Below are 575332 nucleotides of genomic sequence, written 5' to 3' on the forward strand. Positions count from 1 at the left end.
ACAAATATTTGCTAGCCTGAAACCTGTGGGATGCTCAGGAACAGCACAGCCATCTGTTAGGCTTTCACCCTGGCCTTGGAACCAGCCAGACTCCATATGACACTGGGGACATCAGAAAGCGGCTTAAAATCTGAGCTCAACCCTGTACCCTTAGTGTCATCCCAGGACAGGAGGTCCCCGGGGTGAGGAGGGCTAGGGCTCTGGAGGGGTCTCCGATTTTTCGCTGTTTCAGGGATGAAATCTTCCTCTTTCTCTGGGTAACCTCCTTTGGGCAAGGTGCCAATGCTCATTAGCTTTCTTTTCAGCTGCCTGGCCTTTTGCAGGTTTTTCCATATGGGTGCCTGGTTCAAAGTGCTTGTGAAAGGATCAGCTTCAGCCATGCAGGGTAATTTCTGAAAAACCCAGGGAAGTGTCTCTTGCTTATGACCAGGCTGAGTTTTGGTGGTAAGACCCCTATCACATCCCTCTGGCTGCTTGGCTGGCACTAATCACGTCTCATTCCCTCATCCACATCTGCTTTGAAGGTGGGCTTTCGTTGCCCTGGTTGAAGCTGGATAAGTGCCAAGGCCAGCCATGGGGACTAGCCATTGTGAGGCTGTCTCTGCAGTGAAACCTGTTGTCACAGAGAAACACTTGGCATCAAACATTTAGGAAAATAGCTGCAGGAAAGGTCCTGTATCTCCAAGAAGGGATGCAGAAGGAAAAACAGATTTTTACACAGCAAAACTCCTGTGGCCAGGAAGTGGAGCTGGTTTGGGATAAAGCAGCATCTCCAGAGATGCCTGGCTTAGATGTGGTCCTCACAGTCCTGCTGCCATGTGAGCAGCAGGCTGAGATTGTGGGGAGCCCAGGGCAGATGCCCTTAGCCTGCCTGAGAGCCTCATCTCCCACTTCTGGGTGCATCAGTGCCTCAAGAAGTCCCACAGGGACAGGTATGACATAAATTGCCTAGGACCCCTCACCCTGGCAGGCATTTGGCTTAACCCATGCAAAGCCTGAAGCATCCCTCAAGGACCTAGCTGGAGCTCATGGTAGGTCTCTGGCTTATTCTCACATGAAAATAACAATGAAGAGTAATTCCCCTCCTAAGTGAAAGGCTTCAAGCTGCTGAGCCTCTTTATCTCGCTGCTGTTGCAGGGCTCCCTCTCCAAGCAGAGCTCCAACTGCGCCTTGGTCTACGTAAGAGAATGCCCAGCTCAGACCCAGGTCCTTTCCTGGCTTATTCCCTCACCTGGCATGAGCCCAGCTCACTGACTTCATTCAGAGCAGCCTGAGATGAGAGCACCCTGTTTTTTCCCCTTTTTCCATATTTCCACTGTTCCCCAGCCAGCTTACACGGCTGCGGCTGCAGCACATGACAACCTTTTTTTCCCCTTGTCTGTGCTTTTCTTATCGCTCTCTGCTCAGTTTGCTTCTTCCTCAGGAGAAGGCACCTCAAAAACTCCCTGGACATCCTCACAGGCATTGACCCTGATGCAACAGGGTCTGACGGCCTCGGTGCTGCCCGGGGGACACCTGATGACCGATCCCCAGAGCTCTGGGACAAGCCTGCCAACGCTCCCTGCGTTTCAGCCTGGGCCACTGGCTCAGCAGATGGAGCTCCTTCCCAAGGATGCGGGCAGAGCGGCTCAGCTTGCAGCGGGATGCTGTGGCCACTGCTTGCAGCTTGGAGCAGCACATGGATAGTGTGTGCATGCTCAGAAGTCAGAGAGAACCTTGAAATGAAGAAAAAGTTGATTTTACAGGGTTTTTGTCTGCCGGCTTGGGAAGGAGGATCTTGTTCATGTAAGAATCATGCAGAATCACAGAATCGTTAAGGTTGGAAAAGACCTCTAAGATCATCAAGTCCAACCATCAACCCAACACCACTAAGCCCACTAAATCATGTCCTGAAGTGCCACGTCTACATGTTTTTTGAACACTTCCAGTGATGGTGACTCCACCACCTCCCTGGGCAGCCTGTTCCAATGCTTGACCGCTCCCTCAGTAGAGAAATTTTTCCTAATTCCTAGTCTAAAGAGGACAGGAGTGGGACTTTGCCTGCTCCTATAGCAATTAGGACTGAAAGACCTGTGCAGTAAACCCTGCTTTATTCCCAGTACTGAGGGAGTGGGATCCTCTGGATAAGGAAAAGCCCCAGGTAACATTTCTGCACTAGGCCTGAGCTGGATTTGCATGGCTCCAGCGGGCTTGTAGCACTGTCAGGCTTGCACGGGATTTCCAGCTTCACAGCATCACTTTGTACAGGCACAAGCCACCAGAGACTGTGCAGCCACCTTCACACCGAGATGCACTAAAACCCCTCCAGAGCTCGGGAGCCATGGGGAGCAGTGCAGAGACCCCCAAATCAGCATGGCTGCCAGAAATAAGCCTGTTCAGAGCAGTCTGGTGGGTGTGAGCTCGTGCAGGTCTCTCCATGCCGCTGGTGCATCCCTGCAGGATACAGCCAGAGACTCCTGGCGGGTCAGACTCTGCTGCTGATATGGGGTTGATATGAACCAAACTGCTGTGTCAGGCCAAGCACCTGGGCAAGATCCCCACAGGCCAAGGGCCGAGGCAGTGAGTCCAGCCATCACTCTTGCCCTCGCTGGAGATACCAGGAATGGCTCAAAGCCCAGAGCTGGGGTGAGGGGTGCACGCAGTGCTATGGCTGATATCCTCCCTGCTTTGGGGCACAAGCAAGCTTTTTTTGCAGGAGGAGTAGGATCCTCTGCATCACTCTGTGGGAGGTATTCTGGCTGCACCGCTCCTCAGCCACCTCCTCGGGTTGCTCCAGGTGCTCCCTAAGTGCTGGGTGCTGCTGGCAAGGACGTTGGTGCCTGTACCTGCACCACAGAGACTGCAAAGTGTCCTTGGCAATGTCACCTCACCCTCTGCATCCTCTTCACGTGCCACTTCCCCCTTGCGTTCAGCCTTCTTGGCTTTGTAGCTAATGTGTGGCAGCTCATGCGATAACCTTGGTTCTCCCTTTCTCCCCCTCCTTGGCTGCAGTGATAGCAGATACCTCTTTTCTCACACGTCATAATACATACAGAGAAAAAATGGTGAGCAAACCTCCCCCGGGTTCCTTTCATCTATAAATCCCCCATACAATGCCTCCGTGTGCCAGGCTGCTATGGGGAATGAGAGCTGATGGGAACTGCTTTCTGCTTTGGGTGTGTTTTCTGTTAAAAAAGGTCCCATGTGAAACAGTCTAAAAGGGCTCGGTAAATGATTAATCGGTTCTTGCGGAGTCTGGCAAGGCAATAGTTTATGACCATGACTTATAGCTACCTATGGCGCTTCCTGCTAGAACGTGTTGTATGCTCTCCCTACGAGCCCCTGATAGCGACTCCTAACTATTTGATAACCTGTTACAAAAGGAATCTTAATATAGAAAATTATCCCTTTATTTAAAGACAGGACTGCTTCCTGCTAGGTTGTTTGACAAGTGATGCTCTCCCTGAACCAGCAGGCAGCTAAACACACTGGAAAACCAAAAGTCTGAGGATTCAGAGGTTGCAGTGATGGGACGTGAAGCAAGGCCTGACAAACTTCTGCCACATGTGCCAAGAAATCAGGAGAGCTGCTGGGGATAGATTTTCTCTGGAGAAAGGAGGCTCTGAGGGTAGGCACACAAAGGCGTTTTAGGCACGTAGCTGCCCTTCGAGCTGGCTGACTTGCGTTTCATCACTTGAAACCCTTGCTTAGCTCGTGTTTAACTCTAAGAGAGTCTAAAGTCCCAGCTCATTTTCTTGTCATGGTGCTGGGTATGTAAATGTTTAATCTGTGCATGCTAAGGGCTGCTTAGGTCTTTGGGGTGAGGAATCCTGTCTCCTTTCAGAGGAAGGCCTGGGGGACCAACAGGGGTCAGACCCATAGGAGATTAGCATCTGATAAAGCAGCCCGAATATAACACAACAGTGCCTGCACCCTGGGGCATCTGGCTTTTGGGACACTACGGGAGTATTTGGCCCATCCATGCGTGGAAGCGGCTGTACTTTATGTGAGTTAATTAAGTACTCACCAGAGCAGAGAGGCTTTGTGAGGTTAAAAATTCATGCAGAAGGGATGCTGTGACGCCATAACCTCATGGACCGAGCAAGGAAAAGGCTGGATCTGGGCTCTGGGTCATCTATGTGGACCCCTTGGCAGGACTTCTCATCACCCTGGGCATCGCTCAGGCAGCTGGCTAGGCCAGTGGGTGTTTAATGCTTTCATGAGATATAAGCCTTGAAGGGCAGGAGTTAGCAGCTTCAGAGACTCCCTTATCCTGGTGGGATCTATCCTGGGAATCCCAGTTTCACCCTGCTCTGCATCCAGACATGCCAGTGCCTGTTCCCACTGACCACCCACATCTCATCTCCATGAGGGGCAGGGCTGGGGTACCAACACAGCATCCTGCCACATCACAGGAGGGGGGAAAACCCAAAAGGCCCTGGGGACAGGACAGCTTGGCCCAGGAGCCCTGACTCCCTTGTACACCTTTCTGCCACTGATCTTCTGTCCCTGGGGAAATCAAGGGATTTAAAGCAATTGCCTGGGAGAGAAATCACTGCATAGAAAGCTGGGAAACTTCCCACACACCGTTTATTCTTGTAGGGATTTTGGAGTCTTGGTGTTCCTGTTTTGTTTTTCAGTATATTTAATATTAATAATAATATTAAAAAAAAAAAAAAGCAGAAGTCCTGGAAAACCTATTTCCTTCTCCCTTTCCCTTCCTTGTTTTTTCACCTTGGAAAATGGTGGGGCTCATCTCAAAGGAGAGTCCTGTCTCCAGGCTGGCTGGGAGGGTGAAAGGAGGAATGAAGAAGAGGAGGAAAGCTCTGAGGGCAGCAACTAAGGACTGACCCAGCACATAAAAACATCTTCAAAGCGAGAAGGTTGTTTTGCAAAAACAGCGGGGTTTCACTGGGAAGCACCCGAGCTGGAGCCGCAGAGCCGTGTCAGGAGCCAGGCCAGCCATGTGGAGGCTGCCAAGTCTGAGCACTTTGGGGCTGGCAGAGTGCCCTGAGCACGCCTGTAACCCAACCTGCTCCCCAAAACTATCCCTTTCCCAAATCACCATTTCTCTGGGGCAGCAGCGACCGTCCTTCTCTCACTCTTGACCCTGGCCAGGGCTTGCCCAGGAACACTTTTATCCACTCCAGCTCTTTTTCTTGGCAAAGCCTCACTCACCCGAGAACGCACTACAAAAACTAACCAAGTGGCTCATTCGGGTGGTTGGGAGGCTGTTGCAATCAATCCCAAACATGGTGACCTGTGGTATTTTTAATGGCTCCCTGTGAGGCTTGTCATCTCTGTATACTTAGATACTGACGTCATGGCGGCGCGGGTAAATACGCCCGGCATGTATCGCTGGGCACGGCTCAGATGATCAAGCTGGCTCTTTTTCCTCCTCTCTATAGGGGCTGCTCCTGCAAATTTTCATCCTGTCAGATCACACAGGCCCCAGGATGCGGCCAGGGAAGCCAGGGGCCTGGTTGCACACAGTGCGTTGCCTCGAGCCATCCGCCTCAGCTTCCCCCGCCTGACGTTTCTGTGGGCAGTGGATGCTCCTTCAGATGCTGCAAGCCGCACTGCACGGGCTGCTTGGAGATGCTTGATGCATCCGGGACAGGCAGCGGGGTAGGCAGCTGAAGGGCTCTGCCCAGCCACCCCAGAGCAGCACAGTGCTGGCCACGTGTGTGTGTCCCCACGTCCCCACATCCCCATGCAGCTCGGGGAAGGGCCGAAGTGCAGGGAGATAAAGCATCATGCGCAGGCTGCATCCCCCGAGGGTGGTGGGGAACGGCGGGCAGAGGCTTTCTTCAACGCAGCATTTCTCTGCCTGCATTTGATGCAGAGAAGTTGCAGAACTTCAGGGAAATCCAGCAGGGCATACAACTGATGTAAAAACAGATCAGGTACCAGCCCCTTTCCTGGCCCCATTCTCCTCCAGGCTCTGGCTTGACTTTCATCCCTTTGCCCTTGCTCTGCAGGACGCAGCGAGGCTACAGCCAAGAGAGGGTCACAGGAATCCTGGCACAGCCTTGCTCCGAAAAAGCTCAACCCAGCTGCCAGGGAACAGGCTGCTGCCGCACAGAGCAAAGGAAGCCAGAGCCCCAGGGACAGGGAGGCTGCTGGGGTGCAAACTGAAGGAGAGGAGTTACGGCCTTTAGCAAGTCTTCATTGGGATTTCTGTGTTTATAACTCTCTGTTTCATGAAATAGCACTGAAGGTGTGAGTGGCCAGGCTTTGGAAAGGAGCCTGTGAACATCTTCATGCAACATCTTGGATTTTGTGTCCACTAGTTGGAGAAAAAAAAAATCAACAGCAAAGTTTCTAACCAGGAGTTGATGCTGCAAAGGAGTCATGGAGAGTTTGATTACCCACCGTGTGGGAAAAAATGGAAACTCTCAAAAGGGGGATGCCAAGGAAACCTATTTGCCTGAAAACGTCATGATGGTGAAGCAGAAACCCTCCAAGGAGCTGAGGCCCATGCTAGGGGCCATCTTGCTGGGCCTCATCCTGTTCATTGCTGCAGTGGTCGCCTGGTGCTACTACACCGTGTCCCTGCGGAAGGTGGAGCAGCTCAAGACGGAGCTGATGGACCTGCGGGCAGACGGCTTCATCATCAGGAACCAGCACGGGGAGGTGGTCTTCCACCTGGCCTTCCGCTCGGGCAGCCTCGACCTGGAGTCGTGCTCCAAGGAGGGCGAGATTTTGAGCTGCACGCGGTCGGGCGGGGGGCCGCTCAACTTCTTCATCCAGACGGTGAAGCCCAAGGACACGGTGATGTGCTACCGCGTGCGCTGGGAGGAGCTGGCAGCGGGCCCAGCGGTGGAGCACACCATGTTCTGGGAGGACGCCCACTGGTATGGGGGCTCGGAGATGAGCACCCAGCACTGGCCCATCCGCCTGGCTGGCTACCAGGAACCCATGCCCTACGTGACGAGCGACGTCTACTCCTTCCGCGACAGCTTCGGCGGCATCCTCGAGCGCTACTGGCTCTCCTCCAAGGCGGCAGCCATCAAGATCAACGACTCTGTGCCCTTCCACCTGGGCTTCAACGCCACCGAGCACGCCCTCTTCTTCCAGGCCCGCTACAAGGACTCGCCCTACAAGCCCCCACCGGGGCAGCAGCCCTTCCCCGAGCTCAGCTACCGGGTCTGCGTGGGCTCCGACATCACCTCCATCCACAAGTACATGGTGCGCAGGTACTTCAACAAGCCCTCCAAGACCCCCGCTGAGAATGCGTTCCAATATCCCATTTGGTCCACCTGGGCCCTCTACAAAAAAGATATCAACCAGGATAAAGTTCTTCATTTTGCAAGAAACATTAAGAAGTACCGTTTTAACTGCAGCCACATTGAAATCGATGACATGTACACGCAAGCCTATGGGGACTTTGACTTTGACCCCATCAAGTTCCCCAACGTAACAGAGATGTTTGCAAAACTGAGAGAAGATGGGTTTAAGGTCACCCTGTGGATTCATCCCTTTATACACATAGATTCCTCCAATTTTGGGGTGGGAATCGAGCGTCAGCTTTTCATCAAGGAGCCATCGGGGCGGTTGCCGGCCATGGTGGAGTGGTGGAACGGCATTGGGGCCATCCTGGACTTCACCAACCCAGCAGCCCGGGACTGGTTCCAGAGCCACCTGCGTCAGCTTCGACACAAATATGGCATCTCGTCCTTCAAGTTTGACGCAGGTGAGACTAGCTACCTGCCCAAGCAATTCAGCACCTTCCGCCCACTCTCAGACCCCAGCATCTGGTCACGGCGCTACACAGAGATGGCCATCCCCTTCTACGAGCTGGCCGAGGTGCGGGTGGGCTACCAGTCGCAGAACATCTCCTGCTTCTTCCGTATCATTGACCGTGACTCCGTCTGGGGCTATGAGCTCGGCCTCAAGTCCCTCATCCCCACAGTGCTCACCATCAGCATGCTGGGGTACCCATTTGTACTGCCAGATATGATTGGAGGAAATTTCCTCCCTAACAAGACAGATGGGGCAGTGGAGATCCCTGACCGGGAGCTGTACGTGCGGTGGCTGGAGCTGTCAGCCTTCATGCCCTCCATGCAGTTCTCCATCCCACCGTGGCTCTACGACAAGGAGGTGGTGGAGATTGCACAGAAGTTCACAGAGCTCCACGAGTCGCTGGTGGCCCCGCTGCTGCTGGAGCTGGCTGGGGAGGTCACTGACACAGGCGACCCCATCATCCGACCCATCTGGTGGATCTCGCCCCGCGATGAGGCTGCTCACAGGATCGACTCCCAGTTCCTCATTGGAGACACCCTCATGGTGGCACCCGTCCTGGAGATGGGCAAGCAGGAGCGTGATGTCTACCTGCCGGCAGGCAAGTGGCGCAGCTACAAGGGGGAGTTGTTTGAGAAGACGCCGGTGCTGCTCACGAACTATCCTGTTGACCTGGACGAAGTTGCCTATTTCCTCTGGGTTTCCTAACAGGCTTCTCCGTCAGTTGTGCAATGATCTCAGGGATTAATGAACCAATTACTTTAATGACCTGGGAATCTTAATAGGTTTTGAAGCAGAAATACTTCAGTTTGATATTTGAAGAATACACAGTGACCTCTGTTTTTTGTGGCAAGTGCTGTAGAATAACTTACTTATTAAAATATACTGGATGGCTGCCTTTTTTATTGCAGTATGACAAATACAATGTCTGCTCATAATCTTTTCCCAGTAAGAAATGCCATGCACGCCTCTGGTTTATAAACGAAATTACATGCACTCCTTTGTTACCCAGCTTTACAGTTGATCCCTTGAGATATTTATAATTTCATTTATTTAGTGAAGGAGGCAGTTGCAGCAGAGTACTTTTTTTAGAAAAAGAAGTCTGTGATTATCCACTCGCATGGCTGAGTGGAGACCTGATGGGCAAACTCAAGAGCAAGAAGGAAATGCAGAGGCAGTGGAAGCAGGGAGAGGTACCCTGGGAAAAGTACAGGGACGCTGCCCAGTTGTGTAGGGATGGGGTCAGGAGGGCCAAGGCGTGGCTGGAGCTGAACTTGGCAAGGGATGCAAAGAATAATAATAAGGGCTTCTACAGGTACGTCAGCCAGAAAAGGAAGGTCAAAGAAAGTGTATCGCCTGGATGAGCAAGACTGGCAAAATGGCAACAATGGATGAGGAGAAGGCTGAGGTACTCAACGACTTCTTTGCCTCAGTCTTCACTGGCTGAACTGTCTCTTTCCACACCTCTCGAGGGGATGGCCTCCAAGTCAGGGACTGGAGGGGCAAAGTCCCTCCCACTGTAAGAGAAGATCAGGTTTGAGACCACCTGAGGAACCTGAACATGTACAAGTCTATGGGACCTGATGAGATGCATCCCAGAGTCCTAAGGGAATTGGCTGATGTAGTTGCCAAGCCACTCTTCATGATATCTGAAAAGTCCTGGCAGTCAGGGGAAGTCCCTGGAGACTGGAAAAAGGGTAACATTGCACCCATTTTTACAAAAGGTAACAAGGAGGACCCTGGGAACTACCAACCCATCAGCCTTACCTCTGTGCCTGAGAAGATCATGGAGCAGATCCTCCTAGAAGCTATGCTAAGGAACATGTAGGACAGGGAGGTGATTCGAGACTGCCAGCATGGCTTCACCAAGGATGAGTCCTGCCTGACCAATCTACTGGCCCTCTCTGATGGAGTACCACATCAGTGGACAAGGGAAGAGCTACGGATGTCATCTCTCTGGACTTCTGTAAGGCCTTTGACATGGTCCCCCACAACATGCTTCTCTCTAAATTGGAGAGAGATGGATTTGATGGGTGGACTGTTGGGTGGATGAGGAATTGGTTGGATGGTCACATCCAGAGGGTAGTGGTCAATGGCTCAATGTCCTGACAGACATCAGTGATGAGCGGTGTCGCTCAGGCATCCATATTGGGACCAGTACTCTTTAATATCTTCATCAATGACATAGCAGCATTGAGTGCACCCTCAGCAAGTTTGCAGATGACATCAAGCTTAGTGGTGCAGTTGACATGCCTGAGGGATGGGATGGCATCCAGAGGGAGCTGGACAAGCTCCAGGAATGGGCCTGTGTGAACCTCAGGGGGTTCAACAAGGCCAAGTGTAGGGTCCTGCCCCTGGGTCAGGGCAACCCCCGGTATCAATCCAGGCTGGGGGATGAAGGGATTAAGAGCAGCCCTGCTGAGAAGGACTTGGGGTACTGGTGGATGAAAAGCTGGACATGAGCCAGCAATGGGTGCTCACAGCCCAGAAGGCCAAGTGTGTCCTGGGCTGCATCCAAAGCAGCGTGGCCAGGAGGTCAACGGAGGGAACTCTGCCCCTCTACTCCACTCTGGTGAGACCCCACCTGGAGTCCTGCATCCAGTCTGGAGCCCTCAGCACAGTACAGACATGGGCCTGTTGGAGTGGGTCCAAAGGAGGCCACAACAATGATCAGAGGGATGGAACCCCTCTGCTGTGAGGACAGGCTGAGAGAGTTGTAGTTGTTCAGCCTGGAGAAGAGAAAGCTTCAGGGAGACCTTATTGCAGCCTTTCAGTAGTTGAAGGGGGCTTCTAAGAAAGATGGGGACTGAGTTTTTAGTAGGACCTTTTGCGATAGGACAAGGGGTAATGGTTTTAAACTAAAGGAGGTAAGATTCAGACTAGATATAAGGAAGAAATGTTTCACAATGAGGGTGGTGAAATGCTGGCACAGGTTACCCAGTGAGGTGGTAGCTGCCCCATCCCTGGAAACCTTCAAGGTCAGGTTGGATGAGGCTCTGAGAAACCTGATCTGGTTGAAGGTGTCCCTGCTCATTGCAGGGGGGTTGGACTCAACCACCTTTAAAGGTCACTTCCAACCCAAACTGTTCTGTGATTCTATGATTATCCTGAAGAGGAGGGCATGCAATTTTCAGTCTGCTCATCAGATAGATGCTGATACAGGAGTAAGGGGAGTTTGCATTTCCCATGGCCTGAGCTATCTGAGCAAGGAGAAAGAAGCTATAGCACTTGCTAATGCTGTTGCAACTGTTTTTCCCCTTTTATTGGAAGAAATTAAGAACCATGTCTGTGGTGTGGATTTAGCCAAGCCTGTAAGCATGTGATGTAATCTCATGGCAATGAAGATTAAAACCTAGCACCAAGTCATGCATGGGTTAGGACCTAATAAGATCCATGTCCGGTTTGGGACCACATTTAGAGCCAAAGGGTGCAATCCATCAAGTCCCAGTAGAGGACTTGGCCATCATTTTCCTGAGAGGGTTCAGACAATGAACAAGCCAGCCCAAGTGCCCTCCTGCTTCAGTTTCCCCATGGAGAATGTTTTTCTGTGCCACCAGCTGTGTTGATGGAGATCCCTGTCCATGAACCAGCATTCTTCTGCCCATGGAGGTGGCTGCCATGGAGGTGAAGGTGTCTCAGCAGCACCTGCGGGCTTGGGGTGGGCAGGCTGGCTGTGAAATGCTCTCCACTTTTAGTCCAACCTTCCCTGTTTTTAGGCAAAGAGAAGTTTAAAGGTGACATAACTGAGCAGTTTAGGAGAATCTTGTGGACTCCGGGCTGCAATGCGCCTTCCCAAAGCAAGAGACTCATTCTTTTGCTGACCCAAGCATGCTGCTAGTAGGCTGCTGGGAGGTAAAGTTGTGTGTGGTCCCAAGGCAGGAGAAAGCTCCTTTCTTTAGGGGTTTGCCCCAGAGCTGGTCCATATAAAAAGTAAACAGGGGCTGGAGAGCATCACACTCACTCCAGAGCTGGCTTTGTGCTCAGATGAAGCAGCCTCAAAGCCGATTCAGACTCTCCTTGCCCATCAGTGTGTCCGTTGTGCCACAAGGACCCTGCATGGTCACAGTGGCACAAAAGCAGTGCCAAGTGGGATGAGCCAGAACGTCTTCTAGATGCCACTGAAAGCAGCTTGAGCTGCAGCAACGCTACCACTGGTGTGGTGATGGGGAGGGAAAATCCCACTTTAATCCAGGGGTGTGAGAGAGAAACCAATGCTCAGTCTGGCAGTGGTGTTTTCAGGGTTAACAGGCCATCTCTGCGTCCTTACCATGGGCTTTCTCCTACTCCAGGATACTGGTTTCCACTGATGTATGTCCCCCAAGGATGAGAAAGCATTTGTGAATGCTTTCTCTCTCCGTTGCTGCTTTGAAGCTCTAAAGGGTCCCCGTCAGCCAGGCTTGAGGCAACTGGAGGGTCCCAGGGGGGCCCAGCAAAATTCCTCTGGCTGTTGTCACAGCAGGAAAAAAACTTTCTGAAAAGCTGATGCCCACGGTGCTGAGGGGAGGTGGGAGAGCTGGGCTCCAGCCCCCTCATACCACATCTCTGCCCCGTGCTCCACGTGCAGATGCATGGCTCTGCTGCCTGCCTGCATTGCAGGCTGGGGAAAAAAAAAAAAGAGCATTACCGAGACTTTCGGCAAACTCTGGGGATGATACGAGCTGCCTGGTCCCATTTGGCTGCAAAAATCTTTCCCCCAGATCCCCATCCCTTTCTGTTCTTTCCCCCAGTGCCTTTCCTTGCTCCACGGGGAGCCACAGGGGACTGGTGCCGGAGGCATCCGGCGAGCAGGTGGCACTGCGGCCACCTCTCCTTGCCCTCCTGCCACGCCGGGGCCATGCGATGCCAGAGGGACCTCTTGTTTGCCTTGCTAAGCTTCAGTCTGGCTGGTTTTCTGTGCTCCCAGTGCCAAGCAAGAGCTGTTTGCTGGAGGTGCTGGCGATGTGGGACTCTCTCCCAGCCCATCACTCACCCCAGGCTGCCTGTTGTTTGGGTTTTGCGGGGGAGGGTGTTTATTGCTGTTAATCTTTCATCATCGCCAAGTTAAAACCAGACCCACTGGCAAAAAAAAAAATAATAAAAAAAAAAATCTGCTTTTCTCTACTTAGCCTCTGGGATTTTGCATCAGCGCAGACTATCTTTATAGCTCTCCTGGTGTGAGGGACCTACAGGCTGGCAGCTCCCATGCGGCTCGGGGTGAGCAGTGATTAAGGAGGTTGTTTTTTTTCCTGAGGCTGCCAGCCTGGCCACGTGCCCAAAGGGACTCTACTGCTGTTAGCTTCTCCTTTCACCACAGTCTTCCCCAAAACTTGGTGTTTTTTTCTTACTTTGAAAGCTGTGATTTTGGGCAGGGATGGACACACTCCTGGCCAGGATCGCATGGGTCTGCAGCCCTGCAGCTATGACCCACAGGCACCTCCCCTCCAGTTTGCAATGAATTGGGCTTTTGCCATAGCCCCACTGGGGTCTGGACTTTGCCGTTAACACTCCTCCCTGTGCCGTACACAGCTGTGGAGGTGGTTTCAAGCACTGCCACTTAGCTGGGACCCAGCACAGAACAGACCCTGTGCTTGGCCTCACGCACCCTTCCCTGCACACAGTGCCAGTTTTTGGGAGGATGCAAACCAAAACCAAGCCCACCGATTCCCGGGAGGACTCCTGCATTCCTGAGGATTTGCTGCAAGGCTGGAAGTGCTGCAAGCTGACAACCTGCCCCCAGGACTCCAGCCAGCACCAGCTTCACCCCTGCATGGGAGCGTCAGCCCAGTGTATGGCTGCTGCTCACGCCTAAGGGAGAAGGCAAAGGAAAAGCATCGGGAAAATGTCTTTTACTGCAAAAGGAGCAAATTGAAGTCACTCTCATTCCTCAAGCAAAGCCACATGTGCTGGCCAGTGCTAGTGATGCCTGGGTGGCAGAAGGCAGGCTGTGGTTTGTACAGTTGCAATGGAAAGGGCAGGAAAAACACTGTGTGGGGCAAAGGGGGTGGCTGTGGGGCAAGGCATGCTCCTAAACAAGTTTCACATGCTCCATTTCTGGCACTCCCATGGGCACGAACATCTACTCCATTCCCATCCCGGCCGTCAGTGCCATCTGGAAAGGGGGACATTGGTGGCAGTGGGGACAGTCAGGGCCTAGATGGACCTTTTTGAGTGTCCGAGGGAAGCCAAGAGCAGGCTCCTCTTCTTCAGCACCTGCAAACAGTCCTGAAGCACGTGTCCTCTGAGAGCAGCGTGGACCAGCAAACCCCCCAGAGTCAGTGCCGATGGGCCCTTTTCGGGTGGATGTCAGCAGAAATAGGGATGTGACAGTCTGGTCCCCACCCACGTGGACAGATGCAACATCAGGGTTCACCTGGATATGGTCTTCTCCAGGCCAGCCCTAAGGCACAGCTATTCCCTTTGCTGTCAGGACCCAAGAGAGGGTGATCCATGATCCCCTGGGTCATCTCCATATGCCCATCTCCTGCCACCACTGCAAACGGAACAGCGGAGTGGCTGCCATCTCCTACCTTTAAAACATGTATCAAAGCTGCAGGCTGCAAGCTTTAAATAAACCAACAATTTCAACTCTCAGTGAAGACTCAGGGAAATCTAGGTGAAAAAAGGCCCAAATCTGCCTGAACCACTAGCCCCATGTACTTGGTACAGACGGACATAGTTAAACTTCATTTTGTTTTCCAAAATTTTATATCAATCAAGGTGATTCATGTTACAGTTGTGTCTTTATAACAATTAAGAATTAGAAAAGTGGTTAAAAACAAACCCACCAGCATTACAGTCCGACGTAGGACGGCATGTGCAAACACAAGAATCCAGAAAACCCGGTACATGACAGTGCAAACTTCAAAATTCAATCACATGGGCATCACGCTGACCTGCTGCTCAGCCACGGTCTGCTGTGGGCTGGGGTGGAAAAGGCTGAATCCAGCTCCCAAGCCTGTTCTGTGCCTTTTCCTTGGCTAAGTCAAACTAAAATCTGCTTTGGCCAGTGACATATGGTGTAAATCAGAGAAATCTCCCTGGTAGCAGGCCCCAAGGCGTCTGTGCGCAGAGTGCTTGTGGTCTCCAAGGTCCTCGAGTCCTGCAGTGCTACAGCACAGTGTTAGAAGCCATATTTTTGGTAAAAAGTTGGATGGAAAGAGCACATAAAATCTAGGGCCTGCAAGATAGCTTGAGGCAGCACTGCTGAGCCTGTCCCCAACATGAGGTGAAGATCTGGGCCATGGACACACAGAGAGCCACCCATATGGACCTGCTCTTCAGCATCATCCCTTATGTCCTCCCAACAGCTTTACCGTTCTCCTAAGTAGAGCACTGAATAGGCACGGCCACTTATGCCCTAACTAACTACAGCATTTAGAAAAATAAGGGCACTCTATAATCTTACCCATTTATTCATATAGTTAAACAAAAAGAAAATTAAAAATTTCATAATAAAATTATTTCTTGTCAGTGGAGGGAAAGGAAGACAGTGTGTCTAATGGAGAATTTCCTCCATGGCCTTCCTGACAGCGCTTGAAACCACTGCAAGGAGAGTGAAGGCACTCATCTGGCTGCTCCCATCATTTTAGTAATAAAGGGATACTAACAGGAATGCTGTGTTTCTCTTCACGTAGCCTCAACTCTTACTAGTGAGGGATGCAGTGAGTGGCACAGCAGAGACAAGGGAGGAGAAGACACACAACATCTCCTGGTCATGCCGGGATCCTTCCCAGGAAGTTCTGTGCCAAGGATCCCACCTCTTCACTGGCAGCTGAGCTGTGCAGCAGCATCTCCTCCACCCAATGGTTCCCATGACAAGGGAGGACAAGTATTTCACCAGCAAAAGTAGAAAGGGAAGAGATGGAGCCCTTCAAAGCATAGAGAGCTGTTATGCATTTCTGGGGCTGGAGAAGCCCTCTCTCTGCAACCTGTCCTCCTTGCAAGGCTGTGGTCAGGCTCATCTCCAGGAGCTCCTCACCTTTACCTCCACCCTCCAGTCCAAGGGCCAAATCCTGACAGTGCCCTGATGACTGACGCTGGGGCTCCAGGATTAAATCCTTGCCAGAGGGTGTCTGTAACTTGTAACATAACCACTGTTTGCACTGCTGGCAGGGAACAAACCTGAGTCCTTCATAGTTAAAAGCCACAAGAAACAGGCTCCTGGACCCCATCACAACCCCCAGGTTTAGTGCACAACTCCTTTTCTGCCTCCTGCAAAGCCCAGTGGCAAGAGATGGACTTTGAGAAAGATCCTCACTGGTACCCAACCCTACCTAAAACACAGCACCATCTTCCCACCTGGAAAACTCGTGCCAGACCCATGCTCACCCTATGAGAAACCCCACAGATGCTGAGCCCTCCTTGGCTGGCCATAGCCTGAGCAGGGTGCCCCAAGCCTTCCCTGCCAACATTCAATTCTGCAGAGGTCCACTAAAATTTAGGGCCTGAAACAGACTCCCAACCAGGGCACAACCAGGAATGTCCTGCCATGGGGAGGAAGGCTGCCAGACATCAATCCTGTTTGCTCTCTCTCAGAGCAGAGATTGCTCAGCGCTCTCTGTAAATGCATCTTCCCATGCACAACCAAATGGGAAAGCTGGGAAAGAGGCAGCTCTGCAGTTCCATCCTGGCTGCTGGGGACTTGGTGTGCAGGACATCACCCTGTGTCCCCTCCAGAAGCCTCTGACAGCAACCCCACCACCAGCACCACCAACGCTGCCTAAGGAGGGCCCCTAATTCTCCTGGAGAGAGAGAGGAAGGCTGCTTCAGAAAAAACATCAACAAAATCATCACCTCTTAACTGTGACCCGAGACGGAGATGGGTATTAGCTTAATTTCATGGTAGATGAGAACATTTCCATGGGCGCAGTGAAAACACCCGCTGGCATAGACACACCAAGCCGGCTAGCAGCAAACGTCACCATCAGTCCAAGACACGTGCTGCTTTCGGGAACCGGCTGTTCCCAGGGAAGCACCACACATACTTCTTGAGAATGGCGTTGCTCCAGGCAGTCTTGCTGCCAGCAATAAACCTGAAAGCTCATCTGTCCTTAAAAACTAAACAGGATGATATCAGCAGGATAACCATGTAACGAAGTGGGGCCATAAATACTTTAAAAAGACTAATGGGGCGTGCTGGTATGGACGGCACTGCTCTAGGAAAGGCAATGTTGACACCCAAGGCAAAACACACAGGCAAGTGCCTTGCAGTGGGTCTTAAATGGGCAAGGAGGTGGGATGCAGCTGCCCCAGCAAGTGATACGCAGCCCATGCAGTTAAAATACCTGGACATCACTCAAGTAACCTGGCCCACCTGGTACTGGGGAAAGCAGGAGCATGGGGCAACTGTTAGTCCAGAGCCACACTAGACCAAAGGGGGAAAAAAAAGTATGTGTATATACATGTATCTCTGGTTTGTTTTCTGCTCTTAAAAAGTCATTTAAAATAAATTTGCCATATTAAAAAACTTAAGGCAGGCTGTGCTGTAGCAACCCTCCCATGTCACACATCCCCACACCCAGTGCTGGGTGCTCCCACAAGACCAGAAATGCTCCCACTGGCACTAGCCAACCTCCACCTCTTGAAATCCTTGGGAACGGAAAAGGTATTGGGTTTACTATGTGTCTGCAGACAGATTGACAACTCCTTCCTGACCTATACAGAGAAAATTCTGCCTACCATAACCCAACCAGAGTTTCCCACCTGCTCCAGATCAAAAAAAAAAAAAAGATCACTACGCCTGCAAATAAAAAAAAAATTACCCCAAGAACAGTGAAGTCTACTTAATTCCCGTCCTCAACCCCAGTCCCAAAGAAAATGTGCAATTAGAATTACTATTTGTTACAAAGTCCTAGGTAAGGCATGATTAACCCAAGGGTAATGGAGAAGCCTGTTAGGAAACCCAGAGGAAATAGGCAACTTCGTCCAGGTCAACAGGATAGTCCGTGAGCAGCACCGGCGTCTTCTCAAACAACTCCCCCTTGTAGCTGCGCCACTTGCCTGCCGGCAGGTAGACATCACGCTCCTGCTTGCCCATCTCCAGGACGGGTGCCACCATGAGGGTGTCTCCAATGAGGAACTGGGAGTCGATCCTGTGAGCAGCCTCATCGCGGGGCGAGATCCACCAGATGGGTCGGATGATGGGGTCGCCCGTGTCAGTGACCTCCCCAGCCAGCTCCAGCAGCAGCGGGGCCACCAGCGACTCGTGGAGCTCTGTGAACTTCTGTGCAATCTCCACCACCTCCTTGTCGTAGAGCCACGGTGGGATGGAGAACTGCATGGAGGGCATGAAGGCTGACAGCTCCAGCCACCGCACGTACAGCTCCCGGTCAGGGATCTCCACTGCCCCATCTGTCTTGTTAGGGAAAAAATTCCCCCCAATCATGTCAGCGGATATGAAGGGGTACCCCAGCATGCTGATGGTGAGCACTGTGGGGATGAGGGACTTGAGGCCGAGCTCATAGCCCCAGACGGAGTCACGGTCAATGATACGGAAGAAGCAGGAGATGTTCTGCGACTGGTAGCCCACCCGCACCTCAGCCAGCTCGTAGAAGGGGATGGCCATCTCTGTGTAGCGCCGTGACCAGATGCTGGGGTCTGAGAGTGGGCGGAAGGTGCTGAATTGCTTGGGCAGGTAGCTGGTCTCGCCTGCATCAAACTTGAAGGACGAGATGCCATATTTGTGTCGAAGCTGCCGCAGGTGGCTCTGGAACCAGTCCCGGGCTGCTGGGTTGGTGAAGTCCAGGATGGCCCCAATGCCGTTCCACCACTCCACCATGGCCGGCAACCGCCCCGATGGCTCCTTGATGAAAAGCTGACGCTCGATTCCCACCCCAAAATTGGAGGAATTGTAGTTTATGAAAGGGTGAGTCCACAGGGTGACCTTAAACCCATCTTCTCTCAGTTTTGCAAACATCTCTGTTACGTTGGGGAACTTGATGGGGTCAAAGTCAAAGTCCCCATAGGCTTGCGTGTACATGTCATCGATTTCAATGTGGCTGCAGTTAAAACGGTACTTCTTGATCTTTTCGGCAAATCGCAAGAGTTTATCCTGGTCAATATTGTTCTTGTAGAGGGCCCAGGTGGACCAAATGGGATATCGGAACGCATTCTCAGCGGGGATCTTGGAGGGCTTGTTGAAGTACCTGCGCACCATGTACTTGTGGATGGAGGTGACGTCGGAGCCCACGCAGACCCGGTAGCTGAGCTCGGGGAAGGGCTGCTGCCCTGGTGGGGGCTTGTAGGGCGAGTCCTTGTAGCGGGCCTGGAAGAAGAGGGCGCGCTCGGTGGCGTTGAAGCCCAGGTGGAAGGGCACAGAGTCGTTGATCTTGATGGCTGCCGCCTTGGAGGAGAGCCAGTAGCGCTCGAGGATGCCGCCGAAGCTGTCGCGGAAGGAGTAGACGTCGCTTGTCACGTAGGGCATGGGTTCCTGGTAGCCAGCCAGGCGGATGGGCCAGTGCTGGGTGCTCATCTCCGAGCCCCCATACCAGTGGGCGTCCTCCCAGAACATGGTGTGCTCCACCGCTGGGCCTGCTGCCAGCTCCTCCCAGCGCACGCGGTAGCACATCACCGTGTCCTTGGGCTTCACCGTCTGGATGAAGAAGTTGAGTGGCCCCCCGCCCGACCGCGTGCAGCTCAAAATCTCGCCCTCCTTGGAGCACGACTCCAGGTCGAGGCTGCCCGAGCGGAAGGCCAGGCGGAAGACAACCTCCCCGTGCTGGTTCCTGATGACGAAGCCGTCTGCCCGCAGGTCCATCAGCTCCGTCTTGAGCCGCTCCGCCTTCCGCAGGGACACGGTGTAGTAGCACCAGGCGACCACTGCAGCAATGAACAGGATGAGGCCCAGCAAGATGGCCCCTAGCATGGGCCTCAGCTCCTTGGAGGGTTTCTGCTTCACTGGTGTGAAGTTCTCTGGCAGGAAGGTGTACATGGCGCTCTGTGTTCCCTAAAGCTTCTTGCAGCGAAGTGGGAATGAAGATTTCTTTGCAGCCTGGGGGCTTGCAGGAGAAGAAAACGAACTGTTAGGAGAGTTCCCACCTCCACCGAGTCGCAGAGCAGCCGTCTCTGAAAAAGAAGAGGATATGAGGATATAAATAGTCTCAGAAGGACCTCTGAATCAAGGGACAGCCTGTCGTCCATTTGCTGTTTCAATTTCAGCAGCTCCCCCCGGCCCCTGCTGCCGTGCTGCGACGTGCCAGGCGCTGCACGCCGAGTACCAGACACCATCTCCGATTACCCGGGGCAGACAACACGTGCGGAGAACAGCCTGAGCCGCATGCAGAGAACAACCCCGAGGCAACAAGGACCTAATCATTGCCATAATTTTTTTTTTTTTTTTTTTTTTTGTGGGAAATACTTTCAGCGAGGCAAGGGCAGAGACTGGGAGGGGGTAGGAGGAGGCTGAGCAGGAGCTAGTTCCACCCACTGACAGTATGTTTAAGGGACAGGGCTAAAAGCCATAAAAGACACCACATAATGAATTCCAAGCAGCCGCTCCTAATTTTAATCAAACCACCTCCCTGGCAGATTTAACGCGTCTCATCCGCGGCACCGTCCCCTCCCCAACCCCAGTGTGCCATGGCTGCTCACAGCTCCTCACCCTTGCAGTGAGGGTGGGTAAATCCTTGCTTCTCCACGGCTCCAGGATGGCCAAAGAGGGCTGGGGTACCCGTGGCCCTTGGCTAGTTTTGGGGGGCACGCACGGGGTGCGTTGCACAGCAAAGCACGGCGGCGGGAGGTACCGCGCCAGCAGCCCTGAGCGGGAGGACAGCGGCTCGCTCCTGCCCTGCACGCAGACCCCTGCGACGGCTCTGGGTGGAAGAAAAGCTAATTTTGTTTGGAGCAAGCAGTGCAGGACCTCCGAAGAGCTCTTCCTCCATCCGGCGTGGCTCCGGGCTGCATTTCGGCTCCAGCCTGCTCCCCACTGCACGGCCCCGGGGAAGCAGGCTGCGCCAAGAGCCTAATGGCTTTTCCTTGGCCGCGGGCTGGCTGCACTCGGCCAAGCACAGCGCCGGGGATCCAGAGGGGAAAAGTGAATTAAGGACACAGGAGAGTGAGACACAAAGCTGGCCGCAGGAGGAGCAGGGGAAGGAGAGGAGCTGCAGAGCCACAGACCAGCTGGCTGGCACCTGCCTCGCACCAGCAAACACGGGCACGCCACCTCCTCCCCAGGCTCTGGGGCTGTAAGCCTGCTGGCTCCAGGCAAACTGGAGGGGAAAAAAACCCTCTTTTTGAGCACAAGCAAAGCTGGTTGCAGCGACTCCCTGTACAGGGGTTGGTTTATTTTTTAAAAAAAAGAAACATACCTCAAATGAAATACTGAACCCTCTCCCTGCCACAGGTGTGACAAGCTGGAGCACATTTTCCTCCGTACCTCAAGCAGATCTTTCTCTCCAGAAAAGGACAAGTAAAGCAGAAAGGGATCCTAAGCATCACCTAAACCCCGCTGCTCCACTATAGGGATGCCCAGGTGTAAACCCAGACTGGCATCTGTGCACAGCCCCAACAAAACATACAGCATTCTATATTAACCTTGAAGCATGTATTGGGCCAGACCTTGCAGCCGGGGAACTTTTTCATTGCCGGCCGGGTCATTTTAACCTTCCCCTGGGAGCTGGTAACTTTCTACGCTGCCAGTTGCTTTAAATGGGATTATGGCAGCATTAGGAAGCGATTAGCCTGAACAGGCGATAGGTTTAGCTAAACGACTTGTCTGGTGGCCAAGTCCCACAGAGCCCTCACCCGCCGGCGGAGAGCTCCGGCACGGGACGGCGGCAGCTCCAACCACCCCGTTGGTGTCAGCCAGAGCCAGATCCTGCCCCCCAGGTGGGGAATGGAGCCCTCACCCACCAGCACATGTGATGCGACTCCAGCTGAGCCCAGAAAAAACTGGGCAAATAAAGACAGGGAGGAGATGGTGGTGGAAAGATGCTGCGTTTGCGATAAACCTTCGCCCCTTCCTTGGCTTTAGGGTGAACCAGAAGCAGTGCAGGATTATATCGGGGATGGGCGGGAGGAAGGTTTGCAGGAAGGTCTCGGACAAAACCAGCACAGCTGAGCGGAGCCACAAGCGGCAGGATGCTTCTAGAAATACAGATGGACATGCTGAGCCCAAAGGAGCTCCCTCCCTCCCAGCACTGGGCATTTTTGGGATGCCGGAGAGGGAGATGCCAATACCTGTCACTGCCAGAAGAATGCCTGTGTCTCGTGTGTGCCTTTTCTGGGGACTGCAAAGTTCAAGGAGGGGGAAATAAAATGCAGCCTCCACTGCGCAAGCCCTGCAAATTATTTGGGAAAACAATTTTTTTAAGTTTTCGTGTTTTTTGAAAAAAAAGAGGAAATAAAGGATGCTTCCTTCCTTCCTCAGCTCTCATTTAGGGTTTTAAGCCCAAGAAATGGCTGATACTGCCGCTGTGGAGACAGACACCTCCTCACTCCATGTAAAATTGACAGCAAGCACCCAGGGCTTTAGGGAGTTTCTAGATTTTCACCTCCCTTTCATGAGGCCAGTTTATTATTTATGAACTACTTCGAAGCTGCTCTATCTTTAGGCTGTTTCTCTCTTTTACCCCCATGGGCTGGAGCTCATGACATACACTAAGGAATCGTCACTGCTGCTGCCAGTAGAGAAATAATGTGATTTTTAAGAAAGGTTTTTTGCAGCCTTTGTGGCCTTTGGACACCAGTCTGCTCTGGAGGGATGTGCAAGCCAGGTGTCCAAGCAGGTGGATTTAATCCTGCTCTGGTCACTTTGGGTCGGCCAGGATCAGACCCCCGTGGCTGCCCTGGGATGATGGACATCGTTGGGTACCACTCCAACGAAGATGCTGAGAAGAGCGCAGGCCAGCACACCAATGGGCCAGAAAGGTCTCCGAAAACAGGATCTCGCCCTGTGCCCATCCAGCTCCTCTATTTTTTTGCCTTGTTAACAAAATGTATGTTCTCCAGTAAGTGATTTGGCTCCATCCCAGATGAGAGGTAAGTCTCCCAAGCTCCCCAGAGACGCCTGCCACCTCGCACTTGTGAGCTGCAGCCCGCAGAGGTGCCTGCTCATGCAAAGCCTGTTTCAACATTTGTTTTGAATGCAAAGTTGTTATTTTGCTCCAAGATGACATTGCAGTGACCTTTAACGCCTAAAAAAAAAAAAAGAAAAAAGAAACGGGAAGGGAGGGTGTCAAAGCCAAAGAGCATGGTTGCAGCTTGCTGTGCTCGAGCTTCCCAGCTGACCCAAAACAAAGCTTTTTCTTCCTGTTCTGTAGAAGCAGCAACTTGTCTTGCCTCAACTCGAGATGAAAGCAAAGCATCTGAGCAGGACACACTTTAAGGAGTAAAAATAAAAATCCATTTTTTGACCGCTTCTATTTTTACCAACACTGCCGCTAACCACGGGCTGCGAGACCCACAGCACCACTAACCCCAGCAACTTTGCAATTAGGACATTCGTTTAAAGAGGGTCAATAACATTTAATTGGTCCCTATCGCTTGGGTGGGGTCAGGTGTAGATCACGCTGGGGGCTGAGCTTGTGCTGGGGACACGCACCGATTTCCCACACCAGGATGCTGGGAAACCCTCCCCTCCAGTGCAAGGTGCTGCCGCCTCCTCCCCAAATATTTTGGCAGGAGTCGAGCTAAGGAAACACAGCAGATCTCACCAGGGGGCATCTCCAATCCCATAAAAGAGCAGGGAATTAGGATGGCAAATTAAGGGGGAGATTACTTCTCTGCAAAACAGCTGCAGGGGTGAAAAAAGCCTCCACGTGCCCACTCTGCAATCCCCTGTGGGGGACAAGCCCTGCCACAGGGACTTTGCAAACCTGAGATGAGGGATGAACAAACGCTTCCCAGGGGTTTAATCTCCCTTGGAGGGGTCTGCAGCAGCACTGGAGTTCTCTGTAGGGCTTTTTTGGAGTCATAAAGGGTGAAATAACTGTTCCAGCTGCTTGGCGCTGATGGGAGTGGGAGGGACAGGCTAGGACCTGCGCCGGCACGGGACGCAGTTGCTGCTCCCCACACACCCCAGCCCCTCCCCGCATCAGAGGCATTGATTCCTTCCCCATCCCTGCAGAGCCACCTGCAAGAATCCCCCCAAATACCGCACCGGATCACCCCCGGGCCCTGTGTTTATGCCCACCATGCACAAGCAACCCCGGGGGGAATGCGAGTGGCACAAACTCCCGGTCCCTGAGCCAGGGCAGCAACTCTGCCTTAGCAGGACAGGGACAGTGTGCGGGACACAGTGCCTCCTTCCCAGGGGACCCCCGCCTCCACCGTCCCCGCTGCGGTCACAGCAGGGACGGACACGCTGCCTGGCCTAAGGGGCTCGGGGAAAGGCTGTGGTGGCGGCGAGTCTCTGCACTTCCTGCAAAGCGACAGACGCTTGCTGCTGGGGCTGCTGCCTCTATGGCGGGACACGGCAGCAAATTCCCCATAGCACCCGGCTGCCAGATACGGACAGCCCTGGCCAGGGGGTAGCTAATCCTGCCGGGGGCATAGTGCTGGTACTCACCCATCCATCGCCTCCCAGGATCCCTGCCTGCCGCCTGGCTGCGCCACAGATGGCTTTTTAAGCACATAAAAAATAAACACTGCTTTGTCTCCACGTCCCCAGCAGCTTCGTCCTCTCCATCGCGTCGGGGTGTTTCGGGGCTACGAGCTGGCTGCGCCTCAAGCAGCATGTGTCTGCGGGCAGGAGGAGGGGATCCAGCACGTCACCGGCGTGTTTTCTCAGGCAGCGTGATGGATGCATGAGCAGCCAACCCTCCAGCCGGGGTGTGCCGAGGCAGCAGCGTCCAGCCAAGAGGCAGCTGCCGCAGGCATCGTGGCGGCGTGAAGGGCGCGTGCTTCACCAAGCCTCAGCTCCCGGAGTCGCGGGATTCAGGCTGGCATCTTGCCTCCTTGACAGGTGACCAGGAAGGGCCAGTGAAGACTTGTCCTCCCCTGCATCCATAGGCTCTCCAGATTCAGAAAGCGTAATAAAAACCAACCCAGGGCTGTTTTTTTTCCTCCCCAAGTCTTGTGATTTTAAGCAGAGTCATGATTCAGCAAAGTAATGAGGCTGCCTTGAGCAAAAGGAAACAAGCAGCCCTGCTGCTGCTGCCTGGTTCATAAGCCAGGATTAAACAGCACTGGGGACCCAGAGGGTAAACCCCAAATCCGGGGGAGCCACATGAATGCAGAACTCATCTGCAAAGTGCAGACACACTGCCAGGACCTTGCTCCATCTGCAAGAGCAGACAGATTTGAAGCTGCAGCATTAGTTCTGCCCAGCCTTAAATACTTTCACCTATATTGTAGGAATCGTCACTTTACAGCCCAGTTATGTCCCTTAAAGCTGCCAGTGTCAAGTGATGCTCCAAACCCATTTAGACATCTCACCCGGTGTCTGACCATGAATACCAAAACCCACTGGAAGTCGATTCTGGCAGCAGATGACTTAATATTTAACACCACTGACAATTCCCCTCTTTACAACATTGTCTGTCTTTGTTCTTCACCCTGTGCTAATTAGCAGGATGAAGTTTTAATAAGCTGGATTTTCACTTTAACCCTGCACACCCCTTGCAGTGCTGCTGGCTCATGATTAAACCATGACCGAGGGCTCACACTTTCCCCTGCCTGGAGGCATATCACAGCACCTGAATTTGTCTGAGCTGCAAAGATATATAGAGACTTTAAATCAAAGTGAGCTCTCCTGGCCCATTTGTATCAAAGTCCATTGGACATGTGGGAGAGAAAGCTCTGGTGCTCTCCCTTTGAGGACATCTCTGTGTCCACCTTGGAGATGTCCTGCAGCCCTGGGGGAGCAGGAGGCAGCCTGGCCCCAAAGCCATGGTCCATGGGGTAGCCTAGAGCCCAGCACCCACCTCCTCAGCACCTGCAGGGCCAGCAGCTCTGGGAGAGGCATCCACTAAAACCACTCAGCTTGTGCCTGGAGGCGAATGAAAGCAAAACACCAAACACGAGGAGTTCCACACACCAGCACGCTTGGACGATATAAATCTCTGCCCCAAAAATAAACGAGAGGAATAACAGCAATAACTCCCTTGCTCCCAGCGAAGGAGCCAGCACCAGACAGCGACATGGCCCAGCAGGGCTGGTCCAGTGGGCAGGTGTAGGAAACCCCAGCACAAGGCATCAGTCTGCTATTACCTTATTTCATTTGCCACATGTGCGTGTAAGATACACAGCCATATAGATTTCAGTGTCTTTGCTGCTGTCTTTTGGTCCCCCGGCCCAATTCCTGCTGCTACAAGATGTGCTTCACCTACCCCCTATCACTCCAACAGCTTCTCTCCCCAGTGCTCCCATGGGTGTTAATCTCACTCCTGCTCATCTCCATCCTCCCAAGAGAAACCGCCCCACAGCGCTACCCGGTGCCCCATTTTGCCTCCGCCCCTCCCCAGATCCTTTTTAAAAATAGCTGATTCAGCACTTTGGGAGCACTCAGCATTTCGGCTGCTGGGGCAGCCTGAAACCCGAGCCCACCCCAAGTGCTACAATGCGATACGGGGAAGAAATGGAAACCTAAGCACAACCTTCCGGCGCAGCCCCTGCGATTTTCCACACATTGAGTCACTGTGAAACTCCAGGTGCGGCGGATGGCTCCTAGAGCCGGGGTGGCGACTCAGGACCCTGAACTTCCGTCTGTATCCAACAGCCAGTGATGCTGGACAACTTTGGGCCAAATGCAATCATCAATCCCTTAAAGTGCTGCCTGGCAGCTCTTCGATGTGCAGATCCAGCTATGCAGACACAACTCCCCACCCCTCATTCCCCACTGGGCTGCAGGTGTCTGCTGTGCTCAGCACCTGCCCTTTGGGCATTGCAAGCATCCCAAGAGGGAGAGGGAGAAGAAGAAGAAGGATTTGTGCTTTTAAAACAGCTTTGGCTGCCTGTCAGCACCGGGGCTGTCCCAGAAACCAGTCCAAACCCAAGCCAGTACATTGCCCAATGCGCTGCGTAAACCCATCTGCTTAAGTTTTCACTGCCAAACATCTGTCTAGCAGCAGAAGTGGAAGCTGCACCTTGCAAGAGGAGCCGGGGATGTCCCTCGGGGCTCAGTTAATCTTCTCCGGGCCTTCTTCTACCCGTCACAAGAACAACTTGCACTGCCCCTACACAGCAGAGTGTGAAAGGTTTGCACCCCACGGTCTGGGCACGGGTTTGCACAGACACCCGGCTCCCCGCCGGCCTACCCGAGCCTGCCCGGCTACAGCCTGGGGTCTGCGGGACGGGGCACCCCCTTGCCTCCCTCCGGCCCCGCACCCGGTCACCCTCCCCCCCCGCCCCATGCCGGGGATGCACACCCCAAACCTGCCCCGGGGGTTGCTGCTTTCTTCCCTGGAGGGCAGTCCCGGCACCTGGCAAACTTACCGGCGGCGCCGGGCCATGGCGGGGGGCACCGGGGCTGCCCGCACCGGGGCCGCCCGCATTGGCAGCGGGGCTCAGCGCGGCCGCGGCCCGCAGCGGTTCCGGGGTTGGGTGCTCCCCGCCGCCCCGCCCCGGCCCCGGCCCGGCCCTCCCGGCCCCCCCGGCCCCGGCCCGGCCCCCCCCGGCCCGCCCCGCCGCGGCGCTCCCCGCCGGGAGATGTAGTTCGGTCCCCGCCGCGCCCCGGCGGCGCCAGCACCGGGGGGGTGGTACCGCTGGGGATGCCCGCGGGCACTTGGGGGGACCCCTGGGGTTTTGCCGGGACGACTTGGGGTTCGGCACTGGTGGGGCTGTGCCGGGATGCTTTTGGGCCAGGATGGGGTTTTCATGGGGTTTTCCCTGCCCTAAGCAGGGTTCGGGTGCTGCTTGGTGTGGGCACGGTGTGACAGCGGTGCTGCTCCACAGGCACGTGCAGACCCCGATGGCTCTGTGCTGGAGCATCCCTCCCGTGGGGACTGCAGCCCCGTGGATTCATGATCTGCAGCACACATGGAAGGCCCCGGGCAGTATTCCCCACTGACACTGGGCTCCCAGACCACAGCCAGAGAAGGGGATTTCATGCCTTCATTAATTATGTGCAGCAATCAAATCTCCCTCCTTATTTAGCCCGTGTCCATGCTCTGTATCCCAGATGGATGGCAGCTCTTCCTGGAAAACTTGGCAAAAGCAAGCACGTCCTAAGCAGCCCAGCATGAAGCTGACAAACACGGGTATCAAAGACTGCTTCTATTTCTGGCTGTGTTACTACGCTCAGAGAGCTTTTCCTTGCGTGCTTTCTTGGTCTCCAGCTTGTGGATGTGGCAGAGTACCAGCCCCTGAGAGCTGTTAAGGGGCCCACCAAGCCAGCAGTCACTAAAGTTTATTGCCCCTCCCTGGGGACTTCCCCAGCCTGCAGGAAAGGGTCTGAGGGGAATGGTTGCCCAAGCCAGGTTTAATGAAATCCCGTCTTTGCTCTTCACCAGCACCATGGGGCAGAGTAAGCCTCTGAGGTAAACTCGGGGTGGATGGTGTAGCTGCCTCGCTGAACTCCTCCTGTCATCTTGAAGTGGCTTGTGTCCCATCTAGGAGAGCAGATAAAGTTATCAACCATGGGAGGAGAAAACTCTGGTGAGGAAGAAGAGCAGAAAACCTGCTTCTGGCTGCCAGCATTGCTTAGGGGTGAGCAGTAGACATGCAGCTGCCTCCACCCACTTTAGTGTGTATCTTTGGGTGCTGAGGCCAAAGTGAAGTCTGGGCAGAAGAGCTGAAGCTCCCTGGCACTGCCATGTCAGTGATCTGATTCCAGTGGGTCTCCCACCCTGCACACACCCACTCTCCCTTGCACAGTCGTTTTCCTAAAACCTTCATTCCCAGATTCATGCCAGTCCAGGAAAATCTATCTGTTTCTCAGTGGAGAAGACTTTGAGAAACACCTCGCCAAGGCTCGGGCATAGGGACATCTATGGGGAACCCAGTGTTCCCTGTTCTCGTTGCTGTTTGATTTTAGTTTCTGGGCTCAGGAATTTAAAGCCAATCACACATTTTCTGCAAAGCCTCATGCTTAGTTTTGGCCCCTGGGGGGTCGATGCAGTAGCAGAGTGATGACTAAGCTGGTTGAACAGTCACTGCTGTCCCCTTGCTGCTTCCCCCTCGCTGCTTCCCCAGGGCTGAATAAAGCTGCCTTAGCAATGGAGACATCCTAAAGGTAAACATGTGGGGATTAAAAGGTGCTGCTGGACCCGCAGTGGGTGAAGGACATGGCTGATTACTGCATAATGAACAGTGTGACTAGGTTCTTGGATAAGAAGAGCAAACAATGACAACAGAAAATACAAGAGCAACACAAGAAACACTGATGTGGCCCCAAAATGTGGGAGAAGCTCAGCTACACGCAGCTGGGCTCAGGGATGCCAGGAAGATTTCAGGTGCTGTACAGTCCCAAGGACTGCTGGATGAGACCAGACATAGAAACACCTGTCCTGGGAGTAAATTTGACAACTGCTTCTCTATGGATAGCAACAACATTTTCCACAGCCCAGCACTACAACGGTGTCCTGCCCTCCCTGGTCATGTCCACTTTGCAAGATGGAGGTGCAAGAGCTGCATCGCTGCCTGCATGGGCACCGTGATGGGACCCACTACCGCTCAGGGCCTGCAATCTGCACCATCATGCCCAGAATAACCCTCTGAGCAATTTTGCATAAAACTCTAATGAACGGAGAGCTAGTGGCTGGCTGGTGTTAGGAAAAAATAATAGGCTTTTCCCCCAGGGCAACTGTGTTGGAGTGCTCCCATCACTGAACCTGTCTGCACCTAGAGCTCCTGTACAGGGAGGATGGCTGGCGGAGATGTGTAGATGTACAGAACATCACTCTGGGGCTGTAATTGCAACACAGGATACTCCTGCAAGAGACGAAGGAGGTAGGGTGAGCAGTGGCCCGGAGGACAAGGGAGATCATGTCCATCCCATCCCATCCTATCCCATCCCATCCCATCCCATCCCATCCCATCCCATCCCATCCCATCCCATCCCATCCCATCCCATCCCATCCCATCCCATCCCATCCCATCCCATCCCATCCCATCCCATCCCAACCAAAGCCATCCCAACCTTACAGCCCTCTCTCCTAGTGCGTGGAGATGTCCTCTGATGGCAGAGGCCCCATCAATGTAGTAGTCCATCCCTCGCAGGCAGTAGTGGCGCCCAGAGCAGGGGCTGTAGTAGCCCTGGAAGAGTCCCCTCCCTGTCATGGTGTACACGGGCAGCCTGTGCAGCATGTTGACAACCACCTCCCTCTCTGCAAGCAGAGGGATGGCGAGAGTAAGGGCGAGGAGGAGCAGCCAGCCCGTCACCTGGATGGACACTGGCATGGCACAGGCACTGCTACAGCTGGAGTACAGGGACAGGGTGAGGGTAGTTACCAGACTGATTGGGGCAGATGGGTTTTGGGTGGTACGGCACTGGTATGCTGTGCAGGAAGGTCTGCATCGTTGTCTCCTGCAAGGAATGAGGGCAGACCTTGCAGGATTGCCACCCTTTTGCTGCAGACCCTGAGGTGCTGGTGGCACCTGAGGAGGCTCCAGTTTGGGGGATCCAGGGGGACTGGACTCTACCTTGGGCAGGATGGGAAGGTAAGAAGAGTGCTTATTCCAGGCTGTGCTGTTGTAGGGACCTGTTCTCCAGGTGATGTATTTGTCCTCGTTGACAAAAGCTGGGTTGTACTTCTCTGCAACGCAAAAGTGACAGGCAGGGGTGTCCTGTGGTGCTGGGGATGTGGGGGGACAACCGGAGAGTCCCGACTGTTCATCCTCTCCCCGAAACACAATGTCATGGGGGCATATCAGAGGTGCTGCTCCTGGAGTCCTTGTTAAGGATCTGTGATCGAGGTGACACCCACCACTTTCAGCTCTTTGGTCACTCATGAAGCCTTGGTCTCTGGGGTTATGGGGTGCCAAGACGGTGTCCTCCAGGCAGCACCTACCACCAGGGAGTATTTAGGGGCCCCTGGGGGAGAGAACCCTGGGGAGCTGAGGACATCTCTGGGACAGGGATGGTCTCAGTGCAGCGATAGGGGTGGACAGCCATGGCAAAGCCACAAGCACAGATGCTGAGGGAGGGTCTCTTCACCACTGTGGCAGGGACACAGGGTGCAACAGGGGAGATGAACAGAGCCACTGCCGGCCCCCCAACCCATTGGGGACGTGCCCCGTGTGACACAGGGTGACAGCTGGGACCTTGGTCGTACCTTCAGACCTGGCCAGCCAACACTTCTCAGGCCAGTAGGCAGTGGGGACAATGGTGTTCCTGTAGTACGCCTGCATTGCCGCCTTCATCAGCTGCTCGGGCTGAGCTTGGCTTTCCAGGTTTTGCTCCGGGGGCATCGTTAATCCCTACAGACAGCAGGGAGAGGGGAGAGAAACCCAGGCCACGCGGCAGCGTCTGCCTTCGTGGCCGTCAGGGCACACGGTGAGCCAATTGCCAGGCAGGGTCTAACGCCAGAGCCACAGGTGGAGACCCAAGCACCAAGCCTCCCTTTGCAGTGAGCAGCAGCACCGTGGTCTCCCCACAAGCTTCCCGCCTACCTGAAATGGGGGGACGGAGGATGGCTGGGCATCACTGGCTCCTCTCCCCCTGCACCCAGGGTGTCCATGGGCATCTGGGCGCTTTACAGAGTGGGAGATGGGGTGGGTGCACTGGGACTGCCAGGTATGGAGTCAGCAGAGGTTGGGAAGGGAGTTACAGGACCAAACCAGTGTCCTACAGCTGGCAAAGCCCAGGCGTGCTGGGGTCTTGTGGAGCAGTTGGGTGCCCTGGTTGCATGAGCCATTTCTGTTGTGCACAGTGGTGACATCCGTCTCCATGCCTTCTGCCGGCTCCCTCATTAGCACATGCTAATGAGGCTGCAAGAGATGAGCCAGTTCGCAGCGTGCTTTGCAGCGGAGCCTGCATGGTTGTTAGCCCGTGTGGGGAAAGCTGCATGTCTCACAGGCCCCTCCCGCAGTGAGGCCACGGCTCAGGGATCCCTCCTCCTCCAGGCCCAGGCCTGGGAGGGGTTTTTCGGGGCTCAGCTCTCCCCCCCGCCCTTCACACGGTCTCCCTTGCATGGAACGGCCCCCAGTCAGAACTGAGATGAGCCTGGGGCATGTGTTGGATCAGCCCTCAGAGCCACCCGATTTGACCCCCCCATTGTCACTGTGTCACACAGCAGCCCTGGGCTGAGCCCTGCCACTGCCTCAGTTTCCCCTTCCTCAGCAGACTGTGCCCCCTGAGCACTCTGAAACCTACTGATGGACGGGGCTGACTTGTGAGAGCTTGTGCTGGTGACCGCCAGTCCTGAGAGCCCAAAGCCACTGTGGAGTGCAGTTCCACGGGACAAGAAGCCAGTGAGCAGAGGCCGTGGGGTGTCAGACACTTTCCTAACCAGGTAGCATGAGCCCCCAGCCCTACACACATGCAGTGAGGCACTCCGTGAGTGGCCGTGCCACCCCCCTGCCCGGCACCCAGAATCCGCAGATGGGTAGGGGTAGAAGCCCTGAGGTTTCCTCCTCCCACAGCATTTACCTGTGTCACAAACTTGTTTTCTTTCCAGACCTGCTGGGGACCCTGGTCTTGGATGGTCTTTTTGACAGAGCATGGCGGGCGGTAGGAGTCAGTGTAAGTGCTGATGGGGGCCTTGTGTTTTTTGGAGAAGAGGAACATGGTACAGCAGCCTGCAGGGATGGGAGTGCTTGGAGTCCCAGAGGGTCCCAGGGATGCCCCACTGGATGAGCAGCACTGCGTGGGCCTGGGGACTTGCAGCCCATGCAGGAAAGGAAACGGGACTGATGGCACTGCTTTGCCAGCCCAGGGTGCTGCTTATGTCATCAGTGATGTCATAGTGTGGGGGTAGGGGGATTTGGTGCTTTTCTGTAGATCCCATAGCAACGCTCTCGTTCTAGCCCAGGGCACAGCAATTGCTGCCTGCGTCCATCGACCGGCTGCACCCTCCTGGCTTTGTCCTGGCTCCAGGCTCCCTCCCCTCCTGCAGGCAATTAACAATGGTAGGAAACAGTTTCAGCTGGTTCTAGTCAAGAAAATTTGATTTTGGGAAGTGCAGGAGCAGTGATTGCAGCTTTTCCAGTTTTCCAGCCCTTCTCTCCCATATTTTCTTTGGAAATCCTGCAGTAGCCCAGCTGTGTGCACACAGCACTACACCAGTGCAGCCAGTGCCCAGGGCACAGCACTGGGCACCGCGGTCCCAGCCTGCTGGTGTAGCCAGTGGAAATATTGCCTGCTCTGTCTTCCCTTTTGAATTAAAAAGCTGGATTTAGGTGATCCTGTGTGGCTTGTTTGCTCTGCTGTCCTGAGTGATGGGCTCTGCAGTCGGAGTGAGCGATCCTCACCCATCTCAGTGCAGAGCAGCAGACGGGTTATGCCAGGGAGGGATTTGCATGACCTGGGTTTTCTTTTCCCTGAGCTGGGGAGTCAAGCAGAAATCCCTGCCCCTGCAGAAACCCCGCTCTGGCCCGGCTTGTCATGCAGTGCCAACCCAGAGCCCTGCTCTGCTCCTGGCTCCGGCCCCTCTGCTGCCATGTTTTTGGAGACAACTGGTGAAGACCTCATGTCCATTTTGACAGGGTGGATGCCAACGCACCCCCCAAAGGGCTGCAGAGCTCTGTTCTGCTACAGATGACTGTGGGGCTGGGAAGCCTGGGGCACCCAAATGCCTCCAGGCAAATGTGATTCATGCGCCGTTAGAGAGGAAATGAACAGCTGCCATTGATTTTCACACCCTGCTGGTCTCTGTTGAGCCAGGCTTAGGCTCCCCATCAGCCCTGTACCCTCCTGGGAGCCACTGGGAGGCTGGGAGGGAGGGTGGACACTGGGGTGCCTACCCCCACCCCCGCTCCGTGGCCTTGGAGCACCCCAGGGCACAGATCTGGAGAGCACAGCTCTGCACAGAGGTGGAGTCTGGCCTCTCAGTGGGGGGGACACTAATCCCGCACCAGACTGGCTGCCAGCATGAGCAATTGGCTCTCTCACAGCTGTCCCATCCCCAGCGGTCCTGGGGGTTTCAGCTGCTAGCATCGGACTTCTTTAAAATCAGTGCTCAGCTCTTGTGCCAACAGCTTCGAGGGGCAGAAATGGCTGCAATGTTGGAGAAAAAGTTGTTTCAACCCATCAGTGTCGTACAGATGCAGCACTTCTTCCTGCTTCTGTTGCAGCCCAGAGGCAGGGGCTGGGTCCAGTCTGCGCAGCCTGCCACTGCCTTGGGGAGAAGAGTTTCCGAAATGCTGGCTGGGGGATTTGCATGATTTGCATGCTGGCTGGCCCCGGCAGGTTTACCTTTACTATACGGCACAGCTCCACACCAGCCACTTGTACTGCGCCTAAGCAGGCTGGCATTGGCCATGGCATGAAGGCTTGCACCCCCTAATTTCAGTATCCGTGATTGCTGGGGGCTCAGAGAAGATGGTGCAGTTCATACCCTCTTACCCCAGCTCACTCCAATGAGAAAGGCTGGCAGCTGGTTTTCATATGTATGCTTTTTAATATCATTAATTCTGTTACACTACACACAACCAGTAACAATGATAAATACTGCATTGGAAATGTTAAAAAAAATATTATACATGTTTAATGTTTTTGAAAAAAACAAAACAAAACAAAACAAAACAAAACAAAACACCCACATTTTTAAATAAATTAATGCATAAAACTGATGGTAGAAAAAAGAAAACCCAAAACAAACCACAACAAAACTGATCTGTTTAAGGCAATACTCTATGCAGACGGGAACAGAAGTACAACAGTGTGCTACATGTTCTGAATGGGAAAAAAAGAAAGAAAAGAAAACCCATACAAGATGCAGATTGATGCTTCAGGAGTGGAAAAAACTCCCCAAACCAGGTAATAAAACCAATGGCCAAGTTAAGTGCAGCATTAATACACTCTGCATGTCAAATGATTAGCAGGTTCCTAACATGGACTAAGGTCAAGCTACAACAAATTTATCTTCCTAATTAAAAGGTTATTCAGGTCAAACCCTACATTTAACTCTACTTTGCATTTGGCTGTTTCAGCTATGTTTCACTATATGCATGGACAGCCAGAAACTCATCTCCTGCTCTTGAGATTAACACAAAGGTCGGGAGGTCTCTCCTCCTGAAAGCTATTTCCATTAAATACATCCAAAAAGGATCTTGCTTTTGGTGATCCTGAAATGCCTCTCACCACCCCCTCCCTTGGGGCGCCAGGCACCACATAGGGAAAGGAAACATGGGAAGCATTTGCCTGGGTTGAGTTTTTTTCCAAGCTGAGGACACGAAATGGAAGTGCAGATTTGATCCGGATTTGGAGGAGTGCTGTTTTCCCGTCTGCCAGAAATGTCTATCTGGAGCCTGCTGAAAACACTTTGCCAGCATGGGAGAAACCCAGCCTGTACCCAGGCTCTGGATACAACCACATTTGCTATTAAGGTTAGTGTGAAGCTCCATACCTGCCTGGACAGCCAATGAACCTCAATTATTAATGCAGCCCAGAACTTGGCCACTGGAAGGTGGACAATAATCATAATGCCAAAAAAATCCCCCCTCTCCCTCAAGAAAGAAAAGAAAAGGGACAGTAGCCACTTTCTAACAGTCTCCCCCTGGTGGATCCCCAACAGCCGCCACCTACGCAAGATCAGCAGTGCCAGATCTCACCAGCATCGACCCAGTACATTCCCAGTAAGGTGCATGTCTGCAAGGTGCTTCCAGGGGGCAAAGAAGCTTCTTGGGACACAGTCAGCCTCCTGTACTGCCCTGCTGGGGTCTGTGCGGAGGAAGCTATGGTACACGAGGAAAGAAACCCAAGCGGAGCTACTAGACTTGTGATGGCCAAGTCTGGGCTGCCTTGGGCTGGGGTGGGAGAGGGGGGTGCAGAACTGGGCTGAGAGTCACTTTGGTGCAACTGCCTCTGATGCTCATCACTAGTGCATGGGGCGGTGGGCAGGAAAGGCGGTGGCTGCTTTGGGAAAAGAGGAGTGAAAGGAGGACATATGCAATATAACAAGGCTTGCAATTCTAGGACTAACCACTGGACACGGATACGGCAGACTACCTGTGACAACTAGCTATCCTTCTACCATTGCTGCTCCCTCCCCCACTTCCTGGTCTGATTCTTCATTCTGGGAAGCCATGGCTGTTTGGCATGATGGCTAGTGCTGACTCTCCCACCCTGCTCCCCACACAGCGCACGGGGTGTCTCAGCTACAGGATGTACAACGAGGTCTGGAAGTCGCATGTTGGGTACAGACCACACGCAAGCAGCACCTGCTTTCAGACCCTTCAGAAAGCTATTTAATGGTGGCTCATTTCCTTTATTAAATTGAAGGTTCAACAACCTCTGTGGAAGGAATAAAAATGGTTAAAAATGTGCAAAAAGGAGTGGAAAAAACCCAACCCTTTCTGAATTTTCTTCCCTGCAAAGACTTCATCCTCTGCAAGAGTTCTTCTCCCTTCAGAACTACAGTGCATGAGGAGCACGTGGATTGGCAGGCTTGGGACCTGGCACTTGGGTCCCAGACCTTCGCAGCACTGAGACCAGGAGGGTGAAGGCAGCTGACTCGGCCTGGTGGATCACACCAAGGTTTCACACTAGCCTGGTGAACCCTCAGCCCCACAGCCTTCAGGCAGGTGAAGAGAAATCCCAGATGGCTCTCTGGGTCACCCACCATCATGTTGGTTGGATCTCCCACTGGTCTGACATTTGCCTAGGGTTTGTCTCAGGACAGGCAGCTACAAGTTGAACACAGCTGCTACCGCAGCTTTACTGAGCAAAGAAATCTGTGAACTGGGGGTGGAGGCGAAGGTGATAAAAACCAGAAGGGCTGCTGTGAAGAGAGCCTTGTCTAAGTTTTCCAGCTCACTCCATGTGTCTCTATTACATCTCCCAACAAAATTTGCATCTCCCAAATCATGCAGGCTCGAGGAAGGTGGGTAACAAATCGAATCGCAGCTTTTTTGGAGTGCAGAAGCAAGAGGGCAGCCTGGGTGGAGAGCAGTGCTTCCTGGTGAGCTCACCTGGGGCAGCTGGATGGGCAACTAGGGGAGAAATGCTGCTCTGGGAAGGTAAACATCTCGGCAGGTAACGGGACTTATCTCAGCATGGCCTTTTGGTGGCCTTTTAATTTCCTGGTGCCTACTGCGCTGGTTTCCAGTGACATGTCTGAGACCATTACATTTTAATGAGGCTTTTGTTGTACCTTCCACTCCCTGATGCAATCCCACCCCCTGTATCACCATTTGTTACTATGGAAATGGCTCCACAGGCCACGCACAAACAGCAAGGCAGGCTCCGTCCACGAACAAATCCATCTTTTGCTGGAGCAGCTTTTTAGAGAATGAGAAAGGCTCAAAGCCACCACCAGTGGCAAATGAAACTGGGAAGCAGTGGGATGAGCTGCTCTCCACAGGCACCAGGGAAAGCTGCAACCTGTCCTGCCAGTGTCTGTGCTGCTCCGTGACATGGCTCGCTGCATGGTTGCATGGGCCATGGTGCTCTGCTCCATGTCGTATCAATTAGTCCCCAACTTTGCCTCCCCAGCAAGCTGTCAAAGCAGTGCTCAGCCGGGCAGCATTTAGCTGCTGTGATCCTGGTATTGCCATCAATGTCAAGGGGGGCAAAGGAGGGGATGTAGCTATAAGTTTTTAGAAGCAATGCAGCAGCTCAACTGCATAATACAGTAAGTTAAAATATGGATGCCAACCCCCGTGAGAAACCTGCATTAATCTTCTGCAGGTAATCTGGGGTCAGAACCTCTATGCTAAATTACTGGCCCTTCCGCGTCAGGGCTTGTGTGGCTCTGTAACAGAGGTGGGTTTCTCTGATGAGATGTGTTTCAAGGTTTGGAGCAATTCCTCTCACAGGAAAGCCTTGAAAGGAAGTTATAAGGATGTAATATTCTCCCAGAGGTGAAATGCACCTTAAAACAAAGACCTTCCCACGCCTTGCCCTTAGGCTCAACCCAGCCCAGCTTGCCCTCAGGCACTGCCCATCTATGCAGATGTTTCTTTTGAATCTGTCTGAGCCAAGCAGCAGCCAGGTAACAAAGCCTACTTCATTCTAGGTAACAGTGGCCATACCCCATGTGAGCTTGAAGGGAGAATGGAAAAGTAAAGGAAGAGCCCAGGCAAAACTGCCAGTTGATACCCTCAGATGATAACATGGATGCTAAAAGTAAGAGCATGAAACTGCTGTGGGAATATCCTGAATGATCCCTTCAGTGCTCTCTTCCCTCCCATCAGCACAAACTTGCATCAGCAACTTGGTATCCCAGTTGCACTTCTAAGTTCCTTCATTCTCCTATCAGGGGATGGTGCTGTTGGACCACCAAATCTTCTTACGTGTTCCCTGTGGCAGCATGCAAATTGAGAAAGCAGATGTGTGAGAGCCAGCTGCCAAATAATTGGGAAACACATCCTTACCAAACATCTTCCCCCAAAGCTGTTTCATCCCTCTAGTAACCTCCACCCTGCAGCCTTCTGGCATATGCAAGCAACGTCAGAAGCTGGTAAACAGAGGGAAAGCGGAGTAGTACTTTGAAAATAGACATACAATTTCTATAGTATGCTTTTTGCATCTTGCTTGCAGAGCTATCCTATCGATGGTGCCTGTCACACACTTGGCAACGTCCATGCAGGGTGTTGGTAGCATCCTGGGAAAGCAGATTTCTCCCCTGTGCTGGGGAAAGGAACGGACGTCATGAGGGGATGTGACTTGCCTAAGGTTAGAGCAAATGTGTACCATGTGCCAACAGCAGCAAGGGACCCGAGATCTCATTTCTGTGGTCTAAGAAACCAGCAGACTGTCCACAGTAGTATCTGGCTGCGGTGCCAGCTCAAGGACATGGTGTTTCTGGTGCATGCATCTGAAAGCAAGCTTTGCTCCCTGCTGGTATCAGCACTGCACTGAGATAGATTAACTCGGACAACTGGCATCTGCCCTAGGCCAAGAGAGCACTTGGCAACCTTTCTAGTTATTGCTTGTTTTCCTTTTCCTGTTGTTCCACCTGGTGCCCAGCTGGGTCCTTCCTTTCTTCAAAAGCATCTTCATGTTTCTGTTGAGTCACATACAGGGCACTGTGCTTTCAAGCCTCCTGCATGCTGTTGCACAGCTTGCAGGCAAGCCTGAGGACACACTCTGCATGGAGAGAAAAGGATTCTGCTCAGGATCGCAGACCAGTATGTCAGTCAGCACACAGCTGAGCAGAGCGGGTGCCTCCTTTTGGAAAAAGCTGGAGAGACAAACCAGAAGCAGCTGAGTCTACCCTGTCCATGGGGGAGCATCCTGAAGTCCTTTTCAAAGTCTGAGCAGCAGGCTTGGTTGTCTGCTTTTGCAGCTGCAAGTCATCTACAGGCAAGACAGCCAGAACAGTATAGCAGAGCCAATGGCCAAGCGTATGTGTTGGGGGTAGACATGCAGCAATGTCAGGTATGATCCAGTAGCTCTTCCAAGGGTGGGCTTCAAGATATGTCTGATAAGACATCAAATGAGCCTTTGGGATGGCTGCCCGGACATCAGCCTCCTTTCAGCCAAAGTTTATTTACAAGGACAGGAAAAAGCAGACTAGACGGTGCTATTTAAAGACCTTCCTCAACACTAGGAGGATGTTCCTCCTCACACCAACATCTGGAAATAGGTAATTTGCAGAGTGGAGAGACAGAGTTCAGTGCTGAGACCCTGGAGTTCAAAACCAGCTCACATTGAAGGGCAAAATTAACATCTGATAAAAGGAAACGACTTGCTTAAACTCAGGTAACTTTGTGACTGAAATGACATAAAATCCTAACAAAAAGCCAGTCTTGCTTTAGGAGGTATCAAATGCAAATTCCTTTGTGAAGGCACCAGCATCAATATCCTTAAATCCTATTTGCATGGTAATTTAGATGGACAGTGATGCACCTTTTCATACTCCATGGTGCTCTCCCCTTGGTGTTCTGTATAACTTTGGACTGAAAATGGGGCCTGAGAAGACCATCTGGTTTGGTGCAAAGACTGGAACAAGGACCAATTTGCTTTCTTGCATGCAATCTGCATTTAGGAGGGTACCCGGCAGCTCTGCAGATTTTAGGACTTTATAATGCTGCGACAGAGAGTCAGGGTCCATGCTCTTTGCTTTTGCCTTCTCCAAGCCATGATGGCAGAGACTAGCCTAAAGACAGAAGTGCCAGAATGGCCATGTACCTATACACCTTCCTGGGAAGTCACTACAGAGTAACCTCCAACGAGGGCACAAGAAACCCTCTGGATGAAGCAAAGGTCTGAACATGAGACCAGACAGGGGAAGCCAGCCCAATCTGCAGTTAGTACATACTGATGGGCTGTCCGCCATATTCCATGATTACCAAACAAACATGCCACACAGTCATAACCTGCTTCAGCGGCTGCGATTCAGAAGGGCTAGTGTTCAATTTTCTATGATAGCCACATATGCATTGCCTTAATCCATTCAGCCTTCCTGATAATGACCCTATACAGGTAACTACTTTTCCCCACCCTTTCTACTTTATTCCCCTAATAAAATATATGAACACAAAGCATAGAGAGGAGAAGCCAAAAAATTGCCATTTTATGGTCCTGTACTGTCATGCCAAAACAGCTATTTGTGCAACCAACTCCTTCTGTGGGCAGGGAAAAACACTTGTCTTGTGCTTCTGTCTCTATTTGGAGGAAGCTCCGAGTGTAACATTTAGATTCATCTCCCTCCCTCCCTAAAGGGATGTGCTAGAAGCAGATGCACGTCACACAATGCAAAAGGCTGAGGGCAGGTGCAGGGTCGAGGAATGCATCAGGGCACATGGCAGCCAAAAACCAGCAACAGGGGCAGTAAAAGGACTTGGTCATTCTGCCACGGGGCAGTGGTTATCAGGGGAGGATTGTCCTTCAGAGGGGAAGCATTAACCCTGGGAGATAGTGTCAGCAAGCCTCATTCTGTCTTAGATTGAATATGATGGCAGCATGACAGAGACCCGCGGGACCTGCAGTCCTCCATGGCTGACCCATGTAAAAAGATGCCTTGTTGCTCTAGCTTGCACACTGAAATGCTCCAAGCTCCTGACTGAGCGCTGTGGGAAAGGCTGAGCATGTGCAGCCTGGCTGGAAGGCACACAGACTGACCCAGGAGGACAAATGCGATAAAGATGTTGCATGGTATCAATGCCGAACTGCAAAGTCCCTCTTTAAAAGACAAAAGATGTAAAGAGATTTTGCCATGTCCTCTAGGATGTGGTTTGACCATGGTGTTTCTGTTAGGCTTTGATTACATTCCCCATTTAAAAAAAAAAGACTCCTTAAGGAATGGTTTTTTCCCTTTTATCTTTTCTCTCTACACAGCACTGTTAGAGTTCTTCCCCCACCTCCAGACAACTTGCTAACCTCAATCTGAGCTAGCACTGGAGAGGAAAGCAGCCCCATGAAGGAAGAAGCAAAGACCTGGAGACCTGATGCTTTGTTCTCCTTTAGAAACATTTTGGAAATATTCCCCCTCAGCATTACCATGTGTTGAGAAAGGGAGAGGAATTCACTTGAGGAACACTATTCCTAGAGGAGCTTGCAAGTTAACCAACACTTGGGTAGAAGGATGCAGGGATGATCAGTAAACAGCACCTTCTCAGTAGTCCTCTTTCTATGGCCTGGAGCCAGGGTTGCACCATGGCTGTTTTAGGGAGCGGGGGCAAACATAGCTTTAGCAGTTGCCCATGCCAGCTAGTGAATAACAAAGCCCAGGAATCTTGTGTGCTTGCTCTTTTGTTCATGTGGATGGTATCGTGCTTTGCACTGCACAGAGTGAAACCCCAGGATGCTAAATAAATCTCCTACTACTCATGAAGAGGACTTTTTAAAGACTCAGCTCACTTCATGCAGATTTCAGATGGGGGATCTGTCTGTCACGGTGGAATTCAGGCTCTGCCTTGTGACTCAGAAATTCTGGTGGAAAGCTCAGAATTCCCCTCACTTTTTCCTTCTTTAGGCTATAAAGCAAGTGAGATGACCCAAAGTAGGTGGTCCTTCCTCCTGGCAGGGCAGGAAAACACACAGTCATGCCTGTGGCAAAAGATTTCAACACTGACAAAAATGCCAGCCCATCCCTCTCTTGAGCCCCACATATGCTGAAGCCAGCAGTGTAAGACCAGTCAGGGAGAGGACATGTTTCCTAATTCCAGAAATGATTTTGCATTAAAAACAATCTGCTGATGAACTGGCAATTCAGGCCAGCAACCTAATGTAATGCCAGGTTTCCTGACTATTCCAGCACCAAACAAACACAATTGCTCCTGACAGCTCTAACACAGACCAAGTCTGGTTCACAAGTGGGAAGAGATGGGATAAACAGTAGTTTTCTCTCATGGGTTTTTCCAGTTGAAGCTGTTCATAATCCTGCTGTTGCCGAAAACTCCCCTAAAGCCTGACACCACCACGCGGATGCCTTCAGCATTAACAAATCTTTCCCGCAGGTACCAAGAGACGCAGTGTGAAGAGAGTATCAACAGCTGAGCACTGTAAAAATGTGCTGTCTTCAACTGGCTTTTCCAGCACTGACTTTCAGACTGTACAGCTCTAGTCCTGTCTTGTGCAGACTCATTTTTTCTTAGTTGGACAAAATTTAAGATTTTTGGAAGCAGATATGTCTCATGGGAGTTAAGTATAGGCTGAAGTCAATATATGTGACTGGACTGAATCTGGGAGTATGGTATTCCTGGGCAAGCACTAAATCACTGAAGAACATGGATGTATTGCAGATGGATATATTGCAGATCAAATTTGGTGTGTTTGGTGATAATTTAATGTGGAGCTAGGGGTAGATTGCATTGGGTATGTGACACGACAGCTCTAGCTAGTACTGACTCACAGTGAGATGCCACCTATTTGTCCTCTTTGCAAGGGAATAAATTGTGTCATGCTAGTCCTGGCTAGCCTTGCCATAAGAAAGGATGTCCTGCTCCGTTCCCATTCCTGTGCCCAGCTACAGTATCATTTTGGTTATACAAATGAAACAGGTTTAGTGAATGAATTAAGAAGTGACCTCCTCTCACTGTAAAATCCCCTGACACCTCAGACTCACCCCTGATCTCACAGATGGATTGGTTTCAGTGGGCAGGAGTAACTGCAGCCCCATCTTGACCCTTCCTATTCTGGAATAGACACTTTACAAAACATCCCCAGTGCCTACACAAACCAAAGAGGTATCTCTGAACCTCTCTGCATTTGCTTTCCAGACCAGTCAGTTCTGCCAGGCACTGCCTGGCACTTTGAGCAACTTCTCTTTTGTTTAACCATAGTTTAAAATAACTTATCAACCAATCATAAAATGAATTTTTTGGTTTCTCCTGGCTCCACGAACACAAAGAGGTGCACGTCCTACCATAGGAGGAAGCAATGGCTGTTAAGTTTTACAGTTATAGTGGAAAGCACTGATCACAGCCTGCCGGCCTCACTACTGGATGTGACAGGCGGTGGAAGAGGTGGCTTGGCAACACATGCAGGTAGGGTTGACCGATTTAGGGGGGATTAGGTCGAGGTCCTCGTCATCTGGGATCTCATCTAACCGGTAGCCATCCTTTAGCAGCTGGATGTTCAAGTCTTGGTTGATCTGCTACAGACAAAGAGACAAACAGTCAAATGCTTGAGACTTTTTACTTCCGATGGTTGGAAGATGAAGGAGGTTCCTTACTCTGGAATATATTTCCCCATCATTAGCAGCTGCCCCACCAAAGAAAGAGTCTGAGTTTTTGACCACAGGTAAGGGCTGCCTTCTGTTCTAGCTTCTTACATAAGAGGAGTATCTAGAGTGAGATATTCCAGAGCAGCAAGTCGATACACTATTTTATTCTGGAATAATCTTTCCATGAAGACAAGCCCTCATTTAAAGTAATATAATAATAATGTTAATAAACCAGCTGGCAGCTGAGCAGTCCCTCCTCTCTGTCTGGGGCACACTATAGCAGTTGAAAGGTGGTAAAGCCTCTTGGCTCTTTGTAATCTCAGATTCAAATGCTGTCTAACCAGATCTGGGTGAACAACACTTCATCAGGGCCCAGAGATGGCCCAGATCATTTGATCTGGTCCCTGCTCTTGGCCGTTTCTCTGTGTTTCAGATATATTTTGCCCAAGGAATGGAAACAAGGGGGAAGAGTTCCCCGCAGCTTGTGTGTAGAATGGCTGCTCAGCACCCTGGATGTAAAATCAGACCCCGCAGAAGCAGCAGCCAGAGGCTGAGCAACCAATTCAAGAGAGAGCTTGGGAATACATTCAGAAACAATGCACAGGGATTAACAAGCCTGAGCTTCCTGCCTTTTCTCTTTGAAAGGGCAAGAGTTCATATCTGCAGGTCCTCCCTGGAATTTCTGCCTGCTCCAAGTAAACACACACTGGGTGACTCTGAACTGGAAAATCACAGCACACCCTCAGATCCTTTATTTGTGTCCTTGGCAAGCATATGGTTGCTGAGCTGGTATGACAGACAAGTTGATGCTTTTGCACCACATAGGCCAAGACTGCAGGACTAAGCAGAACCGGGAAAAGTTTGAGTGAAGCCAAAGGTAGCTGTGAAAACAGGCGATGGGCAGATCTCTGTGCCACAGCAGTGCAGGGATGGAGCCAACTGTATCAGCAGGAAAGACAGAAACATGACACAGTTTCTGCCATGGCCCCTTCCAGACTCACAGAGCCTGCACCACTGGTAAATCCATTGTGTAGCCAGTACAGACTGCCATTCTGGCAGTACAAGGCCACTCCAAGCTGCTTCTGGCTGCTCTACTATTAGCATTCTTGGCAAGGATGGCAGGAGAGACTGTAACTCACCTCAGCTGATGAGTATCCCGAGGACGAGTATCTGGACATGTCGAAGTCATCATCACTGCAGGGAAGGACAAGATATACCAAAGAAGGAAACAATTAGAGAGACCCATATTTCCTGTTTAGTCCTATCTTTCTCGTGCCATGAAGCTGTCCTTGAGGCACAGAGAAGCTAAAATCAAGAGAGCCTGGACAGCAGCTGTCGTCTGTGACCCTCAGATCTTTCCATCACCATGCTCTTTACTCATGTCTCTTCCTACTTGTTTACACACACAGACCAGTTATGGCATGTGCCAAAGGGCACAGCAAGGAAGAGTGCGAGTGGCCTGCAAAAGCAGTTTCAGTGGGAGCTAGCTTCAGTGCTGCACTTTGGCATGAAAACTCACTTGCACCGTAACATATATTATCTTATTAACACTTTGCATACCTGTCTGTATCGAGGGCTACCAGTGGCTTTTCATCTGGACTCTGGTCTAATGACGAATAGCCCTTATTAGGAACGACGAGCCTGAAATAATTAAATGTTGTCCATTAACCACACAGTAAAGCTCAGTACCACACATAGCCTAGGGCACAGATATATGATAGTCAGGTTTTCCCTGTGTCACTTCCTTGCAAGCCCTCCCTTATTGGTGAAGATGTTTAAATGGGTGCAATTCAGAGGAAGTGAGCTGTGTCTCTGGTAGCTTAGAGCAGTTTCACAGGGATGAATGCTGGACATGCCTTGGGAACATGCTTCTCCCTGGGAAAAAAACCTGTTAGGACACTCCGTGCTTCATTCTGGTGAACTTCTTTGCCTAGCACTGCTTGTCGTATCAGATTGCTCGTTTCTCTGTTGTTTTTTTTTTTTTTTCCCCCAGCAATAAATACATGACACTAGTAATGAGTAAACAGGAGAAGGAGGCTTGGAGAAGGCAGAGGCTCAGTGTTCCTACTATTCTACTATGGGAAATTAGGGGTGTGGTCTTTCTGCCAGAGTCATTACCCAGCCCTCCCCAACACAACACTTCTGAGGTCTCAGTCCGAAATTTAGTAGTACGAGAAATATGAGCTGGTGGGTGCAGCATAAGAGCCTAGTCACACTAGCACTTTTTAAATCCCATTATTTTATAATGACTTTTACTTAATCAGAAGTGTTACAAAGGCTGACAACGACTTTGCCCCTTTAATTGCCTGAGAGAGTTTGTGAAATGGAATATAGACTTCAGAGCTTCAGGATAAGAAAAATGTATTAATACAATGATATCTAGTTCACAACAGAGTGCTTTTATCCACAAAACTGCACAAAGACTTTGGCTCATATTTAAAATAAGAACAACCAAACTAAGCAAATGGAGTAGGATTCTACATTCAGCATGTGGGAACTGTAAGAGTGACGAAAATCTTCTTGTTCAGTGGGTTAACTCAGGTTTTCTCCCAAATTAAGAACTAGTTCTTTAACAACACAGAATCATGGAACCATTAAGGTTGGAAAAGACTTTAAGATCATCAAGTCCAACCATCAACTCAACACCACCATGCCCACTAAACCATGTCCTGAAGTGCCACATCTACACGTTTTTTCAATACTTCCAGAGATGGTGACTCCGCCACCTCCCTGGGCAGCCTGTTCCAATGCTTGGCCACTCTTTCACTACAGAAACTTGTCCTAATATCCAGCCTAGACCTGCTCTGGTGCAACTTGAGGCCATTTCCTCTCGTCCTATCGCTTAGTTACTTGGGAGAAGAGACGACACCCTCCTCACTACAACCTCCTTTCAGCTAGTACTAGAGGGCAAGAAGGTCACCTTTCAGCCTCCTCTTCTCCACACTGAACAACCCCAGTTCCCTCAGCCGCTCCTCGTAAGCCTTGTTCTCCAGAGCCCTCACCAGCTTCGTTGCCCTTCTCTGCACTCGCTCCAGCAACTCAATGTCCTTCCTGTAGCGAGGGGCCCAAAACTGCACACAGGGTTCGAGGCGCGGCCTCACCAGGGCCCCAGTACAGGGGCACGATCGCTTCCCTATTCCTGCTGGACACACGATTTCCGACACCGGCCAGGACGCTGCTGGCCTTCTTGGCCACCTGGGCACACTGCTGGCTCATCTGCAGCCGGCTGTCAACCAGCACCGCCAGGCCCTTTTCTGCTGGGCAGCGTCCCAGCAGCTCTTCCCCGAGCCTCCAGCGCTGCATGGCGTTGTCGGGACCCAAGTGCAGGACCCGGCGCTTGGCCTTGTTAAACCTCACAGAGCTGGCCTCGGCCCAGCGATCCAGCCTATCCAGATCCCTCTGCAGAGCCCTCCTGCCCTCAAGCAGATCCGCACGCCCGCCCAACTTGGTGTCATTGCAAACTTACTGAGGGGGCACGCAATCCCCTCATCCACATCATCGATAAAGACATTGAACAAGACCGGCCCCAAAACAGAGCCCTGGGGAACACCGCTTGTGACCGGCCGCCAGCTGCGTTTAACTCTGTTCACCGCAGCTCTCTGGGCTCGGCCGTCCAGGCGGTTTTTTACCCAGCAAAGAGTACACCTCTCTAAACCATGAGCCGCCAGCTTCTCCAGGAGAATGCTGCGGCCGACGGTGTCCAAGGCTTTACTGAAGTCCAGGGAGACGACAGCCACAGCCTCTCCCCCATCCCCTAGGCGGCTCACCTGGTCATAGAAGGACAGCAGCTTGCTCAAGCAGGACGTGCCTTTCATGAACCCGTGCTGGCTGGGCTTGATCCCCTGCTTGTCCTGCGCAGGCCTTGTGAGCGCCCTCAACGTGAACCGCTCCACAATCTTCCCCGGTGCCAAGGTCAGGCTGACAGGCCTGTAGTTCCCCGCATCCGCTTTCCCGCCCCTCCTGTAGACGGGTGTCACACTGGCAAGCCTCCGGTCATCTTGGACCTCCCCTCTTAACCAGCACTGCTGATAAACGATGGAGAGTGGCCTGGCAAGCTCCTCCGCCAGCTCCCTCACTACTCTTGGGTGCACCCCATCCAGTCCCAAAGCCCTCCGAGAGTCCAAGCAGCCTAGCAGGTCGGTAACTGCTTCCCCCTGGGTTATGGGAAGTTTATTCTGCTCTCCATCCCTGTTTTCTAGTTCAGGGGGCTGAATACCCTGCGGATACCTGGCCTGACTATTAAAGACTGAGGCAAAGAAGGCATTAAGTATCTCAGCCTTTTCCTCATCCTCGGTGACAGTGTTCCCCGCTCCCATCCAATAAAGGATGGAGATTCTCCTTGCCTCTCTTTTTGTTGTTAATATATTTGTAAAAACACTTTTTGTTGTCTCTTATGACCGTGGCCAGATTGAGTTCTGGCTGGGCTTTTGCCTTTCTAATTTTGTCTCTGCATGACCTAATGAGATCCTTGTACTCTTCTTGAGTTGCACACAATGCACAATGACGCTTCACTAAGAGTTTGGGAAATATAAATCTAAAGATGATAATCCATCTCATCTATGCTCCAGCTGTTCTCTACCCACCTGAAATATTTTTCTGCTTCTGCTCAGAAAATTTCAGGAAGCCATTATAATTTTAGCAAGGCCTGCCAGGCACTGAAGATGGGCAGGCTCAGGCATTGTGAAATATATCAAATGTTATCACAAAGCAGATATGGAGGTTCACGACTATTTGCATTTTCTTACTGTGTTCATTGGAATGCAAGATAAAAGGAATTGATTTTAAAACTGATGCAGAATTTCCAACCTGCTATACCAGGGGATGGGAGAAAATGGGATCCACTTGTGAAATTCAGTACCTCTTGTCATAGCACTGGGACGATCTGTCTTGCTTCTGAAGCATGTAGGAAGGCAGTGAAGAAACAAAGATGTCTGGAACTGAAGCTGTGATCTGGCAGCAGCAGCTTGCCCATACAGGTATCGGAAGTACTGACTTCCATTCTCACTCTCCAGTTTTCAAGTCACTGCTCATTGATGGTTGTTACTATATCATGAGTGAACAAAGCCCTATCAGGGGATCTAGGAGAAGAACCCTTTTTGGTGCTAGTTACATGATTAAAAAAAAATCACTATGTCTTTTTCTTGAGAGATGTCTTTTTTCTTAATAATACAAAACTTCAGCTTTTCTGCAACAGACAAAAACTGTGATAATGTCTCTGCCCCTGATCCAGGTCTTTCCCTTGCATCCTGACTGTCCTTATTTTTGCTTCCCACCATCCTTGGAACAAAGTCGGGTAGCAGTTGTAGCTGCTTTTATCCGCAGCTGTCCCAGTATAAGCTTCTTGTCTTGGGGTTTTTGCTCACTTAACATGAAATATGTTATGACATAAATCTCAGTTCAGGTTATCCTCAGAGTGGACTGCAATATCTGGCTGTGCCCAAGTCTGGTGGTGTGGACTCTGCTTGTGCTTGTAGCAAGTGTGCCAGCACCACCTCAACCCTGTTCACGTATTATTTGCTCTTAGGGAGACTGAGCATTTATGGAACCAGATCCTTTCACCTCTAAGGCTGGCTGGGCCCCTGCCACAGGAGAAGACCAAATGGTGAAGGCAACCTGGTACTAGAGGCTGGATGTCAGAAATTCATACAGATAATACAGAAAAACAGAAGCCTTGGGGAAGGAGGATGAGGCGGCATAGAGACTAGCAGAGGCAATGTGGTTTGCCTGAACAAAGGAAAACATACTTGATGAGAACCGCAGAACTGTTAAAAAGGAGGAAATGGCTTTAGCTTATTCTCCTCCTGCAGACATCACAGAAAGCCAACAGTTCAGACTTAAGCCATAACCTGGACGTTTTGCAGTGTATCCCACAGGAGTATCTCCCATTATACTGCAGCTGTTACACTGTGAAAAGAAGCTGCTTGAACAAGCTGTGGCATTTCCGCCTTCCTGGGGTTGCTCTGTTTGTGGGCAGACTGAACCATTCTGAGGTATTACTAGGGTTGTGCTTGTGGTGTACCTTGGTTTCCAGAAAGCCAATGGAGCTGGGGGATGAAGGGACTTGGGCCGGTGAGACCCTCTACCAGACACCTCCCAGTCATATGGGAACAATGCAGGTTAGCTATATTGGCTACTAAAACAATGGCTGCAAACCTCTGTTTTGCAGATCCCAAGGGACGCTTCTAAAAGCTGTGTGAAAAGTAACTAAGAAAAGCAAGTCTACTGCCAGCAGGCTATGCTTGGCTGTGGAGGAGTCCACAAGTCCTCTGAACAGTGCTCAGATGTCCACAAATGGAATAAAGCTGACCTGGCTGTTTGAAAGCTTTTGTCAATAGGTGCCACTGCTCTGCTCTTCCCCACTCAGATCACTCTTCTTTCCACCAGTGGCTCAGAAACAACCACTTCTCCAAGCAGAAGTCACCAATTTTACAGGTAGGCACCTGTACTTAGCCCACCTTCTCTCCCTTACATCTTCCTTTGCTAATTTCAGTGTTTCTAAATCTTAAGCAGCAAATCTGCCGCCATTCCTCTCAGGAAGCTAGCTGCAGCCTATTGCCAAAAGAAACCAAGTCTTTCCAGCTTGTGTTTGGAAGACAAGGAGGAACAATGAGTGTGGAAAACCCAACTGAGAGCATTTGCTGAATTTCTTGCTGTCTTGAAGAGGCTGGCTCCTTTATATGGTCTCAGCAACACAAACACAGAGCAGGGAGCAATGCAGTGTATTCCACCAACATTGCAGGGGCTTACAAATAAAACTTGACAAAGTCCTGACATGATTTATGACTACTATTTGGGGTGTTGGGAATTAATGTGAACAAGGAAACTCATCTGTCAGATGTGTTGCATACAAAGAGGCTCTGACCTGCAGCTCCTGTTCTACTTAATACATGGTAATCTATGCAATTTTCCCATTCATCAGTAAACACCCAGCGTTCATGCAGATTCTTCTGTCATTTTAAGTGAGGTCCTCCACTAAAAACTGCCACCTTTCTAGTAGCATGCAAAGCGTGCAATCCTGTGGGCTCAGGGGGGTTCCTGCTTCCTGAATGCAGGTAAGTAATACATTGGTGTACTGAAGGTTGCATGAAGAAAAATAGAAATACTCTAAAAGAAAATATTCAGCTAGGAAATCTTTGTTTACAGCAGTTTGTAGCACTGTCTGATATTGTCATACATAGATGTGCCAAAGCAGCTCCAGCAAAGTATGACCATGCTGTTCAAAGTGCGGAGGTGTATAGCAATGCACAAAGAGATGAATTATTTACAAGTCTTCATTAAGTCAATCAGTATGGGGAAGGGGTCATCATCAAAAAGGAGCAGGGAACTACTGCGATAAAAGCAGCCAAGGAAGAACTAAGCTCTAAACCAGTTTGTGTTACATGAAGCAGCATTGTACCTCTCCCGGTGGCAGGATTATGTGTTACATGAGGTTACCCAGAATATGCAAGACAGCTGTACCAAACCGCTGATTTCGAGCAGGCTGGGCTGCCTCTCCCTCCTGCAGGCTGCACTGTCACTGGTCCTGAGCTCCACCATCTCACCATCACCCTGTCCTGCATCTCCCCAGGGGGTGGGATGCAATATAGCACAGAGCAATTGGGCCTAGCCAGCTCCGGGAAGGGCCATCACTGCTCTCACAGCGTGTTTGGCAGTAGGCGAATGGCAATGAACATCATCCTTGCCCACCCTCAGGCCATTAGGGATTGCAGCTTAGAGCACAGTTGAGTGCTTTTCCAGTCCTTTACCTTGTTCGTGCCATCACGTTGTTCTTCTTGGGCTGCTGATTAACTGGGCTTCCCATGTTGCCATTCTTCAGAGAGCCCTTCCGAGCCAGCTCCCTCTGCTTCTCTGCATATTGGATACAAAAGGGAAAAGCAGAATTAGGGCAACAGCCTGGCTGGCCACCATACAGCTGCAGAAACAGATTTGATAGCAGCAAAAGGCATAGCAGAATTAATAGCAAAGGACATGAGGTCTCCATCTCCCAAGGAGGGACACTGCAAAGGCTGGATGAGCCGTGTCCCATTGCCTCCAAGGTTACCAGGAGCTAAAACAATGTACCTTGACTCACAGCCGCTTGTTGACAACGCCACACTAAGATGGTCACAGAGCTCCTGGATGAGACCCAGCTGAGGCAGAGAAAGGGCAGAGACCTTGTCTCTCTCTGCACCCAGGTGCTGCATGGACCCTAAGACTGTGCTTTGTGCGGCGCAAGGGAATTTATCCTTCTATCTTTTCTCCTCCTATTGAGGCTGCTGCTGAGGGGCTCAGTGGGGATAGAAAAGTGTCTGCATCAAAGCAGCACCATCATTTAGTGTTAGTCCAGCCTAGCTTGACACCAGGCCTGAGCTATTACTGTTTCCCTAGATGGCAACTCGCCAGACTAACACACCCTACTGCAGAAAGTGTTGCTGCCTTCCCTGCTCCTTCTCCCGGCAACCTGTGATGTCCCCCATGTGTCTTTCTCTTATATCTCACATTGATTCTTGGGAGCTTGCTTTCTTCATTTAAAAAAAAAAGTGAAACATTTTGCAGCTGTATTTTTAAACAGCATATCGTTTGCTTAAATTTTCAGAGCGTGTTGTATTCGCTGCTGAAATATACCTTAAAAGGTGGACAGTACCTCAAGCTTTCTTTATGTATTCAGTGCAAGAGGGGATTTAAATTAGCTTCTCCTTTAGGAGAGACTATTTCTCTTAATCACTTCTCACCACAGGATCACAACTAGAATTCAGGTCCTAAATAAGCTTCCTGCAGGTATGCAATGTCTGTGCGCCCTGCCTCCAGCAAGGATAGGAGCCCATGGATGATAGGTTTTCATATAAACTGCTATTTCTGATTCAAAGTCTGTCCTTGTTTCTTGTGGGAAATTAGTTGGGTTGAGTTAGCAACTAGCTGCAGAAGTTGAGTGGCTAACTAACTGACCCACTCTCATCCTGCAATGCCAGGCAAGGCTTGTAGGGAAAAGCTGAGCGTGGGGCCAGTAAGGCAGGAAATGGAGTGGCTAAAAACATTCTCCAGAGTGTGAGAAAATGTTGGGAACTATTTTTGTGGCATGCCTGAATAATAGGGGTTTACCAGACTGCTTGCTGGGGAACCTGAATAGTGAATTCGTTTTGCTTCTGCTTCCCCTGTGGTCTGCGAAATGTGCTGATACATTTTTCTCTTGCAGATTTTATTCCCCTTGGAGAGAAAAGCACCTTTTCACACTTGTCGCGGAAAAGCAGCGTGCCTATCAGGGTGTGCAAGCACAACATGGGACAACTCTGTCCCTTTCACAGAGGTAAGAGCAGGGGGACATGTGTCCAAGGCTGCCTTTTTTGAGGGACAAATAATCAGCAGAGATGCCTAGAGATCGTGGTGATGAACGTGGCTGAGGAACCTGCAGAGAAGAGTATGTACGCCTACAAACACTGCTTAGCCCTGCTCCTGTTGACAGCAGAGGTCAATAAATGCTCATTGAACTTGGCAGGGAAAGGATTAGATTAATAACTCTCTCTGGCATGAGCAACAAAGAGACTGATACAGGATCGAAGTCAAAACCTTAAATCAGACTAACTTCTCAGGACTGGAAGGTGCAAATGCATTGGTTATCTCTGTCTCTAGAATTAAAGGCAGGCCACATGAATTTTCCTATTCAGACACAGAAGGATAAAGCAGGGTTTTATGGAGGCAAATGTTTACAACCCTAAAGAGAACCCAACTTCCACCCATCTACACCAGAAGCTCCAGCACTGACTACAAATACACAGCACTGAGACAAGCTGCCAATACTTTAAGAGGCTGTATAATTCACAAAAGGCACCTGACTTAGAAACAAGGTTTAATTTTATGTCAAGGCGGTTAAGGCCTGCCTCAGCCTCTTAAATGGACCTGTGCTCTTTGCCTTCTATCAATGGCTCCATACAAGCACTAACGCTCTTCTCCAACTCCGATTACTCATTTGGCTATGAATCTGGACTTTTGCTAAGTGTCTTTTTCTTCTGGTAGGTCTCTTCATGACTATTTCTATGTTGTTATTGAGTCCTATTGCAGCGTGTGGGTCTGAATGGTACGAGATTTCCTGTTTAACCCCTTCTTTCATTTATTTAGTGGCTTGGAGTGAACAATCCCAAGTAGTAAGTGTGGTAGGAACATCCATGCCTGTGTTCCCAGCCAAATTTCTTAAGCATGAATCAACAGTTCATCTCCCTCTTGGATGCTATGAATCCTGAGTCCCTGGTGGCCAAAATGTGATGACTTCCAGGGGAATGGGAGGCCTACTCAGCCCTGGTGTGTTAGGATAACCTCCTGGAAGCTGGCGGAGATGTGCATGGGTCACGTCAGGCTTTGAGGCAAAAAAAAACTGGTATTTGAGCCTTACAAGTGTTATGAACTGCTATTACTTCCACTATCACACGAGGGAGCTTTTGGGTGCCAATCTCTTGTGGTAATTCTGGGCCATAAATTCCAGCCTCACACACCAACCATCAGGTCCATCAGAATGGGGGAAGGAGGTTTTCAGTGCTCATTTTTTGTGCAGTGCTCCCTTCTGGTATAACAGGTGGAGTTTGTGAATTCTATTTTTAGGTAGTGAGCTCTTTCACCTGGCTTCCAGCTCATCTGGTTTTCACTCCCAGATGTTTGTTTGAAGGCCAGGTTCTCAAACTAAATACCTGAGTTTTTTTTTAGAAATTTGACTGACTTCTGAATATATTATTTTCAGGGTCCAACATTTTCACAAACTCTAATTTCACAAATTAAAGTAGTTCCCATGGAATCTGCGATCAGACACATAAGCAGCACAGTAAAGACAAGGTGAGAGAAGGGACCACAACCTAGCCTTGATAAGTAAATAGCATTTTTCTTTAAAGGTTGGCCCAATATTGGCTGATGTCTGACCCACAAGAGCATGAATCCTAAGATCACAACCCTTCTCTGTCCCAGCTGTGCTAACCTTTGTGTGAAACCTCACAACTATGCACCTGGGGAATTCTCAGGGAATGAAAAGCTAAGATGCTCTTTCCTTCAGAGTCATCCCAGATTCTCTGATGTGGTAGTCAAGTATTCCCCATTGGACTTAGATGAGACCTGTGTTCCCCAAACGTCTCCCACAACCTCAAGGTCGCTGCTTAGCTTGAGACATTGAGGGCGTGGTCCCACCAGAGGGCATGGGCATAGCTCGTCCTCAGCACTTGGTGGTTTCTGGTGCTGGCTATGGTTTCCATGTCCGTGACTGCCTGTGCTGCCTGCAGCATTCCAGTATGTGCAATGAACTTCCAGGAAGAGCAATGCAGCTTGCTGGAAAACTGATGCTGACCTTACAAAACTGCCTAGTTCTGGGCAACTCTTGGGCACTGGAAGAACGAGGAAGTGTTAACAGGTACTCCTGCCAAATAGAGAGAAAATGGGACATACAAGAACAAACAAAAACCAGAAGACTCTGATTTCCAGCCACTGGTTATTTTGTGTCTGGTGAGTTTGCTGTTGGATTATCAATGAAAAGCTAATGCAGCAGAGATACAAACTGAAGGACAGAGATTTGGATGTGGAGAAGCCAGAATGAAACAAGGCTGCTCCCCAGCTACTTCAGAGAAATCACTAATTACTGTTTGGTAAAAGAGCAGTATAACAGCAGAGCTCCAACAATGCTCTTTACGTGGCATTTGCAAGTATTTGAAATAAGTTGTTTAGCTTTCATTTCACTTGGCTGTTCTACTTTTTACCACTGTACCTAGTGAAAGACTCACACTTGCGGTTTGTCATCCCCCCTCCCATGACACGGTTGTGGGTGACTGAGCACCCTGCAAGTACAGGTGTGATGGCCTGCAGAGCCAACAGGCAATCGTTTGCAATACCAGCAGGGCCGGTACAGCTGGAGTAAGAGACAGCTTTAACCAAATCCCAGTTCCTGCTGGCTTTTCATTGATTTTCCACACAGACACTTCTTTGAAGAAGCAGGATAGAGCAGAGGAGGTTGGGAAGGCATGAAGCAGCCTGCATGTGCCTTTGACGTTAAGAAGTATGCTCAATTAGGAGTCTGAAGACCCTTCCTGATCATTAGCAGGGTTCCTGTGTTGGGTAACGTATTGGGTTTTCATGGCAAGGTTTTAGTGGTGGTGAGGCTACAGGGGTGGCTTCTGTGAGAAGCTGATAGAAGCTTCCCCTGTGTTCTACTAGAGCCAGTGCCAGCCAACTCCAAGAGGGACCCGCTGCTGGCCAAGGCCGAGCCCATCAGCGATGGTGGCAGTGCCTCTGGGGGAACAGAGTTAAAAAGGGGGAAAAACATGCACAATTGCGGCCAGAGAGAGGAGTGAGAACATGTGAGAGGAGCAGCCCTGCAGGCCCCAGCCCAGAGCAGGAGGGGCAGGAGGGGCTCCAGGCGCCGGGGCAGAGGGTCCCCGGCAGCCCCGGGGGAAGCCCGTGGGGAGGCCGGCTGTGCCCTCGCGGCCATGGAGCTCCACGGGGGAGCAGATCTCCACCCGCACCCAGGGAGGCCCCACGCCGGAGCAGGGGGATGCCCGGAGGCCGTGACCCCGTGGGCAGCCCGCGCTGGGGCCGGCTCCTGGCAGGGCCTGTGGCCCCGTGGGGAGAGAGAGGAGCCCCGGCTGGAGCAGGTTTGCTGGCAGGACCTGGGACCCCACGGGGCCCAGGCTGGAGCATTCTGTTCCTGAAGGACGGCACCCGTGGGGGGACCCGGGCTGGAGCAGCCTGTTCCTGAAGGATGGCACCCGTGGGGGGACCCAGGCTGGAGCAGCCTGTTCCTGAAGGATAGCACCCGTGGGGGGACCCAGGCTGGAGCAGCTCGTGAAGAACTGCAGCCTGTGGGAAGGACTCACGCTGGAGAAGTTCATGGAGGACGGTCTCCCGTGGGAGGGACCCCACGCTGGAGCAGGGGCAGAATGTGAGGATTCCTCTCCCTGAGGAGGAAGGAGCGGCAGAGACAACATGTGATGGACTGACAACAACCCCCATTCCCCTGCGCTGCTCAGGGCGGGGCGGGGAGAGAAATCGGGAGTGAAGTTGAGCCTGGGAAGAAGGGAGGGGTGGGGGGAAGGTGTTTTAAGATTTGGTTTTATTTCTTATTATCCTACTCTGATTTGATTGGCAATAAATTAAGCTAATTTCCCCAAGCTGAGTCTGTTTTGCCTGTGACAGTAATTGGTGAATGATCTCTCCCTGTCCTTACCTTGACCCACAAGCTTCTTACTATACTTTCCCCTGTCCAGCTGAAGTGGGAAGTGATAGAGTAGCTTTGGTGGGCACCTGGCACCTAGCCAGGGTCAGCCCACTGCAGGTAGTCTACCTGGCTCCATGCTTGAGTGCAGCAAAGCAGCATTAGCTTCTGTTTCAGTGGAGAGCTTGGAGAACACAGACAGCTGTGCTGTCAGCCTGTCCCACTGGGGAATTTGTCTGCACTAGTTCCACTTAAGCTAATCCTGGACATTGTGTCAGAAGAGGAACGCATTGAGTGGCATGTGTATATGTATGTATATGTTCGTGTGTGTGTATGTTAGCAGGGGGGCCAGGATCCTTTTCACACCACTATACTGCTCTGAACAGCATGTGGGACAGCCTTTTGACTGGACCTGCCAATCACATCACATCTCACCCCTCCTTTCTTGTCTACCTTGACACTTCATCTTTAAGACACTTTGTCCTCTTATGATGTTAAAATCATTTAAAGAAAGAAAACTAATCTGCTCAACAAACAAGCTGCCACCTTTGTGCTAGCCTCACACTAGCCTATTCTGCTTGTCTGACCCCATCTGAGCCATTCAGCATCTGCTCCAAGGGCTGCTTCACCAAGAGAGTGGTCAAGCATTGGAACAGGCTGCCCAGGGAGGTAGCGGAGTCACCATCACTGGAAGTGTTCAGAAAACGTGTGGATGTGGTGCTTTGGGACATAGTTTAGGGGGCATGGTGGTGTTGGGTTGATGGTTGGACATGATGATCTTGAAGGTCCTTTCCAACCTTAATGATTCTCTGACTCTATGATTCTGTGAAGGTAAGCTCTACTGGAGACAAGACAACAGCCAAAGAAGCCCATGGAGCTTTCAGTAAGGCAGGAGTAACACCTAAGTATAAAGAAGCAAAGGAAATGCACGCTGCATTTCAGGACCATACATCCAGGACCATAAATGGCCCAGCCTTGTGTCCTGTCTGGCAACGGTCTCATATTATAGCTGCATGCAAAGGTCCTCAGTAAGATGTGCTCCAGCATGCTAAGCACTCAGCAAACCACCCCTGCCCTGGTATGCTTTCACCTGCCTGATTTAGGATGTGTCAGAGGATGGGCAAATAACTACATGCTCACAAATGAAGCACAGTCCCACAGGGAACCTCTGTTAGAGAAAGTCACATCTAAGTCAAGAGGGGCTGAACCCTCTCCTTGCCACTGGGAAGAGCTACAGCCCTAATAAATCATTTCAAGCACTGTTGTATTACTTAGTGCAATTTAGAATGGTCACCTGTTCAGCTGGTTGGATGTGTCCAGCTACTTTATGATGTGGGAAAATATTAATGGAGCATGTGAAGCAGAATGGACTTAACATGAATGTGTCCACGTTAAAAATCAGACTTGAATAAATCCTTACAATTACTCCACTGGTTTCAGTGTTTAAATGAAATCATAGCCAATGTTAATAATGTTTCCTGCTTTTTAAAAATGAAATGCTGAACAGCTTCTTTGGTACTTGTTGCTATGTGGGGGGCATTGGTTTTGCCTACACTCTGCCCCAAACCAGAAATGAGAAAAGTAGCCATATGCTTCAGTCTCCTGCAGAACTGCTCCTTTTGCAGTATCAGGCAAAGCAGACAACCCAGGAATTTGGTGAACATCACCCTGTACTATGCTGAATTGCTATTTAGAGGGTCAGATCCCCCCCAAATCAGTGGTTCCCATTTGTCCCAAGGTAGTGAGTGACGCTGGCTATGGTCAGACAGTGGTGGGTGGAGTGGTTTAGGATGCCATCGCCTCTCACTGCCACCTTGCTCAACTACGTGCATCCCCCTCAAGTGAGGCAGCCTGATTGGCACAAATACCACTCAGTGGCAGACAAGGCTGATTTTGCTTCCTTTGCACTGTGGGTCAGAAGCACGTGGATGCTGACTGCTCCTACCTCTTTGCTGAGAGCCACCGGCTGGACCTTGCTAACTCAATTGCTTGTGAACCTGCCTGACCAGGAGGAGACAGAGCTTCCTGGTATGGGGACAGTGCTGTGTGGGTCCACGCGATTTACTGCAGTGGGAAGACAAAAAGAAATTAATCCGCTGTGATGGAGTTGTATTTTTCTATCTTCAAGGTCTATGAGATGAGATTTTGGGATGTATTTGCCTCTCTGTCCCCCACAGTCAGCCAAACCGTTTCAGAGGCTGACGACTGCAGCGATTCCCTGATGGTTCCCCTACCTTCCCAGGCAAGCTGAGAATTTAAATTACACAGTAAATAAAATTAATCTGTCTCTTCAGATCCCGCTGAATGATGAACAGAGTTGTGAGCAAATGGAGGGAGAAACAATGAAGTGCTGACTACAGCTTCCACTTCGAGTCCAAGTCCTGGTTTCAGCTCACTTGCATCATTTAGCTCGGGGACATTAGGATGCACCTAGTTAACACTGAAACCTCCACTAACTTTCCCCTCTGACAGAGAGTATTTGTCAGGGAAGACTGTGTCACTTCTTGGAGAGATTTGAGGGTAAGTACATCAATAGGGGCTTTGCCTGCAGGCTGTATAGAAAAGGACGAATAAGAAAGCTGTGTGCCAGGGCCACGCTGATCCTGGTGAGGGCTGTGCTCCCTGGGGAGATTTGGAGAGTGTAAGTGTGACCGTGTGGGTGGCATTAGCGCAGCTGATGGTTGCGCCTCCCTGCATCGCAAAGAAAGGCAAAAGAAAAGCAAATTTTACTAAACAGGGGTAGCAGAAACAAAAAGGATCTGTCTGCGGCCAGCCCTCTGCTCTGAATACAGGGAATACAGTTTCAAGCTGGTAAGTTCTGGGCGTCAGCGTTGATTATTCAGGACAGGCCATCCGAATCAGGATTGTTTCACCCAGCTTCAGAAAAGACTGTTCAGATAAGCAAGGGTCAAACAGCTGTCATCCAACTACCAACTGGGGCAAGACACAGTATGTTATTTTTGCTGACCCAGCCAAACTTGGGGAAATTAGTGAACTACGTCTAATTGAGAACTGGCTAGCAAGAGCAGGCGTGTAAATCTGTCTTGCAAGTTCCCTCTTGGACCAGGTTTTAAACATCCAGGTAGCTGCATTTCCCTCTGTTTTGTCGATCTGGCTGTTGCTCTGTCCCTTTGGCATGGCTGAGAGCTGGCACAAACACCAATGGGCTCTGAGTGGTTTTAAGCTCCTTTCAGATCCCAAGAAGGCCTGACCAGACAAAGAACTCGTGAACACCCTAGGGAGTACAAAGACAATGTCTGCATCTCTTATTCAAAGATGTAGCTCTTAATTTCTCTCATGGGAGCTACTACAACAAGCAGTCAGAGCACTGTGTGCGCCGCACCGCAGGGCTCATTCTGGGGTAACGCTCACCTGGAGTGCTGCCTGCACAAGTTAGAGAGAGGTTTCTGATGGCTTGGCTGATGTTATTTTTTGTGTTTCCCTTCAGAAAACACACACCAAGCTGAAGCACCATGCTATTCCTTAGCGCAGAGGAAGACAGGTACATGAGTGCTCCTGTCCCGACCAAAGCTATCATCTACCTACAGAACAAGCATCTCCAAAAGTGGCTTTACGTTCCAGCAGCATGTCCCTGTCCCCTCGCCACACTATCCCAGCCCCCAAGCTCATTTATGTGACCCTCATATGATTATAGGAAGGAACAACTTCTCTGTTTATAACCACTATTGGGCTTTGACACATAGGAGAGCAGGGCATTCAGTGCAGTTAGCTATAGGAGAAAAAATTACTATTTTGAACACAGAGCATTTTACCTCTTCATGGCACGACATAATTGTGAATCATCGTTGCAAAACAGCAAGTTGTATGTTACTGCTGGGAGAAACTATTTAGTTGTTTTACCTTAAAGTCACGTAAAGCATCTGTGGCAGCAGGGGAGCAGAGAACCGGGATTCCTGGCTCCCAGTCCTCTGCCTGAGTTGTCTCTGCAGCCATTTTATATAGACAGGTTGCGACTAGGTAGCAGCAGGCAGCAATTCATCTCTCTTCATCTTTGAGCATCTTTCTGTACCGATTTCAAAGCCATGTACTGTCACAGCTCCCAGCTCACCATGGCATTTTTTTGTGATTCAGCCTGTGCTTTTTCACTTAATTTTTAAGGATTGAGACTTTTATTCCTAATGGCTGCAAAATACTGCATATAAAGATTTAATTTATCACTGTCAAAACTGGAATATATGAACCGCATCAGTCCTATTTAATTTTTGGTTTTGGTTTTTTTTTGCATTTACCTTCAGAAAGGGATTTATTTGGTATTTTCATGTACTTTTCAAAGAATATTTTTCCTGCCAGCCAGAAGAACAAAGTTAGATATCTGGAGAAGTGTTTGCATCCTGACAAGCCCAGCTAAAAAGTTTCGTTTTATGAACTGAACTCTACAAAACATAATCCATAAAACTGAGCTACTCTCTCCCTTAACATATTTTAAAGGGACAGAGAGAATTAAGTTATTCCACCTGTGAAGAACTTTGGCAAATGCCCCCTCATAATTTCTACTCAACTGAACACAAGTTGAAGTCAAAGCCATTTGCTTGACCCTGCTGTATGGTTAGCAGATGAAAAAAAAAAAAAAAAAAAGAATCTATTAAGGGCAATTTAACTCTCTTAATTTAAATAGTTCTCTTCACTTAAAGCATTGCTTATGCTAAAGGCATAATCTACCAGATAAACAGAGTTAATACTAGTACCCACATCACATTTGCTATGGGTCCTGATGTCCTGTGAGGAAGCATTAAGGTTACTGAGGCATGTAGTAAGTGTGATGTGTATTTAAGACAGTAACAAACTTGCTTAGCTGAATACTCACAGCCTTCAGTTACACAGGAGATCATAATATAGTGCATTTGTATAAAAACCACCTGAACAGAGTCTGACATGAGTAGGCTTGAACTGCGTACATACTTAGTCAAATGTCCATGCTTGCATGAGTCTAAAATACACACTAAATGAGTGGTTTATGGCAGAGAGCAGGCATTTTATAGCCTATATAAACTACAGATATAATTTATTTTTAGTATGTTGTAATTAGGAAAGCTTTCACTGGTGGGCAGATACCACTGCTTGGAATGACTTGTTGAGTTCCTGTCTAGTATCCAAAACAAAAAGGACAGAAGTGCTAATGCCACAGGCAGCACGTGAACTTGGAAGGGATTCACAGCTCGCTGACTCCAGCATCCTGCTTGGAAAGGACCCTTGGACTTTTCTCGTTCCCAGACTGGACTGCAGCTGACAGTCCCAGCCATGTTTCTGGCTTTGATTTACCAGCAAAATGTCATATATTCAATCCATTCTTTTTTAACATCTGCCGCATTGGGTTTCTACAGCCCTATGCATTTGAAACAAAATTCTGTATTTTCTAATAAACTGAAAGCAGATGGAGAAAGGCAACCAGGCTGGTTAACATGCTGAATGGATGGATATTCGTCACCCCAGCATGCTTGAGAAATTCCTGCTCTGCCAGTATGATACCTACTGCTTTCTTCCCTGGAAAGGGCAAGAAAGTGTTATGAGCTTAGCATGTCACTCTCTGAATACTCTGCTCCCTAGAAGAGGACTTTCAGGCATTGTTTAACTAGATGAATTGCCTGTTTGCTATGAATCTCTATGGGAGAACAGGATATGTACAGCCCAGGGTGCCTCTTCCTGCTATTCAATTTATCAGCCCCAGTCCCTGGTACTTGGATCAGCAGCGGCTCAGCCAGTGAGCCGTCCTGCACAGCAAACCTGCTCCCTTAACTGACCTATCTCTCCCTTAGCGAGACGGACATTGTCTGGAAATTTGCCAAACAACCTTAAAGCTCAATTAGTTATTTAATAAGTTTATGATTAACCAATCTGGTGATTAAGCTTTCATTAATTAGGTTGGCAGGAATTATATTTCAGAGGGATAGTGGCCCCTCATTTAATACATTTCCTCTTGGAGCGGTGTCGGGGACCTGTGTGAGCCCTTGTGTGCAGCATGCCCCAACACTTCTCTCTCCTGCTGCAGAAGTACTTTGCGAAAGCTATCTGGGTGGCACCTCGGGCTGTTGCCAGATCACTGGGGCATGGTGGCCCCTGGGGACAGCTTGGCGTTGCAGCCTCGTTGTTATACCTGGTGAGCTCAAAGACTCCTGCTCCTCTCTTGTGAAGTCTTGCGAGACGGTGTGGAGACAGGCAGGCAGGGTTTATCTAGGGCAGCTGCAGACCTCGCAAGTACAGTTTCAAAGAGCCTAGCCTGTCATTTTGATATCCATGCTGCACTCATCTGGATTTGGGTGGGTGGCCTGCTCCAGGGAGGAGCAGGAACTCCTTTCCTCTTTCTCTTTGCAACGAGTTTAGTGAAAGCTCATGGCTTCATATCTGGCTTTGTCCTTTGCTGCATGCTCCGAAGGATAGGGCTCACTGGGTGCTGCGATCTGTTCCTTGTCGGGTGCCTCGGCAGAAGGAGAAGGATACTGCTGCCTTCCTCCTCCAGCTTGGACCCTGCTTTGGTAGAGAAATCAGAATTGCGTTCATGGATTAGTCCCAAACTATCACAAATGATTAAATTTCTTCCCGTCCTCAAGGGATCCCCTGTCTCCTTTCTTAGGTAGGGCTGCAATTTGTCGGTGTTAGCCAGTAGAGGGGATGGTAGGATGCCATTGACAGCTATTTTATGTTCCTTAATGTCCTCCTCCTTCCAGGTGCAGGGCTGAGGGTTTGGCTGCTGCCTTTTCCTCCCAGCTCACAAAGGGACTGGTGGCAAAACACAGCCATGCCTCAAATGGCAAACAGGACTGGCCAGAGAACACTTATGTCCCTGTGAAACCCCTGAGAAAGGGGCTTGAAAGACAAGATGGAAGACAAGGTTGCTGGCTGCAGCTGCTTTGAGTGCTGCAGGAGGGGAAGCAAGGCTAGGAGGTGAGAGACATCATCCCAAACTGCAGAGCCCTGCAGCCGGAGATCAGATGTGTGTGCTGCTGAGCTGAAGCCTCTGTCAAAGGAGCAGCAGTTCTGGCAACAAGGAGAGCTGAAAGGCACTCGGGGAAAGCCTGACGTACGCCAAAGACAGCAGTAACGCACAGGTAAAGGGTAAAGATGATGACAGCTCTTAATATAGCACTCCGATGACAACGAAACACGGTTTAGTAGTTTAATGCTGATGTATCCTTGCATCTTTGTCACCCTTTGCCAGGGCAGCACGCGGAGCAGCGACGCTCAGAAGCGGTTTATGAACACAAGCTGTCAGGGGCTGGTGTGGCCATTCAGGGCTGTGGTTATGGCACTGCCGTCACAGCGCCGCTCGCTGCCGGACCACAGGCAGCCCCGAAGGAGAGAGGATGGGTGCTACAGCACTGCTGGCCGGAGCAAGGTTTCACATTGCTTTTGGGGGGACTGTAAAGGGAGTCTAGGTGAAGGGGAGGCAGGTATAACCTGGACTCTGTTGGAGCCCACATCTCACTCCACATGTTACTAATCTTGCAAAGACTCGCGCTCTTACGTCTTGCCGAAGCTAAAGGTCTGATGAGATCACATGGACTGGCAAATGAGACCACCTCCCCCAGGCAGCACGCAGGAGAGGTTTCACACCGTAGCACTACAATGAGATTGCTGGCAATACTGCAGCTGCTGAGTCCCCGCTATCAGACCCACCCTCCTAAAAGACCCGGTGAGGCAGAAATTCTGGCAGACCAACATTTTTACCTCCCTCCTTGATGACCAGCTGTATGCACTGAAGCGAAGAAAAATCCCAGCTTGGATTTGCTTATCAAAAGACCATTAGCTATGGATTTTCTACAGTACTTCTAAGAGAAAGGGGAGGAGACAAGCAAAAGCAATACAAGAATTATCATAGTTTCTGTGCTCCTTGCATGCCTGGGTCAGGTTTGTGTTGGGCCACAGTGCACACGTGTTCAGTTTCACTTGGCATGCACATATTTGTGAGCTAAAATCACCAACTGCATAAAACATAAGGCTTACTGTTGTACAGCTATCTGTTTGGGTGCCTGACTGGAGCTGGAGGTGAGATGAGAAGAACCAAGAGCTGTAAGAGTAGAAGAAAAGAGGAAAGAGCCTGAGGGTCTCAGCAAGCAAGGCTTTATTGCAGTAGTGCTAAGGGACTAGTGAGTATGTATAGAAGACATGTAGTTCCTTGCCTGAGGAAATTAAGACAGAAAACAGACTGTGTGTAAAGAGTGCAAGCAGCTAAAGTGGTAGGTGTTTCAGTGATGTATAGTTCCTCTTGGTTCCAACTTCAGTTTGAATTATCTTTCAATAATTAAGATTTACAACAGGCTTTAACTTGTTAACACAGATACTTAAGCACAGCGAAAACGGATTGAATTTAATAATGAAAAAGTGGAGTGAGAAGGGTCAGCTTTTTTCCCCTAATAAAAACTTTGCCAGAGTCTGTGCTAATTCCAATCCCTTTTTAAGGGCTTTATAAGAAATGACCTGCCCTCCCTTGAGCCAGGTGGTGCTGCTGGGTGGACAGGGAGAGGTGAAGGGGAGGGAAAACGAAGCAGGGAGATGCTGGCTGGGCACCTCACATCTGCCAATGGTGCAGGCAGCAGCATGTGCAAGGAACAAAACCCTACAGTCTCCAATTGAGAGCAAAACACGTGAAGAGTAGGGTTTTGTTAAGGTTTGGTGAGATTTCAGAGCGCCTCTGCAGATATACAAGCTTGCTTTGTTTGTCTTTTTGCATTTTTCTAAAGAAACTAATTTTCCTATTCATAATCTGTTTTGAATCAAGAACACAGATTTCTGTTGCCAACCAACTGTATGCAGGGCTAGTAGTATCAACCATCACCTTTTTTGCCTCATTATTTGTCAGCATACAAGCATCAGCAACTTTTAGGTCATACTGTATCTCAAATTACCCTAGGGACAAAAAATAAGGGGTGATGGGATTATCTGTCCTGAGATATCCTGAGTTGTATCTCCATGCAGGAGATGTGGAGTGGGAGACAAGAAGTTCAAGCAAGGGCAAGGAGGATGAAGGAGCCATGGTGTGCATACACACATACATTCGGTGACTCTCTCAAGCCCAGAATCTCTTTCTCATGCAAAATATGCTGGAAAGACCCTGGCGTGTCCCAAGACCCAAACAGAAATAGCTTTAACACTCAGATTTCCTGACAGTCTCTCCACCTCACTGATGCTGGCACACTCAGTGCTCTAGAAGGACCAGGAAAAGCTGTGAGCAGAGTGAAAGGGTCGCAGAAAATACACTCTGCTTTCAACCAGCCTTTGTGGCTGCTAACAGCTACACTTGCGAGGTGAACGGAAGGGCAATGCCAAGCTTTGGGGAATAAAACCCCTTTAACTTCTCTCCAGGTCAGCACCAGTAGAGATGTGCAGGAAGCCCAGGGACTGACAGCCTTGTCCTTTCCAGGGATGGCACTTAAGCCATAATTTTGGGGCACCGGGATCTGCTGAGCTGTCTTCAACAGAATGTGTCCTTGGGCAGCGCGTGCACTGGAGGAACAAGAGGAAGAATCAGCAAAGCCATCTGATTGAGGGGATGTGCCCTGACTTGGAGCTCACAGGGATAAAAAATGAGAGACAGGAAAACAACTCAAGCTGGCATTTTTCTACCCTCTGCATCTGTTCTCTGGGCACCTGAAGTCACATTGGCTCAGCCTAGTGACAGAAACAAGGTTTCTTCCTACCAGGTCTCCAGGGTCCAGTAAAATACAAGGGAAGGCAAGCCACATGTCCTCTCCTGACCACGCTGTGATAAAGCTGTCAGAGCAGCTCTGACAGCATCACCTCTGCAGCAGTGTCTGGTGGGAAAGGCACAGAGAGCCACTGCTCTTCTACATCCCTCTGGAGAGGACGTTATTGGAAACCAGAGGCAGAAAGTCTTTTCTTCTGTACCTTGCATCAATCTGATGTTTAAAAGCAGTGAATTGGAATAAATGGGAGCCCCAACAAAGTGCCTTTGCTGTTTCTGTGCTGGTGAGGGCACTTTGCAACAGCAAATTCCAGTAACATCGAGAGGTAAATTTGGGGACTAAACCTACCACACTTCGTTCACTGGAAAGGTCTCGGTGGTTGGGACAATCACTGTATGGTTTTCTTACTTTATTTGCAGTGTTAAATGCACTCTGCTTACTTTGGCTGACCCTGTGAAAAATCACACTTAGGATTCACCACTGGCTCCATAATCTGATCATCTGCAACACGCTTCATGAAGGTCAACCAACACCTACCAAAGACAGTGCAAGGTGCTGCAGACCTGGCAAGGCATCGCCCTGAGAGAGTCTGTGTGTATCAGGTGCATCTGACAGTCTCCAAATGAAGCCAAAAGTCTCCAAGTGAAGGAACAAAGTAAAAGTCAGTGTCTGGGCAGATGGTGCCCATGCAGCACTCTGCTCTGGAAATCTGTGAGGACCAAGGCCACCACTTGAAGTCACCTGGGTGACTTCAACACTGCTGGACTGGCACAGGGATCCACATGCAGCAAACCCCAGAGTCTTTGAAGGACTGGCCCAAAGAACCAGTTTTACAGTGGCGTCCATTTACAAATCAGGACATGCCACTACTTACCCTTTCCTTCCACCAAACATAACCCCATTTCCTCCACAGAGCACAGCTCAGAGTACTCAGCCTTTCAACAGCCCTGTTTGTTAACCACTGCTAAGGGCCCTCTTGAGCATTAGCTACATGATGAGTACTCAGGAAGCCAAACTAAATAATTTGTTGAGGTGAAGGACTGGAAGAAATGTGCTCATGAATCTTCATTTTTAGAACCGCAAATATTCTCTGCTTAATTTTTCACAATTCTGTGATTCTGCCTCTGCTCTCACAGAGCTGTCTGTGAGGTCTGACAAGTTACTTTTTTGTTGTATCCTGCCTTTGAAAAGTTTTAGTATTGTTCTGTAACCTTGTTAGATGTAACAATCAGCTTTTGTTCCAAACTCCAAGACCATGAAAGAGAATTTATTTCTTCTGGGATACAGGCAACGTATCAGTTTGCTCCAGACCAGCATTCATTCATGTGTAACGTCCACACCTTTTAACAGTCTTGAACATCTGCCCATTGCCTCCACTCCTGCCCTAAAATACTCATAAGAAGATCAAAACAGTGTTTTTCAAGTTATTAAAATAGTAGACCTCATTCTCCAGGATGGATTTTAACTTCCTCTGCTTAAAATCCATTCCCCTGTCCTACAGAAAAAATGCAAGGGATGCAAATGGGAAAAAACATGGGATAAGAGGATTAATTAACTTTTTTTTCTTCTGTTCTTTCTTATAATTATTGGGGGCATGCAGCAGGTAGGAATCTGTGTGTGACAGCCAGTCTCTGGGTCATGATCTTTTCCTGCAAAGTCCCCTTAAAAAACCAACCTAGATCAGAAAAAAATTCCTCTGCCAATCTGAGATTTAAGTGCTTTTTCCAATGGCTGGCTGAGACATCACCAAAGCCAAGAAGAGCTCAAATTTGTCTCCAAAATGGGGGTGTTGTACAGTTGCCTTAGCAGCAGCTTGATTGTCACCTGTGCTGCACCTCACATGAACATATGCACAACCACCTTGAATTTGGTTCTGCTTTGTAATACTCCATTGCTACACTCTGTGAATGTCCTTGTTTTGCTAGGGCATAGTGCGTACAAGAAATCAGCTGCTCGTTGGTATTAAAAGATCACTCAGCATTGAGAACCACAGATAAAATGCAAGTCAGGAAACACATTTGTAAAAGAACAAGTTTTCCCGCCTGTGCACTGGAGTCAGTAAGAGAAACAAGCAAAGGAGAAAATTAGTTTTAATATGTTCTTAAATTCAATCGAGGAGGTTTGGTGAACTAAAGAGAAAGAACAGAGAGGAATAATTAAAATCTAGAAAGAACATTTGTAACAGAGTGAATATCAAGTAGCAATTGGATTTCTCTTGTTTACCACTGGACACACCAGTGCTTATGGAAGAGAACTGCTTTGTGTCAGTGCACGCAAATTACCTAAGTCTATCTCTGCAAATCCTACCGTGTTTGTGTTGGGAACCCACGAGAATAACCAGATAGGACTTTACGCAGGCTTTCGCAGTAGCAAGTATAAAGTATATGACATCTAAAAAAATAATTGGAGTCCTAACCAGGAACAGGATGACAGGATACTTCAAGTCGGAAGGGACCTCAGGACTTTTCTAGCGCAATGTCCTGCTCAAGGCAGGATCAGCTATGGGATCAGACTGGCCTGCTCAGAGCTTTATTCAGTCGGGTTTTCAAAACCTTCAAGGATGGACATGACACTACCTCCCTGGGAAAAGTTTTCCAGTGCGTGACTGTCCTCATGGTGAAAACGGATTTCTTCAAGGTGATTAAGGTGAGAAAAGAAATAGGTTGGGAACGAAGTACCCAGTAGATGCTACAGGCAATTTACTGCCAATTCAGGTGTCATTCCTCACTAGCACAGAGGAAGTTTCACATGAAGCTCTTCCACACTTATTACAACTCTCCAGATTATCCTGGTCATCTCCCATGTGATGGTCATTACCAGGTAAATGCAGACAGCTGGCACCGTCTTTTCCCCCTTGACTCCTGCCCTTTTACGTTTCTCTCTCTGCCCTTCCCTGAAGCAGAGGAGTCTTCCATGTTCTGGCTGAAAGTCTGTAGCTAAAAAAGGCACAGCTGTTTTGTGACTTGAGCCTCCCAAACTTTTTACAGCCAAAACCACCTTATAAATTACATATGAATTTGTGAACACTCTGGAACAATCAATTATATATTCTTTTAGTGAAGTTAAGAAAAAATAGTTGCTAGGGTTTACTAGGGAGTTTAAGCCTAAGATAGTTGTTTTATCTTTAAAAATTGTAAGCAAAACCTGAAAATCTTAATTTTAAAAGCAGCCTCCATTCTGGACTCAAACTACCCATGCCTGACAGCATCACTTTAAATATTAAATATGCAAGCCTTGTTCAAGACATATTTTTAGCACAGTGTCATTTAATATGTCAAACACAGTTTCTCAGATGAACTTTTACAAAGTGCAATCGTCTCACTTCTACTATTCATCTCTTCTCTCAATTTCCTAGTCCTACAACTAGGATTTAAAATAAATCATATCAAATCTTTTTTGAAAATCTGCTCTTATTTTCTGGATGGGTAGTGATGGGGGATGAAGAGGGGCTGTTTTCTGGCATGGAGTGGCTGCTGTTCCCTGGGACCTCCTGCTGCCGGCAGCCTGCAGCTCTGAAACACCTGATGTGATTAAACTTTCTTCTCAGCCAGCTCACAGTTTACTCATGTCAGAAAGCCCTTTTAAGCTCATGAGCTTCAGACAACGACGCTATTCTGAACAACTGCATCATTCCTCCAAAAGACATCAACACCTGCTGACTTGATTGTACCAATTTCATAGCAGTGAGCAAAAATGAGGGTATGTAGGTTGTTTGGAAAAAGTGGGGATCGTCTTGTATATAGAGCAGAAAGTAAAAAAGTATCAAAGTTATAGCAAACATGACATGATGGTTTCAGCTTTACAGTAGAATTGCCTTAAAACCCCATAGAGGATTTATTTTATTGTGCTATGAACAGTGGTACTTTACAAGACAGTGTTGAAATAGTTCCCCATTCATAAAGGCTTAGGCTGAGTCAATTCAAGTTCTTCTCAAGGTAAGCAGAAAGAGGGGGAAAAAAAGCACAGAGTTAAGAAAAGAAAAAGAAAGAAAAAGATTTGGGCGGAGTTCCCAGGTGAAAGGGACATGAAGAGGAAGGCAGGAGGCAGCGACAGGCAATGGTTCAGCCATACAGCCTTAAAAAGTGAGGATGGATGATTTCACTGATATGGAAAGTGGGAAGAAGAGGAGCAAAACCCGAGTGGACAGAACAAGGGGTCGATGACTAGTACTGCACTGAGGCTGGAGGCAGAGATGAACAGATCACAACAGTTACACAGGTGAAAATGGAGATGATTCTTTGAGCAAATACATGAAGACTTGGATCTATCTATCCGCCAAGAACATACTTGTTACCTCTCCTCTCCCCTTGTAACTGGACCTGAAGAAAGGATGCAAATGTTGTCTATGGGGCATGCTTTTTCTATAGGTTAATTTAGAAAGAGGGTTTGGGGAATGCTCAAATGTTGTAAAATCTGATGAACAATTCCCCGTTTACCTTTTGGAAGAAGTTTCAAAAAGGGGACTATAGCTATTTTGCACAGTACCAGACTGCAACGTCTCATTTCCATGAACGATCCAATAAATGCATACCCTCAGCACAAGCTATTCAGCCATGATTCAGGCAGTAATTAAGGCTTTTTGAATCATAGCTGTGTTTAATGACTGGAGAAATGGGATCAGACTGTCCAATTACTGCTGTGACTTTTTAACTTCTTAAATAAAATCTTATCTTTGTAAATATGTGGCATCTATAAAAATAGCTTTATTTTCCTTCAGTGAGACCTGCTTTATAGAGAATGACTGCCAAGGGGAACAAGAAAAGACCTGCACTGGAAGCTTGAGGTTTGAAAGAGAAGGAGGAGAGGTGCCAGAAGGCTTTCTGCAGACAGTAGAGCAGAAAGGCTGTGACTGGTATGGGCTGTGGTCTTTCCTGGAGAGGCCACTGCCTTGTTACTGCCGGGGTGAAGCAACTGTCAGGGAACAGGCAAAGCTCCCTCCTAGTCCCAGCCAAGATTCACAAGATCCGGAAGCCTCTTTGCACAACTAGTCCCACCATCTCCACTGCAGCTTAATTCCTGTTCCTAACAGTTCTGCATAAAGCAGTGGTGTTGGTTGGTATAAGAGGCTGGTAGTATCTCTGACCACAAGCTGACATGCTGAGAACAGCTGAAGCTGCGGTAGAGTTGCTTCTACAGATTGGCTAACCTAGGCCACAATCTCTTTTGTGTGTGCCCCGCGTAGGCCCATATTGCTCCATAACCTCCTTCAATCAGCCCTCCCTCCATGAAGAAACACGGAAAACTCCATGGTTTCTTCTGTCCTGCCTCATGCTTTTGGGAATGACTCCTCCCCACACCTCTAAACCAAAACTGATGGACATGATGAAGTCTTACTGTCGCTAACTGGGCAAAAATTCTGCTTAGTTTGTTGCTGTTGCTTACATCCTACTTCTTGTCTGCCATTTCATGTGTACTTTTCCCTAACTGCCACCTTAAGAGCTTGGCCATGCAGGTGATGCTTTAGCTGCATCACTTGCTGGGCCTGGCACGCTGGGGCTCTGCTGTGCAAAGCTGGGTGTAAACGCCGTGTGCTGTACTTGCAGCCAAGACTGTCCCACGTTCAGAGGAGAAGGGCTCCTTGGATGTTTCTCTGTTCATGCTCAGCCTAGGTCTGCATCCAAGACCACCATGGTACCCTCACCTAACAAGGATCCTGCTACTGACAGGACACATGATACTGATGACATCCTCATCCATATTGCTCTCCTGCTGTGGCACACCAAGGTTTGTGTGTTTTTCTGAGCTCTGAGTCTCCAAAGGATCCTTTAAGATCTCAGAGAAGCAACATGAAGTTTTCAGGGTGAAGTAGCATTCTTTATGCATAATTAGAACAGTTAAAAATCAAGAACTGGACACATGATACTGATGACATCCTCATCCATATTGCTCTCCTGCTGTGGCACACCAAGGTTTGTGTGTTTTTCTGAGCTCTGAGTCTCCAAAGGATCCTTTAAGATCTCAGAGAAGCAACATGAAGTTTTCAGGGTGAAGTGAGCATTCTCTATGCATAATTAGAACAGTTAAAAATCAAGAACTGCAGTGAACTTCCTATACCAGCACAAATCCACTCCCTTTGAGAAGTGTATGTTATTTCTACTTAATAGAGCCTGATGTGCTGATGGAGCATTTTAGCCCCAAAAATCAGTAAGCAGACAGTAACCTCTCCCAGTTAAGAGCTGAGTGTGCAGCACAGAGAAGACAAAGGGAAGCCCACATCACTGAATAGTCAGAACAAATTCAATTAACCGTCACGTATAGTTTAAGGCTCATCATTAATAAATCAAACACACTAAAAAAATGGAGCATCCAATACTGTCCGCAGATGCTGTGGTCTGTTCTGGAGCCAGTTTGCACTAATTACACTGGGATCTACTTGCTTCCCTTGAGTGCTACGCAGAAACTCATCTACCTATGGAGACATCAGAAGGATTTACAGAAATAATAACACCAGAGTATCACAGAATCACAGAATCACTAGGTTGGAAAGGACCTTCAAGATCATCAAGTCCAACCATTAATCCAGCACCACCATGTCCCCTAAACCATGTCTTGAAGTGCCACATCCACACGTTTTTTGAACACTTCCAGAGATGGCGGCTCCACCACCGCCCTGAGCAGCCTGTTCCAATGCCTGACCACCCTCTCAGTGAAGAAATTTTTCCTAATATCCAATCTAAACCTCCCCTGGCGCAACTTGAGGCCATTTCCTCTCGTCCTATCGCTAGTTACTTGGGAGAAGAGACCAACACCCTCGTCGCCACAACCCCCTTTCAGGTAGTTGTAGAGAGCGATACGGTCTCCCCTCAGCTTCCTCTTCTCCAGACTAAACAACCCCAGTTCCCTCAGCAGCTCCTCATAAGACTTGTGCTCCAGCCCCCTCACCAGCTTCGTTGCCCTTCTCTGGACACGCTCCAGCACCACAGCATCCTTCTTGTAGTGAGGGGCCCAAAACTGAACGCAGTATTCAAGGTGCGGCCTCACCAGTGCCGAGTGCAGGGGCACAATCACTTCCCTACTCCTGCTGGCCACACTATTCCTGATACAGGCCAGGATGCTGTTGGCCTTCTTGGCCACCTTGGCACACTGCCGGCTCACATTCAGCCGGCTGTCAACCAGCACCCCCAGGTCCCTTTCCGCCGGGCAGCTCTCCAGCCACTCTTCCCCAAGCCTGTAGCGTTGCATGGGGTTGTTGTGGCCAAAGTGCAGGACCCTGCACTTGGCCTTATTAAACCTCATACAGTTGACCTTTGCTCATCGATCCAGCCTGTCCAGATCCCTCTGCAGAGCCCTCCTACCCTCCAGCAGATCAACACTTCCACCCAACTTGGTGCCATCTGCAAACTTACTGAGGGAGCACTCAATTCCCTCATCCAGATCATCTATAAAGACATTGAACAAGACCGGCCCCAGAACCGAGCCCTGGGGAACACCGCTTGAGACCAGCTGCCAGCCGGATTTAACACCATTCACCACAACTCTCTGGGCTCGGCCATCAGCCAGTTCCTCACCCAGCGAAGAGTAACCTGTCTAACCAGTGAAGAGTTCTTCAGGACATGGTTTAGGGGACATGGTTTAGGGGACATGGTGGTTCTGGATTAATGGTTGGACTTGATGATCTTAAAGGTCCTTTCCAACCTAGTGATTCTGTGATTCTGTGATTCTGTGAGTAAACCTGTCTAATTCAGAATTGGGGAAATATTCCCCTGTGGTGGCCCAGAGGATCAGGTGGAACCTACATTTAAGGACACAGGGCTCTGAAAAGCCAGAAAGCAGTACTATTGCCCTTTCCTGTGTTGATTTTGTCAAAGATGCCAACACCTGAGAAAGCAACCTTGTCAACTTAGTTAGTCTTTTTAATGTCAGGAACAAGGTGTAAATCACCTTTGGGGATGTTACTCTCTTTTCATACAATGACAGAATCATTAAGGTTAGAAAAGACCTCTAAGATCATCAAGTCCAACTGTCAACCCAACACCATCATGCCCACTAAACCATGTCATGAAGTGCCCACTCTCATTATAAAGTAAAATAATTTGTGTAGGAGCAGATATTCAGGATTAGCTCTCTTTCCTAGACTATCATCAGACCTGTAGGTACTGTAAAAATTTGGAGTGGCTAAAGCATGGCCAGATAATGCCCAACAAAATAACAGAGTCATTGTCTATGTCTATGACATAGAATCATTGAATGGTTTGGGTTGGAAGGGACCTTTAAAGGTCATCTAGTCCAACCCCCCCACAGTAAGCAGGGACATCTCCAACTAGATCAGGTTGCTCAGAGCCCCGTCCAGCCTGATGTTGAAGGTTTCCAGGGATGGGGCATCTACCACCCCTCTGGGCAACCTGTGCCAGGGTTTCAACACCCTCATTGTCAAAAATTTATTCCTTATAGCTAGTCTGAATCTACCCTCTTTCAGTTCAAAACCATTACGCTTTGTCCTATCGCTACAGGCCCTGCTAAAACATCTGTCCCCATCTTTCTTATAGACCCCTTTAAGTACTGGCAGGCTGCAATAAGGTCTCTCCAGAGCCTTCTCTTCTCCAGGCTGAACAACCCCAACTCTCTCAGCCTGTCTTCACAGCAGAGGTGTTCCATCCCTCTGATCATTGCCGTGGCCTCCTCTGGACCTAGTCCAACAGGTCCATGTCCTTCCTGTGCTGAGGGCTCCAGACCTGGATGCAGGACTCCAGGTGGAGTCTCACCAGAGCAGAGTAGACCTGCTGGCCACGCTGCTTTGGATGCAGCCCAGAACACGCTTGGCTGTCCGGGCTGCGAGCGCACATTGCCGGCTCATGTCCAGCTTTTCATCCCTCAGTACCCCAAGTCCTTCTCAGCAGGGCTGCTCTCCATCCCTTCATCCCCCAGCCTGGATTGATACTGGGGGTTGCCCCAATCCAGCTGCAAGACCCTGCGCTTGCCCTTGTTGAACCTCATGAGATTCACACAGGCCCATTCCTCGAGCTTGTCCAGGTCCCTCTGGATGGCACCCCGTCCCTCAGATGTGTCAACTGCACCACTCATGTTGGTGTCATCTGCAAACTTGCTGAGAGTGCTCTCGATCCCACTGTCTATGTCATTGCTGAAGACATTGAAGAGTACTGGTCCAGCTGACTGATTCAGTTACTTCACAGCCTCCTCCTTCATGACTTTTTTATCTGAAGGTATGTTAGCCAAGAGTGGTGTGTGCAACATAAGATGTGAGCGGGTGTGTGTCTTCAGCTTGTGAGGTGCATGGGTATCCAGTAACTTGTCACAGGAGAGCTACATGTATGATGGTGGAGGTCTGGGAAAGCCCGGGAAGCCCTGGCAGAGTGGCGTAACAAATCAAGCAAATTGCAGTGACAAAAAGACTAGGCTCATTTGGTGAGCAACATGCCACATCATGCTCATATTCATGTGCTCATGCTTTGCTCCTGGGATTTGCTGACTGGTACCTCCCTTCCCTCTCTCTCACCCACTTACACACTCCCTCCTGCCCAGAGATCTCTGCTTAACTCCAGTCAATTGCTCTGTTCCAGTTTCTCTTAATGGCTTTACTGTTTACCCAAGCCTGTGTCAGCTACAGTGTCTCATGCACCTCTTCCTGCCTGCCCCTCTATTTCCCCTCTAACTAATCTGCAGTAATATGCCTGTCACAACTGTTTTTCTGCCCTCGCCTTTGGTGCTCTGTCTCCAGACAGCCCTACTGCCCTTCACGTAATGCAGCTGTTCACTCTATCATCCCCTCCAAAAAGAGCCTGGAGATATCCTGCAGGAAGAATGCTACTATAAATTTGCGTACACAATTTCTCTTATAAATGGGAAGAGTAATAACACATGAAATAATGTTTAAATAAATTCCTCCCAAGCCCCAGGAGACATCTGAGTGGTAGGCTGCACTTCTGTGTCCATGAAGAAAATCAATAGCAGTGCTATATTGCCACTGCACTCTGGCTTCTGTATTACTCATCCCCGCCGTACAAAGAACAGACTGTGTTCAAGGAAATGGGTGCTCCCAGGGGAGGAAAATGGCTTTGTGCACTTAAGGTAATGATGTCACTTGAGGTCGCCATGCAAACAGTTATGTATATGGAAATCTGCAGTTTTGTCAATAGAGCTGGAACCCAGAAAGCTAGCTTAAGAGTTACAGCTTTTTTATAAAACGTTACCTGAATTTACCTACAGAGCTTCTTCCCAGAAACAACAGCTGCTGGACCTAATTAGCATTAATCGCCTTGTTACAGAAGAGCAATTGGGAATAGTACAGTACTTGAGGTACTGACAAAAGGATACACTAATGGCATTGATTTGTCCAGTCTACTACAACCACCCCTTATTATTCTACTTTCTGTACTAAAAGCGTAGAAGTCACAAGCTGTGAAGCAGACTGGGAAGAGATGATGCAGAAGAGGAGCTGCAGGTGTGGGCAGGTACTGAACCATTCAGCCTAGGCAAGATGCTTGCTGCCTGCTCTGTTTGCGACTGCATCTCGCAGTGCCAGTTTTTCATTTTGACCTGCAGAAAGAGCAGCCCTGGAAGGGGATCTCTGAGCTAGGCATCCTTTTGAACAGCTCTGGGATAGGATGCTCTGCTGTGCACTTTGTGGCTCTTTGATGGAGATGCTTTAAAACAAGCTTTGAATCCACACCTAGCCCTAGGAGAGGGGGCTAAATAACTACACCAATTGAGAGATCAGTCTCAGGAGCCACATGGGGAGACAAAGGCAGTCTGTCCTTTACTGGGATTAGAGACCATTTGTAAAGTTTCAACCAGAAATGCACCAATTTTGTTATGTTGAACCCTGAGGGCTTTGTAGTTCTCAGCTCACTGACAGATATTCACAGTACTACTCCTCCCTGATCGTACAGCAATTCAGTATCTGCCATGAATGCACAGCATCAGGCTGGAAGGCAGGAGATAACATCACAGATGTGCACCGTGGTTTAACCCCAGCCAGCAGCTAAGCACCACGCAGCCACTCGCTCACTCCCCCACAGTGGGACGGGAGAGAATTGGAAGGGTAAAAGTTACAAAACTCGTCAGTTGAGATAAAGACAGTTTAATAGGCAAAGCAAAAGCCACGCATTCAAGCAAAGCAAAACAAGGAATTCATTCACCACGCTCCCCATGGGCAGGCAGGGGTTCAGCTGTCTCCAGGGAAGCAGGGCTGCATCACGCGTTGTGGTTTCTTGGGAAGACAGACACCATAAATCCAAATATCCCCCCACCCCTTCTGTCTTCTTCCCCCAGCTTTATATGCTGAGCATGATGTCATATGGTATGGATTACCCGTTTGGCCAGCCTGGGTCAGCTGTCCCGGCTGTGTCCCCTCCCACCTTCCCCTGCTCGCTGGCAGCCCAGCACGAGAAGCCAGACAGTCCTTGACGGCTTAGCAACAACTGAAAACGACAGTACCTTATCAACATTATTTTCATGCCAAATCCAAATGACAGCACTACACCAGCTATCAGGAAGAAAATTAACTCTATCCCAGCTGAAACTAGGACAACGTGTCATCAGCCTCTGACCTCAAAGGGGTTATCCCCTCTGTTCACTTCAGTGTCCACCAAGATGGGTCCCAGTCATAAATTAAATCCTCAGTTTTGTCCAAGTCAAGCACACCAGGGAACAACATGCTATGTTTCCTTGCGACATAGTTTCTATTGCTGTTTTACCCCTACCAGAGTTGCCTGCTCTAAGTACACATCATTCCAATTACTTGCTTGAGGTTTTTGAGAATCTTGTTTGTTAACAAGCAAGAATTAATCCAATAGCACAAGTAAAATAATTCAGTGCTTGGAAGTGGATGCACCTAATTGGTGTCTCCATGCAGAATCCCCATTCCTAGCTACAGACCGTGGAAGACACAGTCTGAACTCCTCTTCTGTTACCAGGTAAAATCTTAGGATTTTATATAACCTAAGATGGAAAGGTGGGACTGATACCGGAAGAAGTAGAAGCAGGCAAGAAGCCTTGGTGGTCTCATCTGAGATCTCTCCTTGGAGGATGAGCACTATGGCTATTTGTCAGAGAATGACGTTTTATTCCAAGACTTCCTTCATCCCTCCCTGAGCCATCTGCTCAGCTCAGGCCCCACTATGGCTGTTCACTTGCTCTCATCTCCTTCTTGTCATACAGGAAGCCAAAAGGCCAGGCTGGCGTGACTCAAGAGGCCTTTTTCTCACCCTACCAATAGGTCCAGGCTCTCAGCAAGCAGAACTTCCTTCCCCAGCAGAAGCTGGGCTGTGGCTGACCTGCTCTAAGAGTGATCTGCACCGTGTCTCCTAAAGAAAAAAAGCAACACCCTACAATGCAGCTGGCAGGAGAAAAGTGTCAGTATCCTATTAATTAATGAAATAGCTCTTCTCTGTTAGTGTTATAACACCTTCCTATCTCTTGAAGCAAGGAAAGTTTCTGGTTAGGCTGGTGGATTACATACTACAGCAGCTTACATCAAAGGCACCTTTATGACACTTGCTTCTCCTTACAGGGCTGACTAGTATCAGCCACTGTGCTTTTTGGTATTAAAACAAATAGCAGCAGAAGATCTGTGCTGGGATGGGAACAAAACAGTAGCTAGGAAAGCAGGAATATTATCTGCTACATTTACAGTTCAGGTCATTTTTTTACAAGACGCTTTGCAAAGAAAAGCTAAAACAAAAAACGTAAACACTTTGAAGCCTGCATGAATATGAACTAGGCTTCCTCTTCGTCATATGGCAGGAGACCTCATCTGCATGTAGCTCACTCAGTCCTAAGGTGGGACTCAGTTTGCCTAGCTTAGACACTCATTTTTTCTATAGTTTTAGCACTGAACTTCCAATTTTCCAAAACCAGTACCTCATCCACCATCTAGTCCAAGGAGAGGAGGTGCTTACCTCCAAGCAAGGCAAGAGGTACCTTGGAGGGATGAATGCTGCTCTGAGCATCTGTCTGTCTGCCTCTTTCCCATATGTTCATCTGCAGACAGGGATGTGGGAGATTTACTGCCAAGCTCCTGGTGTGGTGGATGTGCTGATGAAGATGCCACTGCCACAATCCTTCATCAGCACTGTAGCTTGTTCTGCAGCACTCCAGCCAATTGCCATGTTTCCCATTCTGTTTTAACACAAACTGTAGAGTCATTGACTGCGACGTAAGACAGACAGACTGTCTGGATGGGGATTTCAGCACAGAGAAGGGAAATTAAAAATGCAAAACAGAAAAACAGATGGCATAAGCTTCATTAAAATAGTATCTTGTCTCCTGGTGATCCCATGAGGTTCTGTTGCCTTCCAGATAAAGAGGAAGATACAGTGGATACAGAGCCCTTGAGATTAACACTTGGGGATTATTCTGTTCCTCCCTCTCTCCTTATCACAGCTCTCATCTGTTCTCAAAAGGTTTGTGGTATATGCTCCATCTGGATATGCCTCCTAATAAGGATGTGCTGGAGACATCTTCTAAGCACTAATGTACACCCAGACCCCACCAGTGCTGTTGGGAGCCTCCTTATCAAGTTATTTGAAACAAAGAAAGAAACATGGCTGAACCTTGCAGTTCCTGACAGAAAGACAAAGTGGGAGTGCCAGAAAAGTAAGAAATACATAATTAATACTGATATAATATCAATAAGGGTTTAAGATGATGAACTGCATGAACTGGGAGATGTTATTTCCCCTTGGTGTGAGGTTCTCCTCTTTTTTGTTGTGGCCCCAGCAGCAAGCTAAATATTTTACTGTTCCACTTACAAATCAGGTATAACCTTTAAGAAGTCACTAGAAATGCAAGCTACCTGTGAAGTTTTTCTTGTGTCTAACTGACCTCCCCAAGAAAACATGTGGCCAAATGTATTTATTCAGAGAGGGAGAAACAACCAAACAAAAGACCATTCAAACAGCAGGGTAAATCTGTGTTCAGTGCGTGCAGCACAGCAGATTCTTTCTGTCACACTTCAATCACTGCAGCCTCTGGAAGCAAAAGTTGTATTCATGCTGGGTTGGTATTTAATTGAGCTCACTTGAGCCATGCTTCCAGCAAGCACATATGACAGATTTATATATGAATCTTCACATAGTGTAAAATGACATTTATCAACCTTCTATCAGAGCATCTGAATTTGAACAATTGATTCTGATTTAACAGTGATAAATGCCACTATCCAGAAGAAAAACCTACAATAGGATTAAAACCCTATTCGCTTGGGTTTATGTACTCTCTACACATCATTTATGTACTACCTTAACTTTGTCTATCCTTAAAGAGATTAAAAAAACAATCCAAATCCTGACAAGTTTAATGCAGAAGAGACAAAAAATCTAGTTGGAGGAACAAGGGCCTGACCTGGGAGATGCAAGCTATAAAACTGCTTGAAAATTGTAAAGGCTGGGCAGATTTTATAAACAGCAGTAGGAGTTGATGTGCATTAAAGGCATATTACAATGGCTACAGACAATACTGTTAATCTCCTTTTGCCCCAGGTAACCTAGAGCTCATCTGGGTATGGCTAAAAGTAGAAAGTCAATCCAAATGCCACTAGACATGTGTTCACCTAATTAAAGAGGCATACTGTTTCTACAGGCAGACAGAGATGTGTTTGAGCAGATCTCTCTGGAGGCAAGGCAAGAAGATGCTCATCAGCCTTGCTGGACAATTCCTCTTAAGCAGGTAGGCTTCACCCACTATTACCTCCATAAGCATATTGTGGTCAGCACTGAGTATTCCCTGGGCAGAATCAGTAGCTAGAAAGGAGGTCCTGGCAATGGTATACCGCTATCTACGGCAAAAACTGTTTAGACTCTTCCAATACTTCCCTTTGCCTCTTTACTGATAGATAGAAGCATTCAGCAGTGGCTAAATGAAATAAAATTTTCCCTATGTGGAAAAGCAGAAGTTCTGACAGAAAGACTAATCATTCTCTTGTATCTGATCCTTGGAAAAAAGCTGGTAAGCTCTGAAGAAGTGTGACTATGTCACGCTTTCATGTATTAGTCCATTTCAATAATTAGTTACCTTGCAATCAACTAATGTAACAGGCTTTTTCTTCTTCAGTCACCTCCAGTTGGTAAATTCCAGTTTACAGCAGATTCAGTTTCTCCTGTTATTTTTTTCTCATTTCTATTATTCCAGATTTCATGTTTTTTCTCTATGATATTTCTGAGGCTTTGTTGTGTTGGTGTCTCCCAAATACGCTACGACTAAATTTTCTTTGCCAACTCCTGCTTTTTGTGTCAGTCTTTAATGAACATATAAATGAAATGACTGTTGCAGAACTCTGTTAGCAATGTCCTCTCTTCTGTTACTTCCTCCTTCAACACTACTTGATGTGTTTTGAGTTGCTGGGTTTCTCAATCTGCTGCCTTTGCTTAAGCACTTAGTTCACAGAATCATTAAGGTTGGAAAAGACCTTTGAGATCATCAAGTCCAACCATCAACCCAACACCACCATGCCCACTGAACCATGTCCTGAAGTGCCACATCCACACATTTATAAAACAGAGGTTTATAAAACTGAGGTTTGTTACAGATCTACCTCAAATTACATTTTCATTTAATTTGCATGAATTGAACTTGCTATCCCTGAATCCAAATCTATTTCCTATGATCAGGTCTCCTATAATGTCCTCATTGACTTACCAAAGCCAAATCTAAAATAGCACCATTTCCTGTCACGTTAGCGAATCTCTGCAGGATATTTTTATTGCCTAGAAACGTAAGAATATCTCAGAATTACCAATAATAGTAGCAATTGCTCTCCAAACTGATTCCTGATGTTAAATTATCCAAAACAACTATTGTAGTAGTAATTATCTTTCTAATAACATTTCAGAACTCTCTTGGCAGTGAAAAAGGATCCTGATGGCATATGGCATGCTGGCAGTGACAATCTTTTACCAAACTGAGTTGTGCTGTCATTAATACATACTGCTGCTCCCTGCTTTTTCCTGAAAACCAGCCACTGTTTTTAGAGTATTCATGGCTGCAACTGCAGGACAGATCTACTGTCCCAATGCACTTGCTCATATCCTGGATCAGTAGCTCAATGTCCCGCACTTTCCTGCATAATCTTGTTGCATTTGCGTATCCATCTTTCTGTCTTCTCCTTCCTAGTCACTCTTTCAGTGAGATCTTGCCTATTCAACTACTTGATTTTCCTTTGCTGGCTGTATGCCTACTCTGTGACATTCCCTTCTGCATTGCTATGACCAGATTTGGCTGATTATTCAATTTACCATGCACTCAGACAGAGCCTTGAGACTTCCCAAGTGCTCCCCAGCCTTTTCCTGGTGTTTCTTTAAGGCTCCTCTTATAAACGAGGCCAAAACTAGTGCTTGCAGTAGTACTGCAGGTCCTTGGGTAAAACGTATCTATTGAGAACATCTCTTCATAATCACACACTGATGCCCAAACTCTCAAATCTTCTTCAAACCTTAGCTGTCTGCTGAACTTCCCTATCACTCATTTGGTAGGGGTCAGAGTGATTCCACTGAACTTGTGGGCACCCATTTCTTTCAGAGCCTTCTCCAACACGCCACAGTCACCCTCAATCAGCTCCAGCAGCATCCTCTCAATGTCATTTGTTCTGATGTGAAGGACAACCAGAGGATGCTTCCTGCTCCTATTGGGAAATTTTCCAGGTTAAGGTTTCCATTTTTTATCCATGCTCTGAGCAAAAAGCACACTGTTCCTTTGACTTGTCCTTCATCAGGTTTTTGAAGCTGTGTCGCAAAACAAGGGCTCAGGTTTTGGAGGCAGGACAGCCATGTGTGGATTGCTGTCCTCTTGTAACCATTATCCCTGTGAGGAAGCAGTTGTACTGTGCTAACTGAATGATTCTGCTTCCAGAACTTAAAACATATTGCTCAGAAATAGCACAAGTTATTTGTATGTGAATCTTTACAGACCTACGAGCCCTCCATCTCACAATAGCACAGCTCTATCTTTTCCTGGTAGTGGCTCAAGTCTCTGATCCTCTCCCTTTTGTTTGTAGTTATCCTGTTTTCTCTTCTTTCTACAGTCCCTCTGTATTATCTTCATTCTTTATCTGGCCAAGTCTTTATTGTAGCTTGATAAAAGTCTGTTGGTTTAAAAAGCTGTATCTTCCTTTCAAGGCATAGCTTCCTTCCTCTACCACAGCCCAAGATACATGGTCCTTCTATGTTTGTAGGTCAGTTCCCTCAGCAGCAGAATCACAATGAGAAAGCTGCTCTGTGAGTTGTTTGAGCTGAGCTGGCACACTCAGCACATGCATGGAGATCTGCATACGACCGCACAGATTTCAGACCTTGGATTCAGCCTTTTCACTCTCCATAAGCAACGACTCACCTAATTTCACTTGAAGTGGGGACGGCTTATAGTTCATGGCTACAGTCTCTCCCTCTCTTGTATCACAATCTCTGTCCGAAATAGATGCAGCTGTTGGATCCTGTTAAGAAAGAAAAGGAAACAAAACGGAATGGTTTAGCTAAGAGTTATGCAGTCTCTTCCCTAACTTGTGGTTAGGTGAGACCATCCCCACCTGCAGTCAGAGGGAGCAGAGAACATGATGGTGTTTTGAATGGCTGAAACCCAGGGGCAAAACACAGAATTTTGGAAGCACATTTAGTATGCTAAAAGTACCTCTGGAAACACCAGATTTCATCATCAGACTTGTATGATGGATGATACTGGGAATATAATGTGGAGGGTGGGCCATCAGTTCAAATTCAGCCTGGGCTGGCAGTAGTCCCAAATAATTTTCATGTGATGAGTCTTTGGGGTGCTGTATGAAATGCATTTACAGTTTCAGCCAAGTTCCAAGTGGATCAGTCAGGCTCATGATTAAAACTAAAAAGCTCATGACCACCTGTGTCAAAGTCCAGCTCAGAAGGAATGATGATTGAATGAGTATGAGAATTCAATCTCTGGTTCCTCTTGGGAGAGGGATGAAGAAGTGTGTACTTCCCATGCTGGACCTATTTTGTGGCTAACTGGAAAGAATTAATTTCAGTATCTGTCAGCACAGCAGCTTTCACTGTCACTGAAATCTCCCCCCAAAAACCAAAGCTCCCCAAACACACAGTCTGGTCTATCACATCTACTTGCAGACTATCTAATCGAGGTAGCGTACTCTATGGTACAGCACATCAAAGGATTCAGAGAGAAACAAACTACCAATTCAGGCAGATCTACCACTGCTAAAAATAATTAAAGTCCTTTCACAGCAAACTTTAAACCTTCTGGAACTATCTCAACTTAGCACCACAGTGTATATTAAAATTGGTTTTTAAACATGTTCACTCTTTCCTGCCTAGAAGCTAAAAACTAAATAGAACATGCATATATAGATACCTATATGTGTATGTAAATTTGGATTTATAATAGGTAGAGCTGCACAGGGAAACCAATATACAATATTAGGTCCAATATCTTAAGAAACCATCACTTTGTAAGAAATGTGACAAAGCGTAAGAAACTAAATACTAGAAAATATCAACTGGTATTAATATCAAATTCCAAACTGATACTGTCCATCTCTCAGTTTCTGAAGTCTGGTTTTTGTACATAATTTCTTATAAAAATGCAAATCATCATTTGGCAGCCACACCTGTATGCACGGCAGCCACCGAGTTTCAAAGCAAGATACCATCGCTCTTTGCTCTCAGTAAAAAAATGACTTGGTGAGCCTTCGTCCCTTCCTGCTCAGTGCTTGTCTTCTCTCTGCAGTGCACATTAGCTCTTTTTAATACACTGTGCTTATGAGATAAAATGTGATTCTTGAATTAGGCTGTATCTTCATAGAAACTGCTCAATTAACATATATAGGGTCATAATGTTTTATCAAAATTCTGCTCCTTTGCACTATCCAGTAGACTTAGACAATACTTAAAATGGATGGTGCTTACAAGACTTTGCATTCAATGACATTAAATAGTTAAGGCTTAATATGCAATTTCTTCTGCTTTCCTCTAATGCAGTCACTGCTGCACTTTTCCTCTAACAGCAGTTTAATGACTGGTTAGAAAGGTTAGAGCAGGTTGCAAACAAACAAGCCAGTCTCCTGGAGAACATAGTTAGGCATAAATTACCTTAGCATTTTAGGTAAGAATCCTCCTTTAATAACCATACTAAATGACAAAATACAGCAGCTGAATGGCAAAATACAGCAGTTGAAGTGAAGTGAAGCTATAAGTGCTACACAGAAGAAAACTCCAACTTTATTAACGAAAATAATAAGCTGTAGTTAGCTACTGTCACTCAGGGAAGAGATCCCAGATGACAGGTTCCATCAGATGACCAGCTAGACAGACCAGGACTCTTCAGCCAGGGAGAGACAATGGATGGGGGCTCTGGGAGATGTCTAAATAACCCTGAGTGGGGTGAGAAGGCGAACAGGGATCAGCCAGTCCTTATTTTCTACAAGCATGAGATACCAAGTGGCAGTTAACACACAGAAGCAGCTGAAAACAAACTCAGTACTTCTCCATACAGCAGATCATATGCTGCTGTGGATGCTAAAAGGGGCTCAGGAAAGGGTGAGAAAAATGAATGGAAAGAATATCCATCAAACCCAAAAGCACTGCTTCTGGCTCAGGCTGCCCCTAGCACAGATCACTGGAGGGGGGGAACCAAGGAGGCATCACTGCAGGCTCACTCCCTCCTTGTCCTCTTGGGGACAGGACACAGGGGTAGATGAGACCTTTAATCTGACTTCAAATAGCCATCCTTATTTTCCGTATCAGAACCTATTCCATGATCTCAAGCAAAGACCAGTTCTTGTGGTATCCTTGTCACATGGGACTGGTCTCCAACACACCCAGTTGAAGGGGCTAGACCAGAATCCAGGCTGTAGGAAAGAACATTCATGGGAGTGGCCAGATAATACAAAGGACATGGCTGTCCTCCAGACATGCTAGAACCTCTCCAAGAGGAATATGTAAGGTGGTAAGTGGCACCACCTGAGTCCAGGCTTCCCAGAGGAGAATGTGTTCTCTAACAGTCTTGGAAAAGGCAGGATACAGCCATTTTTAAGGAGCACAACTCCAAGAGCTGGATGATTTCTGGTGCTACTGAATACAAACGAGTCCTCGGGGTCCCAATCTGCTGGCTGCACGAAAGCATGGGAGTAGACATATTATGGTAAAGGACACAGTGTGATGGCCACAAACTGCCTTCTGTGCTGCTGCAGTCCAGCATAGAGCCACGTGAGTTCAGAGCCAGAAGTCCTTGTGGCAGAGAAAGGGCCTGGCCACCTGGACTAGCTCAGGTTCACACTGCTAAAATTACACTTAAACTCTTTAAATCAAAACCAGCCCTTACTTTTCTCAGAAGTGGATATGTTGACAGTAGCTCTTCCTTGTGGGTAACCTGCCAGTGACATTAGACATCCACTTGCATGAAGAAAGGGAAGGGAGAAATGTTCTTGAGGATTCAGACTCCAGTCCTGGACCAGAGGACTCAGCTGGAGCAATCTCAAAGCTGGACTCCAGACCAAACAAATAGAAAAGGCTTCCTAGACCTCTGAAGAAAACAAAGATTATTTTCAAAGACTGATTCATTCCATCCTGTCTTAGACACTTGTCTTAAAAGGAGACAAATCCATCCAAAAGGAGACAAATCCATCCCTGGAGATGTGTCTCCCTCTCCCCGCTGACTACAGTGGAGGCCTGGCAACTGGTGGAGATTGCACTCTTGCCGCTGACACTGGAAGTGAGAATGATGAAGGACACAGCAGCAGAACCCATGATAACACCAGTCCACACCAGGAATTAATCTCCAAGGTTTGGAACGACACTTTTTGGCTCCGGCAGTGTGGCGCCTCTACAGCAGACCTGCAGGGGAACATGTTACGGCCGCACAACAGACCCATGACTTCGCAGTAGGAATCACAAAGCACCAGCAGAGTCTGGGTGACCACCGCTGCGTGCACACGGGCCAGGCCCGCTCCCTCCAGAGAACAAAATGGATCCAAAAGGAAACTGAGCTGGGCCAGAGACAGTGTCCCCAGTGACAGTCAGGTATCCATCCCCGGCCCAGGAGTGCCGAGGCACTGTTGTATTTCCCATCCATCCATATAGATCCTGCAGCAACGCACTGGACTCCATAGTAACAACTCCGCTGCCTCCCAGCAGCTGAGAACGACAGCATTCCCACGGCAGCTTGCCTGAAGCTGCCTCTTTGCAGGAACATGCTTTGCTTCTGCGCATACTGAACAGGTGCATTTCTCTCTATACAGCTCATCCACCCGGAGAAACATTTACTTGACTAATCAGCCTTTTGCTTGTGAATGCCTACGAGCACACTGAGACTCACTGTGGGCTTTCGCTATTGGAATCCACTTGATGATTTTGCCCTTTTTTACAAGCCTCCCTAAACTGATCCATTCAGTTCTGACCCCAGTGTGAAAATGTCAGCTACACAGTGTGACCGGTCCCAGGCCAGATGATGTGATTTCTCTCTGCTTGCTGTGGGGAACAAACACTCCCAATCAAAAGGCAAGTGCCGAAAGTGGCTGCAGGGGCTTTAAATGGCTATGGGAATTTAACACATTTAAGGGATTTTTTTGTTCCTGAGGCCTCCTTATATCTTAATTCCTAGGGAAAAAATACATTCAATCAGGCCACTGCATGATTGTTTGGCTGGGGCCAGAGTTTAATCAAAGTTTTCTCCCCATATGCTCACAGCTTAATTGGGCATGCACAATCACAGCATCTGAAGGTTGGGGCAGTTCCATACTAGTTTGGTTTTTTTTCTGTGGGCTCAACACAATGGACCTTGAACACTGCCCTCCTGCTAAGTACTGCCATGTCCTACGGTGTGTACCATCAGAAATTAAATGCAGTGAACCTTCATGGAGCAGGAGTGCTGTTAATCCTTGGTATGCAGGGACACAGAGAGAAGCTGACACCACTTCAAACTGAAATCAGGGTTTAAGGAATGTAGCATGCTCAGCATTTTCTTTTTTTTTTAAATCCCCCCTTTTCTTTTTGCAGTACTTCGCAAGAAATACAACATCTGTCACAATGCACCAGGTCAATAGCATTTTTACTTGTATCGTCTACCTCTCCCAGTAACGCACACTGACTATGGCGGGGAAATAGCCCCAAAGAGCCAGCAAACTGTGCAGCTGCACCCTCAGCAATGGAGCTGGGTGCTGGGTACAAACACACCCTTACAGCACCTTGGAAAGTGCAGGTTCCTTTGCTTTCCTTCAGAGTCAACACTTCTGACATCTTGCAAGCCTAACAAGCCTCTGCTTTCCACTCTGCAAATCCTCTGGGACCCCAGTGCATGTGGAAGGGAATGGGCACATGCAGCTTCTGTGGCCTTCAGCAGCACCATGAAAACACAGCTGGAAACCTGTATGTCTCTATCGGTCCACCCTTCCCAACCCTAAAAATCAGTCATTTTTACAGCCCTATGATGCTGTCTGTGGGAATTTCTATTATCATTAAAGCAGCTCTACCTTTTGATACAAGCAGAGGGGCATGATTGCCCTTACCCTCTAATCTCAAGTTAAGACCCAATATACAGGGCTTTACCCACCACTTCTTTCCACAGTTCAGAGGCTTTGGTCTGATCATCATTAGCTGAATCAGCATGAGCTGACTGCTCCAGAGTATCATCCAGCTACTTTTGTTTCTCTCCTGTACCAACGGATGATGTATTTGCCGTCTTCTGCCCAGCTTAAAGATGCTGGAAGTCTTGGTACCAACACGTGTGACAGCCTACAGTGAGCACTCGCAGCTCAGCAGATTCCTGCTTTCTGAAGCTGCCCATGTGGATCACACACTGCAAACAAATGCTAACAAGAAAGGACAAGACCAAGTGTTTTGCTTATTTTCCACATCAAACATTGAGTCTGGAAAATCTGATAGATGTTCTCTGCATGAGAGACTAAGTTAGCGAGCAGAAAAACAAGTGAGAAACCACATGCAACCCAAATACAGGGGGGTACAGTCGGGTCACTGAGAAGTTTCTATAATTTCCATGTTGTCATCCCAGACTCTTGGGCTAGAACGTTGCTCCTGCTAATAAATATTTATGCCTTCATTCTCTGCCCGTGAATCAGAAAATCCTATGCTGTTTTGCAGATTCACTCTGCCTTAAGCTGTAACACACCAGGTCATCCTGAGAAATGCAGCTGTAGGCAGCAGGCTTCTGGGGAGGGAACTCTGATGTGCACAGGTGGGTATGTAAAAGCATGATCTCACAGTGTTTTGGACAACAGACCTCTTCAGCCTCTAGTTACCACTACAATATAGACATGAAGTATCCATGAACATACATTGCTTAAAAAAACTACTGGGAACAAAACCACTGGCAACCAAGATGTGCATAGTTTGTCTGTGTGAGAAACTGTATAGAAGGAGAGGCTCAAAGGCTGTGAGATTTATTGTGGATCAAGATGAATCCACCACACAGATGAACAATGGTCAGTAATAGCATGTTCAGCAAGAGAAAGGAGAGTGTGACAGGGGGATGTATGGCAGGAATGGAACCTGCAAACCTCACAAAACTCTCTCATGCTCTCCTCTGAATCCCTCAGGCTTCAGATGAAACATATAGTTTTGGAACCCATTATTTCAAGGAAGATGCAATCTCCTCAGCAGTCCTATAGATAAAAGCTAGAAGCAAAAACCATCCAGGAACACTGGAAGAATGGGGTTGTTCAGAGAAGAAAGGAGAAGACTAAGGAAGAATACAATAGCTGTCTTCAGATACAGAAAGGGATGCCACAGAGAAAAAGGAACTACTTTTTTTTTTCCCACGTTTCTGATCACCAGAATAAGAAACAATTACCTTAAATTGCAGCAGGGCTGCAGAGGTAAGGCTAAGGAACTGTACATTTGCCTGATGAAGTTGTGGAATTGCTGTTGCAAGCCCACGTTAGAAACCTAGTCGACACACAGAAAGTCAACAGAGCTGATCCAGTTTTGGGGCAGCCTGATCTGGATTTGGTGAAGGCTGATAAGATCCTTGATCTTTTTAGGTCCCTTTCCCCCATCTGTCTTAAGAGGAGAAGAGCCTGCTTCAAAACCAGACGCATTTAGGCAGAATACCAGTTTATCCCAGGAATGAGAGGTTCTCCAACTCCCACCACCCCCTGCCAAGGACCATGCCTTCACCTTCTCTCTGGGTGAGCAGAAGAAAAGCACCTTTTTTCAAAGTCTCACATGTTGAAGGAGCTCCAGAATCACATGGTGACCAGAGCAGATGGCTCCCAGGAAGATGTGGTTGTCACTTTTCATCAACAAGTGCATACTCCTGGATCCAGAGCACTAATTGCTCATCTCAGCATCACCTCCCTGTACCAAAGTGAAAATAAATGGCATTTTGGTGACACAGCGACTGATGCACTGAAATACATGCTGATAGCTACTGACTCAGTTTCAACAAAGCAATAAAGAACAACTGTTTATTGACTTTCTACTAGGTCTGCCAATGCACCAGTTACAACGTTGCTGTTTTTCAGTGTTAATATTGCTACATGATTAAAACCTCAAGTCATATGAATTAAACTGAACCAGAAGGTCACTGAAATGACATTTTACTGCGTACACCTGCAGTTGGGGTAGCTCAACTCACTGGCAGGTAACGAGGAGTTTGGAATTTTGCTTTGTTTCAAATGGGGGCAGAAGAGAAGTGCCAGTCTGCCTGCATATACCACAGTGCTTGTGCTGAAACGCGCTCTTGGAGCCTCGGCCATGAAGGGTCTGCCCAAGTGCCACATTCAAGCTCAACAAAATGCAGCAAACAGAAAGGCGTAAGCTATGGAAAGGGAACAAGATGTTTCAGAGGTCTGTTTTCCTAATTGAAAATGACATTTGCAGGGAAGAAAGTCTCTTTTTTTAGATGATGATGTATGACTAATCCTGGAAGTCTACAGTAACAGAGGTGGCACCAAATCAGTAAGCAGACCAAATACTTTGGGAAAGCAACTAAGGGGCAAGGAAGAAAAATGGGAGTAATTACATGATTTCTGTTAGATTTCCCTCTGAGAAACCAGCAGCACAAGCAGCCCCCGGTCCTTTCCTTTCAATCATGATAGAGTATATTTAACACCGTATTTCCCTCCAGGCTCTTCTCATGCATATAAGCCATCACTATTATCACATGCATTTATAGGTTTGCTATCTTGTGCTAACTTTACATGACTTAAATTGGATCATTAACATTGCAAATTAGAGAAATGCCACACTGCACCCCCCCACTGCCTGCAGCACTTGCCAAGCAGTTGGCATGCAGTAACTATTTAAAACCGGCTATTAACTGAGGTATGTTTTCAGGATGCTTCAATACCAAAACATTCCCTTCCTTGTAAAGGATATATACATGAGGACATTACACCTTTCCTTTTGTACCTCTGATTATACAGCCACAGCTCTGAGGTGCAACATGAGACATGTCAGTATTAAAGGCAATAAAGCATCACAAATTCCTTGGTAGCTATTGTAAGAGTCAGTTTAGCAACCAGCATCTGGACAAACCAGGATCTAAACAACTTTACAACTGCTCTTTAAAACTCAATTCATGAGGGAGGATACTCCCCAAAAGATTAAAAATCGAGAAATGTGTCACAGCTGAGGTCATGGTGCGTTTGGAGGACAGAGGCAGGAACAGGAGCCTGGGCTCTTGGCTACACGCTGTAGCCAAATCCTACAGAAAACTGTAATGCTCTGCAGAGTCCTAGTGCTTCCCATAAGGGACCATAGCAGGACCTTTTGTGACTGAATTCATTCTCATTGTTTAGCGTTTAGAGCTTCTTTCAAAGATGTGTCCCATTTTTACTCCTTCAAGGCTTTAAAGGAGCCTCATCAAAAGGAAAAGTCTGTTTTTAAAGAGAAAGTTGAGTTTTCCACCCCAAATGAAGACGACTAGAGACTCTCCTGGGTTGCAGAGAGGAACTGTGCTTTCTTCCCATGGACAAACCCAACACCCGGAGAAACTGGCTGAGAAAGTGCAAGACAAGTCATGCTGAAATGGGCATATATAGAAAGATCCTCTCCACAAGCACCTAGGCTGTTCTAGTTGTATATGAAAGAGATCAAAGTTTGCCTGAAGAAAACACTAAAATGTTGGCTGGTTCTGGCAGATACTGCAGAAATTATATATTCTAACAAAAATGTCCCATTTGTAGCACAATACAAATTACAAGAGGAGAGTCTTGTTCCAGTGATGTAAGTTCCCTCCAAAGTCCTGGAGATCTGATAATTGCCTTCATAGGCCATGGACTGGATCCAGCGTGTCAAATATGATGTTACTAAGCTTTCAGAGTCTCTGGCTGTAAGAACAATAGCAGGAAAAGCTGAGACGGCTCCACATCCATACCTTTCAACGGACCAAGAGCTCCAATCAGTGGTTCAATGTCATAGCTATGACTAGCATACCTCTGGGGCCACTTGTTCTTTTCCAGTTAGCAGTTAGGACCCCTTTTTGAAGAGAAGTGGCTGATTTTTACATGTTCAACTCTTATATGCATGAGATGAATGAAGTCTTGCTTTTTGCTCCTCCAATACCCCTGGTACCTTTAATCTAATCCCTCAGATCCTCTTCTAGGCTGTTTGATTTCTTCTCCTGTTCACTCTTTCTCCAACAATCGTTTTTAACCTTGCCTTCCTCCTGCACCTAGTAAATCCCCCTTCTCCCAGAGGGCAGAGGTGTCTGGCTCTGCAGGCTCTCTGACTGAGGTCTCAAGCCAACGAGACCCGCAAAATGGACAATGGTACCTGCCGAGCGTCAGCTTGATGTCAGATGTTTCTGGAATGAAAATGAGATGTGTGCAGACTGCAGAACTTTATTTTCAGCCTGTGGATTCATGTTGAAACCACAGGATGCCCTCTCCATTGCGCACCTACTTCATGTTTTTCAGGTCTGTTGCCTTCAACCCAAGGCACCCTGGGCAGGGTATTTCCTGCCTATACAAGCTGAGTTTGTATGCTGGTATTTTACTCAGACGGCGCTTACAACCAAGGGCATGGATGGATCTTGTAAGTGCTTTGAGCAAGGAACCACCGCACTTCCTTCAGGTACTCTGCCAAAACTGTCTCAGGAAAGAGCTAAAGTCACCAGCATGGAAATCTCAGGACTCAGCACCCTGCTTTCTAGGGAAGTTGAAGATCTGGGAATGTTCTGTAGCAAATGCAGTCAGGATGTGGAGGGAAGAGCAAATACCTGTGCGTCCTTTCCAACCTTAATGATTCTGTGATTTGACCAAGTTCAAAGCTACCTCTGGCCGCAGGAAGGAGGAGTGCTAAGAAAACCGAGGTAAGGAGACAGGCTGTAAGCAGGATCCAGACAAAGTCCTGAAGAAGCACTGTGGGGGCCCACCACTCTGGGATGGAAGGTTCAAGAGATTTCTCAGGAATCACAAGAGACGCGCAGTGGCATTCAAAGCTCTTTAACAAATCTAAAAACATAGACTCTACCAACACAACCCAAAAGGTCAGCAGCTGCCCAAGGCTCATGCACCAAGCATATCTGTCACTCTGCAGACACATGAGAATCTCAGCAGTGGACACCAGCATAGCCTGGACAGAGCAGGAGACCACCACAGACCATGCTTTCATACCTACCCAGTGCTGCCTCCTGACCCCACAACCCAGGCTAATGGGTTCAGCCAGGATCTTGGTGGGCAATGCTAACTGCTTTGAGCGGGCAGCACCGGGCAGGCAGGACTGCTCTTGTCCTCACCTTGCCATGCTCAGCATGGCCACCACTGCAAAGTCTTCAGCACATTGGCATGAGCACGGCCTGACAGGTCACTTGCCCATCCTGCAAAGGTGGATCCCAGCATTAAAACCTTACCGGTTTCTCTCAACTAGTAAACAAAGCCACCAAGCTGAGTGCTCAGCAGCTCTTTTCGCTTTAGCACACTTTCAACCTGTCCCAAGAGGTGGAGAGCTCAGTCATCAGATTTCCATATTTATAAGGAGAGAGCTTCTATTTAGTCAAGCTTGTGATAGAAATAACGCTGCAAACAGCAGCAGGAGCAGCAGCATGGCAAACACGTCTGAGGGGTGGGGACGCAAAAGCCGAGGGAGATCTCAAGTCGCTCTCTACCTTGGCACCGCTTTGCAGCCCTGTGCGAGAAATTGTGAGGGCATCAATCTTTTTGGCTTCTAAAAGAAGAGCCCGCCTCACCCCCATCCCCCACGCCTGAGTCTCCATGACTAATTAGCATCCGGGGGGGATACAGATTCTCCTCTGATAAAGCACTGTTTGGCTCCTTTCTCCCCTGACACGTTTGTATTAGAAACATCCTCATTATGTGACTAATCAGGGAAGCAGAGATGAAGGCACAGGAGCTGACTTAAAGGGAAATCACTGATTTTTATAAATGTGGATTATAAATTATTCTGTCTCCAAAGGGCGGGGATGCTTATTCCCCTCCTAATCCTGAAAAAAAATGCAAAATTGAGGTACCTGAAGAAAAACCTGGTTTTATTCCCAGAAGTGGCAGCTTTTATCATTTCCCCTATTTGCTTCGCTTGCTCCCAGTTCCCTCGGTTATTGCCAGGTTGTGGTTCACGCACTGCAAAGGTCCTGGAGAGCCTGCCAGCCCCGACAGCCCCAGCGCTGCCAGGCGCTGCGGATGGGAAGAGTCAAGCCTGGTTAGCATTTTACCACATTGAGCTTAAAAGTCAGTGGCACACAAAATGCCAGCTGCATTCCCAGCCGTCCCTCAGGAGCATCTGAAGATATTTAGCACTGTTATCTTTCACATAGTACAGCGGGCTGAGCAAAGATCAGAGCATACCTTAAATATTGAGGTAAACTGGGCTTGGCAGGAGCTCTCTGAAATAAAGGCAAGCAGACACTATTTAGTGGCACAATGAAGGCATTTTTAAAGGAGAATTTGTTTCCCCTCTGTGCTCCCTGCAATGGAGCTGGTCTTCACTGGCCTCCAGCTTGTCTCCTTGGCCTCATGTTGACAGCACCAGAAAGAGATATCAGGCCAGACGGCTTCTGCCTTGCTTCTCCTTTGAAGCCAGCCCCTTTATCAGCCAAAATCAAGCCATCTGTCCCCAGCCCCCTTCGAGGAGCCACAGCAGATTGCGGAGCACGGGAAGAAGCACCACATGAGGTGGAAACAGGAGGTCGGGGGAGCCCATTGCACATACAAAAAGACAAACCAGATCCCTGGTTGGGCTGGGAAGGGAGATGAAAGGGTGACGGCAGTATCAGTGCTCCCTGGGACAGGCTCAGGCACGTGCGTGCTGGCTCTTGCTCTTTATTCAGCTCCCTCTGGGCTGCTGCTCCTTCTGCTGTGGAAACACGGGCGAGCCCCAATCCTGGGTGGGGGCTTCCAAATGCCTTGCTGGAAGACAGGCTGCTGTGAGCCACGGAGAGTTTTGCCTGCTTTGCTCACTGAGCGTGACTGCCCAAATCTTTGCATTTTGACATTTTTTTTTTAATTTGCCAAATGCCTACACTTTGGCGAGAAATTTTGCACTCCGGACATTTCTCTCAGCCTGATTTGAAATATATATATATTAAAAAAATTATAAATTTATATTAAAAATACATTTTTTTTGTTGGGGTGGGGTGCTAGGAACACATTTTTCCAACCTGAGCCCTCCCCTCTAAGTGGTATCCCTCTCAGCAATTGCAGTCCAAGGCTGAGGCTGATGAGGGCAGGGGACTGGCAGGGGATGAGCAGAGAGGGAAGGCAGGATCTGCTAGCACTAGAGCTGACTGGAGAAGGGGATGGGAGAAACAGACTGGGTGGGTAGCCAGGAGGGGAAACAGGAATGGCTGAATGATGTTCATAGAAGAATTGGTCCAAGAAGACAAGGAAGAGACAGGACAGGGACCATGAAAGGCAGTCAATGTTAAAAGCACTAGAGAACATAGCTGTTGGACATCTGCAATACAATGCACCTCTGTGCTCTGCCAGGGCTTGCACCCATGGAGGACAACAACCAACCATTGCTGTTAGTTCCCCAGTTGGTCCCAGACTATCTTTGAGTGGAGCCCCAGAAGCCTTCTTGCAATGAAGGGATTTAGGAACCTAGCTGGCTCTGTGGCCTGAACACAGCTAAGGCTGGTGGCATGGAGCAATGTGCTCAGACAGCTCAGCACGATGTTAGTGCTGCTGTGCCAGGCCATGCTGGGGTTTCCTTATCATCCATTTTCCTCTGTTAAAACTGCAGGGAACTGATATTAGAAAAAAACAGCAGGGCTGGTTTGCCAAGCTCTCAAATGCAGCTGCTGCAGCCTAATTTGAGCCCCTGCAACCTATGTGCTACAAAATGGTCTTTAATGACATAGCCATGTAAACCCTTTCCCTTGCTGATTCAGGGGCCAGCATGGACCTATGCTGGAGGTGAATCAGGGTTACACAAGAAAGGAACAGAAGCCCAAGTATGTGTTTTCTTGCAGAAGTTGCAAGAATAAACAGGGAACAGGGGAGGAGTGCGCACAGGAGGAAAGATGATCTTGTGGTTATAGGGCTGTCCTAGAGAACTGGGACCTTTGTGCTCTGACACGAAATATGCCAAGTCTCTAAAACCAGATTTCCCACAAAGGATCACTAATAAGGTCTCCTTCCTCTGCTGGGCTCCTGGATCACAGCCCTGCAGTGTGATACAAATGCTTACAATGCTACCAAAAGGAGTGGGAGATGAGCTTTGGCTATGTGAAAAGATACCAATCAGGAGGGGGGAAAAAACATCAGGCAACAGGTATGTTGCACTGAAAACCCCAAATGATCTTCTGGCCTTAATCGGTCTCTGTCTCAAGCCCTTATCTGTTCAGCCACAAGATCGTGAGAGAGAGGGAAGGGATTTTGAAAGGACTAGCGGGATCTGGTAAGGCTTTCTAATCCATTCCCTCAGCAGTAGGTCTGCAGAGATGAACATGGACTTCATGAAGTGCTCAGACACCATCTGTCATGCCAAATGCCATGGAACAGCCCATGAAATCACTTACTTGGCCGTCAGGGGAATTTTGGGTTTATGCCCTTTCTTCTTGTGTGTGCGTAGCTCTGCCATGTCTTTCTGTACCCGGTAGACCTAGCCTTCCCCCTGATGCACTGGCATGTCTTGCAACCCTGTTTGCAACCCTGCCAGGTTCCTTGCCAGCATCACCCTGCTGCCCGTACGGCTGTTCTCCACTGAGAGCTGGAAGAGTAGGAGTGCTCAGTGAAGTAAGATCGAGGGAACTACTAGAACAAATAAAGAGCAGCAGCCCTGATCTGTACCTTGATCTTACCAAAGGCCTGTGCTCCTTCACCCCAAATGAGGTAAGAAATCTCTTTTGGGATGACCTGGTGATAGGGAAAGTTCCCTTTCAAGCCGCAGTAATTAGAGAGCTGCCAGAGGTGCTGAAAAAAGAAAGTCTATTCCTTCTCATAGTGTATATTTTTAGTTTGGTGTAGATCCCTGCATTCTCCTTACCCATTAAATGCTGTCTTGTGCCAGTGAGTCCGTAAGCTGTAGGAATGGATTTGCATCCCAGACTCTCCCCCTCAACCCACTGACTCAGCTTTGGGATCAGTGTCTTTCAGTCCCACTCAGTTCCTAGTACCTTGTGTTTTGGAGTAGAAGTTTTGGGTATCTACTAACCCCTTATCTCTTTTTTCTACCTCCTTGTTTATTTTCCTCCTCCTAGCATGCCTCCTACTATTTGCTTCTTCAAGAAGGAACTACCTCGGTATTTTCACTGTTCCCTTCTTTCTTGTTACAGATCCTCAGACTCTTCCTGACTCCACAATATCATTTTTAGGACAGGTGATCAGAAACACACACTGTGTCCCAGGCAACGTACTACTGATCTAGAATGGCTTCACGTTTTTTTTTGTCTGCATTTTAATCTCCCTGAACTTTGTTTGCCTTTTTGTCTTTGTCACCACACTGCACAGATGGCTTCATTCATGTTCCCTGCAGTGACGTTAAGTTCTTTTCCCTGTGCCTCAGCTTTTCTACCCTCCTTTTCATCTTTCAAAGTGTTTTTTCAGGAGAGGTCTGAATCATTATCTCCTATTTTGTATTTGGGAAAACTGAGATCCAGAGAAGTGAAGTTGCTCAACACGAGAGCAGAAGGGCTGGGTCCTCCCCCAGGGTTGTGTCCCCTATGACAAGAGCATCTTCATAAATGCATTTCTACTGAATACATTTCATAGCATGCACCAGAAAGCGGTAAGTACCAATATTACACTTCAAACTACACTGCAGGGAGAAAAAAGTGGCCAGGAGCGGCAGTTCCAGGACTATATTACAGTCCTGAAAAGTGGTCCCCTCCTGCAAGCATTTGATATTAAGCAGAAAATTACATAAACAAATCACAAGTCTTGCAGGCCAGACCATTCCCCAGACATTTTAAAGGTTGGTCTCAGTATACAGGCTTGCTTCTTCAACCTATCATCTTCCCTTTTCAGTAAAACATTTTTCCAGTATTGCCTTGTGAATAGCTTCATGCTCTTTGCTCAGTTAATTTTCTCAGAACTTACTCCTGTCTCATTATCACCCAAACTACTGTAATTCAGACAGAGCTCCCCAACGTTTCAATCATGTCACACATCCCTGAACAATGTAAAGAGTTGCCTCTCTGCCAATATGTCACATCTGACAATTTCTTCTCCCTATGAGCCTCATTCATATAAGGAACCTGCAATTAAAAGGGGAAAAGCAACAGGTGCCTATAAAAAGCAAATAAAAAATAAAAAGCAAATAAAAAATGCACAACTTTCCTTCTAAGGTATCTTCTCAGTTTTAAGTTTGGAGGCTAGGTCCATGTTTATCTCTGTTTCTTCTGCTGTGCACACTGTGTACAGAAAAGTGGGGACTAGAGAACAAACAACCAACAACAAAACCTGAGGAGGAGATCTTCTGCAAGGGTTTCAATTTGGTTTGTAAGTTGTCTATAGAATTAATACAAGGGGAAGCATTAAGAAGACCTCTCATTACCACTGAAGCCTTTTAGCTTAATGAGGATAGCTTAGATAATACATTCAGATACAGGAGAGATGGTTCACACAAAGTTTCTCTTAGAAAGATCTCTCGAGCCTGGTTCTACCTCTTTGTCTTCACAGCTTTCAATTAACATTGCGGGTGGGCACAGAAACACTTTCAGCTCATTATTCTCCTTTCAAATACCAGTGGACATAAGATATTTAGCTGAAACAGCCATTTGTAGATCTTTTAAGTTCCATTATCATTAAGAAGACAGGCATGGGAAAGAGATACTGTTTTCCTCAGTTATTAGTTCCATCTTCTGCAGGATAGAAGCAGCTTTGTGCATTAATTTAAGGTTTGCAACATCTGTGCTGCTGGAAAAAGCTATTTGAAATGTAAATCTTCAGAGCAATGATAGATTGAAGCTGCACTCAGGCACTTGACTTAATGGGACACAAATCAGGAACGTTACTGGCTCAAATATCCAGAAGCCTCCCAATGAAATAAAAAAAATGGTAAAGAAATTGAAATCTCTCTGGGTGATCATTCTCATTATCTGGCTATACAAGATAACAAGAGAATCACCAAAGAAAGCTTGTCATTAGCTGTTATTTGAAGGCACTTTTAGAACGTGCTGCTTAAACGTTGAAAGATTGACTGCCTTTCCAATTGCTACCTAATGTGTATGTTAGAACTGTATTAAAGCAGCCTCATTAGGTCCCTGCCTCCAGCACCACAGCTTAGAGAGAGCTTCTGATGCTGTAGCTGAAATTTGTGTTTTAAAAAGCTCATCTACATATAGCCTAGCCCCTGGGCATATCTTCAGCATACTTTACTGCATACTGATCTATCTAAGCTGATGCTCATGTTGTACAAACATAAGATACCTAAGTGCGTTGTAATGACCTTCAAAAGAGCAGCAGAGTCCTGGTCCATTATGGTGTATAATCGCACAAATCATAACAATTAGCATGTAAGCTAAATGCAGCTATCTCAGGACACGATTTTAGGTTCGTTTGCTCTTATATTGCTCTTTCACGTACCTTCTTTTGTTCTTAGCATCTTCCTCTCCTTATTCCCAGACCTTTTACTTCCACTCACTAATGCGAGCCCATTAGTCTTGAAGAGCATCTCTTTATGAGATAATGGTTTCTAGGTAAGACATCTCACTTCCCATGAAGCAGCCAGCCTCTACGCTACCTGTAACCTGTGCTTTAACCTGAAAAAACCTGAAGGCTTTCCATTTACTTTAAACTGGTTAGATTTCCATTTAAACTCTTTGTCTCTACAACTGTTGAAGTAAAAATCTATCCTGTACCTGTTTTACCTCCAAAGCAATATTTTTATTCTAAGTTACAGGACCATCTATCACATCTGGAAATTGGGCATCATCACAAGAAATTGTGTAAAGTGCCCGCAGAACCATAGCTTTTAGTTGAGGGGTATGATGTCGGGTGATCCCCAAACAGCACACAGAGGTGGCCTGAGCTCAACAGAACAGTGTCACAGAAACAGAAATAGGGTCATGGCCAGAAAACACCCAAAGCAACTCAAGTGGTTCATCTACGACAAAGAGATCAACAATTTAATTGTAATCTGTGTTTCACCCAGTTTGCACAGCCAGTAGGATAAATATCTTACACTAAGAATGACATTAAGACTGCATTATGTTTAATCACAGGATAGCTGGTGTACATCTACCCTGTCTCTATCTGGTTTTTATGCTTGCACTTCTGCAGTATTTGCAAACATTTGAAGCAGAGCAATAGTCCACACTGAGTATACACCTGTGCTTACACAGGGAAACGTAATTCACTTGAATTTCCCACCTCAGTCATTTCAGAGTTATCAAAAAGCTGGGAACTATTTCCTGTTTGCAGGAGAGCTAATAGACTTTAACATAGCAAAATTAAATTATTCTGCTCTTACACTATTTAAAATCCCTGTAGAATAACTTAGAGTAGAAATGGATATTACATTGCACAAACAGTACAGTTTAAAGTCATTTACTCCAACTGCTCCAAGGGCTTTTCAGCTATAACTACTCCCCCAGCAATAATGGGGCAGGGTTCAAGGAATTTGTGACTGCTTTTGACGTTTCCAAAACCATGTACGGCTGAACTGAAGTTTGAGCTGCTAGTTCTCAGGTCCAGCTTTTACATCATGCAAATTATGGAGGCAGCTGCCTACTGTCATCATGCCCACGATACTCCTGAGGTGCTGACAGTGACCCACGCACAAAGACACAATATGCAGCACCTTAATTATACAGGAGCCATGCCAAACAGATTTTTGTTTATAACCATGGCCAGCACTTTGAACTCAGACACTCCTGATCATCCTGCAGAAACATTTTGGTAATTGTTCTATATTGCCATCGTACTGCTGGGTATCCAATTGCATTAACATGCCATGTTTTAAATCCAGAAATGAAAAATACACCAAGTAGAACAGGAGCTAGTATTGTGGTTCATACAGAACCAAGACGTATCTCACAAAAGTGTGGCCATGTGGAGAACACAGATGCTGAAGTTGCATTTTCCCCCCTCTTCAGTTTAACTCCTCACTGTCTCTACTCCCTGATGCATCCAGCAACAGCTGTACTGTATGGCTTCTCTTGAAGAACATAATTTCCCAAATACCTCCAGGAGCAGCCTCGGTCTCATACCATCAATACAGTTTACAGGAGGTAATTATCACAGTGAAGGTGTTTCTTATGGGAGAAGAATCCAGCCCACTAACAATCAGCAGTGTTGCCTGCTGAGCCTCTGGAAAGAGGACCTCCTGCTCTTTCTATCAGTGTGACTTCTTGAGACTTCTACCTGCAGATGATCGGTAAAAAGAAGAGTTTGGAAAATCATTTTCCAGTTGCATCCCCACACTAGTAGAGGCAGGTGAACTCCAAAGAGTCTACAATAATGACTTGCATCAAGACTTCATCTATTCAGATGAGCCTGCTACTACGAACACAATACATTCACCCTTCAGCCGCAATCAACTGCCAGGCTGACAAGTCATTCACCCACAAATTGTGACATCTACTTGCAGTATGTTTTTGTATTTCTTCTACCACTTACAATGGTGCAGTTCAGCTGGCAGCCAGGGCTGGCATGCTGCTTTTTTCCTGAAAGAGGCAGGCTATGGGTCTTCTGGCAGCACAGGCTGTCTTACCAGTTGATCGTTTCCTCAAAGCTGTGGTGCTCACCAGCCCACAGAGCCTGAGCAGCTGCTGCAGTGCCTGCAAGGACAGAGTGAGGTTGGGATCACACCACTCCTTGCACACACATGCAGCCCAGCGCTTACTGCTGGAGCGACGACCGCATGAACTGGCCCTCAAAGGTAGGATCCAGCTCCACTGCAGCTGGGCTACGCTGATTCACGGATTCTGATGGCACACCAAAGGGAGAGCGTTGGTGCATGTCATGTCATATTCAAAATGACTGTCACAAAAACACCACAGGTGAAAAAAATAGACTCCCTAAACATGAGACTCCTACATCTGTTTAAGTCTGTGAGGTGAGCAAGCATCCACATATCTCTGCAATGTGAAGACTCATCCCTGCTTCAGAAACAGGAGATTAAATGTTACCTGAGCAAGCTTGGTATTTTATATGCAATCTATCACATGGTCCAGACATTGCCTCTTCTTTTTAACAAACTTCTTAGTTGAGGCAATGGAGGGAAGAGAGTGTCGAGGTCTAAAACAAGTGTCTTTGACATAACTGCACTCAGTACGTCCCTTGTAAAACTATTTCCAGCTGGAGGAACTTTACATTTCTATTCAGATCGCTCTAGCTGAACATGTTGCATCAGCGCGGAGATTTAAGGAAAAAAGTAAATACTTTTGCTCCCTTGTTTTAAAAGAATAATTTTAAAGGGGAGAAGGGCAAGACTTCAATGCAGAATTACTGGAGCGACACTATACTTACACTGCAATGAAAATGGCAAAGTCTTACTCAAGCCCTGTCAAGATATCAGGATTTAAGAACAACAAACAAGCCACACCAGGATGGAAGAGGCAGCTTTCGTCCCAGCCAGTGTGAGAGCCATCTGTTAAACAGATTCACTTATGTTGTTGGAGTAACAATTCCACAGCTGTTCTCCATGAATTAAAAAGAAAGTACAAATCTAAAAGAATTACATGTGTTTCAGAAGATGTTTAACGAGACACTATTTCTTGTTGCTGCATTTCAAATACAAGAAGGGAGATGCCACTGGCAAACTCCTTTTCTTTCTCAGGAGAAAACAGGAAAGCACACCACTTCAAAACACACCAGTGGTCTTCTACATCTTATAACCTAAGGAATTTAATTTAACACATATTATATCCTGTAACAGATCATCTGAGAACTGTATTAAGGTATTGAACCCTGTCTGCTAAGTATACCTCCCAAACAAACTATAGATACATTCAGAGTTGAAGACTTCTGTTTAGACAAGTGAAAGCTCCTCTCTTCTTTCTGTTTATTTTGGCTATGGCAAGCCTCATGCAAACTGGCACCTACTTAAATCCTGTAGGAGGACAAGATGCCAGTTTTAATGACCTGTGCCCAAGCCAACTAACATAATTACTGAAGACCCTACTCAAACCACCTCCAACAGCATCTGAAATGCCCTTGGCTGCCAGTGCAGCGAGCAAATGACGAAGAGTCTGTATTCAGAGTGCTAGCTCCAGATGTCAATTTCAGACAGTGTGATGACTTCTTTTCAGGAGCCAGGACATGACAGCTTTAGACAGTGACTACCCTAAATTGTTCACCACTCTCTTGAACCTAGTGGTCCCAATCCCTACCCACTCCTGTGTAGCTTTAGCTGGTTTCTTCCTGTGCCAGCTGTGATATTGTCACTCTCATTCCTCCATGAACACTGTGATGAATCAGTGATGGTTGTAGGTGTGCCCCACAGCCTTTAATTAGTACAGTCAGCAAAGCATTTTCATAAAGCAGCAAACCTGGACCATCAGGATGCCATTGGCATAAGGACAGGGATTAAAATCCAAGCACAACTGTGGAACACACAAAATCTAAATTACAGTTACTATTATTCATCCCTGTACAGAAATCTACACATTCATTTTTTTTACCCTGCAGGTAAAATCAAAACCATGGCTGAAACTAATTAAACATTGCCCTTCCAGGAATGTTGCCTAATAGATCTTGGTAAGGAAAAGATATATTACTTTCTATTTAAACCAGACTAATGTGGAAAAGCCTGGGAATGTTATAAAATTATAAACATAGAAGAATGTAATAATGATTTTAATTTAAAAGAAAACAACAAAACTGTTCTGCTTTTAAGAGACTGTCCTCTCAACTTTATGGACTCAGGGAACATTACGGGATGTGTAGGCTGTGCAGCACCATAAAGTGTAAAGATCAGGGCTACTGCTCCAGGCTAATAGTGTAATTTTCCACTGGATGGTTTTCATCTACAATTCACCTATTGTATCTGGAAGTCTAATTGTAGCCAAGTACATTTTTGGATTGTTCAAGGTATAATAAAGCACCAAATAGCTTAGAAAGGCAGCTTTAACTTTATAATTAGAAACATTTGCTATTTCAGACCGCTTCGCCCCAGCATGTTTGTAAGTTCCCTATTATACCTTTCAGAGTGTTGTAAAAACAAATTATGACAAGCCACAGAGTGAGGAGGAGTCTGGATAAACCTGAGACAGCAGAGTATCTGGATGTTTATAAGCAAAGTGTTTTCCTGTAGGAGTGAGGATAGATGAGGAGTGTCTGCATTTCACTCCTAGGAGGCCCATTAAACACAAGGTGACAACGCAAATCGTTCCCCATTTCCCCACATATGAGACATGAATAGGTTTATTAGTAGATTTCAGAGGCACACACAAATCCTGTGCATTGGTAGCCACCATCCCAGTGTAATCCGGCAGCTACTACCCACTGGAACAGCTAGAGACGCCCCTCCAACTACTCCACGGCCCCCATTAATCCTAACACTCCAGACCCTTCAGCGCTGCTGGCAGCAACCCAACCTCTCCTAGGAAAAGTGACTGATAGCAGCCTGTAGTGCTGGGGGCAAGGCAGGCCATCTTCAAGACCCATGCAGTCCCTCCAACTTAAACATTAACACATGAAAACAGATCTATTGTTTGTAAGGAACCGCATGTTCACCATCCTGGGGGACGGCCAACACTGTTTTTCTTTGCAGTTAATTTGGTGAGACCAAGAGTGAGATTAGTACAAGGTGTGTTTCACAAATAATTTTTTTATATGGGCTTTGGTATAGCAGAATTTGGTCTTCATGAAAATCTGTGGTTTTCTGTCCAAATATCTTTGTAATGACTCTTGGTTATTGTTTTTGCTGGACTGGAACTGGCAGTTCAAATGGGAAAGGTTTTCTTCCATCTCATCAGTTCTCTGACTCCGTAATTTGCCTCCTTGAGGAGGACTATGAAAACCATGCTAGGGAAGACACAGAAAACAGAAGCTTGAATTTAAAAGGCCCAGAGTCAGTTGTTCCAAGATTAGTGGAAGGGTCATAATTAGGTGGTTGAATGAAAAGATGAGTTTTCTTTAACTTTACGGAATTTAAGACCTAACTCTTTTCTACTGTTGCTCCTAAATTGGGTGTTAAGAAGTGCTGAGTAGCAGGCATTTCTGATCCTGTATCAGTGCAAGTTATTCTTTCTTTAAAATGTACAAGGCTATGACTGCTTCCAGAATATTCAAGCAAGCACCACACATCAACTCTTCTGAAGACTCTCTCTCCCTCTTCCCTTGCTAGCACAGTTTGAATACTGCTACAAGCATCCTGCACGATAAGAGATAAACCCTCCTTAAGGCCATGGTGAACAGTCAACAAAAAGGCAGTCAGGAATCTACTGAAAAAAGAAAGCGGAGCTGGATATAAATACAAGACTGCTCACCACCTCGTCTGAGAAGTTCTGTGTGGCTGCTGAATCCTCCTGCTGCATTGCTACAAGCTGTATCAACAACCAAGATCCTCCCGTCCACCTCCTGCACAGGCGGCTGCCAGCCAGCTGCATGCAGACAGCGCTGGGAGCGCGGCTCCAGATGTCAGCAGTGCAGGGGTCACCCCAGTCAGGCTGCACAAAAGTTCAGTGAGCATGGACACAGCTTGGGGGAGTTTCCCTTTCCTTTCGCTGCTATTTTTTGCGTGTTCTGTGTAAGTAGACACATCGCTGATGGCTGTTTTTTCTGTTCTGTAGCTTTTATCGGTACAGAGATTTCCATGCTTAAGACGCAATACAAGATTGCAGACCACACTCTGCTCAGAGTCCACCAAGTAAAACTGAAGAGAAAACTTTTCTTTCAATGGCATTGCTTGTTTTACATTAGTGTAACAGCATGCTTCTGCAGCCCCCACTGCCTCGTTAAGCACTCTAATCACTGTCAATACAAAATTATGTGAAAAGAACGTAACATCTAAGATGAAAGTCTCTTCTTTCTGCATATAAGAACATGAATGTCTCTATACAATCAACAGTTAAAAGGTATGTTTGCATTTAATATCTTTTGTATTAAATTCCCAGTGGGCTGCCTAGCCAGGTGATCTGTTTAAACATGCAGAATATTGAAGAGATGACAGGAGCCAGCTATCTTGGCTCTTATGCCTAAGAAGTAAGAAATCCTGAATCCTAAAACTGTATTTACATTTATTACAGAGAAGAAAGGGAAATTCTGACTTTGCAACCCAAGGAACATTAGCTCTAGCCTAAGGAAGCAAGCTAGGAATTAGACAATTTGATAAATTCTAAACAGATTTCTCTCATTTCTTAGGAATCAAGAGATTCCTAATCTGTTGATTAGGAATGTTTAACAAGAGATTAAAATTAAAATTCTTACAAGTTTCAACATAACAAGGGGATCAGAGAGAAGCTATCAAACATATTACAGCCTGTCCCACTGAACAGGCCACAGCAGATGGACAGGCTGAGAAAAAGCAAAGATGCCCAGGACTTTTGCAGACAGCGGTGCTGTCAGCTCTCCCTCCTGTGGTGTCCATGTCCGCAGCTCTCCCTGCATGCACGGCATTCCAGATGACGTTCTCTACCCAACTACAGGGGTCTTAAAAAATGAGACCTTTATCTACCATAAAACACTCTCTTGGTATAATATGACTAGCTATGTGATGAAATGATGTCCCATATGCCTTGCTGTGTTCATATCTGCTTTACCCACAGCAGGTACTGGGAGCATGTGCAGAGCAGTGAGATCCACCTACAGATCAGAGGTGCCAAGATCTCACCTTAGCCTTAGAGATTATCATCTTAGGCAGATTCCAGCCGATGGGGAGGAAAGGGTAACTCTAAGCCATCTGAGAGTGAAAATCATGTCAGTGAGCCTATGGAGAGTGTTTTAGGGCCATAGTACTACCCTGGCCATAATGACAGGCAACAAACACCTAGTTATCTCAACAGCAGCAGTTTACAGATGTTTACAGAGAAGAAAAAAAGAATTAATTTTCTTTCAAGCCCTGCACTATCTTTAATAGGATTCCCAGGCCTAAGGTATAGAAGAAGAAATGCAGGGAAGAGAAATGGGAATGCTAGAGATTAACTAATTTTAGAATCAACCACATGCTGTTTGCTTGCAGCTGGTAAGGGACCTTTGCATTATTCTCAGCTAGCAGGAAATTCCAGTCTACATTAATAAGCAGAATATTGTTCATTCTTGCAACAGCGCTTGCTTTAAAGGTTTTCTTGCACACAGTCCTCAGTCATGTTCTATCCACTTCTTCACATTGCTCTTCTCAATGGATCTGAACCAGCCTAGTGGCTCACAACCGCAGTAACCACCATGAGGCTACTCTCTCAAATGAAAGCCTACTTTAAAGGGTTTTATATGGGAATGGAGAAAGAGGGCTTCTTCACCCTTCATAGCTATGCTGTAACAGGCATTTCCAAATGGCCACTGCTACAAGACAGTTACTTTCAACTAGGGATTCACCCCATATCTTCTGAGATTATTTTAGCAGTGGATGATTTAATGGATGATTAGATGAAGACAAATGGGGTGCCATTTGTTGCAGACATATAGTTAAACTCAATAATGGCTGTACACAGATGTGACTGGATTTCCAGATTTTGGCTGCAACCTGCTGAAACATGAATTAAGCTTCTAATTGTTTTCAGCCACAATCAAGCATTTAAAAAGGAAGTTGCAGCACAGTGATGAATCACTATCTTCAAAATGTAATTGGAAAAAAGTTCTAAATTACTTTTATAGAAATATTCTTCTGTTCTTCTTCTGTACTGCAGAAAGCGTGCCTGTGCAAGGCACTGCAGCGTTCTCCACTTGCGTAGGAAAGCCCTGTCCCAACTAACTGAAAGTGATGGCATTGATCCTGCCCATGTAGCACCTTCTCCCCACTTTGCACCACATCCCTGCGGCATGCTGCTATCTCCAGCAGTGGCTGCATTTCTGCAGAAGGGAAAGCAGGTGTCATTGCAAGAAGCAATGAATGAGTTTCTACAGTTTCTCCAGACTGAGACCCCACCTGGAGTCCTGCATCCAGTCTGGAGCCCTCAGCACAGGAAAGACATGGACCTGTTGGAGTAGGTCCAGAGGAGGCCACAAAACTCATCAGAGGGATGGAATACCTTTCCTATGAGGGCAGGCTGAGACAGTTGGGGTTGTTCAGCCTAGAGAAGAGAAGGTCTGGGGAGACCTTATTGCAGCCTGCCAGTACTTAAAGGAGGCTTAGAAGAAAGATGGGGACAGACTTTTTAGCAGCACTTGTTGTGATAGGACAAAGCATAGTGGTTTTGAACTAAAAGAGAGTAGATTCAGACTAGCTATAAGGAAGAAATTTTTCACACTGAGGGTGGTGAAACCCTGGCACAGGTTGCCGAGAGAGGTGGTAGATGCCCCATCCCTGGAAACATTCCAGGTCAGGTTGGATGGGGCTCTGAGCAACCTGACCTAGTTGAAGGTGTCCCTGCTCACTGCAGGGGAGTTGGACTAGATGACCTTTGAAGGTCCCTCCCAACCCAAACCATTCTATGATTCTATACAATCAAAGTTTATGGATACTTAACTACAAACAAACAAGTGGAATTTAGCACGGCATCCACTAATTCAATGGGCTTTCTAGAAGATAGAGGGGAACATTGTTTGGATGCTGGAAAGCCCATCCAGGTTACATGTAGGTATTCCTGTTTGACAGTGGACCCAGGCCCACGTTTTGGTTCCATACACAATCTCTAGTCACCGTCATCTCACTTGTTCTCTGGCCTGTTGCACCTCTGCTAGCTGCTGACTCACAGCATGCCTTACTGCAACTATGAGGGTGCACCTCTTCCCTTTTTCTGGCTGAGAAGAATCACAGGCTGGCTGAGGTTTGCAGGGACCTCTGGAGGTTATCTGATCCAACTCCCACTGCTCAAGCAAGGCCACCTAGAACCAGATACCCAGGACTACAACAAGACAACTTTTGAATATCTCCAGCAATGGAGACTCCATCTCTATGGGAAACCTGTGTCCATGCTCCATCAGAGAGGAGTATGTTTCTGTTGCCTCCCACTAACTGCATTCATCTCTGAAGAAGAGCAAACCAAGGCAGGCAAGCGAGTGCTTGTCCTGCTGCACTGAAGTGCAGAGTTGCCTTGCAGAGGCCACCGGTGAAAATTTCTGCAGCAGTGTTAAACACAGGAATCCTGGCTTACACTATGTCTGAGGCATTCAAATCCCCTAAGAACACATTCTTCTTTTTTTTCTAGTAAGAAGACATTTAACCAGCTAGGAAAAACAGCCAATTAAACATTTTCCTGCAGGTCATAACCATAGCTAGAAATTCTTAATTAACAATGTGAAACTAATTTAGAAAAGGCTTATTTACATTTTTAGGACCAGTATACTCAGCCTGCCCATCAGAAAACAGCCTGAAACACCCCACAGGAGTCACCAGGTTAGAAGGCCATCAGATTTACCTCTTTCACATTTGACTCTTTTTCCTTTTACATTCATCTCAGCTCGCATCTAGCAAGTTTCAGAAGGAAGCATCTAACCTGCTGAAGATGTATTTATCTCAGGGCTTTTTTTAATAACTAAAAGAGCTTGTAAAGCCCTAGTTTATAATTGGTTTTGGAACGTATGTTAAGGTGTTTACTGTCCAAGACAGTGATTTGAAATTTTGACTCATTTAAGGGTCAATGGCTCCAACTGATGATCAAAATGCAAGGACAATTAGATTAAAAAAAATGGACTTGTCAATTTGCCAATCCCTTCATAAGATTAACCCTGGTGCCTTAATGTTATAAGGCACTGATGAAGGACTACACAGCTTTTCACCTCGGTGCCCTGGTTTAAATTGTAGATTTTATTAGCAGTAGCTTAGGTAATCCAATACAAAAAGAAAGAGCAGCCCAGGACTCAGTCCCCAACAGACAGATGACCACACCTGCCAGAAAAGCAAACTTCCCATGTGAAAGCAGTAAAGCCTTGACCCATCTGCTTCTGCAAGTGAGGCAACGCAATGCTGTCCTCCATCTGCAGATGGACAGGATTTCTGCAGCTGCTTGTGCTCTGCACACCAGCAGCACAGCAAGAGCAGATGTTCTGGGTACTTCTGCTAGGGTGGAGAAAAGGATCATGAGCAGTAAAACTTAACAAAACTAGCTGTGTTTTACTCTGCTGATTTTGGAACAGTCTGATTAGCAGCTATCAGTTATTGAAAGAGAGAGATCAAAAAAAGGATGGGGGAAAAGACAACGGAAAATCTCTCTTGTTCACAAACAAAACCACATGGCTTCAAAGATATAACACTCGTCCTTTCCAGCAATGAAACCAACTGGAAGATCAAACTCAGATACCTTATTTTCTGCAGGTACTGACTAAATGGGGCTCCACCACACTAAAGAGCAAGACCACTTCAGCAGGAATCCTGACATCTTTCAATTCCAGCATCAGGACAGCAGACAATGCAATGTCTCTCCCCCAGTCTTTTGTCCCAGCTCTGAGATATCAGGTGCTTAAGTATGTTTCTTGAGCCCTATAAGAGCTCCAAAACGGCTGTGCTACTCCACCTGTCCAGCACTCTGCCACATGGAAAACCTGCGTCTGAGTTTCCCAAAGCTTGTTCCCCTTTTCTGAAGATCAGATAGGTGTGCAATCTTGAAGAAGGGGGAAATCGGTTTCTGGGAGAATGAACCTGCTCTGTTGTCCTCAAGCACTGCGTCCCCCCTCCTCTCCCTTTCCCCCCATCCTCAGCCAGCTCAGAGGATACTGCCCCACTCTGGCTATGCACAGCCAGCACAAAGGACCCCAGGAGGATGAGGGTTTACAGATCACAAATGACTTACATTGCACAGCTCCATCTAAGCAGAACAAGATGAGCCTCCCCTGCCCTGCAGCATTACAAAGAGCAGCTCTGAGATCTAAGATAATGGGAGAAAAACCACATCCACCAAGACCCTTCCTTCTCTGTTTGAATGAAACAAGCCATTAGTGGTTAGCAAAACCACCCCTAAAGCTGCAGGCTCATGGCAGAAACAGAAGAGGGCTGAGAGAGATGCCCTGGGCTGTGCAGAGAGAACAGTTTGTCTCCACAGAGACAAGCACAGAACAGTGAACTGCCTTCCCTGCGGAAGTGGCTGAGCAAGTGAAGCACAGTGTGCCAGGGCTCAATTTATCAGCGCTGTGTGTGGTGGAGCAACTCTTCAGCTCACAGCATCACCGTTTCTGCTGACCACCAGCATCTAACCCATCCCCAATTTCTCCTACTGCTTTCACAGCCTCTCTGCAGGCTGGAAACTTTTAGGACTTCCTTGTTATCCACCATATGAGAAGATGTTTACACAAAGTTCCCAGGGCGTGAAACACACTGAGATCATTACCCAGCACTACTGTGAGAAGCAAATGGTTCACGCTGAATCTGGCTGGTAGGCTGCTTGTTGTACCCAATCCTGCCCACGCGAGGTGAGGGGCCTGAGGAGGGCTTGCCCTCAAAGCCAGCCTGCCAAGGCACCACTCTCCCATGGGACACACACACGCTAGCAAAGTCGGGTGACACATAACTTTGTGCAAGGGCACAGTCATTGCACTTTGCCCCAGAACATCAAAGCTGCAGAGAGGAATAAGTTTTTATTTTGACTTTGATTTTGAAATGAATTTGTACAAGCAAAAGAAGGAACTCTGCTAATGACAATGGGGCACAGCAGGACTTGAGTGGCTATACTCTGTAATGATGTGATTGACAGCTAATTCTTTTAAAGGGTCTGAAACACTAGTGCAGGCTTTTCCAAAACAATTCTTCTTCCAAAAACATCTTCCATTCAATCTAAGTCTGTGTGGGAGCGGGAAAAGCCAGCATTAGTGTAACTGAGGCTTTCACAGAGCAATTAAATCTGTTGCTTGGGTGGTTTTTGGGTTGTTTTTTTTTTTTCCATCTTCTGCCTGAAGGAAATCACAATCTATCATTTAAATGGAAAAAAACCCAAAAACCCAACCAATATACAGAGGAACATTGGGCTCCTGGGGACAACAGGAGATGCATCAGAGAACCAGGAACAAAGAAGCCAAAGCACAGGGTGGAAAGAATAAGCTTACGGCCTCAAAAACAAGATGAAATTTAACAAAACATGATGCTCAGAGGGGCCTTTCTTAATCATCTCAATACAGTCCTGACCCCAAGTGCTGTGCTACCATGTGGTCAAAGTTCACTCTTCGTTAACATGCTTCGTACCTTACAAGTTATTACTCTGCTCGTTGTTAAGATTACCCTGATCCATAGCCATTTTTTCTCTAAAAATCAACCCTTCTGATTTCCTTCGAAAAGAGTAACACGCTGTTCCCTGACCAGGAAAGCTAATGAATCCTGGTTACACAAAAATTTGTTTTGCCCTTTAACCACGCTCTCTGCAGCCAGCTGCAATATCCCTCCTAGATCACCAGGAGATCAGAAAGCAACACCTGGACCATGTGAGAGGCAGGAGCGCACGGCCCAGCTTGCCAGCAGCTGCCATGCAGACCCCAGCCTGCCTGAACTCTGTCCATCCTTCCCACAGTGGGGCACTCATTTGGGTCTCTTCTACCCTACTGCTGTTTCCCAGTGAACCTGAAATATGGCATCCTAATCAACTTTGGGAAAGAGAGTTAAAATGGGCTTGTATCAGCCAACAAAAACATATGTCAGGGGAAAACAGATAGACTCACTGTCGCATAAGCCTCCTGTCCTTCTGCAACCAAACTACGTTATGGAGGCAGGATCTGCACTTCAATACTTAATCTCATGACACACCTTCATGTTTCCATGCGCTGCTGAAAATATGCTGCCATTTTCCTGTGTGCCACAGAGCTGCTTCAAAGCAGCACTTACCACAGCTAAGAAGTGGGGCAAATCAATGGCATTCTGGGCATTCACCTACATTTCAACCAGGATGATGAAATCCATAATACCATTTACCTCTAGAGATCTGAACAATATTTAAAGACTGAAACATAGTGGGCTTTTGTGCACTTGCCTCAAAAACTGGAAGAAATTAGTGTGAAGTTTCCCAGGGTCACCCTTCTCCCCCTCACCCATCATGCACACAGCAAGACTGTGTCTCTATTAAAATCCTTTTCTACTCACCCAAAGCTATAAAAATGCAAGTTTTTCATTTCTAATTAGACTCATTAGACACAGATGTGCTTCTTCCAAACCCACTCAAGCATTTATAAGGGTCAGCTGACATATTATGCCAGTCCTGCATAGAAATTAAAGCATGGCTCCACATTTGGAAACCAATTCTAAAAATATTGCAGAATTCAAAGTTAGCAAATCTACATGGGCCAGATCAAATATGGTCCACTTAAGTTCTCTAGGAACACTTTCCTGGTGAGCAATGTGCAATGTAATCCTGTGGCAAGATCCTTTCCCTCACCTAGAATTGAAATGTTGAGTGCTTTTAAAGACTCACAACCATATTCTGCCAAACTGAACTGGTAGTGTCAAGAGACTGCATGATTTGGCCCATACCACTTCCATCCATCACAAGTGATGGTGCATGAAGCAGCATGATGATCTTATGTGACCATCCAGTTCTGGACTGAGATGCTCTTTTATAATTATAATTTTATAATGATAATTTATAATTATATACTATATTTAATTATAATTTATAATTATATATTGTATTTATAAAATATGTTTATATATTTATAATTATATTATAATTTATATTTTTCTAATTATAATTTTATAAAAGATGCTCTTTTATAAGAGCATCTTCCTACCAAGGCAGGTAAAAGTTAACCCAGACAGCAAATGTGGAAGGACACCACCACCACATTTCAGGACCACTGGTTGAAGCTTTGGGAAGCCCAAGTCACCCTTTCTACTTTAAGAGTTCTAGCTCTTTACGCCTAGTTCTCTTCCTTTATTTGCTCTGTACCCTACCCATTTCAAAGCTCTTCAGTCTTACAGAGAACAAAACCCAGCAAGGCCTCACCTCCTCAAGTAAACCAGCCTTTGAATCATAGAAGTTTGGGTGGTAAAAATTTGTTGACTCACTAAGGGCCATAGGGAGGTGGGAGGCTTCTTGGAAGAACGTGCTTGCCCTATGCACAGCTGTGGCCCTTTATCCCCAGTTCCACACAGTGCAGCGTATTGTCTATGGTGATGCTAATGGAAGGATTTTCAGGCGTCAGACCCCACAGAAAATCCAGTTTACCTTCCCAGCACTGCAATAAGCCAGGACCAATGAGCTTTATGCCTCAAGTTTAGGACCAAAGCTACTGAATGAAGACACTGTATAATACAATGATTGTTAGTCTGTGGACATCTATTTCCAGGAGGAAAGTTTATTCTCCTTTTTGCAGTGATTCCATAAGCAGACATTCTTCTATGGTGAGAGAAAACACAACTGTATTAGAACAGCTGAGTCTTTAGAAATACGCTTTACGAAACAGCAAGTAGTGCAAATAAGTATTTATTAACTAGAAAAACAGAAAATCAACAGAACATGTTGAAACAAGGCTCCATAAAGTCTTACAGAACATTAGAGTGGAGACCCGGCTGTGCCATACTGATCAGAAGAGCATGAAGGCACAGGGCTTCACCAGGTTAGAATGCCCTGGTACATAGAACTGGCAAGTGAAAACAGCTTTGCTCTTACCAGTATATCCTTTGCAGCACTGGTTGTTTTCATTGCCCTGAATCGTAAGGTAAAGATAGCAGGATGAGTTTAAGTGATTTATACCCTTCTTAACATCAGTGACTTAAAAATAAAATCAGCAAGCATGGAACATAAATTTGAGTAACTGACTAACTTTCCACTTTATGCATTAAGTTTTTACTCTGATGACTGTTCTCTCTTCATTTTTCAGACAAGGTTAGCTTTCAATTTGCACTAAATCTAGCCTTACATCATAGTTATTATTTTTGCTACTGGTAACAAAAGTAATCACCCATCGTTATGTTTATTCAGTCTCTGGTGTTATGATAAAGTTATTTGATTTCTCTCCCCCGCAATTCCTACTCTTCTGCTTAAGATACATTTGAATAGAAATTGGAGGTCAAGTACACAAATCCAACTTCTAAAAAGCAATGAAAAGTCTTAAAAGCACTGCGCATATAAGATTATAAATGCACATTTTGAAACAATGCATTGCAAAATTGATCAAATTTCTGACCACACATCCAACAAGATTTCAGAACAAACACATCTCTGCCTCAGACCTCTTTCACAGCTTGAGGAAAAGTAAGCTTTCTTCCCTTTTTCCAACTCCCAATTGATTTCTCAACTATGAAATTATTATTCAGCTAGTTCAGCTTAATAACCTGAAAATCTTTCTCATAAACCTGAAGAGAGAATTACCAAAGAAGCTGGGGCTTTGCACACCAAACCTAGGAACCAAGTGTTCAGCTAGTGACTCTTCCAGTTTGCCAGTTTGACCATGAAGTGTTGATATCACATGTTCTTCTGCATGGTTTTTTAATACAGTAGCAAGCTGATTTCTTGCAGGTTGATTCTGAAATAAATATTTGTCTTTAAAATAGGTGATTACATATTTAAAAATCAAATTCAATTACATTAGCCAGTGAAATGCCTGGCAAGTTCCATATGACTACTTGTTACCACCTGACAGACATCACTGCGCTGAGACTGCAACAAGCAATAATATCATAAGCCAAATTCCTCCAGCAAAGCACTGTTTCTGCATGGCTCTTTGCAATTTCCCTTCCACTACACCCCCAAGCATCTCCCTCTATCCCTTTCTTCTTAAAAAGTGTGTGTAGTAACCACTACATTCCCCACTTGTGCAGTAATATTCCCAGAAACCTTCTTTAAACTTGGATATAAAAGTGTTTCTCTGCTTAACTGTCTCTCTCACACAGGACCTCTATAAGTGCTTGCCTGAAAGGAGGAGGAAAGTTGGAGAGTATCAGTGAACAGGCTGACAACTAACCAGACATCTCTGAAGCCTTGCTATTTGTCTCCAGGGCACAGAAATGTGTCTTGTTCAAATTGGTACAGGGTGTGCATATATACCTAACCAGATGCTGCTCTCTTCCAGCAGCAGAAAGCAGTACTGCTTATTCACAGAAGTGACAAAAACAACGTGCAGCCTTGAGTATTGTAGGAAAAACTACCCTCTCCACTTCTGAATTCTTCTCTGCTGATGACCAGGTGTTGAGAAGCGCACTGCAAAATAAACAGGTATCTCAAAACCAGTCATTAATGCTTAAGTGATTAACACTCAGTTAAGAGTGACATCTCCCCACAAATGTATTGACAAGAATTTTTCAATGTGCCATTTAAAATAAGGTGGCAAAAAAAGCTGGGTGTTGCTCAAACTTAAAGGTATTTTTTATGCTGCAATTGACATGTTGATTCCTATACCTGTACCATGAAGAGGCTGGCCTTGGCTATGCAATCCATTTTATGGGGGCAGGAAAATAAGAGGGGTCTAGCAGAAGGCAGAGGCCTCTCCCCCTGTAAATTCTGAAAAGGGAGGTAAATTTATGCTCATTTGTTTGAGGCTGGTGCTGAGCAGACCACTGCATTCATCAGCCAGCCACAGCTCAAAGTGCATTCCCAATGTATATACGAAAGTGTTATATTTAATATTCCCTGAAAAAGCTCCCTCCATCCCACCAGGTTTTGGTGGCAGGTTTCTGGCTACCAAGGTTTCAGAAATTCTGACCTTGGAAAAGATTCAACTTTCAAGGCCTATGCCTTCCCATCAGAAGCCTTGTTAGAGGTCACTGGCCTCTGGCATTTCTTCATCAGCCCTATTACTGCCTAATTACAGCTTAATTGCTGCTTTCATGGCTGAAATGCCTTCCCACTTGAACACCTGACAAGCCTGTGGCTCCCTCTTCTGTATGTGGGGCTGATGGATGAGTTGTTGCTTTGAAGTGCTCCATGGTCTCTTCTCCTCCACTCTGCCTCAACTCCAACTCTCTCCTCCACTCTGCCTCAACATCTGTCATAGATGCAACAGCCTGCGTCATGTCTCAGGTGGTCCCATGACCTGTGTGCTAGTGCCTGCTGTCACCTCCTTGCCAACAGCTACACCTTGTCACACAAAAAGCCCCTTACAAGTCTCTGCTGGGAAACTGCAAACCATCTTTCCTTAGCTGCTTCATCTGCGGTCTCTTGCAGGTGCACACAAATCTCAGTAGCATTCACACCAAGGACGGAAACCTGAAATCGCACACAAACACACTAGGCTGTACCCCAGTCTTTAAAGCAGGATCTGACCCCACCACAATCTGAAGTAACGTGGGGAGACAGCAGTGGGAGGGCTGACAGCTTAAGAAAGGCATGTTCAGTGATACCTTTGAAAGCAAACTAGCTGATCTGCAGAACTATGCCATGCAAAACACTGACACCTTAATCAAGAAAAAGTCTCAACCAAAATGACTCCCTGTGCAGGAAAACCTCAAATCTCTGCTGAGCACAACAACTGTATGGATGTTTGTGAATAAGAGGGCTATGTGAATAAGAAGCTGGGCGCCTTACAGAATGGCCAGGAAATTACATTGCACGTTCAGTCCTTTGGGGCTACTTGCCCTCGAGAGACAAAACCCTGCATAGCAGCTTGAGGCCAGAACCGAGGCACGTCAATACTACTAACAATAGGCACCAACGTTTTACATCAGTTTTTTCCACACAACACACTGACCCAGCAACGGTCTACCAGAAGTTTCTATCCTACCTCACACATTTACTATATTTTATGTGACTGTCCTGAAACAAATACTTACTAGAAAAAAATCCAGTGTAGTTTGCACCTTTAGACATAGCCCTCCAGAAGCATCTGGAAGAATCTTCGCATAAGTCTCTGTTTGCCCATGCATTCATTTACTGATTTTATGGGCACAGCCAAGGCACACAGGTAATTTAAAATTCTTATCTGATGGCTTTCACAGGGCATTGTAGAGGTCTTCCATTGTTACCAGCTGCCTCCAGAGCCTAGCGTACTATGGCAGCATAGAAATCACCTACAGAAATCACCAAAACTATTCAAAAAAGGTTTACTGAGTAAAATTCTTTCAAGCAGGAACAGATACCAGAGGCCAATCCACACAGCTTGCCCTGTTCTGAAAGTCTTCCAACAGCTGCAGGACACAAAAAAAATCCTCCTCCCAGAACACCTTCCAGACAGTTGTTTTAGGAGTGAACATGGCAGCATTGCTGGCAATCTGCTGTTACTCTGCAAAAGCTCTAGAGGCTGTCCCCAATAATGATTGCCTTGCCCAAACCAGAAAGATATTCATTCATTAAATGCTCTGTAGCACTTAGGGGTTGCTTGGAAATTTAATTACAGTTTAGTTCAGCAAGTGACTGTTGAGAGAAATCAAGTTTTCTTCTCCATTTTTTTAAGCAAAGATACTTGTACCCTCTCTCCACAAGTAGCTGGGCTATGTTAGTAGACATGTAACCAAGAGGGAATAGAACCTCTGCATGACTGGCACGCACTCTTGCATAGCTTAAGAGGCAAATTTCTTCCATGTGGCTAAAAAAATAATAATTCAGTGCTCTGAGGGACTCGCTACTATCCAAGTACTGCAGTGCAGCTGAAAGACAACTCCACTTAGCTTTAAACAAGCTACCTGAGGTATACTTTCATCAGAAAAGCAAAGCTCACTGAAGGCTAAATTACCTTCCTTTTGGGACAGACCTTGCAGTCCTGCTGGGCTCCACGCTGGGATGCCTGGACAGAGACACTTAGTTTAACATTAATTCAGGCATCTCTACACTATGTTGGAGTTGATGTGGTTACAACACAGATGCACCCTCAGATGTTCCTAGAAATGGAGAACAGTACCACTTACCCATTCATGTCCCCACGTGGTTGTAACAGCCATCACCACCACGAAGCCAAGGACTGCCTACATAATATCCTATCCCATACTGGACAGCAGGTTCCTTCCATGAAAGAGCCGTAAGAAACTCTTTAGAGGAAAATAATACATAGCTAATGATGAAAGACATAGTTACATCCCATGCCAGTTAGCTGAAAGACACAGCCAAATCATTAAGTGATAAGAGACAAAAATTGTTATAGAAATATTTTTTCTTTCTGGCAAAGGCACTTTAATATATTTCTTGTCCATATAAATGTGAAAGCATTTCAAAATTGTAGGTCCTGTATCAAGCCAGCTTGTAACATCCTGTCTGTAGGAACAAGAGGAATGGCGGCTATTCAAAGAAAACAGGGGATGTGGATGTCATAGTCATCGCAAAAGGGTATTTCTAGTCTACGATGGCTGCTGACTACCATCTGACTTCAGTGAGAACAACCAGAGGGTATAAAGACAAAAATGAATGCTGCAAGATCACACCAGATATCATCTGTAGAATGCAAGTGTCTAGCACTCAGGAGCTGAAAGGCTACTAGTTATCAGTGTAGCTCCCTACACTGTTTCATTGTCAGGATAGGATTAATTTTAGTTTAGGTTGTTTTTGTTGGAGAATTCCCACTGCTTCCAGGAGAGCCATGAGCTGCTAAGCTCCACAGGAAAGTCGATGTGAACAGTCTATTCATTTAGTCTTGTTTCACTTTCACCTGCTTTGTCAGTTTCTTAGGAAGGTGGCCAGTATCTCCACAGGGAGAGCTGCCAGAATCTCAGAGGCACTGCTGAGTTAATATTTTAACCTTAGATATACAAGGTGAGCATTGTGTCATTCCAGTGTGTTTGCCCCTGACCACCAAGGAAGCAAAGAGACTTAAACAGAAAACATGTTCCACCATGGAAAGACATTGAAAAAAATAGTCAGTTGAGAACAGACATCTAAATCCCTGATCTTGTTAGCATTGCTTCTGTGTACTCACAGGGCTGCCAGAGCTCTCTTCATCTATGGGAAGAAACCTTGTTTCTACTAGGAAAAGACCATGGAAACATTAAATATAAATCTAATATTCAGTAAGTTTACAATGTGTTGGTTGCCAATAGCAACGCAAGGGCACTATTGTCAGACTCCACTTAACTGAGACTGCAATTTTAATCAATATTATCTGAGTGCACATCCAATCAGAGGTTTTGTCTTGAAACAGGGCTGACATTTAAGTACAACTATCTGGTTCAAGAGCTATTTTTCTAACACCCAGACCTTGTTATTTATAAGAATACTTGAAGATACAGTGGTATAGCACCACAAAATTATGATGTTCTTTATCAACACTGCATACAGAAGATTTAAATCTTACAAAGAACAGTAATTTATTCTAGAGAATAGACTTTCAATTTTCAATCTACTCTCTGCCACCTCTTCCTCTGGAAAGCTGAAGTCACTACCTAGATTCTTACCTTTAGCTTTTTTGTGACAGAAGGGCCCAGAGAAGCCCAGCATGCCACCAAAGAGGGCCACAGCAGGGCTTTCCCAATATAACCACAAGACGACAGTTTTCACGCTAATGGGGCACATCAAGTAGACCATGAGCCTCTTCCCTGGAAGTCTGGGCAAAAAGTCTCTCTCACTGACCAGAAAATTTTACCGATTTTGGCTCCTCAGGAGGTTTCTGTGGCTCTTATCCACCTTCTACACATTTTGGGACAGAAATAAAACCCTCCACCACCAGTTGTCCAGGTTCATCCCCTTTTCAATAGTTCTTTAGTAGAGACAAATTCACAGATAGGATAGATTCAAACAATTTGGAGGAGAAAAGAAAGATTTTGCTTTGTTTTTAAAGCTTCTCCCTTCAGCGGACCACAGTGATGGAGCTTGGGTGCAATTTTTACCTTAACCAGGGAAGACTGTTTCCTCAGGGCAAGGCCAGATAGGTGGAAACAATTTGCCAGCCGCAAACAGCAATGCAGGCAAAGGAGCTACAGCAGATTACACAAGCAGGTATGATAGTTTTAGCTGGTGGCTACAGATCAGACACACACTGCCTACACCCCAAGTCCTATACGTGTGCTTTTGTAGCGGCCCTCAATCTTTTGATTCCTTTGTACAGCTAAGTGTGTACCTGTTACACCAAAACCACAGTTTACCTTGCAAGACCTGAAGTATTCCAGCTTACCCAAACACATCAGAAGACTACAGGTAGCAAAGGAACTGCCCTGTATGCCTCCCCCCATTCTCTGGATAATGAGCCAGATGGCAAGCCTACAACAAAACCACCATGAGACAGTCCATATTCCTGTTCACTGGACCTTGTAATGCAGCTTAATTTCTCCAACCTAAATATGAAGCCCTGAAAGCTGCTATTTCTCTTGCCCATTTTCTAGATAACATTAGGTATCCAGAAGGGAGCTGTTTGCATTAAAAATAGGATACGTCAACATTAAGCCATCAGTGCGTTCTATAAAAGCTGGGGAAAAGCTTTTTAAGAAAGCAGTCTAAATAATACTGGATTTTCTTCTTGCTACTACCTGGCCTCTGCATTCAAGTGGCATTCAGCACAGTAAAAGCTACCCTGTGGTTGAGTTCTAGGGAGGAAAGTCCTGGCCCAGCACTACAAACATTGCTAAATCTGTAGAAACCCTCCTCTGAGCTATGAGAAAGAGGTATGGACTTCAAAGAGCAGCTCCTCTGGCAATCAAACAGCATCCCTGCTAGCTGCTTTACCAGCAACTTTTAACCCAGCATCCTGGATTTGTTTTCAAAAGCTTTAGCACAAGTCACTCAATACACAGCTTGAGGTTCAGCCTGACAATGGGGCTGGTCAGTGTTCTGTAACGTTTCCTGGCATGTATGGCCACAACCTCATCTCTGGCTATAGCATTCAAGACTGTGACCACAGAACTTGCTGTGGAACAAGTGACAGAAGCACACAGCAATGCCACATCAGGTGAAAGGCTGCTAAGTTTACACACCTGTGTAAACAGAGCTTAAACATATGCTGAGGATGCTATTGAAGACTGGCCATTGCACTGCAGGTATACAACCTGGGTTTCCTTAAAGTGAAAAGTGCGCACATTATTACTACTAGCGAATGTATTATGAAACCCTTCCTGTTTTATCAGAGCAGTGTCATGCAATCACTTCTTTTAGATACCTGCACTGACACTTACAGTTCTAATATTTCACCCACTACAGTTACTGCTGGAAGGCAAACAACTAGTTGCCAAGGAAAGCTTGGTGCTGTACCAAAGCTACCACTTAGTATCCGAGACCGAGTGAAAACTGGAGTGATGCTCAGCATCTCAAGTAGAATGAAGCACACTGATCACATCCTTTTTATCAGGAGAAGTTACTGAGCTTCAACAACCTGAAGCAACACGTTAAGATTAATTTTCTCTCCATTGTCAGCTTTAAGAACCTCTATCATTCCCTCATACCAATTCGGTAATAATGCGGATTTCAAGGAAAGTTGCTCATCCCATAAACCTACCAACTGAGGTCTGAAACAAAACCAAACGGTAAAAGTTTCTCCTTTATTTCTTATTTCTCAGTTTGACTTCAGGGGCAGAAAGGGAGGAAAACAGAAGAGAAGCTGAAAGAAAAATTTGGGTTCAACAGCAAATCATGATAGCTAGTGGTAGAATTGTATCAATGTCCGAGAGGAGAGACCTCTATAAAAAAAGTTATAAAAGCAAAAGGGTTCTTTGGAATAATATAAAACGATACCAAGGCTAGGACAGTTGGTGAAAGCACCGACACATCATGGGTTGCAACAGCAGAGCAAACTAGTGTTGACAGTTCACAAAACACAACTCTGTACAACTAGTATGAAGTCCCCTGCAATGGCAAGTATCTGAGATTGGCACAGTACGTTACCTTGCATAGAATCATTAAGGTTGGAAAAGACCTGTAAGATCATCAAGTCCAACCATCAACCCAACACCACCATGCCCACATACCTCCCCTGATGCAACTACACTCAGTAACTTTCCCACAGAGTTCACCAAATTTGATTAGAGCTCTTGGAGGCGTTGCAGTTTCCAGCATCCAACCGTACCATGTTTTATTTATATATAGACTCTGCCTACAAATGACATGCAATTATCTCTGAAGCTAGAACTATAACAAGGTAAGACAGTAAGACTAATATTGATACAGATTAAGTTTAATTGCACAGCAGCATTTACACTGTCATAGCAATCTGGTATTTCAAAATAAAATCTGATTTTGACCCATCATTTCTACAGACCTCCTGGGGAACAGACGTAAGCAACCAAATAGACGGAAGCAGCCGTTTCCATTGCTCCATTTCAGTAAGAGAAGGTGGTATACAGAGCTGTTACATTTAACCAGCACTCCCGCTCAGATCTCAAAGCAACAAACTTGTCATTTTCAAAAAGCGTCCAGTTGCCATTATTGAAGGTAACTATGCATGGTGATACTAATTTGTTCCTTTAAGAACGTATGGCTGAAATGACAGCTAAAGTAATTCATTTATTTCCACTAGGGTGTTCCTGAAGGAAGAGGTGTATCAGCACAACACTGATGGTGCATCACTTTTTAATGCCTCTTTTTAAAGGCTGAAAACAGGACTCAAGACTTGGACGACATCTGTACTTGGCATATTCCAGATACAAACATGTTAAGCCCCCTGTCTTGCCTCATACTACGCTCACCACTTACTGCTGCAATGATCTTCCAGGAGGACTGTATCTGCATCCTCCTTCCAATCCACCCTCCCCTTACACTTCCTTTCAACTCCTCACCTTTGCCTGCAGGATTCCTCTACCCCAGTCTCACTGTGCACATACCATCCTACTTATGACCCTGAAAGAAATCTGTGACCTGTAGGTTTGTAGGGTCCTCCTTTGTGGTTTTAAGGGATATTTCTAACAGCTGTTCTATCCCTGAGGCATCAGTCACCCTGATGGTCTCCCTTCTTACTCAATTTTTTAAGCTCTTCACAGGCCACAACTTACTGATGCAATGACAGGACAGAGACCAATCTCAGCAACAAGTAAAATGCTTCCCACCTACTGACTCAGAGGTATGATGTCCTCAAGCACGTAGCCCTTTTAAATGGCTTGCATTGTTTTGTTTTGGGTTTTTTTAAGGTATATAAGGAGACTAAAAGAGATCTTCTATATACTGGGGGACACGCAGGCTCTACCAAGAGCCCACTAACTTTGTGCAGTTGAAAACGGTCCTGCATTTCAGCCAGGTCTGAAGACAGCCCAACTCCTGCAGCAGATTAGAGCAACACCACAACACCCACTGGTCTGGAGGCACACCACAGGGTAACAGCTCCTTAAGATGTTATTCTCGCTCTCCCCCCATCACTGGTGCTGAGACCTCAGGGATCAACCCTTCCATACAAGGACACACTTCTTTCATTTTAGAGCTTTTTGATATACACTTATCACTCAGCACACCTCTCTGCCCTAAATAAAGTTTTTGCGCTTTCCTGGTACAAAACCAGGTGAGCTTCAGAGCAGGAACCCAAGTCTGGAAATATTAATTAGGCTGAAACATTCACTGGACATGGTTGGCAGTTTTACAGGTGCTTTGCCAAACAAAGGCCTGATTTACAGAACCACTTACTAGACTTCAGCAAACAGTAAAACAATTTTTAATAAACCCCAGCAGTTTATTAGCCTTTTCTCCATCCTACTCTAGAGGAATTACCAAAACACCTGCAAATAATAGCAGGTAGAAACAGGACAAATTCAGACAGAACTGCTAAATGAACTGGTAAAATACAGCAACAATTCCTCTTTTTAAGATTTTATACTTCCATTTTTTTTAAAAAAAAAAAGTTTCTGCAAGACAAAAGCAAGTGGTTTTAAAATAACCTCAGGAGACATCTATTTGGTTGCTCTAGCCTTTAAGGAGTCTGTGACTTGAACTTGTTGACACTGTTTAGGATAGTGTTAATCTGAATCCTAACCATAAATAGTTTTTACCCCGTCTTCACCATGTCTGTTAGGTGCCTCTTGCCCTGTTAAGGGGACTGTACATCCCACCAGCACTTGAAGTGGCCACAGCGCAATCCCCTCTTCCAAACGGTAACAAATGTACAGAGGACTTGGCTGGAACACATATTTGCAGGACCTTAGTCAACACTAACAAAGTAGCTCTGGTTTAGAGTGCTATACATGCTCACCATCTGAGCACTGCTTGCACCAGTTGATGCAGAGTGAAACTTGCGTTCAGACAGCATTCACTTACAATAGACTTTGGCTGTGGACAGGCACTTGAGGTATTAAATGAAGGTCATGCTGACAAATACAGCAAAACTTACTTGGAAACTCAGGGAAAGATAATAGGTAGCTTTAGAAAAATCTGACCCAGCGATACAAAATGGCAACTGACACTGCTATCAGCAGACTGTTTGAGTAAAGGATGGTATGTCCGCATCCGTAACACTGTTTTGAAGTTTGAGAGTATTCTGGTGGTAGTGACAGATCCATAATGGCATTCAGTACTCACTGCAATACAGAATGTGTAGCACTACAATCCGCCAGGAAAGCTGCCCTGTCTTTGAAGAGCAGGCATGTGTCACTTTGGCCACAACAACCCCATGCAATGCTACAGGCTTGGGGAGGAGTGGCTGGAGAGCAGCCCGGCGGAAAGGGATCTGGGGGTGCTGGTTGACAGCTGGCTGAATATGAGCCGGCAGTGTGCCCAGGTGGCCAAGAAGGCCAACAGCGTCCTGGCCTGTATCAGGAATAGTGTGGCCAGCAGGAGTAGGGAAGTGATTGTGCCCCTGTACTCGGCACTGGTGAGGCCGCACCTTGAATACTGTGTTCAGTTTTGGGCCCCTCACTACAAGAAGGATGTTGAGGTGCTGGAGCGTGTCCAGAGAAGGGCAACGAAGCTGGTGAGGGGTCTGGAGCACAAGTCTTATGAGGAGCTGCTGAGGGAACTGGGGTTGTTTAGTCTGGAGAAGAGGAGGCTGAGGGGAGACCTTATCGCTCTCTACAACTACCTGAAAGCGGGTTGTGGCGACGAGGGTGTTGGCCTCTTCTCCCAAGTAACTAGTGATAGGACAAGAGGAAGTGGCCTCAAGTTGCGCCATGGGAGGTTTAGATTGGATATTAGGAAAAATTTCTTCACTGAGAGGGTGGTCAGGCATTGGAACAGGCTGCCCAGGGAGGTGGTGGAGTCGCCATCTCTGGAAGTGTTCAAAAAACGTGTGGATGTGGCGCTTCAGGACATGGTTTAGGGGACATGGTGGTGCTGGATTAATGGTTGGACTTGATGATCTTAAAGGTCCTTTCCAACCTAGTGATTCTGTGATTCATCTAAAAGCTACTATTTGGACACATCGTGGTCATTATTCCTAAAGAAAAGGCAGAATGAGGACTACCCATCAGTCTAACCTCTGTGCCTGGGAAGATCATAGAACAGATCCTCCTAGAAGCTATCCCAAGGCACATGGAGGACAGGGAGGTGACTTGAGACAGCCATGGCTTCACTAAGGGCAAGTCCTGCCTGACCAACCTAGTGGCCTACCATGATGGGGTGACCACATCAGCAGACAAGGGAAGAGCTACGGGTGTCATCTATCTGGACTTGTGTAAGACCTTTGACATGGTCCCCCACAACATCCTTCTCTCTAAATGGGAGACAGATGGATTTGATGAGTGGACTATTCAGTGGTTGAGGAATTGGTTGGATGGTTGCACCCAGAGGATAGTGGTCAATGGCTCAATGTCCAGATGGAGATCAGTGATGAATGGTGTCCCTCAGGGGTCTGTATTGGGACCAGTACTCTTTAACATCTTCATCAGTGACATAGACAGCAGGATTGAGGGCACCCTCAGAAAGTCTGCAGATGACATCAAGCTAAGCGGTGCAGTTGACGTGCCTGAGGGACAGGATGCCATCCAGAGGTACCCAGCCAAGCTTGAGGAATGGGCCCATGTGAAACTCCTGAGGTTCAACAAGGCCAAGTGTAGGGTCTGGCACCTGGGTTGGGGCAACCCCTGGGATCAGTCCAGGCTGGGGGATGAAGGGATTGAGAGCAGCCCTGCCGAGAAGGACTTGGGGGTACCAGTGGATGAAAAGCTGGACATGAGGTGACAATAATGCGCTCACAGCCCAGAAGGCTAACCGTACCTTGGGCTGCATCCAAAGCAGCATGGCCAGCAGGTTGAGGGAGATGATTCTGCCCCTCTGCTCTCCTCTAGTGAGACCCCACCTGGAGTCCTGCATCTAGTCTGGAGCCCTCAGCACAAGAAAGACATGGACCTGTTGGAGCAGGTCCAGAGGAGGCCACAAAACTCAGAGGGATAGAACACCTTTCCTATGAGGGCAGGCTGAAAAAGTTGGGGTTGTTCAGCCTGGAGAAGAAAAGGCTCTGGGGAGACCTTATTGCAGCCTTCCAGTACTTAAAGGGGGCTTAGAAGAAAGATGGGGACAGACTTTTTAGTAGGGCCTTTTGCGATAGGACAAGGAGTAATGGTTTTAAACTAAAAGAAGGTAGATTCAGACTAGCTATAAGGAAGAAATTTTTCACACTGAGGGTGGTGAAACCCTGGCACAGGTTGCCCAGAGAGGTGGTAGATGCCCCATCCCTGGAAACATTCCAGGTCAGGCTGGACAGGGCTCTGAGCAACCTGGTCTAGTTGAAGATGTCCCTGCTCATTGCAGGGAGGTTGGACTAGATGACCTTTAAAAGTCCCTTCCAACCCAAAGATTCTATGGTTCTATGATACTGCAATTACCAAAATACTCAGTCGGAAGTGATGCCTGTTAAATTTGTTACAATTTACAGTTACCGTATTCAGCGAAGTTGGAGGGTTTTTTATCATCATTGGCAATCAACAGAATCAGGTCCCATGCCCTAGTAGATCAAGGAAGAGCACTTCTACCTTAGCATAATAAAAAGGATGAACTGACTTTAACCTTGAAAAATTAAAGGGTTTGTCATGTCTATCAATTAAGATCACAGCCTGAAGTACAGTTTCAGGCTATTAAGAGCAACTTCTTCAGCCTCACTAAACCAAAAGAAAAAGTTTGCAGTTTCAAGGGAATAAAATCTCAGCAAGGGTCTAATATACTTCAGAAGGTCAAGTAGTATTTAGTAGAACTGCCTCAACCATGACTCCTGGCTCTCTGTGTGTCAGCATGAAAAAGTTATCACCATTGCAACCAACTGCTGGTAATGCCCTGTGATGTTAATGAGTTTTGAATTTATGCAAAGTTTTCCAGCAGGTTTTTCTGCAATATATACCAACCATTATACCAACAGAGGATGCCTGTGGTAAAAACATCTAGCTTTCTCCCAGTTATTAATTAATATAGCAAGCCAGACTTCAGTGGCCATTTGAATATCTTTCAAAAACCCAAAATCAACTGGCCTGGAAAGGAGTTGTCAACAAAAACGCATTAAGACTTGGTCCTACATATCTATTAAAAAAAAAAAACAAACTCACAACATGTTGCTATAATTCTGACCAACCCTCCACAAAAGAGAAGTCAGAAACCAAAAAGGAAGTGTTTGAACCTCAAGCCAATTAAGATTTGCAAAAGCTGCCAGGACCTTGTGCGATCAAGTGAATCTGCAATACTGGAATAACCTCACAGCCAAATGTGTACTTAACAGTTGAGAAGTTTGAAGACTTAACATTGAATTTTCCTGCTTTTTACACAATTATCAATGATCATTTGGCACCAGAGCCACTGCCAAACTGCCACAGCTTACTAAGAAAGAGTAAAATGTCTTGCTCATAACACAGAATCACAGAGTCATAAAACAGATGGGGAAATTAAGTAAACCAGCGCCAAACACACACCTCAAGCCAGTAAAAGCATCTCATGCCTCTCCAGTCAGGTGCTAGGATATTAGCCACCAGCTCCTCAAATCAGCACCACTATATAGGCACACAGTACTAAATATTGCTTCAAGGGTAACCATTTGGACAAGCAAGGGAAAACTCTGGCATTATTAGAGCCTATATCATGGACTCCTAGTTTCCAGAACAGAGCTGAAAAGAGAGCTGACGTTTCTGCAACACACACACACTTTCTCCATCTCATACCCAGACCAAACAAAAACCAAGGTCCCAGTCACTGAAAAGAGCTTAAGTGTGTACCTAATTCATGCATCTCCATTTGTCAAACTGAGAACTGGCCTGTGGCCACAAACCAAGCAGCAAGCACTGCAAACTTCACACCTCTGAAAGTCAATACAGCACCTCTAGATTTAATGCTTCCAATTAACCTCATGGGACAAACTCTTTTTGCTGGGTTGTCTATACCTGAAGAAATTTTCTTCCCAAACGCAGAAATTAATCTTTAAGAATTCAATGGTGCAGACACAGAACTGCAGATTTAATATAAGCTGATATATGACATTCCACACTGCAGCAAGAGGAAACTTTTTTCTGCAGAAAGCCTGGATTATAAATCCTGTATAGCTACATAATCCAAATGAAGCATTCTCCCATAGCCAGATAATCTCTTTATAATAATTCTTACATGTGCAGCATGGATCATCTCGGTTATTTTCACAATCACTTTGCCCTAATTTTTGCAAGAAGTACAAGAAATTCTTTTCACAGAGAAGTGCTTTTGTGATATGCTATCCATCAAAGGGTTTGGCTCTGCTTGAACAGATGAAGACAATGAGCAGTACGACTTTTTACTCCATCAAAGCAGCAGAGGAATCGCTAGTGCTCTGCAGAGTTCTAGACTGTATCTTCAGGCTTTGCATTAGCATCCTGAAGTAACAGTTCCTGCCAGTTAAACCTCAGTATAGGTGTGTCACAACATACTATCAGGAAGAGTTGGACTTCCTCTAACTCCTTTACCATACCCATTCCTCTTAATCCTAGCGCAGTGATCAAAACTGGAATCTAAATCCAACCTTTGACAAACACACATTTACAGAAATGGAAACACTAGCTAGCAGTTTCTCCTAGGCTTATCAACTGCTAATAACCCAATGTGAAGTGCAGCTTTTACATGCTCCAGTGGGCTACGTGACCTCCATTTTCAAAGGCTGTGAACATGCTGTTCCTATAACTATTCTCAGGACTGCTATTCACAGACTTTTTTTGTAATACAAAGGGAAATTAAGATGAGAGATCTAGACAAATCCACAGACCTGAAAAAGGTTGGTAGGGGGAGAGAGGAACTGTTAAGTCTTTCCCTAGACCACACACAATTTTTCTGCAGGATTCTTTGGAGTTTAAGAACCCTAAGCTTAGCAAAAAGAGCTTTTCCTGCTGCTTCCATATCACATGGACTCTTGTGAAAGCCCTGTTGCACATTCCCATCCCCATCCTGTTCCCATACCCCCTCAGCTTGTCTCAAGGGATATCATGCTCAGCTTTCTCTTCTTCCACATTTATTCCACAGCCAGATGCTATGAGAACCAAGGTTCAGGTATTGGGCGTGCCCTTGTGCTTTCAAAATAAATCCACATTTGCAACCATCAGGGCTCAATGCTACAACTAAAAAGATGCTACAGGATTTTGATGACTGTAGGCAGTATTTACACTAACGCTATTTTGCCACTGGAACAAAGCTGCCCCACAGAAGCATAAGATTGGAAGTGTTGATGTAGATGGGAGGCTATGCCAACAGAGCTGGTCCCTGTATGGACACAGGAGCACTGCACATTTCTCCGTACACCCGAGACTCCCTACTCCAAACTACACAAGCCACATCTAGAAGGGTGAACCTCCACTAGCTTTGTTCCATCAGTGCGATTGCCCCTTGCCAAGCCTCAACTGACAAAGCGGTGATGGCAGAATGTCTGTGTCTATGTGGCGTTCAACTGGAAGGTCTGTTCTGGCCATCAGAGACAATGTATTTTCCATTTGCATCACATGCATGTGGTTGGCAAGAAAAATCACGCTTTCATACAAAGGAGTGTATTGTTTTTAGAAGCATCAGGCACAAGATCCGGCCAGACAAAAGCTTTACAATGCCATCCTCTGGCCAGGAACACTCCTATTTGTTTTTTCCTTTCAATTAACAACACGCACCCCATGCGGTGCAGACTTCACTCCCTCCCTCTCCCATTTCTCAGCAGCTCAGTTTGCTCAGACAGCTCCTTGGATGTTCAGGTTCTGCAGACTCAGAAATTTTGAAATTTATCTTTTACTACACCTCAAGCTACTTGCAACAGCTGACCACAAAACAAGTTTCAGATTAAAAGCTAAGCTCCACAACTGAGTCACTACCAGTGAGCATTAAAATAGCAAGGACATTCTTGTACTGCACTAACCACTGTAGATGAAAGCCTTTACACTCAGAGTTTTCTAACCATGTCCACAAACATTAGGATTTGACTTACGGAACTGTTCTACTCATACAGAATTCAAACATTTTCTAAATAAAACTATTATGGTTCCTGTGCATTTTGTTTGTTTGACAGTCTCTCAATATAAAGAACACTTAGAGAATCAGAATCTGTTTACTGAACTGTGGTACCTCTCTCAGTGACATACTTTTTTTTTTTTTTAAAAGATATGGTGACCTTAAAGAACATCTCACACCACTGCAAAGCAAGACAGCAATAATCATTTCAGTTAGGAACTCAGCTAGCAATTCAGCAGAACTGGGAGGCTAAGCAAGAGTGGATTTGAATCCTCTAACCTCCTCACCTCTAATAGATATTAGACCTGCATGCTCTGACACACTCTAAGAAGTTGCTTTCCTAAAACTAGCTTGTCTCAAAACATGGGAAGTCTCATCTGCGTCTTTGTCCTATCATTAGTCTGCTGAAGGCTGGTACATCAGCCACAGAGTCAAACCAACACAGTTTACTGTCTGGGGGCATGATGTAAGCAATACTAACAGAAGAGTTTAGGCAAGCATAAATTAATCTCTTCTGATTTTACAAACATGGGTCTAACCAACAAGTCCTTTTAAATACTGCAATATACTGTCAGTGTGCTCTTCTGCAAGGACTGCAGTACTTTCTCACTTTGAGGAGAAAAAAGGAAGCCAGTACCTTCAGTCTGAGAATATCATCGGAGAGTTGCACACAGAAACACAAAAAAATCTCAAGTTACCTTAGACAACTGTGCATAGGAGTGAAACGAAGAACTGATGAAGATATAAAAGTAATCCCATTTAAGGAAGGTAAAGATATTTGGTCCGACAGGAAAAAAGACCTCCTACTGGCCAGCTGTAAGAGATCTGTCTGAAAGCAAGAAGCAGGAAGTGCCAACGCCAAAGCAGGCTCAAAAGCTCTTCCAATGCCTGTGGCAAACTTAGTGAACAGACACCGCCAAGCCCCAAATTCATGGGTTTTAAGGGCGGAAACAGTAATTAGGTCAGCATAAGCACCTCTGACCTTGAGACAGAAACCAAGATTTCTTTTCAGCTGAGGCCACATATAAACAAAAACCTGAAACAAGACATAACCCAAGTACACAGTTTATTTAAGTATGGGTGTACTAAATCACTAACCTATGTTCCCATGCAATCTGTAAAACACACAAGACAGAGAGAAACAATGATCATTAGAATACCACTGCTGTGCTTGGCTTAAGAAAAGAGACTGTCTACAGGATTTATTAGACTGAATGCTGTGGAGCCCAAAAGGTCAGCTGCTTATATTAATGGATCTTAGTTCAGGAAGGACACTGAAAAGAAGCTGAGAAAAACAGTGTCAGGCAAGACACTGTACTATGCCCAAGGAGGAATGATTCATGTCCGATGGTCCTGGACACTGAAAGAAAAAGAAGCTTGATGAAAAAGCTCTTACACAGTCTATTCCAGAAGCAAGCTTTGGGAAGCATGTGGGGAAAGAGATTGCAGACCACTGATGAGGTTAGCGCTACCTGCTTCAGCACTGCACATGGAGTCTAAACAATGTGCTGCGGCAGGCAGATGGTGCTGGGTTACAGGACTAATTTGGTGGCTAGTTATTTAATGGCCTGACCTATACTACAGTTTTCTCCACTAACTCCAGATAGACAACTTGTAAATAGCTGCAATAAAGCCACAGCTATGCGGTAGAACTTACTAAGCTCTGGAAAATTTAAATATTTTCTCGTAAAATAACTTGTTCACATGCAGGAGGCTCCATCTTCACTAGACAGCTTGCTAGCACAGCTGGAATACCTTTTTGAGACATAACAAATAATACTCTCCCTTTTCCCTTCTGTATAGGAAATAAGGTCTTACCCATCTTTAGAGAGCCAATGCTCTTCTCAATAAAAGCAGCGTGTGCCACCTTCAGCTTTACTATTGAAAATAACAAACTTCTCTCAGTCCACAACCAAGACCATTCTGCAATTCACTTAGTAAAAGCAGTTAGGATGCAGCCAGTATACACTGTATGTATTTAAGAGAGCATTTCTTCACAAAGAAGTTTCCCAAAGTGATAAACCTTACTATCCTGTGAATCAGTGATGGATGTGTCCAAAAGCCGAGCAGATTCCCTAGCAGGTATTCTTCAAATTTCCACCTACAATTTCATTTACTCCAATTCACTATCCTCTGAGTCAAACCAATGAAGCAAACGCTTGTTTTCTATTGCATACTACAAAATGGACACCAATCCATCGCAAAAGACTACACTTTAAACCTCAGAAAGAATAATAGTCAGGGAGACTACAAAGGGTTCCAGCTGGAACTGACGGATTTACTAGTTGCAAGTGTCTGCATCACTACAATGCCAATTTTATAGTGACAGATACAGAAGAACCTCAGAGGGACCTTATATTCAAAATGGCACAAGACTTCACCAAAGATGCATGGTGTGTGCGAGTGTGAGGGGAAAGCATAGCTACATTTCTACAGTCTGTGGAAAGTGACAGATAATTGATTTGTGTAGAAGCCGAAAGACAACTACTCCAGCCAAGGTCTTAAAATGTCTGGAGAAGACAGGCACACCATTGTGACTGACTGACTCCCAGTCCTGCCATTAGGCAGCTCCACTCTTAATCCCCAGCCCACAGACAAACCAGTGATGAGGTCTCCTCCTCTATTCTTCTCAAGTTCAGTCTCCAATTTCACAGCAAGGAAGATATAACTCCAAAGAGGCCACATACATTCTACAGCCCCATTGATAAGTGGAGGGCTTTCCTTAAGTGTAGGCTTGCAGAATTAAAGGCGTGCATTGTTCTCCTCTCTCACCCTGGCATTTTGTTGAACTTGTCTGACTCTTTACAGACCTGCCACTACCTTCCGGCAGAGAGAATATATGGCTATATCAGTAGCAGAAATTGGTGTCTGAGTAGATATTGATATCATGCTATAGATAATGAGCTCTTGGGAGTCACGGAAGAATCCCAAGAGGGGACTGCGCAGGTTTAATTCTTCATAGAGTTCAGTGCCCCTTTTTAAACACCTTTCTTCACTGAAGAAGATATTTCCAAACATGACTGACAGAACAACCGTAGTCAGAGCTTGTACAAAGAAGTGGAGAAGAAGAAACAGTGTGCCTGCAGAGACAGTGCCAGCCCAAACATACTCTCGCGTCCTGACAGGTCATCCTCAACCTAGAGCAGCCACATCACCCACCACAGTGGCTCAAGAGCCCGTGCTGGGGTGGTAACAAAAATGCTCCTGTACCTCTGCACCAAAGGCCTGATAGAGGACAGGGACGGGACAGGACAATGAATGAACTGGGGACAGAACCCCAATGAACTGAAGTATTCAGGGAGGTAATCTTTAGGCTACTGCTGTAGATGACACCGCAGCACATGAAAACAGGCTGTATAACTAAAAGCAGCACTATCTGAAATATTTCTACTTCAGAACCCATAGTACTGCGACATGACAAATCTCATGTACTGTAAGCATTTACAAAACATATAGCTGTGTAACCCCTGGGCTACATCACAATGAATATACACAGGGATGTCATTTTCATTTTAGAAGTATTTTCCTTCTAGAAAGATGACTTCCCTGTGTATCTGCACTAGAGATCTAATGTTATATTAACGTACTATTTCTAAGCCCTACAGGTATAACCTTTCTTTTTGCTTCTTAGTTACTTTTGGTTTTCTATTTTTAGGTTTTTCCCCATTTTAGGAATGCATCAGACAAAACAAAGAGATCTTAACACACAGCACAACTTTCCTAAGATGAGATAGTCAGTATTTAAAAAAAAAATTATCCAGATTTTATAAGCATGCTGAGCACTCATTCTGTCCACTGACTAAAATTATAGTTCATTTTTTAAAAACCAAGTAGCCAGCAGATAATCTATTTTTTTTCTTTTCTGTTTTTCTCTTTTAATGTTCAAAAAAAGCTGTGTAGAAATGCATCTTCTGTATCTTCAAAGTTTCTGGAAATGTTACACCTCCAGGACCACTGTAGATTTGGCAAGTCAGCTAAAAAGCCAACAGCATCACTGGAGGATGTGGCTAAACAAAATCCCTAGGTTGGCTGTTGTCATCACAACTAGAGCTACAGCCCAAGGTCTCACAGCCTGACAAACATCTGCAAGGTACCAGCCTGGCCACAACGCTTCAGAACAAGATATAAGAACTATCAGCTCAATTTCTCTGGAAAGAGCTTCCGCTTTTCACGTGGGTCAAGAACTGAGAAAGTGAAATACTGCATTCCAGCTGCTGCCTTCAGAAAGCAAGCCAAAATCTCAGGAGTTTGTGTCAAAGCTCCTCTGAACCTGCTGCACTTTTATGGGTGCTTTTTCTTAGGAAAAGTCCTATTGGTGCCATGTGGTCAAAAGCCCTTTTATTCTACTTCCATTTTTGTGCTAAGAATAGAAACTGCCTGCATCACTGTATGGGAGCAACGTGTGATCCAACACTATCATCTATTGGTTTGCCATCATATGCCAGCCAGTGCTTGGTGTATGCTAGAGACACAGGCTCAGGAGAGTTTCATGTAGCAGCAGAATTCAAGATACAGCCCTACTGCATCATGCTCAGTACATTTCATTTTAACAAAAATACCAAGGATTTTGCAAGAGTTTAGCTAACAACACAAAACACAGACATAAATCACAAGGAGAACATGTGATGAGGCTCCAATGCTGAAAAAAAGATTTTAATTTTTTTTCTCTAGCATCCTCACTGTGCAAGTGTCCCTTCACCTCTCTCCCCCTTTAATAACTACCTCTGTAATGAGAATTATCTTAGGAAGCCTTCCTGACAAAAAACTTAGAGCAAACAAACCAACAACCAATCATCAGAACAAGGCACCACCACCAGATTGGGACAAGTTTTCCAGTTGGAAGTTAACACATCACATACCAACCCCATCAGCCAAGGTAGCTAAGTACCAAGTGTGAATGTGCCCAAAATAAGGAATTTCAGGCCTCATCACACCATGCATCCCTGCAATGCTGGGAACTGACTTTATCTGAAACTAACCCACTACTCAGCAGCTAATGAAGACAACCCGTTTCATGAGTGCAGAAGGATCATGACAAGCTGAGTTGGAGATCAAACAGAAACTAAGCGACAGAGTTTTTACAGGTGAGCTTGCATCACGTTGATACGGAAGACATGATACATTAGGAGTAAGCAAAACCCCTTGTAAATTAGTTTATATTAGTTTGAAGAGGTGGGCATTTTCGGGATGGAAGCCAAGAGCCACACCAGTATCTGAGATAGGAAATGGGGATCAGAACAGACCATCCCATTTTAATGGAAAGGTACTACACACTGGTGACCAAACACCAGTTACCAGCCTTTCTCCCCTTCCATAATGAATATGTCAGAATTGTGCCACAATACCAAAACACGCAGAGTAATGTGTCTCTCAAAGATGTGAAACACAGGGTGGCATCCCATCCTACCATCTGCCAATGTTTAATCAGGGTCTGTATGCCATCCTGTCCATCTGCCCACAGCAACTCCCTCTCACTAAGTCCTGCACTGAACCTTTCCTTGGGTCTGCATTAGTACATAGCAGTTCTCATAACACATGTTCATAGAGGCCAAGCAGAGTCAAGGCAGCTTGCTTGACCCCACAATGCTTATCCAAACAGGCTGGAGAGAGGAGGAAATGATTGCGCACCTGCTTAAATTCACATCACCGCATCCAATGCAAAGGGTAGGGAGGTGACATATGACAGAGCTGGCCAACGTGCAGCCTGCAGACCAAATGCTTCTCGGCTTTTGCAACACAACACACACCTAACTTACTAGTAGCAGAGAGAAACTTGCAGCAACCATAGATCCTGGTAGGCTTTGTCAGAGCAAGCAGTACTCCACACAGCTCCAGTCTGTTCTAGTTAAGTGCTGCCCTTAGCCTTGGAATGAGACATCAATACAGTCCTTGGCTAGACAAGGCTTCCAAAGAGAGAAAGTTCCCCCATCAAACACATCTGAGCTTAAAGAAGTTACTTAAATACAACACTAGTTCTTGTCAGGATGTATACTCAACAGACACCAGGCATTACTGTACTATTACCCCTGACAGACAGCTGATAAACAGTGCCAGCATCAGTGGCAGGTTTGGTGGCTGAGGGTCTCAGAAAGGCTTCAGACTACTTTCTAAGAAGCACCTTCCTTCAGCATTTAACAGCTGTACCTATCTCTTAATTTTGAACATTATCAGATCAGCAGGTCTGTCTGTCAGATCTAGGCAGATCACTGGCAATTATCCTGGAGTTAATCATAAAGACATCAGAAGCTAAGACTACACTTATCTACACAGATGAACAAGACATTCAAAAGTGTGTATGCTGGTCAACAACACAAAGTTTTTAAGAATTTCTGGCAAAGCCTAGCTTCACAAACCTTCCTGTAGGACCCTTCTCACACTGCCAGGTACTGGCCAGAGTCAGAGGGAACAGTGCTCTCCTAGGACACTCTCCAGCCTGAACAGGATGAAAAAACATTTCATATAGTGTATGCATTTCAAATCAATCTCTTCTCTATTTGCTTTCAGCAGGGGATCATGTTTCAAAACTTTTTTTTTATAGCTTCAGTGGCAGTTCACAATGACCTGGAAAAAAACCTTCTACCTCAGCCCTTTAGATGTGGAAAAGACTGCTAGTCTTATGTCTCCCTGAGACCATTTGGAACTGAAGGCTTTTACACGGAGAAAAAGTGTCTGGGGATGCTAAGGTTATTCTGTACTTTGAAGTATGAGGTGGGAGGAAGAGGGAAGGGACAGGTGGTAACTGTAACAGAACAAAGCAGCACTATTGGTCTGAACCATGTTGCCCAAGCATATTTGTGCGATAAAGCCCAGCTGGCTTCTGAACTGGAAGGATTCTTGCAAGCATCCAGTCCCTACTTGCAAGGTGCGGACCAGGAGCAACAAAGCAGAGGAAGCCGCTGGAAATGCTGTACCAGACTTGTTCCGTCCCACTTTGAGCCCAATGCCACCATTTCCAGCCATGTGGAAGAATTCTACGCACCCAGTCACAGCAACAGCCCCTCACATACACAAGGTTTCACTGTGAGCTCCATTAGTTAAAAATCAACTGAAACCCTGAAGCAGAGTATTCTTTTATTGCAACTGTTAAAGCCCTTCATGAAAATTTCCTAATTCTTGGCTGCTGAGGAAGGGAAGACCTGCTTCCTAAGGTTACTATCGCTGGGGCACAACATACCATCCTACCCTGAGACATCAGGGTTGGACTGGACGACCTCTTCAGGTTCTGCTCTCACCATGTCCATGCAATGTGCATGCATGTGCCAATTCCACTATTACCATGGGGTTTCTACCAAATACTTACGAGTATTTTTTGTCTGCCAACTGCTAATCTCACGGCTATGCCCACTGCCCTCAACAACATGAATAAAGAGGGCCAGCCTTGTCACATCTGTTGCCTCTGCTTCATAAAAACACACACAACAAGTAGAGTATGCAACAAGTCCACGTCAACTTATATGGACAGTTTTCTTTCCCATCACAAAGGCTGGAAGCTAAAGAACCAAACAACAACAGAAAACAAGCTAAAAATATTTTCACAATTTGTCAACACTTCCATCACAAGAAAAGTGTTCTTCTTGCCACTGAGGGGTAATTTGAGTTCGTAGACCTTCATGGAGAGTCCTTCTGTTCACAAGACAATTACTGTATTCTCCACTCTTTACAAATACTAGCTGCAACAAGAAACCAAGGATTGGTACATCAACTCTAAATAATGTACAATTTGATACACTAGAAATCTCGGTAGTATCTTCAGTGCTAACATGAACCTGCCAACAACCTATCCTCACCTGCTGTCAAAAGGATCTGTACAAGTATTTCATTAAAGTTCTTTCCACCTCCTCAAATATTTCATATCCCCGTTTCACACAATCAGATGCAGAGATGGAATTTGCTGTCTCCAGATGCTAAAGGGAAACATCCTGAGTGAGTCAGCCCCTTATCCAGCTTTCACTTTAATGCCAAGGTGAACTGTACTTTAACAGTTCCCAGGTTACACATAACAACACACCTTCAAGCAGGAAGTGAGACAGCCAGGACTAAGGGGAGAGGAACACACAAGGTAACCTCTCCCAGTTCTGCGGCATGTAGCTGGGGCACAACACATAAACAAGCAAGCCTGTGGCATCAAAGCAAAGCAGCTGCATGCTCATAAGAAGTCTTGGACCACTTGGTGATGATCTAGCATCTCCCATGGCTGCCAGCCAGCTGGCCTGCATTCCTAAGTATCATTTCAGAAGTTATCAAAAGCCTGGGACCACTCTACCTGTTCATTTACGCAGCCACGAAGTCCCACAAGCCTGTATACTTCCTTCTCTGCAAAGATTCCCCAGGGTCCCATGTAGCAGTGTAACCATTATGTCAACCTGTTCAGAGCTCATTAATCGAGTATAATTGTGTCTATGAAGTGAAAAAACATCCTGATATGAAAAACACATGCCCTGGCATAGGGAAGGGGAAGGGGGGTGTAGAATGAAACCCTCACCCCTCATGGTTTGCTTTTTTATTGTAAAGAATTTTATGTGAGCAAAACTAAGTTGACAGAGATGTTTCTTTGCAAACCACCTGGATTTTTTACAGGATAAGCATCTAACAGCAGCTTTGCACTGAAAGCAATGGCTATACAACCAGCCAGGGAGAAAGACCTGCAGCTTCACTGCACAGCTCGCACCACGCGTCTTCCACACCCACCCGTGCAGCTCCCAGAGCGGGCTGCGCTCAAACACTGCCCAATTCTTTCCCCGGATCTCACATCTTTTGTAAAAGTCAGTTAAAATCCCATCAGCCCCCAGTGCCTCCGGCTGCCCGCCCTTCCTCGGTCGGGCTCACCCTGCCCCGCCGCCGCTTCCCGCCCCTCCGCGGGGCACTCCCGTGCCCGGCGCCAGAGCCCACCCGCCGAGGCGGCGGGCAACACCCGCCCTGTGCGCCCGCCGGCGCGGGACGCTGCGGGCCGTCGCGGTGTCGGGACCAGCGACGCTTCCACCGAGGCAGGAGCGGAGCCGCTGCCGCCCGCCCCCGCCCTCGCGGCGGGGGCTTCTGACGGCGCTACCGATGGCGCCCGGGGAGATGCCGAGGGAGGAGGAGGGGGACAGGGCGGAAGGGCCGAACGGGCAGCCGCGACCACGGGCGCCCCGAGATGACACAGCAGCCGCCGCTGGGCACGGCCCCGGGGCCCGGCAGGGACGGCGCTGAGGGGACGGCCGTTACATAACGGTCGCGGCGCGCGGGCCCGATCTCAGCACCACCACTCCCGAAACAACGACACCCGTCGTCCCCCCCCCCCGCCCCCGCTCCGCCCCCGGACCTCCGGTGAGGCGGTGGCTCCCGGGGACAGCGCGGCCCCGCCCGCCCGCCCCTCACCAGCGGCTGCATCTCGGCGCGCACGGCGGGCACCTGGAACCGATCTATCTCCTCCATCATGGTGGCGGCGGAGCTGGGGCGCGGCGGGAGGGATGGAGGGAGGGAGGGAAGGAAGGAAGGAAAGAAAGAAGGAAGAAGGGAGGGAGGGAAGGCAGACGGGCGGGCACTGGGAGGCTCCTCAGGCGCCGAAGGACGACGTCGCGGCCACCCGCCGCGGCTGCTGCCTCATCGCCGCCGAGGTGACTCAGCCGCGCCGCTTCCGGGTCCGGCTGCAACCGCTCCACCCCTCATTTGCATATTCATCGACCGGGCGGGGCCACTGACCATAATTCTGGGGCCCGGATGCTCGGTTCCCCGCCCCGCCGCCGCCGGGACGTACCATTCCCTCCCTCGGGGTGGGGAGCGGAGGCACTTCGGGGGCGGGGGAGGAATAGCCAGGGCCGACGGCGTTCTGCGGCTGGATTGGCCGCGCGGCGCTTCCGGTGCATTGCCATGGTTGCCGCAATCAACGTCCGGCTGACGGTTGGCCGGGCGGGCTCGGGGCCGTCGTGAGGAGTGGCCGGTGGCGGAGAACCACTGTGGCAGCCGCCATGCCAGCCAAGGCGGGCGACAGGCACCGGCAGGTAAGGGCCTGTCCCGAGCGGGCATCGTAGCAGGGCGGTGCCGCGGTCCCGTGTGACAGCGCCGTGGTGACGTCACCACTGGCGCCGTTATGTCAACCCGCCACAATGGCGTCACTGCAATACCTCTTGTAGCGGGAGATGGCGGTTCACACGAGGGACGTCGCTCTTCAGCCCCTGCCTGGCTCTGCCGCCCTCAGCTCCTGCTCTGACTGCGTGCCACAGTGTCACTGGTGTGATACCAGGCCCACAATGACATCACCGTCCCCAGAGCCACCACACATTACGTCACCATGCGTAGCCTGTCTTGTTTCCCTCCAGTGTGCCCTGCAGAGCTGTAACCCCACAGGGCTGCGTGAGACACCAGGGCTCGGCAGAGCCCCTTTTGGCACTCCTTGCTCTGTCGTTATGTCATGTTGCATCATGCTGTCCCAGCACTGAGGTATGTCATCACCCTGCCAGTGACACCCTGCATGTTCTGTGGCATTTCTACACACCCTATTCAGGCAAACCAGCATTTCCCAAAGCTGCAGCACCCCACACTGTGTCACTGTACTGTTGCAACCCTGTGAGACTACAAAGTCCTCAGACATCATCATGGCATTTCATCACTATTACAGCACTGACACTTCCTTTCCAGAGCAAGTTTTAATGCACTTGAGGTTTCCCAAGTCTGCCAGAGAATCTTTCAGGACACTGAGCAGACAGGTTGAAATCCTTGTTTTGAAAAATTTAAAAAAAAAAATTCTTAGTTATACCTAGCTGTAACTTTTGTCAATTTCCTTTTGTTTTACTATTTGGTCTTCTCTCAGTGCAGACAACGAAGTGAGGTCATTGCTAACCTTCGTGGCCCTAACCCTACTCTGGGAGCAGTGCTGTGGGTGGATGTGTCTGGGAGACCTCACTGTCTGCCTTCGGGCTCTGCATGGGCATGTCTGCATGCATCCCCTTGCAGGGTGACGGGCTCAGTCAGAGTTGTTCCTGGATCTCATCTACTACTGGACTATCAAAGCATTTGATTTAAAAGCAGAAGATGACCTGGCTGATAAAACCCTTTTCATAACATATTTAGGTCAATCCCAACATATTTGATCTTAGGGGTGAGGGGCAGAGGGTTAGCATAGGTGGCCCAGAAGTGACCAACAACATCCTGCTTTCTCAGTCCAGAACACAGGCCAGAAAGCCATAACTAATCAAGGAGAAAAAGAGGGACCAGTGTGATAGTCTGGAGCTGTGAGGTGGTAGCTGACATCCCTGGGCAATCCCCTGTGGTCTGTGAGAGGTGTGGACAGCAGGAGCTCTTTCAAGGAGGGAACAGCAATCCTTGCTGATCATCTGATACCCATCTAGTTACCCAAGGGTGTTTTATCTTGTCTGTGTTTTAGCCACACCACAACTGCATAGACTCTGTACAGACCTATGTGACTTCTGAAATCTGAGTTAATAAACCACACTAAGAGTGAACTGACTTTGCTGAGCCTGATCACATCTCCCCGCTCCTGCAACCGAGGGTTGGAGCCCGAAATCCAGAAGTACTGAAATGGTTCTTTATGCCCCCTGAGGTCTCTAGGAGCCGTCTGGGTATTTCTGCACATGTCATAGGAGCGCTTGTGCCCTTTAGAGTAGGCAAGAGTAAGAGAGAGGATCACTGTGACGTTCATAATCTTCTACTAAGAAGTACTAGTAATTATCAGGTTACAAAGGGCTTTATAATGTTTGCAAAGAGCACATATTCAGAGCCAAAAAAACACATCCATTCCAAGATAATGTTGTTTATGCTAAAATTGTAAAACCCATTAATAATAATAATAATGATACAAACTATATTGGGGATGAAATATTTGCTCTGAATTTCAGTTTCTTTCATTTTTAGAATTTCCACATAAATATTTTCAATCATTTTCAGTATCCATTATCTCAAATATTCTGAAACAGAGAGTCTTTGATTCACATGTTATTTGAAAAACTTAATCAATGTGCTGTAAAGGCATTAATTTTATTTTAAAGCCCTTGAAACATCATAAACTGTTTAAACTCTTAGGATTTTTGGCTTTTCACATAACTGTCATTACAATAACTTAAAAGACAATGATTTTAACTTGTTCTGTTGTCTATATTTGCCTTGAGCTTGTTAAATCTGATTGATGTTTCATGTCCTTTTATCTACTAGAATATTCTTGTGGTGGAGGAATTGCGTGGTTGATTGGCTGGCTCTGGATGCCAGAGGCTTTTGCCTCATTTTCCCTTACTCAAAATACAGCCCACATCTCAGTGGCTGTGGGAGTCTGGGGAGCAGACGGCTGTGCCTTTGCACTACTCACTGTCCATTCAGGACCTGATGATTGGTATTCACTGAGCCTTGATGGCCACTATAAAATTAATTGGTGAGTCAAGGTCTAGGTCCCATTTCTTGACAAGAAATTCTTCTTTGAAAAGAAGTGAGTAAGCTCCTGCACTTCTCCCTCATACACATTCCTCCTCTCTGCCAGTGTTTGTAGCGAGGCAGGAAACAAGCCTGCTACTTGCCAGTGAAGCTGTTTTTTCTCCTGAGCATCATTTCCCTAGGCTTTCTGTCCTTGTCCCTTTCATTGCTAATTCTCCTCTAGCAGTATGCTCTTTTCACCTGTCCCTGTGCTTTTTATCCCTCTATTTCCTCTATATTGTTTTGTTCTGCTCTGTCTCCTAGGTTCGTCATTGCTGACTGCTTTCCCTCTGAAAATTTTCTTCCCAGGATTGTTCTCAAAGCTGAGCTAGTTACCTGAACACTATGAGGACCTTCCCTTTTACCATGTGTCACTTCCAGCCCCTCCTCTGCTTTCATGGCTGTGTGTTCTTCAAGTGCTTTGTGATAAATTCTTTTTTTCTTCTTCTTTTCTCTTACAGCTGGTGGTTGCTACCCCTTCTTCTGTGCCTGTCTTGGATCTGCCTTCTCCTCTGACATCAATTTCTTGCATTATGTTACTCTTTTTTTCTTTATCCAGGTGACTTCAGCCTCCAGTTCAATCTCCAGCCACCTGATATCATCATCTTTTTCTTTGAAAGAAATCTCCCATATTATTCCTGAGTGAAAATACGTCAAAGTCTGGTTGACCATCAGACCATCAGAGATAAAGGCTGTGGCCTTCCAGATCATTTGACTTGATCTGAGCCTTAATTAGAAGAATCTTGAGGCTCTTGTATGTTTAATAAGAAATGTGTTTCAATGTCCAAAGTCTTAAAATAATCGAGTATGTCTGGACCTTTGTGTTCCCAATGCAGCTTGGTAAATAGTAGTACTTATGTATGCTCTGTACTCCACTAACATCCTTCCTTTCAAGCCTGAAATGTGTTACGCACAATTGAGCTCCACAGCATTTGGGAAGCTGTAGAATTATGGAAAGGCATAAGCCAACATCCCTGCATCAGACTGAAGGGAATGGAAGAATTAGATCATCAGCTCCCCTGAAAATGAAGTCTTGAGTGTGACTAACAGGACACTCAGAAGTGTAGTATTCTTTAAACATGTTAACCCGTGTGGCCTGTGCATGGACATGCAGAAAGCTGTTGATAGGGCAGGGAACAGCACCCTCTTAGCCTGGTGTCAGTCCCATGCATGGTCCTGGGTGGTGAGACAAAAGTGGCTAATGATTTTGAGATTGTTATTTTAAACATAGTTATCAGGTATGCTGTTGGAGGTGTTGGTTCCAGATTTCCATGTCTTTGCTTTGTGGCTCAAGGAAAACCTTTGTGTGAGCACTGGAAAACCCTGTGCTGCTGTGTAGCTCTCTGTCTGAACCCACCCCAAGGAGAAGCAAGATTTGGTTATGGTTTTTTTGTTGACATTACATACACTTCTTTGCATTTAGCATGTGCAAAACAAGACTGGTCTAATTAATTAATTAATTAATTAACAGTGGGTCAACCCCACTGGCAGCAGCAGGTCACTTCTGCAGTGTTAAGAAAGCATCTGAATTTGGACAGTGAGGCATTTCTTGTTACTTGTGGTCTTGCACCCACTGACATGTAAGCAGCTGCTTTGCTGTTCTGCAGCTTGTCAAAGAGAAAGAGACCCCCTACCCAAATACAGTGAACAGTCAGACACATTACTTTTTTGCCAGCAAAGGCTTTTCAGGTGCTTACTGGCTCTTAGACATGCATTAAGCCATCCATGGAATATAAAATAAACAGTTTAGTGTCTCTCAGGAAAGAGATTATAAAATGTATTGTCAAATTAAATTGGCATCCCTAGTGTGAGTAAATGGATGTCTGCTGCAGGGCAGGCTAGAAGTCACTTTGCTTGCTTTGGCTTTCTGTGTGTTCTGTACTTCTCTGCTCCTTGTGCCAAGTGGTGGTTTACTATGGAGTTTGCTAGTATCCCAAAAAAGAATAAAAAGCTAGCAGGAAATTATTAAATGGTTTTACAGAAATGTCAAGCTTAGCTCTTATAAGGTGTCTCCCTCCTCTCTTTAAAGTCCTACAAGCAGCTGTGTTCTCTTTTTTTCAGATTATGTGTTAACCTCTGTGCTATGCTCTAGAGGAAGTGGGAATGATAATGTCTCCACTCAGGAAGATGAAATAAGCTTAGCAGGAGCATTCTGTGATTGCTCAGCCTTGTAGTCTGATTGTCTTATGGTGACAGCTAGCATAGGGAGCAGAAAGGCTGCAGGAATGTCTCTTTAATGATCTTAAAAAAATATAGCCTGGGTTTGTCATTGCCCTGAGGAGTGTTTTATTAATATGCAATTGATTTCCAGGCCTTGAAAAATTTGCTTAATATGAACTGACAGTTCAGCTTTGCAGAGTGATCAACCTGCATCATCTCTGCCTCTGAGTTTTCTGGTATTTTAGGCTTGATCTGCAAATCTAGATCAACTCAGCCTACCTAATGCTTTAAGCATGAGGAGAAATTTCACGTTCCTCTAGGAGTTACTGTGGAGTGGTGTATCTGGCTCCTCACTATGCAGTGACCAGTTGCAGGAGCTAGTCTGGAAGGTGCAGTTTAATCTGATAGTGTAGGAGCAGGATGTAGCACGCAGCAAAGGCTATAGTGAGGGACATTATCCCGGATGGCAGGACAGCACACCTGGTAGCATCATTGCACCTCCTTCTTGATTAGTCAGTGCAGGCCTTGGATCTGAGTATGATGGACACTTTTTTTCCTGAAGGATTTCTGTGGTCACAAGTTCAAGATTCAACTGGGTTCTTAAATGTACACTTGCTCTTGAGAGTAAATCTCTGCTTTCCAAGACACCAAGATGATTTATTTACCATCAGCATCACCACTGACAAGTCAGAGGTTTTCTGCAGTGGAAGATGAAATAGTTGAAAAGTAGAGCTATAGAAATTAGCTGTTAAAAAAGAACCAGATATGATTGTTCCAGGACTTGCAAAAAGCTTCAGAGCTTTTGCTGTTCAGTCAAGAAGGCAGGTACTGATAGTTCTGTCTATTTTGTGTAAATTTGGTTAATGAGTATCAGATCAGCAATTAGTGGCTGTCACATCACCAACAAAAAGAGAGAGTAATAATCAGTGTCAACAGAGTAAGCAAGAAGAACAAGACTTGAATGGATGGTTGAGTACGATTCTTTATTTTTCTCATTGCAGGCCAAGCTTCTAACACATTGTCAGGGTGTTGAGGGCAAAACTTCCACTAGACATTGCATCTCTTTGATGCTTGCCCTCCCATTACATGTTTCTGTGCTGCAGAAATGAGATAGCTCTTAAGAAACGCCAGCTTGGTAGTGCTTTTTTTTCATTTACAGCAATGGCCTTTGGAAAGTAGGCAATACTTCCTTCTTATTTTAGTTTTTCTGTTCTATAACTAAAAAAAAAAAAATAGGAGTTTTCATTTGGAGACAACCCAAACATCCTACCTAAAATACAATTAGAAATGCTTGTTGGATAGGTCAGCAACAGGAACACTTCCCGCTGAAAGACTTGATTTTGCAGCTGTTTGCACGGCTTGATGACTTGTCTGCATTAGAGGGAGCTGTGGCAAGGGAAAAGAAAATTAAACGGCATTTAAAGCAGCACTTTTCAGTATCATCCTGTTGGATAGCTGTATCTTTGCTGTAGGCAATAGTCAATTTGTCTTGTAGCACAGTTAATGTCTGTCCCAGGGAGGAATTTCTAGGTGCTGCTATCATAAACACATCCTGGAAGAAAGATCCGGAAAAGAACAGTCAGTTGAGTTTTCTATATACTTAAGTGTTGTGACTGTTACAGGCTTCAAATATCTTTTTACTGTGGGAACTATGGTAATCTGCTCATTTATTTAATGTAAGATAGTCATCAGAGTAAAATATGGTTAGGGTGCATAAATTCTCACTCTCTCATTTTTTGCTGTAGCAGTGGAGCACCTCTTAGGGTGGTCAGAATTGTGATGGTGACCTGGAGGTGAGAAACTCCTTATAACTCCTCAGTGTCTCCTACCTGTTCCTTAGTTCCCTAGCAACAATGTGACTTTTTTCCCTAATTTAAATTCCTCATAATTATTCACACTCCTTTTTAATTATTATTGTTATTAAAGGCAGGCATAATAGCACCATTTATTAGGAATATTTAGGAAGACTGTTGATTTTTTCTGTAGCAAGACCATATTCAGTTTATAGAGAATTTGCTAAAACATAACTGTTTGGATTGAAATGTTCCTTGCTGTGCATCTGAATCAGGCTATGCATTAAAAAAACCCCAAAGACTCTAGATGCTGAACAACATAAACCAAAGTACTAGTGGTAACTTACTGCCTGAAATCTGTCCATGCTTGTAAGCCTGGAGAGCTTAAGTGAACCTACAAAAAACAAAGTGTGTGATTATGGAATTAAGCTATGTGTCATAATGCCTATGCCCAATGGGATGAATTGAAGGTTGCCCAAGCAACCTTAATTCTCAGATTTTCTAACTTCTGGATGCTTCTCTTTGAGATGCTAATAACAGTCTGCTAATTTTTTTTTCTGTAGCTCGTTGTGTAACAGCTTTTTTAGAGATGCGTATGAAGGTCAGTCATTGTCATGAGCATCTAGCTAGTGAATATACAACCATTAAGTTGATTCACAGTTACAGTTTATTTTTATTTTTTTTATTTGTCTTGCGGATGCATTTGTGACCTCTTCCCTGTTGTACAAACACTGTGTGATGTGGAACAAAGAAATAGGTCTCAGAACAAAAGGATTACATCTTAAATAATAGTTTATGGATAACACATTGATACAGTAAAAAGAAGAATGAGGAAGCAATGGCCATCATTCTGAGCCGTGGTGGCAGGACACCAACTACCTGGGTGCTATTGAGGACTCTTTATTGTTTATGTGGCGGAGAGGAGTTTTAAGGAAAAGTATGAAGCAGGACAGTGTGCTGGCTTTAGGAAGATTTACAGAGAGCAGGATCTTGCAAAAGAAATATGAAAATGACAAAGCACAGTTACACCAATAAAAAGGAATGTCAAGACTGCCATTTTCAGCAAATGGTGCAGCAGTAGACTTCGTGCTATTATCTGAATTAGGAAGCTAATCAGTAATAATACTGATTTTGTATTGTTGACTGATGTATGTTTTGCTACCCACCGTGCTGCTTCTAATAGTTTTAAACAGATCTACTAGTTTTGATGTGTGTTTTGATGTGTTTTGATAGTGCTAATATTGCCACAATACTAGGATCTCATCTCTTCATGTTTGTCTCACCTTCCAGCTGGATTCCAACAATTTTAGTTTCTTTGGGATGAACCTTCCATCACCTCAGGCACTTTGCTAGCAAAGGCTGCTGTAGCACTTCCCTGCAGGATAATGCTTTCATCCCAAAGGCTGCCTTCTGCTTTTTATACTGACTTCCGTAGAGTATTAAGTCAAGTAGAGCTGCAGTCTTTACCTTCACTGGCTGGAGTCCAGGATTTCCAACAAATAAGATATTCAGCTTCTGTTGTTGTTGAAGAATGTCTCTGTGCTGTGAGGGCTGTCTAGGCAGGAGACGAGAGTTTTGCTGAAGGATCCTGGACTGAGCTAAGGACCAACACCTTCACAGACACTACTACCACGTGCCAGACAAACCTGCGTACATCTGCTCCAGGTATGGCTGTCATGTCTTTGAGGAGCACATATGGAAGAAAGCTCAGGGCCTACACTGGTCAGTGCATGCTGGCTCCCATCTCTGCTCTTCAGGTTTAGCACGCTTTTGGAATGGACAGTATCTGTACTATGCAGCACTTGGCAAGGATCTGTGTGATAGCCAAATAACCCTAAGGCATAACTGTTTGGGTTGGAGGGGGCAGTTGGAGTTTTTTTTAGTTCAAAATACCAGAGATAATAAATGCAATTTTGTAACTCTCCTGCCAGTCATGTTCTTGCTCCCTGCTGTGGGGAGCTACTTTGCTTAGCTCCGAGGGAACCCCAAAGCAAGCTGCCACAGTCAGGGAGCGGGGTCTGGCAGTGAAGTAGGAATGAGATAAATGGAGAAGGGCAGTAAATCCCACCAATGCAATGAGACCACTCCCTTGGACACCCTCTCCCAGTTGTACTCAGCTGCGTGTGGTACTCTTAGCTACCCTTTGATAAAGGGTAAAAACATGCATGGGATGAAAGTAAAGGCTTTCAGAGCCTGGTTCTGTTTTTTAAATAGTCTGTAAACTTTGTTACATTTAAAATCTTGTTTATGAGCAAGGAGGAGGCACACCTTACATATAAAATGTAAGAGTTTAATGTTAGTGTGACTGAAATTTTAGTCTAAACATTATCATCAGTCTAGATCTAAGTATTACAGAAAATAAGAAGTACTTCTGTACCAAACAAATAAATAATAATAATGATGATGATGATGCAGTTAAAATTGTTGCATACTAGCTTCCTAGTTTCTCCCCCTTTTCTGGTGTTATGCTCACACTTCTTCTGGTACTCAGGTTCCCAAGGTTGATGGATTCATTTTGGTGTTGGTGTGCATACTATGGCATGCTCTCAGCACGTGGCATCCTTTGGGAAGGATAAGATGTCCATGTTGATGGTTTATTTTTCACTCTAGGACGCACTTGGAGTTCCTTTTATATGTTAGCTAACACACTTCCATACCTTTCTCTCTCTTCATTGGTCTGATGTTCCACATTACACTTGATGTTAGTGTATATGATGCTTTTTAAGTGTTCTAGATATTATTATTTTGTTTTCTTTGTTACCCCTAAACGCAGCTTTGTCCAGTTCACCTGTCCAGAAGTTTGCATGTCTAGAAGTATGCATTTCTCTAACTGGACAGTGATGAGATGCTTGCAGTTGTGGAGTCTCCAATGTCAAGCCTGTGCCCCATCATTTATCAACTCCTGCCTGTACTCCTCTGTGCCACATCCTGGGTCTCGTCAGAGTCTCTCTATCATTCCAGGCCTGTACTATATCATTAAGTTACAGTCATAAAACCATGACAGTACTGTACAAAGACAAAAGAAATGAAATAAGGCGAATTGGCCATAGGCCCCTGCTTGATTAGAAAAATGCTCACGCTCTATCCTGCAAACCCATATGATGTGGGGAGCAGGGCAGAGTTTGTGCTTCCTTCCACTGCAATCTAACTCTAGCTTTTGTTCAGTGTCACTTTTGGATTTTAATATAGTTGCAGATATTTATTCACAGGTGGCTCTTTTGATTATGTTAATTGAAACGTGTGCAACTGCCAAAACCAGTTACCCTCAGATTGCCTTGTCAATGCTTTTGTTGCTGGATAAATGCTTTTATAGACTTATTTACAAAGGATAGTAGTGAGTAGGTTTTGTTTCATGTTTAAAATTAAGAGTTTGATTTGATTTGGATCTGAATGAAGTTCTGCTCTGAAACTGTGTTTTAAATTTTGTTGCTTAAATCACGTGTAATTCACATGTAGCATGGTCCTTATAGGACAGGGTGCTCTGTTGCCCATTGCTAAGAAATCGTGTGGGGGACACGGGCCAGCTGTGTAATCCAGCCATCTCAGTAGTGGTTATGACATTGGGGGTCCTAGGTTCTCTGCTCTGCTGCCAGCCCAGCATGGGATTATAAAAGAAATGTCATAACTATTTATTTTCCCCACTTGAGTCATAACAATTTGTATTTCAAAGTGACTCACATTTTCTAAGCATAGAAATGTCTGCTTATTTTTCATCACTTGTAATAGATATCTTGTGGAATAAAAATAATCCCTCACGCCTTGTTAGTAACAGCAGCTTTACATGGTTTAGCTTGTACAAAGGGAAAAAACACTGAAAGTTGCAGCCTCACACCTCTGCTACAGTTTGTTCTCCTCTGAAAAATATTTATTTTCTGAATTCCTATTGTCAAGTCTTTACAAGTAATGGGGCTTTAGAAACAAGACCTGGGGATACTGGGTCAAAGTCATTATGGTTGCTTAATAGGAAGCAGGTGTTAGAAGTGAATATTTAATTTTCATAATGAAGGGGAATCATGACAGGAGTCTAGGAATCTCTGTAGAGACTCGTGCTTCTTAAGGTGTTCATAAGAGATATGGAAAAGGGGATGAACAACAGATAATGCAATAAAGCTGATCTTTCCAGTAGAAGAGCTAGGAAAACCAGATGAAAGCAGCAAGTGGCAGACTGAAAAAGCAAGCAGCGGTTCTTTGCATTAGCATGTAGTTGTACGATGGGAGTCCTTACTGCCCAAGTTGTGCATGCTAAAAATGCACATAGATTCCAAAATTACTGAATAAATTTGTGGAGAAGAAGATCCACTGGTATGAAATAAAAAGGATAGCATTTCTGGTTCAAGTTCCTGTGGGAACCTGAGAGGGCATCTTGGAGAAATCTCCATAGATACCAGCTTTTGAATACTGCTGGAGAGGTATACTTGGCTCGGTGGACCTTTGATCTTAGCTGAAAGGCACGCTCTAATATTCTTCTAAAGAAAATCAGTAAACCATCCCTTCATTTTCCTTCCCTCTTCTCTAGCATATCCTTCTTTCCTGTCACAAAGTCAAAGACTTTTTCCACATAACTCCTCTGCTTTCCCCATCCATCCCATCCAATGTTATCTAGGATCCATCCTGAAACTGTTGTTGCCAGGGTTTCTAATGTTGTCTGCTTTGTTTGATTTACCAGCTCTCTCTCCCTCTGCCTCCTGGGTTCTTGATCCTCAGCATCTTCTCAAAAGGATCTTCTTCATTTCCTCTCCCATTTTCTGTAGTGTTCGTAAAGATTTGTCATTGGTGCCCTTCTGTTATTCCTCAACCTCTAGGTACTCTTCCTTAGAAATACTCTATAAGGCTCCCTGTAAAAAAATACTTCTTTTTTTTCCCTAATGCCTGTCATAAATTTTTTCTGTGCTGTGATGTGCTTGGGAAGGTTGGCAGTGGTTAAATTCCCAGCTGCTCATCAGTGTTTTCCACGGTTTTTCAGCACTCGTGGCTTTGTAGGTGTGGATCTGCTGTCTTCAGGCTGACCGTGACATGCAAACATCTGGGGCAAGAGCGGCCTTTCTGTGTGTTTGAGTAAGACACTTGAACCCCGTGTTTGTGACATTTAAGTGTCTCACGGATGGGCAGTAGCAAGGATAGAGCCTAGTGTTTCTTCATGCTGATAAACTGCTGTCTTGTATTATGAAAGTGACTACCTTTCATTCCGATGATTTTTAGATAAAATACTGGTATATTCAGGTTTTGAAACATACCATTGGAGCAAACATTAATAAGCACATTAAACTTTTATTCTGCTTTGGTTAAATTAGGAAACAAGGTGCTTTGAAGGTTTACATTGTATTTGTTCTCGCTTCAGGGCCAAAGTGGACCGTCAGGAGGAAAAGCAGTACCACCAAGGCCTGCTAAAGCTGTATCTAAAAAACGGGTAAGATCCACAAATCCATGAGTCTTAAAAAATGTTTTTTCCTTCTTTATCTATGAGATGCAAACTAGATTCAGTCTGAACAATGGCTTGTTTTGTGGAACTGTTAACATTCCAACTGATTTAGCAGTAAGGGGTTGTTCTAGATTTCCTTTCAGAAAGGAATTCCACTAGCAAGTTAGAATAAAAACGGCAGCTAACACAGAGGCACAATTTAGGTAAAATGCAATATGAAAAGATTAAAATAAAATATTTGGGATGTAAATTCCAAAATACAAATTGACATAGACTGTGAGAAAACTGCCTGCTCAGTTTAGAAAATTCAAAACATAGCCCATAATCACTTAATTAACAGAGAAATACAAGCATTAGAGAAAATGGGGTTAACTTTTTGACTGTAAGCATCATGATAATGCTTTTACTGTCGGGAAAATAAACGGTTAGAATACCATTAGTTAATCTACCTTCCTCTTATTTAACTCCATTGGCATGGATGGAAGAAGGATCGTTTACATGCCTTTAAACAAGCATGGTGATAAACAGCTTTTCACTTTCTTAGGACAAATCACAGTCTTGTTAAATGTTCCTCTTTTGACCCTTTAAAAATGAAAAGTTATTTACTTTTAAATGGAAAACATAAATAAAAATGTTAAACCCACAACAGTTCTTATCTGCTTCACTAGGGAAAACTGCCACTGAACTAGCTGGCATTGAATTGTGTATGATAAATGTCCTACAAGCAGGTGTTCATGTGGGGAGCATTAAATCACAAACAACTGTTCTGCCGTCATAGTGTCTTGTATATTAGGGCGCCTGACCGTTCCTTACAGCTTGCCTCATTTCAACTCCCTTGGGGAAAAAAAAAGGCTGTAGCCTGTGGCTTCCCCTGGGTGCCTGGCATTATGCAGAGTTCTCTGCTACTTTCAGCCACTGCACGTTTTTACACAGCACAATGCTTTTTACCTTTGTGGTGCTCTGTAGATAGCAAAGCTTTGCTAGGTCCCATCTCTGTGTCTGCCGCCAGACTTCACTTATACCCTGGACTCATTGGCAGCTCTGTATGGCTATAAAGTTCAGCAGACCTGAGAGAACTGTACTTAAAAGAATGTTTGATTTATTTTAAATCAACCCATTACACATTTCAAACTGAGGGAGAAACTTTGCCTGGAGCAGTTAAACACTTTAATCAGCAACTTTGTGTTTTGGCAGTTTGACAATTAATTGAAATTCATCCTTGCAGTGATTAATTTTCCTGTTAATATCATATGATGACATCATATCATGACATCAACCCAAGCCCAACCCAAGGAGGGAAGCTCTCTGTGTTGGGAGAATGCAGAACTGCTGGTCTTTGCAAGCAAACGGTCAGCATTCCTTCAGGAGCCACATACCTGCAACTTTGCATCTTGAACTAATTTCAAAGTGTAGCTTATAAAATAGCACTTCAGAAGTAATTGCAGGTCCTTGACCTGTGCCCTTGAGTAGTCCTAAAGTTTGGCTCATTTGAGTGTTATATGGTCAAAAGAAAGAGAACTGCCAACTTTTAAACTGAAATTGGAGTTACTTGAGTTTTGTTACTGTAGTTACTCCAGTTTTGTTAAAGGCCAAGAATTCTCTTCAGACAGAAGCCCCTCCAACCCACTGAACTCTTGCTGGCAAGTGTAGCTGTTCAACAATCTTCAGATTTGGGCCTGCTATTTGGGGTTATCTGCTCTGCTCAAAGTACAGATGGGTGGGGGAATGCTGCTGTTTTCCTCCTTGCTCCATGACTGGAGAAGTACTGCTTTGGAAGGGAGCAAAACAGTCATAGTCTCGGTGCACTAATGGGCTTGTCGTTCCTGTGCTAGGATGAAGATGTCTCCACTGAAGCAGGAGAGGGGGTGGATGAATGGACAGCAGCAAAGACTCTAGTCAAACCCCCAGATCAACTGGAGCTGACTGAAGCTGTGAGTAAAACAATGCCTGTAGTCATCATGTGAGTTGTGTACAAAACTCCATAAGTCGAAGTTTACCTCTTACTCATTTGTTTTGGAGGAAATTCTGCTGTCCTGGTTTCAGCTAGGATAGCGTTATTTTTTTTCATAGAAGCTAGTATGAGGCTATGTTTTGGATTTGGAATTAAAATAACATTGATAACGTACTGATGTTGTCAGTTGTTGCTAAGCAGTCAAGGACTGTATGGCTTCTCATGCTGACCTGCCAGACAGGAGGCTGGGGGTGCACGGGAAGCTGGGAGGGGGCACAGCCAGGACAGCTGAGTAAGACTGGCCAAAGGGGTATTCCATACTATGTGATGTCATGCTCAGGATATAAAGCTGAGGCAAAGAAGAAGGAAGGGGGGCGGATGTTCAGAGGTGTGGTGTTTGTCTTCCCAGATGACATCTGTGAGAGTAAAACTCCAGTACTTGCTAAGGTACAGTGTCTGCAGCATAAACTGAAATGGCTTTCAGGAGGAAAATAGGGAGAATGTGCTTTGAAACACAGTTCTGGGCTTAAGACAATGTAACTGCATGAAGTTGATCCAAGAGGGGAATGGGGCTGGGACTTCCCTCAGATAAGAAGGACCCCAGAGCCAACCCTGAGTTTTTCAGGTGCCTGTGTGTGATACAGAGGACAGGAAGCTATCCTATAGTTCTATGGCCATTTCTTCTCAGCTTGGTTCAGTAGGATTGCAGTCAGTCACCCTTCCAACTGCAGTTGCCTCTTGCTTCTCACTGGCTTGTAAAACCCTAGCATTGCTCCCTGTCTTCCAAGTAGCTCTCAAAGGGAAGCTATATGTACTTCCCCCCTACTCAGGTAGTGAAAACAGTTAACACCAGTACTGGTTTTTGTTTGCAGTGGTCAATCCTGCAAGCACTGCTACAGAGCTTATTTATTTTTGAACACTGTATGTTTCAAGACACAGGTTGTCTTTCTTGCCCTATAGAATGAAGCTAGCATTTTTCAAGTGCTACCATAGCTTAGATAAGAATTAACATGACAGCTAAAGAATTCAAGAAAGCTCATTCAAATACTATGGTAGATAGTGGGATAACTGTTCTGGATTCCACTCTGAGCTAGCTTGGCTCCAAGAATTGTTCTTGTGGAGGCATCAGCTGCACGTGAGGCACCTGCAGTGAACTGAAGATCATAGAACTGAGCGTAAACCTGATGATTTTTGTATGCTTTACATTGTATTAATAGTGGAGTTTTATTTATGATACTATTTTGTTTCCATTCCAAAGGAATTAAAAGAGGAATTTACACGCATCCTGACAGCTAATAATCCCCATGCTCCCCAGAATATCGTCAGATACAGCTTTAAAGTAAGTGTGGCATGACCTGTAAAACCAGGATGAGATTTTTTGCAAACTGGTTTTGTGTTTACCTTTGATTTATAATCAAGTAAATTTCCTTTTAACGTGGCTTCATCTTGTTATATATTTACTGCCAACGGTTCCTAAAGGGCTTTTGCAGAGGGTAAAAATCTAAAAGCATTGCCATATTTATTCAGGAATAGGCTATAACAATTAACAAGATCTGTCAGTGAACATAATTAGTGCAGCTAATCTCAGGCAGTAACTTTTTCCACTCTGAGGGGGTTAGAGGACAAAAGACAATGCTTTACTCAGTCTGTAAGACAGTTACGCCTCAGTATCCTCACATCAAAATTCAGTTTTTTGAATTACAGGAGATCTCAGAAATGTGCTTAGTGATATCACTGACAAGAGCTCTATTCCAAATGAGTAGGAGTGAGCGGGGAGGGTACATCAAAGACTGCCAGGAAACATCCAAGAGTCATACCTTCACATTTGTGCGTGCAGGGCTGCTGCAGGGGACGAGTGGAATGATGGCTTTGCCTACCACTCCTCCCTTGGAAGTGTTACACCCCTGGAAAGAAAGGACCCAGGGTCAGCTCCTCCAGCTCTGGCATTGGATTATCCCCAACCTTAGGCAAGGAACAGACAACCATATGAAATATTTCTGAGCCTGTCTCATCTCTGTACTGATGTAACTAGTTTGACCAATCATTACATGAGATCACCAGAGAAAGGAAATCAGTCTTGTGGAATCACAAGCAAGTGCCAATCAAGCTAGCATCAGATAGGTGAATTAGTATAGTGCTTATAACCTAGGCATGGTGCCAAGAGCCTGTACCATCTCCAGGTCAGAGCTGCTCTCTATGTATGGTGCTGCTCTTGTGTAGGTAAAACAACTCATTCAGGGATTTCAGCACAACAGGACATGAGAATCTCTCAGGGAGTGCTGTGTAGTGAAGGTCCACTAGGACTGTATTTAAACTCACTGGCTGTGGTAATGGTGGAGAACTAGAGGTTTCATATTCTTGCTTCTTTTTGTTGTATTTTTAGTTTATGGCTGTCAGTGTCCTGAGATATAAATACCTGCTAGAAGAAATTCAGTGTAAATATGCCAATAAGAAACATATACTTATCTGTATGGATCTTCTTAGCTCTAGCAACTTAGGCTACATAGTACTTCTGGTTTAAAATATTTTTTTCCACGCTCATTTTGTTGTTTTTTTTCCTCTTCATAGGAACGAGCATACAAGCCAGTAAGCTATGTGGATCAAATGGCCGTTCACTTCTCTTTGAATGGAAACTTGATACTCAAAGATTCAGATGAAGGCCGACGGCAGAGTATCAGATTAAGCACTGCATCAGGTAGGTTTGTAATCTGAAACCACAATAATTTTCAGCTATGCATCGGTACTGCTTATTCAACATGAGGGAATCACCATGCTTCCTCACCATAGAATTGAACAGTTCTTATGCTGGCTTGCATCCTTCTTGGGAAACAAACCAGAATAAAACAATCAGCCAGATGTTTGCCACAGTCTAGAAAAGGGTGCATGCTTTTTGAGCCATGTGAACACTAACACTGAAGTTTTCAGAGCTATTTAGTGTCTTTTAAACATCTTCCAGTACCATTAGTTGGACATACATGTCTAAACTCCTTGGCCTGCTTTGAAAGTTTCAGCCGTGATTTAAAGTATTAAAGCAGAAATGTTTAGAGGCTGAGTGATCATTCAAGAAACTATCATATACTTGACCAATTCTTACACTCTTACCAGGACATTTACTCTGGACAATGTGAGATACAAGATTTTGAAATAGTTAGACCTTTGATCTGAGCTACTATCACCATTCTTAGGTTTTCAGTCAAAAAGACACCTTAATCAGAGGCTGAAAAGCTCTGTTGTTAGTAAGGAATTCTAGTTTCGAATTTTCAGCTGAGAAGTATGTACCAACTAGGGATTTTCTGCTGTGAAAGGAGAAGTTGTGTCACAGAGTATCCTTTCAAGGTGATGACTGTCAGGCATGATGGTAACACTGGATAAGCTCCTGAGAATAGTCATTACTTGCAGCTTCTGAGGGTCAATGCTTCTGTTGTTTTACACTTAACAAAATGCATGGTGATTTGAAGTAGGACAAAGTGCTGATTAGGATCTTCAATGCCATGAAAGCACAGATTGTTCTTGTTGGCAGTGCTTTTCATAGATTCCAAACCAGCTAGTTTCAACCAGCTTGATGCTAGCATGACTACACACTCAAGTCTGTGATTGGAACATAGACATCCATCATTCTCTAACAAGACTAGTGTATTCATTTTTATCCATATAAGCAAGAACAAACCATGTTATAACTCCTGTGTGCCTTGAAAGCATTCTTCATGGTTATACATAATTGCAGACATTTTTGGAGGGCAGAAAGGTCCAGACCTGAAGGGATATCCAGAAACAAAACTACTCAGATCAGAAGTGGATTTCAGAAGTTTGATCTGAGTTGAGATCAGATTTCTTCTTTCAGTCCAACCAGAATTGCTGCACTTTCATTCTAGTAATAACTTTGTCTCCTTTTCTGGCTTTTAGCAAACAATGACCCTCCAAATTGGAGATTGATTACTGTGTTGTTTAATGAGATAACATTAGAAAAGGATGCGTCTGTATATTAATACTTCAGAAGATAGAAGGATCTGCAGAATATGGGATAATAAGTCCTATTATCCTGGGCTTACTCACTTATCCTTTCTATCATCAGAAAAGTCTACTGTTGAGACTTCTGCAGTAACATCTGAAGAGGCAGAGATTAAAGATGAAGAAAGCACAGGAGATACTCAGGTAATTCTCCATAGTCACCTGAGAGTTGTCCATTTTATTTTCATGATTTGAAAATCCTTTATTATAAAATGGGCTTGCTGAGAAGTTTCTGTGATTGATTGATTGATTCTTTTATGCCTGAGGTGTCTCTGCTGTAGGTGAGATCCTGCAGATTCTGCTGAACATCTGGGGTCTTCCTGCCATTTTTTTCGTTTGGAGAAACTATGTAGTGGGGTGACAGTTCCATACATACCAGGTCTGTCTTTATCCAGATATTATATCGCGATACAGTGTAAGTTGCTGTGATCTGGAATCTTCCTGGCCATCATGTCCATTCCTGAAAGAGAAATTGGTGAAAAACAAAATGTGGAGGGGGGAAAGAGCAGGCATAACTACGTGAAATAAGCAGTGGCCTGATTTAAAGATAATTGGCTGATCAGGAAAGGAGTATGCTGTGAGAAGTTTGTTCTTATCCACAGTGTCAAGCCCTGGAATCAAGTTCAGACTAGTTTCAGATAAAGCTCACTGCCTAACAAGGAAATGAAAACACACGGTAGTGGGACTCTTAACACAGTCTTCTGGTCCCTGAGTCGATTTTATCAAAGACAGTTATGCTATATTATCTCACTCTTATCAAGCTTTGTTTTAAAGTGACTTCAGTTCCTGGTTTTGCATATTCCTATTTAGAATATCCTTGCTCTGATTGCTGGAAGTCTCCTAATTTCCATCCTAAATATCGAATCTTCAATTATATTTTCCTTCACTAGCAGAAAACCAGCAGTCTAAGAAGTGTTTCTGAAGAAGGAAAGAGATGTCTGTTCTTTCAGGGTGGAGTCACTGCGCTACTTTCTTCCAGGCTGCAGGAGAGGAAGAGGCAGAGGGGTCGGGAACAGCAGAAGTAGCTGAGGCAGCAGAAGCAGAAGAGCTTCGTCCCCCACGAGTGAAGGAGCAGAAGCTTGCAAACCGATTCAACTTCATTGAGAGAGCTTCAAGGACGCTCAACAACCCTATGAGGGTATGCTGCCATTTCCTTCAGTAATGGGAAGACCTTTCCTGTGGGAGGGCATATGGATCATCTGTGCTTGTGTCATATCCTGTGACCTCTTGTAGATACTATTAGGAGAAAAAAAAACTGGTTTACTATGGTAAAACATTCGGGGTGATGAAAACAGTGACAAAAAATTCTTGCCTCATGGACTCTTGGACAGCCTAACAAGAAATTTTGGTGCTACTGTAAATCCTTAAACCTCTACTTGGCTATAACATCTTTCATGTCTATCTTCTCATCTGAAAAGAGCAATGGTTAGGGTGGTAGCTGAGGGCTTGGAATCCATGAATTCAATTTCCTTTTGCCACAGAGTACCTTTATGGCCTTGTGCTTCAATCCAAACCCTTACTCATGGAGCAGGGTTATAAGTGCCTCTATATTCAAAGGATAACAGTATTTATGCTTGTGTTGAGCGCAGGTACAACAGTAACAGACCCATGTGAATATGTCAAATCTTTACTGCTGCTACATGGTACATCTCCCTCCCTTGCTGAGCCTGCAGCCATTCCCAGTGTGTCTTCACAGGGCCTCCTGACTGAGCAGTACTGGTGATGTTGGACCCCAGCTGAGTGCTCAGAAAGGAGCACTGAATTGGAGATACAAGTTTCTGAGAGAAAATTATCTTGTTTTCCTTGCTGCCCTGGAATTGGAGTACCTACAGCTTCCCCAGAGAGCCTGCCTTCTTGTAGCCATTACACCTAAAGTGAGATGCCTTTACATCTGATGGGCTTGGAGAGATCTAAGAGTTACTGTGTTGCTGGAGCTGCAATCTCCTAGAATGAATACCACCTCTGCCCACTAATAGAGATGGAGGATCTCAGGAGAGTTTATCCAACAGTGGGGTGCATACTGCAAAGTCTGAGCTAAGATTCTGAATCTTTCAAAAATCCCTGCAGAGGGTATGGAATTTGTTATTTCTCTGTCCCCAGATCTGCATATTCTCTTCCCATTGATTTTACTGGGAGAGGGTTATGTGCCTCTCTGTGATTCTGCCTTTGAAAGCAGAATATAGACCTTAAATAGCAGTGAAGTACTGCTGTGTGCTGTACAGGATGTGCGCTTTGTACCTCTGAGACTGCGTCATTTCAGAGGTCAGTGAAATACTACAGGCAGCTTCTTAAAAATTTCCTGACACAACAGTTTTTTGAAAGAAAATGCTGTTCCATGAAATGCAGCTTTCACAGAAATATATTCATTTATTTCAGAATGTTGATGTAAGAGTGATAAAAGTATTATTTCCCTAACAACAAATGAATTGTTTATAGGTTATCATTCTGTTCAATGCTTTTGTTTTGACTGCTGTACCCAAGTGGGTTTTTAATATATAGGTCAAAGCTTTTCAAATTTGGTAGGATAACATAACTAATACCATAACCGGTAGCAGCTCGTTTTAAATGGTAGAGGTGAAACAAACCATTTCAACTCCTCCAAAATGAAATATTGAATAAAATATTTTAAGTATGTTGGAAAAAAATCAGAAGGTCTTGTGAACCTTCTTTTGGTTTGGAAAATCTATTTGTAGTTGCATGATCACCGATAATGTTTGTGCAGTGCTCTGGGAGTCATTTGGATGTTGAATTAGCCTTCAGTCAATATTATTCTAACTACCTGCTATGAGAAGGCTGTTTCCACAGCTGGACTATGTTATTGCAAAGAGTTTCAATGCAAAGGTGACACTTCTTTATGCTTTTTCTTTATTCAGGAAAGAGCATGTCAGTCGGAGCCTACACCTTGTAAAAATTTCTCAGCCACTGCTAACCAGGTAAATAATTTTTACTCTTAAAGTTTTTTTATAATATATTTAGGAAACTGAGTTATGAGAAAGGAAAAACCAAATTGCCATGTTTGCGTTCCTTGCAGTGGAATGAATTCCCATACTGTGGCTTTGATCTCTGGTTTAAATCTGAGCGCAACTAGCATGGCCCTCTTTTCTTCCTTAATGGTGAACTTTCTAATGGTTTATATTTCTAATGCCAAGTGTCTCTGTTTAGCTGCTTTTAACTGATCTACTGCTTGCCAGCCACCCTGGCTAGTCTGCTTTAGAGAGTCATAAATGAGTGGAAATGACAAAACCACAGTGTGAGAATGGTTCTGGACTCAGCAAGAGGTGGGCTGCCGCTGACCTCTGTAGGAACAGGGACAAAACTGCACCTGCCTCTTGCAGGCACTGTCTCCTCCAGGAACCCAGCTGTCTTTAGGCAGGGACTGTCCTGTCGCTGAAGATCTTTCATCACTGTGTCATGGGTGAGCTGCTTATTTAGGAAGAGCTGTGATCCAGCATTCGATACGTGGTCAGCTGCAGGACACTGCCGTCAGCTGATCCCATCAAAGGCAGGTTGAGTGGGGTCTCAAAATGCAGGAACAAAATAATGAAAAAGCACTTAGGACATGTCTGCATGTTAGCTCCGCTTTGAGCACTGTGTTCAGAGAGTGGAGACCTCTGAGGGTTTTGTATAGCTGGGAATTTACAAGGGTTCATAGAGGTTTTGGGCGTGTTCTTAAGAATTTGGTGTATTGTCTTTTTCACTTTGTCTAAGTTTAATTGTATGCAAAAGCAGATTTCTAAAGCCTGAAGCTGAGCCCAATGAGAGCTACACCATAAGGAATGGGGAAGGCCCACTTTAAGCCTGTTGCAACAGATTTGTCTCTGTTTTATGTAGTAGGAATGTGCCTGTTTATTCATGATGAAGAATGATTCCACAATTGTTACACAGTATTCCATTTCTTAAAAATGTAAAAAAAATTATTTTGCATGACATTTTACACATCAAAATACTATAGATTTCATTGGAAAGGGAATCCATCCAATTCTGCTGATTAATTCTCACAGTATTTACAAAACATATTTGTGTTTGTCATTGATGCAAATATTGTTTCAAACTAGTCTCCCTAACTGGTATTGAAAATAGTGTTTCATTACTAGTGTACCACAGGAACACCCAGAAGAAGGTATCAGGTAATGACAGCAACTTAAAAAATGCTGTTAAAGGAAAGTGATAGGAAGGGGAGCAAAGGTGTCTCTGTCAAGCTGAAAACTGTGACTCAGTCTATTCCTGAACTTGAAATCACAGAGTAATTGATCTTCCTGAGATTTTCCCTCCCTCCAGCTGGATTTGCCTTTCATTTTTTCTGACAGTGACATGACCTGAGAGTTAGAGAGAGAACAGAGCTATTTAAGATAATCAGGCTGCTGCTAAAATTTTGCATAAGGTGTTTGAAAACTAAGAGGAAAAATTTTCCCTTGTTTTCTTTTTATTCTGTTGAAAATTTAAGTGGTTATAAAAAATATTTTAATTTAAGCTCTTTTTTTCCTCAACTCTTTGTCTTTCTTTTTCTTCCTTATGCTCATAATTTCCAAAGTTTTCTGTTCTGCTCCTTCTCCTACTCTTCTCATCACATGTCTTTCATCCTTGCCCTGATGTTTGGAACAGCTTTCCACCTCATTTCCACCTGCAATTTTATAACACAGTGGAGGTTTTTTTCTACCTTTCTTTAGTCCAATGTTCTACTCTGTATTTTGTGTTTGAATCATATACCCTTTCCTAAGCTAATGCGTCACAATTAGGTTGTCTTTTGTTTTGTTCTGAAAGCAATGCACCTGCTTCAAATACAGTAGTAGCACTCTAATACTAATGAATAATTCTTAAGTGAAAAAATTACTTTTGGTTCTACTCAAGTAAGACATTCCTGGCATGTGGCATAGCAGAAGTTGTAAAACTGTTCTCAGTTTCCGTTTGATCATGTGCTGCAGAGTTGGAGTCCAAGATTTAAATTGTGTTAAGCAGCTACAATGGAATTTTCCAACACCACATGAGAAATGTCATAAAGCAGATATTTAATGCATGTTTCCTATTAAACACTGGTAAATTAGCCAAACAGAAAGTCCTACAAACAACATACAGAGTCAAAGCACCAGGAAGAATGCGAGGGGAAAGAAATTGTTAAGAATGCACTAATGTGTTCTTAAAAAGTAAGACATGCCCCACCAAGCTTTAAAAATCCTGGACTTTAATCCTGCACTTTTTGTGTAACAAGCCAGCTGTCTTCAGCTAACTCTGGTGGCAGTGATGACTATCATATTTTTGTAATGGTGTAGATGGCTGTTTTCTGGAGTATAATCATGTCCTGATAAATCCTGCCTCTGTCTGTCTCTCAGTGGGAGATCTATGATGCCTATGAGGAGGAGCTTCAGAAAATGGAAAGGTCAAAAGAGAAAGAAAAACCAAAAGCTCACGTAGTAAAAAGAGAAGAGGAGAAAAAGAAGGGAAGAAAGTTAACCTCTCTGGAGTCACAGGTATGTTCCATAGTGCTGGAAGAGACCTTCTCAGAGTGGTGGTGGATGCATCTGTAACGGAAGTCAGGAGAAATGTAGCAGGTCATGCTGACTGTGTAGCTGATCGTCTCAGTTGGCAAGTAACAACCCTAAGAAATGCAAAAATTAGTTTTTGCTAGGAACAGAGTTTCCATTTTGCTCTACTTTTTATGGGGATACAACCAGTGTGGAGCCATAAACTTGTCTTCAACCTGATTTCCAAGGAGATATATGGGGTTTTTTTGGGTGCATTATTGCGTTTGTGTCTCATTTTTGATTAGCATGTGAGCGATAAAGGAATGAAATAAGTAGAAACACTGTGTGACTTTTCGAAGAATTCTAAGTGATGCAGAGGTTTTAGGTACAATCTTCCAATCTGAAAGGCAAAGAAATCTAGGATTCTTTCAAAATGTTACTAAAGCACTGTAGTGAAACACATTTCACTATTTTTTATTATTTTAATGATAATTTTATAGAATTATATTTTATATATTTTCTAGTTAACATACATATAAATGGTATATAATATATAATTTATATAAAAGTTAATAATAGTCAATTGCAATTGAAGCCTACATACTTAAAACTGAATAATGATTCTGGGAGGTTTGACCTAGTTTGTGTGGGGATCTTTGATGCATCATTTATTCATTTAGTTGGAAAGTGGCAGAAGTGTCTCCTTCCAGTGTTTGAAGTGCTATGCCATGGTCGGTAATTACACAGCACGGTGATACCTCAGTCATGGTGTTGTGATCATTCCAACAGGAGGTCAGCTACTCTGAGTCCTATGGAGTAGCAGAGTGAATGGCAAGGGCTGCTGAACTGGAGTAGCCTGCATTAGTCTGGCATCTGAGAGTAGCAGGTATCATAACTGCTGCCAAACTCCAAGCTGGTGTTGTGATCTTGCTGTGAGGGTGATACTGACTCCTAATCCAGGCTGCTCTTCAGGAGTAGCTAGCCTAGGAGCGCCTTGCAGGAATGCCACAGTCCATTCCCCTGAAGTGACAATATCCCCATCTTAAAAATGTGATTCCACTTCAAGCTCTGAGAATACAACAATGGCAACCCTGAAAGATTTTCTTCATGTTCCAGGATGTTTTTGGGGGTTCAGGAAATTTCTGTTAGGGTTTAACAGTGTTTGATCTATACAGAATTGTGGGTAGTTCTTTCCCCACCATTCTGATTTAAACCACTTAGAAGGCAAACTGAAATTATTTCTATAATGACTGGAGCAAAATGTGCTGAGAACTAAATACAGAAACATGGAAATCAATTCTTAGCTTGCCCCTAGAATAGGCATAGCTATATCAAAATAGCTGAGATATATCTATCTGAGATAAATAATAGAATAAATAAACTTAAAACTTAAGATACATCTATCTTAAAGCTGGCTCCTGAAACTGGCTTTAGCACTTTCATACCACATGGCTAATTTAACTGTAGAGGATTTGGCTGGTTTAGCTACCCCAGCAGCACTGTGCTATCATAAGCCTGATCACAGGATCACAGAACCATTGAGACTGGAAAAGATCATCAAGTCCAACCATCAACCCAACACCACCAAGCCCACTAAACTGTGTCATGAAGTGCCATGTCTACACGTTTTTTGAACACTTCCAGTGATGGTGACTCCACCACCTCCCTAGGCAGCCTGTTCCAATGCTTGACTACTCTCTCATTAAAGAAATTTTTCCTAATATCCAGTCTAAACCTCCCCTGCAACTTGAGATGTAACTTGAAGCCGTTTCCTCTCGTCTTGTCGCTAGTTACTTGGGAGAAGAGACCAACACACACCTCGCCACAACCCCCTTTCAGGGAGTTGTGGAGAGCGATAAGGTCTTCCCTCAGCCTCCCCTTCTCCACACTAAACAACCCCAGTTCCCTCAGCTGCTCCTCGTAGGACTTGTGCTCCAGCCCCCTCACCAGCTTCATAGCCCTTTTTTGGACACACTCCAGCACGTCAATGTTCTTCTTGTAATGAGGGGCCCAAAACTGCACACAGGATTTGAGGTGTGGACTCACCAGCGCAGAGTACAAGGGTACAATCACTTCCCTAGTCCTGCTGGCCTCACTATTTCTGATACAGGCCAGGATGCTGTTGGCCTTCTTGGCCACCTGGGCACACTACTGGCTCATGTTCAGCCGGCTGTCAACCAGCACCCCGAGGTCCTTTTCTGCTGGGCAGCTCTCCAGCCACTCTTCCCCAAGCCTGTAGCGTTGCATGGGGTTGTTGTGGCCAAAGTGCAGGACCTGGCACTTGGTCTTATTAAACCTCATACAGTTGGCCTCTGCCCATCGATCCAGCCTGTCCAGATCCCTCTGCAGAGCCCTCCTGCCCTCAAACAGATCAGCACTCCCACCCAACTTGATGTCATCTGCAGACTTACTGAGGGAGCACTCAATCCCCTCATCCAGACCATTGATAAAGATATTGAACAAGATCGGCCCTGAAACAGAACCCTGGGGAACACCATTTGTGACTGGCCACCAACTGGATTTAACTCCATTCACCGCAGCTCTCTGGGCTTGGCCGTCCAGCCAGTTTTTTACCCAGCAAAGAGTACACCTCTCTAAGCCATGAGCCGCCAGTTTCTCCAGCAGGATGCTGTGGGAGACGCTGTCAAAGGCTTTGCTAAAGTGCAAGTAGACAATAGTATAAACAAACTTTATAGGAAAAACTTTAGTATTAAAGTTTTAAAGTATTTTAAAGTCTTAAAGTATTTTACTAAAAACTTTAGTTTAAAAACTGAAGTCCAGGTAGATGATAGTGTAAGCAGACCAGGAACATATTCTTATAGGCTTCTCCCTGTGAGTTGTGACATTGAAATTCACAGTTCTTTCGAAAACTAATAAACCTTTCACCTGAGTATGTTTTGCAGAATTAAGCCTGAAGTCAACAGTGCAATTATAGGCTTAAAGGGTGGACTACTAAAATGAAAATAATGAAAAATAAATACAAATTCTATTCATGAAACCAGATTATAAAAAAGCTGCTGCATGTTTCACTGACAACGGTGGGAAGTTGAAATCCAGGCACCCATGATCCTCCCCTTTTGTTTTTTGCTTTTCCCTCTTAGCATTTTCCAGGGGGCTGGCAGAGAAGCCAGAAATTTAATAGACTGAAAAAATGAAAGGGAAAGCTGCTTTTTGCAGAGCCAGTGTCCCAAATTGAGGCCCTCTGCGAGACTGGTGGACCAGATTGAAGTGTAAGAAAAAACTGCTGAATTTTCCAGTCATTAACTGTAAAAATACAACCTGAAGTAATCCAAAGCTAAAATCAGACTTAGGACAGACATTGCATCTGGTCATGTGTATGTCTATGGAAATTAAAGGTTGATGGCATCAGAATACTTTTGGTCTCAACTCAACAAATGGAGAAGTGGGTTTTGTGGTGCTTCCAACTCACAGGTTACGTACTTTGGACCACACAGTAATTGAAACAGAGTTTTTCCAGGTAAACACTTTCTGAGGGCATACTGCCTTTGATAATTGCTGAAGGGGAACTGTGGAACATCAAGCAGGAGATGTGGCTGATCTGGACTAAGGATACAATGGCTAGAAGCAGCAATTGATTTCCACCATTGTTTCTGTTAGGCTAGATACTAGGAAGAAAAAGACTGTGATAGCTACTGAGTAGCACTGGATTCAACCCGAAGGGAAGAAGAGAAGAAAATGAGCGGGTATTACCAGAGGTGGATCTCTGATGGAAGCTCTTGCTGTGGCAGGAGGCCATGAAAGAGAAGATCCAAGAACTAGAGCCACAGCTGGAGATGATGGTAGGAGTCAGATGAGGATTTGAAAACATAAAGGAATGAAAACAAAGAGAAAACACTACTGGTACTGAATAAGATGTCAAGAGAACAGATGACTGGGAAAGGAAGAACATAATCCATGGAAGAATGTGGCCAAAGGTGGAGAGAGCAGAGGAGAGAAGAGGAGAGGAGAGGAGAGGAGAGGAGAGGGGAGGGGAGGGGAGGGGAGGGGAGGGGAGGAGAGGAGAGGAGAGGAGAGGAGAGGAGAGGAGAGGAGAGGAGAGGAGAGGAGAGGAGAGGAGAGGAGAGGGGAGGGGAGGGGAGGGGAGGGGAGGGGAGGGGAGGGGAGGGGAGGGGAGGGGAGGGGAGGGGAGGAGAGGAGAGGAGAGGAGAGGAGAGGAGAGGAGAGGAGAGGAGAGGAGAGGAGAGGAGAGGAGAGGAGAGGAGAGGAGAGGAGAGGAGAGGAGAGGAGAGGAGAGGAGAGGAGAGGAGAGGAGAGGAGAGGAGAGGAGAGGAGAGGAGAGGAGAGGAGAGGAGAGGAGAGGAGAGGAGAGGAGAGGAGAGGAGAGGAGAGGAGAGGAGAGGAGAGGAGAGGGGAATAGAATTCTACTACTAGGGGAAAAGTAGTAGAATGAAGCCATACACTGCACTGAAGAATGAGGAGAAGAAGCAAGGAAGACGTGGTTTGGCAAAGCAGAAGAGAGAGGCAGCCAACAGAAGAAGGAATGGAGGTAACCAGGGATTCCAGCAGAAGGAAGGATGAGAATGATATAAAGAAGAATATGAGTGAATAAGAGTTGGAATGACAGAAAGTATTTGACTGGAGACTGTGATGAGAGCCTCTTGGAAATCTCTCAATATGCCCGTCACTCAAATGGATTTAGAGAGAAGAGGTTACGCTACATCCGAGAGCAGTGACACAACATTTGAAACTTTTCCACACTTTTCAATAAAGGCAGCAAGAATAACATAGAGAACACAGAATACCAAAGAGGAATGATATTCTGAGCTGAATATAGTTGTAAGCGGAGAGAACTAGGCAGAATTGAGGACATCTGCTTGTCCTGTTCTTCTTGTTCCTGAGCCACCTGTTTATGGCTGTGATTACAGAGAGGATCCTGGCCCAGAAATACTCTTGGTCTGATCCAGTATGACCCTTCCCATGTTGTTGCATGAGCTTAGAAATGACAGTTTGAAGCAAAATACAGAGAGCTTAATGCAATTAAGTTGATGCAGGCTAGCTCCTCTCACCCTGAGCTGACAAGGCATGAAATCACAAGTCTGCTAGTAAGGATTTGTAATGAATCTAAAGAGGAGTGGAGCTATGTAATTGGAGTATAACAAGGATATATTATATGTAAGAGGGGTAAAAATGGTTCCATTAGTCTGACTTTAATAGTGCCAGAGTTAATATGGAGGGAAAGAACAGAGGATTTGGAGTAAATATGGTATGGAATAAAACAGCAAGTGTTTACCAAAGGTAGGTTATGTCCAAATAATCTCTTTCTTTGATAAAAGTGGTGGTTTCCCTTAACAAGGACAGTATAGCAAAGGTAATCTAACTGAAATTCTGTAAAGATATTGTTATAGTGCATTTCGGAAATTATTAGAGAAACCAGAAAAGTTGTTATTAGTGTAGATTTGGAAGGACAGATGGACAGGGAGACTGTGCATTTTGGAATATCAAAGCAATCTTTGGTAAGGTGAGGACTTAGAGTTTGAAATGATAGGGAGAAACAGGAGTGTATTGGTTGGCGAGTTATGATGTGGCTATGAGAAGACAAGTACATTGCTGGAACATATTGTGGGAGGGATAGCAGAGAAATACTATTTCTTTTATGTAAGGTGGGATGATACCTTATCCAGAGTAGTACAGGGACTTATGATTTTGATCACCTCTTTTCAAAGATGATAGATTACAAACCTGCATAGATATGGAAAAGAGTATAAGAAATGGAAAGCTTGAATACAAGAGACTAAAAAAATCTTAGCATATTTGTCTGGTAATGCAAAGGTAGAGAGGGAATCTGAGGTAGATAACAGAGAGGGAGAAGAATTACTAAGGCAGAGGATAGTGTCAACAGAAACACAGATGGATGTGAACCAGTTAGGAATATGTTAAAGCTGGAACTTACTGCACTACATCAGTCTCTAATCTCCTATGAAGCAGAACTGGTTGAACAGTTTCTTAAGAAGTCGAAATAAAATTTATATTGAAGAGAGAAATGTGCATTCCTGAATCATGTGAGGTCCTGTCTGACTTGTCTATCTCACTGTAGTATTACCCCTTTCTGAGATAAGCCTGGTGAGACAGCCCAGCCCACAGGGTCATAATCATAATTTGCAAGCTCTTGGATGACCACAGTTATTTTTTAAATAACAGCTGAAATTCAAATGCAATTAACCTTCATATTATTGTTCACCTGTTACTGGTCATCCCAAGGAGTGGATGAGTTGTTACAACTCCCTTGTCTTCAACCTGCTGTTTATAGAGTATCAGAATTAAAAGCAAATAGTGAAAATGGACGGATGAGTACAATTCTGGAAATTAATAACTACTTGACAGGATTTAACCTGGGGGACTTTATTTGGGATTTGCAGTGGGCATTTGCAGTGCTGGGAAAGAGGTTGACAACAGCCCTGTACCATGCTTTTTTCATGGCAAGCCAGGAGTTCTTCTAGTATTGCCAGTACATGTATTGCCAGAGATATGAGCAGTTACTCCATCTGACAGCATGCTGCTCCAAGGACCTGAATCGTCATCTACTACCACTACCCCAAAGCCTCATCAGTGTTTCAAAGCCTTTCATCTTCAAACCCTTGCTAGGGACTGGTGGCTGCCAGCACAGCTGGTTCCTTCCACAGTGATGACACTGAAAAGAAAATTGTTACTCGTTTTAGGATGAGTTTTGTCTTCTGGATACGCAGTTATACACCAGCAGAAGCCTTTTTTCATGTTTCAGTTTATTGGACTTACACATTGCAACTGGCTAGCTGTGGAGAGGCAAATATGAAGCAATTAGTGTTAATGAATACTAGAGCAAGACCAGGACATTTCTTTTCAAAGTACCACCCCATTATCCATCATACATATGATTCCATTCACATTATTGCTGTTCTAAATATAATTAGAAATAATTCAAATGGATTTGTTAGCTGATGAGCTCTCATTACATTTGTCTAGCTAGCCCAGAGCTGGCCTACAAAAAAAATGTTTCAAACAGATCTTTAAAAAAAGGGTAAATTAGGCCTATCACTTCCACTGAAGATTTATTTCAGTAACATACAGAATAAATCAAACCTGAAATAGGGCAGGATCCAATGAGAAAATAACATACTCTGATCCATGCCACAAATGAAGTTATTCATGGTTGCATTGCTAACAGTGTAGTTACCTAACAGGGAAGTTGACTTAAAACTCTTGATTCATCTGGAGAGTTTTCTGCATTGCAGGAAAAATTCCACTGAATAATATATTGTTTCTGTATTTCCAGGATTTTTTTGTTTAAAGCCTGCTTTCTGCTGGGAAAAAAAAAAAAATTATAGATGAGGCAGGATCTAGAATTCATCTTTGAAAACGCATAAAGTAAACCTTAATTTCTCTTAATACTCATGAATTCCTAACATCTAGGGAATATCATAATATGTTAAAATTCAAAAACATCTTTTCCTGCGCTTTCTTAAATTCTGAACATGACAGTAAATTCTCTGTGCTGTTCTCAAGAAGTCCTCCCATAGACCCAGGGAAAACCTGAAGAACATAAGGGTGGCCACCATAATTCAGATCAAGGATCTCTCCACAAGTGAATGTGTAAGGCAGAGTAAACACAGCAAGAGTATATGTGGATCCCAAATATTCTTCCAGACTTCAACTATTTTCAGCTATTTCCTAAGCTTGATGTGCTTTGCACATAGGTGGGAGTAGTTGTTCAGTCTTCCCTGAAACTGTGTAAAATTCTTGCATCTACAGCACCCTTTGACAAGGAGTTGCACAGATGTGTCATCCTTCTGTAAGGGTTACCTCCTTTTTTTATTTTAAACTTGGCTTCCGCTAGCTTCACTTGACACCCCTACTTACCCCTACTTTTTGTATCAGAAGACAGTGAACAGTCAGTCTCTGTCCATTCTCTCTGGGCCATTTAGGATTTCATAGACCTGTCTCTAGTCTTGCCAAGCCGTCTTGTCTCCAGACTGGCAAGTCCCAGTCTACTCAGTTTTTCCTGGTACAGAAACCATTCCAGACTTGGACCATCTTTGTTGCCCTTGTCTGAATTTAGTTCCAAGTTCTACTTTATCCTTTCTGAGATGGGAGGAGATGACTACACACATTACTGAAGGTGTAAGTAAACTACGGATTTATAAAAAGTGTTGCAGATTATAAATTGTTTTTTTTTCCTCTTTTGTCTTGTGATCTTTATGTAGTCCTTTGGGTTTCATGCTCTTTGAAGCAAGACTCTCAGTCTACCTTGAGTCTGTGCAGAGCCCCAGAAAGAAGCAGAGCGCTGCAATGCACATCGTCTGAAGTCATGCTCTTGGTTCTGACTGTGACTGTGCGGTGTAGTTTTGGCAAGTCATTTCAGTTTTTCTTTTCATGTTCAGGGCATTCTCTGACCTGTGTCAGGGATGCCAATTTTCTTTTCAGTGTCATCACTGTGGAGGGAACCATGCTGTGCTGGGAGCCATCAGTCCCTAGCAGGGGTTTGAAGATGAAAGGCTTTGAAACACTTGATGAGGCTTTGGGGCGGTGGTTGTAGGTGACCATTCAGGTCCTTGGAGCAGCATGCTGTCAGATGCCTCGGCATTGTCACATTGTTGTGCAGAGTTGTGCTGGCATCATCCTCATGGCTGAGCACAATCCGGGACTTTTAAGCTCTGTCCTTCCAGTTGCTGGCACGCAGGCTTCTTGTCCTACTTGCTGATCAATCCAGTTTGGATTTTGCTAGTGATCACACCTACAGACACAGAGGATACAGAGCACACTCACAGAAAAAATAATTAGCAAGACAGTTTAGTAAGAAGAGGTTATCAGACTGTGGTGATCAGGCACAGGGCTCTTGTCAGACAAGCATACCAACCAACCACCTGCTGACAGTCAGACAGCCCCTGTTATGCTCCCTTTTCTCCATTTGTCCATGCTGCTTCTTCCCCCATCCACGTGGGCTGTTTCCTTTCTCCACCTTTGCCTCCTTCCATATCCACAACCTGCCCGTAATTACTTTTCCCCCACTGGTCACATTTTTGCTATGTCCATACCGAAGTTTGTTATTTCTGGCAGTTTCCTAGGCAATCTTAGTCTTACATGATATTATTGATACAGTTGCCAACGGACTGCTGGCCTTGCAAGATGCCACTCCCCAAAAGGTTTCCAAAACTTGCAAACCTGAAGGTGTATCTGCATACCTTCACATATGCAGGTTTGTCCACTTGTGGTGTTCCCTGGCTGGGAGGATGGGATTTTCCACAATATCAAAATAATTTCCACAAGAGCTGGACAGCAAACTGTCCTTTGCACGTTGGTTATATGTTGTATGAGCTTATGGATCTATGAATGCATCAAGTTGGGATTACACAGTTATTGACCGAAGGATTTCTAAATCCTGTGATCTTTACTTAACACATGACACCTTAGAGCTCTCCAGGTAGAGATGAGAGGATGCTCATGCATGGTCAAGCATCTATGATTTCATTACTGAAGCTAATGAACTATTATCAAGTGAGACACGGGAGGGATCATGTGTGTGCTTTTAGCTCATCCCACCATGAGGTAGCTTGAATGAGTTGAGGAAGACAAGGCTTCAACTGCTTTCACAGGCAAATACCTTCCAATTGAGCTAAATCAGGAACAAACACTGAAGTTACTGCAGCTCAGCTGTGGATGGCATCTTGCTAAACTTGTCATTGCCTTAATTCAAGTGCCCTTATCATTAGGTGCTGGTGTGAGGAGTTTCAAATTATCCTGAATTCAAGATCAAAGGACCCAAGTCTTTCAGTCACACAAAGCCTGAAGAACTTGTAAACAGATAGGAAATAAATACATTTTCTCTTCCTTGTTTTTCTCTTCAACAGAGTGATGATATAACCAAGATCTCAAAGGCTGCTAAAATAATGGAGCGGATGGTGAATCAGAACACATTTGATGATATTGCACAAGGTATGGCCCTGCTGGGAGATGTTTCTGACTCAAGCCAGAACTTCTCTAGATGAGTGACCTCAGCTGTAGGAAGGGTGGAGTGGAATGGAATGGAATGGAATGGAATGGAATGGAATGGAATGGAATGGAATGGAATGGAGAGAGCTAAAATGAGCAGGCCAGGAACCTGCTGACTCACACAAGGCAAACAGAAGATCAGACCGTGGGCATTCAAAGGTCTTGCCACATCAGCCCTGCTCTGAGCAGGCTGCCGTTAGCAGGTTTGGTCAGCATTGCTCTCCCTGTGGCACTTCCTTGCCTCAGCAGGCTATTTCCCTCCTGGATGCAGGTGCTGGTGAAAGCAGCCAGTGCCAAGCATCTCTCTGCTTTCATACAGATCCTAGCCAAAGCGACATACTGAGTCTTGATGTTATTTTGCAAGGGTTTTGCTATCTCTGCTCAGCTCCCTCCTGAAAGACCTCATCTAGCTCCAGGGGTGGCCTGAGGTCACTCCGCACTCTGGACTTCTGCATTCTTGTTCATTCTTTGTCTGCTTTTAGATCATCAGCTTTTTTTTGTGTGAGGACTTGGTGCTTGGTAAAATGCATTTACAGGACTTGTGCACTGCCTTGGAGTTGAGACTTAAGGACTGAGACAATTTTTATACTAACAATTGGGTTGTGCAAAGGCTGTGAGGATAACAGAGTGTTTTTTAAAGTTTCTATGGCACTTGCACCGTGCTGATTTATTTCCTGTTTATTCACCGGGACCTTTTCCTTTATTTTTTTGGTTTAGATTTTAAATATTTTGAGGATGCCTCGGATGAATACAGAGACCAGCACGGAACCCTCCTCCCACTCTGGAAGTTCCAGTATGACAAAACCAAGAGACTTGCAGTTACTGCCATCTCCTGGTAAGTCTCTTTATTACAAACTTACTCGGCTGTTTGCAAGGAGTGGAATTGAATGTCATGGCATCTGACAAGGCAGGGCTGGTTTCTCTGGGAACACTGTTTTGAATAATTACAGTCAGTTGCTTTGGAAGCATCTAGACATGCCTGGTGCTCCTGGATGTGAAACACCTCGCATAAGGCTGAATGTGTCAGGCTTGTGGCATTCAGCAAAAGGTGAAGGCATAGCAGGTCTGTGCAGCAGTAGGGCAAGGTGAGTGCAGATAGCAGAGCAAAGAGTCCCTTCTTGGGAAAGGTGGGATAGACATGTCATATCTTTGGAAATATGCTGTAGGAATCAATCCTGAAAAGCCCAGAGGAAGATAAGAGATAGTGACTATATTTTTGACAAGTATTAACACAAAAGAATTAAAGCAGCAAAAAGAGAAAGGCAAACATTGCATGTGCCAGCCAGATATCACCATAGACTACAAGATGTTGAGGCACTGATGCAAGACAAGACCTTTATGTATGGTACGTATTCACTCGCTGCTGAGACAACAGTGGTATTTGTGTTCTGGGATCTTACATAGTTCAGTTTAGTAGGCATTTACCCTGCAGTCAGCTTACACATTTATTTCTGGTCAATCCAGAAACAATCACTGATACTTTCAAATTATCTCTCTTTTTCTGACATGTTATTGCCATGGTTATTACTGTGAAAAAAACACTCATCACCAACCTGAATGAGTCCTTTTACTTTTTAACATGCTTGAATCTCCCCAGGACTGGTTCATGCACTGACTGTGAGACATATATAGTCAACTCCTGCCTCGTGCTCCTCTGCAGCTACGCCTCCTCTCACTTGCTTGTGAGGCAGTATTAACACATCTGTGTCTTGCCAAAGACAATCTATGGAGAGAAAGAGCAGGATTGCTCCATCCTTTCAAGCCACTGCAGTAATTATACTTTAATAGACTATCAAGGATGCAGTTGTGTGAGAATTACAAAGTAATGGTAAAATGAGATATAAAATTGGGAGAAAACGCATCTTTTACAGGTAGTTTGTGCTGCTGTTATTCTTGTCTCCAGGAAATAATCACAGAAAGAAGTCTCTGAAATTGGAAGAATGACCCCAAAGTGCCTTATGTAATAAGCTTTTCTAATTTAATTTTTATTCTTACATTGTTAGCAGTGACAGTGCGTTTAGTGGATAGAGCAAGAGGATTAGGATGCCTAGGTATTATCCCAAGTGAAAAAGGAGGAGAGGAATGAAAAGAGAAGTATTTTTATTTTATAAATTCAGAATAGCAAGTCAGAGCAAACACTCATCAGATACTTTTCCACACACATTCATTTCAGAGAATTGTTATGCACTGGTTATGCTGTGTGAGCTCAGGGACAGCAACAGCACTGACCTTTATACTTTGTAAACCCTAAAGTAACTGTCCACACACAGCAGAATTTGTAAATACAGTAGATGTCCCTTCAAATAAAGATACTCCAGGAAACACAGTAGGTGGCTAATTGCTCATAGTCAGTATGCTTCAGAAAGTATACTGTTCAACTGGGTCAGAAGTGAATTTCCCTTTCTGGTCTGTGGGAATGATCATGAATTCATTAAATGATAGCAGTCTCTTGAGGCATCCCTCATTATTTAATAACAGGTAGGGAGAGTAAGTTTATTGGGTATTATTCTGTTGTGGTTTAGAATCTCCTTTATTCTTGCCCCTGAAAGATGGAAACCGACACATTCCTGCCTTTTTCCTTTCCTCAAAGACTTTATTTTTAAAAGTAAACTTTCCATGATTATGAAATGGATAGGAAGTGCTGGAGACTGACATGTCTGTGCCCTTTTTATCCTTCTCATCTACTGCTGTGGTCTTCTGATGTCCTATATTTTTATGCATCTTGAGTCTGGAAGAATTACTTATACACAAACTTTACTAGTGCATATGTTCAAAGGGTCAAGCCTTCAGACTGTATGCAGTCCTGTGAGAATGGGCTCTGATATGAAAGTTTGAAACACTGTGCATTTCTGTGGAACTATATGATAAATAATAAATCATGTTTTACATATATTTTCTCATTACAGGAATCCGAAGTACAAGGACCTATTTGCAGTGGGGTACGGCTCTTGTAAGTAGCAAGTGCAAAAGAATCATTGAGAGAGTTAAAATATTAATCAGGTGCGCTGAGATCAAATCACAATACTTTGGGGCATGGATAGCATCTCATAGCAAGGAGTCACCTAACTTCAAAGCAGTAAATTGAGATTTAACTCAAGGTAGGGTTTAGGCCTTTATATTCCATGACATAAGCATTCAGATGTGCATAGGCATAGCATTAGCCAGGGCTTTTAGCTTATGACAGTGCTGACCCTCCCTTCAGTCGAGGACTTGTCTCTAGAAGCACCACTTAATCCTTTTTATCTTACTTGATGGGCTCTGATATCTCTGTTCATGCCCTTCTAATTGCTGAAAGACCAGATATGTTATGTTTTGCCAGAAGCTACTCTTCCAGAGGGCAGACTTCAGCCTGTTCAGGACACTGGTTGAGAGAGCCCCTTGGGACACAGTCCTAATGGGCATGGGGGTCCAGGAAGGCTGGAGAGTCTTCAGGAAGGAAATCTTAACGGCGCAGGAGAAGGCTGTCCCCATGTGCCTAAGATGAGCTGGTGGGGAAGACGTCTGGCCTGGCTGAACAGGGAGCTTTTGCTGGGACTCAGGGAAAAAAAAAGTGAGTTTTTCACCTTCGGAAGAAGGGGAAGGCAATTCAAGAAGAGTACAAGGATCTCATTAGGTCATGCAGAGACAAAATTAGAAAGGCGAAAACCCAGCTAGAGCTCAATCTGGCCACAGTCATAAGAGACAACAAAAAATGTTTTTACAAATATATTAACAACAAAAAGAGAGCCAAGGAGGATCTCCATCCTTCATTGGATGCGGGAGGAGAACATTGTCACCGAGGATGAGGAAAAGGCTGAGATACTTAATGCCTTCTTTGCCTCAGTCTTTAATAGTCACACCAGGTATCCGCAGGGTATTCAGCCCCCTGAGCTGGAAAACAGGAATGGAGAGCAGAATAAACTCCCCATAATCCAACAGGAAGCAGTTAATGACCTACTATGCCACCTGGACACTCAGAAGTCTATGGGGCCAGATGGGATCCACCCAAGAGTACTGAGGGAGCTGGTGGAGGAGCTTGCCAAGCCACTCTCCTTTATTCATCAGCAGTCCTTGTTAACAGAAGAGGTCCCAGATGACTGGAGGCTTGCCAGTGTGACTCCTATCTACAAGAAGGGCCGTAAGGAAGATCTGGGGAACTACAGGCCTGTCAGACTGACCTTGGTACTGGGGAAGAATATGGAGCCGTTCATCTTGAGGGTGCTCACAGGGCATCTGCAGGACAACCAGGGGATCAGGCCCAGCCAGCACGGGTTCATGAAGGGCAGGTCCTGCTTGACCAACCTGATCTTCTTCTATGACCAGGTGATCACCTACTGGATGAGGGAGAGGCTGTGGCTGTTGTCTCCTTGGATTTTACTAAAGCCTTTGACACTGTCTCCCACAGCATTCTCTTGGAGAAATTGGTGGCTCGTGGCTTGGACATGTGTACTCTTTGCTGGGTAAAGAACTGCCTGGATGTCTGAGCCCATAGGGTTGTGGTGAATGGAATTAAATGCAGTTAGTGGCCATTCACAAGCGGTGTTCCCCAGGGCTCTGTTTTGGGTCCAGTCTTGTTTAACGTCTTTATCGATGATCTGGACGAGGGGATCAAGTGTTCTCTCAGTCAGTCTGCAGATGACACCAAGTTGGGTGGGAGTGTTGATGTGCTGGAGGGTAGGAAGGCTCTGCAAAGGGATCTGGACAGGCTGGATCAATGGGCTGAGGTCAACTGTATGAGGTTCAGCAAGGCCAAGTGCCAGGTCCTGCACTTGGGTCCCAACAACCCCGTGCAATGCTACAGGCTTGGGGAAGAGTGGCTGGAAAGCTGCCTGGCGGAAAAGGACCTGCGGGTGCTGGTTGACAGATAGCTGAAGATAAGCCAGTAGTGTGCCAAGGTGGCCAAGAAGGCCAACAACATCCTGGCCTGTATCAGCAATAGTGTGGCCAGCAGGAGTAGGGAAGTGATTGTGCCCCTGTACTCGGCACTGGTGAGGCCACAACTTGACTACTGTGTTCAGTTATGGGCCCCTCACTACATGAAGGACATTGAGTTGCTGGAGCGTGTCCAGAGAAGGGCAATGAAGCTGGTGAGGGGTCTGGAGCACAAGTCTTACGAGGAGCAGCTGAGGGAACTGGGGTTGTTCAGTCTGGAGAAGAGGAGGCTGAGGGGAGAAAGGAGGTTGTAGCGAGATGAGTGTCGGTCTCTTCTCCCAAGTGGCTAGAGATAGGACGAGAGGAAATGGCCTCAAGTTGTGCCAGAGGAGGTTTAGACTGGATATTAGGAAAACTTTCTTTACTGAGAGAGTGGTCAAACCTTGGAACAGGCTGTGCAGGGAGGTGGTGGCATCACCGTCTGGGGAGGTATTGAAAAAAAGGGTAGATGTGGCACTTCATGACACAGTTTAGTGGGCTTGGTGGTGTTGGGTTGTCATTTGGACTTGATCATGTTAAAGATCTTTTCCAACCTTAATGATTCTATGATTCTGAGAGAGACTTCTTTAAGTGTAAACTCATTGCTTTCTTTTTAGGAGATACCTTCCACGGGTGTCTCAAAGGATAAGCTCTCTATTAGGTTACTTCAGGCCTGGATGTTGTGAAAAGGCACTTTCCCTGCTGTAGTGACTGGGATTGGACATGGGATAATTTTGAGTAGCAATGAACATAAGGTTCAGGTGTTGTTGTGTTAGTCCATATTAACCTCTATGCAGTCTTACTGCTCTGATGTTCAGGAAATGAAAAAGAATTTGAACAAGCTGATGTTTTCTCACCTTTTTTGTTATTGTTTTGCGGTGTACATTATATCTACCTGCTCAGGGTTTTTTGTTTTGTTTTGTTTTTTACACCATGGGAATTCATATCAACATCCTTGCATTTCTTCCTGTTCAGTATCTCTTGCTGCTTATAGACACGACTGCTGTATTCTGAATGCTTGTTTTCCCATCTCCCCCTTTACTCCTGTGTAGATGGGATAGTAATGTCACTGTAAATAAACATTCTCTCTTCCGTTCTCTCACTGTCTTCTACTTTCTAGCTCTACCTGAAGTGCTGACTATCGTGAATAGCTTCTTAGCAGGGGACAGCATTCTGGTAGTTCCCCCTCATGACTGCTGCTTTCCAAGGAAATTCCCAAAGGGAGAAGACCAGTTGTGACAAGTTTTCCTGGGGTCTTTTTCACCCAGGTAATATTGACTCCTCAATGTTACTTCTCAGCAGACCACTCAATAAATTTCTCAGATCCCCTGAAAGTGTCTCTGGGACTCGCCAGGACTTTACTCTTCTTCGTTGTTAGTAGCTGCTGTAGAGTCACATTGCTGGCATTCTCATGTGCTGAACAGTGACCTTAAAGCCTCAACTTTACATCAAATGAGTGTTGTTAAATAATAAGGGAATACAGAGAAATGACTGAAATCCCAAACTGTTTTAAGTTTCCACTGGCTTTTTCTCAGAGCTTGTGAAGATCACAGCAGTACCCCACCTGCACATCTTCAGGGCATCTGCTCCTTGCAAAGATGTCCTCCCCAGGTCTTACCATTCATTAACTCTGACACAAAGCAGAGAGGGGCTGAGAAAAGAACAGTATCACAAAACACCAGAGCTTTCTCCTAGCTGCAAGAAGAGGACAGACTACAGAACAGTCAGACTGCAGTCATTAGATTTGTGAGAAGGACTAGGTGTTTTGACCCAGTCAGTCTCCCCATTGTCTCTAGCAGGAGAGTTATTTTTCTCTGAGTGTTAGTATTTTATTTATTTAAGTAAAAGCTGACTCTTCTGTAGAGCACTGGTTTGAAATAAAGATCAGTCATGGTACTGCATATAACCAGTGGTTGAGAATTGCAGATAGCATGATTAGGCACTAAATTTTTTACCATAAACACCCCAACCCTAGGAATTCATTGTGGAGGACAGAGAGTGGGGGGAGCCTAAAAGAGGGTCTTAGCAGTAGCTACATATTTGCCCACCAGCCATTTCAGTTATCTATATGTGCTTGCAAATTACAGGTGGACATTCTTGCTACTGTTCTTTGGGCAAAAAAATTTAGAATCTGTTGTGAATATCCTAAACTACCAAGGCAAGTTGTTTGGTATTTATTTTAAGGGAATAACTTTTCTTGAATGAACGCTGAGGTCTCTTGACTGTGATAAAATGACTAATGAAATTCATTGTTGAGAAACACAGTGTGTGTGGGATAAAAAGCTCGGCATTGGGCTCCAAGGAGATTGTTGTTACTCAGGAAAGTGATCTTGAAGTCTTGAAGTCATTCAAGTACGTGTTCATTTTCATATACTTCATAGTGCTCAGCAGCAGTTAAAAAGGCAAAACAAAAATTGATGGGAATTACTATGAAAGAAAAATAAAACAAAACTTCTGGATACAGTGGAAACAAAATAGAACACTACATACAAAGCAGCAATAGGAACAACAGTAGAAAACTAAGAACAACAAAAAATTTGTGATAAAATGACATCTTGATTATTGTGTGTAGTTCTGGATGTGAACTCCAAAGAAGAATGTTTTTGGCTGTGGAAGGATTGGAAAGATCCAGAAAAGGGCAGAAAAAATGAACATGTGTATATATATAAAATGACTTTTGCATCAGAGAGCATAAACAGACTAACACTTTTATAGCAGACAAGGAAGAGGGACTTGGTATGGGTCTGTAGAACCCTGAGTGGCGTGGAGAAAATGAAAGGAGGTCAAATGTTCATTATTGCCTGTAACACAAGAATGAGAGAGACCTTATGAAATTATTGAGTAGCAGGACTAAGACAGATTTAAAACAGAATAATATGATACATAATGAATTTTGGAGCTTTTCTTCCTTCCTTTGTGATCTGGAGGACAGAGATACACATGGATTCAAAGGAGGTTAGATAGATAAATTCATGGAAGACCAGCTTACTGTTGGAAGGACAAACCATCTAATTCAATAAGTTTGCAACTGCTTCCAGTTACTGGAAGCTCTGAGCATGTTCAAGGGGATAGACCTACATTTGCTGAGATTCTTACAGTATTTAAGCAGTTACTGCTCAATTATCTTGGAGATAAGATACTTGGCTACAGGGACCTTCAGTGTGGTACCAAATAGTTATTATGATGTATTTCTCTGTACTCTGACAATGAAATCAGATGTGTTGTCTTCATTTATACTACTAAGGATTGCATTCTGCTTGCAATCTTGCAACATTTAATTTTCCACTTAAAATGACATTTTTCTCTTGAAGGTCACTCAGTCTGAGCCCTGAAAATGTTCTTGTTAGTATGCCAAGAAGCCTAAATCGGCCTGACAATCCCTTTAATTCAGCAGGCAGCAGCTATTCTAAAGAGCAGATTAGAATCAGCCTTTGCAAAGGAAAGCATGGTGAGAAGTGCTCAGGATATTCCTTGCCTTGTACAGCACAGCAAAATCCTACTGTGCTCACAGCCCCTGTGCTCAGAGAGTGTAGGAATCAGGCAGTGCCCTTCCACTACCCTGCCACCCAGGCGCAAGAGGAGGGATACAAGCTCAAGGATGGTAACCTCCCCGCTTTGCCCTGTTCAGACAGTCGTTCTAACTTGTTACACTAAGAAAGACTCTGATGTGTGCTTTCTGGATTGTGCAGAAGTTTGTGTTAGTTCTGTCAGGGTCCATTGTGCCACGGGCAATACATAGATGCAGAGGAAGGCAGCCCCTAAGTCAGTGGCTAGCCATCTAAGTGGGCAAGAGATCCAGAAGACTTCTTATCCCACTACTATAGCAGACACAGAGGGCATAGTTCATCTCATCCAGCTGTAGCCAGCTAACAGCTAGGAGCTGATTCTTTACCCTAAGCTTCCCCTTCAGCCAACAGTGAGAGACCAGTGCATACAGAGGCCATCCGTCCTGCCGTAAGCCTGGTGTCCAAGAAAGGAGCCTTCTGGAAGCGGTGGTCTCTCCCCATGGACTGTAGAGTGAGCATAGGCAGAGCACCTAGCCTAGATGCTTGTCTCAGATTGCTAAAGTGGGGCGAGATGAATCCTGGCCAGAGGAAATAACCCTGCAGTCACACAGGGGCTGGGGTAGAGCCAGAAACAGAACCCAGACTTTTGGGTCTGCGGTGGCCATAATTACATCACCAGTCTTTTGTGAAGTGTGCATTTGGGAGCACTGCCAAGACAACAAGTAACACATTTGTCCTACTGCCCATAGTATACTTTTTGAAACAAAAGGTCCTTTGTTTACTGTGGGTCCATTTCACTCCAGCATGGCAAGTTCTTTACAAAGAGGACCCTAGCCTCTCCCTTGATTTTGTATCCCATTTCTGGAGTTTTCAATAGTAATTTATTTGGGTGGGGTTTCTGATGCTAATGGCATTTCTTTGGCATGAGACAGGCTCTTCTGAACAAGGAAATACTGTCATTGTAATTTGCAATTCAGGATCTATTCTGCTTGGCTGGAATTAATTTTTATTCCCATTAGGAGGAGCTGTCTTTCTGGTTTTGTTTTTGCATAAATGAGATATTGCTGGGTTTCTGGCTAGGCTGACAGCCTGCAGTGCACGGTTCAAAGAGGCTGTGATGTGTGTTGGGCTTGTGTTCTGCCTTGCTGGTGGGAGCACCAGGAACACAAGCTCAGGTCCTAGCAGTCACTTCAGTTCATGTTCCACAAGCAAGTGTGCCTCTGACAGCCTTCAAACATGGCTTTTTATGTGCAGCTCCATCTGTCAGTATATGAGGTGAGCAGAAAAAAACAGTATCTGTGTGGCCAATGTATTTTATCCTACTGTTTCTTTGCACTCAGTGAATCTAACTTGCCAGTCACAAGGATGGGTGAAGAATATGGACTCGCACCCAAAGCACTGGAAATCTGAGGTATTTGGCAAAAGTATCTACTCAGTTCTTCACAGTTCTGGGCCTGAAGTGAGGTCTCATGTAGACAGAAGTAGACCATGTAAAGATGCCTATACTGCTCTAGCTTTCTTGTGTAAAATCAGCATGAACAATGCTAGTACAGAGTCCTTACACTGGTGTGACTGCATCTAAAATAAGAGTTGTTATGACTCTATGACTGAGCTAAATTGGTGTAAAATCTGAGTGAGAGCTTTCACAGTGATGAGCTGGTATTTAATAGATGTCATGAGGCACCCTGGTGCTGAGGAGTCATGGTTGAACATTGAGACCACAGGCGAGCTCTTCTTGCACTCTCCTACAACATAGTGTCAGGTAAGCACAGGGAAACTGGCTATACTTACTGGACAGTCTTGTTTTTTCCCATTTCTCAAATACACTGCCCAATGAACATGGACAATCTTTTATTTACTGCCCTCCACTGATTGAGGCTGATGGATGGTTATTGTAATACGGATATTCCCAAATGGGACACACTCAGGGTGCTTCAGAGGGAGCAGGGAGAGGAGAAGATGAACCAAGTGGCTTTAACAGCAAGGTACTGCAGCTTCCTGCTCACCTCTGCTTCATAGGCATTGCTTGCTCTGCTGGAGGTCTCATCTGTTAATTGACTCATCAAGTCAATTGAATCTGTTCTTCCTCAGCGCTCCATGAGCACTTAGCACTAAAGGATGAAGTACAGCTCCTCAAGGAGCTAGCTCCTCAGTAACACTGAGAAACGTTCTCTCCAGGCAAGGTAGTGAAGACAAAATAGCAAGATGAATGTCAAATAAGATTGGCAAGGAACATGCTCTTACCTTGTGGACAGCTTCATGTCCAGGATCTGATACTGCACAGACAACTGAAAGGAGGATTCATTACTACACACCATAATTGGTGATGAGTATTTGCAGTATCAGGCATTTAAATTAGAGGTTAGAATAAAGAAAATTACTGGTAACAAAACTAGCTCACTTATAGAGGGGAAAAGTCATCCTGCAGAGACTGAGAGAGTACGTTTGGAGGTATGCCATTTTCCTCTCCCTCTTTTTGTGCAAGAAGCCTGCGGCCCCTCTGTCTAGAAAGCAAATGGTGGAAAAAATAATTGGTAGAGAACTCCCAATCCACTATTCACTCCAAAGATTTAATGAAAATTAAGATCAGCTCCATATTACACACAACTTAGGTTTGTACATAGCCTGTTCCAAGTCCCAAAGACTTCTGCTAGGCCAAATACTTTGTTTTCTAGCAAAAAATATAAATAAGAAAAAATATTTCTCTTCCAAATATGAATTTGAGAGGCACAAGTAAGGAATCATAGAATCATGGAAAGGTTTGGGTTGGAAGGAACCTTAAAGATCATTTTATTCCACCCCCTTGTCATGGGTAGGGATACCTTCCACTAGACCAGGTTGCACAAAGCCCCATCCAACCTGGCCTTGAACACTTCCAGAGAGGGGATATTCACAACTTCTTTGGGCAACCTGTTCCAATGTCTCACCAACCTCACAGTAAAGAATTTATTCCTAATATCTAATCTAAATCTACCCTCTTTCTGTTTAAAACTGTTACCCTTCATCCTATCACTAGACTCCCAGATAAAGAGTCCCTCCCCATCTTTCCTGTAGGCCCCCTTTAAGTACCCCTGCTCAAGCAGGTCCATGTTTTTTCTTCTGCTGGGGCGCCCAGAGCTGAACACAGTACTCATGAGAGTGGAGTAGAGGGGAAGAATCATCTCCGTCAACCTGCTGGCCATGCTTCTTTGGATGCAGCCCAGGTTACGATTGGCTTTCTGGGCTGCAAGTGCACATTGCTGGCTCATGTCCAAGTTTTCATCCACCAGTACCCCCAACTCCTTCTCAGCAGGGCTGCTCTCAATCCCTGCATCCCCCATCATGCATTGATACCAGGGTTTGCCCCGACCCAGGTGCAGGACCCTGTACTTGGTCTTGTTGAACCTCATGAGGTTCACATGGACCCATTCCTCAAGCTTGTTCAGGTGCCTCTGGATGGCATCCTATCCCTTAGGCGTGTCAACCACACCACTCAGCTTGGTGTCATCTGCAATCTTGCTGAGGGTGCACTTGATCCCACTGTCTGTGTCATTGATGAAGATGTTAAAGAGTACTGGTCCCAATACAGACCCCTAAGGGACACTGGTCATCATTGATCTCCATCTGGACATTGAGCCGTTAACCACTACCCTCTGGATGTGAGCATTCAACCAGTTTCTCATCCACCTAACAGTCCACCCATTAAATCTATCTCTCTCCCATTTAGAGAGAAGGATGTTGTGGGGGACCGTGTCAAAGGCCTTACAGAAGTCTAGATAGACGACATCTGTAGCTCTTCCCTTGTCTACTGATGTGGTCACTCCATCATGGAAGGCCACTAGGTTGGTCAGGCAGGACTTGCCCTTGGTGAAGCCGTGCTGGCTGTCTCAAATCACCTCCCTGTCCTCCATGTGCCTTAGCATAGCTTCTAGGAGCTTCTCATCACTAGTTTCCACCCAAGCATTGGATCCATGTTGGCTGCAACATGGAGTGCAACCATCCAGCCAATTCCTTATGCACCAAGTGGTCCACCCATCAAATCTATGTCTCTCCATTTTAAAGACAAGGATGTTGTGTGGAACGGTATCAACTGCTTTGCACAAGTCAGGGAAGTTGACATCAGTTGCTCTTCCCTTACCCACCAATGCTGTAACACCATCATAGAAGGCCACTAAGTTTGTCAGGCACGATTTGCCCTTAGTGAAGCCATGTTGGGTGTTAGCAATCACCTCTCTGTTTTCCGTGTGTCTTAGCATAGTTTCCAGGAGTATCTGTTCCATGATCTTGCCAGGCACAGAGGTGAGACTGACTGGCCTGTAGTCCACTGGGTTTTCCTTTTTTCCCTTTTTAAAAATGGGGATTATGTTTCTCGTTTTCCTGTCACTGGGAACTTTACCAATCTGCCATGACTTTTCAAATATGATGGATAGTGGCTTAGCAACTTCATCTGTCAGTTTCCTCAGGACGCTTAGATGCATCTCATCAGGTCCTATGGACTTGTGCACATTCAGCTTTCTTAGATGGTCTCGAACCTGATCTTCTCTTATGGTGGGCAGTACTTCATTCTCACAGTCCTTGCCTTTGGATTCTGTCAGTTGGGTGGCTAGAGCACTTGCCAGTGAAGACCGAGGCAAAAAGTTGTTGAGTACCTTGGCCTTCTCCGTGTCGGTTGTAACCAGGTCTCTTGTTTTGCTCATCAGGAGGGGTACAGTTTTTTTCATCTTCCTTTGTTGTCCTGTGTACCTGAAGAAACCCTTCTTGTTATTTATTACGTCCCTAGCCAAGTTCAGTTCCATCTGTGCCTTGGCTTTCCTGATCCTGCACTGCACTCTTCAGGGCATATTCCTTTAATGCCCCCAGGATGTATTATCCCAAGAAAGAAAGTAATGGACAACAGGGCTGGTTCCCATCCTACATTCATGTGCTGGCTGAAGAATTTTTCTTAAAAGCTGGGTCGAAGCATATCTTATAGAAGGATGCTCTGTTTTCTTGTCAAAACTCCATCTGATGGTGAGTCCTTCACCTACCTGCTATAGTGTTACAATTTTGAATTGGTCTGCCCCCTGGTAAATGGTATCTCATTTCAAGGTTGAATTTGTCTCACTTAACTTAAATTTTCAGCTGTTAGTTTAATCATTATTCTCTTGGCAGCAAGCTTAAAAAGCCTTTCCAGCAAGTCTTTCCTCCATAAGTAGCATTAAGTGTCCACATGTATTAATGAAGACATCTTCATTTTTCTTTTCTTTAGGCTGAACTCATCAAGCCGTACTCAAGATCTGTTTTCCATCTGCTATGTTACTTTAGTGAACTTGCTCTAACCTTTCTCCAACATACCCACATTCTTCTTAAGTGCAAATGCCATAACCAGGCATACTTACCTAGTTTCTCTCTTATGCATGCCACCCACTGTTGTGTCATCTTCAGGCTCTTTCAGTAAACATTTTATATCATTATGTAGATCAAACTAAAAATATTAACCAGTGCTGGAATAAGAACTGGTGCCTGGGAATCTGCCCTGAAAACCACCTCTGTTCATTTCTCTTTTCTGTTTACAGCTCTACTTTAGGGTCTAGCAGTGAACCAATTTTTAATCCAGCTAGTATATGCCCTGCTAATTCCATGTCAGATAAGTTTTAAAGTCAATTATTATGATGTGCTTAACTGAATGCTGGAGGAATACACAGATATATTCTTGTTAGCACAGTTATTTCATCAGTCATCCTGACAAGATGGATGGCATCTTTGACAAGACATTTATCCTCTCCATAGCTCTGGGAATCTAAGTAATAGGGGTGATAATTCAGCAGGACTGGGGTCCTCACACTGAAAGAATCTCCTGCATACAGATAAGGTCTGTGATCATTAATTCATGTTAACTACTCGTTAGAAGGTATAATGCTTTATCTGATCTTGAAATGTAAAGAAATCCTTCAAGTATTCTATGAGATATCAGTCAAATTACAGAAATAACAGCTTATGGAGCCCAGCTCTCTGAAACTCGCAGATACATTAGAAAGTCATAGAAAATAGAACTAAAATGGATTTTAAAAAGTTATTAGTCCATCTCCATGCAAGATAGTACTTTATTTAAAACATGGGTTTGAGGACTAAACTTAGTCCACTTAAGATTGTATGCAGTGTAATTGCTGGCACAGTTGAGAGCAAAGCCCTATAAATGATAGGCAGTCCTTGTGACGAGGGCAAGTATAGGCTGTGGGCTTAAGGAGAGTCAGTGTTAGAAACTGTACCAAAGGTGTTTGTTTGTGGGTAATTTTCTTCTCTGCAGTGGTAGATTTAAAGGTTATGATGCAGCATGTGGAAGATAGTCTGGGCTGGATTTACATAACAAGCTGCTATTAAATTTGGTGTTTTCTGATGAATGACTGAAGAGCTTTAAGTAAAAGCACTGAGAGGATTGAACACTGCCTAACAAATTCAGATCTTTGAACCTGCTCACAGGAAATCTCTTCCAGGTGGCTTTGGAGATGTTTATATATTTATGTTCCCAGAACAGGCAGAGAAGACTTCTGGGGCAGAGTTCCCTGCTAATCTTTCTCTAAGCTACATGAGTTTATTTTTATATTGAGAGTAGAGATTGAAGACCTTGTCAGAGAGAGAAAAAGCATTTTATATTGCTTAGATGAAATTCCTTGTCTTGTATAAGGCTGTGTGGACGTGTTATTCATGTGATGGGATTGTGCTGGGGGGGGTGGGCTGGCAGCACCCCAGTCACATAATGGCCTGTGTGCTGGACTGCGTTCAGCAGCGAGCTTCAGCCTTTTGGGACCCCACCGTAAAGCTACTGAAGCTTTCTGAGTGCAATACCACAAAAGGCCGATAGAGATTCATGTGGCTCACACGCCTTAAAGAGAAATTCATACTACAGTCTAGATTCAGTTTGCCATTTGGCCTACATTTGTATAAAGCACTAAAATTCTATTCGAGATCCCAGCTTTGGGAAAATGTCTCCATGTCTGTTCAGAGACATGTGTGCAGCACTGATGTGAAGTTGATAAAATTAAGTATGTCTTCAATGGTAAGACATAAGTAATATGCAAAGTTATTACTGTAAGGGAATATTACAATACAGAAAACAAGCATCAACAAAATAAGCACAAAGGAAAAATTAAAAGGGAGTATGTAAGTCTTATTTGTGAATTGTTGAAGAACATTTATATGGACACTGAGTACCCCCACAATCAAAAAGGAAGACCCTGAAGGACAGGGTCTGTATTCATGAGTGCTGTTTGTACTATGTGACTTTTTAATAGCTGTAAGGAGTTTTCTATGACTACACTGTATTAATTAAAAGAGGCTGCTGGGGGGAAAAAAAGGAAATAAAACATAGCAATCAGATGCCTCTGAGGCAAACATATCAAAAGTCATTAATAACTAGGTCTAATGCTAATCTATGTTTTCATCCATGAAAAAGAAATAAAATCACTGCTGATAAAAGGTTTTGATGAGTCAAATGCCTGATAGGTGGAAAGAAATGGAACAATCAGATCAAAGAGCGATTTAGATCCCTTTGTAGCAGAGTACAAGTCATCACTCTGTGTTACAGAGTCCAAGTGTATATTCAAAGAAATTCAAGCTTTGTATCTATTTGGGGGGAGCGTATCTTGAAGAGCAATGATTAAAAAAAAAGCTTGTGATGAAACCCCAATGCTGTATTGTAGGGACCCCTGTCTCTATAGAAAGGGTGGTTTGTTTGCAAGGGAACAGAGAGTCTAAAAGAGTCTTTTTTCTTTAGTGCTGGAATTACCACCTTGGAAAGGCATGGTCACCACTGGTGACATGCCAAGGAGAAGGGTGATAAACTGGGAAGGGTTCAAAAAAGAATGAAAGAATGATCTAAGAACAAGAAGACTGACCTGGGAAATAAATTCAAGGAATTTGGTTTGTTCAGCTTGTCAAAGAAAAGCTTATTAGGTAGTTGGATTGCAGTCTGTTAACTCCCTGTATTGGGAAAGCAGATCATTTAACAAAGGGATCTTTAATCTGCCAGACAAATGATGTAACAAGATCAAAGAAAAGCTGGAGCTACATGAATTCAGGCCAGACAAAGTGTGGCTTTTTAATAGCAGATGGGTAATTGAGAACAATTAATTTTGGCATGTGGTAGATTCCCAACCTCTGAAAATTTAAAAATGTGGAACTTTTAAAGATGTGATATTTGTCTCTAAGTTTTAGTCTGTTGCGGACATGATTTTTTTCATTTAAAACAAGATTTAATGTGTTTAATTTATGTTCTTTATATCTTCTATTTTTCCGTAGTCTGATTTATTCACTCTTCTAACCTTTTTAGAGGCTACTCTCTGCACTGTCTCGTGCTGGAGGCTTTAAAGTTCGTTTGCAAAACATCTGTAGCCTCCTCCATGGTCTGACAGTCTTTGAAAAACCTCCCTAGTGGAATCAGTGTTAGAAATTTAAGCCATCATACATGCAGTTTATTGAGATAACTAATTGTGGTCAATTAAACCTAATTACACTGCAAATTACCACACTTTAAAATCTGTTTTCCAAATACCAAATATCTCTCACCGCACATACAGGCTCTGGGAGTGTAAAATTGACAGTACCTATTATGCTGTCAACTCTGTTAGTAAATATAACCCAATAAGTGTAATACATTAAGTGAATCATATGAAAGATTAATTTCAGTTGGTGACTTAATTACTCATTTATAATTTAATTTCTGTAAGCTTTGCCTAATTTTTCCGAGCCTTAACCTTTTAGTTCATTTAGTTTTGAATCAACTCATAACATCATCTTTTGCTGTAGCATTTTGTTAAGCATGAAATAGTAAAGAGCTCTGTTGATGTGTTTGGGTAAAAAGATGTATTAACAGATTTTACAGAGCCTGGGGGTCAAAGGAGCGGCTCAGCCATCCTGTTGTGTCTCTGGTGCATTGCAGGCCATTAACTTCCGCCCACTTACCTTTTTGTCTAGCCCAGTTAGTTTGATTAGTGCATTTTTGTCCACAGGAGACGAAACATTTTTGTGCCATGCAGTCTTACCTCTTTGATAAAGCCAGTCTCATGCCATCCCTTTCTTTGCTTTGGTCCCTGGAAACAGCTACATTTAAGTTATGGTGGGAATTCTTTTTTAGCATTTGCACAACAGAAGCCAAGGAGAGATGGGTTAACTTACTTTGTTATCAATGCCAAGGCAATAGTTTCGTAATGAAAATCTGCTAAAAGACTTTCTACCCATCTATACTGAGACCCCTTGACTCAGCAGGAGAAGATGATAAATGGATATTGAAGACAGGCAAAACAGCTCTACACACTCTCTCTTAAAAGCGTAATTTTATGCTCTATTTTAAAGATACAGATGTTATTATGCCCGTGTTCTATAAGCCAAACACTATTATTTGTTTGGTTTTGTAATTCCTGTTCCCACCAAATACTAAGGTTACATTATCATCATAGCTTGACTTTTCCATAGCAAAAGTCCTGGAATCAAGTCTACTTCTCACACTCTAGTCTAAGTAGCAAAAATATTGTTCAAGGTCCTGAGGGCAGTAAAAGGCTCTAGTGGCCCTGACCACTCTCACCAGCATCACTTCTCAAGAGCAGGGGGACCAGCCCTGGCTGCTGAGGTCCCTGCACTGCTGGCTGCATTATTGTGCTTGGGTATCAGCTCCCTGTCTCTTAGGGAGCAGCCAGCGATTCCTGCAACCAACCCCAACACATATTATAACACCCCCTGAGATAACCCAATGTTTAGGTAGATAAATAGCAAAGTAAAATCTGGATAAAACACAAGCCAACATTACTTAGCCATAATGTGTTTACTTATGCCAGGTACTAAATTATTTTTCCATATTAACTTGTACATTAAAGGACTTGGTTTTCTTCTGCTTGCTTTATTTTTCATTGCTAAAACCTTGATATGGGCTACAAAACAGATTTCCTAATCTGAGTGCTTTGAGTTCTGTCTGGGAGATAACAGTAGCAAGACTGAAGATCTGGCCTTGATTTAACTCTTTGCATTAGGACTCAAGAATGAGGTTCACTAACATGGGTAGATTCACAAAGGATAGGAATTTTGTAAAATCCTTTTACCTGACAATAATCCAAGTTTATACAGCACTTTCTTCAAAGGAATTCCAGAGCCTCTGTGCAAGAAAAGACTAAATGAGTTGATTTGTTTAGCCTTCATAGCTCTCCATAAGTATATCAGGGCTGATAAATGCCAAGTAGGCATAAGAGCTGTTTAAGGCTAGTGCAGGCACATATTTTAGTTTAAAGGAGTGTTTTGTATGCTATGGATTTGCTCTGGTTGCCAGCCAGGAAAAGGCTCTGGATCCAGGGTCCTGAGAGTCTTTCCAATTCCTCTGTTTCTCAGATGGAACTGTGGTTGTGAAATCAGCCACACAGATAATTAACACCACTGACTCTATTAAGTTTTATTTATCACCTAATGCATAGTTTAATGTGGTTAATCAGCTCAGTACTATTAAGGCTTAAAAGTTTTTAAATCCTTGGTAAGAAGATAGAGCTATTGTTAATCTTTCATAACTATAGGAATGCAGCCTCTGTAGTGAAGTGTTGCTCTTGAAAAACTTGATGAGCATACAAATAATTTGAACAGAATTCCATTATGATTTTTTTAAGTTAACTGTTGCAGGCTTAGATACAATCGGGTGAACTGCATTTTTCAGTTGCATTCAGAGTCTTTCAAGCTAAAGAGGCACTTTAATGGTGAATCCCTGTGTGGAGTCTGTAATTTGGCAAGCAGTTCCCTGGGAATGAAAGAGGGGGATTTTGTGTGTTGAAGGGGTTGCTATAGAAAACATCCTTTTTTCTGTCCTGTGATGTGGAAGGTGCTGCAGGAATTCTTAATGAGTATGTTGATGTGGGGCTGAGATATGAATATACTGGCTTGAAATAAATTTTGATGTCTTTCAGCTGTAATGCTTCAGTACCCTCAAACATGCTGCTCCAATCAGTTTGTTTGGGTTAGATTACCTTATATTGTGACAATACTTTTGTGTCTGTGCACTGGGGTGAAATTATGTGTCTCCTCTAAATCACTGTGTGTGACATCTTCAGAGTTCGTGATCAGACCTTCTGTACAGACATTATTAACAGTGGTGTGACTGTCAACATCACATTGGCCAGATGGACTCTTTATATTAAACCAACTTCCACTTTCATTGCTTTTTTCCTGGATTTAGTTACTCCCACACCAGAATGCTGGGCGCTGTAGAATAATCTATACAGAGAATGTGAGTTATACAGCACTGCTGTATGAATCAGTGTGGGCAGTATGCATGTCAGTTAAACCCCAGAGTCAGTATAGTGCAAAGAGACTATCAACATGAACCATAGCGTAAAGCATGCAAAATTTCCTCTAACTCCTCTCTGTGATTTGATCTGCCCCTTGCTACATTGTGTGCCATAGTCACCCTTAAAGGCAAGGCTGTGTATGTAAATAACTTTTGTTACAAACCACTATAGGCAAAATCTCTTTCTATTTGTATGTAGTAACTTAACAAGTATATTCACTAACAGTTGTTTCTTTTGATAGATGCCCTTAAAGTAAAATAAGGTAGATTACTAAAGCAGTCTGTAGGACAGAATTTATGGAGACAGGGAGTGATGGAATATATATGTCTTTGTCAATGATAAAAATAACATATTTTAAGTTGTTTTGGATACAACATAAGGATTTATGATGTCTTCAGAAGAAAGCTATTTGACATATGAAAGTGAGAAAACAGGAAGAACTAGAATTAGACAAGTTAATACTAATAAGCATTGGGATATGATGTTTCAGGGAATAGGGAAAATTTCATTGGTAGTAAGGAAATTTTTCCCTGAGGGTGCTACAGTATTGCCAAGTCTGATCATTCAGAGATTGCAAGGCAGGTTCTCAAAATCATGAGATTATTACAAATCATAAAACTTGACTTCTTTTTGTTTGCCTCCTGTGCTTTCAAGGTGGAATCCGTTTCGTGTTTTAAAACTTTCCTTTATTACTGTGAGGACTAGCAATGTTTTGTTCTGAAACAAAGCAGAAGCAGAACTTGTGTTTGAAAAATGAAGCTGAGGCTTGGAAAAAAAACCTCCTGCTATTGTGGCACTCCTGGTAAACTTGCAGGAATTGGCAGCCCTGGCTTCTGTCTATAGGATGTCTTTCACAACTCTCTAAGCAGTGTCCACTCATGAAGGTAGAGGCAGTCATTTCCGGCTAAATGGACTTCTGTGGTCTGAGAAGAATCCCAGAAGGGTTCATGGCTGTGCAGATCTGACAACTTGCAACTTTTGCCATTTCACATGTCTTGTGAGACAAGCTCCACTCTGATCCCTGGAATACAATTGGACATCACCAGTAAGTCATGTGTCTGGTCCAGCTTTGCTAGTTTGATGATCCTTGCTGTTCATTTGCTTTCTTTAAAGCATTTCATTTTTTCTGTAATGATTAGATCGCTGTGGTGGTTGAACTATTTATTATTTTTTTAATGTATTTTTCCAAATTTGGATTCCCACTGAGAAGGATGAATTAAGTTTTGCAAAGGAAAGTCTGAATTTCATTTTCAGCTTTGCAAAAGGGCTTTCAAGATTTCCGACCAAACCCCAAGCCCCACTGGGATCTCCCATACTTTAAAAGCATCAGAGCTTAGCTTCTTCCTGTATGGCTCTTGTACTGCAGCATCTCTGACAGCCTCTAATCCTTCCAGACTTCACAGCATGCTCTGAAAGTTGCAATTTTCTTTTCTTCTTTGAAACAAATTCTTATCGTTTCTTGCATATGGTATTACAGCTGACGGTTTGTAGTCCCAGCCTGAATAGTAAGACTGTAGTGCTGTTTCTTGTGTTGTGCTACAATGTATAAATGACTTCAACTGGACTCTCAAGCTAGGTGCCACCAAAAGGAAATCTGAATTAATTTACAAATGACAGTCAGTTGGGACCATGCTCTATGTTGACCACCAGCTGATTCACATTTTAACAAGCTGTTGTATTCCCAATTTGAATTATATTATTTCTTGAATCATCAGTTTTCTCTAAGCCTCACTGCACTATTAATCATGCATTTTTTCTTTTGCTTAACACATGTATTTACATAACTGCAGAATTAACTACGAGAAAGTTAAGCTGAACTGGAAGAAGAAATTGGTGTCAGTTTGGGCGAACAACTGCAGAGCAAGAATTCTGAAAGCCACATGTAATGACTAAGATAACTGGGCAATAAAAGCTTACAGTCAGTTAGGATGACCATCTTACTGGTATTTTCTGTGTTGGGTAGGAGAGGGCAATCAGGCAACATCTAGAATGCCACTAGGCTGTATTCTGATTTCATGCCTAGGCTTACCAGCATGTCTGGCTATGGAATTATATCTAATTTCTGTTCACATAAACAAGATCAGAATTAGCCCGCTGTTTTCATTGGGAAGGCATTTGATGATTTCTGTGTTCTGCATTACAACATAAGTTTTTTCCTTGTTTGTTGCAAGATCAGTAAATTAGCATATTGGTTTGATTTTTATCTTTGGCTAGTGCAGTGTTGGTTTAGAATCATAGAATCATTTAAGTTGGAAAAGACCATTAAGATCATTGAGTCCAACCATTAACCTAGCACTGCCAAGTCCACCACTAAACCATGTCCCTAAGCACCACATCTACATGTCTTTTAAGCACCTTCAGGGATGGTGACTCAACCACTTCCCTGGGCAGCCTGTTCCAATGATTGACAAATGTTTTGGTGAAAAATTTTTTTCTAGTATCCAAACTAAACCTCCCTGATGCAACTTGAGGCCATTTCCTCCTGTCCTATCACTTGTTACTTGGGAGAAGAGACCGACACCCACCTTACTACAACAACCTTTCAGGTAGTTGTAGAGAGCAATAAGATCTTCTCTGAACCCCCTTTTATCCAGGCTAAACAACCCCAGTTCCCTCAGCCGCTCCTCATGAGACTTGTGCTCCAGACCCCTCACCAGCTTCGTTGCCCTTCTCTGGACACGCTCCAGGACCTCGACATCCTTCTTGTAGTGAGGGGCCCAAAACTGCACACAGTGTTTGAGGTGCGGCCTCACCAGTGCCGAGTACAGGGGCACGATCACTTCCCTACTCCTGCTGGCCACATTATTGCTGATACAGGCCAGGACGCTGTTGGCCTTCTTGGCCACCTGGGCACGCTGCTGGCTCATGTTCAGCCAGATGTCAACCAGCACCCCCAGGTCCTTTTCTGCTGGGCAGCTTTCCAGCCACTCTTCCCTGAGCTTCTAGCATTGCGTGGGGTGGTTGTGACGCAAGTGCAGGACCCGGCACTTGGCCTTGTTGAATGTCGCACAATTGGCTTCAGCTCATTGATCCAGCCTGTCAGATCTCTCTGCAGAGCCTTCCTTCTCTCAAGCAGATCAACACTCCCACTCAACTTGCTGTCATATGCAAACTTACTGAGGAAGCACTCGATCCCCTTGTTTCACAGAGAAGTCCAAGTATAAAGTTAAAGAATGATATAAAATCAGGCTGGAGTGGGCCTCCAGAAATAATTTTTCTGTGTCGAGACAGGCTTAATTCTGCCTAATGGTTTCTGTCAAGTGTGTGGCAATTTTAAAACCAGTGTCTTAAAGCTCAAGAGGATGGGGGCTCTTATCTCTTCTTAAGCAGCTTGTCCCAGCATTGTCAGACTCACTTGCTGGATAAAAAAACCTGCAAGAGTGCACCTGACATGGCTTGCCAGAGGGTTTGTTACATCTCCAAAGCTGGAATTCAGAAGTAAAGGAACAAAGCTTGGACTGAAAACCAGATGAGGGATTTCCCACTTCAGCCAGGTGGGCAAGCAAGGACACATCCTTCCTGGAGGAGAGTCTCTTTTCCTGTGGCTTTGCTGCCTTATGGCAGGAGGGACCTTTTAAATCCTTGTGTGGATGTGCATGCAGAGGGCCTTGAAGACTATGCCCTACTGATGTCCCTCCCTTTGGAGAGAAACTCCTACAAGGGAACACCTCCCCAAAACAGGGGTTTGTTGCGTGAAAACATCCACAGAGGAACATGCATGGGTTAATGACAGTTCATGTATTTTGCGTCTTGTTGGGAGATTTTCAACAGACACTGAGTTCCAAGGAAGCCGAGCTCATTCCCACCCCGAGCCTTGTCCTCTATTTTGATGGGCAAAGACAGGGCTGAGGGTGTACAGAAAGGCTCGGAGGATGCTCCTGCACCCTTCCTTTTGTGTGCTGTGTAGAGACAGAGCAGAACAGAACATCCAGTGTATCCCCTGGAAACTATGTCAGCTCCCATCAATCAGCTGTTTACAGACTGGATCTGTGAGAATGCTGGCTTTGTATGGACAGAGATGCTGGTGAAGACATTTGGTGTACTACCACGTGTTAATGTTGGCTGGCATCACCTCTGTACTATAAATATCCCTGTTGCATAGTGGCACAGCATTAATTCTTGCATGTTTTCATGCCAATTTTACTTGCTTTTTGTAATCAAATATTTACAAACAATCCTGCCGTGCTCTCTGGCATCATGAGGCAGCTCTCTGAAGGAAACCATTAATTTTCTGCTGCACAGCATTGGCTGATTAGATGCTTTGTGGGGGAAGAACTGATATGAGAGCACAGAAATGAAAAGGGCAAGACTGCCAAGCACTGTAGCTTGTTGCTAGATGTTGCTTTCATTCATCAGCTGGTTTTATTCATTTGTCTGAAGTGATGCCAGTGAGTGAATCTTATCACAGAACTACACAGACTCTGAAGCAGTGCTCAGGAGCACAGGAGCTTGCCTTCCTTTCTGTCTTCTCTCTATACCCCTGCTCCCAACACCAGAGGTCAGCTTTCTACTGTTCATTTGAAGTCCTTTCTGCTCCAACTATGGCATGTAGCTGTTACAAAATATAAAGAAACCAATGAGAAGGTCTGACCCTCTTCAAGGCCAAACATGGCTTTCAGGAAGGGTTAAGGTAGAAATACTTATAGGTTGGATGACCTGTGTTGCACTTCTCCCAGCAGACCTAATCTCCAGTTGACCTTGCCTTCCAGTCTGTTGCTGCAGTTATCTGTTTGCTGTTTAGATGGACTTCAGAGCCAATGGATGTGAGAGCTTCTCCACAGTGACCTGGGATTGCAGAGGGGGAGGGATCTCTGCCTGACTGTTTTAGTTACTTAAATGGTCTCTGTTGCTGTGGTGTCAGAGTTCCTTTCCACCTTGACTCTCTGTGTCTTTCCAGATGAGATCAGACAATGCTGCTTCCATTCTTACTGATGAAAAAGCCAAACCAAGGGACCCACAGAATCAGAATCACAGAATCACAGAATCATTGAGGTTGGAAAAGACCTTTAAGATCATCAAGTCCAACCATCAACCCAACTCCACCATGCCCACTAAACCATGTCCCAAAATGCCATGTCCACACATTTTTTGAATACTTCCAGTGATGGTGACTCCACCACCTCCCTGGGCAGCCTGTTCCAATGCTTGACCACTCTCTCAGTAAAGAAATTTTTCCTAATATCCAGTCTAAACGTCCCCTAGTGCAACTTGAGGCCACTTCCTCTTGTTCTATTGCTAGTTATGTGGGATGGTGTGTATCCAGAGCTGCATTCATCTCAGATCCTGTAGAGCAGTCCTAGAAACAGAAGGCTCTGTTCCAGCAATTTCCACAGAGAGGCAGTGACTCTAGAGGCATGTTTTTCAGAGAGGTTATTCAACCTGGAGTGCTGCTTCTCCATATTTGTGCCATCACACCATGATTCTGGTTTGGAGAGCCCCTAACTTGTCCCAACAATTCCTTGGTCCTGCAAAAAGTAGGAAGCTTGCTAAGTTTAGCTGTCTGTCTTTGCTGGCTAGTATCCAGTCAGAGAGCTGGGTCACCAGGCATCTTTAAAGACCTAGTCCTCCTTAGATTTAATTTAAGAAGTGCTAATTATATAGATTGAGTGAGTTACATGCATGCAATATCACCATCAGTACCCTAAGATGACAGTGCCATTTAAAATTACTGTTTTTCAGCCAGATCAGCAAGCACAGGATCACTGGGGTTAGAACACAGAAGAGGGAATTAAAAACAGCAGAGGGAAAGAGCGATCAGCATTTTTAGCAGCAGCCCAGGGTTAGATTGTTTTGTATCAGTCATGAAACTGGACTTGAAAATATTCTCCTATCTTGATGTACACTCTGAGAAAGAAAACTTCTAGCTAAATCTGGAAGAGCAGTTGCAGAAGTGCATCTTAGGAGGTCTGACATGGGATGCTGTATGCATTCACATACTAGAGTAGCAGGAGGGAGGAGGTGGTGCTTCTGTGTATAATGCTGGTGAGACATTTACTGGAATGTTGTATCCAGCTATTAACAGTTCAGTCTTCAAAATGGATGTTAAAATTTAAAAAGGTTCAGACATGAGCCACAGTGTGATGTATGTTTAGAAACTCTGCCTTACAGTGAAATACTTAAGCAACTCAGCTTATTAAGGCGAATTTTAAGTAGTGATTTGATTACTGTCCATTAGCTACTTGAAGGGAAAGAAGGAGATACCTTACAGAACAGAACTCTTTCATCTGATTTCTTCATCAAGGACAGAATCTAGCTACTGGAAGTGGAATTCAGAGATCTCAGAAAGCTGGAAATAAATTGAATTTTTAATAGTGGAAGTAATAAAGCATAGGAACAAATACAGGATTTATTAATCACAACTATCTCCTTTGGCCTTAGAATTTATAAATCTGTGTTGGTATCATTCCATCATTAATTCTAGCAATATGTAAGTTACTTTGTAAGCTCCTGAAGTTAGATAGCTTGTCATTGTTCCTAGAAATTGTATAAGGCCCCATTAAAGACTTTCTTCAAATACATCTCTCTTCTGTCTTTTGTTCTGAAGCTGAGTGAGCACCATTTTTCAACAGAGCGGATCAGTAAAAACCTGAAGGAAATCTATCTAATTTAATGTTTTTATTAGAATTGAAACTTGTGAGATGTCAAAACTCTTCTTAGCTTACCTTTGGTTTTTTTGCTGCTGAACCCCCCCAACCTGCCCTATTCTTCAATATAAAATTTTTCCCTGCTTATTTCCACTTAAGGAACTCAATCATAGTTTTCAACCCTCTTCATGCTTGATAATATTTGCTAGGCTGCCAAACTGTCGGAATACACCCAGGAATATCTGGACATTAACTTCCACTGACTCATGTTATAGGCCACTTCAGGTCAAGATTCTCTCAGGAATACATTAAAAATTCAGACCATTGAAGAACAACTGCAGACCAAATTTTCAGTTCTTAGAAACTTCTAACAACAGAACAGTGTAAAAAGTTCTACATGTTCCATGGTGGAGTTTTCTTTGTTGTTGTTTTGGGTTTTTATTTTTGTTTTTTAAATTATTCTGAGCGTTGTATGTTTTGTTGTCAAGGATATCACTTTGCTCTAATACATGTGAGAGAGGATAAAAGTGAGTTTTAGGATATTGTGGGATGAAGTCAGCTAGAGAAGGCAGGAAAAAATATTCAGGGATGCTTAAATCTTCATATCAGTGAGGAATCTAAGTGGTGAATCATGTAACTAGCTTTCAGTTGTGTCTTCAGCAACTCCTCTACACTTCAGTTTTCCTGGCTATAAGATAAGGAGAATACAACTTTCCTGTGTGAAGAACCTGAGGCTTAATCTGTGTGTAGGACTGGGTAATCTAGGCATCCTTAATTTTTCAATGTCATCACACGGAATTTAGATCATTGCTAAATTTTAGGAAGTGACTGCTGTTGGAAGGTCTCACCTGCCATAAAAGAAAGGCAGCAGGTATTACTCCAAGAGTTGTTGCCAACTCATTCAGCCCTGAGTTACTCTCATCAGATTCCTCCAGGTATATGAGAGCTGGCTGGGTTTCATTTGCATTCTCCAGCTCCACCTATCAAATGGTGCCTGATGAAGTGATTTCCAGCACTGTGTAAGAGATCTTTGTAGAGGGACAGCTATTGCAGCTTTTTATTTTTTGGTGAGTTCTTAAGAGAGAAGCTAGCACAGTAGATTGTCAAGATGCTGATACTGTGGATGCCAGATTGTGGATGCCAAGGATTTTGAAGTTTGGAGATGTTTGACTCAGCCTTCCTGGACACCCTTGGTGCTCTATGATTTATCTTTGTGTCCAAACTGTGCTGTGACTGTGCTCAGAAGAACAGGATCACCCCAGCAAAACACTGGGAGCTGTTTTTCATGTTGTAACATGGTATTTGCTCTCTGAAGTGTCTGAGTGTTTTGCTGTATTTGGTTTCCCAGGCAGTTTAGCTTTGTCTTGCCCAGGGCCAGGTGCAACCCCTTCACATACCTGGGAGGTGCCCAGGTGCACTCTTTTCCCCACCTTGGCTCACACAGGATAGGAGAGTGATGCACTTGGGGCAGCACAGGCTTTCTAGATGTTATGCAGTCCCAGGCTATGTGTATAAATACCTGATGGGAGGGAATAACAAAACCAGATACTGACTGTTGAAGTGTGCAGTGAAAGGACAAATGAAAGGACAGAAGACAATGGACATGAACTGAGATAGGGAAAAGTCACTTTAAACATAACATAGAACTTCTTTACTGTGGGGTGGCTGAGCAATGGAACAATATCTCCACAGCCTAGAGAGGTTGTGGAGATATCACCTTGGAGGTATTAAAAATCACAGAATCACAGAATCACTAGGTTGGAAAGGACCTTTAAGATCATCAAGTCCAACCATTAATCCAGCGCCACGATGTCCCCTAAACCATGTCCTGAAGCGCCACATCCACACGTTTTTTGAACACTTCCAGAGATGGCGACTCCACCACTTCCCTGGGCAGCCTGTTCCAATGCCTGACCACCCTCTCAGTGAAGAAATTTTTCCTAATATCCAATCTAAACCTCCCCTCGTGCAACATGAGGCCATTTCCTCTTGTCCTATCACTAGTTACTTGGGAGAAGAGGCCAACACCCACGTTGCCACAACCCCCTTTCAGGTAGTTGTAGAGAGCGATAAGGTCTCCCCTCAGCCTCCTCTTCTCCAGACTGAACAACCCCAGTTCCCTCAGCCACTCCTCATGAGACTTTTTCTCCAGACCCTTCAGCAGTTTTGTTGCCCTTCTCTGGACACGCTCCAGCACCACAGCATGCTTCTTGTAGTGAGGGGCCCAAAACTGAACACAGGATTCAAGGTGCGGCCTCACCAGTGCCGAGTACAGGGGCACGATCACTTCCCTACTCCTGCTGGCCACACTATTCCTGATACAGGCCAGGATGCTGTTGGCCTTCTTGGCCACCTGGGCACACTGCTGGCTCATGTTCAGCCGGCTGTCAACCAGCACCCCCAGGTCCCTTTCCGCTGGGCTGCTCTCCAGCCACTCCTCCCCAAGCCCGTAGCATTGCATGGGGTTGTTGTGGCCGAAGTGCAGGACCCTGCACTTGGCCTTATTAAACCTCATACAGTTGGCCTCTGCCCATCAATCCAGCCTGTCCAGATCCCTCTGCAGAGGCCTCCTACCCTCCAGCAGATCAACACTCCCACCCAACTTGGCGTCATCTGCAAACTTACTGAGTACTGAGAGAGCACTCAATTCCCTCATCCAGATCATCAATAAAGATATTGAACAAGACCAGCCCCAGAACCGAGCCCTGGGGAACACTGCTTGTGACTGGCCGCCAGCCGGATTTAACGCCGTTCACCACAACTCTCTGGGCTCGGCCATCCAGCCAGTTCCTCACCCAGCGAAGAGTAAACCCGTCTAAGCCACGAGCCGCCAGTTTCTCCAGGAGAATGCTGTGGGAGACGCTGTCAAAGGCTTTACTAAAGTCCAGGTAGACAACGTCCACAGCCTTTCCCTCACGCACTACGCGGGTCACCTGGTCATAGAAGGAGGTCAAGGTTGGTCAAGCAGGACCTGCCTTTCATGAACCCATGCTGGCTGGGCCTGAGCCCTTGGTTGTCCTGCAGATGCCCTGTGAGCAACTCTCAAGACCAACCACTCCATAATCTTCCCTGGTACAGAGGTCAGGCTGACAGGCCTGTAGTTCCCAGGATCTGACTCAACACAGTCCTGGCCATCATGCTGTAGCTGATCCTGCTTTAAGCAGGTGGGAATTGGACCAGATGATCTCTGGAGGTGCCTTCCAACCTCAGGTATTCTGTGATTCTTTTTTTCTTTTTCATCCTTTATCCATCATGTCCAAATGTGAGCCAAAATGTGGCCCGTGGTTTGCATAGGTACTTGATGCTTTATGTGAGCCTTTTAGATCAGCTGCATTGCCTTGTAACAGCTAGTTGCTGTTTGGAAATTTCGCTCTGAAGGATCCTCTCTCTTCTCGCCATAAACTACCTTTTTTCCCGTCTTTGTTATCTGACCAAAGGATTGAAAGCTATCGCTTTGTTACCATATGCATTGCAAACTGGCTTTATTTGAGACTAACAAATATAAAAGTTACTTTTGATTTCATGCAGTTTTTTTTTTAGAAAAGTAATAGTTTTTCTCTGAAAGCTACTTCTCGTAGCTCTTAAAATCCATTTATACTAACCACCAATCATACGCTTCACGTATCTGCCTGAGATGCCCAATATTTCACATATTAAAAATAAAAACAAGCTAAAAAAACCCAAGTTACTGTGAGAAGAACTGAATATCTGGTGTATATTCCAGCCTTATACAAAGAAGAATGCAGAAAGATACAGTCCAGATTTAATGATCAGTAGCTGGCTGCTCAGGAGAATGCGTTAGGACCTGGAAGATGCTTAACCACAAATTAATAGGGACCTAGACAGTATTCTAGAAAAAATATCACTGTTTTTATGCCCTGTTTTTATACACTTCCTTAAGCATTTAATGTTAACCACTGCTGAAAACAGGATAGGGACAGGTGTCTGAACTGTAATGGCTGCTCTTAATATTGTTTCTTGTTAATATTCATTGTTTCTTGAAGTACATGCCTGTGCAAAATTGACTTGAGGTTGGCCTGTGTGTATAACTCTTGCTTTTTCTCTGCTCCTCAATCAAGTCTGGATCTTGTGCCAAATGTTTTCAGAAAAGTTCTCTGAGTGGCAGTATTATTTCTAATTACCTTCTCCACAGTCCGGGCCATATATGTCTGCGTCATCAAGCATTTCTCTGCTTTCAAGAGGCCACAGCACCATTACAAAACTCTAATGTTCCTGTCCTTTAATTATGGAATACATAAGCTTCTCCTGCAGTGTGTGCATCCCCCTCAGAGCTCTTCAGGTCAGAAATACTGAGATGCTGGCAACCTGGCTTGTTTGCAGTAGCAGCAGGCTGGTGTGATTATCCAAAGGCAGCACATTTATAGATGTCCATTTGTTGCATATCCTGGGGATCTCCAAACGATGTGTGCCTCCTGGAAGCCCCCCACTTGGCCACTTGATGGCACTCTTAAATATTTAGTTGGTTACAAATGCTGTCAAGTATGCCAGTTTTTTAGAACAGGGATTGCGGAGATAGAGATTGAGGTATTAAATAGCGAAACACTATAAAAATTGCAGCTTAAGCAGACCAAAACAAGCAAGGCAGGAGCAAGAGTTCAGCTGCTTGTGCTGACTGCTGCCAGATGTGTAACGGGAGGATTAGCACTTGTCCAGCTTCTCAGTTCCAGAGTGCTCTGCAGAGGCAAGTGCTTCCTTCTTGGTGTTGGAATCGGGAAGTGTTCTCCGCTCCCTGGTTTCTAAGTTGCTGTGGGAGTGAGTTATTAGTCTGTCTAGCTGAGGGTCAAACATAAACTCATTCCTGAAAACAACAGGACTGTTGCTTTTGACATTATTGATATATATGGAACTTTTATAGCACCCATCAGTCACCCTTTTCCTCTTTCATCTGTGATGTGTATCCTCAGAAGTGCTGTGAGAAATATGAAGAAGAAAGGACTAAGACCATGTTAGCTGGTCTTGGCACAGCAGGGTCTGGAATACAAATCTCCCTGTTGCTGGTCTTGTACCTTTATCATAGAAGATAAAGATCGGGATTCTGTCTTCCTTTTGTGCTAGTATCTTCAGAGTGTAAGTTAGCATTCATAAGATACTGGCAGTTGCACAATTACTATTTACACTGTAAAACCAAGCCCTTATGAGTATCTCATTTAAAGAAGAAATTTTTAAAAGCAATTGTAGTGCCTGCTAGACCTATCATGCAAAACCCTGCCTGATCATAAGAGAAAACTCTGGTTTAGCTACAGCGTTGCAAACTCAGACCAGTCACATATTTGTTCTCTTTTTGCAGTGCTTACCTGCTCATCTTTATGTGAACTAGGGGAGAGCTGAGCTGAAAGCCAGATCCTCCTGCTGCTTTCAGGAAGGCGCTACATCTCTTCAACCTGTTCTCCCCTGTTCTTGTCTGATTCTGAGCCTTTGCTCTCACATGCAAACTGCTCATTGTTCCAGACACTTCCTAAATCTCTCATTTTTGTTGGCCCAGTTGACTGTGGTCTCTCTTGTATTACTTTGCCAGACTGTATTCTAGACTGTGATGCAAACACACCTGACAGCTCATTTTCCTAAAAGCTCTTTGTATCTACCCATCCATGTGTCTAGCCTCTGACATGTGCAGAGCCCACTAGGACTGTGACACAGCCTCAGGACGTGTATAAATTACAGCCTGCCTTGTCATCTGTCAATTTTGTCTTTTCTAAAATGTCCAAAAGACTTAGAAATTCTATTTTTTTCTCTCTCCTATCCAAACTGCAAGTTCTGTGCTTCCTAAACAGAGTCCCAGCTGATAATATGAACTTCATCAGGAGTACCAGGAATTAGTCCAGCAGCTAGTGAAAGGTGTCAAGCAGAATGTTAAATCTGACATTCAAACACCTGAATCAGCATAAACCAAAATGATTTATGATTTCCCTCCACTGCACTGATGGGCTTGCTCAGAGCTTTCAGATCCTGCAGTGTTAACGCTGCTAACTGGAGTGCATATATTTCCCTGGGGTGGGAAGTGCTCAGGCTCACTGAGTTCAGCCCAGCACAGGTGTTCTCAACAGGGGTATTCAACTTCCACTGACAAATGTCAGAAAGCAAATGCCAGCAGAGTTATCATCTGAGACAGTGTCTCGGGATCTGAGGTGGCCCTGGAGCTAGGCAATGTTTTCATTGGTCCTCTGGATGGAAATATAAACTCACAGCAGATGAAATATGTTACTGATGAAAAGGCAGGTGGAATTGTAAATCATGCTGAGAACATGGCTGTTGTACAGAGTGATTAATCTTATGGTAAAATGGAATTATTCAAACCAAGTGCATTTTAACGCAGCCAAATATAACATTATACCTCTCTAAAAAAAGAGGAGTGCTGTGTTTTGGAAGGCAGCAACTCCCCCCCCCCCCCCCCCCCAAAAAAAAAAAAAAGGGAGGAAAAAAAGGCTTTTGTGGACAAGCAATAAATTTGAGTTCCCATGTGATATCTTGGCAAGGAGGGTGAACATGATCCGGGAGTGCAGACAGGGAGTCCTGTGTGGCAGCAGAGGTGTGACTTAAGCGTTAGTGAGACTGATACTGGAATATTATGTTTGGTTCTGGAGCCAACATTTTTGAAAGCATACCAAAAAACTGTAGCTAGTTCAGCAAAGAGCCCCAAGTTGATTCAAGAGTTGGAGAAGATGCCCTAAAGGTGGAGAGAGGACAATATCCAGTTGATATTTGGACTGTAAGTGAGTTTTGTTTGGCCCTAGCACCAGTCCTAGCTATGTGATGTCCTCCATATATCTGTGGGAAGTTTTGTAATATTGTACTCTTCTCCATGTCCATTGAGAAGCAGCTTTCTCTTTGCAGCTGTGAAGGCAGTGCCTTCGAGTGGTGTGACAAAGCTCCTGTTGGCTCCCAGCTTTTTTCTGGGCAGGCCCCTCTATGCAAGGCTGGTGAAAATAGATGGGACTTTTGATTTCAGGCTGTGAAGGTTTCAAAAGTACACTGAAAGTTGACTAGTGTTCAGTTTTAAAGTATCTTAAAAAGAAAGAACCAGATATGAAAGAAGTCCTTCATCCAATCAAGATAGGCATAGTAAGAATTAACAGTGGGAAGCCAGAGAAGTCAAATAAAGAATTAGGTGCAGCTTTTTAATCACTCAAAACAATTAAACATTGAAACAAACTGCAAAATGAAACAGTGGCTCCTCTGCCTCTCAAGATCTTCAAATGAAGTGTGCATGTACTAGCCAAAAACAAGTTATCAGGCTCAAAACAGAACATACCAGTAACATTTGTGAGCTGTGAAATATAGGAGGCCAGGTTTTCTGGCCTTGAGCTACGAAGTAATGAATTCTCAAAACATTTTCTTTTCTGGGAAGGGACTGTTTTGAAAGTTCAGTGTTAGCCTTTTCACTGCCCACAGCATGGCTCACAGCCAGATCCATAGTGATCACGGCTTGTATCAACACAGCAAGATACTTGTGTACTTCTGGGTATTTTAGGAAATAGGAACAGAATGGGCATTGGTGATCCCAGTTTAAATTTCTCAGGGATCGTGGGATGGGGCCACCTTGAGTAGAGCCCTGTGAAGTCCCAGTTCTGCTCCCTGTTCTTCTAGCTTGCTGTAGTGTGTTCAGCAGTCCCTTCCTCTGGCCTTTCTCATTCCCTTGGCTGTGGAAAGTAGTGCTGCAGAAACAGGCTTAAAGCACTCTGAAGTGCTATAAAACTTCCAGTTGTTATTGTTAATCCTCAAGAGCCTTTGAAAACACATTCAGCACATGCCCAAACTCCCTGAGCAGCTGGGAAAGATTTGTTCTTTCATGATTTTTCTGAACTATTGGCATACAGTGAAGCTCGAAGTGCCAGCCATTTCCTTTCTTATGGCACACCCATTCTGCGACCGCAGCAAAGTGTGGAGTTGGCAAAGCTATTTAAATAAGCCAGGAGAGAGTCTTGCTGAAGCAGCACAAGCTCACCCAGCATGTTTTGCAGAGGGCTAGATTAGCCTGTGCTCAGTGCCATGCTGCACAGGTTTTGCTCACTGATAGGAAAAAAAAAAAGTATTGAGAATTCATTAATTTGTGACTTGCTCAGTCATCTGTTTGTGCCACGCAAGCTGTAGCACAGGCAAATTCTTAGGCTGTGCTCAGGGTTTTGTAGACCTGGATAATAATAATAATTTGCTTGGAGAAATCTGCTGGACTGCAAATAACCTTTTTTGTCCTCTACACTTTAAATATCTGGAAGGGAAGTAAAAGGCTGAGATATTTCTTTGGGTACCAAAATTTTTGTCTTTGAAACTGACCTCTTCTCCCCAGAGGAGATCACCTAACCAAGCGTAAAGCACAGCTAGCCTCTTCCCTTGACTTCTCAGTAATCCAAGCCTAAAGGATAGATCCCCAGTCAGCAAGCTCATCAAAGTGTGGGCCTATCTAGGAAAGGAGAGTAGATGTGCTTGTGCAGCTGTGATGTTCAGAAACAAGCAGCTGTTCACAACCATGCTTCTCTACCTTGCTTCTTCTTTTAGATGGGCTGTATGAGAGAAAGCACAGATTTTAAGCAGCAGTGATTCCTTTTAGCATGGTGATTTCTTGGTCTGAGCCATATCAGTCAGGCAGCTGGTGGACTTGATTTATAGAAAGCCATGTATCATAGAATCTAAGATCTAAGGCTGCAGTGTTTTGTGTTTTAAGTCCTCCAAAGAGACGGTAATTTGCTAGTTCATCACACAAGAAATCCTCGCTCCTTGTGTAATAAAAATCTTTACTTTTGACTTGTGAACATGGAGGGAACCCACATTTGAGATTTACTATGTGAATGCAGCATGGTAGTTTGAGGATACTGTTGCATTGAGCATACTGATTCAGCCACTAAGCATTTTGGAGGAAAAGGAGGAAAACCGTGCTTGTTTCATGGGGTTTTTTTGGTGAACCAAAAGGGAAAAACACAAATAAAAAAAAATTCTGTCCAGCAAGCAAAATATTTTGAACTGATATTGAACATTTGCTGATTCCTTTAAATTCATCTAAGGAAAAATATAATTGAAAAATCTGTTAAAACAAACACTTAGTAAGCATCAGAATGAAAGATTAAGATGCTTTTCAGATTTTTGTTTTGCATGAACTACTTGGTGATATCACAATGATATTCTGAGGAACTTTACTACCACTGAATCGATATTTTTCTGAAAAGGGTCTGAGTTTAATCTGTCCAGCTTTAAATGCAAATGCAGATGAATTTTTTAGACAGTGGTAATAGTTGGTTTGAAACCTGTTTCTGATTGCATGTGATGCTTCCAGGCTCAGTTCTCCAGACTGAGACCAGTGATCATGCTATCTGCATCTTTCATTAGCAAAACTTCTCTTCCCACATTACATGTCTGGGTCTGAAATTTAACCTCCACTCAGGTTGAACACTGGGGATCCTCATGACATGCAACTCTTCCTCATTAGAGCAAGAGTCCGTTTACTTTCCTCTCCTTGCTATGCTGCCTTGTGTCCTCCTGTGAGGTAGAAGAACAACTCCTGCTGGCACTGATTGTCAGAAATACTGTCCAATATCTCTCGTACCTCAGACCTGTATCTCAGAAAGAAGAGCCAGTTTTCACTTTGTGGCTCTGTCTGGGGCAGATACTCTCTGCTCTCCAGTGCTTGCTGGTGCATCCACACAGTGCAGAACAGCCGTCTCAGATCTGAAGCTGCTGCTTCCACCTCGAGCGGTGGTGCAGCCGTTGTCAGCTCTTGGGTCTGCACACCCTCTGCTTTGCTGTGTGCTCTGTAGTTTTGAACATTGTTTCAGTGAGCTACCTGCATCCTGAGAGACTGACTACACAGGATTCGGGGCACATTGCAGTGCTCCAGTAGGTTTTACTGAAAAACACAAACCTTTCTCTTGAAAAGGCCATGCTTCAAAGCTATACCACAGGTATACTACTGTGGGTATGTGCTCTCCCTGCCATTCTGGAATATTGAATACTGCTAATGAAATAAGACCTTTTTTTTTTTTTTTCATTTATTAAAGAACATGTTGGTATGTCACAGTTTAGTACTTTTGGTGAGAATTCACCCTTCACTGAAATTGATTTATATGCCTACTGTCAAAAGTTTATTGTTTTACTGGGATATATGTGCCACACTTCAGTCTTAATTGTGGATTATTCTCATTGCTTCGCCTTTCATCACGAATAGTCTGTACTTTAGCAATCATATTACCCAGACTTATGTGCAGTATTCACACATCTGTGATTTAACCCACATCCATGATATTTCATAACATAAAGGAGACAATGAGTAGGATTCAGCTCTTGGATTAAGATGGGTTTGACAGTCAGTAGAGGGATGGACATGACAGTCAGTGGAGCCTGGAGAGTTAAATCAGCAGACCAAATATAGGGTCTTTAAAGTGAGTATTCTGCTCTCAGTGAAGTGGATTGATTGATCTGTACTGGAGCTTAGACTCTGAGCGCACAGCCAGCCACATATAGACCTGCATTTCTGTGTCTTAATTTGCAAACTGAATCCCATGTTTCACTTTGCCAGAGCTTATTCCCAAGACCTTGGTTTTCCCCTGCCAGTCTGACCTCTAGGTGGACTTGACGAAGCTGCTGACATGCTGCTTTGACCGACAAAGTCCTGCTCCATCATCTCTAATTGAGGAATGTGGTGGCCTGTGATACTACCTGATCAGTGGAGAGAGAAGCACCTCCAAAACCCAGTTCAGATCTTTGGTGGCTGAATCATCCTCTGAAGAGGTGTGTCCTCTGCTGTCTGTGCAGGAAGCATGGGGGACAGCTGTCTGAGGTCCCTCAGCACAGTGTCGACAGATAGAAAATGAATGTGCACCACAAACTTTTCGAAATAGGCCTGGCTGGTCAGCACATGTCAGGAGAAATAAGAGCATGAAACAGGTTGAATTCAAAGGCTGTCTAGCTGATCTGACTTCATAATCCGCTCTGCTATGAGTCATTCTTGGTGGGTCATTTCCACAGCCTTCCCAAGTGTTTTTGCTCCTAAGGAGAGGAAGGATTCATTCTTATCATGGATGGACCTCAACTTAATACCAGGTCAATGACATTACTTGGCTAAGAACAAAGACAATTCTGTGAATTCAAAGGACAGGGCAAATCTCTGATGGAGAAAGTAAGTTCACTTCCTTTTCAGCTAGAATTCTAGGAATAAACTTCCCTCTCTTCCAAAAAAAATATGTTAAAAGTATTATTTGGGTTCAGGTATGCTTAAAGTAATGCCAGTATTGGAATCTCACCTTCCTGCAAAATAAGAAGGAAGCCATTTCCCCTGCCTGCCCCCAATGTACAGAGAGACCTGTGAAAACAGAATATTTCCACAATCCAAATAGAAAGCAGCCGTAATAGTTTTGTTGATGTGTGGGTTTCTTTAGTGGTTATTTGAGTGTTCTCTATGTGGCCCTGATAATTTTGAGGTAAGCAATGTCTGTACCTGCATACTGATTTGGTATCAGCTTGCCACCAAGGAGAGTTCTCTGAAGTTAGTATTATCACTGGGGTACACATTTACGAAATCCTTATCCTGCAGGCTGGTCAAAATGTTAGGAAAGGTAGGAAGCACTTTTAAAAGGAGATGACTGTTCTGGAAATAGGAAATGGTACTTGAATCACAGAAAGCAGTAAATTTGTTTCCCATGTACTATGTGCCAGAGGGCGTTGGACATTAAGAAAAAGTGCTTGGAGAGAGGCTGGGATAGTCTCAGAGAGCGCATTGTTTTCATAGATTAAGAAAGCTCCTTCTTTGCTTATGCAGAGCTTATCTACATCAACAGCTTTTATCTCCTTTTAAAAGAATTTGGAAATTGTATTTTAGATGAGCAAAAAAACATAGAAGTGCAGAGACATTCAGGATATGATAAAAAACAAACATGAAAGAAAGATGGTCCTATTGAGAACAGGGAGAGCTAATTTCAGGCAGCAAAAAGGAAAGGTGAAGGTAAATAGAAAAGAAAATGGAAAGTCTTGGCAAAAAAAGAGCTTCTGTGCCAAGCAAGGAGGAGATATTGGACATAAGCAGAAAATAAAGCTGTGGTGACTTCTGCGTTGTACAGTTATGTGTAACGGCAGTGGATATGATGCTTTACAGATACTCAGTAAAATGCTTTTCTTTGAAGAAGCAGTGGAGGCTGTAATATGAAATACTGCCAATACAGAAGTTGAAATGCCTCTGTCCTTGGTTCAGCCTGCATGTCTGCAATGTTAGTGAAATCCTAGTCCAAAGAAAGAAGTGTCCACAAGATTCTTTTTTCCTCCACATTTTTTCTCCAAGGCTTTTCAAGTCTCTCTCCTAAAGAAAAGCTGCCAAACCAGTAGTTTTTCTCCATAAGCACATTGTTCCCTGTGTCCTGGTGATGACATATCAGTGGAGGAAAGGGTGTTCAAACGTAGGCATGCCAACATGTCCATTTGGTCCTGTGACTGATGTCCTTCCCTCATGACTTTGCAGTCAGGTTGGTTTTAGGCATAGGTGATTGCTGTCTGTATGTCTCAATAGTAGAGGATCTTGGAAGTGGATTTAACAGCAAATCTCCTCCTTGTTTAGATGACTTCATGAAGCAGGGCCAAGGCATGCTCCTGCTCTATACCATGAAGAACCCCTCCTTCCCAGAGTATGTCTTCAGCAGTGAGAGTGGCATCATGTGCCTGGACTTCCATAATGACTACCCCTACCTTGTGGCAGTGGGCTTCTATGACGGCAACGTGGCCATCTACAACCTGAAGAAGGCAACCTCCCAGCCCAGCTACAAGAGTAGTGCTAAGTCAGGAAAGCACACGGAGCCAGTGTGGCAGGTAAGGGTGTTTTCCTTTGCTCTAACTGGGCTTTTAATTGGGCTGAGTTTGGGCACAGCGGGAAAAGTGCTGTATGGGGAAAGGTGTTGGTTTAATACATGCATTAGCGATTGATTATTAAGTTGTATTTCAAGCTAATTTTGAAATATGCAGAAAGGCAAAACAATTGCATGGATCGTCAGTCCTCAACAGAAACTAAAAATGTCAGCAGAATTTTTTTATTAACAATTATTTCTCCTTAGTTTTCATTATTATAAATGACTTCTGGGAGTCATCAGTGGGGAGAACTGATCTCCTCTGTATATAGCAGCATGCAATGCTGTTTATGCTCCAAATACAAAATCACAGGGCAGCAAGTGATGAGTGGTGTGTAAAATGCATGTGTCAGCCCTAAAAGACAACTCTGTTGGGCACAATAACCCAGGGACAGGTGCCTGTGGAACTGATTGCCACTGGGATTCGAGACACACTACCTTGTAGTTGACCTTGAAGTATTCTAGTGAATTAAGAATTGTGATGTGCAGGTAATGCTCTTAAAGTAATGCCACTCTGGTATCTGTCACAAAGAGTCATCAGGTAGATGATGTGGTGAATCAGGACTGCGGTGAGTATGTTGCTACATCAAGCTAATTTTATAGTTAAGTCTGCAGTGTAATTTGGGTTAAGATTGGAGCACTGGAAGCTATATGCACTTTTGATCTCATTTGTAGCAGTAAAAGTGTGACAGCACGTATTTCAACATGGTCTGCATGAGCCTGTTGAGGTGCCAGGGGTGTGTATTTGGTTTGCTAGCCTGAGCTTCAGGTGTTGCAGCTGTTAACTATTGCTGTCACCTGATATAGGCTGCCTAATGCAGTCATACCTCTAGGCACACTGTCAATGTTCCTTGTACTTTGGCACATGCCATGCACGGATTGTCACCCAGCCGTGGCTCCTTGTTATTGCATTTTCCAATAAAAGTCCAAGATATCAAGGGATCCTGATGGGACTGCAGATGAATGTGGAATACGCCAAGAGCAAGGCGTGCTTGCTATAAACAGAGAGGTTATGCAAATGTAACATTTCAGAGAAGACCTGAATTTCGTATTTGCTGCTTGTCTGTCCGAAGCTTTTCCTCCAGCAAACTGCTCCTTCCTTTTGAAAACAATTTCCATTTTTTACAGGTTAACGTGGTACCCTAGCCATGGGTTGTTATCATAATACAATGTGTCAGGCACACACACACACACACATGCAGAGAACTCCAAGCTTCTCCCATTGCCATTTAGGCTTCCACTAAAAAAGCCTAACAAAATCGTTAAGTCCTATGTGCAGCTTTTCATGGCCTTGCTGCGGCATGCTACAGGAGGTCAACAGTTGTTACTACACACTATAGATGCCAGAATCCCAGATCATTTCTGCCCCAGATGATATTGGGAAGGACAGAGTATGCTTAAGGCATGTTATTAGTGGCCTCATCCCCACAGACCAGAAGCAGGTACATTCAGCAGTAGAACCAGTCTGTATGGGTATTTTAAAGGTAGATTTATGTGTACCACTTGGCAGCAATGTGGCTCAGAGGTGAAAAAAATCATTAGGCACTCTAGGGAGATAGCTCTGAAAAGGAGAGAAACTATCTCATGGATATGGATAGATGTAGGTATGAGTTGACTCTAGTTCCTTCTTGTTTGTTTTAGTTCCAAAGGCTGAGTGCTGATAATCATTACTCTTAGTTTTCTTCTGCAATATAGTACCAATATTTTTAGTAAACTTTACAGTTTTGACTTGATATGAAACTAGTGAACAAGGGTAGTAAGAAGGTGACTGCACAGCAATGAGAAGAGCTTGTACCTCTGTTGGAAAGATCTGAACTGTAGGCATTTGTCAATATCAGCCAAAAGGTTTAAAAAAGGTTTTATCTCCATTTTATGGGAGGAAAACCAACATGAAGAACTATCTGTTCTGTTGAGGCATTGGATTGTTCCTCATTCATCGATTCCTCATTCAGCATTAAATAATTCTAGAACATGATGTCTTGTTTCTCATATTTAGTTCAAAGATGCTCTATTTTCCCCCTACCAGCACCCCAACTAGTCTGAAGCCTGGTCTTTGTCTAGACCACTCTGTGCAGTCCTCACTTTCATAGAGACTGCACATCCATGACTTTGAAGACCAATTGGAAAAGTAACAAAGTTCTCCCAAACAATTACGAGCTTTTGTTCTCTGGACAGCCTGGCTCCTTCCTTTTGAAATGAAATGGAAGCAAAATGCAAAGTGAGTAAAGCAGGCTGACAGCTCTTTTCTTGTGCCATTTCATCTTCTGTGACCTAGTAATATCTCCGTAAGTTTCCATAAAACAAAGCTGATATAACATAGCCCATTATTAAAAGCAAAATAGAATAATATAAATATTCTAATTCTGCTACCTAAGAATGAGTTTGTCTGCCTGGTACAGGTCCCCATATTTTTAAATAGCAATGGCTTCTTATAGATTTGGCAATTGCCTTCCATGTATTAAGTGCTACTGCATTGTAAACAATGGAATATTCTGGCTTGTATTAAATTACACATTTCTAATTCCTTGCTACCAATTGATTAAGATCCAATCCAGAAAGGAACAAAAATATACACAGACATGTGAATGTATATCCATGCAGTGCAATGTGGCTAATACACCACTGAAACCTTAGGTCTTACAGGAACATAGAACTAGAAATTGTCTCCCAGATCAGTGAGTTCAGGCCTCTGCCTTTGGCTGCAAACTCCAGCTTAAAAGGAGCCAGCTCCTGGGAAACTGTGTCAAACCTCTCATGTTCTGCTGGGCAAAAGCTTATATGGGGTTAAGCTAAACCCCACTTTAATCAAAATAATGCTCCAAACGGTCAGCAAAATCCTTACACTCCCATCATCTCCAGCACCGAGTACTCCTAGAAAGCAGGTACCTGGACAGGGTAGGGTATCTGTTTGAGCCAATGGCTCAATCCCAGAACTTGGCTCTGGATATGAATGAGACTGGCCAAAGTGGGACAACTTGACTAGACTTTGGCACCCAGAGCCCACAAGAGCAGTCTCACCTGGGGAGAATTGACACCCTGGTGGGAAGGGACTCTCAACATAAAGCCTCTCCCTTTGCCAGTCTTCGAGTTTGTTCTTACTTTCTCCCTTTTTTAAAAAAAAAAGATGATTAGGGTTTATTTACCAGCTGAGAAGAGTGCTTTTTTTCTTACCTTTCATCACTGGGGTATACTAAATATTTTAGGTTTGAAGTGTTTGGAAGCTAGAGCAGTTCAGAAACTGGGATTGATAACTGAAACTATCTGCTGTGTCAGCGTTTGTTTCTGCTGTTCAATGTCCCTACTAAACACATCTTATTCAACAGATTTGTTTCCCCTGTGTTCACTTTCACATGAAACCAAAAGACATTCTGCTTGCTGCTGGGATTAGTACAGAGCCAATAGTGCTGCAGAGGGTTGGAAATGTTTTTTTTCACTTGCTTACCTGGGGAACACCACAGAATTACTGACAACATTCCCACTGCAGGGTGGGGACCCTAACTCTGTAAAGGGAAAACTTTTGGCTGTGCTTAGAGCAAATCTCAGCTGTGGCAGGCTTGCCCATGTGCACAGCATGGTTTGGAACTGCTATGGAGAGATCTGGTTAGGAAAGCAAGTTGGTTCATTGCTAATTTAGTGAAGCTTATCTGGCCTCCCTGAGGAGCTGATACCATGGAGTTTCAGATGGCATCCTGAAAGAATTCTATTCTGCCTTATATTTATGCATGGGAGGAGAAAGGTCTGGCCAGTGCTTGCTAATTCTTCACCAAATGCCATTCACATTAAATGTGATGCTTGCAGTTAGGACAAAAAGGACAAGGCAGGACAATAATAGTCTGCCAACTGCCAAAGGAAACTAGAGGGGGTGTCAGCTTGCAGCATAGTTTCCCAGTAGAACTTGTGGAAGTCCCATCTCAAATGTAAACCAGATAAAACACACCTGAGACTTGCTCACTGGAGTTTGCCCTGTAATGGTGTTATCCTTTCTCCATCTCTACTCTTCATGTTCTAATCTAAATCCTTAAATAAGTCTACACTGAATCTTAGCAGTTCATGAAGCCACCCCAGGCTCACTGAGGTTTTGTTTTGCTGATGGCAGTAAATTAGTTCAGTTACAGAATCCCTTTAAAGTCAGCATGACCTGCTGTACTCTACCCCACTCCATGCTGCTGGGCACAGGTCCACAAAAAAAGGCCTTTCCAGGAAGCTGATTGTGTTTGCTGCACTTAGGAGAAGAAAAAGCATTTTGTTCATAATCCACTGTCACACCAGTACATTGTTTCATTTCTGATGACGGGCAGTCTCCTAAATCTGTCATCTGCAGTCAGACGAACAGATTTTGCAGCTTGCATTGCCTCTGAGATGTTGCTGCTTCCCATAATATTTTATTCCTTTGGTTTCAGGCAAACAAAGAGTTTGATGCAAAGGAAATAAAAAGGAAAGACAGAACGTTGCTATCAAGGTCAGAATAAAGATCAGCTGTCTCAGAACAGGTTCAATGCCCTTCCTGTTGCTTTCACTGCTAAGGAGCACAAAATAGGTGTTTGCTGGGGGTAGTTCAGTGAAAAAGTCTTATTCAAATCTGTGAGGATACTGTTAGGGGATAATTCTAGAGGAGAAGCAGAAATCTGGAGAAGAAAGGAGAGTAACATGGACCTGAAACCAAGGAGGCTGGACCCAAGGTACTGATGAAGAGCATCAGGATGCGAGCTGGCAAGTGGAGAGTGTAGCCTGAAGGGGTAATAGATCAGAAACCTGATGGTGAGGATAATTTAGCACAAAACCTGTGTGCATTTGGGGTCCAGAGACTTCAGTCTGTCAGAGGCTTTCTTGTTGGAGCAGTCCTTCACTGCAGTCCTGCTCCCTACACTGAAGTCTGTGTCCAGTAACAGGCAGTTGCAGCAGCAGTTGCGCAGGTCTGTTGAGGACCTGACATTGCATTCCTCACTGCAGCACCATGAGGCATTTAGTGGCCAGCAAACATCTGTCGTGTTTGGTCCCTTGTCCTCTCCTGGAGGGAAGTGTGGACAGGAAGGGTTGTGCTGTTGACATGTGCTTGGGAAGAGTTGCCATATGCTTGCTGTAGAAAACGGGGTCAAGATCAACAGCTTTCTGTCTGGTTGTCCTTAGTCACTGGGAGAGCTCCCTGAAGAGTCACAGCCCTGCTGGAGGAAATCCTGTCTTCTGGCAGAGCCAAGTTTCACCATTTTTTTGAAAGGCTCTGCTAAGCCATAGAAATTCATCCAGAAGCTTTGGGCTCATTTAGGCATGGTGGAGGTGGCAGAAACTGCAAGACACTGCTGTTGCAGAAATGCTGGATAAAATCTTTTGCACCATGTTTGTACCTCATTCAAAACCTTTTGGACACTTTTTGCGCCACTTTAAGGTTAGGCAAGGTAAATGTCCAAATGCTTCTTCCTAAGTATCTTTGACAATAATGAACAAAATCCCTGATCTTTTAACTTCAATGTTGTATTTTTTGAGGTGGTATCAGTCTGTACCTTCTGGAGATTAAACCAGATAAAACCAACCTGATCTCCTATGACCAGGTAACCCGCCTAATGGATGAGCGAAAGACTGTGGACGTTGTCTACCTGGACTTTAGTGAAGACTTTGACAGCGTCTTCCACAGCATTCTCCTGGAGAAGCTGGTGGCTCGTGGCTTAGACAGGCGTACTCTTCGCTGGGTGAGGAACTGGCTGGATGGTCGAGCCCAGAGAGTTGTGGTGAATGGTGTTAAATCCGGCTGGCAGCTGGTCACAAGCGGTGTTCCCCAGGGCTTGGTTCTGGGGCTGGTCTTGTTCAATATCTTTATTGATGATCTGGATGAGGGAATTGAGTGCTCTCTCCGTAAGTCTGCAGATGACACCAAGTTGGGTGGGAGTGTTGATGAGCTGGAGGGTAGGAAGACTCTGCAAAGGGATCTGGACAGGCTGGATCGCTGGGCAGAGGTCAACTGTATGAGGTTTAATAAAGCCAAGTGCTGGGTCCCACACTTGGGTCACAACAACCCCATGCAATGCTACAGGCTTGGGGAGGAGTGGCTGGAGAGCTGCCCAGTGGACAGGAACCTTGGGGTGCTGGTTGACAGGTGGCTGAATATGAGCCAGCAGTGTGCCCAGGTGGCCAAGAAGACCAACAGCGTCCTTGCCTGTATCAGAAATAGTGTGTCCAGCAGGAGTAGGGAAGTGATTGTGCCCCTGTACTCAGCACTGGTGAGGCCACACATTGAATCCTGTGTTCAGTTTTGGGCCCCTCACTACAAGAAGCATGCTGTGGTGCTGGAGCGTGTCCAGAGAAGGGCAACAAAACTGGTGAAGGGTCTGGAGAAAAAGTCTCATGAGGAGCAGCTGAGGGAACTGGGGTTGTTCAGTCTGGAGAAGAGGAGGCTGAGGGGAGACCTTATCGCTCTCTACAACTACCTGAAAGGGGGTTGTGGCAACGTGGGTGTTGGCCTCTTCTCCCAAGTAACTAGTGATAGGACAAAAGGAAATGGCCTCATGTTGCGCCAGGGGAGGTTTAGATTGGATATTAGGAAAAATTTCTTCACTGAGAGTGTGATCAGGCATTGGAACAGGCTGCCCAGGGAAGTGGTGGAGTCACCATCTCTGGAAGCGTTCAAAAAACGTGTGGATGTGGCGCTTCAGGACATGGTTTAGGGGGCATGGTGGCAGTGGGTTAACAGTTGGACCTGATGATGTTGAAGGTCCTTTCCAACCTTAGTGATTCTGTGATTCTGTGAGATTCAATTTCTGTAGCTGTTTATTTTTAAATTGTGCCTTGGGTATGGTTTCTTGTAAGCTAGAAATTCTCTTGCAAAGCCTCCCTTGCAGATCATGTAACGTTTGTCTGCAAAGGAACTTTTTCTGCTTTGATGCTGCTTTTCCCTCTGTACTTCATGCAGATGCTGAACTTACTTTCTGCCTTCTGCTCTCACTGCTGCTTGCTAAATAGATTTTCCTCTAGTGCTGTATTGTTCTTCTCAATCCTCTTCCTTTTACTGAAGGTCCAAGCCATCTTAGTGTGTGTTTTCAGGTTGTTTATTTCTTTTCTGATGTCTGCAAGCAAGTAATTTTCTTTGCCTTTTAGTTGTACTGGTGCTAGTTTGTGGAGAAAACATCACTTATAAAATTTAGGTGTCCCTGAAGGCCTTAGGATGTTGGAAAATGTTAGCCTGGGGTTTAAAAGGGCAGAGAAGTTGTAATGCATTTGTTTGGTTGCTTGGATCTCTGAATCCTGTTCTACTGCTTTATAGAAGTCACAAAAGTTAAATAAATATTTAATAGGAATCAGGAAACTATGTTAGATCTTAGTGGAAAAAATTGATTTCTTTGCTGGCCTAAGAAATCTGACTACTGATTGCTGGATCTTCAAAATAGGAGTAGAAAGCATATGGATCGGATGAGTCTTAATGGCACTGATGCAGCCTGTGAAAGGATAGAGTGGTTCTCTGAAGAGGGTGAAATAGAGATAAGAGAGTGATAAGGGCAGAGCTAGAGGCAAGCTGGGCAGGGTTGATGCAAGCAAGGTCCCACAGATACATAGCGAGGTGTGGGGAGCTGGGGCTGGCCACTGCTCCCACCCTTCTCCCACTGCTGGTGCCACGGTGAGCTGCCACAGCTCAGTGTGGTATAGAGGACCCTCAGCACCCAGCAGGCCCTGGGGCCGTCGCTCCCCATACCTGCCACAATCCCACTTGCTCCTGGGATGATGATGGGAACCTTCTGTTAGGCACATTACAGATACTGTCTCTGATTTAGCAGCATCAGAGAGCTTGGGGATTTGTATGCGAGCCTGCCTGCTGTGTGTGTCTGCTTTCCTTGCACACGGAGTGGGGAACTTCATATTTTGTCTGTAAATTGGAAGTCCTGCTCGATAAGCATAGTCAGAATTGAAACCAAAAGCTGTGAATTGCAATTGGTTAAATACTGCCGAGCTTTGCTGGCCTCTGGCACCCATTGCTCAGCTGCATGTTGTGTCTGACATGGGAACATGGCCACTGACGGGACAAACAGGTGAGAGTCTAATGTCTCATTCCTTGCTCCTTGACTGTTAACATACCAACCTAGTAAATATAGTGGGAAGTGCTGTGAGGAGAATAAGCAAGCAGATTCCTGGTGAAACGCTGTACAAAGCAGAGCATCCAAATCCCGGAAGGAAGAAAACAAACTGAAAGTAGGGCCAGCCTTATCCAGTGTTATTTATAACTAAACTCTGCTTCCTCCAGATAAATCTGAGTCTCTGAAGCATGAATGATGCACAAGCCCCAGGATGGGCCTTTGCCTTGCATTAGGGGTGCTCCCACGGCCATGATCTCTGCTCAGCTTGGTGTTGAGTCCCTTCCAGTATCGCCAAATGTGCTCTTTGGTAGGAGAGGTTTTGCTACCCTTTTTCTGCACCCCAAATTTGTGGGTGATGTGTGAATACACTGATACAGTAGGCCTGATTCTTTGCTCCTGACTGCTGATCTTGCACCCTTGAGTTTATTGGTGCTCAAGAGATGGTGCCTGGGGCTATGAGTCCCAGGAAGATGCTATCAAGGTGGATGACACTTGATCTAGCTGTGGGAGAGAAGTGATTTTCAGAAGATGAGTGTTTATGGGGCTAAATATGACATGGGAGTTTATTTTACAGTATGTCCTCATTGCTGGTGAACACATCTAACTGTATTCGCTAGGCTCTTTGGAAACTTTCAAGCACTTTGGAGGAGAAAACCCCAGGAATGCTCATAGTAAAGCTTGCAAGTAGCCATATGCTGCTAGAACAAGAGAAGGGATTTGTAAATTTTTTAGATGGGAAGTTGCTGCTATTGCCTGTAGCAGAGCAACCATCTTCCACCAGATAAGCCTGCTATTTGCTGGTACCTATGAATAAAGCCATCAGTGAGCCTCATGCCCATGACACAGGTGACTGATGGCCTGTGATTGAGGGCTGCTCCAGGAGCACCCAGGCATTGCTGTGCTGTGTCTTCTGTTCCAGGGTGTTTTGAGATGCTTTTGGTTATCATAGCAGTAGGCTGAAGAGTTCATCCTCCTGGATCCTTGCTTGGTGAGATGTGGTCCTGCCAAGCTGGCTGCCTTGCATGCTGCCTAACTTATTTGCAGATGAAGCAGCTGCCTTCATTTCAGTACCTATCTACTGTTACCAAGCCTGTCAGCCACCCTGACCCTCCGAACTGGCATGTTTATTATCAGGAAAGCTGTGTTACAGCAAAAGACAGTAGGTGAAGTCAGGAGACATCTGAGTAAATCCCTACTTCTGCTTCAGACAGGATGGCGGGGAGTATGTTAGGTCAGAGCTGCTCATTAAAGATGTAAGAGGGATGAAGGAAACCCAAAGTGACTGGAAAGCATTTGGATCTTTGAACATTTTGACATTGATCAGCTGATAAAACCATTTCCTCTCTAATGCAAACAGGACAGCCAAGTATTTAAATATTACTGGATCACCTTTAGGAAGAGTTAGTCCTTGCAAACCTTATCTCTTTAATGGCTTCTGTCATGGGGTCAAGTTTACTTCCTAAGCACACTGAGCTGATCCATTCTGTCTTGTTTCATGATTTTACAGTAAAACCTCAACAAGTTTTTCTACAGAGGACTGAGTAGCACTGAGAACCCTCCTTTGCTTAGCAGCTGCCTTATCTGCAGATTACTGTCATAGTGGAAACATTTGCATTTAAAAGAAAACACAGATTTTAAGATAGGAACATTTTTCAATGAATTTATTTTTAAGTTTTTATATATATATGTAAATGAAAGCAATTTTTATTTATATCTCTCCATCAGCTTTTACTCACATTCAAAAGACTTATCTGCTATACAAAGCAGTCTCATCTATTGCAGTGAATGAAGCAGTCACAGTGTAGTTGGACATGACATGCAGTAAACTCGTGAGAGGTGAGACTGAATTTAAAATCAGACTGAACCTTCCTTTCTGGAACTGGGGAACTGTTCCTGAATCACAGAAATGAGAACTGGCAGAGGCCTTAAGAGTGTCCTCTTCTTCCCACCTTGCCATCACAGATGTTATGTTATCATTCCTGAATTGCTTTCTTCAAAATGAGATTGAGCAGTCTAGCTGTCTTCACCAGTATTGACAGACTGGAGTCTTTACCTACTATGTCTTGCATAGTACACACCTCTTAATGCATGTGAAAAGGATTTCTGTAATTCCCCCACCCCTCCAGCAGTATCACTTTGCTGATTCCTGCACCAGCCTCTGATCCTTTTCTGCACTGCTGTCACTTAACCAGAAATTCCCCAATTTCTATATCTTTATATGCTTAATTCTTCCTGTCTGTGCCCCTCTGCACTTGTCTTTATCACATTTCACCTTATTGTTTTCAGACTATGTCTCCAGTTTGTCAAGATAACTTAGAGTCCTGATTGTGACAGAGTCCTCTGTCTCTTACCTGTGTCATCTGCAAATATTCTGTGTATTTTGCAATCCGCTATACAACTTACTAATGAAAATATTGAGTAGGACTGGACCCAGGACAGTCCTTTGTGGGAACCATCTAGAGATGTTCTCCCATGTGGTCAGAAAATCACTGATTGTAACTCTTGAAAATTCACTTTCAATCACTCATCCACTTCATAGTAATTCCATCTAGACCTTCTTTTCTTAGCTTGCTGCTGAAAACATCACAGGGAGTATGCCAAAAGCCTTGCAAAATTAAAGGTAAGTCACATCTACTCCCTCCTTCTAATCGTCTAGACTCACTACACTGCCAAGGAAGGAAATAAACTTTCACAAGATCTGTCCTTGACAAGCCCATATTCACTGTTCCTTATCTTCTTATCCTGTACCTATGTATGGATGACACAATATTCTGTTCCACGTCTCAAAGTTCAGCATTAGGCTGACTGACCCACAGTCCTTTAACCTATCCTTCAAGACAGGGTTTGTTTTGGGTTTCTTGGGGACGTTTTTTCCCTGTTCCTATCCTCCAGGACCTCTCCTGCCTTCTAGTTTTCATAGATAATTGCTAATGATTCAGAGATTGCTTCAGCTGCTCACTTAAGCACCCTAGACTGAATTTCAGCAAGCCTTGCAGAGTTGGATGTATCTGTCTTATCTCAGCATTCTGGCCTGTGCACCTTTTGAAGTTAATTTTGTTAAATGTCTAGTTACAATTTATCTTTCTATATGGCACTTCCAAGAAGGAAGGCTTTAATACTTCTGCTTTACCTGTGGTTTATTATGGGGCCTGACTTCCTCTTTGTAAACAATAAATGGGGTTTAAGAGGCAGAGGTTCAGATGAACCTTTCTGGGATATCTGATTTTGATTCCACCCAGGCACTGGCCTCCAGGCCTGAATAGTCACTTTCCCTTCAAAAGAGAGTCTCCAACTTCTTCCCCATGCAGGTGTCAGGCAGTGGCAGAAAAGCGTTAGTGTCCCCTTAACCATGAGGGTTGCTTTTCTCCATGAAGTTCCTGGATGTGCAAAGAGTCTCAAGTCTGACAGTGGCAGCCCAGCTCTCCTCATCTTCAGGGCTCGGTTCTGGGGCCGGTCTTGTTCAGTATCTTTATAGATGATCTAGATGAGGGAATCAAGTGCTCCCTCAGTAAGTTTGCAGGTGACACCACCAAGTTGGGTGGAAGTGTTGATCTGCTGGAGGGTAGGAGGACTCTGCAGAGTGATCTGGGCAGGCTGGATCGATGGGCAGAGGTCAACTGTATGAGGTTTAATAAGGCCAAGTGCAGGGTCCTGCACTTCGGCCACAACAACCCCATGCAACGCTATAGTCTTGGGGAAGAGTGGCTGGAGAGCTGCCCGGCGGAAAGGGACCTGGGGGTGCTGGTTGACAGCCGGCTGAATATGAGCCGGCAGTGTGCCCAGGTGGCCAAGAAGGCCAACAGCGTCCAGGCCTGTATCAGCACTAGTGTGGCCAGCAGGAGTAGGGAAGTGATTGTGCCCCTGTACTTGGCACTGGTGAGGCCACATCTTGAATCCTGTGTTCAGTTTTGGGCCCCTCACTACAAGAAGGATGCTGAGGTGCTGGAGCGTGTCCAGAGAAGGGCAACGAAGCTGGTGAGGGGTCTGGAGCACAAGTCTTATGAGGAGCGGCTGAGGGAACTGGGGTTGTTCAGTCTGGAGAAAAGGAGGCTTGAGGGGAGACCTTATCGCTCTCTACAACTACCTGAAAGGGGGTTGTGGCAACGAGGGTGTTGGCCTCTTCTCCCAAGTAACTAGTGATAGGACAAGAGGAAATGGCCTCATGTTGCACGAGGGGAGGTTTAGATTGGATATTAGGAAAAATTTCTTCACTGAGAGAGTGGTCAGGCATTGGAACAGGCTGCTCAGGGAAGTGGTGGAGTCGCCATCTCTGGAAGCGTTCAAAAAACGTGTGGATGTGGCACTTCAAGACATGGTTTAGGGAACATGGTGGCGCTGGATTAATGGTTGGACTTGATGATCTTGAAGGTCCTTTCCAACCTAGTGATTCTGTGATTCTGTGATTCTGTGATATAGCAGGCCTGATTCTTCCTCTTGAGGGTGGCCGCGCTTCTTTAGTTGTGGCTGCATTCACAGAATCACAGAACACTTCCAGGGATGGCGACTCCACCACCTCCCTGGGCAGCCTGTTCCAATGCCTGACCACCCTCTCAGTGAAGAAATTTTTCCTAATATCCAATCTAAACCTCCCCTGGCGCAACTTGAGGCCATTTCCTCTTGTCCTATCACTAGTTACTTGGGAGAAGAGACCAACACCCTCATCGCCACAACCCCCTTTCAGGTAGTTGTAGAGAGCGATAAGGTCTCCCCTCAGCCTCCTCTTCTCCAGACTAAACAACCCCAGTTCCCTCAGCCGCTCCTCATAAGACATGTGCTCCAGACCCCTCACCAGCTTCGTTGCCCTTCTCTGGACACGCTCCAGCACCTCAACATCCTTCTTGTAGTGAGGGGCCCAAAACTGAACACAGTATTCAAGGTGCGGCCTCACCAGTGCCGAGTACAGGGGCACAATCACTTCCCTGCTCCTGCTGGCCACACTATTCCTGATACAGGCCAGGACGCTGTTGGCCTTCTTGGCCACCTGGGCACACTGCCGGCTCATATTCAGCCGGCTGTCAACCAGCACCCCCAGGTCCCTTTCCGCCGGGCTGCTCTCCAGCCACTCCTCCCCAAGCCTGTAGCATTGCATGGGGTTGTTGTGGCCGAAGTGCAGGACCCTGCACTTGGCCTTATTAAACCTCATACAGTTGGCCTCTGCCCATCGATCCAGCCTGTCCAGATCCCTCTGCAGAGCCCTCCTACCCTCCAGCAGATCAACACTCCCACTCAGCTTGGTGTCATCTGCAAACTTACTGAGGGAGCACTCGATTCCCTCATCCAGATCATCTATAAAGATATTGAACAAGACTGGTCCCAGAACCGAGCCCTGGGGAACACCACTCGTGACCGGCCGCCAGCCGGATTTAACGCCATTCACCACAACTCTCTGGGCTCGGCCATCCAGCCAGTTCCTCACCCAGCGAAGAGTAAACCCGTCTAAGCCTCGAGCCGCCAGTTTCTCCAGGAGAATGCTGTGGGAGACGCTGTCAAAGGCTTTACTGAAGTCCAGGTAGACAACGTCCACAGCCTTTCCCTCATCCACTAGGCGGGTCACCTGGTCATAGAAGGAGATCAGGTTGGTCAAGCAGGACCTGCCTTTCATGAACCCATGCTGGCTGGGCCTGATCCTTTGGCTGTTCTGCAGATGCCCTGTGAGCACTCTCAAAACCAACCGCTCCATAATCTTCCCTGGAACAGAGGTCAGGCTGACAGGCCTGTAGTTCCCAGGATCCTCCTTCCGGCCTTTCTTGTAGACGGGTGTCACATTGGCAAGCCTCCAGTCTTCTGGGACCTCCCCTGTTAACCAGGACTGCTGATAAACGATGGAGAGTGGCTTGGCAAGCTCCTCCGCCAGCTCTCTCAGTACATTCATTCATTCTCTGTGCTTTCACCAGCACTGTTTCTAGAGCTCAGGGATGTGGATGGGGATAGGGACTAGGCTTTCATAGCAGGGCTTCTGAGAACAAAATCAAGGACTAATATCTTCTGTGACAATGTTGACCAAATATCTTTTTTTTTTTTTTTGAGATCTTTCATTCTTGCTAGACGTTCCACAGCAGAAATGCTTTACACTTCCCAGTGTAATGGATGGGAATAGTAAAAAGTCCTGATATAAACCAGCAATCTCTTTTGCTGAGCATGCACCACAGGGCAGGAGCCTTTTATGCTGTACCCTGCCATCCTGGCTCCATACTAGTCACCCCATGGTTCTGGTCCCCATCATTGAGGGACCAACTGGGGCTTACCATGGCTCCTCCCTCCCTCCCTGCCTGGGTTTACCTTTACCTGGATAAACCTTTATTGCTGGTTTATCCAGACCCACATGCAGCCAGGACATAGGCAAATCTTCTCCTGCCACAGTAGTAGCATATGACCAAATTCAGTCAGGACTCAGGAGCTTCTCCAGCAATTATAGACTTAGCCAAGAGGCTGACTGGGCTGCTTTGGCCTAAATCTTGGGGTAAGCAGTCTGCACTCAATTATCACAGCTCTTTAAAATCTTCATCATTGCCTCATCTGGGTTTAGGGCACTCTTTCCCTTTATTCCAAATAACCATGGTGAGAAGTGAAGCTTTCTGTCTTCCTTCTTCCCACGTCCACATAGGACAACTTGTACTGCTGTCCAAGTTAGCACTGGGGACTCCAGACACTGCTCTGCTCCTCACCTCTAAAGCTTGCTCTGCCTGTCTCTTGCTGCATAAAGACTGATGCTAGAGTAACTTTGCATCTGAGTGAAGTAGCCTGTGCTTTCTAGGTGACTGAGTGAATAATTTTGTGGAGTCTCTTGTGACTGATTGCAGGAGACCAGCCTTGCTTTTTGCATGTACTCCTCCAGGTGCATGGCCTTGGCTTCACTTCTGGTAGCTGGCTGAGGATCCTCAGTGAGGTGGCAAGGCCCACTTATGCTGTCAGGCTGGGGTGCATGATAAGTGTCAAATGAAGAATAGCTGGCAATGTCCTTGATGGAGGGCATTTGGGGATTTTGTTGTAGAAGCACTGCTTTGTCTCAACAGCAAAGGAGGGACAAACTATTTGCTCCAGCAAAACAGGCAGTCAGTGGACTCAGGATCAGCTGTCTTAGGAGACTTTCAGCAGCAGATCCCTTGGGGAAACAGCAGAGGCAAGTAACACAGGGAGGGGAATAAACAAAAAGATAGCTATCTGTCATTGACAGCGGGAGAATGTAAAAGGTTTCTTCTCTGCTGGTAATGACTTGATGTTTCCGGATGCCATTCTGCTGAATGTCGCTGGCAGGAACTAACAAGAAACACATTCAGAGGTGACAGAGTGAAGAAATGAGAACTGCTTCTTAGCTTAAATCAGAGGCTGCCTTAGGGGAGTCCAGGAGAATATTCGCACCAAAGCACAGGATAGATCAGCCTGACTCCAGAAGATGTAACCTATGGAGCAATTTATCATAGATCAGTACTTCAGCACGAGCCCTCAGCATGGTGCTGAGGTAGACTAAAAAACAGGATAGCAGTGAAATGGAGAAAGTATCCTCTACACAAACCAAACGTGCCCACTGTTGGACTAACATGTCCAGGTTTGGATGGATAGTCCTGGTTAGAGTTTGGTCTGTCTGCCTCTTCAAGCATCCACACTGTTCTCATCTGTCATCTGGTGACCTGGGCCATTGTGTGATGGGTGCAGCCAAATGGCATCCATGAGAGCTTGTACCCTTGATAAATCACAGGACGTGTTCAGCTCTTCTACCTTGAGAGAGCCCCAGAGCTCTGCTGGCACTTTGCTTTGGCCTAGGCTTGTGCATAAAGACACTGTGGAAATGTGGTTTTGACAGTGGGTTTGTGCCTGTGCTGTGCTGCCAGGGCAGGCACAGCTAGAGCAAGCTGAGGGCTGATTCCCTCACTGTGTTTGCATGCCTGTTTAAGAAGCGGATGCTTGCCAGTGGGAAGCCTTGAGTAAAAGTCTTCAGCCAGTGTGAGTGTAAGGAGAAGTGTCTGAATCTCCCTGCTTAGCCCTATGTGCCCAAGGTATGAGGAAAAAAGGGTGGCTGGGAGAACCCAGAGGAGCTGGGAAGCACTTGTGCTCCTGCAGTGCACAGCGGGGCTCCTGCAAGAGACTGTGGCTCTGTTCTGCTATGGAGCCAAATGTGTGCACGCACGGAGAATAGCAAACTTTCCAAGAGGGGCCCATACAGCTGCTTCTAGGGCTCAGCAGTGAATTACAAAGGAATTCTTGAAGCACGGAAACAAGGACATGTTTCTAAAGCTGAGTATTAAAACACAAAGACAAATTAGTACAGAGAAAGTGAAGGTGCAAAATGAGCTGTGATTATCCTGCATGATAAAAGGGAAGGGGAAAATATTTGGGAAGTATCTTATAAGTTAAAGGAATAAAGAATATAGGCTCATTACTAAAGCAAGTTTTCAGCTAATACTGAGTGGTATAGAGAAGGATGAAATATTTGATGCTCTATTGTTTAATCTTACAATAAGTGTCTGAGACTGGCTGCTTAGTACGGTTATTGTAACAAGAGGATGAAAACACAAGTCAGAATAGGGAAAGAGCATGTTAAAGAATATTTAGATGAGACAGGTTCTTGCTCATCAGCAAGATTGGCTTACACATACCCTGGAGTACTTAAAGAACTAGCCAGAGCAATTTCAGACCATTAACAAGCATTTTAGGGAGTTTTTGGGCTACATCCATCCTATAAGCAAAGGCTGGTGTTCATATGCAAGCCCATTAACAGCATCCGAGCTGATTGAGTACCTTGACTCAGAGGCAAGGGTGTGCTCTGGGGCATGGATGAAGGGAAGCATCAATCTGCTGCTGCCTATGGATTCACACACATTCACGTACTTGTGACAAGACCAGACTGGAATATGATATTTACAGTCTGCTGTCATCAATCCCAAAACACTTCTCAGTGATGCTGTAGAGCCAATGTCCAGCAAAAGAGCTTTCTGCAGGTACTTTCCTCAAAGGGAGCATCCTTGCAGGCAGGAAGGGACAGTGGCATGGCCAGGGTACCAGAAACCAGTGTCTGGAAAATTCACCCAGGCGAGAGGCATCCTAAGCCAGCCATAGGGACTCACAAAGCGTGGATGATAGCACAGCAGTGCATCATGCTGTACTCCAGCCTTGGAGGAAGAGTACTCCAGTAGGACAAGCATGGCCATGAAGAGGAGGAAAGGTCTTGAAGGGCTGGAAGAAATGAAAAAATATCTGGAGGAAAATGGTAAGATTGGAACCAGGGAATTACTGACCAGCCAGACCAATTTCGATAACTGGAAAATCACTGGAACAAATGGCAAAACCGTTTGTAAATGTCCAGATAATAAGGTGATTCAGAGAAGCCGACATGCATTTTCCCAGAATAAATTGTCAAGCCAGTATAATTTCTTTTCATTCTTTTTTTTCAGAGAAATGTGCCTCATGAAGAAGGGGGAGGCAGTCAAGGTTATCACCTCTACCCATCTTGGCTTGACTAAAGCTTTTGACCCAGGCTCACACAGTGATATTCTTATAACCAAAGTAGAGAAATATGAATTAGGTAAAATCACCATAAAGAGCCTGCTCAGATGGCTCAGGCAGCATGCTCAAAGAGCAGTTTTACAGAGCTTGCTGTCAGACTCTGAAGATGCTTCAAATGAGATCCTCCAGCTGTCAGTCCTGGTCTTCTTTTGATCAATACTTTCATTAACAACTCCGATTACAGAATAGGAAAGCCCTCTTGGGAGGACAAGGCACTTTGCAGGACATGATTATGTTCAAAATTATCTCGGTAAATTGGAAGAAAGGCCCAAAATCAATGTGATGAAATTCAATAAAGACAAGAGCAAATACTATGTTTAGAAAGGGGAAATCAGATGCACAGATATGAAATGCAGGATGACTGGTTAGACAGCCGGGTGCCAGAAGGGAAGACTATAGCAGATCACCACCAACAGCCATCATTGCAATACTGTTGCACAAATGTGTTATTCTGGAATTAGCAGGAATGTATCATATTAGCAGAATCATATTAGCAGGAATATAAGATAGAGGAGGTTGTAACTCCTGTCTGCTACTGTGTAGGGGTGGCCTTGTACCATCTGTTTGCAGCTGCTGAGAAGGGCTGAAGGGGAAGAACAAGAATGGTGAAGGTTTGGAGAGCAGGACCTGGAAACAACAGTTGAAGTAATTGGTTTTGTTGTGTTGGGAAAAAAGAGAAAGCAGCAGTGACGCAGCAACCATTTCTTGCCTGCTTGAAGTTTGTTATAAATCGGGAATAAACCATTGTTTTCTGGGTCCACTGAGGAGATGGTAGGGAGAAATTGGCTTGACTTGTGGTAAACATCCTGTATAAGGCAAATTAAGCACTGACGTATCTACAGCGCAATTGTTGAGTGCCTGTTGTTGGAGGCTTGTGAGAACAGCCTATGTGAATTGTCACCAGTGGGAGGGGTGTGTCCGATCCTGCCTCAGAGCAGAATAGATGTCCTTTTCCGGTCCCTCCAAACCCTGCATTGCCATGATGTCTTTTCTTAGAACTATACTGATTGCCAGGTTGGCACTGGAAGGAATTTGTCCCCAGGTTATATTGGCAGGGACTTTCCTCAGCAGCCCAAGGAGCTGTTTGCTTGCTGGAGTCATTTGAGTGTCTTACTTGGCCAGTTCAAGTAAGAGTGTCCTGGGAATTTGATAATGCCTTTGTCTTTCCTCTTCTGTATCTGTGGCAGACTTTATTAATTTTTTTAGGCATTGAATGACTAAAATGCTCTTATTTCACTTACGGCAGGTGTCAGCAGGACCGTGGTACTCCAATGCTGGGAAAGGACTCCTTGAAGGATAATTACTAGAAAGAGAAGGAATTGCTCATCAGTCAATGTGCATGTGTTCCATGTGGCACCCCACAGCAGAGCTTTGGCAAGCCAAGGGCCAGCCGGAGGGATTTGTGTTTGCAGTAGCAGGTGTCACCTTACAAGACAGGCAGGCAGATCCTGCCTGTGGCTACCTGCAAAGCACTCAAGTTAGACTTGTGGCTGGGATGATTTTTATCAATTGCATTTTGTCAGTGCGAGTGACTAACAGCCTCCGTGCCATGAAAACTGATCAAGTATTACTTCTTTTGTAGGAATGACATCAGCAACATTGGAATTTTCAAATCAGATTGGATAACTGCTCTAATCTCCTGCTGGACAGGAGCCATTACCAGCTGCCATAGACAAAGATGATAGTATTCCCTTGCTAAGAATGAATGGATTATTGCCCTGCTAACCTGCTGTACATAGCAGTGAACATGCAGGTTTTAATCTATATTTTTCTGTGGATAAATAGGGGTTTGAATAGTCTCAACTTTTTTATAAATAAACAGGCTTTAAGAAATAAAAATTCAAAAGTGGTAGGCTCTTCTAACAGCAATGATTTTCACACACTAATCTTGCACTGCAAAAATAGTCAGGTTAAAGATTGCACTGAAAAAATAGCAGGGGATCCTTGATTTTATTACATGTCCCAACATGAACAGGCACAGCAAATGACTTGCTGCTCTGTGTTTACTTATATCCTTTCTGCTGTTTACACACACTTTCCTTTCTCATGGAGTTCTTTACTCTTACTGTATTGTAATTGAACTTTTGCTATAAATTTTCTCTAAAAAATCCTGGGTTAATTATCATATGCTTCAGGAAAGGATTAACTTTTTACCACTAGGCACCCAGTTGCCTGGTTCTCTCATCAAATGCCCCACCCCACACAGCACGGATACTGCTTATGACAGGAGGTTATGCCATGTTGATGGGCCTCTGGGAGCAGAGAAAAGGTCAGTTCTGAGCAGATGCCCGATTTGATTGCAGTATCGTGAAGGCTAATTACTCTAATAAGCATTTATGGGATTCAAGATCAGGAGAAAAAAGATCACAAACACTATTAAGGTGTCAGAGGTGTTGAAGGAAAATTGAAAGCATTAAGTGCCAATTTCTGTTTTCTGAAATTCAAGCTAACGTCACTGAGAGCTGCTGACAGTCATCTGAGGGCAGATCCTGATGCCCTTGAGGGACTCCGTTCAAACTGTCTACAAAATGTACCTGACTCAGGTACTGTTGACTCCTTTGAGTGTAGGAGCAAGAGTACCCCAAGCAAGTCAGCCTATGTGCTTTTGGTGGCTGGTGACTCTACCTGTCTGTGTAATGGATGAAGAGAACTAGTTCTGACACCGAACTGAGTACAGATAGTAGAAAACTTGGATAGGTATCCCTCAGGAAGAGTGTATTTGGAGTGGGAAAACCCTGGGGAAAGCTCTTTGCTTAGGGAACGCTGAAAGGAATTGGCTTGGGAAAAAAAAACCCTGAGCTCATGATAGTGCTTACGTTGTCAGTCACCTCCAGATGAGGTTCCTGCAACACGTTGTGTTAGCATAGACATGAGGACTCAGGAGTTGTGTCTGCACAAGGTGATTGGGGTGGACTTCAGCTGCTGAGCCTTCATCCATCTATTTTCCACTGGTGTGATGGGCTGTCATTTGGCTCTAGGCCATGTGCAAAATGCCTACACTGTACTTGGCAAGAGCAGAACTGGGAACTCAGCTGCAGCTACTCCTGCACAGTTTGAGCAGAGCTCGCTAATGAGCACCTGGACGTACACTCTGATAGGGGACAAGCTGGGACTTTCCCTTCAGAGAGGGTCTGGATGGGCTCTGACCTTAGCATGTGCATTGTGTAAGCAACCTGCATGGTGGCTTTAGACTTCAGGATGGCTCAGACCCACACTGACTGCAGTGCAGGTATGTGTCACCTGCATCTGTCTTTCACATACAACTCAAGGCATTGTGGGTTCAGGCTGCAGGGTTTAGATACTGGAGAGCCCCTTTTCTTGCCATGTAGTCCTGTTCTGGTAGGAGGTATCTGAGCCACTTGTGCTAACTGCTCCCAGATTTAAATGGCAAAACCTTTGCACAGTGTTTTCATAGGAGATACTGTCTTGAGAAATAGCTTACCCTACCTCAAGAGAAGTCCGTTTGCTTTAGAGACAGGCTGGGAAATGTGACTCTTTTCCCAAAATATTTGGGAAAGTAGACTGAAGAAGAATATGAGTTTGAGGAGAGCTGGGTTGGACATACAAATAAAAACATCTTATTGTCACACAATTTTAGAGTGACATTTTGAAAAGCTCTGATTTTTTGATGACCCTTTTTCTGTGCCCAGTATGAAACATGTTGGGCATGTGTCTGTAACATTGGAATTTTCAAATTTTCAAATGAACTCTGCATTTCTCACTTTGAATTAAAACTCCTCACCACACCAACCCTTTCATCTGAAGCAGCTGCTGGTGACTGTCGTTGTCAGCAGTAGCTCTTGATCCCAGGGAGATGTTCCTGGAATAGATATACCCTGCACATTTTTGATTGAAAATCACTTGTTCTCCATATGTGCCCTTGAACCTGTCTTTTTATTGGGAACCATTTTATTCTGGTCCATATTGAATTATGTCATTCTTTTAAAGCCAGGTAGCAAAAGTGGTTCCACTTGGAGACTTAGATTTCTCCTGTGCAAGAATCTTCAAAGGTATATCCGACTCAAGACTCTTCAGTTGCACCTTATGGGCAGGAAATGGGCATTTTGGTGTATACTCAGATGCATTCTTTTTACGTTTTATTTCTTCTTCCTCAGAATAGTGTGTTCTAGGTAGGAAACCTGCTCACTACAGGATTAATTACTCTTTGCTGAGTCTTTTGCTGAATTTTCATGCTCCACAGAACTTCACAGTATAAACAATTTTACAAAACAGAATTAGCACTGTTTTTCTGAAGGAAGTATCATCAGAATACCCAATCTATGTAATTAATTAAGAATGCTGCTTGTTTCTGGAATAGGTACCAGATAAATAGGTGGTTATAGATAGAGTTTTTGGTAAGCTCTAGGATAATCATGTTCATTTATCATGTTTATGGGATGATGTTTAGGGAAATGTATCTATCTTCTGCACTGCTTGGACAGGAACAGATATACCTTTGCAAACCTCAGCAGAACCTGCTGAAGTGCTTGTCCACATCCTGAACTAACAGATGCCCACAGGAGTGTGTGCTGACAGGCCCAGTGACAAGTCATCCTTTTCCTTTCAGTCTGATTGAATTCCCAGATCTGAAAATCGAGCATTCTTAATGCTTTTGGTCTAACTGAAATGTCTCTTCTAAACTGTAAGCCATTTATCTGAGTTCTAATCTCTCCTGCTGAGCTGTCACAGTCACTCCTTACCAGGCAGACAGATGCTCTGAAGGTGTAGGGAGGATTTCAATTTTAATGGAGATGTTTTCATCTCCCTGAAACAGAAGTGCTCCAAGGACCCATGTCACACATTGTCTGCAAGGGCTTGTCTGCACCCCACATAAGTACAAAAAGCTAATTTGGGGTTGTCTGGCTGAAGGGTAGCCATATGGCACTGCACTTGGAGTAATTAGCCAAATGGGAAGGGATTAGTTTGTGCAGGGTCAGTGATGTACTCAGGTGTCTTGGGGACCTTTTTGTGGCACCACTGGTGTTGTTCTGGAGATGTCTTAGGGATCTCTGGCATGGTGTTACGCCACAGTGCAGAGCACTGCGTAGCTCTGACACTTCACAAGGCCATCCTTGATGGCAATGCTCCTGTCGCTGCTGGGGAGGTGGCCATGAGTAGTGCAGAGTCCCAAGTTGTGGGGCTTTGCACCCTCTCTGGAACATCTGTGCCGGAAAGTGAGTGACAGGAGTTCTGGGGGCACTTCTGAAACTGCCTGTGGTGGTAAGGATGTTCATATATACTATGCACCAGCAGGCCTCTGGGGTGGAAACCAGCTGCTTTTTAGGAAGGATTTCAGAAGGCCCTGCTGAGGGCATGGGACTCTGTCCTGCTAATGCTGAGTGCCCTGTGCTGACTGGGACTGTCTTCTTGTTTTAAGGTCAAGTGGCAGAAGGATGACATGGACAACAATTTGAACTTCTTCTCCGTCTCCTCGGATGGGCGGATTGTTGCATGGACTTTAGTTAAGGTAAACAGGAGGTGGCAATTGCTTTTCCCAGCCAAATTATAAGCAGTTGCCTCCAAAGTTCAATGGTGCATTAGTTTTATTTTTATTTATAATAAGCCAGGTGTGAAAAGAAGTGGCAGCAAAGATTGCAGGTGCAGTCACAGCTGGGTCTGGGTCTCTGTGTCAAACTCTGAAATGAGCAGAACCAGCCTACTCCTTGCTCAGGACCTAGCCTTCATGCTGCCTGCACCTGTAGCACCCCATGGACCTGAGTATGAGAGATCATTTTCCTGCTCTGCAGCTGCAGGAATTCAAGACTGGTCCTTGCTCTGAAACTTTACTTGTCCCAGGAGGGTGACCCAGAGACAGAGCAGAATAACCTGCTTTCTTCCCCAGCTTCAAGACACTCACCCCCAGAATGCTCCCCTACAGATTGCAATTCAGCATGGGAGAAGGAAGGTGTAAATTTCTCCCCTTGTGGCCATAGCAGCACAGAGTCAGCTCACATTTGCAGTGGGATGGCAACATGCAATCGGACAGGCAGAGGGTTTCCCCTTGCCATGACATTGCCAGCTCATACTCAAGACATCTGTTAACTCATTTTCCATACCCTGCCTTTGATCACTTTTTCTTTTGGAATATGTACATTGACAGAAACTTAGCATTAATGTCCCTAAATGACCCTTAGATTTATGTCTCTGAACCTCAACATGTGTTTTTTCTGTTGGCTATTTGATTTTACATTTTGAAGATTTCAAAATCTTTTACTGAAGAAATAGTTGAATTGCCCTAAATATGAAATTGAAACAGCTGTCCCATGATTCTCCAGCAAGCAAATTTCTTTACATCCTCGGATGCTCATTTTTTCAACCTGTTATACCAAGCTATTCAAGGCATGTGTGTTCTGAAAATTTTAGGCCATGCTGCCGTGGGCAGGGATTCATGTCTAACATTATATGTAAATCTTAGTCTCATGTTCACTTCAGGAGTGGGAGCCTCTTCTAATGAACACAGTAGGTGCATGCGGATGACATTGAGTATTAAGTTATTTTTTATAAACTCTTCCAGGTTCGTACATGCAGCTTTAGATAGAAGAATTCCTCCTGCAAAAGTGTCCTAAGTCCTTCTCCCAAAAGAGCTCTTAGAGCTCCCTAGGCAGGAACAGGCTAACATTGTCTCAGCACTCAGCTCCTGTTTTATCCCCTGTATAGAAATGCCTGTATAGGTTTATGTTGAAGTGGGTAATCACACCTACAGTTAAACACATTCAGTTGAGGTGACTTGGCAGGTTACACCTATCAGCTGAGCCCCCGTAACTGAGTGTGCTCAATCTGCTCCACTTAGGAGACAAGAAACACTAAATTAAGCCTCTTGCTTCAGAGAAATACCACAACTGGGACAACCTAAGAGTCTGCAGATGGACTCTGGTGGCAACTCACCTGGTAGACGGTCTTTTGCAACATTTCTGTGATTGCTCTGTCCTTAACTGTGTTCCCACATCATAAGCTGTTTTTTTTTGTGTCACTTGAGCATATAGATATACCTTCTTAAGCATCCTTGGTGTGACTTCTAACCCTATTAGCATGATATGATTTTTACTTATTCCTTGCACTTCTGTTAAAAACTTGGCCACACCCATGTGAAAAGCACTGTTTTAAGATTTTTTTGAGGTGAAGTTACCTCCGAAATTGCCAGAGCTTAGCAGGCAGGGGTGGAAAACAGCAAAGTTTTAGGTGCTGTCTGCTTTCTATTTTTGCACAGAGATTCAACAGGGAAAGCAGGAAACTGAACAAAAAGGGTGTTTTGTTACAATATGTGGTTTTGTAACCAGCAAAGAGAAATGGACAATCTACTTGAATTCCAATTTTACAAAAGACCTATCTCTGGGTTTTACTTAGAATAAAATTGAAGAGACTCCAGAGGTCTTCTATTCTGCAAATCCACAGTGCAAATAGGGAAGAAATGAAAGAGAGCTTCATTAATCTTTTTGACAGGACTATCCAGAAGTAAAGCTTCTTCAAACACTGATAGCTGTTTGACACTTCCAAAGCTGAGAGCAGAAAGTGAATAAATTCATTCTTAGTTCCAGATGTATATTTGGCAAGCCACACTCAAAATTTTTATAGGAGAGTTGTCAAATGTTATCTATGGACAGTTGACAGCCTTGACCATAGTGGTTGTCTCTGTTAGAAATGAGCACAATCACTTTGGACAAACTTCACAAGAGCATGTGAGCTGTGTGTCCTTCGGTTATTGTCTTGGCTTGGGTTTGGGTCATCATGAAGATGTAAGAAGGCAAGGAATGATGCAGGACCTCTGCAGCTGGATAACTCCATTCTCCCACCCACATTAACTATGAAAAGGAGAGCTGTCAGAGCCACATCAAGGGATCAGTTGGGATGCAGCGTGGCGCTGCTTCTCAGGCTGATCCTCAGCAATCCTGGGTTTGATTAGTAGTCATAGTTCAGCCTTCCTATGTTACCTAGAGCTAAATTGCTGAACAGTTCTGGGCCTTCTTCATCACTTGAGGCTAATAACAACTGAAGGGAAACAGGCAGCTGCAAGGCCTAATTCACTAATGCTTACAAAGTGCTTTAAAATTGTTAGGCAGAAGAAACATATTATTGTTCAGTATTCCTGGAAGGCCAAACTGTTGACAGTCTGTCTACCCAGAGGAATATGTGAATGGCTTTGGTGACAAACAGCCCCAGGAAGAGATCCATTTTCCAGACTGCAAAGCTGGGTATGAAAGAAAAGCAGCACAACAGGGAAGTCGCACAAGTAAGATCCTTTGTGAAGGCAAGAGGCTACTCTGTCCACAGAGACCTTGGCCAGGTGAAGATGCTGGGAGGCAAAGAATTGTACAATCATAGAACCTTTGGGTTGGAAGGGACCTTTTAAGGTCATCTAGTCCAACCCCCTTGCAACAAACAGGGACGTCTTCAACCAGATCAGGTTGCTCAGAGTCCCATGCAACCTGACCTGGAATGTTTCCAGGGATGAGGCATCAACCACCTCGCTCGACAACCTGGGCCAGAGATTTCACCACCCTCCTGGTAAAAAATTCCTTGTATTTGGTCTGACTCTAGCCTCTTTTAGTTTAAAACCATTACCTCTTGTCCTAGCACAACAGGCCCTGCTAAAAACTCTGTCCCCATCTTTCTTCTAAGCCCCCTTTAAGTACTGGCAGGCTGCAATAAGGTCTCCTTGGAGCCTTCTCTTCTTCAGGCTGAACAACCTCAACTCTCTCAGCCTTTTTTCATAGGAGAGGTGTTCCAGCCTTCAGACGCATCTTCAGAGAAAGGCTGCAGAAAGGTGTGTGCTTAGAGAGAAGGTCTCATGTGGTTTGCCTTTCTACTAGAGCAGAGACTAAGTGTGCTAGCACATATCTGAGCCTGCTCAGATCATTCGTCTGACCTCTGTTAGACACTCCGGGTGTATCAACATGATCAGCTGCTGGCAGCTCCAAAGCTGCTATGCAGACCAGTTTCATGTGGCCACTAGCCATGGCTTTGACATGGTAGACACTCTCTGGAGAGCAGGCAGACCTGGAAGCCTGAGCAGAGGCAAGCGCCTGCTCAGCATGTCCTGCATGCTTTCCCAGCAGCCCATTAGCACTCCTGTTTGGATGAGCAGCGATCAGCACATGGAATATGCTCTGTTCCTAGGTGCTCTGGACACTGCTCTTTCCAATTCTTGTACACGTACACCAGCATATATGGCCTCTTTCTTAGTATCACTCCTGCCTTACCCACTGAATCCAAGTTGATGTAACCCACGTGCTGCAAGAAGAGTCACTAACAGAAGGTAGGACTCTGCAGTAGTCCTTGCTGCTTACTCAAGAGCAATCAATAGGTCAGGGCACATGGGTATGCAGCAGTGCAAGTTAGTGAGAAGGAAGTACATTATTTTATGGGTTTTGATGTTTCTTGATCCTTCTGTAAATTTGTACCCCCAAAATATTACAAAAATATCTTATAGAACACTGTCCCCCCTAAACAGATTCTCGCAAGCTCTTCTCCCACCTTCTCTAACTTGCAGTTCCCTAGGATTGACTGTGCCAGACAGAATCTTTTTCAACCTGAGTTTTGCTCTGGGCTTAAAGAAGCTCCAACTAAAGCTTGATTCACTGAGCTAAGAAGTTTTGTTCTGTTCTCACAGTGCTCCAGTGGGAAATCTGCAGATTCATGAAAACATCCAGTCCTCAGCCCACACTGCTCACTAATTTAATCTTTAGTTCTTTGTTCTTTTTATCAGCCCCAGGGTATTCTTATTTTCACAACCAGCTCCATTCTGCGGTGGTATTTTGATTCCCAGAGCTAGTCTAAGAATGGATTTTTGCCCTCTCATCATTTCCTCATACTCACCCATATTGTGTCTATTTTTGTCTGTCTTCTGTCTCCCACCTTGACTGTAAACTCTCTGGGATGCAGCCTTTTTGCTCTGTGTTCATACAGCACCTAGCACAGCAGTGTTGTGGCCTGCAGTGAGAGCTCTTTAGAGCTCTGCTGATAACAGCAACATTGGGCACTTTTCCTGTGGGGGAGCTGCTTGCTAGATGTTGTCATTTGAATCTCAGAGCCCATGACATTGTGAGTATTGGGAACCGAGGCTGCTCTGGGGATAATAGGAAGATTGTAAGAAGCAAGGACTGGCAAAATGGTAAGTTACTATCCATTAGTGTGGGTTTTGGTTAGTTCCATGATAATATGCAATATCCATCTTAAACCACACAGGATGATTTCACTTTTAACACAATGATTTAAGCTGACAGTGTCAACCTCCACTCAAAAACATTGATCCTGACATCCAAAGCTTTCCAGGTCAGCTACCTGTGTCTGGGTGATGTACCAGAGGCTCTCAGATCCAGTGCACCAAAGCATCACTTTCTTGGAAGTTTTATGTAAAACAGCATGTTAGCAAGTTGCCAACTACGAGCATGAAACATTAAGCAACTTTCGGACAGCTTTTTAAAATTCCTCCATAAAATTTGTCATTTCAAAGTACTGAATGTCTCTCTATTGTTGCTGTAAAGCCTGTTGTTCATGTGGAATCTCCTCTGCCTGCAGAATGAGCTGGTTCATACAGATGTCATCAAGCTGTCAATAGAGGGAACAACGATACAGGGACCAGAGGGGCTGCAGCTGCAAACACTTGGTAGGAGCCCAAGTCCTTGCCGTGCTGATTAATTGCTGACACAAAGCCTCTAATCAGTCATTCTGGGGAATTAAATTGGGAGTGGGGTGTTGAGATGGAAAGGATCTAAAGAAGGGTTACACCTCCTTGCTTTCATCATGTAGTAGGGCAAAGTCTGTCTGGAGCAATGGCCACTAATTGAGTCCAGTTTTGCTGGTAACATCTTGCCTTTACTTACAGAAAAAGATGAACATTAATTCAAAACATAACCATTTTACTGGGATATCCCAATGTGGACAAGGCACAGACATTTCCTGTATTTGTCAAAACTGAGTCAGTTTTGTTCTTCCTACCAGACATTGATCTGGACTGGCCAAATGAAGATGAAAAGCAACCTTTGCCCTTTCCTGGGCATACAGCTTATCCAGACAGTGGTGGGATGTGCCTCATTCAGTTTTGGCTCTCTAAAAGCACAGCATCTATTCTGAGCTACTACATCAGGTTCCTCCTGTACAAGGTAGAGACAGGCTGAATCCCCTCATCTTGACCATCCTGTGTTTCAGATAGGATGGGATGAGTCAGCTCTGGAGGTTCTGGACTATACAGGGAGACTTGAGGAATCCCCTAATCATCCTATTGCACCTGCTTTTGGCTGTGAAGCTGTGGGCTGGGTTTGGAGAAGGCACTTGCTCTGCATTTAAGGATTGCTGTGTTTCTAGGCTAGTAATTGCTGAACAATTTGTTTGTGAGAAGGTTTGCATTGCCTCATAAGTTACAAGAGATCAGCTAAAGCAGTACACTGCAGAGCTCCCAGGGGCTTTGGGATTATTTGTTAGTGTTACTGGGAAATGGATTTTCAAAGACTTGTCTTGAATATTTAACAATCTATTTAAATGTTAAAAATGCAGACAGTATTACAGGGTTGAAATGACCTTAACAATTCCTTTGAGGACTACATTTTGTTAACATTTAAGACATAATGTTTAAGACAGCTGCCTTTGCAGAAAGCTCTCTGTAGCTATGTGCTTCTGAGCCTTGTCTGCTTGTTCCTATTTCTCGTCTGATGATTGCTGTGGGTGTCCCTGCTGGTCAGCAGCCCCAGGTTGTTCTTGGGACTCAGCATGCATCCCATCTTCTGCTCAAGGACCCTGCTGAAATTTTCTTTCACCACTATGCAAATTGGCTTTCTTGTATGATGTTACATCTACCTCAGGACCAGAAGCCACAAAATTTCAAGGAGTCACATCCTGTTGTGGTTGACACCTGTTTTAAACACAGTTCACAGTGTTGCTCAGTTCAGGGTTTTTGAAGTTAAAAGGATCCTTCTGTGCCTGGCAGAAGATTTTTTCCCAGATCACATCCTTTGCTATTGGTTTTACTGAGGTGAGCCTGCTAAATGGTTTCTGAGCTACAGATGAAAAGGGCACAGGGAGGTATGATGTGGTGTTTCCTCTCTGGGCTCTTTTATGCATGGGAAACCATTTATATTTGTGTGAATACTAAACAAACAGAAAAGATCTGTTCTTCCTCAAGAGGAGGCAGGCCTGGTCCTCATGACTCTTACAATTGCACCAAGCATTCTAAATTCTTACCAAAGTGAATCCTGAGCCAATCTGTTCTTCCATTTCCCTTCCAGTTCTTCCAGTTCCCTTTTTCTTCCTCTGTGTTGGCTTTTCAAATTGTGGGTCCTGGGGACAGGCACAAATTGGAAAATGTTTGCAGAAGGGGTGACTTTGATTCCTTTTGGGAGCTTCTGGCTAATAAATCACTTCTGAAAATTCTGGCAGTCAGGGAGCGTGTGGTGGCCAGATGAACCAATTCTCTGTCTGATGGACCTTCCTCCTGTTAACAGGCTGCGGGACATCCTTTGATTTTCACAAAAAGATAGACTATTTGTTCCTCGTTGGTACTGAAGAGGGAAGGATCTATAAGGTAAGAATGGTTTCTTTGTCCCTTGTTTTACATCCCCTGACCTGTGGTTGTCTTTCAGGTTCATCATCGTAACTGTTTGCTTAAGCAGTAACAAAGTACAACTTCAGAGCCTGGTCCTGCCCTCAGATCCCTGTGGTGAGCCTGAGACCAGCGCAGAGCCACAGAGGGTCACAGGGAGCTCTCCACACAGACCCAATTAAGACCATATTTTGCAGAAACGTGTTTCATGCAAACTGTATCCCAGAATGCTTTGCAGATTGCAGCTGTGCAAGTGAGGCACGAACTATGATCAGAACAGAAGTTAAAAGGCATTGATCCTCTGTCCTCATGGCTATGGGGAAATAGCTCTTTTCCTTTTTAGCCCTCTTGTCCTGTAAGCAGTGAGGCTAATGAAGCCTTGTTTCCTATTGACTGGTGTCCCACAGCCCTTCCCTTCCACAATTACACCCCAGATCCTTTCCTCAGTCCCATTTTCTCCTTGCCTTCCTGCCTCCAGTTCCTCACTATCTACTCTAATCCTTCCTCCCTCTAATCACACTCTTGCTGTCCCAAGCTCAGTGATCCTACCTCCAAGCTATAATCCTTGATTCCTCCGGACAGTGCTGGCTACCTCCCCTCCAGTGCCCTCCTGCAGTCTGACACCTTGCTGCCCAGCTGTCAGCCAGCCAGCTCCAGCCATGTGGTGAGGGTAGCTACCAAGCTTGGCCTGCCCTTCCCAGGGTGGGGGCACTGCCCAGATGTTTGCACTCTATGGCCATCCCTTTTTATAGAATGTATAAGACCTTAATATTGCCAAGTCCCACATGCAGCCAGCTTTGGCTGAAATTGCCAGTGAGGTCAAAAGTTATTTGGGAGGAGAAACAAGCAGGCAGCAGGACACAGACATTGTTTTTTCTTAAGAAACCAAGCTAAAAATAGTAAGTTTTGAGCCCTGCTGTATTTAGCCTTGCAAATAAAGCCAAAGGCTGCTTACGGATATAACTTTTGTTTGCACAGCATTCCTCTGAGCTGGCTTTAGGGCTTTGTTGATATTGTAGCCACAGCCCTTCATTGTGCAGAGTGGACCACCAGCAGGAGGCTGACGTGCAGAGCAGATCCATCCAGCCATTCCTAGAGGATGCTGTAAGCTCCTTCCCCATGTCCTGCTTGCAAAAGGGAAACAAAACAGAGAAAAAGAACCCAAAGGAAATCATATTCTGAAATTAAGATCAATAATTTAGGTGAGACAGACTTAAGAAATATGTATCCCTTCCAGAGGGATGATGCTGATTGAAATCCCTGCCTCTGCCAGGCAATATCCAGGGATGTTTTCTAAGGAGTGCTCACTTGCATTGGACAAGACAGGTGCAGAAGGCAGGTGGGAGAAGTGGATGGTCTGAGTTGATGGGTGATGGGCAACGAGGTAGGTGCAGCAGCTTTTTGTTGATGATTTCAGGATACAAAGCATCTGTTCAGTCATGAGCAGGTGTTCTGAGTGGGCTGGTGGCCCACAGGAGTTGGTATCCTGTGTATTGTACTCCAAATTGTTTGGGTACTGTTGTGTCTAGTCCTGATCAAAAGGCAGTAAGGAACCACATGTTTTAACTTCTATGCGTAGGTGAGTCATGGATGTCAGTGAGTATGACAGTGGATGTCAGTGTTAGGTGGGGGCCATCAGTTACCCTTCAGGAGTAATGTTCAGGCTGTTGTCCTGGGCTGAGTGACACAGCCAAGGAAGTCTTTCATGGAGGAGGACTGAATAGGAACAGAATTGGGCAGCATTTGCATTGACAAAGCTGTAGGTGTTCCTGCTTTGGATGATCTTCAGTGAAACTAGAATAAGGATGGGATTTTAACATAAGGAGTGATCCCAGCCATGAAGCCACACAAATATGTTAACCACTTTTTGGGTGGACAAAGGCAGAGAGATACTATTATACAGGATCCTCTCTTTTACTGGTGCTAAGGCTGACTTCAGGGTTACTGGTAAGCAATAAAACATTCCCGCTTTGGTGAGCCTTAGCAAAAAGTGGGACTGCTCTCACATTGTGCAACACTGTCCTGTAAAACCCAGGTTTTCCCATGGGCAGGAAGAGGCAATCTTGCATCAGATTGTATGGGCTAACACAGGGAAGAGAAATCTTGTGTCTAGCACAAGCAGGCCTCCATAGTATCCACAAAAACAGGGGAAAGAGTGCTTGCACCCTTAGAGTCCCCCAAGAGTTTGCTACAAGCAGTTTCAAAAGTTTTGGATGAACAGCTGCTCCAGACATTTCTTAAGGACTACCATACACCTTCTTCTCACTCCTCTTTATTGAAACACTGCATGTCTGAACTGGGGCTACCTGTGGACTGCCTCCCAGAGCCTCCCAGAGCCTTGCTCCGCTCGGATGCTGAGAACAGTGACAGTCCTGCAGCCATTCCATCAGCTTTTGGGTCCTGTGGCTGCACTGAGCAGGAGTGAGCTGCTCAGGTCTCTGTGCTGCACTTGCCCTTGCCACTGCAGGTTGAGTGAGAAGGAAAGATTCCTTACAAGCTGTATGAGTCAGCGATCAACCATGGGCTGCTCTCCACATGGGATGAATTTTAGATTATTTATTAAATAAATTGAAAAGTTAATTTTAGGGAGGCATTTTTTCAGAGACAAGGCATACCCACAAATAGCATGATAATACGTTCATTCTTTAGCTGCAGAACAATTACGGTGAATTTTTCTAAATGGCTTAGTTAATAGTGCTTCTGAAGCCAGGAAATCATTATCTTAGCTACCCACAGACCTATCTATTGCCCTTTTATGTAGAGGACAAACTTTCTGCATTAATATGATTCTGTAATGCAGAACTGCCTCTTTGCATATCTAATTTGCTGTTTAGGAACTCTTGAGCTTTGGTATCAAAATGTATGGTCTCTGAGATTCATATTGAAACATTATTGTGGCTTCAACTCTTTGATCGGAATTACTTCTTAATAAACAGGGTTTCAACAGAAAAATTGTGATGAGATTTGAACATATTTATGTAAGAGACAGGGTTTTTTTCAGTCTTAGGCAGTTTGCCTGGGAGTGTAACAAGTGAATATAATAAAACTCAGTGCAAGACTGTAAGAAGGAAAAGGTGATTTTAATTGTAACCAAAACTAATTTCAGTCATACTCATTCTCTCATACTAAGCACCAGGACATTTGTATCTGTGTGGTCAGGACAGGATTTCTTGTGGTTATACAGATGACAAAGGATTCTGGCTGTTGAGTCCTTATCACATATCTTGCGTTTTCCTTAAATGATGATGACAAACTGATTTCTGGACAGGCTCCAACTTCCAGTGGCTCTTTAGTAGTGGAGAGATTGTTTGTCTCTGTGTCTAGTCTTGCTTTGTTTTAGGCAAAGTTGTTTTCTTTCTCTGTATATTTTATGACTTGAGTTCTGTTCCTCATCTTCTTGCCACCTTATCTTTTGAGCTTCTATTTGCTCTATCCGGTTATCTTGTCACTTGACTGACTGCATTTGCCATCGATTAACACAGCTTCTTTCCTTTACCAGTGCCTGTTGTTTCTCCTGATGCATTCCCATGCCTCTGTTTCCATTTGTAAGCCTTTCTACACATCTTAGCATTTCTGTAACAGTTCTCTACAAGAAGGCACTGAGCAAAAAACAAGGAGACTCTCTGGTGTTGCTGGTAACAGCTGTCCACAACAACATGGGACATGTTTGTGTCAGTGGTTTCTGAAGAACAACTGGGTGTCCTGATCTGCCGAGGAGTGCCAGTGTTGGGCAGTACTCTTTCTGTTGCCAGATACAAACCTCCTTTGAAAAAGATTTTTTTTTTTAATTTCTATATTACCTAGAGTCTCAATGTTTCTGTTAGTGAGCTAAAGAAACTATCTACATTATAAGGATACTAATAACTATCCATTCACCATGGATGCAGAGGATTTTTGTGTTGGGCTAACATCTAGCTGAAGTGCTGTTAATGAAGATTATTGACAAGTTTTGAGTCCTTGGAGTTCTCCTTTCCTCCCAGTATTCCTCCCCTATGTTTTGTAGCCGTGTCACCAGTCATCTTCATACTGGTTTCCTGTATTGTCACAGACATTCTTTCTTTCCTTTCTCATCATAAAAATACCGTTTACTATTCACACCCATCTGCCACCATTTAAAAAGGAGAAAAACACTCTCAGCAAATTGGAGCAGTGCTCTAGAAAATCAGACAGGCTGCACAAATGCCTGCTCCCTGATTCTACTCATCCTCTTCAAAGCTGTCTTGTCAGGAGTTAGGCGTCACATTTTCCAGTGGCTTTGTTTTCATCCTGACATGTGTCTAATAACCATAGGGTTTTTAAAGTGAATAGTAGGGGAAGACTTTGCCAGTAGTTCTAGTTAGCTCAGAAACTCTTTATTCATTAGTCATACTTCTTTCTGAACTTTTTCTCAAGTTTGTGGTGATTCTTCAACATACATCTTGGGAAGAACATGGCCCTGTCTCGCACATCAGAGACGATACCAAAGGTTGGAGTGAATACAGTATGTGGCTGGCAGCCACTGTGAGAGCACGGTGTATGGCATTAGCCTAAAGCAGACACACAGGGTTCATTTCTCACAAGGGACACAGCTGGGCATCTGCCCTGCAGAATCCTGCTTGCTGCTGATTTCATAGGAAAACCTCAGATCCCTTTCCTGTCAGGGCCTGGGCCTCAGCTCTGGGCCAGACTTGCAGACTGCAAAGCCAGTGCTGTGGATCAGCATGTCTTAGACCATGATGGGCATCCCATACCAGTGCCCAGAGAGCTGCACTGATTGAGGGCTCAGCCCCCACAAGGCTTTAAAAAAAGAGCAATATATGTGCATTAAAGTTCTGTTGGATGCAGAGAAATCTGGTTAGGATCTCATGCTTCAAAGTCCACAGGTATTAGGGACCTTCAGTCCACATACTTGGAAGGACAGACGGATAAAGCAGCTTCTCTCTTGCATTAATTACTCGTGACCCATTCTGTCTGCTCCCAGCAAAGTGACTTTAAAAAGAAGCCTGGTGGCTGAACATTAAGAATTATGAAGTAAAGTTACGAAACATGCAATTAAAGGAGATTTCAGCCCCATAATTACACACAGGTACAGTAACTCAGGGACAGAGTACGCACCAAACTCTTAGCAAGCTATAGACACTGTCAGTAAACCTCAGTGGGACATGAGCCACTTTCTTGTTTCCATTTCCTACCACAGCAAGCCTCCCAGGGATGCAGGAGCTGCTGCTGTGTGAATAGTTTAGCCCCCTCAATCCAGTGCCTGCACCAGTACACAAGGGCACCAGAGGAAAACAGGTCTGAGCACTTTGACAGTGAATGTCATGTGTAATAAACAGTTAAGCGTTATGACTAGTTAGAGCTTTGGTTTGCAAGAATTGAAGTCACGTAACGCTTCAGCAATCCTGCTGCTCGGGCAGATTGATGTGTTGCTGCATTCATCAGGGCGTAATGGAAGGTGCTGCAAAGTCCTTGTAGTGACTGTACCAAGGCAAACCAACAGAAAATCCTGAAACCAACCACAACCTGCTGTGTGGATACAGCTTGTGTGTAAGAAGACAACCAAGAGGTCATTACTTGTGAGATGAGGTCCTTGTTGCTTGTGAAAGATGCCTCCGCTCCCCTCAGAGGGGAGAAGGTCTGGGGAGAGGATTACCTCATTCTTCTGTGTACACAGAACTGACAGGATCTGGATTGAGTCCCGTATTCTGCTCATGCAGACAAGCAGGTTGTAATTTCTACCCCCCTTCATGAGCTCACACACAAAATGATTTCTCCAAGGGTCCCAAATGTTTTCCAGCTCTTGCACACATCCTACATTTTGCCATTCAGTAGCACCCACAGCTGTGATGCTGCTGGCCTGACCTAGCATGCATGTGCAGTGTTTGCCCAGTTCACAGGCTGCTGTTGGCTGGGGTACAGGGTGGCCCACCTGCCTACTGGGGACGTGCTTGAGTGCTGGCCAACATCTTCTCACACCCCTCTGGGAAGTCAAGAGAAAGAGCTGCAGAGCTGTGTGAGCTGAGAGCAGGCAGGCTCTCAGAGCAGGCAGTTGCAGGGTGATGGTGGGGAAGGGACTTTTGGCATATTCCCAAAATCCTTAGAGCCAAAGGGTCTGATAGGTCATTCTTGTGCTGAGAACACTGTTACTGGAGGTTTTAATTGCGATACTTGAAACGCACACAGTGCTGTGTGCACCTGAGCAACACAAGAGCCATTTCCCCTGCCTTTCCCAAGCGCCTTTTGCAGAGGCACCGCAGGAACCCAGGCTGGCAGGAAGGCAATGCAGCTCCTGCAGTGCAGAATAGGCTCTGAGGCCTGGCTCTGGCTGTACATCCCGCCAGACAACTTCAATTCCTACCTCTGTGTATTGCAGAGGGGAGCTTGGCATTTCTTGCAAGTGTGGTGAAACAGCATGTGCTAATCCATTTAGTTTCTGTAGCACCTCTGGGTACTAACCACCGCTTCCCAGCCAGCCCAGAGGAGCCTGAGAGGCCATACAGGTATTCAGAGGCATCTTTCTGCAGGAATATGAACTGCAGAAGAAGGTCTAGCTCTAATTGCTAACTAGTTTTTTCCATTGCAGTGTTCAAAATGCTATTCAAGCCAATTTCTGGATGTGTTTGAAGCCCATCACATGGCTGTGGACTCAGTCAGCTGGAATCCGTACCACTTGAAAGTCTTCATTTCCTGCAGCTCTGACTGGACAGTCAAGATCTGGGATCACACTATCAAGTAGGTCCTGCTGGGTCCTGGCATAGGCAGGGAGGTCCAGCTTGACATGTCAGCTGCATGTGTTGACTCTGTTCATACCTGTCTCAGTTTACCTCTTAGGTGTTGATATTGCTAATTTCTCTCTTATCTCTATTTTGGGGGCTGATGACTCAGATTTGTACTCCTCAGGTATGAGGTATAAGATTTAGCATCAGCTGCCCCAGGAACTTGCCAAGTAATGCAGTTCAGCACAGAGCCTGACTGCGTTGCTTTGGACCTGGCTTTCTTTAGGCAGGACCTGCTGTGCCAAGGTAATTCTTCTGAAGCAATGCTATATAGAAATGTCAGGGGCTGGCTTACGGCCTCAGGGGTAAGACACCTCCTAAGAACCAGAGAGGCAAAAAAAAAAGGAACATTTATAAATACATAATGAAGTTCAGGGTTAGTGGTTGAGGAATGTCTGGTTTCAATCAGGAAATTGATTTTGTTGTAAATCAGTCAGAGTAAAATATTTCCTGTTGCCAATACTGCTCTAATATTCAATGTTGTTGTCAGAAGTCCAGAGAGGGAAAATCACTTTTTCTTGTATTATTATTAACCAGAGAGACTCCATCTTGCTGTGTGTGTTGGGGGGAAGCTTTCAAAAGGCTTTCAGAAAAAAAGAAACATGCTACCTTTCTTCTCATCGCTGCAGGACTCATCCTGACCCATTTGGGTTGATGCTCAGCTTTGCTTTGCCTTTGGCTCAGACCCTGGCTGATATCTGACCTAGAGTAATACCCCATCTCCCACTTCTGCAGCTAGCCTTGAACAACACAGGTTGCAGCATCAAAGTGTTTATAGCTCAATGTTTCACTTCTAGAGCGGCATGTGTTTAAATGAGTTCTTCTCCCTGGGTCTTTTTTTACAGGGCTCCGATGTTTATTTATGACCTGAATTCTGCTGTAGGGGACGTTGCATGGTCTCCTTACTCCTCCACGGTCTTTGCTGCAGTCACCACTGATGGCAAGGTGAGAGGTTGGGAGCAACACCACTCTGATTTGAGTTGAGAGAAAGTCAAGGGAGATTAAGGTTGAGCGTGGGGACGGGTCAGCCCAATCCTGGCCAAGCATGTTGGGGAGCTGCAGATCTCCACCAGCAGGAATGCACCACAGGGATGGGCTGAGTTGGCTGCAGCTTGCCTAAGCTGCTTGCCTCAGGATAGCAGGGTTATTTTGATAGCTCAAGGCCCTAAAACTATTAGTTCTTTTTCACTCAGTCTGATTACAGAGGACACATAGTCATAAAGCAATGGAGATAAGGAAACCTGGGCAGCAGCATTTCTTACTTCTTCTCCCCCTAAGGTATACCGCACCCCTACAAGCAACAAGGCCAGAAATGTCTCAGCTGCAGCCCAATCAGGCAAATAGCTGACATTAAATCACAAATTGGAGAGCTTTTAGCAGATGCTGAAGATCAGTTGCACATCTCACTGCAGCCTTGACAAATGCATCAGAAATGCATGTGAGCCCTCTCCTCTAAGCACAGATGCTTCTTGGGGGCTATGCCCGCCCAAGCTCTAGCATAAACAAGCCAAAGCTCCCTGCAGTCCTAGTTTGCTCCTCTTACTCCAGGGATGGAGGTCCTCACAGGACAGAGAGGAAAGCAGGGTTCAAGGAATAGGCTGCTTTTTCCTGTGCTTTCCTGCCTGTGGCATGCATATCCCCAGGCATGAATTGCTCACTCCTTCTCAGTGCTGTTCCTGGTTCATTAAGGTAGGTGTTGCAAGTGCATGCAAGTCCCTGCTTGCCCTTGTGTTGAGTACATCATCTTGCACATGCCAGGAGAAAAACACTTAACTCTGTCTATGTGAAATCAGCTTATTAACCAGTGCATCTCTGGGGATGGAGAGATGATGCTCCAGATCAGAGCACCCCTAATATGAGCAGAAATCAGGGCATTGGTTCTGAACCTCCAAGGTATAGAGAAGCAATAGAATAAAGTGGTTATATACTTATATTGATATTAAAAAATCAATTATAGTAATACGCCCAGGGTCAGCCAATAGAACTTTGTTCCAATTAAATAAAATCAACGTTTTCTCACTATGTGAGGCTGTCTCCAAGAGTAATGATTTGCTAACAAAGTACTTAGACCAGTCCTAATACTGAGATGATGGCAGTTATATTTTTGCCCCTAGCCATCCATCCTAGTAGTTCAGATGGTTAATTTGGGCCTGGCAAGTAGCCAGGGCACGTAGCTATCCATCAACACTGGTTTTGTACTGTAAGGCCACATTGCTCTGCCACCATGGGCTGTATGTTTTGCTAGTGTAAACTGGAAAGTCTGTGCAGTTTGGCCAAATTACTCTAGGATAAAGATGGCCTTTATATATTTCTATCATTGAATTGATGCCTTGGCAACTTTATTGTAGTTTAACCTTTATGTTATAGCAAAAAATTCATTTCAATGATACACTGTCTCAGGCTGTGAATTTGTCTCTCCCAAGCTAAGCAATAGAAATCTCTTCACTGGTGCATCTGGTCTCCCTGGGAAGCTCAGGATGCCACAGCCTACAGAAAGCAGTGTTGATGCTTTTCCCTTGCAGGCAGGGTCAGGACTGGGCCCTTTGTTGATGGATCTGTCTGCCCCCATTCTCCCATACACCAAATGAAGGGCCTGCACGAATGTAATGAACGCATTCAGTGTTACACATCCTCTGACTTGTTTTCCACAAGTGAAGTTGTGTGCGCCCTCAAGCCTGTCAAGGGTCCTGCTGACATTCACAGCTTTGATTGAGTGCTGTGGTGAGCAGTGCAGAGAACTGTGGGTACCCAAGCTGTGTTCTGGTGCCTAACTGTGGGGAAGAGGATGGAGATGTCTGCAGGCAGTGATACTTCCTGGGCAGCATGAGCAGGTGGAGGGTAAACACTGTGTGTACTTGGATTTCTTATTCATGTGGTCAAGTTTCTGCAGTGATAGCTCATCTCTAGGGAGGCTTCATGCTACTCACTTGGGCCAGGTTATTTGTCAGAGCTTTGCTTGCTTCAGAGAAGCTCCTGAGGACTTGCCGAGTTTGTGTAATGGGTTCTTTCCATCCCACCCCTAGCTTGTCCTAGCCACTGCTGCAGTGACTCTAGTTGTGTTGTTGCAGCATCACATTAGCTGCAGCATCCATGGGCCTGGAGTTCATATGACGTTGTAGATAAGATGGAAGACTGTCTGACTTGGCAGCACTGCACCCAGGGTATCTCACCTTGGTTGTCCTACCCTGGATCTAATTCAGTAATCCTAATTAGATCCTAATCTAGTAGGAGGTAATTCTGCGTTATGTCTTTAATCCCAGACTCTGAGAAGAGTGGCCATCAGCCAGGAGCAGCCCAGAATTGGGCTGCCTAGAAAGAAATGTTCAGGTGAGAGCTTGTCTTCCCATTGAAGTAGGCTGGCCAGGACTGATGCAGATAGAAATCCTGGGCCTCTGCGGTAGCCACTAACCTTGCTGGTTGCAGCAGTGTGTGTCTGAGACATGGTTTAGTTTCTATTTTGAACAGAACCATCTAGATCTGCAGTGGAAGTGGAATAAATAGTTGTTTACAGCCTTTTCATTCCTGGACATATTCCACTTTGTAGCAGAGTGCACTTCTTAGGCATAACTCAGCACCTCACAAAGGGCAGTCTCCATTAATGCTGGGAAAAATCTACATTAACAGGATACAGAAAACTACAGGATGTGCAGCCAGAAAATAGAACATTAAAGGCCTCCTGTTCAAAAACAGCCTCTAGCTTTGCATCTGCACATAATTACGCCTGCAAAAATTGAAGGTTGCCTGGAGGTGGTTTTAAAATCAGGCCCTAATTGCAGTCTTAAAGGGATACCTGGTGTATTTTGAAAAAGACATTTCCATATTCAAACTGATGCTATGTGTCCAAAATATGTGTATCACACCCCTAACTCCTAAGACTGACTTGCAAATTGGACCGTAAAATCATAGAATCATAGAATAGTTTGGGTTGGAAGGGACCCTTTAAGGTCATCTAGTCCAACCGCCCTGCAGTAAGCATTTTAGAATCTAAAAATCTTTTAATGCCCATGAATCCAGGAGGTGGGGATTTAAGAAAAGCTGTAAATTTCAGAGGCATTGTGATAAAAGGTCTGTTGGCAGCTAGGCGTCTTCTTCGGACAGCACCACCTCTTCATAAATAGCCTGAGTGTGTGCGTTCTACTGCTGGTGCAGTGGATACTAACTGCTACTATTGCTCTTTATCGTGTTCTGGGTAATTTCCTTAGTCTCCTGCTCTGCCTGATGGCCATTTTATTTCAGAAAGAGCATAAATGATTTGCAATGAAAATTGAAATAAGATAAAATGATCATTGAGATGTGCACATCTCTGCCAACGCCGCTTGGAAAAAAACTCCCAATTCTATAACTAAGTGCCTAAATAAGTGGCCTGATTTTAAAAGGACTGGACAGCCAGCTGCTTTTATGGAAGCTAGTCTCTGCTGCATGTGCTCAGAGTGGTTGCTATAGAGCATTCAGCTTTGGTTTCAATCAGTGTACCAAGTCAGTCCACTGCAGTTTTGCTCTGTGATTGCATTTCAGATGACACTCACATTCCTTGAAGACTCCACAGTGGTTCCTAAAGCAGACAGGTGGAGAGATCTGTTATTTCTAAACATGAGTCCTGCAGGTCGGTTGGCTGGCAGGAGCTCTGTGGTCCCTCCAGGCCATCTCCTACAGGGACATGGGTGCAGATACTGACGTGATTAGCACCGAAATAAAATGAGGTTAGAGTTTACATTACAACCTCGTTTATTTTAGGTTGTAAATGGTAAAAGCCTGACATGAAGAAAAAGTCTAGCTGGGATGATAGACCTGCTTTGTGGAGGTGGATTTGGATACTCGGACCCTTGCACTTAGGGTGTATTGGTCAGCTTATTGTAAGGACAGAGGACAGAGAAGTGGGGAGGGGTGGAATGCAATACCTGTGCTTTCTTGGGCTGAATTCATGCATGAATTGTTACCCTGTTAAAATAACCAAAGACACACATGTCACAAGTGTCCCCAGATGGTTGGATCCCAAACTGTGGACCACAGCTGCCCTGTGCAATGGCTATAATGGCATGGTCAAGCTGGCTTGTTCAGCCTGGAGAAGGAACCCAGCAGCAGCCTGACAGTGCCTACAAGGAGGTCATCAAGAAGTTAGAGCCAAGCCCTTCACAGCAGTGCATGAAGGGATGATGAGACACAACAGCTGAAACGAGTTTAAATGAAAGGTTTGGACTGGATGTAAGGAAAAACTTTCACTGTGAAGGCAGTCAAGTAATGGAACATCTTGCCCAGAGAAGTGGTTCCATCTCTGTCCATGGCGGTTTTCAAGACCAGATTGGGTAGAGCCCTGAGCAACCACATCTGACCTCAGAGCTGACCCTGCTTTGGGCAGGAGGATGGAGGCTTCTGGGAGACTCTTCCAACCTGAATTACCTTTTAAGCCTCTGATGCTATGAAATATGCTTGTATGAGAAGGAGAATCCCAGGGGTTTTGCAATAGGCTTGGAAGCATGCACTAAGTACAAGTCCATTTGCTCTCATGTTTTTGTGGTCTCTGTCCTTCATGACTAATGCAGCAAGAGCAAGGTGATGTTATAGCCATCTTTAGTAAATATTGATAGCCTCAAGATAAATGCCATCCAAGTGTGCACTCTGCAGAGAAAGCCACTCAAACAGATGCTGCAAGGCTTTTCCCCATTACTGGAGCTGTTGACCTTTCAAGATGTGAAATACTTGAAATGACCCAAACCTTCAGGAAATTAGCTAACGCTTTGTGCTGCTCAGGAAGCGAGTGTGCCCTTTCCTGCTTATAGAAACATATTGTACTGAACACTGTTTTGTATGAGAACTCTTGAAGACCAGGTTCCTGTTGTTTCTCACTTACAGGATAAGATGCCAAAGAAATGCCTGTTGTCTTGATACCCATCCTTTCCAAGCTATGAAACAACATCCTGGCCTGTATCAGCAATAGTGTGGCCAGCAGGAGTAGGGAAGTGATTGTACCCCTGTACTCAGCACTGGTGAGGCTACACCTTGAATACTCTGTTCAGTTTTGGGCCCCTCACTACAAGAAGGATGCTGAGGTGCCCGAGTGTGTCCAGAGAAGGGCAACGAAGCTGGTGAGGGGTCTGGAGCAGAAGTCTTATGAGGAGCGGCTGAGGGAACTGGGCTTGTTCAGTCTGGAGAAGAGGAGGCTGAGGGAAGACCTTATTGCTCTCTACAACTACCTGAAAGGAGATTGTGGCGAGGTCTCTTCTCCCAAGTAGCTAGTGATAGGATGAGAGGACATGGCCTCAAGTTGCACCAGGGGAGGTTTAGACTGGATATTAGGAAAACTTTCTTCACCAAGAGAGTGGTCAAGCATTGGAACAGGCTGCCTAGGGAGGTGGTGGAGTCACCATCACTGGAAGCATTCAAAAAATGTGTGGATGTGGCGCTTCGGGACATGATTTAGTGGGCATGGTGATGTTGGGTTAACAGTTGGACTTGATGATCTCGAAGGTCCCTTCCAACCTTAATGATTCTGTGATTCTGTGATTCTGTGAATTGCTGGGGAGTGAAAACACTGAATGAGTACAGGTCCCTTTTCCATCACCAGAAAGACCTTTGAGTAGGCTGAAGTGGGCAGGGGCTTTCTTAAAATGGCTTTGAAATGGCATTCACAGCATAAGTGGTTGTTTTCCAGGAAAACTGTTCATTTTCTTCTGCCACAAAACCTAAAAGGCTCTTTCTTATTCCCTGCTGAATCATTGAGATTGATGTGGACTGCTGGGCAGACTTACGTCTGCTTTAAAACAAGGGCTGGTAGCATGTCAAAGCTCAATGAGGTAGATGGGCAGAGTCCCTGGAATTAATGCTGCCTCAACTTTGTGCCAGTCAGGCTGTCCTCCCTTCTCTTTCCCACAGCTACTAGGCTCTCTTTGCGCTGGCATTTCTCTCCCCTAGGAGCTGCTTTTAGGGAATAAAGACAGCCAGGAAGACTTTGGTTTGCCCTGCAGGGTTTGAGCCCTCACCTCTATCCTGCTGCAGCTCCCATCCCATCATAGGGTGTTCTGGTAGGCTCCAAACCTCAGGATGTGCATCAGGCACCTCAGGATACTACTGCTCACTCACATCCCTTAGCTACTGAGTTGCAGGTGAGGTGACTGTCAGCACAGTAGTTGGTTTCAGTGCAAAGTGATATAAATAAATCCCTGGAGAAAAGTTTTGCTGCCATTGTCTGAAAAAAGTGCTATTATCCCATCCCTGGAAACGTTCAAGGTCAGGTTGGACAGGGCTCTGAGCAACCTGATCTAGTTGAAGATGTCCCTGCTCATTGCAGGGGGCTTGGACTAGATGACCTTTAAAGCTCCCTTCCAACCCAAACTATTCCATGATTCTAAGTTAAACCTCTTTTGTCAGTGGCTTTGCGGAAATTGTTTCTTACACAGATGCTCGCAGGCCAGATTTCATTACTAAAGCTATTGTCCTTTCAGGTTATGAAATACAGCATTTTGATGAAACCCACCTGTTGAGATTAACTAGTTCATTCAGCCATACAGGAACCAAGTTTGCCTTTTTCTGCTTGCATGGACATATGTGAGTGAAGAAATTACTTGGGCAGCATCTCCAAAGGTTTTGTTGATTCACCTGTTAGACTTTCCATAAAAACCTACTGGGAGCACAGAGCCCATCAGGAGTATCTGCAAGAGTTTAGAAAGCTGCTCTAAGGTACCTCTCTGTTCTTCGCTATCAGCTGCCACTAAGAATGGCCCCTCACTTAGGTTTCAATTTGCAAGTGGGGACAATTGGCATTAGGGACAGTGAGAGCCTCCAGCTGTCTGCCCCATTCTGCTGTACAGAGACAGCAGCTCCTGAACCTTGATGTTTATTGCTTGGCATTTTATAAAGACCTGAATTCTGTGCTGGTAGGTTTAAATGCTAGTCTCCAAACTGTGACAGTTCAATACCTGCCTTATGAACAGCTTTGCTGGCCTTGCCACAGGGCTGCAAGTGGCAGAGAACAGTGACTGCTTCTCCCATCAGACTCAGTGCTGCCCTTGCTTGTGCAACTGCCCGCATTCACCCATTCCCCAGCCTCCAGCACTGACTCTCCCTGGCAGGGCGTAGCCAGAACCCTGCCAACATGTGAAGAGATGGAGATTGGTCCTAGTCTATGAGGACATGGCTTCAGCCTGACATCAGGGGCAGGGCTGTGGGTCACAGTAGAGAGAGCACAGGGGGACTCGCACAGCCTTGGGAGATTTCTCCTGGCACACACAAGGGACTAGTTGAAACAGTCTCCCTATTCTTCACCAGGTATTTGAGATGGGATGGCAGAATAGGAACGTGTCAGAGGACTGGAAGAAAGACTCTTTGCCCAGTATTCAAGAGCATGACAGTGCAGGAGAGATTAGACAGCCTAAATAAGCTATCCAGAAAGATTCTGGAACAGATCATTGAATGGTCTATTTGTAAAGCACTGGTAGATCAAGGAACAACCAGTCTAGTAAGGCTTTAATAAAGCCATATCACATAAAACTGATCTAATACTGTTCTTGAGAGTAACAGGCGTGGCAGATGAGGGGAAGGAGATGCTTACAGGTTTACTTTGGGAACACTGTTGGCACAAGCCCATAAGCAAACTGCAGGGCAGTTGAGAAGGTGCATGTGGCATGATGGAAGTCACCAGCAGCAGTGTGTGCAGTGCAGTTAGGGATGCTTCAGGGGCTGGGGTGGGCACTGAAACCCAGCAGTATTTGTGGAGGGACTAAGCAGACAGGACTTAAGTGCTTTGGTGCCAGAACTGAAATTGTAAATGAGCTCAACAACCTCAGCAGTAATTTGCAATCAGTGAGATGAAATTCAATAAAGACACAAACCAAATGTGAAACATGAAATGAGCACTAATTGGGGAAGCAACAGGACTTTAAGGGAAGCAGAGGCCAGGGACTGCCTGTGCTGCTGGGCTCTCGCTAACACTGTGCTGCTGAGGCAAACCCTGGAAGATACAGAGGAGAGTCACCCCATGAGCATGACCAGGGCTCAGGCTGGACTTTGGATGCAGGTCTCTAAAGAAAGGTCATCTGTGCTGTTGCAGAAAGGGTTGTAATGGAGTGCAGAGGTACCAGCGGCTATCATCAGTCTAGCTATTGCACAAGTTCGGCACAGATTAGTTTCTCTGTTTGACTTTCACCTTTCAGAATTGAATTGGAAAGTAACATTAAATTTAGTACAAAAGTGAAGAGCAGAAGGAGGCTTTGTGATTCATTCCAAAGCATGCTATTAATGTTAAAGAGGGAAAAATCCCAAAGAGTTACAGGCAACATAAGAGAATCATAGTATACCAAACTGAAGTGCAACCAGCTCAGGGGTAGGATATATGAGCTATTTAGCACCAGATAACAGCATTCAGAAGTGTGCAGGACTGAGACATGAAGAAGATTATCCTGATCACCAAGACTCTGGGAGCAGAGCCAGACTGGCAGAAGTAGTGACTTGACAAGGAAGTTAGCTCAGATAAACAAGCGCTTTCTTGTAAAACAATGTAACAGGATTTCCAGAAGAGGTCAAATGGTCCTCAGCCTGTTTGAATGAATAGCAGCTCTTCTACGTGCTGAGGCTTTGATTTCTTACTGACTTGTGGGAGCTGAGTCAAATCAGCTGAGGCTGATGCTGTTTTCGCACCATGTCAAATTGGGAATGACCTAGTTCTTTCTTACTGAATGAGGAAAAGCTGAGAGATGCAGCCCTATAGTGAAGCAGCTCCTACAGTTACGCCAGGTGACACAGACGTTCTCTTCCTTGCTGTATCATGCACCCTGGAGCAGCAGGCTGGGATGCTGCAGGGCAGAGGGATGTGCTTAGCCCCCTCTCATACCCTGGGACATGCAGCCAGCTCCTGGCTGGCAAAGTACACCCAGCTCAGCCTAAAAAGCAGCTTTCACAGATGCCTGCTCATTCTCCTGAGCTCCAAGCAACCTCTAACATACCTGTAACAGAGCTGGGGTCCATCCTTTTGCCAGTAGCATGCAAGTGCTGTGAAAACCTGTGGATTTTAGGGTCTGTCTGGTGCTGGTATCAGGGCAGCCAAGGACTGGCATTCCTGTGTTGTCATCGCAAAAGCAGGGAGGCAATGAGTATTTTCTGAATCGGGTCTCCTTTCCTCCTGCCAAGCCCCTGGCTGCCCCGGGTGTGAGAGGGACCAAGGACTGCCTTACAACCTTTATTTGTAACTGAAAATGTCCTCCTAGAGAAAATTAACTGTATTGGAAGCTGTTCTGGCTGCAGCGGGAGTATAGAAAGCATGCAAAGTAAGGCCTCCACGGCAGCTGTGCTTTGATGCAAGCTGGGGCCGTCCTGCCCACCCAGTGCCTTTAGGATGCTTCAGCAGGTGCTAGACAGGGGCTGGAGGTGGCCTGCCCACTTGTTAAATATATTACCTGAGAGTTTGAAATAAATCATCTGTGGAGTTTGCAAATGGATGAGGTATCATGATTCAGTCAAGAAAATGAGGTAAATCCATCACAAGGACAGTGAAAGCAAGCAGTGAAAGAGATGTCAACTGGTAAAGGGCAGTTTGATATTAAATTATCCCTCACCTTTTGCTCTTGCACAGATTTTATTCTTTGTTGCCAAGTTACCAGGTACATCTGCCTTGTTCTTACGCACATATGTATTTCCCCCCAGCCTTGGTTCTTGTTGCCATCAGGTTGTTTTTGAGCATGCTAGCATTGCCCAGACCACTGCTGGGGAATGAAGGTTTGTAAGCCTGGAAGAAAAGGACAGCAAAGGCTGCAGCCACAGCAGACCCAGCATGTGTTTGAAGCATGCAATAAAGGCAGGGTAGGTCAAAGCAGTGCTTCAGCTCCCTTCTTCATGAGTCACAAAAGTCAAGCAGTTTGTTCTGCTAGCCAAGAGGTTGGTTGCTTTTGGATAGTGCTGTTTGGAGGGTCCAGCTCTCTCCCAGATCCTCTGGCACTTCCCCACCTGGGCTTGCCAGGCTGCTGTGATGCAGGGAAGGGGGTGACAGCAGTGTATAAGGACAGAGGGGTCCAAGTCACCACTGAGGTGCTGAGTAGATGAGAGCTTGAGCTGACTTTCAGGCTGTAAGTGCAGTTTGCAGAGCGGGTGGGGATAAATGAGATGTTAAAAACTCTGAATGTGTTTTGATACTGGAGCTACAGTGATAGCCTTGGATGTGCACTGAGCTGTGCTTACAGAGCAGCTGTGTGGAGCCTCAGTGGGGAACTGCTGGATTTTGGGAGGTGGAATACATTTGTGTGATTCATAGACGGAGGAGCTGTTGGTCTGGATACAACTGAGCTGGGTTTCTTCTCTCTCTGTTTGAGAGTTGGGCATCAAAGAAACTCATTTATGTAAAATATTTCCTGCAACTGTAACACAGCAGAGTTAGATCCATTATTGCCTGTACATCAAGCATAGAGTCTCTTTGTTAACCAGATGGTAATTTAAAAATGTTCTTATTGAATAAAAAGCATCAGACAGAGACTAGAGGATTCACCTGATCCCATCTCAGACATAACTAGGCATCTGCTTAAATTCAATGCTCCTTTTCAGGGGCTACTGACTTACCAGAGTTACTGTCTTTCCATCAAGGACAAGTCTGCTTTGAGCATCCGTCTGGCATATCTACCATCAGACTGCCCAGCACTTTGGTATTTTGAGTCTAGGTTTCTTTTGATGGTTGTTGATGACAGCTTATAAATCCCCATGCTGCAAGGAACTGCTTAGCTCAACAGCTTGGTCTTCATTTGGAGGATGGTACATGTCCTCTTGCACTTCCTTGGGGTGGGCACACAGGTTTAACAGGGACCATAAATAAAATAGCTGTTGGAATCATTTGTTACTGCCCCATGCTTTATTCTCCCTGGTGATCTGCAGCTAAGCCGGGGGAAGCAGAGAAGAGTTCTTGCACTTTCCTATTTCAGACATTTTCAGATTTCTTTTACCTCCCTGTGCCTCTCCCCAGGTTTCTTGTTCTTGGAGTCTGATTTATGTGCCTCTAAGCAAGTGGCCACATATTGTTCCTAAGGACTCTGTAACAAAAGCACTGAAATTCCCTTTCCCATTATCTGAATGCTTATTAGCAGAAAGAATGAAGGTGTCTGCTGTGGTCTGTAAGCAGCAGGGCTGCAGACCCTGCAGGTCCCTGATTTGCTTCTACAGCATCTGCAGAAGGTATCTGATGAAAAGAAGCTTATTGTCAGGAGGCTCCAGCTCCCTGTCTGGGGACATGCACCACAGTAGAAACACTTTTTGTGGGTGTTTATTCAAACACTCTGAAAATCAGAGGTTTGAAACCCTGAAACACTATGTAGTTCCTAGAATACTCCTGGGTGTGTGGTGGCCCCAGGTGTCGGCGCCTGCAGGGAGGGAAGTGGTGAGACCAGCCCTAGGCAGCATGAGGAGAAGTGGTGTGCAAAGCTGGCAGGATGAGGGGGCTATTCACAGGGGGACCCTCACTGGTTGGTAAGCTCTGACAAAGACACTGCTTTGACATGCTTTTTGTTCCTACACATTTCTCAGTACCATTAAAACTCAAGCCGGTGTCGCAGTACGGGGCACTACACTGCCGTGTTGCTATGTGCTGCCTTCCCATCAAAAGTTACACTTTCTGCTTTAGGGACTCTGAGCAAGTTACCGTGTTTCCAATGGATTCATTGAACTGTGAAGTGTCACATTCTGACAAGCATCACTGCCTTGCTGTATTTGGAGATAAAAGTCTGAGTGACGCTATGGTACTGAAGGAGGCATGGGGAACCAATGGGTGGAAGCAGGCCTACCTTGTGAGCTGTGGGAGCCCAAGACAACGTGGCACGTTGTATGTCAGTGAATATGTAAATGTGCTTGTCCGCCACATGTGGAAAGTTATACAAATATCAGCACTCATCAAAAATGTCCATTTGCACCAGCTGCCTGACAGTGTCTGGGCGACAGCTCTCATCTGGGGGATGCTGGACGACTGCCTGCCCTGAGAAGAAGGGTGCCCTATGGAGGCACCTGCCCTCCACTGAGAGGGTTTGGATATGGCTCTGGCTGTGGTCATCATGGCTCCCCATGAGTCTGATACTTGAGTCACATGCGGAGTTGGATGGCACTTCTCTGTGTCATATGGCTCTGGATATGGCTCTGGCTGTGGTCATCATGGCTCCCCATGAGTCTGATACTTGAGTCACATGCGGAGTTGGATGGCACTTCTCTGTGTCATATACTCAGAATGGGCTCATCTTGCAAGACCTGAGAGGCAGTCTTTGTGTGTAAGCAGTGATCTATAATCTGGAAGGATAGGGGCCACTGGGGTGATGGGTTGGAGAGAAGCTGTGTGCTGTTGGTGAGTCTCCGGGGTGAGAGATCCAGCTGGTTCCTAGTCCATAATCCTTAATCTCAGGAATTGACCCAGCAGGGCAGCTCATGGGGCTAAGGAACCTCACGGGATTGCTGCAGGTTTTCAATCTCTCATTCTCTGGGCAGAAAGCCCTGCCCTAAGCCCCAGGCAGAGCTGCAGATGGTGCTGGTCACATGCAGCTCTGCTGTTTGACAACACTGTTAAGCTGCCTCAAGAGTTGTGGGAAGCCCTGTGCCCCTTTTAGGTTACTTACGAAGAACCAATAACAGTGTTGGTGTGACCCCATTTCCCTCTCTCTTGAGAGTGCCTGTAAGCCTCTAAACCAAAGCCTCTGAAGTCCTTCCTAATGCCTGTGGTCCACCCCTCCATCTGGAGCATCTGACAGCTGATAGGAGGCTGATGCTTCCAGCTGAAGAACTGGAATAGTTTGTTCTTTTCCATGATTCACTTGGCAAAGGAAAACAAGCCCATTTGTTTAGAAGCTCATAAAAGAGGAGCTTTATAGTAGGAACATTCATAAACTTGTTTGCTTTTGACCTTCTCCACATTGCTGATGGTTTTGAATTCTTATCCCAGGCATTGTGCTTGTCTGGGTTGTCAGTGACATTTTTGAAAAACAGCCTCACCCAGAATAATTTGCATTGCTCAGCACTCCAACACTGAGCCTTCAGACTTGCCATCTTTCTCCATTGCAGTGCTGGGTGGAGTGTGCAGGTGTGTTACATTCACAGCCTTATAGAACAGCAGTGCAGACCTGGCTGCTAAAAAGAAACCTGGCCACTAATTCCATGTTGCTTTTTTTTGTAGATTAATTGATGCAACTCAAGCAGCGGGCATTTCCCAGGCTCTTAGGTTACTAAGCATTGAGTTTGTGCCATTGGTGAGAGCAGGGATGAATCATGCCCTTAAATTAATAAAGAAGTATTCTGTGAAGGCAAGCAATTAAATATTCAGTGAGTGTGGGTCATCATGGCAGGCTGATATACTTGAAAGAGAGCTTGTTCCTTCTCAGAGGTAGTAAGACAGCGGATGTAAAAGTACGAGCCAGGACAGCCATCTTTATGCCTAGAGGTAGGAACTTGGGATGAGATTGGCTGGACTGTGGGACTTCAAGTATCAGACCTAGATTCAGAATTTAATGCTGGCACCTGATATTTTGAGCAGATAAAAATTAAAACTTTTTTTCCAACTATGCTTCTGCTGATTGGGAAAGGACTCACCAAAGTGCAGATCTGTATCTGTAACTGATGCTTTGGATTCCCTTCTTGAATTATACTGTCATAGATTTTGTCAAAATATGTTTGAGAACCCTGTCCACTTTTCAAACTCTTCCCCATCTGGAAAAATTTTACTTTACTTCAGTCTGGAGGGAGTCTTCCCCATCTTGTTGTCTGCATCTGTGAAACCTCTGCGTGATTATCCTGGCCAGACCAAGGACATCACAAATTGCTAGATGCTGAGTCCTATGAAGACACAGCAGCTCATGAGACATCCAGGGATGTGTGCTTGCATATTTCCCAGCACTTTACTATACATAGATTCAGATAAAATTCACCAACCCTTTGGTGTGTGATGGGAAAGTACATGTACTGATTTCATACAAAACCTGCCACGCTCTCTGGAATAAGATTTTATAGGGTAACACTGTCCAATTTCAGATAATTCCTAGATTCAAATTGAGAGCATGGCATAGTGTTGAAATAATATGTCTCATTTGTCTCTTAAGTGCTGGTAAACAAGACATAGCTGACAGGAGATGTACAAGTAGTTCAGTCCTAATTTCCCCTATATTCCCACTGTACTTGTTAGCATAGATTATTCCTTCACATAGTTTTTTTGAGGACAAGAAAGGGAAAAGAAACACAAGGCTGAAAGTCTCCACGATGGATTCAAGGTGGGAGTCCAGCATACTGGAGACTGCTCACTTCAGCACTGGGGAAGAGAGGGATGTCATATTTATCAGTCTTTGCAGGCTGTATCAATGATGGAAGCTAATTGCAATTGTTGGGAGATAACGTTAAGTTAACACATTCTATCAAGCAACTACCACTGTTCCATCTGGAGTCATGATGAAACATGCATTATCATGCAGTTGGTAATGTGGCAGATCTGTGTCACTTGCTGTATCAATGCCATAGGTCTGAGGTCTGTGCCAGTGGGAATCCCACCTGAGCGGGGCCTTGGGTCTGTCTTCCTCCATCCTCACCTTTCCATTTGGCCCGTCTTTACCTGGTGCTGTTCTCGGTGCTGTGGGAGATGGGCATGTATGCAGGCATAGCATCTGAAGCGGCTGAACTGGAGTGGGCTGCCAGCTCCGAGCTGTCCTGTGCTTCCCTGGCTTTACCCTAGGGTACACCCTTAATCATACTGTCCTGGTTCCCATCACTTCCCTCTTAATTACTGGTTTGAGTCTTTAATGTTATTATTAAGCTGGAAATGTTGGAAAGCTCTGCTGTAAGTGGTAATAAGTATTTCTGATAGCATTCCCCTTCTTTGTGCATCAATCTGTGTTAGGCTCGGATTTAACACCTGGTTGTCTCATTACTTGCAATACTGAGAAGGGAGATTTAAGACCTGTGAGGTTAGCAGTGCTGGCTCTGAGCCTTCTCCAGTCTGGATCAGCTGGAGCCTTGCTGAGAGTTTTGGAAAGAGCTTGCACCCACAGTGGGATACTGGTCCTCTCCCCATGAAGTCCCTGCAGGAGGGGGACAGTCCCTTAAAAGCAGCAGTCAGCTTCTGCACACTGCTTACTTAAAAAAGGACAAAGGCTCTGACCACAGATGGTAATCGTGTGCTGACGCTGCCTTCCATGGGACCTTTTCTCTCTGATTTCTCCAGACATCGTTCTGCTGCTGAATGATGTTCTTGCCTGATTAATCTCTTTTGTGTTCTTTGCCTTTTTTTCCCCAGGCCCATGTATTTGATCTGAGCATTAATAAGTATGAAGCTCTCTGCACCCAGCTAGTGGTGGCCAAGAAGAAAAATAAAATAACCCATATCCAGTTTAACCCTGTCTACCCTGTTGTCATCATTGGAGATGAACGAGGCCACGTTACCTCCTTGAAGCTCTCTCCCAATCTGCGCAAGATGCCCAAGGTAAAGACGACCTGCATTCCTCTAATAGAGATAACAAACCACAGCAGGCCTCTTGGTGCCTTATCACTGTCCTCTCTCCTCTGTGCAATGATGGTGGCAAAGCTGCTCTCTCTAGGAAGGTGCTTCAGATTACCTCAAGCCTTTTGGGCAGGATATGTGGGATGTTGGATCCCCACCTCTATTCCTATACGAGTAAGAAGGCTCAGTTTGCTCCTGGGCAGGACTGGTGGGAAGGGGGTTTGCTGTCTGTGTGCACTTTCTTACCATGGTCCTGACAAACCCAGAATCTCTGCAGAGGTTCATTTCTTTCCCAAAGCTCATATCTTTTCTGAGCTTTGGGTTTTGTTTGCAAAACTCCTTGAAACCAAGTAAAGGAGGTCCCAACTCCTTCCTGAGTCCTCCCACAGAGCCCATGCTGCCTGTCTTCTTGCACTCTTGGATCATCAGAGCCTGTCCCCTGACCACTGTGTCATCTCTACTGTAAATGAGCAAGCACTATCTTTAATTTGTGAAGACACTTGGGATCGTTATCTCAAGTGACAGAAAGGAGATGCGTGTGCCTCTGAGTTGGTGAAGCCCCTTTTCCCACCCAGCCACAAGGGCCAGTCATGAAGGATGATGACTTCTCCCACATAGGTCCTTTACTAGACTTTCTTTCTGGGCTTCATCCAACTATAAGCTGAATGGCTGTAAATACAGCATCCTGTTTGAGCCCATGTAATTCTCATATCCAGTTGTCTCTTGTTTAATGGACCTTTTTCAGTTTAAGGCTTTTTAGAACTGATCCAAGACAGCAATTTCTCAAGATTATCATCTTTTATTTATATACCCCGAAAGGTTTTATATACTCTACTAACGCACTGTATTAGGCAGGGTCTTTGGCCAGGAACTAATCACCCTGGTGTCACTCCAGAGTCTTCTGAGTGATTTTGAAAAAGTCTCGTCAGCTGGACACCACCAGAAATGTGAATCTTCCCTATGCTGAGATGGCACAGAAAACACAGTAGTGTGGCAGTCTGTTTGGGGCTGGGCACGGGACCTGTGGAGAAGAATGTCTCATATGCTTCATGCTTTTCTGTTTCCATTGAAACTGCAACCCGAGACTATCTGAGCCCTCAGGGCTGCCATCAGCTTGGCTGAGGACAAGTTTCCTGGTTGCTTTGAGTCCTTCCTGGGCGTGGTCAAGCACCATGACTGCCATGGACCCTGTTTGCACAAGGGTTCAGCAGTGGAGATTGGTCTCCAAATGTGACTCTCTCCTCCATACGCCAGCTGTGGGCTGAGCAGCACCCAGCAATACTGCACTGTGGGTCAGAATGAATTTGGATGTCTCCTTCCACTCCTGGTGGGCAGCAGCAGTCCTCCATGCAGGTACAAGTGTCATCATCTCCCTTTGCCAACTTTCTTCAGAGGCAAATTACATGTTGTTGACAAAGCAGTTTAAATCGTGAGCTCAGGATTGGCTCAGTGACTTACTGCTGACCTTAAACCAACAGGTACCATATCCCAGGCAACATATAAATGGGATGGAAATGGACTCTGCTGCTCTGATGTTATTAAGCTATCTGTCTTCTGCTTGCTTGGTTAGGTTTGATGAGACGCTGAACACAGAACTAAATGTTTCTTGCACATGTGGAGATGAAGGAGGCATGTTCAGGCATGGCTGGTGATGTGTGCAGATCCCCTGGCTACAGCTCTTCTCTGAAAGACATGAGAATTTAAAACAGGTGACATACAATGTGGTTGGAAAGTGGCAGATCTGGCCCAGCCAGCTCAGAGGCCTTTCTGTGCCACAAGTGGACAACTGAGTCTACCTTTCATGGCTGATGTGGCATCTGCACTAGATGCCAGTGTCTGAGACTCTGTGGTGAGGAGGTTTAGCTGCTGCAAGAGGGTACTTTAATAGAGGGAAATCAAACACTGGCAGAACAGGCAGTGCCATCCACTGCATCTTCCTGTCCACCTCCTTCCTATCCTTAGTTAGCAGCAAGCCTCCAGCCATGTTTGCAAGAGTATCATCTCACTATGGGGAGTCAGATGTGCTTCCAGAGTATTGATCCTGGCTCCTCTGTAGATCAAATTGGTGTGCTCTTTAAACCTTTGCCCTGTGCAGCCAGCTTTCCTCTGTAAAATGGCTTCACTTATCCCTCTTTTCTGGGAGTCCCCAGGGACAAGTTAACAGTTGCAGAATATCCATAGATTTTTGTAAGTGGAGAGGGTCCAAAGCTCTGCAGAGGAGTCCTGGCATCCCAGCTGCCTCCTTGCAGATAGAGAAACCTGTCTGTGCCTGGCTCAGTACCTCAGTACCCCAGTCTGTTCTTTCTGGCACTCGATCCCCACAGAGCCCAGTGGGGAAACCTGCCTAACACCCAGGAGGACAAGCCATGGACAGTGCTTCTGGAGGTTGGGGCCTTCACACCATCTGTGAGATCAGCTGCCTGGTCTTGTTTCCACTAGCTGCTCTGAGGATGAAAAGGTGCCTTCTGCTGAGGTCTGGCAGAACTCAGGGTGCCAGTGGGACAGGGCAGCCAGGGGCTCATCCAGGTACCACTGCTCCTCTGTTTCACACCGGTGTCACAGGGGTTTGCCTGTGAAGCATTTCCACTAGCTTCCCACACAGCTGGGACAGCTGCTTTTGATAGGTATGACTAGCAGACTAATCACCTTTTTTCAAGAGAGCTCTTAATAGCCACATGTCATTCCAAAAACCCGTTCTTCCCCTAAAAATAGATGCAGTGCTGTCTGCTCCATGTTCTGTGAATTCCTTGGCTGTTGCTGGGCTCCAAGATACGGCTCACCAAGAAAGACTGAGCTAACTTCATCCTGGTGGTATTTCAGCCATTCTGCATTTATTCTGGTTTGCCTGTTAATTAAAGGCAGTGCAGTGGATAAGTGGAAATGTGGAAATAGGGAGGATAAGGACTCCTGGGTTCTCATCAGACCCTCGTTCATTCCTCTTTTCATGTCCTTGAGTGAGGAAGGGAGGTTCAAGAGCTCTTTAGGTAATACACAGAGTTGATCTGCAGATTAATTAATTCATATATGTAAAACACTTTGGGATCTTTAAGAAGTGTTATTTAATAATCTGAGTTTTGCTGTCAGTGGTGTTAGTGCAGCCTCATTTCTGAACACTTGGCAGAACAAATATGCCAAGGGGGGATCTTCTTTGAAAGCACTCAGGTGGTGTTTTCAGAAGTGGCTTTCACCAAGACATGCAGTAAAAGCTTCAAAAAATGCCTAAAACTCCCTGTGAGTGGGAGTTTAGTGGCACATGGGAAAAGGTGCATTTGTTGTTGAGAGGAAGCTGGGCGACAAGGGGTCTGCTACCTATCAGACACTTGTGTCAAGGGCACGTCTGTGTACAGAGGTCCCTGTGCTCATGCCAAGCACAGTGGGTGTCCTTGTGTCTTTTCCCTGGTGCTTTGGGTCCTGGAGACCTCCCTAGTTCTGGAGACCTCCCTAGACCCTCAGGCTGAAGTCCCTGGAGTGGGACAGAGTCATCCCCTTACCCCAGGGCAGTGAGGTTTATTTATCTCCATGAGGTAGATGTTTTCTGTGCCTACTGATGTTGTCTCTAGATTGTGTGAGTCCTCTGGAAACTGCTAAGCACCAGATCCAAGAGCCTGGGAATCATGGAGGTTAGAGGGCCAAAGACAGATGAACCCAAACCTTGTGGGAAGAGCAACCGTGAGGCAGAGAGCAGAGCTTGCTGAAGGTGGGTTTACAATCAAACTACCACCAGCATGGTCCTGCATTGGCCGTGCTGAACACCCATCTCCCTGGTCACCCAGCCCTGCTTGGGCAGAATCACAGAATCACTAGGTTGGAAAGGACTTTTAAGATCATCAAGTCCAACCATTAATCCAGAACCACCATGTCCCCTAAACTATGTCCTGAAGCGCCACATCCACACGTTTTTTGAACACTTCCAGGGATGGCGACTCCACCACCTCCCTGGGCAGCCTGTTCCAATGCCTGACCACCCTCTCAGTGAAGAAATTTTTCCTAATATCCAATCTAAACCTCCCCTGGCGCAACTTGAGGCCATTTCCTCTTGTCCTATCACTAGTTACTTGGGAGAAGAGACCAACACCCTCGTCGCCACAACCCCCTTTCAGGTAGTTGTAGAGAGCGATAAGGTCTCCCCTCAGCCTCCTCTTCTCCAGACTAAACAACCCCAGTTCCCTCAGCCGCTCCTCATAAGACATGTGCTCCAGACCCCTCACCAGCTTCGTTGCCCTTCTCTGGACATGCTCCAGCACCTCAACATCCTTCTTGTAGTGAGGGGCCCAAAACTGAACACAGTATTCAAGGTGCGGCCTCACCAGTGCCGAGTACAGGGGCAAAGCTCATGCCAACAGATATTGTCCTGTGCAAGGGGACCTGGTGAAACTAGTTTAGGTCCTACTGCTCAGAGGTGGGGCAGAAATGCTTGCAGTATTTTAAGATGCAGCAGTAGGAACAAGTGGCTCTCTGCTGTTGTCCAAGCCACTTTTGGACTCGAAGCGCTCCTTAAATATTGCAGCGGTTGTCAGGCAGGAGTTGTTTGACTAATAAAGTATTGTTCCTAATTTGTAATGACCTTGGTGGTTGAGTTCACTCGAGGGAAGAATTGCTGTAAGAAGAATCAGTTTGGGGCAGAGCTGTTTAATTAGTAAGCCTTCCAGGTTTCATTTGAGGGGTGGAAGAAATTAAAGCATTTTGTCATCACAGTCAGAAGAATGTAGCTGCTCATGGGCTTTGGTTTGTTTTTAAAAAACTGATAAAATAGCCTGACACAATCCCTGTCAATGCCAAAAGTAAGCAGGAGATAGTAAAAAAAAGTGTGAAGTGGTTTTAGAAATGTTGGGAGACCAGAGCAGAGTGGGAGAAGAAAAGAAAGCGGGTCAAAGAAAGGTTACAATACAGCATTTGCTGAGGCTAAGGAAAACTTATTGGCCAGTACCCAGACTGACAGCTGGGGAGGCAGCCAGATTCTTGGCCTGATGCTTGTCTTGAATATTTATCTTGGATTATCTATGATGATTATCTCAGTCTCTGTTCCTGCTACTGGTTTCTTCATGTGCAAGTCACCTCTTTCTCTGTCCCTCAGGGACAATGGAGTTACTTCCCAGGCAGTAAATCCTGGCTGACAGGGTATAGCTGGGCATGAGTGGAGTGGGAAGGGAAACACAGCTGCTTGCACATCCCAGGATGAGGTGGCAGGGCTGTGCATGGGTCAGAAGCTGCAGGGACACACCTTTGAGTCCAGCACTGGGTGCCTGTGAGTAGCTTGTGTTGTGGGGACAAGTGAGGGGCATGGGGTGGCTCTGAGTCTTTCTATCCATGTGCACATGCTGGGCAGCTGCTCTGCTCTCTCTGCCTTATCACACCAGGCAGTGTCACCTCCGGACTCCCTCTGCTCCCCTGCCTCTTTGCAGCCCTGATTATTTTGCCCTTGTCCAGACCCAGCCCAAGGCTGCTCAGCCAAAGAAGGAGCATTGAGTTTGCAGCCTGAAGCACCTTGGATCTTTGACCATAGCTGATGGCAGGGTCTGGGAGGGATCAGTCAGGATTTGAGGGACTGTGATGGACAGTGGGAGGATGTTGGGGTTTTCAGGAGGTGAAGGAAGGACAGGGATTTGGGGAAGATGGTTGGAAGTGTGCAAAGTTTTAGGGAGATGGTAGGAAACCCCTTCTTCAGCCTATTCCCCTCCCCAGCACTGCATCTTTCACTATCTCCTGGGGCTTGAGGTTGCTTCCTCACCAGACTCTCCAGCAGCACCCACTGCACACAGTGCTTTCTCAGTAAGGGACCCTGGTTTTGTCCCTATACCCAGCCTCGGTGGAATGCAGCTCAGGTCCAGAGCTGGTCCTAAGATAGGCCAGTGTGAATGGACAGTGCGATGCTTGACCCTGAACCTCACTGCTTTGTAGCCTTGTGTTGCTGTGACCTAGGGTAATGGGAAGAAACATAAAGGAGTTAAGGACCAGGAGATTATTTCTCTTCCTAGTGTTTTCCCATAGCTATGGGAGTTGTTTCAGTAGCTGTAAGGGGTGAACCGACCAGCACAGGAAGATGAACCTGAACTCCTTCCTGTACCAGGAGGTACAGTCCATCTGCACATGGGACTGTAATGTACAGACGGAAGCTACAAATCAGACACATTCTCCGAGGTCGCATCAGATCTGGACTGGTGAGTGGTTTAGCACTGAGGGAAGTACATTTTGCCCCCAAACTTCTATTTCAAAAGCTCTCATGTGATATCTTTCTGTCTAAGAGAAGGGCACTCGCCTCTCCTCTCCAGGTGGCTCAAGTCTTGCTCTTCTAGTGGTGTAATTCTTAGTCCCTCTGTTTTCATGCAAATACTTCTTTCTTGTTGAGATTCCTGCAGTTGCTTCTGTGCTGCTCAAACAGTGGCTGATTTCCTTGTGCCTCTTTCAGGGCTGGCTAATTGCCCAGTGACCCAAAAGCACAGAGCACAAGCAGTGCTGGAAGAATTTGGCGTCAAGTGCTGCTGTGCCTTGCCTACATCAGGACTGCCTCCTCCAGATGCCACTTGGTCCCCTGATAAGGAGGCATACACAAATAAGTGTGGGTCTCATAAAAACTGACCTGCAGCTTGATGGCTTTGCTTCCTCTGAGATTTGCAAATACTTTTTGATTTCCTTTCAGTCCCTCCCCCATTAGGCTAGTTGCAGATAGCTGCTCTCTGCACTGTTAGGGGAAGAGCTGAGCACTGTGGGGTGGATCCAGTGACTTGTGGAGCCCTATTTCTACCCATTCACAGCTTTCTGTCTCGCTTGTGTAGGCTATCTAACAACATACACACCGGTGTTGACTCCTTGGTACGGGAAGGAAACCCAGTGCTGTGGAGGCCTTCAAGAAGGGTAGGTTAGAGACACATCTGTGGGGAGAGGTCACTCTGAGCCTGCATTGGAGCAGGAAGGGCTGGAGGTGGTTGCTCTGATAATCCCTGCTGTCAGTACATGCTGGTCCTAGCACACACTGAGGCCAGCAAAAGGCCGTACAGCTTGTGTGCAGGTTGCCAGGATGCAGCATTGCTTGCGACCTGCAGCTGTTTTGCTAAACAGATCTGTGACTTATAACTGTAAATCAAGATGTACTGAAGGGAATACTGACATGCAGTGACAAAACTGGGATCCCCTGCTCCTTCTGCCTGCTCCATCGCCATCACGCTTTGCTGCCCTGCCACTGTGCTGGGGAAACCAGCTTAGCAGGAAGACCTTCACAGCCTCACAGGATCCCTTCTTCCTCCACTGTCCCACATCAGGGTATCTCCCAATCTAGAGTAGCCTGAGACAAAAGGAGGGGACTGTTTAGTTGTGGAAAGCTGTTTCCAGGAAAGGAGATGGTCCATGTGCCAGCAGGCTCCAATCAAACAATCATAAAATAGTTTGGGTTGGAAGGGACCTTTTAAAGTCATCTAGTCCACCCCATCTGCAATGAGCAGGGACATCTTCAACTACATCAGGTTGCTCAGAGCCCCGTCCAACCTGACCTGGAATGTTTCCACAGATGGGGTATCTACCATCTCTCTGGGAAATCTGTGAAAGTGTTTGACCACCCTCAGTGTGAAAAATTTATTTCTTATATCTAGTCTAAATCTAATCCCCTTTAGTTTAAAACCATGACTCCTTGTCCTATCGCAACAGATTCTGCTAAAATGTCCCCATCTTTCTTCTAAGCCCCCTTTAAGTACTGAAAGGCTGCAGCAAGGTCTTCCTGGAGCCTTCTTTTCTTCAGGTTGAACAATCCCAACTCTTTCAGCCTGTCCTCACAGGAGAGGTGTGTCTTCCCAGCAGAGCTGTTCCAGCCCTCTGATCATTTTTGTGGCCTCCTCTGGACCTGCTCCAACAGGTCCATGTCTCTCCTGTGCTGAGGGCTCCAGAGCTGGATGCAGGACTCCAGGTGTGGTCTCAGCAGAGCAGAGCAGAGGGGCAGAATCCCCTCCGTTGACCTGCTGGTCAGGACACTGCACTTGGCCTTGTTGAACCTCATGAGGTTCACATGAGTGCACTTCTTGAGCTTGTCCAGGTCCCTCTGGATGGCATCCTGTCCCTTAGATGTGTCAACCGCACCACTCACCTTGATGTCATCTGCAGACTTGCTGAGAGTGCTCTCAATCCCACTGTCTATGTCATTGATGAAGTTATTAAAAAGTACTGGTTCCAATACAGACCCCTGAGGGACACCACTCGTCACTGATCTCCGTCTGGAAATTCAGTTGTTGACCACAACCTGCTGGCTACAACCATCCAACCAATTCCTCACCCACCCAACAGTCCACCCATCAAATCCATCTCTCGCCAATTTAGAGAGAAGAATGTTGTTGGGGACCATGTCAAAGGTCTTACAGAAGTCCGGATAGATGACATCTGTAGCTCTTCCCTTGTCCACTGATGTGGTTGCACCATCATGGAAGGCCCACTAGGTTGGTCAGACAGGACTTGCCCTTGGTGAAGCCATGCTGGCTTTCTCAAATTACCTCCCTGTCCTCCATGTACCTTAGCATAGCTTCTAGGAGGATTTGCTCCATGATCTTCCCAGGTATGAGGCTGACAGGTCAGTAATTCACAGGGTCCTCCTTTTGACGTTTTTTAAAAATAGGTGCAATGTTTCTTTTTTTCCAGTCACCAGGGACTTCATCGGACTGCCATGACTTTTCAAATATCACAGAGAGTGGCTTGGCAACTACATCAACCACCATCCCTCAGGACTCCAGGATGCATCTCATCAGGTCCCATAGACTTGTGCATGTTCAGGTTCCTCAGGTGGTCTCGAACCTGATCTTTTCTTACAGCGGGAGGGACTTAGTTGCTCCAATCCCCATTTTGCAGTCAGTCTACCTGAGAGGTGTGGGAAGAGAGGTTGCTCTCCATATCCATATGTCTCCTATCCAAAGGCTTCAGATCTGCTAGTCTTGCTCATTTTGGAGGGGTGGGGGGTATGCTGTCTTTGACCTTCCATTTCTCGCTGACATACCTGTAGGAGACATTATTATTATTATGCCCAGTCCTTCTTGGAGCAGAACTGAAGCCTTTGGATACTTAACTGGAGACCCAGGGCATATCCACTGTGCACAGGAGAGTGCCTCTATGGCACAAAACTAGATGTCCAAGAGTGTCACACCAAACGCACGAGTTCTGGGTCCTGGACACAGATGTGGTAACCTTAGACTCTAGCACTGTTTGGAAAGCTAACCCAAACAAGCCAGCAATAGATCTAAAATACTTGAATCTTCTCTCATTAAATCAGTTTTTGTCATTTTTTGAAAAATAACTTTTGAGTTTTATCAGACTATATGAAGGGAGAAGGGAGCTCTGTGCAGCTGCGGGATTGCTGACCCCCAAAGTCAAAGAGCTGGGATTTTTCATCTTTTCACTGCTCCTAACCATGTGTCTTCAACCTTATTTTTGTTGTATAATGTCACTTTGTGTGACTGCTCTGATTGGCAGTTGGTGGAGAGACAGCATCAGCATATTTACAAGTTATTTTAAGCTGAAGTCAATTCCCAGTGGTCAGGATGAAGTGTGTTTAGTACGTTAAATGGAAACATTGGCAACTGGAGCAAAAAAAGGCCCCATTTTAAGAAAATTCAATAGTACTTACAAAGTATTTCTAAAGTGCAAGTCTCATCCTGTGAGGTGCTGTGTGCTGTCAGGGCGACGCTGACAAAGCCAGGAGGACTGGCTTTGACTTTCTGGTTTCCACTTTGAAGATCTGTGTAAAAAAAACAGTTGACCACATTTGAAAGTGATGCAAGACCACTCCATTTTGCAATACTAGGAGTTTGGAGAAAAATGCTAGGGGGATTTATTTTTGTGATCAATAATAGTCAAGTCACTGAGGTAAATGCCCCTCTCTAGGCATAAATCTGGTGTGTGTCCATTGGATTTGCTGTCCTCTGGGTATTCAAGAGTAACTGAAATTTGAATTTGGCCAAGCAAAATGTTTTTTAGTGGAGCTTTATTTTAGTCCTTCCCTTGTACTTCTCCATGCCAGCACAGGTGCGTTGCTACAAGAACTGTTCTGTCTGCATGCTCTGAGTCCTCTTCCTTGTGAACAGATTGTGTCTGTACTTTGGTGCCCACCATCCTAGAGCAATACAAGCCCCAGCAGCCTGGGCTTTGCTCCTCTGCAGCTCAATTAGCCCATTGCTGCCTGTCCTGGAAAATGGCTAATGCACAAGAAGGACCCCTGCTTCACATTTTGAAAGGACTTGTGATTGCCTGGAGTATGCCTGTTCAGCTTGCGCAACTCCTCTTTGAGCCAGAGCCTCCGCTTTCTTCAGTGCCTTGGCAGAAAGCTGTAGCAGCAGAGGAGTGGGCACAGCATAACATTATGGCAAGAGAGGCACTGGCCAGCCTCACGGGCCACTTGGCTTGTCTTTCCTTCCTGTTTCTTTCATGAGTTCCTATGAATTCATTTCTATGCACATGACAAATCCCCAGAAAACTGGGCGATCCTGAGAAATCACCAATTCTTTGCCTGAATAACAGCCCCACTACAAAGGCAGACCCCTGGGGAAGAAACTGTTTTCAAAGCATGCCTTTGTCAGAGCGAGACAGGGATACTTTTTTGGGACACTCTCATTCTCCCAGCAATGGCTGGGTGTAAGAGGAGGTCTGCTAGCCTGCAGCCTCTACTGCAGAGGCTATTCGGTGCTCAGCCCCTTGCCATAACTGATTAGGCTGCCTGCTGATGGAGACAACATGGGTGCTTCTTCTCCAGGTCATCTGAGGGTGAGCTGTTTTTTTGCCAGAGAGCCACAAGCAGCTTTCAGGAGTGCAGCCATTCCTGAGTGCTGGCTCTGCCGCAGGGGTGTGGAGGAGGAAAGCTTGTTAGCTCAGCCCCTGAGCCGTGGTGTGTGTTTGAAGGGCAAGGCAGTGGGTCGTCATGAGGACATGGTGCAAGGCAAGAGCTGGGGCCTGGAAAAACCAGCCCTGGTCCTGGACCTGGTCTCTACATCTCCTTGGATGAGACGCAGCTCCCTCTCCATGTTGAACTGGGATGAGGACACCCATCTCCCTGTGAGCCACAGCAGCCAAGTGAGAAGTGTCCACAGGCACCATGGATCTGCTCTGCTACAGCCTGTCTTCTCTGTGTGTCTCTCCTGCTTTTGGGACACATTGAATACAGTCATATCTCAGGAGAGGATTCAGTGTTGAGGTGTGCTGATGGACAACCATGTCCCACCAGGTCCCAGTGCCTGACAGGGTCTCCTGCCTCCCTGCTTTGTCTATGACAGGAAGACAGCTGGATGTCACAGGCTAGCAAGCCCAAAATTTCAAGTAGGGGCTACCAGGTCCCTGGAGAACTGGTGAAAATTAGGAAATGGAACAGGGCACCAAGAGGTGCTCGCCCACAATCAGCAGACACAGCAGTTATTTGTGCATTGTTACAACTGCAGCCCAGCAATCTCATCTTGGCCCTGTGCTGTCCCTCAGCTCGCAGTCCTGGCAGACAGAGGAATGAGAAGGGGAGGATGAGAGTGCAGGTCCTGGTGTGGGGCAGATGGAAGAGGTGTCACTAATATGAGGGAAGGGACGAGGAGCTGGATCATGGTGTGAGCAAGGACGAGCAGGTATCCCTGAGGTGTGAACCTCATAAGGTTCAGCAAGGCCAAAGGCAGGGTCCTGCACCTGGATCGGGGCAACCCCTGGTATTAATGCAGATTGGGGGATGAAGGGATGGAGAGCAGCTCTGCCCAGAAGAACTTCGGGGTACTGGTGGATGAAAAGCTGGACATGAGCCAGCAATATGCGCTCACAACCCAGAAGGCCAACTATATCCTGGGCTGCATCAAAAGAAGTGTGGTCAGCAGGTCAAGGGAGGGGATTCTGCCCCTCTGCTCTGCTCTGCTCTGGTCAGACCCCACCTGGAGTCCTGCATCCAGCTCTGGAGCCCTCAGCATAGGAAAGACATGGGCCTGTTGGAGCAGGTCCAGAGGAGGCCACAACAATGATCAGAGGGCTGGAGCACCTCTGCTGTGAGGACAGGCTGAAAGAGTTGAGGTTGTTCAGCCTGGAGAAGAGAAGGCTCCAGGGAGACCTTATTGCAGCCTTTCAGTACTTAAAAGGGGCTTAGAAGAAAGATGGGAACAGACTTTTTAGCAGGGCCTGTAACGGTAAGACAAGGGGTAATGGTTATAAACTTAAAGAGAGTAGATTCAGACTAGGTATAAGGAAGAAATTTTTCACACTGAGGGTGGTGAAACACTGGCCCAGGTTGCCCAGAGAGGTGGTAGATGCCTCATCCCTGGAAATATTCCCGGTCAGGTTTGACGGGGCTCTGAGCAACCTGATCTAGTTGAAGATGTCCCTGCTCACTGCAGATGGGGTGGACTAGGTGGCCTTAAAAGGTCCCTTCCAACCCAAAGATTCTATGGTTCTATGATCCCCCAGGTGTCCTGGCCAGCAAAGCACACAATACCCTGGGACACAGGTGAGCAGCTCCCTCTTGGCTCTACACCTCCACAGGGCTTGGTTTGGACTGCCTTTGTGCTGGTCATGCAATTTAGGTAGAAATGTGTAACTAATTCTCTCCAGCTCATGGCTGTGCAGTGTCCTGTGCACCCGAGGATTCACTCAGCAGGGATGGCAAATGGGACACTGGTCTTCATTTGCAAGACCCATCCAAGTCATGTTTTTGCATTGCCTCACTGAACCCAGCAATGACCCAGATGTTGGAGAAGGTGGGCTTTTACTTTTCTTCAAGCTCTTCAGCTTTTCCTTGCTTATGTTATTACATACTTTGTCCCCGGGCACTGTATGGGCACTCAGGGGCAGTGTCCGTCGTTGCAGAGACTGGTAGTATTTGCTGCAGTGACAAAGGTAGGAAACCTGGCATGACATGGAATAGGAAGAGATGCAGCTACAAGGGCCAGAGGAACAGCTTGAGATTTGGCACATCCGTGTAACTCCTCCTGAGCTGCTACCGGAGCCTGAAACGGCCTTCCCCAAACAGCATCCTGGTTGGCAAGGGCTGAGGCTGCCAGCAGACACACAGAGGGCAGCTCCCTGCCTGAGAGATTGTGTCTGTCCTGTTATAAAACACATCCCAAATGCGTTGCTATAAAAATCCCTTTGCCTGCAGACTTCACCTGCATGTTTCCTGACACTGGGTGTGTCGACCTACAGACCTCCATGCCCCTGCACGTCCTGATCGAAACCATCGTGCTGATCCAGCCCTGATTTGCGCTCGTGCCACCTACCAGCCTACTCCAAAAGAAAGGAAAGAGACACACCTGTGCTGGCAGGCAGGCCAAATAAATGGCCCTTGTTCAAATTAATTTGATGGGCTCAATGGGGAATTGTTTAAATGAGAGAAGGGAGGGAATCGCTGGTGAATAAAATGTCTTGCTGCTCACAGTGATGGACCTGACACAAAAGGATTATTTTTATCCTGTGGAGAAAGGGAAGAGAAGAGCCCTGCGAAGCAGAGGAGAAGAGGGGCTGCCTTACAGTCCCGCTGGCTGTGGGAGATGCAGTGATGGCTGCAATCAAAGCAGCTCCAAGGTTCTCCTGGAGGGAAGCTGTTACGCTCCAATTCACTGACTGTTTCTGTGAGATGGGATGCCAGACACCGACTGTGTGAGGCTGTCTTTGGGCAAACTCCCCCTACTCTCCCATGTCCCACGAGGGAGCGGCCTATGATACTACTGCTCCCAATCTGGGGGGCATCTGAGCTCCTCACCCGCCACGGGGGCCTGGTCAGTGCAGAGACCCGTGCACTGCCTGGGCAGTGTTGTGTTTCCCACCTCCAGCCCACTGGGCTGAAATCTCCTTCTCATTATCCCTCAGACCACCTCCCATGAGCTGTGCCCTTGCTGCATGGTGTCCTATGGGTGCAGCTTTCCTACTGCCCTCCCGGACAAAGAGGGATCCTTTCATGTGCCTAGCCATGACATTCCAATTTCTCTGTGGTGGCACAGATGACTGTTTCGCAGCATCACAGAAGTGCCAGGTCCCATCCAGGTGATTATCCCTCTAACTCCAACCCTGATGGCAGAACACTCCCTCCCCATAATCCTGTATTTGTACAAGGAATTGTCCCTGCTCACTCACAATATCTTGCATTTGTCTCTGTTAAATCACATGAAGGTTTTCCAGGTCACATCTCTGATCCAGCAACATAATTTCAGATTCCAGTCCTGCCTTCCTGGACACCTGCAGCCTTCCCATCTGTCCCAGTGTCCAAGCACTAACAGAAACACTGACCAGACCCCCGTCAGACCGTGGAGCCATGAGCATTGCACACAACTCTATGCTGACAGCTCTGGGTACAGCTATTCAGCTGGATCTTACTACTTTCTACCCGCTTAATATAGATCTTTTGCCTCACTTGAGGATCAGAATATCAAGGCAGGCAATGGCAAAGTCTTCCTGGGGTCGAGATTAATGACTTCTGTGTCTTTGCTGTCCACAAGGTCTATTATCTTGCTGCAAAAATAAATCAGATGATGGTTCAGCATGGCTTCTTTGGTACAAGTCCATGTTAGCTGTGATGCATCTCCTTGCAGGCTCTTACAGGTTGTTGGCTTGTTCCACTCTTCTGAAAAGTGAGGTTAAACTGAAGGATCTCTGATTCTCTTTTTTTAGGATAGTTACTGCATTTATCTTTTTCAGCTTTCTGATCCCTGTAATCCTCTGAAATACCCCAAGATAAATGTTTCAGATTAAGGCTGTTAGTTCCAGCCCATGAGAAAACAGCTGCTTTCCTGAGGGGCTAGGGATGTTGTAGCCAGGATGGTCTCAAACACCATAAGCAAGCCAAAGCATGTGGATACAGATAACACCCTTTATTAGGCAAACAAATATATCTGGGAAGAAAAGAGAAGTACATGTGCCCTAAAGCTTTTTTTTTTTATTCTCCAGAGATATATTACTTGAGCTAATAAAAGGTATTGCGTGCTGAATGAATACATGCTAATCCATGCCTTGCTCAGCCGGAGCAGACATCTCCCCACTTGTTTGCTGGCATTGGCTGTGATATCCTGAGGATTGGGGATTGCAGGAAAGGGGAAAGGTGCCTTCCTGGGAGCACAGAGGGATCATGGATGGGAGCACTGCTCAGTCTCTGCTTTCTTATTTGTTTGCCTCCTCTGACTTTCTGATGATTATATTGACTTGCTGCCAGAGGTCAGGCACAGAAATCAGAATGACCAGAAAATGCTTTTGCAAATACAGCTGTGAGAGTGGAGGATACTCATCCCTCTCCAGGAGGAGGCCTTCTGCTTTGATCTGCACTGAAGGAACCTGCTAAGCCAGGAGAAGAAACTCAAAGGCTCTCATTTTATCTGGCCTGGGCAACCAAAGAGCATCCAGTGGGAGTACAGGACATTAATAATTCAGTGTCTTTTAATGTCATTTTAAAAAAAGCGCGCCAGGCTTTGCTGCACAGTTGGAGTTTGTAATACAGCAGAGCAAAAGGCTGATGGATTGGGTTTCAATTACAACTGCTTGTTCAAGAAGAAAAGCTGTGCTATAAAAACACTGCAGCCCGAATGGCTCCTGCATCCTGGGGGCTGGGAAACTTGGGCTGCAAAAGGAAAAGGGAAGCCCAGCCTGAGAAACCTCTGTCCATCCCGTGCCACAAGGCCAAAGGCAGGGCTATGGGGTGCCCTGCCTCACAGGGTTTCCCAGCCTAAAGCATCAGCAAAGGAAAGGGGTCTGGGTCCTCCTCCCACAATAGGGAGAGCCCGGGATAGCTTGGATGTGTAGGGAAATTTCCTTCTTCAGGGTGTTTGTAACCTGCTTGTAGCCAGTGATGTGCTTCCAGGCATGATTTTTTAGAAGCTGGTGCTGTAGACAAGGTCTTCTGAAATCAGTCAGATCTTCCTTTCAAGTCAAGGTTAGTCTGAGCTGTAACTCAGAAAAGCAACAAGAAAACGGGACACCACCATTGCCTACCTGCAAAGGAAGAAAGACGGCTTGGCAGAGGAAGCTCTAGCCCTCAGTTCCCTTAGCTCTGAAATAGTCATAACAGTCATGGTCACAGGCTGAGCAGGGTTCCTCTCTATCCCTGCCCCTTACCCAGCTTGGAGTCACTGGCAGGGGCTCGTCGGAGGTACAGCCTGTGTCCCCATGCTTTACAGTGCTTCCCAATGACAGTTTTTGCTTTCTGCAGGCTGCAGTGAAACCACTGACTATACCTTGTCCCTGCTCCTCCCTGCGAGTGAGTAAGCCCCGAGTTAGTAAAAGGCTTGTATGGACTGGGCTGAAAGGTGTTACAGAAGTGCCACACATTACATGATGTGGTTGAGGGAATTAAAGGAAACTTAAACATTGTAATTGAGCTGCTTCAGAAAGAATTTGTCTATCAACGTGAGACCTCTTAAACACCACCACGCTCCCTATGCACTTACTATTCCGTGGGCTTTCAACTTGGCTTGGCAAACGCTGTCTGACTTAGGCCTGTTACAAACCTATTGTAAGATAATATTTGTAGCCTGAAAGAATGGTTCAACGTGGATTTTCTCTTAAAAATAAATGGTCTGTTTAAAAGAAAAAACACTACACAAAACCTGCATGTATTCAGCTAAAAGTAGCTGGGACCAGCAGATCTTTAAAGGTAACTGTAGGTGGGGGTCTCTGCCTGATAGAGATGCATATGGCAAGGTTCAGCAGGGTATTTTTGTGACCCAGCTCCTGTTGATAGTGCTGTCAGTGTCAGATCTGAGCGTTGCTACTGAGTAAATAGCGCTGGCAGCAAGATGGTCTCAGAGGCCCACACACATGACTCGGTACCACCATGTTGTTTTAGCAATGTCCATCAGAGCACAGCCAGAAGCAAGGTGGCATGGGGTGGGTATAAATCCCACACAAACCACCCTCACTGTTCTGGGACTGCATCCTGGAACTGGAGATGCTGAAAGAGGCTTGAAGGTTGTAAAGGAAAGCATGAACTCCCAGCGTGACACTGAAACACCGAGTCAAACACATAGTCTGGCTGCCTCACTGGGGTAATTCAGAGCAGGAGTGAAACCAGGCCCCGTGTTTTGGAGTGGTATTAGGAAATCTGTTGCCAGCTGTGGTGCACACATCCAGGGTTGACACTTCAGTGAAGATGATTGATTGATTGACAAAAAATGCAGACTAGGTCTGGAAAGAGCAAGAGGTTTGATCTAAGGTCTGGGAAACATAACTTCAAGGAGCTTTTTAGAACCTCACAAATAAATTAAGCCATAACTTGATCTCAGCGTAAAATCATCTGCATGGGAAGGGATTCACAATGGTGGAAGGCTCTTTAAATTAGAAGAAAGAGATATAACGGGATTTGGCAGCTGACCAAATATTGCATAAAATATGCACACATATTTAGTGTGGCACTAGCTTGTCTGCATCCCTCAAAACTCCTTTAGGTCAAAACTTGCCTTTTACTGAAAGATGTGCTTTAGCTCCGAGAGGAGTCATTGGTGTGATGAGTTTATTGACTGAGGCTGTGTGACTCGTAACAGTTATTTCTGGGCTTAAAATCTATTACATCTACTTCTGCTTTTGATCTTCTTGAAATGATCAGGGATTGACAGGCAGCATTATACAGAGAGATTCACAGTTTTTATAAAGAGGTAATCACAGCTTGGAACAGGGCAGGTAGCTGTATATGAAGAGATTTACAGACTTCTGAACTCTTCAGTTCTCTTGATTCTGGCTTTTTTATTAGCTCGTGTGTTAAACAATTAAACTGTAAGCACTCAGAGACAACAAGGTGTTACAATAACAGCAAGCATGGGTTGACATTAAGTCAATGATATCCCTTTTCTGCCATTGAAATAAGCCTAGTGGGAAAAGATAAACTTGCCCCACATGCCTGGGATCATATAAGCTGCCCTGTTATGTCAGGTTGGAGCTTTCCCACTTGTCAGTAAGCATGGGGAAACAGTCCTCACTTTCTGACCCCCATGGTGCCACCTGTCATGGACTCTTAGCCCAGCTTTGTCTGTGGTCCTCTAGCCATCTGTCTCCATGGGTTTTCTGCAGTGCTTCCTGTCTGACATTTTTCACTGTGAGTCCTTCTTCCTCTCTCTACCCCTCTAAGACCAACATTCAAACCAGTTTGTACATCTTCCTCAACCTTTGGATGCCCTGTGAGGAGGGTGCTGGGGAGCTTGTTTCCTCCTACAGTGTTCCAGGATTCCCCAGGGGCTGGGAATCATGCCGTTGAAAGCTGGATTGCCCTGCACCAGTCCTGACACTATGAGCAATATATGGTTAAGAGAATATTTCCTTACAAATACTGTCTGCAATAAGAACACAATAACAGAGTAGGGTAGAACTGCAGAACTTATCCTTCAGTTTACACTTTGTGGTGAAGAACATCCTGGGATTGGAGAGCCATGGGCATGTTCAGGCTGGAAGGGATGTTGGGAGGCCTCTAGTTCAACCTCCAGTTCAAAGTAGGATCAGCCCTGAGATTAGACAAGGTTGCTCAGGGCTTAGGCTTATCTTGAAAACCTCCAAGGCTGGAGATCCCACAGCCTCTTTGGAGTCCTGTTCCAGTGGCTGACTGTCACTGTGGAGAAAAACTTTTTTATGTCATGTTGAATCCTTCCCTGTTGCAGTTTATGGCTGTTGTGCCTCATTCTCGTGCTGTGCAACTCTGTAAAGAGCCCATCTCTGTCTTCTTGATATCCTCCTCTTGGATGCTGACAGGCTCCTGTTAGGTCACCCAAAACCATCTCTTCCTCAGGCTGAACAAGTCCAGCACCCTTAGTGTCTCTTCAGTGCAAATCCTCCAGTCCTCAACAATCTTGGTAGTCTCTGCTGGACTCAGTTTGGTTTATCCATGTCTCAGTGCAACCCTTAAAATACCTTCTGCCTCTTTTTCCATAGGTGAAACCAGAACCCACTTATCCATTAGCTGAAAATGAAGACTTTTTACAGTCTGTTTTTCATCACCAGGGGCAGAGAACAGAAGCACTGAACCAGCACTCCTTTTCTCCCTAGAAAGCTCCTTTCCTTTTTTCCAGCGACTGAGGACATGGCAGCACATAGCACCAGGGACAGGAGGTGAGAGAGGTTCACCCTCTTCACTTCTTCCCACCTCCCAAAGCTTCTTTCATTAACACTCACCTAGCATTTCTTAATTAGCACATTCTGGCTTGGAGCTGCCTGCCTGTGTTGCAGCCTTCTGGAGAAAATCTGCTGAAGCTTTATCTATTGTATAACAGGACATATCAAACACTTAGGCTTCTTACTAGGTTGACAGCTACCCTTATGCCATAGCATCGCACAGGTATTGAGTGTGGTTCTCACTCTCAACCTCAATAGACATCCTTGGCTTTACTTGTCTCTCCTGAGGAAACCTTCTCCTCCGGTTGTGTACTTGCCTTTCTTCAGGCTTTTGATGCCAATCCACATGACAAGTGCATGGCTGAACTAAGCCAGGAGAATGCAAAGATACACCAGAAGTGAGAAGAGTAACAGGCTGAAAAATCACCCTGAAAGAGCAGTTATCAGTGGGATAACTGGGATGATATCTCAGAGCAGTCTGCAGATTTATTTTAGGGGGTTGGGTGGTGTCCTCACTGGCATTTCAAATTTCCCATTCATTCCTTGGATGATCTAGCAGAGATGCCACTTACAAAGTCTTGAGGGGGTCTGGTGACATGGAGAGTCACAAGAACTTTGAAAGACTTTGCATGAGATCTCCACAGGACCTTGAAACATTGGAGACATGGACGTAAATCAAGGAGATGAATTCAGTGAAGGCCTACACAAAGTACCAAAAACTAGCCAGTGCTAGTCTCAGCTGTGCTTGATCCTGTTTCAGTGCAGAGCCCAGATCAAGTTCCTGCAGTCCAAGGACTCAGAATTACGGTGATGAGCCCAGCCTGTTCGGTAATCCCATGCCTGCAACATGGCGTGATTTCAGTGGGGAGTGAGTTGAGGGTTTGTCTCATGTTGTGTTCACCACAATAGCAATCCAAGTCCCAGGTGGTCTTATAGGAAACATTGCATTTTTCTGTGGTTAAATCAGGGATTGCTGGAATAAATCAGCTCTGTTGCAGGTTCTTTGCTGCTCTCACTGGATTTCTGTCTCATTTACAGATGGTTGCTGGGGAAGTTAAATTGCAAACAATAACCATTCACAATTATCCAAGCTTCTTAAGGATTTTACAGGCTAGGGAGAATCTGGCAGTATTTCCCCAGTTACCTTCTTCTCACCTTCGGAGCAACTGCAGCTCTCACTTAGGGATTTTATGCATCTTTATGGCAAAAAGGGTGTTAATGAAAGTATAATTACTGGAATTAAATTTGGATTTAATTTTCTGAGTACAAGTGACCCCTTTCTGTCTTTCGTTTCCTGCTTGGTTGCCAGCTGTGAAAATAATCTCTTTTCAGGATTGTTCTTGCTGCTGAGGCACTTGCGCAGTGCCGGGCATGCAGCAGCACAATGGCCTCATCCCCTGCTGGGCTGCATTTCACCCAACTCTCAGTTAATGCCGAGCACTCCCCTTCAGTGAGGGAAAAGAGCATGATCAGCAAAGTGCCTGGAGAAGCCACCATGACTTGGCATTCGTGGTGTCTGCATCTCACAGTACATACATATGGTATCCATATGGTCAAGTGTTTTGTGGGAGAAGCACTGAAATATAGAGGGGTAAGGCAACATTATTTCTACAAAGCAATTGCTTCCACCATTCCTCTAGGTCATTTTAGGCATCTCCTCTAAGCTGGTGGAGAAGAACCATTTATCATCTTAAAGACTCTCAAAACATCACCAGGTTCTTGATCAGTCTTTAATAATTCCTCCCAGACCTGCAGCCTCACAACACATCTGGCTTTCAGGGAGGTCCTCACATCAGGACAACACCAGGAGGATCCGTGGATGGGCTCAGATTAGAACAGAAACAGGAGAACCTGTCAAGAAGTGACTCCTCCTGGCATGGTGATCTGACCATGTTGGGGGAATCTGCAGTCAAAACTGGTATCCAGATGTGACAAGGTCTCTGCCATCTCCACCAAGAAGGTACCTCCTCCAAGCGCCCTCCAGGACAAATGTTGCCTGTTTGCCTGGCAGCATTGCCCCAGCCATGTCCCTCTGTCCCAGCTCCAGCAACACAAAGAGCAAGGTGAGGATCAGGCCATGTTTGCTGGTGTGTTGAGGCTTTCAACATCAGTAAGGTGACAGGCCTTGTAGCACTGTTGTTCTCCTAAAATAGCGGATCTGTCAACTTAGTGTTAGGCATGTGCATCAGCTTCAGTTAAGCTCTGCTAACAGGTTCCCTCTAGTCCTTAAATCAGCAATTAACTGTCGGATAGTTGCTTCTGCCAGCTTGGCCACAGTCTTGCTGAAGCTGTCAGCTGCTGGTTAACCTTGTTCTGTCTTTGGTATTGGTGGGACTTGCTGAGCAATGGAGAGATTATCTTGGGAAGTGCTTACTTTAAGGACCTTAATGACTTCTACGTTATATTCTTCCCAGCCTGCCTTTATTTTGCAATACTCTGTTGCAAAAAAACTCCATTAGTTTCAGCAGCCAGCTGAGCAGATGGGTTTAACTGGTCTATGGCACTGAAGTAATTACATTTTGGTACAACAGAGACACAACAGCAAACATGTAAAATTAATTCAGGTGCAGCATCCTGGTCAGTGACTCAAAGCAAAGAGCAGTTTAGGGAGTCCACCCCTGGCCACACTGTGACTGTGCTGTTGGCAGCATGGACAATCGCTAGGAATATATCCCTCTGGTTTTCATAGATGATGTTGGAGTGGCTTTTCCCATGGTCAGTTCCTTCTTCAGATATATATTAGCATCAGAGAGATTGATTACTGCTCGTATCTCACTTCTATTTCTGTTATAATTAAAACAGCAATATATGCATGAAGCAATTAGCTTTTAATAATGCTTTCCTAAGCAGGATGTCAAGGAGCTTAGTACAAAGCCTTGGGCTGGAGCCAGATCAGCATCTTAAGACTGGATTGTCATTAAAATTACTGCCTCCCACCTGGACAGCTTACCCGAACACAGGCTCTAGATCCGCTTTTTGGTCAGAGTGCACCTCATCTTTGTTTGCAGACAGGACACAGAAGATCCCATGCTCCTGGGTAGCAGGGCCAGAGCGAGACACAGGTAGGGACAGGTCACTGGTGCATGTGGAATCTGGGCCTGCTGGTGGGACAGGAGTATCCCCAGCTGCAGCCCCATGCCCATCACGGTATGCCAGCAAGATGATACTCAGGTCTGCCTTGGGCTGCTTCCCACAGAGCAGTTGTTGATGAAGTCAGGGCACATCTGCTCACTGCTTGCAGCGTCTCCCAGAAGGAAGCAAGGTGCTCCACGGGTGCCGGTGTCCCTGAGGACCGCTCCCTGAGCTGTGGGTTGTGTGTGCTCAGAGAGGAGATGTCCCAACAGGCAGCAACAAGCATCCTCCACCAAGGAGCACTGTGCCAAGCCCATCTTCAGGAGAGGATTGACACTAGCCAAGCTGCTAACCCAGCACAAAGGGGCACTGTGGTGGGTTACAGCTGAGCCTCGTTTGTGGGGCAGGAAGGGATTTCTCAGCTGCTGTAACAAGGTTGGAGAAGCAACAGCTCTAGCAGCAGGATTTCTCATGCTCATCCCATGTCCAGCCTTTCACTGACCCCTTTTAAGCCCTGATTTGCATGCTGCAGCATAACTCAGTCGTAGCTGATGCGATTTAGCGTGACGCCCCACATAGTCCAGACTAATAGTGTATCTGGCTTCCAGGCCTGGCAGTGTTTGTGCGGCGTTTGTCATTTGCCTGGCTGTTTCCTGTGCAGCAGGTGGAGAGAAGCTGTGCAAGTCATTTAATTTGTGGCAAATGGGAGACACGGTCTGAAATAAACAGGATGCACTTCAGTGAGGATGGAGGCAAAGTAGGAGGAGGGGGAAAGGAGATGGGAATAATCAACTGAGGAAGTGAACAGAAAAAGATCTCACTTGCCAGTGGTGCCCTGCCGTAGCAGAGGTGTGCTGGAGTGCACAGGCAGGAGTGGGGCGAGCAGGACACGTGAGCTGATCCCGCTGCACCGCTTCACCGTGCAAAGGCCTCCGCTCCAATTTGGGGTACCAGGCTTGAAGGATGTGAGGAGCAGAAGAGCAGCAAGGACAATGTGGCCAGCTGAGAGGCTGGAAACAGGGAGATGCAGAGAGCTGTGCACCCCTAAAGAAGCCTAGGCTGGCAGGGTAAGGAAGACAGTGCTCTGAGGTTCTAAGAGGGCAGCAAAAGGCTTAGGGAAAGGGTTTCAGTGGGTGTGAGAGGGACATGCTGGCAGCCATCACCAGGAGATGGGTTGGCAGCACTGTCCCTGGGGGTTTTCAAAAGAAAAGGCAGTGCAGGTGATGGGAGCAGAGCGTGACAATCCACTGCTCAGGGCATGTTGTGCTGGGCACCCCCAGGACTGGGTCAAGTGCTGGGCAAGCACCTGTCAGAAGCAATTTAAAAGTAGCTGCTCCCACCATCGACCAGAGTGGACTAGTGGACTAACCCTCCTAGCCCTGCTCCAGGTGACACTGTGATTTAAATGAAACTTACACACAAGAATGTGTTGCCGAGATGACCCAATTGTTCACGTGGTTGAAATATCTAGTGCTATATCTGGAGCACCCCTGAGTTCAAGTGCAGTCGTGGCGAGCAGGACAGAGGGAGAGAGCACTGTGGCCTGACATTAGATTGCAGACTGAGCTCTTTCAGTAATCAGAACAGTATCAGTTGCAATACATCTTCCATGCCATTAGCATTTAATGTTATTAAATATGGGGCATCTGTGAGTGAAGACATTTATTTTCACTTCTATTTATAGCAAAACTCCGTTTCCAGTGTACTTGTATTTATCCAGAGTGAAGTATATTCACACACTTTCATGTTAGTAGCAAACAAGAGTACAATTTCCTATGCAAGTATTTTTATGAGCTGTATTAAATACTTGGCATGACAGAAGTTTTAAAGAATATGCCATATTAAGGAAGAAACAGCAGCTGGACTTTTAAAGGCAATTAAAAGGTGATTGCAGGGTTATGTATGTGTATATATGTTAACAGTGGTGGCCAGAGAAAGAGGAATTGGGAAAATTGCAACTTTTAAAAATATACTGTTCATAAAACCGCAAATGATGTCTCATGAGATGCTATGCTTTATGAGATAACAACAGTACCAAAGTATTGCAGGAGCTGCATATTTGCATCAGTGTTCGCTTGCTTTTATTAAACTGTAATCCGTAACAGCTTACTGAGCTGACATGCAAAAATGCTGAAGTAAGGCTGAAGTAAAAAAAAAAAAAAAAAAGAGATGCTGAGTGATAAAGAAATGTTGCTGGGTGGCTGATGGTGCTACCTGCCAGCTGGCATCAAGGGCCGCAGCTTAAGACTGCTGGGGTCCCTGCGCACCGCAGGGCATCTCCTTGATTTTCCCTCTGGATGGGTTTGATGTACATGCCTGTGGGTGCTCTTTCTGCCCAACCCTCTTGCTGCAGGGCTGCCAGCCCGAATAAAGAGGTGCTGCAGACGTGGCTCCTTGTGGTAGGCACAAGAGCCAGGGAAGCCTGGGCATCATTGGGATTGTTTAGGTTGCATTGAGGTTTGGTGTCTTGGTTTCACTGGAATTGCAGCAATATTTGAAGTTGAGCTAGAAACCAAGGTACCTCCTGTCTAGCAGTTTGTATGGACAATCTCAACTAAAACGCACGACTTGCTTCCTTCCTCCTCAGTGCTTGGGTCTGAGAGACCCCACAGCTAAAACATCGGGCACTAATGCCCCCACCAGCCTTCCCATCCAATGCCATTATAACACACAGCTTGTGGGCAGGCTTTGGGGAATGGGGCTTCCCACTGAGTGGTAAGAGCTAATTAAAGTAATCCATCCCACCCAGAAGAGCCCAATGGCACTGCAGAAAGTCTGAACCCAGTAGGGTTGGATCCAGGGTTTGAGGGCGGTGGGGCATGCACTGCTTGTCCTCCAGCGAGGTGAAGAAAAGGGCATCCTGTCCCTCTGTCCTTATCCCAGCAGTCAGATGCACTACCAGGACCCCCTGGGCTGGAGGCAAAAGCTTTTGGGCTTTCCACTCCAGCCCTTTCACGAAGACTCTGCAGGTCAGGGGAGGGTAATTATCTTGCACACTGAGCACACAATGATTTTTCTCAGCGCTTAGCACTAAATCTGTCAACTGATATGACTGAAAATCTTTTCCGTGCACCTTGTGAGAAGTTTATCATCTCACCAGGCTGCTCTGTTCGAGGCAGCTGCTGTTGGCTTGTCTCAGTGACCGAGGGTAATGATGCCCAAAGGCAAAGCTGTTCTCCATCTCACACGCATACGCACACTACTCAGAGTAGTGTCCTCAGGGCTGGCAAAACTCAGTGTGACCTCTTGAAGGAGCAGAGAGCCTATTTCTGATACTTCTTAATCACAGCATCTGTGCAGGGCAGAATTAAGGGTATTTGCTCATTTGGCCTTTTTCAGGCCATAATGTCTTTGGATAACTTTAACATTTATCCTTCACTTTAAAGATTTTTTTTTGGTCATACGTTAACTGAGGAGCATGACCACATGCCTGTTTTGAACCCATAAGTGTCAGATATAGAAAAGGCGGAAGACTGAAGTTTTGGTGGGTTTCTGTGGCTGGTACTGGGATAAATTCAGAAGGACTTAACAAGTCATTGTAGTGCCCAGTTCGGAGCAGCTATGGGGACTGCCACGGGACCTGTCTGTGCTCAGCTTGGCTTTGCTCACTGAAGTTTTCATGCATGGTTGCTAAATGTGGTCTTCTTATGACTATATTTAGGTGCCTAAATTAGTGGTGTGTAAGAGACGTTGCTCATGGATCTGCAGTCAGGAAGGACAGGGAACATTCAGCATGACTGGAAGCCAAATCGCTTTGTCAGTGGCCCAAGCAGAAGATCTCAGTGCTGAGCCTTTCTTAGCCCTTAAATGAGCCTGGTCTTGCCTGTCCTGCATCCCACGGTGCCCACCAGCACCCTCCTCATGCTCCCCTGGGCCCGGGGCCGCTGAGGCCATGCTCTGCACTGCAGTCACTGTGAGATGGGCTATGCTGTTTAGCAGCTTCCTGGGCTCAGACAGGGTATACGGCTGGATCAGGCCAGCTAGCATGTCCTTTCAGAGGGCATTGTTGATGCTTCATTAAACCCTGTTAGCACAACTTGCCACAGCGTGCTTCAGAGGCTCACTGATTAGTTTAGCTCCTTGCTGAGGGTCAGTAGAAATTGCAACACAGCTCCAAGCAGCACGAAAGCAAAAGCCTAACTCCTTTGAGCTTTGCCAGCGGCTGCCGAAACCCGCAGGGAAGGGTTTGGCTCCTCCTGTGTGCACATTTTTGCTTGGCCAGAGAACGCTGCAAGGAGGGTGAGCAAGGGCCTCCAGCAGAGCAGACACAGAGCTGTGATGACGGCTGTCCTCCCTTATGGCCATGGATGAGAGTTTGACCTTGCTATTAGCTCTCTGCTGCTGTAGAGCCCATCCATTCTGTCAAACAATTTCTCCCCTTTCCCATGGGTGTTTGTATGCCAACCAGCCCTGCGGCATGCTGCAGGCAGGTACCTGCCATTTAGATAGAGGTGACCCCTGCCCACATCCCCCGACTGTCACCCAATTCCCTCTGGTTTATTCCCAGTGATACTCCCAGCCCCTTCCTGCATCTTTACTGGCAGACGTGCTGCGGAGCCACAGGCTGGTGCCAGCACTGTGTCTTTGCTGGTTCCAGTGGCTTCACTGGGTACTTCCAGCAAGCAAAGGCAGGTCACCTGGGGCCACGAGACCTGCCTGACCTGCTGTGCCTTGGCATGGTCTGATGCAGATGCTAGCAGAGTCCTCTGAGTCAAATGTGTGAGCTGGAGCAAGGAGACGTGCTTGCCCTGAACAGCACAGGTTTTAGCTGAAGCTGGAGGGATGAGCATCTTTGAGGCCAATGATCCTGTGTGTTGCTGAGGCCTGAATGACCCAGCCATCCCCTGGGCTTTTCTGACGGCCTCATTCCCTGCAAGCAGAACATTTCCTGCGTCATTTATTTCCAAACAGTAGCAAAATAAGCCTAAACCCTTATCTCCAGTTTGTCAGCTAATCCGTTCGCAGGCCAGAAGCAATGCTGTCAAATCAGGCTGTGAGTGTGACTCGAGGCTCTCTGTGGTTGATAAGCATGTTGCTGCTGTATGTAAATAGGTTTCTTGAGAGCCCAGAAGTGGTCCTTGCATAGACATCATCTCCAGCTCAGTGTAACTCTAGCTTCACCTGCTATATAACAGCATCAGATTGCAATAGGACCATGATGGGGTAGGTTTTGGAAGGCTTCAGGGCTGCAGGTCATATCACACCCCTCTTGATGCATGTTTGGTTGGTGGCCCAGGGAGTAGCAAGGAAAATTTTGCTGTGTTCATGAAGGAGTTTGAGTTTCCTTTGTCTTCCAAACAGAAATGCTGCAGGGAAGTCTCTTCTTTGCTTTCATTCATTGAATTTGCTGGAACTGTCACTGGCATGTTTTGCTAAGGGAGGAGCCCTTACCCTGGTGGTGTCACCTTGACCTACCCCTGAGCAGGCTCAAGGACCAAGAAAAAGTCTCTTCCAGAAGCAATGTACCTCTGAAGTCCTGGCAGGCTGTGTGCCCCTTCAAACTGAGGATAAGAAGGATTGGAGTTTTGGGCAACCTTGCTGGTGGCTTCTCAGAGGTACTCACGCCCTTCAAAATCAGTCTGTAAAAGCTTAAACCGCTTTTGCATGGGAAGCTGGTGTCCTAGATCACTGAGCTGCTTTGTAAATTGGCCAGATCCTATCCCAGCTGTGCCCAGGAATCCCACCCTGCCATTCCTGGCAGGGACTGGGACTATCAATGTCATGACGGCAGCAGGGCAGAGCCAGGCCTGTGCCCTTTGGACAGATTCATCAGGGAGAAGGGTCACCTCTGCTCCTACAGAAGTTATGGGGACTTTCCTGTCTATGTTCGAGCCAGCATAGTTGACTTCCTCACTACTTTAAAACATAAACATGTTTTGCTTTGTTTAATTGAAACCTTACAGCAGATGTTTTATGATTATTCCACCAATGGGGAAAAAAAAAAAGATGCTGAAAAGTGCCAGCATCATGGCTTTTATGGGAGAGTTTTATTAACTCGGCAGTTTACTGTTCAGCAAGGGAATGAAGGCATCAGCCAAGACACAGGGAATGCAGTTTAAATGACTCCCATATCCTGGATGTTGAGTTCAGTATATGCCAGTGTTGGGAGGGCTGGGGCTGGGGCTCCCAGGGGGATGGATCTGGGGTCTTCAAATAACCAGTCTTCATCCTCATCCTCATCCGTGTCCTCACCCTGCCCTTGCCCCTGGGGCTACACCTCAGTCATCTTCCACGTCCTGCTTTGCTTCCAGTGTCAGTACTCACCTTTGGGGCTGAGAGCAGTTGGGCATCCTGCAGCAGTTGTGCCCACACTGCCAATAGTGCCAGGAGCCCCATGCCTCCGTTTCCCTGGCTGGAGAGCCAGAACAGAGCCCAGGCGTAAGGCAAAGGGAGTGTGAGGGCAATGGAGGCCTTGCCCATGAACACAGCAGCAGAGGGACATGTAGAAGGTCTCTTCCCCATCTCACCTCCCAGGGGTCATGCCCTGTCAGCAAGGCAGTCTATCCCCACACAGAGCCTTTTCTGCCCCTGCCATGAGCTTTCCTGACACCCCACCACCACTTTCAGCCAAGAGCATTTTGCCTTCCTGCTGGGAACTGTTAACGACAAAATCAATGCAAACGCTGCTGTGAACAGCTCCAGCACCCGTTCAATGAACTCCTCAGGGACAGACCTCCCACGTAAGCTCAACTCTGCATCTGTCAGCTCCGTAGGGGGGATGCTCTGCCCCGGCTCCCACTCCACTCCTGATGAGCCCCATGGATGCAGTGTAAGCAGGGGTGCAGGCGGAGGATGGGCTCAGCTACCTGCCAGGTGGCAGAGCCCCATGAGTGCCTTCTCCACACCTGGCTGTGGCATGTGTCGGGAGGGAGAGCCCGTCGGCAGCCGCTTGCGGAGGTGATGCTTCCCCACATCGGGTGTGCTCTGGGAAATTACAACAGCTCTGCTCTGAGAAGGGCTGTTTCTCGGAGGCCTGATGCAGGCAAAGCCCCTGGATTTGTAGGAAGCTGCCGTGTGCATCCAAGTGGATGCTGCGGTGCCATGGTGGTACCATCAGCCAGCCTGCAGTGGCCCAGCCAGCTCACATGCACAGGCGCCCCGGGAAAAGCAGATGGATGAATAAAGGGAAACTTTCCGTTCCAGTGCCCCTGAAAAGACATTATAATTTTCCTTCCCTGTGTCATCCTGCTTGCCTGGTTATGTGGCGTTAAATTAGGGCTCTGGTTCAGTTACGGCTCATTACAGGCTTGCATGTGGCTTTGTTGCAGCTTGCTCAGAAGCACCAGAGGAGCTGAGCCAGTGTGAAAATCGAGGTTTTTAGGGACAGCTTGGTGACTAGGAGCTGAGCTTTGCCTATGGCTGGTGACTTCAACAAGGCTCAGACATAGTTGCCATGGACCTGGCATTACTCCCTGGAGAGCATCAGTCAGGGACCCTCCCTGGCCCTACCAGTGGGGAGAACAAAGGGCTTGAGATGGAGGTAGGTCGATGGGAGATGGCTTCAGCATCTCCTTTTCCCAGATGAGCAAAGCAGTTGCCTCTTTAGCCTGTCCCAAGGACCTGTGTATGGTGCTGTGTGCGACGCAGTGTGCCAAAGGGAGTGTTTTGAATGCCATCAGACAGCAAAGCAGCTTTTCTGCAGAAATAGCTAAGTCCTGAAATACCCCAAGCAGCTGTGTTTATCCCAACGCTCTCACTCAGAGAGATGCTCGGCTGTGACGTGGGCTGTTAGTTACAAACATCGTTCCCAGTGCCTGGACCAGAGCCATGAAGGGCATCACTCACTTAGGGTGTTAATACAAATCAGCGCTGTCCTGGCATGCAATCGATGGACTCGATAAATAAAACCAACCCTGGCCTGTCCCAGCACTTGAGCAAGGAGAAGAGCTGCCTACTTGGGAGCAGAGGGGTTTCCAAGTGTCCCTGTTCCCCCCCAGGACTGCTTTCACCCCAGCCATGCCCTCCACTAGCCAAGGAAACCTCAGTTCTGTCAGGGTTGTGCTGGGCTGGGACGAGGGGGCAGCCTGGGGATCCCCCGGGGACTTCTTTCCATTGCCTTCAGCAATGCCCACATTTGCTAGAGAAATGTAACAAGATCCCTGAAGCCCTACAAGTTTTTGTTGTGCCCCAGCGTTTCTTTCCAGCGCTGAGGGAAAGGTGCATGTTTGTAATTGCTGCACCGGGGCCATTAGAGGAGCTGATTCAGTAGGAGGAGAATTGATCTTTTCTAAGTGGGGAGACAAGAAAGCAAGCAGCCTCCTTGCACAGACAATGTGCGCTGCTCCCTTGGCCTCCTGAGAGCATCCCCATGCAGAGGCCACGCTTTGTGGATGCTGGGAGAAGCTGGCACAGCAGTTTTGTGGGCTGCCTCTAAGCCCGGTTGGTGATGTTCCCCTTTGCTGTGCTACTGTCTTGGGGACCCACTGCCACCTCTCCCAAGCCTGCCTGTCAGACTGGGTACCAGCCCTCCCACTCTCCCATGCTTGTCATCTGCTTTCTGGGGTGCCCAGAGCCACGCTGGGCACAGAGGAAGTTCCCAGCTCCAGAGCAGGTATGCCCCCAAATCCAGAGCTGGCAGGCTGCAAGCAGAAGGCAGCGCTGAGCAGTGACTAGGTGGTTGCTGTTTTGGAGGAATGCTGCGGGGTAGATGTTCAGCTGCAGAAGGGCTGGGTGGGCTGAAGGCAGGTTGGAAAATTCCTCTGCTGCAGCTGTGTGCGCCATGTGTATCTGGAGAGCCCAAACATAGTTATCACTTTCACAAAGCCCCGAACCTCTGTTGAGAGCAATGCACTGCAGCCCCACCGCTGGAGGGGACACTCTGCCCGAAGCATTCAGTGGCACTGGTGCCCTTAGCAGGGACATTGTCTCCCACCAGGCCTGGAAGCTCCTGCTGACCTCAAGCAAGTACGGACTGACCTGGGCAGGCTTATTTCCTTCATGCTGTGTGATTTCTCCCAAGATGCTGGCAGTTTGCTCTAGCACCTGGGCATCGAGCCCCTGGGAGGCTTGGGACAGGCAGTAGGGGGGCTGTGGGAAAGGCTTGTCCTCATTGCCCACGTGAGGTATGTGTCAGAGTTGGCACAGCAGCATGCAAACAAGGCACAGGGACAGGCTGTGCCATGGGAGGTTTGGGGTGTGCCCAGGGACAAAAGAGCCTCAGTGACAAGCTAACAGCCCACCTGGGAGTCACTTATCCCCCCAGGTTAGGGGCTGTCAGCACCCACCTGCCCTCCTGAGGAAACACATTTGGGTGCAAAAGGGCTGCCGCTTCCCAGATGACAGACATGGAATGGGTATGGTGGGACTGTTTTGAGGAGGTTTGGACATCTGCACTACTGCGACTGCCCTGGGAGTCATGCATGCCTGGCACCTCCCCAGGGTCTGGGGGGAAAAGCTGGGGAGGTTAAAGGGCTGAGGTAACCTTCCATGCCGTTGAGAAGGGTTGGGAGGAGAGAGGCAAAAGAGGGTTTGTGTCACTGTGGATCAATAGATCCACTCCCATCCCCACCCAAACCCTTCCTTACTGCCATTCTCCAGCCCATGGGGGCTTTTACACACCTCATGGCACCTTGGGTTTGAAATACAGGGACAGGCAGGTGCATCTGCCTGTGGATCAGCCCCCAGCAAGGACTGTGAGCTGGGACACAGCAGCCCAGCATCCCTCCCTGCGCCAGACCCCTCCCCATCTCCATGGTCCTCCCTGCTCACAGTTCTGCCCCACTTGCTCTCTTTGCAGGAGAAGAAAGGCCAGGAGGTTAAGAAGGGCCCCGAGGTGGAAATTGCAAAGCTGGACAAGCTGCTTAACCTGGTGAGAGAGCCGGAGAGCAAGGCAGGGAAGTGAGCAGGTGGAACGACAGCTCTGTCAGGGGCCACCAGCTAAACAAGCCCGGCTTTGATTGGTGGCTGCTTGGCATGCGAGCCACAGGCCCCATGTTGCTTGCTCTTTGCATAGCAGGAACACTTTGCCTCTGTGTCCGGATAAATAAATAGAGGTGCTGGGAGAGCCACGGTGTGCAGTCATCTCTGAGGTCAGGCAGTCTTTACCATGCTCTGTCCCCCAGAGCTGCACAGCCCTCAGCTCTTTCCCACCCTTGGCCATGCTTGCACTGGGTGAGAGCCCCATGGCGGGTAGGTGAGGGCTAGTCTTGTCAGCCCTAGGGAAACCTCAGGGCTGCAGCTTGATGGCAGCCAGACCCACTGTGAGTGGTGGCCAGAGAGACTGAGCACTGGGCTGCAGCCCCACAGCCATTTGTGGGGTCAGCCACACATGAACCCCTGGATTTTGGGGTGACAGCCTAAGCTGGAGGGTGGCTTGTGACCTGGCCTGGTTGCCTATGGCTGTGGGAGAGGGATGTGCCATCACTGCAAACAGGGTATCACAGCCGCTGCCAGCCACCAGCTTCAGGACGCTCACAGCTCCCCTCTTCCCCGGGGGGCTCAGCTGCCTCTCTCAAGCCAGCGGCTGCCGGGTGCTGGGGTTTGCAGAGCCTTCCCACCACTCTGGCACTTTGCGGCAGAGGGATTAGCTACTACGTGGCTGTGGTGGCAGCGGGAGCCGTGGTGGCCTCACCGCATGCTGATGAGCAGAGATGGGCTGTCACCACTGGAGCCTTGCACACAGCTGCTGGGACCAGAGGCGGTCGTTCCACCAGGCAGGGGTGGTGGCAAATCTCTTCCATCCACTCAACTGGCCTGAGTCCCCCACAAGTATCACCGTAACTTAAGGCCATGGCTTGGAAACTCTCTGGTGCCTCTAGCATTGGGGCTGGAGGGTGCTCCCTGCTGACAGCCAAATGCCCCCAGCCCAGGCAGATATGCTGCAGGCACGAAATACACAGCCAGGTTTCTCACCTGGCATTTAAAAGCCACAGATGGAAACAGACATGATCCCTTCCGTGTCATCACCCAGCAAACCGCCCACAGTTCTGCAGGGGCATCAGTCACCAGCCCTGGGGCAGCCGCTCCTCAGCGCTGCCGGACAGGCAGGACAGGGGCAGGACACACCGCCTCCCCCACATTTTCCAGGCGCTGGGCAGAGCTCAGAGACACCACCTGGGTCCTATGATCAGTTTATTAGTCTAGTAAAAACACTGCTGTAAAGGGATGCGTTAGCTACACCTGACATGGGGAGGAACCACAGGCTCTGCCAAGCCTGGCCAAGCCTGCGCAGGGACCCTGGCCGGTGTCCCTCCCAGCATAGCCCACTCCTCTGTCCCCTTATTGCAGCGTCTGTGCCAGCAGGGACCTTGGCTATTGCTCCGCTCCAGGATTGGCAGAGCAGAGCCCTCCGAAACCCACAACACCTGCAGGCAGGGCGGGGGAAGGCAGCTGCCAGGCTTGGGGACAAGCCAGATCCACTGTGGTCCCCAGGGAGCAACAGGGCTGGACGACCCTACAGTGCTGTTTGGCCAGGCACTCTCATCGCTCCCCATGTCTCCCACCTCCGCAGCGAAATGTCATCCCAGGCTGCTCTCAGCAGGGATGGGGACACCAAGGAAGGCACCTCTGCTGCCTGCAGGCAGGCCAAACCCCACCAGCTGGCCTTTGGCTGGGAGCAGGCAGAAGGGCAGGCAGGGATGCGCGCCCCGTGAGGAGAGCTGTTTACCTGGCAGTGTTGGTGCTAATGCTGGAGAGGACTGAGACAGACAGACTGGGGACAAATGGACAGACCATGCAGACCCTCTCACGGCTCATTAAAATTGGCTGCTGAGGCAGCTACACCCCGCTCTGCCGGCGGGGCCCGCTCAGGGACAGGTGCCCATGCCAGCCGCGCTGCCTCCCCTCTCCGAGCCCCTGGCCAGCCCCGCTCAGGTCTGCAACATGGTCCAGGCCACGAGCACCAGGGAGGAGCCCACAGGCTGTCCCCAAACACTGGGTGCACTTGAGGGCAGAGATCCTGCTGTGCTCGCTGGCTGCTGGGACAGGCAGGATTGTGCCCGTAGCACATCCCCAGCTGCTGTCTCTTCAGCCCCACAGCCACTGCGGGCATCTGCAGGGACTTCACACACCACAACTGCGCAGGCAAGGGGCTACGCCCTGCGTCACAGCCCCCGCGAGCAGCTCAGCATCCCCTCTGCTCTCATCCTGCCCCATCCAGCGCCCCAGTCCCAGTGCAGGCATCCACGCTGGCACGACTCCTTCGGCACAGCCAGGTACCCAAGTACCCCAGGGAGCTCAGGGCTGCAGCAGGTACTTCTCTTCATTCCTTGCCTCATCCACGTCAGAAGCCACGCTCTTCTTGGGGCACGAGGGGGTCCTGCAGGCCTTGCAGAGGATGAGGAAGAGGATGAGGATGAGCAACACGATGACACAGTTAAAAGAAATTGCCACGACCGCTCCAGTGGAGAGAGCAGCCCCCATTGCCACTGTCCCACAGGAAAAAGCAGGGCCCACAGCTCGGTTCCACACTTGGGATGCCAGCGCAGCGATCAAGCGCGCAGCCTCCACCCACCGGCATTGGCAGGGGACACAGGGGACGGCGGCCGTGCTGGCGGGAGGACAGGGCTGGGGCCAGGCGGACAGCAGGACAGCATCAACCCGTCACAGTTTGGCTGCTCACAGCTGCGTCCTGGGCTTCACTGCACTGCTGGGAAGGATCGGTTGGAGCTTCTCCTCGGCTTCCCCTCCTCTGGTGGGGCGGTGGGGACACGAGGACCCTTCTCCTCCCTCCTGCACCTGGAAGGGAGAAAGTCACCGTCACCACCAGCATGAGGGGACAGGCTGCCTGAGCCCCCCAGGAGGGGCTGGGAGGGTGCCAGCAGGCAACCACCCCAGGACCCCAGGGGCTCTGTTGGGGTTTGGAGGCTGCAGCAGCTCCCAGGTCAGCCACTGTTTGGGGGACCTTTCCAGCGCCCCATACCGCAGGTTGTCCCCCCCTACCCCCTGCGAGAGCCACCAAATGGGAGACCCATTGCCTCATCCCGGCCTAAACTCTACGCCCAGGGGCATCCCTGCGGGGGCTTCAGGTGACCCTGGCCCAGCCCTCGTCCCCCCACCTGTTGTCCCTGCCGCCTGGACCCCGCTGCGAGGTCCCGCACCTCAAACCGGGGCGAGCAGCTGGGGACGGGGGCAGCACCCTCTTGTGCTTTTTACCCGGGTCGGGTAAAATTTCAGGGCTCCCCCGTGTCCCTAATCCCCCGGCAGGACACCCGCGCAGTCCCCGGCCCGCAGCGGGGCACCGGGCGGCAACAGGTCCCGCCGAATCTGCCCTCCCGTCGCGGGGCCCTGGCGTTACCCACCTGCCTGAGCTCCGCCCCGGGAACCGCCGGGACCCCGCCGGCGGCGCTGCCGGGGACGGGGCCGGGGTCCCGGCGCGGGGTCCCAGTGCGTGGCGCGAGGTCCCGGCGCGGAGCAGCGCCGGGTGCGGGCCCGGTGCCGGGTGCTGGTGTGGGGTCCCGGGCGCGCTCTCGCCGCGGGCCGCCCGGTGGGTGCCGCAGCCCCGCGCGCTGTCCGCTCCCTCCCGCCGGCAGCGGGGGGCGGGGCCTGCCGGTGCCCCGCCTCCCGTCAGTGGTGGCCGCCCCCCCCCGTCGGCCGTGCGCCATTGGGCGAGGGCTCGACTCAGGGCCCGCCCCCTCTGCCGGCGCCCACGTGAGCGGCGGGGAACGCCGCCGGGCAGCGCGCCCTGCCGTCCCGGCCGCTGCCCGTGCTGCCCCCACTGCCCGTATTACCTCGCCCCTGCTGCCGATACAGCCCTGCCTGTGCTGCTGTGGTTGCCTTCCCGTGCTGCCCGTACTGCTCTGCCTGTCCTTGCTGCCTTCCCCACAATGCTCATACTGCCCTGACTGTATGGCCCACACTGCAGGCCCCTGCCTGCCCAGCCTGGGCCTGCCCAGCCCTGGGGCCACTGCCCAGCTCTGCCTGCTGCTGCCTTGTCCTGCCCTTAACCACTCGCTGCTGCCTGCCCTGCCCCTGCACACACACATGCACCCTGGCCCCAAGGGTGCCGAGGATGGGGCTGGGGTCCCTGCGGGACTCAGGGGATGCAGGCAGGTAGGGGTGGCCACAGGCACCACCGCAGTCCGTGGAGGGAGAGGACAGGCCGTTTAGGGACATCCAGTGCCCCAGGAATTGGGGCAGCAGCAGCCGCATAGGCACAGCTGGCTTCCCCCCGTCCTGTGTGGTGGGGAAACTGAGGCACGGTGCAGCCTGTCCCTGGGTGTGGGCATGCCATAGCCCTGCAGAACCTTACTGCCGGCCCCCACACCGGGGGTGTCACCCCAAACTAGATATGCTCCCGGTGAAGGACACAGGCGTGGCACCCAGGGGAGGTGGCTGGGGGGCACACAGGGGACGCTCCCCACTGCTGAGTGGTGGTCCTGGAGACTCCCAGGGATCAGATCCCAGCACCTGCAACTGCTCTGAAAAGCCACAGCCGGCCCACGCATCTGCAGTGACATGGGGGGCCTGTCCGGCCAGGCAGCCCCGCACGGTGCGTCACACCAGAGGACGGAGGCAGCGGATGAAGAGCAGACCCCGAAGAGGGCTGGGGACCTCTCCTGGCTGATGCGAGGGAATGCTCGGGGGCTCGCGGGTGGGATGCATGGCTGATCCCTCTCCAGAGACGGAAAGCTCCGGCGCTGCCAGGTGCCACAGCACCCAGGAAGAGAGAGCCACCGCTGTCCACCAAGGGTACCATTCAAACAGCAAGACAAAAATAAAAATCACTTTGCAGCTTTGATGAGGCTTTAAATGCGCCGTCGCCACAAGGGAGGATCACACAGGCTGCTCAAGGATCCGGCTCTCTGCTAAGAGGGCGTTTTTAACAGTAAACAAACACAAACACGTCGCTCGTGGCAATGTCAGAAGCAGCCTGACCAGACACTTGAGCATCTTTCTTGGCATTTATCGCTAATCTGCTAATTAGTCAAGAAAAGCAGTTTCCTCCTTAGATGTAAGGGAGCAACAGCTGGGAACAGCACCAAGATAAATCAGCTTCTCTCTGCCCCATTGACTCGGTCTCACCTGTGCTGGCACAGCAGAGAGGTCTGGGCATTTCCCCAACCAGCTCTGGGGACAACGGTGCGGCAGAGCATGATGAGACCACCAGGAGAAGGGAAGGGGAGGAGGATGAGGTGCGTAAACCTGGCGCTGTCCTGGCTCGTGCCGGGCACTTGGCTGGTGTGAAAGCTCATGCTGATGCAAGGTAAGCGCCTGCACACTGCACAGACAAGTCTTGTCTGTGAAGGCATCGGGTCACAGGGGTGATGCGCTCTCTCTCTCCTGCTTCCCTGATTTAGGTAAAATCCCTTCTTTAAATGCTTGACAAAGCAGAGAGTCAGGTCCAGCTGGAGCTCACCAACAGAAGCAGCAACCCAGGAAGCACTGGCAGGTCAGGCAGCGCTCGGGACATGGTGCGAGAAGGGGCTGTTCTGGCAAGAGCTCGGTCTGTCACAGGGAACAGCACTTTCTTCCTGCCCAGTGTTACTCACCAGAGCTGCTCCAGAAAGGAAACTATTGCACAAGAAAAGATGCTCTGTCCTTTGCCTCACTCGGCAGTTTGGGCAAAGTCTTTTTGAGACTGCAGTTCTCGTCGGTTTAAAAGAACAGAAAAAACAATTATCAAAAAGCTTCCCAGAAAAAAAGCCCAACCTTCACCTTTCTTGGATATTAAAGGTGAAGGGAGGAAGAAAACCTCCCCACCTTGTGTCAGGGTCCATTTACAGCCATGAGAAGAACAGATGCAGAGCAGCCAGTCCCCTCTTCCTCGAGGAGGGCTGAAAGAGCAGAGTTTCAGCAGGCAGCAGCAACAATGTTTACAGGGTGACCTCCAGTGGGATGAGGAAGACATGACAAATTTCTTGTTACATGAACAGGAAACTTTTATTTCAAACCCATCTCTATGCATTATAAAGGAGCAGAAAGGGGAAAGAACAGGGTCCTTTGGAGCTTACCGTTACCACCACCCCAGGGCACTCGTGCAGCTACAGGATTTCAGGCTGGTTCTGGCATGAGTCAACTCCTGCCAGTTTGGCAGGGAGAGGTGTAACTGTCGGATCCACCGAAGTGAAAGGAAGACAAAAAGGGCACTACGTGCACATACTCGCAGACAGAGTTGTATTCCAGCAGTGCAACATTCAGATTGCCCGGCGAGCTCAGCAGGTGGACTCTGAGGCACAGAAGAAGAGGCCGATGCAACCCTGCGCCCCGCTGTCTGCTCACACGAGCTCTGCCGATGCAGGTGGCAGCTGGGGGAATCCACATCAGGTCCCATCTCCCCTCTGTGCCGCAGCAACAGCCACCTCCACCTGCCACAAAAGCAGGTGCCAGGCATGCACACTTGCTGCCTGGGCTGCTGCACTGCCCCGAGCAGCCAAAAACCCGCTCAGCAAGCAGCTGTTCGCTGGGGCTCACTGACAACACGCCAACAGTCCTTGCTCAAGGAGAGATGACTCCTGTCTTCCCTGAACTGCACACTAAGGAGTACAGCCTGGCAGCCTTTGACAAGGGAACTTGTCAAAACACAGTTTCAGACAGCTTACAGTAACATCCATTTTGAATCGGTTAACTTCTCCTGCTCTCCCCTAACAACTCTGCAATCCCCCGTATTCAGCAGCAACTTTCCAGCTACAGCAGCTGGCTTGTTTCCGTAACTCCCCCAAACTACACCCAAAGACAGTGTTGTCCTCTCAGGACTTGGTGCAGGACTCCCCAGGCCCTCCTCCGGCGGACCGAGGGTGCTTTCCCGTGCTGCCAGCTCCCCTGCCTCCACCCTGCTTCCTCTTCATTTGGCCCTGGGACTCCGCTTTAAGTGTCTCAATCCAGAAGGCATCAAAAGAGCCTGGAGCCTGGTATCCTGGCTCCTGAGGATCGAGGGCGTCTTTGCTGAGTAGGACACATATGGCAGGAATGTTTCTCTTCACTGTCAAGGCATCAAGGCCCGCTTCAGGCACAATGGGTTCCCAAATCTCTTCAATCTGTTTGAAAAGCACTTTAGTGATCTGGTGCAGCTCTTTGAGCCTTCGTTTCATGATTTCCACACAGGTAATGGTCTTGCTGACGGCCTTGCCTGAGCCAGTGAAAAGAATCTGCCTCACCGAGTCCAGCTCCATCTTGCTGATGGCATAACCCATCAGGTTTCTGATTTTGCTCCCATCCTTCACTTTCATTTCAATAATATCAGGAGGCAGGTCAGTGAAAGGAAGAGGACAAGGTTTCTCCACAATTTTCGTCTTCTTATAGTTCTCCATTTTGCAGTGCTGAAAAGGAAAACACATCCATTAACACAAACTGAACAAAGAAACTTCTCACCACAATTAGCTACAACCTTCCCTCTGAAAGGCACTCTGAGTTAACAGAGTTGGTGGTCCTGAAAAGGCATATCCAAAGATCAGCAAAAATGCCCTACTCATGCCGAGGAGTCACTTGTACCCAGTCTTCCTCAGCACGTACCTACAGCATGAACACTGCCACAGGGCAGCCTGGGCCCCAACACACAGGTGGAGAAAGCAACAGGGTTGGTGTTGCGGGCCTCAGTGGGACAAAGTAAAAAATATAGGCTGGATTTCAGGGAAAAACAGAGAACAAAAGCGTGAGCCGAGATTACTGGGAACAGAAGCCAGGGGCATACTGACCACAGCTGCATGCTGTGAGCCGCACCAGAACGTGCACATGATGAACCCAGGCACAGCTCACCTGCAGCAGCTCTGATATATTACAGAAACAGGTTTGTGGGGCTCTGAGCCCCACAGCTGGCCAGCCTAGGTGAAAGACCAGGGACTGGACACTCGATAAAACAGTGCAGGTCACAGGGGAGACAGCAAGCCAGGGGCTGCAGGTAGGAGACACCTGGCCAGCAAGAAGGAGAACAGAAAAGCACATGATGAAACAAAAAGGGTTCTCCAAGGAAAACAGAAAGACAGAAAGGTCTAGTCTCATAGCTCCCCTCTCGGCCAAGGCAGGGTCCCTCTACTGCCGTCTTGACCAAGGCCTGCCTAATCTGTGTGAGGTACCCCCCTCCCCACCACAGAAAGTCCAAGGTGCCCAAGCATGCAGCACAAAGGCTTTGTTATCTGTAGGCTCGCGAGCCCTGTTTCACCCAGAGCCAGCACCTTGTACCCCATCCCCTACGGAGACACGGCAGGTCACTGCCCCGTCTCTGCACCCAGGAAGCACATACGCTCCACGAGGCCCTGAGCCCCAGGGCGGCTGCAGGCTGGCCATCGGTGCCTGGGGGCACGCCACGCACCCTGCTCTGCTGGGGAACCGCAGTGCCAGGCGCTACGATAGCGGCACGGGGATACAGGGTGCCAGAGGGCGGCAGGGAAAGTCGAGCTCTCTGCTGTACGGGTTAGGAAGGACAAGCCCCTGCTGCGGGGCTGCGACCGGGGCGGGTAGCGAGATTCGGCGAGGCGTCTGCTATTGGGATGGGGGAGAGGGGGGAGGAGCAGGCGAGGCTGGTGTCACAGTGCCCTGGAAAGGGCCAGGCCGCCGCGACAGGGACGTACGGCGGGGAGAGGCCAAGCGACGGCTACCGGGGGAGGAGGGAAGCCAAGTGGCTTCCACAGGGGCCTGCGGGGAGGCCAGGCCGCTGCTGTGGGGGACGAGGCGGGCGGGGGAACTATGAGGGCCTGCAGGAAGGCCAGGTGCCGCTGTAGGGGCGCGGGAAGAGGCTGGGCTGCACTATATATGCCTGCGGGGAGGCCGAGCCTCGCTATAGTGGGGGCGGGGGTGCGGGAATAGCTCTCACCTGCTGCCGCCTCAGCGCGCTCCTCACCAGAAGATGGCGGCGCCAGCCGCGCGCAGGCGCAGGGCGGGCGGAAGGAGGGAGGCGGTGCGCACCGGAGCGGTGGGCGGGACCCCGTGAGGTTGTGACGTCACCACAGCGAGCCCGGGTGAGGTCCGCAGACCGCTGGGCGGGTGCGGCAGCTCGGCGGAGCCGTGGCCGTTGCGCTCGTAGGACGGGCACCCGCCAGCTCCCCCTTGCACAGCGGGTACCGCCCTGTGCGCCCATGCAAGGACGCGCGTGAAGAACGTGCTTCTCATGACGCCGCTGAAGTAGCCTCAAAGTGCTCTCCGTTACCCCATCAGGACGAACTGCCTGGGCCCAGGGCCGGCAGAGCTTCCCCAGGACCAGGGGGGCTTTCTACAGCTTGCCGCCCGGCCACGGCATGCCCAAGGCTGTGCTTGCTGACCCGGTCAGATACAGGGACAGCCAAGCTCCCCGGGGCACCCTGCCCCACTCCTGCGGCACTCCGAGGTGGCACACGGCTGGTCTGTGTCTCACCAAGCAGGAGAGTTTGGGACCCTTTCAAAAGCATGACCTCAAACTCAGGAAGACCATTGTGCCAGGAGAAACTCCAGACTATGGCCAGACCTGGTGAGGCGCCACTCACGCCCCTTGATGAAGGGGAAAAAGGCTGGCCATGGGCTCTGGCTTGCAGTAGCCATGCAGATGAGCAGAGGCAGGTTGAAGGGAAGAGCCACAGCATCCTCCCAGCACAGGGATGAGAGAACAGCCTGGGGAAAAAGCCAGATTCCCCTGGGCGCAGGCAGCTCGGGTAAACAGGCAGAAAGAGCCAGGAGAGCATGTGCCGCAGCCCAGGGAAGGCTGAGGGACAAGAGTATTTACCTGCCCTTGGCCCAAGATGGAATGAAACCACCAGCAATCTCCTGCAGGCTGCCGCAAGGCCTCCACAGTCCCCTGCCTGTGGAAAACCAGGCACAGAGGGATTGTCTGTGCCATGGCTGTGCCCAGGGGAGGAAAGAACAACCCAGTGAGCATCTCGGGACTTTACTACAGTCCACAGTAAGAGCAGAAAGGGATTTTTAAATACATTACAAACTAAAACATATTTCAGGGAAGAGCAAGATTTGCAAACAGTGGCGTATTAAGGAGTAGCGTGGCTTCAATTCGGGGCCAACACAGTACAGCCATAGAGCCAGGATGGCCCCCCGAGAGCCTGTGACATCACTTGCAGCACGCTCACACCAAGTGGGAAGATGCTGAGACGACAGAGTGCAAGCTGTGCTGCTGCCTCTCCAGAGCAACCCAAGGCCAGCAGGATCATAAAATCATTGAATAGTTTGGTTTGGATGGGATCTTTAAAGGTTCCCAGGGTTCTCCATGCTCCTGTGTCTGCCGTCACTCTGCTGCAGGTTTCGCTTCCTTGGCTGTTTCCAGCTGTGTCAGTATTTCATTCCACTGGACAAACTGCTTGGAGAGAAGCAGGGTCTGGACATGACTCTTAAGGAAAGAGATGTGGAAACTGCACGGAAGAAAGCAAGGTGAGAGCACCCCAACAGCTCAACAGCACCATTACAATCCCGATTCCTTGGGAAAGGAAGAGGCCTCGGACACTAGGCTCACCAAACCACCCAGGCGTTGAGCCACGCACAGCACCAAACACTAATGGGCATCCAGGAGGCACTTCTGAACACTATGTAGCACTGCATTTCAAGGGGCTTTCTACAGAGAAGAGCAGAGCTTCCCTACCCACTGTAGTTTTAGGACGCATCTCAGCACTGGGATCCAGCACAGCCAGGATTAGCTGCCATCTGTCTCAGACAGGTTGCAGGGACCAGCAATCAGCTAGGAGAGATACCAACATCCAGCTGGCCAGCACAAGCTCTGCACCAGCACGCAGGCGGCGCTGCTCCTTCATGCCAAGCTGCGCTGTGAGTGGATCCAGTACAGGGGCTCTGGCTCGCAGGTGGCACCCCACCCTTCCCATCTCAGAGATGCACAGTTCTGGCCCTCAGCTCTGCTCCCAAGAGGGGTATGACAGGGACACGGGCATCACCACATCAGAAAGGACACTGGCCATTAAACCCAGCGCTGGGGCTTGCCTGCTTCCAACAACACCTGATGGGTCAAGGCAACCCAAGAGATAGGCAGGCAGTCCAGCTGCGTCAGGCCCAAGACTCAAAGGATACCATTTTGTTGTAGTCTTCAAGGAGCATCTTGACACTGTTTGTGAGTTCTTGACGCTGTTCCTGCAAAGAGGAGAGCTGCAGTGAGTAAGCGGTAAATCATCTGAAGGATACCTGTCCTCCCAGTCCCTGACAGCACTGGGGAAAACTCATCCAAGGCCAGTACTGAGATTAGAGCTCAGACCCTGGCTGTGGCCACTCACTACATCTGCAAGTGTTTCAATAGTCAAGAGAAAGGTTACAAACACCCATGCTCATGAAGCACCAAAGTCCCTGGGCTTGCACTGCTGCCTGCCTCTCCTCAGCATCGGTGCTTTCCTTGCCCCAGAACAGAAACTCACAGCAAAATGCTGAAAGGAGGCATTAGGCGCTGCCCAGGCCACTCCTCACCAGCTCCAGGAGCACTCAAATGGGGAAGGAAAGGGTGTACAGACAAGGTGACAATATCAACAGTCTTCCAGAGACTGGGATACTGGAAGAGTGCAATGCTTTCTCTCAGTGTCCCAGTGAGAGGGAGAACACCACCTGGTTAAACCCACTGCTGCTTATTAAATGTCACTCAAGCCTCTGTTTTGAACAGGCTTGGGGTAGGCAAAGCACTTCTCCCAACTCAATTGTCAGAAATCCTGGCTAGTTCCACCCCCCTTTAAAAAGTGCTTACACTTCTTTAAAACTGCAGCATGAATATCCTGGACAAGATGCAAAAATAAACCTGCTATAAATGAGTAATTCAAGCAATTGCAAATACAGGAGTTTCAGCACAGCCACTAACAAATGGTTCTTCCTCCCCACTAGCCAAGACTCTCAAGAATATTCACACTACCTGCTGCTGTATGTGGATTAGAGAGAGTCGCTGTAGTTTAGCTGCATGGTCAGGAACCGCTGAAAACACAGAAGAGAAACCCATTTTGTTTGTTTTACATCACGTGGGATAAGTTTCCAAAACAAAGACCATTCCTTCTCCACAAGCACGTCACAGCAGAACTCTGCTCACTGAATGCAAGTGCCACACACCACAAACACAGTTTTTATACCATACAAAGCCCCTAGCTACCTTGTACATTAAATACCAAGTTTATTTTCTAACTGCTTCTGGATGTAAGTAATTAAAAAGGCATCTCCTCCTATGCCAAGAGCAGGGACATTCTGGACATTAGAGAGCTCATAGGCAGGAGTGCCTCCACAGCCTGGTGACCGTACACACAGTGCTCAGCCACCAGTCTCCACGCTCTCTGCCAAGCTGCTGTTTCTAACCTGCTTCCTGACCTACTCTACCACCTCCTTGACCTCGCATGGGATGTTACAGCAGCACAGGGGAGCAGCAGACGTACTTTGTTTGCACCTATTTTACTGACACCAGGTTGTGTGCTTAGCTGTCCTCAAGTCTGAGGCTGAAGAAAAAACCTAGGAAACAAGAGAGGCAACAGCCTGGGGATGGCATTTGAAGCTCAGACTTGCAGAAGAACATTCATACCTTGGATACTGGCACTGTCCAAGATGGGCTGGAGGTTCTTCACCTGCTCCAGAAGGGCTGCTCGGGAAGGAATAACCTGATCCTCTGGTTGGGGAGGGACAAGAAGCAACATCAGTAAATACAAGACATTGCTTTGGCTTTTCACAAATACTGGTAAGGGAACTCTTCCAGCTGATCTAGCTGTACAGAAAGGGTCTTTATGATTTTATTTAGACTTCTGTATTGCTTATCCCTGGATCTTAGTTCATGCCAATTTCAGGCAGTAGAATCTGCACCAAGTTTATTGGCACACTATACCAACACAGGCTGAATCAAATTCTTTGGGGCAAAAGAGGACACGGCTAGAAGGTGTTTAAAATAAATCCAAAGGTCTTTCACTTCTGTCACAGCCTAGAGACTATGGGAAGTGGGCTGAGGAAAACTGTTCTAGCTCCAGTTTTTCTCTTCGACTTTTTATTAATTCTTAAACTGATCAACACTAAAAGATCAGAACCGATAAAGCTGCAGCATGGACATGCACAAGGGAGTACTAAGGGTGACAGCCATCCTTGTACAAACCATGTCTCCAAGAGCTCCAAAGAGGGTGCCTTTCCAGATCTTTACAACTAAAGAAAAGAAATCCATCACAATCCAGCTTAGGTAAAAGACAATTTTTGCAGCACTAAAAAAAACCCAAGCAAAACTCTGTCTCCTCCCATTTCATACCATACCTGCCAAGATGAACTGCAGCTTCATAGTGTCTGGAACAGCCATCCTGTCAATGTACTGAGGGTCAAGATATTTTATTACATCTTCAACTAGAGTGAAAAACAGGTTTGGAGACAAAAATTAGCAGAGATGTTACTGCATTTACAAGTGCAATCTTCCCCCCATGCTATACATCAGGTTACTTTGTAAACACTGCCCACTTAGCGTAATTTTTTCTTACATTCATGAATTTCTATAATACTTGAAAATATGTGAATTTAGAGCACTGTAACCAAAAACTGACAAAGTTTTGACTGGCTCAAGCCAAATAACTGCTTTGTTACAGATGCCTGCAACACTTGCTTTTTATAATGATATTAAAAGTGAATGAAATCTGCTTTTTTCTGCCCTTGAAACAAAACCAGCCAACATCCCTCCATCCTGGTCCTTAAAATCATCTACAAATACACAGTTTACTTTTTTATACCAAATCGCCACCGCAGCCTTGCACGACAATGACCCTCCCTATGCAGCCTGCTCCTTCTGCGACATCAGACAGTGAAACTCAGCCAAGAGGCAGCTCTGCAGGACAAAGCACCACTCTGGTGTTCACTCCTGACATCCCCCAGTTTGAGGGCAGCTCCTCTGATCCATCCACCTGCGGCTGCATGTGATCCTTGCTGCTCCCACCACGCACATAGGAGAGAGCTGCTCTAGCGTGCCCAAGAAGTCCAAGCGTGCAGGAAGACATTTTAGGAGCTCATGCATTTCAGGAGTTCAACAGCGCCCAAGGGCTGCATTACAGGTGGAGCAAATAGCTGCACTGAAGCATGCAGACATCAAGCAAACAACAGATTGCGGTGACTCATTTCCTCCCCCCAAGCGCAGAATAGGAGAATCGAGAGCAGAAACACACCCTACTCAGTTACTTATTTCTCTGCCAAATAGGCAAAAGAAGAGGCCAAAAATCAAAGGAAGCCCACACGGGGAGGGGGGGAGGGATTTTTTGTTTAACGGAGCGAAATGACACACAGGGGTTTCGAGTTTCCACCCGCCCCCCGCTCCCCGAGGCCGCTCACTTTTCTTAAACAGGATTTTGATCCTCTCCCTCTTGCCGGCGATATTGTTCAGCGCCGCCTGCACCTTCGCTAGCTCGTCCGCCACCTGAGGGGCACAAAGGAAGGGGACAGGCCCGTCAGACCCCGCCGGGCCTGGGCCTAGGCCTAGGCCCAGGCCTGAGCCTGAGTCCGGGGGTAGGCCGAGCCGGCCTTAGCCAGGCCGGGCCTCCAGCGGGTACAGAGCCGCCCCTCCGTCCCTGCGGAGCCCCCCGACACCTTGCGTGGCCCGCAGGCTCCGTCGCCACCGCCGACACGCTGCTCCAACTCCTCCAAGCGCCACTGGAGCCTCCGCAGCTCAACCGCTCCCGCCGCCATCTTGCCGCCGGCCGGAAGGAGCAGCGTGCCGCTTCCGCTCCGCCCCTCCCCGTTGCCATGGCGGCGCGTTGCTAGGTGTCGCCGTTGCCATGGAGACGGGGCTCGCCGGGCCGGGAAGGGTTGATGCAGGGGGGAGGCGGCTCCCGGGAAGGGGGACAGGAGGTGCGAAGCCCGTCTCAGAGGCAAGGAGGAGAGGCTGCAGCCAGTCGATGGTGATTTGCACTGCAGAGGAAGGCATGCAGGCCTCCCGCCACCTGGGTGGTCGATCGCTGCTTCATTCCGGCGTGGTCCTCCAGCAAAGAGGCGCTTGGCTTTATTAAAAGAAATTGATACAGCGATCTGTGGGCTGTGTGCATGCAGGACCTTTGAAATCCAGGAGGCTGCCACGGGCTTTCCCCCAGGTCTCAGCCTGCCCAGGTTCACCTTTCTCCTATTGACCACTGTGGGTGACGCTCACTAAAAAGTGAGACACGAATGAATGCAGCAGCCAAGCCCAGCCCCACTGCTGCCTGCAACTGGCACTCACAATTACAGGGAGCTCTCAAAGGGATGAGATTAATTAATGGTAGCAGCATCCACCACAGAGAAAAGTCCAGAGACTTTCCAAACTGCAGAGGGAGAAGTTCAGGAGTCTTCAGAGCATCTTGCAATGTTCCCTGCACCCCAGGGCTCAGCCAGCCACTGTCCTCTCATGCCCATGTAACCTCAGCAGTGCCAGAGCTGGAAGGCAGTCTCTGTCCCTCATGGGGTGTGAGCATGGGGCTGAGTGTTGCACTGCCATGCCCCAGGTACCGAGGAACAGACAGTCAAGGTCCCAAGCCAGGCTCTTAGGTCAAAACCATCTGCTGATAGTGAGTACTTTGTTAGCGTGGCTGGCAATGCAGGCTGGATTGCTTTGGGGACCCTCCCAGTCCCCTTTGCCAAGAGCAAAACCCTCTGTTCCTTGAAAAATTTTGTCCTTCTAGATGTGTCCCTACAGGGAGCTGTACAGGGCTGCTAGGCTGTAGGAGGGAGCTGTGGGGTGGCCCAGGGCCCCAGCAACGCCTATGGTCCCCCAAATCTCTCTGGAGGAGCTGTACAGAACATTCAGGCAGGAGGAATAGGCTGAAGCTCCATGTGCTCTGCCTTTTTTCCCAGGCATCGATAGCTGGGCTGTGGAAGAGGGATCTTCAGAGGGGAAGAGCTGCGCTTTGTTCCACAAAGGCGACAATTAGAAATGGCTTCATTAGCAGAAGTGGCCAGCTGCAGAAGGGGCTGGGGGCTGTGCACACAGAGCTGGTCTGCATTTAGAGGGTACTGGTTCTACCATGGCCTGTGCCCAGCGTGATGGGCAATGCCCATGAATACCCAAACGCCCGTGCTAGACGGTCACAGATCACCCACTTCCCCAAGATGAGAAACTCAGGCAGTCCTGGGACTCAAGTCCCAGGTGAAACGACGGAGGCTTTGGGATTGGAGGACGTCCACCCTTTAGAGTCCCATCCAGCCTGTGAGCCTTGGAACAGGGCTCAAACCACAGCACTGGATGCCCACAGCCCAGCACAGTGGGGCAAATCTGCCCCATGCTCCCTGGGGCTGAGAGTAGGCCTTTGACGCTGGCCCCATCCCTGGAGCCTGTGGTGGCACTCTGATGCCTCAGCACCTGCCCCCAGCCCAGCACTGAGGCTGGATCCAGTGCTACTCTTCTGGCCAGGCTGGGTCATCCCTGCATCCTCCATCTCTTTCCTCCTGCTCAATTACAGTCCCTGCAGGACACGGGAAGCGGGCATCGATCAGGGCTGGTTACTCAGGTGACAGCAGCTGTGTCCCCATGTCCCCCAGGGAGCATGGCAACACAGATCACCCCCTGAGCTGCGTAACGAGTTGGGACGCGGGCCCACACGTGCCCTCCCGGCTCCCCAGGGCCCTGGTGCTCATTGAGCTGTGGCCAGCACTGCCTAGCAGTGACAGGGGACACAAGACCCTAATTAAGGCTGCATTGATCCCACGCTGGCTCTGCTTGGCAGGCTGTGCCATGGCTGCAGGAACTCTGTGCCACGGCTTAGATGTCTCATGCCCTGGCGCTCCTATTCCACAGCAAACACCCTGGGACCATCTTGCAGCCTGAGGTGCACACAGGCACACTCACAAACATACACAGAGGGAAGCCCCACTGCAGCCTAGTGCATGCATGCACGCACTCACAGACGTACACAGGGAGGGAACCCCAGTGCAGCCCGCTGCACACACTCACACTCACACACACAGGCACAGGAAACCCTGCTGCAGGCTGATGCACACACACACACACCCCCCCGCCCGTGTTCACAGACCTCCTCAGCCTCACACCCACCTACAGGGCCTCTGTGGCCGAACCGGCCCGGGGCAGCCCTAGGGTCCTCTGCAGGGGTTCCGTATCACGCATGTGTCCCCAGCATGTCCCCCGGTGTCCCCGCCGTCTCTCCACGTGCCCCTGCCCCGGCAGCGCCGCTGCAGCACCCTGGACAGCGCCCGTGCCACGCGGCGGACCAGGACTGCGGGAGTCTAGGGGCTGTCCCCGGAGAACTGGGGGTGTCTACAGGGGTCTCGGGGTGTCCTCGGGGGGTTGAGGATGTCCCCGGGATGCTAGGGGCCAGGGTTGGCGTTGTTCCCGGGGGCCTTGGGAGGTCCACGTAGGGCTGGGGGTCCGGGGGGGGGGGTTGTCCCCAGGGGGCTGGGGGTGTCTCCGGGGGGCTAGAGGGTGTCCCTGGGGGTCTGAGGGTCTGGGCTGGGCCGTCCCCCAGGGGCTGGGGGTCCGGGCTGGGGCTGTCCGTGACGGGCTGCGGGTGTCCCCAGGGAGCTGCGGGTGTCCCTGGGGGCTGGGTGTCTGGGCTGGGGGTGTTCCCAGGGGGCTAGGGAGTCCAGGCTGGGGCCATCCCCGGGGGGCTCAGGGTCCGGGCTGAGGGTGTCCCCCGGCAGGCTCGAGTGTCCATGGGGGGCTGGGGGTGTCCCCAGGGGCAATCTCTGAAACAGGAGGTTCTGTCCTCTTGGGTGCCAGGGACCTGGCTTCATGGGTGCTGGGGTGTGCCTGTCCTCATGGCTGCAGTTGGCAGGGTTGTCTGTCCCCATGGGAGCTCCCTGTGCCTCTTCATATGTACAGGTGGCTGCATGCATGTACAAGTGTATGTGCATGTGGGAGCATGTGCATTTGCACACAGGTGTGTGTGACTGTGACTGTGTGTGAGTGCATGCCACCGAATTTGCACGAGGAAGCACAAGTGATCTGTCTGTACGAGTGAGGCAACTTGGCTACCTGCACGTCTCCATGCTTTCCCTTGAGCAGCCATGTGTGTGCTTGTGTCTCCCCACTCCAGCTGGGCCACCTGTGCCCTCTGTAGGCGCTGCCCAGATGCCAGGCTGGCCCAGCACTGCCTGCATCTCACCTTGTGCAACCTCACAGCCCCATGACCATGGCATTAGCAGCCCCCCAGTCATGCTCCTTGCCTGGTACAGGCAGCCCAACAGGGTCCCCACCCACGAGTGAGCTGTAACTGGGCAGCTTGTGGGGCCAAGCAGCCCCACAGCCTGTTTGGCATGGCTGGAGTTGATGCCCAGTCTGACCCAGCCCATGCCCGAGGGCTCTGGTGGGTGTAAGGGCACACGTTTGCAACCCAGAAGCCCCAGAAACTGAGGGAAACCTGTGCTGGAGGCAAAGGTGAGATGGGCTGTGAAACCTCAGGCACTACAGCTGCTACCCCAGGGTGTCATGGGCTGTGAGGGTGTCCTGCACCCCGAAACGGTCCTCAGCCTAGACACTGCAGCTTAGCAAGTGGTACCATGTCATGCATACCACCCTCAACACTGGTTTGGTTCAACAGTTAACTTCCTTTAATAGATACACAGAGTCGCACGGCTGTGGTGGGAGTGCCGGGGGGAGCCCGGTGGCACCGAGTCACTGCCCCCCGCACTGAGGTAGAGGCAAGTGTTGCCCCACGCTTGCCTGCTTTGGCACCCAGGGGTGCAAGCGGGTGGAAGAGGTGCCCGCCCAGTCCCAACGAGGTAGTTCGGAGTGCCCGACACGGTGCCCTCCACCTCCCTGCCCCCCGGCTGGGGAGCCCTGCATCTGGGGGGCTGTTGTTTGGTGGGGGGGGGCACTGCTGGGCCTCCCTGCACTGCCCCCACCAACAAGCTCCTCCCAGTGCACAAGCCCCACCCCAGCCCCACCCCAATAAGCTCCATCCCACTTAACAACCTGTCAACATCTCACCTCCCCCCAGTCCCACCAGTTTCCCCAGTATCTGCCCCCCAGGGTGACCCACCTGAGTTGATGACCTGGAGGGCTGAGATGCCACCACCGTGGTGTGGTTGGGGGGCACACAGGACCCTGGGGGGGCTCTCAGGGTGGGGGCAGCAAGCCCAGGCAGTGCAGGAGGGCTGTATAGGGGGGTCTGCAGTGGGTAGAGGGTGCAGTACACCGGGGCTGCACTGTATAGGGGCTACAGTTTATAGGGGCTGCAGTGTATAGTGACTGCAGGGTTTGCACTGAGAGTGTGTACAGGGGATGAAATGTGGGCACCAAGGGTGTGTATAGGGGATGCGGTGTGTAGGGGATGCAGCATATGCATCAACAGTGTGTATAAGGAATGCAGTGTGCATAGAGATGTGTATAGGGGAGCCCGTATGTTAAGAGAGGCAGTGTGGGCATTGAGTGTAGCAACGTGGAGGATGCAGTGTGTGCACCGAGGCACGTTATAGGGGCTGCAGTGCATACACTGAGGTGGCTATGGGGGCCACAGTGTGCGCATTGAGGTGGGTATAGGGGCTGCAGTGTGTAGGGGATGCAGCATGCAGGGCCCAGGGGTGCCCCAGGCAGCAGGCAGGCAGGAGCTGGGGGGGGTCACCTGGGGGCAGTACCTGGGAAGAACGGTGTGTGTGTCACGGGGCACGTGCAGGGAAGGGGTCCCACACATGGGGGTAGGAGACAAAATGGCCCACATGGGTCCTCACAGCTTTGCATGGACACAGCTCAGTATTGCAGCAAGAGGCACCTTCGGGTCCCCCATGCCCCCTTGGTGGCCCAGCTGTGTCCCACAGCTCAGCCCCCCAGGCCCTGGGGATGCCCAGCAGCTTTTTGGGGGCGGGGCGGCACCTCCCCTATGGGGAGGCGCTGGCGGGAGTGTGGCTGTGCGAGGTGGCTGGGAGCAATGGGTCCGGAGTGGGCATGGGGTTTGGCCGGCTCTGGGTGCTCCCTCCACCAGGTGCCGGGGGGGCCGGGGGCCGACGGGCAAACAGGACACCTGGGGAGCAAGAGCAAGGGGTTTAGGGCAAGCCCAAGGCTGGGGTCTCTGCTCGCCTGGCCCCCAGCACCCAGGCTCGGGAGGGTAGGACCAGCACCCCCGGGGGCTCCACCCTCACATCACCTTTGGTGCCTCCCCCAGCCCAGCCACCCTTACCCACATGGGGCAGCCCGTGGGGTGGCTGGGGACCGTTTGGCTGGCAGCCCCGCGTGCTGATTAGCCCTGACCTTTCCAGCTTGTTAAATATTTAAGTCCTGTAGGAAAAGCCATTGATTTTAATTGGGGATGTCTCAGCGGGGCAGGCAGGGAGCTGGGGGACATGGGGTGAATTCCTTAGCCAGGTAGGTGCAGATCAGCACCCTGAAGAAGCCCCTGGTCCAGCAAAGAACCCCAACGTCTTCCCCTGCACTCAACACCATGCTCTGCACCCAGCCAACCCCTGCACCCAGCCAGAGACCCTCTGGGCACACCAGCATCGGGGTGACCCCAAATCCAAGCTCTGCCTGAGGGACCCCATGGTGGGGGATAACCCCAGGTGCCTTTTTTCACTTCTCAGCCTGAGTCCACCCATCTGTCTATCCATCCATCCCCCACTTCGGCTTTTCATTGCTAGCCCCTGCTGTGGGCCAATTTCTATCCTCGCTGACCCCCTCCTTCTGCCCTGCTCTTCCCAGGCCCTGCCACTTCATTACAATGGATTTTATAGTAAAGACATCAGATTGAAGGAAGGACTTGCTGGCCAGGCAGTGGCTATAAGTTATTGGATTTCCCGGCCGCAATTACACGGGCCAAGCGGCCCTTCTATTTACCTGTGTAGACAACTCCATTTATTTCTATTGACATGTTGATACTGCTAATGCCGTTGGTGGACAGGTTCAATGCGGTCTCCTGTCTGTCATCTGGGGAAAGGAAATACCAATATAAGTGTTAAGAGAAACAGAAACAAGAACCTGCCCGAGAGAGAGTAGCGGGGCCCCAGCCTCTCCAGGCGTTCATGCTCCTCTCCAGCCACTGCTGCTCCCTCCTGGGGTGCCAGGGGATGGGGTGTCCCAAGCTGAGGTGTTGCATCTGGCTACCTCGGTTGGAGATCTTGACGTTCATGGGGAACTGGGAGGCCACCGCCAGGAGGTTGTGCTGCAGTGCGTGTTGCACCAGCCGCTGTTGCTCTTCTGTCATTAGGGCCACCTTCTTCTCCGGGGGTTCCCCCGTCTCCAGCTTCTCCCGCAGCTGCTCCAGTACCGCTGCCTGCGAGGCGGCTGCTGCTTGAGCTGCTGCGAGGTGGTGGCTGGCCAGTCCCACTGGGATAGCAATGCGCCCCGGCACCGCCGCTGCCAGCACGCCATCCTCTGCAATGACCGGGAGAGCTCAGCAGGTCCCCCCCATCACCACCCCATCTCACCACTCCCAGCCGGTGCCACCTCCATCCCAGTACTATATGGCAGGGCAGGCTACCACCCCCAGCATCTGGGCTTGGTCCTTCTCCAAAGCCAGAAGAAATGAAGCTTTCTCAGTTCCAGAGAGTGACTAAATGAACAAAATTGTTCCTTTTTCCCCCCCCAAGCAAAAAGGGCAACAGCAAACAGGGAATAACCCTCGGGAGAGACGCCCATGATGGGGCAGATGTGCTCCTCACCCACCTTTCTTAACAGCGTGCACTTGTCCAAGCTGGCTGCAGCTGTGTGTGGAGATGCTAAGAGCTGGCAGAGGCATTTTGGGGGAGCCTAGCAGGGTTGGGGTGCTGGCCGGCGAGTAGTTGAAGAGCGCTGTGCCGAAAGTCTGCCTCCGTCCCTCCCGACGGTTGCTGTCAATGGCGGCTTGGAGCTCCCCGGGAGAGCTGAGCGCCCGCTTCTCACATTCATAGGGATACAAGTACTTCATGTATCTGCACAGGAAGCGAGCCAGGATGAGACCCAGCACCAGGCGCCTCCCAGCCAGCCCTGTGCTGAGCCTGCACCAGGGCAGGGATGGCACCTGGGAAGGGGCAGAGCTCTCCATCCCGCTTTGGGGCACCCCATGCCGCACCCCGGCAGGGTCTCTGGGACATGCAAGTCAGCAGGTGTCCCAGCGTGCGTGCCCCCCACCCACTGCTGCCACCAGGCACTCACTGCGTGCGGAGGGTGAAGGCAGCGCTGGTGATGGAGGTAGGTAGGTTGAGGCCCTTGGTGATCTCCCGCCAGATCTTCTTGTTGATGACTTCGACCAGGCCACCCTTGTCCGTCACCAGTCGGTACAGTGTGTACAGGTCCAGCACTTGCTTGGCCATGATGGGGATGCGGTTGACGGGCGTCCCTTCCGGCCACGCGTAGCAGGGAGAGAAAAGGGTGCAGGATGAGCCCACGGGGAGCCTCACTCCCTGCAGACACGGCCCCCACTTTGTGCCCACCGCCACTGCGGGTACCAGCTGCCCCACAAGGGGCGATGCGTCTCTCTGTGCCTGGGGCTCACCCACGGGCGTGGGGCTGCAGGCAGGACCCCAGGGTGCCTGGGAGAGTGGCACCGTGACCGTGAGCGGGGCAGACCCCAGTATGCTGGCACAGGGTTGCCTTCGATGGAGCTGCCGGTGGGGCTAGGTACATTCTCAGCTAGGCTGTGGGGGCACGGTGGGATGGGCAAAGCGCCTCGTCCAGAGTGCCTTAGAGAGAGCCATTGTCCCCCAACTCCGAGAGCTCCCTATAGAGCATCTCCCCCCAAAACCTCTCAGAGAATCCTAGAAGAACTCCCTCTGTAACCCCCCCTTCAGAGCCCCATAAAGAGAGACCCCCATCTAAACTTTTTATAAAGGGACTCACCCTATAACCCTTGTTGAAGAGGGACTCCCCCCATAACCCTTCAGGAAGGATTTGCCCTGTAACCTCCCTGTAGAGAGGTTTTCTCTCCTAAAAATCCCTTTAAGCCCCATAGAGAGGGACTCTCCCAAGAGTCGCCAGAGAGACTCCCCTCCCCACAGATACCCCCAGCAGCCCCCTGACTGCTAAAAGACCTTCAGTGCCCCACCTCAAGAGATCTGACCCCAAATCCCTTTCAAGTGCCCTCCGACCCCTAACCCCTGCTCCCTCAGCATCACACCCCATCGAGGCCATGGGGCAAGGTGACATGGGTTCACCAGGGCTCTGTGAGCCCAACATGGACCAGCATGGTCCCCACAGCCACTAGGTCTGGTTACAACCCCCTCCTCACTTTCCCACCACCTCCAAAAAGCCACACAGCCTCACGCTGACCCACAGCACCTCAGGGCAATGGTCCAGGCAGTGGCTGGGGGCTGCAGCAGGGTAGAGCAGGGACAAGCATCCCACCGCACCCTTTATTTATTCCTCCTGCGGGGTGGCGGGGCACAGGCTGTATCGGAAAGCCATCCATTTGGCTGGGGGAGGCTGTCACGGCCGCGCTTCGCCCCTCAAACGAAGCCGTCACTCACCGCCATCCTCCAGCATCCCTAATTTATGGCCCCGATATTGGCTCGGCTTCTTCACATAAGCCTGAAAAATGAGCTCTTTTTATTCCTTTACTGAGTTCATTTAACTTTTGTTTTTCTGTCTCTGTTGTTCGTCCAATTGGGAAGGTGGAGGGGAGTTTATCCTCCTGGGAAAAAAGCTGGGATATCGACTTGATATCTGATGGTGGTCCCCTGCCAGCCCTGCGGGGGGGGCTGCCAGCACCGGCCCCACCACATCAGGTGGACCTGATTTGAGGGCTCCCCATCACCCCAACATGCCACTGAATTTGCGGTGTCTCAGTCCCCAATCGATGGCCCACAGATTTCTTTTTTCTTACTCCCTCCCCAGCCATGACAGCTAATGAAAGTGGCTCGCCATTAATCTCGGGGCCACGCGGGGTGGGTGGCCGGTGCCCATCCCGCTGACAAAGGGACCTGTCTGCATCCCTGCAGAGTGATGGCCCCGGCTCTCGCCAGGGCAAGCGGCACAAAAGCCTGGGGAGGTGATCCCACCATTGTGGCACTGCAATTAGCTCCTTGATTGATTAATGGCCCTGTGTTATCAGCAGGGCCCTCAGTTTGGCAGGGAGGTGGGGGGGCCCTGTGGACTCCCGGTCAGCAAATGCAGAAATAGTCCCCCTATGTCCCAGCTTGCCACTTTTGGGGTTCCATGAAGGTTGGAGCATGGGGCTGAGCTGCTCCACTGCCTGCACCCCACACCTGATGGGGTGGGTGTCCTTGCCCTGTGCCAGGGGGTCCCCAATGTCCTCTCCAGTGGGGCTGTCCCCAACCCATTTTTCAGCCCCTCTGATTTTCCACCCCGCTGACAAATGCCAGTGCCAAAACTGCTCTGACAGACAGCAGGAGGGACACAGCCCCTTTCATTAGGGCTCACCTCGTAGGCACCAATCTCTCCTGGCCCACTGCCACCTTGGGGACACAGCCCGGGGGTCACAGCCCCCTGCCCGTGCACCCTGGGTGCCCCAGCAGCACCCGCCGCTGGCTCGTGGGTGCTGCTTCTCAGCCAGCTCCCAATGACCCCCAGGATGCTGCCCCTGCCTCGCAGTCACCCTTTCCCCTTCCTTTTTTTTACCTGGCTTTGAAGTCCCCTACTCTGCCAACAAGCGCACGCACAGCCACACAGCCGCACAGCCACACACCCACAGGTGCACACCCACACACCCGCCTGCCCTCCCTGGGGAGGTGCCACCTGCTCGGACAGAGGGGACAGGAGTGGGACAGCCGGACACAGAGGGATGAAAAGCTGCTTTGCCAGGGAAGCATCAGGCTCTCTCTGTGCCCCCGCACCACCAGGTGCTTGCTTAATTAGCCCCAGCCCCAATGGTGAGGGAGTTAATTAGCTCTGGAGAAAGAGATAATGAAGCTGCGGAACAGCCCATGAATCTTGCGGCTGATGGATGCTGGGGGGCTGAGGCAGCGCTGATGCTCCCACTTGCTCCCCACAGCCCCACACCAGGACCAGGGAGGCTGGGGGGCACCCATGGTGCAGCACTCAGCCCCCCAACCCACCTCCAGCTGGGCTTTGGTGTGAGCCCCAGAGCTGCGCTAGCCCCCTGCAGCACAGCCCTGAGTGAGATGAATTTGTGGGGTCTCAGCCCAACCCAAAAGTCGATCACTGCCACCCCACAGGTGGGTGAGCACCCTCACCACCCTTACCACGGGCATGGCTTGGGGGCGACTAACCCTTTCTGCCCACCCTTGCCCAGCACACAGCCAGCCCCGCTGCTCCCGCAGGCCCCCCCCCCAGCCTTCCCCCGTTAATTAGCTCAGCATTAACCTCTGCCTGGGGTTTACTGGCTATTGAGCGGCATGTTCATTAATCCACACACCAGCAAAAGGCTCTAATTAATACGGCTGGCCACACGCCTGTGCTCGGCAACTTTTAATTGTCGCAGGCCCGGCCGGGGAGGGCGAAGGTTAAAGCATTTATCGAGTCCTTGGGAGCTGGCTCAGCCCCCCCCCATGCCGATAGCAAAGATTTCCGATGCGGCTGGGCTGGCTGGCGAGCCCTTAACCCCTGGGTGCCCGGCGCTGCTCGGACCGCTGACCCCACTCCTGCAGCACAGTGGGCATCACCAAGGGGTGCCGGTAATGGGCACCTCACTGGGCACTGCTGATGGGGAGCGCAAACAGGCATCGCGAGTGGGCACCGCCAAGGACATCCCCACCAGGCACCTCTAACAGCTCCTGCAAACGGGCACAGCTAATGGGCATCATTAACGGGTTTTGCTAACGGCTGTCACCAAGGGGTATGCTAACGGACATCCCCACCGGCCACTGCTAGTGGGCATCCCTGCTGGGTATCGCTTATGGGCACTGCCACCGGCCCCATCTCGGGGGGACCCAGGGGAGCCTTTCTGGCCAGCAGGCACCCCATGGGGAGCGTCCATCCGGGCCAAACGGGGCACGTCTGCAGAGTGTGAGTTTATGCGTGTGTGTATAGGAGACGGTGGGGGGAGGCCCTGCAGAACCTGCCTGGGGGGCTTGTAGAGACCCGCAGCAGCTCAGTGCCTGAGTGGACCACACTGTGAGCCCCTCCCCAGGCAGCTGGGGCAGGGGGGCCAGCAGCACCCATCCCAGCCACCCACCTTTACCTCTCTTCTGCATGAAGCCAAAGAGGTCATCCAGGAACTCCTTGCGTTTTGGGTCCTCATCCAGTTCGTAGAGCTGGGGGTAGGAGAGAGAGGGGTCAGTGCTGCCAGCGTACGGGAGCACGTGAGGCAGAGAGAGCAGTGCCGGGGGCAGGACCCTGCCTGTGCCAGGACCCAGCATCACCCCCGGCTCCGCTTGCCTGCTCTGCCAGAAACAAGCAGCTCTCCCTGCCCCACAGGACAGGACCCCCCAGTGCACCCTCTGGGCCAGCAGCGCTGGGCTCTCCCCGTGCCCAGGGGCTGCCACCAGCTCCCCATGCACCACTCACTGTTTTGCAGCCTTGCTGCAGAGATGCTGTGTCTGTGCCTCAGTTTCCCTGCCCCTCTCCTCACTAGGCAGAGGGCGGACAGTGTTTCAGCCCAGGAAGATAATGATGCCCATGTAGACGGAGCAGCAGCAAATCCCAGGCCCCTGGGGAGATGCCAGGGACCGGGATGCTCAGCGCTGCTCTGGCTCAGCAGCCTCCTGGCACTGCCCAGTGCCAGTGTTCACCAGGTCCCAGCAAGCATCAGCACCCTCATCCGCAGGGACACACATCCACCCGCACAGGGGAGATGCTGGTCTCTCCCACGGGCAGGGCGAGCTGGCCGGGCCATGGTGCTGGCTGCCGGTGAGCGAGCTGCGAGCTCCAGGCCTGCCCCACTCAACTGAGGTGACAGGGCTATCGACGACCTGATAAGCACGGCCTGAGCCATGTCAGTGTGGGACGGAGCCTGATCGATGGCCAAGGACAGCTCGAGGTGCCTCCACAAAGGGACATCCTGCCAAATTCTCCTCCCTCAGATGGGTCACCAAAGCCATCTCCCCTGACTGGTCATGGGGGGACCCCAAATCCATCTTCCTTGGCTGTGCACTGGGACCAGGGTGTGAGCACGGTAGTGTCACGTCGCTGCAAGGCACAAGGACTTTCGTCAGTGGGTGCGCACGTAAAGCCAGATACGTGCAAGTGCACGAGCATGACACGGCGTGTGCCGCGTGTGTGCACTTGTGCACGTGTATGCCGGCAAGCCTGTGGGTGCACCGATGCATGTGCACGCCGGTGAGTGAGCACGTGTTTGCACGGATGCTCACATATGGCTGTGCAGGTGCTTATGTGTGTTGGATGGACGCAGCTCTGGACACATGGACAACAACCCCACAGGCTGAGCTGACAGACGGCACCGGGGAGGCGAGCGCAGCCCCTACACCAGGGACACGAAGCGCCGGCTCCGTGCGGAAGTCAGGGCTCGCCTGATTCCACCACAGCGCCTGGGTGACCATGACAAATTAGAGCCCGCCAGATCGATGGCCCAGCAGTAAAAGTCAGAGCACATGAAGGAAAAATTAGCACCAATCGAAGGCGCTATAGACACCAATTCCTCCCAGTGAGCCCGGTAAGAATTTAAAGCCATTGAAAAGAAACAAAACTCAGCAGTCCAGAATGGATTTCCAAAACATATACAAAGAAATGCAAGCTGGAAAACAAAGTCAGGCACAAAATAGAGTAATTTAAAAAACAATTGTGCTGGGAAAGGCCGTTAAAAACCAATAGAAAGGGAGCCCCCCCCTCCACACAGCACATCATTCACCGAGCAGATAAAAGGGAGTTGGGCTGCAGGGATGTCAGGCTGCGGGGACATGGGGATGTCGGGATGGGGCGATGCAGGGATGTGAAGGGGACACATGAATGCAGGAATATGGGGGGGTGCAGGGATGCGGGGACATGGGAATGTAGGGATGTGGGGATTGCAGGGATGTGGGGGACATGGAGACGTGGGGATGCAGGGATGTGGGGACACACAGGGATGCGAGGATGCTCCTATAGACACCCCACAGTTCTCATCACTAAACAGACACATCTAACACAGTCCCTCATCTAATCTCTGCGTGCCAGCTGCCTGACCCTTGTCTAACAGATGGGTGCTAACTGCCTGTCCCTAACCTAGTCTATGGGTGCTACTGCATGTCTCCCACCACACCCATGGGTGCTGACTGTCAAAAGTCGCTCCATGGCGCTCCATCCCTACCCCTTCTTTGGCCCTCTGGGTGCCACCCACCCGTCCCCTCCTTGCAGCAGGGTGCTCTCAGGGTGCCTTGACCCATGAGTGTCAGCACCCTGTCCCTCCCCTCCACTATGGTGCTCCCTGCCCCGCTGGGTGCCCCCTCCCCATCGCCTGCCCTTTCCCAGGAGCTCCTCCAGCCATTGATTATCGTAACTAGGTCAGGCTCGGAGCAGAGCTCCAGGGGGGCTGCTTTGATTTCTGCCCTGGGAAGACTGTGTAAGCCAGGCTTTGCCTGCCTTTCCCTGCCTGCCGCAGGGCTCTCACCCCCTGCCACTCCACACCAAGCCCATTTCCACCCCCTGTGGTCTCCTGGCTTGTCAAAGCAGGAGCAAACCCCTCAAAACCAGCAACTGCTGCCCATCCCACCGCAGGGCTAAGCTACCACCTTCCCAGGAGGTCAAGCCAGTGGGTGGGCTCCTGCACTCCCAACAGTGGCTCCCACAGCCCCGCTGGATCCCTGGGTGCTGCTCATACTTCTGCTCCTGCCAAGGCTGGCCAGATCCCACCCAGCATGTACTGCCACTGCCTCCAGCCCCCAAAACAGGTGTGACCTCCAAGTGTTGGGATCTATTTTTCCACCATTTATTAACCTCTAACCTTTTATCTATGGGGCACCGAGATGCAAAAACATTACATCAAACAGGGAGCAAAGGTCAGCTTTTAAATGGAGACGAGAATGAAACCGAGTTACAGGCCATGCACTGGGAGCCCCATGAGATTTGGGGATGCTCAGGCTGGAGAGGAGGTGTTTTTGGGGGATTCTTCCCAATAGGGAGTGGGCTGGGTCCCAGCCAAGGCTGGCAATGGGATCCAGGTGCCACGGGTTCACAAGCATGCCAGGGGTGGCATGGGTGGGGTAGTCTGCTACAGCCTCCAGGCGTGGAGGGACCCCCAGCCCTGAGGAAAGACCCAACTCCATCCTACCCAGGGCACCTGGCACTGCCACTCACCCTCTTCCTCCTCCTCCTCCTCTTGCAGGGTCGGCACTTCGCTCCCTTCCTGCCTCACTTGGGGACTGACCATCTAAGTGGCAGATCACAACCCCCAGGGTCACATACAGTCCCTGAGCGGACACATACACCTCATGTGGGTGTACACAACCCCGTACGGTCTGACACAACCCCACATGCACAGGTGCACACAGGCACACACAAGCATACACAACCCTACACGAGCATGCACAACTCTGTATGGGCTCACACAACCCCACTTGAGTGTGCACAACCTTGTGTGGGTACACACGACCCCACACAAATGTGCACAAGCCCTCATGGACATGCACAACTCCACACAAGCGTGTGCACAAACCTGTACACGCACACACATCGCCCCTGGGGCACACACAAGCTTGCATGGGCATGTACAACCCTGCACAAGCATGCACAACCCTGCATGGCCTCACAGAACACTGTGTGAACATGCACAACCCTGTACATGCACACACAACCCACACAGGCACAAATCCCTACACAGACACATACAACCATGTACAGATGTGCACAGCCTCCTAGGGGCAGGCACAACCCCAGCTGTGCATGCACAGCCTTTCGTGGGTGCACACAGCTCTGCACCAGCATGCACAACCCCGGACGTGCATGCACAGCCCTGCATGGGCACTCACCTGAGGTGTGCACACACACAACCCCAGATGGGCACACGCCGCCCCAGACAGGCACTCTTGACCCCAGACGGGCGTGCACAACCCCAGACGGGCACAGACGGCCCCAGAGAGGCAGCACAAAAAAACCCAGACAGGCGCAGACAGCCCCAGACAGGCACACACAACCCCAGACAAGCACAGGCAGCCCCAGACGGGCACGCACAGCCCCCGACAGGCACCCCGCCCCCCCGCATGGACGCCCCCCCACCCCGCAGGGGCACACACCACCCTAGAGCATCCCCCCCCCCGCACCGTGCAGCTCGGGGCAGTCGGGCAGGCCTTGCCCGGGGGCAGTTGTGCAACACGACCAGTGGCTCCTGCTTGCGGTGACCTATGAGCAAGGACCCTTTTAATCGTGTTTGTATTGATATAATTAGTAACTCATTTAACGCCATCGATGTAACTATATTCCTCTATAAACACAAGTATTAAACTGTCGAGCCTGGGGATCAATATCTGATGGTACGCAGCTCCGCTCCGCTCTGCCGACCTCGGGGACCCCGTCCGTGGTGCTCGGTCCCCCGGAAAGCTGCGGCACCCCCAGCACCTCCCGACCACCACGCGGCACCGCCACCTGGGTAGTGGTACAGGGCCAGAGCCGGGTGTCCTTGTCCCCACCCCACCCTGGGTGCAGCTGCAAGGACTCCGCTCCCTCCCACTATCCCATTGCCATGGTGACATCTTTATCCCCTAAGGGATGGGGATAACGGGGCTTGTCAGGCAGGTTAAAGGTCAGCGAGTCGAACATGGTTTATTAAAGGAACGCGAATAGACCTTGTGCCTCCCTCGCCTTCTCAACATGATTAAATAACACCGTTAGCAGCTCTCACTCATCCAGGACGTGCCGCTCCCAGAGCCGGGGGGTTTGCAAGGCTGGAGGCTGGGGTCCCTGGCACCCCATAGCCCAACTGATCCCTTAGGCAGAGGAAGGATGCGGTGAGGTGCTAAGTCACCCCCAAGCATCTCCAGGCTGCCCTGCTCCGCTGAGTCCCCCCCATGTCCCCCCCGCCTGGCCCTGGTGCCAAGCAAAGCGATCACAGCGGGACCCCCCGCAGCCCCCGCTCGCCTGCCACCTCCTGCTGGCAGCAAGGGCTCGGATCAGCAACCAGGATTTAATCCACTTAATACGAGTCGTATCGATCCCGGACCCTGCTCAGCTCCCCCCCCCCGCACCTCGCACCCCCCCCCCAACCCCCCCCCCCGAGCCGCTTAATATGCACCACATTGATTAGCCACACTGCTAATTTTTCCATCTGGCCACTGTTCACGCAGGGAGGTCAGGTTATGCTCATCTCCACGTACCCCTCCAGCCCCCCGGGGGCTGCTGCACACCATGGGTGGCCAAAGACTGACAGGCTATTTTGGGGTCCTTATACCCCTCCAGAGCACCACTACTGCCTCTGAGCTGGGGGACCCTAGTCATTCCCCAGGGAGATGGTGCAAGGCCAGGTACCTGGACACCGTGTCCTCCCCTGTGTCCTGATGGGATGTGGGGACAGGAAAGCTGTCAGTGCCGCAGTCTACCCCACAGGCTTGCAACTGCAGGGACTGGCTATTCCCAGTGGATGCACAGCCCCATGCACCTTAGGATGCAAGAATCTCGAGAATGGCCATGGCCAGAGCCCCCCCCAGTGCTTCGCCAGCTGTGGGGCACATGCAAGGTAGCTGAGGGCTCGTGGGTTGTCCTCACCCCATCCTCATTGCTGAAGGTGGGGGGCAGCTTGGGCCCCGCCAGGCACAAACCACCCCCTGACCTTGCGAGCCACCGCTCGCCTCCACCACCAGCCGTTAATAAGTTAATGGTTATGGGATGGCTTTGCCCGGACGCCGGCTGCACTCGAAGGCGCTGCCAGCTCTTGAGGGGGGGCTGCTCCCCTAACCCCACAGCACCAGTGGGCGACAGGGTGCTCGCTCACCCCAACATCCCCAGCCTCAGTGGTCACTCCATCAGTGTGGCTGGACACCCCCGTCCGGAGTCCTCTCCCAGCACTGCGGCTCACCCCTCAAAGCCTTTCATCATGCTTAATATTTAACGGCACTTTATAGAGCAGCAGGTTTAATCAGCGCCGATAATGGAGCGAATCTGGAGGGTCATTAAAACCCCTCTCCCCGCTGCAGCGGGCGCCACCGCTCCCGGGAGCGCTGCCTGCTGCAAACATTAACCCAGCTTCGCGCGAGGTGAGGGACTGTTTGCTGGCGGCGCTGGCCTTGGATGGGCAGCCCCCTGCCCAGCCCCCTGCCCAGCCCCGGAGTGAAGGGGGGGCTCACAGGGTCCCCAGCCTCCTCCTCAACCAGTTTCACAGCAGGGGAAACTGAGGTATGGGGTGGCTCGCCCAAGGGTTAGAGCCAGAGGAAACGTGCTGCGTGGTGCCACTGTGGACACTGTCCGTGGCTCCGTCCCACTGTCCCACATCCGTCTGTCTGGGGGCTGTGGCACAGTGGGGACTCCCGGCCAGCATGAATCCCCCACGCTCGGCCCCTTGTAACACGTTCATGGCTGAACAGGCAGGCAGTCAACGAGGGGATTTGTTCGGGTTAACCTCCCTGACCTGCCAGCGCTTGCCACGCCGCTGCCTCCCCTCCACCCTTGCCTCGCCCTCCATCCCTCTTGGGGCGACCGGAGCTGGGAGAGCCCCTCCAGCACCAGCACCACCCCAGGTGTCCCCCAAGAGACATGCTATACGTGCATAGGTGTGCGCATGGGATGTGCTTGCACACCTGGGGGTCTGCACCTGCACACACCCATCAGGCTGCGTGAATATGGCGGTGCACACCTGGGGTGTGCAAATGCCTGGGATGTGTGCTGCGTGCTTGGTGACCCTCCCCATGCACCTCTGGCCCCATCCCGTTCCTCTGGCTGCTTTGAAAGGATGATGGGGGAGGAAGGGCTGGTGACACCCCCCACGCTGGAGACCCAGGCCCCAGCCCCTGTTGCTGGAAGAGCCATGCACCCGAGCAGAAAGGGCGTCTGGGGCTGGTGCCCACTCCTGACACAGGATGCAGGCAACGGATCCAGGACAGAACAACCTAAGCTGCAGCCCACCCAGGAGAACATGGCCCCACCAACACAGGCATCCTCACTGCCTGCGCTGCAGGGAATGCGTCCCCACAGCCCCCATGCACGCTTGCCCTGTGCATGCTGATACACCCAGTGCACCCCCACCTGCACACTCACACAGCCCCCAGTGTACTCTGCACATGCATACATCGTGTGCACGCTCTCCTTGCACACACTCGCCTCCAGACATGCTTTCCTTGGGCAAACACCCCTCTTGTGCTGTCCCTCTGCACACACAGACCCCCGTGCATGCTCATGCATCCCCCATACACTCTTCCCGCGTGCACACACACACCCTGTGGACATTCATCCGTCCCCTTTACACACTCTCCCTGTGCACACCCACACCCCCCCTATACACCCTCCCTGTGCACGCATACACACATGCTGCGCATGCTGACACATCCCCTATGCGTTCCCCCTGTGCGCACGCACACACACACACACACACACATCCTGTGCACACTTCCCTGCACACCCACACACACCTTGTGCATGCTCATGCATTCCCTACACACTCTCTTCCTGGTGCACTCTCATGCATACCCTATACATGCTACATGCTGTCCCCCCGTGCACGTTGACCCCCAAGCACATGACCCCCTGTGCACGCTGACCCCCAAGCGCACCTGAGCTCACTCCCATACCCCCACGCAGCTACAAACCCCCACGGGCACCCCAGTGGGACCAGATCCCACCTCCCTGCCGCAGCCCTGCCCAGCCTGCTGCCTACACAGGGGACTTACCTCTATTATTAAACCAATTAGAGGATTAGCGGAGGCCCAAGTGGGCGAGGGGGTGCATCCCCCCCAAACTCTCCACTCACCTCTGATTCTGGGGCAGCAGCCAGGGACAGCCGTGGGGTGGGGGCTTCTGCCAGCTCTTCTCTCCCACCCACAGCGCCTGTATTCTCACATCCTTGATGAGTTTTTACGCCTCCTCTTTGGAGCCCCTGATCCCAAGCCCTCAGGGCCCCTCGTTTTGTTGCAGGCAGCCACTGAGGCTCTCAGCATCCCCCAGACCGCAGCGGGGCTGGGGAGAGCCCTGGGAGGCCGCAGGGGGAGCAGGGGGCTGGCACCCACCAGGACTACTCAGCCCCATGGGCTGGGGCAAAGGGTGCAAAGGGGGCTGGAGTGTCCATACATGCTGAGACACCACATTTGTCCCTAAACCTACACACAGCTGTATTCAGACACGCGTGGGCACACTATACCCACGTGGGTACACACACAGTGCCATACACACCCCTACACACGCACACACAAGTCCATACACACCTGGGCGTTCATGTAGGTCCATAAACACCTGCCAGCACTCACACAGCTTCATACACACTTGGGCACTTATTTGGATCCATACACACACATAGGGTCTCCCAGGGATGCCTACACACATGGGCACTCATATGGGTCCACACACATGCACCAGCACTCACATGGGTTCAGACACCCACACGCATATCCCTACACTTATCTGGGCATTTATATGGATGCATATGCTCCTGTTGATCCATATGCACACACCGCCCCCCCCGCCCCGAACACCTCCATACACACTCCCAGCCATATCCCAGCACCTGTGACTCCGCACTCGTGCCAGAGCTGCCGGCGCTACCGCTGCCGGGGATTAGCGTGCTCACCCTTGCCGCCTCCCCGCTGCAGGTGGTCCCAGCCCCAGGACGGAGCGCTGCCCGCACATTTGCCGGCAAGAAGCTTCCAAGCAGCTGCGGCCGGGAGCAAACACCACGTCCATGTCCACCCATCCCCTCCTCCACCACAGTGTAACCAGAGACCCTCTAATTCAGCCCCAGGAGCCCTGCGCTTATTGTTCCTGCACCTGGGTTAAAGATGCGCTGGAGGCGGGGGCTGGGGCAGGAAGACCACCTCCTCTCCCCGGGGTCCCCCTCCTGAGCCACCTCTGTCTCTCCAACCCCACAGGTGAAAGCAATGGGGACAGCAGCAAGAGGGCGAGCGCTGCACAGCCCTGCCCACCCCATTTTAGGATGACCCTGAGGCATGGGAAGGGGAACCGATGGACCAGGATGTCCACTGTAGGGAGGACTGCAGCCAGCTCAGAGTACTTTCCTCCATCTCGCTTTGAGATGCGAGCACATCTGTTCATGGCCATGAGCCCCCCGCCCCCAAATGCATGGAAAGGGTAGGCAGGGCAAGAGGCAACTGCCAGGAGCAGGGACAGACGGGGCAGGAGCAGCACGACAGCAGGAGGAGGAATGGCCACACCAGGGATGGCCAAGGATGATGGCAAACAGCTGCTAGCAAAGCAAGCGATCCCCAAATTAACTGCTGAGGCTACCTGAGGCTACCTGAGAGTCCCCAAAGACCCCTCCCAACTGCTCCTGGACAGGGAAGAAGGAATTCGGGAGGTCCTGATGCCCCTGACCACACCTGGATGGGCCTGAACGTGCTGGTGGTCCCTAGCAGGGAGGGCATCCTCCTGCCAGCAAACACGGCGCTGCTGGAGAGCTGGGCACAAAACCCAGGTGTTTGAGTCGCTCCTGCCAGGGCCCTCCTGCGGTGCCACCTCCAGGAAGAGCCAGGGGATGGAGAGGTAAGCCCTGGGTCCTGGCATTGTTCTTCCATCGCTTGGAGGAAACCAGAGCACCCGTCTCTGTGTGTTTGTGCATAGCTCCCCAGGGGCAAAAGCTGAATTCATGGGGCTGAGCTGGCACCAGAAATGTCAGGCTCTTCCCAGCGCCCTCCAAGTCAAAACGCGAGACACAGCGCCACAGCATTGCAACTTGGTGGCATCCCCGTCCCCAGGGAAGGGGGGGGCTCATGGGTCGCACATGCTCATATCCTGCTCTGTGCCCCCCATCCCAGGGCCAGGGCTGCCTCGCAGCACTGGGTGCAGGAGACCTTCCGGACCTTTGCCCAGGTGTCTACCCATGTGTCCTTATCAAGTGTACATAGACCGGCGCCGAGGGCTGATGCAAGAGGCAGGGGTGAGGGGGTCTCACAACCCCTAACATCAGAGCAGATCTCCCAGATCAGAGCAAAGGTCCCACCAGCCCCCTCAAACCGGCACCTCGGGAGACGTATAAAACCAGGTCAATCACATGGAACATTTCCCAAAAATGCTCCCCTGAGCAACTCAGCATTTGCCTATTAACCCTCAAAGGGCTTCTCCACCACGACCTCATCCTCTGCTCCCATTTTTAGCACCATGGAAAACCCCCTGCAGCAAGTCCTGCACCCATCTCCCACCCCTTCCCCATCAGGGCCCCCTCCTCGCTGCAGAGAGCCGGGCAAGCGTCCCTCTGCAAACCAGGACCCTCAGTGGGTCAGTGCTGCCAGTGCAGCCAGTGCCCTGGCAGCTTGCAAGCAGGCACGCACCGCCCTCCGTGCCCCACAGCTTCACAGCCCAGCCCCTGGGAAACCTCCGAAAGCTGCAGCATGGCCACCCTCCCCACTCAGCCCTGCGGAGAGCAGAGAACCTGTTCCCCAGGCTGGGCGAGGCACAGCCCTGCAGCCTGGGGAGGGCCCCGGTGGGGGATGCACATCCCTCCCAGACAGGGGTACGTCCCCATCCTGGATGACTGCAGGGGAGGGACAGGAGTGACAGCCACCCTTGCAGACCCCAAGGCAAGCTGGCACCGCTGCCTGCCCCAAACTGCACTCCACAGCACCATGCAAAGGCAGGGCAGAACTGGTCCAGTAACTCTTTTCCCCTCTCCCAGTCTTATCCCGAATAAGCCACCCGGAGGCAATCAGTCCCTTTGTCGCTGTGCACGCAGGGGGCACTGAACATAAGGGACATCTCACTGTCCCCTGAGCTGGCTGGGACACGCCACCAGGTGGAAAACCCACGTGTGGGTCCCTGGAGCAGGGATCCATCACCTTTCTGATCAGGTTTGGAGAAAAAAAAAAGAGAGCAAGCCAGGAAAGAGCCAGCTCTCACTCTGGCAGCAGTGGCAGGATTTATCCCCTGCCCCAACCTTCCCTGCCTTCCTTCTCCCGGTATTGACAGCGCGCTGCCGGCTTTGCTCCTGCCCTGCACGGGAAGCGCGGGCAGCCCCACCGGGGCAGGGCGTGAGGCTGAAGGATGAGAAATGCCAGGGATGCTTTCTCTGCCTAAAGCTTCCCCAGGCCCAGCAGGGAGGAGTGGCTTCCCACCTCCCAGCTGACCCCAGGAACCGGACAGTCAGCCTTTTTCTGCACAGCGGGGTGTAACGTAACACTTCCCGGACAAGATATTCGGCCTATGCAGCACACCCACCCCAGCCGTCCCTGGGTTGCTTTCGAGGCAGTGTCTGACACTGGCAGCCTCCCCAGGCATGACCATGAGGAACACGCCGCCTGCGCCCTGCCTGCGCCCTGCCTGCACCCGCACCCAGTGCCTTGCAGGTGGGCACCCAGAGGGGTGAGCCCTGACCCCTCTGAATAACACCAAGTTGTGCAATCTCAAAACAGAAAAGGTAGCAGCATGGCCCCATGGCACCTGAAAATCAGGTCCCTGCTGCTGTCCCCATTCTCTCCTGCCAGAGCCACTGTGGATCAGCCAGTAAAACCCCTCACTGTCCCCTGAGCAGTGCCATCCTAAAAAACACCACACCAACTGTATGGGGACATCTCTGCCTGCTCTATCCCCTCGCCATCTCCTCCCTGTCACCCACTCTGCCACCCCTCTCTCCCCCCACAATGAAGCTGAGCACATGGCAAGCGCAAACCCAACCCGGCGCCACACTGTCCACACTCACACTCACACCCGTGCACGGAGCAGCACCTGCTGTGTCTGAACAACCCAGCACGGACGGGATCCACACACATTAAATACAGAGCAGCCTTTCCTCCACCCTATATACAAGCTACAGGAGTCCTGTCCCTGCACCAGATCTCCATGGCACAGAGGTATCCCCTATGCTCACCAGGAGTGAGGTGACAGGGTCAACGCGCTGCTCCCTCCAGCCAGTGTAGGAAATCAATGAGACACATTGACCAGCCCTAATACGCCCCGGCCCTTGCAGGGACATGGGAGAGCTCAGCTCTGTGGCCCACTGGCTCCCTGGGGCGACAGGGAGCCCTCGCCTGTCTCCGCAAAACCTCCATGGAGAGGGGTCACCCCATTTTGCCCATGGAAAGCACCAGGGATGAAGCCTGCATGGGTCAGGACAGGCACAGGGAGGTGCCTGAACACTGAGCACCCCATCATGCTGTGTGGCCTGGGGACAGGCATAGACAACACAGGGAAAGTGGAGGACATGAGGCAGGAGTGTGATGAAGCTTGGTGGCAGGGAGATGGGGAGCACATGTGGATGCCTGTTGGGGTGGGACAGAGCTGAGGCACAGGGGATGAATGCTGAGCAGCATTCAGGGGGTATCCATGTGAGGAATGATGGGGCTCTGGGATAGGGGTTCTGGGTTGCACTGACTGCATTTGCCTGGGATGAAGTTTGGGGCCAGTGGAAGAGGACTGGGAGGTTCCCATTTAGGGTGGCATAGCTATAATGTCTGGGGGTGATGGGAGTACGGGGAATGGCTTCTTGGGGTGGGACTGGAATGGGGCTTGGGGCAGTGGAATTGCCCATTTAGGGTGAGACGCAGACAGGGTTTGGGGGCAGTGGGGTGCATAAGCGGTTTCCATTCAGGAAGGGTTGAACCCCGAGTTTGGGGGCCGTGGGGGGACACCGAGGATAACCGCCTGGAGCGCTCGGCACTGCTCCCGGTGCACCGGATGCCTCCTACCTGCTTGAACTGCTCCTCGTAGGTCCACTCGTGGTGCTGGGGAGGCGGCGGGTCGCGGGGCTCCCCTTCTTCCTCCTCCTCCTCCTCCTCTTCCTCTTCTTCCTCCTCCTCCTCCTCCTCCTCCTCCCCCGCGGCGGCTGTCGGCGGGCGCGGGCCGGTGGCCGGGCGGCGGCGGGGAGCGGCAGGCGGCGGCCCGGGGCCGGGGCCGGGCTCGGCCGTCGGCCGTCGGAGCGCGCCGTCGGGGCCGCGGGCCAGGCGGGCCGCCTGCTGCCGCTGCAGGCTCTCCATCACCGCCGCCAAGCGCAGCCCCCCCGCCGCCCCCGGCGCCCGTGGCGGGGCGGCCGGCTGCGGGCACAGGGCACGGCCTCAGCGCCGCGGTCGCCGGAGGAGGAGGAGGGGGGGAAGGGAGGAAGCACACACACACACACCCCCCCCGCTGCCAGGGGCCCTGCCCAAAAGTTGTCCGCGGAGCTGCCGCCGCACCGGGCGCGGCACCCATTACTGGTGGGGCCGCTTCTCCCGTCGGGACCACCCGGCACGCTCCCCGCTCCCACCCGGCGCCCTGCCCGACGGAGACCCGGCCCTCCGCGACCTCATCCCCGCTCCTACGGGGGACGTCCCCCCTACTCCCACTGGGCACGGGTCTGATCCGAGACCCTCGTCGCCGTCTCACGAGGAGCCCCCCCTCCTCGATCTGGTGGGGACCGTGTCCTCCTGGGACCCCCCGCCCCGGTCCCACCGGGGACCGCCTCTTGCCGGGGATCCCCTCCCCGCTCTCACTGGAGACCTTCCGACCCCGACGGTCCCACCGTGGACCGTCTCCCACCGAGCCGCCGGGGGCCCCGTCCCGGCACCCCCCTCGGTCCCACCGGGCGTCCTGTCCTCCCGGGACCCTCTTGCCGCTCCCACCGGGGGACCCATATCCCGCTCCGTGTCCGGTCCTGTCCCACCAGGGGTGCCCCCATCCCGCTCTCACCGTGCACCCCCGCGCTACCGGGGCCCCCCCGCCCCGTCCGGCCCTCACCAGGGCGGGTTTGGCCGCCAGGCTGGGGTTTTCCACCATGCCGCCGGCTCCGAGCGCCGCCCGGGGCTCGCCCCGCCGTCCCGGGGGGCACGGCCGGCTGCTCCGCCCGGTCCCGGCCCGCCGCTCACATGGCGCCGCGCCCGCCGATATTTCTTTTATTCCGCAGCAGATGAGGGTGGGTGGGATTTTTCCTCTTTTCTTTCTTTCTCTCTTTCTTACCTTTTTTTTTCTTTTTTTTTTTTTTTTTTTTTTTTGCAACAAGTGGCAGGCAGGCAGCAACACCCCTCCCCGCTCCCATTTGCTAGCGCACGTCAAGGGAGTCATCCGGGGAGGGCCGGGCTTGCGGCAGCCCCCGGGGGGAGCACCCCGGGACCGGCCCGCCGAGAGCCTACCGGGGCCGCTGGAGGGGATGGGGCCGGGGGCGCAGGGCTTGGGCGGGCCGCAGTGGGTGTGGGGGTTTGGGGGTTTATGTTTGAGAAGGGCATGCAGGCATGGAGTGCTGGGAGAGGGGAGTGCATAGGGAGGCGTGCAGAGAGTCTAGGTACGTGTAGGTATATGTGTGGGGAGAAGAGAGTGTATAGGAGGGGTGTGCAAGGGGTCTGTGCACCCTCGCAAGTGAGTGCTGCACCCATTGCACACCTGCACAGAGGGTCTGTGCGTGCACAGGTGCCTGCATGTGCTGGGAGAGGGTAGTGCATTGTGTGTGTGCGTTTATGCAGCCGGTGTGTGCTTGGGCATGCATGTGTGTGCACATTTGGTGAGCTGAGAGTGCACCGCATGCGTGCATGCAGAGCGTCTGAGCACACATGCATATGTGCACACCACGAGAGGTGAGCGCAACTGCATGTGCGTGTGCATGGGAGCCTGTGCACACCCACCGGGAGCGTGCCCTGCGTGTGTGTGCGTGAACGCTGTGTTTAAGATCTGCAAACGCCCTGGGGGAGTGGGGGACGTGCATACATTGCATGGAGCCGTTTGCATGCACGCTCATATGTGCAGCCATGGGCATTGTCAGAGGGGCTGTGTGCAGTGTGTGCGCGCACGTGTGTGTACGCTGTTGGGGGTAAGTCCTTATCTGTGTACACCGGGAGCTGGGCATGTGTTTTCTGTGTGCAGTCTGCCCCGGGAGAGGCGGGGGGATGTGCTGTGTGCACAGGCAGGTGCCTGCACGCGCCTGTGTTTTGGAGAAGTGGGTGTGTGTACCCACACTGTCAATCTGTGTGCAGACACAAAGGGGCATTTTGGCTAAACTGCAAGCCCTGAGCCCTGACCTCTGTCTGCAGGAACTGGGGGATCACTGCAACACACCCTAGGCCGGGGTGGCTGGGGCCACTGAGGAGTCCCCCTGAGGGGTGCTGTGTGTGCCTGGACCATCCTGGTCAAAGGGTTCAGACTGCGAAGTGGCATGGGCAGGGTGAGGGCACACATCTCCTCTGTCACTGGAGGGACTCTGCTCCTGGCTTGCCCTGCGTCCCAGCTTGCAGCAAGGTATACTGAGGCACCAGAGTACCATCCAGAACATCTCTGGATGTCAGACAAGGGCATAAGCTGGGGTGAACATAGAGCACCCTGACTCGCTGTTGCACTCGCAGCACCTTACCGGCCTGGGTGGCAAAGCACAGGGCTTCCCCTGCCAGCAGCATCCTCACACGGTCCCCGCACTCCCGCTCTGCCTGCTAGTTTTTTCCTGACACCTCTTTTCTATGGAGATGGCTTTGGCAGGAGGCAAAGGAGGCATCTGCTCTTCCCTGGGCTTTTTTGGCCAGGGCAGCTGCAGGGCTTGCATGGGTCCCTGGGGGACAAGCAGCAGCAGCAGCAGCCTGCAACACTGGCACACAAGGGACAGTGGCTTTGGCTACATCCCACAGTCAGGGCAGCTTGTCACCAGCCTCATGCTCAAACTTAGTGTTGGTGGCATGGGGTTACAAGAGCTCTGGGTGCCAAGGGCTGCTGGCTCTGTGTCCTCCAGGGCCACCTGCGTGCCACAGGGACCAGGGGCAGCCACCTTTAGCAGCCTGGCATGAGCCGAGTCCTGCCTTTTCCCCAGAGCATCTTGCGGAAACAGCCACTGGCCACAGCTGTGGTGGGAGCTGGCTTCTCTCAGGCTCCGCAGCCCTGGCTAAGCCTCTGCCCCTTTGCCACGATCCTTTGCAATGAAAAAGCTGCCACTTCTGGGTTCTTTGGCTTCCCTGCATGCACCTCCAGAGAAAATGCCCCTTCCTCAGCGCTCGTGGCCCCCGGGTCTCCTGGAGCTCCTGGCAGCCCAGCGGCACTTGGCACTGCACAGCATCCTTGCCAGAGAGGCTCTCCTGGAAAAATGAGCCCCTTTTCCCGGGAGAGCAGGGCAGCTCTTGACCCCACAGGGCCCCTGGGCGCTGTTTATCTTTGCACAGGAGATAAAGCAGCTGTTGGCCATCCCACTTAAGGGCTGGGCAGCTGTAGCTTGCCCTGGCCCATCCCACCACGGCAGGGGTAGGGACCTCCCAGTGCTTGCTAGCCCACCCCAGAGCATCAGTTTGTGGCGGCTATCCAATGATCCTGCTGAGCTGCCCCTGCTAAGCTATGCCCTGGCCCCATTTCATGGAGACCCACAGGCCCAGCCACCCCACATGACTTCTTCCACAGGTCACCATTACACAGGACTCTAGCCTCCCCTCCTGATACTGCTGCATTACACCCCAGGGTGCTGGCAGCCTCTGCACTGGGCTGTGCCCTGTCCTCTGCGCGCTAGGGCGAGGAGAGAGCTGGGGTTGAAGGCTGGGTTGGGTGGGATGAGACAGACTTGGTGATGGTGATGGGACTTCCTCATGGCCCAGCAGGAACATAGGCATTTGGGGAAGCTCCCTTCCTCCAAGGCAGAGGGGTTGGGGTGCTCGAGTCAACATGGCACCCAGGGGTGGGGGATGTGGCCAGGCTGGTTAATGGTAGCACTGAGGTCTCTATGGGATGCAGCGTGTGTCATTGCTCTGGGCATGGCCACCAAGGGACCTGGCCCAGATGGGCCAGATGGCTCAGTTCCTCCCTAGAGCCTCCACAGTGACAACACTGGCTCTGGGGCTCTGCACATGTATTACAAAATGTGTCTGTGCTCAGCCTCTCCCTGGGGTAGCAAACAGGACCGTGTCCCCTCCACCCTCCCGCTCGGTATCTTTGCACCAGAGGGGTCTGGTGATGCTCCTAGCTGGAGAGAAAGAAAAATCCCCCAGACAAACAGCTATTGACGGCTGCGGTGGAGCCGGCACAGATAGATACTGGAGGTATAGACGGGCACGGCAGACAGTGGAGCAGATTGAAAGATACTCGGAGCAGAGAGATACCACAGGAGGAATCAAGAGATAGATCCTGCAGGCTGATCAATAACCACTGCATGCGGAGGGACAGCAAGATAGAGCGAGCTGCAGGGGGAATGTGTTTGGTGGGCAGCAATGTGCATTTGTCCTGGCAATGGCTCTGGGGAGATGCTGCTTGCGGTCGCTTCAGCTGGGTCTGGGACAGAGGCTGACCCATGGTGCAGGTGCTTATGGCCAAGTCTCCTTGACCATCTCTGGCCACCCTACAGGGATCTGGTGTCCTGTGAGGTGCTATGGGCTCCCACCTGGCCTCTGGGTACCAAAGGGTGCATATCTTCTGTGAGTACTGGTCACATCCTCCAGCCCTGCAGGGATGTCCCTGCCACCTATGGGTATCTCGGAGGATGCTGGGTGCCTGTGTGTAAGCAGCTGACGGAGAGCGGCAGCTTGAGTGCAAGGCCTGGCCTGACTGTGCTGGAACTGAGTGACTGTGGGTGAGTTCCCACCCCATGCTTCAGTTTCTCCATGTGAACCAAGTGATGGCAAGCTGCAGGGAGTTGGGTCAGTGCAGCATGGACTCAGGCATGGACGAGGAGTGACAAGGATGGGTAGGAGGCAGCAAGAGCCTGCGGGACATGCTGTGTCCAGGACCCATCCCTCATCTGCTGGTCACTGGGGATGCTTACCTGCTCCGTAATAGGCTGCAAACATCCACCCCAAAGGGAAGGGCTGCTTTTTGGAACCCCTGAATGCCTGGCATTGTCCCTGCTCAGTACTGGGATGGGGACAACCCCTCCTATGACAGCAAAGCAGCCGGAGCTCCTGGATCCCAGCCCAGTTCCATCCCAGTGGCACTTGCCCAAGCCACCCTGTTCTGCCAGGCACATCCCAGCTTAGCTGGGGACGGGGAGGTAGGTACCCCCAGAGCAGCCCTTTGCCCAGGTGGGGCTGCTGGCCCTGTGGCCAGGCTGGGGGGGATCCCCCGCCCGTGATGGAGTTATTGACACGGGCGCTACGGAAAACACTGCTGAGATTGTTCGCACTAATGTTATTTAGCAGCAATATTTCCGTAATAAAAGAAATCAATGGGCAAGAGAAAAGACCTGTCCAGAGCTTTGATTTTCTCATTTTAATGGCATACTTATTTACTCCCACCAGCGTGCCCATTGGATTTTCATTACGTGGCCTTCGCTGTAAGTGGAGCGGTATTGATACGAGGTGCTGAGTTAGCGCCTTCCTGTGCGGGGCCGGCATGGGATTGCTTGTGTTCCTCGACAGGGCCCTGCTAAACCCCGGGGAGTGGGCACAGCATGGGGCCAAGGTGGCCTCACGGGAACACACAGGCACACAAGCAGCCTCCCTACACACGTGTGTGCACACACGCCTGTGCCCATGTGCACACGCATATACCTGGTTGTCCTGCTGGTCTGTACACTTAGGTGTGCACCAACGTGTGCATTTGTATTGCTCACACACACGTACACACACTCGCCTCTCCTGCAGTCCTACAAAGTCCTACAGGAGATGTGGGACAAATGTTCTTGTAGGACAAATGTCCTACCTGTTTATGCCTGAGCACTAGCATGTGTGCTATTTCTCTGAACCATATGGACAGACGCTCAGTTGTCACATGTGCAACCTCGACCTGTTCTGCATACACCCACCTGCAAACTGTTCTACCTATATGTGTGCACACACCTATGCATGCCCAGCTGCCCTGCCAGGACACACACACACTAAACCATCCTGTTTGCACCCATACACCCATGTGCATGCGACCTGTCTGCCAGCATGTGCACACAGGCACATGCACCTCGCATATCCCGCAATTCCCTCCTGTGCCCTTCTCACACTCAGTGGGGGGTGTGTGTGGGGATATGCCTCTGGGTGAACTTCTCAGGACCACCAACCCACGACACCACGGTCCATCCACCCTTAGGGCAGCATGCTCAGCATCAGCACTGTCCCCCAGAAAGATGGAGCCTCCTGGACTCTGGGGGCCCACATGGAAGCAGGGCCCTGGCACCAGCCCAGGCTTTTGGTTCCCAGCGACTACAGCGGAGAGAGGAGTAACAGCACCATCTCCTGCCGGTCCCTGGGAGCTGAGACGAGCCTGATCCTGCCCAGCACTGCACCTCCCAGCTCCCAGGACCCTGGATGGGATGATGCCAGCTGCCCAGGGAGACCCAGCTGCCCCAGGACCCGCCCTAAACCCGGAGACAGAGGGTTCCACCACCGTTCCCCATGGCAGGGGCTCAGCATGCTCCAGAGACTCTCCCGGGGACCTGAGCTGGTGGGATGAACAATTTTATTACTGGTATTTCTCTTCAGGTAGCAAATTAAGAAGTAGCCCATGTGCAGGGCTGCCAGTCAGCAGGACAGGGACAGTCCGGGGAGCAGGAGGAGCGACATGCTGCAGGCCTGGTGGCCAGGGATACACACATTAGTTTGGCAGCAGCACAGAGGTGAAAGACCTCCACCAAGCAGTGAGCCCGCATGGGTCTGGCTGCAGGGCTGCAAGCAGGGTCCACAGCCAGGCTCAGTTGAGGGACCGGAGCGCTCCCACGGTGGCTGGGACCCCACGCTGGGAGCCGAGTGGGGTGGCTGTCCCCAGGGGGTCTCACAGCCAGGGGAAGCGTTTCGAGGGGCGAGATCCCATCCTGAGCTAGTACAGAGGTTCGGGCACCCGCACACTAGGCATGTGCATAGCCCAGAGGCCATGCAGAACGGGCTCTTGGTTAAGGCGACAGACGGTGGCTCTCCCCCTTGGGGAGGGCTGCAGGGATGGGGACCATGGGAAAAGGGACCCTCTTCCAGCCCCAGCCATCCCTTGGGACAGATGACACAGAAGGGACCAAGACACCTCCAGCAGGGAGGCTGGGCAGCCCCTCCCTGCTGGGGGGTCCCAGCGCAGATCCTGCCCCGTGCCAGGGGGACATTGTGTGCTGCCAACCGACATCAGCGGGGACGGAGCCATGGGAGATGCTGCCAGCTGGATACAGTGCCCTGCACTGCCTGCAGTCCTGGCAGCCTTACAGGAAGACAGGGAACCTCTCGGCCAACGTTTACAGCAGATGCTCTGGCCTGGCTCACCCCGTGCACCCTGCCCCAAGGGCAGGATTCTCCTCCTGATGTCTCAGGAGCTGCAGAAATTCTGTGCAGCCTGGGGACAGCCAGTTCCAGCCCCCCTCCTGCTGCATGCCAAGGGCACACAGGGGTGTTTGTACCCCGCAAGGCTGCCCCAGCCCTGAGGGACGGAAAAGCTGGTTATGGCTCCAATCAAAAGGGGAGAGGCAGGTAGTAAAGTGAACCGGCAGTCTGTATTGCTGTGACCACCACGGTCCCTCTGTCCTGGCACCCAGCTGGCCCATGGGGAAGGAAACCACAATCTGGGGGAGGCACAGGGGGTCTCCTGCTGCCTCTGCTAGAGCCTGGGCTCGGGGAGTAGGAGGGGTGAGAAAGGCTGGGAGGAGAGGAGCCAGCTGTGCCTGGCAGGGCTCCTTGGCAAGCCGGGCTCAGCAGCCCCAGGTGCTGAAGAAGGCATTGGCTTCCAGGAGCAGGCCCTTGGCGTAGACACGCAGGGTGTAGAAGAGGGTGACAAAGTCCTGAGTGCTGAAGAGGGTGTCAGCCAGGGCGAAGGTGAGCGTGGAGGGGACGAAGCCCCGGCCGTACTCCACCATCCAGGTGCCTGCACTCCACTGCACTGACGTGGCCTCTCCTGCCTGGTGCACGATGGTGTCCCCTGCCAACACACACAACCAGCACAGCTCCCAGTGGCTGCCCCGCCTCATGCCCAAAGAGGAGGCATGTGGGATCGGGACCTGCAGGGCTGAGCACCCCAACCTCTCTACAGTCTTGCTCACTTTTCTCTTACCGGCACCAGCTGAGATGCTGGGATATGCCTTGGGGCACACAAACTGCCCCGCTGTGAGCCCTTGGCTTCTGACGGAAGGAAGAGGCTCTGCGACAGCGCAGGACCAGTCCGCAGAGCGGCTGTGCCCTTGGATGTGGATGCAGCCTGCAGGGCGCTGCGGCTGCTGCACTTGCCTGGATAGTAGATCTCACTTCTGGTGGTCCCCTCCTTCCACTGCCGGAAGGTCCCCGAGATGACAGTGTCAGAGATATCTGCCCAGTACCGACCTGCGGGAAGACAGACAGCACCGGCTCAGCATGTCCCTGCTGGGGACAGCTGGAAGCCCAGGTCTGAGCCATGGAGCAGCCCTCTGAGAAGAGGAAGGATGCCAGCCCCAGGGCCTTGACACACTGAGGAGCACAGCCAGGTCTGGTACCCAGGCTGCCTGTGTGACTGGCCATATAGCACCAGCCTGGGCTGCTCGATGTCCTCAAGCTACGTCATTTCCAGTACTTTTGGCATTCGCTCCCTGCTGAAGCACCAGGAGACGCGATGTCCACCACTGCCTGCCAGCTGGATGCAGAGAGTCCTGGCCACACGGCACAGCATGCACAGGGACCTGCAGGAGCTGCAGGACACAACGGGGGCTGGTCCCCACGCAGAAGGTGTTTTCCAGAATTTTGCACCCCATAAAAGAAGTGGAGTGGTGAGCTCCCTGCCCTGGACTCACCATGGCTGGGGCAGCCAGACCCGAATAAGTGGAATGGAAAGAGTGCAGAGAAACCCCCGGCTGCCAGCCCTGTCCCGTGCTTACCCGAATGTCCCCCGGTGTCGACAGCTGTCCCAAAGAGCAGCACGTACTCGGTGAGTGAGGCGTGCAGGAGGCACATGGAACCCATCCACCCGCCTGCATTCACGAACACCCACTGCAGGTCTTCATCTGGCAGGATGTGGCCTGGGTGCTTTTTCCGTAGCTCCACGATGATCTTGGAGAAAGCCAGCTCATGGTCCAGCCCTGTAGCACGCAAGGTTGCTGTGAGACCCTGGCAGAGAACAAGCTCTGCCGGACCCCCCTGAATCCCCTAAACAGTCACAGGGTCCCAGCACATTCTTAGAGGGGGCTGCCTAGGGAATATGTCCCCTCTCTCCAGCCTTCAGCCCTTGTGGCCGCTGACCTGGTCCCACTGCCTACCCAGATGGTGACAGAGGATGTGCAGCACCAAGTGCTCCAGCCCTACAGCCCACCTCAGGGGCTGGGCTAGATGGCGGACGCAAGTAAGGTGACAGTGCCCCTGCCCTGGTGCCATGCAGTCCCTCTGCTGTGACTGCACACACTGTGCCCTACGGGGCCAGAGTTGGGGGGGCTGTTTCTGCCCCTGACACACTTGGGTCTTGGTCCCCAAGTGGCCCGGTCCCAGCACCGAGGAAGCCGCCTTAACCCCGGGTTCAGCCCCAGCCGGGCTGGGTGATGCTGCTGCCCCAGTCCCCATCCCTCCTTCGCTCCGGTCCCCTTCCCCCACCCCAGTCCCTCCACGCTCCCTGCCCCAGTTCCCCAGTGCTGATCCCTTCACGATACGGGTTCTGCTACCCCAGTCACAGCTCCCCGGCCTCTCCCTGACCACAGCCCCATTCCCGCCCCCACGCCCCCCCCCCCCCCGTGATCCCGGCCCCCTGTACCAGAACCTCCTTGATCCCGCGTCCCCCGCTACCGCTCTCTTCCCCAGCCCAGGCCGCCGCACCCCGCCTCGTCCCCGGTTCCGCTTCCCGCTTCCCCGTCCCCTTCACTTCTCGGTTCCGCTCCCCACGGCCGGCAGGCCCCGTCCCCACGGGCGCCGCGTACCCGCGTGGTGCCGGGCGAGCTGGGCGATCTCGGCGGGGGTGAACTCGTACCGCTTGCAGGCCAGCCAGCCCCGCAGCCCCTGCAGCACCAGCGCCAGCGCGCCCAGCGCCAGCCCGGCCCGCAGCGCTCGCCGCCCCGCCGCCCCCATGCCGCCCGCCACCGCCGCTCCGCCCCGCCGCCCCCGGGACGGGGAGCGGGACCGCCCCCGCCGCGGCCACGCCATGCCCGGCGGCGGGCGGCCCTGCGCCGGCGCGGCGGGGCGGGGCGGTGGGCAGGGACCGCTCCCGCGGGGCGGTGCTGCCGCCGCCGGGGCTTCCGGGAGCGCCGCGGCATGGAGCCGTCGCCGGCGGCGGAGGAAGAGGAGGGTGGCTTTCGCTTCCGCGCCAGCGGTACGGCCGAGGCGGCTTCCCTCCCTTCGGACCCCCGGCAAAGCCCAATCGAGCCCTGGGCAGCGGGGGCTGCGGGGACCCTCCCGGCCCGGGGCGCGTGGCGGCGGGGGACCCCCCTCTGCCCCCGGACTGGGGCGAGTAGATGCGGAGGACATAAAACGGGGTGCACACCCTCTTGCAGGGGTAACCTCGGAGGGGGCATGGTGGGGGGTACCCCGCATCTTTCCCTCCTTGATGCCCTGCTCCTTTCTTCCCGCAGAGCACCAGCACGCTCGTTACAACCCGCTGCGGGACGACTGGGTGCTGGTGTCGGCCCACCGGGTGAAGCGCCCCTGGCAAGGGCAGCTGGAGAAGCCGCCCCCCGAGGATGTGCCCCGCTGGGACCCCAACAACCCCCTCTGCCCCGGGGCCACCCGGGCCAACGGAGAGGTACCGCCAGGGGCCCAGGCGTCCCCCCACTGCCCCGTCTTCCCCTGATCCTGTCTTTTGTCCCGGCAGGTGAACCCCCAGTACGAGGGCACCTTTGTCTTCCCAAATGACTTCCCTGCACTGCAGCCTGATGCTCCTGAGCCTGGTAACTTCTGGGGGGAGAGCAGGCTGCTGGGGACCCCCAGGGTCTGGTCCTGGAGGGGGCTGCAGGGTGGCCTGGGGAAGCATGGGTGCTACCCCAGCACCCTTTCACTCCCCACTCTCTGTCCTTCCCCAGGAGGCAGTGATCACCCACTGTTTCAAGCAGCAGCAGCCCGGGGTGTGTGGTAAGTACTCCCAAGGCTCCGGGGGGCTCAGGCTGCGATGTCCGCCAGGACCTGTGGGATGGAGCCAGATTGAGCCCACTCCCCTCCTTGAGATGCCTGTTCTGTGCATGCCTGCTCTGTTTTGGGGGCATTTTGTGGGCCTCATCCCTGTCCCCGGTTCCACTGTGACCTGGAAGGGCTGTGGGGGTCCCTGAGGAAGCCCTGCAGCCCCAGACATGTGTGTCTCTTCTGCAGCAAGGTGATGTGCTTCCATCCCTGGTCGGACCTGACGCTGCCCCTCATGTCCCTGGCAGAGATCCGGGCTGTCATCGATGCATGGGCAGAGCTGGCAGCTGAGCTGGGTGCCTTGTACCCCTGGGTGCAGGTCTGGGGCTGGTGGGGCTGCACTTCTCTCCCTGCCCTGGGGGTGGAGGTGGGGATCCAGGGCTGAGTCTGGGGTTGGGGCCATCCTGGTGACGTGTAGGTCCCCTGTCCCCACCTCTATGCCCCCCTGAGCCCTTCCACACGGGTGTGAGGCTCCTCTCTCCCACGGGATGCTTTCTTGGTGTGCCGGGGACCCTGGAACTGGGACCTCCTGGCTGCCCCTCTTCCTCTGCAGATCTTCGAGAACAAGGGAGCGATGATGGGCTGCTCCAACCCACACCCCCACTGCCAGGTGAGGCTGTCCCACCCGTGACCGGGCTTAACCGCGAGTCCTTGTGGGCAACCCTACAACAACAAACCCAGGAGGAAGATGTGAAGGGGAACGCCCAGGTCCCAAAGCTTTCTGCGGGGAGGATCCTTTCATGCCCGTCCTGTCACCTCCCTGCTGGGGGACTGTCCCTTGTGGCTGCCACATGTCAGACTCTCCACCTGGTGGCAGCACGGACCTGCAGATGGGCAACATAGCTGGGGCACCCCTGCAAAAACGGGGTACAGGTAACTCAGCCCTGTGCCCCAATGTCCCTCCCAGGTGTGGGCCAGCAGCTTCCTCCCGAATGAGGCATGCCTCGAAGACCGGACCCAACGGCAGCACCAGAGCCAGCATGGCATGCCCATGCTGCTGGAGTACGCCGAGCAGGAGGCTCTCCGGAAGGTGAGGACATGGCGTCGTCCCTTTCCTGGGAGCTGGATGTGTGCTGGGGCAGAGCCTCCAGCCCCCATGAGCAGAGCCCCTGGGAACGTCCACCCCCGGGGCGTTGGGGCTGTGTGTGTCCCCATCGAGCACCGTGTCCTGCAGGAGCGGCTGGTGGTGGAGAATGCGGACTGGCTGGTCGTGGTGCCGTACTGGGCCACCTGGCCCTACCAGACCCTGCTGCTGCCCCGCCGCCATGTCTGCCGCCTCCAGGACCTCCGTGAGGGCGAGAGGGACAGTGAGTGGCTCTGCGCCTCGTTAGTCCCTGCCCCACGTCCTTTGGGCTCAGCCTTTGTTAGGAGGTAGCTCTGTGGCAGCCTTGCTGGTGCTGCAGGGTCCATGTCCCCTTGGGGTGTGGGGCTACTGGGCTTGGTTTGGCAGAGGACTGGCACACCCATTTTGCCAGGACAAGAGCTGGATGCGCGGGTGCAGGCAGTACTGGTGGGGGAACTAGTGTCCTTTTTTGGGGTGATGAAGCACATGGTGCCCCATACTTCTGGGGTGCTGGCTGATGAGGAATGGGGGCTTCTCCTGCCATGTTGCTTAGGCTGTCTGCATGGGTGGGTGGGTGGAGAGCTATCAAGTGCATCCCTCCTGCCTGTCACCAATGTCCACCCAGAGAGGGGTGCTGAGGGTGACCCCCCCAAGCCCAGCATGCTGCCTGCCCTTGGAGGGGCTGGCCAGCTCAGGGTGCGACTCCCTGGCACTCCCCTGCAGGTCTGGCCTCCATCATGCAGAGGCTGCTCATCAAGTACGACAACCTCTTTGAAGTCTCCTTCCCCTACTCCATGGGCTGGCACGGTGAGTGGTGTAGCCGAAGGACCCCCGTGACCCTCTCACCTGCATCCCCATCTCCTCCCCGGGGCTCATGCAGTGGCTGCACCCCCGGCAGGTGCCCCCACGGGTCCCTACCTGGACGAGGACTGTGGGCACTGGCAGCTCCATGCCCACTACTACCCGCCGCTGCTCCGCTCCGCCACTGTCCGCAAGTTCATGGTGGGCTACGAGATGCTGGCGCAGGCACAGCGAGACCTCACCCCAGAGCAGGTGAGCACAGCTTGAGGGGGTATTGTGGGGAGCCAGGGGGTCCTGTGCCAGGGCCATCCCCGGGACTGGCTGCTGGTTGCCCCTTGTGCTGTGCCCCGCAGGCGGCTGAGCGCCTGAGGACCCTCCCCGAGGTGCACTACAAGCAGAGGGCCAAGGAGGTATCGTGACGGGGAGCAGCAGAGCCAGCCCTCAGCTGTGCCCGGTGAGGCCAGGGAGAGGTGTCAGCTTGGGGTGGCAAGAGCTGAGGCCTGGGAACTCATGTCACTTGTGAGCCCTCTGATCTCCCAGCTTCGCCTGAACCTTGTTGCGGCTTGGCCTGGCTTGGGGACTGGTTTTGCCTCTTCAGGTACCCCAGTCCTAATCCTGTGGCATCCTCCGCAGGCAGTGCTGTTCCTTCTGTCTTCTTCCCCATCCCAGGCTGTGTCTTCCACCTCTGCGGCATGCTCCTGCCACCACTGAAGGGCTTACCGTCCTTACCAGTCCAGTCTTACTAGTGGGACTGGGAGTGCTGCCTGCCCCATGGAGGGGCACAGCCCCCCTGGTCAATAAAACCTGGAAGCAAAGTGCCTCTGCCTGTGCCCTTGTGGCTCTCGGCCCTGGGTTTGGGACTGGTGGGGACCCTCAGCTGCTGGGGGGAATAACACTGGGGGTGCAAGGGGTGTGCCTGCAGCCCCATGCTGCTTGCTACTGTCCCCGTCTCTGCGTTGCCTCCTCTTCCTCCCTGGGGGGAGCTCTGAGCCTATCTCAGTGCTGCAGGCTCCGGGAGGAGGGGGAAGCAGGGAGGCATTCGTGCTGCCCAAGGTTTAGCCAGCTCCTGGGAGAGGGCTGAGGCCTCGCAAACTCACTGCATGGCGGCTACTGGCTGGAATACTCAGCCCTGGAGCTGCTCTTCTTCCTCCTCACTGTTTGGGGCTGCTGGGGCTGCAGCCCTCATCCTGCTTGCCATGGGTACTAGGGCTGCCATGCAGGGCTACCAGGATGCAGCAAGGGGCATTCATCACTAGCCTGGGGGTTGCCAGGGGGTCCAGCACTGCTCATGGTGCTGCTCCCCCTTTCCCCTTCCCTGTGCCCACCCATGGTGTAGGGCAGCAGCAGCCCCATCCCTGGGCTGGGCTGAGGGATGCTGCCACCAGCTCTGTGCTCTTCCTCCCTGCAGCCCCTGGGCTGTGCAGGGGTATGTCCTGGACACTGATGGCCCACAGCTGGTGGGGGGATGCCCCGGCCCATCTGTCATCAAATCTGTCGGTTTTGTACAAATAGTTTTTATTTGTCACTGCAGAGCCATTCTCACAACTCCTTAATGAGATCCCTAACCTTCTCAAGTCCATGAGTGGGCTCCTGGGGGCTAGAAATACCTTGCGAGGAGAGAAATGCTCTCCTCCTACCTACAAGGTGGTAGTCTGTGGGGAGAGCTGTGCTTTCCCGCCCCATCTATGCATCAGTCCACCATCGCTACCCTGGGGCTGGGGCAGGGAGAAGGGCCTGGACAGCATGAGGCTCAGAGCCAGGCTGGACGCAGCCCTCCTGCATGCGAGCCCCATCGTCCTCCTCCATCACCCCATCCCAGAGTCCACAAGCCATCCCACTGGCTGTCCTCGGGGCTCCCCAGGTGCTCAGGGGTTTTGGGGAGGAGATGGTGGGTTTTGGCTGACCCTTGAGCTTGGAGCCATCACTGTATAGAGCATGACATGGGGGGGGGTTGCCCAGCTCAGAGTCTGGCCTCTTGCAAGCTACTTTCTTCCCTCCCGTGACAAGCGGTGTCCGCCTGGGCTCTGCAACCGTCCCCATCGCAGCCCCCATCCCTTCTCATCACACGTGGCTTGGCGCCAGCCTGCGAACTTCCCCGCTCTTCCCCAGGGCCCTGGAAAAGCGGCCACAAATTGGCTTAAATGTGGGAATCCAGATTGGGGTAATTAGCCACTGAACTGGTTGTAACGAAGCTAGTCATCTCCCTGCACGCGCAGTTAGCTCTGATTTAATAGCCCACCGGCTCCCAGCCTGGGCTGCAGCGCCTCGGCCCGGGGCCGTAAATGAAACTCGCAGTAAGTCAAGCGGTATTAAACTTTACAGTCGCCGTCTCTAAAAACGAGACTCACTCTCTAATAAATCAGAGCAAGTGGGATTGTAAATATCGAGGCAGGATCCATATTGCTTAATTAAACAGCGTCTAATGAACAGCCTGTTTGTTGTGTTGTGATTTAGGGTGGAGGCTGGGGAGGCGGCGCGTGCCGAGGAGCGCTGGTACCCATGCTGGGATGCCCTCCCTGCCAGGTAGCGGCTGCTGGAGTTTAGCTGCTGTTAAAATAGCTCAGAGATGGCCTGAACAATTTTTAACCTTTTAAAAAATAAACATAAAATTCCCTCCCCCCCCCGCAAGAAAACCATCTGAAACGTTCAGTCGGCAGCAGGTGGAGGAGGAGCAGGGGGTACAGCTGGGTGTGTGAGCTGGACCCTGGCTGCGCTGAGCCCCCCGCTTCCTCAAGACAGATCCACCTCCTCTTGCCCCAATATTTTTAGCTTGTGTGAGGGGGTGTGAAGGGCTGGAAGGGAGCAATGAGCCTTTCCTGTGGCACAGCGAGGCATCAGGCTGCTGGGGATGCAAAGGCATTGCAATTCCTAGGAACCATCGGTGCCATGCTGTAAAGCACTGAAATCTTTTCTAATTTGGTGTGTACAGTCTGGTTGTAATCAAAAAGTGATTTATGGTGAGGAGATTAAAAACGTCTATGTGGGTGCAGGATGGTGGAGTGGAGGGGCTGCGGGGCACCCAGCCGTTGCTCCTCTGTTGGGATGCCTTGTCGGGATGTGCCTCGATGCCATTTCACTTCTGCAGGGGAGCTGTTGGAGATCATCCTGGGAGAAGTGTCCCTGCGATGGGGTCACCCTCGCCCTGAGCCCCTGTTCCCCAGCATCAGGGCAAATACATCCTCTGCAATCCCTGCCCTGAGCTGCTCTGGAAGGATGAACAGGGCAGGTGATGGGAGGAGTGGGGGGAGCTGAGATGGAGCTCAAGCATGGAATTACTGCATTAAAATGCATCGAGGTCCTATGGGGGCGTTTGCTCCCTCTGTGGTGTGTTAACAGGGCTGTGAGGGATTAGGATCTGCACGGAGCCGGCACGTCCTGCTCTCTGCAAGGAGCAAGGGACAAGCCCAGCGGGGGAGGCAGAGATGTAGAGACGCTTGAGGGGTGATGGCCAGGAATTTAGTTTCATTTCCGTCTCATTTTCTGATGCCACTGAAACAAATGGGTCAGTCTACCAAGTGTTGTGGTTTCCACAGTGCTGCAGAGGCTTTGACTTGTCTGAGGCAAACCAGTGTGCTCGCCTGGGTTGTAGCAGTGCCTGTCTCCATCTCCACCCCTGTCCTGCGTGTTTGAGACCCAGAGCTTCCGCAGCTCTGACACTGACTACTTCTGCGGCCACCGGTGCGTCCTGGGATGCTACTCTGGGATGCTGCCCCGGTGCGCAGAGACCCTTTGGCACAAGCCTCACAACCCTCAGTGATGAGGGGTAACTGCTGGAGACATGTTTGTCACCTCTGATGATGTGTCTGTGTCCTAGGCAGCTGCCAAAGGCTGCAGAGCTGCTGCAGACCCCGAGTCCCCAGTCCTGCCCAGCCTTCTTCCTCTCCTCCCTGCCTTCCAGCACAGGTGAGACAATAAGTATTGAGCAAAGGAAGTTAATCTGTGACCACAGTGTTTTAATCAGGAAAAAAAAAAGGTATTAGTGCAGGCCTGCTGGCTCCTGCCAAACTCCAGTTTTACTGTCCCTCCTGATACTGGGTTTATGGCTGTCATTTCATTCCAGTTTTACTGTTGGTTTTGCCCTTATCATTGAGTTTCTCCTTGCCTGCTGCTGCCTGTGACTGAATGGGGCTTTTAGGACTGTAATAAGGAAGAAATTAGTTAATTTTTAGGGAGGAAGGAAGGGAGGAAGCAAGGGAGGGAGGAAGAGAGGAAGGAAAGATGAAAGGAAGGAAGAAATGGAGGGAGAGAGGAAGGAAGGAGGGGAGGGAGGGAAATGGGGAGAGAGGGAAGGCTAAATCCTTCCTGTTTCTATCTAAAAGACACTATCAGATGCTTACCATGAAAACAATTAAAAATTTCAAGCAGATGCTAAACACTGTTGGTGCCCTGCAGCAGGCGGCTTCATGCTGCGGGGAGATCTGCTATGCCAGGAGGATGAAAAACAAAACCCAAACCCCTTTTAGATCTTGGCTTACGTGGGCACCCAAGAGCATGGGGAACCTCTGGGGCAACAAACAGCACCCAGCCTGTCCCGGGCTGCCTGGAACATCTCCCTCAGGCTCAGCAGCTGCCTTGGCAGGGACACTAGCAGTAAACAATTTTGGAGGTGACTTGCCCATGCCTTAGCCAGTTGGTTTTTTTTCCTCTGCTGATGGCCACTGAAACCTCCCTGCAAGGCATTTTCAGAGCTTTTGGGGACCATGTGTCATGGCAGGGCTGCTGGTCCCAGATGGGCACAATGGGATGTCTGGATGGGATTTAGAACAGCAGCCCCAGGGGTGGAATTTAATTTGTTAATTGTGTGAGACATGCAGGTAATCAAATACCATCACACTGCAGCATCCATGCGGTCACTAAGCAGTGCATTCCTTCAGCTCCCCACAGATTTCCTGCATGCCCGGGGTTGGGGAGGTACCTTGGGGCTCAGCTCTCAACAATTGGACCTGCCATTGCACATGGCGTTGAGCATCTGTCCCATCCTGGGACCTCATCCCAGGTCAGGGCCCTCCATGTAGAATCATAGAATCATTAAAGTTGGAAGAGACTTCTAAGACCATCAAGTCCAACTGTCAACCCAACACCACCACGCCCACTAAACCATGTCCCGAAGTGCCATGTCTACAGGTTTTTGAACACCTCCAGTGACAGTGACTCCACCACCTCCCTGGGCAGCCTGTTCCAATGCCTGACCACTCTCTCAGTAAAGAAATTTTTCCTAATATCCAGTCTAAACCTCCCCTGGCACAACTTGAGACCATTTCCTCTCGTCCTATTGCTGGTTACTTGGGAGAAGAGACCAACATCCACCTCACCACAACCCCCTTTCAGGTAGCTGTAGAGAGCGATAAGGTCTCCCCTCAGCCTCCTCTTCTCCAGACTGAACAACCCCAGTTCCCTCAGCCGCTCCTTGTAAGCCTTGTTCTCCAGACCCCTCACCACCTTCATTGCCCTTCTCTGCACTCGCTCCAGCAACTCAATGTCCTTCCTGTAGCGAGGGGCCCAAAACTGCACACAGGGTTTGAGGTGCGGCCTCACTGGTGCAATGTACAGGGGGACAATCACTTAGAGCAAGAGGAATGCAGGAGGGTCCAGATTCCTGATGGATTCACCCCAAACACAGCTGGGAAGGCAGGGGAGCAGGCGTGGATGGGAGGGCAGGGGACTGGTCCGAACTAGGGGCAGCCAACACACTTGGCCACAAAAGGGGGTTATGCACTAGCGGGGGAGATGGTGGGAGAACGAATGCAGGAGCCCTTGCAGTGCCCAGGATCGGTGTGAAACCCATCTGGCTCCTGGCGTGGCTGAGATCAGGCACCCCAGCTCTGCCTGGTACCCCCTGCTGCTGGAGCCAGCTGTAACATCTGCGCCTGTCCTGTGGCCACTGGGAAGGAGGGATCCCCCTTCGTCCCGACGTTCCAGAGAAGGAAGCTGTACATTATTGCTAATTATGTTCAGCGATGCTGAGGAGTCAGTGACAAAGCCCTGGAAGCAGGGAGACATCGCAATGCCAGGATGGATCTGGGGTGGAAAGTCACTTCACGGGCTTCGCCTGGGTACGAGGTGACTCCTGGCAGAGGCAGAGCCCTTGGGAGAGCGGGTGAGGTGGAGAGATTCTAATTAGACGCTAAAGAGAAAGTAATTAGTAGGTCTTCAGCCTGCCTGGTGCCCCCAGGCTCCCTTGCCCAGCTCCAAGCAAAACCACCTGCTTCGGTGCACCCAGGGTGGTTTAAGCCCTGCAGGATACGGCCGGAGCAGGGACGAGCCAGCTGCCGCTCCCCACACATGCTGCCAGGCTCGATTGCAATAAAATGTCCTTATAAATTACCCCTGCGAAACAAAACATGACAGATAAAAGCCAAAAGTGCATTTGCAGCCTGTTAACTTTTGGTGTTTAATCTCTCGCTTATTTTGCTCGCAATTGCCATGGCAGCTCATCCTGCTTACGTGCCTGGGCTGGGAGGCGGTGCTCCTGGGCTGCCTGTGTTGTCTCTGTGGGCAAGTCACTGCTTTTCCTTGTGCCTCAGTTTCCCCATGGCTCGAATAGGATCACACAGAGGCCAGACCCCATCCACCGTGGCTGAGCAGGCAGTAGGAGCCCCCGTGCCAGCCCTGCAGGTGCTCCTGTGGCATGAGATGGGACCATGAGATGGAACCAGTGTGACACCCCCAGTGTGACACCTTTGAGTTGCCTCCCACTTGGACCTGGCTTCATCCAACCTCTTGCGGATATGAAGAAAACTCTTTCCAGCCCTGGGGCTGGCTGCTGCCCCAAAACAACACTGCCCAGCAAACCGCTGGGTTTGTGCGCCCAAGCTACCGGTGCAATATTTAATTCACACAATTAAAAAAAAAATTAAATTAAATTTAGTTTTAAAAATTAAAAATTGAATTTTCACATGGGAAAGAAACAGAGTGAAAGCAAAGCCAGGGTGGGTACCCAGGGTGCCAACTGGCTTTTTAACACTTCCCATCCTGCTTTCAAATTCCTCCAGGGATCAGAGGTGCTCAGAAAGCCTCTGGCCAGTTCCAGCGGCTTCCAGTGCACTTTGGTAGCAGCAGGACCCCGCACCACCGCAGCCCAGCAGGGCCCCTCAGAAGCAGCCGATACATTGGCACGGGAGAAAAGAAATGACCCCATCCTCTGATGGGGTCTGCAATTCCCCCCCTCTGAGGACTAGCCAACGCATCGAGGACTTGGAATGATTATGATAAAACCTGCGGGACACCAAGGGCATCACTATGATTTGTGCTGTCTAAATGTTAATCAGAATAATAATGCCTATTGAGACAGCTGTTTTAAAAGGCTGTGATGTTGGAGTAAAAATTCCAATAAAACTCTATTAGCCCTTCCTCGTTACACTAATGGTGCCTGCTGCTAAAAGCCCCCTGCTATAGACACCCGTATTAATGGGCTTATTACAGGAAATAAAATCTGAGGCTGAACATTACAGTGAAGCCTGATTAATTCAGCAAGGTAATATTTTTTTTTTCTTCCCCCTCCTCTCTCCCTTTTCTTTTTCTCCCCCCTGCCCCCCTTTATTTAATGAATGTGCTCCTTTGAAGTGCCAACTTTTGAGCTTTGCTTGGAGTTTGGTGATGATTTTAAACTTATTTTGTTCACAAAGAGACGAACCGTTGTGCTGGTTCCTGGTGCAAATGGGGGGAAAGGCTTCTCAGACACCTCCATCAAAGCAGGGAAGGAAGGAAAAGTAACCAGACGAGGCGTGAAGATGCTAAAGACAGGGGAGAAAACTGATATCCCATGGATGGTCCTGGCGTGGTGGCTCTTGGGCTGGGACATCTTGTTCCTTGTCCCCACAAAGATGCATGGTAACATTGGCCAAGGTGAAGCTGCTGGGGGGCAAGCAGCTACCCTTGGCTGCTCTTTCCCGTCTTTTTTTCCTCTTGATTTCTCCTCTTTTGATGTCCTTCCCTGCAGGAAGGACTGGCCAGGGACCAGGGCTGTATCCAGGTTTGCTGGTGCCCCTCAAACCCAGCATGGTGCCACCCAGCGAGGCTGGTACCCCTTGCTCAGCCCAACCCAGCACACGCCGACAGGCAGAAACCCACCGACAGACACACGACTATTCATCCAGGCTATAAATAACTTCCATAAAAATCCTCTTCCCAGCCTTTTTGTGCTCAGCCAAGCCCTGCCAATGGGAAAGGAGACGGCATCTATTTTACGGGCGGCTGGAAGCCGGCTTTGCATTTTTCTGGCTCACGTAATCCCACAGGTACCTTCGTTTCTTTTCTTTTTTAACAGCCTTTTGATTCACATTCCTCCCAGCCAAGTTTAATTACGGCTTCGGCTCCCGCTGCCTGGGGATGGGAAGGGGAGAGAGCAGCTCTGCCTGCCCACGGCAGGGGCACGGGGCATGGGGCGAGAGCGAGGGAGGGAAGAGAGAAGGAGGGAAGGCAGTAAGGAACAGGCAGGCAGGCAGTGAAAGAAGGAAAAGGAAAAGGAAAAGGAAAAGGAAAAGGAAAAGGAAAAGGAAAAAAAGGAAAAGGAAAAGGAAATGGAAAAGGAAAAGGAAAAAAAGGAAAAGGAAAAGGAAGAAAAGTGCAGCACAGGGGAATCCTGGGAAGCCCAGAGCAATGTCCAGGTCCCAGCTTGGGTTAATGACTGCATTTACCAGCCTAATTAATTTTAATTAATCATAGCAAGAAGCTGTGAACACAGTGAGCTTTTGGGGTGGTCTAGCGATGGGCTAGCAAAGTCTGGTCTTCCTTGATCTTGATTCCTTGCAGAAGTGTTGCAGTCATAGCCTTCAAGTTAAGCACCCAGCGCATGGGACCAGTGTGCTACAGGCTGGTAACAATTTAATTGTAATGTAGGGAAGTTGAATTGCACCGGAAAGAAAAAGATGGTAGGATTGCACAGACCATGCCAAGGAATCCTCAGGGGTCTGCAGGTGCAGCTGGGGTTTCCCTCTGGGGACATGTGGCCTTGTTGCCTTGGGAAATGGGGTGTCCTTGGACCAGGGGTGGCTGGAGCTCTCCACCCCATCTGTGCCCACTGTGCCTGCCAAGGCGAACACGTGAGGGGCCTCTTCTCCCCATACAACGGACATAGCCAACGCTTGCTCACTTACCCGTCCTTCCTGAAAAAAGGTGCCTTCAGCATTATTAGTCCCTCAGATCTCCTTGGCTAGGTTCTTGCTGTGATCACCTCCCCTTCACATGGCACTGTCAGGCAGTGAAGGTGAGGGTCCCCACAGGAAACCCCGTGACAAGGGAGGACAATCTAGTGAGTGGCAACAGGGGAAAAAAAAATACAGAAAGAAGGAAAAAAAAAGGCAAAGAAATCAATTTAGTTACAATAAAGCCTCTTACTGTATTAACTGCTAATCCACAAATATACAAACACACAGAGGGAGTCCTTGGAATAAAGGCATTTAATTAAGCTATTTGCTCGAAGCTGGCTCTGAAGGGTCTGGCACGGTGGAGGAACGGGCACAGCGGGACCCTGGGGAGGTGCTCACCACCGGTGACATTTCCCCTTGGTTCAAGGCCATGGAGTGGTGATGTTCTCTCCTTGGGGACACGGTACACCCCATTGACCACATCTGGATCTCTCTGAGGTTCCCTTTGCCAGTTGAGAGGGATATCTCCTGGCCTGCCATGGAAGCTGGGGTTGGACCTGTTGGCATTGCGGGACCATTTGCTCTTTCTTCCTTTCCTTTTCCTTGCAGGGAGAGGGCTGCGGTGGGAGAGGGGCTTATAACTCTTCTCTCCTTTCATTTGATCTGCCAGCGGGCTCAGCGGGGGGAAGACCCTGTCTCGGCAGGCTGCCCACGAGATAAAAGGCAGAGAGGGCCCAGCCAAGACATTTTTTCCACTGTTCCCCCCACCCCTTCACCCTTCCTCCATCCCCTCAGTTTTCTTGGCAAAGGACGAAACGGGAAAATGAGCGTACTCCTTTCAAAGCAGCCCTTCTTTCAATATTGAACCGGGCCTGGATTCCCTTCTGGATGCCTGATTGCTGGCATTCCCGCTCCCCACGCAGCCTAAACTGTAACAGCTGGGCGCTGGGGATGATGTCGGGGGGCTGCGAGCACGTGGGGAGGCTGGAACAGAAACTCCGGCCCCCCACCCCGGCATCTGTGCTGCTGTGCACCCCCGCCGAGACCTGTTCCCCCAGGGGTCCCTCGGCCTCGTCGCCGCCTTCGGCCGATGGAGCTCTGCTGCTCTGACATGTCATGAGTTGTGGGGTATCTGCTCCTGGCAAGCACATGTGTTGAATGATGTTTGGCCGTGTCCCTGTGTCCCGCAAAGCCGGTGCTGGGATGGAGCGTGGGAATCAGCTCCACTGTCCAGGGATGCATGTCCAGACTCGGGAGTCCTGTCCTGCCCCGAGCTGGGTTGAAAGACACCCTGGGGAACCTGGCAGAGTGCAGCCCAGCTCCCGCTTGCTGCGTTGGACTCAGTTGAGTGTTTCACTTTAATGTTTTCCAGAGATTTTCTTTTGATTTCACCCTTTTTTATTTGATTTTTTTTTAAGATGATAACGATCTTCCATTTCCAAATGAAAAGTCATTTGGCACCTGTTGCGGGGGGCGGGAGGAAAGATTTATTTTTCATTTAAAGCTGTTGAAACAGGATAGTTAAACTATTGCATGCTTTTTTTTTTACCTCAGAAGGTTTTTGGAAAGAGAAATTCCTCTGAAGTGACCTTTTCTTAGGAAGTGTTTTGATGAACTGGCATTTTCTGGATGAAAAAGCATTTTTGTCCGAAGTGCCTGGTCGTTCCCGAGGGAAAGGGCAGGAGTGGAGGGGCTGTGGGAGCTGTGGAGGGAGGGAGCCTGATTTTGGGATTTCTCCCATGGTCGGGGGAGGATGCTTGGGGTGGCATGGCAAATGGGGAACCTGGGGGGCTAATGACCAAGGTGGTGGGGACGGCTCCAGTGTGCTGCCTCTCTGGGGATGCTGATGGGCTGAGCCCAGTGCTGCGAGACAGCAAGGGAGGGAAGGTGGGATGGGGCAGCCCAGATCTCCAGCACAGAGCTCCCCTATTCCTCCTTATCAGCCCTTTAGCATCTCTCATGCCTTTACCACAGTCTGTGTAACTTTCTGTGGAAGGAGGGCATCCCACTGGTGAGGCTGTGCTGTAAACCTTCAATAGCAGCCGCTTCTAATTACTGCTTGAGATCCTCTGAGGTGGAAGGATTTGGGTTTCTGAAGGGCCAGCGGGAGTGGAGGGCTGCTGGGTGCAATGCACTGTGCTTTTCCTGGGATGGTCTCCCATTGGCACATCCCCCACACCCCAGCCCTGGCAATGCACTCTCACTGTGGCTGGAGAAGGACAGTCTGCCTGTGCTCTGGCATAATCCTGCCTTACATCCAGGGTTGCAATAAGCCTTTTCAGCTCTAACAGCCCAAGGGCTGAGCTGAACATCCCTTGGGGCAGCATCCAGACGCTCTGCAGAGCTGCTGCCCCCGGCCAGGGTGCCTGCTCTGGTGGTGCAGCCCACGCCATCCCCACTCACAGGAGGGTTGCATCTGGTTGCCCGCATCCCATCTGCACATGCGATAGATGGGACTTGGGGATGCCCCAGGAAACGGTCTTTTGGAGGTGGCTCCCTTTCTTTAATCCCATTTGGGTGTCCTCATTTGCTGTTTTTCCGCACATCTCGTGTGCCATGTTGATTTGCTGTCGCTCTGGTTTATTAATCAGAGTGCCAGGCAGGGGCAGACCAAATGGCTTACAAGTGCCTAAGTACATTACAGCAACGCTATTATCTCTCTCCACCAAATTTGTAATCTCAACGAAAAATTAGAGCAAGCTGCTCTGACAAGCCCCATTCTCCATATGACCCACGAGCAGGACCCTAATTATTTTACCTTTCTTTAACTCTTTATTAATCCCACCCTCCACCAGCCGTCTGTTATTTTGCCTGGGACTGATGCAGTAACAAAAAAGATTGGCTTCACACATGTTTTTAAAATCCCAGTGCTCGCAGGCTGCGATGGGGGACTGCTCTCCTTGCATTGCAATACCTGCTGGAGAGGTAGGCAGTTGCTTTTGGGGGTCCTGCACACTTTTTGAGGTGACCTTGCCTTGCAGGGTGGCAGCTGCTGGGGATCCTTCCTGTGGTACCCAGCAGATGGTGGTGATGTATAACTAATTCCTCCCGGCCTTTTCTTGTCGGAGGCTTTTAATGTTTTATTTGGCTGCAGGTTGGCATTATCCATCACTCAGCCCTTCGGTGGGGGCTCACCCTGTCATAAGACCTTTCTTTTCATGCTGAGCTGGATGCAGGCAGCATTTGTTTCCCTTTTCGTGGTCTCCAGGCTGTGCCATGTGCAGACTATCATATGGACGGGAAATAGGCAAAACCTCTTATCGCTCCTGCAAGTCTAGTTGACGCAGCCTTTCCACTCCTTGATTGTATTTAATACCTTTCATTTCACATCCTTCAGCACTTTACAATAGAGCCAAAAAATATATTTTCTATAATAATGCCTGTTTTGAAGGCACAAGCTGGGGTGATGATGTCTGGAGGGGAGAGGGCAGGGAGAGAGAAAACAGGGGGAAGCTGGACATGGGGCGTGGGGGATGCCAGGGAGCAAGGCGGTGGCAGAGAGCTTGCTGTGGGTCGGGGGGTTAGCTTGCTCCTGCCTGGGGTTGCCATTCCTGGGCAACAGGGACTTGAGCTTCAGCTGAAACATTGCCCTGCAGAACATGGATGCAACTCTGCAGAACACTGGTGTGGCTAAGGGGACTGGGCTTGCTGCATCCCCACTGCTGACCTGGCATGTGGGAACATGGATGGAGGCAGTGAGGAGGCAAGGAAGAGGCGAGAAGGAAGGGAGAGGAGGATGTAGATGACAACTCCTCGGCCAGCTGCTGGTATGGCTTTGAGATGCACCCGGTGCTCAGAAGACTCAAAAGCTTAGCTGGGGCAGAGGTGATGCTGTGGGCGTACATGGGCAGAGAGGAGCATGCGTGGACAAGGAGGCTGGGGTGCCCTGGTCCACTCTCTGGGGGTGACAAACAGCCCCATAGCTCTCACCCAGCACCTTCCAGGAGGCTATGGGGCCAGCTGTTGTTCTCTGGGGAAGAGACTGGGACAGACCCTGTGAAAACTTATTATTTCTCCCCACAAGAGCTGCTGAACAGTAAAGAAACCAGAAGGACATGCTGGGGCTGGAAGTGGAGAAATCAGGAATATTTGCTGACAAAATCTTCAGCTTCAAGTAGCCAGGGCAGCCAGAGGAGGGGCAGAGGGGAGCTGAGGGCATGCTGGCTGGTTGTGCTGGGCTGGAATCAGCACGTGGCCAGAACCTGGCTGGGGGTTGACGAAGGGCTGGGACTGCAAGGGCTGGGTTCAGCTCAGCGTTGCTGGATTTGCAGCCAGCAGCTCCATTTTGTCCCAAGGATGCTCAGCCTCCCAGCTGCACCCCATGGCAGTGCCGTGGGGCACAGTGCTCCGTCCCGCTGCTCCTTCAGTGTGGAAATGCCCACAGATACCAAGGGGATTTTTATTTCTAGGAGCCACCTACTTCCCTAGAGAGTCCAGAGAAGTTCCTAAATTCAGCATCCTGAATGACTGACCCCAGTGCCATTGCTTTGCATGGGAAGTAACTGATTCCTCTTTGCATTTTGCTCATTGCTGCATTTATGTCCAGGTGTTTAACTCTGACCTTGGATCAATTTAAAGTTATCCATTTTTCCATGACAATGGCCTCCGAGATGATGAAAAATTGACATGGTGTAATAGCAGAGAAGTGCCTCTGGATCTGTAGCTAATCTCCTCTGCAGTGTGGAAATAAGGCCCTCTGAACACTGCAGAGTATCTGAGCAAATCCAATAGTCTCTCATTTTTATATAGGTATATATGTGTGTGTACATGTGCATAGCTTTATACATATGCGTATTAATATTCTCCACCCATTTCATTGCAGCATCTGGCCATCAGAAATGCAACTCCTAATGCTGGGTGCTAATGGGATATGTTTTTATTTGTCTTGTTATAAAATAGGTATCTCCGTATTAACTTTGCAGGGCATTATATTGATGTAGGGCAGTAAACTTTATGGCAGATTTCACAACCCTGTTAAGTGTATCATCTTAGACTGTAATATCTAGCAGGGAAGATGAGTGAAACCCTTGCAAGCAATACATGCCTGGGATGGTGGTGTGCAGCCAGAGGAGGAGAGAAGTGATGCTGATACCTGCAGAATCCTGGGGTGTGCAGAAGGCTGCCCATGCCCCAGAGAAAGAGGTTTGCTCCCTGTTCTTTGGCTGCTTCCAAAGTCTTCCAGAAATACGTCTGTGCCGGCAGCGATTGCATCCCTCGGGTTTCTGGCCGGCTGCTCCCGAGGGTGTTTGCTCTCCTGTCCCTCCGCCTTCCACATCCCCAGTAAATCTAACATGATGCACACTGTGGCCGCTGGTCACAGATAAATGCTTAGCTTAAATCCTGCTTGAATTCCCTTGGCTTATCTGCTAAATGGGATCTTCGTTATAAATAGAGTCCTGCAGACATGGAGGTCTATTTGGGCAGGGGCTTGTTTGGCAAGGAATTTTACAGAAGTTTGAGCAAATTGCTGGGGAGAAGCTGAGAGATAATAACAAGGAAAATTATATTAAACCTACTTCTCCGCTTCCTCCTCATCCCTCGGCTGTTAGCAACCCATGAGGAGAGTGCAGCTCAAGCAGACAAGACGGCACAGGTCTCTGCAGCTCTACTCCAGCGACTGAGGTGGTGAAATGCTGTCTTGGAGCCAGGGAAAGGAGGGAAAGGTGTCCCTGTGTGCATGCCCAGGGCTGCCCTCAGTGGTGGGCAGACAGGTACAGGTCCGGGTGGGGTGAAGGCGAACTGCGTGCCCACCGAGGCACTGATGCTGCGGGGACGCTGGCTCTCCTCCCGCAGCTCCCAGTGGCTGGCTACCACCACTGCCAGCTAATTGGGATGCTGATAATTATTAGTGTTTTGTGATTTAATTTTCTCCTCGTTACACCCTCTGCCTCAGCCTTAGTGGGGCTGAGCGCATCTCTGCAAAGACCTTAGGAGATGGAGGGGGTGATCCACACCCTCATAAGTCACTGGTAAAACCAGATCAGGTGCAAAACGTGCCTGGAGAGACTGGATCAAAATCCCATTGCTTCGGAGACGTTTGGAGCCACATCAAGGACCAGGCTGGGCAAAGGGTTAGCAAGGCTGGATCTGCAATGGGTCAGGAGAATCAGGGAAAAGGTTCTGGGTTACAAGTTCAGCATCTGCAAAACTCAACCAGCCAGAGGGGCTGTGTGGTACCACAGGTGTGTGCAGGAGAAAAGCCCTGTTGGTGCTGTGTCTTTCAAGCATTGCACAGACACTCTGAGTGTTAAAGTAAAAAACCAACCCAACGAATTAATTTACTTGGATATTGGCATAGAATAAACCTTGCATGGGGAAATCAGTCCACTGTGCAGGACAGCTGGTCACTGTCTGGTGGTGATGGGAGTCTCCATCACAAGGGTTCTCGATGTTGTGTCTTCAGTTGGGCTGGGAGACACTCTGCAAAACTTTATCTTGCTCAGTTCTTACAATCTGGCTGGACATGATCCTACCTGAGCCCCCAGCACATGCATAATTCAGTGCCATTGACATCTCAAGTACATGAAAAATGTCTCTTAAGTATCTTGAGTACACAGAGAGGACCCATCTTACCTGACCATTCCTATTGATGACTTACTTGTCCCTGCACAGGACGGCCATGGTTGCAGCAAGGATGCTTTGACACTTGCCACCCAGGATGTAGATCAGCACATTCAGCAACACAGATAGGATAAGACCATCTGAAATTCCCACCTGGAGGGCTTATACTTAATTGTGAAGCTGCTGTGGTGGTATTTGCAGCCCACATGGGTTGTAGGGACTTTCTCCATCCTGTTGCTTGCAAAGCTTTTTTCTTTCTTTCCCCTGACCCCAGACCAGAAGGTGGTGCAACCAGACCCCAGAGGGGAAGAGGCAGGTTCTCAGGCTTGGAGCTTCAAGGTGCTGCAGGGAAAGGACATCTGAGCAGATGTTGCTGGCTGGAAATCAGCACCGGGATTCTTCCCTGCTGGGCAACACACGCTCTGGCACTTGGTGGCCAAATGAGTTTTGACTTGGTTCAGATTTTCCCCAAGACCAGAAGGGACGGGTAGGAGAGGGACCTGGTGGCAAGGAGCCTGGGCTTGTGCCTTGGAGGAACACGCTGGCCAGGCGAGTGCGAGCCCAGGTTGGTGCCAGCACTTCCTGAGGTCACCTTAGCCCTGGTCTTGTCCCGGGGACATGGTGTGGTGCAAATGGGAAACACGAGAGGTGGCTTGACAGAGGGCAATTTGGGTAAAGCTGCATCAGGAGCATCAAAGTAGATTTGTTTCCAATATGGAAAACACCTCCACTGGGAGCATGAGGGAGACTTAGGAGTTGTTACTTTTGGATGAGGGAGGCAGTGAATTTGATCTGCGAACAAACGGGAACTGGCAAAGCTGACAGCTTTTGCTCTGATTGCTTTGCTTCCTCTGTGCCGGGCTATGTCTTTTTTTTTCTTCTTTAATTTTTTTTCCTTTTTATTTATTGAAATGCTCTCTATCCCAATTCACTTTCTTTGCTTTTATTTCTTATTGCTTTGGCTGAAACATTAAATCCCCAGTATGACTGGGATCAGGGCAAGAATAAAAATAGCCCATGGAAAAACAAACCGACCCAAGGACGTGAAAACAAGCCGCAGCATTTCTGATGTTTGGGTTTGGTAGCAGAGGGTGAGTGACTCCTGGGAGCAGGACGGGGACATGGGTATGGGCATGATGGGCTGTTACCAATCCCTGCACGATGAGGTGGCCGAAGTGAATTGGTGGGCTACCCTCTGGCTCCTAAAGATCAAGGTCTCTGCTAAAATTGGCTGCCTGACTTGATGGGCAGGATAAGGGAGAAATCTCCCTGCCAAGGGGTGAGGCTGGAGGTTTTTTCTGCAGCTAGGAAAGTGCCAAGAAGGAAGCCTTGCTTTGTGAAATGTCCTCGGAGAGCTGCAGGGGCACGGAGAAGTGGCTGCCAAGTGCTGCTTTTCCAAAAATGAGCATCCTTTGCCACAAGGGGAAACTGAGGCCCAGGACAATGACGTAGTAGCAGTAGGTGGGGAAGGCTTGGAGCAGCACCCTGCATTCCTGGGCATCAGCCGCTTTCCTTCTGTGCAGACAGCTTGTGTAGTGAATGTGTCACATTACTCCCCTTTCATCAGCCTGAAATTACCATTTGTAAAAAAGGGAAGCGAAATCCAAATCTTCAAGAAGCCACTCAGGCTGTTGTCTGAGGCTTGTTTTTTTTTTTTTTTTAAATCAAAGAAACAGATGTTTCTTTTTGATATTAAAAAGGCTGCAGGGCTGGATCTTACTCTTGTTTCCAGCCCTGTGAGCCGGGGTGAAGCGGTGGTCCCTCTGGCAGGGACAGGCACTCCTCTGCACCATGGGCAGACTCTGGACCCCAAAATCTTGGGGAAAGGATTTTCCCCTTTTTGAGACACCTTGCTGTTAATGAGATGAGTAACAGATGCATTTGCAGCCTACCTGCTGTGGGGCTGCTCTGGGAATATTTCGCCTTCCTGATTGCCGTCTTGTCTACCTCGAAATGGGGCCTGCCCCTGCCTCGATAAATAGATTGAAAGGCTGCTCTGGTTTTGCTGCAGCCACTCCATGTGCCTTTGGCTCAGCTTCTGATTCAACGGTGCTTTTCTAGCACCCTCCATGGTTGACCCTCAGAGAGACCCAGGGTGGCCCATGGCATCTCACTTCATGTATTTCCTAGTGAAAACCATTTCACAATGGGATCCCACAGCCCTGCTCAACCTTAGCCCTTCTCTCAGTGTTGGTAGCTGTATATCAGCCTCCCGCAGCACCCTGTGTTACCGGGACTGGTTTGGAGGGTGTTATTCAGCAGCAGACAGGCTGTTGTTGCATACCATGACCCTTCTTGCATTTCAACTGCAAAGGAGCTGGGGAGAAGTTATTTGCCCTGCAAATGACCTTGAAGCATGGGACTAAGAGCTTGTGTTCAGATGAAACCTCCTGCACACCCCACATGGACATGGTCTGCTGTCAAGGTCTGATTCTGCCAGCTGTGATCTCTGGTGTGTGTCAAAGTTGGATTTGGTTCCTGGTAAACAAGCTGAGAAAGCTGGAGCTCAAGCAATGTGGAAAGCTGGTTCCTCAGAGCTGTAGTTTGTTACTGCTCTCCCAAAAACAGATCATTGCTCTACAGATCATGACAGCTACTGGCATCTGCTCACAGGATATCCAAGATGAGACTAAGGAAGGAGCTGAGCAATGCACAGGGCTGAACCTCAGCAACAGGTTAGCAATGGGGCTCAGGAAGGCCAGGAGCTGCGACATCAGGAGACATGCCTGATGCAGGGAGCAGCTTCTCATTCCCCCCTCCTCAGGACTTCCTGCCCTGCAAAGCGGGTAGGTACATCCCAGAAATGCTTCATCCTGAACCCAAGATAGTGCCCATCAGCAGCATCCTGCTTCTTTGACAGGCAACGTCTCAGGGGTGGCTGCTGGTTTTCTACCACCAAGTTTAACACCTAATCTGGGAAACAACAACCCTAATTTGGGAGGGATGTGCTGCCCTGGAAAGTGGGTGAACACTACGCCTGGTCACACTGCGAACAACACCCTCCACATCTCCAGCACCACAGACACCCTGACAAAGCCTGAGCTGCTCTGTGAGGATGCCAGCCACTTTTCAGTAAAGTTTTTACACTCCCTGATCAATACCTGAAGCCTCCCACTGCTTCACATTAAGGCTGAGGTACAGGGACCGTAGCTGATAAGGTGTAAAAGAAAGCTCTGGGCTGGATCAGAGGCATCCAAGATGTCAGATCCTCTTTACTCATCAAAATACAAAAACAAGAATCTCATCTGGCTGCTTGGCTGTGCTGAAATAATAGCTCATTCAGAAGGTGGAACTTAAGCCTAAAAGCTAACATTTGTGGCGTGTATTTATAACAGGCAGGCACAGGGAACGTACCCACACTGCATTTGATTTCTTTCACAAGCTCCTTTGATCCAGGCAAAACTGGCACAAGTTTCATTGCAGACATCACCAGCCGTGCTGCTGTGAGCTGCCCAGCGTTGGGACTGAGAGTAGCTGCATTATCATTCATTTAATTGAGTGTTTGGGCTAGCCATGCCAGCCAGAGATCTTGCTCCAGCTCGTCATTGTGAGCTTGTTACCTCCAAAACCCGGAGGCTCGCCTGCCTCAAAGACAGGAGATGAAAAAATGGGGCACTTGGCAGGCGCCTGCCGTGGGTCTCAGTTACGGTGCGTTGGGTGATGTGCAGGCTGATGCTGGGAAGGAGGGGTCACCCAGTTTGGCTGGGATGGAGCCAGTGGGTCCAGCCAGCCAGAGGCTGCTGGAAGCCCATGGGATATGTGGGGTGAAATCCCTGCAGAGAAGGGGATGGGTTCTGGGTTTCCAGGATGTTATCACTCTGCCTGCCCTAGGGTGAGCAGGAAGACCATGAGCTCTGGGGAAATCACAGAATCACAGAATCACTAGGTTGGAAAGGACCTTCAAGATCATCAAGTCCAACCATTAATCCAGCGCCACCTTGTCCCCTAAACCATGTCCTGAAGTGCCACATCCACACGTTTTTTGAAGGCAGGGAGGTGACTGCTGGAGCCACTGGCCTTGCTCCAATCTCATCTTGCAGCCCACTGGCCTTCAGGATACAATCATTCTTGCAAAGGAAGGAGAGGCACTACTGTAAGGTGGCTCAGGCTCATTTTGAACACATCAGAGCCAAGCTGGACCAGAGATCCAGCTGGGAGAGGAGACAAACCTACTGCCTGGGCTCCTCCGGTAGTCCATGCTTAGCAAATGCTCAGCAAGGCCTGCTCCCTCTCCCAAATAATATTTCAGCCTGCTACAAACACTGGGCTTGCAAGAGCATAGCAAGTTCACCTGATGACCTCTCCTTCTTGTACTAAGAGACAGTGAAGAATATATTTATTTACTCTGTGCCTTCTCCATGCCTTTACGGACTGTTACTCTCCCTGGCCCTGCACAATCTCTTTTCCAGGCAGCAGAGTCCCACCTGGCTCAGCTCTTCCTGGTGCAGAAGCTGTCCCAGACCTAGGGTCATCTCCATTTGGTCTTTCTGAGTCAGGAGATCAGAAGCGCGCACACTCTCCATGGATACGGATTTACACTGCAGCATGGTGATGTTTGATGTTTTGCTATCATTTCCTGACAACCGCTACCGCTTCTGTGCGGTTGCCCTTTATGTGGAGCAGCAGCACCCAGCTCAGGAGCCCCGCCGTGCCCCGAACAGTTTATTTTCATTGTGTTCATCAACCCTGTATTTCATTTGTCATTTCATTGCTGAGCAGTTTTGCAGATCTTTTGGCAGCTTTTGAATGTGTGATGCTGGCAGAAGATGTCACCTCACTGTCTACCTCCTTCCCTGGCTCATTCATGAACAGACTGAGCAGTGCGGGTCTCCATGCTCCCTCCTTGCAGGGGTCTGCCCCTCTGTTGAGAAACCGGCCACGCATCTTGGCCTTTTTGCCCATTTCTAGCCAGGGAGAAAACCTCCCTGCTCTTCTGCTGCCACCTCAGTTCTTTAAAGTTAATTTTCTTGCTTGTCTTCAGGTTTGTTTTGAGATGGGGTATAAGAAAGCTTCCAGGATGGAAACCTTTCCAAACCTGCTTGCAGTGTGTTTAAATAAAAATGGTCCTCTGCTTTGTCCTGCTGCGGCCTTGTGCTCATCTGATCATCTCATGGTGCTGCAGACTCTGCAGATCCTGTGACTGAAAGAAGAGCCATTCATTTTTATGGCCATGGCAAATTAATCTTCACACTTTTCTGGCTGCCTTATTGTATATTTACATTTAACCTGCCAGAGACTGTGCTCTTTTTTAATTCCTCAGTTGGAGAAGCCTTCAATGTGTGAAGACTGTCCCCTTTCCTCTCTTGCCATGCTGTTTAACCAGGGCAGCCTTTCAAATGTCTTTTTCCATGAGGAGGAACATGCCTGTGCTGAGCCTTCAAAAGGGCATCTTGAAACAGACCCCGCGCCACCTGCACAAGTTTCATCTCTTTGTCTTTTCATCTCATTTAGATTCTTTTTAATGAGCATCCTCATTGCAATGTCATTCCTTTTTGTCAAGTAAACACTGGCAGGGTGGACTTTTGCCATCCCTGTATGTATGTGATGGTCACATTATACATGGGTTTGGAGTATTGTTGGCTCAGAGGACACAGTAAAGTGTTACGGCTCCTTTTGTGGGCTCATGGACCAACTGCTCTGTGCAAAATCCTCTCTGGTGCCAAAAAACTCATCTCAGCATCACATGGGGAAATTCTCTGTAAATGTTAATTTGGTTCCAAAGTGCCCCTGAAGTCATGGTAGGAAGGGAGCCTGGAGGTGTTCTTCAAGCTGGAAATCAGCTGCAGAGTTGTCCTCACCACCTCCCACTGCTCCTCCTCCCCCGGGAGAGGTCTCTTGCTCTCCTTTCTGAACCCTCAGCTTGAAGGGTTGGCTGGTCCTGCACCACAGTGGAGCACAGCAGACAGCCCTGCCTGCCTTGCAATGATTGCTCTGTCAGAAAAGAGATGATGTATCCAGTTGGATCCATGAGATCCCTTTCCATGGTCATTTTGGAGGGAAAGGCTCTCCAAGCTGGCAAAAATGGCTGGTGAGCTAGGGAGGAAACGCCTGTCAGGTCTTCTTTTAATTTTCTTGCTATCAACCTTCTCTTGTGCAGCAGCTGAGTTGTCCTCTTCATTAGTAACTTTGCAGCTCGCAATGCTTGAGCCTGGTTGCCTGCTCTGGGAAGTCTCTCATGAGCAGCCATGCCGTGCCAGCAGTTGTCCCCAGCACCGACGTGCTCTTGTACGCTTGCAGCAGACCCAGAGCACAAAGAGAAGATGTTTGCATGGCAAGCTGCACCTTCACCAGGCTGCTCTGCAGGCCAGTGTTTGTTTGCTCTACCAGGGTGTTTCCTACATGCCGTTGGTCCTCATGGCTCCTTTGGAAACCAGACTAAGAGTGGTGAGCAGGGATGGGATAGAGGTCTCCCAAGGACTGGGTTCAGCCCTGCTGCACCTCCTTTTGGATCTGCATGTTGAGGTTTGTGTCTCATTTGTCCCCAGCAGGCAGAGACACTGGGTACCCAGATCAGGCGGGAGGAGAAAAGCCAGCGGGAAAAGCTCCAGACCCGGCAGCTCTCTGGCTGCCTCTATCCTGTTGCAGAGCCACGTTGAGGCTGAGCCAGGGGGCCAGAGCACTGGGATCAGCCAGATGAGCAGAGGTCTTAGAGTATTAATTAAACATCTGGATAATTTAGTGGGAAGCCACTTACATTATCCCTGGTGCTCAAGGATGCTTTCAGGAGTCGTTTCCTCCTGCCTCTTCTCTTAGAGCTTCCTCCTTGCACCAAGTCACCATTTGCACACCCAGAAGAGACCTTCTCGCTTGGTCCAGATGGGAAGATGGCTCTTTCAAACTCTGGGGGCCCAGGAATGTCTTTCAATCACCAAACACACTGTGGGCACCACATGGTTATCACATCTCCTAGCTGCTCCCTTTCTCCAGCTGTCCCAATGGCCCTGCCAAGGCTGTTTGCTGGCCTTGACCCTATGGGGAGGGAAGGCAGGGTGCCCGGCTTGGTAATGGCCCCTGGACTTCACTGTTCTCCTGGACACTCATGCTCAGCTCAGCAAGACCTCTTTCCCGTCCTCTCCTCTGTTTGACTGGGAGCAGTCACAGTGCAGGGGAGATGCTAGGGTACATCACCCTCAGCGCAGGTCAGGGTTGAGGAGGTCTGGCAGGATTTGCTTGGCACACGTCAGGTACAAGAGGGTGGCCTTTGCAGACCAAGCAGCAGCCTAATGAGTGGTAAGCAAGTACTCTGGTGGGTGGTGTTAAGGAAAGGTTAGATAGAACCAAACTGGGGCCAAAGGATGGTAGAGAGGAAAGGAAACATTTGTGATGGCCTGCACAGAGCCTGCAGAGGTTGTGGGGCAGGGAAACTGTGAGGTCTCTCCTGGCCCTGAGGGACTCTTCGATGTGCCACTTCTGTCCTAGACAGAGGGAATGGCCAAGAGACATCAAGAATGCCCTTGAAAACCTGGGATGTTTTGGGGCTCTGGTTGGGCATTGCAGCCTCTATGCCAAGGGAGGGGAAGTCTTGGTCTGGGCAGGTGCTCATCTGTGCAGCAGTCATTTTGCTACCCCCATATCTGGGCACAGCAATGAACTGAGGCGGGGAGGGAAGTGGGCAATGCTCGGTTGGTGTCTGCTCAGGCTTTGAGACAGGCAGACACAGACGTGCCCATGGAGGCAGCCGTGTGGCTGGGTCAGCACTGTACTGGACTGAGTCAGTTGTCCTGCTGGGAGATGGAGATAATTATCTGGAGCCCAGTGTGATGCTGATGGTACTTTTGGAAGATGCTGCTTGAGATATTTCAAGGGCACACGGCTAAGCAACCTGTTAAATGCTCTTACGAATCTAACAAGATAACCAGCCCCCTGAGAAGCTGAACAAACAGTTGTATTTCCACTCAGAGGAGGTGAGCAACCTCTGCAAACATCAAGCCATTCGCTTGGAGGCTTGGGGGCAGTGCAGGAAGAAACCCCAAGGGCCACAAAATGGGAACTGAAACTCTCGTAAAGCAGCTTGTCTTCAGCAATTTGTCTCTTTTCTCCCTGGCTCGAATGAGGAGCTGCAGAGACAGCATGTAGATGAAATATAACCAGGAGGAATACCCCATTTCAGCTCTCCTGCATCTCTTACTGCTCCCTCTGGTCCCTGCTGCTCATCTGCAGAAGTCCAAGGCAAAGTGTTATTGAGCTGCTGGATCTGATTGAATTTTTCTTCATATCCCTGAAGGGCTGCAGTGACTGGAGTGCTGCTTTGAACAAGAGAGGACATCGTCAGCCAGTTGGCAGGACCAGTCCTCATGAGACCCATGCAACTCCTGGCCAGGCTGCTGAATGACCAGGTAGCAAGGCCAGCTCTCTGCTGCCATGTGAGAAGTGATGCAGATATTCTGAGCAAGGATGGAGGCTTATATTAAACCTGCCTTGATAACACACTCAGATAATAGTCATATCCCCCACAGCGGCTCTGCGGAGAGGAGCTCTCTGTTACCCCGTTGCTGTGATTCCCCCTGACAGGATTTGGTGGACTCCAGATGCACCCTTGGGATTAAACTATGTTGGGAAATGGACCTTCCCACCCCTGGATTGAATAGACATTCAATGCCTTGGCACCCCCTGGGCTTTGACCTGCCTTGAGCTGCTCACCTGCTGGCAAGCCCTCAGGGGGCTACCAAACTCTATGGGGAGAAACGAGAAGCAACTCATGGCTTTGAAGAGGTCTCTGAGCCCCTCAAATCCCATAGCAAATCAGTGAGTGAGCATGGACTCAGGACAGATGCTGTACTGTTCTTCCTCTGCAGGCTACGGCGTGGGGGTGTGGTGGACAGCCCTTGCCAGCTCCATCACACAGTGGTGAAATGAGGAAGGCAACAGCCCAAAGCCTTTAGGGACACCCCTATCCTGAAAGCTCTGGCCTGTAGATTGCCACCGTGTTGCCTGGGGGAGCTCTTCTGTGAACACAAGGCTGTGCTGGCATCCAGGAGGTGAGAATGAAGATGCTGTTGCTCTCCACTGTCCCTCATTAGAGTGCTGCTGGGGAGGAGGGCTGACAGGGGAATCAGCCCTTCTTTTCAGGGTGTGCTCTGCCCCCTCTTCAAGGTGCTCAGCTCTGCTCAGCTCAACCCAGTGGGCTCTGTGAGGTGCAGCTTAGGAGGCGAGAGTGCAACCCTTTCCCTGGCAGGAAGCACAAGGGCTCCTAAACCTTTGGGATGGAGGAAGAAGCATTGTGAGCTTTTGCAGCTGTTTGCAGAGTACAAGTCCATCCACAGTTTTTGGACAGTCTGTCATGTTCAACAAGCCAGCTGAGCTGTGGTATTCAGCCCCCTCCCTCTCTGGGGAGTCCCAGCCATGCCTCTTTGGCTTTTGGATGGAGGGTGCTGCCCAGTGGTCCATGCACAGCTGGAACATCCCAATGGGGTGTGCATCTGCTCCCAAGCCAATGCCACTCAAGCCTGGCAGAGAGATGGCTCCAACGCTGGCTTTGGTGGCAGCAGGCTGAGCTGTGAGTGGAGCTGGCTGGGGAGCACACATATTTGTTGTGCAGCTGGCCCCGCCAAAGGCAGGAGCAGAGACCTGGCTGCGGTACCTGTTTCCACCTCCCCACTGCAGCTGGTGGGGGAAAGCAAGCCTGGCCCAGGAAGGCAGCGAGGGCGATGGATGAGTTGAGATGAGGTGAGACGGGCAAGGAGGCTGTCGGTGAGGCTGGACTGAGGATGCAGGAGCTGGACCATGCTGAAACCCACCAAAAGGCAGTGGCAGCTTCTATATCCTCCTCCCTGCTCCTTGGGAATGGAGAGAGACCACGGCTCCACATTTCTGTGGTTTCTTTGCTCATTATAGGAAAAACGAAGGGTGAAGACAGGTCAATGAATCATTACTGTTTGGTTTGGCTGCACCACTGTGTCGTGTTTAGGGATGGCGGATTCTTTTTCTTTTTGTAAGTTGCTCTCTCTTCCCCCACTCCTTCGGGTTTTGGGGTTGTTTTGTGGGGTTTTTTTTTTTCCCTCTCGATTATCCTGAATTATTGCAAGATGGTGAAACAGAAGAGCTCCTCCTTTCCTTGGGTTGGCTTCCCTTACAGCAGATGTCAAATAAAAGAGTCCGGCTTTTGGATAACTCATCTCAAAAGGGGGTTGGTGCATCCTGGATCCTTCACCCATCCCATGCTGAGACATTGCAGGGAGCCAATGGCGCAGCTTTCAGGCTTATGACAGCACTTTCCAGGGAAAAAAACAAAGTAAAAAGGAACAAAATTCCTCTATCTATTTCTTAATTACGTATTTTTTCGGGTTCTTGCTGCAACATCTGTTCTGCATTTGTGGAAGACCCGTTAATATCTCTAGATTTCTTCATTCCTTCGCTGCTGGGATGCTGGAGTTGCATGGTGAGAGGAATGCACACACCACCATGCCCGTGTACCTGGCCAGCACCTCTCAAGGTGTGGGCATGGTGAAGGGCAAATCAGCAGGATGACCACTGCCCGCTCATGCACCACAGGCTGCTCCCTTCCCGCCCCACTGCTACAAATCAGGGATGGCCGTGCCACGTGCTTTTGGCACACACACGCTCAATCCCGAGCTAATATCCTGTGGCAGGTACACATGCCCTGGGGCTGTGTCGGCGAAGGTGTTTGCAGACCCATCTCCCTTCTGCCGTTACATGCTGAGGATAGGAGGGGAGGCAACACTCCTGCGTTTGCAGTGATGAGGGTCCTGGAGAGACAAGGGGCAATTTTCTCATTTGAATCTGTGCTGGGTTATAATTTTTCCTAATTCCTCACCTGTCATGACACAGGAGCTAGGAATAAGAGCTCCCTCTTACATATCTTTGCCTGATTACATGGTGTCAGAAGAGGCTTCCAAAAATTATTCCACGTAGGTGGCACAGTCTGGAAGGGGATTTGGCAGAGATCCACACACAGGGGCTACAGCTTTTGCAGCTCTTCTAGTGGCAAGTGATGCTGAGGAGGCCAAGCGGCGGAAATCCCGCTCCTTCGGGTAGCCTGACACTCCCAGGAGCCAAAAATCAATTTTAGGTGGAGCTGGATGGGAAAAGACAAATGTCCCCTGGAAACCTGAGTGTGGCTGTCACCCTGATGACATCATTGTTCATTGGCAAGGCATGTTTCTGCCCCCTCTGTCACCCTGGGTTGGGTAGGTATGGTTATGGAGCGGACTGGCGTGCTGATGGAGGTCGAGCTGGAGAGTTGTTAACCACCTGCAACTCTGCCGCAGGATTGTCCTGGGGATTGCAGCAGGTAACTGGATGGCTAATCAGAGAGCAAACTGCTTGTGATATAATCAAATCAGGGAGAGGCTGCTGTGAGAATTGGAGGCGATGTTTCAGAGAGGGCAATGTTTGCAAAACGAGGCATGCACTCCCTGAAGGAAGGCAAGTAAGTGGACAAAGGGTAACAGTGAATCTGGCTAACAGAGCCCAGCTCAAAGGCATGTGTTGTGGGTAGGTTTCAAGATTTTTATTCCAATTATTTTCTACCCTAGTAAACATTTTCATGGGCTCTTTAGGAAAAGCATGTTTGTGTTCCTTAGATGTCTTTCGTGACAGAGTGACATGCAGGGGCAATGAGGAGGCACAGGTTGGTTGAAAGACCGTGCCAACACCAGCTGTAGGAAGCAATGACACAGCAGTAAGAATTGAGAGAGGGTTGTCATGTATTTGTCTCCTGCCAAATACAATCCCACCCCATTGCATCTTCCATCACCAGCACTCTTGTGACTGCGTGGTGAGCCAACTAATGGCACTGATCTGGCTGAAAAAACATATTTTGGGGGGTGCGGGTTGTGCCAGGTTCATTTCAACCAGAACAGCCCTGTGAACGGACTCACTGTGCTGTGATATGACCAGCGGTGCCCAAGCAGGGACATGCAAAGCATGTGGGACAGGACCGTGACTGGGCCTGGGCTGCTGCTCAGGGAATAGCTTCAGCACTTGGGTGGGCAGCAAAGCCAAACCTGAGACCTTCTGCATCCTCATGAGCCCCCCCCGGGGTCTCAGCTCTCCAGCGGCAAGCTGTTATTTGCAGCAGCACAAGCAGTAGAGAGCCTGAACTGCCGAACCCATGTTATTACACTTTCCCCACACGAAGACCTTGGTGTGAGCTGCTAGCTTGGGTCCACAGAGAGCTGAGGCACGCTCAGCAGATCTCTGGTCCATGTGCTGTCCATGTCCAGCTGCAGGACAGGACCTATCACGGGGATTCCCAGGAGAAGGAGATGGTGCAGATTGCAGTGAGTGACAGCCGCCAGTGTCTATCCAGCAGCCTGAAGTGAGGTGGTGCCTTCAGCATGGTTTTGAGAAATGGGTGCCCAACCCCAGTCCCAAAGGGTGTGTGGATGTTTTCTTATCGCCCCTGTGAAGTTTGAGTGCTGCTGTAGCCCTTCGTCTTTACGACCCTTTACTGATTATGATCTAGGGACCTGGGGGTGGCCTGAATTGCAGCTGTCCTCCAAATCATCTACTTGCACATGCTGTAACAGCTCTGCCTGAAGTGCTGCTGGCTATCTCATGAGGGTTAGCAGCATTTGCTGTGCTTTGACACGGGAAGTGCAGGGCTGTGCTTGAGCTGCCTGAAGCTGCCAAGGAGATTTAGCTGGTCTTGAAGCTGGCAGAGAGGGGTGTAATGATCCCTGATCCACGCTGGCCATGGAGGCCCCCTTCCGTGTCCTGAAGGACCAGAGAGAGTCAGATGATGGATGTGGTAGGAAAGCATGAATAGATAAGACAACAGAGCAGGAATAAATTAGCAATGGGTGGTGCCTCACTCGGCTCCCTCTTGTCCAGCTCTCCTGCAGCGCAAATGTGTTCCCTGTCTGCATCTCCAGATTCACTGTTTAATCAAGTTTCAAATGTTCCAGGCTTTCCTTAGGAGAAACTTCTTCACAGTCTCATAAATCTTCTTGTCAGGAAGTTTTTTTCTTCTTTGCTTTTCTTAATTTCATGCTGCTCATCCTCCCTTCCCTGTGCCAAGCCATTCCCTGGATAAGTGCTGGGGCGCGACAGGAGCAACGTTCCCAGCAGTGGCCCTCTCTCGTTCTGCTCTCTTAAGGGGTTATTTCTTACTCAGTGCTAGCTCCCTTCCTCCTGCCTGGTCCTACCTGCTCTGGGACAACGCAGCAAGAGCCCTGGGCTGTACTGGTGGTGGTGGGACATGCGTAGGATGAACCTGATGGGCAGGCAGAGGGGTTGGAGAGGCTCTCCAGAGCCTCTGGTCCCAGGATCAGCTCTCCTTAGCCTGTTCTGCATCTAACCTCTTCCTAAAATCCCCCTCACTCCTCATCTCTGGTTGTCAAGAATGATTCTTCACTCTCCTCTTTTCTGGTGTTCAGCCTAAATTTTCTTTGGTGCAGTTTCAGTCCCTCCCTGTTTTGCTTTGCCCAGTATGGCCAGGGAGAAGAGGTCGTTGCCTTGACCTTTGCTGCAGCCTTCCCTGCACAGGCAGCCTGTGCTCCCAGCCTCTACAGCTGCTAGGTTCCTATCGACACCAGTGCTTGAGGTGACAAGGAACGCTGGGTCTGAAAGTCCTTTGGGCTCTTGTGGGAAAGGGCTGCAGGCTGCTGCCTTTGCTGCCCACATACTGCAAACAGATGAGCCCAGAGGAGCACCTTGCAGGTTAATCTCGAGACTCTAAATGTGGCCAGGTTGGGTTGCAGATGTTGATGCCAGAGTGTATTTATTCATTTCACAGTTTTGCTTATTTATCAGATCCTGTGATCATTAAATTGTGCATTACCATTTGGCATGTGGCAGGTTTTAATTCCTATGGCTGGTTTATGCCCTCTGCAGGTATTAGCCTAAATGCATTTCCTGACAAGTGATGGATGCTCCGAAAAGCTGTGGCAACATATTTATTGATCAGCGCTCTCCGTAACCCCAGCTCACTAATGCACGCTTTTGCAGCGCCAGGAACTATTGTCTCCTCAGACTGTTTCATTAACTCAGATGTGAGGGTTTGGACTTTCCTTCCACACAGGATGGAGTAAATCTTAAGCGGTTGTCAGTAAATCTGACAACAGCTCCGGCTCAGTAAGTAGGGTAGACATGGCCTGTGCTTGGCAAGGGGACCTCTGAGGAATATTTAGGGATAGAGAAGCCCTTCAAGGACTTTCCAGAAAATGTGGGGGCAAGCACAGACCTCCCAGGTGTATTTGGGATTGGAGAGTGCCTCTGCAATTGCCTCGCTCACGGATATGTCTGACACGGCTCTGTACTCGGTCCTGCAGCTGTAGAGGTTGGGAGCACAGCATCTGGGTGCTGCGGCAGTTTCTGCCTGGCGCAGATGGAGTTTGCTAGTGAAGTGCCAGCTCGAGGCTCCCTGCAGGGTCTGCAGTACAGAGCCACTTTGGTGCTGCGGGAATGGGATGTGTGTGCTGCCTGCAGGGCTGTGCTTGGAAAAATCTAGTAGGAAAAGCTCTGCTTAGAAAGCTCTGGTTTATCTAGGGAAAGTCTTCTGTTAACCCTTGAACAGATGGAGGAGCATGGAGGTACCCTGAATTACCCTGTGCTTCATGGAGGTGTACACGGACTCTGACGGGCTCAGAAAGCTAAGGGCTACCATAGCAAGAAGAGACGAGGAGTAGTTCATGGTGTGGCCAAGCTTGTAAGAAAAAAATCAGGAAATAAATTCATCGCAAAGATGAGTTATGGAGGCTTGAAGGAGCGGCAGGGACAAAGACCACAAGCCTTGAAAATTTCCACATCTGGGGGAGAGTAGAGGAGTCCTGTCCCTACCCAGGTTCCCACAAGAGCAGGGGCTTCAGGAGCTGAAATGACCTTGCAAGCACATCATGTCCAGAACTGTGGAGGTGGCATCACGGTCTTTGGTGATCTGCAAACCTCCTCTCCAATCCAAGATCTGGGAATTGATTCATCCCTTGGGCAAGGCATGGCAGGCAACTTCTGGGTACCTCCACACTGGGACATTCTGTGGATGAAGGCATGTTGCTTGGGGCTGGCTGCTAAAGACTGCTGATAATGGCTCCAAGCCCTTCCTTTGCTCTATGCTGTGCTCCAGCGATGGGAGAGGATATTTCCACCGCAGAAGATGAAATCAGCGATACCAGTGGGTGCTGCAATGGACAGATCGTCCCATCTGCTTCCCAAGACACATTTTTCGACTCCCTTCCCTGAGTCTGTGTCTTCAGCCATCCCAGCTGTCCCACTGTTCTTCCCTGGGGCCCTATTGCACCACCTGAAACCTCAGCCCTGCACCGTCACCTCACCTCCTTTGAGAGCAGCAGGGTGGGATGGAGTTGCCTGGGGGCTTATTACAGCCCAGCGCCTTGCAGGGAGGAGTGGGGAGTTCATGCTGTGTGACAGCAGCTTTGCAGGGCCACGGCTGTGGGGCACTGGGTAACGGGGTGGAGAGGGATGAAGCTGCCAAGCCCACGGCTGGGAGGGAAGAGGTGAGCGGTCGCGACGAGCCCATGGGAGGGTGGTGTGGGATCCTGTCAGCTCCTCAGTTACGGGAAACTCCAGCTGATTCAAACCTGCTGGCGGGACTGTTGTTGGCTGCTAGAAAACATCTCTCTGCTTGTGCTGGAGTGGAGCGACAGCCCACATTTTGCAAACATTTCTGGAAACCAGCTCCTCGCCCGTTCTCCTGTGGTTTACATGGCCTGAATGCCTGTGGTAAGAATAGACAAGGCTGTCAGGAGAAAGAAGTCTGATCTCAGGGTGACACTGGAGCACTCCACAAGGCTCTCCAGCCACGATGCCTATGGCTGGCACTGGCTGCAGCTCTGCCTGTCTTCACCACCTGGGCATGGGTTATTTGACGTGCCCCGGATCAGGACGCTGGCTCATCTCCTCTGACCTCGCACTCACACAGCCCCTGGTCTGGGGCTGGAAACTGGAAATGAAACCCTGAGGTCCTGATGCAGAAAGCTGTGCCTTTGCCAAAAGACAAACCAGGCACCAACACCTAGCTCATGCCAACGCTCACAGCTGCCTGGCATGAGCATCTTTGGAGCTGAATTGGCCACCAAGGTGGCAAAACCACCACGCCATTAAACTCTGTGGTGAGACTGGAAGAGTTTCTCCTGAATCCTATGCAATCCTCCCCAGGTGCCAGAGGCATCAAGGAGTGCCCATCCAGGTTCCCACCACTTGGAGAGCGATACCCTCTGGTTTGCCTGCATGAGCATCCCTGTTTCTCCTCAGCCAAAGGTCCCTGTGCCTGTTAGTAGTCACCCATTAGGTTTTAAAGCCCTCAGTTGTCCCCACCACTTACTTAATCATAAATGTTAATGAAGGGTATCTGCAGAGGATTGTGGCAAGGTAGCAAGCTGAAGCCAGGGACCCCTTGGTGAGGGTATCTGGTACAGATGGGTGCAAGAGACCTTTGAGAAGAGCAGGGTCAACCATCCTGCTATCTCATGGGCTGAAAAATGCCTGGGCAACAGAGTAGGACAAGGACATTTGTCCAGAGACAAATGTCTCGTGTCCAGAGAAGGGCAACGAAGCTGGTGAGGGGTCTGGAGCACATGTCTTATGAGGAGCGGCTGAGGGAACTGGGGTTGTTTAGTCTGGAGAAGAGGAGGCTGAGGGGAGACCTTATCGCTCTCTACAACTACCTGAAAGCGGGTTGTGGCGATGAGGGTGTTGGTCTCTTCTCCCAAGTAACTAGTGATAGGACAAGAGGAAATGGCCTCAAGTTGCGCCAGGGGAGGTTTAGATTGGATATTAGGAAAAATTTCTTCACTGAGAGGGTGGTCAGGCATTGGAACAGGCTGCCCAGGGAGGTGGTGGAGTCGCCATCCCTGGAAGTGTTCAAAAAACGTGTGGATGTGGCGCTTCAGGACATGGTTTAGGGGACATGGTGGCGCTGGATTAATGGTTGGACTTGATCATCTTAAAGGTCCTTTCCAACCTAGTGATTCTGTGATTCTGTGATTCTGTGATTTTTACCCGGGACAGCACAGCTGAAAGGACTCTTTCCACTTTCATGTTCCTCTGCTGAAGGCTTGAGAAGAGAAAGAGTTATTTTATAGAAAGAAACTGGGTCCCACATTAATAGAGAGAGATTATGGCTTAATGTGAGATGAAGAAAGAAGTTAAATGAGGTGTTGATGCAGTGAGGGGAGGATCTTTATTGCTAAGCAGAGTCTTAATAATACATAGCATTGTCCTTGTCTTTTGGTAACTTCATTCCACTATAGTAAATCTGTTTTTACTGATTGCATTATTTCAGCCTTAACTCTTTTTTTAGGGCTGGCCTGGCAGAGCCATCTGCCAGACAACAGAAACTCTTCTCTCCCTCTCCTCACACCAAACACTGGGAAATGTCCTCCTCCCCCAAATATTGCTCCCAGACACTTGGGGGCCAGTGCTGTGTCCAGCACAGAAACCCCACAGCCCATCTGGGGGACAAGCACCTCCCAGGGTCCACGATGAGGGGGAAAAGTCTCTCCAGTGGGAGAGCAGAAATTGAGTGAGGAGAAGTCTTGGTGGGAATGGATATGCAATCAAAGAGGAAAACTCTTGATAACACCAATTTAGTGTATGTAGTTGGAGATGCCATCCCTTTCATACAGGCTCTCCAAAGAGTTGCAAAAACACTCTTATCAGAGAAAAAACCCAACCAACCAAATTATATATGGTTTGCTTTGGGAATCACCAGAACAGGATGGAAGCCGGCAGGTTTCCTCCTGCATCCTGTTAGTGCCCGCGTCCCTTTGCTACTCCTGGGAGGCCAGAGACAAACTTTGGGGGCTGTTCTCTGGCCGGCCGGGCTGCAGTGCCCCAAGATGAGCTTTAATTAACAGAAAGTGGCAGCTGTTCTGCTCAGCGCAGCAATCTCAGACTTCAATTGCTGATTGAGGCAAGAGCCATTTCTCACCAGGTAGAGGAAATAAGGCTTCCATCGGAACATAAAAGATTGTTTTAATTAAACATGGTTTTTCTAAGCCTGCTGCTGGCTGCAGCCAAACAGAGGAGGCAGCTGGAGTTGGTCAGAAAATTCCCAGAAAAAAGGCACTTTTTTTACTTTGTAGGTTAGAAATGGAGGATAGAGCTGAAATAACGCTTTTCTTCTGTTCAGAGGTTCTGTTCTGTTCTCTTTGCCATGTGGGCTGGAGGCATCAGGCTGGGCATCACAAAAATGCAGCTGCCTGTAGGGTGTTGCAGAGGAGGAAGACCTCTTCTGCACATAGCTCTGGGGGCTGTGTTTGCCCGCAGGACTGACTGCAGCCTGAGGTGGCCCAATGAGACCAAACCCCAGCACCACCCATCACTTTTGTCTGTGCACCATGGTCCTTCCCTCCCTTCTCCAGCCCACCCCTAGCTCCGCAGTGGCCTTTGCAGGAAGGTCAGTAACCAGATGAATTTCTATCTTAACATTGTAAAAGTCTTGAAGTGCTCTACACCCAACTATGAGGCTTTTTTGCCCAGCAGTTGCATGTTGAGCCAACATCTCCTTCCACCACCAGCCAGGCCCATTTTTGGGTAACTTTAGCTGAGTCCTGTAGCACCGGACTTGCCCATGCCAGGCATGGCTTATGCTCATTGCTGAGCGTCTTCTCCAGAGCTGCAGTGACCAATTCCCTGGGCATAATCAGCAATCCAGGCAAAAGCACATTTTCAAGTGCATGTTGGCTCTGGGTTTTCCCCGCTTAACAAGATAAAAATCAGAGTTCACAAAAAGCGTGGCTGGCCCAGGAATCAAGCTGGATTTAGGCTTGGGCTTCACAAAGGGGTGTGAAGGCATTTGAGAATTGTCAGGCAAGGGATGACCAAAGCCAAATAAACTCAGACAGACCCAGTATGATAACATGAGAACCACAGGTGGGACCCATGACGTAGATCCAATGTTTTTCTGTAGCCACAGACCATCTCCCACCCATGCACACGAAGAACATCTCTAGATGAGTTTGTTCAGGTGCTGCTCTGTTATCAAGTGCAGCCCCATTTTTCTCCATGTGTTTTTCTGTTTTTTTTGGCTGGCTGAGGAGCTGATTCTCCCAGAGCCCCGTGCCGGCTGTGCCTGCACATGGGCTGGGTGATGTGACAAGGGCACTGGACTACATCTGGGCAAATGGGCTCCTTCTGAGTCCTTCAGAGGTGCTCAGGGACTCCAGCACCTCCCAGACTATGACTACAAGCCAGAGGAAAGGCTGAGCCACGTCAGTGAGAGCGTGGGACATTTAGCAACACCATCAGGCCATAGAATCCAAAACGGAAACTTCCCAGCTTGTTTTATGCAACAAGTTGATATTAAATCCTCACTTTCTTGCCTAAGATAAACACAATTGAGCAAAGACATAAATATATGCCTGTATCCACAGACAGTAATACACTTACACGCCACATATCTGGAGCTTCAAATGTTGTGTTTGCCCAGAATGCTGCTTCAGCAGAACCAAAACTGTTTGCAGAACAGAGTCAGTCACAAAAAACAACTTTCCCAGCTCAGAAATTTTTGGGGGCAAAAGCAACAATGGCTATTAAAGTGAAACTGTCTGCCAAGGTATTTTCAAACCAGAGAGCTGCAGATGAATCCAAATGGGCCTGTTTCAACATTGGAATAAATTTAGACAAACACAAACAAACAAACAGAGACTAGCATGAAACTACTTGACATGATCAAACCAATCTACATCAGTTGCTTTCCTTTTGCCCTGGAACTATGAGCTTGAGGGAAGTTAAACGATCCACCGTTTTGTCTCAGTACAAGACAGGAAATAGTCCTGAAATCTCAAATGTTTCTATAGATCATAATTTTTAAAAATGTGTTATTAATTTACAGTATCTCATGGTGCTTCTGAAGTATCGCCGGCCAGTGGGTGATCGAAAATAACTTCACCTGATTGAGCAGAGGAACCAAGACACTTTTGTGGTGCATCAGGCAGGTTTGTCAGCTGTCTAGATTCTGTCAGCGGCAGCAGCCAGCAGATTTAAACTGCATATGAAAATCTTAATTAACTAGCAATTAGGGATGGCAGCTTGTCATATTGCAAAGCCTGGCACCGAAAGATGTAGACTCTGGCCACGTACTTTCAGAGTGTCAGCCCTTAGAGCAGGGCATCGTTAAAGCCTTTGTGACAGGGATGTGCCACTAAGCCGCAGGCTTTGGAAACATCCAGCTCAATTTCAAGGAGTGGAAAATCGATGGCAACATGTTGGAGAGGGTCTGCCCCAAACTGCCCTGCATGGGGGGAGAAAGGGAATGTGAGGTTGCAGGTTGTTATCTCTCCTCGCAGGCCAGGTCTGTGTTCATGGCTCTCCAGCCAGATGTCCTCTGGGGTGGCCTGGGGACGCCAGGCGGACATCCCAACTTGCAGAGGCAGAGGTCTGCCTCTCTGGAGGTCTCATTAACCCATATCAGAGCCCAGCTCCTGTCTGTGCCTCTAGCTCGATCCATGCCAACAGAGGGATTTGGCTAAAGCACAATCCCTTTTCGGATCATCCGGGCTGGAGCCCGCGGGTGTTCACAGGGATGTGTGCACCAGGGCAGGGTGCTGGGCAGCTGAGCTGGGGCTGTGGTGGTACAGCACATCCATCCATCCATCCAGCACATACATACAACACAGTGGGTACCTACAGGGCAGGGCACGTTTCCCACTGCAGCCTCTTTGCCCCACGGGAGGAAACACTCCCCTGCACTGCTGCAGGTGCTGCTCACATCCAGCTGTTCTGCAGCTGGGGCTGGTTTCATAGCTCCACCATTTCCAGCATCCCAGTGCGTGTAGGAGGCACCAGGCAGAGGGGATGGGACAGCAGGACAGCTAGGGCCTGGATACCCCTGGGAAAGCTACATCTGCTGGAAGCCCCTCCAAGGGTTTTTCTCTCTAAGCTTGTGAATCACGTCCTGTGTCCTGCTGCCGATGTTAGCCAGCCTAGCTGGATCAAGTAATTTATTTCCCACACAGCCTGAAAAAACACATTTCAAACCAATTTGTTTTGGGGCCCTCTACACATTTTCCAACGCATTTTCCAGAGACATGCAGACTTCTGGTGCATTAAAGCCCACTGACCATTGCCTTAGTCTCTCCTGTGGACCCCACAAGCTGTCCATGTGTCCCCCAACAGGACAACATGATGAAAAATACTGACCTACATTTCCCTTGAAAGGTGCCATGCAGGAGTGAGACCATAGCTTTGAGCCAAATGTCGGGAATGGGTGTCCGTGTTCACCCGCACCTAAAACCTTCACCATCAAAATGGGTTTAGGAGCAATGGTGAGAGCCAGACGAGGTACATTAGAGACACACCCCACCCACCCCCCCCAGCCAGGGATATCATTGCACTTCTGTGATTTCAATATCCTTAGATAGGCGAGAACCCGACTCTACAGATAAAAACAGGAACCCAACATGAAAAATGCAGCCATTATCCAACTAGATACAGCTTCCTCAGCTCTGAGAAGCTCTGAGTGGAGGTAAATGCACACAGGATTGAAATTTCAGTCTGCTCCAACTTCCTCGTGGGACCAGAGATGTGGAGCGAAAGAAAAAGATTTACTTCTTTCAGAAGAGGCTTAAAGCTCTTTACATATCACTAGGTGCCTGGTGCGGCATGCTGACCAGGTCTATGCATTTCATCTCATTTCATCTCATTTCGTTAGAGCTTTAATCACGTTAATGACAGTGCTAACATTTCAGGATGGCTCTGGATCAGTGGCTGAGCTCTGTGCATTTTACTGCAAAGGAGAGGATGCCAGAAGTTAGACACCGCTCTCCGGTGTCCTGGTGTCCCCTCTGCTCTGCACCAGCATGCTGGAAACATCTTCTGCAGAGATGGAGATGTGACACCCGCTGGAAATCCTCTTCTCAGCACCATCCTGACATTTGCTGCTCTGACTCTGCACATCGAGCAGGACCTTGCAGAAGGCTCCTTTGGGGGTTCACGCCTTGAGCAAGACTTGCAAAAAGAAAGACAGTTTAATCCAGAGGAGTGGGAGACAGAGGGGAGACGAGAAGGGTCTTCAGCCACATAAGAGGGAGCTGCAAAGAGGGATGGAATAAGCAGAGCTCACCTGCACTAGGCACAAACAAAACCAATCGCAGGCACTCAGCAGGGAAGGTTTAGGTAAGACATTAGGGGACATTTTCCAATGATACGGGCAGTGTAGCACAGGAATCAGCTGCCGGGAGGAGGTAGGAGCTCTCATCAGTTGTTTTAAGGAAGCAGTTAGCCCCATGCCTGGCCGGGCAGTGCTGGGCTCAGCTCGGGGCAGGAGCACGGGGTGGCTGCCTGCCCGCGATTGCTCCCAGCACGACAACCTCCACAAAGCAACACGTGCCCGAAATGCACAGTGGAGAGGAGACAGCCCCATTAGCCCTGCGCTTTGGCACCCGCGGTTCAGAGGCGGCAGCGAGCAGGTGATGTTGTGTCTGCAGTGGCGTCCTACAGGTCCTGTTAATCACACTGAAATAATCAAGCCCAGGGAATCAAATGCATTAACTGCTAATTACAAGCGTTGTTAACCCTGCAGGCACACTGTGTCACCATCACCAGGCTCAGTGCAAAGGCAGGGAGCCTGGCACTGTGAAGGGGATGTGACAGCCCTGAGCATGATGTGCTGGCCTCCCCACTCCCGTGCTAATAGCCTTCCTCTTCCTCACTCAATGGCACTTGCAGCCTCCCAGACACATGCACAATGCACTCATTGAAGGGTGTGCTGAAATGAGCCTCCCTGTTGGCTCCTTTCATGACCTTGGGCAACTTTCTCAGTCCTGCCTTGCAGGGAGGACAGTGCTTGGCCAGAGTTTGGCATGGGGCAGCGGGGAGGCTGAGAGCCAGAGCTGCAGTGCTCTGGTGCAACACAGCATCATGCGTCCATGTGTGTGGAAATGTGTGAAAAGCTTGAATCCTGCCGGCATTTCTCTTCTACCTACCCATTACAGCTCTGCTCGTCTCCTCCCAGGACTCATCACTGCAGCAGATGTGGAGCAATCTCAAAATGACAGGACATTCTTTGGCAGAACTGGAAGCTCTAATAAGATCAGATGAAATGTCAAAAATCAGACCTCTGAGCTGCACCAAACACCTCCTGAAATGCAAAGAGCCCTCCATAAGTAGAAGCAAATCTTTGTCATTTTTTCCCCATGGTCTCAGCTCCACACCAGCACCATAGCAGGATTCCATTTCAAACTGGAGCTTTCTCTAAGCAGAAGAGGGGCTAAGCTGGCGCAAAAAACTAAGGGCACAAAACTAGGAATATGAAATTGCACATCAAAGCAGCAACTGTGCCTGTGTGCCCCAACTCCTGGGCAGCCACTGACTCCAGCTCACAGTTCACAATCACCTCATTTCAACTAGAGTGCCTCAAACCACTTATTTAATTGCCCGATATTCATATCTTTATGAATCACTAATTACTATGATCTTATTTGCGTTTGCACTGAATAGATGCCCAGACAGCGTGATGCTCATTCTGCCACATTACTTGCCAGGCCTTTTACTGAGCTGTGGCTGCATATCTCTTTTTTCCAAGTGACTTTTATCCCTTGCATTAACTTGGCTTTACAGACAAGGCTTTAAGCATGAACTAAATTAACTCATTAACCTCAAGTAATGCAGTAGCCAAACCAAGTCGTGTTTCATGGACTGTTTTCCAGCCCTTACTGTCCTGTCAGCAACTGCAATCAAGAGGGTAGGATATTTTCTCAGTGACTGACCTGAGGATGTCCCCACATGTACACCAGCTTTAGCCCTCAGGAAAAGCACCAGCAAGTTTAGATTGAATGTTAGCCCCACATTTCTCCAGCAAAATCTTTCCGATTGAAAACCAAAACATTTTCACCAGAAAAATAACAACTGGAAGCAAAACACTACAGGTCAGACCAGGCAAAAGGAGACTGCCTGCAGAGTGATTATGGGTTATTGAGAAGGAATTTCTGAGCCTCAGCTGCCCCATTTGTGTATGTGATGTGGGGTCAGATCCACCACTTGTGATGCATTTTGTCCCCTCCTGCAGGTCACATACCCCAATGTGCCAGGGGAGCCCCAACTGAGGCCATCTCCCAACACTTTTCTATGTTTCTTGCCAGTGCAGCCCTATGGACACCCACAGCATTTCTCCTTTTTTGCATTCAGCTCCAAAGCAAGCTGTTTGTTTGCAGGCTGGCAAGCGCAGGAGCTCAGCCTGTGGCCAGCCAGCTCCCAGCCTGACCCCCGTCCAGGCTCTATATCAATTGCTCTGCACAGGCTTTTATGGCTCTTTCAGCTGCACTCAGCCTTGATTGTGCCTGATCAAAATGCACACGGCCAGCTCTGATAATCACTGATGATCAGGAGCTTTTAGGAGGCAAGTGACGGGGCCAGTGCTAGGTTGATGGATTGGGTCATTAGGAGCAGCTGTTTCCCTCCTTGACTTGCTTTTTAAAGGGAAGTTGTGTTCTGTTTTGTTTTTTTCTTTTTTTTCTTGCTCCTCTGGGAAGCTGTGTGAACGTGTTTTGGGGTTTCCTGGCTATTGCACCCTCTTAAAAGCATAAGGATATTGGTGGGAATGAGGAAGAAGGTCAGCATAGTCCTGCTGTGCCCTGGCTAGTGTGCACAGCAGTGGCTTTGAATAGTAGTTTCTGCATAAATCAGCAGCTGGACCTGGGTACTCAAACATGTCACCTGATTGTGAGCAGAGAATCTTTATCATCACAGTCCCTTGCGGTGAGAACAGAGGTGCAGCTGGGGAGCAGAGGGATTAGAGGCAGTCTCCAGTGCAGTATTCATGCTCCCAAGCTCTACCTGCACAGCTGGGTGGGCTGGAGGCATGAAAAGTTCCTCAGTAGTGTGAGCTGTGAGCATCACCTGGGGTTTTGGGAGCATGGCAGACCCCACCCTGCTTGGTGCAACCTTGGCACGAGCCGTGACAGGTTGTCTGGCTTCCTCAAGGAAGAGCTGTGGCTTTCCAGATGAGTCTTCAGCCCCTCCAGGACAGGGAATTGGCTGTGATTACCACCCACCAACACAAAAGAGTATAAACACGGTGGTTGTAACTATCCCCTTTCCCTGGAGGAACCGAGCTGCTGCCAGCAATTAATGAGTTCGTTACAAGCCCCAGAATGTGTTTCCAGCCCATTTCATGCTTCCTCTCCCTGGCCTTCTTGGGATCTCTGAGCTGTGGCTTGGGAAGCCCACGTGCACCCAGAGAGGAGATACAGCCCCAGCATTGCTGACGGCGTGACTGTCCTCAGCCTTGCAGGGTCCCTTCAGCAGCACCCGTGGCTAAAAGCTTTGCCTTGTCCCAGGACCTGCTGCTGTGAAGGGAGCAGCCTGTGGCCTCCAGCCATCAGTGGCCTCTCCAGAGCCTGTTCCCACCCTACAGAAAAGATCAGGGACCTGTTGCAGCAGCTGAGCCTGGGAAAGGATGGTGAAAACCAGCCTCCACACGCTGCTGGGCTGCAAAACCAGGGAAAAGCCAGACAAGGAAAAATGAAGCCGTATTTAGAGGAACCCATCAGAGATGCTATGACAGCTTGCTCTGCCTGTGAGAGATTTGGCAGCCCTGGGCTAGAGGCAAGCTGAACCGCATTATACAGGCACAGCAAGTATCTCTGCCGTGGTCTGAATGCATCCTAGGAGTGGTTCATCCGAAGATGTCTCACTGGTCTCTGGGGATGGGTGTGCAAACAAGGATAATTGTAGGTGCTAAGTATCCGCCTCCCTGAGGACACCTTGTTCAGGCCCTCCTGCTCTGCTGAGATGCCATCAGTTTAGGAATTAATTACAAATGTGAGTTGGAAAAAGAAAGCATTTGGTTTAATAAAAAAAAGGGGGGAGGGAGAGAAAATTTGCCAGAGCCATACATTAAAAACAAATTATGCTCAGCAGGCAGGTGAGCCAAGGCCCGCCAGGCAATTGGGAAGGCAGCGTGCAGGCGGTAATTGAAAAAAGTGAGACACAAGTGAACCGCTTATGTGCCAGCATAATAACTTCCAGCACAAGCACGCAATCACCAAGTTAACAACGGGCAGCAGTGGCCAGAGCAGGGATGGGAGCTGCCCTGTGCTTTTTCCTGAGGTCCCTGCTATTGCCTGGCTGCTGGGCTGGGGCCTGTGTGCCTGGGACCATGGCAGGCATCTCAGCAGTTCTTCCTCACTGCGTTCCTCTCTTGGCCCTGATGAACCTCAGATCACCCCCAGGGTTTGTGGAATGCTTGTGAGTTAGTGCCAGGGCTCACTTTATAGCCCAAATTATGGGTTATTGCAGAGCGGGAGCGTTAAACACCTGCTGCAGGAGGGATGTTGTTGCCCCTTTGTGACCACCTGCTTCTCTTTCCAGCTCCCACCTTGGGGAAAGCCCTGGCTCTGCTCCTCCCGACATCCCTGCTGGGTCCAGCCTCAGGCAATGCCCAGGAGAGGCTTTGTCCCCAGGGAAAGCCACCAAGCTGTCCTCAGCCACCTGGGATTTGGGGCAGCTTTGGCCAAGGCTTTCCTTAAGGCTGCCAATCCTAGCTAGCAGCTGAACTGGATGCATGCAGCCATGCAGCCCCTTTGCTGTGCTCTCATGGCCAGGAGGCACTTCTCTTCCTCTAGTGTCAGGGCTTTCCCCACTGTGTGAGCTCATGACGTGTGATGAGGACATTCCTTGTGTCAGGGTTCCTCTCTGCAAGGGGAGCAGACCAGCTTGCCTGCTGCAGGGAGGGCAGGGCTCTTGCTGTGGAGTTGAGCCCATGCTGACTTCTATCCCTGGTGTTCCAGAAGGAGGGCTGAGGATGCGGGGCAGCCTTTTGGTCTCCTCCTCTTCACCTCCTAATCTCCAGGCAGACTTGAGAAATGAGGAAGGGGTGGGGATGGAGTGGGGTCTGGGAGTGTTTTCCATCTTACTGCTTCAGTTGGGTCATGTCTACACATCAGCAATCGGCATGCAGTCAAGCCCTGAGTTTGTATCAGTGAGTATCTGCAGAGCATCTGCATCACAAGGAGTGCGGCAGTTCCTCCACTTAATGGCTAGTCTGGCCCGATTCCCATCCTAGCCCCTCTCTTCAGGACTCTTGCCCACAGGAGAGGTTATGGTTAACTCCAGCTGCTGCTGATAATCCTATCTCTAACCCCATTCCCACCTTCTCCCATCGCTCCCTCCCCCATGATTCCCGTGCAACCATTTCACAGCTCCTTTATGTTTTGGCCTCTGTTGCTTTGATTGCTTCGTAGCCCGTGGGTCAACCAAGATCAGGACTCATTTATGAGAGGTGCTGTACATGCAGAGATCATCCCTGTCCCGGGAGCCTACAGCTAGCTACGTGCCATGGTTTATTCTGGGGTGGGGGGAACAGAGAACTGAAGGGAGGTGGTGATGTGCCCTGTGTTGCACAGGAAACCCTGTGTGAGGAGCAGTCCCAGCCTGAGTGTGACCATGGCCCCACATAAGGCATGTGGCATGCTAAAACCAAGACAAACTAAGCGCAGCTGGCATAAAATCCATGCAGTACATTGAACTGTAATGATTCTGACAATAAAGCAACCCAATAAATATTATGAAATGAAAACAGCCCTCCGGGAGCGTTTGCTATCGATTGCTGAGAGCTGGCATTTGTGCAGCAGATTACGTGCGAGACAGGTTCGCTCTGCCTTTTCTTCTTTCCCTTTTAAATGCAGAATGAAAAGAGCTCTCTGGAGTGTGTGTTGAAGGGAGACCCCCTCCCCCTTGCACTCGGGCACTGTCAGAAAGGGAGAAAAAGAGGCAAGTGAGCCAGGGAAGGCTGTGCAGCAAGTGGGAGAGGAGTGTGGGGATGCAGCTCCTGTCCTTGCAAGTGGTGACACCTCTGCTGGTGTCCTCCAGCCCAGCCTGCAGAATTAGGGATCCCCCTTCAGTCCCAAAATATTCACAACCCTGTGGCTGGTGCATGGAGTGGGTCTCCTGCTCCAGCATGGGGCAGAGGGAGCTGGCTGGTGTGTGGGGCTGAGCAACAGGATCCAAGGTGGGTTTGTCCATGCTGGAAGGGACTTGACATGGCAGAAGGAGGATGCTTGCCATTGGCATTTTGCAGAGTTACAGCCCTGGTCTTCCTGCCTCCCTATCCCTTACTCAAGCATGGGTGACTGTAAAATGCTCCTCAGCTGGCCTGGCACATGGACCAGCTCTCATCTGGGTCCCATGAGGTTAGTGCTGTGAAGACGGGCGGGCTGATGTACCCCAGGTCATTACTTGGCACTGCTCCTTGGAAAGTCTCACTTGGTTTCCCTGGTCTTTGCCTGCTGTGGCTGTGGTCATGGTGTCCGCACTTTACCACCAATCCCTGGACTGATTATCTGATGCTGTGTGGGCAGAGGGTATGAACTGGGGACCGTGTAGCACAGGGCACTCCCCACTCCTCCTCCCTGGCCAGTGCTGACCATGCACCTGGGCTTCCTGGGCAACCAAGCCGGGCTCTGGCCTCCCTCACACACAACCCTGTGCTCCAGGGCATGCACTCCCCTTGGTTTCACTGGCTTCTGCCTGCTGCTTCTTGAATCCTGTCCACCTGGCTAATTAATCCTGTTCCCAGTGAGAGCCTTTCTACTGTCACTAATTACAGAACACCAGCCTGTGAGATAAGTGTGATGGACTGGTGCCTACCTGGGGTTTCTAACAAGGGTGGGCAAACTCACAGGACATGAGAGGGAGTAAGGGATTCCTCATAAATTTGAGACATTAATCTGGTGGGCAAGGTGTCTCTTCTCGTATGAGTAGAGTCCATTGGATGAAGCTAGATGGAGCCAGGTTTCAAAGTAAAAAAGTAGTCCTTCCAGCAACAGGCAGTGGATGTTCAGCATCCTCGCCACGGATGTTAAAGGTCCATGTGTAACAGGGACTGCAGGGAAGACTGGATAATTTTATAGAAAGGAGAGGATCATAGTTACATGGGAACTACATATTGCTCAGGAAGCCCTTGAGCTGAGCAGCTGTTACGTCTTCAGCAAACACCCAAACACTGGCAAAAGAGAGCCAGCATCAGCAAACCTTGGTGCTCAGCTGGGCTGCTCCAGAACACAAACCCTCCGTACCACTCCTCAGCTGGTCCCTTTCCCTCTCTGCCTTCGGCTATTGACACTTCAGCAAAATCTTCTCTTCTACAGACTTGAGGCAAGGCACCAAATGCTGAGAGTCATTGCTCAGGCACTGCTGGCATGTTTGCCATGAATAGCTCTGTATTAAAAGAAATACATTTAAAAGATGCTGCAGCATAGCAAGGGATGTCCTAGAGCGTGTGTTACCTCATCAGGTGCACCCAGACTGAGCTCAGCTCTTTCACCAGCCTCATTTTTCTGAAGAGCAGCTGATTGCGATTTACAAAGTGACACCTCCGGAGCTCTGGGTTCTTTCTTTTTAATTCCGGTTTGGGGTTGGTTTTTGTTGTTGTTGTTGTTGTTGTTGTTGTTGTTTTTGTTTTTGTTTTTGTTTTTCATTTCAGAGAGCTCTCCTGCAAACAGCTTGGACAGGAACAAAAAAGAAAAAAGAAAGAATAGTTATCCCGGGGAGAGAGGATAAAATAGCTCCATCTATTGCAAGCATTTCACAGACCAATGTTATGATTGACCGCTGGGTGCATGACAAGAATGGGCCTGACTCTGCTCTCAGATACTTACCAGAAAAAATTTGAAGTATCTGTGCTAGAGTCAATAGTTATTACACCGGATTTTTATCAGTATGAATGATAGCAGTTGAAGGTTTTTTCAAGACATTTCTGAATAACCATTCCTGCTGGCTAAAGAGATACATTTCTTTGAGTACTGGAAATAATCATATGCATTTTGATATCAGCATCTGCTAAATAAGTCCAGGGCTGTGTATTAATGAGGGCGCTGCAAGAACTTTGGAGGACAGGCTCAGAATTCAAAACGACAAGGACGGATCGGAGTGAATGTCTGGAATCAGCCAGACGAAATTTAGTACAGAGAGCACAGGGTGCCACATTTGGGAGGGATAAATGAATGCATGAATGCGTAGACAGGAGAGCCTGTAGAGGCAGTGGGATGGAAGGAAAGGATCAAGGGGTTGAGACGGATCACTGACTTAGCACGAGTCAATAGTGTGATGGTTTAGCAAAAAGGGCAGCTCACCTCCTGGGATGCCTTAATGTTGAATGTTGGATGTGAGCCATGGAAAGCTGCAATTCTGCTTTGTCTGAGCCATGTCCAGGTCTGGGCACTGCAGCTGAGGGCACCTGCAGACGAACGGGAGAACAGCAGCATGCTTGAACAGAGATGCTAAAGTGGGCAAAAAAACATTTCCTTCCTGTGAAAACATCTGTTTTCAGAGGGAGAAAATGAAGGGCACTGGTTTTTGAAAGGCTCAGACCACTTCTGAAAAAGGACCTCAGGCTACACTGGGTTTGACTCTATGGGACAACGGCCCTCACTTCTTGCTATTTCTGTCCCTCAGACCACTCTCCCAGGTCATTAGACCCTGCCCAATGAGATACCACGGGCATACTAGGTTTCTTATGATGGAGAGCAAACCATCCTCACCTCCTTTTTTGCAGGATATTTCCATTCCCACTTGCATTCCGTGGGTTCACCTGGATGCCCAATGAGAAATGGGCTTCTTGACTGACTTCTGGATAGGGAACCTGGCTTCAGTGTTCATGCTCTGGGCTTTCCCTCTGCTTTATTCCCTTTAAAAACTAAGGCTTGTAAAAGGGGCTTCTGGGCCAACAATGTGTTTTGTTTTTGAGACATGCACTGTAAATCTGAGCAATGTTTAGGAAAAGAATAACGCAGGCAGCAGGCACCACATCTCTCTTACTGCCCCTGAGACCTGTGTTCAGGATCCCAAGGACAAATAGCAATAACCCAGAAAACAGATATTTATATATGGAAGTGGAACTGCTTTGGGGCTGACCGTTTCCCACTGGAAATGACTGGCTCCTCGGTTGCAGAAAAACCTGTGAAGTTGCTGGGTGGCTGCACAAACGGTTCGTTATCCGCTGCTTGATGAAAGCAACAGGCAGACTTTTCCACACCAACTCCTTCCTCTTTGCAATGCGCTGTGCATGCTGGCTTCTGGGTGACATTAGCATTTAGGCGGGTGTGTGTACACCGGAGGAATACGGGAACGCCGAGCATATCCCAGAGTGGCGACACAGCCTATGGATTAAGCTCTTCTTTTCGGTGATATTAGGAAAAACCTGTAGGAGGTCTCTTGAAATCAGAGGGGCAGATTATCTTGATAATAAAAGCAATCAGAATCTGTCCTGCCCAGGATATTTAAATGACACCACTGACTGCGTGAGCGTCAGGGATGTGGCTGGGATTGGTGTAGGCAGGGTTTTTTGTAGGGTTTGTGGCAGTGCCCAGGGATCCGGCCCTGAAGAAGGAGGGAGGATGGGCAGGATGCCCTGTGCCTCTGCCCACCCTGACCCCATGGTGCGACTGTGCGGGGTGGGCAAGGGAACACGGCGGCAGGGCAGTATGAGACTGAATGCCTACCTGGAGAAAAGAGCAGCCTGGAGAGTGATTTGTCTCCACCAGCAGTGGCTAAATTGGGTTGGGTGAACCATCTCTCTCTTAATATTGCTGCTCTTTTAATCATGCCCATCTCCCCACTCCTGCACAGAGTGCACCCATGCATGCTGCTCCGCTCCAGGGTTCCAGCACCCCAGTATAGCCCCGTGACCAGTACTGGCCTTGGTGACTCCTCACCACTCCTCCTCCTTGCCCATGTCCTTGCCTTAGTGTCACAGGCCTCCTGGGCATGCCTCCGGCTGGCAGAAAAACCCGTCCTCATCCAGACACCTGTGTCTCACGTGGCACCTTGCAAATGCCATCTCACTGGCCCCACCCAGGGGATAGCCAGGGCAAGGGGCCTGTAAGACAATTTGAGGGGCTGGGAGGGCACCTGGGCAGGGTAAGTCCTTGCGGTGGGAGCCCTCTCCTAACAACTGCCTGGCATTCAGGGTGCTGCCCAGCTACATGGGGTCAGGGCCCACTGAGGAGACTGACTGGGCTCCAGAAGTCCCGGCTGCATCCCAGTTTGCCTCTTCAGGGCCCTGCCATGGTGCTGTACCAGCCTCCCTGGCCATGCCCTCAAAGCAATGCAGGGACCAAAGCACCTCATCTTACCCTCTGGGTGCTGGATGCTGAATAATCCACCATGCTCTCCACCAGCTCAGTGACGCTCCTGCGGTCCCCAGCTTGTGCAGGGCCCCAGAACGCAGGCATGTGATTTATCTGCCTCTCAGCCGTGTTTTGGGCTTAGCTGTTTTACCAGGATAGTTGCTGGGCTTGGCTGGGGAGAGGAGGCTGACGTGGAGGTGCAGAGTCTATAAACCCTGACTAACCAGTAACACCTGCCCGGTCGTGCCAGCCCCGGATGAAGGGGCTCCCCGGGCGAAGTGCTCGCTCTGCGGCATGCGATGGGAGCTGATAGAAATCAGCTCTTACACGAGCCAAAGCGCTCAGATGCCCACGGCTTAACAGGGCTTGTGAGCAGCGTCTGAAGCACTAACGTTCAGATGAGATGCGTCCTCTTCAGAGGGCTGCGCTTCCTGGTCAGCTTCGCCTTTTCATTCCTCCTGGCCTTTTTGCTGTCTGTCTGGTTTTTTTTATAGGGGTTTAGAAATTAGGCCAGTGCTGGAGTACGAAATGCCACTTATTTTTAAGAAATAGAAGACAGGACATCCCATTCAGCATTTGAACGGTGATGCCTCTGGGATGCCCCATCCTGTCAGCCAGGGAGGGGTATGGGGGCTAACGTCAGCCCCACGTGTTGCCGGAGGGGTGCACAGGCACAACTGCTGCACACACACGCACAGAGGCATGCACAGGCACCTGACAGCAGCCTTGCACACCAACCTGTGCATGCAAAAGCTGTCACCCACATTCCCTGTCATATAGCCGTTACCGACTGAACTCATGGCCAGAGCATCCCTTTGCACCCAAACACACATCTCCAGCCTACGGGGCCTGTTGCCTGAACGTTTGGCTGTACTTATCACCTCCCCCCACCCATGCATTTCTTCAGACACACGGAAGAGTGCACACAGAAGCATGGTCTCCTGTACGCCATTGCCTAGGCACAAGAACCCTCCCCAACGCTGCCTTGTAGGCAAGGCACACACACACACACAACACACACACACACTCTCGCTGCCATACAACCCCCCGCCGGCACACAGCGGGTGCAGCCGGTGCCATCCTGCACCCCACCTCCCACCTGCACACCCCCCCCGACCCACAGACACGCTCATGTGCCCGACCCACAGGCTGTCATTTGCTCTCCGGCATCCCTGCCTGCTGTGCGGCTGCTGTGAGAAAATGCTGCTCGGTCCCTTATTAGCAAGGAAAGCAAAACTAACCAGGATCAGCAGCCACCACACGTCCCGTGGGCAAACGGGAGGGCTGAGCAAGCCCCGTCTCCTGGGGCCCGGGGTGCTGCTCTCACAGTTGCGGTGAGAATTGCCACAGACCTGTGTTTCGTTTTGTCTCGTAGGCTGCACGCACAAGGCTGTGGGAGGCCTGGCTGGCAGCAAAGTGCGAGGCAGAGGTAAGCCCCTGGTTTATTTAAGCAACGGAGAGATGGCAGATCTTGCTCTTCGCCTCTGAAAAAGAGACCTGGTGAGTGCATAGAGCTCGGACTCCTCGGGGAGGGCAGGCTCCAAGGGGCAGGCTCTGAGCCTGCGGATCCATGGCTGGCTTGGCATCTTGAGGACAGCAGTTCCTCCGAAAGACACCCCAAGCAGCTTCCTCCAGCCTCTCTGCTCTGACAGGCCAGCTGGAGTGGCAACAGACCTCTGCCAGCACTCCCCCCAGCCCCAGCAGCTCCCCTGGGCTGCTGGTGTCTCTATCTCCTGCACTGACTTTCCGCAGGCACCTTGTCCCTGCCTTGCAGCAGCCCTGCCTTGTCCTCGCCACCCTCAGCTTTGCCGAAACTGCTAGAAAGCTGCCACCTGGTTGCCACCACTGAAATTCAGTGGCACAAGTCCCATGACTGGAGGACAGCTAATGATGGCTACAGGCTGTTCGGAAGGGATGAGTGAGGAAGAAAGGGCAGAGGCATTTCCCTCTACACCAAGAAATGGAGACAATGTGAAGAGCTGTCTCTGAAGAATAGCCACGAGCAGGTTGAAAGTTTATGGGTAAGAACCAGGGACCGAGGCAACTAAGGGAACATTGTGGTTGGTGCCTACTACAGGCTGCCTGACCAAGGGTAGTCTATTGACAAAGCCTTCTTACTCCAGGTACAGGAGTCAGCATGCTCACAGGCTCTCATCCTGCTGGGAGACTTCAACCACCCCGACATCTGCTGGAAAAGTAGCACGGCGAGCTGTAGGCAATCCAGGAGACTCCTGGAGTGCATGGAGGATAACTTAAGCCAGGTAATAGACAGCCCTACCAGAGGGGATGTGATATGAACCTGTTGGTCACTAACACAAGTGAGCTAATTGGTGATGTCAAGACTGGAAGCAGCCTGGGCTGCAGTGATCATGCACTGGTGGAGTTTGCTGTCCTGAGGGATCTGGGGCAGGCTAAGAGTAAAGTCAGGACCCTGAATTTTAGGAAAGCAAAATTCCAGCTCTTCAAGAAGCTCTTCAGTAGGACCCCCTGGGAAACTGCCCTCAAGGACAAGGGAGCAGAGCAGAGCTGGCTTTCCATAGAGTGCAAGAGCTCTCGATCCCCAGGTATAAGAAATCAGGAAAGGAAGGCAAGAGACCAGCATGGCTGAGTCAAGACCTGCTGGTCAAACTCAAGAGCAAGAAGGAAATGCAGAGGCAGTGGAAGCAGGGAGAAGTATCCTGGCAAGAGTACAGGGATGCTGCCCAGTTGTGTAGGGATGGCGTCAGGAAGGCCAAGGTGTGTCTGGAGCTGAACTTGGCAAGGGATGCAAAGAATAACAAGAAGGGCTTCTACAGGTATGTTAGCCAGAAAAGGAAGGTCAAAGAAAATGTATCCCCCTGATGAGCAAGACTGGCAGCCTGGTAACAATAGATGAAGATGAGAAGGCTGAGGTACTCAACGACTTCTTTGCCTCAGTCTTCACTGGCAACCTCTTTTCCCACACCTCTCAGGTAGATGGACTGCAAGACAGGGACTGGAGAAGCAAAGTGTCTCCCACTGTAAGAGAAGATCAAGTTTGAGACCACCAGAGGAACCTGAACATGCACAAGTCTATGGGACCTGATGTAGTTGCCAAGACACTCTCTGTGATACTTGAAAAGTCATGGCAGTCAGTTGAAGTCCTTGGAGACTGGAAAAAGGGAAACATTGCACTCATTTTTAAAAATGGTAGCTGAGAACTACTGACCCATCAACCTCACTTCTTGCCTGGGAAAATCATGGAGCAGGTCCTCCTAGGAGCTATTCTAAGGCACATGGAAGACAAGGACGTGATTCGAGACAGTGATCATGGCTTCACCAAGGGCAAGTCCTGCCTGACCAACCTAGTGGCCTTCTAGGATGGAGTGACCACATCAGTGGACAAGGGAAGAGCTACTGCTGTCGTCTCTCTGGACTTCTGTAAGGCCTTTGAAGTCGTTCCCAACAACATCCTTCTCTCTAAATTGGAGAGAGATGGATTTGATGGGTGGACTGTTGGGTGGATGAGGAATTGTTTGGATGGTTGCAGCCAGAGGGTTGTGGTCAAGAACTGAATTTCCAGATGGAGGTCAGTGATGAGTGGTATCCCTCAGGGATCTGTACTGGCACCAGTACTCTTTAATATGTTCATCAAAGACATAGTGGGATCGAGAGCACCCTCAGCAAGTCTGCAGATGACACCAAGGTGAGTGGTGCAGTTGACACATCTGAGGAACGGGATGCCATCCAGAGGGACCTGGACAAGCTTGAGGAATTGAGCCCATGTGAACATCATGAGGTTCAACAAGGCCAACTGCAGGGTCCTGCACCTGGGTCGGGGCAACACCTGGGATCAGTACAGGCTGGGGGATGAAGGGACAGAGAGCAGCCCTGCTGAGAAGGACTTGGGGGTAGTGGTGGATGAAAAGCTGGACATGAGCCGGCAATGGGCGCTCGCAGCCCAGAAGACCAACTGTGTCCTGGGCTGCATCCAAAGCAGTGTGGCCAGCAGGTCAAGGGAGGGGATTCTGCCCCTCTGCTCCACTCTGGTGAGTCCCCACCTGGCGTCCTGAGTGCAGCTCTGGAGCCCTCAGCACAGGAAAGACATGGACTTGTTGGAGCGGGTCCAGAGGAGGCCACAGCAATGATCAGAGGGATGGAGCACCTCTGCTGTGAGGACAGGCTGAGAGAGTTGGGATTGTTCAGCCTGGGGAAGAGAAGGCTCCAGGGAGATCTTACTGCAGCCTTCCACAGAATCACAGAATCATTAATGTTTGAAAAGACCTTTAAGATCATCAAGTCCAATCATCAACCCAACACCACCATGCTCACTAAACCATGTCCTGAAGTGCCATGTCCACATGTTTTTTGAATACTTCAAGTGATGGTGACTCCACCACCTCCCTGGGCAGCCTGTTCCAATGACTTAAAGTACTTTGTTCCAAAGTAATACAAAGTACTGTTCCAGTACTTGAAGGGGGCTTTTAAGAAAGATGGGGACAGACTTTTTAGCAGGGCCTGTTGGAGTAGGACAAGAGGTAATGGTTTTAAACTGAAAGAGGGTAGATTTTGACTAGATATAAGGAAGAAATATTTTACCATGAGGGTGGAAAGAACCCTGGCCCAGGTTGCCCAGAGAGGTGGTAGATGCCCCATCCCTGGACACATTCCAGGTCAGGTTGGACGGGGCTCGGAGCAACCCGATCTAGTTGAAGCTGTCCCTGCTCATTGCAGGGGGGTTGGGCTAGATGACCTTTAAAGGTGCCTCCCAACCCAAAATATTCTATGATTCTATGAAACCTTTCAGCAGCCCTGTTGTCCTGCAGCTCCCCATCCCTCTTGCCCCCAGCCATGGGCACGGAAGCGTGAATGGCACAGCATTAAACACTATGTGCTGCAGGAACAGGAGCCCTGCAACCAAGTGAAGCATAAATGGGGCTTTTGAGTGATCTGGTTCTTGCTGTTTCCTTTTGTTCCCTGTTTTTCTTGCAGCAGAGGACCCCTGACCTTGGCACTGTGTTATCTACCAGCCACCACCTTTGAATCCCTCCATCATGGATGCAGTCAGCTCTGTACCCAGATTTGTTGGCAGTTGGCTTTCTGGGTCCACATGTGCTTGTGGTTTGATCTCCTTTGCTTTGTGCCTCTGCGGCAAGAAAACCAGAGCTGTGCTGTGAGGAATTCCTCAACAGAACGGAGGGGAAACGTGGCCTGGGCAGGACAAGTCACCCAGCTCATGAACCAGCTGCCTCCTGTACAGCTCTCAGCTGGCCTTGCCACACCGTGCCCAGGGGCCTCGAAAAAAGGCAGGGACCTGTTGCCTTTCGGACAAATGGATATAAAGGGAGGGGAAATTATAAATTAGCATGGGAAGGGAGGCTGGGTGTAGGACAAGACGCTGAAACCAGAGCTCCTGCCCCAGCCTGAGGATGCTCCTCTTGCCCCTGGGGTGGCTGAGTGGGATGTGCGCAGGGCAGTGTAACCTGCCTGCTAGAGCAGAGCCTGGGCATGGTGTGAGGCCAGTCTAATCTCCTTGGGGGTGGAGAGGTTGCAGGGTCTGCTGTGGATACCATGAATAAGCCCTGAGTTTCGGGGCATGGCGTCAGCAGCTCCCAGCTAGGATTGGGATGGGGAAGCCTACCGAGCTGAGGCAGGAGAAGAAAGCAATGTGGTGTTGAGCCTCCCCAGCCTGGCAGGGGTGAATGCCCCTCCGTCCCCTCTCTCCTGGGGGGAACTGAGTCCCAGGGGCCTTTCCGCTGTGCTTCAGCCACTCAACCCCCAGGTCCCCTCCTGCTTGGACGGGATGTCTGGTGCCACCGCCGGCTCCCCGAGCACATCCTGGCAGGGTGATGTGCTGCGTGCTGCCCGCTCGCATACACAAGATGCTGTTTTCCATGGTTTCATGCGTCTATAAGATAGGTGTTCTCCAGCAGCTGGGAGAGATTTACAACGGCTTATCTCTGTTTCTAGACGTGTGAAGAAGCTCTGATGTGGTTTGAGCATTGTTTCTTCCACCAGCAAGCGGAGAAAGTGGAGCCAGGATGCTTGCACTCTCCACTGGGATACAACAGTGCTGCTGAGAGAGGGTGCTGGGTCTGGGGAACTGCAAAAAGATGTCTCCGAAGGCCATCAGTACCATCCCAGGAGTGAAGCTGCTGAGATGTGACGTGAGTGACCTACAGCCTGAATACATGCAGGCGCAGTTTAGCTGCACGAAAGCCCTGGGGCTGGCCTGATGCTGGTCCCAGGCATCATCTCCTGCCAGAATGGACAAAGCCCCCTGGTACCACATCTCATTTAGTTGCAGCCAGTTCTGGGTGAAGCAGGGCGGTCGGTGGGACAGCTGCCATAGCCCAGGGGGTTAGGCAGGGGCAGATGGGCAGGCCAGGCAAGGGGGAGGGAGGGGATGGGGAAGAAGAGCGGGCACACCAGAGAGGGGAAAGAACACTAGGAGAGTGCTGATAAATGGAAAATGCAATTAAGATGCAAAGAAAGAAGAAAGCGAAACCTGAAAGGTAACTGACTAGAAAATTAAAATTATTCAGCTACAGAAATATATCTAATGGCTTCAATGCGATGTGGTCCTCAGCAGATCAGCACAAAGAGCTCGTGAGGGGGAGTATTCTTAAAGGTGCCAGGGGCAGAGAGGAGCCCCCAAGTCCTCTGGGGTCTTCAGAAACCATTTTCCTCCCTGCTCACAAGAACAGGCTCCTTCCAGGCTCCTTCCAGGCTCCTGCCTATGCTCTGGTTTCCTGCTGCAGCCCACAGCTTCCTGGCTGCCAAACTGCTCTCCCCAAGGTGGAGCAGGCACATTTGTCCTCATGTCACAGCTGGTGGCTTCAGCACACGATGGCCAGGCTGTGCAGCTGCAGGAGGCCACATGGGTTCTTTGCCTGCAGGGCAAAATGCCTCCCCGTTGGTTTGTGGGGTAACTTACTCCAGTCTCTGTGCTGTACCTTGCTTCTCTTCTTTCTGACTTGCAGCTTGTATTTTTGGGGATGGTTCCTCCAATTTGCTGAGACTGTTTCAAATTCTACAATCCTGTCCTCCCCAGTGCTGCAATCCCTCCCAGCATGCTGATGCTGGTGGACAGAAGATGTACCCTCTGCTTTCCATCACTCGAGGCATCACCAAAAGCATTAGCCAAGCTGGGACAGCCTGCAATCATCCCATTCACCAGGCTCATCATGAGACTGATGGGAAAGAGCATCCCTACTAAAAGAGAGAGGTGATGAGGACAGGGGTTGTGGACACCAGGAGGGCAGGGAGCATGAGCACCGGTGCAATACTGGTGCTGCCAAGGGCTGGGTCCGGCTTTGCTGAGGTGGAGCCAGGCTGTGCAGGTTGCTGGATGGATAAAAGCTTATGCAGAGGGGGAATGAAAAGGTGCACAACTGAGCTGGTTCATCCTCTTGCTGATCAGCCTGGCTCTGGAGAGGACCCAGGAGGGTCCTGCACGGAGGGAACAGTTCGGCTGGATGATGAGGGAATCCTAAACCATATCCAGGGAATTATAACGGGACAAGAGACAGTCTTGGAGGGTGGGAGAACAAACGGCCTGACCATCCCACCCCATCCCTCCTGCCTCTGCTAAAAGGGGGATGTGGGAGGGTAGGTTGCGTTCACCAGCAGGCATCACCAGTACCAAGTGGCCCCGTGCCCTTGACAGCAGCCACTCCAAGGATGGATATGAGGACAACCTCTCCTCCTGTTAGAGTAAACATCACTGGGTGCTATGCAGTGGTTGTGGGGGGTCACCTTACTCCCCCTCTCTCCAGCATTTCTTGCCTAACACCTTGTTCTGTCTCTCTTTTCATCCAGTCTGGGGTCCCAGCTGCTTGTCTCCTGAAGGCACGCTGAGGAAACATCGAATATTGTAGAACAAGAAACAGTAAACACAGGATTCTTGCTAGTTTTTCACTTGTTTTTATTCTGTGAGCATCAACTAAAGCCATGGGGAGAGGGTATTTAATTAGAGTATTGTCTTTCACCTGCCTTTAGGCTCTGAAGGGTCTTTTTGGGGGGATCCCATTCTGGTGATGTTCAGGAATGGCTCTACTGGGGAAGCCATAGTGGCACACCCCTACAGTGTCTCAATCCTGCCTAGCACAGCTTGAGCCTTGGGGTTATCATTCAGCAGGAGGTGGGATGCCAGGTGAAGGACAAAGAAGTCCTAAATCCATCCCAGGGCTGTTCCTGGACAGGACTTAGTTCCTGGGACAGATCCTGCAGGGTCCATCAGATCCCAGTGAATTCTTTCTTTGAGACAGTACCACCATGCAACTCTATTCCTCTTTAATATCATGTCCTGAAAAAAATGCCTATGGTTTGCACTCAGTGCATTGCAGCATCTTCCCCTGGAGGGTTCCCAGGGTCTTTATGCACTCTCATTAATAATGATCTCCCTTACAATCACGATAATTTATTTATTCGGCACCAAGGGGCGGGCATGCTGCCTTGCAGACAAAAATACCCCACATCTTTTCAGTGGTGCTGGTGAAAGCTGCAAGTCTTGCTTTGAAACCAAGATCATGGCCCAGAATTTGAGTGAGGAGACCAGCTGGTGCTGAGGCTGCAGCCACGGGTCTCATCCTGCAGTTGGGCTGTGCGGGGCTGAGCAGAGTTGTTCCTAAACACTTTTGCAACCTGCTGCTCTGCCCCTGCTTCACATCAGCCCAGGTGAATCATGCCGCGACTCGCCAGGGATGTCTTGGGACCCTTACCTGGAGCCTGTGGGCTGATGATACCAGCGCTGTGAGAAGCAGCTTGTCTCCCAGGGGTGCAGCCAGTGATGCTCAGGCACATCCTGCTTTTTGGATGGATGAATCGTGGCCTAAAAGTTAGTTGAGGTTAATCCCACCACAGGCTTGTGCAAGGCATAGTTTATGAATCCACCTGAAGCCCTGCAACATCTTTTCCCTTGCCATGCACAGAAGCAGGCAACCATGCCTGGGATGGGTGCTGGACTTACATGTACCCTGAGGATGTCCTGGCTCTGATGTGGGGGCAACTCATGCCAAAAAGCGAACACTTTTGTTGGCAGCCCAGCGCCTGCAGCTTGTCCCACCATGTGACTCTTCTTTGGGAGAGGAGGGAAGGTCCTGCATGAGCACCCACCAGGCTGCAGGGCAGCCAGTGCCCTGGGGCTTTTAATCCCACCATGTCCCCCGCAGAGATGATAGTGCCCAACTCCAGGTTGAACATGGCTGCAGAGCAGCGACTCAACCCTTCCGGGCTGTTTGGAAACAGAGATGTGGGAGGAGGGCAGACGATAAGGCGAGAGGTACAGGGTGCCCAGTAAGATTTATTGTGTTGTGTTTTCAATTTGCACATCGACACAAGACAAACAGATGAGGTTTCAGAACAGCAAGCTCAATTAATCATGGCTTTGACAGCTGTGAAGCTGGACATTATTAATCCCTTTTGCAGACAGGCTGAAGGGGTAATAATTACACTTTCCCCCAAATAAGAAAGAAGGACATTCCTCCTGCTGCCCCCTCCTTTCCCTGCAAGAACATTTCCTCATCAAAGTCCCTAATACTAATTGTAAAAATACTTCAGCTCACCCATTGCTTGCAAAATAGGAAACAAAACACATAACTGTAAAATTCTGAGAATATTCTTCCTGGGGCACGAAGGTTCATAGGGATGGGGACACCCAAAGCCAGGATGCAAAACCAGAGGTGAGAGTTGACACATTTCCTTTTGCACGTGGAGCCACGACAAACGTGTGCTGCAGTATGGGACACCCTGGGTCCGTTCCCATCGGGGTGTGTAGGTATGGGGGGAGGCTGGATGTTTGGGATGTATGGCAGGGTGCTGTGGGGTAGATCCAGCACTCTCTGTGAGCACAGAAGACTGGGAAGGTCGGCTGTTCACCTGTATGACCTGGGGATGCTGGTGGCTGAGCTCTCAGCCTGGTCCTAATGGGATGCTCCAGCCTGTGCTGGGGCAGGAGGGCTCCAACCATCCGAGCATGACTTACTCTTCTCTATCCCTGCTCCAGGGAAGGGAGATGCATCCAAGGCATCTGCAGCCACCAGGCATGGGGAGGAAGGACCCCTCCAAGGGCAGGGGAAGGGGAACAGCCTCACTCCCAGGCGGAAGCGAGCTTTCTACGGCCGTGTTGCAAAAGCCGCCCACCCCTGACCTTGCCTACATGTCTGGAGGAGTCAGACGGGCAGACCAGCCTGTTGCTTTCCTGCGCTGAACCGCGCAGACACCACTCCGATCCATCTGCCTCCAGACAATGTCATCTTCCAAGCGGGAGACATTTAAACAGTGAAATGCCAAAGGAGCAGCGTGGTATTTAAAGGCAAAGATGCAATTACTAGGGTTCTCGGGAGAGCAAGCACACAGATGAGGGAGGTTCAGAGAGACGTTGTTTATCCCGCTCCTAAATCCGTGGCAGCGCCGCGTGTTCACTAGGAAGGGGATGTGCAAACAGGAGGCTGAGCAGAACATCTCCAGAGGGGATGGGTTTGTTTGACAGTTTGCCATTAGAGCATCTGAAAAATCTGGCATTGCCTGTGGCCACGGAGAAGGTGACAAGCTGCAGTTCTTGCAATATTGTGCCTGATGAAGCCTCGTTACAGGCATTAGTGGCAGAGGGACCATCAAAGGGCTTGGTTCGCATCTGCACCCAGCAGGCAGGAGATGCAGCAGTAGAGGAAAATAGCCCAGCAAAAGGTATTAGTGGCAGGGTAGATTCTGGACTGGGGCTCAGATCTGGTCCTAAACCCTGTGCCACTGCTCCTTCCTTTCCCTAAGTCTCTCCCCATCATATTTTGCATCCCCACTCTCCCCTTCATCACTCATAGGAGCTAATAACCCAGGGGTCCCAGAGGAGGGGGCCTGTTTTGGGATGGTGATGGAGATGTCTGGATGCTGATGCTCTGAGCTGCCAGGTGGTACAGCAATGGATGGGGCAACAGGCACCGGTGTAATGCTGTAGGTACAAGCCACAGTCCACCCATAGCTCCTGACACCACAAGAAGTGCCCATTTGCTGTTCTGATAAGGTTGGTGAATCCCCCCCAGAGAACCGCCTGCACAGATCCGGGACTGAAGAACCGCCATGCAATGCCCCAGGGAAGGAGACCACAGCCTCTCCCTGCTTGCCTCTTCCCCCGTTTTGGCGTTACATGCATTAGAAAGCTTTCTCCCAACATCCAGCCCAAATCTTTATTCTTCTGCATCTAACAACTGCCTTTGGTGCTGGGTAATGCTAAATAATGCTAATTTTATTTCAGCTGCCTTGCTTGTGCTTAAAAACACTGTTGCAGAGAAAGAAAAATCATTAGCTGAAAGTGCCATCTTTGAGAGAGAAATGTTGGAGAAGCAGTGGGGGGCAGGATTGAAAATCTGAGGGGGGGTAGGGGCTGAGAAGGAGATGATGGAGGTGTCTGTGTGAAGCTGGGTGCAGAGGGAGGATGCTGGGGCTCAGTCCCTCTGCAGCACCCAACCCTCAGCATCTCCAGCTGAAGCAGAAAATCTGCTTCTTCCTGGCCCTGGTGAAGTTTCCTGTGATTGAAGGTTGTGGTCTGGCAGCCCACAAAATCCAGCCGTATGGTACTTAGCATGGCCACACGGTGTGAAGAGGTGATTTTCTAACAAGCTTTGCCTCTTTGTTCAGAGATGCTGAAGCACTTTCACGGGTTCCCTTTGTACCTCCAGCTTCTTGCAAACCTCAGAACATTGGTCCTGGCAGCTCTCTGACTTCACAACCAGTTTAAGACACCAGCCACCTCTCCCCCGCAAAAAATACAAGGACATCTTGTTGCCTGTTGAGAGACAGATACTTTTGCTGTGTTGCTGCGTTGCTGCAATGGTGAGAGCAGCCGGAGGGAGGACGGCTGCCTGGGCAAACCACACCGGCTTTGCCTGGGAGCAAAAGTTGCTTGGGAGCATCCCCAAGCAGCTGAGGGGACACGGCGACAGCTTCTTCCGCTGCAGCGAGGTGGAAGAAAAGAGCCATCCACAGGGCTGTCTGGGGACCAGGTATGGTGAAACGAGCCCCCGGCATCCACCGCTGTGCAGGTCCTGCCGCGCCTGGGCTCCCCTCCCGGCTGCTTTGCCTTCGGCCCCTGATCCCAAGCAGGGAGACAGGGTTTTCCTCCCTTTCCCAGACACCTCTGGATGCTGGCGGGGAATTTCCACCTCGGCGCTAGGTCAGCCCAGGGCGTTATTTTATTTGACCCTAATTTTTTTTTAAGAGCTAAACTAAATGGAGGGGAAGGTAAAAGCATTTCCCCTCTGCCCTGCCCTCCCTGCTGGAAGGTTAACACATCGGCCATTTCCTGCCTGCGCAGATGGGATACGCCTGGAGTTTGTCAACTCAAACTCAAATTAACTCTCAATTCAGTGGCTTCGTGTGAGGCCCCGGGGGCAGGTGGGGTAAGCAGCAGCTACAGATGTGGGCAGGCAGGGAGAAAGGCAAGGGGCAGCGGAGCTGCCAGCTGGCCCTGAGGAACTCCTCTGTGAACCTTGGGGTTTGCAGGAAAAGAAAGAGCAAAGAAGGGAAAGAAAGAAAACAAGCAGGGAAGAAGGATGGAGAGGAGAGGAGAGGAGAGGAGAGGAGAGGAGAGGAGAGGAGAGGAGAGGAGAGGAGAGGAGAGGAGAGGAGAGGAGAGGAGAGGAGAGGAGAGGAGAGGAGAGGAGAGGAGAGGAGAGGAGAGGAGAGGAGAGGAGAGGAGAGGAGAGGAGAGGAGAGGAGAGGAGAGGAGAGGAGAGGAGAGGAGAGGAGAGGAGAGGAGAGGAGAGGAGAGGAGAGGAGAGGAGAGGAGAGGAGAGGAGAGGAGAGGAAAAAAGAAGGAAAACCTGGGCTTCCTAGGCTAGAAGGAAGTCTTCTGAGGAGCTAATCTAACCTCCCACATGCTCTAAATCATTGAAATAGAAATGAGCAAACACAGGCGAAAAAAGTCCCCTGAATATTTGCTTGTCTAGAAGAATGAATTTGCTTGGTCTGGGCTGTGCCCTCTCCTGTGTTTGCTTTCTGCAAATATCCAGCACTCGGGTTTTACCTGTGCAGACATTCGGGGAGAACCAGTCACAATCTTGTGCACACAAATTAGTGCGGAGATGAATTGGCTGTTTCCAAAAGCCAGGCGGGGAGCAGGACTCAGCAAAACACTCTGAGCAGCCATCCTGCCACCACGGGCTGCTGGGCACCAGCCTCACAGTGACTGTTTTTAGAAAAAACACAGGTTTTAACAGCATGTTAAATAATTGTGACTTGCCATCTGCATCTGAGGAGTCTACAATATACTTCCAGACACCTCCATGGCAGAAAACACCACAGGATCGTTCTGTGAAGTTTTGACTTTGCTCCTCCATATAGAGGTGTGAAAAGTAGCTAATGTAGAGGTGTGTGCTTGTGTGCAGGTATGTTTGGAGGGGTACACGTAGAGCTCTGTGTGTTTCCAGGGCTCGTACATGTGGCTATGACCTGGTGCACGGTTTTAAAAGGTCAGCAGGATCCAGGCTGCTTCAGAGGAAAACCTCTGCCCAGCTGTGGCCAGATGTGGGGACCAGGTGGTGTCTGCTACTGCTGAGCCCTTCTGTTCTGCTCCTGAAATGTTCTCTCTGATTCTGTTTGCACACCTTCAGCTCTCCAAAACTCCTGCCCAGTCGGTCCAGTCAGCCTCCTGTCTCCATCCCAGCCCAGTGGCTTGGTGCGGATGTCGTACTGCGGTGTTGGGCAAAACAGAGCTGTCGTTCAGCCCTGCACAGCTGGCACTGTCCTGCTGGGACGTGGGACGTGGTCCTGGTGACCCTGAAAGGCTGTGGGGGTAGAGGGAGGGGTCTTCCTCCCAGCCGTACTTCTCCCAGTTCCCCATAGATGGGAGCAGAGGTCTCTTTTTCCTCCAGCTCCAGCTTGGCGGGACAGAGCAGACCCTCTCCAAGCAGGGGATTTCTATCCAGAAGGAGGGGACATGATGCTTTGCAGACACTTTTTCACTCACTGGTTTTGAGGTCTGTGAAAAAAACAAAAATACCTGGTCTGGATGGTCAGTCCTGCTGCAGCCCGGTGTGCTGTGGGTGGATGGGGCTGTGCTGGGAGGGTGCTGCCTTGGCGCAGCCCCACACTGTGATGGAGAGAGGATGCTGAGCAGCTTTGTGATTTCTCCCCAGAGCAAAGGGAGCCCACGGGGAATGGAGACTATCACCTCTGGGTATGGGACAACGAGCACAGCATGTCCAGTGGGTCCCCAAGATACTTCTGCAGGGTGTGTTGATGTGTGCCCACTTACCCTAGAGGTGCAAAAAGCTTGGACCCCAGTCAAAGACAAAGTCAGCAGTAGTTTTGTGGGGTCAGGATGACCTATACCCACCTCCTGTACTCCCCATCCCCATCAAAGCCACGGGGTGATTTATTTCTTCCACTCACCACCCCCTCATATTTTCTGCAATTCTTCTATGTAAATCGTGACACTGATTAATAACACTTAGTGCTTTCCAGCTCTGAAGCGCATTGCAAGTATTTCCTAATTAATCCTCACAACACTCTCGTCAGGGAAGGCAGTGTGCCACCATCCTGACTTCCCAGGCTCGCAGCCTTCTGGTGGACAGAGGTGGAAGTGTTCATCTGCACATCGTTAGCCCCACGCTGCTGCCGCTTAATGAGTTTCCTTGCAGCAGAAGGGAGCATCGCGCAGCACGGTTTGGAGCAGATGGAGCTCCCTTTCATGCCACTCCGAGAGGATGGAGAGCGGTGCAGTTTCCCAACTTGCTGTCTCCTTGTGGGGCTTGTGGCCAGGGACAGGAGGACGGTGCCTGTGGGGTGCTCTCCCACCCCTGGCACAGGGGTCCTGCAGCTCCCATGCGGCTGCAGCCCAGCGGGTGCATCTGCGGCTTCAGGGGACTTGAAGAACCAACTCTACCTCCAACCTGGGAGTGGTCTGCAAGCAAGAAGTAGAAACCACACGGGCATGAAGAGTCAGTCAGGAGAGGGTTAGCAGTTCTCCTGGAAACATGCTCTGAATTATCACCTGGTAGATACTTCAATGGCACAAGCCGTAAGTGCTGCTGTATCTCCTGGAAGATGGAGCCTGGGAAGGGGTTAAAATGGAGAGTTTTGTGGCTGCAAGCTAGGAGCAAGAAACAGGTCATTTTTACCCAAAGCAATTTCCCTGGTAGATCATTTTCCCACCTCCCCTCCGCTATTATGTCAGGTAATTGAGGCTGAATGACAAGTTCACTGCTCCTTTCTCAATCCTGCTTTTCCTTCTGCTCTACCTTGCAGCCAAGCCATGAAACTGGTTGCTGGAGATGTCAAGTCCCAAGCTACAGCCCTCAGCCCCCTCGCAGAGCGCAGCAGCCAGAGGCAGGGAGGATGGCTCTTTGGGACACTGGCCTGGGTGCCAGCTTGCCCGATGGCTTGTTGTATCTCCTGCACCAAACCCATAAGCTTTACACCTGCCTCCCACAGCCTCAGCTTCGGGCAAGGGCTGTTTAGCTCCATTTCTGGGGGAAAAGCAGGGCTCAGTCGTGGCTATCTCACCTGTCCAGGGCAGCTGGGAGGGATGGGGATCCAGCGGCCCTCCTGCCACCTCTCCTGCCACGGTGCATCCCTCCCCGTGCTGAGCCCCTTGCTGTGCACCTTTGCGTCGGCAGCCCCAGCGCTGCATTTCCCTCCAGCACTTCCCGGAGAGGTGGGGTGGCCCCCCTGGCCCCTGCCCCTCGGGCTCGTTAAAGAGGCTCGCGCGGTGCCCTCTTGACACTTGTAACGCGGGAGCACATGTCTTCAAAAAGCCAGGCCCTGGCGATATTGCCTGGGTCTGCTGCTGGCTTTCCTTCCCCTGCTCTCACAGCCCTCCCCAGGAGGGCTGTAAATTTGGCAGGAGCTGCATTATTTCCAGACCAACCCCATCTCACATTTCTCCTGCCACCAGCTTAAGTGTCACCCCTTCCCGCTGGCCCCATAGCCTCCCCCCACCCCTCTTGCCCTGGTTGCTGCCTGCTGCCCAACCTGCTGGTCCTTCCAGGCAGAACCAAGACGCTCAGCTGGCACGAGCACGCTTGGCAAGGGATTTGCAGGTACCCCCACGCGCCCACGCTGCCCTCTCTGCACACACACACGTGCACACTCGCAGACGAATGCAGAGACGGGCATGCACAGGCATGCGCACCCCCTCTCCTTGCAGGCAATCTGTGTCTGGAGGGTCTTTCCAGTGCATCCTAGGATTTTGGATGCTCTGGTGCCAGAGCTGAAAATCAGCTGCTTCTTTGGTCCCTCTTGGGGATGGAAAACTGCTCACAGACACCCTCAGCATGAGACTTGGACCCTGGCCCATGAGCAGGGATCTCGGCTTCACGTGGCCATGCACTGAGTGGGATTCTCTGAGAGCTCTGTGCCATGGTGCCTCATCCCTCCCGCTGCCATCACGGAGGCTTGGGAGTTGCTCCACGTCCAGGATCTGTATGGGAGAGAGAGATGTAGCAGGGCTCATATCATGCTCTCTCTCCCCTAAAAAGTGGCCAGAGAAATCACTGAAGCTTACTGCTTGGGGTGTGAGTTGAACCCAGAGGGTTTGAGGGACACTCAAAGTGTCCCCTCCCAGAGGGTCCTGCAGCATCCTTCCCTGTGTCACCCAGAGTCACAGATCCCTGGATGCACTCCTGAACACCCTGTCCTCCCCATCCTTGCATGGGAATCGGCTTCACAGGGCCTTTCCTGCCAGGGAACGTGGTGCGAGCAGTGGTGCAAGCAGGGCCCTTTTCATCTCGCCCCCGTTTTGGAAGCTTTCTGACAGAAAGCAGAAGAGTTGCTTGCTCCTTGCACCCACTAACACTAGCCTTGTTTGGAGGATCTCAAAGGCTCGTTATTCATTAATCCCACCAGAGAGTTTCCTGGCAATTAATTTTTAATGGGTTGAAAAATTCTCCGCCTAACCCCGCTTCCTTCAGAACAAGACTCCAAAGCCGTTGCTCACCCTCTTGATGTTTCTAATCATTATCTCCTACATTCCTTTAGCTGTTTTAGAAACCAAAGCTGGGGAAGAAATTGGAAAGTGTTATTATTTCATTTGGGTTAAACTGTATCGCTTCAAGTTTCGCTCCCCCTGGGCACGATCATCAGCATATCTGATCAGCAAACATCTGCCTAAGCCACCCGCTCACGCCTCCCGGGAAACTCGGGGGAGAAAAAAAACCTGAGCCGAAGCCACTGACGTCACCTCCCGCCTTTTGCTCTTTCTCCCCTGAGTTTTATTTCTAAGGGACATTTGCATAGAAAGAGGATCTTTGTTTCTGAAGGTTTTGCCAGCGCCTGCTGCCGATTCCCCCCATCTGGAAGCCTAATCCTTTCCCTGTGGTCGCTGTCGAAATCGGAGCCGCACGCCAGTGCGGTCCCTGCCTCCCCCAGCCCTGTCCTGCCACCCAAAGGTCCAGCAGCCTCACGGATGCACCGTATAACCCTCGAAATCTGGCAGCAAAGGAGCCTGGGGAACCAATTTGGGATGCCCGTGGTGAAAGTGGGTGCTGGTACTGCGGTTTTGGCATGCCACCTTACTCACCCCATGCCTCAGTTTCCCTGGGTAGAACTATGCGGGTGCATATGAGCTTCTGAGAGCATTTGTGTGAGTTAATTACCACCCATAAAGTTCTTTTAACACGTGAAGAGTGACACTGATACACAAACAACGAGAGTAATTTGTACAGTGCTCAAAGGGAATGAGGTGCTAAATTAGTAATAACAGCAAACACGGCCATAACAATACATCAAGTACTGCTGGCACGGAGATGAGCTGGCTGTAGCACATTGCAACCCACCTCCCGTGCAGCCTGGAAAGCCCCTGGACACCTTCTCCCACTGCCTCTGCTGCCTGTCCCCCAACAGACCCGCTGACTTTATTGTCGAAAAGGCGATTTTTACAACTCAGCTGGTTAAAACATGTCTGGGTTTTTAATGGGCGTTTCCCCCTTTTCCCAAATCATGTATGAATTTATTCTACTTTTTTTTTTTTTCCCTTAAGATGAAAAAGAATGAGATGTGGGACAGACTTTCAAAGAACACTCTTTGGTAAAAATATCCATTTGTTCAATTAAAAAAATAAGGCATTTTTATGTTTAGCTCTCCTCCAACGGAAATTTTTAAACAAAACAAAATTTCCCAGGGAAATAATCTCTTTTTCTTGGTTGTCAAAAAGGCTTATTTATCCCCTCTGCTTCTAAAAATAACATCGAGATGGAAAATATCTCAAGAGCTCTCAACTTCATGGTCAGTGCCATGCAGAGGGAGGGAAGCAACAAGAGCATCTTCCCTTGAGGAAGTGAACGCTGCTGATAGGGAGCTAACTGTAAGTATAAACACCGAGGGATGTTGTTTTTTTTTTTAAACCTAGGGCCTGCAATGTCACCTCAGTGTGGGCAGAGTATGCTGCACTGGGGGCTGTGTGTTGGGGTGTGTTGCTTCAGCCAAAATGCACGGAGCAAAACCTGCCCTGTTGTGCAGGAACTGCAAAGCAGGGCAGCACCTTGGGCTGGACCATCCAAACCCATCCCACCAGCTTCAAAACTCAAGCTCTGGAAATTAGGAAGGATGGTCCAGTTCCTGGCATTTGCAGCATCACCTGGAAAGGAAAAACACCTCTGGTCTTGACCTGTGGGCAAGCCTCCAGAACGGCAGGCTCGGAAGAGAAAAGCAATTCCTTTACAGGGTTTTATAATGGATCTGAAGTCACGGGAAGCAATTAATGTGGAGCCCCATGGTATTGCTTCAAAGCATGTCTGGATTTTCAACCTCATAACAGCTAAAACCAAGAAAAGGGATCCAGTGGAAACTGCATTTTGAATGAACGAAGCTCCTCCTGCAGCATTTGCAAGTGCAGCTGGTTTTCAGACAGATTTTTTTTTTCTTCTTTCTGTTGAAAATGCCAAACTGTTGAAAGCAAAACAGCTTGTGAAAATGCGTGGATTATGAGGAAACTTCATTCTCACAGAAAGAAAAAGGGAGGAAGTGGTCAAAACATCAAAATGCTTGTGCATAATACACTGTAATGTATATAAAATAATTTAATAGTAATGGGTAATTAAAATCAGGACAAAACATTTTGATTTTATCCAACTGTGCTGAGTTGAGTGACTCAAAATGATTAAATTCCAGTTCACAGGGAAAACTCTGCCTTTGTTTTGTTCTGTTTTGGAATGAGGACTGTTTTGAAACACTGGACTCTCCTGAGGAGCAAACTCCAAATTTCCTCCCAGAAATAGCTGCTGGAGGAGGCAGACTGGTCTGATGGAGGAGGGGAACGCAGGTCCCCACCAGGAAGCTGGGCAAGAGTTGGGGTGAATTCCTGCATGAAAATGAGGTGTGGGACTGACCTGCAGCACAGCAGAAACCCATCCTGGGGGAAGGGTGAGGAGCCAAGGCGGGCTGGACTCTGGGGATAACTTTAGTGGTTCGGACTGAAAATGCAACCTCCTAGGACCCGTGTGAGCTGCTGGGCCAGTGACATCTCGATGAACAGTGGTTTCCACTGAGAAACCAGCTGGTTGAAAGCATATGTGCAGTTTAGGGGAAAAACAGATGCCAGGGTCTTCTGGCAGGGCAAAACCTCCTCCTTCCCCCGTTCGCCTGAGCATCTCCTCCGCTCCTTGGGAGCTCGGCTCTCCACCATCCACAGCCTGTCACTGGTCCAGCGGACGCAGCTCTGGCTCATCTCTGAGCCCCACACCCCCCCCTGTTTTTCGGGGGCTGTTGTATGAAAGCAAAGACAATCTGCGGTGCTAGTGACACAAGCAAGGGTGGGGAATTAAAACCATGTTCATCTCCAGCCTCCTTTCTTATTTGCTGCTGGCAAGTCATGAGTAAATGAGAGGTAGTGAGCGGCTGTCTTTGAGCACAGCCAAGGGAAGATAGGCCTCCTTTTTATGATTAATTACTCATTAATTCATTTTACATTAAAAGTACTACTTTCTGTTTCTTCATTGTGAGCTTTTTTTCTGTTTGTTGTTTGAGAAAGGCAATGAATACATTTAAGCAAATGGGTTTCAAAGTGTCATTGTGAAATGGAAACTTGAGCCTTGCAAATGTGACTTTCATTTTGGTTGAGTTTTTTTGTTTGTTTTCCCCTCACCCCCGATTAAACTATTTGCCGTCCGTGGCAGGAATTCATGAATAGTTTCAGTTGTGTCAAAACTGCATTTTTTGGCCAGTAAACTCTCCATCTAAAAATCTCTTTTCACACAGTCCTGTAAATAACATCACCCACCCTTGGGCTGGCTGCCTCAAGTGCTGCAACAGGTAGATCAAGAAGAGTGTTGCAGACACAGAAACCTTGATGCGCAAGGGCTGATTTATGGATGGGGTGTAGGAAGCTGCAGCCGTGCCTTCACATCGCACTGCCTCGGGTCATTTTCTTATCACAGACTGGATGATGGGGGTGGGGGCCTGTTACTTGGGAAAAAGACTTCTCTCACCCATTTTAAGAGCAGTTTTGAGATCCTTGCATCCTAAAAGGACCCTTCAGCCCCTGAAAAGATGGTAGTCTTCTCTCCATCAGGCAGCTGGAAATGTCTGCAAATTCTCAAAATCACAGTCTCATTTGCAGTAGCTAAACAATCATTTAAGGGGTGAAAGTTCCCTCTTTCAGGAGGAAAAGGGAGTTTGGCTGGTACTCTCTGTGCCAACCCTCTTATGACTAAATGCTGTCTTAAAGCCTTCCTCCACCAGTGTTTTTACTTACAGGGCCAGTTTGAATCACGTTTCCTCTGATGGTAAGAGGATGGGATTTGCATGTCCAAATTCAGAAGTCTCCAGCCCAGCTGCCTCCAACTGAGCTGATGATTACAGACTTCCCTTCCTGCTGGTGGACAAGATTGTGTTTTTTGAGGGACGCGTTTCTCTCCTGCTCCATCTCAGAAATATGTGGTCCGTGCATGGTCCAGGAGGAACCAGAGCCTCCCCAGGTCTTGCACTGTAGCATGGCAGGACTGCCTGGAGAAACTGGGGACCTGAAGGAAGCCGGTGGCACCCCCAGGACAAAGGCAGGGCTGCTCCTGGCTCCTTCCCCTCCCTCTCTACCCTCCCCATGCCCCACTTGCACCTTGTGCTTCCCCCTCCATGGCTGGCGGTGCCCGCCCCCACTGCCCCTTTGTTTGGCTCTCCCGTTACTTTTTACTGCTCTTCACATCCACTATTTGGGTCTGAATGTGATAAACTCCACATTTCAGCTTTTTTTAAAAGCCAAATATTTGTGGAAAGTAATACTTAGCCAGACTCATATTCCATCCTTAAGACAAATCTAATCCAGATACAAGCCAAACAGCAGGACAACAACTGCTCTTAATACTCACCGTGTTTCTAGCATCACAGCTTTCATTGAAGAGAGAAGATACCAGTTTTTTAATTGCTTCAGGATTCCCCATACCTGCTGCCAGGCCCACCCTGGGCTCCCCAGCCTGCCTTCTCCCTTGCAGGCATAACTCTGGCCCTTAAAACACTGATCTTTGCCCCTCCACGCTCCAGCCTGGCCTTTCTTAACCCGGGTTGTTGAAAAAGCCAAACTGTCTGTCTTCGTGGGAGTGTGCAAAGAAGATCAGTGATTGAGGTGACCGCATTTGCAAAGAGGATTTAGTCTATTAATTAATTTTGATTTGGTCTATTAATTTTCAGGCTTGGTTCTGATAATCTCTTTGTTATCCCCCTTGTTCTCTCTAAAGGTTTCCTTTTACATTTGCCTACCAACTTCCAACGATGCTCCTGGGCTAAGAAATGCAAATGCAATTTATGATTCCAAACTCCAAAAGCTTCTTTGGGGAGCTCGTAAACTGGTGCTAATCCATGGAGATGATTAACAAAGCAGCTCTGCTTCAACAGGGGGGTTAGAAGGGTATTGGTGGAGTGGTGGCTCCTGGGTCTTGCCTTTGCTTCCCAACCATTCCTGGATGTCCCCAGTCCAGTCCAAAGCACTGAGAGAGGACAGGGTTGGAGCAGATGGGTTAACCCAGCATCCCTCTCAGATAGGGATGACACAGGGTCTCCTGTCCTCCAGCAGAGGAGAGGGAAGAGGTTACAGAGGTATTGCAACGCCAAGATACTTCCCTGGCTTGCCCTCCTCCCCCCACCCCAGCCTTTCTATCTCCAAGGAGCTCCACCATGTGAACACATTTTATTTTTTACTAGAAGGCTATCTGGAAGCTGTCTCCAACTCCTTTCCCTGACAGCCACTTGCTGCTCTTCGGAGCTTGAGCTGAGCTCTGCTCCAAAGTCAGGAGCAGTCACTGTGAAAACTCACTGTTCATTCACCTTTTCAGTATTGCACATATTGCAGGACACATATTGCACATTGACTCATGATGAACGATCAAAGCTGTGGAACAGTCCCCTCCTGACAAATGCATGAGTAACTTTGCTTGCTTATGGTCCAGAAAAGAGGTGACTGAACGGTATGCAGTAGAAGGCATGGGAAAGTGGCAGGAAGCCATGTGAGAAGCAGAGGACACAACAGATTGCTAGTGGGTGGTAAGAGCAAGCCAAAGGAGCTGCTTCCCTGTGCAAGGTGTGATAGACCTGTGGAACTGGTTGCTGCACGATGGTGTGGATCCTGAAAGTTTGGGTTTAAGGAGAGACAAGAGAAATTCATAGCAGAAAAGGCTCTTCAGGGCCTGCAACTAAAGACATGTAAATGACCTGCAGCTCAGGATGGCTCCTAGCTAAGTGGGGTGGGGAGGATGCTGAGAGGATTTATTACGACACACTTACCTTGATCTTACAGGCTTTCTGGGACACTGGGGAAATGGGTGCTTGGCCTTACCCAGTATGATCCCATCCCCCCATCCCCCCATCCCCCTTTTTAAGGCTGCCTCCCCTGTACTGAAGCAGCTGACACATTGGAGGGCTGAGGCTGAGCTGACATCCACCAACTACCGATGCTTTCTGCATGCGCTGCTGGGTACGAGAGCCATGCTTAGGTGGACAGGGTTGGGATATCTGCTGGTTCGGGGCTCTTGCACCATGATCTCTCCCACACCTGATCCCTTCACACTGCATGAACAGGATCCAGACCTTTGCTAATGCACAGGACCCTGCAGGATCTTCGCTTGCAGAGCGTCTCCTAAGTGGGGTCTGAAGGGTCCCAGCACAGGCAGAGAGTGCAGCCTGCTGTGGGCTCATGCACAGGTGTGGATTCAGTGCTGCAGTGGGACCTGTTCCCACCAGAGCCTGTCTGGTTTGGATCTGCTCTGGAGTGCCCATCCACGGGCTGCAGACTGGCACTCCACTGTGTTTGCAAGCTCTGTTTTGGATGGGTGAGGGAGAAGGAGAGGCAATCTTGCCTGCCTGTTGCCTGCATGACTTTCCCAGCCTGAGGCTTTGCCAGCTTTGGTCTGTTCAATGGACCACAGCCTCTCCCGTGCTCACCTCCTCCCACATCTTCTCTCTGGAAACACCTCCGTCACACTCCTGTGCTTTCCAGACAGCACCTTGCAACACTTCCTGCCTCCCTATCCCACATCTTCCTTCGTCACAAGCTTTTTGAATGATCCAATTTAGTCACCAACAAACACTTGAACGTGGATGTGCTCTGTGATTTACAAAGCACACTACCTCCAGTGAATTCCTTGCCTGATGTTTTCAGGGACATTTTGGGTAGCAAAGCATCTATACGTCACAGGGCAGCTGCTTTTTTCTCCTCCTTTTTTAGGTTTCAGAGGACTGATGGATTTCTGAGAGCTCCTTGCACCAGCTACAAGTGTTTTGAGCTGAGAAGATAAGCTGGACTCAGAGCCCTGAACGTGAGGTCCCTGTGTATCCATACAAAAAGTTAAATCCCAGCTGCAGGGGCCTTTCTCACCTTTCTTGGGACTGTAAGCAATGAACTAGCACACAAGGACAACAGGATTTAATGCCCTGAGCTGGAGAAAACCAGTCTGTCTTCTGTATGCACCCAGAAATCCACTAGCGAACATGCAGACACCGTCCTGGAGTCTCAAAGAAAAAGAGCTGAGCCAAGCTCTTCCTCAGCTTGCAAGGATCCCGGTGCAGTTGTGCAGCCCCTCCTCTCCCCCCGTGTGATATGTGTGACCTGCAGCAAGCAAATGCTGGGTGTATGTGTGTGGGTACCCACCCTGAAACAGCACCTTGCCTGAGACTTATTTCACCAGGACGAGCACAAGCAGCTCACACGCGGGCCATGGCTGGGGTGGGAGTGGTGTTGCACAGCGGCAAAATGGCAGTTGAGCAATGGCCCTACTCTTGCGGGTCAATGGTCTACTCTTGTGGGTTTTCATCTCCCCTTTGCTTTGGCCACGGCACAGCTGGGGCTCTGGCGGTGGGGATATCCGGCAGCCAGAGAGGCTGTAGCCTCACGGGATCTCAGCATCAGGCTTTGGTGACTCTTATCGGACAGGCAGCTTGCTGGCCTCTCCCTGAGCTCAGAGGAGGACACGGACAGCATTTTCCTGGTTTCCCTATGTCTGCATGGGGAAATTTGAGAGCACAGTTCTCCACCATGCAGGAAGCCTGTGTGTTGGGTGGGCTGTGGAGGAGAAGGGGGCTTGATTTTATCCGAATGGGTCCCTGTCTTTTTTTTGCAGTAGAAAGGAAGGACAGAGACTTTGCACTGCATCACAGCTCTGCCCTTCCTCACACCCTCTTCCTGGAGCTGGCTGTGGGGGAAATGCATGCACGGGGGTGACACCAGGCTGGCTGGTGCAAGGGGGCTGTGGGACCAGGCAGACCCTCACCAGTGGCTGAAATCTCAGTGTACACCCCAAGCCTTGAGGGGAGCTACACAGGCACCTCACGTTTTAGCCAGCCAGGCCTTGCGCAGCAGGAAGCGTAATGTACCTCTCTGGGGTGGTGAGCTGAAGACTTGGCAGCTGGGGTCCCCAGGGCGATGCTGGGAGGTGCTGTGTCTCCCACCCTCCCACAGCTGGACTGAGATGCCTCAGTGCCTAGCTGCACCCTCCTGCAGGGATGCCCTTGGGGGAGCCATCTTCTACCCAGGCTCCCCTGCTGCTCTGCCCAAGCACACACCATGCAGCCCTGAGCTCTCCGTACACATGGCAGAGACCCTGCAAAGGAGCTAAGAGGTTGGAAGGACTTGCTTATCATACTCGTTTCCACAGACCTGTTCAGCTAGCTGCAAATCCAGGTGCCTCGAAGCATCATAACTGGGTGTCTAAACCCTCTTGGTGGCTGGAGAGGTCCAGGAGCCATAGGCTGGAGACACCGTGAGGCTGATGCTGCAGAAGTGAGAAGGAGCGTGTCACACCAAAGAAGGCTGGTGACAATTAGTTCCAACTGCAGCAAACTGTAATCACCGAATTGTTCAGGAATAATTATGCCTTGATAACAACATTACACTTTCTATTTCCTTTATTGCTGTTCTTGTTAAATATAATTACCATGCAAATTGCACAGCGTAAGCAAGCCCAGGTGATTAACAGGGCCATGGGGGCCCTGGGAGCAGACCGAGGTGACTGCAAGTACATATCTCTCTGCTTGCTTAGTTGTCTGTCCAGGTTTGCACTTGGGAGAAGTCCTCACGTGATCAGAGACTGTAAAGTGAGCTCAGCTCAGAGAACTGAGGAAGGATTTTCACAGGGAGACCAAGACAGACATGGCTGCAAGCTGACCAGTTGACTGCCAGTGGGTCTGGGGCAGTCTCTGCTATGAAGACCTCTTGATGCAGTGGGGACAAACTGGGGTCTGATGTCTCTTAGCTGAATCTTCAGGAACTGCTCTGCACACGAGTGCCCTGGGATTCACCAGGTTAGGGATTCACCCACCATCCAGTATCCCTGGCCACTTCAGTGCCCACCCCACACCCTTCATCATGGTGTCTGGGCACTTGCTAAGCTTTGCATGATCCTGCGTCTTGTCGTTCATCAACGTCATTCTTCCAGCTCTCACTGTGCAACTACCTGCACAGGTAGGAAGTAGAAGATGCTCTTTTCTTCATGCCTTCCTCTCTCATCAGCACACAGGTATCTGAAGGACATGAACGGGAAGGCAGAGGAGGATCTGTTAAGCATAATGAAGTGGAGGAGTATGATAGAAACTGCTAAACAGGGTTCCCCAGGGGAGGGCTGGGAGCATTATCACCTGAGTCAGTGAAAAAGCTGCCGAACAAGCCCACAGCATGGAAGGACAATCTCACAGATGCCCTATGGGACCAGGACGGCTCCTCGCTGCAAGGTCTGGGAGCTGGGATGCTCAGCCCTGAGGACCTGTGTGAGGTTAGCCCTCCACATGGTCTCCTGCCGTCTCTCCTGCCCTCTCCTGAGGTTAATGGACATGGTGTCTCCCCTACACTTTTCATTTCTGATTGATCCCAAGGCTTCTAACCCATACTGGTGAGTCTCGGTATGTCACCTTTGTCTCATAGCTGCAAAACAGCCTCTCGACTCGGGACATCATGTCTCTACTGGACCAGGACCTGGCAGTGGCTTGCTGCCACAGGTCTCCTTCATTCCACCACAAAGCTGGGGCTGAAAACCAGAGCCCTTGCCCAGTAATCATCCCAGGGCTGCAGATGGGGCAAGGACGGAGTGGGAAGCAACCTGCTTTTCCCCTTCTCCTCTGGGACATCTCTTTTCTCTGTGCCTGCCTTTACCAAGCTGAAGACAACAGATGAAGAGCACTTACCTGCTGCGCTTCCCAGTGTGGCCATGAGACCTAACTAATTACAGGGCTCTCAGCTCCTCAAATGAAATTCTCTTTCTATATATACATGCATACATACATATGTGCACTGAGTTTATTATTATTATTACCATGCCAGACAATCCTTCTTCATTAGAGCTTGGAATTTGCTTTCGATGCTTTCAGTCAGATCTTTAACGTTATTTAAACACAGTGGGTTTGGGAGAGTTTTTGTTATTTTTAATGCAGACCAGATTTTGCTGGGATAACAGAATGAAATTGCTCTTCATCCAGACCAACTAGCTGCCTCCCTGGCTGCAGGAAGCAGGAGGGTCCTGATTGCTGAATTCAGCCTGCAGCCCCTTTGAAATCACAGCCAGGTTTCCAAGGAGAGGAAAGGGAGGATGAAAACAGCTTTCCACCTGTGCCACGCCTTGGGGGTCGTGTGGACCATGGTGGCATGCTGAAGGCTCTCTCAAATTTGAGGCGAGCATCAAGCGGGTGCCTGCAGCTCCCTTGTCTTCCCCATGCGTCACAGCGCATGAGGACGTCAGGAGCACATCTGGCGTGCCTGGGCGCGTGACGGGGAAGAAGTCCCCGTGCTCGGCACAGCTGGGGCTGTGTGTCTGCTTGCAGGCGCCTTTGAACACCCGGCCATGCTATGTGGTACATCCCCAGCTGCAGCGTTGCGCTGGGACCACTGTCTCTCCAGGACCCCATATGTCAGAGGCAAGATGTCTCATCTCGGATCCCCAACCCAGCTGGGTCTGGTATGTGGGTCCTGGAGGAGGAAGAGGCCACAGCCCTTTGCTGGGAACGTGTGAGATCCAGGCGAAGGAGGGAGGGAGTTGTCTGAGATTCACACGCTGCAGAGATGTGGCTGTGTCCAAGTGGTCCTGGCTGTGCAACTGTGGGAAAGACAGGCACAGACTGCTTTTGTGAGCAGTCCCAGTGCACCTAAATGAGTTGTGTGGAAAAAAATTGTTCCGATTGGGGCAGAAGGTCCTCTGGATGATGCTCCCTTTGAATTTCCTTTTTGGGGGATTGGAAGGAAGGAAGGAAAGAGAGAGAGAAAGAGAGAAAGAAAGACAGAAAGAGATAGACAGTCTTCATATTATCTTCAGCGGATGAAAAACAGACACAAGTTGGAGATCAGAATAGCATTTCTTCCAGAAAGTGGGGGAAAAAAAAAAAAATCCCTTATGAGATCTTTTCTGGTGCAGAAGCACTCGGTGGAAGAGATGGGAGCAAATCGCCATGTTGCAGAGATGCCCAGATGGAAGGGAGAGCAATCGAAGCTGAAATAAAATATTGGCACTGGAAAAAACATGCATAAATGGGCCATGAATAAATATGACCTGGAGATGAGAAGAAACTACCCAACCAACAAGAGTCCTGGAACTGCCTTCTGGAAAGCAGCAATGGGGAGAGAGAGATTAAAGAAAGCACAGAGTGGGGCCCAAGATTGAATGAACACTTTGCCTCATTTTTTGATAAGACCAGCACTGCTGCCCATGGGAGCAAAGACATGAAGTGTAATTAGAAATGAGGGTATGGAAATTATCACAGCCAGTCTGGAAAGAAAAGCCTGATGAGCCCAGGGAGCTTGGGCAACCTCAATCCCAGGGAACCAGCAGGACAAGTTGTGGTGTGATGGGATTAAACTGGCTATGACTGAGCTGAGGCTGGAAACTCACTCATTTCCTACGCATGAGTGCAGGAGGCTCTCAGGGGTTGCTGCCACTGTGGCCCAGGCAGAAGATGCTTGTAGGGCTGGAGGTGCAGCCCTGGAAAGCTGGTGGGACTCCCAGTGGGATTTTTTTGCCATATAACCAGACCCGTGTTAGACCCCAGAGTTTGCAGAGCACGAGGTGTCCTCAGCAGTCCCCTGCAGTGCAACAGAAGGGGAGCCGCTCCTCCACCTTTGGTCTCCAAACCACTGCCTCCCTTGGCATCATCAGTCGAGAGACCTGCCATCCACTTGAGGCTCTCTCCTTCTTCTTGTCCTGATTATTATGATCATTACTGTCTCATTTTGAGCTGTAAATCAGAAATATTGTGCCTCGTATTTTTCCTCCCTGGGGAACACATAACTAGGGGTGAGATTGGCTCTGAAGTTCAGTGCTGTTCTGTTGAAAAACTGCCTCGACAAATCGAAACTGTCTCACTTTTTAGAAGAAGTTTTGATTGGAATCAATCTTTCTTTTTTTTTATGAGCATAAAAAGGGAGTAGTTAAAAGTAAGATTTATTCCAAATTCATCTTATCAGCTCTGAGACATTCAATTTTGTAATCAATTCCCACAGGGGCTCCACCAAGAAGCCCATATTCTGAATCAATCTTGTATTTCATTAGGTTATTTCTGGTGTTAAAAAATAAGATTGATTCTTACTTTATGTTATAGCGCTACAGCAATTTATTTTTTAATGATATGAGGTAAGAATCAATCTCTGGCTTCTTCTTCCTTTATCCTTTTTTTTTTTTCATCCTGCTTTTCCTGCATTGGTTTCATTAGAGCCAAGAGAATTTAGCAAGTTCTGAAGGATTTTCAAATTATTCTTGTGCAAATTTAGACCCCATTGGTGCCAGTCTGGCGCTCACGGGATCTGCAGAGCACCAAGGGGCCTGATGAAAGGCACAATCTGCCCTATCCTGGGATTTTGGTAGCACATTCCAGAAAACTGCTGCAGGCATCGTTTCCCACTGGCCCAAAGCCATTTGCGCCAGAGTGAAAAGTGCAGATTTTGCACTTGTTTTGCAGCGGTGTGAAATCTCCTGGTTTCAGGCACCTGGGTCCCAGCAGGGCATCACCCTTTGTGTGGGTGGAGTTTTTCTGGGACCTACAAAGTCCCCATTCTAGCTCATCTCCGTTTTAGAAGACAGGGCATGCAGACTGCTTGACTGCCTTCCTGCCCACGTGCTGCTCTCCAGCCCCTGGCATCCTGACCTCCCCAGACTCCCACACCACATCCAGCATCCCCAGGAGCAGGTTTCTTACCTTCATCCCCCAGGAAATCCCCTGCAGAGTCCAGGAGAGGATGAGCCTTGGAGATCCCCATCTGGGCAGCGTCCAGCAAGGACAGAGAGAAGTGGCCACTGGCATCCTGCACCGAGAGGAAGAGGAAGCAGTGACCTCCACCTGCTCTCTGCCTGCCTCTTACCACCAGCCTGAGCAGCGGTGTGCTTCTCAGCCCACTCTCTGATGCTGCTGAGATGCTGCTGCTGTCTTCTGTGAGAGGAGCTGGGAGAGGTCTTCTGGCCAGCACAGATCTCCAGCAGGACTCTTCCACCCTGGGCAGCATCTTTCGAAGGAGTTTTGAGTCCTGTCCATTCCCAGCACCGCGCTCTTTGTCCAATGACACTGGTTGTTGGCTGATCTGGTAATCACAATGATAATAATTATCCATGACTAAACTAGTCCTTAACAATTTATAATGAGTTGCATTCATCATGAGTGATTCAGAAGGTACTCAAGCAAGAACAGGTGCTTTTCGCAGGCAGCTGGGAAATTACCTTTCGTGTGGCACCAGGACTTGCTGGCATTTGTCTGGCTGTTCTCAAGATATTTTGGTTTAGGTAGTGGGGGTGTTTGAAGGTTCAGCCTTCTCCTTTCTTCCGTTTCCCTTTGTGCCTAGGAATAAAGCACATGTTTCCAGAAACAAAGGGAATAAACCGCTGGAGTAACTGACCCAGGAGGGAGCCGATGAATTGAAGCTCCCTAAAGCTCAAGAAAATTGACCTCATGGAGTCTTGCTGGTGCTGGTGGATCGAGGCACCCAGAGCAGCCAGTCGTCACCCTCTCGGGGTACAGAATCTGTCCCTGTGTTGTGCAGATATGATTCACAGAGGGCAAGGGCCAGGCTTTTTGCCTCACTATGTAGGAGTTACTGGAGCAAGGTCTCCAAATTTTGCTCATGGTGGTGGGGTCCTAGCTGCTCTTTAATGTGTCACTGGCCAGCTGGGCTTGGAAGAATGATGGTCCCCAGGGCTCAGCCCTCTGCTTGCAACAGGGTTTGGAGGGGAAGCAGAACAGTGACAGCCAGAGCAGCAAACCTTCTCCCACCCCACCACCACTGAGGTTTTCTGAAATCCCTGCCAGACCTCTCATTAACAAGATATGACCCAAATCTCAGCACTCAGCAGAAGTGAAAAGTTGTCTCTATGTTTATGTTACAGTCAGCAGTAGAACCCGAGGTCCACATCCCCAGCTGGGCAAGCGGGGTCTCTGGTGTTGGTTCTCTTTCATGTCCCAGGCTCAGTCTTGACCTCAGTGGAGGGATGAACCATTTTTCCTTCAAGCAGGTGACTGAGAAGCAGCAATTTACTGGGACCTTTCCCTCTTCCTCTCTTCCAGGGTCACCAGCCCCCAAGTCAGCTCGTACAATGGGCACACACTTCCGACATGCTGAGCTCCTCGTCTGGGCTGCACTGGGAAGGATGGAGGTGTAAGACTGTAGATTGGAAGGGGTCCTTTCCAACAGGGAAAATGCTGCCAGGTTTCACCACACACCCTTGGGACTTCTGAAGCAGCATGACAGGACTGGGAGATGCAGGAAAAACTGGCAGCAGGAGCCTCCTGGAAGTTGCACACACCAGATGAATGGCTTGAGGGGTCTGTATGAAGCAGAGATCCCTCCAGGCTCACTCACATGTTTTGTCCTTGTGCATGTTGTGGGTGCAAATCTCCAATTTCGTCTCTCTCCATCTGTCTGCCTTGCTGGCTGTCTCTTCATGTGTGTCTCTTGCTTGCCTCTATCTTTGTCACTATGTACATATCTGTCTGTCTGCGGCTCTGTTAGTCTTCAAAGGCCCTGAGTTCATTTGATTTCATTATCATTTCCCATCTCCTGAGCTCTATCTCTTTGTTTTTTCCTCTTTTCTCATTATAATTTACATGCGGCTTGGGTGCATGCTGGAAATGAAATGCAGATTTGATAAAGCAGCCACAGCTCTCGATCCCAGCCATGGCCTGAAAGACCTGAACCCCTTGGAGAAAAGCAGGCTCTTCTTTTTTTTTTTTTTTTTTCCATAAAGGGGGGAAAAAATTGATTTTTTTCCATTGCACTGGCACAGAATTAAATTCTTCCAGCAATTACCAGGAGATAATGGCCTGAAATTAAACAGTCCTATCTCATTCTCTAACTATAGGACTTTTTATTTTTTTGAACTATTGAATACTAAGCGAATAATAATCAGGAAGGCATTAGGCATTCACACTCAGGCTACCTGGGACATGAAAGTACATACACATGGCAGAGATCCTTTTATTGTTTGTTATTAACAGCAAACCGCCAAGATACGCAGAGCTGTATGCAAATGGAGAGAGACACTAGCCTTGTGCCCAGCAACATGTTGCTAAATCATCTGTAGATAGCAATGTTGCCTTGCTCGTGGGAACATCTGGTTGATGGAGAGCCTACCCTGCACCAAGTGGGTGGGGGAACAACCTTCCCAGTGGAGGAATCCAGCACCAAGCACACCTCTTGACCATCTGTGGCCTCTACTGCAGTGCACTCACGTCCCCGCTTCGCGATGCGGTGCCTCGAAGATGTGGATGTAAAGAAGAGTTTGAATGAGGATGAAGATCACATCAGGTCCCTGGAGCAGTTCTGGATTGCGTGGAAATTTTCTGGACTTCACAACCCCAGACACTCCTGCGGGTGATCTCAGGGTGCAGTGGGCTGACCCTGGCTAGGTGCCAGGTGCCCACCAAAGCCACTCTATCACTTCCCTCCTCAGCTGGACAGGGGAGAGGAAGTATGACAAGAAGCTTGTGGGTCGAGGTAAGGACAGGGAGAGATCATTCACCAGTTACTGTCACAGGCAAAACAGACTCAGCTTGGTGAAATTAGTTTAATTTATTGCCAATCAAATCAGAATAGGATAATAAGAAATAAAACCAAATCTTAAAACTCCTTCCCCCCACCCCTCCCTTCTTCCCAGGCTCAACTTCACTCCCGATTTCTCTCCCCACCCCACTCCAAGTGGTGCAGGGGGACGGGGAATGGGGGTTGTTGTCAGTCCATCACACGCTGTCTCTGCCGCTCCTTCCTCCTCAGGGGGAGGACTCCTCACCCTCTACCCTGCTCCAGCCTGGGGTCCCTCCCATGGGAGACCATCCACCATGAACTTCTCCAGCGTGAGTCCTTCCCACAGGCTGCAGTTCTTCACGAGCTGCTCCAGCCTGGGTCCCCCCACGGGTGCCGTCCTTCAGGAACAGGCTGCTCCAGCCTGGCCCCCGCGGGGTCCCAGGTCCTGCCAGCAAACCTGCTCCAGCCGGGGCTCCTCTCTCTCCCCACGGGGCCACAGGCCCTGCCAGGAGCCGGCCCCAGCGCGGGCTGCCCATGGGGTCACGGCCTCCTTCGGGCATCCCCCTGCTCCGGCGTGGGGCCCTCCCCGGGTGCGGGTGGAGATCTGCTCCCCCGTGGAGCTCCATGGCCACAGAGGCACAGCCGGCCTCCCCGTGGGCTTCCCCCGGGGCTGCCGGGGACCCTCTGCTCCTGCTCTGGGCTGGGGGCTGCAGGGCTGCTCCTCTCGCATGTTCTCACTCCTCTCTTCAGCTGTAAATGCTGTGTGCCCTCCTTTTTTCTCTTCTTAACTCTGTTCTCCCAGAGGTGCTGCCACTGCCGCTGATGGCCTTGGCCTTGGCCCTGGCCATCTTGTAGTCGGCTGGCACTGGCTCTATGGACACACCCCCCCAGCTACCAAAACATTGCCACGCAAACCCAATACCCAATTTTCTAGGCTTCACAACCCCAGACACTCCTGCAGGTGATCACATTTATTTCCTTGCTCTCCTGATCTCTCTGGAGGAAGTTGCAGGGCTCTGCCAGGGCCATGGAGGTTGCACGCAGTGTCTGTGAGCCTTGCAGAGCCAGAGACAGCACATTGCTTCCTGCTGAGCCAATCTCACCCAAATTACCCAGGAGATCTCAGCAAAAATGTAATTGAGCTGCCCTGATTTAGACGCAGCTTAATGTACAAGGAGAAGAAAATAAATCCGGGAGGTTGGAGCATGACTCCTAAAACTGGCAAGAGGTAAAAAGAGGTGAGGAGATGGGTGAGACCGAGCATCCTGCTCCCTGAGGTGCTAAATACCCCATGCGTGACCTCTAAAAAAGGTTTGCAAAGATGAAGCACAGGCGCATGGGCAGACAGCCTCCTGCAGCGACAGGGACATATATCTGAGGGGAGCCTGAGACTTGGAGGAGCTGCCTACACTTGTCAATCTGCAAGAGGCATTCTGACACCAGGTGCTGAATTCCAGAAAAAGCAGAGGGCAGGGACACATCTTGTTGAGAGGGAGTGTTCCCACCACAGCTCATCCAAGAGGCTACCTGGAGAAGCTGGTAAGGCTGGGGATGGTCTGCTCTAGATTGCATGTGGCAATGACCTGCCACCATCCTACCACTCACACAAGGGGGTACAGCTCACTCCAATGCACCCCAGCTTGGGAGCAAGCTGTGATTGCTACCTCGGAGCATCGCTCACCGTCTGTCCTCACCCAGTAGCAGGGGTGCCTCCTTCACCTGTGACTTGTGTTGAGCTGAAGCTCGAAGGGCAGGAATGGGCCATGCAGCTGGGGGGAGACCGTTATGTTCCAGACTTCTGAAATGGCTTTTCCACCAGAAACCTGGATTCATCTGACATGGATTCCTTCTGCTTCAAAATTATTTCTAAACAGACCTTTTAAAAATCGTTGAAGCGCCCTCCTTCAATATCTGCATGAGACAGGACCTTTTCTTTGCTTGGAAACGCCTTTGCTGTATACTACTTGTGAATTTATAGTCACGACTGCAAATCAAAATTAAATCACAACAAATACTCCCCAATTCACCAAACAGCATGATATATTTTTGAGTGAGGGAGATTGATGGGTGACTTTTCAGTCCCTGGGAGCAGGTCTTTCTCCTGAGGTGGGACTGCAAGATGTTTCAGCACCTCAGTGAGTCCTCCTGGACCAGGCAGGACACATGGGTGAGCCTCAGCGCTTTCTGCAGAGCTGGCCACAGAGGCGTGTAGGCTCTGCCTCTCTAACCCCAGCTGGGAATCCTCCAGAAGGGTTAACAAGATAACAGGGAATGGTGTAGTCGTGCCTATAATTTATTTAAGCTTTCAAAAGACTTTTGATAAAGCCCCTCATAGGAGGCTATTCAGGAAACTTGGTAACCACAGGATGAGAGGAAAAGCCAAGGCATGGATTAAAACCGAGATAAGATGGGGAGGGAAGGAGCAAACGGCCAATTCTCAGCAGACAGAAAGGTTAATAGCGGAGAGCCCTGAGGTCGCCCGAGTCCTTGAGTGGCTGAATATATTTATTATCACAAGCACAGAGGGGAAGGGAACAGGGTGGCTGTGGAGCTTGCTGGGGACTACTGCCGTGTGTCCCGGTGAAGGCAGATGGGGCTGAGATGCAGCAGGAGTCCTGCAGCGGGGTGGGGTGAGGCAGGCAGCGGGTGATGCTGCACCCAGGGCTGTGGTCAGGGCTGGCGTGGGAGCTGGGGCACCCCAGTGGGCTGTAGCTGCTTGTGGGGTGCGTGGGGGTGTGTGTGAAAGGCGCTGCCCTGGTCTTTGTCAGAGGAGGCAGGGCAAAGTGAGCCAGCTCACATCCAACACAGAGGCACAATAAGGGTCAGGTGGTAACAGCCCCAAAACAGTCAAATAAGCATCCCTTAAGTCAGTGGGACTGATTTATACCGGGTGAAGAAGCGTCCCAAAGGACATATTTTAAAGACCTCCCGATACAGACGGCGTTGTCACTTTTCATATCGGAAGTGTGGGTCTCATCTCCTTCTCCCCAGCCAAGCAGGACCGCAGCCCTCTGGACTCAAGTGCTGTGCAAAAGCCAAGTTCATTAATTTAAATATTAATCTAAGGGTTGAATAGGGTCCAAAAGAGAGGTCTGAAAGAAACTAACTGATGAGCATAAAAAGAAATATTGGCTATTGACTCAGTGAATATTATCCATCCCGTGCAAACAGTCTGTGGACACCTGATTAAATAGTGTTTATGATAACTAGTTGAGAATGTCTTTTTAATTACTTGTGTGGGAGGGAATGCAGATTTGTGTAAGAAGTTTTTTTGTTTTGTTTTTCTGTGCACAACCAGCTTGAAAAACTCCCGAACTTGAGAAATGGCTGTAAAGAAGAGTGTGGAAATTTGGAGAAAGCTTTTGGTCTTTTTCAACAGAGAAAGTAAAGATTGGAAGTTTCAGAATGGCTTCTCATTTTGAAGAATGAACTAATCGGAGGTTAAAAAGAAACTAGAAAGAAAAAGCCCAAAATGACACAAATAATTTTGAAACTATCAAAATATTACATTTCAAAAATTATTAACATGAGATATTTCTAAATATTTCCATGAACTCAAACCATTTGTTGGTTAATTTTCCATTACCAATTTTGATTTTTTTTTTTAGAAAATTAAAATTTGGAAAATTGGTGAAACTTTTGGTGAGAGAGCATAGAGACAAAATTGCTCCTATCTGAAATCCATGTAGAGATGAGCTGTGTAAAGAGGACTTATATCTGAGCAGTAATCTCAGTCACGGTATTTCCTAATTGTGTGCTCCATGTTTTGAACATCGGCACCCTTTTAATGGATTTTCCTAGGTTGATTATACCACTATTTCAATACACATGTATAAAACTGGCTGTTCAAAGTCAACTGTAAATGAAAATTGCAGTTGTTAAAGTGCTGGGGTGGCTAACTTGCTGGCTGCAAAACAAAACTGGCACCCACTAATTGGCCTTTAAACGAGGATGACGGGGAAATGCTGAGACATATCTCTGGCATCCAGTGGGCACCATCCAACAACAAACCGAGCATCAGGAAAGTAAAAGTCACTTGAAAGACTCTTCAGGCTGCCAAGGTCAGCAAACTGCCTGAGCTGCCGTGCTGTGGCCCAGGGGGACGATCGGAGAGACTGAGCTGTGTGTAAACTTTCTCTCCTCTCCCAGGTCACTTGCTGTCTGCAATGTTAATTATCCATTAGGAAAACAAACAAGCAAACCCATCTCCCTGACCAAGGTGACTCCAGAGGGTACAAGGAAGCAGGGACAGCCCTTCTCCCTACTCTGCTGGCAGAGGGAAGAAAACATGGACCCACATCCACACCACTACTGACAGCAATTACACAATAAAATGAAATATACGAGCAAAAATCATCCAAGGGATGAACTCCACAGCTCTGCTGTTCATCCAGCTTAAGATAAGACAGTTTGAGCCTTTTCTGCCTTCTGATCCTTCAACTTCTCTTTGCTTTTGCCCTCTTCTTCTTCATCCTCACCCTCATTGAAGATGGACAGGAACAGAAGATGTTAAAAAAACATCCTTCAGCTGTATTTGCCACCTTGTGGATGTCGCAGCATTTTGTAGAGATCCCTCCATGGTGGCAGAGAGCAGCAGGAGACAGGCTGTGTCTGCTGGGACTTCCATGGGTTTGCCACCCGTGCCCCCCAGCTGCCCACTCACCTCTGACTGGACAGGCATGGGCCAAGGACATGCAGCCTAGGCAGGTAATGTCAATTTAGACCCCTGCAGCTGCCTGGAGTCGTGGGCTGCCAGGGCAGACCGCCAAATAGGTTGCCACCATATGCATCTCCTCTCTTGGAGCATCCTCAGATAGTTGTTTTTCCTTCTGAATCAGAATAAGGTCAAAGTATTGAAGTTTACCATTGAGCAGAGTTATCATCTTCCACCAAGGAAGCATTATGTTAGGTGGAAACAGGTGTTACAGCTCTATTTAGTTCTATCTCTGGAACTGAAGAGGGCAGTCCACAAGAAACCTGATTAGAGACCAGGGAGGTCTTTGTCCTCAGAGCCCAGTGAGCAGCCTCTCCATCTCCAGCAGGAGAAGCAAACGCAAAGGCAAAGCCATGCAGCTGGGACAAAAGCAGGTAGCACTGATTGCATCTCTCTTGGCTGATCCTGGAAGGACTGTTTGGTGGACATCATGTAACTGGGGAACTGGAGGGCACCATCAGGGGCTTTTTAGGCTGTTCCCTGCCTTGGGCAGAAGCAGCTGTAGCGAAGCTAAGCACTTGCTTCTCTCACCATCCTTATAGACCTCAGGCAACAAAGCCTTAACTCAACTCTTTATGCCTCACCGAAATCTCCCTTGCTGGCATAGGCAAGCGTTAGAGAGAAATTTAAAAGGAAGGTAAAAAATTAAGTTTATCAAAGAACTACCTTTTCAACCTGCCTGTCTTGAGTTGCTCTTTCCCATAGCACCTCCTCCATGCCAAACACATATCTCAGCACTGGCAAAGAAACACCCACCTGGAATAGTGATAATAAAGTTTGGGACATAAGTTGTTCAAGAACAATATTAGGGACTGGTGGTGATTTGAGGTCCCATGGATGGGGTGCCACAACTGTACTCCATGAATGGGAAATTAACTTTGTAGTGAGAAAAAGGTCCTGTGTCACAGTACGGTGACTCAGCTGACGATACCTCCCTCAGCATCAGCTTTGATGTCCAATCATCAGATTCAGGAGAGCTGAGGTGAAGAGGTGCGCATACACCAGGTTAAGGGGAAATTATTTCAGTTCAGCTGCAGGCTTGGAAGGGAATTTTCTCTGGAGGAGTCGCATTGGCACCAGCATTGGTTGAAAACAGTACAAAGTTAAAAAGCAAGCTACGTGCCTCATCTGGTTTTTGCATCACTTGGCAAGGTAGCAGTCTCGTTTAACGTATTTATTAATGATCTGGAAGGAGAGGTAAACAGCTTGTTAATTACATTCTCCTGCCTCAGTTGGGAGGCATTGTGAATACCAGTGCAGATTGGGTAATAACAGAAAGACACACCAGAGATGTTAGAAAGACAGGAAAGAAAGAAAATTAAATCTCTCTTGGGCTCAGGCAAATTGCAAAATAATCCAGGAGTGGGGTTTTTAGCAGGAACAGTGAGCCAGCTTGGGAAAAGACCAGTGGCCAGCAAAGAAAAGAGAGGTTTTAGGGCAGCCAAACATGTCCTTAGGAGGGGTGGCACGGGAGAGAGCTGAGTGTGAGAGTGGGAAACGATCCTCCCTCATCTTCCTCCCTGCATGCTCAGGCTGCCATGCTCCTCGCTGTGTTATCAGAACGACAATGACAAACTGATGCTGTCTCAAGGAAGAGTTACAAATACGATCAGAGGCCCTGGGGAGGGGGGAATTGCTTCATAAGGAAAGATTAAAAGTACTTACATACGTCAAGCTCAGTTAAATGATGTGCAGGGGAGGTGGGATAACAGCTGACAAATATTTGAAGGGCATAAATCTCACAGTGACAGTGAGCTATAAATATGAGAGGGGAGCTCTTGTGGGGTGCAGGTGTCATTTTGGGTATACGTAACATCTGTCACGCTGCAGGTCGGGGAAGCAGTAGTGCCTGTACGGCTGCTCCTCAGCACCAGCATTTGAGATACTGAAGGGAAGGGTGGAAGGTGAAATACTCACATTTATCATTATGACTTACCACTCTTAGGCAATAGCACAGCCAGCTGCTGCAAGAACTGTGGGAAGGGGGGCTCCAGCCTGCTCCTTATCAGGGACTGAACTAAGTGCTTGTAAAGTAATGAGGAGGGCAAAAATTTTCTGAGTCCCTTTGGGCTGCTGGAGGATGGGAAGGGACCTGGAAAGGAGGGAGATACCCTGCATGCTCTCAGCGGGCTGGGACCTCCGGCATGGTTTTGCTATAATGTGCCTCTGATGCCCCAGGGAACTGATTGTGGCGGTCAATGCATGACTGCAAACACAGACTGAACCAAGGAAATGGCTGCACAGACCTGGCTGGTGCCTCCCTCCCTGTCAAACATAGGCTTTTAATTTCAGTGTTAAAAAAGCTAGTCTGGAGACTAAGAAAATCTCTGACATAGTGACTGATGTGTGAGGAAAGGTCTGTGCAAAACCACAAACACTGTGTTTTGTCAGAGTGGCAGGCAGTGGGGAAACAAGAACATGCTTGTCACTGGGGAACAGGGTTATATGCCATCAATACTTGTCCACAGCCTCAGCGGGCCCGTAGGTCTTTCTGCTTCAGCAAAGGTGGTGCAGAAAGCTCCTCAGGGTTGTCAGCGGGGATGCTGTAGATCTTTTTATGGATTCACTGGAAAAAAATGCTCTTGTCTACAGTCTGTCAACTAGCATAGGTGGAGGAGGGCTCTGGAGTTGGCACTGTGGTAATGTGAAGAGCAGCTTCATCGTGGCTCTGTTTGGGAGTCACTGTCTTGGTGAAACAATGGTATCAAAAATGAAGTGTCTAGAACCAAAATTCCAGCTCTGAGCCCTGGGAGTAGCTCACTGACAGCTTGAGACCATGTAATAACTTGGCTGGTGCAGGTCATAAGCGATGAGTGTACTGGAGGATCTCCGATGTTGCCTTCCTTACCCTCCCCAGTCAGGATTTTCCCTCCACTGCAGAAATTCTGTAAAAAAATGCAGGGGAAGTCACTTGTCCAAAAGACCTTTGAAGAAATGTTAGCTAAAGCATGTGCCTCACAGAGAACATTCCTGTGACATCTCCAGAGAAATAAGCCAGCAAATCTGATGGCTTTTCCCTGTGCTAAAAATGCTAAGTGGCTTCTTTCTTTGATGCATGACACACTAGCCTTCCTTGCACCCTGCAGCGTTCTTATGCCCTCCTTGTACTGGCTTTTGAACAACTCATCTGCCACTTCAGACTGCATCTGACTGTGGGATCCTCTCAAAAAAGCAAGCTCTCTGTGCACTGATAACTGAGAAGTGTCCTTTCAGACTTAAGTTTCTCTTCTGCAGCTCCTACTAAATACAGCACTTAAAGCTTTTATGGTGCTTTTCATTTTCAAAGTGCTTTACAAACATTAATAATACAACACACATGAACTCCATCACCACAGTAATACCCTAATCCTTTTTCTTATCTCCTCTTCGCTCTCAGAACTTCCAGCCTGACAGAAGCCCACAAGCTCTGGAGTTCTCCGACAAATAAACACCATTAAAAATAATCTCTGGTCTTTCTCTTCTTCGTCTTTTAAAAGCATCTCTCTGCAGCCCCTCATGCCAATTATCCATTAATCCTGTCAACTGTAGGGTTATGAACTGCGTATGGTAATTGGCTTGAAGAGTACTACATTTCTGGATTAAAGCTCTCTGGACTACCTCTGCAGCAGCTTTACAGAGGGACTCCACACAAGGACCATACTCCTTGTGATCCCAAGAGTCAGTGTAGGCACTGGATTTCCTACCTTTGGAGCTAAACCCAGCTCTAGCAGGAGGCTGGAGCCTAAAAGCCAGCAAGCCCTTCTTCACCAACCCTGAGTGGTGTGACTTGTCCTTGTGCATCTCACACAAAGCAGTGAGGATATGCTCCCTAATCCTGCTGCCTTCTCCATGCATGTCATACAGAGCAGGCAGCAGCGCAGTGAGCAGGGCTGATCCAATACAAAGTGAACCCATCACATATTATGAAAAAATTAAAGTGCCTGAATGTGCCAGGATGCAAACTGCAGCAGTTCGGTTGCTGTTTCATGAGAACCCTGAAGACCCCAGCAGCATGGCTGGGAACCTCCAGGAACTGAGCGGCACCGGGCTCAATTATTCCATTCATTCCAAGGTTCATTGTCCCTGAGTCAGAGCTACCGGCCATGCAGCTGCGTGTCGTGGTGGGAATTCATTCTTGTTTCTTAAAGACAGGGATTGGTTTGGCTTGGCTTGTATTCCTTACAACATCCCTGCCTGTTGCTCTGGATGCTTTATGGATACACACTGGAAGATTCCAGCTTAGATTTGCAAAACAGACAGCAGAAAAAGTGTCAGCCACAGTTTTCAGGTAAGGCATGGCAACGCTACGGAGTCAGCCTTGGTGTGTCTCTCCTCTGATTATGTTGGGTTCATGGCCCTTATGACTCTTCCAGCAACAAAATCAGGTCATTGCTAAGTGCTTTGAAGAAGCTGTGGGTAAAGTAGGAGGTCCGTGGCAGGAACATGGCTTGATGCCAACTCAGCACCCATCCAGAGTCCTCACCACAAAGCTATCCTTTTCTAGGTCATGCCTTGCTTTCAGCTTGCTGTGGTTAGCAATGAACTTTGCAGACACCTCTACAGCATCTGTCTGTAATGCTTGTCTGCACATTTTTTTTTTTCTTTTTGCCCCCTCTCAGGTTTCACGAACCTTAAACATAATTTCAACTTCTTCCTTGATTTTGCATTCAGATTTAGCAACCTGCATCTCAAATTTATGCTTAATAATTCTCCTTATCAAGCCATCAAGTAATTTTCCTCCCTCAAATTACTGTCTCCCCCACTCTCTCTGGAACTCCTCCTCCTCTTTCTCCATCTCTCTTTTGTATCTGGCAATATTTCAGACTCCTTCCATAATTTGCTTGACTGTGTAATTGATCAGAATAACTCAGTTTTACTACAATTTGCTTGAAATCCCTTTGTTAGCAATTAGAACACTTTGTTTAAAGACAAATAAGATTTAATGCAACTCTCTCTCTTCCTTGGCAGCCTCCCAGTCTGGTCTTTCCATGCCTCCTTGCGGCTGTCTGCTCCCTGCTACCCTACCCAACAGCTGGCAACAAATCTTCTGTTTCTTGCATCTGGGATTCTGCCCTCTGCCTCTCACCCCACTGCCTCTGTCACTGCCTGGTCCATCTTCCTCACATTATATTGACATGGAGCACGTGGCATGCCTTCCTGCCTTTCACTGCCCTCCCTCCCCCTGAAGATGCTCAGGCTCCCACTGCAGGAGCAAATGGGTCTGAACCAGTCATCAGGACGTTAAAGTGGTTATGGACCACGTGAAGAACAGCCTCATTCCCAGAGGGCAAAGAACCTGCCTGTTATAAAAGAGCACATAGGATTATGGAAGGGATGCAGGAGTGGGTAGATGATGTGCATCTTTCTGGATTTGAAGTCTCATCCGCAGGTATGTACAATAGCAGCGCCTTGAATGTGTCTCAGGTATCTTTTCCTGACGACCTTCATCATCCTCAGCATACTGGAAACCATTCCCATGTAATAAATCCCAGCAATTAACTGTCATCCCATTGGGAAATGTCTCTCCAGCTGTATGGACTTCTGCAGTCCCAATGCTGTCAAAGTCCAAGGCCTCCCTGGTGCTCCCTTGGCTCATGCAGCCATCTTTGTCCATCACTGGCTCTGAAGGTGAGAGTCAGCTGCAAACTGCCTGCCTGTCAGGAGGGTTGTTCCTTCACCCTCACCCAGTGTGGGAAATAGGGTAACAACTGTTCCTGCAGGACCTGGGTTTTTGTCTGAGACTCTTGCCTCAGACCTTGTGGTCTTAAGACCACAGGTCTTAACTTCATTTGGCCCTGGTCTTGTTAGTAGATTAGCTGGACATGGAGTTGCATATGCAAGGGGTACCAGTTGGTGGGTAGCACATGGTGTGCAGGGCAGGTGGGATGATGACAAGGAACCAGGACTTGGGTCTAGACAATCAGACGAATCTCTCTTGATTTGTGCTCAATGCTTACCCTTTTCTCTAGGGTCCCCCACAGCATCCTCCTGCCCTTAAGCAGAACCCCATCTTCCCAATTTATATGCCGCATCCTCATGTCATGGCTGGTGGCAGAGCATGGCAGGTCGCAACACAGGTGCTGCATGAATGCCTGAGATCCTGACCAGGCAAGAGACAACCTGAGACCTTCTGGGCTGGCAGTGCATCATTAACCTGCAGCAATACCTTGAGCCAGGTGGTGGCAAGCCAAGTGATGCCAAGAGCAAAGCAAAACTGTCTCCCTCACTCTGGAAAAGTCTCATCAGAAGCATCGTATTCATCGTCTGCCTTGCCTTGGGAAACTGCATATGCATCTGTCTGGGAGGATGCAGCCGTGCAGGCTCCAGAACAGTGGTTATTTCTCTCAGGGGATTTTGGATATAGCAATGTACTTTCAATGCCTGATGCTTTGTGTGCTGGTGGGGGGAGCCAGGAGGAAGGGCTCATCCAGACACTCTCCTTTCTGCCTGAGTGGGTAGCAGTGTCCATCAAAGCAACGGAGGAAATCCATGCGGTTAACACAGTGTGTCATGGAATATCAAAACATGCCACAGGATTTCCTGCCAAAATGTCAAGTAGGGTCTTACGAAAATATCTGACACCGGAATTACCCTCTGCCAAATCTCAGAGGAATTGCACTGCGGCTGGACAGTAAGAGCCTGTTATTTGCAATCGACTCGGAACTGCTCTGTTAGCACTGGGATTTGGGCTGTGAGCTCCTTCCAAGTACGTTTCATAAACCTGGGTTTAGCTTCTTTATCTGAAAGCATTTTCTGCAGAGCAGTTTGAATTCTGCGGCCGGCCCCATGCCCTTTGGCACTTCACATTCCGAACAAAGAAATGCAATGTTTTAAATATTTCAAAATGTGCTCAGAAGGCGCTGCACATAACAAATGTAGGTGAACAGGGACATAGAGGCTCCAGCTTTGTGGGAGCTGTGACTAGCTGATTTAAAAACCCTTAGATGATTTTAAAACCCCAGTCTAAATCGATATGAGTTTTGGAGTTAAATGCTTAAGAAGAGGAAAGTAATATTGAATGATAGCATGCAGAATGGCTTGCTACAAAGCTGACCATCATGAGAGTAGCCCATTTGGATTAGAAGTAACCTCTTTTACACCAGAACTTGCAAACTGACATTTCTGCTGTGAACTGTCACCTGGTCTCACGCAGGACTTGAAGACAGCAAGGAAGAGAAGGAGGGCACGGTGTAGGCATGGTGCCAGCCTGACAAAACAGGCACCGAAACACATCCCAGTACCACAACTACTGCAGCAGTTGCCCAGAGGACCTGGTGGTACCCAGAAGGGGCAGGAGCCAGAGGAGGGACCCGGCTGCTGGGATGGGTCTGGGGCTGCCGCTTCTGGAGGCAGCTGTGCCTCACAACAGGGATGGCAAATAAACCACCCTATTATTTACATTGTGCCTGGGTTTAATTCCTAATTCCTACTAGCTGAGCTGGGTTTTGAAAGGAACCTGTTGCTTTTGTTTATCTGTTTTGGATTTTTTGAAAAATAAATTCATTAAAGAGACACAATTAGTGATGCAGTTGTAAGAAAAAATGTAGTTTACTTGTTTCAGGGAATTTCTCAGAATTATTCATTTTCCCTCATGTTGCTGCTGCTATCCCTCACCACCACCAGCCACAAGCAATATTATTTTTCCCAAAACAGCTTTTTAAGAAAAATACTTACTGTCAGGGTATGAAATCTGGGTATCAAAGGATCATGTTACCCCTTGGGCTGTAAGAGGATTAAGTTGAGATAATCAGAAGAGAGTCAGCAGGTTTGTCTGTCAGTTCTCTGCAATGGCAGCAGCCCAGGCAGCTCACACCAGACCAGGAGGGACACAGTGCCACTTACTGCTGCGCTGGGGCTCTTGGGCTGGAGACGTCTTGGTGCTGCTGGCTGAGGTCCTGGCACAACCAGCTTGCAATGTTCATCCTCTCAGAGGGCAGCAATGGAGTTACTTTCTGTATTTGAGCAACTCCAGTTCTCGATGGTAAAATGCATCCTTGGAAGGCAAGCAAATTGCAGATGCTGATGGAGACTAACTGGGGCAGATGTTTTAAGGTAAAACTTCTTGTGTCATCTCAGTCCCCGTGAGCTTTCTGGGGTGGATTTATCCAGGAGTCCATAGCTAAGGCGATTTAGCCTCTTCCCATATTGAAGCTGGTTGATCTGGCATTCATACTTCTGTGCACCAGTGGAGGTCAAAGCCTCCTCCCGTTCTGATGAAGCAAAACCTTTGGGTAAAGCAAGAATGGCTGTCATAGTCCATTGCTGAGGATGGCAAGTCCCAAGTCGAGTTGTCAGTGAGCTAAGCAGACCTCGTGTCTCTCTCTTCATATGAATTTTGCTGGCCCCCAGTCTCAGTGCAGGATATGTCATCTGGTGTGAACATCAGTGTCTCTGAACTTATATTAGACTTCTACAGTCTGACCCAGCCATCTCTTTAGACTTCTTTTGCACAGTGGAAACCCACTTGGCCTGTGTCTCCCCCTCCCTCTAGCTCTGCCAGGCTGCAAGGTGATGGGGAGCGGCAAAAAATTGCTTAAATTTATTGTACGCTTCCCTACAGATCCTTGAGACCTTGTGGCATGAATCTTGCCCCATGTGTTACATCTCCTCTGCAGAGCTCCTGCCTGGTCAGGACAGCCCTGATGTAAACTTGTCTGGAGGAGCCAAGACAGCAAGAAGCAAAGGAGCAGAGCAAGCAGTTAATGCTGTAAATCCCAGTCCTTGCAAAACATGCAGATGAGATTCAAATTTGCCCCCCTTTGCAATATGAGTAGTCATCACTCACTCTCTTCTTCCTTCCCTGTGCTCCTTAGTGGGGTCCAGAGGCCAGTTATAAAATGTTCCTGTCCCTGATCCCATCCTGATGGCTCCCGACACAACACCACATTCCTTCTGCCCGCGGCCTGAGCTCTTCTGGCTCAGGGGACGGGAATCAGAAGGCTGATGCGTGCCTGTGTTTATTTTTTACACACTCGTGCTGTTTTATGGTGTTTTTTGTGGTCGAGGGGTCAGCTGGGAGCAGAAATAATTTGCCTGCCTTGGGAAAAGAAATATATCCATTAGCTTTCTTGGCTCCAGTTGGAAATGTTCTGCTCCTCCCTCCTCCCTGCTGGAGAGGCAGAGCATCTCCAAACAGCCCCAGGGACAGCGGAGTGCTTGCTGCATCCAAGTTGTGTCTGGCAGAATCAGACACCATCTCTGGGTTATGCTGTCAGAGCAGCTCTTGGTGGGCACCAGCAGCCATGAGCCTGGGAACCCCAGGCTCAGAAATTGCCAGGAAAGACGCTGCTACCCCAGTGCGGAAGGGTTCTGTCCCAAAAGTGTTATGGTCTGTTTTCTGGGGGTTGAGCTGAGAGGATTTCTTGTGTTTCCCTTGCTTGTCCTCTGGAAATGGAGATAGCAATGGCCATGCTCCACCTCTGAAGGCTTCACCCTTCTTCTCTCTGCTGTGCCTGGATTTTCTGGTCTCATGTCATACTGTGCTGGGCACAGATAACTGGAGGACCACCTGAAGCCCCCCTCTGGTTTTTGTGAATGGAAACCTTGTAGGTGTTGCCTTTCCAGGCAAGCCTTCCAAAACATTTCAGCCTTTCCCTCACTCTTGCCATCATGTCACCCACCAGAGACAACAGAGGGACCATAGCCCAGATTTGCTCCACTGAGTTCCACACCCAAGAAGGTAACTATGAAGGAGACATTTGTCCCATCAAGGTCCACATAGCTGCTGTGTCAACTTTTATGAGCTGCAGGGCACTCCATGACCTTGTATTTCAAAAGGCACCTCCTAACCCTACAAGAAGCCTGACTCCTGTACCAGGACTTGGCTTTGGTAATTCACCAGCCCTGAGGATCAGCATCTAAGTTTGCCTGGCAGCCAGAGGGCAAAACAAAGGAAGAACCAAGGTCCCTCTTCAACCTCAGCATCAAGCAGAGGAGATCCACTTCTGAGCTGAGCCCTGAAAGGAAAGCACTCTAAGCCAGCTGGTCCTGGCCAGCGTTGTCTTTCTGATCTGCTGCTTACATGTTGTACCACCCCTCCAGTCCCCTGCCTTAAAGACTACTCAGCCGATCATCAGGCAGAGGAGCTGATAAGATGGAAGACTGCAGGGGACGCACAGAGAAGCTGCATGAAGAAGTCAGAGCAGAGATAAAAGATTAATCCTCCCCATGATGTGACATAGCTCTTTCTCTGTAACTGCAAGCAGCGTACTGACAACCGCTTTACCATCTCCACCCTCCTCCCCCCATCAGAGTGAATTGTGTCAGTGGATGGCCCCAGTTTGACAATCCTGGAGAGCAAAATCCTCTGTCTTGCCCTGTAGAGGAGGGAGATGGACAACAGCTTCCCATACTGAGATTCTTTAGCCGTGCTCAGGAAGGGGGAAGCAGCCGTAGGAGCACTGTGGATCAGAGTCCAGGCTGTGTTCAATTGTGGGAAGACGTGCAGGGCCCACTGCAAGCAGGGCTTCGTTTGCAAAGCGATTTTGTCTCTTGTGGGAGCAAGCCTAACCCCAACTGAGCTCTTTCACAGGTCTGAGGACAGTTTCTAGTGGGCACACAGTCCTGCATGGCAGCTGAGGCATCAGGGGTGTCAATGCTGTAAAGAAGTAGGGATGGGACTCTCACCATGGGTCCATGGGACATCTTCCCAAAACTGAGGTGTTTTACTGCTGCCAGATTGCTAACACACCCTGCTCAGCAAGCCAAAAATTTGAATATGCACCTCTTAGCACTGCAAAGAGGATGTCTGAGCCACCACATGTGCCTCTGTCAACAGTGACGTTCATGGAGATGATGGATGTGACACTGAACACCTTGAGTGTACTTCTGATTCAAGAAGTTTGGGGGTTTCCATGTATCATAGAGAGGAAATGATCCTTCAGTAATTAATCAAGATAGTGATTAATGCATTTTTACCTCAGCTGAGATTTAGCAAAATTATTTCTCAGTCACAGCTGGAGGGAAGGAATATAATAAATTCTGAGTGGCTGGGGTAGTGAGCACAGGGAAAAGTTGTTCCTTGTTCTTTCCAACACAAGTACTGGGGGCAATGAGTGAAATTAGCAGGTGGCAGATTCAAAACAAGCACCTAATGCAGTTGTGGAGTCCTTGTTGTGGGATGTTGTGGGTGCTAAAGGCTTTAATGGGTTAAAAAATGCTGCTGGAGACATCAATGGAAGCCACATTTATGGCAGAAGGTCCCAAGATGCAAGTCACAAGGCAGGGAGAAATATCGATTAGATATGCTGGCTCATGCTCCTGCTCCTCTCTTGGCATCTGCTGTTGGCTGCTCTTGGATGCTGAGCTAAGGGGACCTTTGGGATGATCAGACAAAGCTGCTTTCATGCAGCAGTTGATTGCAAAATTGGTTAAATTCCAAGTGTCCTGTTGCCTTCTACCCAACCTGAGCTCTGTGGGCAGCTCACACAGCTCCAGTTCTGATGTTGCTGCCAAGCAGCTCCCAGCTTTCTGCATCCCTTGGGTGTCTCTGTGTGATCATCTGCTGTAGCACAGGCTTCAGCAAAGACAATCTTTTTTGTTAAATGAAACGAGTCCAAGAAGATTTGTCATTTGCATCACTGAGACTAAACAATACCCTTTATTTAAGAAAATAATAAAATAAAATAAAATCATTACTAGCACAGTTTCTTCAAACTTGTAGTGATAAACACCCAGGCAGAGCTTTGCTAAATAATCTTGCAGCCTCCCTTCTGCAGCAGGCGATAAAGCAGCAATAACAAACTACCTGGAACTGGCTACACACCAGCCACCACTCCGTCAGCACAGATAGGAGTTAATTATTTCCTATCGGCCAGCTAGGTCTGGGAAATGAGGGGCAATGATTTCAAGGCTCTTCTTGTTAAGCAACACTAACAAAAAAGGGAGGATATTAGGATTATTGTCTGCCTCTTTTATGAAGAGTAACAAGGATGGTTGGAGCAGAGCAATTAAAGAAGAAGGGATTTCATCTCCAGCAACTGAGTTAATGAAATAAGAGGTGTCTGTGAGAGGGATCCTTGAAAATACTGAGGATAATGTAGTTTATCATGGGGAGGATATTTGAATAACAAATATTTCAGTCCCTTATTGTACTGCAATGATGGAGATTCATAGTGGTGAGAGAAACACACACTCAGGCCTTGAGCTGAACGTACCCTGCAGGGAATTATCACACCACGGGGGCTGCCACCACCACCTTTTCCCTCCACATCTTTCCTGTCCCTCCAATGTCAGTGGTCTTTTTAGGAGCCCCAGGAGATTGCTCTTCTGCTTGAGCGTTTTGCTGTAACAGATGGTCTTCAGACTTCACAGGATTTCCTGTGTGGAGATGGGGTGGAAAATGCATTTGGAATCAAATTTGGGCAGCTGTGCCCTGGGACAAACGCAGAGGACCTGGCTCTGAGCCCTCCTCTGCCCACATTGGCACCTCAGCACTGGGGACAAATGGGTGCATTTTTCCTTTGTTGCCCATGTCCCAGTCCTGAGGCAGAATATCTTCTCCATACTTATTTCACTGTGATGACCAAAGCGGACAAGTATACTCCAGTATAATAGGGATGCAGGGACTGCAGACACGGATCCTAAAGCACTTCTCCTACACAGATGGCTTCTACACCAGGAATTCCTCTCTCTAGACCAAGATTTCTCTCCCTTTTTCAGCCATGGCTCCATTAGCAGTGTGATTTCTACCAGTTAAAGCTATGCCACTGAGAGCCTTGATTTATAGTTTTGGAGTTATTCCTCTTCACACATGGAAATAGTTAGACAGGCATAAGGCACCTTTATCCTGAGATAACCAAGTCCATGCAAAGGCAGGTTGTACCACTTTTAACAATACCAGCACTGTTAGAGAACTAGCTATCACTTGCTAAATGCAGACAAGCCCCGTGTTAGAAACTCCTTTTAAGAAGACTGCTGTTTTTTATAAAAATGGTGCACCATTCTTCTCTAAGACTAATGAAATATGATACAGGAAATCAACATGGCATCGGGTATTTATTAGAAATGTAACTTAAACCTGAGAAACATATCAATGCAATAAAAATACAGATTTGCAAAGACAACAGAACATGACCAAATGCATCATGAGAAATAAATCAGAGACTACCTTCAGCTTATATTGGGAAAGATGACTGTTCTTGATTCACTTTAATCATAAATTCCTCAAAATAAGACCTCATTTATACCAAGAACAAGCTGCCAAGGGTTATATTGCATTAACCTTCTGGGGATCTCTTCAGATAGGATGGGCTAGGTTTCTTGGCTGAGCACAAACTGCCAGACTCATTACAGGATGTCTGGACAGGCTGTGGTGAGGGGTTACACTGCCTGAACCACCACCCACCCCTTCTGGACACGCAATCCAGAACACCACAAGCGCAGGAGAGCTCAGCTTTTGTCCGAGTGATGGTGGTGCTGCAAAAAGAAATACAGACACGTCCAGCTAATTATTTATAACCCAGTTCACAAAGGTCCCTGTGTCAGACGTGGATTTATGGGAAGTCACACATATACATACTCGCAGGCATGTTACATCTGCCCTGGGACTGTGCCAATCCCACATTACCTATTAAGCAGCCACCGATGGTGTTTATCATCTAAGACGGCAAAGCTTTATCATCCCCTACTAATATCACTGCTTTGCAGCTTCATTTGTGTGATTCTGTGTGATCAGCACTGTGTGCATGGGTCTCTGAATACCTTTACTCTGGGCTGGGATACCCTTGTCCAAGGGGTTTTACACGCACATCACATACTGGGATCATCCTGAGAGGCTTCTTTGCTCCCACCAGGAAACTTCTATAACAAAACGCAATCCACGGGCACTGTTGAGCGGCTGTGTCTGTTAGTTGTCTCCTGCCCCGTGCAACAGTCGTCCATGCTTGTTGGTTGGTATGGGCTGCTGCAGGACAGGCATATGCACAGGATGGTCATAGGAGCCACTGCAAACCCAGGGATCAGTGTTCTTTGCGTTAAGTAAGGGCCATACTCCAACTCCAACTCCAGCAGCTGATGTCCCGTTAGACTCATTGGCTTTCCACAGGCATGTGTGCTTGGTGGATCAATACCCCATTGAAGAAGTTGACTGTGGATATACATATCAGGAGAATGATGGATGTCCCTTGCCAGGCAAGGGGAAACCTGTGTGACTCAAATGAGCTGTCAGCCTCAGGCAAAGAGAACATCCCTGGGACTTAGCAGGCATCTCAGGATGCTGAAACCTCTCTTCAATGCTCCAGTCTGTCCCCACTGACAGCCTCACAGCCATATGCAGACCTGTGCCAACCTCCCCACTGATCCAGCATACTCCCCAGCACAGATCAATGCCCCTCCATGGGTAAAGGAGCCCACATAACAGCAAGTCTCTGCTCACCTCTTCCAGCACAGCTGCTGTTGCAGCTCATGAGGGTATTGCTGGAGCCAAGGCTGTAGAAGCAAGGATGGGGTGAGCAGGCAGCCCTCTGAGCATGGCAATGTGATCAGGACTGTGCAAATTGTCCCTTAGAAGTAGTGAGGTGCTAGCAGAGCATTTACCATCAGTCTGACTCCATGTCTGTTGCCATCCTTTACCAGCATCTCCAGAGGCCTTATGGGAGTGGAGACAAGTATGTACTCCCATGAAGAGCTAGCTCACTTTGGAAACCCTTGCTCACCTGATGATCTGTGACACCCAGGACCCATGAAGCATGAGGGCAGCTACTGCTTTGGGAAAGCTGGGTGCTGAGCTTCGAAGGACCCATGCTTTGAAGAGTTCCACTGTGAAAATAACACCCTGGTAACCTTTGGTCATGAGAGGAAGGAGCAGAACTAGTATCTAAACCATGTCCTGAGCTGGACACAGTAGAGGAAATGCAGCACTCTGGACTCCCACATGCAGCTTTCAATGCTCCCAATAGACTGCTGTGCCCACACCAGGGCCAGACACCCATGCACCCATGTCTTCAGGAGGGTTTAGGAAATTGTCTCCCATCAGCTCCAGTACCAAAATCTTTCAGGGGACTTGTCCTCCCACTTCATCTTTGGGATCTGTGACATCCCCAGCAATCAGTTTAGCATCCCATCAGAAACCAACTACAATTAATGGCTCTCCTGGGCTGTTTGTTTTTATTGTTGCAATGTAAATGCCTTCAGCACAGCAGGCTTTGGTGTTGTTTCTGATACTGTGGTTTCTAAGCACCTCAGGTTTTCCATCCTGGGTACCACCATGTGTAAAAACCAGCGTGAAGTCTCTCACTCTCCAGCAGGTTAAGGGTCTCCTGAGCACTCTGTCCGCTATATAATCTCTGCTCCACAGCGGCTGCTCCTTATCTGTCTCAGTTATTTGTGCTTGGCATGTGGACTGATCGGTCTAGCTGGGAGTGCTCAGATATGCGCCTGTAAGCTTAGCTTGCCATTATGTTTTTTTGGTGAATAATATTTATTTATTTATTTAAAAAAAACCTGGTAGGCTCAAAAGCACTCAGCTAAAATACAAACCCGTGTTGCGGCTGCTGTTTATGTTTATACACACAACACTGGAGAGCTCTTGCTTCACGCAACTCTCAGGCCATATAGATAAGACAGACAAAGCGTGGAGCAGGAAAACAACTCTCTCCCAGGAGAGACCTGCCAAGAGAGTGAAGTCCCCTGCATTCCCCTTATCCATGAGATAGCACTGAGTTTGTGCTGCTTTTTCACCCATCCCCATGAAGGAGTCTGCCCTGGGATACCTCTGCTAGCAGAGCGATACAGAAGGTGTTTGAGCAGGAACCGGTTGTGCATGGGATTGCAGCTCACAGAGGAAAACCCCTCAGTTTTCCCCTGCAAGCTGCTCCAGGGTCAATCCCAAGCAATGTAACCTCTAGCACTGGCTGAAATGTGCTCCCACAGAGGAGGAGGCAGCAGCGGCTCTGGTTGCCCTCATCAGAGCTGCATCCACTCACCCTCGCTGGCAAAATGTGGACAAGAATATTGGGCCTTTGGGTTTAGCTCCCTGTGTTTCTGCCTTGTTTTGCATGGATGGACTTAGCTTTGATCAACCTGAACACATTTAAATGGCCTTATCACTTCTTAGCTCCTGTACATTTAATAGGAATAGACATGCGCATCACACTTCTGGTGCGGTTCATAGCCACACACGCTCCTCTCCCAATGGCTTTTCCCTTCCCAGGGCGCCCAGCCCACCTTCCTGCGAAGCTGCATGGAAACTTGGAAGCAGCTTCTTTCTCCCAATCAGCTTGATTTTTCTACCCAGAAGATTTATTTAGACTTGTTCCTTCATGTTGCAAACCAGTTATTTGTATATCAGAGTGCGATACAGCTGTATTGAACCATGATGTCTGTTTTGTACCTGTATTGAAAGATTGGCACTGTAGCAGCATTTGTTTGAACTTGCCTGCAGGCAGCCTGTTACGCTGGAGGACGGTAAGGCTGCAGTCTGGGGCTGTTGGCTTTGATTTGGCTCTGAATTGCTGGCTCATCTCCAATAGCTTAATGGTCTTCCTGCAAAGGTACCAGAGCAAGCAGAAGGGGCAGGGAACAGAGGCTCTATTTACTAGTAGCACTCTGATCTGTGCAGGGACCGAACGTCTGCAAAAATAAGAGCTCACAGACAAGCCAGCCTTAGGCAGGGCTGACCCCAAGCAAGATTTCGGCTCAAACCAGAATAACAATAATTTTGTTACAAAGCAAGCTCCACATGCAGAGTGCAGCATTGCTCCTCAGATTACATATGTGCAGAAGGAATTTCCAGTAGGACAGCGCTGGTTGGAGGTCACCCCTCACCACAACCACATCAACACACCCACAGCAGCAGAAGTTTGCAGCCTGTACTTAGCACTTGCTTTTGAGGCCTCAACTGGAAGCTCAGCCCATACAAGGTCATTCAAGGTCTCTGATGCCTCTCTGGAAGAAGGATGAGCTGTATCACCTGCTCCATGAGAAATAAGTCACGGCACAGAGCTGCTGCAGAAAAGCTACTGCACAATGGGGCACAGCAGCACGTCACAGGGGTACAGGTGCTGTCAACGTGGTGCAGCGCAGATACTGTGCATGGCTTGCTGCCACGCCGGGAAACCTTCTAGCCCCAGAGAGGTGAGGTGGGACCTACTGAGACTCATGACTCAGACCACTCAGTTCGTGCTTTTGGGGTAGATGAGTAACGCTGGCGTTGTGCCCGATGTCTCTGCTCGGGGACATGCAGCTGCCGGGTCACTCTAGCTGGGTGCACACACTGTAATAGCCGTGTCCTCAGTCACCGTGCGCTGGGTAACTTGCTCAGGGAGGAGAGCTTCTGCAGCACGTCTGAGCTTTTGGAGGATTAGTGTGTGCTGGTGTGTTCATCCAAATCCAGACAGAGTGGGGAAGTTTATTCTCGTTTTAGTATCCTGCTTTCCAAGCAAAGCTCCACATCTTCACTCCCCAGAACAGTAACTACTGGCATAGCTGGTCATCCTCTGGGTCTGCATGTCAGACCTAACCTGTGCCCCAGCACAAGGGACATTTTGCAAAGGAGACGTGTCTGCCGAATACCAGCCTTTCAAGAATAATTATTCAGTTATTTTTCATAAAGCTTCCCATATCTTGTGACACCATGTTAGAAAGTGGGAATTAATGTTGTTCTGCTCAGCTTTTCTCCCTTTCAGCAAACACTGATTGTTTTTTGTTGTTTTTATCCTGTCTTGGCAGGTTTATTTTTCATACATGTTTGCAATTGACTAGTACTGGAGAAAGAAGCCAGACTGGCAGCCAGCCCTGGGGAATCACAGTCTCTTGTTCCACCGAAGAGCAGCAAAGGCAAACGCTTTTTCTCACACAGTCCACCCCACCTGCACCTCAGTGCTCCCTCCCGAAACAAAAGTGCCAATGCCTGGTGCTTGTAAAGTGGTAAAGAGCAAACCTGACACCCCCCCCAACAGATACCACGGTCAAAGCATAAAGCAGACTTCTCTGACAGCAAGGGAGCAGGTCGCTTTACACCAGCTCTTTACATCCCATCCCCAGCCAGGCGGCATTAGTGGCTAATCCTCGAAAAGCCCCAGGTAAGGGTCGGTAGGCAAATGTTATTCCCCAGGAGTGCGGCAGCGAAATCGAGCCTTTGTGACTCATTCAAAGCCCTCAGCCTGGCTGCTGAGACTGCAGGTTGTGGAGATTTCTGCGATGGAAATGCCTCAGCAGAGCATCACAAGCAGGGGTTTCTGAAGTGAGGCACTTAAGCGCAGGCTTTGGCCCCCAGGTAAGTGGTCTGATTGGAAGCCAAAGGGAGCTGCCGTGGCAAATTGCTGTTCGGCTCTGCCTCATGCAGGCTGGATGTTGCGCAACTAATGAAGCAGGACTCACGTCAGCAAGGATAAAATCCGACTTTGCGGCAATCGTCCCCTCCACAGTGCACCCCTGGGGCAGCCTGACCCCATCCATCGGCCTGTCCCCTCCCAGCATGCCCAGGAGAGGCCGTGACACTGGTACCCAGTGGGGACGTGGGGCTGTGTGTGCAGTCCCTCTCCTGATGCAGCTGGATCCACGGGGCTGTTGGAGACACCGTTGTGCAGCCAAAATAAATGGTGCTCATGTCAATACAGAAAACTTTCCAGCTGAGCTGGGGAGCCCCAGGAGGGAATCGAGTTGCTCAGCAATGTTAGAGCTTTGGCAACCTCCATCCCCTTCGCCCTCTCGGGTTGGACTCTGACGCGGGCAGAGTTCAAGCTGTCCCATGCAGCACTCACCTGGGAATTTCCTGACTCTTCAACTGCAACTTTTTATCTGAATGACACCTCAGGATTTTTTAAAAGCTGTTAAAGCTACAGGAAAGACATTACCAGATCAGGTTACCAACCGCATGCTCTAAATCCACGTGAGCATTTTGCTGGGTTCAAACACAGGATGACATTGGGCAAGTAGGACATGTTGCTGGGGCTCCTTCTGCCTTGCACTGCAGAGGTTTACACGTGTTGATTGTGTGTGACGGTTTTGCAGAGACAGCCAACAAGTGCAGGGCAGGTGGAAAATCTCTTTGTGAACATGGTGATGGTGTCTGCAAATGCACACTATGCTGTGCACCAGGGCTGTGCTTGCTGAGCCAGGGGAAGCGGGGATGTTTTGTGTATCCATCAGACACACATGGTTGCAATGCATGTGTGTTTGCTTGTATGTAAAGGTATGTCTGTGACATTTTCATATGTATAACTCTACAATATGTTTGTTGTATGTCTGCAATGTGTTGAACATGCCTTTACAGGTTATGAGAGTGCATGTGTGCATGTGCGCAACTGCAAATAACCAACTGTGATGGTGAACACAGCTTGCACGTGTTCATGGTCAGTGCACAGGCATTGCATCTGTGCATACAAGTGTAATGACTGGTTTTTTATGGTTGGGGTGAGTGTGTGCGTGTTGTGTGTATTCCTGGGGTGTACAGGCATCCTGCCCGCACGTGCCTACTGCCCTGGTAAATTAGTGTTTGCATGTGTAATGCTCTGTGCACTCACGTAAATCTACCTCCCTTTCCCTGCGCTGTTTCCCTGTGGGCTGCTCATGCCTCCTCACGTCTCCTTCTCATTTCCAGGCACCGCTGCTCTGCGCCCGAGTGGGCAACATTGAACAAATGGAGTAAGGGCCCAGCTTTGTGCTGGCCTATCAGTCACTGAACGAGCCCGTGCGTGGCTTTTTTGTGTTTTTGTCGGCTGCAGCAACAGCGACCACCTGCTGTGCAGGACACAGCCCGGAGCGGCTGGGGCTCGGCTGGAGGTTCCAGCACCCAGCACACCCCTTGGCCTCATCTCCAGACTTGCATTGCAAAGATTGCTGTCCCTGCTCTGTGCGATGGAGGAAGATGACTCAGGCAGGCACGTGTCTGTACGATGTCCCAGCTTTGGGCTAACTAATCGTCCTCCATAAGGGAACACAGACCTGATTCCGCTCACCCTTGTGGCTGGCCTAAGTCTCACCGCGGGTTGTAGTGCCTTGTGAAAGACTGGAACCAGGCGGCTGCAAGCAATCGGGATCCTGAAGCTTCCAGGAGTTATTGCCAATGAGCTAAGCCGTGGTGCGATCTCTGCTCACGGGCTGGCCCTCAGGCCAGGTCAGCCTGGGCGCTTCCCGAGGGAGGGAGCCAGTCCTGTGCACAAAAGTAGCTGCTGTAGCAAAATCCTCCGAGGGAGAGGACTGCCAATAATAACACCGCTCCCTGGCCAAAGGCATTTCTTTCAGGAAGGCACACTTTCTCAGCCCACTGCAGAAGTCATATGCCAAGAGGAGGCAGAGTTAGGAGAGACCAAGTGTTCCTTCCCTGATGCAAGGCAGGATTGTCTCCATCCTAGATAGGTATGTGTTTAACTTCTTTGTAGATGCCTCAAGAAATGAAGACTTCACCTCTTCCCCATGTAACTTGTCCTAGCACTTCATTATTCCTAGTGTTTTCTAACATCTAATCTGAACCTCCCTCCTAGACCAGGACATCTTGTCCCATCCCCAGTGTCCATGGAGAATTCCTTTCTGATTTGAAACAGCTTTTTAAACATTTAAAAGCTATGCTCATGTCTTGGTCTTCTCTTTTCAAGACTAAAAAGCCCCAGTGTCTTTGATCTTTTCTTGCATTGTTTCCACTGCTTTCCTCTGGACAGCTGCCAAAAGGTCCATCTGTCTCCTGAAATACTCCAAACACCTTGGACACAAATTTGCCTGTATCTGGAAGTCCAGGTTTCTGGGCCATTGCATCTGTTTCAAATTCAGGTCACATTCATAGCAGTTGAGGTTTGCAGAAATGACTGGTAGAGGTGAGCAGAGAAATGTCCTGTGAGAAATCCCAGGTCTGTGGCACCTGGGTGCTTTTCTCCTCCCAATACAGAATGAGAGCTCAACAGACGGGAACTATTCATGAAGTGCACTGCTGGTTCACAAACACGTGGACCTGCTCTGAGTGCTTGCTGAATTTCATCCCCCACTGTCATGGTTGGGGCAAGCTCAGCACACTCAGCATCCTTTCTGGGATGTCCCCAGTCCCCCCAGCAGACAGAGGGGCACTGCCCTTCTCCATCTCCAGGGACCTGGTTCATGGTGGAACCACTCATGGCCTCCGGATACTCTGGGACTGAATGCCAAGCTGGCAGTCAGTCAGCAAACTCAGGTGAGGATGAAACCCTATTATCCAGTGGGTATTCTGAAACGTTTGACTGTCTGCTCCAGGGAAAGGATCTGAGATGCCATGAGGAGACGTTAGGGATGTGATTTTTCAAAGGATGCACGCTCATGGTTTCTTGCAAGACCCATATTCATACCACATCCTCAGCAGGAGAATCTAGAAGCCACAAAATCCTTGTTAAATACAAAGAAGTGCTGTCTGTACTGTTTTCTTTTGAAGTATGAAGGATGAGAAAAGCCCCTGGTTCACAGATTCCAACCAGACCAGAAAACCCACAGTAATGGCACAGCCCTGTGCCTTCCTGGTGCATTGCTTACCCATGGGGTGCATTTTCACCATGGGAAGTGGGGTCACCAGCATCTCTGGGAGCTCTTGCCCACCCACTAGCAGGTGTGTCAATGAAAGGCTTTTTTCAATGGGAGGAAACCTACTCCGCTGGGAACTGCAAAGCCGGTAATTTTGCCCTTTATCAGTAAGGTGTTGACCTGTTGGTTTTTATTTCCCTTTTTCTCCCGCCTCTCTACCATTCATAGATATTTTTAAAAAAGGTGAGAGAGGGAAAGAAAGTGAATGAATGAAAATCCATTAAACCTAACCAGTAGCTTAAATGTTTATGCCATGTCTAACTGCCTGATCCTGCCATTACTTTCCTCTGCATCCTGCTGTACCTGCAATTCAAGAAAATTGCCTCCCAAATTGCCATCTTTAGTTTGAGATCCACGTACAACATGGCTGTAAGCAGCGGATGGAAATGAAATGGACTAAAAATTTAATCCAGCCAGGATTTCCTTGCGTTTTTCAATAGTCCTTGCTGTCAAACAGTAAGTCCTGCTTATTAAAGGTCATGTATATTAGAGAATGAGGCAGAGAGAATCACAGAAACTGACATCTTTAGTGGTGCAACTAAATAAAAAAAAAATTGATCTTTGCTTGCATCTACACGTTTGCCTCTGTACACAGGCAGAGAGACCTGTACAAAGTTGTGTTTGTTACAGTGACATGTACATGCAGAAACCTTTGGCAGAAAGCTTCAATGTTCAAGCTGCACTGAGAATGGCCCTTAGAACAGGCTAAAATCCCTTTGCTTCACACTTTAGTGATCAGATTTCATCTCCTAATTTGACCTAACGGCCCCAGGAGATTAATGAATATTTCCACGTAAGGGGTTTTTTTTTTGTTTTCTAAGTGAAGTACTCTTCCACATACCCTTCCCTAAGGAGGTTGTTAAAAAATACCCTTTTTAGAAATGTGGTCCTAGTTATTTCTCCTTTATTAGGGATTTTCTAGCTAAACCACCACTGTCCTAGTTTCCAATAAACTCACAACTTCGCACACAGACGCACATACTAATGTCTCGGCTGTTAAACTGGTCCTCACATCATCTGCACTGAGTTCTCCAGTTCCCAAAGGGCAACCTCTTGCCTCTGACTCTCTTTCTTTCTCCCCTTCTCTCCTTCTCTCAGCCTCCTTTCAGTAATCACTTATTTTTAGGACCATTAATTTGAAGGTTCCAAAACTCAAAGGCATAAAAAATAAATGCAAAAAAAAGAAAACTCCTCATTGCTTTGGAGAGTAGTGATGAGCATGAGGAGAGATGAAGAATGGGGATGAAACAGAAGGATGGTTCTACGGAGAATCATTAACTGCCAATATATCATTAGTGGCTCAGGGTGTCCCCGGTTCACAAATTGCTGATGACTGGGACAGTAGGATTGCCTTATTTTTCTAATCTTGCCCAGGTATCTGCTGTTGGCCACCTTTGGGAATGGGACGTGGGTTACTTGGTCTGGCCCAGGTGTGACGAGAGCGGGACCCAAGGTGCTGAGCCCTGTAGAGATGCTTGTGCCTGTAGTCATGGCATCTACCTGTGAGCTCCTAGCTGAGGAGACCACGCCAGCGCCATGCTTGATCTCAGCATGACCTTAGGGAGATATCTCTGGATCCACAGTCCCCTGGGGTCTGAAGCACGTGCTGCAGCTGACTGCCTCTCTGAGGGCAGTGGGGACGGTGAGTTTCTTGCGAGTAAGCAGAATGCATCACCCTTTTGGGGATGGTCTGCAGAGCTGATAGAGAGTTTGGCATGCCAGCTCCCACTTGCTGGCATCAACAGCGATCACCCTATGGACAAGGGCATGCATTGCTGAATGATCCTGCCCACCGCCCTGTTCCACTTCTGCTCACCACCTCATCGTGTCCCCACTGAAAGGACAGGCACAATAAATATTCATAGTGCACTTATGGGTCTATTAAAAGCTATGCCTTTTTTTTCCTCCAAGGTAGATTCATCTATTCTGATTATGCTAAGGGCCTACCAAATCACTTTCTCTAAATATGCCGTTGCCCTAGTGATAAATGCAGCTGCTGGAGTGGGTCCTTTCTGGCGCTAATCGAATGCTTTAATGAAGTCAGCGTGCTGTTCACACGCATTAAAATGCTCGGTCCCAGCCTGAAGAGGCGCAGGAGCTCTCTGGCTCTTGTGCCTCTGCACCAGAGGTAAATAAAGCACTTAAGGCCCGTGCTGGGGAGGGATGAATATCTATTGATTGCTGCTTATCCTTAGGCACCCCCCTGCCCTTTTTGTTTAAGGGTATGAATGGTCTTTAGTGCCTCCCCTCCCAGGATTACACGGGTAAGTGGCACAGACGGGCTCTGATGGGTGTTTGTTCACTCTCGTTCCTGTTGTGTGAGACGAACTGGTGCACTGACTCCAGCCTCCCAGCTCCCTTCACACACCGTTGTCTTCCCAGTAATAAAGGGACACTGGGAGCCAGGAGGGAGCTGTCTGAGCAAGCAGGGAGTCACGATGGCCCAGTGAGAAGGTGGCATCATGTACGCCCAGGTTCTTGGCTCATGTGTCCACAAGGATGGCGGTGGGCTTGTACCATGAGAGGGGTGGTGGGCTTGCAGGGGTGCAGGCAGGACAGAGGCTTTCCCTGGGGGATCCTAATGCGGGTGGGATGAAGCTTGGCTTCAGAAGGCCCTTAAGATCACTGGTGGTGATTGCTAGTGTGGTCAGTAGCTTGCACATGTGAATAAAAAGAGGCAGGAACAAGGGACCTGAAGTGAATGATGGGCAGCCCATGAAGTTCCTGGAAGACCAGGAACTATCAGCAATTTAAGGGATAAGTAAAACTCCAACTTGAGCCATCTACATCTCCTATGCACAGAGGAACTGGGTATCCAGGCTCCTGTGGGAGTCCAGAAAGATATTTCTCCTACCCTGACGAAGAGGCTGACGTTTGGTCAGCTGAATTGCTCTCTGCTTTGCTGCCTAAATGTAAATGTCTGCTGTGAGGGTGTCTGCATGTGACCTGGGTCCTTACACATCCCGTGTGGGATTTAAGCTGCCACTGCACCCCCAGTTACATTGGCAGTATTGGCTGTGATCACTTTACACACACAGCGCAGTCCAGACCCCCTTGGGACCTGTGGGATCCCTCTGGGCTTCCTGCTGCTGGTCCAGAAAGGAGATCGTATATGTTCTGCACTGCATTTGCAAGCCCTGTGTGGATGTCCTGGATATCCTGAGATATCTTAGATTGCACTAAATGTCTATGGGTAGGCAAGTGAACTGAGCTTAGTTCTCAAAGAGCTCAAATTGCTCAGGTATGGCTGCATGGAGACACCTGAATTCAGGTGACTGACATCCACCCAAGGTATTTTTCATCCCTGACTGTGAATATCCATGTGAAGAGCTGGAAGGGCAGTTGAAGCTCTTTGGTACATTCAGGCTTGCCATTATCATCAAAAACTGCATTTTGGGGACTCTGGGTGTGGATCTTCACTAGTGGGATGCACACAAACAACTCCCCAGGACGACAAGAAGACCCACCAACAGATTTCACAAAATAACAGCTGCAAGCATTGCCACCAAGAAGAGCTGAGAACAAATACTCAAGGGATGTAGTGAGACTGTAAGCACTTCCCAAGCCCTGAGCATCTTGCATTTACTTATTTCGCATCCATTTTGGAAAAGGAAGATACAGTCTTTAGTTGGGGAGCTGAGCCACATGGTAAACTGTGTCTTGCACCACATCACACGTGAATATGGTCCAGCTGAACATGGACAACTTAAAGGACACTGACTGCTCCCCTGCTCTTTCTCGTATCTCTTTTTTTTTGTTAAACTTATAATATGTTCTTTGAGCCATTGAGTCACTCCTCCCACTGGTCCTGCCTTCTCTCTTTCTTCTTTTTTCCTTTCCCCCTCTTCATCTTCATGGATGGGAACCTCATTCACTGTTGCTGAAATACGCAGTCAGCTGAAAAATTGACACTGTAAAAGGACTGGTGAGCTGAGTGGCTCTCCATCATAAAAGTCCAGGAATCTTCTGGACAAACAGACTCAGAAATGCACAGTGTTTAAGGAGTTCTCTATCAATAACCATTAAACTTCATATATTCATTCTGAGCTTGTGTCAGTAACCTGTGCTTGGTTAAAATACTTTTCTGAGATGGTATCTTGTGACCTGAGGACATCAGAAGACAGAAGCTTATATGTGTGTTAGCTTCAGTGTTCTCTCTAATCATATTTGGAATTAAAAATTGGGATGTATTTCTAAACTTGAATTTGATTTCAGGTTCTTGACACTGGTCCCTGTCATGCCTTTCTCACTGCATTGAACAGCTCCTGAAAATCTTTACTAACAGCCTTATTATCCCTGCTAAGATGTATATGTGCTGTTGCAGCATGCCTCTTTATCTAGTTTGCACTAATCTAAGGAGGCTGAGGGCAAGACTCAGACCACATGCTTCAGTAGGTAATAAGGAAAGTGAAGAGAATTCATGTTCTTAAATTGAGCCAGCAATTCAGTAAACCTGCACTCCCGCTTCACCTACCCTTGGTGAGAAATTCAGCTAGCCATGTGCCAACGGAGGCATTCAGTGCTCATCTTCTGTGCATGTCCCTAAGCTCCCAAGGAATGGGCATTTGTTCTCTTCCACAATGGGGTAATTTTTGTGTGCAGCATTCCAGGAGCAGTTTACCAACCATTCCCAAAATTAAAACACCTTCCCTACCTCTATTCTTGCTTCTACTCATTATACCTTGCATCTTGTTTGTCTATCCAAATATCACTCAATAAATCTGCCATCAAAAGAGGGAACAGGTGATTAATTGCTTGCCCTTTACAAACTTTCAGTTTTCCCCCAATACTCTGCTTTCCAGAGACAGCGCATTATGCTGTAAGTACTTCCTACGTACTCTGGCCCAAGATATCCAACTTGGCTTTTTCCTGTGGGAGGACATTCTCTGTTGAAACAGACCCTGCTCCCCAGCTCTGAACAGATGTCCTGTCCTTGTAAACACTGACCACTTGCTAATCTTTCTGTCAACCAATAGTTTCACTAACAACAACTTTGTTTTTCCTCCCAGATTATGGATGACAAGGAACAGTCATGCCAGACTTCCTACCAACTCCTACAGACCTCGTCTCCTCAGAAACACCCCCATCTGCCCTTGATGCCTCATAAACAACTGCTTTTTAGGACATCGCTTAGCAGTTCCTAATCCATTTAAGGACTGCTTCATGGACATTGCATCACACTAATTTTTTAATCAAACTGTCATGAGCTGCAAAGTCAAAGCTTTATAAAAGTCTAAATATATTATATCTGGGTAGTCACCTTTATCATCCCAACTTTTTATCTCATCAAAGAGTGTTTGACAGGTCCTATTTTCTATTAGTCTGTGTTAACTGGCCCTAATTATGTTCCCACGCATTAATTCTGTATTGATTGACTCCTGTATTAGTTTTTCCATTATTGTGATGAGATTATGTCAGACTTGCCACCCTAGAGCTGCTTGGGTTATAACACTTTCTCTTTTCTAATACTGGTACATAATGAGAGCTCTCCAACTCCTCTGAAATTTCCCTAGTGCTCCAGGAGTTATCCAAGACTGATGTCAAAGGGTCAGAAATTTCCTCAGCCAGTTCTAGGAAGACTCTTGGCTGCAAGTTTGTGGATCCTGTTCGTATAAAATGTGTTTATCCCTAGAAGAAGTTGCTTAACTTCCTTCTTGGTTGCTAGTAGAGTGGAAAGTATTTCGACATCCTTTTGTGATATAAACACATCCTCTTCTTTCTTTCCAAACTCAGAGCAAACATATTTATTGAGCATTTCTGCTGTCTCTAAATCATTATTCACATTTTTTGTCTCTCCACATGGTTGGCCCATAACATTGCTGGCATTTCTCTTTTTCCTAATTAGCCTAGAAGGCTCCTTCCTGCTCAATATTTTGGATCTTTCCTTGCCATCTTTATCTTCTCCTTTCCATTTTCTGTACTTCTTATCTTAAAATTTATGCTGATTTGCATCTCTGCTTCATGTTCTTGTTTTACTTTGCTATTCTAGGACTAATTGCTACCTTCATGTCAATGCTGAATTAAAATGTGTGTTTGGCCAAAATTGTCCTGTTCTTTTTCTTATGAAATCATAGGTTTTAGGCCCTTGTAAACCCCCATTAAAGCTCTCCTGATACATATACATACATACATACATACATACTATACATACGTATGTGTGTATATATATGTTTTCATACACATTTTTCCCCTGCTCAGTTAGGCTCATACTTTCCCTCAACTTTAGGAAATTGTTTTCTGGACTCACAGCACACATCTTTCAGAGGAAAATTGTTTTGAACAAAAGTACAAGGAACAGAGCCACTTGGATAGTTGATGCACCCGAGCAGGCGCTTTGTTGTAAAAACCCTCCAAGGGCTTTTACACTTTGTAGAGATGGATGTGGCTGAACATGACTGGTCAGGAGCAGGAAAAGGTGTTCACACAGGATAATTTGACATACAAATCCTCATGTTTTCTTGCTTATCCCACATTCCTGAAAGTGACCTCCAGTAAGTCTTGAGTCTAAGGCACTGCTATCAGGGTCATAGATATTTTATAGCAGTTCTCAAGACAGTTCTGCTGATGCATAACGTTTGCTGTTGACTGAACACATCCATTTCACAAGACTCGTTTGGAACCCAGATCTGTGTGACCAGGAACTCCACAAGTTTGAATATCATTGTAAGGAGAGGAGACAGCCTAGGTAGCTGCAGGGAAATGCTCTTTTACATTAGCAACATGTAAAGCACAAGACAAATTTTGTTAGTCTAAGTCCTGCTTGAAGGTTACTTTACTCAACTTGTTGAATGATTCAAAATGATTGACCCTAGGTGTTGATAATCCTGGCTCCTATGAGATTTGCTATGAATTCAAACTTTGTACAGCTAGTAAGAGTTTGAGGACTATTCAATAATGACGGCCAGTTTGGTTTGTTTGTAATCTCTCTATGTTCTCTAAAGTCTGTAAGGATGCCAGAAGATGCTTTACCAGGCTTCAAGTTGAAGGAATGTGGGAAAACTTTGGCAAAGTGAGGGAAAATTGTAGGTGAAATAACTGGTGTAAAGCAGGCAGTGGCTGTCAGACACACTCTTAGAATCGTTACAGGCAAAGTTCAGTACATGGAAGGAATAAAACCCAGTCAGCTCAGCAGTAGTCAGTGAGTCTGAAGTGGATGGTTCAAGTCATGGTTAATTTATTCAAATTGGCTTTCCGTCTTGGTGTGATAGACAGGTATGATATGCCTAGCCCCCTTCGACATTTTAAATAGTTCTCACAATAATGTGTCAAATTGAGTTTCACCACTAGTAATAATGCAGAACATTGACCTGTGACATTTGAAAATAAATGACAGGAGCCCAAATGCACTCCTTCCCAAGCAATCATGCTTTTCACACAGGTGGAGCATTTTTGTTCCAACAACCATTTTGTTCCAGCCATAGCACCCGACTTGTGTCAATCACACTGAAGATTCAAAGAGTTTCACTTGTTCAAAACAAACAGAAGGGAGCAATTTCCCTCACAACATATAATTAAGCTGCTGAACTCTTCGCCTCAGGATGCTGTGGATGGTGAGAGTTTATTTGAGTTTAAAAGGTGACTGGACAAATTCATGGAGGAGTGTGCTACTGCTGGCTGTTAAGCACAATGTCCTCACCTGCCTCAGGATGTCTGTGTGATGGAAATTGGTGGAGCCTGGCAGAGTACTCAGGGGAAATATCACTATATCCTTGCCATGTTCTTGTACCTTCCATGTAGGCATCTGCTGCTGGCTACTGCCAGAGACAGGACAGTGTTATAATGAAGTTTTTGTCTGACTGAGTGCACCCATCCTTATATTCTTAATCAATTCCAATGGAAATCTCTGACCATGATTAAAATGGGCTTGGGAATGGGTTGAGGGTACCTAAAAGTTTGGCATGGCAGCTTTTCATCCAAAAGCATATCACAGAGCTGATATATAGCTTGGTGCAGTACCACATCAACAACAAAACAAATGTCCTTCTTGCTCTGGGATTTCATAGCTGAGCTTGCACTCTCCTCAGCAGACACGATCTTAATGGTGAATGAACTTCAGGGTAGACTGCATTTGATGCAAGATAGCAGTCATTATTCAAGCTGACATTGACAAAATGACAAAGTGGTAAAATAATGGCACATTCTTTGATATTGCCTTCAGGGTCAAGATACTCACTGTTATAGGATGGCTTATCGATCAGGCTTGCCATTTTTAGAGCCCAGACAATATGTCAGGAGGAAGTTGCAACAGGAGAATAACAAAAATTAAAGGATTTACCATTGGTTCCTGGCCTTCATGGAATATGAACATCCAGGTTTCTTATGGTCTCTGAACAAATGATCTGAAACTTGTGTACCTCCCGGATGATGATGCCATGGATAGCCAGCAACTTTCTTGTTGCTGATCTGATAATTTTATTCCTGTGAGCTTCCAAGAATCCCATATACAGGGATGGATTTCATTTTGGGGGCCACAGTGACACAAAAGAGCAGCTCTGATTTCATAGCTGCATGCATTCCTCTGAAGAATGAAGGTTTATGCAAAGTCTTGGTGCACAAGGAAAGATGCCAAGCCAAATGTATTTTTAGCTGTTCAGCCAGCTGGGTTTCTTGTGTCTGTACAAATTCACTGCTTTTCCCCACAAGGATGATCAGAAACATCACTCTTGCAAAAGTTCTCAGTAAAATATCTGTAAAAATTGGTGAACCCAAAGGTTCTGTGAAGGTCCCGGACTTTCTTTGGAGCCCATCCAGCAATGGCAGAAACACTTCAGTTTTATGGTTATTCCCTCTGAGGAGATGACATATCCAAGGAGTTACACTTTGGTGAACTTGTCATGTTTTAGGTACAGTCTGTTTTTCTCAAGCACCAGCTAGAGAGGACCAGCACTGGCCATGCAGCCAGCCAGGACTGAACCTGATACATCTGTGCAGACATTACTGATGTAAGACACTGACGGGAACAGGCTGAGCGGTGTAGCTAAGTATTCAAAGTAAATGTGTTCTACATAGACTAAAACCTTCTAGTCAACACCTTCATAAATACACACCAAGCTGCAAACTCTGTTTAAGCCCAACTCCATAAACATCCTGGCACTCTGTGTCCTTCTCAACAGTTCATTAATTAAAGACAGATGACATTTGGTTTTGATCATTATTTATTTCTCACAATTTGATGCAGTCAACAACAAGGCGTAAAGAGCCATTCTTTTTTAACAAACACGACAGAGGTACTAGAGGGAGATAGATGAGTGAATGAAATTCTTTGTTAGGCTTTTTTTTTTAAGGTATTCCTGTAGGGCTTGAAATCCAGTTTGGAGAAGCAGTAAATTATTTCAGATGAGGTGTTAGCTCCAAAATTCAGACTGTTTAGATAGCAAAAAGCTGAATTAAAGTACCAAGAAGCTTTCATCCAGGTATTTTTCAGAGGTCTGGGGGAGAGGTTCATTTGGGCTCACTGGACACTGTGAACAAATTATTTCCAGGACTTCAACAGCATGTACAAAAAAAAATGGCCAGTTTGGACAAACTGAGTTCATCCTGATGGGATTTCTGTGAAAGGCAGAGGCAATGCACTGCAAGCAAGAGATGCCAAATAGCAGGGGGAAGTGTTCTGTCAGTTGAATCAAACTGCATGATCACAAGGTGATCTGGGATCAGAACTCAGGGAACTCACTCCGACACAACCACCACCCGATTCAACAAGGTCAGGAGGACCCCTGGCTCTACTGGACCAGAAAATCAAGCTTCAGGGTAGCCATGAGGTTCCCAGATGTGACAAAGTCACTCAAAGAAACCATAAGGCACAGCAAACAGAGCTGACACTGTGTGCGTGGAAAACCGGCTTAGCAAAGCTATCGACTTTCAAGTCTCACTAAGGCTGGGTGTTTTGCACATTTCCTTGGCTGGACAACCAGTAAGAAAACAGATTTTTCAAGCGTGATATAAACAAAGCCCAAGGAAAACTGTCCTGGATAGTCCATCTGGTGTCTTTTTTGGTGCCTTCCCGTCGTATCAGCCAGCGCTGGTATAAATACAGGTTCTGTGCAGGGAAAGCAAGGATGATCTGGGCAGGATAAAGCTTTATTTGCTCTTGATTTTGCACACTTCGCAGGCCGGTCAGCAGAGTTCAAGCAGGGATGTGTACAGATCTGGAGCGTTGACCCCAGCCAACTTAATTCTTTGCTTTATTGTATCCGCTTTGGCAGAAACAGGGTATCCGAGGCACTTCAGCCTACTCCCGGTCAAAAACCGTGAACAGCGGATCAAAGCGGGACAGACAGCGTCTGTTGCTTGCCAAGAAGGCCAGGTGGCAGAAAGCTTCTCACATGTCAGCAGGCACTAGGAGAAGTTTGGGAAACGTTTATAGGCAGCTGATGTCTTCGTGGAGATCTCAGGCTGCAGCTTTCAAGAGTTCACCCCACCTTCAAGCACAGCTGCCGAGGAGTCAGGGTGCATGCAGCTGGGTGGGACACGGGGCTGCGCAGCGGTGCACGCGTTTTCCTGGAGTGGGTCAATGTAGAGATGATGACCCAGGGCTGGTTGGGAGCAGAGGCAGATGGCAAGACGGAAATACGAGTCCTTGTACCCATAGCAATCAGCTTTGTCTTTCTTCAAATCACAAACAAGTGTTTACAGAGAAGCTCATCCTCTTCTCTGGGTTGCTTTGGTGGTCTGGAATAGACACCAGGAATTGCATCCAGTCGGCTGCCTGTTCCTATGCTCAGCTTGTGAGTAGATGATGCCCCAAATCTTAGTGGAATTTAAATGGAAAAAGGGCAAAAAGGCTAATCCAGGGAGGGAGCCAGGAAGACATTTAGAAGCAGGAACATGGTAATGCAAAATTACTGTTCCCAACAGCACTTTCAGTCTCCTCCCTAGGACCAAGGATTAAATGGGACAGAGAGCTGCTGTGATTTGGCTTCTGCTCTTCATATGTTGAATTTTATTTTCCTATTTCATTTTTTATTGTCTTTTTTCTTTTTCGTTTGGGAAGTGACCCAAGAAACTGTGTTTCCCACATAGCCATTTCAAAGGAAATTTGATGCTGCAACAAGGGCCCTGGGGGAAACAGTTTGGGAAAACAGCACCAGCTCTGTCCTTCTTCTCTTTTTTTCTTAGGAAGGGAGGAAAAAAAAAAAAAGAAGGGGCAAGGGAGAGCAGAGGAGCCCTCATTGTGAGGACGCGTGAAGCTGGGGCAGATTGGGTTTCAGAAAAGCAGGCAGCATGGCTGCTTCATGCTGTTTCTTGAGCCAAGGACTCTCAGCGTCTGCTCAGCCACAGAAATATATCGCTCTTCAAGGCTGATACTTTTGTGATCCCTCTTTTGTGTCACTTTACCTTCTTGTCCCCAGTGGAAAACTCCGTAAAACCTCTCCTGATTTGGCTCAGCCTGCCACAAAGGTTTCTGGACACTACAAGGCAGAGACAAAATCCTTTCTAGCCTTCCCTAAGAGATGAGCACTTTGGTGGGGAGAAATTCCTGCTCCATGGTGTGGTCGGGCACCCCTTGGCAGTGGCAGCCTCCTGGAGGTCCAGAGACCGGGCTCTTTATGCCAGCAGCTGGCACTTGCAGGCTAAGTATCCTCATGCACCCCAACCTTCTGATGCTTGCCTCCAGAGCAAAGATCTGAGCATTTTCCAGGGTCACAGAGTGACTGACCGACACAGCGGCAATGGGGACCGTGAGGATACTTCAGGGACTGATCTAAACGTTCAGTATCCTGAAGAGAAGGATCCCTCTCCCCAAAGAGCATCAGTTTGCAAAATGATCTCTCCCAGCCATGCTGGAGTTAGCTGAGCTTGGAGGAAGGAGGAAAGAGCCTTTCCCCAGCAGGAGCATGTCCAGCTGTTTCCCTTGCCTCGGATAACTAAACAAGGGCTTTGATCAAAGCCGCTTGGCATGAGCATCCGTCCCTGCCTCTGAAATGCAGCTTTGCTGTGCTGGCTCGGAGAGTCAAAGTGCTGGAGGCTGGAAGGAGCCAGCGCAGTGTGTGAGGCATGTCCTGCCCCTCACACCGGCCGGGTGAGCAGAGGGCCAGGCACCAGGCGTTTGCACCTGAGCTGCTTGAGCCACCACAGCTCCCAGGCAGGCTGGGCTCAGGCAGCCTTGGGGTCCCCAGCTCCAGTGGTGGCAGGAGTGTCAGTGAGTACTGACCACCAGAGGCTGCAGCGCCAGACCCCGACTTACACCCTGCAAGGGGCTGTGACCTGGCAGGTCAGAGAATTGCTGGTATTTCACCAGCCAGCTCATTGTCATTCTGCTTTGTGGGATGGGGTTGGAAACAGTGGCAATGCTGCCCTGGGTCATATACAAATGCCCTGAAGCATCCAGTAGTTGCAAAAATATTAATCTTCAGAGTCCTTCCCCCCTATCCTTCACACTCACTGTGACCCATAGAGCACTGCTGGCTGGTGCTGCAAGCTTACGAGGATTTAGTACCTCCAGGCAATGAGAGCAGAAGCCCATGTGTCCCATCCTCATGTCCCTGGATGCGTTTTTTCTGTCCATCTATTGGTGTGCTCCTTGCCCAGGGCTGGGAGCTCTCTGGCAGAAAGACGCTGGGAATCCGCTCCCAGCTCAGTACAACTCCAGTCCTCGCCCTCTCATGCAGCGTGAGCTGAAAAGTGCCACAACAAGAACGTGTGCATCCCACAAGTCACTTGCAGCAGCAGCCTTGGGTAGCAGGGGGTCACTGAGCGGGAAGAGCTCTGCGTGCCTGCTCCTCACTGTACCACAAAGGTGTGTGTACGGATCCACCCCTCACACAGCCCTGCAGGTCACAAGGATGTCAGAGTAGGTGGGCAGCTGAGTGCTGATCTTGTGGAAAGGACTTGGCAATGAAGTCGCTAATAAGACATGCAGAAGAGTTCTTTCCCATTAGCTCTGCCCTTGTCCTCCCTGCCTTCACTTCACACAGCCCTAAAGACCCAGTGTAACACCTTACAAGCTCCTCAAGGTCTGTTCAGACTCTGAAACTGACCCAGGCTGGCAATCTGCCCCTGTATACAACAAAGTACTGAAAGGCGGTACCTGCTCTCCTGTAGCTGAGCAGCGTGTTCATTTCATAGGATCATAGTATCATAGTATCATAGTATCATAGAATCATAAAATCATAGAATCATAGAATCATAGAATTATAGAATTATAGAACCATAGAATAGTTTGGGTTGGGAGAGGCCTTTAAAGGCCATCTAGTCCAACCCCCTGCAGTGAGCAGGGACATCTTCAACTAGATCAGGCTGCTCAGAGCCCCTTCCAACCTGACCGGGAATGTTCCCAGGGATGGGGCATCTACCACCTCTCTGGGCAACCTGTGCCAGTGGATCACCTCCCTCATAGCAAAAAATTTCTTACTTTTATCTAGCCTGAATCTACTTTCTTTTAGTCAAAAAACATTACCCCTTGTCCTGTTGCTACAGGATTTCCCATGGCAAGTCACACTTCCCTGGGCAATGAGGCTGCAGGAGAAGGCTGCCGGTTAGCGAGGCCAGCACTAAGCCTCTCTTCCATGACCCATGTTGGTGCCCAGAAGATTTGATTGTGCATTTCCACATTTCCACTGATACCCTCAGGTTAAGCCTGGCTGAGCATCCTGCAGCATGTGCAGGAAGCTGGAGCTGGGAGGCTGTAGGGACCATGCTTGTGGCCACAGAGGCATGGGACATTTCCTCTGCCGGTGTGAGGTTGTCCTGGGTGTGCACACGTGTGTGCATGTGCACAGGGGGAAATCCGTTGTTTATGCTGGGAGTCAGCTCAGCCACACCAAGCAGTGCAGCCTGACAAGCTCCATCTGCTTCCCCTCCCACCATCTGGACAGTGAACCCCAGCTCTGCCCCAGAGCAAGGGACATCTTTCAGAGCCGGAGAAGACTTGTCAGTGTCCAGCACTCTCTTGCCCTAAGCTAGGACTTCAGGCAAAGGATTTTAGATAAGATCAGCACTTTTTTTTGCCATGTAGAGATTCACTCATCGAGGATGGACAGAGATCCATGGGATTCATTTCATGGATGGCTCCCAACAGCTGTGACACAGAAACAACTTTCAAGTGCTCTCAGCCTGGCTGCATCTGAGCAAGTGTCCTAGAGGCCTGATTTACTTTCTAATCCATCTACCTAGGTATTTCAAGCACATTGCCACTGCAGCATCTCGGTCTCAGTTTATCTCCATAGCCTATTGCATATTCCCAAATGATGTTGAATAATGTGTCTCCGATATTACTTTTTAAGTAACCTTAATTGTCTGATTTTGATTTGTGTTTAAATTGTACTTTTGCCTGCAACCTGAGAGGCATCAGAATTATACACGTAGCGTTTCATTGGAAAGTGTTTTCACGTGCTCATCTGGCGAGTGCTCCTGTTGGAGGGCATATGCACGAGGGGGCAGAGTCAAAGCTTCTGGGGGAAGATCAACTTCTGAATTTCCTGAGGTTTATGAGATTAAAACCTCACATTTAACGTTGCATTAAGAGAGAGCTGTCAGGTTCTATTTCACAGAAGATGTTGTTTTTGTGAAAAGTGCTTTTTACAAAACATATGGCCAAGGTAATTGTTTGGGTTCGGGGCGGGGAAGAGGGAGTTATTCCAGGGAAAGCGTATCCTTTGAACAGCTCTGGCCTGAAGAATTTGGAGCCCTCAGTTAATGCATGAAAATGAAGCTGACTTCACAGAGCAGCGATGTTGACTCTTCTGTTTTCTTTGCCAGGAGGGAAGGAAGCAAAGGGAAGCAGGCTGCTCGGAGGGGAGCGCGATGCCGTACCTCAGCATGAGCCTTCGACACCTCTCGTGGCTCCGGACTCACCTGAAGCCGGGCTGAAACACCACAACCCAACTGGCGAAGGCCTGTTTGCACATGGGTGCATTTAATGAGCAACACACTTTGTTCATTACATGCCTTTGCTGTAAATCATAAAAGATTTCATGAAGGCTTTTCCTTTCCAAACATATGTAGATTGGCTGCTCTGCTTTAAGGTGGCTTTTGTGTTCACAGCAGAGAGAAATGCTCAGCCAGGCTGAAGCTCAGGGCTGACATCAGTGGGAGCTTTCGTTAATTGAGTTACTGTTTTGTGGCAGAATGTTTTAAAAATAAGCGGAAATGTCCCACATACTTTTTTGGCTGAGAGATCAAATGTATCCAAAGGAATTCAATAATATTCCTACATCTGTGAGTCCTGCCTGTCCCTGGAGAAAAAAAAGTCAAATTCAGCCTCCACCATTGTTTGTGTTCATTATATTCCCTTATCGTCTTTTTGGCTCATGGGCAGCGGGGGGGAACTTGCAGAGTTCCTCAGGCCTCAAATGGAAACATATAGAGTCATATGCATATCACAAGAGTGGGAAGGACAGTATCAGAAAAAAAGACTCCTCCACTATTCATCTGAATAAGAGCTATGATTTGCTTTGAAGGCATTCACCTCCCCCATTGCTCGCTTTGCTTGTGAATACTTATTGCGGCAGAATCCAGGCTGAAAAGGTGTGGGTAAAAAAGGAAAGCACAAGGTGATATTCTTTGAACCTGCATTCGCATGCAGAGCCGCATGTGGATATGAATTTTCAGGCAAGTGTATCTTCAGATGCATATTGGCAGGCAAATCCCCAAGCAAGAACTTGCACTTATATGAACTGATGAGGATTTATCTAAGAATTTGCTGGCAAAAGAATACTCATGTGAGCACTTACTCGGAGACACCCTAGCAGGGAAATACTTGTTCACAGGCTTGTCCACAAATGCGTCAGCTGCAAATTCATATGTAAATAGTGGTGCTACAATCCCTCCATGTATGCCTGGGTGAGGGGATGTATGGGCAGGTATAGATGAGCAAGGCAAGCAACAAGCAAATAAGAATGCAGATATGAACCGATAGGAAAATGGTGTTTGATATTCGTGCAAACGAAGCTGGGTACTCGTGCAACAGCTGTGTGAATGCACAACCTGGGATGCTGGTGTGATCACACATGCAAACATATTCAGACAGGGCTTTCCTGTGGCAGATGCTCATGTATATTGGCAATGCAGTCAAACATTAACACATATCCATTTTCCTGGTCAATGTTCAGGCAATCAGGTATTAACCGGTGATTTTATGGTGGCACAGGAAAGCAAGAACTGGAAGGGTTGGGGTGACCAACCCTTGGCTGGATGCTTGGGAAATTTTCAGGAGTCCTCCTTGAGGGAAGGAGGAGCAAAGTCACACAGCTCACACCCAGAAGAGAAACAGCCTTAACTGAGATCTACACTAAACTCACAAAGTAGGAACCCAGGTGGAACCAGCTTGCCAAATCCTGATGTTGAGATGTCAAAGCAGAAAACAGGAATGGCATCAAGTACCTCTGGGTGCATTTGATCTCCTCCACCAGAAAAATTGTGTTGGACATTTCAGCTTATTTTTAAAACATTCTGCCACTAAACAGTAATTTGAAGAGCTAAATCTCCCTCTGACATCAGCTCTCAGCTTCAGTGTCAGGTCAAGTTTTATTTAAGCTGCCTTAAATGGACATTGCCAAGCTGGAAAGAAAAACAATTCTATGAAACATCGGATACTTAAAAAGCAAAGAGTTATTTCTGACAGAGGCAGTGCTCACCCCATCCCCCAAGAACAGATTTTCCTGCACCACTGTCTTGCAGGGTGGGATTTATTGAGGGAAGTGAGGAGCTGAATTCACTCTGTCAGAAGGCTCCATTGCATGAAGACCACACGAGCCAGTGCCAAGCTGTCCACTGATCATAATGGTCTTCAGGCAGCTGCAAACAGTTCAGCACTGGGCACTATTTATTGCTGATTTAAAGCCATACAGCTGCAGAAGAACCAGCATGGCCCTGAGACACATCCTCCATGACGTCTCCAAGCTCCTGCTGCAAAGTCCATGGAAAATAATGCAAATACCACTCCAAAGAGTGTTTGAAAATTGCATCTGATTAGGCGTGTGCTCAACCGGACTGTGTTCGTGTAACTCTGGCTGTGTGCGCTCCTCTCCCTTGCCTGTGCTCCCTCGTTAACAAGTGCCATGCTCTAACAGATTAATGATCTACTGATGGGCACTGGAGAGATGCTTTAGCTTAGATTTATCCCACTTAAGCTGTAGAGACTTCACCGAGACAGATAAATGGGGAGCAGAATTACTGGTGCAATGGGACTAACACTTCCAGGTGGGCAGCAGGTCTTCACAATGCTGCGTCCCTGGAGAAGGTGACAAACTCACATTGCAAGAAGGAGCTTTTGAGGTCAGCTTCTAGCAGAGGTACATAAAAGCAGGTAATGAAGGGTTTGGCTGCAAGTACGTCATCCCAGATGGATTTATGAACTTGAGCCCCTCGGAGGTGGGATTCCCACCACTGTCCACACCATTGCTGCCCAATCACCTCCTCTACCTGCTGATTCCCATTAAGGCGGGTGCTGGGTCATGGCTGGGGTTGGCTCCCACTTTTCTCTGTGAGCAGGTGAGCTGGCTGAGAGCTGTGTGCAGGCTCCCCAGTTTCTCTCCAGCTGCCTTTTCCTCTTCAAGAAGAGTCTCAGACATGAGCAAGTGGGGGTCTCTGTGCTGTGAGGAGGTACTGGAGTAGCAGGGTGTGAATTGCCCCTCCCGCCCTGCTCTCACCAAACAATTCTGCTAATCCTGCTCACCTGAGCAGTCCTTATGCAATTCTTACTCTCTAAGTAAGACCCCTGGGATGAGTAGGAAAATGAGTCTCTGATGTGGGCCTAAAGATCCATTTCCTGTGTTACAACAACAGGTTCTTTTATGGTGTGTTTTTAACTTCCCAAAGCCCAGCTTCCTTTGCAAAGCAGCCATTGATTGCACTGTCCTGGCATTACAAATAGGGAAAACAGGACACAAAGAGGGAAAGAAAAGCTTTTGTTCAGTGCAGTGCAGCAAGTCAGCAGCAGGGCAAGGGAGAGACAAATGCTACTCCCACTTTGTGTTTGCTAGGTGTGTGCGACTAATGCCAAGTGAGTTTAATGGGGGTCATGGCTGCCTTATCCCATATGCTGTGCAAGGAAGGCATTCGCTGTGCCCAACTAGCTACTGGCTTCACTGCTTTCATGTCTGTGCTAGCATGGGGGACAGCCAGTCTCTGGAAATGGGAAAGAACAAAGGTTAGCCCGGGGAGGACAGAGGGATTCGCTCTTACATCTTTGAAGAGAGCTTTGCTTTGTACCACAGAACAGCTCACACTGCTCTTCAGAAGAGCCTCTAGACTTGATCAGAGATCATAGCAAACATCGGCAGTGTGCTGCTGCCATGCAGCCATCAAACCCCCAGCAGGTCTGTGGATGACAGATCTTATGGTGCCAAGTCCCCTGCGGCTCTTTCATGTGAGGGTTCTCCACTACCTTATTATCTGGTTCATGAAGCAACTTCTCACCCATCTGGGACAGCAATATGTGCCACTCATCCTTATGGAGTCACCTATTCCACTAACTCTGTAGGAATCCAACATTTCTGAGAGCTTTATACCCACACCTGATCTGGATAAAATTAGCCAAAGCATTTGAAAGACAGAAAAACAGACCCTGCCTTGTTTCCTTAGGAAATCAGCCTAAAAGCCCCATGTTAAACACATCTTTCTTTGAAGAATTGTTCCCTCTCTTCTCATACACACAGCCCATTTGCAAGTTGTCAGCCCTTATCATGCTTCAAGTTTTCCAGGGATTCAGTTGTGCAAATAGGAGCTGAAGAAAGTGAAAGCTAAAGCAAAGCAAGGAAGGAGTACAGAGAGCCTGTTCGAATGACCACCTACACCATCTAAGCTGCCTTACATCTACAGATACCTAGTTCATTAATTAGGGCTCCCAGAGATGGGTAGATTTAGAATCTGAGTGGGATCCGCCATGCAGCGTGCCCTCAGCACAACAAGCACCCCTTGCTCCTGACCTAACCCTGGGAACGTCTGTCTGGGCATGTGCTGGGGGCTTTCATGGGTGGAGGATACACCTTTCACCTCACCAGCATTTAACAGAAGATCACTTTCTTCCTTATATGAATTCATCTAGCTTTAGCTTCCAGCAGAGCTGCTTTCTTCTAGCTTTCAGTGGTAGATTAAAGATCTCTTTGGTACTCGTCGCTTCTTCTGAAAGTGCTTGGACACTATTATCCAGTCACCTCTTCATCTTCTTTTTGATCCGCTGAATAGGTTTGGTGATTTAAATCTCTCACTCTGAGACATCTTTGTCCATTGCTTAAATTATTCTTCACTTTCCCCTGTTCTCTGTCAAATTTTCCATGTCCTTTTTGAAAGGTGGGCACTAGAACTGGGATTTAGAGGCTCAGTTACAAATGGATACAAACCATTTTCCGTCTTGGGAAAACTGTTGAGATTTTGTCATGTTTCCCTGTCTGAGGAGAGATGTCAAGACCTTGATAAATGCAGAGACATCATGACCCCAGAAAAAATTGACTTGCAGCAAAGTAAATATTTCATACTGACCTTTTTTTACAACATTTTAGGAAACATTTTGATTTTCAACTTATTTTTTAATTTTTTAAGGACTTGCTCAATTTCTTGAATAGCAAAGTAATTTTGAGGGGAAAAGAACTCCCAGCCTTGAAAAGGTCTTGGAAAAAATTGTTTTGACTATGCAGATTTTTACATCCACAATTTTTTTTTCAAAGTGACAAATGCACCACCTCACCAGTCCTCTGCCAAATGTTTTGCTTTTAATTAGCCACCATTCAGGAAATCACTCTCTTTGCTCCAGTTTCTCACATTTCCCTCATCAATACAGACATGAGCTGCTCTAGCTGACCCTGCCCTGAGCCTGGGATTTGGACTAGGAGATCTCCAGAGACCTCTTCCAACCTCAGCGATTCAGAGTTAGCAGGTCACTTAGCAACCTAGAGCAAATCTCTTTTAATTATGGCCAATTACGTTCACATTTCATGTGAACAGGCACAGGGGAGATCAGGTCTTGCTTCAGTTTAGCCTAAGCCTGTTCCCAAACTGTGGAAGAGAAAGTGAACCATGGGGGCTTTTGGACTGGGTTGTGATGTGGGGATGTACAGTATCCCAGCCTCAACACGAATGGGGAAGGGTAAACTTGCTCAGTTGGTGAGCAGAGACTGATTAAACTGCAGTACACAAGCGTGTTTCCCCCACCCTCAAGCTCTTAGTCCGGATGGGAGCACTATCAGGAATTGGTGGATCAGTGAGTTGGAGGGGACCTTGGCCCTGCTGATGGCATTAACACTGAAGAGGAAAGGGGTAAAAGAGATTTGATGCTGTACAAGGATTTGATAGCCTTTTCTCCAGCGTATGTGCAGCACATGCATTTATGAAACGGGAGCTTTCAGAGAAAGCAAGCAGGATGGTTTGTGTTCTCCTTTCCCCCACATCTCGCTAGGCTTCAAGTGCTTTATTACTATCTTTGAACAGGATCATAAAAATGGAAGGATTAGACCCCAGCCTTCCACTCTGATGCCAATAGCCTTGTTGAAGTCAAAGGGGCTGTTGGGTGATAGGGTCTCAGTGCAGCCTGCTGGCTTGGTCTCAGTGTCATGGAAAAATTCCAGCTGGATAATTGCATCCTGCCTCAATAAATTCTCCCTGGAAATCCACTTGGATACAGCATCTTCTCTCCCTGCCTCTCTTCAGCAATGGTGGGGAATGGATCAGCTGTTTCATGCTGTCTCCAGAGGTGGCTGCATTCCAGTTGCAGGAAGATGATCTCCGTGCTCCTCAGGTTCACCAAATTGCTAGGAGGGTTGCAATGGGGAGGGATGTGAAAATGAGTGCTAGTGGGCTGAAGGGCTCTGAGATGACACAGAATCACTCTGCTCTGTGCTGCTGCCCTGTTGCATCCCTAAAACCAGATTGCTCTGCCCTAGGACGTCAGCTTGAAATGCAAACAGGGAAGTGCAATGGGTTGACAATTGCATCCCTCTCATCTGAGCCCTTCAGTGCAAGGCAAATGTTTGCTGGTGATATTGATATCATCTTAGAACCACAGAAATGAGTCCTCCCAAAGGCGTATTACATCATGTACTCCCAGTACTGGGGCAGGATGTTTTCCTACAGGAGCCTTTCTCCAGGCTTCCTCCAGTCCTATTTCAAGAATCTGGAGGACCATTCACCACAGGGAAGGATAGATATGTTGATGGCTTGAGTGTCTGGGAGACAGCCTGGCTGGAATACCTCTTGGAATAAAGCCTCAATCTAATGAGCAATTGATGCCCAAACTATAGGATAATAATAGAATAATTTCTCTTATGTCTTTTAAGACTTATTTTTATCCCAAGCCTGGTTTCTCAGGGCAATGCAACTTGGCACCAAAACAGGACAGGGAGAAGAGCGGTGCCTGAAGACAGACAAGTGGGCTGTGTGGGGGACTGAACACTGCCACATCCCTGCGAGCAGCCAGTCCTGCTGGAGTCCTGTGCTGCAGGCTGTGCCCACCTCGATGCTGCTTGCATGGAAAAGCTGCACGTGGTGGCACTGGCTGGAAGGGGAGAGGGCGGTGGGGACAGGAACGGGTGCTCCCTGGGTCTGGCTTTGGAATAACCCTCCTCCTCACATCTATCTCCCTCCTTTAGTGCAGCTCTGCTTTCCATCTCTTTCCAGCACACGCATGCACGTCGTAAAGCAGCCCCTGCACCCACCTCGCCTTTCCCCACACGCCTGCAGCAGTGCGGACTGCAAACACACCTTTCCATCATCAAACGTGGACGCACACCCCCTCCACACACCCCACGCAAAACCAGCCCGCCAGGCTCCCCGAATGCGAGCTCGGGGAGTTATAAAAAGGTAGATGTGTTTTTCAGGAACACGAGCAGCCCTGCTGAGCAGAACTTCAAGGGGCCACTTCTCGCTCCCTTTCGTTTCCACTCCAAAGAACGCGTGAATGATGTCCAATGGGAATGAGCTCGCCAAGAAAAATGCAGCTGAACTGCTGTCGTAAGGGCTGTGTGCTTCATGCCATAAAACCGGTGTGGAAGAGCCGTGTGAGAAGCTAAGACCCTCACGCACAGGCCATAATGTTCTCTTCTGCTTTGAAGTGGATTTAGGGCTGGCTCAGGCTCTCTGGGGGCTGGAGGCTGCTGCTTATCCATGCAGCCTAGCAGCAGCAATAAGCAGCTGAACGTCCTCAAGCCTCCTCTGTACAGAAGAGCAGGCAACACTCCACATCCCTCTTCCTCCAAAGCGGTGGCTGCAATCAAGGAACCACAGGATGGATTGTCACAACACACCCACTCCCCTCTCTCTGGCATGTTATGGACCTGAACTCTCCCTCTCTGAGGTCTGTTCCTACCTCTTCCTTTTGATCACATTTTCATGGTGAGGAGTGCCGTGCAGGGCACCGTGGATGGAACCTGGATACACGGTGGCCACACCACAGTGTGGCCTCACCACAACCTATCTCCAGGCAGAGGTCTTCTGGACAGCACCCCCCAGGTTCTTGCATATGGCTGAAGGGAGGTGGGTGCTGTCTGGTTCCTGTGGGATTTGCTGGCTTTATTTGGCTTATACCTCCCCTCCATTTTTCCCATATATAGGGCAATCCTGAGCTCTTTCCTTCTCTTTCCTTCCTGATTAAGAGATGTGGATGTTCAGCTGTGGGTTGACCCCGGCCAACTCTTTTCTCCAAGGTCCCAATCAACAATGTCCATCACCAGTTGTGAGATGACCAGATTCATGGCAGAGAGCAAGAGCATTGGTCAGGGCATGCACTGCTCACAACAACTGCTCCAGACTCTCCGCTCTAACCATGAAGCATGTTTGCTGGGATAGTCCATAGGAGGTGGCCACAGGGCAAGAGACCCTAGCACTGGGACACTGTGGCAGAGCTTACCTGTTGGGTTGTTTCTTCCTGACCCCTTATCTCTCCCCATCAGTCTCTGGTTATGCTTGGCGAGGATAGAGTTATATACCCCACCTTATCTGAAAACTCACCTATGGGGAAAGGAGATTTTGGAGGAAATGCAGCTCTAGATGTTTGGGTTACTTCCTTCACTGAAAGCTACTGCTTCACAGCTGCCTCACATAGGGTGGTCACCACAGCACACACTGACGATAAAAAAAGACCATCCAGGGCTCAGAAGCTAAATCCTGCTTTGGCCACAGAAGCTAGTCACATCTTCCTATAGCCCTCCTGGGGGGCTGCAAGAACAAGCAGGTACTAATGTGTGAATTTTCTCTACCAGATGCAGCTACCTGAAAGCTCAGTATCTAATTTGCACTTGTCATCTGGGGTATCTCTTGTTTGTGGAACACCTTTTGATGCAGATTCACTCTGTTTTTTGAACATCCTTGTATGAAGAAGGAATGATTTTCCTCATTCCCTCGAGGTAGCTGTTTCTCTCTAGTGGCTGCGAAAGGAACAGAGAGCAGCCACAGTGTAGATCAGAACCATAGCATCAACACAACCAAAAATAGGTGGGATGACTCCTACTCTCTGTGTCAGGTGGGAGGTCACTCCTATGTCATGTTGCATGCCCTCTCTCACTGCTTGTCTACAAAAATAAATTTGATGGGGCTGGTACACTCAAGTATCAGGAGTTACACTAGTGTGTTTATAGTGTAAACTCCCAGGTGCCTGGGAGTGACAGAGGAAGAGGAGAGAACAAATTTTCAATAACCTTTAGGATATAAGTTTATTAAATTTGTGGCAGGTCTCAGAGTTACCTAAATCCCCCACATCTGCCCTGATGATCTCTCCTGCCATACGGATGGCTGGGTATGACTTGTCTCCACCCCTCAGCCACTATGGTTTGCAGCCTACAGCTTAATTAATGTCCACCCAGGCTCATTTCAGCTAGTAGTAACGTATTTTGCCTTTCCTACTATGGCTGAGGAGACCTCTGAAAAAATCTGTTTAACCATTGAAGCTAAATACGCTGCCAGTCCAGAGGAGTCATCATGCATGCTTTATGTCTTTTGCAATGAAAAGTCCTGGTGCTCAGCTCAGCACAGCGAGCACAGGCTGCCTGCAAGCCAGGCATCTGAAGCAGAAGTGCCAGTGCTCATGCACGTGACCTTCTTCCCAATTAGATCTGCCGGACATTTCTTGCTTTGTTAATGAGAGCAGATATTCTTGAGAACAATTAAAAGAGTTGCCATAGCACAGACAGAGCATGTGCAGATGTGTAGTGGTCCTTCAGGTACTGCGCAGAGATTAGGGAAAGGCTGATAAAGTCAATGCCCAAGAAACACTTTTTCACTCAATTACGGTAGTTTAAAATAAGGTTGAAATCTTGGTTCACCACTATTCCCCAAATATGCCTACCATAGTTCATGCCTCAAATGCATATATATTAGATACATTCAGATGGGCTGTCTAGGCTGATAACAGACTTGGGGAATGACCTCAGGTTGAACTGCAGGGAAAAGAAATTGTTTCCTCATTAATATCTCTGCAAAATAAATGTCAACTGGAAAAACAGTTTCTGTGTAATCAATCTTGGTTCATAGACACTGGGCTCTGACAATTCCTCTCATGGAATGGAATATATTTCCCACAGATCTGTAGTGTTTCATACATTATAGCTTTCATAATAGCAAAAGCCAGTGCTTGGGTTACATTGAGCTTTTCTTTCTAACCCTTTGGTTTCACATGATCATAATTCTCTGAAAAATTTCTCTGTTCAGACTAAAACTTTCACACTTTGTGTAGGGCAAGAAATGATGATTTTTCTTTCACTGGAAAAAATCCTTTTAGCTGTCTTTGATTTATTGGAATGTGTGTAGGGGAGAATTACACTTTTATGGCTTTTTAAAATATATTTTTCTTCTTGGCAACTAACAAGGATAGAAAAGCCCTTTTCCTAACCTACTCGGCATTTTCCTTCCTGAGAAGCTGAGCTTTTGTTGGGGGTGGGCTGGGAAATCATCTACAAGAAAAACAGCAATTGAAGAATCGCCTCTGAGCATGCTTAGCTGAGGTATACTGGGATTTTAGGGGGAAGGAGAAGAGAAGTGTTTAGATCTACTTCTTGCAAGACAGCATCATGTACAGAATCTGCTGCTGAGCCTGGGGCTGATTTAGGTTGGTCACCAGGTTAAGGACAGGAATGTGTGGTTGAGTGACAAGCAGCTCCCCCTCAAATAGAGAAGGAAGGTGCATGTCTACTTGCAGTCTTACCAGGTTGTGTGATTTGGATTCTGAAGACATCCTTTTTTGCTGGTTTTCTTCTAAAAAAGCTCCAACCCTGAGTCAAGTGGTACAGGAGAATCTCATGCATCATTTCAAAGAAAGTGCTTTCTCAACTTCACCTTTACGCAGAAAAGTGTGAAAGCGTGGCTTGGCAACACTCCAAGATTTCTCCAGTCTCACATCCTGAGACAGGTTACCACCTTCCTCTTTGGCCTTTCCTCATCACCCATGGCAGAGGCAAGTGGTTGCTAAATCACTGGTCAAGTGGCCCTTGAGGAAGGGTCCTTCCCTGCTGCTCCCGTAGCATCACATGCCCTGAGCCTGCTGCTCTGGTCCCTGACCCACCGTGACATGTGGAGTCAGGCACTCTGGGAAGAAAGCGCCTACAAGATGCAAATATCAAGGTGAATGAAAGAACCTCACATTTTCAATAAAGAACTATTTTTAACCAGTGTCATGTTGCCCATGCGGATTGGCCAATGCATTTGAGCACCAGACATTGCCAAGTCCATGAGCTCACTCATTTCCAAGCGGCAGCAGAATACAAGAGAAATGCAAACAGCTGCACAGTGCTTTCTTCTACTCTGATTTTCCCTTACTAACAGGAGGTAAGAAAATGTCATGCAAAATGACTCTGTTAATGCGACAATAGGATTATATATCCATTCAGTGAAGGATGGCAGGAAGTTGAGAGGTTGATCCCATCTCAGCCACATTAATTTGTAGCCCCTATTTGTTGTGCTGTCTGCCTTCAGTCCTGGTACCCATGAGAGCTAATTCTAGCAGAATTTCAGCAAAACTCCAGGAATCTTAGCTGAAAAGCAAATTTTTCACTGCCACTGGAATTTTTAAAGCACATAGGAGCTTGGGTCAACATATTGCTTTGCTTTCTGACATGTGCAATGCAGCTTGTTCTGTTGATCTAGCCTTTTCCTCCATTTCTTATGTACCTCCTATGTATTCCCTGCATCCATTAGGAGACTGGATTCATCCTGCTACCTCAGAGCCTTTCCCTCTGAGACCTCTGCTTTCTATGCAAGAAAATTCTAGATTGCATTTGCAACTCATTGTAACTAGATCCGGTTATATCTGCCCTATTCAATGCAGTTGGCTACCCCACAGACATCCCTTCACGTCATAATGTTTGTCCTTAGAAATCTTAATTGTAGACCTGTTGTTATTGCCTACTGCTATTTGAATTTAAACCAAAGCTGGCAGTGATTGCTTGATCTCATCCTGTTTTCTGCAACATGTTCTTTTACAAAATCATTTATTACTTAACAAAAATTAAATCTCAAACAGCTTCATGACACTAATATCTCAAAGTATCTGTGAGAAAAATCTGCCATCTGCCTGTTCTAAATAATCTTGACTGACTTCAGTAATTGGGCTGGAAAAATCTATTAAAAGGATTAAGTGATGCATTGCTCACAGGCTGTCAGTTGGATCCCTCCAGCCTTGAGACCCTTTATCACACTGGCTCAAACTGGAGGGCAGTCTGGGATTATATGGCCATTAGTAGACATTTTGGAGGAAGCCATGAGACTGCAGCTGGCAGATAAACCCTACAGTTTTCCCACTGACGCCTAAAGCATGAAGTGCAAAGACCTTCCTAAAATGTGTTGTCCCTAAGATTGAGAATTGTTAGTGTTTTATTACCCATAAAAATAACTCTGGATAAGACCAAAAGCCCATCAACCAGGCTTTGGATCTTGCTGAGCTGATGCTTTCAGTGTCTACTTTTGGCAGGGATCTGCATGGCTAAATGCCCATCTGACATTGAATCTGTGGGGCAATTCACAGGGTTAATGGTGAACTGACCTGGAACCATACACTGTACATTTAAAATACAGCCAACGAGACTGGTTGTCAGGAAATGTAAATTCTACAGGCAGGTAGGAACCTATTTTAAGACTGTAACACTGTGTATTAAAAGTATATTTACAACATAGTAAGCCAGGCTGTATATTTCAAAGATCAATGTGAAGGGGCCAGTTTTGGTGACATTTGAAGTCTATCTCCTGGGCCGTCACATATATTCGAAGAATGCCTGCTACACATTTAGATCAACCCCCCTCCCAAATGGAGGGGAGCGCTGCTCTCTCCCCATATGGGGCTAATCTCCGGGAAGGCGTGAGCACATGGTACCAATTCCTGCACACTTTGGTCCCTTAACTCAGTCCTGAAGGCAGGGAGCTGAGATGGGGGCAGGGGTAAAAACCTGGTGTCACCCGTTTATCTTTCCAGAGAGGGCTGCCTGCTGCTCGCCGGTCATCAGCTTTGCTGTGCTCCCATAGCCGGGGGGAAATACAAGGGGACTAATCACAGGGAGTGACACCTCGGGACAGGAATGACTCCTGAAGGAAAAGCGGAGATTGCAGCTCCCTCCCACTTTCTGGGGCAACAGCAAAAAGACAAATCAAACCCAGAATGAGCTGCCACCTCTCCCCACAGCTCTTTTGCAGCTGAGTCCCACAAACCCAACTGCATGGCAAAATAAACATGTTGAACACAAGAAGAAAGTTATCAGGGAGAAGTCTGACTTTGGGGCAGCAGGTTACCTACCACCAGAGCTGCCCTTTGAGCCCCAGAGACACCGGATTGAGCCCACGGGAGCCAGTCGCAGTGGTACCTGCACGCACAGGCTGCCGGTGTGAGAAGCAGCCGGTTACTGCTTGTGCTAGTGGATGGGTAACGAAATGTCCCTTCTGGCAGCAGGGAAACTGCCCTGGTGATTGCACTGGGACACCTGCCTGAGAACAGAAAACATTTTGGGGGCAAGAAAAATCCAAGCTTTCCAACAACACATTGTTTCCTGGAAGTTTCCAAAAAACTGGTAAAACAATTTTTATTTGCGGCGCCACATTAATAAAGTAAATCCCAGTTTAGTCAGTCTTGAAATCTTTTTGGTTTCCTCATCTCCTTTTCTTTCACATGGAAGAAAAAAATAGGAAGAGGGAAAGAGTAATAATATGAGGGGGTTAGTGCAAGAAGAAGTAATGGTAATGCCCCTCAACTTGGAAAACCACCATTTTCAAGGGAACATAGAAACTAGGGAAGCGGGTGGGAAGAGGACCTCTTGCTTAAAATTTTGAAACAATAAATACTGATATCTATTTTTTTTTTCAAACTTTGTTGATTTTTACTCTTCTAGTTGCATTAGGAGAAAACGGTTTCTAGGAAAACCCATTATGAGCTGAGAGAGTCAGAGGTGTGAAGTGTAGAATGGTTCACTCTCCCTAAGACACCTACATGCAGACATCGCCTAAAGCCAATTGCATGAGGATCCTGTTCCGGCTGTGCTCGTCTTGCTCTGCACAGACTGATCCATGCCCTCTGATGCTCTATGTAGAAACATCCGTGCCTCCAGGCAAGGGGCTGGGATCTGCTGGAGAAAATCAGCCCTCCCCCTCTTCTACTACAACATGGGCCTTTGCTGTGAGAGTGCACGTTTTTGGTGCAGAGGTTTCTATTCATCTGAGACATTTTACCTCTGCGTTTCAGAAGGAAATGAGTGATTCCTTAGCAGTGCTAGATAGCCTTACCTCCCTTTAGATATTAACAGTGAATTGTTTTACTTAGAGCTTGTGTCTCTTAGGCAGCAAGAGCAGTGATGTTGTCTTATTGAGAGGATATTCCATCACCCTTGGAGGAGATGTCTCTGCACTTGGAGGAGCTGCTGGACCCCAAATCTGGATGACAGCTCACATTCACACCAGTAATTTTCAGACGCATGGCAGAGGAGAAGTCTCTGTTAATGGTGGCGATACAGTCTCAAGGCTGTGGAATAAGCACCACTGTCAGCACAAGTGAGGGATGCTCAGCTCCATGTCCTTGTCTCTGTACAGCTCTGGAGGATCTACCTTGGGGTAGTCCTGTTTCTCAGGGCTTTCCATCCCTCCCAGACCCCGTCAGCTCCCTGCGGTGATACAGCCTTGAGCACAGACTCCCTTCATTCTGCTCCCTGTCCCATGCCCCAGAAACCACTGTCAGGCCTCAAACTCTTCAAGCAGCTTCATCAAACTTTAATTACGTGACTACAATCTGTCCAAGAATTTTATGACATTAATAAGAATGTTCCTAATTAGCATTTATTGTTTATATTATTGAAATTCCAAATTACACGACCAATTGATTTTTCTCTGTTGCCCTCATTAAGTCGCAGCGAAATGCATTTTAAAATAGATTGGCATTTAATTCCTTTAGAAAGCGCTGATTAGATCAAGGGCCTGTTTCACTGCATTTGGTTGCATGAAGTTGCGTTAGGTTTTAATTTCTCGCTGTTAGTATGAAGCTGAGTCACCAGCTGAGTTCCTCTTCCCTTGCCACACAGGCACCTACTGGAAAAATCCCCCTCCATGGCTTAGACCAGGACTTTGGAATAAATGAAAGCAAAACAAATTTCTCCATACAGCGGATTTGACGTGAGATGAAATGCAAAGCTCAACCGGGTGTTGAAAGTGTTCAACTTGCTTCATGAGCTGACAGGATGGGGAAAGAAACCTGGAATTATTAAGGGCTGTTTGGCTAAATATACAGACCCTGATCTTTTCCTGTATTCTTAAGGAAGGGTCTGTCTGTGCCTGCTTCTTGTCCCCTGTCTTCTCCTTCCCAGCAGCTAGACACTCCTCTGGCTCTGCAGAGCCATGAAGACTCAAAGGATGGATGGGAATGAGGTCCAGCAACCAGAACACATCTCCAGTTGAGGCACAGGTTTCTGGAATAGCTGCATCAAAACTCTTGGTCCTTGTTCAGGTTTCTTTCTATATAATGGTATAACAGTGTTTCCTTATCCCATGTGCTTAATAGAACTGAAAATACGTGGCTACATGAGGACCTCCGCAGTTCCATAAATATTAAAGCCAGCTTTCCCCTAAGCTGGTTGTATCCCATGAGGACAACTTGTATGGTCTTGGGGGGGTGTATCTTCTTGACCACCTTGCAGATCCTGAAACATGGTCAGAGCAATGTCACAGGCTGGTGTATGAATTGTGCTTTTTCATCATATTTCCTGAGTGACACTGAGGTACCTCTGAAGACAGTGGAGTGTCCAGCAGACTGAACACTGTGCTGTATCAGGGGTTGAAGAGATGCTGCAGCCTCCTGTCCTATCCTAGGACCTGGCCAGCAAGTTCACCAAGGTCCTGTCTCTAAAACATGGGAATTTTTCTCCCAGATCACTCATACAAAGACAAAAGAAACAAATCAGAAATTTTTCAGACAAATGTGCTGAAGGGGACCACTCCCTCCTGCCCAGCTGATGCCTGGAGTTTCTGTCTTAATTATGCATTACAATTAGCACAGTCCTGTGCTGGGTGGTGGTCGTGGCTGTGCCCAAGCCGCTGTGTGCAGAGGTTGGTGGCAGTGCTCTGCAGGGCAGCGGGGTGGACGTGTCCTCGTGGACCCAACATTGCATGAGGCAAAGAGGTACCATGGTTCAGTGATGCCACAGGGAGAAACGCATGAGGATGAAAGTGGGTCTGTATGTGTTTGAAGAGGGATGTTGACATGGACACTTTGCTTCCATGATTTGTTTTACAGAACAGGACTTTGCTCTGAAGTGGGAGCATTGAGGGGACTTCCCAACCCCTCCTGCTCCTGCAAAGGGACACTACCCACCCCTGCCCCAGGAGCAGCTCTTCTCAAAGCTCCTTTCAGAGTTGTGGCAGGTTTTCCTTCCTTTGTGCAGGGGTGATCCTTTTTTTTTCTTTATAAAATCCAAACTGAAATTCGCCAAAATGTCTTTTGGGGAATGCCACTTGCTGGGCCCAGACTGTGTCCGCTGCTGGGTGTGTTGCAGGGGGGTGTGTGCGGCTGTGTGCACGGGGCTGGTGACGCAGGGTGCTGGTCCCAGGCTGAGGCCACCATCTGCTCCTGTAAAAGCAGTGCCAAGAACAGAACTGGCAATAAAACCGCCTGATGTTGGGGCTCCTCTTGTATGGGTTTTACAGGTGAAGGTAGAATAAACACAGTGTTTATCTTCACTTTTATGAAAACTTTTTTCTGACAAAATGATCGTTTTTGCTAGGAAAAAAAGATTTATTTTCTATATTGCCGGGTGTTTCTTTTCCCCAAAACGTGCAGCTACTCCAAATAGGGTGGCTGAACTGCCTGCTTAAAATTGTATGAAAAGCAAAAAAATTTTGCCCTCCACCATATTTGCTCACAAGGAAAGAAAACATGACTCCCCACCCTTCCATCAGTGGCACCCGACCACCGATGGAACCTGTGGGTAAAAGCAGAGTTCATCACGCACTTTCATTATTTCCTTTTTTCACATCGGCAATGCCAGCAAAGCCAAAATCTTTTTTGCTGTCGTTAGCTAAAACCTGGGGTAGACCTGGCCTTGGAAGCAAGTGGTGCAGTGTCAGCTCACCTGCATGAGGAGCTAAGCGTGTATCTCCATCCCTGCCCCAAGCGGCGTCCAGGGAGTCCTGGATTTTACATGCACTGCTGGCCAAAGCGGCTGCAAATCCTTAAGCACAGGGCTTTTTTTGCAGCACAAATTGCCGAGAGCCTGGGCTCAGCCTTGGGCTGGGTCTGCTGTGGTCAGTGCAGCAGGGAACATGTTGCAGCGTTGGTAGGATGGGGGATGCAGGTGTGGTGATGGTACCAGGGACAATTTGGAGCTCTCTGGTAGCATTTTGTGCCAAGGCACAGGACAGGGTAGGCTTAGGATCTCACTTCGTAGAGGGGGAAACTGAGTCACGGAGCAATGGAGCATTTGCTCTGGAGCTGTGCCAGAGCCGGGAAGGAATCCAAGTATCCTGATTGTCAAGCCCTTGACCCAGACACCACCCCATGCTGCCTCTTTATTAAGCATCCTCCAAGATGTCTTAAAAAAGTCTTACAGAAAGGCTCTCTTGTTCTCTTGCAAGCTCTATATTAGCATCTGAAACACCCGTGCTAAATTTGAGGAGGGAGGGGGAGGCAAAAACGCATGAGTAGCTACTTTGATTAGGTAATAAAGTATCAATTTATTTTTTATAAATACAGAGAAAATTCAAACCAGCTGGAACTTGCAGTACCTCTTTGCACGCCACATTTCTAGCAAAATTTCCTCTGATTCCCTGGAATCTACCCTACGCATTATCATGCCTGAGGGTGCACGGACACCCTCTTCGCTGTGTCTCTGCTGGCCAGCCAGCCTCATATGAAGGCAAGGAGTAGGGAGACTTTTTCAACTGTTTTCACTGAATTTTTCCCCTCTTCAATGCTAAGGTGATTTTCCACAGCCCATAGCACCTGAGGCGTTGGGGGAGCTGGTTATTCCTCTGAGAGCTTGGAGACCTGTGTTGCTGCCGGCGTTGTGGGTGCCAGTGGCTTGCAAAGGATGGTTATGGAGAAGAAGGCTGGATGCAGTGTGTGCATGCTTGGAAGCACACATGCGTGAGTGTGCAAGCCCATGTGCACATGTCTCTTGGGTGTCTGCTTCTCTCGTCATGTTTGTGTCTGAACATCTACCTGTGTCACGCCAACATGACCTGTAGAGAGAAGCAGAAAGCCTGGGGTTGCGAGGAAGAAAAGGCTGTACAGAGGCAGGAGAATAGTTATGAGGCTGCAGAGAGGGTGGGAATGATCCATAGCCATTGGACAGGAAAGAAGAAACAGGTTTAAACTGCAGGAAGGGGATTTCAAGCAAGATACGAGTAAATCAAAGTGACAAGAATTAAGTGTTTGCTGACTGTCTGGAGAGAAGGAGACTTGCTATATTAGGGAATCTTCGACAATAACATGTCTGCCAGGAAGGACTGGAGAAAGACTAGTTTTGGGGAGGGAGATGACTGATGGCTCTCTGCATCCTTTTCAGCCCTCTCAGCTGTGACCCCATATCCCATAAGCTACAGCAGGAACTGAGCTGTTGTAGGGCTGGTGGGAAGAAAATCTTCTGAGAGCAGCCTGAAGGCACTCCCCACTGTACTCTTTCCCCGACACCCCAGGGTCTGTGCTGGATTAGGCAAAAACCTGTTGAACTGAGATCTTCCAAACCCCCCACATTCCAACCCAAAGAAATGGTATCTTCTGATAAAGGTTTTTTAATCAGTGCAGCCAGGAGTGACTTTGGGTAAAGGAATCTATAGCCTCCTATCTTCATGTTGATAAAAGCAAAGGTGGAATAACAGAGAGTGGGAAGATCCTGTTACTGGAGGAGGCTTCCAGCAGAGTCTCTGGGTGGATCCTATGGAGTGGAGGCAGATGTGGGGCCCTGGTGCAGCACTGCATTCCTCCAACCCATGCTGCACAGCACCTCTATTCGTAAGATCCCGTTCGGATCTTTCCCTTTCTGCAATTTTTTCTGATAGGAGAGCTATATTTTACAACACACTGAACTCTGCAAACAAACTAGGATTCTATTTTAGACTCCAAATTGATGTATCCAACTGGTAAGGAAATTAGCATGAATTAATTAGAGGGAAGATGAAAGATGTCGGTAAGCAGCGTTACAAGCAACAGCCTTTATTAAAGCTCCACCATACATTCTGCTGCTATTGTCACATACGGCATGCAATGAATACTAGATCTGAGCAAACCACTGACCGGGGCTGACGGGATGGTACCAGTGCTTAACTAGCAGCTCCCTCGCTTAGGAAACCGTGCGCTTTGGTTGCCTGAGGCAGTTTCGTGCTCTGACAACCCTCCTCTGGCCATCCCCTCCTGCACGGCTCCACTCAGATCTGCAGCCTCTCACACTGCTTTATTCTCATACAAACAAGCCCCTGTTTACCTCAGCTGATAAAAAGGCTAACAAACAGTATGATAAGTAATAGCTTAGCTGCCAAACAATTCATCACATCAACAAAAGCGTTTAAGGGGGGGGAAAGGGAGGCAGCAGGCAAGGCGAAACTCAGAGAGTTTAGCTGCTGTGAGCTGTTAGTAAGGTAACATGGGGAATTTGCAAGAGTGTATGTCTCTCCATCCTCTTGTGCAGCGCAGGCATGGGCCTCTCGTGTTTCCCAGGGTTTCAGTGCAGACTGGCAACCTGTGTCGCTTCAGGGCTCTGACTTCTGGCTTTTTTTCAGCATCCTGGAAGGGCTCAGGGACGTACCCGCTGAGTTAACAAAGTTTGGGGCAGTTAATTAGAGCAGAGCTCAGTGCCCTGTAACCCTGCCCTCAGCTCATCGTGTCATTTCTAGAAGATGGATAAAACGTGTGTTACGCTTGGGTCCTCCAGGACAGCAGCTGATTTTAATGAGAGATCATGTACTTTTACCCCTGTAAATTTAAAGGAATCACTTGGCTCCTTGGCAATGCCCTCCTTTGCCTCCTCTTCCTCCTCCTGCTCTTTAATTGCTCCTTTCTACCCCCTGCTGCTCCCTCAGACCAATCAACTCCCTTCAGACCTCTGATACACGTTATATATTTCTCGTTATTTGGGTTTATACTGTTAACTATTTGCTGTTTGAATTCCCTCTTGGCCCTCAAGTTTCCACCATAAATGTGATAAGTTACAACATCTGTTCTGCCAGGGCTGGACTTCCATCCTCCAAAGATTGTTGTTTTGCTTAAGAGAGCCCCAAAGCACTGCAACTCACAGCTCTCGCTGCGTCCTGCTCCATTTTGGTGGGAGCACCACAACCCGCTGCATGACACCTCCACGGCAATGGGAATGCAGGGAAATGACACCCTTTGGGTGAAACGTTCTGCAGTTTGGTGTGGTTGGCACATTTTGAAAGCTTGTGTCAGTTTTGCAATTAATTTGAGTGAGAAAAGATGCTGCTTCATTCAGAAATAAGCCCTTCTACAAGAACTAAAATTACATTTTGACATTTTCCACGTGAAAACTAGATTTTTTTTGCTTTACAGAGACTGCATTAGGAAGTGTTGGGAAGCTCTAAAAGGAAACAAGCAGTTTTCTTTGAGTCAGAAGAGTGGTTTTCACCTTTGAAATTCACCCAAAGTTTTACTTCTGGGGCAAGAATATTTTTCAGCTGTGTTGTTAAAGCAAACTTTAAAAAAAAGAAAAAAAAAAGAGGTTTTATTTGTCCAACCACTGTTCTGATTCTAGCTTCTCTTAAGTAATTATTTATTTGCCTGCAGGGATGTTGCATGTTAACCAGCATCGTGGCTTCGCTGGGTGAGGTGCTAGAGGACTTCTGTATGCTAGGAAACACCTCAAGGAACGAGGCAGGACAGAGCGACAAACATTGCCTCGAAGGGTTCCCAAATGCTGTAGAAAAGATGAGGAGAGCAAACAAACCTCTTCCTTCAGTTCATAAAGCTGGATGGCAGCAAAACTTGTGGTCCTTTGCCTGCCACCAGCACAGAGGCAACCTATTTGACCCGGGGCTTAGAAAAGTGCATTACCATTGCGCACAGGCTGATGGTGGAGAAGCAAGCCTGAAGATCATGTCAGGAGAGCCGGTCGCACTGGGTGCCGGTGTCCTGGTGGGGTGGACACAGATGGTGTGGGCTCCCTGCTCGGTCCACGCGCTGCTCCTGAGCGTGCAGAGCTGGCACGGCTGCTATTGCCCGCTGCATCTCCAGTGCCAAAACTCAGCTCTTGTCTTCAGGGAATTTCGTGGCAGTGAAAGGCATTCGACTGGCAGCCGTGGAGCCCAGCATTTTCTCCTTCTGCCGAGGTAAAGGGCAGGCAAGTTTTGTACCGGCCCTCTCCCTTTTTTAGCAGAGCTCAGCATGGGCTTGGAGGATTATCTGGGGCAGCTGGAGAGTCAGAAGGTGACCTGCATTTGATATCTTGGCTTCCTACCACAGAGGTCATCCCAAAGAGCGAGGAAGCGGTTGTGTGAGAACCTGGGGGAAGTTCAGTGATTTTAAGAGGTTTTCTGTTCCAGAATGGAACAAAAGCCAAGGAGATTTAACTGTCTTCTTGAAGGAAAACAGCAGGGGAAAAAGGAAAGATGTGGGGATGACTGAAAGGGTTCTGCTTCAGTTTCTGCTTTTTTCATTTTTCATTTGGTTATACAATGCATTTCCCTTTTTGAAACAGGGGAAGAAGTCATCTTGAAACACTGCACTCCAGAAAGACCCAGAAGAAGCATTTCAACCTTATCAAAGTGCTCATCCTCCTTTTTTTTTCCCTTTCCTTTTTTTTTTCCCCCCTCAAAACAAGTTTTGTCTCAAAGGCAACACTCTTTAAATGAAACACTTTGCTTTGGATAATTTGACCTTTTCCACTGGAATATTGTTCCGGCAAAAGGAGGTTGCACAGTTTGGGAGGAGGTCTGGCATGCTGTCAGTGCCTGCACCACTAAGAAGGGAGCTCAGATGCTTCCACGGTCCCTTCCCACTGGATGGGCTGTGGGAAGGACGGAGGACCATAAGACCACAGTGAGTCAAATAAAAAATCCCTCTAAATAATTTGTCCCAGCACTATAAGGTCCTCAAGGGTGTGTATCAAACCAGGACCAACGCATCATGATTTTTCCTGAGAATCACCTTCAAGCTTGCAACAAATTGCCACTCCAGGATTAAGCAGTTTTTGATGGATTATGCCCCTGTGAAATAATCCAGGTGTTTTTTATAACACTTACACACTTTTACCACCCACCACATCCTGTGGCAAGAAGTTACACAGGTTAACCTTCATATATGCAGAGCCAAATCCATTTGTTTCTCTTGAACCTGCTTCCTTGTAGTTTTATGTGCTGCTGCCTCAGAAAAGGCAAAAAAGCATCTGTCCTCAGTCATCTTTTCCATGCCATTTTAGACTTGATGGACTCCTATTCCACCTGTCCTTAATCATCACCTGGGCTTTACACAGACAGAAGAGTCCTAATCTGCTAGTCCATGCAGCCCTGCTTCCCCTTCTACAGGGTGACTGCTTCTTACTCCCAGTTACTCTTTGGTTTGAAGAAATCACAATTAACTCTAGTCCTCATATATTAAAAAAAAAGGAAGCTAGAAGCTGTTCCATATCTGTGTACCTCTGATCCTGCTGTACTTTTTCCTTCCTTCCTTCCTTCCTTCCTTCCTTCCTTCCTTCCTTCCTTCCTTCCTTAGCAGAATGCATGTCTCCTGGAGTCTATTACACAATGCCAAAATTGCCTCCATTCTGAGTTGAAGTAGGTGACTTTTTTTTGAATGAAGGAAACTTTTCCTTTTTTCCTTCTAAAAATACACTTGGTCTGATGGGACTAGTTCGGATACTTTTATCAATTTTGTCAAATAGCTTCAGTCTGAAAAGACACTGAAAAGTACTTCTGAAGCGTTGGCACATCTCGGTTTTGCATTTTCAAAGTGAAACCTTTGGATTTTTCTTCCAAGTGGTATTTCACTTAAATTTAGAATGGGCAGCAAGTGATTTCCTATTTGCTTAGGGACAACATGCATCTCCACAGTAGTGTAAAAAAGAGACCTGCTATTCTACAGCACTGGAGGGCGTTTGTCATTCTGGAGGAAAGGATCTATAGTCCATGAATGAAGAAATATCCAACGTGATATAATTTGGCAGCCATTTTCAAATTGGCCAAACTGCCTGCACTGAAGTTCTCTCTTTTCAAAGAAGAAAAGCCCTCACCCCCCCCAATCTCAACCCAACAGGCTAAAATCACCAAGCTCGCTGCAGGATGCTGGTGACATCCCGTACACTATAGCTTTCAGACCAGTTCCTGGTTGGAAATTAGCGCTCTTAGGAGTGATCAGTCTGTGATTACAGGTTCTTCAATGAGTCCCCAACAAGCTCTTGGCTCTCCCCAAAAAATCAGACTCTGAAATGCTGGTCCTTCTTTGGAGGATGCAATCCTTGGACTCCAGCACGCTGCTGGCTGCAGTGCAGGCAGCAGAGTGAGGAGGTGAAGAGGGTGGGAAGGGGGGAGTGATTCTTGTTCCCAGCACTCCGGAGCCACTGCTTAAATCATTTAATGCCGAATAAATTATGGTGTAATGTAGCTGCATAGCATTTCATGCTCAATTAGTGCCACTTTAGAGGGAGGCAGTTCTCTATGGAGGGTGAAGCTCGGGAATTTCACTCTGTACTGGGATGGGGGGAATGTATCTCTTAAAGATAAAGTGGTAACCATGGCAACAACACAACTCTCGGGGAAGCAGGGAGGAGAGGAGTGGCTGCAAAGGAGGAAAAGGTAGATAAGAGGCAGGCCACCACTAGGTCTTAACTGGGAAACAGATATATCTGCTGGAGAAATGGTGCTGCTGGCTGCTTGCTGGCAGCATTTCTGTAGGAACCCACCAGTTTGGTAAGGGTGGTCTGCACGGGGGGGTGTGGTCAGCCCTGGTCAAAGCAAGCTGAACATGCTGAGTCGGGGAGCAAGGGAAGGCAAAGAAGACAGCCCTACAGCACACATCCAACAGAAGAAACCTGGTGGGGAAAGCAGAGTGGGCTGGTGGGCACACTGGTGCTTGGAGACCACTGCTGGAGGTGGGTTCACACCCATGGAGGTGCACCAGCTAGCTGTGACCTCCCATCTATCATACCCACCACAATGCAGGGGCACTGGTAAGATGCCCAGGATTCCTGGGGAGCCCTCTTCCTCCTGCCCATCTCCCTCACCACCAGTATCTGAGCAGGCGAGACAAGAGCCATCATGGGGTTCACCCATGGGCGGAGGATGCAGCAGCTTGGAGTTGAACACTGCAAGGAGGGTTCACCTCCCAGCCTGTGTAACCAGACACCTTGACATCCCAGGGGTGCACAGAGCACCCAGCAGCACCCTCTGAATGACACCAACACAGTGGGAGAGTGACTGCAATGCTGCGACAGTCCTCATTTGGCACAGCTCCAAGACATTGACTCCTCAACAGGACATTTCTCTTTGAGCTTGGAGGCTCACTGAGTATGTCTTGAGCAACAATGCCCTCACCCCATGGCTAAGGAGGTAATCCCCCGGGCTAATACATCTATGTGACAGAAAGCATTTCCTGATGTTCAGATGCAATTTTTCTTGCTCGATTTCATTCTCTTCCGCCCAGTGAAACCACCAAGGGACCCTTAATAACCTCCCCCCTCCTCCCAAGTTCTTGCAGCAGGCAAGTCTTCCTTTTGCTCCTCCTTCAGGCCTTTCCCCGCAGACTTTTCATCACTCCTGCCCGTTTCTGAAGTGCCTTCATGTTTACGGCAACTTTACAATGTCCAGGAAGTCACACAAGCACTGTCCCCAGGAGAGAGGTCTGATCCAGGTGGGTCCTGTCTCCAGATGTCTCCTTGCACAAGACCTGTGTGCAAGCAGCAGCACATTCAGCCAGCTCCCTTATGGAGTGCAATGGCAGGGTCAAGCCTACCCATGATCTTAGCCTTACCTTATTGTTAAATAATAGCACTAAAAACAACCTTCAGCCTTTCTTCTCCACCTTGGCTTCTTCCCGGAGTCCCAGTCCCTACAGTCCACTGCTTCCCCCTCCTGCAATTTTAAGTCAAGGTGGATTTAGCTGTAGGCTGAGCCAGCAAGAACCTCTCAGGAGCTGTATTCAATGCACCTGATATCAGGTTGTCTTAACTTAAGAGAAGATGAGGCTGTGCTGCCAAAAAGGATGCTAGCTTCATGACTGAAAAGACATTTAACGAGCACAGAGAAGAATAAAGCTTTCCTAAAAGTGAACACAGCGTAAGGTTCCTTCTTTAACAGGCTTCTGCATGTCTGGGAATAAAACAGGAGCTGTCCTATAGAGATCTTAACCACAGGTGTGGAAAATGCATGGGGAGCAGTGGGCTGTGCTTTGAAATGACAGACAGCGGTGTGGGGTAAATGCAGACACTGGAATAGCAACCATGACAAAACCAAGTGCTCCGTAGTATCTAGATAGGACAAAAGAAGAGGAATGCAAATCTGGAGTTAAGGCTGTAAAGAGGATATAATAAACGGCTCAGTGGATATGCCAGCAGTTGTGGAATGAAGAGGAATGAGATGCAGTATAAGGTATTTAAACATCCTCTTCCAGCCAAGTAATTCTGGAAGAAAACCACAGGTCATCTGTCACGACCCCCTTTACAGCACAGCCCTCTTGTGTGGAGCAGGGAGTTGCATCTGGTTTCTACTGAACGGCATCCAGCAACATGTATGTGACTGGAGCATCTTACAGAAAATCATCCCTTGCTTTAAAGATGTGAAGAAATTACTATGTCCCAGAAGTTACCACATCCCTGGGATTTTGACTGAATGTCTGGTCACATTTTCTGCTGCAAATCTGGGCCTTACTGGAATTTGTCTGACCTTAATTTCCAGCTGTTGGTTCTTTTGTTCCTTTCCCCATGTGATTGAAGAGCCTTTCGCACCTTGTATTTTCTTCCTGGGAAGGTACTTATACACTGCAATCAGTTAAATCTCAATCTTCTTTTTGATGAGCTAAACAGAACAAGATTTTTCAGTCTCTCATTGCAAGGTTGTTTTTCTTCCAGCTCCACAGTCATTTTTGTGGCTCTTCCGTGCACTGTCTCCACTTGTTCAACATTCAACATCTCATTTTCCTGCCCTCATTTTCCTCCCCAACAGTTTCACTCATAATTTCTTTGAGATGTGGAAAATTAGTCTTTCTGAAACATCGAGTGTGCACATATATGTGTGTTTCCCCAAGCCAGGACCGTCCTCCAAAGGATGACATAAATGAAATAAAATTACAATTGCTGGTATCAAGCAATCACCAATTTCCAAAAGCGGTGATCTTACTGATCACTTCATGCTTACTTATCTATCCCTCTTACTGATACAATGTTCCGTAGCACTGGTGCAATACCTCTGGTGTTGGGAAAGACAGCATCTCTAATTTTAAGCACTTGCTTGAAGCTTCCTTGGAGAAGCATGACATGTTGTAGGGAGCATCTAGATGTGGTGGCATAGCTGCTGGTCAGTACAGCCCATTGCATGTGCGTTTAGTGCCCCTTCATGAGGCAGAATAGAGGCTCTTGGAGGGCTATGGCAGGGGATTTGCCTCAAACTTGCTTTCCCTCAGTATTTCACAGCATTCATCTCATGTTTTCTGCCTGGGCCACTCTTCTAGACCCCTTTCACCCCAACAGCCCCTCTCCCATGGCCGGTATCCAAATTATCCCTTGACCTTGATAACAAAATGAAAAAAAAAAAGAGAGAGGGTTTATGACCTTTGGAAGAAGAGAAAGGCAAGTCAGGAGGATTACAAGGACATTGTGAGGTTATGCAGGGAGAAAATGAGAAGAGCCAAAGCCCAGTGAGAACTTGGTCTGGCTACTGCCATACAAGACAATGAAAAATGTTTCTATAAATGCATTAGCAACAAACGGAGGGCTAAGAAGAATCTCCATCCTTTATTGGATGTGAAGGCAAACATAGTGACAAAGGATGAGTAAAAGGCTGAGGTACTTGATGCCTTCTTTGCCTCAGTCTTTAATAGTAAGACTGGTTGTTCTGCAGGTACACAGCCTCCTGAGCTGGAAGACAGGGACAGGGAGCAGAATGAAGCCCCCATAATCCAAGGGGAAATGGTTAGTGACCTGCTACACCACTTAGACACACACAAGTCTATGGGGCCGGATGGGAACCACCCAAGGGTACTGAGGGAGATGGCAAAAGTGCTCACCAAGCCACTTTCAATCATGTATCAGCAGTCCTGGCTAACCAAGGAGGTCCCAGTGTACTAGAGGTTAGCAAATGTGATGCCCACTTACAAGAAGGGCCAGAAGGAGGATCTGGGGAACTACAGGCCTGTCAGTCTGACCTTGGTGCCAGGGAAGGTTAAAGAGCAGATCACCTTGAGTGCCATCATGCAGCACGTATGGAACAATCAGGCAATCAGGTCCAGTCAGCATGGGTTTATGAAAGGCAGGTCCTGCTTGACCAACCTGATCTCCTTCTGTGACCAGGTGACCTGCCTAGTGGGTGAGGTAAAGGCTGTGGATGTTGTCTATGACTTTAATAAAGCCTTTGACACCATGTCCCACAGCATTCTCCTGGAGAAACTGCCTGCTCATGGCTTGGATGACCGTACTCTTTTCTGGGTGAAAAACTGGCTAGATGGCTGGGCCCAAAGAGTTGTGGTGAATGGAGTTAAATCCAGTTGGTGGCCAGTCACAAGCGGTGTTCCCCAAGGCTCAGTTTTGGGGCCAGTTCTGTTTAATATCCTTACCAACGATCTTGATGAGGGCATCAACTGCACCCTCAGTAAATTTGCAGATGATGCCAAGCTGAGCTGGAGTGTTGATCCGCTCAAGGTCAGGAAGGCTCTACAGAGGGATCTGGACAGGCTGGATCGATGGGCCAAGGTGAGGTTTAACAAGGCCAAGCGCCGGGTCCTGCACTTGTGTCACAACAACCCCATGCAACACTACAGGCTTGGGGAGGAGTGGCTGGAGAGCTGTCCAGCAGAAAAGGACCTAAGGAGGTTGGTTGACAGCCAGCTGAATATGAGCCAGCAGTGTGCCCAGGTGGCCATGAAGGCCAATCATATCCTGGCCTGTATCAGCAATAGTGTGGCCAGCAGGGGTAAGGAAGTGATCGTGCCCCTGTACTCGGCACTGGTAAGGCCGCACCTCGAATCCTGTGTTCAGTTTTGGGCCCATCACTACAGGTAGGACATTGAGTTGCTGGAGCGTGTCCAGAGAAGGGCAACAAAGCTGGTGAGGGGTCTGGAGCACAAGTGTTACAAGGAGCGGCTGAGGGAACTGGGGTTGTTCAGTCTGGAGAAGAGAGGGCTGAGGGGAGACCTTATCGCTCTCTACAACTACCTGAAAGGGGGTTGTGGTGAGGTGGGTGTTGGTCTCTTCTCCCAAGTAACCAGTGATAGGATGAGAGGAAATGGCCTCAAGTTGTGCCAGGGGAGGTTTAGACTGGATATTAGGAAAAATTTCTTCACTGAAAGCCTTGTCAAGCACTGGAACAGGCTGCCCAGGGAAGTGGTTGAGTCACCATCACTGGAGGTACTGAAAAGACATGTAGATGTGGCACTTAGGGACGTGGTTCAGTGGTGGACTTCGCAGTTAATGGTCAGACTCAATGATCTTAAAGGTCATTTCCGACTTAAACGATTCTATGATTCTATAATTCTATGATTCTAAAAAGCAAGCAGTTTTACAGGGTCATCCCTTGCTCTACAAATTCCTCCTCTCAGCTCTGTCTAGGGAGTTGCACTGTTTAGTATCATCCTGGGATGTTATTAATGTGTTGTTTATTTCTCCCTCCCTGTCATTAATAAAGATGTTAAACTAAACCAGCTCTAACATCGATCCCTGCGGCACGTTCTGGACACCTCCATCCCCACGCAGTCCCCTGTAGTTTATCATGGCTCTGTGTTTACATACCTTAAGCCAATTTTCCGTCAGGTCTCTCAGCTTGTATCCACTCCAATTGGAATTCATTTGCCAGGTATGATTTTGCAAGGTACTGTATCAAATACTTTATTAAAGGTGGCCTCTAGATACTTGCATTTTTCTTCTCTTAATGCAAATGGCTCCATCTGAAGAGATAACACACAGTTTGGAAAACACACTTAGGAGAAGATAGGGCCAAGCGTCTTATGCAGGCAGTGGTTGTCAGCAGGGGTGTTTAAGTTCAGGGGTGTTAGGGAATGCTAATTAAAATTAGCCATGCTCCTTACATCTGGGTGTTTGATTCTGGTAACCTTTAGCTGGTGTGAATGTTTGGGTTTTTTTTTGTCCAAAATGCAACTGCTATTTTTTAAGAACTTGCAACTTCACACATCTAATGGGAGAGATTTCCAAAGTGCTCGCAGCACACAGCAGAGGTGTATTTACTGGAAAACCCCGATTTGCAAAAAAGCTCTGGTTTGAAGTGACTGACACCACTTGCAAATCTGGACCAAATCTATCAAAGAAGGGCATGGGCTGGGATGTCTGTCCACGGCAATTGTTACATCCTGGTTGTTTTCAATGTGAAATGTTTGATTTCCAGGTTGGAGCAGCTAAGTGGGCAGTGGGAGAAAGCCAAGCGATGGACTCGCTGTGCGGATGGGCTTCAGACATCTGTCTCTCCATGCCCTTCATCTGGGAGCAAGGAGCCCTGGTTCCTCCCTGTGAAGACAGTCCCGGCTCTGAGGGCTGTCTCCCAGTCCACACCAGCCCTCTCTGTGCTGCTGGGGGAGGCAGCTTGCTGACCTGGGTGAGGGTCTCCAAATCCAGGGGACCTTCCCCCAGCCCTGTAGAGAGCTGCCCTTTAGGGGATACGGGTGGCAGAGGGACTAATACCAGGACAAACGGTGACATGCTGCAGGCAGGGTCTGCAGTCAATAAGCATCACGGCAGGTCAGAAAGAGATCACATTCCCATTGCCCTACTTCATCTTTTCCTCCTCCTTCTAGTGAGGCTCTCCATTAACAAAACGTACAAGTCAGGCAGAACGGCCCATCTCCCCTCGTTCGTGTGTGTGCGTGTGCGTGTGCGCAATCATTTTTCTCCTCTGTCAGAACGCAAAGCCAGCTTGTGAAGAAGCCATTAATCTGAGCCCATGCCTCGTGCTCCTTTTCTGCTGTGCAGGACTCTGGAGGATGTGATGGAGCGAGCCATTCTGCTGTGCTAATGCCTCCTAATCTTCCCCTCTACCCTGATAGTCTCCAGTAAACTCTTGCTAAGCTCTGGGGCTATATGTCTTCATGGCTGCTCACCAGGGGCATCATTAGGAAAGGGCTCTTAAATGGCTTGACATTCATGGCATCCCAGAGGAATGGAGCCACTGACAGATCTCTCCATTTGGAATATGAAATCTATTTGTTCAGATGCATAATGACCGATTTGTCTTCTCAGAGGAGCTGCTGCTGAGTCCTGGGACAGCTAGTTACAGTGCTACAGGCCAGCAGCTGCGTGCTGAAACCACAGCGGGGCCAGCTCTAAGTGAATCTGATTAGAGGAGGGGGTAGAAAAATGGCCCTGGGGAGCAGAAGAAGGTAGGGAATTACAGGCCTTGTCCAGGGATGGAGAAGGTCTAGAGAAAGAGAGAGAGCCCCAAGGCATCCAAGCGAGACGGCGTGCTGGAGCCCACTGAAGCTAGGGGGAACACAAGGCAGTGGAGCTGGCCTGGAGTAGATGTTGGGTCATGGTGCTATTTCCCACAAGAAGCCATGACCATGGCAACATTTTCTTGTTTGTAAGCAGCTCCTGGGCACTCATCCTACACTGCACCAATCCTGACACCAAGCGGCAATGGACACTGCTAGTTCCTTCACTGATGGTCAGAGTAGCGTGGAGAGGAAGACGGAACAGGAAATCTGTGCAGTGCAGTGCTGGGGACACAGTGCTTTGACATCTCAGGCTTCGGCAGGAAAGGTTGGGGGGAGGCACCCCTGCCCCTCCCTATTTCATCCCACCCAACACTTTGAGCAGCAGCAGGGCAATAAAGAAGACTCTGGGGGCAAGGAAAGGGCAGAGCCCTGCTGGGAAAGCAGACAAGAGATGTGGGAACCCAGAAGGGATTGAGAAGAGAAGGTCATTGTACTTGGGGTGATGTAGTCAAGAGTAAAAGGAGGACACACAAACTACAGATGATGTCATAAAAGCTTCACCTGAAACAGGGCTCACCTCTCTGAGCCCTGGAGAAGCAACCTGGAAACAGGGTTCATTCTGCAAGTGACCTGCATGGAGCCAGCATACTGACTGCCTTGTAGTGCCAGCGATGGGAGCTGCTGGTGGGCTGTGGTCTCTGTTTCCCAAGGGATAAGGGCAGGAGATGCCTAGGGCACTGAAAGTTTCCTCCCAGCCTTCGCTGAAGGGCCCAGCTATGTCTTAAGATCCCCATCCCCTGCCACCTTCTTGCCTTAGCTGAATCAAGGCTCTGACCTCTCCCACCAAGATGTGGGATTTTCGCTCTAAGGGGAAACATTTCAACGTCTGCTTGTTTTTTCCCAAAAGGGATGGAACAGTTGCTGTTTCGAAATTTTCCACAGAGTGATAATTAAACAAACAAACAAACAAAATCAGAAACAACAGAAAAATTGGACTGAAGCAAAGTATTTTGATGCCATGAGAAGGTCTGACAGAGTCGGACTTGCATGGTGTAGGAAAATGCAGGCTCGGGGGATATGGGAAGCTGATGCAAGATTATTCTCAGGCCTCAGCTCCCCTCTAGCCCCTGGCTTGGCATCAGCAGGTCAGAAGAGAAAAACGCATCTTGGGACAGTGCCGTACCTGTTACTTCAATGCCAAAGCATCTGTACTTGGTCTGCCTCCCACCTTCTAACACGGATGAATTAATTTTCAAAGCAGAAAACAGCTGAAGATGCCTGGGCTTGTCCTGCACCGATGGGACATCTTCCCAGGCACACAGAACCCTGACTGCCATGAATGCTCCCCAGCCCTGCTGCCTGCTAAATCAGAAACACGTTAATTGACTCAGAAGAACAGGAGGAAAGAGCCTGCTCTTCTGTGTTCCATCAACAGACCGGGTGGCTATGCTGGACCCGTGGGGCTCCTTCAGGTAGCTCTTGGCAGCACTGATTGCAGGATTGTTTGCCTCTGTGATTACAAACAACACCAAGGAGTTGCCCAGTGAGCTCAGGGCCACTTTTCATACTAGAGTTTCTTTGTTTGCATTGAGTTATCAGTGTACCATGAATTTCTGGGTGTGCAAATCAAGGCAGATGCCAGCTGGGGACCAGAGATGGGGAGAGCTGTGGGGAATGCTGTCCCTGAGCTTCCCAGCAGACAAGCCCATGTCTAGCATGTGTCCTGGTCATTGGGGTTAGATGAAGGGCCTGGTGGGCACCTGCGATGTGGCTTTCCTGCAGCTCTCTGAGGCACCACTGGGTGTGCAGCCAGGGTGGCTGTGGAGCTTGAGGTGCCTCTGGGGTTGGGGTAGGAGCTCTGTGGTCTGGTTCAAAATCAAACCATCTGGGAATATGTCACCTCCATCACTATCTCCACGGCCCCGCAGACCCAGCCTGTTCCCCAGGCTGCCTGGGCTTCTGCCTTGCTCCCTATCCTGCTGGACAGGTTAAGAGGATGAGGGTGTTACTTCACATGCAACACCCGTGCTGCTGTGTTGCTGTGGAAACAGCCCAGGAGGATGCAACAAGATGCCTTGTGGGCAGGGGCAGCTCCAGCAGCGAGGAGGAAGAGGAGGGAGCAGGCAGCAGAGCTTAGCCAGGGCACCCAAAATGCCTGTATCAGTTGCAAACAGCTCTCGGGTGAGAGGGCTGTGAGGATGTGGAGGTGCAGCCAGCATGCAGCGAAGGGAACAGGAGCTCTGCTCCAGCCAGATTCCATGGCCACATCCATTCCAAGCTGAGCCATGATGACTGTGATGCATCTTAGCTTGGTCTATGTGGGCACAGGTGGGTGTGCATGAAATCCCCTTGCGATGTTATTCATCCTGGGCTGAAAGCACATGCGCCAAAGTTCACGAAGGCCCAGGTGATCCATGGGAAGTTGGTACCCTGCAGTCAGCCACCTGCAAGTCTGAGCCCCCTGAGTTTGGTCCAGGATTCAGCTGAGGCCCAGGCAACTGGAAGAGACATGAAAGTGGCTTTCTCAAACTGTACAGAGAAGCATCAGTCCTGATACAGCAGCAGAAACATCGAGGCCTTTAGAACTGGAGCAGTCGCTGCCCATGTGGATGGATGAGCTTTGTGGAGTATCTTGGACTGATGGAGCAGCCCTCTGAGTGACAAACACAGCTCTCAGATGCTGTTTTCCAGGCACTGGTGCCTTATCTCTCTGCGTGTGTAAAAGCCTGGCTGTCCCAACAGACAGGCTGCCTCCTCCACCAGCAACTTGCAGCAAAAGCAAAGGGACCCAGCACCTTCCTCCTCGCCAAAACAAAACAAACCCAACCAAAACACAGCTTTCCTTAGCAGGCTTTTCCCTGTTGCAAAAGGCTGAGAAAACAAACAGCATGTCAGGCAGATGTTAGCTAATGAACTGGAAGGTGCCCAGGGTGCAGCATCTGGCTGGAGTCACACCAGAAGATCTGTGCATGTGCGATAAACCCCGGGTGTGTGCATTTACTGGGCAGGCTGTGAAATGCAACTTGAAGGCATTTCAAAACCAAGTGATCCTGCTATGCCTTACATACAATGTCTCCATATCTCATTGTAAAAGGCATTTATTTCCTCCCTAGCCGTCTCTTGCATAGTGCTCAGATGTTACAAGCTCAGCCTGGCTGGTGTCAAAGTTTATTCTGGGGCAGTTTACTTGGGGAGGGAGGTTTGGGAGTTGTGTTGAGGTTTTTTTTTTTTTTCTCCCTGCAGCTCTGCTTCACACCAGCACAACCACCACGTCTTTTTGTCAAGCTGTGATCTGAGCCCTTGTCTCAGAGGTGAGCACAGCCGTCCATGGGGCTCGTCTTCCTCAAAGGCACCCCTGCAGGAGGTGGTCCGGCTTCACTGCAAGGGCTCTGCTGCCTTCCCACTTCTGTCCCGACCTGCTGGGAGGCTTCAGACCTGGCTGGCATTCACACCCCAAGCTGTATTGCCTCTCTCAAAGGTGAGCATTTTGAGATAGATGCTGGTGTTTTGCTTAGAAAATTTGCACTGAGCCCTTCATGTAACTACAGGAAGAGAAATGAGAATAAACAGATGCCTGTGGCTGTACCATTCAGCCCTGTTACGTGTCTCGGGCCAGCCTGGGGTCTCTTTCTGTGACCGGCTCTGCATAGCCATGTCCCTCCTGGAGGCATGTCACTCCTGAGCAAACACAGAGTACTGAGGGTCCCCAGCTCCTCCAGAGTTGCCCAGTGAGCTCAGGGCCACTTTTCATACTAGAGTTTCTTTGTTTGCATTGCGTTATCAGTGTGTCCCTGCCACCAGACAGGTGAGGACAGGTCCCAGCAGTCTGGTTTTGCTGTTCATGCTGGAGTCTCGAAGGCATCCCCTAGGTGGGAGAGTGTCCGTCTCCTCATCCTCACCGAGAGGGAGCTGTAAAGGGTTGTGACATGTCAGGAGCAGAGCAAAGCCAAAAGCCTGATGGGATCTGCTATGTCCCTATGTGCTGAGGGTCTTCATTGCCCCCTAACTCTGCTCCACAGGGACTGGTCCCAGCTGGGCGGCACAGTGGCTGTGCGGTCTGAGGCGGGATGCTCGGCGGATGTGAGGGCCTCCTGCCCATGCTTCAGATTTCTCCACAAACAGATGGGGCAAGGGAACACCCCAGTGACCCTACTGACCCTCAGCTATAAAATCGTCACAGCCCTGTTTTGTCCCTCAACTCCATAAAAAGCAGCTGCCACAGTGGTGCCATCACTGCAGGCATGCATTGGTGCATTCATTTTGTCTCCCTCTCCCTGTCACCGTCCAGCAGGACACTTCCAGGTACTTAGGAGCATCAGCATCCCAGGGACACCTGGCAGTGTTTGGCCCTGCTCCTGCAGAAGCACAGTGTGTCTTGGCAGATCTGGCTCCATGTTGTGCATTTGACCCAGCAACATTAACTGCTCAGGGAGCGGAGCTGAGCTGCCAAATAAATGCCTGGCTCCTTTACTACTTGGTTTCTAGCAATGAAAGAGTATTATAAACTTTATGTAAACTCCCAGGTAATAGCTGCAGAGTGGAGGGACATATTTGCTGTATTAGTTATTTCCCCTCTTTGATTTGGGATTTTGTTTCCCCTTTAACTGTGGTGCCAGGGGCATCTGCATGGAGACTGCCTCTTTTTTTCCTTTGCTGCCCTTTGGCAGCTTCTGTTGCCTTTCTCCACCTGACCTCCCTGTGCGAGGTGCTTTGTCGCCAGGAAGGCAGTCACGGTACCATGGGGAAGAGTCTGATGGAGGACCTGTGTGAGTGAAGTGAGCTGAGAGCCTGCTGCCTGCCAGATACCACGTCCAGCTCTGCTCCCTTGCAGGGACAGGGGAGATTGTGTAAAACACAGGTAATCCTGCAGATTATAAAAGCAGAAGTGTCACGAGTGTGTTACGGGATGGTGACAAAGCCCTCCTCTTGGCTCTGTGGTCGCTGCAGGGCGCGGGGTTCAGGGCTGTGGTTGGCAGCTTGGCAGTGCTACAGCCAGGCAGAGGAGCTGAGCTTTGTGTAAGTGCCCTGCAACCAAGCAGCACCAACCCGTGCTCCCATGCACCAGCTGGTTAATGGCTCAGTGTCATTTTCTCCGTGCCTCCTTCCCCAGCTCACCCCGTGGTTGCACAGACAGAGGCGTGCCATGCCTCCATGCCCATCAGGGCTCCTATCTTTCTCCTGTCTCCCTGGCCACACAGGGCCAAACACCCTTTTGTCATTCAGTTGCTCAACATGACGAAGTTTAAAGGAGATGACAACGAATCATCCTCATCCAGGCACTTCTCAAGCACCCTTGTCAGTTCCCCCAGCTGCTGCAAGGCAGCAGGGGGTTGATGCGTGTTGATGGGTGCATGTAGCGCACAGACATCCAAGAGAATCGCCAGCTGAAGTCACTTGTATTTTAAGGCGTCACTCCAGTGAGCCCCTGGAGCAGGAGGGCTTGGGTGCCCACAGCCACCCGGCGCCCAGCAGGAGCCTCCAGCACGAAGCTTACGTGCAGTCCAAATGCTTGCGTCTTCACGCAGAGTGACCTCCACGGGCTCTGGGGGAACAGCTGAGTGAAGGAGGATGTTTTTCACCTCAGGAAAGAAATATCAGAGCGCAACTTGCCATTCTGCTTCCCCCATGGGCAATGGAGGATGGCTCAGACTGAGCCAGGAGCATGTATAAGGAAACTCTCGTGAGATTTTCATGTCGGTTTTGGTGCTTCCCTCGCAGTGCTCTTTGATGTCTCACCTGCTTTTGCTCTCCAGAATCCACGTGCTGTTGGGGCTCCTTTTGTTTGCTCAGTGCTTGTCCTCCTCCTCCCTCTCTGGTCTTACCATGCCAAATGGATTTTGACTGCCTTTACCCGAGATCAAGCGCTGCTCTCCCTCATTAGATGCAATATTTGTTGAACCAGGACTCGAATGACCCCAGTGCAGAGAACTATGGAAGAATCCCTTTAACTGCTCTGCAGAAGACAAATATTTGCTAGTACAGAATACTTTGGGTGATGTTATAAGGAAGATTACAGCACACATCAGATGTGCAGCAAAGCTGACATGCCTTTTCACCAAGTCACCATTACCCTGACACTTCCTCTGTCAGAAAAGCTGGAAAACAACAGTTTTATTTTACAGGAAAAATACATTAGTTAAAAGTCCGATTTTTTTTTTACCTTCTCCTGAACTGGAATGAACCAAGGTTCTTAATTTTATTTTTAGTGTATTTATAGGTTGTGGGAAATGAAGTGGAAAGAGCAGTGCTCAAGATTGGCCAACAGCCAACGACCACTTCTTGGTGCAAGAGAGCTGAAATGAGTCTCAGCCAGGCTGATTTCCCCCTTGCCCAGCCTGAGTGCTCTGACTTCTGTGCTGTTGGCTACTTTGCATCTCTCTGATTTTCATTAAAACTGTTATCAAGGACCTGTTGAATTTTCCCAAGAAGAATTTAGTCAAAATTGGTGCATTACCATTGCATGTTTTGATTTCAAATGATGGACAATGTCCTTTGTAAGTAAAAAGAAATTAATGACTGTTTCAAGCTGAGAGACAGAAGTGGAAGAGGCATTTTAAGTGGGTTTTCCCTTCTTCCAAATCTTGACAGGAAACAAGAAGTGGTGAAATGAAGTTAGCATCCTTTTTCCAACTGCAGAGACTGTATTCTGAGCAAGCCAGGCCCTGAACTTTGAGTGAAGGGTCCAGGTCTTTTTCTAAAGCATCACATCCTGCAAACCAGCATTTCTGTGTGTAATCACACAGAGAGGGAGAACCAGAGCATGGATGCTTTCCAGGCTCCAGTTAGACACCCGATAAGGGACCAGATTTTTCAAAGGGATGGCAACAGGCTATGTGTATGTCGAGAGCTGAGCAGATTTTTTTTCCCCAGAAAACCTGGCCCAGGCTGTGGATGCTGAAAGCAGGGAAAGCTGCCTTCCACAGCCGGGAGCAGGTGGGGTGGGGAGGTTCCTCCTCGCAGCTGGATTCTTCCAGGGCTGCTCTCCTTTTCGGGATGCTCATTTTTACAGGCTAATGAGACATGCTGATTCCACAGTTGGAAATTTCTTCTGTAATAATAATTATCATCCTTTGCCTTTCTCTATCTGCTTCTAGTCCAAGACCTCTAAGCTTCCACCTAGTAATAGACCTTGCCTTGCCAACCCTTCAGCAGGCAGACAGATGACCTCCGTGTCACAGGCAGGGGAAAACGAGACTGGGTAAAACCAATGGGTGTTTCTTCCTCCCACCACCGTCTCCCCCAGGTCCTTCCGATGACAGACTGGGGTCCCTTGGGGATGGGTGCTGTTCCCTCCCGCTTGCTCATGGTGCGGTGAGCGTTGGCTGATGCACGCCAGGCCGATTTCCCCCTGCAACGCAGCTTTCTGAGTTGCGCAGCACACTTTCAGCTACCCAGCCATCAGGCTGAGCCTTCCCATTGGGAAATGAACGCCTCGCCCTCGGATCTGGCTGCGCTGCCCGCGGGGTCCCGGGGTGCCCACGTTGCTGCTCGCCAGGGCAGCAGCAGCGTGGCTGCCGAGCCCCACAGGCTCACCTGCAGCCGCTCCTCGCACCGGCCCCGCTGGGCAGCGTGAGCCAGCGCGGGGTCTGGCGAAGGAAAGGGCAGAAATGCTCCGCTCCAGACCCAGAAGCCCTGCCAGAAAAAAGAAAAAAGCAAACAGATGAGACACGGTGTCAGAGTGCGTTGGACACCGAAAAAGCTACTGCCACGTGTCAGGGCACATCACCAGCCTCGTGTTTGGAAATGAGCCGTGCCAGGTTACGAGAGCAGCTCTCCCCCGGGCTGCCTCCTCTCCCTCCAGCCCGGCGGGAAAGGGGAGCGTGTTGCTGCGCTCTTCCCCGGCACGGTTGCTCTCGTCCCACGTCTCACACAGACGTCCAGGTGTGAATAACATCCCGGGGGTCTCAGGAGACCACGCTGTGCCACTTGGCCACCCTGCTCTCTCCACGCAGCAGTAAAGATGTGGAGACCAGGCTAATGGGCAGGTATTTACCTTTCTAGGTACAACACACCTCATGTACCTCCAAAAAGCACTGACTGTTAGTAAGCTCATCCCTGGCATCTTCCCATTCCCAGTGCTTGCTGGGCAAAGGATTTAAACAGGGTTTAGAAGTTTCTGGTTGGTATCCCGGTTACTGGGTTGGCATCTCTAATAAAGTACTTCAGCCAAAATAAGATTTTTGGAATACAATAAAGCTCTAAAAATAAATACTCTTAAATAAAATCTTAAAAAAATAAGATAACCCTCAAATACAGATACCCCAGTCTCCTTCTTAGACTCAGCTGTGCTTAGTTTGCTGAACAGCAGGAGGTTTCTGGAGGTCTTTGCCAGGACCCTGCTGTTACCAGCATTACTGGATTAGCGCTCTCGGGGCTCCAAACCTTGCTCCATACATCACACAGTGCCTAACCCAAGAGCACCAAGAGCCAGAGAGAAGAAAATGCAGCTTGATTTCCCATCTATCAACTGTGTGATGCCCCTTTTAAAGCTACAATCTGCCCTTTTCCACTAAAAAGACAAAACTATGGCCATAATGGGTAACTTCTTTCCCCATCCAGCTGCTTGGAAGCTCGTAATGACACTGCGAAGCATCTCTTGCTCTGAAAACTCTCCTTTCAAGATACATTAGGGTCATTCTTTTTTATGGGAAGGAGCAGAGAGGGGAGGAGGGAACGATCCTGAGGGAAAGAGATAAATAATCTTCAAAGAGAACAATTAACAATCAATTGCAGTGCCGCTGTAGAGCAGAGATAGATACATATTTCTGGCTTTTATTTCTGATTAATGAGTGAAAGGCCTGGCATCCCCTCTCCCCGGCCCTGAGAAACTGGTCTCCTGATTATGTCACAACTGATCTGCAGTTGTTCTCTCTAAAGATTATTTATCTCTTTTCTTCATGATTGCCTGCTCTGAGACCTTAATAAATTGGATCCAGCCAGCAGCAGTGCTTGCTAATTTCCCCCTGAAGAGGATTTGAGTTTTTGTCAAGCTCTTAGGGCATCCATTTGCTTGCTCTCTGTTGCTTTTTAAAGGGTTGTGTTTAAAGCATCATTTTCCAACACTGTAGCATCAAGGTTGCTGGTAGTTATGTGTCTGCCTTGGATGAAATCAGCAGCAGGGCTCAGCATTGATCTCAGACACCCTGTACTAGGTGCTCTCCAGAGACGACCTTGGCAAATTGGTTTTGTAGCATCCCGTTATGATATGCTATGGACAACGCCTTGCTCTTGTCCCCAGCTTTCAGTAAGGAGTGGGATGGGGCAGGATTTCCAGCAGCTTGGAAAAGCTTGAGGCTGAGCCATCTGGAGCTCAGACAAAGCTGTAGGATTAGTGTAAAGCAGGGGATTTTGGGGTGGTAAAGGAAAGCAGAGCATCAACTGATGCAGATAAGATGCTCAGAGCCAAACCCATGATACAGCTAAATGCTTGTTTCCAGGAGGCTGTGGGTCCTGCTTCAGGGATGGCTGCGCAGGGGACAGAGCCACTCCACTCACTCAGGTTTGCAGCCCTGCATTTCAGAGGAGAGTGGTTCTGGTCTCCTGGGCCTTGCTGTGCCTGTAGCATCCCTACAGGTTCTACCAGGACGTCAGGGAAACTGAGGGCCAGTTCTGCAAGAGATGTCTCTTGCCACCACCCTTAAAGGTGCTTTTCCTGCTGAATTCAAGCTGTCATGTGGATATGCAGTGAGGCAGCCCTTCCGTACCAGAGCCTTTCTCTTACAGGGGGAGGAGGGGGGAAATGGATGGTGTCCATTTTGGGGGGAAGCACAGAGGTGTTTACTTGTTTATTGCTCTGCAAGTGTAGATTAAAGATTTCTTGCCTTGTTCCCTTCCCATTCTCAAGGCAATCCGTGTGTGTGTGTGTCTGCGTGAGTGTCTGTTACTGCCTGCATGCACACAAAGGTCTATCTTGCATTAATGCAGCCAGATAAAGAGGTCTCCTTGGGGACTCATTCCCCACTGTTTTTATTTTAATATGACAAACATTGTGTACTTGAGTGGTAAATGAGATGGTGTTATTTCTCTGACTTCCTTTATGTTCTTGTCCTAATGTTCCCTCCTATTTCAAGCTGTTGCTACAAACTCTCTCCCTCTACTCCCTTTTCTCTGTGACTCTCATCCTTCAGATGTTTAGGCTTAAGCTCTCTGTGGGGTCTGATGGGATCAGCTTCGTAAACCTTCCTGCTCTTAGGTTTCCTAGGAGAAAGGCCATGGGAAGGAGTGTTACCAAAGGCCATGCCATCCCCAGGGCCATATACTGTAGCCTGCTTTGTGATCTGACCATTTCCTCTTGGTTGGAGTGATGAAAGCTACACCCCTAAAAACCTGCATAAATATTTCAGCTGAAAAAGAACAAAAAAAATCATGATGAGAACGGAGAGCTGACTGCAACGCCAGCTCTGCTGGAAATGGTGAACCGGGATGTGGGCTCTCTAAAGGTCACCCTGAGCCAGAGAAAGCCTCCACTGAATTCAAAGTACTTCCCCTCCTTATTGGCAGCAGCACATGCATTTGCAGATAGCCTCTAGATTTCACTCTTACTAATGCACCAGGGTCAGTCCCCAGCTTGCACAGGGATGGGAACTCTCCCCGATTTTGGGTTGCCACAGCCCCGTGTGGTTGGGTGGAAATAGAGTTGTACTTTCTCAGATCCATGCAGCTAGACCTAGGTAGCAAGATCCCAGCTGGCCTCACTCTCCGCAACACCGACCATGCTGTCAGTCGGGTGGGGAAGCTGCTGTGGATGTCTCCTGTTAGAAATAAAGCACTCACTACGTAAAGTCTGCCATTTCCCTGCTCAGGTGAGGAGATGTCCTCCCATCAGCTCACTACAAAATCCTGCATGGGTGGCAAAGCTACGCAGCCCCTTGGGACACCTGTGCGGTCCCAGGGCTGTGAGGAATGTGTGGCTGCCTCCTGCCTGCCAGCATTAAGAGGATAGGCTTGGGCACTGGCTATCCAAGGGAAAAAGCATCTAACTCTGCCTTTACATGTGGTGGGGTTATTAGTGGGGCTGCAGCAACCTGTGAATGGAAAAACCCTTGATTTAGAATTAAGTTGACATTTTATTCCAAACCTATACCATGTTATCATTAGCTGCTCACACAGCCCTGACCAGTGCTTGGAAAATTGGCAGGGGCGGAAAGCAGTTCCCACCAGCCGCGAGCTGCAAGGTAGATGTGAAAAGCCAAGCTATTAACTGCAAAAGCCAGAAGAGCTTCCAAATGCACGGTCACACCTGCAGCCTGCTTTGAAACACACAAGAAACCAGGCAGCAATATCACTGGTGATAGCCACAGCGTGAAGCCACAGGTCAGGTTTGGCCTGTGCAGTCTCACCCCTTTGCCCAGAGATGAACCCTTGGCTTCGCCCACCACAGCCAGACTTCCATCCTGCTCCAGGATCCCTCTGCCAGACCCAGCTGGCTGGTGACCACCTTGAGGTGGGAAGCAATAGGTGCTTCAGATAGGATATATACATTTGCTAAGGGTTTCCCCAGAAACCCGTGTCAATCTTAGTGATGCAGAGAACAAACCGTCTTATTAGGGTTGAGACTGAAAATTTAAGCCTGGAGCATGGTGCCAGACCTGGCAGCTTACAACTTTCTTCTCCTCACCCTAAATGACCTCATGCCAACCTATCTCAGGCATAGGCCCACTGGGCTGGAGAGACACCCTGTTTTTGTCAATGCCCCCTACTCTAAGCACCAACGCTGCAATTCCTGCTTGTAAGTGTTGAGACTTGTTCTGTCATCACAGGTTCCCCTTTTCATCTATGGAGAGAACTAAACTTATGTCCTGTGATCAACCTCAGCCTACAGCAAGGAGCTCAAGCAAAATTTGCCCTCCATGCCTAGAAAGGAGAGACGGAGGTTGTTGTCTCTGGCTTAAGTGCCTCGGTTTTTCAGTGTCCAGCACTGCAGAGGTGGGACCTGCCCCAGCATTGCTGACCCCTGGCACCTCCTGGCTGCCCAGCCAGCATGTGAGGACACTCCTGTTGTGATGCCCCTCTGAGGGCTACCCCTAGGGCCAGCCAAGTGGCTCAAATATTAAAACCTCTCATCACAGAATCAATCACAGAATCACTAGGTTGGAAAGGACCTTCAAGATCATCAAGTCCAACCATTAATCCAGCGCCACCACATCCCCTAAACCATGTCCTGAAATACCACATCCACACGTTTTTTGAACACTTCCAGAGATGGTGACTCCACCACCTCCCTGGGCAGCCTGTTCCAATGCCTGACCACCCTCTCAGTGAAGAAATTTTTCCTAATATCCAATCTAAACCTCCCCTGGCGCAACTTGAGGCCATTTCCTCTTGTCCTATCACTAGTTACTTGGGAGAAGAGACCAACACCCTCGTCGCCACAACCCCCTTTCAGGTAGTTGTAGAGAGCGATAAGGTCTCCCTTCAGCCTCCTCTTCTCCAGACTAAACACCCCCAGTTCCCTCAGCCGCTCCTCATAAGACTTGTGCTCCAGACCCCTCACCAGCTTCGTTGCCCTTCTCTGGACACGCTCCAGCACCTCAGCATCCTTCTTGTAGTGAGGGGCCCAAAACTGAACACAGGATTCAATGTGCGGCCTCACCAGTGCCGAGTACAGGGGCACAATCACTTCCCTACTCCTGCTGACCACACTATTCCTGATACAGGCCAGGATGCTGTTGGTCTTCTTGGCCACCTGGGCACACTGCCGGCTCATGTTCAGCTTTCCACCAAATGACGGTAGTAAGCAGGAAGGCATCAGACCCCTGGTGCGAAGAGTTCTCCCAAATCCACAGCTGCGCCAGGATTTCCATGAGCGGCTGATCCAGCTGTGGGGGGAGGAACTTTGAGGATGAGCTTTGCTCAGGAGGGAGGTGATGTCTTGCTCTGACTCCCTGCCACTGCACGTCTCTGTCAGACACCGTGATCTGCCCACAGAAAGCAGAGGGATGGAGAACAGTTCACTCCACAGTGGGTGGCACTCATTACATGGAGCAAGCGCCTGGAAACACTGGGGCTGTGTAGCCTTGCTCACTAATGGGGAGGTCTGGCCTGAAGACTGCAAAATGTGTTATTTTTTGCAACTCACATCCCTGCAACTTCATGGAGTATAACAGGGAAGATTATCTCGACAGCTCTCTTACCTTATTCTCTCATTACAGCTCATCCAGCAAGGATAGGGGGGGGTAGCAAAGCAATTTTCGGAGGCTGCGCATTTTTTATGGTTATGTCTTATGATGTGTTAATTTGCCAAATCAAATATATGTCTCAGCACTTCCACCTTTACCTCCCGCATGCCTGCAAAATAAATAGTCATATTAATCATACTTTGCCGTTCTCTCCAGGGATTAGAAAGCAATTTGCAAGGATTGGTTGGGCCAGCCTTGCTGGCGTGCTGTAAGGGTGCACCATGGCCACCGCGCAGCTGGGGAAGCTGAGGCACGGGGAAAGCAGAGCAGCTTGCTCAGGGGCGGGCAAGAAGTGGAAGGTTTAATTCAATTCCCCCAGTTCCCTGTCCTTACAGGGAGGGAAAGTGGCCAAGGACAGCATGGAGAAGACCCACCAAGGGTTTTAAATTGGGTCTTGTGAGTGCTCACTGGCTGGCATAGCCCAGCGTCGGGTGGTGGAGGGAGGATGGACAAGCGGCACCAGAGAAGCGAAAGGGAGCAATGAGGGAAAACCACCCCCTTGTAAATCCAAATGATTTACCAGAAAATAAGGTAATTGTTCAGCTGCAAGCAGCTGAGGCTGAAGCCAAGCAGCAGCTGGGTGTTGAGGAAAGGGGCTCTAATGTTTTAGCATGTAGTTTGTCCTGGTTCTCCTTCCCTCCCCTCCTACCCACCTGCTAGAATAATCTTTGCTTCCCTTGCAGCCCTGGCTGTGCCTGCTTTTCCTCTTTCTTAATCTTTGATGACTTCATTTACACCAGTTCCCTGTCTGCTGACACCTGCCATCAGCTCTGAGCCTCTCTCTGCTGGAGCAGGCTGTGACCCATGGGCTCCAGCATGGCAGAAAATGTTATTAATGAAAATAGTGTCATCCAGCAGCCTTGCAAGCCAGGAAAAAAATAATTCACTGTCCACTGTTCCCATTAGTGGAGATGTTCCTGGGGATCTGCAATGAGAGGAGTCACCACGTCCATGCTGAGGTGGCCGTGTTCCTGGTCAGACTTCCCAGGAAAAAATGGGTGTTGCACGCTGCAGCCCACCTTTTTGGGAGCATGTGGGCTGTGGGACTCACTGAGATGTGAGCCCTGCAACACTGAAGGAAATCTCCAGGCGTTTAAAACGCAGAAAACATGAGCTGGAAAAAGTAGCTCTCTGGGTGGCCTACTTTACCACCAGCACATTGTTGGACATCCATACGTGCAAAAAATCCCAACAATCCTGCAAGTGACAGGGCATGCTATGTGCTAGAGGGAGGCTAGGAGAGGTTTGGATGGTGTCACACGCCTCATTGCCTCTCCTGTGAAGGATCACATCCATCCATGACCTTAACCCCTCCACAAACACCACAGGTGCATCCTTCCCTAGAGATATCTCTCTGGGTTGCCTGGTGGAGGCAGGACTGCAGCAGGGTGCAGCTGGGAGGGGACATTTCTGCAGGACACCTCGCCTCTATTCCAGGACCCTCCCAGATATAACTGACTGTAAATCAGTCCTCTGAGTGGCATTGGTATGTGAAGAGCCATAGGTGTGCAGCCAAGGAGGAGATCCAGGGGAGAATTGGCGGAGTGGGAGGGAGGTTAGAATGAAATGAGTGACCCTTGTGCTCTGCATGGGAGACCTAACTTTCTTGACTTGATGTCAAGAGATGTAAATGGTGCCAAGCATGGAGCTGAGCCCCTCAGTTACAGCCAAAATACCACCACACTGGCTTCTCATTCAGGCACCCAAGGGTGTTGGTTGCTCTCCAGACTCCCAGCTCTGGCCACACCAACATTGCAGCTTTTGGAGAGGTGTCTGCAGATTTATGCTGAGGAGCATTGACAGGCTGCTCCCCTGAGATGACGATTTAAGTTTCTATAATGAAGACAGGATGACGGATCACCACCAGCAAAACCTGCCAAAAAAACCCTTGTTCATACTGCTGAGGAGACCTAGCATGGTGACCGTGGTGCTCCTCCTGGCTTCCGATCACTGGGCCAAGAACTGAAACCACACAGCATGGGGTCAATGTGCTTTATGATTTTTCTGAGGCACAACCCCCCCCAGGGCTGGCAGCTCTTTGGGAGAGGGGTCACATTTCTTCTGGGCATCCTACCATGTCCTCCATGGTGAACGACACCTTCTCTTGTGCTCTGGCCAGGGTGTTGGCAGGCTGCCCTGTTCCCAGCACCTCTCCAGTGTCCCTCCTGTGCACACACTGGCAGCCCCGTCTCAGTCTCCTAAGTCTGTTCGCTGTGTAAAGGACAAGATGTAGCTGCAATAACCTGAGAAGTCACTTACCCTCACAGCATGGCTCAGTTCCCAGCTTCTTTCGTGTTATGTCCTTAGGCTCGAACAATTTGCATTAAGGTCATGGGATGAGACTGCACAGGATCGGAGGCTCTCACATCTTCCAGTGGTTTGGGGAAAAGAGAAATGGCTAAGGCAGATGAGGACACCACTGGGTGCTTCACATTCAGGGAAGGAGAGGAACCAGCTGCCTGCACCACGAGGGCTAGGACATGTTGGAGATGCCTGCTTCCCCGCCTGCGCTTGAAATTGCTGTGGCTCACCAGCTCTGTTGTGCACCAGTTTTAGGAGGGAAGGTGGCACCCTGCAACACCCCATCCCCTGGATGCCCAGGGAAGCTAAGCAGGTTTTGTGCAAATGTGCTTCCTTGGAGGCTGCAGTGGGCTGAGACCAGATAAATGCTGATGCGGCTCAGGCAGAGACTTGTCATCTGAATGACTTGTGGGGAGCAGCGTGGCTGAGGATGGAAGGTGTCACAAGAATTAAAATGACTGTCTCCAGATTATTTGTGAGCCAAGGACAGAGGCATCCATCAGCAGGTCTCTCTGTAGAGTACAGTTCCCCAACTGCTCTGCATTTTCTGCTGTAGTGTGTACACACGTCTTACTGCAACGGAAGGGATGGCCTCTAGTGCCCTTGGGGACACCTCCAAGGACCCAAAACATCTGCATAGAGCTGACAGATACAATAGAGGATGCAGCCCCTTGCACCCTTACGAGGGCCAGGTGGGATCTTCTGGACATCTCCCCAGGGGTTGGAAACCTCCACCAGATACGTGAACTGCTCCCTCAAGGTCACAGGGTAGAAAAGCAGCTGGAGTTGGCTCACATTTTCTTTTTTTAAACAAAATGGGCATTTTCCTATGGAATTACATCCTTGATACTGTTTTCAGGAATTTCAGAAAAGAAAAAATGCCTTTCATTTTAGGAACCTTTTCTTAATGTTCCTAACTGACATGTACATTGACAGCAAAAACATCCTGAATCCCCCTACATTTTTATTTTTTGCACACCAGAAAATTTGCATATGTTAGCATATGTATTTGATATATAAAGTATATATCCTCTGAAAAGTAATTAGTATTTTTTCAACCAGCTGCAACGATCACGTGTTCCTAGGCTCCGTGCTGGCATAATTGGATAAAACTCTGTTGTACGTGTTATGCTGCCGGTTTGAAGAAACGATCCAATGTTCCCATCTGGCCTGAAGATTTCAGAATTTCTGTCAGTGATCTAAAGCGGCTCTACACGGCCAAAAGGTCAGTACAACGTGGGAGGCTGCAAGGACTGAGCCCGGGTGTTAAAGGTCACGTCCAAAGAAACCATGAGAATTTCTGCTTGCTCTTAAAATCAGGAGATTGGGGAGAGAAAGGAGTTTTGAAAGCCCGAGTCCCTGACAGCACGCCTGAAGAGTGCGGGCTATGGCTTAAATAATCTTGTTGCTGCTTGTTTTCAGTTATCCTAAACTTGGAAAGCCACTCCTGACAGCAATATGTCATGGAAGAAATGGTTTCTTCTGTGGACACCATGAAGGCTTTCTGAGGAAAAAGAACAAGACTCATGCAACTTGTTAGAGAAGCTGCAGTACAGCAGGAAAACTTGAAAGGAGAACTCTCTGTATCTCTGGAGATACAAACTAGCTGCTTAAAACTGACTGCCAACATGCTCCTGCTGTGGTTGGGTGAAAGTGCTCCTCATTCCCCACTTTGGCTGGAATCTGTCACAGGAAAAGGAGCAAGAGGCGAAATGCAAGAATTATTTATGTGTTTCCCAATGCAGCAGCTGGAATATTTTACATCAGCAAATTTAAAATGCTTTAAACCTTGTGAAGAGCTTGGGTGAAGGGGAGTTTAAGAAGTAAGAAAGGAGAACATTTGATTTCAAGTCTCTGCTCCGACAGGAGTTTTGTTGATGCCCGTGAGCAAAGCACTTTGGGTTTGAGGGGGGCTACGTTCCCCACCTATAAAAGGAGGTCAGTTGAATTTGTCCACCTTGCAGGGGCATTGCAGGGTAAGTACTGACAAGTGCTGAGATGCTATAGCAATCACACGTACACGTGAATTAGATGGTTTCTGTGTTGCCCAGAGGCAGTCATTTGCCAGTTGGAAACTCGCTGCATCGAGAGGTTGTGTTTCAAAGCAAACTCAGCAACAACAGCAAATGACATCCCAATGGGTCTGGAGGTGAGGGATTCCATGCCGTTAAGGGCTTTAACAGCAGGCTGTGAAACATTTTTGAAGGAGCAAGTCTAGGTAGTCACGTTGGTGGATGGAGAGCAGCACTGAAGGCCAAGGTGAGGTTGTTATTTGCTGCTTGTGACGTGTTTGTTGGAAAGCAGGCTCCGGCCACGAGACAGCACAGGCACCTCAAATTTTCAACTTAGATAGCAATGAGGAACATTTTTGCTGGTTTCTCTCAACACGTATTTGAGCTTACTGCAAAATGTGAAGGATGATGAATGGCAGCAGGGAACATGCCTGGCAGCAGAAGGCTATGGAAAAGGCACTGCATGTTCAAGAGAGCCTTGGACACTCAGAAGCGAATGCTGGTTCTGTTCCAGTCAGGCATCATGCAGAAAATGTAGCTACTTTCATAGGTGGTGAAGAACCCAAAGTGTTAAATATTGAGAAACTTAATTTAGAAAGTTGAGTGGGAGAAAGAAATTCAGGAAAATTTGATTTCATTGTGCCTAGTTATGGATAAAATACCAGTGCAGCCCTGGATTTCACACTGTTTCAAGCTTCAAAGCTCTTACTCTGTGTCTCCCAGTCAGGGGAACCCGGGCTTTGTGGACATCCTCTGGTCAACATAGGAACAATTCATCTCAGAAAAAGTATTACCAGTTTGCTGACAGGGCAGGCTGGCCCCTGCCATGAGTACAGAACACGCAGCAGCACAACATGCAAAATGCCAGCCCAACAATCCCAGCTCTCAGTCCTTGCTGTAGTCTGCCAACTTTCTGTGGCCAGCAGGCAAGCCCGGAACACACCATGGCCAGGAGACACACTGTGGCCAGGGGATACACCGTGGCCAGGAGACACGCCATGTCCAGGAAACACACTATGGCCAGGAGACAACTGCATGCACACCGTATAACACCACCTGAAGGTAAATCTTTTAGGCTCCCTATTTTCTTACTCTTCAACCTTCATCCTCACTGGCCAAAAGACTTCTGTTCAGGCTCTGTTCATTGCAATGGTGTTCAGGACAGCAGGGTCATCTTCCCAGCCCTACCAAAGTCCTTTGTATAATAAACTGCTAAAATCACTGGATATCTCTGGGCATCCAGAAAAACAAGGATTACAGCTCTCCTTTGTCCCCAGAGCGGGTGCTCTAAGATGCCTAAGGGCATGCCTGAGCCCACCCTCAGACCACTTTTCCAGCAACTTGTGCAAGTTGGAGGCAGAACTCTCCTCACCCCTTGGTGAGCTCTCCTGGTGTCTGTGGTGGCATGAGGGACCCAACACCTGTGTGGTCCTCACACTTGCTCATCTCACACCCACTCATCTCACACCGACTCATCTCACACCCTTATGCAGAATCGTAACAATGTTTTTTACAGCTGGAATTTTTGCACACCTCCAAGTGTTTTGCTCCCTCTATTCCTTCTCACCTCTGGTGACACAATGAGGAGACACCTGTTCCTGGAGCTGGGTTAAAATCTTCACATCCCAACTTGGGCATTAGATTTTGGGGGATTGCTTTTAGTTTGTCTTTTCTCAACTCTAGCTGCTTGCTGGTGACTGCCGGCTCTTCCTTCTACTGGATGCCATGGCAGTAGACTTGTTCTCCCCTCAGAGGACTCTGCTAGCTCAAGTCCATCCCTGCAGAGCCCATGTGAAGCACAGACAGGCTTTCACAGCTGCTGGGTTTTGCATTTATCTCACCTACAGTTCTCCAGCTGCTCCCCCTCCCAGTTTGATCAAATCTTTCTAGGGCTTTTCAGAATCCTTCATATTTCTTCCCTCATTTCAACACTTTCCTTCCTTCTTCCATTAATAAATAAAACCCTAAATAGTTTGATGCCACTTGGACAGATTTCATCTCCTGCTCTGTCCTCTTGTTTCTCCAAACCATTAATAAATATTTTCAGTCACACACCTCCCAAAGCTAGTCCCTTGAGTCTCTCCCATTTAACCTCCCCCTGCTCAAAGGACCGTTCATTCACTCCAACCCTTTGTATCCTGTCGCTCGAGCAGTTTTTGACCCACAACAGGATGCTGCCCCTTACCCTGCAGATATTTATTTTCCTTAAGAGTCTCCTGTGAGGGACTCCATCAAAAAGTCTTTAGAAACATCCAAGTAAATTATGTCCAGAAGTGCCCTTTATCCCATTTTCTCTATTAACTCTTTCCCAGGTTTTGGCAGGCTCAGAAATCTCAATGTTCTGGGTCTGCCGTGTCCGTTCTCTTCCTCATGTGCTGTCTGTTCAGAACTGACCAGATTTCTGCAGGGCTGGGTTGCTCCAAGGGCCTCATCCAGCACTGGATCCCTCAGGACCCTACCAAACCAAAGGACCCCAGAACATTGTGCCATCTTAACACAGGGAGGGATTTTATAATAAGGCCAAAACTGTGGAGCCCAGATGAAAGTTCCCACTTTCATTAGCCTGATCTCTCCTATGGAAAGTGTATTGAGAAGAGAAAAATTACTTCCTTCCATATTTTCAGATTTTGATTATTTCTCTACATCTTTCTTTTGCTGTTTTCATTTCCTGTTTAAGTGTCTGTTTGTTTAGGACTTTGTTATGTTCATGTTTTTGCTATGGGATCTTTTAGGCAATCATAAGTCTTTTTCAAACAGAAAAAAATCCTTTTTCAAACAGGAAAAAATCCTTTTCCAACATCACAGTTTTGAAAACAAATATAAATTAAATTCAAGAAAAAGGGAAAAATATGTTATAATTTTTGAAACCAGCTGATATTTACTTTTGCCTGCAAGGGATGTGGTTGCAGTTAGATTGAAACAAAACATGATTTCTTGCTATATAAGGCATTGATAAGATCCTTGAACATCATCTTTAAGTTTGGTGTTCAGCTTTCAGAAAGATGTTAAAAACTGAATGAGCGAACAAAAGAGCTGTAAAAATGATGGGAGGCCTAGAAAAAAACCTTGGAAATGAGTGTGAAGGAAGTTATCCTATTTAGCCTACCAGACTGAAGGGTAAAAAGCAATTTGACCTGTAGGTATCTACACAGGAAGATGGTATTTGATATTACAGTGCTCTTTAATTGAGCAGACAAAGCAAAATGAGGTCCAATGGCTGGAAGCTGAAGCTGGAAAAATTAAAGGTGGAAATAAGGTGCAGCTTTTTTTTTTTAATAGGCAGAGCAATTAACCACTGGAGCAATTTGCAAGAATGGAAAAGATTATCCATCACTCGAGGTCCTGAAGTCAAGACTGGATGGCTTTCTGAAGTGCACATCCCACGTCAGTGCCCAGTCGTGAGCACCATGCTGGACCACTGTAATTCCACAGATCAGGTCTGGCAGGAGGTCAAAACCAATTACCATAATTGCACTGTCTGACTTAAATTCCCTGAATCTCCACAGCCCTTTCTCCACTGCACTTCTAAGACATGACTATTAAGAGCTGCACAGCGGAAACCTCTTTTTAGGTTGAAAATATATATAAAAGAAAAATTGCCACGATGTCCTTTTCCTTTGCCCTCTGCAGATGGCCTTTGGGAAGGCAGAGGCAGCGCTGAATCCCGTAGCACCTTTCCCCACCGTTCTGCCTCCATTGCACACGTGTGGAAAGGCTGCCTGAGGGAGACCCCCCCGCCCACCACCTCCCGGCCCTGGGCAGCGGAATCCCACCAACCGTCGCCTCTCAATCCTGGCATCCCCCCAGCCGAGCTATTCCCAGCCCACCTGGTTTGTGTGTTCCCCCCACCGGGGCTTGTGTTCATGATTTCCCTTCACCATGTTGGCTTTTGCTGTGATGTTTACCCCCATATTGGCAAGCCACAGCTGCCTGTGCCCCAAGACCACCGCCTGAACCTGGTCTCATTATTTTCATGCATTTCCCCTAAATGTCCGCCACTTCCTAGTGTTTCATGCCTTGCATTAGGAAAGCAAGGTTTCCATGTGAACACAAAACTGGGCGGGCCGAAAGGTCCTTTTAGTCCCACTGCCCACCTCTGGCAGTGGCCAAGAGCCGATGCCAAGGGCGAGAACAGGAATTGGGCATGCTTTTGTGCCCCCGTTTCCAGGAAACTCTCCTTGTTGTGTGTTTACAGAGCACCTCGCAGAGCTGGCCTGCAATGCAAGTTCCCCAGGGGCACACTAAGAGGAATCGTTACTATCAATTATAGCTATTATTGCAATTATAATAATTATTATTCTGTCACTTAAACTTCAGCAATTAATTTTTCCAGAGTCTAGTTTAAGCCATTTTCTTTCTGCCAGATGCTGATCACAGCAAGAGCGAGGTGCAGCATCTGCTGCTGATCAGAATCTGCTTTAACCCATGAGACACCGCGCAGGCAGGTGCCTGGTAAAGTGCAGACCCGGGTCCCCTGGACAGGCTCAGAAGGAAGCAGCTGGGTGTGCAGTGTGGTCTTTATGCTGCCGATCAGGCATGGTGTTAGTCCAGGGACACTGCAGGCTGGAGTAAGGCTACAGTAAACTGGGCTAGAATGGTGCAAAGCCAGGATGTCCAGGACACCGGTTTAACTGGTTTATCAGATTAATGTGAAAGGTGGGGTATGCATTATTTGGCTTCAGGCAGCTGAAGGTTGTGTCTCTGAGCTACAGTAGTTGTCTAACAACCCGCCAAGAGCGCCTGGCCCCGCTGAGGAGCCGTCCATCCCACCCTCGCAGAAGTGCCTCTGATCAGTGCATCGCCTCACCCTCTGGAGATGCCTATTTTTCTCTGCTGATATTAGAGAAGCCCAAAGGGTTCATTTAAGACTAGACACCTAACTATAGTGGGAGGAGATGAATCCTACCCTTCATGTTCTCAGTTGTAGGTTTGATGATAAGAAACCTTGACATGTGAGAGGGATCCAACAATCCAGAGGTTTGGGAACCACCAATTCAAGATAAATGTAGGAAGGGCAAAGCCAGCAACAGTTTCCTCTCGTCTCCCAGTATCAAGTGACACTAATAACACCCTGCTTTGGCATAAATGAATGCACAGTATCCAGGTCATCTTCCGGAGTGACAGCTCTGAGACCTAAAATGAGTTTCAGTTGGCAGGTCCATTGAGAAGTATTTAGCCATTTCCATTTGCATCAGCTCAGAGCTGGCTTACACCATATTCAAGATGTAACATTAATCTCACACAATGAGATGCTCTTTCCTCGGGCATCACTGCTGCTCCCATTAATAAGCCCTCTCTTCTGCTGCAAACTCTATTGAGAAATTTCACATCCAGGCCAGCAAACTTTAAAATGAAGGCAGGGAACTATATCTCAGAAGGCAGTCACTCTTGAAATGACGGAAGGTTCATAATAGATATTCAGTTCACTGAGGGGCTGTCTTTGCACTGCGGTAACGAAGGGAGTGAATGATATCTTCAAATCTTTCAGTAACAAGACAGTAGGCAGGAACTAGGAGATTGCTGCTATCTTCTTACTTAATATTGTGTCCAATTCTGGGTTTCCACTTTCAAAAAAGAGCTTAATTAATTAGAAGAGGATGAGAAAATTGCTGCTAATGACTTGATTTTGGGGAAGGTTGTCTTCTAGTGAGTAATTCACTCATGTTATTTAACTAAGGGAAGATTAAGAGGCAATTTGGTCATGGCCTATGGGTCTGGGCATTGAAAAAAGGTCTGGGGAAATAAATGGTACTTTGATCTATTGGAAAAAGACAGATAAAAATCCAGTGGTAGGAAGCAGAATTGCAGTCACACTAGAAAAGAGTGCAAAAACTGAGGGGATAACTGAGTGGGGCTTTATGGGGTGTCCCTTACTCGTCTTAAAGTCAAGACTGGGGGTGAGTTCTGGCACACACACATATTTGACTGATGCAGAAGTTAGTGGGGTGGTTCCTTGCTCTCCTTGCTGCTATTTGTTGTGTTGGATTCTCTAACTGGATTCCCAGGGCTACAAACTGTTGCATTACCTCTGTGAGAATAGATACAAAGCCTTTCTCACATGCCACAGTATGAGTTAATGGCGTAGCAAATAATCTGCCATTTAGGTGTCAGGGACAATATCTGTTCTTTAAAAGACTTCACTTAGTGTTTGCTTGAATGTTTCTTGGTGATCCATTGGAAGACTTCTGGAGAAAAATGAAAATAAATGGACCAGAAACCAGACATGAAACATCTTCCTTTCAAATTAAGAAAAAGAGAAAAAAGCCAGCTTCTTCAGGATCCACCAGTAAAGAACACATTTAAGGCCATGTAAACTAGGGCAAGCTTTCTATTATTTCAATAGCCTTTTTAGTGAGCTCTGCTTTAGTGAAGGTGTTGCATAATTCCCTAGCTGAAAAATGGAAAATAAATCATAAATTTTCCTGTAAAGTCCACTGGTTGATGGCAGAGCTGCAGGAGGCTGCAGGCTGAAACCCAGGGCTGTGAGTGGAGTTCCCAGAGTGGTCCCAGGCTGAGGCTGGACCCTGGCTTTTCTCTCACTGCACACATTTCAAAAGGCTTTGGAACAGCAAGACTGAAGGACTGGGAACACAAAGTTTTGCTACATGAAGGCGATTCACCCAAGGTAGCTGATCAAAAAAAACATGAATCAGTGGGGCAAATAAATTGTGTGAACACCTTCACAAGGAATAAATATATTTTCTTTAATCTTGTGAAGGATGGTACCAGCCAGAACTAGCAGCTAGAATTCAATTCAGGCAGGCATAATTCAGTTCAGAAGGAAAGCACTGTTTTTTCCCTGTGAGACTGATTAACCACTGAAACGAACAATGAAGGAAGTGGTGGTTTCTTTTCCAGCCCTGCTCACATACTGAGATACCATAAGCAGCCACACGTGGATCCAAATTGGGGTGGAACTGGGCTACATGAGGTGAGAGGACATCTCTCAGTGATGATAACCAGGTGAAGCTCTGCCCTCCAGGTTACCACTGTCCAGATTGGGTGATCGTGTGGTCCCTTTGCTGTTTCAAGCACAGACTGGACTTTTTAACTAGGAACATACAGAGAGGCATTTCAGCAGGTTCTGCTTAGTTACAATTGCATAATGAAGTCCTTTAAGGAGTAAATGTTTCTGTTTAGTTCAATAATAGGGCTTCATTAAGAACCTTTATAGGCCAAAAGGGGAAGAGTAACCCAATCAAAGGTTCCTGATGAAGAAAAAACAGAAAAGTAGGAAAATCAGAATTTACTACATACCAGAAATAGTAGACTATTCCCTGCATGAACTGAGATGTAGTTTCTTCCTTTATGTACAAAGACATTTAGTGCTAATTTGCATAATAAAAACATGTACACAGAGAAGCATAAGCCCAGGGAGGTGTCAGCATTCCCAGAGATCAGTCCTGGCTGGGATGGAGCACATCCAGCTTGTTTTAGAGACTGCAGGGAGGTAGGTGTGAGGGCCTGGGTGGGTGATGGGCACGTCTGGAGCATGGGGTTTGGGAGGGCAAGAGAAACTGCAGTGTGGTGCTGCAAAGGGGCAAGATCCAGCCCCCAACCATGCTCCAAGGAGCTCATTGTCCACATTTTGCACTCTCTGTAGGACCAACCACATGCTTGGATGCTCCCAGAGCCAACCCTGACGTGGATGGCTCCCCAGCTGCAGGTGCCTCAGGAAGAAACACACACAGGGCTACCAAATCACCTCTCCCTTTACATGCCTAATCCAAGGGGTGGAGGGACCACGTCAATGATTCCAAATCCCGCAGTGCTTTGCTTGTTGGAAGGCAAAGAGTCATGGACAGAGTCAGGGGACAAATATAGCCCTCTGACCTGGCCCTGCTGCACCCCAGGGAAGATGCCCTCCACTGTGCTTGGTCTTGACACTTTTTCTTCACTGGCTGCATCTGGAAGTGGATAAGGGTGGCTGGCAAAGCCTGCAAAGTGATCCTTGCAGACAGAGTGGTCTCTGCAGCTTATCTTCTTGTGGCCACCACAGATGTGCAGTCTCAGCTCTCTCCAAGTCACAGCATGATCCCTCTCTCATGCCAGTCAACACCAGGACCTGGCAGTCCCAGGAAAGGAGACCTTTCTCTCACAGAAGAGAACAGAGTAAAAATAAAATATGCTCAACAATGAAGTGTTTCCATCACAGTAAACTGTGGGACAAAATTCGCCATTGGAAAGGACCTCCTAGGCTGCTGCAGCCACTCATCCACAAGAACCAAAGCCTCTAATCCCATTAAGAAACTTATCTTTCCTGATGGACAAAAAAGCTTTCTCCCATCAAACATCTATTCTGATGGAAATCTTTATACCAGAACTCTTTCTGTCTCACAAAGGGCCAGAGTGCAATCTAAGCCTTTGATGTTGTGTTTGGAGTATAATGAAAGGCATTAATTTGAATAGAATTATTGAAATGGCATGTCTGTTTCTGCTATTAATAGAAAAGAGTCTTAAAACAATGAGCAGCAGAGATGGGGTCTATTGCAGTGAACAGGAACAAAGGCAGAGCATTTTGCTTTGGTGGTTGTATTATGGGAATGGCCTGAGGTCCCTAATGTGCTAGGCTCTGTACAGAGCAGAAATGACAAACCTTGTAGGAGGCTATAAGAAAAAACCTTGGGACCTGGGCTCTGTCTGCAGATCTCTTACAACTCAACAGCTGCAGGGCATTAGACAAAGCTGGCACAGAACAGATTGAAAACAAATAAGAGGTGACAGGTCCTCATTTAGCTGGGGAACTCCTTGCCAGAGGATGCTGTGGCTGCTAAAAGTTTACCTGGGTCCAAGCGGAGATTGAATGAGTTCATGAAAGAGAGATCCACTGAGAATCAAGCCTGTAAGTCTCTAATATTTGTAGCCTGGGAAGAATGCAGAAGGGGAGCATCATACCTGCTTGCCATGATATTATGCCTTCCCTACACATGCAGTTTTATGAGGATGCTGAGATATCCAGGCTTTGATCTGACTTAATAAAGTTGTTCTGATAGTCTTGAGTTCTTCTGATCCCTGTATGTAAAGAAGTATTTGTATTTTTATATCTGTGGAGCATTGCATAATAAGCTGAAAATCACAGAAGTGTGTGGATTCTGCAATGAAAAAAACCCAAACAACCCTTCCCAGGGGCTTGAATTTCTAATGAATTGTTTCTTTGCCTTTTGTATTTGCTTCCCAGGAACATTCTGGCAAAGTGACTCAGTGATTGCTGCTCATGTCCTGTGAAGGCAGACTGAGAGAGTCGGGGCTGTTCAGCCTAGGGGAGAGAAGGCTCCAGGGAGACCTTATAGCAGCCTTCCTGTACCTAGAAGGGGGCCTGCAAGGAAGCTGGAGAGAGACTTTTTACAAGGGCATGTAGCAACAGGACAAGGGGTAATGGATTTAAACTGAAAGAGGGTAAATTTAGGTTAGATATAAGGAATAAATTCTTCACTATGAGAGTGGTGAAGCACTGGAACAAGTTGCCCAGAGAAGTTGTGGATGCCCCTTCCCTGGAAGTGTTTGAGGCCAGGTTGGATGGGGCTTTGAGCAACCTGGTCTAGTGGAAGGTATCCCTGCTCATGGCAGGGGAGTTGGAACTAGATGATCTTGAAGGTCCCTTCCAACCCAAACCATTCTATGGTTCTATGCTAACCTGGGAGCAGAGCTGGCAAAGTGGTATGAAGCAGCGTGGGCTTACCTATGCTGGTTCCCCAAGGAGCTTACAATGGCAAATATTTTGAGGAAAGCTGTCTGCATAGGGTGAAATCCGGTACTTCCTCTGAGATCCAGGATGAGACTGAGAGCCTCTGGGGAGAGATGGCAGAAACATGTCCTTTCCACAGGGTACAACACTGCACCCAATGGAAGAGGACAAGAAGTATCCTCAAGAAGAAACCATTTGTAGATGCTACAAATCCCACCAGTGTCCTCAGTAGCTGTTTCCATGAGGGAAGGGCCACAGGGGGGATGTGAGTTAATTCCCTGCCTTGCCAGGGGCTTTTTGCATCTCCCTGGCTGGGATAAACTCTTCATTTCTATCCACTAACTTCACCTGTGGAGTTGGTTTGATGGGCACAGTGTGATGCTAGTCCAAGACATAGCTTTGGTAAGAGGCTAAGGGCATCAGTGGCAGTGTGGAGCTTGGGCACCAGCTGCAGGAGGACCCTGGAGAAAGCCCATCCACTCTGGGATGTCCTTCCCCAGTGTTTCCTCCTGTCCTCCACCATGCACGATGCAAGAAGACCTGCCTTGCAGAGCTTTGCTTGGTCCCCAAGGCACCAACACCCAGGCTAGCAATGTCCTACCTCCTTCCACTTCTCTGCAGCCCTGGCTTGCAGTGCACACTGTTGGGGTTTGAAAACATGTACACTCGCAGGTTCTGCAGGGATTTGGCTGAAAGTAATCAAGGGTGGAAACGACCCAAGGTACAGCCAGAAAGGAGAGAAACCAGCAGTGATTTGCAGAGCTGAGGAGCGAGTGATGGGGATGGGAGGCTAGTTAAAATTAAAGCTGTGAGATGGAGGAGACCAGAAGCAGCTGAAACCAGGAGGCAGCACTGCAATTTCTGATCTTTGCTGCTCTGGTTTTAATTACATGGCAAAGCCTCCTGTAACATTCCCATCCCTCTCATTCATCGCACTGGGGTTTCTTTCCTGTTAATCACCGCAGCCGAAGCCAGTGCAACGTTTCCCCTTCCCCAGCTTGGGAGGACAAGACTGAAGATTTGCATCTAGGCTGCGAAGGGAATGGGCAGCCTGGCAGACAGCGCCGTTGTGTGTTGCTGCCGTTATGTGTGTGTACCGCAACGAGGAGTCTGCTCTGTATCAGTGCCACTGAGCTTTCCGCAGGAGCCGGCTGGGCCGGGCAGCCATCCCACCGGCCATGCTGTGTGAGTTAACGCAGCCGCTCCAGTCCCTGTGGGAGGGTGCTGGATCTGTCTGTGGGCCAGAAATCAGCAGACTGGTGGCCATATAACATTTACCGCTTGGGGAGATGTTGCAGTAGCAGAACATATTTCTTCTGCACTCTGCAGCAGGAACACAGCCCAGACCCCCTGCTGGAAAACTCTGAGCTGCTATCGCTGCTGCTTCGCTTCTACTACTGCATGCTACTGCAGAGTGATGCTAGCTAGGTTATCTAGCAATGTGAGCAACTTGGGGCATGTCTGTATATATTCAGGAGCGTGAAAGAAACTCCAGTGCAGTGTGCGGGAGGGTCAGCTGGGAAGCTGGAAGCAGGAGACCTGCCCGAGCTTGCTGTGGCACAAAGCTGGTTAGCCCTGTGGTGCACCTCCCGCAAGGATGCAGCCTCCAGCTCCAGAATGAGCCCCGCGTGATCCCTGGGACGTGCTGTGTACAAGGCATGCTCCATCCCTGAGGCACCCTGCAGCTAAACCTGCCTCCAGCATGCATGTCCTTTAGTGTTTCATTTAATTTATCCCCCAGCCACTGCATCATCCCCTCTGTCAAGGGTCTGCCTCTGAAGCAGGGCTCTGTGATGCTTTTTGAGGGACTGCGTGGGCTGACGTAAAACAAATACAGAAGCTCACTGTACCTGAAGACCTTGCAAGCTGTAAACTTTTGCCTGCTTACTAGCATGGCTGGTTGGTTGCTGGGTTTTCACACACACTTTCAGAAGTCTGGTTTCCCATGAACACCAGCAGAGAAGACTGAAAACCACTGTAAAATGGCAAAGCCAATGAAGCGTTTAATGGAGACAAACTGAGCATCTACCACTCAGGTAGACACAAGTATGATACCAAGGATGCATTTAAAGGGTTGGCTTTTTGCTCATGATCAAAGCAAGTTGCAATGAGGAGAGACTTCTCCAGCTTTCCTTCTTTCCCCTTCTTGTTCTTCCCTCAAACTCATCTTTGTTGAGGAAATAGCAAGACCTGCAGCAGGTGGGAGGAACACAGCACCTCACACAATGCCTGGGACATGGCCAGCAGCAGGCAAAGGTCCATGCTGTAACCCCGGTGCAGGTTCGTTAGAGGCTGGCAACTCTGCTGGGTGTTAATTGCTGTTGCACCGGTCTGGACGCAGCAGCACTGGCATCTCTGTGTCAGCACCGATGCAGCCCCACAGCAGCCCCTGCTCCACCCCTCCTTGGCATTGCTCACCACCTCGCTCCTCTCTGCCCTTTGGTAAATCTGTCCCGTGCATTTGGAAACGATGAGATAAAGCTCCCAAAATGAAGAGGCTTTGAGCAGGTGTTGGATCTATTGATTCGTCTGCTGGCCTTTCAGTCAGCGGGGTTTGTATCTTCAAGTTCAGCCATGAAATCACAAGGGCTATAAATAAAACAAAGAGGCTGAGATTTTTCACAAGACTCCAGTTGTTAGCAGCTTTAAGAAAACAAAGTACCAAATAGTACAAAAGTCCCTGAGAGGTACGCTGAGTAGGTCAGACTGCAGTCCATGAACACTTCTCTTATCAGCCATAAGGGTGAACACATCTCTCACCATCTCCTCTGCCTCCAGCAGCTCTTTCTCCCCTCTGCACCATCTTCCCAGCCACACTTGCACAGCTGGTTATGAGGCCAAATGATGAACTGGAGCTGATCTGGCTTAAATATAGGTGCATGTGAATATTTCCCTATTTCAAAACGTACCTACCTATACAGGCAGCTTGCTTTCTGTCAGTTCCCTGACTGGGGTTGTCATGTGGCTTCAGAAAAAGGGGATGCTTTCCCATCATTTCCACCATTTGCCATGAACAACCACTGTGATTTGTCTAGCCTGCCCTTAAATCACTTAAGCAGCGAGTCCTCTGACGCTTTCCCGTGGAGAGGGTTTGATAGCCAAAACCAGCTCTCGAGAGCACACCTCCCTAATCCTCAGCGTAAATTTCCTTTCCCCTCTGCTTTGTGCAAGAGAGCCGTGGTACAATGGGTGTTTTATTTGTGGCAGATCTTTTAGACAAGCCTTTCTGGAGCTAAATACAGCAGTTGCTGTGCAAAAGAAGCTTATTGCAGGGGCAGAGGCTGAAGAGGGGGAACCCAAGGTGGGCTTCCCGTGTTGTCGGGAGGCTGCTGAGCTGGGGGAGATCCCTGGCATCCCCCAGGACTCTTGTGAAACGAGTGAAGGCAAATGAGTGCAAGGAGACAAAGCTCAGCAGAATGAGCTGTGGCAAGACTGGAACATGATGTTAATGGCAAGGAACAGAGTTTCATGCCAGCAGCCTGAAGGCAATGAGGGAGCACCAAGAGATGCTGAAGGTCATCTCATTTAAGCTCCCTTTTCCATGGCCAAAAGTACAAGTAAGGGACAGATGTGGGTCAACATTTTGGCTGAGGATCCTGGGGTGTTGTCTTCTTGTTCCTGCTGCTAGCTGCTCTCTCGTGTGCATTTTGTCAGGCTGACCCCCCAGAGCAGGTTGCTTTGACTCGCCGAGGCACCGTGTGTGAGCTGAGCTGCGGTAACTCAGGGTGGTGCAGCCAGAGGTAAGAGCTGAGCCAGAAGCGGCTGTTCAGCTGCAAATGCGGGGGCTAAAAACCTCATCCAAAAGCAAAACATCTGCTTTCTCCTACCTGCTGGCGCTGACAGTCCACTCTGAAAGCCACCCCATGACAGAAGTGCTTATGTTAAAAGTGCCTGTATAGCCCAGGGCGAGAAAAGGGGGAGTCAGGGTGCTGTGAACTGTGCACACCACGGCTTGGCATTTTACTTACAGCTGAGACTCCATCTCCCTTCTGCAAAATGGGAGTTTGCAGTTGAACTTCCTTCTCCCCAGCCTTTGCAAGCTCAGTGTGGTATGTGGTACACATAGAGCCAGAGGTCCTGCCTTTTGGTGGGGTGACTCTCCTGGTATTTGCATTGGGCTGGAGGCAGTGGAGCTTGGAGCTACAGCTGCGTGGATTCTCCTTTGTCTAGTAAGGTGTGAGCAGCAGCACCACACCACGGGGCCTTTCTGTCAACAGGAACATTAACAGGATTTCCTCTCCTGCTGCCCACTACAATACCCCAGAGGCTTCACGTGCCCTCTGTCCTGTCGAGTGGGTTGAAACCAGTCTGCGTGCTCCAAGATGGAGAGGAGAGGCACAGCAGCCCCTTGTGCGCATCAGCACAGGGCAGAGCTTGAGCAGATGCCTGCCCCTGGGGAAACTGGACAAGGGGAGTGTGGTGTGCCTCAGCCCGGGGAGCTGGTGTCCCCTGAGGGAGTGAAACTTGGCAGGCAAGGTACAAGGACAATTCAGCAAGGCAGGTGGTAAAATGTAATTTCAGATCCCATGCAGGCAAAAGAAGAGAAAAAAAAGACTGAGAAGACTGAATTATTTGCTAGTTTTGAACGCTTAATTTTTCATCTTCTCTGAAGCATTTGCATAATCTTTTTTTTGGGGGGGGGTGTTTTGTTTTAGTTTTTTGCTTGGGAATTTTTTTAAAATGAAACCTTTCTTGTCTGTGCTACCTTGGCAGCCTCTGTTTCAGCACCAGCAAAACATTCTGTGTGTAGTGTCATCAGAACACACTAGCTCCTGGGAGCCTCGCAATGCAATTACAACCAAAGTCTTGGAAGGGGGAGAAGCTGGGGACAGGGAAGTCACCACTCTGGCTGGAGCCACCATCCCTATGAAGTAAATCCTTCCTGCACCCAGCCCCAGCTCCCAGTGCAGCAGCCTGCACGTATCTGCAGCCTGTCTCATCCCTGCAGGGCCACCATGGGTCCCTTTGGCTTTAAAGCCCAAGGCTCTGGGTTCAGGCTGGGGACGGTGCCCAGTGTTGTGCGGGTGGAGGTGTGCTAGGCAGAGCCAAATCTTGCTGGTCTTTGTCTCATTCAGCATTTCTCCTGATCAGAAAGTACTAAAGCCCAGAAACTGTGAGTGAAGACTCTGCCAGAGTGTTTCAACTAGTTATTGAGATCCCTTGCTAAGCCCCTTCGGCACATCGTCAGGCTGAGAAACACACGCATCACTGAAAAAAATGGGGACATTTCATTTAGAAATTTTGCTGAAACCCAACATTCAGCCTCCTCTGCAAGAAAATGTGATTAAACATCCCCTCTTTAGCCTGGAAACACTTGCCAAGTTTAATTTGAAAGTTCATTACACCCTATCCTCACATACATTTTCCAATGAATAAACTATTTATCTCCCCTCCGTGCAAAAAAAAAAAAAAAATCTGCCTCTTGCTGTAACACCAGACTGCGGCGCTCGTGTTTGGGTACAGAGCCAGAGTTGCTCTGAGCCTCTCTGTTCCCCTTCATGTCCATAACTGTGCTGGAAATCTCTGGACGACACACTTTCAATCACCCCGGGGAAAAGAGAGGCCACTCCCAAGGCAAAATTGGGCTAAATAATTAAAAAACAAAAACATAACCAAAAACTCTTGGAAAATAAAAACAGCAATCTTCTAGCTCACTGGTTGCCTTGAAGCACCAGGGCAGCAATCCTTGACGGCTAGCACAGAGCTATCCAAGCGCTTCGAGTCCTGATCTCGCCAGCCCTCCTCCTGATGTGGAATATTTATTCCGCGTTGACAGAAGTGTGCTCCAGGGTGGGAGCTAATATTAATTATATGACAAACACATCCTTGGGCAGTGATTTGCATGCGGCCTTACATCAAACAACTCAAGGTCCTACAAAAGAGGAGCAGAGTCCGTTCCTGTTCTGTGCTGCATATTGAATGAATCCAGGCACGATATTTGACTGCTGTGACCTTCGGGAAGGTCTGAGCGTGTTTCCAGCCCCTGCGCACCCATGCAGGTGACTGACCCTGTGGATGCAGCTGGCACGGACCTGGCAGCACATCCCGATGGGGCTGTTCAAATAGTTTGGAGAACCTCTTGTGAAAAACTCATGGGGGGTGCAAAGGCACACAGCGTCACAACCTACAGGCTGCCTCCTTAAACCAGCCTTATATTTACAGCTTTATCGTCTGCAAAGAGCAGCTGGTGCTTCATCCCATGGTATACTCCGCAGTGTGACTCTCTAACTTGCAGGCTGATTTATGGAGCGTGTCTTGCTTTTCTCAGTAAAAATTATAAACGGCACCAAAAAAAAAGGAAAAAGAAAAGTGACTGAGTCTCTTCACTTCAGGCTTTGCCATCACAACTGACAGGTAAAAGGGCAGATGGCAAAATACCTGCTAAGAATGAAGGAGGTTCTACTAAACAGAGATCTATCTCAATTCCCCACGAGGTTATCAATGCCTTGGTGATCGCAGTATGAAAATAACATATTGTCAGAGCCAGCTGCCAGCAGAGGAGTAGGCCAGCTATACAGGGCTTCATAAGGAAACAAATCTGGTCTGTTTGGAGCGGCCCAGCCAAGGGATACCTGATCCTAGAACTATCTCTTATTTTGCTTGTCCATTTCATTACCTGTGGTTGCCTTTCACTGCCAGAAGACAAGGAAACAGCACTGTGAAATTCTCTGGCTCAAGGGGATCGGCTTGGAGATGTTTGGGAAATCTTGTGATTTTTTCCCTCATCCAAAAAGTCAATAAATTCTGATTTCTCAAAACCAAAACTTGCCTTGGGAAGTGGTTGGGATTGATGGATTTCCCAACTCTAAAAGTAATTGTTCCCAATACCTTTTGGAATTGTAAAACTAAGGATCTCTGACTTCTTTCAGTGCTCACTTAGAAATGCAGCCCCAGGGTAACAGAAATGTTTGAGGCAAGAGCAGAGCAGTCGGCAATGACAGGAGTGAAATACTTTGATTGTGCCAAACCAGTCTTGAAGGATTATTATTCTTGTTCTAGTCCAATCTGGAATAGACATTTTGTTTTCTTTTTTCTTCTTTTCTCTCTTTTTTTTTTTTTTTTTAATCTTAAAAATGTTCACAGAATGGGAAAATAGTTCTAGGCTAGGCTCCTGTTCTGCCAGAATCCTATCATCTATGTCGGGATTGCATGGATATGCTACTGGTAGGCAACCGTCAGGGGTAAAGGATCGAGGTAGAAAGAATGGCCTTATTAGAGGGGAGGTCCCCATGCCCTAATGATGTGAAATTTGGGAAACTCCTGACTGAAGCAGGAGAGAGGGAAAATGAACATATGGATTAAACCAAGTGTGTCTTCTTCTGAGTGGTCCAGCACTGGGCTGAACCTTAGTGACTTGAAGATAGGTATAAACCATTTGTGTGGAGTGCCTGAGGGGAATTCCTTTCAAATGTCCATCACCCAGAAATGCGAGCTCAGTGGCTTCTCATACCCCTATTCTGCTTAAACTCTTTGCTTCCAAAATCAATATTTCCTGGTCTTTTGTTTTGCTTTGAAGTTTCCCTGAGCTCCTCTCTGATAAGTTGGGATTCAGGACCTGCATCCTCATCTCACTGGAGGAATTGTTTTTCTCGAGGAAAGTGTGCAGCTCTTGCTAGTGCCCTGCCCCTCCTTTAGAACATAGTCCTGGCGATGCTGGGAACACGGCAAGGTGGGATGCAGGGTGAGCCTTAGCTGCAGACGATGGGAGCCTTCCCGTCAGTTACAGCCAGAAATGAAGTTTGTCCAGGCACAATTATCGGACACCTCACCCAGTGAGGGCAGGGTGCTGCAGAAATAACCCTCAGGACATGGAGTCTTTGTCTTTTCCTTGCTAATATAGAAAAGCCCACATGCTATGGGAATCCCATTTCCGGGTGATCCTGCGACAGGGTCCACCAAGGAGTGTAACAATTTAAGGGAGGCTGCAGAACAAAAGGGAGGGAAATGAGGGGAAGATGATAGTGCCTGATGATATGAGCACTCTGGAGATCCTAGTGTCAGGTGATGCAGTAGAAAGGGGAGGTTGAAACATGGAGAGCAGAAAGAGAGAAATCGGAGGATGAAAAAGAATGGCAACTGCTGATACAGTGTGGCTTTGAGGGAGAAAGGATATACACAGCCAAGTTCTTTTTCAACCTTCATGTGTGACAATTCATGTGAATTACTTAATGAGTGGATTTACATATTTTCAAATAATTTGCAGTTTCCCCTTCCATTACTTCTCACACTGTTGCTGTTGCCAGAAGCTGCTGTTAATCTTGAAGCTCTTTTAGTGTAAGGCTTTATAAGAGATGCTCACTGAGACACTGTTGTTCCTTCTAGGAATACACCAGGAGGGGAAAAGGCCCAGGAAAGGGATGGGATTTCTCTTAGGACCCACACCAAAGTCCCATTTCCCAGGGAAAACACAATCTTTTGCAGACTCCATGCTCCTTTCCACCCAGGGTGAGAGGAAGCTGAAGGTGAGCCTGCAATGGCATGCGGACCAGAGGAGTTAAAGTGGGGAGAGGTCGGGAGATGGTATCCTCTGCAGAATGGCAGGCAAAAAAAAATAATTGTGGTATATTAACAAAGGCTGGGGATGGTTTTCTATAAATACATCTAGGGAGTAAGCACCATGGAGGGAGGAGAGCTATTTCAGCCAAAGGACAGTGCTGGCATGAGAACAAATGGATATAAACTGGCCATGAATAAACTGGGCTCGAAATTAGTCGAGGGCTTCGAACCATTACAGCAATTGGGTTTGGAGCAGCCACCCAGCAGGAGCCACAGGGGCAGAAATCCAAATAGCTTTTAAGAGAGAGTGGGCTCCAGCTCCAAATGGGCGTTGTGATCTGTTGCTGCAACAGCAAGGATTGGATTTGGCAAGTCTGGAAGTCCCTGCCAGCCCCACGTTCTTGTGTTTCAAGCATTTGGGAGGTTTGACTTCTTTTTTGTAGATAAATATGGCTTTGTGAGCAAAAGGAAATAAACTGCTGCTGGAAAAATTTATTAGAGCACTTTTCAAGATATTTTAAGAATAAAAGAGTTGAAAACAGAAGCTGAAAAGCCAGTGCTCACCTCCCTATCAGTGCTGTGACAGCCTGGAATGTCCTGTCCAGATGGGGGAAACTGAGACACAAGGGCATACTGAAATGTCACCAACTTGTGGGCTCAAAGTGGGCATGGAGACCAGGCACCTTGGTGGCAGTGCCCGCTGGGTTGCAGAGGGGTCACCCAGGCTTAGGCAGGAAAAGTGTCCCACTAGGGGTTACTTGATGGTGGAAAGGATTGAGTTGAGTTTCTGTACCAAATTCCTCCTCACCAGTGTCTTGACATGTCTGGTTCATGCCCACAGGCTTGGGGTAAGAGTGGCTGGAGAGCTGCCCGGCAGAAAAGGACCTGGGGGTGCTGGTTGACAGCCGGCTGAACATGAGCCAGCAGTGTGCCCAGGTGGCCAAGAAGGCCAACAGCATCCTGGCCTGTATCAGCACTAGTGTGGCCAGCAGGAGTAGGGAAGTGATTGTGCCCCTGTACTCGGCACTGGTGGGGCTGCACCTCGAATCCTGTGTTCAGTTTTGGGCCCCTCACTACAAGAAGGACGTTGAGGTGCTGGAGCGTGTCCAGAGAAGGGCAACAAAGCTGGTGAGGGGTCTGGAGCACAAGTCTTATGAGGAGCAGCTGAGGGAACTGGGGGTGTTCAGTCTGGAGAAGAGGAAGCTGAGGGGAGACCTTACTGCTCTCTGCAACTACCTGAAAGGGGGTTGTGGCGACGAGGGTGTTGGTCTCTTCTCCCAAGTAACTAGTGATAGGACGAGAGGAAATGGACTCAAGTTGCACCAGAGGAAGTTTAGATTGGATATTAGGAAAAATTTCTTCACCGAGAGAGTTGTCAGGCATTGGAACAGGCTGCCCAGGGAGGTGGTGGAGTCACCATGCCTGAAGGTGTTTAAAAAATGTGTAGGTGTGGTGCTTAGGGATGTGCTTTAATGGCGGACTTGGCAGGGCTGGGTTAACAACTGGACTCAATGATCTTAAAGGTCTTTTCCAACCTTAACGATTCTGTGATATTGATTCTATGTCCCAAACCAGCAGCAGATCTCTTGTCCTGCCCTAGCCCATGTTTTTATTTGCTAGTTCCCACTAAGATGTGTCCCAGCTCAGCTCTGAGCACAAGCTGACTTCTGCATGCAGAGGTGGAGATGTCCCTCACATCTCACACCATGGCCAACAGCAAAGTCTAAGGAAGATAACAAGGAGAAGACAACTCTCCCAGACATCCCAAACCAATACTGGCATCATTGTAGCTAACAAGCACAATAAATCCACCCACACACACCTTTCATATAATTTATTCTTGGACTTAAGTAAATGTTTCATATCAACGATGTCATGCAGTTTGTGGATAACAATCCCATGCACCAATATACGCTGGGAGTCACCCAGCTGGAAAGCAGCTTGGAAGAAAAGGCCTTGGGCTCCTTGTCAACACCCAGTTGGCCACAAGCCAGCAATGTGCCCTTGCCACAAAGAAAGCCAGCGGTGTCCTGGGCTGCATTAGGCAAAGACCTGCCAGCAGGTCAAGGGAGCCGATCCTTCCCCTCTACTTAGCACTGGTGAAGCCACACATGGAGTGCTGTGTCCAGTTCCGGGCTCCCCTGTATGAGAGAGACATCGACGTGCTGGAGAGTCCCATGAAGGACCACAGGATGATGAAGGGACTACAGCATTTCTTATGAGGAAAGGCTGAGAGAGCTGGGACAGCTCAGTCTCTAGAAGAGAAGACTGAAAGGAGATCTCATTAATATATATAAATACCTGCAGAGAGATTATAAAGAAGATGGAGCCAGGCTCTTCTCAGTGATGCCCGGTGACAGGAACTGAGGCAATGGACACAAACTGAAACACAAGAGGTTACCTCCAAATATCAGGAAACACTTTTTTACTGTGTAGGTGACAAAGCACTGCAGCAGGTTGCCCAGACCGGAGTCCCCATTCTTTGAGATATTCAAAAAACATCTGGACAGAGGCTTGGGCAGCCTGCTCTAGGTGGTCCTGCTTGGGTAGAGGGGCTGGACAAGATGACCTCCAGAGGTCACTGCCAGCTTTAGCAAGCCTGTAATTCTGTGCAAGGAGTTCCTTAGGCAAATGACTTATTGTTTTAAAAGATCTACTTTATTTCCAATCTGCCACCTATGATTTTCCTTCGTTGACTCCTAATTCTTCCATTGTAAGGAATAGAAAAAAAATGACTACTCTCCATTCCTTCCTTCCACCTTACAATCTTGCAGACCTTTCTCACACCTGGTTTATCAGTTTGCCAAATCTAGGTCTTAAGTTATTTGGTTGTTCTTCACACAGCTGCAGTTCTTCGCTTGCTATTTTTGTCTTTGTCCAAATGTTTCCCATAACTACTCACACTGGGTGACCATCATGGCACAAGGAAGTCCCAGCCCACAAGCAGTAAAAGACATATATGATGAATTTATAAGCCCCAGACATACACAGAAGATGAATTTGAGGTCATGGAGACTGGACAGGAGCAGTATTGACTGGCAAGCTGATGCACTGACAGGCAGCTTTGAGATGCTGAGTGTACTTGGTTCCACCAGGAAGATCTCCCTCATAGACGAGCCTCAGATGGACCTCCTAAACTAGTGCTAAAGCTGTATCTCCTCACCACATGACATGGCCAAACCCTGTTAAACTGCCTGCCCCTTTGGGGCCAGAGAGGGACCTGTCCAAATTCACCTATAATAGACTTTGAGCATGATGTAAGTGGGGTTCAACAGCCACTCCTTGTGGTGAGAGGGCTGGAATCTGTTACTAAGGTATTCCATGGCTCTCCTACGTGTCTCTTACTCCAATCAGTGAAGTTATCTTTGTTTGGACCCATTAGTTCCTGGCATGTGAATGGAGAAACAACAATTGCCAGGAGTGCTGAAGCACTGTAATTTAGCTCCTGGTTGCTGGGCAGCAATTTAAACCACTGTGATTTCAGGGGACCCATAGAGGAACCCCTCTCTAATTGAGTGTTTTTGCTCCAGTCACTCAGGGATGCTTATACAGAGGACAAGAAGTCACTATAGGCAACATCAATATGAGAAGTCACTGGGAAGGGGCAAGGCAGAGTCCAAGCTGCCCACAAACTGACTGCAAATTTCAGTTCAGCAACAGCATTTCATAAAACCAACCTCCTTTAACACATTCTTGAGAGTTGCTGTTTAAAAAAAAGCAGGGAGACATGCAAGAAAATTAGCAATAGCAATTCTGTTGTCGCCCTCGGAAGGTGTTTTCTGGTTCATGGAGACATGGGAAAGGAAATATGACCCAGTCAAAGATAACTAGGAGCTCCTTGCCTCTAATGAAGCACAGGGTGAAGCCACAGCTCCTCACCCAAACTCATGGTTAGAGCAACCCATGGTGTGGGAGCTCAGAGGGTGGCACTTGGGCAGGGCTGTGTCCCACCACCGATGTTCACCACCTTGAGACCACTTCTGCTTTGAGCCTGTGGGAGCAGAGGGGAGTAGGATGTGTGCCCGGGAGCGGGATGTGTGCCCACACCTCAGACTGTACCACTTGTCCTTCCTCATTAATGCCAGCCCTGTTTCCTTGTAATCCCCTCATGGATCTGGCCCCTGATATTCCTTCTTCTTGCCACAGCTTCTGAAAATGCTAATTAAGAGCGGTCACCCACCAGTCCCTGTTTGGGACCACTCCAACCCTGTTTGCAGGTGAATGTCTTTTCAGTATGCATCAAGGTTCATTCTCTGGCATTTTGTAACAATTTTATCTTCCTCTGGGGACATGAAGGAAGGAGAGATGATGATGCTAATCATGCTATGGGGATCTTCTGAAGAAATCACAGAGCCCTTTGTTGTGGGATGCCAGGTCTTGTTGTCCTCAGCTCTTTGTTTCTCCTCTGATTTCTGTAAGACGCTGTGCGGGCAGGAAGGGAGGACAGAATTTATAAAGATATTGAAGGGCAAGGGAAGGGCAGTGCTTAATATTGCACCGCAGAGATTGGGTCTCCATTGGGTCTGCCTTTTTACTGCACATGTGTGCACTGTCAAGCTGATGGGGATGGGTATCTGCTCTCACCCCACATCAGTGGGGTGACTATTTTTGTTACTGTTACGATTTCTGGTTTGTTTCTGGCTTGCCAAGAGCCGCAAATGGATCAGATGGGCTTCTGAATGTTTGGGAGGGTCTGACTGTACATCTGCATTTCCTCTTCTGGAGTTTGAGAGGAGCTTAGGGAGTCTCTGGAGGAACGTGTGGAGCCAGGCATGGAAGGAAGATGCTTCTGGGTTGACGGTGACTGGTAGCTTCAGGGGAGTGGGGTTCTTGCAACACTGCCTCCTAATGTCAAAACCCACGGGCCACGCGCTCTTCCTCCAATGCAGTGTGCACAGCCTGAGGGCAGCCTTTTGCAGTCCGTGGCTAGGTATGACCAATATCTGCTTCTCTGCTCCCAAACATAGCCTAAGAAATGGGTCACCTTCTGCTTGGGTCTCGGTTGCAGGGGACAACCACCGGCTGGACTGTAGATCGCTGGTGGAAACAAAGTACTGTGCCCTGGGGTCCCTGTGAGGGTTGCTTTGCTATGTCCATCAACAGCGACCTCTTCAGGTCCTTCACCGTCCCCACAAGTGAAGCTGCACATGCCTGGACTTGCCTTGCAACTTGGTCCCATGCCTGAGGGATAACAACTTAACTCTTAGCCAGCCTGGGATGTCCTGACAGTGGCAGCCCTCTGCAAAGGCTTTTGGCTATGGTGGCCAGGGTGCATGCCGCATCCCAGGGGTGTCCCCAGCATGCTCCATGGACTGGCAGCTTCAATGCCTGAGGAGGCCTTCAAAGAGTTAACTTCCCTCCAGATACGGTCAGCAGCTCCCTGAGTGCAGTGACTTCAAACAGGGGCCAGCCGTACTGTAACATAGCAAAGACCAGAGCAAACCATACCCTTCTGCACAGGAATAACAGCATCATTAAAATCCTCAACCAAGAACTCAAAGGAGCATTTGAAGAGTACATAGCAGTGGGTTCTGAATCCTAACTATCAGCTTCATTTCCCCTCGAATCCTTTGCATGGGTTGAATATGAAAGCAAAATGTATACTCAATCACAGCAACCCACTTCCTTCCTCCTCAAGTGACTCCCCAGGCATATGCCCACCTCAGGAGCGAGCTGTAGTCTGTAACAGCAGGGAAACGGAGGGTGAAACCACAGAGAGCAAAAGAGTATGGGGGGGAGAGAGAGCGACAGACCCTGGTCACTGCTTAGAATTTGCTTATTTACAACAGCAGCATACATATGAAGATCTATAGCACTTACACCCAAATAAATCCTCCCCTGGAGACAGGTGGCAGATTTCCCCCTCCATTATTTACAGCCACTTCTCAGTGAAAACTGCAAGCTGTAAAATGCCCATACAGTGCTGGAGAGATTTATAGTTCTCCCGTATTTCACACACTGCCTTGCCCCCCTGGGCTGCCTTTGGGGAGACATGGCAAATGGACTCCAAGGTGTTTGACAAAGATGAAGACTCATTTATTACTCGATGCTTTGGAGAGAAATATTTGTACGCAGCAGTCTACACGTGTGGCAAAGGTTAATCCTCTCCTCACCTGTCAATTCAGCTTTTTATGAGCGCAGGGAAAGCAATATGTTGGGGAGGAGAGAAGGGAGGGAGGAGAGCCACTGGGCAGCACCAGTGAGCCATGTCACCCTGTGCCCTTGACCAGTGCCAGAGGAGATGGGGAACTTCACTCTGCCACTGACCCAACACCCAACCAAGCTTGATCTCAGCTTTTTCTTGTGCACATCTTGGTCCTACAGGAGGGGGACTGACTGAAGTCTCCACTTCTCTGCAGCAGATGGGATTTCCTGAACCTTTTCTTAGAGGAGGCCTTTGGCTTGCGGGTCAAAAGCATCCATGACACCCACCACCCTGAAATACCAGTGTGATGTGCCTGACTCCCTCTGGCACAGTAGGGCATAGGAGCATAAAGGCTTTTGGCAAACTGGGCTTCAGAGTGTTTTAGCCCAGGTTGGGGCCCCACAAAAACACCTTCTTGTCCTTCTCTGCTGGCGGTGCCAACAGCACTGCTCCCTCATCTCTAAAGGTGATCCCCGTGAGTAGGGTTGAGGCAGAGAGCCAGAGTGGTGCCAGCTGCTAACATGCTGCCTTCTCTGGATATAGACGAAGATCTTCAATCTCCAGGGCTGTCAATAGAGTGCTTTTCAGCAGCACTAAATTCTTGCAAAAACTCAAACATGAAAACATAAAAATAAAAACATGGTGTAAAAAACACACAATAAAAATATAATACCAAATATATCATTTAACTAAAACCGCTGACCCAGCGACTTTGATGTTAATGCATTGTCTGTAACAACGTGGCGTTCCAGCTGAATACTAACTGGCTGCACAGCCCGAGCCCAGCCTTGCTTCAGAGGTTTCTGATTTTACTACCCTAATTTCTGCAGCCAGTCTTCCTCTCCTGGGGTTTATTATGTCTCCTCCCCTGTCACGATCAACTAAGAGCTGTTTTCACTTTCTCCCCAGTGTTAATTAAAGCTGGGGTGGAGTAACCCCCAGAAGACTCCTCAGAGGAGGAGGAGGAAGAGGAAAACGGAGCCCAGCACGACGGCAGGGTTCGATCGGTGGAGAGCTGTGTTAACAAGAGCCCTATGGATGTGAGAGGGATGAACAGTCGGTGCGGAAGGCAGGAACAGATGGTACCCAGCTACAAGCAGCACGGCTCCTGGGGTCTGCGGGTTATGCAGAAGCTCCTGCTCACTGCGCAAGCTGCCTCATGCCTAATGACAGCACCCATCACAGCCTCTGCAGAGCCATCTCTACCTGTTTCTGTATGCACAGCAAGGACATACTCCAGGGGGGATCTCTCCTGCTCCAGCCCTTGCATGCTGCTAGCATGGAGCCAGACAGAAGTCATTGACCCCTCTTTGATGGCAAGATATAGGGCTGTTCCTGTGCAGACCTGATGTAAGAGTGGCAGCTCTGTGCAGTTATTCAAGGGTGCAGGAGAAAAGCTGAGTGAAAGCCTGGCATGAAGCAAAACAGAAGGGGAGTCTCCAGCTGGGGATAGTTTTGAGCTGTGACGTCTGGAGGCACAACATTTGTCCCCCACTGGAAGATGTACCAATTACTCCAAAAGATTCAGGTCACTTTGTTGATGGAGAGCCCAGTGTGGTCCAGCAAGGAATGTCAGTCTCATCTGCAGTGGTCATTGCTGAGCACTGCCAGGCAAATAGCAAGAGAAAGGGGTAAGGATGTCCTTTCTACTGGTTCAAGTCCCTCCACTATGGTAACAGTTGAAGGGCAAGAACTGGGTCAGGATGCAAACTGTAAGGGCTTAACCCCGGAGGCTTTCACTTGCAGACAATCTAAAGATGCTGTTTCAACTACAGCTAAAAATGCCAGTCCCAGAGGGTGATGGCCTTGGGTGGCCCTGACCGAGCTCACATTACTGGCTGAGACTGCAATTGCCAAAGAGACAGCTGGGGACAGCTTCCATCCAGAGCCTGTAAATCCACACCATGAGCAGCTCCAGCCACACTCTGTCCTTGGATTTCAACAGGTGGAGTAATGTGGAGCAAACTGACCCAAATTTTCCATTTCTGCAAGGTCATTGTGACCACTCTCTCTTCAAAGGATAGGCTTCCATCTGTGCATGGCTGCTTCATACTGCAGAAGGCAGGTGGTCCCTTTTCTGTCCCTGGCTTAGCCAACATTTACTTCCATGCTCAACCTTCTTCCAAAATACATTTTTATTCTCTAACATAAATCCTAAGACAAGCACCAAGCAAAGCTGTTGCTATGCTCTGTAGCTGGGCTACAGCTCCCTGGAGCTTCTCCCTTGGCCACTTCCCCACTGCTGGAAGGAGGACATGCCATTCACTCCTACAGGCTCCTACTCTTTTCCTGCCTTGGTACAGGCAGTAGCTGGGCTGAGGCCCATGGTGAGCAGGTGGAGATGTGCTTGCTCTCTTTAATCCCGTGGCAGAGGATAAGAGCAAGGCTGCAGCTGGGACATGTGGAGACAGCAGTGTGGTCTCTTCCCAGCTCTCTGAGTTTGAATGCCCAGCTTGGCTGGCCAGTGGGGACAGGAAGCCATTGGCTAGCTGAGACAAAGAAAATCTATTCTGAGTCTGTGAAGAAAGCGTCCCACTTGACCTACCAGAATGAGAAAGGAAGCAGCCAAAGAGGAACCTAGGCATTATGTACAATATTGATAGTTGGCCCTCTTTTTTTGGTAACTTATTCATCATTGCAAGTTGGTATCTGCTTTTGCTTTAACCTAGGTCTTGGTCTTAAGTGACCAAACCTACAGTAAGCTTGCCTCCCACATTATGTACCCGATTGGCTTGAAAAGCTGTGGAAAACCCTCTCGTTCCTCCAGGCAACCCAAAGTGTCTAGTGATGTTGCTGTTTGACAGCAAGGGATATGGTAGAGGGTCAGGAGGAGGAGAAAGGTTTCCCAGTAATGAGTGTTAAGTAGGAAAATTCCTCCAGTAAGTGGATCTCTCTATTTCCTGGTGTCAGGGAGTAGGAGAGACACCCCAACAGTCTCCCATCAAGGGTGTGATACTTGCCTACCTGTACCTCTCACCCAGTCCTGGATCCAGCACTGCTTCCTGCAGCAGCTCCTGGACTGCTGGTCCCACTTCACAGCCCATGTGCCTCCTACACCTGAGGAGGATTGAAATGACCATCCCCCTTCCACTCTGTCATACTCATCAGAGGTCCCAGTTGAGCTTGATGCTCTGTGGAGGGCTCCACCTTGCCTTGCCGTGTGTTGTCTGCAGTGTCTTGCATTGGAGGCACTCCCTAGTTTAATTAAGGCTTTGAGGTCTCAAGTCAGGCAGAAAGAAGAGAAAATGCTAAGAACAGCTAATTTCTTAAACTGCTCTCTGGCACCTTTTGAAACTTACCTCATGTAGCAAATTAAAAATGCTAATAGATGGCCAATAAAAAAAAATCAAACCCCTTTATTCTCTGTAATTTCAGTGAGCTGAGTGGCTTTGTGGATCAATTAGTGGTGGGAAATGAGATTTTCTCCATTGGGGAAGGACCAGGGTGAAGGCACAAACCCACAGGCTGGCTTCTGAAATAGTTCGGCCTCCAGAATGTCTTCAGCAAAGGCACATGGGGCCATGCTGAGCTGCCCGACTCACTTTTATGTGACTTACAGGGTTATTATTCCTTGTTACCTTTTGTCTCAAGGCAGACTGTAAGTCTGGACACTCATAAGGAGATGGAGTCTTGGAGCAAGCACTGTCCCTTGTTTTTCAGAGGGCTAGGTGCATGTAGACACTACCCTTGTACTGCCTTAAGCTGTCTTTGCAGAGATGCTATCTGTTTTGTTCCCCAGCTGCTTGCTAGCAGGACTCATGGCTACAGCAATCTCAGCTTGTGCTAAGCTGGGATCATAGCAGCTTTATGAGTTTAGAGAGCAAGTGGGCTTTGAAGACCTCGCAGATCCTAGGGATAAAAGATGGGAAAACCTGTCTTCTCCCCTATCCACCCCTGTCACTACAGGTTTTCAAATGAAAAATATACACCCTTTTTTGCTCCAGTCAGAGATTTGAGTAGCAGGCTCCTGCTGGCCAAACAAGCACTATATTAGTCAAGTTCAGAGAGCTTTGGAGGAAGGACAGATATTGATGAATACTGAATGGTTTGTCCAAGGCAGGACAGCCACCAGAATAGAAATGGCAATGGACACCAGCTGAAGACCCTGTCTCATGTGTACCTTTACCTGCTTAGAATATGGGCGAATCAGAAGAGAGACAGATGTTGGGTGTCCCACTCTCAGGAGACTGCCCAAACATCAGGATGACTGTGAGAGGTGTGAAATGTGAAAAGGTCTGCAGTCCATTGGATCTTCCAAGCTATGCATTGTTAGTGTGTGATTGTTCCTGGATCAAGAAGAGGGACTATGCATGAGCTTATTCCCTTCTTGTGCCAATGTTTACACCCTTTTCATTCTTGTTTCCCAGCTGTCTTTTTCTAGAAGTACCTAGCAGTGATCTACATCTTGGAGGCCTTGGCCCAAGACAAGCACTCAGTTAAATATACAGTCCCAGTGTATTGATTTTACAGGTCAGCTGGAACACCTCAGAGGTAAAAAGTCCAGGGAGCCTGAAGGAGGTCATGGACAGCATCACAGTCACACAATTTGGCCCATATCCAGTGGCTCAGCACTTAAAAGCTTTCAGCCAACTAAAAGCAGCCTTGGAGCACCAAGAAGGTCTGAATAATAACTCTTGAGCATGGTTAATGAAGCTTCTGGGTTTGATGTATTTCAGCCACATCGTGTGTTCCTTCTCCTTCCAACCTCCCATTGCTGCAGCGGAGCAGATGGGAAAGAATGAGAAAACTGCACATGGAAGCTTCTACTTTCCCTCTGAAATCATCTTGACTTTCGAGTCCCTTGAGGGCTATGTGAGTTTGTCACACGACAGGCACAGCCAGATTAACAGTGGCACCTCGGCAACTGCACAGTTCAGGGAAGGCTGCTCGGCGAGAGCAGGGGGAGAGGATGACCAGTTCCCAGAGGTCCATGACCTGCTCCTTCCACCGTCGCAGCAGGAGCAGAGGGAGCGAGGAGATAAGGCAGCATTGGACACCCCAGAGGGTCAGAGGAGTTTCCGAGCAGCAGCTGGGTTTCAAGCTCAGCTGTCACACACCAGGTGCTTCATGGGGTTTGAAGGCTGTTGCGATCAGAGAGCCTCTCTGTGGTAGCACAAGGCAAGACAAAATCTGCGTGGCTGGGAAGACAGGCTGTCCTTTCTGCAGGGCTATGCTAACGCAAGGGCCCCAGCTGCTGCCCCGCTGGGTGCAGGCAGGTTCGCAGGCATTAGTACCCAGGGTACAGGGAAGGAATCGATGAAGCTGCCCAGATTTGAGGCGTTGCGTATTTCTTCTCCTCGTGGCCAAAAGACAGGACCAGACTCTCTACACTTGCAAGCTCCCACATTCAGTGCAGCACACCAAGCACAGGGCAAGGGCAGGTCTCCACAGGAGCAGCGCTAACTTCCACAGCTGGAGTGCTGCCACAAAGGATTTTCCCACTGTTGTTTTGCAGCTCTGTAGCAAATATGCTTCAGGCTCACCAGTAGCCCTGTTACATTCACAGATACATAAGGAAGAAGGAAGGGCAGGTCTATAGCTCCAGCTGTGCCCAGAAGAGAGAAAAACAGAGAGAAAAACAGCACAAGCTTGCAGGACCTTGATGTCAGCAAACAATGTCTGGATGGTGATGGCCTTGGCCATCAGTGAGGAGCAGAGCCATGTGCAGTCAAGTCATTTTTTGCAGTGAATGATTGGAAATCTTGTGAAAACAGTGTCATTGTGGTTGTTTTTGAAGGTTCAACTTCACTCATGGTGGGACACGACGCTCTGTCCAGACTGAGAACTTCGTAGTGGTAGCTGGTGTCTAGATACTTGCCTTATTTCAGGTTGCTTGCAGACAGAATCTGTCTCAGGAGAGGTTGATTTTGATTTCTACAGTTTCAGCTTTTCTTCTGTCACTACTCTCCAACCCAACACAGCAGCACAGGTGTCACAGCCACAAGGGCCATTTTGCCTAGCTAGGCACCCTGACTAGGACAAGCTTCTACGGTGCTTATCATGCTTTTCCTTTCCTCTGCTGGGGGTAATTGCCTGAAACTCCTTGAGAAGGCTAAGTCTCTCCCTGATTCCCCAGCCAGAGGGAGCACTGGGAGCATGCCATAGCTGGGCTATCAGCAGCTGCAGCCAAGAGCCCAAGGACCAGGGCCCAGGGAGGAGAGGATGATGCTGCCCTAAGCAGTGTCCATGGGGAGCTAGAACCAAGACATGCAGCCCTGCATGTAAGCTCTTTATCTTACACAAACATTAAATTCAATTTAATACAAAGGAGGGGAAAATGAGATTTGTATCTTCCAGATTCTGCTGGCCTGGGACACAAACCTAATTAGAAAGACTGAAATGTCATCATCTCCTGGAGAAGGGTGAGCATCTTTTTCCAAATCCTGAGCATCTTTCTTGGATGCACTCACTGGCCAAATAAATGTGATCCGCTATATCTTAAATGGCAATGTCGCATTGTAAAGAGTGGGGAAATGACCCTGTGGAAAAAGAACAATCTTCCACTCATCCTCTAGTCCATTTAGGGAAAATTATTGACCTGTCCTAGCCTTACCTAGATTCTGCAGGTTTTAAAGGGAATCCTGGACCTGACTGTGCTTTTGCAGCCATGAAAAGCCCTGAGGACAGTTGGAGGCATAGCATCTCCGAGCCGTGCAGCTCCCGGCTGTGGCAGCAGCTGCAGGCAGGGCAGAGAGCATATGGAGGAACACAGGTCAGTGCCTCTTGGTGCCTGCATCAGCTGTGTGAAGCATGAGCTGAGCAGAGCTGCAGTGACAAGCAATGATCGTGTACTAGTAGGCACTGACATCTCCAAGGGGCCTGTGAATTTTGCAAGTGATTATTTAATCTAGCAGGTGATGAGCAGTCTGACCTGCACGTCTTCCTAATGGATTAAGTGGTACCCATGCTTGCAGGACGTCAGGGCTATGGCTCTCTAACAGGGAGCTGATGTCTACAGCATGACAAGGAAGACACAGCAGAGGACCTGTGGCTGTCCTTGGGAAGTGCAGTAGTCAGTGTTTCTTCCTCAGGGCTACAAACAGCCTTAAAACATTTGTCTCTGCCATGGGATAAGAGCCAAGGTTGGACTGTTCCCATGGAGCAGCCAGGTCATGGCAACGTGTTTGTGCAGTGTTTCACATTCTCCATTCCAGCTCTGTTCCATTCTCTGCAGCATCTTTCACAGCATGGGGAGGGTGTGTGCAGGATGGAAAATCAGGAGGATATGGGGTGTGAGATGAAAAGCAGAGATAGGGTGAAAAGCAGGGACTAGGGGAGGTGGAGCATGCATTGGGAGGTTGGGGGATGGAAATGGACCTGGGACTGGAAACGTGATTTACAGAGACATAACTGTATGGAACAAGGGGTGATGGAGATGGAGGGAGAGAGGCCGGATGGGTCTGTAGAATAGCCTCCAGACCTTTGTCTGGAGGTAGTTTGCATTGCCATTATAAGGTCTGCTCCTGTGGGTCAAAATATTTGAAGACAAGTGTATGGAGAACAATCAGGCAATGGTGGTGGGAAAGACAGAATTTGAAATTTCAGGACTTCTCCAGATATGCTTGGTCCTGCCTTGGAGGGAGGGAGAGAGGGAGAGACTAGATTACTCCATAAGATACATTTGTGATCCCAGATCATGCAAATCTGACATGAATTCCTGGCTTTCAGGCAGCTTGGAGAAGGTTATGATAACCAATGTCCATGAAGAGATTTGCATTCAAAGAGAGAAGAGCCCCTTCTCCTAGCAGGACTCACTACTGGCCACTACTGCATGGGACCATCCAATCTCCTGGCCACCTGAGGTGAGAGCAATCACATCTTACCATAACAGGACATAGCATGGCAGGATCCCTTGAGCACCATGATGTAACAAGGGAGGACCTGTGAGCTGCTGGCTTCCACCCGTGGTCTGGCTGTGCCAGAGCTTTGCAGAGCTGAACCCTTGTTGTGCTCTTGGGATAGGCAGTAGGAGCTGCATGGGCAACCCTCAAGTGTGTTTGGAGGCCCTTATGAAGTTATTCACATCCTACCCCCACGGCTGTTAAACAGCAACCCAGTGAATCTAAGGGCAGTGGGGGAAGGCTGTGTGCCGGGGTTGATTGGGGAGTATCTTCCCCATGGTGTTGTTTGAAGGAACTACAGGATAAATGGAGTCAAACTCAGTCCGAGCAGGCTTGGCCTGACCCCTCGCCAGGTCATTCTTGGACATGCCCTTAGAGATGACTGATCCCAATCTGCCTTGCTGACAAGCCGACCCCCAAGACCTCGTATCCAGTCAGTTTGGAAAGAAGGCTGGAAAGGTTTGGAAAGAAGGTCACAGGTCTATGCCAATGCAAGAACATAGTCTAGACATGGCCATGAGGCAAGAAGCCCTCTCCAGAGAGGTGTCCAGCTGAACAGCACAGACAAGATGTTTCCAAGGAAGGCTGGGGGTAACTTCTAGTGCTGTGACCTAACTAGGATGGGTCCTAAGCCTTGTGTCCAACAGCAGTGGTCTCCCTGCCCCAGTATGGCCCACAAAGCACACTTTCCTCTCAGCTGAACCCCATTAAACCATCAATTTTTCAGTTTCCCCTCAATTACTGAGATCAATGACCCCTTAGCTCTGCTTTCCTCCATACATTTCCTGCTTCTTCCAAATGTGGAGCAGTTAATTGCAGTTCACTGCTCATCCTAATGTTTCCTCCCTCACTCACTTTCTCTCTCTCTGTAATTTACTGGCATTTCCTAAGCACGTTTAGGCTATGTTGGCAGCTGGATTCTGTGATAAGGTTTTTTGACATCTAGTGATTCTTGGTCGATAACATTTCTATCCCATAATGAACAGAGGAGGGGGACAGGGTGGAGAAAGGCAGAGAAGGAGCGATCTTTAACAGTGAGGAGATGAGATCATTATCTCTTGGAAATGTGGGAAAGGCAGAAGTGAGAGCAGAGAGGCGAGGCTGTCGTCACAGCTGAGAACAACCTAATAATCGCCTTTCACAGAGCAGGCATTGCCTGGTACCAACACAGGTACCTCAGGGTGCTCTCTGCTTTCCTGGCTCCAATCATGGGCCATCTCAGGGAGAGAGTCTGATGACACTGAAGGGAATGTGGCCAGGGAAGGGGAAATACAGGTCTCACTTTCCCTCCAGCTAGCAGTATCGCTTGCTGTTGGGTCTGCTCGTGTGTTCCTGGGTGCTAGCAGGCAGCAGCCTGCCCATTGCTGTGGTCTCCGGGGTGGGCAGGGTAAATGAGCCTCTTCCCCCCAGTGACCTGGGGGACCACATCTCCTTCTGTCTTCCTTTCTCTTTCAGCTGATCTAATTTAAGACCACATCTGGACTGACAGACCTGCATTGCAAATTCCAACCTGGATGTTGAGCTCAGTATAGGCTGAGGCAACAGAGTGTGAAGCTCCTTATGCCTGGGCACCATCCAAGCAAAGCGAGCCTGCTAAAAGCCAGGATTTGTGTGCTTGGGTTATCAAGACCCAGCTGCACCTGACCTGAGACAGTAGGCTGTCAAAGTCCTCTACTATGTGACGTGATCTTGCTGTTTGGGGTTTGTTTTGGCTTGGATCTCTGTGCTCTTTATTTTGCAGGATGGACATGCTCTAAACAGGTTGAATGTAACTAGATGCAAATGCTGTCTTTGATGAAGAGTCCAAGGTGTTTAGCCCAAATGCTCTTATGTATGTGGGCTGGGGACCGTGGAAAAGGGGGTCGCCTGCTGTCTGTGACATGGGTACTTTGTGTAGACTTGGCCTTTTGTCCCTCAGGCTGCAAAGTGTTGATGCTTCATAGTCAGAAAGCTCCGGCCAAGGGCCGCCTATTCCCTGCCTGCCTGGCATGCCGGAGCTTTCTCCTGAACTCCCAGGCTGATATTTTTCAGCAAATACCAAAGCTAGAAGAGCTTTCATGACCTTGGGCTTGTGGTATGGTTCTTGTGCTGTTATGTGAGCCTTCCTGGGCACTGACCCATGCCTTCAGCACCATGGGATGTGTGGGCTGAAATTGCAGTGGTAGCCTGGACTAGACAGGGAGGTGCCACCCCTCTGGGAAGTGCATGGTACTTGATGCTCACATGGGGTGATGGGAGATGAGACAACGCGTTGCTCCTGACTCCATGCCCAGTCAGATCTTCAGCTGGAATAAATCAGCTGAGATTCACAGCATGCAGAGATTTACCAGGCAGCTGGGCATCTGCCTGTCACTGGCTAATGGCACTGCAGTCTTCTGCAGTCACAGAATTAGTGATGGAGTTAGTGAACGGAGAACTGCTCACTGCTACGGAAGTCCCAGAGCAGCAGATTGCTGGCAGCAGGGAGGATATGCTGGGGAAGCACAACTACACGCTTGTCATACTGTATTTGTTTGAGGTAGACACTTCTGGCTGCTGTCAGGGACTTCTGGTGAGCCTCAGTACAGTCATCCTTATCATCCACCCTGTGACAGTGCCTCCACCTCTACTGGCTACAGAGAGGGTTGAAAGCAATGGTGCATCTCACTAAGGAGCCTAACTGAAATGCCGGTGGGATGAAGCTGGACTGTCTTCTGCTGCCTGCCAGTCTTTTAATCACTGGAGTCTAAATGGTGCTTATCTCTGCCTCTGCTCCTGACCTGTCCCCAGCCCAGCCCAAGTTTCTACCAAAGACCACAAGGATGGGCAGTGAGGGTCAGAACCAGCCTTCTCCTCCCAAATCTGCCCTTTGCCACTTCCCACTAGCGAAAATTTTGGAGAGAAGCACAAGAAACGAGGTACATATGCCCATACCCTCTCTGCTCCCACACCTCTCAAGACGGTATCTTTGCCCTTAATAGATCTTGGTGGGACTTTTTTCTTCATTCCTGTTGCTTAGTATCTTTTGGAAACAGTCAAAACTCTTGTCATCTACAAGATCTACTGGCAACAACCTCCACAATTTAAATACATATTGGGGAAACAGAAGCACCCTTTTGTGTTCATTTTAAGCCCATTGCTTGGTCAATTCCCTGGACATTTCTTTGCTTTGCATTGTAAGCAACAGCAAGGAGAAATACTTAATTTGCTGCATTCTTTTAACCTGTCAGGTTTTTCCCGACATCTCCATTGAGTTTTTTTTTCAGAGCTGCAGAATCCTAACCCATTTAGTCACTTTGTGTCCAGAGCTGTTCTGTGCCTCTGATCAGTCCTGTCACCTTTCCCGCTGCTGTTTCCAGCTCTGTGTCTTGTCTGAGACAGAGGTCGAGGCCACGTGCCGAATCTGAGATGCGGCTTCGCTGCGGTCCCTGCAATCCCACAGCCGTCTTCTCCATTCCTCTCCTAATAAGGCACAACTTTCTGTTTGCTTCTTTGACTGCTAATGAGCAGGAGGCTAAGACTTTTGTAAATCTATCCACACCAAATCCACTTTCAGGAGGATAATAGCTTGTTCTCTGCTGGATACAGCTGTGTGCATCTCTTGTTTTTTCCCCGGGTGCATCCCTTTGCGTTTCCATGAGCCACACAGACCCAGCAGAGCTACAGGCTGCTCATTGCAACCTTCATAATGGACTCAAGTCACAGTCTTGAAGCAACAACCTTATTCAGCTGCAGGGTTTCTGCACCCCAAGTCAGGCAGGGCAAGGTGGGACAGGGGTTGCTTTAGGCTGGTGAAGTGTTAATGTCTCTGCTGGTTCCTGAGCTCGTTTTTGAGCATGTCTTAAGACACTCTCCTCTTCCCAACCCTGCGGCTGTCTCTCCTGGAAGACACAAAGCCTCTGCTTCCTCAGCACACCCTTTCTTCCTCTTCCTCCTTCCACTGCTCTTAATTTGGTCCCTTGTTTATTGGGTCAAGGAAAGAGAACCATCTCTTATGTTCTTACCAATCACTCCAGATAAAATTAATGGGATTTCAGGCTGACAAGACTCAGAAAAGGTTATTTTGTCTGACTCAGAAACATAACCACATACCTCAGACTAATGAAGAATTACCTGTTGAGAACCAGAAATGAAGGAGAGGAGCTGCCAGATGCTCTGTTTAGTGGTTAATATCATCCAACTTTTAAAACCCTTTAGTTATCAGATTCTGCAAATCACCTTAAAAAAGATTTGCAAGATCTAAAAAATGGGAAGCCTTTGCTCTTTGCTGTTTTAGGAATACATTGCCCAGCTTTTCTCTGCAACTAGGAAAGCAAAGATTCTACTCTGGAAACTGAAAAAAACCAAGCTGAAATTTCCTGGAAATAGCCCATGTCCACCACAGGGGAGGGCTTAAGAAAAATGAACACCACCAAGTAAACTGATTAAATGGCAGAAACTGTGCATTGTCTTTCCATCTGTACAGCTAGCAGGACAGCAAGGAGAGAGGGAAGTAACGGCTGGGGAAGGACGTTTCTGGATGTGCTTGTGGGGAGGATGCTCCAGGAATGGGACATCTGATTTTTGTGTCCTCCTCAGCTGGGGAAAGGAGCTCAGAGGCATTTCTCCACCATCCTCCCAGCAGAGGGAACTGTCGGTCCTTGCTGGAGACAGGTCACTTGGAAGCTGGGAGGTTTTGCAGACCTTCAGGGTGCACCTACTGGGGTAGCTGTGGTCTGCACTGGGGGCCACAGACTGCTGGCCCGTGTGCTGAGGTGGCAGGAGACATTTGCAAGTCCACGGGCCTGTTTCATCCTCCAAACTGGAGTCTGTGTAGCAAGAGGCCAAGCCCTACCTGCTCTTGGGTAGGGTGATGGTAGCTCCTGCTGCCTCTCCCTGTCACCTCCTGCACCGAGATGGTTCTCTTCTCTCTACACACACATACCTCTAGGAAAGCAAAGGAGAAATGGATGCTCTACCTCTCCCCTAGCACAACCCTTCTCTGTACAGACCCTCCCTGGATTTGCTATCTGATGCCCAAAGCCCATGCTCGCCCTGCTTTCCTCCCGCAACCCAAGGGAAAAGATGCTGGACTGCTGCACCCATAATATGACTTCATTTTTATTTAAGAAGCATCATAAAAATGCTAAAAGCGAAAATCAGCCAACCAAAAACCAAAATCTTTAAGGGAAAAGCTGTATCTAAGGCAGCAAAGTGAAAAAAAAAAAAAAACCAAACACCAGATTTGCTGTTGCCCAAGTACCTTATTTCTGCCCCTTCCCACCTATGCATTATGGTGGTGTCTTTAATGGCACTCAAATTTACTGTTTTTTATAGGTCCCCGTACCTCACTTAATCCAGGAGATAGATGTATAAAGAGGATAAGTTAAAGTTACCCAGATAATCATGAATTTCCCTTTTCCCAGTTTTTGTCTTCTTGACCCTGCAGCCTGAGGAATGTACTTTCAGAGCAGTTTTTATGCGATGCCGCTGTAGCTGTACACAGAGCCAGACACACACACACACATGCTGTGGCCATGCTTGCAACGCAGGCGGTGTGTCAGGAGTCTGCAGGGAGGTGAGTGACTCCCAAAGAGCTGATTACACCTCTCTTCACAGGCACGTGAAAACGCTCAGTGCTCTTCAAGCACAAGCAAATGGCTAACGAGAGGAGGAAGCTGGCGTTTTATTGTGCAGTATAATGGAATAGCAGAGCAAAACACAATAAAAGGCAGACAGCCATATCCCCGCAACATAAACCTGGCTGGGCTTTGGAGCACTTGGGTTCTATTACATGAAACTCTGTGGCCTGGGGAAGGCAAAGGATTTCAGCTCCATTTACTGACATTAAGCAGAGCTGCTGCTAGCGTAGGTTCACCCAGTTGCAGACACCTGGCAGGCTCTCCTCCAAGTTGGCTGTCCCTGAGATATCCCTGGAGATATCCCAGGATGTCCACCCGGGAGACTGTATGGTCCTGTCGATGCCACACCAGTCATGACCACTACTTCTCAGTCTGTCTGCTAGTTATTTTTTCAGCATGTCTTTCATGTTGTGTTCCTTTCTGCACATCACATCTCCCCTTGTACTCCAGCCCCAGCAGCTCAAGGCTCCCCAGGCAGCAGGTACAGCCCAAACCTGTGTGCTCTGATGGTGCCGTGGCTGATGGCTCTGTTCGGTTTGACTTCTTGCCAGCCTGGTTCAGGAGGCAGATGAGCTTTGTTAACCAGCAAGTGGCCCTAGGGAGGGGATTAAGGGCTAACGTACATGCCCAGAGCCAAGAAACTGGGTTGTCTTCTGTCCTGTGCTTTGATGTTTTCTAATGCTTGTCACACCTTAGAGAGGGAGATTTAGAACTCTGCAATTAGGGCTGGTTCGTTAGCATGCGCTAGACATGTATCATTCCTGAGCTGCAGGACCTCTGGGCTCTTTCAGACTGTGCTATTCAGCATCTCCATAAGCTGAATTTTTCTTTTTTCTCTTCCCAGCCTCATGTGAGCCTTTCCCCTCTTCTGAACATTCCTCCTCTGATGCTGTGCTCTGGGCTACGCTCAATTGCTGATGGACCTCAACATCTCCATCAAAGATGCAGGAGAAGGGGAGTCCCCAGGTGCACATGAGCTGCCAGAGCAGAGGTGACTGGTCCTGGGGATTTTGGGTTTGTTTTACCACAGAGACCTGCCCATGGCTCCACAAGCAGTGCAGATGGGGTGCTCTGCTCAGATGCACTTCCCATCCCCAGGTAATCACGTGCTGCTTCCTTCCCCTCCAGCCACCCCTTCTGCCTCAGAAGAGCCCTAGCCTACATAGCTGCTCCCCACCTGAAAACCAGCCCTTTGCTCATCTTTGCCAGTATCCTCTAAACCTTTTCCACCTTCATCTCACTGAAAGACGAGGAACAGAGCCACACCTCGTGCCCCAGGTGGAGATGTACATGGCTCTATCCTGCACCACAACAGCACCGGCAGATTTGCTCTCTGATCCTTCCTAATAACTCCTGCCTCTCACTTTGCAGTTTTCATCCCCACAGTTCACCAAGCCAACATTTCACAGAGGTGTCTGCGGCTCCACGATTTTGTTCCTGTGCAGCAATGCCTTGATCAGAGCAAAGGAAGTGCTTTGAAAAGCTAAGGGAGCCTTTTTAATATTCTTCCTGTAGGCTGATGGGGCAGCGAGAGGGACTCCTGACTAACACCTGCTGTATAATATACGTAAGTACATGCTGCAGAGTCTGCCCTCTCTTCCTGCCATCTCTCCGTTCCCCACAGCCAGGTTTCACGTGGGGAGCTGTGCTCTCCATAAACTCATCACTGCTCCAGGCTGCTAGCATGAACCTTCCCAGCAGGACAGAGTTTGAAATCAGTTGATGTTGCTCTTGTATTTTTCCCTCCCTGGGAGCACCGAGTCCTCCACATGGGTCAGCGCACACGTGTGGGTGTGCAAGGAGGCAGCAGAACAGGAATTGAGATGTTCACTGTAAGAAGGTGGCTTTCCAGCAGGGCTTCCTGGAGCAAAGAGTCCCACTGGGACGCAAGAGCCATGCAGGGAAGAGGCACCACTGCCCCGCAAGGCAGACATGGCACATGAAGCCCAGGGAAGAGGTGGTAAATCCCCCCCAGTGCTGTCCCCAGCCATCTTGGTGGCAGCATCTCAGTATGTGTTGTCCACAGCCCAACTCTGCACCCTTGTTAGCCCAGCTGTACGTTGTGATGTTGTGTTGGAGAAGCGCAACTCCACACGTGACACCTGAAGGGTAACAGGCAATAAGCTGGTTTGAAATTACAATGCCTTCAAAAAAAACTCATAGCATGGGTGGATGTGCATGGGAGGGTGGGGTAGGGCTGTGGGAACAACCATAGGACAGCGTCAGCTCAGGTGTTTGATTGCTGAAGGGCTGTGGGGAGATGGCTGCCCAGAAGATCTGTAGTGAAAGGAAGCAGGAGGCCTCAGAGATGAGGGTGAGGGCAGTTTGGCTGTGCCCAGCGAGGCAATGGCAACTAATAGGTTAAAAAGGCAGAGAAAAAATCCTGCCTAAATATAACCACTGTGCAGGGTGGTTAGACAATGTCCCCAGCAGGTTGTTCCAGTCCTGGCCTGACCCAGTCACAGGGACGTGAATAGCCATCTGTGAGTTTTGGTGTGGAAAATATTACTAATTAAAATTAAAAAAAGGAAAGCAAAACATCTGTACTCGGCAGCATCTGTCATTCTTGCTTCTTCAGGGCATCGTGCTTGGAAACTTTAAAACGAGAGGGTATTTTTAGTTTGAAAAAAATTTAAAAGCATAATTTTAAAATTAAAAAAAACCCACAACCAACTTACTTTTTTTTTTTTCCCCATTGCTGCCTGTGCAGCTGCAGAGAAGCTCTCTGAGCACCCGCTGAGGGTCCGAGCGTGGGGAGGCAGCGGGTGTGCGGGAGGGGCAGGGTGGCAGTCCCACCCCTCCGCGTTGAGTCCTGGCTTGCTTCTCCAAAAAGGAGGGATAGATGAGTGGGGGTAATGTCTGGCTCCAGGGCTGCCTCTGCCCCTCAAGCTGCTGCTGGTGTCTCATGCATTAACAGCAATGTTTTGCTAATTAGAACGGGGCCGGGTGGAGGCAGGGGGAAGCAAACTGGGCAACTTTAAGGAGTCTTACCTGCTGGCATATTCAAAGCAATTAAATAGATCTCCATGGCAAGCCAGGGGGGGACAATGTTAATTTAATTTGATGGAAGAGACGAGGGAAGGCGGAGAAGAATGCAGGTGGAAAAGGAAAGGCAGGCATGCAGGTGCTGCGTGAGCTCCCCGGGTTGTCACAGCCCCCATGGCCCTAGCTCAGCCCCGCGGTGGGTGCTCCCCTCTGGTCTCTCGCTCCGTCTCCACACCCCAGAGCCTGATCCTCGGCCACCATCTAGCAGTGACCCCAACTCAGAGGCACCATGCACTGCCTCCGCCTTCTAGAGGTGCATAAAACAGGAAAAAGAAGCCAAACTCTTGCTCAAACATCATCCATCCCCCAAAAATGCACATGTCCTTGCCCTCCTCTCTTCCGCCCTATAGCCCTCACTGCCTGCTGGCAGAAGACAGCACATGCTTAGGGGATGGAGGGTCCCGTGCTCCAGAGACAGCCCTGGGCCCACTCTGCAGATCAGTTTGATTCCTGCAGCATCTGGGTTAAGATAGCTAGGAAATGGTAAGGCTTTTCTAAAGGCCAGAATAATTGTTTTCAGTTTTTCTCATGAATATTTTCTAGATTTTTTTTTTTTAGCGGATGGTAAAATTACCCTAGGGCTTGCATCGTTGCCTGCTTTAATCTTGAGAATTTTGCAGTTTTTAATTGGGAATCCGAAAAATTGTGAATGAAGCAGAAATCTGTCTACAGGGCTGGGTCTGCAGTAAATACAGGAAGCCCAAGGAGGCAGGGCTGGCAGGAAGGTTTTAGGCTGCTCTGTAACACCACTGAGCACTACAGGGTGCTGGCCAAGGAAGAGGGTCTCTGCATTGTCCAGGCTCTCCTGTACCCCATGGATCACTTGCTCCCAGGGGTTTTATCTGTGGTGGTGGCACTGGCCTTCGAGAACACGCTCTTCACTGCTTGGCTGCTACCAAGACGAAGGGCAGTCATCCCTCCTCTCCACCCAAGGCAAACCTATAGCCAAGGAGATGCAGGTGGGAAATGCCAGGTTTTATTCTATAGCCAGTCATGGCACAGGCTTTCCTTCACCTATAAACCTTTCTTATGTAGGCTTAAAAAAAAGCACTTTTAGGAGCAATCTGCAAGGTACAACAGGTTTTCATACACATTTAGGTGTCTATATCTGTGTTGGAGTCCAAGCACCACCACGAAGACGCAAGGGAGACGTTGTCTTCCCTGGAGCAGATGCCTCCATCGGCTGAAGCACAGTGGGAGACTTGATCAGGTGTCTCCTACCCTGTTGCCCTCCCAGTGGCAGCATGCCTTCCCCCCACATTCTGCCCATCAGCTGTGCCATAGCCATTTTTGCAACTAAGGGACAGAGTGGGGCTCTGGAAATGCACTCCAGTGCACCACTCAACTATTCTTCCTGCAAAAGGCAAACAGAAAAGAGACCTCCACCACCAGGACTCTGGGCTGCTGTGCCGCCTCTGCCCTGCTACAAGATGCACTTTGCCTCTCTAAATCAGCGGGGAGATGAAGACAATAATTCAATGCATGGATGATGGGGGTGCGGGGGGAGAACGCAGGGCAGTCTGTGACTCTGAAAGTCTTTGCGCTCCCCAGACAGATGGCACTTGGCAGAGACTGCTGTCATACTCCTCGTGCTTGAAGCCTGGCTTGCTTTTCTGGGGGAGGGCAACCCGCGGAGGGGAAGTTGTAAATGCTCCCAGCCACAATGTCTCCCTGATATCAACCCAGAGCTCTGCCCAGAGCTTGGGGATGCAGGAACCATGCTGTATTTTGGACAGCAATCGCTGGTTTGTTATTGTAGGGTCACTTGGGACCACATTGAGCAACGGCAAGGCAACATACACACGGACACATGGCAAGTGCCAGAGGGGAAGGGCACGAGTTCTTTAGTCCCTATTTCTCAACAACTCACGTGGAGGGGAGCTGCCGTTCGGAGGGTTTGGGGATTTTTATTATTTTCTGGAGGGTTTCCGGCTCTGCCTGGCCAAGGAGCCGGGGTGTGCCAGGCATCACGCGTGCGTGCACGAGGAGAGACCCCATGCTCATGAAGCCAGGAAGCCATTGTAGGGACAGGAGCGTAGCCCCACGTTGCCTCAGCTGCAGCCCATTAGCTGACCATGCTCTCTGCTCCTAAATCATTTCCTGAAGGGCTTTTTTCAAACCAAAAAAGAAAAAATTCCCTCTCAGGACTGTGGAGGGGGAAAAAAAAATGGTGAAAAGTTCAAACCCAGCCTGGTGCCCCCGAGCTGCTTTTGTGCCCAGCTCCATCTAGCAGGAGCCTTGCCCGGGAGTGCGAAAGGTAACGCTGAGCACCAGCAAACCCTCCCCTCCACAGGGGTGGGAGCCCAGGGACCCAGACTGAAGCTTTTGTCTTTTTTTTTTTTTTTTTCCTGCTTGTGACTTTTTAGCAGTCCTTAGGGGACATTCCAAGTATGTGGCCAGGCATGGAGATAGTTTAAAACACATTAAGTTCACGGACAAGGTGTCATTAGGGCTTCTTTGGAGGGGGAGAGAGGGAGGAATTATTTGAAGTTCATTTGCCCAGAGGGAGTGCTCTCTGAAGAGGAATGGTTTTGGGGCACGGCGGGTCTGTTTCAGGGTTTTCGCTCTTCCTGCAACTTCGAGGAGCTGTTTCTTTTGAAGACATCGGTGCAGGACGGCACCGGGAACAGAAAGCATCAAGAGTATTTCGCTTGCTCTGCCTTTAAAGTTGCTCTCCCCAGACTGTCTAGGAGAGCAGGTCGGAACCCCAGAGTCCCGTTTCATGGGAAATATTGACCTCGTTGTTGTTGTTGTTCCAAATAGGAATGAAAAATGTAAATTTCTGGTCAAGCAAACATTCCTCAGGGCTGTTCTGGAAAATTGAAGTGACACTTTCTCAGCATTTTGTTATATTAAAATTCAGCATGCAAATTGGGTGTATGATATATATTACATAGCATATTGTGAGCAAGTCACAATAGAATATAAACTCCAAATTGAATGGTTTCCTCTAAATAGGTTACCAAAATGATACCTTTCTGGCAAAAGGTTTGAATTCTACTGAAACAGCTTCTTCTGCTTTTGTTTTGGAAAACTTGCCTGTTGCAAATAAATCTGAGCCGCCCGCAGGCATCGTCCCAAGCCGAGCCTGCCTTTCCTCGGGGCCGTCTTTCCATCAGGGCTGTCTCTTCTGGGAGGAAAGGGCTCCTTCCACTGCTTCCTGCTCAGATTTTGGAAGAGCTTCCTGGTGGCAGAGGCAAAGGTTGGATTTTTACCTGCTCTGATAGACTCTCGGTTCATCTTGATACCCATCACCCACTTTCTGGAGTGGGCAGAAGAAAATTGGCCTGACCTGGAAGAGTTGGTCTTTTTTTTCCATGTAATAAGTCTGCAGTAAGTCCCACAATAGAGCTGGGGTTTTGGGGTTTTTTTTTCTTTTCTTTTGGTGCTGTTGTCTGTTTGAGGAATGATGCAAGGCAGTTTTTCCCTCCCAAGCAGAAATGCTACTTCAATGCATGTAATAAAGTGTGTCCTGGGTGCTGAAGAAGATGAGGAAGGCGGGTAAGCCTGGGCTGGCAGTCACTGGTGGTGCAGGAAAGGCTGGTGGAAGTGTGGTGGACACGGCAAAGTCTGATCCAGCTTGTTACATGGCCTGATGGCCGCTCAGCAAGCTGGGGGTCCGGGCAGCCCGCAGCTAGTAAGCCTGTGCTCTGCCCTGGGAGGTTGGGGCATGAGGCACCAGCTCAGCATGATTTGCCTGGAGGTCTCACTTCCACGAGCTCTTCTGGATTTCATCATTATAAAAAAAAAAACAACAAAACACAAAACCAAACGTGAAAATTGCCCTGCTTCCTTCAAGATGGGATATGGACTTGTTTGGTCTGTGAGCCACGGAGATTGATGAACCTGTCTGCAAAGACTTCATTCATGCACCTCCCAGGCTGGAGCGGTATAATCCAGCCACAGCTCGGTGTGCCTTGCCAGTGCTGGAGTGGGACCATGTGTGGGGACGAGGGCATAGCCCGGCGGGGCTCTGCCGCTCTGTCCAGGGAGGACGGAGCTGGGCTGAGACCAGGCTGGGCGGTGCGCTGGTTGGTGCACCCGGATAGGGCTCAGCAGCTCTTGCTCGTGTCCGTGCCACTGAGTCAGCGGCACGTGCTCAGGGGCACCCCATACCCCTGCCTGCCTCGCTGCTCTGCGTCTGAGAGATGGGAGAGGAAAGCGTGGGTCTGCAGACAGCCTCTGGAGAGCTACTGTTGATAGAGCATCATGAGAAAGTGGTTTGTCCCCGGCCTTGCTCAGGAAAGCCTCCAGATTAAGGAGGTCCACAGAGACTCATGTCTATTCCTACCATTTTGGATCAGCCTTGAGTGAGAAGGAAAACCCAGGGCTGGCCTGTGGGACACTAGCAGGTCGTGCTTCCTCTGGTCTCCGGGCAGAGACTGCCAGTGGCAAGCAGAAGTCCCCGAGACAGACGTAGCAGGGTCCCCATGGGCTCTCAGCGTCACCCACACCCAGTGTGGTACCATGCTTAGCACAGGGCCAGCACGCTGTGGGCTGGTGGCACCACTCTTGCCTTACCCCAGCAAGGGTCAGCCCTGTCTGGGACTGCAGATAGCCCTGGTACCTGTAAAAACTCAACAGGTGACAGGGATGGGCAGTTTGCTCTGGAGCTAACTGAGAGTGAAAGAGAGCAGACCTGGAGTGACTTCTGAGGTTTCCATACGTGAGTATTTTCCCCACCACTTCAGGAAGGAAGAAAACAGCTTTCAAAGAGAACTGACTTCAGATTGCACATGAGATTGGCCATAACTGCCGTGAATCCGCCCCAGGCTCAGGAGGTACATACACCTGAGCATCCCAGACTAGTATTTGCCTTCTCCCTGCATCACGGCCAGGCTGGTGGGATGTGAGTCCATGGGGAAGGGACTTGGTGCAGGCTGCAGCATAGAGATGAAGCCTGGCTGCTGCGGGGGAGCTGAAGACTCGAGAGGTGCCACAATGTGGGAAGGAGTCCTCCAGCTTCCCAAAAACCTCTCCTTCTGATCCAGCACCTCTCTGGTGACCCAGACAGTGTATGAGGCAGGGCAGCAAGCATTTCTATCCATCTTTCTAAATTCCCACAGGAACTGAGGAAAGCAGGGTTACCTGTGTGAGTAGTTGTGAGATGGTTTAGGGAAGTATATTTTTTTAATGACAATCATTCCAGTGAAGACTGCAGGAGAAGTTCTGTCCTTAGCCTGGTTTTTTTTGGCCTCCCTAAAGAAGCCACCAGATTGGCAGGTTAAATCTTGGGCAGGGTAAAGTGTCCCTAAAAAGCTGGAACCAAGTGGGGTGCGACCTGAGCCCCCAAATCTGTAGGAAAGAGAGGTGTCAGCACCACTTCAGGAGGGCACTGATTTAAAAATAAAACCCCCCAATTTTATATCATGCTTTGATGACACGTTGTCAATACAGCAGGTGCCCCTGCACTGGGCATCACCCCCACCTGCACTGAAACAGTGCTGTGCTTGGCGGGGCAAACCATGCCATGGAAGAGACTGTTCCACAGCGTGGAAAACGGGTGCTGTGCCTCTCCATCAGGTCTCCCTCCCAACGTGCCAGGGCAGACCTAGCAGTTATGAAGGTGCAGACCTCAAACTGCCCTGCAAGGCTACAGGAAACCCCTACTAGTCTGCTCGGCTGCAGCCAGCCTCACGGGGACAGCGGCTACTGGGAGAAGGGCAATGGTCTTAAATCCATCCATTTCTAAAGCACAACAGTTAAAGTCTATTCCCCCACCGCTGCACAGCCCAAGGAGAGCATCTGCTCTGAAGGGCTTACAGTGAAACCATGAGGTGAGACACTGTAGGTGGAGGCAGAGGACCAAGAGGTAGCCAAGAGATAAATGTGAAAAATTTGACGAGCAAATTACCTGTGCATGTAGGACGAAAGTGCTGGTGGATTCATTGCTGTGACAAAGCATCTCGGCAAAAACAGAATTTAAGGGAAATTTAATACCTTCTATCAGACTAACTAGCATAGTCAGAAAAAAGCAACAGTTTTGGGAGCACAGCAGACCTTTTCCAGGTCTCAAATACAAGGAACAAACTTTAAAGGGAAATGCAAATGAAGAAGCACAGCTGGCAGTTTAATTGGACTTGGTAATCAGCTAGACCGTTGGAGTGAAGAAGTAGCTGATACTTGCAGCATAGGCGAGAGCCTGGCCCCTGCTCCACCGAGCTAACGATGCAGGAGCACGGGCAGCTCACCGGATTGCACAAGACTGATTAAAAAAAAAAACAGAATAAAATCGGGCAAATTACCCATTCACCTGTCCTGTTAAGGCAGCAGGTCCCCTGGGGACAGGGTCTGCCTGGTTTTGCTGGTGCAGCTCTCGTCCCCACTGGGTGTCAGGGGCATGGCTTGGGTGCAGGGGAAATGGCTGCACCCCGAGGAGCTGCTGAGCCGAGCCGGGCTAGGATGAGCACCCTGACGGGTGGCCTCACTGGGCTTCACAGATGTGTCAGAGGTGACCGGAGATGGGAGTTCTCCTTTTTACTGAAATCTCTGATTTTTCTCTAGCAGAGGCATCACCAAAGATCTCACTAAGCTGTTGCTTTGGGAAAAATGTACTGCAGGGAACCAGGAATTTTTCCACTATTTCTGCTCACTGAGAGCCCATTTGAGGATCACGGTCCCAGGGCTGCTGCTTGGGGGCTGAAGAGGGATTTGTGCTTGGCACTGCTGAACAGAAATAGGCATGTCTGCCCCCACGGTGGGAGAACAGGAACAGGCGGCTGTAAATCCCGGCAACACCCGCTCCCAAGGGGAATTATGTTCAAAAGCTCCAGTCCTGAAGAGCCTGACAGTCTCATTTTCACACTTTTGGTCACCACAGAAGAAAACTTACTGCTTTCCCACAATGAAGCACTCTGCTTTAACTTCCTGAACTCATCCCAAGTGACTGGAGTTGGGTTAGCATCTCCTTGGAGCTGGATATTGCTTTGAGGGTGTTCCCCTTCAGCCCAATGCCTGTGGCTCTCACCGAGTCCTTCTCCTGGCTGTGGGGCTGCATCTTCCAGTGTCTTCCTGAGTCACTGGGAAGCTTGACTGGAGCAGTCTGTGCTGCATTGTGAAAGATGAGGCTTTTGGGGGGAAACTCTGCCGTAGGAGAGGCTAATTCACCCGCTCTAGGAAATGCAATCCCTTGTGGGACCATGCTGGTAGATTTACAATTCCTCATCCCTTTTGCACAGTAAGAAAAGTTGCAAGACAATGTCTTACCAACCTTGAGATGCAAATCTCTGGCATTTCTGGAGGTAGCAGAGGGCAGCGCTTCGTGCTGGGACTGTGGTAGCAGCAGCGGTATGTGACTAGCAGGAACTGATTTGAATAATTGGGTGTCATGTCTCTATTTTTCTTTCAGTTTAGCTACATGTGCAATTAATTAAAATAATAACCTAAATGGTCTCCTGCTGGGGTTGTGTTGGCTGCTCTGCTTCAGTCCACCATCAGCACTGCTGAAAGAGTTTTGTTGAGAGCCACTTCTTGCTGAGAGGATCTCCAGCAGAGATGGGCTCTCCCAGCAGAAAGACCTTTAATACTCCTGGTTTCTGCACTCCTCCCACCCATGTTTTCTGGGTGGTGGATAGACAATAAATGGGGCTTTAATCACAGAATCACAGAATCACTAGGTTGGAAAGGACCTTCAAGATCATCAAGTCCAACCATTAATCCAGCACCACCATGTCCCCTAAACCATGTCCTGCCACATCCACATGTTTTTTGAACACTTCCAGAGATGGTGACTCCACCACCTCCCTGGGCAGCCTGTTCCAATGCCTGACCACCCTCTCGGTGAAGAAATTTTTCCTAATATCCAATCTAAACCTCCCCTGGCACAACTTGAGGCCATTTCCTCTTGTCCTATCACTAGTTACTTGGGAGAGGAGGCCAACACCCTCATCGCCACAATCCCCTTTCAGGTAGTTGTAGAGAGCGATAAGGTCTCCCCTCAGCCTCCTTTTCTCCAGACTGAACAACCCCAGTTCCCTCAGCCACTCCTCATAAGACTTGTGCTCCAGACCCCTCACCAGCTTCGTTGCCCTTCTCTGGACACACTCCAGCACCTCAGCATCATTCTTGTAGTGAGGGGCCCAAAACCGAACACAGTATTCAAGGTGCGGCCTCACCAGTGCCAAGTACAGGGGCACAATCACTTCCCTACTCCTGCTGGCCACACTATTCCTGATACAGGCAAGGACGCTGTTGGCCTTGGCCACCTGGGCACACTGCCGGCTCATGTTCAGCTGGCTGTCAACCAGCACCCCCAGGTCCCTTTCCGCCGGGCAGCTCTCCAGCCACTCCTCCCCAAGCCTGTAGCGTTGCATGGGGTTGTTGTGGCCAAAGTGCAGGACCCGGCACTTGGCCTTATTAAACCTCATACAGTTGGCCTCTGCCCATCGATCCAGCCTGTCCAGATCCCTCTGCAGAGCCCTCCTACCCTCCAGCAGATCAACACTCCCACCCAACTTGGTGTCATCTGCAAACTTACTGAGGGAGCACTCGATTCCCTCATCCAGATCATCAATAAAGATAATGAACAAGACCGGCCCCAGAACTGAGCCCTGGGGAACACCGCTTGTGACCGGCCGCCAGCCGCATTTAATGCCGTTCACCACAACTCTCTGGGCTCGGCCATCCAGCCAGTTCCTCACCCAGCGAAGAGTAAACCCGTCTAAGCCACGAGCTGCCAGTTTCTCCAGGAGAATGCTGTGGGAGACGCTGTCAAAGTCTTCACTAAAGTCCAAGTAGACAACATCCACAGCCTTTCCCTCACGCACTACGCGGGTCACCTGGTCATAGAAGGAGATCAGATTGGTCAAGCAGGACCTGCCTTTCATGAACCCATGCTGGCTGGGCCTGATCCCTTGGTTGTCCTGCAGGTGCCCTGTGAGCACTCTCAAGACCAACCGCTCCATAATCTTCCCCGGTATGGAGGTGAGGCTGACAGGCGTGTAGTTCCCAGGATCCTCCTTCCGGCCTTTCTTGTAGATGGGCATCACATTGGCAAGCCTCCAGTCTTCTGGGACCTCCCCTGTTAACCACGACTGCTAATAAATCCCACATCTTCTGCTTGCCCTGCACTTTGCCTGGCATGGAGAATTGTCTTGTCCATGGGAGATGTGGTCCCTGCCCTGCATCCAAGGCAGCCTGGTAGTGCTGCAGGAGGGCTTGTGGGGGGTGCTTTGGAATCAGGACCCCCCAAGTGTAAGCACAGGATAGCCCTGCAGCTATCTGATGACTACCTGAAAGGGTGTTGTCGTGAGGTGGGTGTTGGTCTCTTCTCCCAAGTAACCAGCGATAGGACGAGAGGAAATGGCCTCAAGTTGCGCTGGGGGAAGCTTTAGATTGGATATTAGGAAAAAATTTTTCCTGAAAGAGGGGTCAAGTGTTGGAACTGGCTGCCCAGGGAAGTGGTGGAGTCACCATCACTGGAGGTGTTCAAAACACTTGTAGATGTGGCACTTCAGGACATGGTTTAGTGGGCATGGTGGAATAGGGTTGACGGTTGGACTTGATGATCTTGAAGGTCTTTTTCAACGTTAATGATTCTGTGATTCTGTGACAGAGACAAGGTACATGAGCACAAGAGCTGTGCTGCTGGGAGGTGCCCCAAGACCACCCCATAGACTGCTAGTGCACCCAAGACACCAGGTACTGGCCACAGCCAGGGGTTCAGCTACTTGGACCATGGGGCTCACTTTGAGAAACCTGGTCTACTGGGGGCTGATGGGATCTATTTGTCAGGGAAGAGGAATAGCATCTTTGGTCATAGACTTGCCAAGCTAGTGAAAAGGCTTTAAACTAAAGCTGCTGGCAGAGAGGAACCTCAATCCCTCCCACTCCTACCAGTTTGATGCCAGTGCCAGCAATAGATGCCCAGAGCCTGGAGAAGGATCACAGGTCAGCAGGAGAGCACCTGAAGAGTAGCAGGCTATGATCTTATTGGCATCACAGAGACATGGTGGGATGGCTCTGATGACTGGAGCATTGGAATGGAAGAATACAGGCTCTTTACAAAGGCCAGGCAGAGGAGCTGAGGAGGGGGTGTCGCCCTCTATGTCAACGACCAGCTGAAGTACATGGAGCTCTGCCTGGGGATGGATGAGGAGCTGACCGAGAGCTTGTGCGTCAGGATTAAAGGGAGGGCAGGGACAGGTGACATTATAGTGGGGGTCTGCTACAGGCCACCCAACCAGGAAGACCGAGTGGATGAGGCCTTCTATAGCCATGTTCACAAGCCCTGGTCCTCATGGGGAACTTCAGCTACCCCAATATCTGTTGGACAACACAGCAGGCCATAAGCAATTCAGGAGGTTCCTGGAATGTGTTGATGATAACTTGGTTCTTCAAGCAATAGAAGAGCCAACAAGGAGAGGTGCTATGTTGGATCTGGTTCTCACCAACAAGGAGGGGCTGGTGGGGAAAGTGAAGCTCAAGGGCATCCTTGGCTGCAGTGACCATGAAATGGTAGAGTTCAGGTTCCTGGGCAGTGAGGAGGGTGCATAGCAAGCTCACTTCCCTGGACGTCAGGAGAACAGACTTTGGCCTCTTGAGGGCTCTGCTTGGTACCATGGGACAAAGCCCTGGAGGGAAGAGAGGCCAAGAAAGATGGTTGATATTCAAGGATCGCCTCCTCCAAGCTCAGGATTGATGCATCCCAACAAAGAGGAAGTCAGGCAAGAACACCAGGAGGCCTGCATGGATGAACAAGGAGCTCCTGGACAAACTCCAACACAAAAAGGAAGACTACAGAGGGTGGAAGCAAGGGCAGGTAGTCTGGGAGGAATACATAGAAATTTTCTGAGCACTCAGGGATCAGGTTAGGAAAGCTAAAGCCATGATAGAATTAAATCTGACCAGGGACATCAAGGGCAACAAGAAAAGCTTCTATAGGTATGTCAATGATAAAAGGAAGACTAGGGAAAATGTAGGCCCTCTCTGGAAGGAAACAGGAGACCTGGTTACCCGGGATATGGAGAAGGCTGGGATACTTGATTTTTTTGCCTCAGTCTTCACTGACAAGTGCTCAAGCCACACTGCCCAAGTAACAGAAGGCAAAGGCAGGGCCTGGGAGAATGAAGAACCGCCCATTGTAGGACAAGATCAGGTTTGAGACCATCTAAGAAACCTGACGGTGCACAAGTCCTTGGCACCTGATGAGATTCATCCGTGGGTCCTGAAGGAACTGGCAGAGGAAGTTGCTAAACCACTCTCCATCATATTTGAGAAGTCATGGCAGACTAGTGAAATTCCCACTGACTGGAAAAGGGGAAACATAACTCCCATATTTAAAAAGGGAAAAAAGGAAGACCCAGAGAACTACAGGCCATTCAGTCTCACCTCTGTGCCTGGCAAGATCACAGAGCAGGATGCTCCTGGAAACATGGAAAATAAGGAGGTGACTGGTGACAGCCAACATGGCTTCACTAAGGGCAAATGGTGCCTGACAAATATGGTGGCCTCCTACGATGGGGTTACAGTGTTGGTGGATAAGGGAAGAGTGACTGACATCGTCTACCTAGACTTGTGCATAGCATTTGACACTGTCTTGCACAATATCCGTGTCTCTAATCTAAATTGGAGAGACATGGATTTGACAGATGGACTACTTGGTGGATAAGGAATTGGTGATGGTCACCCTCAAAGAGTTGCGGTCCACAGCTTGATGTGCAAGTGGATACAAATGATGAGTGGCATTCCTCAGGGGTCAGTATTGGTGCTGTTTAACATCTCTGTCGGCAACATAGACAGTGGGATCAAGTACACCTTCAGCAAATTTGCCAATGACACCAAGCTGTGTGGTGCAGTCAACACACTGGAGGGAAGGGATGCCATCCAGAGGGACCTCGAGAGGCTTGAAAGGTGGGCCTGTGAGAACGCCATAAAGTTCCAAGGCCAAGTGCAAGACCCTGTACATGGGTCAGAGCAATCCCAAGCACAAATACAGGCTGGTTGGAGAAGGGATTGAGAGCAGCCCTGCTGAGAAGGACTTGGGAGTATTGATTGATGAGAAGCTCAACATGACCTGGCAATGTGCGCTTGAAGCCCAGAAAGCCAACCATATCCTGAACCACATCAAAAGAATTGTGACCAGCAGGTCAAGGGAGGTGATTCTGCCCCTCTACTCTGCTTTTGTGAGACCCCACTGGGAGAACTGTGTTCAGCTCTGGGGCCCCCAACATAAGAAGGACATGGACCTGTTGGAGCAAGTCCAGAGGAGGGCCACAAAGATGATCAGAGGGATGGAACACCTCTGCTGTGAGGACAGGCTGAGATAGTTGGGGTTGTTCAGCCTGGAGAAGAAAAGGCTCGAGGGAGACCTTATTGCAGCCAGCCAGTACTTAAAAGGGGCCTACAAGGAAGCTGAAGAGGGACTTTTTACGAGGGCATGTAGTGACAGGACAAGGGTAATGGCTTTAAACTGAAAGGGGTTAAATTTAGGTTAGATGTAAGAAATAAACTCTTCACTATGAGGGCGGTGAGGCACTGGAACAGGTTTCCCAGAGAAGTTGTGGAAGCCCCATCCCTGGAAGTGTTCAAGGCCAGGCTGGATGGCTTTGAGCACCCTGATCTAATGGAAGGTGTCCCTGCTCATGGTAGGGGGGTTGGAACTAGATGATCTTGAAGGTCCCTTCCAACCTAAACTATTCTACAATTCTACGACGTTTTCCTGGCAGTGTCATGCCCTCCTCCTTGAATTAACTATTTCACCAGCTCATCACAGGTGTAGCAGCCTCCAGACCCTATCTGCACCATTTTGCTGCCTGTTTCCAGCTGCGTCCCCTTCCTCACCTCTGCTCTGCAGCCCAAGGCTGGCAGATGCTCTCAGCAGCCTTTGCAAGAGGAGAAAACTCTGGTCCATGAGGAACTCATCAGTGGATCTTCATTCACAATACTCCGTAAGCAAAGGCCAAGATTTTGGTGCATGCTGTGCTGACCACACTCTTTGCAAGATCGTGGTGCAGCTTGTGCTGGCTACTCCCACACTGTGGAAGAAACAAAATTAACTTGGGGAACTGTGCTCCTGTGCTTTTCACACTTCTCCCAAACACCCTTTGTCTGCAAGCACATGCTGCTACAGTGGCAGCAGAAGCATACCTTGAAAAATCAGGGTGCTTACATCCAAAGCCTTTTCCTGTTGCCGTGTTCGTTGCTGGTACAAGAAATACTGTCCTCCTGCAGCTGAGTGCATTCACATCTCATCTTGCTCCTTTTTCCAGTTCTTTTTCTTGCCTCGCTGATTCCCTGTCAGCAGCCAACACTAATTTATCCCTGGCAGTCCTTTCCCTCCCTGCTTTAGTTTCAAGGATGCTTGGGATACAAGGTATTGACCATGGCTGTAAGCATGGTGCCAAACAGCCTCTCACCCCACAACACCTGCCTGCTTCTGGCAGAGCTGACATAGTGTTTGGGGGCAAGCTGGCCGGCAGAGCTGCCTGTCCTAAGATGGTCCATTTCATCTGGGTTTCCCTGGAAAAGGTTGAAGCAGCCTCAACTACATGGGTGACAGAAGACAATGTTAGAGATTAAAGCGCCTGGCTGACAGGAAGAAAATGACAAAACTGTCCAGAAGAAATTGAATTGGGATTTAGCTGAATGGGAAAGCAATCGAAATTCAAAGTTTTTTTGCTTAAACCAACTGACCAAAGCAGAGCTCCCAAGGCTTTAAAGAGCATTCATAAACTTTAAGGCCAGCAAGGACCATTTTGATCATCTGGTCTGACTTCTTACATGGTGCAAACCTGGTCCCTCCAGCCAGCCTGAGGATTCCTGCATCAGGCACAGGACTTTTGTACCTCTTTTAGAAAAACATCCTGTATTGACAGAGAGATCAAGAGAATGGCAAGTGTCTCAAGCTCTTCTGTGGTCCATAAGTGGAGGTTAAGCTGATTTATCAAGTCTTTGAATAAAAGGATGCCTCGTGCTTGCCTCAGAAATAGTGAGGACCTGCTCCTGCACCTACTTCTGGGCTCAGGGCTCCTAGAGCCTGAGGAATGTACCAAGAGGGAAAGCCAAAACAGTGCACCAGAAGAGAAAGGGAAGGAATACAAGAGCTTGATTTTCACTGCTTGGCAAAATGCTCTCGCTGCTCTGCTCTCAGCCCATTACCTGAAAATAAGAGTTGATGTGCTTTTGTTTCCATCCCTGCTTAAAATAGCACTGTGGGGACAGCCATTAGTACCCAGCACTCTTTGCCCAGAGCCCTGACCCCCACAGAGGCCTCTAAGTACAGCTGTGGTCTACAGGGGAGGTCACTGCAATTATTTATCACTTATTACTGCAGTGAGCAACATGGCAGGAGCTGTTACAGCCCATGTGCCACGGTTACGGCACGTTCATAGCATGGGCTTGAAATGGTGCTGACTGGGGAAGCGGCGGGGAGGAGAAGGCATCTTTTCTCTGGCCCTGACAGAATCCAGATGCTTGGGAGGTGCCGAGAGGCAGGGAAAGACAAAGTCCTAAATTGGGGTTTGCTGCCTGGCTGGCTCAGAGGTGACAGGAGCCTGTGGGAAGAATCCATCCTTTGGGATGCACACATGGGACGTTGCTGACCTGGGCACAGTCAGAGCCAAGCAGGACTACGGGCGGGGACAAGCTGCAACTCAGCACTCTAAGATCTGGGCTGTCCCTGTCCCAGAGGGAAATTTGGTTGTTTTGCTGCTCCATGATCTCTCCTCTTGCCTCCGCCTGCCTTGTCTGCGGGGTTGCATGTTCCTGGGGGGACACTAGCCTTACCAGCTGGCTGGGGCATGATTGCTGCCCCCCTCTTCTGTCTCCACAGGTGTCCCAGGGCCATTTCACATTAGGAGGTCAGTCCTGTCCTGAGCATACCCCTGCTGCAGCAGCCAGTGAGGATCTCAGATAAGAGCCCCCACACTCTTAAACCCAAGTACACACTCCCAAAAGCAAAACTAGTACTCAAAACCTCTGATGGAGCAAGAGCCACTTGGAGCAGTGGAAATTGGTGCTTCTTAACTCCTTGCCTCCTCCATATCTGGTGGTCTCCTGGGAGTGCCGGCAGAGCCCAGGGCCCACTGCTTGACATTTTTCAGACACAGGAGAAGGACAAGCCCTTTCTTCCTCACATCGCTACAAGAACAGGCAAAGTACAGGGGAAGGATGTTGGGACAGCACACGGCCACCCTGAGAGCTTCTCAGGCACCTTTGCATTTACACCACACTGCAGTGTTCGGTGTCACTCTTCCCCTTCTGTCCAGGCATCAGATTTAGCAAAGGTCTCTGTCATCCTACACTTCAGAGAAAGTTTGTCTCATTTAGAGCCCCCCCCCCCCCAACCCATCTCTTATGTTAATGCGGGGGAAGGTCTGAGAAACCTGTTTTTTGCTTTGTTTTGTTTTTTTTCCCTGCAAGCTCAGCCCCTCGGTGCTCACCCCAGCCCCTGGCAGGCTGGAGGAAACAGCCCAAGGCTGAGCATTGCCCTCCCGAAATCTGCGCCCACCCTCGCCCCTG

At 48.5% G+C, this 575332-nt stretch overlaps 11 protein-coding genes across 16 annotated transcripts; 3 read left to right on the plus strand and 8 right to left on the minus strand.

Moving 5' to 3' along the window:
• Window positions 1–6333: 6333 nt before the first annotated feature.
• On the plus strand, window positions 6334–8430 carry LOC309415571 (myogenesis-regulating glycosidase-like; the record flags this gene model as incomplete). Its single annotated transcript, XM_082013117.1, has 1 exon — window positions 6334–8430. One exon carries the CDS (start codon window positions 6334–6336, stop codon window positions 8428–8430), a length of 2097 nt encoding a protein of 698 aa, XP_081869243.1.
• Window positions 8431–17076: 8646 nt separating this feature from the next.
• On the minus strand, window positions 17077–19630 carry LOC309415862 (myogenesis-regulating glycosidase-like; the record flags this gene model as incomplete). The annotated part of the gene is made up of 1 exon (XM_082013524.1): window positions 17077–19630. The coding sequence occupies one exon, from the start codon at window positions 19628–19630 to the stop codon at window positions 17594–17596; it is 2037 nt and encodes a 678-aa protein (XP_081869650.1). The 3' UTR covers window positions 17077–17593.
• An 8451-nt stretch (window positions 19631–28081) lies between these two features.
• On the minus strand, window positions 28082–32305 carry SPMIP6 (sperm microtubule inner protein 6; the record flags this gene model as incomplete). Its single annotated transcript, XM_082013734.1, has 6 exons — window positions 28082–28187; window positions 29419–29508; window positions 29717–29995; window positions 30125–30332; window positions 30852–30996; window positions 32168–32305. 6 exons carry the CDS (start codon window positions 32303–32305, stop codon window positions 28082–28084), a joined length of 966 nt encoding a protein of 321 aa, XP_081869860.1.
• Window positions 32306–43061: 10756 nt separating this feature from the next.
• On the minus strand, window positions 43062–140957 carry FAM219A (family with sequence similarity 219 member A; the record flags this gene model as incomplete). Of its 6 annotated transcripts, none has more annotated exons than XM_082012866.1 (6): window positions 43062–43217; window positions 44429–44483; window positions 44850–44930; window positions 51035–51129; window positions 83431–83487; window positions 140931–140957. In XM_082012866.1, 6 exons carry the CDS (start codon window positions 140955–140957, stop codon window positions 43062–43064), a joined length of 471 nt encoding a protein of 156 aa, XP_081868992.1. The 6 variants fall into 6 exon arrangements, with proteins under 6 accessions (XP_081868992.1, XP_081868989.1, XP_081868991.1 ...); XM_082012863.1 differs by having other exon boundaries at window positions 51035–51137; window positions 83388–83487; XM_082012865.1 differs by having other exon boundaries at window positions 140898–140957.
• A 530-nt stretch (window positions 140958–141487) lies between these two features.
• On the plus strand, window positions 141488–298988 carry DNAI1 (dynein axonemal intermediate chain 1; the record flags this gene model as incomplete). Its single annotated transcript, XM_082013776.1, has 20 exons — window positions 141488–141520; window positions 153231–153299; window positions 155144–155242; window positions 156521–156601; window positions 157831–157957; window positions 159335–159414; window positions 160250–160408; window positions 162144–162203; window positions 164598–164735; window positions 174572–174656; window positions 175431–175548; window positions 177620–177663; window positions 213523–213770; window positions 236741–236830; window positions 241879–241966; window positions 243798–243877; window positions 250458–250606; window positions 251496–251595; window positions 266873–267058; window positions 298884–298988. The coding sequence occupies 20 exons, from the start codon at window positions 141488–141490 to the stop codon at window positions 298986–298988; spliced, it is 2139 nt and encodes a 712-aa protein (XP_081869902.1).
• Window positions 298989–301321: 2333 nt separating this feature from the next.
• ENHO (energy homeostasis associated) lies at window positions 301322–301507 on the minus strand (the record flags this gene model as incomplete). The annotated part of the gene is made up of 1 exon (XM_082012867.1): window positions 301322–301507. The coding sequence occupies one exon, from the start codon at window positions 301505–301507 to the stop codon at window positions 301322–301324; it is 186 nt and encodes a 61-aa protein (XP_081868993.1).
• Window positions 301508–305772: 4265 nt separating this feature from the next.
• Window positions 305773–306333, minus strand: RPP25L (ribonuclease P/MRP subunit p25 like; the record flags this gene model as incomplete). The annotated part of the gene is made up of 1 exon (XM_082013032.1): window positions 305773–306333. One exon carries the CDS (start codon window positions 306331–306333, stop codon window positions 305773–305775), a length of 561 nt encoding a protein of 186 aa, XP_081869158.1.
• Window positions 306334–309227: 2894 nt separating this feature from the next.
• Window positions 309228–313609, minus strand: DCTN3 (dynactin subunit 3; the record flags this gene model as incomplete). The annotated part of the gene is made up of 7 exons (XM_082013241.1): window positions 309228–309317; window positions 310019–310078; window positions 310839–310897; window positions 311490–311573; window positions 312200–312286; window positions 313256–313340; window positions 313511–313609. The coding sequence occupies 7 exons, from the start codon at window positions 313607–313609 to the stop codon at window positions 309228–309230; spliced, it is 564 nt and encodes a 187-aa protein (XP_081869367.1).
• A 4870-nt stretch (window positions 313610–318479) lies between these two features.
• Window positions 318480–339101, minus strand: ARID3C (AT-rich interaction domain 3C). Its single transcript, XM_082013525.1, has 8 exons — window positions 338457–339101; window positions 337433–337777; window positions 324913–324985; window positions 320970–321153; window positions 320502–320746; window positions 319941–320210; window positions 319674–319763; window positions 318480–318864 (listed from the first exon to the last, which is right to left on the minus strand). The coding sequence occupies exons 1-8, from the start codon at window positions 338778–338780 to the stop codon at window positions 318722–318724; spliced, it is 1674 nt and encodes a 557-aa protein (XP_081869651.1). The 5' UTR covers window positions 338781–339101; the 3' UTR covers window positions 318480–318721.
• Window positions 339102–345261: 6160 nt separating this feature from the next.
• On the minus strand, window positions 345262–347662 carry SIGMAR1 (sigma non-opioid intracellular receptor 1; the record flags this gene model as incomplete). Its single annotated transcript, XM_082013777.1, has 4 exons — window positions 345262–345488; window positions 345794–345886; window positions 346414–346614; window positions 347440–347662. 4 exons carry the CDS (start codon window positions 347660–347662, stop codon window positions 345262–345264), a joined length of 744 nt encoding a protein of 247 aa, XP_081869903.1.
• A 108-nt stretch (window positions 347663–347770) lies between these two features.
• GALT (galactose-1-phosphate uridylyltransferase) lies at window positions 347771–350911 on the plus strand (the record flags this gene model as incomplete). Its single annotated transcript, XM_082012743.1, has 11 exons — window positions 347771–347828; window positions 348088–348257; window positions 348327–348402; window positions 348535–348583; window positions 348818–348947; window positions 349182–349238; window positions 349536–349658; window positions 349803–349935; window positions 350415–350498; window positions 350590–350744; window positions 350846–350911. 11 exons carry the CDS (start codon window positions 347771–347773, stop codon window positions 350909–350911), a joined length of 1101 nt encoding a protein of 366 aa, XP_081868869.1.
• Window positions 350912–575332: the final 224421 nt, after the last annotated feature.

The sequence above is a fragment of the Phaethon aethereus genome (genome assembly GCF_964289735.1).
Source record: "Phaethon aethereus genome assembly, chromosome: Z".
In the NCBI taxonomy this organism is placed as follows: Eukaryota; Metazoa; Chordata; class Aves; order Phaethontiformes; family Phaethontidae; genus Phaethon; species Phaethon aethereus.

What these genes read in the sequence shown, in the direction of transcription:
- ARID3C (XM_082013525.1), bottom strand. Translation starts at nt 338,780, where the DNA reads ATGACTCCCTTGACGTGCGCTAGCAAATGGGAGCGGGGAGGGGTGTTG. An exon ending in TGGCGGCCAAACCCGCCCTG is followed by an intron (nt 337,778 to 338,456) that starts GTGAGGGCCGGA and finishes CTGTGCCCGCAG; the next exon opens with CCGGCCGCCCCGCCACGGGC. An exon ending in GCCTTCACCCTCCGCACGCA is followed by an intron (nt 320,747 to 320,969) that starts GTGAGTGCCTGG and finishes CTTCCTGTGCAG; the next exon opens with ATACATGAAGTACTTGTATC.